The sequence below is a fragment of the Ischnura elegans genome, chromosome 10, assembly GCF_921293095.1.
Source record: "Ischnura elegans chromosome 10, ioIscEleg1.1, whole genome shotgun sequence".
Classification (NCBI taxonomy): domain Eukaryota; kingdom Metazoa; phylum Arthropoda; class Insecta; order Odonata; family Coenagrionidae; genus Ischnura; species Ischnura elegans.
The window spans coordinates 70494344-71071059 of NC_060255.1; the positions used below are offsets into that span (position 1 = coordinate 70494344).

At 38.8% G+C, this 576716-nt stretch overlaps 10 protein-coding genes and 2 non-coding genes across 20 annotated transcripts; 6 read left to right on the plus strand and 6 right to left on the minus strand.

The window, feature by feature from the left end:
• Positions 1-51567: 51567 nt before the first annotated feature.
• On the minus strand, positions 51568-380678 carry LOC124167231 (protein SMG5). Its single transcript, XM_046545102.1, has 15 exons — positions 380484-380678; positions 379998-380220; positions 379617-379782; positions 378968-379125; positions 377386-377489; positions 375614-375845; positions 368467-368695; positions 365666-365986; positions 362880-363305; positions 362383-362549; positions 360176-360334; positions 64108-64447; positions 62053-62224; positions 59381-59598; positions 51568-53956 (listed from the first exon to the last, which is right to left on the minus strand). The coding sequence occupies exons 1-15, from the start codon at positions 380552-380554 to the stop codon at positions 53889-53891; spliced, it is 3054 nt and encodes a 1017-aa protein (XP_046401058.1). The 5' UTR covers positions 380555-380678; the 3' UTR covers positions 51568-53888.
• On the plus strand, positions 298165-298238 carry Trnai-aau. Its single transcript has one exon. It is a non-coding gene; the product is annotated as a tRNA-Ile (tRNA).
• On the plus strand, positions 299009-299082 carry Trnai-aau. The gene has a single exon. It is a non-coding gene; the product is annotated as a tRNA-Ile (tRNA).
• Positions 380679-380741: 63 nt separating the features above from the next.
• Positions 380742-434695, plus strand: LOC124167232 (nuclear cap-binding protein subunit 1). Its single transcript, XM_046545104.1, has 17 exons — positions 380742-380869; positions 382236-382324; positions 383996-384181; positions 384536-384715; positions 385781-385972; positions 389133-389348; positions 390411-390508; positions 390604-390775; positions 390886-390953; positions 391038-391175; positions 391410-391513; positions 426047-426285; positions 429798-429872; positions 429970-430073; positions 430562-430898; positions 432898-433011; positions 434185-434695. Exons 1-17 carry the CDS (start codon positions 380830-380832, stop codon positions 434296-434298), a joined length of 2466 nt encoding a protein of 821 aa, XP_046401060.1. The 5' UTR covers positions 380742-380829; the 3' UTR covers positions 434299-434695.
• Positions 396695-418220, minus strand: LOC124167233. The gene is made up of 2 exons (XM_046545105.1): positions 418118-418220; positions 396695-399724 (listed from the first exon to the last, which is right to left on the minus strand). The coding sequence occupies exons 1-2, from the start codon at positions 418169-418171 to the stop codon at positions 397751-397753; spliced, it is 2028 nt and encodes a 675-aa protein (XP_046401061.1). The 5' UTR covers positions 418172-418220; the 3' UTR covers positions 396695-397750.
• A 7428-nt stretch (positions 434696-442123) lies between the features above and the next one.
• LOC124167297 (fructose-1,6-bisphosphatase 1) lies at positions 442124-457230 on the minus strand. 2 transcript variants are annotated; one of them, XM_046545240.1, is made up of 8 exons: positions 456889-457230; positions 456503-456647; positions 456211-456240; positions 447212-447318; positions 446472-446616; positions 445664-445801; positions 444217-444333; positions 442124-442626 (listed from the first exon to the last, which is right to left on the minus strand). In XM_046545240.1, exons 1-8 carry the CDS (start codon positions 457062-457064, stop codon positions 442441-442443), a joined length of 1044 nt encoding a protein of 347 aa, XP_046401196.1. In that variant the 5' UTR covers positions 457065-457230; the 3' UTR covers positions 442124-442440. The 2 variants fall into 2 exon arrangements, with proteins under 2 accessions (XP_046401196.1, XP_046401197.1); XM_046545241.1 differs by lacking the exon at positions 456211-456240 and having other exon boundaries at positions 456889-457228.
• A 455-nt stretch (positions 457231-457685) lies between these two features.
• On the plus strand, positions 457686-480915 carry LOC124167296 (NAD-dependent protein deacetylase Sirt6). 2 transcript variants are annotated; one of them, XM_046545239.1, is made up of 7 exons: positions 457686-457881; positions 457963-458209; positions 458356-458479; positions 462714-462890; positions 465957-466080; positions 472322-472760; positions 480648-480915. In XM_046545239.1, exons 1-7 carry the CDS (start codon positions 457711-457713, stop codon positions 480710-480712), a joined length of 1347 nt encoding a protein of 448 aa, XP_046401195.1. In that variant the 5' UTR covers positions 457686-457710; the 3' UTR covers positions 480713-480915. The 2 variants fall into 2 exon arrangements, with proteins under 2 accessions (XP_046401195.1, XP_046401194.1); XM_046545238.1 differs by lacking the exon at positions 480648-480915 and having other exon boundaries at positions 472322-474426.
• Positions 480916-483941: 3026 nt separating this feature from the next.
• Positions 483942-492790, minus strand: LOC124166712 (coatomer subunit epsilon). The gene is made up of 6 exons (XM_046544365.1): positions 492646-492790; positions 492404-492567; positions 487200-487352; positions 486919-487054; positions 485668-485892; positions 483942-484161 (listed from the first exon to the last, which is right to left on the minus strand). Exons 1-6 carry the CDS (start codon positions 492775-492777, stop codon positions 484036-484038), a joined length of 936 nt encoding a protein of 311 aa, XP_046400321.1. The 5' UTR covers positions 492778-492790; the 3' UTR covers positions 483942-484035.
• Positions 492791-492804: 14 nt separating this feature from the next.
• LOC124166711 (syntaxin-18) lies at positions 492805-494375 on the plus strand. The gene is made up of 2 exons (XM_046544364.1): positions 492805-492954; positions 493056-494375. The coding sequence occupies exon 2, from the start codon at positions 493070-493072 to the stop codon at positions 494048-494050; it is 981 nt and encodes a 326-aa protein (XP_046400320.1). The 5' UTR covers positions 492805-492954; positions 493056-493069; the 3' UTR covers positions 494051-494375.
• Positions 494376-497681: 3306 nt separating this feature from the next.
• LOC124166703 lies at positions 497682-531620 on the minus strand. 4 transcript variants are annotated; one of them, XM_046544357.1, is made up of 18 exons: positions 531523-531620; positions 530969-531165; positions 530711-530802; positions 530449-530598; positions 529870-530026; positions 524941-526084; positions 524742-524849; positions 518716-518837; positions 516740-516834; positions 513502-514209; positions 512357-512582; positions 509265-509428; positions 507047-507182; positions 504467-504666; positions 501633-501770; positions 499494-499732; positions 498712-498937; positions 497682-498131 (listed from the first exon to the last, which is right to left on the minus strand). In XM_046544357.1, exons 2-18 carry the CDS (start codon positions 531154-531156, stop codon positions 497950-497952), a joined length of 4275 nt encoding a protein of 1424 aa, XP_046400313.1. In that variant the 5' UTR covers positions 531157-531165; positions 531523-531620; the 3' UTR covers positions 497682-497949. The 4 variants fall into 4 exon arrangements, with proteins under 4 accessions (XP_046400313.1, XP_046400312.1, XP_046400315.1 ...); XM_046544356.1 differs by having other exon boundaries at positions 530969-531620; XM_046544359.1 differs by lacking the exons at positions 529870-530026; positions 530449-530598; positions 530711-530802; positions 530969-531165; positions 531523-531620 and adding an exon at positions 527437-527541.
• A 4835-nt stretch (positions 531621-536455) lies between these two features.
• Positions 536456-544659, minus strand: LOC124166528 (WD repeat-containing protein 74). The gene is made up of 7 exons (XM_046544071.1): positions 544540-544659; positions 544224-544458; positions 542353-542566; positions 541414-541515; positions 539623-539720; positions 538855-539056; positions 536456-536875 (listed from the first exon to the last, which is right to left on the minus strand). Exons 1-7 carry the CDS (start codon positions 544610-544612, stop codon positions 536564-536566), a joined length of 1236 nt encoding a protein of 411 aa, XP_046400027.1. The 5' UTR covers positions 544613-544659; the 3' UTR covers positions 536456-536563.
• A 34-nt stretch (positions 544660-544693) lies between these two features.
• On the plus strand, positions 544694-560057 carry LOC124166529 (actin-related protein 2). Of its 4 annotated transcripts, XM_046544072.1 has the most exons (11): positions 544694-544837; positions 545093-545203; positions 545328-545342; positions 545669-545686; positions 545859-545938; positions 546782-546917; positions 547873-548082; positions 549903-550052; positions 552649-552742; positions 554594-554778; positions 558002-560057. In XM_046544072.1, the coding sequence occupies exons 1-11, from the start codon at positions 544790-544792 to the stop codon at positions 558170-558172; spliced, it is 1218 nt and encodes a 405-aa protein (XP_046400028.1). In that variant the 5' UTR covers positions 544694-544789; the 3' UTR covers positions 558173-560057. The 4 variants fall into 4 exon arrangements, with proteins under 4 accessions (XP_046400028.1, XP_046400030.1, XP_046400029.1 ...); XM_046544074.1 differs by lacking the exon at positions 545669-545686; XM_046544073.1 differs by lacking the exon at positions 545328-545342.
• The last annotated feature ends 16659 nt before the right edge of the window (positions 560058-576716 follow it).

The window sequence follows — 576716 nt, forward strand, 5'->3', positions numbered from 1 at the left end:
CTTCTTTCCCACTCTATACCCTAGTTACGAGTACAGTGTTCTAAAGAATAAGTTCCCATATCTATTACTACCCAAATGATGCCAATTCAGGGAGACATTATTTGCGGGAGAAGCATGCTGAAGAAATGGGTACCTATCAACGTAAATGACCAGAATCAAAATTTAAAATGGGTGCAATCTTCGCTTCGACAAAGACGTAACGTTTAAAAATGTCCTTTTTGAATTAAGAACGATCTAACGTAACTTCAATCGCGATCATTGGAGCTCGAATATTTCCAGGCCCACACTTTTGAAAAAGGGCGCTTATCGCGATCGTGAAATAGTGGACATCACGGCAGAGAACTCAAAGCAAAGGACGCTTAAGTCTTTCAAATTTTGAGAGCCCTTCAGATTCGCCATGTTAAACACTTCGGAGGGGAAGGAAAGATGCAATATGAGGGAGACGAGAGGAAATGAAACACTGGATTTTTTCCTCCACCCCGAGGCAAAGAGAAGAGAAGATATTATTTTTTTTTTATAAAAAAGAGGAAATGTAGGAGGGTGGGTGAATTGAGAGACAAGGGAAGAAGGGGGAGGGGTTGAAAATAAAAAAAGAACAACATTCGGCGCGAGGAATTGTTGATTTTTCTCCTGTTTGATTCCGTGGAGGAGGGCTTTGGCTGTTGAGATACGACATACTAGAGATTTCCGGAACTCAAATCAAACAAAAGAAGGGGATCGCGGGACGAGAAGCTTGCAGACGAGGAGAAGAATAAATAAAATGGAATAGGATTGGAACTAGAGAAATAGTGATATGCATACTTTGCACACGAAGAGCCGGATCACAGTGGGACAAGAGATCGTGAGAACGTAAATATAAAGGAAGCGACGCTGTAGGAAAATGACGGTATAGGAAAAACTATATGTAAATACAATTCAAAATAAACACTTTGGAATGTTCCTCGACGAGGTAAATAACGTAAAAAAAACCCTAGGTTGGGCAGAATCACAGACACAAAATATAGATAAAAAACTCACATTAAGAACTGAATTTTCGGTGGCATTACCACCTTCCTCGGAGTTAGGTAAAAGACTGTAGGTGAAGGATGAGAGATAGCTGAGGAGAGGGGAAATAGTGGGGAGGTAGGGTCTAAACGAAAGAGTGTGCTTCGGCAATTAAGGGATTAGCGGTTGATATTTAAGCCGGGGGGAAGAAATACTTTAAACAGCCATATGTAGGTTAATTCGATGGAATTAAGTTTGAGTGGGTGGTCTGTGGGGGGAAGGGAGGCCAAAACTGATACATTGTAACAATCATCGAATTGACGCTGATAAGTAGCCGCATGTTTCGCCACCGGGAGGGACGCAGAGTGGGGGGAAATAAATATATATAACAGTATGGTTATAAACATTAATTAGTATAAATCTAAGTGTGATAGGTATTGTTTATGTTAATGTTAATGCTTAATTAATAATATTACAAACTGATTAACAATCGTTGCTCTGAACAATCAAATGAAACGAGAAGTAAACGAGAAATGAAAGAATTTGAAACATTAATTTACATTTACATTAAATTCCGCAGTAAATTATAGGAAATATATACACGCACGTATTCATCTCTGGTTCTGCGCAAGGTTATTGTAGTCATATTGGCCAAAGTTTCGGAAACTGAATTGATTTCCATTATCAAGGCGTGTTACTGTCTCAATGTAGGATTTTACGCTGAACTGAATTGACCGTTTGACGAGTACAACAATTGAAGCGTTGACATGGGAAAGGTAGTAAGAAAAAAATCTAAAGGGTCTAGCAGGTTGAGATAGTGAAAAGTGCCCCCATATATTTAAAAACTAATTTTGAACTAAATTAAACTAATTTTGAAAAACAAAAAGTATATGTATATACAATACAAAATAAATATATGTTAACAGTATGATTATAAACATTAATAAGGATAAGTCCAAGTCAACGAAACAATATATATTTTTTCGGCGTGTTTATTGTTTCCTAAAATTTTTAATTTAATTTTGAAAATTTCAAGCATAGATATATAAAAGTTTAGTTTTCTGTCAAAATATTTCGAAAAAAATTCAGGATGGTAGAACGTAATAGTATATACATTAAAAAAAACAATTTTACAAAAATAAAAACTGAAGATTTGGTTAAAAAACTAAAAATCGTATTTAAATTATTTTTGGGGTTAATTTCCATTGTTAAGGCCTGAAACTTTAGGGAAACACATAACTTTTTAAAGGACTTAAAGTGCATATTTTTTGTTTTTCAAAATATCTAGGGGCACTTTTCACCATGCTAACCTGCGAGACCCTTTTGTTTATTCATAGAGAACGTGCACATACCAATGGCATGGACAAGGTAGAAAGTCAATTTAAAGTAGAAAGTAAACCAGTTGCTATGATTGACGAAGTTTGTATACTAATATAAGCTCCACACTGTTGGCAAACCTCTTTCTTTCGTTTCCTGTAAAATGCACAATTAGTGACTTACTACCTTCCCCATGTCAGCGATTCAATTAAGCTCTGGTGTCGTCTGATTCGCCGATGTTCTTTTGAAATATTATCTTTAATACTTTCCTTGAGTTTTTGATGCAATTGATTACAGGTGTCCACGTAAATACAATAAATACGCTTGTATTTACTAAAATAATACTTTTTACATTCGTACTTTTGCCGCAGAAGTGCGTGATAGCCCAGTGGTCAAATTCTCGGACAACTGACCGAGGAGTCCTGGGTTTAAATCCCGGTTGAACCCTTCGTACGCCCCAAAACGTGAGCCCTCAGAGCGCGAGGTGATTTAGCCTGTCCCCTCTACCCTGGCTGTGTGATACCGCACACTTGTGGATTACTCTGGAGCAAGGGGACTGCGTAGAGGAGGCCCAATTCCATCACATAGAACCCTGATTCACTTCGGTTGAATTTTAATCGGTTTTCAAAAATGTCCGCTTGGCGCGGTGATGAGTGCAATGCGATCCACTTTTTGTCTAATATATTTCATTTTAATATTTATAATTGCTAGAAATAGCATTAAAAATGTATGAATATGATAGATCACATCATCATGTATATAAATTTCGGTTAACACCCTTAATCATATATTTTTTTCACGTGAAACTCGGATCAATTTTTCCGTCAGCGACGTGAGTGGCGACTTCTGTAAACCCATTTAAATGCGCGGTGGGTGACAACACATTTAGAGGCCGACTTGAGGATCCTATGGTGAATAAATGCTTCCTTCTTAACAGGGCGCGTACCTCACTCTTGATCGGTCCTTTTTTGATGAAATACTCGAGTAAAACTTACGCAAACATCTTGTAATTTTTTAGGTAAGCTGAGTAGACCCTGCACAGCATTTGTCTGCATCTCAAATTAGTAAATTAACGGTAACTGTCAGTTTTCCACTTGTACCTTAATTTTACTACAAGCCCTGTTCCAAAAACGTTGTTCTCTCTTCGGGTCTGTGGGATTACAGTTGACTTTAAGATAATACAAAATGTATTGAAACCGGTCGTGAAGTGAAATTAAAGTGATTTAAATTGAATTTCATACTATCGTATGAAAATTTTACGTGGTAAAAGATAACGGCCGTATTAATAGTTCCCTCATCAAGCTGCCCTCTTATGCCCAAGTACCGTTTTAAGAAGTAGCATACTATCACAATGATATTCATAGATCGTTAATAAGAGCTACTAAACTTAGTATGCCTCTATCTTTGTAGCCGGATCTTAAACACCCTCCTGCCTTACTCTTTCTCAATTTAATACCATAATTTGTTGTGTACGATAATAAATAAATGTATATGCGATGAATTTACATCCATTTCTCCATTCAAGTAAAAATTTCGATACATTTAGCGGCATCAATTTTTTTTTTGTTTGATAGTTTTACGAATTTCCCGTATTTCAAGCGAGTCATATGCAAAAGTGTTGTCAAGCTTAGCCTAGCGGGTTGAACACAAATCGCTATAGAGTATCGGCGGCCGAGCTGGCTAGTAGCATACTAATTAGCTATTACTAGCACTTAGCAGCTCACTTAATAGAATCCATAAATACCATATCCTTAGTAGGTGACTTAAAGGTCTTAGTAGCCGACTAAGTTAGTCGCCCTACTAGCGTGTTTTAGCGGAAATCTATGAATAGGGCCGTAAATATTTTAAGCGACATAAAAACTTAATAAGATTTCTAAGTAGACCTTAAAGCATTTTGCCGAAATAACATGGATTTGTGAAAATATTCCTTCCTGATAAACCGCCTACATTAAAAAAGCCTTACTTTGCATCCCATTTTCTATGAACTATTACGTCGACTAACACGACGATTGGGTGAAACATAAATATTGAATTAGAATCGGAGTTTGTAATTATCATTGAGTAAGTATATACTTACTCTATGGTATTACCTAAGGTGATGGACACAGCGCTATTGATACTTAGATCATTTTAATTTATTGGAACGAGACATCTTGGTTAATAATGCCTGAATTTATCTGCACACTTCTTTGAAAAATCAGATAAGTCACGTTATGCTATACACCAATTCTACAGAAAGTATTTCCTTAAGGTGAGATGGACAGGTATATAAAATTTAAGTTAATACTTGCTCCTTAAAACCAGTACCATTGCTTTTATATGGACGCTATGATAAATAAAAATCCAAGCACTTGATCGATAAAAGCTTAAATTTATATAAAGAATCTTTTGCTCAACCAACAAAGAAATAGAATTCGGAAAAAGTCCACATTCAATGGCTAGAATAGCTCATAGGTAATAAATTGAATTTGACTATTGAATGACGCAAGTAATTCTCTGATCCAAACCAGCAAGACAGGCGATTTTATCAGGTGCTATACATTATCACGTTATTGATATATTAAAATTTAAAAAATCTAAAAACCCAAAAAACTATGGTTCAAGAGATCCAGTACCTATTTTCTTATATTTTTAACCAAATGGTGGATACATTTTTTGTTACTATTCATAATGCTATAAATCACTTTTTCAGTAATTTTAATTATTGTTAACAACTAAAGTCAGAAACGCTCTAAAATGGTGATAGGAAGAATTTCGACTCTACAAGGTGGTTATTTCGGCCAACACTGGGCAGCTTCAAATCAAAATTTTCTCTGAGTGCTGACGACTCGATGCCTTTATGAGTCAGTGGAATCAAAAAGGAGAAAAAAAACAGTAATCCAAAATATTGCTCCCACTAAAACCTAGAGAGGATTGAGGAGAGAGCTACACAATAAACTCAACCAATGCTTAAAATCATAAAATAAATTTCAGTCGACAAAATCCGTAGGATTCGCATGTTATGCAGAGGGCATCGCTTTGAGAGAAATTCTTAGAGCATGTTCGAGATGAAAAATTCAAGTCAAAATAAAAATTGAATGGGAACGAGGAAAATCATGAGCTGAAAATTAAAAGTTAAAACTCCGCGCTTCTATCCACTACCATAGTATAAAAGAAGGGAAATCTTTTGCGATTTCGATGAGAAATAAAAGTTCAACATAGGTGCGTTATATGAGTAGGTTCAAAAGAAAAATAGGTAGGTTGAGAAGAAAATAATGTGCGTAAATGTATGAAAAAAAATGCAAAATAACGACCGGAGAGATGAACTCGAGTTATGCTCCACTATGCCATTTGCCTGAGAGTAAACGTCCATGATGAATGGGAATAAAAATAAAAATGAGGCACTGGAACCCTGTCTGTATGTATGCATGTCCCTGCTCGGAGTTCGGAGTATTTTCAAAAACTAATCGGCAAAAATATAAAAATGAAACTTGTTCGAGGGGTAAAATTGAGGGTTTGAAAACATGGATGATAAATCGAAGAGTGCGAGAAAGGATTTTTCTGGTGGGTGTACGTAAAAAAAGGGGGAGAGAATAGTTTGCAAAGTGAAAAAAAATAAAACAAATGACACTCGAGAAGGCAAAAAAAGATAGGTAGGTATGTACTCACAAAAAAAGAGAGAAGAGTAGGCTACACGGACGAGAGAACGCACACAGTTTGGGGAGAAAGAGAGGGACTGAGGGGTCCTGCGCGAAATGTTTGTAAAAACGCGAAAATTTGCACAAAAGATCCGTTCCGTACACGTGCGAAATAAATAAAAAGAAAGCTATATAAAGTATTCAATCCCTTAACGTGCTCGGCAAGCAGTGTCGAAAATAAAAATGAACACGTGAGGTGTAGAAGGGAATAAAAAAAAACGACGTGCACAAAAAAAAACTACGAAATGACGTGGTCCAACCCAACTTGCACGCGAGCTAACATACCCAAATGCTCTCTACATACCTCCACAACCGAGGTTGCTGAGGGTATCGCGAAATCACTTCATTTCTCTCCCTCTTTCGACTGTTTTTCCTTTATTCAGCTTTCCACGTTAATAAAAAAACAACTCCAAATCCAGAGCAGCACCACTTCCTCCATTGGCGGTGAAGCATTGTTGGGGAGAGATTTTAGCAAGGAATGGGTGCTTGGGGGATCTGACGGAAAGAGGAAAATGGTGACGGTGAGAAATACGCGACGAGAACGCAATAAAACAAACGAATCCAATGATGCGCCTGAGTTGAAACAAAAGCCTTTTCATGGGCGAACGGAGGACAAGAAACTTGAACATTGGAGGATCTAATGCGGTATCACTCTGCGTACACGGAATTTAGTGTTTCTAAGGAGACTAAAAAAATAAGCATTGTCGACACTCAAATACTGAAGGTAAAGTAATTTTAAGCGGATTTTAACAAAATACATTTAACTTGCCGAGATTTACTAAAAGTAATCAGCTAGAGTAAATTGCTATTTAATAAAATTAGAAGTTTTTCTCTGCTATTACTACATACCCACTAAATATTGCCACTTTGAATTTTGTTGTAACAGCGGCACTAATGCGGTAACGCACAGTGTACACGGAATTTAGTGTTTTTCTAAGGGACTAAAAATTGGTGACTACTGACTGACTAATACTGAAGGTAAACTAATTTTAAGCGATGCTTAATAGATTACATTTCACTCATCGACATTAATAAATAATAGGATAGAGTGGATTGCAATGTAATAAACTTAGAAGTTTCCCATCACAATATTCCGACTAAATTTTGGCTATTAAAAAAGGGTGACATACAGGTGTATGCCACGTGTCGTAATGGAGATTGCCCCGACGTGTCGCGATCGACTGCTGGTCACTTCTTCAAGGGAATGATGCTGGGATTTGATTTTCCTGCCTTTTTTATTTCAGGTGGGGGGGGGGGGCGGATGGTATGAGGAGTGAGGACTGGAAAGAGAAAATAACGAAATGTTGCGAATAAATTTTGGCTCTTCAAATTTTCTTGTAGCAACAGAAATTCAGTGATATTCACTTTCGTTCACCAGGTTTCTATTTTTAACCAACGGATTATGTAACTCATAAAAGAGTTTAGATTATTAGCAAGATCTTCCGTCTCTATCACAATAACTTCTCCCATTTTCGGTATGACCTAGATAACAAGTTTTGACACACTTCTGAAAAATTATTGCCTTTAGTATCACCAATAAAATGAAAACTGAAACTTTGGCATTTTCCATGTATTAATATATGAAAGAAAATCACAATGCCTAATGATACCTTCCTCGAAAGGCACAAATATATTAACTACGTTGGTGTTATACCAATAGAACATCAAATTATAGAAGATCCAAAAATCTCTCAGTATGTTGAAATTATAAATAATTAGAACAGTTTACAAGCGTTTCGTTAAGAAAAAATCATTCATACGGCGGAAAACTTGAGCGAATCACGGTGAAAGACAAACCTGCTAAAGTTGGTAATGCAGGAGGCCGCAAAAGGTTCCACAAATTATAGCATTCGTATCACACTTTTATTTTGAACAAATCTAAAAAAAAAAATGATAATACTAACTGTTAGGCTCATCGGTGTACACAATAAAATCTGAACGAAATAACTATCAATATGAAATATGAATTTAAGTCTTCATTTATGTGAACTTCCTTCACCTGAATTCACACCTCATTCGATTTTGCACGGAGAGCTCAGGAATGAAGAAACAAGTGCAAACCTGGGAAAAAATTTCATCATATATATTAAAAGCACGATTGGGACGTGCGAACTCTGATTTTACTTGAAATGTTCATAATCTAACGAAACATGCGCAATTTTATTCTTGCATCATTGGCATTCAAGCTGCGTCTCCTGTTGTATAATGCTTTAAAATTTAATCGTTAAGAAAAATGGTGAGGTTTTACGAGTCATATATGTGTGAATATATGCTAGGAAAGTATGTATCTAGTATATGTTTGCTAACTATCGCTTTCAATTTTGATTGGATACGAAATTGAGATGAGGCAAAGTCTAGCAGCTTGATACAATTAATTTAAGTTTTCGACTAGACAGTAATGAAAAAATGGCTTTAATTGAAAAGGGATGAATTTGAAAAGAACTTTATTTCCACACAATTGATATACTGGAGACAATCAAACGTTTACCATAATCAATTGATTAGTTAAAGCTTAATCAATTGGATAAAAAATGAGTCTATGGTAAGGAAGTTTCCACCAGTTAATATTTGTAATTGATATCAAATTGAACTAGTTTAAATCAGTGAATATTCCTCGGAAAAAGAATCCGGAGTAATAGATATTTCTTCATAACATAGTATTACAAATGCAATGAATGATCGAAAATACTTGGTTACTCAAAAAAAAAACACTTTTAAGGTTTATCATCACGCTATGTGATGAAAATAAAAAAAATATAGAAAAAATCACCAAACGATGAAGAATCGTTGAATTTCACATGTTAGCTGATCCTGAAACGAAACATATGCCTTCCTATTTACACCAAAAATATTTTCCATAAAACTTATATATATTCCGGAGGAACTAAGTCATCACGAATCAATCCTTCAGGAAATGTTGCAAGACTACTGACCAACGAGAAGGCGATATTTAAATACCCACAGATGATTTCTAGTACAATCTATGTTCAAACAAATTATCGTTGAGTAACGTGTTCATTCTTGGTTGAAACCTTCGAATGCCCCAAACAAAATTACTTGCTGTGCGAGGTGGCCTTTCAGCTATGCTAGCCTAAATGGCTTTTCCCTTATTAAGTAAAGTGTTTTGGGTTTGATAAACGGGTTGTTGATGAACGGGTTCGTGTAAAACTTTCATACCAAAATACCATTCAAATTTTGACATCTCGAAAGGCTGTCATGCGTTTGGTTCCCACACTCCATCTTATTGAGTCTTAACATAGTTAACATGCTAAGGATGTTTATCTAGTAAACTGCAACATTAGATTGCATCTAAATTTACACAATTCCAATACAGTTTCCTGATGGATATTGAATAAATACAAATACTTAATGATAAGGCACACCATTTTAATGGCACGTACAAAAATGTGACACACTGTGTTTACTCGGCATGTCACATTTCTAAAAACATACAAACTTTCACGTACTAAAGTATGGAAAAATGAACAATACGATAAAGCTTTCACGTATAATTTTTTCAGTACATTGTAGCTAAACATTAATAATAATCTAATGAGAATAGCAAAGCACACATGAACGCTAACCAATGTTTGCCATAATAGGTTCTTTGTAAGGAGCAAAAATAATTTGATAAGGGAGATATTGGGTACATTACTATGCATTGAATATTTCACCCATAAGTCTGAGGGAGAAAACGCCAAGGTATGCCAAATTCAGTTGTCGCAGATAGGACTTAAAACTCCATGGATAAGCCAAGTTACGTTGCTGTAAGTCAGGCAACTAGGAGTGGAATCACGTAGGTATGTGTGTGTGTGAGAAGCGAAAGAGAGAGGGACGTGTATACAGGGACAGAGAGAGATAGAGAGAGGTGGAAGATGGGGCTAGCGGAGGATCTGTCTGGACAAGGGGTCTACGTGGTCAACCAGTCCAGTGTCATTAGGACGACCGCAGGCGCGGAAAACCGCACCTCCCTCTATACTACCCTCGACCTGCACCCTCCCTCTCACCGTTGACCACCGTTCTCGCTTCAGCCCCCTCAAACACACCCCCTACCACCCACCCACCCCCTTTGAACAGTTGAGTAGACCTTCGTTTTACCCCCACCAACCAACCCCTTCACCCTTCCCGCGGCTCACCCACTCACGGTACCGCCCAAACACGCTCAACTCAACACGGAGTTGGCGAAAATCCCTCCCACAAATAATGCTACATCTCTCTCCCTCCTTGAATATCTCTTCTTCTCCATCCCTTCCTCAGCGGGAAAACCTTTCGCAGGGTCCCTCTCGGTCGAATGAATTAAGGTCAAGGAACGGATGTGGATTCGTCGGTGTGTATTAAATGCGTGCTCGGCCTTACAAATGGGAACGGACCTCACAATCCATCCCAGAGTATCAATGCGCCCGCCGCTCCCTGGTTATTATGAAGAGAGGGGATTATGATTCGGCAAATTCGATTCCGCACCCCAACACCTCCAAACACTCATTCCCCTGATTCTATTCTCATATTCAAAGCGGAAGGCTTAAATACCAGTACCATACCAATACCGTAAAACCATTGGCTTAAGCGTTAAAATAAATACTAAAATAAAATTATTATGCGATTTAGAATTCGCACAATTTGTGCATTTAGGGAGACTCCCGTAAAGTTATCACCGTATCACCGTTAGTCCCGGTATACTTAAAAACTATTATCTCCTCAAACGAATTAAAAATAACAAAAATTCAGTATTATACCGTGTTATTATTTCTTCAAAATAATATTCTCTCTCCATTACCCATCATTATTTATGCTATTCATCAGACCACTCACGATCTTTTGCTTTGCATCCATTGAATATTCTTTAACAATCTTCTCACATTTTGAAAACAACCAATTTACACCCTCACGGGTTAGTAATTTAATTTTTAAAGTATCTCTTGAATCTGAATGCAATGGAAAATTAATTTCCAAATAAAACGAGCAAATTATTATAAAATAAAAAAATTAAAAATAGTTTTGGATGAGACGAATAATTGAAATAAACACTAGCATTTTTACAATCATGGAGCTAAATAGATTAATAATCGTAGAATATTGCAAGTATTTATTTCACTGTGGAAAAATTCCACTCCACCACGCTTGAATCGACGGATTTTAGTGAGACAAAGATTTGTGTTTTTCAGGCACTACGTAACAATGGGAGTTTCGACCATTATTCCGAATGTTCGGCCGATTAAAGAATTACGGAGAATCCGATCAATACTCTAGCCAAATTTAAAATGTACCTACTATTAAAGAGGTTTCTGTTTACCTTCTAATTTTACAATCTTATGACAATGTCATCATACTGAAACCTGGCGGTTTCTTGCCAGTTTTCCCCTCTGCTTCCAAGAACCTGCCGTATGATTGTGTTCATATTAATACTATGTGTTTCCCAAGCCTCAAAAATTTAATTGTACTGCATGTCGTCTGTATATGGGAGGAGAAAAGCAGTAATGATATAGAGCAATCACGTGGCAAAGTCCCGAAATAAGACGAACGTCAATCAGTCGTCGCAGAAATCTCAAAGCTACGGATTGTTCAATCGAGACCTGATATCCATAACTTTTTAATCTTAGTACATAGGATTTCTGGTATTTCTACGCTCTTTGATACGCATGCCTAGGACACCTTTAAGAGAATAATTTGATTACCCTTGATAAAAATGGGAAATTTCTCCACAAGGAAATCGTGAAATTTTTCTTTATTTGATATTTTTATTTGAAAAAAATATAAGTTTCCGCTATCGGCTAATTTTTGCGTTAATTTAGATTCAAAGTACTCGGTTTAAATGTTATAATGATTAATCTAGTATACAACTATCTTCAGCGAAAACACTTAATAATACTCTAGAAAGCATATGTTTAAAATCATGGATATCATGAATTGGGAAGAAGAGAGAAACATTAAGCAGTTTTTGTAAATTCGCGAATTGACTTACCTATGAAAGAGATAATATTCATATTCTACAGTCAATTTTTCGTTAATAAAACGATAGCCAAATTTGAAAAAATACATTTTGGTAGGTCTATAGGCATTGACAGATTTCGCAGTACACATATTCAAAATAATGTATCACCGCCACTCAAGTTAATCATTTACAATATATTTCGTTCACATGACACAAACGTTATTGTATATATTTGCATGAGAGTACCACTGTACGATATTATGACACAGAGGATTTTTGAGTTCTTCCGCAAGCTGGCAGGTCGTTTCCGCGTTATTTAAAAACTCACCTACTCCAATACTAGTAATGAGTGAAGCCTGATGTTTTCTTAATACAGTAAAGAAGATATTATTATTGTTAGGGTATTTAAAATTTCATATCTCAGCTTATTTTTGAGATACTATGCCGCAACGTTGACTTACGATTGCCCTCAAAAATCAAAATTTCAAAAAATTAGACCTTGGAAGCAGCGTGTACATTCTCTGCAACCGCAGTAAATAAAATATACAGATTTTAGAGGAAACCAGGATGATAATCGTTGGTTTTGGTTGACCTATATTCATATCCGTATCACAGTTTTCGGACACATAAATGGTTTACCACCCTATAACATAGTCCATGGTTTCCAATTTAATTCACCTTGTCACTATAAAGAGGAAAATATGATATTTTGGCATTAAAACTGTCCATTGATATCCATTCAATTTTACATCCAACAGTGAGAATTAAGACCGTATATTTCAATTGAAAGTAATTTTTAATGGCTAATAGAGAAATCCCTCCATCGATCCCTCATCCCTTTTAGGAAAGCAATGGAATAAATCGCACTTTCCAATGAGGATTGTTCTCTTAAATTTAAGTTGTGGACAATGTGGACTCTTATATACTTCTCTAGAATCTCCACACACTATTTACACACTTATTCTACCTAATTTTAAAAAAATTTCCTTTAAATTTTATTCTCCTTTTTTAAAATATATTCCATGATCAATCAAATCCGTATTTTTTTAATTATTTTTTTAATTTTCAAAGTATTTTAAAAGCAATTTATTGCCTACATTTAATCATTTTACCATTTTTATAGTCCTTGTCCTAAAGTCGTTTTAGTACAGTTCTTATATTCTGTAGAATTTTATATACTTAAATTTTCTTTTTATCCACAAAATTTGTATAGTTTTTTACATCTATTTATTGGCATTTTGTTTTTCCCTTTTATTTATTTTATAGTATACTTATTTCGTTATTATGTTTTTAGCTATCTAAAGTTTTACAAAGTTTTATACAACGTTTCATCCCTCTCTTCTAACTCTTTTAATGTTTTCAAACGAATTATTTATTTTTTTGTAAATTTCTATGTTCAAATATTTATTTACTTATATATTCACTAATGCCTTCTTTTTACATATGGCCAAAACTGGGGCTTTCCAGCGACGGCAACACCACGCTGCCCGAAAGGCTTGACTCCTAATCACTGAATGATCCAGAAATGAAACCTAAATTGTTGTTGAGAGCCAGACATTTTACTGGTTTGCGAGCCACCCCTAATTCATGATATGAAACTCTGTACAGAGAGCCCTGAGTTGGGGGAAGATGGGGCCACCTGGCCTCACCCTACCCAGGTTAAATAAACTAAAGTCAAGTCACACCTTAATATGGAATTTTCGCTCCACGCTTTAAGGGCATTTCTTAATTTTCAACCACCAATTCTTACACCCACATTACCATCCGCAACAATTATCGCACATAAACTATAATAATTAACAATTTAAAATACGAAACTAAATGGACGGGATTTGACTTGAATAGAAAGCAAGAGAATTGCAGTGTTACGATATCTATCTTAATATAAAACCTATTATACACGTCGATTTGGAGACCAATATAACGGCATTAGAACCTCATGTTAAATTCTTGTAAATACTTAAGAAAAATGCGTGATGCAGTCAGGAAATTTCAGAGAAGAGGGAGGAGGGTAAAACGAGCAACTCCGGATCATTATGGAAATCACTGTTCGAATAAGAATTAAGTGGGGCTGTAAAAAAATACGTGGAGGAAAAGAGACGATGAAATTTGGGGCTATCAGAAGGAGAGTGGGGTGGGAGAATTCCCTATAGTATGTATATTGAGTGAAGGTGGAGTGGTGAGGGGTGGTGAGGCGGGGGTGGTTTGGGAGAGATGAAATTGTTCCCGCTTCCGCCACAAGAGGGCTGCAAAGGAGGTTTGGAGGGGAAAATTTTAATTTCTTTCCTCCCCCCCCCCCCCCGCCTGTCACCCTCAAAAAGGAATGGCTTAGGGAGGGGGGGGGGAAACTCCGGTTCCAACCCTTTGATGACATTCCCTTCATCCCTTTTTTTTCGCCATCCACTACGTCACTCTTTTTTCGCCACTCTCGGATATATGTAAAAAAAATTATACCCTAACAAAAAATGGCTAAGAAAATGAAAAATTTTTAAAAATACAAAATTCACGGAGTAATTTCTTTTTTTTTACACCCTTTACAGATGTATACTTTTTGAAATAATAAATTCAATGCAGAGAAAAAAATGTAAGATAAAAAATTTAAAATAAAAAAACAAAATTTTTTCTTTGAGTCCTTTCTTTTTCCCCAGGCTGCGAAGCCCTCAACATTTTACCCCATTCCCACTCTGACATCACCTCCCACCCACCCTCCATAGCACCTCTTTCCCCAGCCTCATCGTCAACGCCACTGCATTTAATTTTTTTCCCCATATCCTGACTTCTTTCGTCCCCCCTCCCCTCTCATAGCAGTCACGTCACCATCCTCCACTCGCTCATCATTCAATTGTTTCGGCAATGGCGGAAAAAATACAAAGCGCTCGCTCAAAAGGGGGAGAAGAAAGAAAATGGATGCAGGGTTCGAAGGGTGGAGAGAGCCTTCGGCAAATGGGGTTGGCGGACGAAAAAAGCCTTCATCTGCAAAATCTAAAGGGGAAGAGCATAACGTATGGAATAGGAGGAAAGGACCATAAGTACAAAAGGTACAGAAAGAGGTGGACGATGGGTAAAAAGGAATAGATTGTAGGAATAGGAGGAGAATAATAGATAATAGAAGACGAGGAAACAGAGATGATAGGAGGATGAAATAAAAATAAGGAAGTTAAAGGGAACAAGGATAACGTGGGGAATAGGAGGAATAGACCGTATAGATTAAAAATGGATATAGGTACAGAAGGATGTGAGCGAAGGGTCAAACCGAATTGATAGGAATGAAATAAGAAAAATCGGGGTAAGGAGAAGAGAGGGGAGGTAAGAAGAGAGAAGAACAAAGGGACACGAGGAGGAAAGAAAAGAAATAGTGCTGGTAGAATATACACGACAACTTTTATATCTTCCACGAGCTCTCCTTTGTGCGACTTCCCCCTCCGCTTGATTGGTTGATGGGGAAATGGGTCTTCAGGCTGACGAGTTGCGGTAAGTACGAGTCGAAATATTCATTCTATCGGATTGCTTGGAGATTCACCGTCGGAAATTCTTTCTCGTCCGTCCAAATTCAGCAAAAGATATTCATTTTTCTAGACACATTTATTCCCAGCCCCCCCCCCCCCACCCGTTCTATTCCTCTGAGAGGAAATTTGGGACAAAAAAATCAATTTTGTGTCAATTTTTCCTCGATTTTTTGTACTTCTGATAAAAATTGGATACACTGAATTGCCTCATCGCACTATCACTCCTCTTCGTCATTATTACTCATTGTAAAAATAAAGTAACTCGAGTATAAAAAAATGTGTTTGAAATGAAATTCTGAACGACTATTTGACGAGAACAAGAGCCTAAAAATCTAACCAAAAATAAAAAAGACCCAACAAAGAAACACATACTTTTTTAAATTTAACGTAAGTTTTATTCTTTAAATATGAATAAAAGAGTGGGAGCTCATTATTAGAACTCATCTACCTGATTGAACTAAAGAAAAAAATGAACTGCCAAGGAGGCTAACGGTACCAAAAATTACACAGGTCTGCCACGTAAAAATGTAATAAGTGATTTTTCAACGCTGACTTCGGGAAAAATAAAGTAAAAATTTCATCACGCACAGTCATTTCAGAAACTGCGTGTCTAGTTTTAGCTGTTTTCGATATTTTTATTAATATTTCAGCACTCTAGGGAGTTTGAATTTCGGTTTTTAGGATCTCCATAAACTGTTATTTAGCCGTTTTCATACTAGATTTCCTTAAACAAGAGTAATTAGAAGAAACCAGCAGCATTTTCATGTCAGCACTTGTCCTTGTCCCCCTCCCCTAACCACTTGCTGGCTCACTAGCTGAAAAAGTATATTTCACCTACTTTGGTATAAAGTTAGTCGATCAAGGTAAGCCTCGCGCCCCACACAAAATTTGTGCAGTGTGTGTTGCAGATCTGAGGCAACGGTTTCAACGTAAAAAGCGGTACTTACGTTTAGGAATGCCTATGGTTTGGAGGGTGCCCAAAAATCATAGCGATGACTGCTATTTTTGTTCTTGCAACGTACGAGGTTTCAATATGAGAATCAAAAAGGATATTTCTTACCCTAACATCCAATAAGCCATTCACCTTGTTCCTCATGGACCTGAAGTTTCAATCCCCTTTCCTCTATATTTTTTGGATGATATACATGATGTTCACCAGCCATTACCTCAGCTAAGTTATAGTGAAGAAGACAGTGATTGCAAAGATCCCAGCACAACCGATCCCATTTCATTCTCATAATTTGAAGGGACGATTTAGTTCGAAACCTAGGCCTTTCTAAAGAATGGGTGGAGGTTTTAGAATCTTGATTGAAAGATAAACATATATTGCCTTCGGGTGCATCCTTTTCTTGGTATCTATTTAGGGAAAAGGATTTTGTTTCTTTCTTTTCTCAAGAAGATGATCTGGTGTTTTGCAGTGATGTTCTTGGACTTATGACGCGTTTCAAAATAGAAGATTCTCCTGATAAGTGGAGACTTTTCATTGATTCTTCAAAAAAAGCCTTACAGCAGTACTTCTACACAATGGCAATAGGTATGCTTCTATACCAGTTGGACACTCGGTTCACTTAGAAGAATGTTACGAAAACCTTGAACTGGTTTAAGCAAACTCTGCTATTCAGACCACAAATTGACACAATATGCTGATTTAAAAGTGATTTCAATGCTGCTTGGTCAACAAAGTGGCTATACAAACTCCCCTTAATTTCTCTGAGAATGGGACAGTAGAGACAAAAAGCAACGCCACACAAAAAAGCTTGGCCCTTGAGAAAAAGGCTGCAGGTAGGGGTTGAAAATGTTGACAGGAAAAGCCTTGTGGATCCCAAAAAGATGTTACTTCCACCACTTCACATAAAGTTGGGGCTGATGAAACAATTTGTTAAGACAGCCAAAAGAAGGGGAGTGCTTCAGATATCTTCGTAGACAGCTTCTTGGTTTATCCGAGGCAAAGGTAGAGGAAGGAATCTTTGTCGGACCAAACATTAGAAAACCAATGACAGATCCCAACTGACCAACAACTTTGTGGATAAAGTGGAAACAAAATAAAAGGCAGTATGGACATACTTTACATTAGTTGTTACCGGTTTCCTAGGAAGCAAAAGAGATCCAAGCTACAAGACAATCGTCGCAGACATGCTCGAAAACTTTAAGAAGCTGGGCAGTAACATGAGCATTAAAGTTCGTTTTCTTCACTCACATCTTGGCTACTTCCCTGCAAACCTTGGTGATGTAAGTGAAAAGCAGGGTGAAGATTCTACCGAGGCGTCAAAGAAATGGAAAGTAGATATCAAGGAAAATGGAACGTCAACATGATAGCGGACTACTGCAGTGTGATAAAAAGAGATGATCCTCAACGAATCCACAGCCGGACAAGCAGTAAAAGAAGTCTCGATGGAAAGCGAAAGGGTTATTATAAGGACTTATGAGCTTAAAGAGAAATGGAAGTGTACTGGGAATGAAGTTTATATCATGATTTATAAATAAAATAAAAATGTATAACGATGGAAAAGGTTTGAGAAATTGCTTACATTTTTTTACTAGATAAATCCAAACATACTCCCTACCTTGTGAGAAAACCTGACGTGATAGACAAAAATGGATTGAATTTTTGAAATCAGTGCTGAAAAGTACATAAAATTTAGTTATCAAATTTCAAACAACTTTCAAAAAATATTCTGTGTTATCAGATAGAATAAAATATAAACTAAGGACTAAGAAGACTTATCGGCCTTAGACATCAAAAGAAAGCCAATTTCTTCACTCTTTCAAAAAGAGGGAAATATACATGTAAGAAAAATACAGATAAACTTTGTACAGGAGAGAAAAACACAGGTAAACTTTGTACTGGAGAGAAAAATACAGGTAAACTTAGCATGGAATGGAGCAGAGGCTGGCTATTTGAGCGAAAGGTGTGCAGGTGCATTCTTGCTTCAGGTGCAAATTTAATGAAATTTGCACCTGAAGCAAGGATGCCAAACGAAGAAAAGAGCAGGGTCTACAGATGAATTGAAAAGATGTAGACTGTTTGCTTAGCAGAAGTAAGATATGAAACGGGAAAATATACACGTGAGTAGAGATATAAACATGGACGGAGTTTTAGTTTGTTTTAGACAGAGTGTAACTTCGGCATATGAGCTTGCAATGTATAGGTAAACGCGCATACATTCGGAGAAATCCACTCCAAGAAATATTGACAACAAGGCAAATAGTAAAGCAAGATTTCCAATAAAACAAATACATTGACCCATGTATTTGTAGCCATGGGAGACATAGAGTCCCGGAATAAAAGCTTTCTTCAATTCTATACTTATATTCGCCACGTTTTGGTAGTTAAACAGCGATGCATTGAAAAATTCATTTTGACAATATGCGTTACTGTCATTATACCGGGAGTATATTTTTCCTTTTCGCGGCAAATTACTCACTTAAAACTTACGTTATAATCATGAAAGGTCCAGGGTATATAGATGCTTTAGGGAATACACGGGGTAGTGCAGGGTGTATAGACGTAGCTTTGCCAATATTTGCTGGCACTGAAAATACATTAATTTTATAAATTCAATAATAATGACATCAGGTTTTTCAATTTGAAATGTAGTCAAATAATGACAACGGCCCACTTCAAATACCCTGAAATTTTCAAAAGCGTTAATTAAGTAATACAACACACACCATTTGCCAGAAATATATGTTCTGCATCCCAAGAATTGAAAAAAAATATCTAGTAATTTACAGACTATTATGGATAGTTACGGTATGCCTTGATGCTGCCTTTCTAGCAAATCAACTTCCCTTTCTCAAGCTAAAGAAAAACAGAGATAGTAGAAAATGCTCAATAGACTTGAACTACGTAAAAAGATGCCCAGAAAACTACAACTGACCAATATTTTAATTTTCATATCAGAATGAAGAATATACGGTTTTTCACTTTAGTGGACCATCCACCAGGCGTCAAAATCACTTAAATTCCAAGTACCTACGGCATTCGCCAATAACCCTCATGAAATCGACCAATGAAATTCCTTGCCACCGAGTTTTCGATGGAGTACAAGTCGTAAATGATGTGACTTTCCATGTTTTGGACATTCAATGGCAACATACAACATCACCCCCATTCACACCAGGTTCAGCATTCAGCCTACAAGGCAGTAATTCATTTCGTAAAAAAAATATTCGACCAAAAAATAACATACCCTCGTCGCCACACGCGCACGATAAAAAAGTTACCATCGGACGGACATATTTGGACGAGAGCCGGTAAAAAAAAACTGAATATCGACGTGCGGCGTTGTTTATCGTGGAGTATCCCGGATACGAGGCACTCGGTTAAATTGATGGAGCGATGTTTCCCTCGTCAGCTTAGATTGAAACGCGCCATCCAACCACTAAGCAACCGGGAGAGCGCCAGCGAAGCGCATATGCAACTTCAACTTTTTTCTCTCACTCCCTCCCTCTCTCTCTCCAATGCAGCGGATTATATTTTCCCGAAATGGCGTCAGCATCCACATCGATCCGATGGAATGATTCATATCGAAAGAGATTAAATGCGGGGTTAACGCATCACCAGTTTTGGGGAGAGAAGTTTCAAGCTGAAAAAAATTAGGACAAATTACCATGTATTTAACGGCAACCATGGATCATTATCACCATTTTGGTGCGAAATTACCACTTGATCAGGGATAGCAGAGGGTAAATTCAGTTAAAAAATTATTCAAAGTACATACTTATAAATAAATATTTAAATCATTCACTTGAAAGTATCGATATTTTTCGCAGTATTTGCAAGGAAACGACTAAAAAGATATATTTCAAAGAAAATTTCAATGTGTAAAGCAGTGAATTGCTACAACGCACGAGAAAATGCACTGCTGCCAGAGGGGAAAATAGGCCCTCCTCTAATTGCAGGCTCGGATTCTCGAAATTTCAACAAATGTTTTCAATACTTACTTGGGCAATGATTTGTCCAAGGTGACGGCCTTTATGCATATTCGAAAAGACGATATACCAATTATCACAGCTTATGTATGACATTCGCGCAGTAATTAGTAAATTAAAGCTTAAAAGTATGGTTATAAACAATAATTACGATCAATCTAAGTGTGATAGGCATTGTTTATGTTAATGTCTGTTCTTAATCAATAATATTAGAAACTGATCAACAATGGTTGCTTTCAACAATAAAATGAAATATCCTCTTGGAATGCATAGATTCAAATGGCGCAAAGCAGTTATTCGTGTTTTTGACAGTGTTCCACCAATTTTAAAAATCTGAAAAAAAGTATATTATACTTCAGGGTAGGGGTAACAACATATATTTTTTTCGGCGTGTTTATTGATTCCTAAATTTTTAAATTTAATTTTGAAAATTTCAAACTTATGTAAAAGTTAAGATTTCGGTCAAAAAAGTTTGAAAAAAATCAGGATGGTAGAACGTAATTTTATTTACATTTTAAAATCAAGATAACGATTTATAAAAATAAAAACTGGAGATATGGTTAAAAACTAAAATCGTGTTTCAATTTTTTTGGGGTTATTTTCCATTGTTGAGGCCTGAAACTTTGGGGAAACATATTATTTTGGATGCACTTTAATTGTATATTTTTTATTTATCAAAATCTCTGGGGGCACTTTTCACAATCTTAACCTGCTAGGCCCTTTATCTGTGGGTGCAGTTGTCAAAATATAATCGCGGATTAGTAGGTAATGTCCGTTTATACTGCCAAATGTAACTCCAATAGACCATGTAAATAATGAGTCGTAAAAAAATACAAAGAGTAATATTTCACTTCCTAAGAAAATTAAGGAGAGTGCATTCTGGCACTGCCGGTTATAAGGAACAGCGAACCACGAACTCATTTTACTACGTTCCTATAATCTGAGTCTCTAAAATCCTGTAGTGTGGCTAACACTACAAATAGAGTTTTCGCCATATTATAACTGAGTGAATTAACAATTTAAAAAATCGGATGAATGATGGAATTTATATAAAATACAGTTATTGCATTTTATAGTTTTCAAAGAAATAACAGAAACATACGTGCGTTTAATTTTAGATGAAATCGATTTCAAGCAAGTTCCCATTCGACAAAATCCTTCGATGAGGCAGAACCCATAGATATCTGGTGCATAATGAAGAGCATACAAGGAGTAGTACTACTACAGGAACGTAACAACGCATTTCCAAATTAAAACTGGAATGTAAATCACTGTAAAATGCAGCAAATTCATTCCAATTTTACATAATATAATTGAAATATCTTAGATAAATATAGGTGTTGAAGTGGAAGTGATATGCACATTATAGATAAATGACATGAATATTCTAGACTTTTCCTTTAGTGACGCTAAGTGTTTTCTGAGGCTTTTGTGAATGTTTGCATGTGCATCCTCTCCATTCCATAACATAACTTCAATTTAACAAGAGCAACACGGGAACCTGTTCTGAATAGTGAAGCGCCTTTGTTTCGAAAAGGCTGGCACCGATATAAAAAAGAGAGAACTTCAGCAGAACTCTGAATCCATGCATATTTACTTCCGCAAAACCATCGAGATCCAGGCAGCGGGAAAGGGAAGATACGAACCAAAAAATGTTTTTTTTTATTAAGTGTGCAAAGAGGACTGGAAAAGCAGGAGCGAAGATGAAACCACAAATGAGAAATGAATCCACGAGATCAAATGAGTTGCGTCGTGAATGGAATGAAGACGAGAGGGAAAGAAAAAGAAAACTAAAATAATAAAATACTCAGGATTATTCTGAGCGAATGTTTATTTGAGTAAAATTCCATATATATATATGTACGTGGAACGTGGAAAATGAGGGACTCTTCCAGAGATGCCACCATAAGAGAAAGAGGAAAAAATACAAAGGGAATGTGTAAAGGAAGAAAGGAGGTTTTTTTTATCGAGGGAGGGAAAGAATGAAGTGGCGAGGAGATGAATTATTTTTATCCCTCATCTTCAGCTCCATTTTATTTTTAACAACATCCAGAACAGCGAGAAGGAGTGGGAGATTCAGCAGCGAGTGAGTGAGTGAGTGAGTGAGTGATTGTGGAATAAAAAGCCATCGCTCCTAGTGGGCGCAGACCTCTTCATCCCTGAGACTGTGAGAGAAGAGTAGGAATAGTCTCAAGTGTTTGGGTTAAGTGCTGTTTGAGGGGGACTGAAAAGGGAGGGGTGGAAAAGTTAAGTGTCGTCTACTACTACGTCGAGGGTACGAAGCCGTGTGTGGGTGAGAGGCCGAGCGAACTAGAGAACGATGTTGGATATGGGAGGGTAGGTCTCGCTGGAGGCGAAGAGAGGTGGAGAAAGCTTTTTCGGGGGCAAGTGCTTCATTATTTCCGTAACAACTTGGAACGAATCCTCACCCTTGTAACCCCCCTTATAGTGTTCCCCTCCCCCTTTAAACCCTCATTCTACCTCCCCCCTCACATCATCACACCGTTCCATCTCCAGCCCCTTTCCTGCACTTTATTAATTCGAGCCTTTATGACCCTTGTGATGTCTCCAACGGTTCCTCCACTCAACGCGTTTCCTCCGCGTTTTCCCATTTCCATGGCAACCACCCCACTCCTCGGTTCATAACCCCATAGCCTTCCCCCTACCCTCTTTCCGTCTTTCTTCCCCAATGCCCCATTTCATCTCCTCTCTCCTACTTTCAACGCAACAACGACTGGATTCCTAGCCATTACTACTTAGCGTTCCTACAGTGATAACGTGCTGCGAGAGATGGGAGCACTTGAAAAAGACAGGTCAAATATAAAATTTATCTAAATCTACATAATACCCTGTAACCTGTCTCAAAGGTGGGTGGTGGAGGATGTCAGGGCACGTACTCTAAAACGTAACGCAAGTGTTGTGTACCAGATGATCAGCGAGTTGAAACGCCTCGCATGCAATAAAATAACTGTGTAAAAGCGCAATATTATACATTATTTTAAGAAGCGAGGTATATTGGAATTCGAACTTCGCCTATATACCTCGCCTCGAATAAGATCATGGTACATGAAGTTCCTTTTCAAAGGACTTGTTATAACACAGAGTTATATTACGTAGAAACAATGCTGACTGATTTCGTTCAATTTGTGCAATTTATCACATGTAATGTAAAATAAAATGGCAACAAATTTTTATATTATACAGTATATAAGAACTACGCATGGTTATTTTCAGTCGTAGAAATTGTGGAAAACTGTACTTTCTTGCGAAAAGTTTCTCACGTGTGGTGCAAAACATTTGTACAAAACAATGAAATCTGTAGCGAACTTGAGTCACGCTTCCCTTTGAAAAGAACTTTTTCGGAATATGGAATTGACATATGGTAATAACCGTGTATTATAAGCTACATTTCGTGTAGCATTAACTGCTTGAAGCTATTTTTTAACTTAACGACTTCTTCGTGTAGTATTGTCAAAGTTACGAAAAATTACGAAGCGCATAACAGTCGAAATTACCGTTAAATCAATTTAATTATTAGCCACGTCATTTTATAAGTAACGTTCACATTGATAATTCATGAATTTCCCCGAATAGCTACAATTACCCTTTTGGCATATAGTAAGAAATCATTCAGGGTGGGCATTCATTTTTTCAACCGAAAAAAATTCTACATATTTTTACGTAATATGAACTGATTTTCCAAAATTTTCTTTTGGAAAGGACCATGTTCAATGCAAAGAACGACGTTCTACAAAAATTTCACTATGTTCTGCAGAAAAATTTCCACAGCATTTTCTCTAAGGGAAAAACGAATCTGCTGGTGTAAATATAATGTAGATAATGGCTTTCTTTTTTTAGAATCGTTCCCCATTGCTCACAATCATCCCTCGCCGTTTTTGGGGGCGTCTATACCCCATTTCACGCCTCAAACGTCAAGCTACCCCATAACATTTCGCCCACACCACGAAACCGTCCCACATCAGACGCAGGAAGCGCTATCCCCCTTTTACGCGCCTAACATATGCCCCATTTAACTCGCTATATTGCGCGAGAGTAGTGAGTCAAGCGCACTTTCCAGTCAAATGCCCTCCCCTTCCCGCACTTCGCAAATCCAAACTCATATTCTCGTTTCCTTTCTCCCTTTTTTTCCATCCGTCGCTCAGATTTTCCATTCTCGTCATTAATCCTTTCGTCCGCACGATTAGAGTGTTATTTCCCCGTAAAAATTTCGTACTGTGAAAAGCAACCCATTAATTTCCACCTTAATGAAAATTACCAATGCGATTTGGTTGTTAGCTATACCTCCCGAGAATTATCCTCCCTTAAGGCCGCTATGCACGGTAAATGATCGTGCTGAATTATCATGCGAATGAACCGTCATGCGCGTGATCATTCAGTAAAAATGAGAACATGTTCTGTTTTGCTCGCATGATCCTGTGAATGACCACGTGATCATTCAGCATGATCACTCGCATGATCATTCACCGTGAATAGCGACCTTTACAGTTATTGATGAAACATTTGTCCATTATTGATCACCAATACATACACGTAGTACTCAGGAATTTCTTCGACTGCCACAAGCCACATGTTGGTAGGGCCACCGGGAGACATGGACAGTTGGAAATTATAAAATGATGATCACGAAACGAAAATGTCAAAAATGAAAAATTCCCCGAAACTCCTTTTTAAAAACTATAATTGGCAAGGGTATCTTATAGAATCAATACGATAGCCGATAATTTTTAAGTGCAAATAGACGCTGACGAAACGCGTCATTATTATCCATATTGAAGTGAGAAAGCTGGAAAAATTCTATAACCGAAATTCTCATTTCGTCATGGATACAAAAAATTCCCGCAAAGTAAATTCTGGCGTCAATTTATGCATCGCTATTACTTTAGTTCATCAAATCAGTCGGTGAATGCATGAAAGGATGACAAAAGCCAATAACAATTACACATTCATAATCGACAAAGATTATTGCAGGGGAAGTATCGTCTTGAACGTCCATTCCCGTATGGTCCCGTTCAAAGAAGAGAACTGCTTTACACGCGATGAAAGAACGTATGGAATGGCGTAATGAGATGGCATATCGTAATCTCAGGTGCACTAAGAGATAGACCAATCCATCACGCGAGGAGAATTCCTAAAAAATTGCGCCGATAACGCGAGGGATATAGAGAGAAAGAGGACTTAATAGGTGCAGGAGCGCAATGCGTAGGTACTCGAGGAGTTTAGTACGATTGGTTTGTCTTTCGACGAAGGCGTTACACCGTGAATAAGGGGGGGAGGAGAATCAGTAGGGATGAAGGGTAAGTGGGAGCTAAATAGGGTTGGAAACGAGGGGGGGGAGTTCTACCGTGGGACGAGGGAGTAGCAGTGGGTGGAGAAAAGCGACGCCTGGGCAGGCGCTAATGCCTGACCGGCCGATACCCTCCGAAGCGCCAATAATCGGAACAAATAGATCCGTTGGATACAGGAATTACCGATGCCATGTCGGTGGAGAGACCCTGGGTGTTACCGGTAACCATGGAGACGAGGCAAGGATTACGCTCTTGCGGATAGCGTTGGCATGTGATCCGGGGGAATGGGGTAGGAGGGTTGGAGTGTTAAGTGAGGGGGAGGGTGGTTGGTTCACGGTGGAGCTGATAGAGGGCTACGGTGTCGTCACTGATGGGAGGACATAAAGCTCAATAACTCCCCGTAGGGGGACAGGGGTTAGGAGGAGAAGATAATATACACATACACAAGGACAAAAGCTAAACAGAGAGGGTTGGGAAAGGTAATTGATTCCGAAAAGAAACATTATTATTCCTTTGCCCTTTTTTTTAAACTAAAAATCTCGCGTATATGCACGAATACGCACATTTATTCCTTTTTTTCTGCTGAGATACGTTCACAGTCACTCGCATACAAATATCAGACCTTTTGTACACATCCCTCCGCGACAAATAAAAATTGTTTTCCTTGTAAATCGGATGACAATTTAATTTATTCAAAACGGATCAGCGAGTCAAGAGTGAAGAGGGATGCGTGCTGGAGAAAAAAAATAAAAACGAGGAAAATTTTATGAAAACCCCATTCGAAGCACAAACAGGCGCGTAGGTGTGAGTGCATGTATGTATATATATATATGTTTGTTGGAGATTGATTTCCATCAAACGGAGCTTCCTTCTCTTTCAATTTTTATTACTAAATATCTTTTTTTCTCTCATTTTTGCAGAGAAAGAGTGCAATTACCTTCCCAATTCACATGAAATGATAATGCCAAAATCGATGTCTGATATTTTTCATTTGACGGCTGTGAATTCCCAGGAGAATTATATTTCAGTCCAATGACAGCCTCGACCAGAATTCCTTTGAAAAAAAACACTGGCCGAAAAAAAAACAACAAAATGTACACGATCCGATAATGACCGGTGAATGAACGATGATTGACATTAGTTTTAAAAGATCAGAGCAGAATATCATCACGACTCTTTCCTTGTAAGCGGACAGTTAAATTGAACTTGACTATTTTCATGCACACGGTGTTTAGAGGAAGTGAATCGTTGATTCGTGCGTGAATCGAGAAAAAACTGTAGTCTTCTAAGAACGCATCCTACAGCTATCCCTAGTTAAATTTAGGTATCCCAAATGGATACTTCAAAGATTAACGGTAACACAGTATCAAGTATGATTCAGGTGCCAAACATTTCACTTTTTCGTAGAAATTTTTCCCAAGCCCAAGAGAAAACTCACCCTATTTAACCAATTCCTAAAAGCGTAACAATTTTACCGAGGTTTTAAGGCATTTGTTAGGTCTCAATGCACACACTGCCACTCATTTACACCTAGCTCACTTTTACAAGAGATTTTTTAATGCAACGCCAAGATAATGGTAAGGTCAATTGAACGTATACTACACTGCGAAGCAAATGTGGTTACATATTAAACATAAGTATAAATAACCTATTTCCCACCCTCATGCGTACAAAAATCACGACGGACAAATGAAATAAAATATATCAGTCACCCCACTGGCATAAGCCTGAATGAAAGTTGGTCGCTAAGATTTTTTCATTATGCTTTAATCGCTCATGGTCAAGCTGAAAAAAAAATATTTCAAAGACGCGTACAGTTTTTTCTGCATGCCTTATTTACCGTTTATTTTCGTGTTCGGCCGATTCTTAACAGTCCGTGAAAAACTAATCATTCCTTTGATAGATATATTCCTGTGGTTAAAATACGTTTTTCCCGCAAAATCTAATCCATTATAACCTGTAAGCCTGTATCCAATTATTTCTTGCTGGTAAGCTAACTATCCACCTTCAAGTCCGTAGATTTAATGTTCTTTCATCCTCGCTCACTCAAAATTATCATAGGGAAAAGCCTATATGAACATATAATCACCCCAACATGAACAAGTATAGCATTCTAGGGCAGTCACCTTATTCTCCACCAGCGATTTTGAGCTATACCAGCTGAAACCGTAACACTTTTCTTTAAGGTACATAAAGCACACTTCTAAAGTTCGTTCTTGTATAGGTTTCCTGATAACATACCCCCCGAATTTATAAGAAAATTTATCAATAGCCGAGATTTCAGGGTATATAAATTCGCCTATTGTTGTCACTATGGTAGAACGATTCAACAAAATAATATTGTAAACCTATAAGAGTGTTTGAAAATTTTTCACTTTAAAAAGTGTAATTCATGTGGCTATATACATTTGAAAAATAGCGAATATTGTCGTTAATGCCATTAGGGGAAACAGGTCATCTTTTGGTTTTTAGAAGTTATTTTCTATGAGGATATAACAGATGTTAATTTGGTTTATAAGGGCAAATGTTACTATGCACAAACTTTTCGAATATTTCGTCACAACAAAAAATTAACACCAATTAAGAGCACCAATCACTTTGGAACTAAAAAGAAATTAATTGTGAGGAGCTTTTACTAGGAAATTAGCTATAACTTAATGAAATGGATTTTTAATTTTTCCTTTTAGGTTTTTAAATGATAAAGAGTACGTAATTTATTTTCAGTTCCTACATAATAAGAGAAAATATCAATTACACCTGGTCAACTAATGCGTTTTTCTCTTTCTAAGTATTTTTGCCAGTACAAGCACCCCCTGATGAGCCAGTGGTTCAATTGGACGTATATTGTAAATATTTATAAAATTTATATGTAATCTAGTTACAAATGTTATCCTGTTCTATCGTAAAATTTACATCATATTGTAATTTTGTTGATTAATAGCTACCTAGATATAAGAGCTCATAAGTATAATGCAATATTCATAGGATAAATGTGTGCATATTGACATTGATACATCATGAAGAATGGTCGTAGGCTTTACCGGCGTATTGAATCGTGGAAGGTTACTCGGGAATTCCACCGGGTCATATTTTCCAACTCCATCTCGGCCGACGTTTCGATGCACGAACAGTCCATCGGCATCAGGGCATGCTCGATGCTCTCACGGGCGTCGGACAGCTCGTACATCGAAACGTCGGCCGAGATAGAGTTGGAGAACCTAACCCGGTGGAATTCCCGAGTAACCTTCCACATTGATATATCATCCACGTTCGGCGTAAATAATTTCTGTACCAAAAAATAACATCTCCCAATAATTAGCACTAAAGAGTAGACAATATATATTAAATAGATTAATATAAGACACGGTCTCAGGCGTTACTTTGTGGAATTGCTTTCGTCATAGAATAAAATAAAATTACTTTGTTTTATTCCGCACTTTATTTTAAATAGCACCACCCGGGTTTCAGCATCTAATGCTATCATCAGGTACAATTCGATAGGTGGCTGCCTCTTAAAGAGGTAACCGTGGGTGGAGCGGGGGGAAACATGAAAAAAGGGGGTGGGAAGGAACATTAATGACGGGTAAAGCTGTTTTTTGAAGAAAGGGGTGGGAGAAGGCCTTGGGCTGGCTTGCATAGGCTAAACGACAAGGAAAAAAAGATAAAGGGGGGGGTTCTCAAAAGGTTTAAAAATCATGAGGAAATCAAGGCTGAGGGTCGTAGGGGGATGGTAGTGTGACGTAAAGTAATGGTGACTAGGAGGGGAACATATGGTCATTACAAAGTTTAGTGGGGCAATTCACAATCTCCATTATACCTGATGATAGCATTAGATGTTGAAACCGGGTGGTACCATTTGAAATAATATGTGGAATAAAACAAAGTAATTTTATTTTATTTTATTCTATGTTAAATAGATTAGTAAATATAAAGAAGCTTCTATTTTTGTTCAAAATTTACAAAAGGGAATTTTACCCCGAGGTACTTCGAGTTCAATCAAGTTATTCCGACATATAAAGAATTCCGTATTCCCCGCAATAAAAAAATAAATCGCAAAAATTATTTCCTCTCCTCAACTTTCACAAGCCCTGTCAAGTAGCGACAATTGTCCGTTTATTGCGCCGGAGAATGTTGAAAAGTGTGCGCGGCGGGGAAACTCGTGTCACGACACACGTACGGGCATTTGAGTGACCATTACACAGCCATTACTTGACCGCACAGCTGGGGGGGATGGGGGAGGGTAGGGGGGTGCGGGATGGAATGGAGGCTATCGCTAAATGCAATTTTTCCACTCCACCCCCCACCCCTCTATCACGTGACCGAAATTGATACAAGGCTGACAGGATTTTAATTGATGCTCCAAATTGCTGGGATAAAATGAGTTGGTAACCGGGGAAAACAGAGCAGGCTAATTCTCACGCCGAGGGGCGAATAAAATTATGCCGCTACATAAAATGTTTCTCTGCACCGCAGTTCGCTGCAGCAGCGGTCGGCAGGAAGAGGGAGGGGTTGGGTAAGCGACAGGGAAAAAGAGAATTCGAAGCAGCATTGTATGCTACTCGCAATATTATTTTAATAACGATTGGCACCCAAAATTGCCTGCTTTTCAAAACTCATCAGATTCAAAAAACACACACTCCAATGCTGAAGCTCGTCCGGTAATTTCGACCCGCTATAATAGGACTCATTACGATAGGTCCGTAAAATTAATTTTGTCCATTGTCCATTTACATTGTGAAAACTCTGCTCATTAAATATTCACTCCAACTCCTTCCGACTAATAAGCGCGTTTTAAATATCATGCGTATAACAGAGTTAGATATTCGAACCAATATGAGTGTCGCTACCATGGAGATGAACAGGCATGAGGTCTCCATATCGAATAATAACACTGAATTTAATATGATGAGTCTGCTACAGCTTCAAAAAGTTGAGAAAATAGACATGGCTAATGTATATTTGCATGTTTTCTTCCAAAAAAATTGGCTGAAATTTTAATATTAGTTGAAAAGTGATTTTTAAAATAAAATTAATATCTATTTTTTGGAAAATTTATTATTTAAATTCGATAAATACGAATCGTCATTCCTTTCGATACGAGTGCTCGTTGAATATAATTATTCGGAAAAAAATTCACCACACGCAAGGTAGTGAAATTTAAATGCATTTTTATAAAAAAAGGCTGGCTGTCAAGCAGTTTAAAATTTTACTAAATTTAATGAAAAGTATTCAGTCATCGACAGAGAATTATTGGGTGATTAGCTCGAGATAAATACCAAGCGGAGACTGAGACTGAATTTGGAGATTAGAAATGATGTCTTGCATAGCACAAACGGAACGCCAAATTTTCATTATCCTACTGTAGTCAAGATAAATTTCTGCAATAGTGCCACAAATAAGCAAATAGTTAGGGTGACTATTACTTCCCCTTCCATTGCTAAGCACTAGCACGAAATTGATTGTCAAATGAAGTCACCCTAAAAGTTGGCATTTAATTTTTTTTTCTTAGCATCGAAGCTTTCCAAGAAAACGTTTGAAATTCCTAAGGAGAAATAACAATTCCAGGTTAAATATAAGTATCAAGCCCGATTGTAGGAAAAAATCTGAACCAATGGTATTTATTTTTCGCTTTAATCTAACAATGATGGTTATCTTACGTACTCCCCATGCATTTTCATAGCATTCCAAACTTCACAAAACCAGTACCTAGTTTTCGTGAAAATATCTCAAAGCTTTTTATCTACTTATAACATTGGAGCATATGTGATGCTAAAGATTTAACTCCTAGAGCCAGTAAGACAGCCAGAAAAATCATATGTTTATCATCGTCATTATTTTAATAGAACATGAAAACGATACTCTAAAATTAAAGTTGAAGCAATGAGAGGCTTACGAGAGGTGAAGACTCGATTTTTTGTCCATCTCACATGAGTAAAAATTCACAAGAAATGTATGAAATCGTTTACATTTGCATATTTTAATGTATCATAGCACATTCAACATGTGTATTCTGCATATGATTCATGATCATAACACGAACTCAATTACATCAGGAAATTAGGCGACTTGTGGAATCACTTGGCAAGTATCCGTAAGCAAATTCTAATTTCAACAGGCAAATGCTAATCACGCATAAAATTCTTTGCCTTCGCATCAGAGGCTATCACAAGCTCTAATGAGTGTTTATGAGCTTAGTTGAGAGACATGAGCCATTGCCAGGCTCATCGACACGTAAATAGAGACTAATATGTATTTGAAGCGCCAGCATTTGAAGTAGACATTTGTAATATTCATAATTAAGTAGTTAATGTGATTGCGTCACGATACGGAACATCTGTGAATTAAGGAATATATTGCGTTGCTACCTACGCACGCCACGAGATGCAGAGATGAATGTTTTGCCTTTGAGAGGTTTGCGAACGGATATTGTGGAAATTGTATTTTTTATAGTATAACGATCCGCATATCCATTTTCGCGTTGTAAACTACGAAACATTCCGCTTGAAGCTCCCGGAATAAAATTTTAGGTATTAACGCGAGTGAAAGAGAATTAAATTCCTATGTAGCTCACGGATTTCGTCCTTTCCGACGATAAGCTTGTTTGTATTAATTCTTCAGGCTTGAAAAAAATAAATAAGAGCAGAGGTAATTCAGGGATCGATGATACAACGCATGGAAAGAGAAAATTCCCATCCCCAGTTATTCCAATCAGAGACGTACCGCGTGCTGAGTTTATTTATGGAAAATTATTGTTTGCATATGCAATTACATAAATCACCCCTCTTACCTCTCTTTCGCATTGAAGTCTGGCACATGCATAAACGAATTACCATCACATTTCAAAGATTGAACACGTGGGATGAGGCTGGCAAAAATAAATTACGCATATGCAGTGAATTTATGATGTCGACAATAAAAGACACAATCCTGTTATTATTTTTTTACACATATTATTTAGGATGGTGAATTTATATTCACTTTTAACACGAGACAGTTTTTGACACAACAATTAGAGACCAAAATCAGAGTGATGAGGGTGAGGATGTCATATAGAATGGGTTGGTTTACTCAGGCTAAAAATTGCAACTCGATAAAACAATGAAATAAAGTAAAATAATCAATAAATGGAAGAAATAAATAAATTACGACAAGAGGGTAATCTCTCCCAATTCAGCCCCTGTCTAATAGAAACAAAATTTTAAAAACGTTCTATTCTCTGCCAACTTCTAATGAGTTGTTGATGCAGGGGCGGATGCAGCATCAAATTTTGGGGGTGGAGGGGTCATGACTTGGGTACGAAGGAGCATGGCATATCCCCTGGGAGAGAGGGGCGTTTTTAGGGTAGGGACTTCTACGCTCTACGGTAACTACAACTCAAACTTCTGTCGCGTTTGTGACTTGCATTTTTATATACACTACTTTTACCAGGATATAAATACTATTATATTAATACGAATTTTAAAAGTTTGGGGGGGGGAGGGGGTAAAGACCCCTGTGTCCCCCCTTAAATCCGCCACAGTGGTGATATCATTAGAGCTTCATTAAGAGTAGGGTTCATTTCCTGGAATAGGAAGGATACATCACTCAGGAACAGGGTTGTCAAGGTCCCGGAACGCGCCGGAACACCGTTCGGGCACTGGTTAACAAAAAGCATAATATTCAGGTGACACTTTTATCAATTTTTTTGCATAAAAATTTCTAATTTATGCATTCGTAACGAATAAAAAAAATAGTAATAAAATTTAAATGATGACTCGTAATAAAAAAACACACAGGGTAATATTTCACTTGTTCATGGTGAAACAAAACCCAGTGCTATTCCACAAACTTTTATTTTAACTGTCAACAAGTTTCGACGTTTATACAGTAATTATCAAGACTTTATTTCACTTCTTAAGAAAATTAAGGAGAGTGTGTTCCAGCCCTGATAATTTTGACATGACGCCATGCTCAGGAAAATAATTTAACGAGTTTATAAGGAACAACGAATTACAAAACGAAAGACTGAGGAGGAGCTGATTGTGAGACGCGGTGACACGATCGGCTTGAGTTCGTGACGTCTAACACTAACTGTAATAGGGTTAAGGCCGGCGTTCACTTTTAAAGGCATTATTTAACTTGACTGTTCACGCCGAATAGCTTAAGAAGTATGTCTTCTCAAAAAATACACACTTTAAAATATCTTTATTTTTCTCACTCTCACCATTGAAAATAAAATATAGTTGGCGAAATCAACCCAACGCGTGGAGTTGGTGAGAAGGACAGGGTTACCTCGGGTTATCAAGACATACAAAAAAGGATGGAGCTACAGATTTTATATCAGGAAGAAAACATGAAAAAATAATTGATGAAAAACTAACTAATTAATCGTGCGAGATCTCAAGCAGGCTCAGGAGATAAAAAAATTATCAGACAGATGCAATCAGGGGCTTCGGCGAAAATATTTATGTTCCAAAAAAGGGGCTTAAAAATTTGCAGCAGAAAGCATAAAATCGGTGTACAAAGATATCTGTGTCCCGTGAACAGTCAGAAGGGACAGTTGTGGACAACTGGAAAATAAAAATTTTTCTCAACATTTCATTTTTTGTTCATTAGTTTTAATGACTTCCTATCGATGCCACTAAGCTCCATCCGTCACACGTTCTCACGTGACAACAGATAAATGTGACGCAAAAGATAGAGGTAAAAAAAGATTAATGACCCGCCGCGGTTAATTTAACTTCGCAAAAAAATTAAAATTTGCATCAAAATTATTTGATTTCGATGCAAGCCCCGGTCACTCAGTCATCTGGCTCACACAGTCATGTGAGGGGTCAAATTTTTCATATGTGATCAATATTTTAATAAATATTCAAATAAGCATACCGTGAAAAACGAGCATCAAAAGTCGCAAATGGTGAAAACGAAGTAAATTAATGCTCAGCAACGGAGAACATGAATACGCCATCTATTAATAATTTGATGAAGCATATTTTTTTTATTTTCACCATTATTTTAGCCATTTTGTACTGAATTCATTAAGATTCCTATATTAGATTACTGTAGTAACTTCAGACGGCATCCATTAATAATGTGATGAGGCATATTTTTTATTGTTTTCACCGATATTTTAACCATTTTGTATTGAATTCATTAAGATTCCTATATAAGATTACTGTAGTTTCTACAGACGCTAACGTTATGTTGGTGATGTTTACATCAAGTTAATAACATCCTGTAAAAATCCTATCACCTGTTCACCACATTAATTATATTTAAATGAATTTAAATATTTAAAATAAATTTACGATTTACGATGGATGAATCGCTGACGGACAAATTGATCCGAGTTTCACGGGAAAATAAAGTCTATTTATTAAAAATTAAAGTATAATTAGAGATATTAACTGAAATTTATACGCATGATGATTTCGGTCTACAAAAACATAACTTTTCAATGCTATACTTCTCAATTACGAACATTATACTGCAAAATATGGACAAAAGTGGATCGCATTGCACTCATCACCGCGGCGCGGATATTTTTGAAAACCGATTACAAAGCGTCCTGATTGGCAACAAAAATAAGCCTTCTGTGGGATGGAATTGGGCCTCCTCTATGCAATCCCCTTGGAATGAACTAAAGGTGTACTAAAAAGGTTATCTTAAAAACAGCAGCACTTCAAAAACCTTTTATCCTTTCACACCTTCTAAGGGCTCTAATCCAAGGGGAAACACACAGACGTGCTGACAAGGGCTCGTGGGCTTTTCCCCGCGACTATTCAATCTCAAATAATAATGCGTTCGACGCATCATTTGCAGCAGTAGGGTGCGATTATGCGTCCATCGCCGGGAGGAGCAGCAGGGAGGGAGGGAGGGATGTGGAGTTATTAGAGGACGCTCCGCGCTATGACGTTTGATGCGAAAACGGGCGCAAAAGTCCATCTTGACCGATGAAACTCGTCGATTGGTTTGTTTGAAATCCAATCCCGCCACGCAATTGCTTCCCCCATTCCACCGAAGCCGCTTCCTCTCTCCCTTTTAACACCGTGCGATGCTTATCCCATCCCTTTGGGCCCAATGACACCGACAATCCACCGAACAGACAAGCGCCCACACGCGCTAATACCTTCACCTTCGCAAGCACACTCACACATATATATATATGTGCATGCATATCTGTGAATGAATGCATATTTATGACTATGTGGTAGTTATTGTGGTATATATATATATATATGAGGAGGTGAGAAGCCAAGGGGTAAAAGTGTTTTTTTTTTCTTCGACAGAGTTAGTTAAAGTTAATTGTTAGAATAAATAAACAAAAATTGGTTGCCAAGGGATACGAGTGAGTCTCAGTTTTGTGATGACATTGTGTGGAAAATCAAATGCACCACTAAATATCTTTTTGATCTCGTTTGTTTTCTATACCTAATTTCTGTACCTAACTCTGTTTAGAAAAGAGAAATCACTTGTACCCCTTGGCTTCTAACCCACTCGTATATTGTGGTTCTTTTCAACTAGTTGCAGAAAATCTGCTTCAAAAGTTCTAGAGATTTTTTCTCAAGCATACCACATATATAACCCAGATTGGGTAAGACACAGTATAAAAGCAAATGAAATACACAATAAAAAACACACGGATAAATTTTCGGTGGCACTAAAAGTAAAACTTAATACATACATCATACAAATTAATTCATAGAATAGGGAAGAATGGGTCAGGAACACATGACAGAAGAATAACGAGGATAATGGTTCAGTCGTAGATAGAAAAACCAGAAATCGAAGGGTAAAAATGCGGCCTAACTGGGACTTGAACCCAGAACCTCCCGGTTACCGGCCGGATATACTTACTTATACAAAGGGACAGGAACACAAGCACGTAACGATAAAAATGTGGTGACGTGTAGATGGAATGAACGGCATCTTGATGGTCTGAGAATTTTCAAGGAAAGCAGAAGGTCCATGGTTCAATTCCCGGTCGAGGTAAACATTTTCCATGTGTTTTCGGTTATCATTCCATCTCCACGCCTCCGCGGAGTTTCGTCATCATGTGTATGTGTTCCTGTCTCTTGGTTTCAACTTCTATCTGTATATAAATTATCTAACTTCTAACATATACCAGTATATGGTGGGAGGATATAAATATATGTTGTTAACTTCATAGAAAGGTGGTGGTGCCACCAAATAGTTAGTTGTATGAATATATTTTTTAGTATTTCATAGTCTTTTATACTGTATGTTACCCAACCTGGGTTATATTTGTGTTAAGTATATACCTACACATATCCTCCCATCCAGCGGCGCAGCGAGGGGGGGTTTTGGAGGTTAAACCCCCCCCCCCCAGGGCTCAGAGAAAATTATAAGTTTAATCCATTTAACTTAATTCGATCGGTATTACTTATATTATAGTGTTAAGATTACTCAGATACCCCACAGAAAGCCGTAAAACTCGCCATTTTGAACCATTAATCTTAAATTTTTTCTGCAGGAGGGCCCCCGCAACTCCTGCTTACCCTGGCGGGTATGCAATACCCCCACATCCCAAAGTATTACTTGCGCCTAAAAACCCCCCCTAGCCTTAATTCTTAGCTAGCTGCGCCCCTGCTCCCATCCTCCCTCACATAACCCACCCCCTAAGGCTACTCACGCACACGGGCTCAATTTAACTCGACTGCCTTAATTGCCCCTGGTGATTCTAACTGCCTCAGCTTCCACAATTACCAAATATCACCATCCGTTCCTCTCACCTATAACACCCCAATACATACCTCGCATCTTTAATCCACACTTCCCCATTCCCCTTAAACATTCGCCCTTCCCCCTCTACATACCACACTGAACTCACCAACGTAAACAAAGGAATGTGTGCGTCACACTAATCATTATTGTGCACACGGATATGATCGTGTTCTACTCAATGATGGATGCGAGTTTTAAGTACCGTTGGAGTCACGAAACCGCATCCAAAAGGAAGGGAAGGAAGATATGCTTCGTGTCCATTTCACCCTAATTACATTCATATCCAAGGGCGGATCCAGGATTTTATTCTGGGTGGGCACCAGAGTCTGACAGGCTAACGGTCTTCTTGTACTTCGGATAAAAAAGTACATGCAGCAACTACTTTACCAAACATACTTTTAATTGTAATATAAATGTTATTAACATCTAAATATATAAAACTTTTATATTAAAATATAACATTTATTAATACTTGTATTAAAATTCTAAAATTTCATTTATTTTTTAAGCGTCTGGGGGAAGCACATGCCCCCGTGTCCCCCCACTATATCCGCCAATGTTCATATCGCTAACCTTACCTAAGTGGAACGTTAATCACGGGAATACAAACTGAGTCAAACTCAAATTTATAGCTCCAATCATAATTTTTTAATGTCAATCAAACATCGAGTTAGGGTTAACTGGTGGAAGAAGTTATTTAAACCGTTTATACTAATGTAGATTAGAGCTTCAATAATAGAAGGATATGTAAATGCTTCCAGTGGTAAATTCGTTAAACCTTCTTTTTCAACTTTCAACATTTATTGAAAAGAGAATTTGACTACTCAAATGGAAAAGCCAAGTTGACAAAACGGGAAATCTACTAATATTGCTATATTTTGACGGACTTGGAATTTGTTGGGCTGAATAAGAACGAAGTCGTCCCAAGCATGAGCTTTTTATTCAAGGGTCGAATACAACTAAGGACTCTCCGATTCAGGCCAGGGCCTGCGTAGCTATATGCGGCCTCCAAACAGGAATGCTAGTCGCATTACGTAACGCGTGGTCGTGACGTCCTCCCGCAGCGTCAAATAGTCCTGCACTGTGGAAATAATACTCCGCCATTAGCGCGAATTCAACCGCTCAGCTATATAAGGAAATCGAACATAGTAACTACCTACTCAAAACAAACCAATTCAAGTAACTTCTTTTCAAGACGAAGTAACTGCTCAGAATGTCCTCGTTCGATAACACCTAGATCATGACTTGTGGTCGACGGAAAAAGCAAGAAATCAGAGGGTAAAAATGCGGCCTAACTGGGACTCGAACCCAGAACTTCCCGGTTGCCGGCCGGATATACCTACAAAAAGAGACGGAAACAAAAGCATATAACGATAAAAATGTGGTGACGTGTAGATGGAATAAACGGTAGCTTGGTGGTCTGAGAATTTGCACGGAAAGCAGAAGGTCCTTGGTTCAAATCCCGGTCGAGTTGCGCATCCTATGCAACATCAGTGATGGGAGTCCTATAATCAAGAGCACGCCCTCAGCAGTGCCCGTCTGCAGCCGTGCCGTCCTCAGCCGGCCCGGAACAATTATATATAAGTTGTATGCACTCTCGCCTCGGAGAACTTTATATAATTTCGACAAAAAAATAAATTTCTATCTCGTTCCACAGTTAAAACAGATGAAAAGAAAATAGCATTCGCATCATTTTCGGCCCGATCACCTTGAAGGGAAAATGGTTTGTGGCGTGCGAATGGAAAACGAGAATCATCACGGGGTGGGAAGGCGGAGGGGATGAAACAGAGGATGCCGGGAGACAATTGAGTGGATCACGAATCTCTCGCGGATGGACATGTTTCGGCGAGCAATACGTGCAAAATGGAAGCCTCGGACTGCGAACAAAAGAGTAGGAATGGGATGAGAAGGCAGGGAGGGTGGGCGGAGGGGATGGAATTGCAAAACGGGTTGCAATACAGTGAGAGGAACACAGCCGTTTTGTGGGGAGGGATTTCTGAGGGGGTTAGGGGGGGTGGGGAACAAGCAAGCGGTCATCGTGTCCACACATTGATGGGGAGTGGGGTGGAAAAGGTGACCGAACAACCTCCCCCTCCCCCCATCTAATGCGATACCGGCGTCGGTTTAAATTATTGATGGATAACATGGCGAAAGTTCGGATGAAGCCAGGCGTTCATATGATGAAATTCGCGAATCTTTTTTCTTTTTAATTTTTTTATTATTATTTTGTTATTCACCACCTCGTCCACCTCACTCCTCCTGCTACCACCAGTACATTCTCGTCGCAATCATTATTCCCAGCTGTTTATTTTTTTAAATTTTTTGTTTTTTTTTGTGCCTTTCGGTCGTTCGATTCGCTGGGGAACATGTGAGAGGGAAGTGTTGGACGAAATTTCATGCATGCGTGTAAAGTGGCCACATTTGCCCGCTAAATATTTCCGGTGATTTTTCGTCGGCGCTGCGCTTGCTTTTGGTTTTGACAAAGCGCGATTATAGTAAATACACCGGCAGGGGCTGTAAACTACATAAAAATTCTGGAGGGCCAAAACACTCGACAACAGAGATCAATCACGGTTTTGATTGCGGAGACATTTCATGACTATTTATCAAGCAAAAAAATACGTATGGAAAATAGAAAGAAGCGTGAGACACAAGCTTAAAATAATTTTTAACCATAATAAATTCAAGTCACGAGGAATTGGGGCTGGCTTAAGTTAGTTGCCTTTGAAGAACTACCTAATTTTTTTTTCAAACTTGTGTTTATGTTATTGAGGATCCTCATTCAACATACCATATTGTTATTTATAAGTTAGAATACATGAGATTTTTGTGTTGTATCAAATCCGGCTTGGCGTTTAACTCCATTCGCCCTTTTTTCGTAGGTATATACACTTTTTATGCTACGAAATGGGAAGATATTACATATAGACATTTTAAAAATGAAAAGTTTGTCTGTTTTTGTAATTATCAATGAATCTGTATCAATGCGTTATTATTATTTTTGTTCTTATGTATTTTTCGCCACAATATTTTTTTTCAATCTATCTAATAGCAAACTGGTTAAGATGATAGGGCGTAAGAAAATAGAAGAAATTAAGAATTAAGAATAAAAATAGAAGAATTAAGTCCATCTTTTTCTTCTATTTTTCCGGTACTATATACTATAGTAGTAATTGTGAGGAAACTATCAAACAAGGATTACATTCTTTGAACCCCATTAGTGAAAAGGCAGCACCATGGAAGAACCTTCTGGCGTTATTTTCTCTTTAGCAAGAAATTCAGATTTAAATCGATGCCAACTACATTTCTTCCGTGTTTTTTCATGATAACCTATCTTTCAGTTTAAACCGTGGTTCATGCGTGAACCGTGATTGCCTGAAATTTCCAAACCTTTTTGAACTTGAAAATCAAATCGAAACAAAAAATCACTGTCGTAAATATTTGCAACATCATGTAGTTGCTTCCAGGTGGAATTAACGACTAATTAAAGATAGACACTGAATGGCTTTGAAACAAAAAGAAGCCTTAAAATCCCAGCAGCAAGCGGAAATGAAGATGGTGGTAATTCCTCAAATTTGTTCGCGGAAAAAGGCTTCTTCATTGATATTTTGATAATTTTGAAAATCATTCGATGAAACTACATGAAATTATTTTATGCGCTAACATTAGGGCTACAAAACATCCACCACAAAGGGCCGAGATAAATCAAACCGGAACAAAAATAAAAACGAAAAAAAAAAGTCGGTAGCTTGATTTCACCTTTTAGACACAACATAAAGGTAACAGCATAATATCTGCAACAGACATCCCTACCAGTAGCGCCGACTCCATGGGGCCTGAGGGGGCCCGAGCCCCCTCATAAATTCGTTATGGGTGTGAGGGAAAAATGTGTCAGGCTTGTCGATTTTCCCCGGAGTGTCCAGATATCGAGATTCGAGTTATCAGGGTTCTAATGCTGATCATATGACTCTTCTTAAATGCTTAAAAAACTTAAAACTCACTACTTGTCACGGGGCAAGATACCCGGTTTGGGCCCCCCCAATATTTTTTGTAAGTCGGCACCCCTGATCCTTCTAGAATATCATTCCTCAGACATATCTAAATCCACCTCTATTCTATTCAAAATTTTAGTAAAAGAAGGCTTAGCAACTGCACCTTCAAACGTCGGCAGTGCTTAGATCATTATATAGTATTCCCTGTGTACACTTTATCATTTAGGGAGTCCGGAGGAAATCACGCTCGGTTAAGTGAGGAGGTATTTCACGGCTATTTATCATGGAAAATTATTTATTGAAAAAGAGACCACTAATGAAGCTAATGCTTTTACATTTTTTAAACCATTCCCTGCTAACTGTACAGATGCCTTATGACTCCTCAAGAAAAATTCTTCATAATATAACCAATGATCTGCTCCAGCAACTTAAATCTACTCCTTAAATTATGGAAAAATGTTTTCACGTAGATGAGGAGAAAGTATGGGCAGACATCCTTCCCAATAACAGATCCGGGGTGTACCGCGGACAGCCAACAAACGTGCTGGAGGGACACGATTTAGCTAACCGAGCGAAACCGGAAATTTTGCCGCAGCCAGAGAAGGCTTTTGGAAATGTGCTGTTGGCGTGTAAGCCGAATAGGGCAACGCAGCGCTGGCTGCGTGGAAGAGTGGAGTAGAAGGAAGGGTAGCCGTGGCAGTAGTAGTGGTGGTGTCGGTATGGGATGTTTGATGTCATTGTGGTCAAGCACTCTTGATGCATAACACACGATTGCAGCGCTCTCGGGCGAGAGGTTAAAGCGAGGGAGGGAAGCGAATGTGGGTACAGCAGTGTTAGAATGGGCCCAAACCATGCCCCAGACGCACATGGGCATATTCAGGGTCTTTCAGGAAGAACCTGCAATACTTCAGGAGGTTGAAAGGGAGACAATTTTAAGCATTTATCTCCATAAACATAATCGCAACTCCTTGGTTACTAAGCCATCAATGCAAACATTTGAAAAAATAAAATTACAGTTATCCCAAGAACATTATACCCAAGAAAAACCGTTTTTATGGTAACAATAATTAATAACGTCTTTCAGTGAAAATAAAACAATAAATAAATACATCAATCTCTGGGAATGAAATGCTAAAATTACTGCCGACATTTCGATATATTTCTTATGCCTTCTTCAGGGCTTTGAATGATGGTTACAATGAATAAACACATTAAGGCATGGACGATTTTTAAAAACTGCAATCGATACATGAAGTCATGAACGATTTTGAAAAAAATGCATGAATGATTTTGAAAAAAATCGTTTAGCTCTTCATGCATTAATTTATTATAATCAATATTCAGAACCCTGTGGAAGATATAAGAAATATATCGAAACGTTGGGAAACATTTTTGTATTTCTTTCAAAGACATATACTCCAAGACATTATTGACTATTATATAATTGAGGTCAAGAAAGAGAAATCGATTTCCATGGTAACTGCAAAGTGCATTCAAAAAGTGCTTGCGTTGCCATAGCTCAGTAACTAAGGAGTTGCGACCCTATATTTATGCACAAAAAGGTGCTTAAAATTTTCTCCCCTACCCAGTGAAGTTATGGCAAAATTAGCAGTGCCGGAACGCGCTTTCTTTAACTTTTTTTAGAAGTGAAATATTACTCTGTGTTTTTTTATTACAAGTTATTACTTAAATTTTATTTCAATTTTTTTTCCTCGGTTACATATGTAGATTTGTATATTAGAAATTTTGAGGCCGCAAAATTGATAAAAATGTTACTTGACTATTATGTCTTTTGTCAACCAGTTTCGGAACGGCGCGGCGTTCCGGTTCCATGACACCACTACCCCTACCAACTCTTTAAGTATTGCATTCCTTCTGAAACACCCTGTATATGCACAGATAACATGGCAACCGTTCCCAAACCACCAGGAACTAACCAACAATCCTACCACCCAACCCTTATTCCCTATACAAAGTCTAAGGGCTACGGGCAGACATACAGTACCAATTCAATCAATCTCTGGCAGAGAATCGACCGCCAAACCGATCCATTACGAAATTGCGAAACCCTTCGAAATTCATTACGACCACCACCACCCTCCACGCCATGAAATCGTTCTTCTCAACCCTCTCTTGTCGACTCTCAAGCGTAATTTATTCTTCCCTTTTCCCGACGCCGAGGAAGGGGAGCGTAATTTGATGTTTATGAGTTTAGCGTCTGCTCGACGAAAATGAAAGAAAAGCTCGATCAATTCATTTGCATCAACCACCCACCGTTTTAAATCACAGCCACTCCAGTAAAATACTCTTCACTGCACCCAATTGATGCTGCAGCGTTATTTTTCGACACCGCACAGATATCTACTGATAATATTAGGTAGCATGAAGTCTTGAAATATATTAGTTAAACACACAAACATCCTTTGCCCGAGGTATTTGAGGTGTATTCTTTCGCTCTCTAACAAACGCTAAAGGCAATTACCCAAAATATTCGTAGTTCGCAACTTTGTGAGTACCATGCACGGGTTTCGCATTATTGAATTAATAAAGGATGAAACAAAATCAAAATTGAAAGCGCATTAAGTGAAAATTGAAAGAGATAGGAAAGAAACCAAATATTCCAGCACAACCTGGAAACAAAAGTACATTCTCGTTGACCGTATTTGATATCATTGTACACTGCTAAAACATACGAGGGTAGTTTGAAAAGTTCTCGGAATGGAATAGAAAAAATGTTCTTACATCACTGAAACTTATTTTATTTTTCAATATAGTCTCCTTGTAGATTACTACATTTGGTCCAACGATATTCTAGTGCCTAAATCCCATCTATAAAATGAGATTTCTCTAGGCCTGCAAAATAGTTGTCAACTTCGGATATCAGTTCTTCATTTGAAGTGAATCATTTTATCCACCAAGTCCGCCATGAAAAAATTTCAGTTTTGGGAAATTTGACGGAGGCACATCAGGTGAATAAAGCGGAAGTGGCAACAATTAATACCATAGTTCATGTTATTTTGCCATGGCGACAGCACATGTGTGCAGGCGCGCATTGTATCGATGGAAGATGAATTTCTTCCTTGCTAAATCTGGCCTTTTTTCACGTATATTTTGTTGTAATTAGTCCAAGAGGTTAGTATGGGATTCTCTAGTAACTGTTTGCCTAGTGGGGAGACAATCTATATACAGAATCCCCTTCACATCCCAGAACAATGATGCTACGACCTTTCCCGTCGAAAGAATTGTCTTTGCTTTCTTTGGTAGTGGATATCATCATGTTTCCACAGCTTTGGCTGTGTTTTTGTCTATGGGGAATAGTAATGGACCCAAGTTTCATTTTTGGTCACAAAACGGTCCAAAAAAACTTGTTCGTTTTCCCTAAAACGGGTTAAACATTGTTCTAGCAAGCAAGAGCAATTTCACCCACTTTCAATTGGTGATCCTCCATTACCATTTTGTGCACTTTTATAATGGATTCTGGAGTAGTGACACTTCTTGGCAGACCTTTGTGCGGACCATCATCTAAGCTCTCCAGACCAAATTTAAATTCATTTGTCTTTTGGCAACAGTTGACTATGAAGGAGCAGAGTCCCCTAGTGTATTCTGGAAATCGGCATGAATGTCCTTTGCTTTCATGCGTATTTTTACGAAGTACTTAATCACAGCACGAATCTCGATTTTTTCCATCTTCGCAAATCACTATGCGGGAACAACAAAAAAGCCACGTCACCGCCACAGTTATTTTCCACGAGCATTGATGTGGTATGTGTTTACAGCGAAAAATCCTATGGATATCACGTGAAAAGTTCGTTGCACTAGCGCTGACAACTCTTGGTGATTCCGATAACTTTTCAAACCACCCTCGTAATTGCCTTGAATAAGGAGCAGATAGAAATTCCTTAACGTAACTGAAAAGCTAAATGCGAGTAAAGGGGTTTCACACAGTAAAATTTACGTCAAATTCCGTTCACGACTCATTTAACAAGCTTCCTCGAATGCACATGACGTCGGTCTATCATTTAATGCAAAGGTTAGGTAGATCATTAAACATTAGGTTTTGTAGCCCTAATGTTAGCGCATAAAATATTTTCATGTAGTTTCATCGAATGATTTCCGAAAATATCAAAATATCAATGAGGTAGCTTTTTTCCGAGGACATAATTGAAGAATCACCACTATCTTCGTGGTCCGCTAGTTGCTGGGATTTAAAGGCTTCTTGTTGCTTCAAAACCATTCAGTGTTTATCTTTAATTCGCCGTTAAATCCACCTGGAAGCCAATATATGATGTAGTAAATATTTACGACAGTGACTTTTTGCTTCAAATTTTCAATTTCTTTTGCATTTCAATTACAAAAAGGTTTGGGAATTTCAGGCAATCACGATCCACGCATGAACCACGGTTTAAACTTAAAGATAGGTTATTATGTAAAAAAGTGCAAGAAAGGATAAATAATGAAGTAAGAATTAAGCTAGATACATTATCAAAGAGAGGAATTTATAAAACAAAGGCCTTTGTCCCTCCCCTAATGTCCACTCCAAAAACAGGTACCAAGTGGAGGTGGACATCGTAGGTACCTTCGGTGGAACTGAACAAGTCGAAGCAACCCCCAAGGGTATGAGAGGACACTAAAGCCTCACTCGCGACGAAAATACACATATTGGTTACATACATGCGCAACAACAGTGAGCCTAAGTATCAAACATGTAATACATCATGCGCCGGAAGAATTGTTTTATCATAATATACACCTCCCGTGTCCATTTGACTGTAATTTTTCACAGCGACTCGGAGATCTACATCCGCACCAAATTTCTAGTTCCAGAATGGAAACGATAAAATAGGTGATATTTAACCGAAGGCATAGATACAGGTATTATTTTATCCCCAAGCAATGATGGACATCGATGAGTCCTAGGTCGAACTCAGCCAAGCAATGAGAATTTTATGTTTCATTAGCTTTCCCGAAAAGCTTAACGGACGCCGTCCTAACACACGCCTACCAGATGACGAGGTATTTAAATGATTAAGACACGTCTGATTTTTAGGTTAAAAGGTTTAAAATAAGGGCAAAAAAGTATAATTTTATAAAGTACGTAATTGGGTGGTTTCCTATTATTTTTTTATTGCCTAAATCGAAAGATCATTACTCCTGGAGTACGTATTTCACGCTTTTAGATTTTTGAATGGCGATATCTATTTTTCGCGATTAAATGAAAAGTGAAACTTTTCAAGCGCGCGAAAACGGGACGGCTAAGTATGAATCCTGGGAAAAGCCCGTGTGACGTATTTCTGGTTCCCGCTGCCGCAAGTGACGTGACCTTGGGGCGAGGCTTTGAGCGCTGATACGATGCAGGCTGCTAGCAGGTAGCAGAGTACACTGCTAGCAGGTAGCGCTTGGCTTAAATAAGGATTATTAATACCTTATCAAACGAAGGAAACTTTCCGACCTTAGGCAGTTTTAATAGGTGATTATTAAGACATATTTCCCTGAGCTCTGTGCCTCATGCATGCCTTGGTAATCTCAGAAGATGTAAAACTCCTATCTACTCGTATAGAAACTAGGTCCCTGTGACGTTACGTGAAGTGGCATCGCATGGGCGCCAATCTGGCCTTTTTCAAATGAGGATAAAGTTGACTATTGCCATTCGTCTAAACCGGTATTTCTAAAACGAAATAATTTGTATATTATGAATACGCTAATGGTGGGTAACGAATCGCAATCAATGCCTTTCGTTTTCTTTGAAGGAACTATCGTATTAATTTTATACGCAGTCATGAGGATTCGGGTTTTCGAGACGTAAAATACTCTGCCCTGGCGCTCACGTCTTCCCCAACAACAGGTGCCCAGTGGAGGTGGACAGCGTATGAGAGCCTCGCTAGAACTAACAAGCCGAAGCGACCCCCCAAGGGTTAGAGGGGAAACTAAAGCCTCACTCGTTCCGAAAGTACACAAGTAGGTTACATACACACGTGGCGAGAGCGTTAACTACCACGAGGCACTCAAAGGTCCTACTACACAACAACCCTCTCATTTCCATTTTGCCTGACGGACTCTTGACACGACCCCTTTCTATTAAATGTCCTACAACACTGCAAACGCCCCCGTTGCGCTGGAGCAAGCCCTTCAGTCATATCACCGGGAAAACAAGACCCACCAATGAGATATACCTACCTGCCTCAAACCGGATGAAGCACCAGAACTGGACGGATAGATATAACGCATAAAAAAGCACATACACCGTAACCACTCAAGTTCCAAATTTAATAAAAATGCAGAAATCCCATCGAGAAAAAAATAATTCGCCTTGACCGGGATTCGAACTCGGATTCCCCGATTCCCGGTCGGTGATTTTTTTTCTCTTTGGAATTTTTGCACAATTTTGCATTGCTGGTGACTGCGTAAAGTTATCAGCGCGGTTTGTACCGTCATACTTAAATTAATAACATTTTTTATCATTCCCTCAAATAACTTACGCTGGTTCTTTACCTCCTGATGCTCAATGCCACATTATTAGCATAGGTTTTTAGCAACCCTTACACAAGGTAAAGAAATCACCCAAAAAACGATTCAACATGAAGATTGGTATGAGTAAGTTAAGTCAGAGCTCGCTACATTCTAAGTCATGGGCGGGTACAGATTACAAATGGCAAAGGATGGGGGGTAGGGAACAAGCATTGAGTCAAAAAGTGAATTTAAAAAATTCAAAAATATAATTACGAAATTTGATGACTCACAGAAAGACATTAATATTGGCGCTTACCCTAGCTGAATACCCGCGAAACATGCGAAATTTTAAGGAATAATTGTTCATCATTTATTGGTTAATTACATAGTGGTTTATTAGGGAGTGTGTGAAAAGAGGTTAGTTGGGTGTTCATTGTTCATTTGTTAGTTGTATGATATTAGAATTAATATATTTTATGGGGTGGTTGTAATTGGGTTATTGGGGCCATAGTTCATTTGTTAGTTGTATGATATTAGAATTAATGTATTTTATGGAATGTTTGGAATTGGGTTATTGAGGTCATAGTTCAATTGTTGGTTTTATGATATTATAATTAATTTATTATTTTTTAACTATAGGTGACTCTTTTGTTTCTTACTTAGTTAATAGATTGGTGCATTTGTTATTCATGTATGTAAATCTAATGCTGCCACCAGGCAATGGCCCACTTGTAGAAATATGTAATAATAATATCGGCGCGCTAGGTGCTGCAACAGCGTAGGATAGAGCGTTGAGTACAGCTGTTACGAATGCAAACAAAATTCTTTCCTGTTTACCGAATAGGTATCATTTAGGTGGATTACATTGTAAAACATCGATGTAGATGGCGGGATTCCTTCGTGAAATACTCGTTCTCAAGGTTCTGGGCATAACCATATTTCTGGGGAATTATGGAGAGGGAGTAACATTCGGAAAGGTTCATATTTTTTTACTCAATGCCTGTTTTCCACCCATCCTTAACCATTTGTAATCTTCACCCGCCCATGACTGAGAATGTAGCGAGATCTGACCTAACCTAATCATACCAATCTTCATGTTGAATCGTTTTGTGGGCTATTTCTTTGCCTTGTTGTTAACGGCTTTCTGGAGCAGCTGCGTGTTGCGCTTTGTCGTCCAAGCTTTCGCGTCCATCGCAGGCCGCATCATCAGGCGATGAATGACTTTCTTTGCCTTGAGTATGGTTCATATGACTGATGTACAATTACGGCCGTAAAACACAAATTTTTTAGGGATTTTGATTTGAAACCTCTAATTCCCCGCATACTACAATACTTCACCGAAAGGACGAAAACTAACCGAATCACAATTAAAATTAATATTTAGGTAAGCTCTTCAGCAAGGGCAAGGTGAATTTAGTAAATTTCTCATGACAAAACACAACATATACGAAATGGCAGAATATATAATAGGTTTATTTAATAAATATATTAATTCAATTAAAAGTCGTCTTAGCCGTCTCATAAAAGCACTGGTCATCAATGTTTCGAAACTGAACATCATGCTTGCTACCTGGACCGTGCAAACATTTCTTACCTACAAACGCAAGCAAATGAAACCAGCACGTTTCAGATGGAATGAACTTCACCAATCATCTGCGATCACTAACTCAAATGTATGGATCTACAAAAGTACCAAAACAAAATAATTAACTTCAATGAGAGACAAAACGTTCAAACTGGCTTCATTGGCGAAATCACTCACAATTAAAGCCCAACTTATTTTTTTTTGCTATCATAGAAAGGAAACGTGAACGGAAAAGAAAGACCTCGAATGAAATATATTGAACAGGTAAAGACGGAAGTGAAAGAGAAGAAATACGTAGATGTGAAAAGATAGCTGATAGTAGAATTGAGCAGAGAGCTACGTCAAACCAATATTAGGATTATTTATCAGAGATGATGATAGAAAAGAAAAAGGAAATCACGTACCACGAGATTATTTGCTTCTCAAATTGACAGTGAATCGTTTTGTTATTCCTGAAGTGGTTGACGTCCAAAAACCACTCCTGAAGTAGTACATTTCAAAAAGGAACAATTTCACTCATTTGCCCGTTTGTGATCAGCAACGACGCCCAAGTACGTGCAAAACTATTACACAAAATAATTTGAATGAGACATATTTCCTTCGTGTAAGACCCAAATATACACCTTAGGCAATGAAGCAGTCAACTTGAACCTCAATTTTAATAGGTATAAATAGAGAAAAGGAATTCTAGTGGATTACGCCTTATAATCCCAGCGGTGGTGGCGTTTAAGCACTCAGCTTCTTAACAGAGGGTCACCGGATCTTATCCCCTTTGAGTGAATATCTTACCATTAGGGTATAAAGCGGGGATTTTCCAATACTTATGACTAAAGCGTAAAAGACGTAAAAGCGTAAAAGACGAAAGATGAGTGGCATAAAGAAAAAACTAAGCATTATCCTCTTAAGGCAGAATCATCTAAGGTTATGTTTTTGTTTTAATCAGCCATTAGCTTAACATCAGAATTAATACATACAAAGATAGAGATAGGGCCAGAAAGACCACTAGTTATTTTTTTGCATTGGCACTCGTATTCACTTAGGATGGCTTTGCACTCAGAAACTCTTTTTGTAGGTTTTTAATAAATGATTACCACCATTCATATACCATGATTTATATCATAGCTCACCTTCCTCGACCATCATTAAGTGTGACTGCTTCAATATATCAAAAGATCACAGAAATATCTTAGGATGATACCGTTATTTCTCTCGTGGTGGCCTAACAAGTCCAAATGTATCAATTCTATTCTACCAAAAATTTCTAAAACTCATGAAACTCAGGATTTGCTAAAATATTGTTGTTAATAGAAATACCAAGAATTTAAAAAATGTATTACCGTTCAGTGTGATGAATTTTGATGAAAACTCATAGCATACTTATCTTTTAGGCAAGTTGAGTGCCATGCAGACGGCATTTCCCAATGGGAAGACTATATATACTATATTCCAACGTGACTGAGAGCACGTTAGTATTTACATAGTAAACATACTTACCATGTTGATTGCCAGCGAACGCTTTCATCAAAGGGTGGTGAGTAAAAAAAAATTATGATAGGTACCTACCCATAAAAAAAGATTTGGCAGAGGGGAATGAATCTTATAAGAATGTGTCTAACTTTAGATACTGAGGAAATCCAATTGACCGAGAAAAAAACAGAAGGTGAGTAACGGCTAGAAAACAATAGGGGAATAAATTATGCATAATTATGCCAACCTTGACCTTCTGTAGGAAAAGCTACTGCACAAATAAACTTATCAAGGCTTGCAAGGTACAACAGCATGACGTGATGAAAGAGCAGAAAGTAGTGTAACACCTATGAGGATGCTTAATGGAAAATAGATGCATTAAGATAGACTTGAAGACCTATAATAACATAGTTAGAGTATGAACACTAATATTTACAGGATGTGTACAATGAGCTTAGAGGAGGAAAATGGTTAATAGGGGCAGTGTATGCATATTTTACCTGGTGAGGCTAAAGCTCACCCCGAGCTGTAGATTTGCAAAGAAGGAAGAAAAAATTCACTGCAGGAAGCACAGGAATTCTTAACCTGAGATTTGATGACTTTCCAAAAGCAAGAAAAAAGCTTCACTGTCTTCAATTCTGGTCAATAATGATCCAGGTTAAAGGGAATATAAGAAGACACAAGAAATCATTGCCCAATACATTAAAGAGAAATTTTTATTCCACTTTCAAAGGTTACATAATAATGATTGTTATTCCCGTTTTTCAATAAAATTAATAAAACCGAAACTGTGATTAGAAGCAACACTGTATGATTACTGCATATTTAGGAGTAACTGTGGATTCAAGTTAACATCTCCGACTGTGGCCACATTTCTCACAACTGCAATCAAAGAGGAGAAACAAATATATGTACGTTTCTCTCTCGTCCCCATACGGCATTTTCTATTCATATAATACCTCAATTCTTTTTCATGTGTAATCGTTACTCTCGTTCACTTGAACCACAGCACAGAGTATGCAAATCAGACACCGTTAGCGCAAATATAAGCCGGTGAGTAAAATCATAAAAAAGTACCCAACATAAGTAAATCGCACAGTTTGAACAAGCAAATAAGACAAAAATTTTACTACATATAATTTTTTCGAACACATCGACGATACCGAATATACTAAAATAAAAGGGCCTTAAAGATCAACTGGCTCAGATTTGTGGAGACTGGCGCTGAATGAGAAATCAGTAACAGCGTCTCCCCTTGATAATCACGACGGGTTTTTCATTTTCACCGCAAAGGATAGGCCACTGAACAATTTGGTATTCCCAGCAAGGATGATCGAAAACACAGCCAGAATACGGCACATCATACGACAGGCAAAAAGACGAAACAACGACGCTAGCTTGACACGTCTTCGTGTTTGTTAACCTCCCGAAAAAACGTCAAAGACAACATTAGACATGAGTTTAAGGGCGATCAAAAAAAATCGCGGCGCTCTGCACATGTGCAAGGCTTAAGGAAGCCCATAAGGACATCCGCTGTAAGTTTAGTTTCTTTGAATCGACATATAGTTTTGGCTACGAGGTGACCCACAAGAAAAACGCTCTGTTTTGTGCAGAAAGGGGGAATTGCAAGTGCTTCTACTGAATCCGGTGGGAATGATATTTAAACTGCATCGGGATTTCTAACGGTAAGTGATACAATGAGAGAGAGAAATACATTGTTTTTTTACGTATCTATAAAAAGATTGAGTCAATCATCACAACTAGAGACGGTGAATGACAATAATATGGTCGACGGATTGAATGGTTGCACAAGTGGAGACGGGAATATATTTTTTTTGCAGCAAATATTGACTAATTATTTCATTTGATGACATTTCATCAGGTGAAAAACCGACGGTAGACAACATTATTAACCGTGCCAAACATTAATAACAACGAAAACTTCATCAAATGCCTTTGGATCGCATTGAAGTGGAACCTTTAACAAAAAAATGAACATCACCTTCAGCACGACAATAACGCGACAACCGTCGCGAAAACAAAAAAATGGCACAGCCCGTGGGAAATAAACACTCGTTGCGGTCACAGGGCGAAATAAACTGTCGCATTATTCTCCTCTCAACGGCTCTTTTCCACACGGCTACTTTTCAGTCCAAACGAAACGTCGTAATCACAGTAACAACAAATTAAGCCAGCTTCAATGAAATCCCTCCAAACCATTTTCTTTCACCCATCTCTCAGCTGGTACAGCTACCAATGGGCTGCTATATGGGATGTAACATATTTATACCTCCGTAGAAATCACCTCGATGAGAACTTAAGAGACCATACGTGATTCGTGCGATAATGACACCACACAACCCGGGGACCGATTCAGACCCGCCGATACACTTGGGCAAATCTAAATCTTCCCCTTAAACCCTGACTGGGAACATTTGGGAGTGGTGTCAGGATATATATGAAATTAAGAGCACGCTATTCCCGAGTCCCTTGTTCTCTTCCCGTTCGTCGTCCGATCCCAATTTATTTTTCTCCTCCTTTATCCCGTCCTACGAGAGAAGTAAGATGGGGCGGCAATCATATTCAATTAATCATATACATAATGTACCAGATGGTGGCGCTACATGCCTCCCGAGGGGTTTGGTGGGAGGAACGTAACGCTACACACAAAAAAAGACGATCTCCCTGAATTCAATAGCCGTTTTCCCCAAACGAACTCCTCCCAATTTTACGTTATTTTTTCTGTAAAACATCTTTTTGCGGTAAGACTTTTTTTTAATATTCCGTACATTGTTAAATCGTTATGTATTCCTGAAAATCGCAAATGACCACCCCAAAAACACGCGCCCAGGCCTGGCCTCTCTCCCTCCCATTTCTCCTCCCCCAAATTTACGTCAATCACCGTCCATAGCGCCCCTTGTGGGAGAGCGGAGGCTGCTGCTGCGGCTGCTGCTGCTGCTACGAGGGCTGTGGGGACGCACGGAGGTGGCGGATGGCAATCGGGAATCAACGAGCTCTCTCAGCCGTGGCTCTTGCTCGATGTCTTCCACTTGGTGTGGAACGCGTCGATCGGCTCCAGGTTGATACCTTGACAAGTACGAGACAAATTAAGTTCAATTAAAGATATATTAGTTTTATATACATGATTTATTATGATTTTGTATATTCTAGGGTAAATTAGGGTATATTAAGTTGGGGTATGGCATTTTAAAATTCACTCAAACCGACAGATACAGTGTACAAGAACTGCCATGAGAAAAAATTCTCCTGGGACGGGAATCGAACCACGGACCTTTGGCTTTCCGGGCCAATGCGAAGACCACTACGCTATCCAGGTTCTTTAATTCCCATGGCAATTATACCGAGGCTGCTAGTACTATGTGTTAGGCCCTAAGCCACCACGCGGCAGGGTTAGAAATATTACAAATGCCGCTTTGCGCGGCTTTAGCGCAGGTTTGTGGCTCTCAACTGGCTGTGGCTTCTTAGAGAAGTCCTTTCTCCCCCGCGTTGCTATCCTTGATGGACCGTGAGGGCCTAACACCTAGTACTAGCAGCCTCGGTATAATTGCCATGGGAATTAAAGAACCTGCATAACGTAGTGGTCTGCACATTGGCCCGGAAAGCCAAAGGTCCGTGGTTCGATTCCCGGTCCAGGGGAATTTTTTCTCATGGTAATTCTTGTATATTTCACCGCCGTTCACGCGGCAGGGTTATAAATATTACAAACTACAGGTACAGCTCTAAAATCAATCGCTCGCACTATAAAGCACTAAAGCAGGTCACTGTTCACACTCTTTCCCTATATTTGTGAAACTGCAGATACTACCCAAGAGGAAAAATTTCATGTCGCTACCTTAGAGGCACAAGTACATGTTCTTACCCTAGAGGCACTGCCTGCAAGTGGCAGACTGGATAAACGCAGGGTTGAGGAAATGGACCAACAAAGGTCTGATGGCGAGAGAACTTTACTATGGCCCGATAAAGGTTGCATTTCCGGGTTCCGTTTGCGCTGTCATTTTGATGACAAATTTTACCATCAAAATGACATCTCAATCGGAACCCGGAAATCTACTCTACTGCAAAAACCTGAATTACTCAGGGGGAAAATTATTTCAAACTGGCGTTTATTGACCGATATTTGCGAGCTTAAAAGACCATTTCGCAGTTTTCTCAGATCCATTAGGCCGAACTTTCATAACTTCACCAACTTAGGAAAAGTAGGTGGAAAATGTCCCGATTTCTTTCCCTTAGGTAATGAAAAAAAAGCTAAATAAGGAAGATTTTCTTCGCAGTAAATTAATAATCCCATCCACCTACCGACTTATTTCAATCATTTGCGATTTCAGGTCTTAGTGAACGACCCCACTGCAGATAATTGTCACAAATGCTCAACTGCTCTCCTCTTCGACGATTGTTGAAATTAGACAACTGTTTCACGGTGTTTGCCCTTCATGGGTGGAATTGTAAAACTTTGAACTCAACTCATGACGATCAATCCTCACCTGCGTCGCCTACAATAACAGTTCCATGGAACATATTCTACGGCTAAGATCTAACAACACGTATCTGAAATTCGGCCGGTTTGAGACGAGAATTTTAAACAAAGTGTAATAACATTAAAAAATAAAATACAAGCAAAGAACAACTCTTTATTTGAAAACGAATGCTTCTTTTTCAGTTTTATGACCTTTTGCTTTTTAATTTTAGTGTGCAAGTAAAAGAAATTAATCGTTTTATTGCTTTACTGAAAAGCTGCTAATTTTGAGATACGTGTTGTTAGAACTAAGCAATCGATATCCTTACCTCACCAACGTATAATATCGTTTCAGTCTCGATTTTAAGGAAGTTCGATATATCCTTAATAAAATAACACAAATGGCAATTCCCACACTTTTAACCTTTATTACAGACCCTTTAAAAGTGTGGATATTACCACTTGTATTATTTTATCATGGACTTTCCTCACTAGACTAAGCTACAACAATATTATATAATCTCGGCGATTTTTTTATTATATCAACCAATATTTCTAGTCACGTTCATTTTTCACACCGTTACGCCATGTTCGCGAATTGCTGGATACAACTGGGTTTGTAAAATCCCATTTATACTACGGCTACCCAAATGAAAAAAGTCAGGTGGCAGCATACTAAAATCCTCCCATGACGATTACGCAGAGAATCAACAAAGGATCATACTTCATTCAGGATTGCGAAAAATAACGTCAAAAATCATCATGGCAAAATATACACTAGGGTCTATCAGAACACCCTAGCGGCTCACAGGTTCGTACGCATCACGAAATTCAAAATAAAGAGTGAGAGAGAGATATAATCCTGCCACACATTACGAACGGTTTCCGTTCGTCCTTTATCTTTTTTTTCCCGACTAGATGGAAGGAGAGAGAACGACATGAAAATAAAACAAGGAGGGAACGTGATGCGCTACGAGATAAGGGAATATCAACTGCTACACTCCATCACCAACGCTTTTTACATTCCACCGCGTCGACTGGGGGGTAAAAAAAAAATGCTGAAAACATGCTTTAAAAAATGGAGAAAAAACAGTAACACCATCGCTGGAAACGGAAGGCAGGGGTTGGATGCGTACGCGGAGGTGTGCGGACGAGATAAATTGGAGAAAACACCCAGAAAGGGCTCTTTAGGCGAGGTAGATGGAGGGATGAGAAAAATATTGACGCTCGATTAGTCCGGACTGCCCGCGCTATATCGCGAGCGTGGATATATACACACCCAAAGCTCCGGCCGAGCCCCTCTGTTGGAACGCGAAAAACCGACGCTGGCCCACGGGGGATATCAAAACGGAGATTAGGAACGACACGGCCAGGGCTCTCAGGATGTCTACCGCGGGTGTGGAGTGGGAGACATAATTCATGGAATCGGAAACCGGTAGGCAGGTGGCAGCACGGGGTGGCGTATAAAAAAAATACATAAAATACAAAATATCGGCAATATCAAGCGGCAGACTCCCCATCCAACACCCCACTTCGTTAGAGGGTGGACGAGGGTGGGGGGAAACGATGATACCCCGCCCCCACTCGGTTGCAATCGTAAGCTAAAAAAAAAATGAAGATGATCATCGCCATCCTGGCGATCCCATAGCAATCACCCCACCGTGTGAGTTGAGTTCGCCCATTCTGGGGAAATATTTATCTGGGACGTGCAGAAACAAATCGATAACCGATGGACGCGGGTAATAAATCGAAGATACACTCCGATTCAAACGCGAAACCATTTCGCCAGTAACGCCAAGTGTCGATGAAATTCCTCGGGACGATTTCCGCGATCGAAAAAAAAGTAAACATCGACCGCCCGCAATAAATTCGTATCGCGAAGGTTTTTACGCATCGTTAATTTTTTTTTCTTTCCCAGCAATGTATTTCCCACAAAATCACGACCATATGCACGTGCAATCGATATTCAATCACTGAATTACGCGAAATGAATATAACTATTTCCTGAATCACACGATCACATCTTTCGTCCCTCTGAGTGACAGCTTTTCAGGGAAGAAAGAAATGATCGCTCGACCTGTCATTTTCTGAATCCAACGGTCCCTTTTTCCATCGCTTATTCCGTCACTTTCCATACTCATAACTGATTCAATTAATCGCCAAGAGTGGCATTAAAATCGCTGTTATCACAAGTGCGTTCTGATTGGCTGAAGTGCGATGTCAGCTATGGTTTCAGTGACGGAAAAAAGGAAATGCCGAGTGATGGACAAAGGGATGAGATTTCAATGCTTCTAGCCATCGCGGAAAATGATGGCGAGAAACGATCATTTTTTCGCTATCATGGGAGCGATCGCTTGATCTGTCCCTCTATCTAAAGGGATGGACGTATCAATCAGGCCGTATGTTCCCAGAGGGAATTAATTTAAGAACATTTAAAACATTCACATTTTTATAAGAATTATTAATAAGGCGAGTAAGTTAATATTCATTTTTAGTCAACGTGCTGCCATGATAGCACAGTGGAATGGAAGAAATCGGAGCAGCGTAATTACTTGAATAATAATTTAATATTTACTGATATAGAGGAACAACAAACATTTCCTTGGAATCGGCCATGTTAACTTCACCTACCAACTGCTCAAGATACACTGCCTTATTCCCCCAAAATATGTTCTGGAAACTTTCTTTTCAAAATCTACGGCATTTAGTTACACATTTTCTTCTGAATATGCTGATGCAAGACAAAAATTGTAACTATGACCCAATATTACCATATGAAGAAATGAGAAGAGGAAGAAGAAGGCTGAATATGACGGACAAAGTGAGGCCAAAAAGAAGGTACAGTGCTACTTGGTTACGACGGCCTCGGCCATAAGGTCAACACCGATATCACGTCATTCGTTCCCGCTAAGTCCCGCCAAACTTGAAAGTCCAAGTACTACTAATAAAACCTCGGATTTATCGTCAATAGATTCTAAAACCTCGTATGTAACATCAACAAAATACGGCTCCAAGCAACAAATAAACCTTCGTAAAAATTGCTAAAATGGGCGATGTTCGTGACATAGTACAGCGCAGACGTTTTGCATCTGTAACGCAAGTCTATTTTTGGATATGGCTTTCCCCCCGCACATCATAACACTCCCTACACTGCATTGTGCCTTCAATTAAACATTTTAGTGCATTCGTTGCATAGAAAACATAATTTTGATGACTTTTTTATAAAAAATTTAAATAGCAGAACACTATTACTCATAAAAGTTGTATTTACACCAATAATCTCATTGAAGTGCGCATAAATTCGATGAGAAGTCGTAACTTTTTATTTCTCCTGCGTTGATTATTTAATTAAATAACCTTTTCATTGTGTCACAATTATATTGCGTCAGTAACTGCGAGGTCCATGAAATGACGCTATAACCAAGTTATAGTGTACGAGGAAACTAAAGCCCTCAAGTCACTTTCCAATATTTCGGCCAATAAATCGGCGCGCTATGTTGTTTAAAATATTAGGCGTTACGTACCGCATGACACGTATCAACATTTACACCAATATTGGCAATACAAGTGTTCTAATGATCCGCTAGAGAACGCCATCGTATTTTGATGATTTTATTCGTGTGATTTGTATGCTTCAATCAATAGTGACACAACTTCTTTCGTCCACATCTTAGAAAATTCAAACGAATTTTTGGAACAAAACCAATGTTTTACAGCCAAACCTCATGTTTAGCAAAGAGCTTCTGGTTTTGCCCACTAGGACTCAAGAAAACTGACTTCTGATTGGAGATTGGCCGCGAGAAAATTGAACCAGTTCTAATTTCCAAATTGGGCAAGAAATTGTGTCCAATATTGTGAAAAGGATATTGGACTAGAAATTGGTTTGTGTCAGTTGGCCAATAAATTGGGAAGTGCCATACGAGCTTAAGGAGGAGACACGGCACACGAGGAGGTGGAGCCAGTGGGCAGTTGATGATATAGCCCATTGGGGACACAGGATACATTTGGATAATAATCCGCATCGTAAAGCAACTCACCGGCCGACTGTGCAATTCCGACGGGGCTGAATCCTTTTGGTTGTGCGGCCGCAGCCGCGTGGCTGGCGTCGCCGTCACCGCCGCCCCCGGCTGCAGCCGCCGCCTCGGCCGCGGCAGCCGCCGTCCCCGTGAGCAGAGTGACGAGAGGCGTGTCCGGCTCGTGAACCCCTTGCTGCTTGCTCAGGTAGTAGCAGCACTCCACCACCTGAAAGTAGAGGCTGAGGGGGGAAAATGGGGATGATTGAGAGAGAATGCGTTAGATACAAATACAAATTATTATTTATGAACGGTTCCCTTAAAATATCACCATCATATTACAGTAGATTCCGTTTAATGGGTCCACCGGCTACTTGGGGCAGCAGCTTAAATGGGGCAGATCTTGAAGAATAGAACCCAATAGAGGAATATGCCAGAGTATTCTCCGCTTAATTGGGACTGCATGCCGCTATATTGGGCCATGAGTCGGCGACATAGATTCTATACTCGCGAAGAAATTAAATTTTTTTTGTTTTCAGAATACTTTTTATATTTTCCTACTTTGATTTACTCTTATTTTTCACTAATGTTCCTATCCTTGCCCTATTTTGAAAGCTCTTTTTGTTATACCATCCGCAAGAGGATAGGACTTTTCTTTAATAGGACTTAGTAAAAGACAATCAGTCAACGTCGCCCAAGGCTGTGAAAAATATGTTTAACTAAATTGTTATAATTCTTAAAAATGATAATAAATTAACTAATCTCGCTGATTTATTAATCAAATTAATAATTTAATAAACTTATGTTGCATTATAAATATTCCTTAGTCATCTTTCTACCATTTCAATGTTTTTTTAAGCCCATATACAATAGAGTTCGCCTAATTGGGGCAGCCGCTTAATTGGGGCAAAGTGCATAAGACCCGATATGTCCCAATTAACCGGTATCTACTGTATATTTTAAACGTTGTACCACTGACTACTGGCGAAAAATACAATCTCAAACACATATTTCACTGTTTACCCATTAATTTGACTTAAAAATTTCGATTTTTCCAAGTCGATAACTCGCTCGAAGTTCATCGACTCCTCACATTTTTTATTCTCAACTTCCAAAAGAAAGGTTGAAAATCCCATTAAATCCATAACTAAACAATAGAAACTTAACATGAGCAGGGAGAAATATTTAAAATAAAATCTAAGATGCATGAGGAATGTTAAACGTTCTCCAAAAGAGACATCGTGCCTAAGGAACATAAAAGATAACTTTAATCACGAATAAATACGCTTTTTTAAAGAAATTCATGGCCAAAAAGTTACAGACGACAACACTACTACTTCTAATATTGTCCACCATATCCCTACTATACTCAAATGAATTACTGAAACCGCAACATTATTTTATCATAACCGAGTATTTTACCATTTAAAATTTTTATCATTTTCTTCATTCTGTACATCTAAGGATGTTATTTATTTAATTCTTAAATAAATATTTTACATTTTTATAGTGATAAAAGATAAGTTTGCACACTCAGCGCTTTTTTGTTTTAAGATATACTGCAAATGATCGGTATTAACGATGTTTCTTGTTCTTATTTATTTCTTCACACACCCAGAAGGAATATAAAAATCCTGATTGAAAAAATTAGCGTTGCGTGGGCCGTTTTTCTAACCTGGGGGCCCTCATTCGGCCGTCAAAAATGTGCAAACCTTGTACCAATAAAAATTTATAAATTGTTTTTCCAGTAATATCATTTATAAGACGTAAGAAAAATACCGAAGGAAAATATAATTGTAATCAGCAGTTTATACCGTCAAAACAATATTAACAAAAATGTATGAACTATATCTAAATTCGCCCATTTTGACCACTTCTAATTCTATAGTTATTAAATTGACGGGGAAAGGACATTTCGTCAGCATTGAGTATTGATGTTCACATTGCCGACCTAATGATTGTTGCAGTAATAATCATAACTGTATTTTAAAATAGGATTGTTAATTATTAATTTTAATTAATAAAATAAAAGGATTGATACGAAACATAGAGATCTAAACTTAATCAGCACCGATGTCTTGTTCTCCGGGTGATGAAAAGCTAATACTTGACTTTTTCGTGAATTTTACAGTTGTTGGAAAAGAATTAGTTATTTTTGTATTTTATTAAATTTTCTAACAACCGCCTTTAGGCTTTCGACTAAAAATGAGACTCCAGACATTTTTAATGAATAACTGAAACTTTGTTTATCCAAAGTTTTTTTTAACATGACCACAGTTCCGACGGTTAACGTCATCTTCTGGTAACGTCATCCTGCTTACGAAGATGACCTCACCATAAGATGACGTGAACCATCGAAATAATGGTAGCGATTTAATGATAAATTCTGTGAAAAAACAGTGTTTAAGTTTTTCATTCAAAATTTCTGGATCAAACGACCATGGTTTCTACGGCTAAAGTCATCTTCTCCTGACGTCATCCTGGTGACGAAGATGACGTCACCATAAGATAACGTTAACCGTCGAAACCATGTTCTTGTTTTAATAAAAAATTCCGTGGAAAAAAAAGCTTAAGTTTTTCATTCAAGATGTCCAGCAAATTCTATAAGGTACATCGCCGGAAATCAACAAAGATATTTCAGACGTTTTCGGTATTAATTTATTTTCGAAAACGTCATTTTTTAAAAAGCTGCTCACCTGGCTTCCTTGTCCTTTTTCTTCGGGTACTTGATGAGCGGGAGCGGCATGCGCTCGTGTCCTCTCTGCGCCCTCAGGAAGCGGTTGCCGCGCTGAAACTGAGACTCTAGCCATCGGATCGTCTCCCGCGCCCTCGCGCTCTCCCGCTTCAACTCGTCCAACGCGGACACCACTGCCAAGAAACAATCGCAACATCATAAGCAGAAATTTCAGAAATCAGAATATATCAGAAATTTCTGAAAATCGGACATAATTAATATACGCCGCTCGGGCCCCAAAGTTAAAGATTTTGCGAACTTCAGGCTGAATTTAGATAGGAGCACTTGGATTTGATTTAGATATGGAGAATAGACCACTGCTACTGAGCCCGTTTTGGTAATTAACAGTGATAAATATAATATCTAAGGTTATATTGACGAAGTTTAAAGTTTTTCCAAAGAATTTTATGCTTTTGCGACGAGTGAGAATGATGAACAAAAATTGAGAGTATGCAAACCCGCGTGCCACCCAAATTGTCTGACTGGGGTGGCGCCCGCTCACTCTCGGTGCGATATCTCGGGAACCAAAGTGCAGAAATCAAAGAAATTTGAGATGGTACTCTGCAAATGTCTAATGAGTCGTTGAAGAAGACAAAAAAGTGATAGCATAATCCCAAAGTGACATCATCTTCACATATGTCCGAAAAACACCCTAAAATACAAAAATTTCAAAAGTTTTAGCGCGATTCGGCACGTTTTCCCGGTATCCGATTGCAAAAATAATTTTTATGATTTTTTTTCTCACCAAATAGAACAATACTGGGGGGTGTCCCAAAAGAAATTCGAAAATTTTAAAAATAAGGACCACCCTAATGTGACATGTTTAGAATACTGAGTGGGGAAAAAGCATGGAAAGACTTTGGGAAGGACATTTCAAAACCCAGCTTCGTTGGAAAAAATGATCACCAGTTCAAGATAAAGTGCCGATCACAAAGGACAAATGCGAAGCAGTTCTCCTTCTTGAATAGGACCATTAGAGACTGGAACGACCAACTAGCAAAAGTATTTGAGCCCTTCCCGATAAATTTACATAGTTTTAAAAAGCGGTTGAAGAAGTAGGGACCAAGGGCTTTTTATAATGTTTTCTATTGTTTTTGCATCATATGTACATGTTACCACCAGGCCAATGGCCTACTTGCAACAATTTAATAATAATAATAAAAAAAGGAAGAACGCTAGCAAGTTAAAATAAAAATTCCACGGATATTGTTTCCAACAGCTACACAAATATAAGTTAGAAAATATCAGCAATATTTTTCCGCGCTCTAACTAAACAAACCCCGATCCAGTTTTCAAAGGGTACACATAATTCTCATGGTGCGAGAATGACGAAAAGAGCGGATAATTACAAATTTAGGTATCTACGTAATATTTCAAGCCCTCCGCGTGAACTGCGATGAAATTTACATGAATTGCCATGAGAAAAAAATCTCATGCACTGGGAAATCGAACCACTAACGTTTGGCCTTACCGCCCACAGCGCAAATCACTACGTTATCCAAGTTACTCTGAAGTCCTTACTCCCTCGCGTTGCTATCTTCATCTACATAATACCCCACAAGCCACCTAAAAGGCGTGTGGCAAGGGGTGTTAGTACAGCAGCCGTTTACACATAAAAAGGAAATCCCACATTAATCGATAATGACTTATTTAAGCCCTTTATGGTTCGGAGGAAAAACGAATACCCATATCTATCCGTTAGGCTATATAACTCTCTTAATACACTCTGTCGGACCTGGAAATATAGTGGGGCTCTAATATTATGTTCTCTGTGTCGCTCTTATTATAATATTATTATAGGTCTAATATCGTTGAGGGACCGCGAGTAACACCTAGTACCATGAGCCTCGGTACAATATCCATGAAAATCATGGATTAACCTATACAGCTTAGTGATTAATGATGATGATGATCAATATTTATGGTATTTCATAATAAGAACATTTTTTAATTCAAAAACCACAAAAATATGAAATAACCCGAGGAATAGGTTGAATGTGAACTCAACGATACTCACCTACAGTTGGTATTATGACTATGAACTTTTTGGCGTTGACTAGCTGTTTCACAAGAGACATCCGGTAAATGAGGGCATCAGCATCCACGACGAGGTAAGGTGAGAAGAACGCCCCCCGGCGACGAACCCGGGTCTCCAGGTCGTTGACTTCTGCGCGCAGCCACAGTTGGCCCATGTTCTGCATGAGCTGATGTTGGCGGCGGGAGTGACCGCCACCGCCCCCGCGGCCACCCCTGCCCCCACGGCCGCCTTTGTGGCCTCCTCGGTGACCACCGCCTCCACCTCCACCCCCACCGCCTCCGCCGCCAACATTGCCACCATCCGGAGCCTCTGGAACTGGCTGTTAAATGAGAAAAAGGCAGGTCATTAAGTACTGACAGCGGAAAAGTTCATGTTTATGGGAGATTCACAATACATGCAGCGTAAACTAGGACTAAGATGAATCAGATTGAATAGCACACTATATCGGGTAATAATAAACGACATTTTATATCATGTTGGGAGTTTTGATAAAATAAAATAAATAATTAATAATTTGATATATCTAATATAAAATGTTATATGATATTAATTGGATAATAAATAATTTTAATTAGCCCTAGGCCAACCTAAACTAAAACATATAATTACTGTACTTCAAAAAAGTAGGATGCCTGTGATACGAATATACATTTTTTTATTTTAGTCTTCTGAGAAGGGCATTCTCTCCCACCCTCATCCCCACCACAGCGACGCCACAGATTCAAACGTACAAAGGCCGTACCCACAGTCGGACGGAAAAATAAATACTGATTAAAACTCATATTTTCACAAGCTACAAGAAATAACCACATCACCTCACTTACAGGGTGAGGTGATATGGTTATTGCAAGAGCCACACAAAAATGCACACCAGTCTTGACTTACTGTCTGTATTCAAGCACAATACTTGGGCAAAATCCCGTCAGCTAGCTTCGTGATTCAACTACATAGCCGTGTAAAGGAAGGAATATAATTCTTACACAGTGTAACGGTAAGGTGGCTGGTACAATGCGCCCGTTTACATTTCTTACCCCTCAGTAACGCGCCGAATACATTTGACTCATTCAAACCTTTTTCCAGATATACACTCACATCAAAAATTGAGCATTAATATCTGAGATAAAATAATTATTTATCCACTACCCCAAAAGCCGACTCAAAAGGCGTTCTTCGAGAGACAACCTTCGTGCCTGACGGAGAAGGAGCTAAAATATACCATACTGACATAAATGTAGTGATCCGGAAATGGAAGATTTCCATTTCCAAAATATGCATAAATATGCTGTTGTGTGACGTCTCAGAATAGCCAATTATGACAAACTATGCCTCGGGATTTGCACCTTTTTACTTTCAAGAACGCCTAACCTTCCTCTTCCCCTTCCTTTCCCCTTCCGCTTGGACGAAAACATCCTCGTTCTACTTCCCTATATAATGGCACGGTGGAGATGCTATTGGGACTGACTCACTCCGTAACTCATACTCAGTCACTGGTGGTCAGTCAGCAATATAGCCGTCAGTTGGAGTCGAAGCGCGGGCCTTATGGCCCGTACGACCGAAGCCCCTCGCTATCCACCTGTGATATCAGCAGTAGCTCCTCTCCTTCCCAAGAATGTTGGTAATACCCTAAATTTTGGCTATTCTAGACGCACAAATTCATCATTACTTTATGTATATTCATCGAATTCATTGGGTAACTGGGATTTTAAATGGAAATAAACTTTAGGTAAAAACTTTAAATACTTGCGTGTTATTATTCGTTTCCCGACACCAAGGGCAAGAACCCGCGAAATTCAAAGCGTGCGACCCGCGACTTTTAAGGTGGCGAGCCGCACCCATTGCATAAATAGGAATGACAAAAAGTATTAAAAAACGATAAATTATTTTATGCATGAGCCCTGACGGGTATGTTCGGAACTTACTTAGTCTACCACCCTTTGAATCATCTAATCATCTCCCCAACTCAACACCCCATCGTATTCTAAAACTCACGATAACCCTTTCTAACCTACGAGGTAACTATATACCCCCAGACGGTCTCCAAGAACGCACCCTCTTTTATCACCGGAAACACGCCCAGCACTTGGTACTCAAAAGAACGAACGATTTATTGCTCGTCGTCGCGACTTACCATGCCATCCGGAACGTAATGCGGTCGCGTCGTTAAAGTTTTAGCGTGCGATTTTGGGGCGCGTCCCCCACCCGGAAGGTTCCATAAATTGGGTTAACAGTGGGATGGGGGAGGCTTGAAGAAGAGGAGAATGAACGACACAGCCTCCTCTCCGGAATCTCTTACTCCACCCTCCCCCGTTAACAAAGGATATCGGAGTAATATTTCTGACCCTTCCGCGTGAACGGCGGTGAAATGTACAAGAATTGCCATGAGAAAAAATTCCCCTGGACCTGGAATCGAACCCCGGACCTTTGGCTTTCCGGGCCAATGCGCAGACCACTACGCTATCCAGGTATAATTGCCATGGAAATTAAAGAACATGGGACAGCGTAGTGGTCTGCGCATTAGCCCGGAAAGCCTAAGGTCTGTATTCAATTCCCGGTTGAGAGGAATTTTTTCTCATGGAAATTCTTGTACATTTCACCGCCGTTCACGCGGCAGGGTTAGAAATAAATAATAATAATAAAGGATATCGGTGCCGAGCTTCGTCTGTTATTGAGATGGGGTAGGGGAACAGTTTTCGGTGATGCGATCAAGTGAAACTACAATCTAAATTTATCATCACTATATGACAGGGGTCTTCAACCTTTTCTAATGCAAGGGCGTAAATCGATTTCATACTTCCATTGGGCCACAATGCTCCTCGTCACTTTACCAACACATCAATAATTTAAAAATATATTTGTCATATCATTGTGTAATAATCTTTATTGTTTAAAAAGTTCGATCAATCAATGCAATTTTTGACATTGTTTATTTTTGACGAGAGGGTCTATTTATATTTTATACCGTGCGATGCGATACAATATTTTCTATAAACTCTAGGGGCCGCAATAAATTATCCTGCGGGCTGCATGCGACTCGGGTATATCCTTATATATCGGGTATAATAGTATACCCTTGCTATTAGCCTTTCGGAGGCAAGTATCGTTAAGTAATCGGAGTTAGGAAAAACCATGGGATGCATTAGGGAAGAACATTTTAAAACCATGCTTTGTGGAAAAATTTACCACCGATTCAAGATAAAGAGAAGATCACTAAGGACAAATGCAAAGTAGGTCTCCTTCTTGAACAGAATTATACGATACTGGAAGGATATGCCAGCAAAAATATTTGAGCCATCCCCGATAAAGTAACGTATTTTTTTTTTTAATCGGTAAAAGAAGTATGTTTCAAGGATTTCTTGTAATGTTTTACATTGTTTTCATCATATGTTCATATTAACACCAGGCCAATGACCAGCAAGTAACAAATTATCAATATTAATAAAACCGATAACTGAAGGCGACTCAAAAAGAGAGCCTCCAATGGCCGTAAAATATGGCACCACTCGTCTAAGGTATGCGTATTTCGATCACTAAAGGCTCCTCTTCAGCGAGCTGAAGGCAACTCACAACCTCGTGTTGCAAGAGAAGAGCTAGAGTAAGACGGAGAATCTAAGAAAAGAGGGAAACCATGCAATATGGAGGGGAGGTAAGGCATAACATTACTCCTTCCTATCCCGACCCCCCAGAGAAAGGTTCATCCGGCGAGACGGGAAGCAGTCATCCAATGAAGAGGAGTCGTCTCCCTCCGAGCGTAAAACTCGAAGAAGACAGTGCGGATCGGCGAACGGAAGAAGTCGCGCATCAATCCTTTAAGGATGCACCCCCCCCCCACCCTTCCTCTTCCTCCTTGCCTTCCGATTATTCTTCTTCTCCACCTCCCTCGCCCCCATAAATGAACAATGCCCAGATTCCTACTAAACCTTCACGGTACAGACGGAATCAAGGCATCGCTCACCCAAGCCTAGCATCGTCTTCCGTGAAATACCCCAAGAACATGTCCAATTCCGAGAAATATCAGATCCTATGCTGCGTCATATAACCTTCAACAGTTGTGCCATTCCGCATTGACAATAAAAATAGAAGAAATAAGAGGAATGCGTGAGTCGGCGAAAAAGCGAAGTTGCTTCCTTCTATCTTCAGACAGTTAAAGAAATCATTTCCCCTTCAATGGTTAGCCTAGGGTTGGCTTCGATTGAATTATGAAATCGCACGCTACGCAAAACAAAAATTACTTCATGAACCTCATAGGTAATCTCATATTACCACCCAGTTAAAAAGAATGAAATCATGATCAACACTGCAGGATCTGATAATACATCCTCACAGCTAACTAGCTAGGTGTGATTAATTATTTATTTGGAAAATATTTTTTGCGAAAAAATGTTACGCTATTCTATAAACAAACTGGGATATATCATGCGAGATGTTTTGTTACCATAAACTTCGAAATTAAGAGTGTGACTCATTGACTGGTAACATACTGTATTGAAAAAATAATTATGGAACAATAACCGCTCAGGGACGATTCTGTATCGTAATTTGAAAGTCAGTTACATTCAATTAATACATAAAGTCAATTTTCCAAAATACTTTAAAACAAGGAAAAACAAAAAAGTTGATAAAATAAATATTATTTGAAGGAAAAAATACGATCACAACCTCAAAATTCGTGACGTGGTATGGTACTGCTCATTTTCTTGAGAACGAAGATTTACCTATAAAAACCCATCGAATGATATTAAATATTATAAAATGCACATTATAATATAAATGTAAACATCCAATTGCAACATGGATAAACTCACATTTCACTACGCTGCCGAACGATAACCTTTCCGTGAGTTCGGTCATTTGAGAAATTGGAAAATCCAAGCTTGCAGAAGAATAAAAAATAATATTTTCAACTGAACTCCAAAACATATAGACCGAGCGATATAAATTCAAAGAGCAAACGCGAGGGGGCAACAAAAGTTATTGGTATTCACGGTGTCAAGCGGGGCGACGTCACGCCCAATGCACGGGATTCTGTCCGCACAAAGAGATCGAGACCCAATCGAAAGAAATCCGCAAAATCGGCCAAGATTTTTTTCCCCTCCTCTTACCCAACAAAACACTCGCTGGGATTTTGGATCGTGTCTCACGGAGCTCTGACAACCTGGAACGGGTCCAAAACAAACTCAACCTCTGTTTAATGCTTCGGATATTTCCTGCGACATCAGTTAAGCGAGGAAAGTGGGCCAGCATTTTTCCTCTCCCTTGCCTCAAATATTTTCTAATACCCCAGACAGAGCTGTGGGTGGGACGCGGGGGGAAAATAAGAAACAGGCAGAACTGCACAAAATAATTTCATTTTGCTTGAGTAAAAACACGAGCAATACATTTTCATCGAAGATAAAAAAAAGCCTCGTAGGGCTGAGATATTTGAAAACGTTTTACCCAGGACCAATAACTTCGAGAGAAAAAAATAAAACCAAACGAAAGAAATATTCTCGTCTTCATAAAACGATGCTTTTTGGATTGCATGGGCATATTAGCAGACCATGGTGAGTATTTCTCAAGTAAGTATATAATTTCACCTAAATCATGAATTACAACGCATGAACTTTTTCATTTGGCTAAACTTATCATGTGGATGTTATCCTATACCATGCATGCCTTCAAGAACATCACCAGTTTGAAGAATTTATTAGTCAAGAATTCCATCAAACAAACCTGAAACGACACTTCAAATTGTTTTGGGATGGTAACAGTGAAAATAAACCTCAAAGTGGATGTGATTTCAATAGGAAAACGATCGCTCAACAAAATCATACCCACTGGATGTGTGACGATGGACAATCCATAGCATCTGGCAGAAACTGAATACAAGTGGATATTAACACCATTCATAATTTACTATATTATCGAGAAGAGAGGGTATATTGTGGTGTATAAAAGATTGATAGTATCCTCGCTCAAGCTGATTTTCACTTCAAAAGAATGTGCATGACACTCAAATTTAGTTAGAGATATTTTAGGGAACTATTAGACCGGTGATATGGTCACACAGAATCACTTTTGTACCAACAACAACTTTTATTGGATACCCGACGTGTGTAATTCATCATTAATAACATGCTGTACCTACGTGCGTGCGTAATAAAACTAAAATTAATACAAACTAGGTTGATGAATAATATCTGAGGAATGCCCGATTGCTTTTTTGGGACAATGTCATGTTGGTTCTTATACATATTTGGTAGACAAGATAAAAGATATTTCGCCAAGATAGATACAATGAATAGAATATAGCGACAGGGAGCCTAAAACGACAGAACAAAAGAGTTTACCAGGGGCACAGGGCCATCGAGGAAGAATGCCAAGGAAAGCTTCCTTCCTGTCGGAAAATTAGACACACAGTCGACCGAAAACCAACTCCACAAATTCACTTAGGGATCCGAGAGACAAAGCAGGGTGGCAAAGGACGAGAGAGAGATAGAAAGAGAAGAAGAGAAAAGAGGACTCATAACAATAATTACTGCCACCTGGTATCAAGTGGTGTAACACGCTCCATTACTCAAAGAGCCGCGCGGCAATTAGCAGCCGTGACAGCAGAGCATCACATGAAATGTGGGCTCAGAAACTCCTGCGGGGACTGTTGAATACACAGGGAGGAAGAAGACGATGGGAAGAGATGTTTGTGAAAGAAGCAGAGAAAGAGAGGAAGCAAGACGACGATGAAAGGGATAGACTGCTTTCAAAAACCGCACCGGCAACAGCTTTTCGAAGCTCTCCGGAAAGGTTGTGAAAACTACAAAAGAACATTTTCGATGTAGAATTTTAGTTTTTCCCGGCGTGTAGTTTGAAGGAAAATTTATCGGGTTCCCCACAGGATGTGGTTTTGGGTATTTGGTCTCAACGTTTCACCGGCTGAGTCTGCTACCATCTTCCGGAGTAGCCAAATTCTCTACGATGTTTTGTTCATTTATTTTTATCCTAGGTATCCTTTATTGCTGTTCAGTTATATAGCGATTAATTATGATATTCCACGTATGCTTAGTTGGAAGCCTTTGGGATCGCATTGTAAAAGATGCAATTGAAATTAATATAGCAGAGAAGAAAATAAATAATATGCTTGTGAACGTTGAAGGCCTTGCCATTACCATTCAAAGTTATTACTATACAGAGTCAGTACTACACAGTTAACCCCCTTTCAATATCTAAGACCTTCAACGTTAACAAGCGAAATACATTCTGTGGATGCCAAGGGACCCAAATTGATAGGGTGCATGTCACAGGAAATATTAAATGAAGAAAATAATTTGTGATGATGTTTAAAATTTCAACAGCCGCAATGTTTCTAAAACAATAACAGCGTGTTTTACCTGAAAACAATGCTACGGAAATGTCACTCCGTAAACAAAATCCTGAGAGATGGCTGGAATAGTTTAATTTGACTTTATATCTCGTTACTTTTTAAATTTTTAACGGAGCGTAGAAAAAAGGAACATTTTAGAAAGAGGAACGGCTACGACAATATTCTGCAGAGGAGAAACTATTCAGAAAACTTAACTTTTACAAATACGAGAGACTGGAGGAAAAATCCATATTAAAGACTAAATAGAGCGTTCCTACCCAGCCAAATAATCAATAAACTTGTGATACTATTATGCGTCTTAGCATACATGTCGTCATAAAAATTTGTTCACCATCAAGGGCACGCATATCAAAGGTATAAAACCGTTTAAGAATTATCGATACTGTCACACAAGATGACTTGATTAAGGACCAGTTGACATGAAGATAACATTTTATCCGAAGCAAATTATCACCATTGAATATAATAGCTGTGATAAAAAACTATTTCTCACAATTTGACCTGAATTTTAACATATCTATATGCCGCCAAACATCATCAATTAGATGATAGTCTCAATGACCTAACTGCCCGACTATATTTTTTTTAATTTTGCTAGTTACTCGCATCATTTCCTCTTTCATATTACTATTTAAATACGGGTTTGTCGCTATATTATGGGATTTGATACTCTATGATACGCTCCCATGAAAAATAGGCGCGGAGGCAACACAAACGAGCCTCTTAATTATATTAAGCCCACCTTTCCACCGCCGCCCAGCCATAAAATTACGCCCTCTCGCGGCCAAGGACGCGTGTTTGCACGCGTAACTCGCGCGCGGGCGTGCCAACCTCACCGCGTTCATACGAAGCGGACGACATAATTTCCAAATTTTTTAAAAGGATTCCAGATTAAATGGCCTCTCGCTCATCCACGCAAGGGAATCCCCGGAGCAGCGGCGCCGCCGCGTTGGGTAGGGCCCTGAGAGATGTGGAAATGAGGAAACGAGGCTCGAGCAGTTGGAAGCTATTAAAAAATTAAGCGGAATCCTCTGGATTGTGAAAAGGGAGAGAGCAGAAGAGGTTGGCAGCGGGTTTATACTGGGAGAAGAGTCTGAAGAGGAAGGAGTAGGGTAGACACGGCTCGCACAGGGGTGAGCATGACGGGGAATAGTAAAAGGGTGTGGGGCCAATGTGTTTTCGAGGGCTCTGCAGAAGGGGAAAGGAAGTGCTCCTTTCTAGAAAAAGGGCCGAGGGGAAAGGGTACATGAAGAGGGGGAGACAGACGACTGGGGAAAAATGCAAAAAAAATATAATAATAATAAAACACTGCCGGGGTTCCGCAAAGGAAAGAATCCACCGTCAACTCTATTTATGACCCTTGAGAGGGTCTTCACAAAGCGGTATTACGTCTCTTCCAAACCCTCCCTCGCTTCCCCCTTCCATTCCAGGGGTAAAAAAAGCTGTTTTCCCATTCTCCCCCCTCAAAGACTAAAGCCATTCCAGCACCTCCCAAACACACCATCACCGCCACCACCACATCACCCCTTCTATCGTTCCTTGCTGGCTCTCTCCAACCCCCACTTCTTTCTCGCGCAAAAAATAACTGGAGTGATGGGGAAAACGGAGGGATTTGTGCGGGAGAAGTAAAAGAGAAGCGAGAGAAGAGTTAGTACAGCATGTGCGAGTGAGGGATGTTGGTGGGAACGGGGGGAAAAGAGGGGGAAATTACTTTAATTTTTATCGAGACGCTCTTTTCAATTTTCCTCGATGGCGGAATGGGGAGAGGACAGGGGTGTCGGCCAGGGTGTGTGGGCGTAGGGAACGGAAAAGGCTGAGGAGTAAGGGGAAGGGGAGGAACCCCATTCTCGCAAGCGGCGACTGCTAAAAAAAACCCTTCCCTACCGCCACACGTCCTGCACGCCATCCATTAGGAAAACTCAACTCACTCCACATTGGGTCACACGCACACACACACACACGAAAGCCGACACGCACCTACTGACACAAACATAACACGCGAAGCAGCAGGAGCAGCAAACCCCTCATTCAAAGTACTGCGAAAGAGAGGGCGAGAGAGAAAAAAATATAAATTCACCGGTCCCAGTCGGCAACCCTGTGATACACACTCTTTTTAGGATGAAAAACCCCTCTCATCCCCTCTTCGCTCATCCCTCTTCCATTCACTCACACATACAGAAAACAACCCCTCACAGGCAACCGAATCGTGAACTACCCCGGCCCTCAAACTCAACCCCTTCCACCCAGCCTTCTTTTTACATCTTCGCACGCCGACACACAGAGATGGGGTAAAATGAATAAAAAACGCGGGGCCCCGGCGACAGTTTCAAAACTACAGTGGAAGGCGGCCAAAAAGCTGAAAATAAAGGCATGCGGGATTATGAGAAGGGGGCGGGGAAAATTTGGGAGGACGGGGTAGGAGGCAAAGAGAAAAGGAAACCAGGGGATGAGGCATCGGCGACGAGTTGAAGGGCAAATTATTATTTTTTCCCTCCCCTCCGGGAATGGGGGAGATAAAATAAGTCGCCATCTCTTCGACCATCTTTGCTATTCATAAAGGGAAATGCTGCTAAAAGGACTCACTCCACACAAGCTGAGCCTCCGCCCCTATAATAAATACACTCGCTCACGTGCACACGAACGCATGTCTGAGAAAATCCGCATCAACTAAGCAGCAGATACTTTCGTGCGCGCAGAAATAAATCATTCTTAATGTATGGAAAAAGAACCATGAGAATTTTTACACTTTGTTTAATGGATTCACATTCTAGCCAAGGTTATGTAAGAATAATAATTATAATAATTGAAAGGAACACGTATTGAAAACAAACATAACGTATTGCTCAAAGCAAGAATTTTAATTACATTCGAATACGTAATCGTCAGCATAATACACCTTCGTGAAACAGCCGACCAAGATTACGGCGGTGTATTTAGCTACAACTTATATTGAATGCTCAATGTCAAGAGCTAGATGGAAATTCCGCAATTTATGTAAGTCTTTAGCGTCAATAAGCTTATAATAATAAAATTTTAAATAAATGGCATATAAATAAAGACACGCACAGGCTCATAAAAACTATGCCAGGCGATATTTGGCACTCACATGCGAAAGCATGACAGAAGCATACAGATTAAATCAGCGTACTTTAATAGTAATGACAGAAAGGCACGAACAAAAAAAGCAATCAACATTCTGAACAATGTACAGGAATTGCTTCACGGATTATGAAATATTTTCTGCCGAGTGATGTTTTCCCGAATTTATTCATAATTTCCAGAATCCGTTCACCACATAAAAAGACGCCATAGGCAAAAAATGAACTTTTTTCGCAGGCGAAGTTATTCATGGCATAAATCAAACATAAATATGCAACCTTGGGGCCAACCAACTTCAGTCCTGCGATTACTATAAGAATATTAGATTTACCAGAAAACTCTCCACTTGGGGAACAGACTTAATCATAAATTTGCGAGGCTTAAGTGGATTAACAGCATCACGCGCAAATAATGGCAAGGTGGACAACAGATGAACACATAACCCCAATCCAGGAGAATCATTCTCCACTGACACCACAAGACACGGTTTGAAAGGGAGGCATACGGCTCAATGATTTAGAAAACTCTTAACCGCAATCTGTGCGAAAGGACTCATGGATCATTTTCTGGCAAGCGGTATTAGCTATTTCATTAGCAATGAAGAGTAATCGCAACATTCCAAAAAATTAATTCTCGAATAATAGGCATACAATTTCTGGAGCTAAGTGTACTATTCGTACAATTACGTATCATACGCTGATAAAATCGACGGATATGGGGAACCGCTGGATTAAAAATCAAATTTACTGCAAAGGGGTCGATAATACAATGCTTAGTCGACGGAATTGAGCAATTTATTATTTTACCATTATAGAACCAATTCTCATACATTTTTCTGGAAAAATCCGACTTAAACCACGAATTTGGGCCTCAAGGGATGTTTTTCACATCGCTCGAGCATAGAACTGCTAGTGACAAAGAAACAACTAACAACAAAAGTTGTGAATGATATATACAGCCAGCTGAATTCTGATAATCCTGAGATAAGTAACGCGGTCGCTTGGTGAACCCACATCTTTGAATACCACTGAGGGCCTTGGGATTCAATTCCGCTGATGAACTCGGCCAAACAATAAGTCACTTTGACCATGATATAAAAACTCAAACCCACGTTCAGTAGTTCGCAAAAGTTTTTTCCTGGCGGTAACGAAAAGTATGGCTTTTTAAAATATAATTCAACACGTGAAACTTAAAATTTAAATAAAGATCGGTTGGAAGCATTCACGAATATAGCGGCCAACATAATCCTTAACAACATCCAATTCAGTATGGCTTCCAGAGATCTCTTCGTAATCCCACGAAACTAATTATATTAACCTATACAATGGGTAGTCTCATACAGCGTAGCATCGTAAGGGATGGATTTTCACATCGGGAGTTCCACAGGGGAGCGTCATAGGTCCACTTCTCTTCCTTTCGGAAAAGCACGAAACGTCGACACGAAGCCCGATGGAATTTGAAAGGAAATCTCGCCTTCGGAATAAATGAATAATGCACACATACACGAACACACACATGCAAAGTTGAAATTTCCAATTTTTCTCCACTCAACGCCAGCAGGATTTCGGTTTAAAAAAAGGACAAAAAAACAAAGACCTCACGTGACGGGGAAGAAAAGCGAGTCTGGACGGTTTTGAAGTGGCGGAATGAAGAGGAAATGCGGTGCGAGGGAGTACGAGGCGAAAGCGAACAGATGAACGTCGAGGTGCGGAGAAAGATGGCGAGGTTGAACAAAAAAAAACATAAAACAAGACTAGGTGGACGTTGAAAAACGCGGCGACGGCGCCGCGCTGGGTGAAGAGAGTTTACTTCCGATTTATTCATTTTTGTCGCGATTTATTTTTTTGCCGGCACTCCGCGTCAAAAAAAAGCGGAGCCTTTTATGACACGACGTTGGAACTGCAGACCCGCCGTCGCTACCTCTAAAAGGAACTGAACGGATATAAAAAAATGAATGAAAATAAAAACGAAAATTCCGGTGCGGTATATAAATCCGAACTAAATTGCGCAGGGATGCAAAGGATATATTATAAAAGCCACGCGCGAAAGGGAAAGAGAAAGGTTTTTCTTTACATATCTCCTCTAATATTTATAAAAAAAGAAAGGCGAACCACTCTGATTTTTCTTCTCACGTGCACACCTCGACACGGAGCTGGGATTTCCTTTGAAGCACACCCTGAGGACTGAACCATGGCAAAGCTCTCAGACTCAGCCCGAAAACTAATTGCGAGAGGTAGGCGAATCGAAAGTGGCTTCGAGTTTATAATTAAAAAGCCTCTACCCAAGACCTTGAAGCCCATGAAATACACAATGATAATCAAGTCATAATTATGGCGTAAATTTGAACAACATAGGTTGTATAAAATACTCCCTACCAAAACTTAACTGCAGTAATATGAATTCATATAACGATGCATTCCAATAATTTTTTTAAACCATTTAAGTTTCAATGATTACCTCTAATATTTGGTCCAGTTCTAAAAATTACTGCGTTTGTTCAACTCACAGCATAAGCTGATCCAAAATGCTAACACCACCAATAACATAAGTAAAAAAACAAATTAAAGAGACGACACTGACAGAAAACTAAGGACATTGCTGATGTATTTATTGCTGGAAACATTGTAGGGTCGAGTGATCAACAGGATTTTACTACGCATTCATTACTTTCCTCCACATTTCACACGTCCTGATCTCTGAAGAAAGATCATACAAGAAAAATCCAAGAAATGCATTTCATCTTGAGATAAAAATATTAAATTTAATAAATAGAATTATGGAACAATTGGGAGTGATTGTTTCCAACGAAATAGTCCGAGATGGGAGGAGGGGAACATTGGTACTCTAAAAACAGAGAAAAGACACCTTTTCCCCCAGGTCAGTTTGGACCAAAAATGAAATGGCTGAATCACAAACGATGAGGTGTAAGATAAAATAAATACGGAGCAACAAGAAGCAGAAGCAAAACTTTGGCACACACTTTGAAGTAAGGAAAAGATAACGAAGCTAATAAAAGACAACAACCTCTACGTGGGCGAACGAAATGCGATAAAAGGACAAGAGAATAAAAGGACAAAGCGAGGAAGGATACGTGCAATTAGACAAAACAAAGAAATATGAACATCGAAAAATCATAAACGAGAAACAAAATTGCTACAAAGGCATTAATAGTTTATGCAGAAATGACGAGTATTCGAACAATTTAATGATAGAATGGTGTAATAATAATAATGATAGCAACTAAAACCCAAGAAACTTTTCGATCCAGATTATATAAATGCAAACTTGTTTGGGTAAGAGCATTAAAATTATAATATGTAACATGAACATTTCTATGACGAGTCACCTGTATTCTTCATTAATGTACAACGGAGGTTAGATCACCGCGCATACTTTTTCTCTCTTTGTTTTCGTACCGCTCAGTGTTATAATTCATCAACCTACTACGTGCATTGCCATATAACTCATAATTCAATGAAAAAGGTAATTAATATTAATTTTTTTATAACGAGCATTCAGGAAAAAAAACATAATAATTAAAAATCTCATTCGCCGATTGATGTCGAAAAAAAATTAACCGGACCAATTGTATTAGAGCGAATCCATAAGGGAGGAAATCTCAGCAAAACATAATAAACAAGTTTAATGAGCCGTGAATATTAATAAGCAAGTAATGAGGCAAAATTCATGTAAAAAAACTAATAAAAAATACGACGTAAAACGAAATTGCATCCACTTTCGAACAGGGATATAAAAACGATCCTTCAAAAATTACTAAAATCACCAAAAGGCATACGACCAGAAAGCTATAACAACGAAATAAATTTAAAATTAAATAAACAAGAGTAAAAATTGACAAGCGCCAATAAAAGCACGGTCATAAGTCTCTTTGAGGGGTTGAAAATAAAATTAAACACGATAAATATTTCGATATATAACTCGAGTGTTTATGAGAGAGATAAATTCATTAAAAGCTATCTATAATAAGCTCATTAATTAATTATCAAGCCCCTCACATATTTATGGCAAAAGAGATATTTACCGGTAAATGCACGTTTTCGCATGACTGGGAATGCATATCCTCTCATGATTTCATTTCGTATCTCATCGTAACTCCTACCCAGCTACATCCTGTCAAGTAAATCATTTCTCTTCCTTACTCTAAATGGCTTACTCGTAATTTTCACACGCCCATAACATTTGTACGGTAATGGGAGAACATTTAATACCGAAAAAGAAATGAAATCGATTAGGAAAAAGTGCTGTAAATTTTACCTACATTTTGCCTTCTCATAAAAAATAATTCAGGTTATTTTGAAGTTTCAGTTTTAAATGAACGTTGAATACCGAGCAAAAGTTCGTAGATAAGAAAGTTATTCTCGAAAAATGAATCGCATCCTCAGGGAATGCTTAGCAATCGCAAGTTACTTAGAACAAGGTATTATGTCGCTCATAGACGATACCTCATTTTCATGGTATCGTTAACATCGTGCTGTGCCTTGCGTATCGCCTCTGCAAGTACTTTGGGACAAGGTATTAAGTCGCAAAAAGACGATTTGACATTTTCAGGATATCGTTAATATCGTGCATAATATTCATCAATCTACATTTTTTATCACATCATGGATTTAATGACCCAATCTTCCAAACCGGGTGGACTTTATAGGGGACAAGTTTTCCAGAACAATTAAACATAATTTGAAGATTTAAGTATTTGAGAAAACTTGGATTTTTTCAAGGTCCGATGTCAAATTCATTATCAGCGACCTCGACCTATTTGAGGCGTGACTTGGAGAAATTACCGCCGATTTCAGTGGATTAAACAAAAAAAAAACATACCCGGTGGGAAATCTTAGAATTACTCCTTCAAACTATTCTACGGGAAAAACTAAAATTCTACAAAGTATATTATATTGGTTTTCAAAGTAGCTGATTGCGATTAGGTACGATGCGATCTGGTGGCATAAATGGTAGGGCGGATGCAAGTTGGTCCAGAATAATGAATTGTATGGTACGGTAACCAATCGAAACCAAATCATATCGTGTTGGAATCAGAGTACCTCGTAGATTTCACGGAAATAATTTAATATCGACCTGTTTCGTCGCTGTGCGATATCGTTAGGTGCAAATACAGGAAATCCTGGGCTATAATAATAATGTACTTTGATTTCCATTGGTTACTGTCAAACTATTCATTATTCTGGACCTTTGAGTCCGGCCGAACAATTATGCCACTACGTTCCCCGCACACACATAAGTTTAGCATGCATACGCGACCCCTGGTGGCGCTGCCAAACATCGTTCATCTCCCTCCAGAAGCAGCAATCCTTCTCCTCAAACATCACTCCTCCTCCGCTGTCACATCGACCATCATTCCGAAATACGCCTCCCCTCAACCCGGGCCTCCCATAACCCCCATCGCCGCCATAACGCGGTCTACTCCTGTTCATAAAATTCAAGAGACGGGCGGTCGTCACCTCCAACGGCCCATAAAATTGTAGCGCTCCGCCAAAGCCGTTCGTTCCGCCGCCTCCAACCCCCTTATCCGCCCCCGGGGCTCATACGCGCCACCTTCCGGAGTGTCAGTCAGTCTGTTGCCCACGCCTCCCCGCCGAGGGTCGCGGCCCCCACTCAGACCTCACACTTACTACCCGCCATCCTCCGTCATTTCCCGGGGCATACTTGAGCCGCGTGTGTGGTGTGGAGAGGGAGAGAAGGAAGAGGAGGAGAGCTTTTCATTGGAGGACGGCGTCAAAATGGGAGGAAAGCGGTTAAAAGGTCGTGCCCGCGAAATGATGGGTCGAGAGAAGAGAAAAAAAACAGATGAAAGGGCTAGGAGCGATGCATTTTTTTTCCTCTTTTATTTTTTAAGAGCAAGACTTGTGTGAGCGGGAATGAGGGTGGGAAAAGGGTGGTTTTAAAAAATTAAGGCGGTGGCACTCGGATGTGCATGCGAAATGAACGTAACCTGGGTCCTAGAAAATTATTTTTTTTCTCTTCTTCTTTTCATATTATCTTCTTTTTAGGTCGCAGAGCGTCAAGCGTGCCCGTCGAATGACGCCGAAAAGAAGAAGAAAAAAATGGATACTGGAAACCAGGCTCGTCTGTTTCAAAATTCTCTCTCGTCCACGCTGAGGCTAGCTATTTTTGCCATCGACTTTCGAGCAAAAGTAATCGATCGATACGGAAGATCACTCAATACTTTAACTCGGATGCTGGTATGCACAGTAGATATTGTCCGTTAGAAAAGAGTGTGGCTAGTACCGCCGAGGCTTCCTCCGCGACAATTTACCACAGCGAAAACTATGAATAAATATTTGAGGAATATACGTCAGACATTAAAGAATATTATTGAGAACTTAACGAAAGAGAAAAGGGAATTGGCTCGGGAATATTTAAATAGAGCAGTATTTAAAGGGAATATTTTAAATAATGCAGAACAGTAGAAGGAAAAAACAGATGTTGTGACCGGGATTATTTAGGTTCACTGGGATTGTTATCGATCACTTTGGTACTGGAAGATTTCCCCATTTTTGTTATTTCCATTTTCGTTTCCCATTTGTCTATTTCTCTCCGAGAAAGTGAATATAGCTTCACTTTCGACCTTTAGCACATGGCTCTCAGTCATTTCCCGTGGGACAAGAATTATTTGCGTCTACCGGACTTTACTGGCATATTTTCTAGTTATGAAAACTTCCCGCTTCTTCCCCTCTTCCGCCTCCTGCGCGGAAAATACATGATAGACCTTTTATATTGACTAGCACGGCTAGCATTGAGGTCGGTCATTGATTGTTGGTCATTCGAGGTCGGTTCAGCTTACCAGTAAGACCTTTTCACCCTTTAGTTTTTAGTGTATCAACCCCATAACTGGTACCTCATGTCACTCACGTCACGAGCATACTACCCTTTTGCTGTGAATAAAGAGTTTTCCGTCAACTCGAAGTTGTATGTCTGTCATTCTCACATAAGGGCAAGAATCCTAAATCATATTTGTAAGCGGCACTCGTCACGAGGCCGCGCACAGGATGAAACAGGCTGAATATGACAAACGAAGTGAGGTTAATAAGAAGGTATAAGGAAAGCAAGAAGGAGGCACGGAGGAGGTGGAGACACCTTTATTGTTTGGGACCTGACATTAGATAGATAGATATTTATTCATGCTCTGGGTAAACTCTTGGAGCAAAAACACAATTTACAATAATTGGCTCATCAAAGCACTAAGTTCATGAAAATATCAAGTAATAACAATAAAGTTGTTTGATACACATATAACAAAGAAATGACACGTAAACAAGGATTGAAATTTGACAACACACGGAATATGTAGGTTGTATTTTTCGTAGGAGTTTATTTTCGCTCTCCATTGAGTAAATCCATGTATAATTTATATTTAAATGCATGGATGGAGCCCTTCTGTTTCAGATCCTCAGGGAAAGAATTCCAAAATTTAGATGCCGTTACTAGAAATGATTTCTGGTAGGTAGTTGTAAGTGGAGTAGGATAACATAAATAGTCCTTGAGAAATAGACATTGAGAAGACAACCAGATGATTATACGTCAGAAACCTCCTAATACTTGTTCGATGAGCAATATCGATATAATTTTAAACCAAAATTTCCGAGAGATACTTGTTACTGTACAAAAATTACTTACTTCCAGCTTGGCATGGCAATGTGATGAACATGTTAAGTATCAAAGTTGACTCACGAATGAACCATACAGGAATAAATGATTTTCAATAAGTGACGCGTTATTTAAGAGAACTTAAATTCAAAAGTACGAGGCATGATACCTTCAGGCACATTGAACATTTATTTGGAATTATAAAATAACATGGATGGAATAAAAATGCCTTTCACCATGCAAAAAAATTAACTAATTGAATATGAACATGAAAACATCCCGATAAAATAATACTTAAAATAATCCACACTAAGTGTCAAGTGTCATTTGGTAGCACTCTAACCAACCAATAAATAAAAGATTTAAAGATTCCGAACGATCTTTAGTACTCATCTCATAACGTAACTGGGCTTCCATTGCCCTGAAGTAATTATCCATAATAAAATCCGAGGCAGTGAATAATTGACCAGTGAATACTGGAGGTAGGAATCTCTCATTCACCCTATAATAAAATTTCGAACAGATAAAGCCTTTCCAGCTACCCTAGCCATCACTCACACAGACACATTTCCCTTTGATATCACTGATTATCATTAAAAAGGCGTCCATCGTTTGCTGACAATGAAAGCGTCTCGACTCGGTTGTTAATAAAAGAAAAGGCGCTAAGAGGAAGGGAAGAAGGTAAAAACGAAGGGGCCACGTATTAACTTAATTACCGAAAAGGGGCGATCACTCACACCTCTTCTTTTACCCACACTTTTCCGCTCAACTTATCGCAGACTTTAAGGCCACACCATTTTAACTAAACTCTCCTCTAGGGCCTCACTCCTTCCATTCCAGCAAGGTCTAACCACCCCCCAACGGGAGGGCCGCTAACAACCTGTTACCGCTGGCGGGAGAAGACAGTGGGAGGAGATAGGACGGAGAAGGAGACGGGGGAGGTTCAAGGTACCGACGATCCTCAGCTTGTGTGTGAGAGAGTGTATGTTGGAGTGTTTGGGCCACAAAAAGGTTATAGGCAGAGTCTGGCGAAACTGCTTCCCTCCCCGCGGTGAACGATAACCCGGGAACTCACTAGATTACCATCTCATTTCCATGGTGACGAGAGAGAGAACCGTGCATTCGCTCGAGCAGAAGGCTAGGGATAAGGGAATGACTGGAGGATCTCGGAATGGGAATCGCTCGAGGGATTTCCAAGGGGGGGATATCCTTGCGAGGAAAAGGCGGGAGCAGATTGAAGGGGGGGAAGTACCCTTCTAACTCCCCCTTGCTCCCCGGCATTGTTCCAAAATCCTTAAGCGATACCCTCCATCAACCTCGCTCTCCAAATGGGAATGCATTAATTCCTTCGCCGCCTAGCTAGGAATTCTTTTCCTCCCTTCCGAGAGGAAAGAGTAATTCGCTTCCACAATGAGCGTCTCGTCTTTCTTGCCGTCTCTCCCTCGAGGCTTATGAAAACGTGAACGAGAAAAATGAGGACGGGTGGCGGTCTCAATCGGAGCCCTGATGAATCGGAGGAGTGAAAGGGAGGGAAGGGACTTAAAGAGGAAGAAAGGAGGAAATCAATTCGGAACTGAGAAGGGTACCGCAGTGAAAATGATCAAAAAGGTTGGAAGGTGGGGGTTAGAGAGCTGTGTTAACTAATTATGCTTCTGGGTTAGGCTCTTTCAGGTGCCGGGGTTCGGTTCTCCATGTCCCCTTCCAACTCTTCGACGAACGACTCAACCATCAACATAAGGAGTAAAGGATTCGAAGTACGAGGTGTGTTCACAAAGCAACGGGAATTTATTTTTTATTTCTACATTTGCATGTCAAATATTTATACATTACATACTTGTGCCAGCGCTTCTTCCAATCTTCGTAACACTTCTCAAACTAGATCTTTGCTCTAGCCTTCAGCCTTGTCAGCGATTTTGTCTTAACGTCATCTATGCCTGTAAATCGACGACCCTAGACGATTCTCTTTATTTTTGGAAAAAGGCACGCGTGCCATGCCAAGCGAATGTGGAGGCTGAGGTATCTTTAGTGTTGTTTTTGGCCAAAACTTCACGATCAAGATATGAAGTGTGAGCCGAAAATTGCCGAGCTCATTAAAACATTTCTAGCCTTAGCGGCTGCCACAGACTATTTTTCTAACTTTACATCTTATGTTTTAGACAAATTGAACTTGAATCAGAATGGAATTAAATGGGAAAATCGTGGAAATAACGGGAAATACAATACCTGCATTAAAATACACACAATTTGCAAGAAAAAATTAATAAAGAATCCCTCAACTCGATGGAATACAGAAATAATCTTAGACCTAGTCACAAATGGATACTACCAAGGTGTGATAAGCAGGACAAATCGCAACCCTATGAACTTCCAATTACTTCATTTCCATGGCATTGGGGCCAAAGTGGGTTTATAACGCTCAAACAATTCCTGTTTAAAATATACCTGCTACAAATTTCTACTATTTACACTTTAATTATTCAGGCTATAACGTAACTTTACATGTTTCTGACTCACACGGAATAATTAAGAGTATTTTTTTAATTTCATTTGTTGATTTTTTCGCATAACATGATTCATTCCATATAGCATCTCTGAGGCCGTAGAGCTTAATTAGATAGAGCTTCTAATAGAGCTTCTTTCCATATCATGAGTTTCTTCTCGGAGGAAATGCGTTGTAGAAGAATTACTCATTGTATTCTATTGCCTCTCAACTCTAGCTTGGGAATAAATAGCATGCACATGCATTTCCGTTTAAGTAAAATATTTCCACCTCACTGAACTAGCACTACCAGCATACCGCTTACGATTCGACTGTAGAAATCAGAAACGCCCAGAAATACCCCAAGCAATCCAACCCACAACCCCCATCTACTTTCTTTCCCGCCTCCCACAAAACCCTCCCCAACACACGCAATCCAAACATTCCATCGCCCTCCTTCCAATCTCCCTCCCCAAACAAATAAAATAAGAAGAACGTAATCCGCATATTTCCAGCACCAACCCTCCCTCTTTGACGCAAAAGGATGAGAACACATACGCGGAGAGGGGGCTGGAGTGTGAAAAATCCGAAAGGCAAACACTAGGCGGGATTTCTCTTCGTGAAGAGCGGGAGGGAGGGAGTGAGGAAGGGCTGAGGAGAGGAACGCGGTGGTAATCCGACGATAGATCGGCAATGAGCTCGGACGCCGACGCCATCGAAGCGTAAACATTTCGGGGGAAGGTTTTCAGAGAGAGGAAGCGGAGGAGAAAAAGTGGCCGGGATGAAAGGGAGGGATAAACAGTCGAGAAGGGGTGGGAAATAGATGGCAGAGAGAGAGAGAAAGAGAGGAGGAAAATCGATGAGGGATGAAAGCCGAAAAGAACAATTTATTACGCAACACTTTTAACCCTTTCATACTTCCCTCAGCTAAGGCTGCAGCAAAAGCTGCAAACACGTCTGTCGCATACTTTTTCTCATTTCTACGGTAAGAAATAGATTAATGGATAATATATCTAGATAAAAATCTCTCCGCCACACCTAGCTCACAAGGTGGTTATTCTTTTCTTACAGTAAACGTCAAGTTTCGCTGATGGCAGCCCGCACGGTTATCCTTTTCTCTAGGAACAGTAAACCCTAAGTTTTGCTAATGTCAGCCCGCGCGGCATTCAAATTATTGTATGGGCTAACATTTTCTACTCTTTCCTAACGCTGAAGGATGAGGAAATCAAAATACTTCCAGAAGAAACTGCAAACACGGCTGTCGCAAACTTTTTTTCATTTCTAAGGTTAGAAATAGATGAATGGAGAATAACATCACACGAAAAATCCCTCAGCCACATCCACCTCATAAGGTGGTTATCCTTTTCTCCAGGTACAGTAAACCCGAAGTTTCGCTGATGGTAGCCCGCGCAGCATTCAAATGAATGCATGAGATAATATTTTCTTTCCGAACACATCCAAATGCTAAGGCTACAGCAAAAACTGCAAACACGGCTGTCGCAAACTTTTTTCTTCATTTCTTAGGTTAGAAATAGTATAATGGATAATATATCAAGATAAAAATCTCTCAGCCACATCTAGCTCATAAGGTGGTTATTCATCTCTCTAGGAACAGTAAAACCTAGGTTTCGTTGATGGCAGACCGCGCGTAATTCAAACGAATTCATCGGATAGTATTTTCTTCCCTTTCTAACCCATCCAAACGCTGAAGGATGAGAAAATCCGATTAGTTTTAAGAAAGGGCAGCATTATTTTTATTTATTTATAAGAATAGACGTATATTAATGGAAAATTTATGCTGTGTCCTCTTTGTCGGCCTCTGCGGCGGCGAGGTTAAGTCCTCGCCTGGCAAACTGGAGTTCACGGGTTCGAATCCCGCCTGGGTAGGCTGCCCATACCCAGAGTATGGCTGTTTATCTACGTCCATTGCTGTGGTTCGTTTAATTCTTCCTATGTATTTCTATTCCTTTTGCACCTTCAATGCGCTGGTTTCGGGATGGTGAAGATAAGTGAATAAATGAAGAAATATCTCTAGGTCACACCTTATTCTTGAGATGGTTATCCATTTCCCCAAAAAGAGTTACCCCAACCTCCAAATGCCTTCAGCTGATAAAAAAAACGCTAAGTAAACTAAAAAGTTAGCTTCCCTGAGAATGAAACTCAAATGTTGCACAAGTTCATGCGTTGAAAGAAATTAACTACTGGTAGGAATATTCACAAGTTCTCTTTAGGAATTGACTCAAGGAATTTCACCAAAAGTTTGTCTAGACACGGCTAACGGTTCAAATGACTGCATTCCTTCTCTTCCGAACCTATTTTAACAAAGAGAAAATAGCCATGCTCGAGATCTTCGTCCGCTAATTTCTTGCATAAGACCAGGGCCCATCTGAACGCTGGGTGAAGAAGTCCGAGGACCTGCATACCAGGACTTCAAGCGATTAACTTGCTTCTGTAACATGAGGAAAACAGTAGCTACAAGAACTGAGATAAGAAGTACAGGAACATTGAAGAAAAAAACAGCGTCCAAGGTAAAATAACAAAGAATTGCCAGCGAAGAGTATCTTGAGCATTGTGTTGCAAGGGTCGGTAACGTGGACAATATCAGATAGGATATTTTCCGATCTCAAGAAAACAGTGGACGCAAATAATGAATGGGATGCTACAAAATTTATGAAAACCTACGTAGTCAAGCACATTCGTTAGTAACATCCATTATGTAATGGGCACAGTGGAAATCACCTTATGGAGATACGAGTATACCTAATTGAAATTCGGGCTATTAATTAAATATAGTAATACTTTTTTTTAAGAATATTTACCTTTTATAATTTCCAAGCGGTAATTGGTAAAATTAGACCAATGAAAACAATTTTCATCAGAATTGTTTATTCAAAATACTGCAGGGTATTATAGGGTAAATTATAGGGTAGGATTCTTTAGGGTAGGTAGCCAACTTTATTCCGGTTCACTTATATTACTTCAAAATTACTAGCGGGGTTTAACGCTCTCTAATAACCCCACACTTACAGCTACTAATCATAAATCAAATGAAAGAGCAACTCAAACAGTTGTGCATTAGAGCCTACAAGTGTTCAATGTAAGCATTCTTCACACGGCACACATTAAGACGATATGTGACTTCTTCCCAAACGTTGATTAGTGTTCATCAAGCAATTATTGCAAGCGCTTTCTAACGGATGGCGGCGAAAAAATTTAGTGCGGATGAGCACTATTGCCAACAAACAAAACTGTTGCTTTATCATTTTATGGAGCATTAATAGCTGTAATTTAAGTGAAGTAAATATTAATTTGAAACTGTTATCATAAATATATTCATTCATATTCATACATTCATAAATATGGTCATAAATATATTCATTTGAAACTGTTAGATTCTTCACGCGAAGTTGTAGAAGGCACTGGTTTAGTGTAATTGTAAGTATATATCTTCAACTCAAGACACTTCATTTAATTGACACCATATCAGAAGAGTATCGTTGCACAGAGTAAACATAAATAAAAACATTTGGTCGCCAACGAACGAACATCTGAAAATTAGGAATAACAACAGCAACATCCGTTCCTTCGGTTCTCCTAAAAAATTTTATCGCTGGATCCCCTGGTGGTGTTAAGATTTAACACATTTTCGCAGTTACTTAGAGGGGCCCAATACTTCGTGGGATCCAATGTCACGGTCCAATAGTGAATATTTAAAGCTACTACACACCCGGTAGACTTGCTCTTCCTACTATTCTGACTATTAAGGATCTTTGCACTAGAGAATTTTCTCGTCAATTATAGCCGTAGAAGTTCGCCAAACCCTCCTTTCGCGAGACTAGATAACAAAACACGGATAAGACGGCAAACCGTTGAGGCGAAGAGTGAAAGCGGATCTGGAACCAAGGAGAGGGGAAAAAGCCCTAGAGATTACATCAGTTCCCCCGCCCTACTTAGAATTTTTAAAGTCTTTTTCTTCACTTCCATCTCTCTCCTTTTCCATGAACCAAAACTATTTTCCCTCTCTTTGCCATTTCCCTTCTTAACATCCTTTAAGTCTCCCTTAAAAATCCTCCTTCCCCGACTGGAATTTATAGCAATTGGAACAAAGCTTTGAAAAAAAAAACGCAGAAAAGAATATTCCCGCTTAAATTTTCCCCCTTTTTTTACTAATTGTTCTCTGTTTCCAATTCTTCCGAATGAATATATGTTCCGGCATAAGTGATTGCAGCGAATGAGTATTCGGTCCATTATTGTCCCGGTCATTTATTTAATTGCAGAAGTTTCTGGGGTGGTTGTTTAATCGCGTGAAAACGTCCGAGCAGCCAAATATTTCTGGCGTCTGCCAGAGTCTCAATAATTAATGTTATTTTTAATTCGATCGCGTCCCGGAATCTTCAAGAGTAATTAATGGAGCAATTTTTTCGCGGCAAGTTTTTTTTTTCTCATTCCGGAAGAAAGAGCTTTCAAGTCCTCATTCAAATGCAGTTATTTTCATTCATCCTTAAGCGGCGAATCAAAGTGTCTTGAGTCAAATTTCAGCTCGAAAAAGATGATGAATTTTTAATAACGGCTTTTTATTTCACCAGACAAGATAAAACTCATCACTTTATCGGATAAACGTTAATTTCAAGGTAACGAATGAAGTACATATAATAGATTCAATTCAAGACAATTAAATAAATTCCGCCTGTTTGTTGAGATAGGTGCCAGCAAAGTTGCTAAATCAGTAGTGACTATCAGAGTTGATAAAACCGAGGGGCTGAAGGTTCCAACAAAAAATTAAACAATATTTCAAAATGTTTCCCCGTCTGACATGGACATTGGCAGTCAGTTCTCAATGACACACACCTTTTTCTTAAAACTCTTAAGGAGAAAAATATGGAATAACAAAGTTGCTTCTGGGAATGAATCAATGCTTGCTTTTCTTTGACATCAGGACACGTATATTATTTAAACGAGCAGTCATGCTGTCAGTGAAACAAGCATTATGCACAGTCTCATTTCCGAAAGTGCATACACATTTGTCTTCATCTTGGACTGAAGCTATGAATCTCTTCGCCGTTGCTTAAGAAGTGGCGATCTCTAAACATTACTAACACGTAATAGCCATATAACCATTTAACTGTCATAATATTTGTATTGGGTTAAAATATAAAGCAAGAGGGAAAAAGATAAACAACAACCAAGCGTAAATCGTCGTCCACAGCTACACAGAATTGAGCGGGCTTTGTTTTACTCAACTATATGCCTTCGATCAGTTATTTTTCATGCTTTCTCCCTCCTTCTCGTGAATCCCATTGCATTCAATTCTTGCACTTCATTCCTGCAGCCACATTTTCTTTGGACTTGTCGATTTCCTGACACAATTCTACCGTTAATGATTTATTTCTTCATTCTTGCTATGCCATCCGTAGTGACTTGGGGAATCTACGTCCTCCCATTCTAGAGTATCAATTATCACCATAATGATTCTAACACTTCATCTCTATCCTCTTATTACTCAACAGGGTAAATATCAAAGTGAAATATAAAAGCTGATTAAAAATCTAACTAAAGATAATCTAAAATTATGTTGAAGTGCTGATACGCATGTGATGAAATACAGCAGCATATTCGTAAATACTTTCGACGATTGCAAATCCCTTTAGTCACACAGAGAATTTGAGTTGATTAGAATTATTTATCTCCATAAAACCGACATTTTAAGCTATCATAGTCATAGAAGAATAAGTATATATTAAAAAACGATGGATTGAATATAATAATATTTGAGCAGATACCTAAAAGCAAAACAAAATGAACTGCTATGGAAAAATCCATTGGGCTTTAAAAATAGCGAAGAATATGAGAAAATTTTTGAAATTAAAAGAAAAAGATTTTTTGACCATAGTCATTTTACTGCACCGAGTAATTCCCTCATATTGGACCTCAAATTGAACCCCGACTGATAATTAAAACCTGCAAAGAAAAATCGCGCGCTCGCGCCTTGACTTAAAATTGCGGCCAATGCCGAGGCCCGAAATGAGACTGGCCGAGTCATGCGACCACAGTATCACCCGAATGGAACGAATATTCCTCGCATTCCCTTAAAAAAATCTCCCTCTCCATTGGCTTCATTTATCTCAGTCGAGGAATTTCGGGAGCAGCTGCACCCAATTTGCGGTCCCGCGGCCGCACCCGACAATGAATTACCCCGTTATCACAACCCCACTCCGCATAATATCAAACATTGCGCAATTTGGGTCGCACAAGGCGCGTAATTAAGTCACTGAAAATAGCCGTCAGGAGAGGGAAGAAGATTATTCTGAGACGCGAGACAGTTGGGGGAGAGGCAAAAATGTTTAAAACGAAACGGACTAAATCACGGATTACGAGGCACGAATGCTTAATATAATAAAATAATAAAACAGCGGCAATATTCAGTTCCATACGGCCGAAATTTGTCACGAACTAACAAGCGAAATATTTAGATATTCATCAGGCTTATACTCATGCAGAATTTTAATGACCTGTGCGGTTACACCTTTTAAGGCATATTATTAAGGTACACACTGATTTTTCTCGCAATTGTTGGTACTGCAAATGGGCGCACTCTCTGACTGAAAAAAATGGAGTCCTATTTCTGCAAATCGAGTGCTAAAAGGAGAAAATTGGTCACCTCATTAGAGAAACGTGACCAATAAAAGTGAAATAATACAGGTTTGCAACATAAGAATAAAGGACTTCAGAACAAACGTTTAACATGGCAAGCAATTCGATAATATATATTTAGATGATACCGATAATACAATAAAAATATGTTTGAATAGCTTATTTAAACTAATATGAATGAACCGCAGGCACGAATGACTGATGACATATTTATAGAATCTCTTCCAATTAACTTAACTACTGACCATGTCTGAACTACTTATCACGTTCCTTTTGAGTACAAAATATCTTTAGATTAGAGTAGCCCTACCGATATGTAGATGAAAGCAAGAAAATCAACATGTCCCTAAATATTGTTGGGGATATTTGACCAAATTTACGCGTCACTACAAAGATACATAACTACATGAAGCTTGAAACTGTGAATTAAGATAGAATTTACGTTATCACGTATCAAACCCTTCAATAAAAACCATACCAACATTAATCCATAAAATTACGCTGCGTCAAAATATAAAAGGCCGCAGAGATATTTTGCATAACATTTTCAAAAATAAGAGTTACAACCCCACTGAGAAACTGAAAAAGATTTTTTTTCGTATGACAAAACATATCTACATATTAAGACCACTCGAAAAAAAGGCAACGTATATCTTTCAACGCATCGAAATTCAAACGTAGGGTATAATTATAGTTACAAGTGATCTACTGGTTAATCACGGGCTGACATAGAACACAACACAAATTTTGCAACTCAATTTCGCCTGTCCATATTCCAACAGAATTTCCTCCAGCAAATGAATTATTACCATGACAATTATATGTTTTGAAGATCCAACTTCCCTCCTCACCTGAATTCTCTCCCTATTCAAGGTTTAGAGGGTCTCCTCGCCATTAGTAAACCAATCATCCACACCGTCTCCTTTTTTCCTAACATTTTTCTCTCATGTCAGGTAGGTCTTTTTCCATTCTTGTGAAAAAAATAATCAATTGGTCACATAATAATTTTCCATTGTTGTTTCTACTTTTGAAGACAACACGTACCTACCATTAATAATATGCATTAACCACTGCATATATGTTGGAATTTATTCAACGAAAACATAAAAAGTTACGTAATTTTTCTAAGGTACGTAGAATTTTGAAAAAGTAAAGTAAAGCAGGAATGCATTGTACCGACGCACAGAAAATTTTGGAATATAAGTATAATAAATCAATAGCACCAGAGCGGGTGCCATTTCAAAAATTATCTCGGTGCGTCGCGAATTATATCATGATAATAATCTGCGATGGAGAAAGGGAGGCCGCCATTTGAACAAATTCCTGGAGACTCGCCGTCGCCGACTCGCGGGATTAATGGGCATATTCCTTCTTTTCACGCGGTTCCAAGTATGATTACTTCCCCTTCCGACGCACGCCGACAACCCCAGTACTCATGATCTCGGATTATAATTCCTTTGACCGGAGGGAGAGAGAGAGAGAGAGAAAACCCTTTCATGTTAGGCCGAGCGGCAAAATATAGCATGGGTCACTCGGCTACCGCGCGGGCCGGAGAGATTGGAGTGGGGGAGAGGAGGGTGGGTAAAGGGTGTGGGGGAGCAGGAGGGGGTGGTAAAGGCCGGGAGTGGAGTAATGAGGGGTAGCGGAGCTTAATGGAGTGGTTCTGGGAGAGATAGTGGCGCCAGAGCGACGAGGGCATACCGCGGTCAACCAGGGAGTGAGAGAGGAAGAGAGGGGGTGGGGTTAGTGGAGAAATGGAGAGGGGGAGGCAAACGGAGCGGGGAAAATTTAACAGCAGAGGACGTGCGAGAGAGAGAGAGAGGGATATAGAGAGGGCAGATAAAGAGACGCTATACACACATGTATATTAGCATGGGAGAATTGGGGAAGAACAGCACAGAATGTGGTGAAAGAAGTACAGTAAATACCCAAGGGAACGAAAACACATCGAAATATAAATTTCACACCAGCGCCAAATTATTATTCCAATCTTTTTCACCTTCGCTTAAAGTTAAAATACATAAAAATAATAGTTATGGAAATGTAAATCACGCATGAAGGATAAACAGAGTGAGGGCAGTTAAGAATACAATAGAAGAAGGTATATAGAGAGCTAATGAAGCTAGAATGGGGAAAAAGTAGAATCGATGCAACAAGGCTAATTTAGATGACATTTTTTAACTGCAAAGTACTAATAGAACATTGCTGAAATTGAAAAATAAATAACAGCATAAAGGTCCAGGTTAATCTGAAAAATTAAACGGTATTGGTAACATAGTACCACCTTAGCAGATACACCCATCTCATTATTACGCTAAGTTCTAAAGTAATTCTGATTTGCTCCAAAAATCCCCAATGATCTCAGGGTTACACATTAATAGTTTTTTCATATATAATTAATTAATCACACAATTTCTTTTCGATTCACGCCATCCAAGCCAAGACAAGCGGAACATCCTAATATACTCTCGTCTGAGCTTCGAGCCAATCAGCTGTGTTCTCATCGTTGAGGGAACGGGGTTGATTCATATACTATACTTGACTTCTTTCTTGAAGTTTCTGTGCAGGCGATCCTCGACATCCACATAAAATCGATTCAGCATTTCTCATGGGCTTTATACATCTTAATAGCCGATTCTTAAGAGGCGTTAATTGAAGCCAAAATTGGATTTCAGATCAAAAATAACTACACCCACCCAAGATGCCCGCAAGAGGGGAGCGACGCAAATGACTGCATGCCATGACTGAGAGTATTACGTCAAAACTTATACGACTCGATAATGTACCTTACGTCAGCTGAGGAATTGATGGAAGGTGAGCCTAAGCTATAAGCATAACCACTGCAAAGACTTTAAATAGACGATCAGAAGAAAAGTATAGTAATGATGAATAGATAAATCAACGTTTTCTTACACATTAAACGCTCATGACTTCCATAACCGTTATAACTAAGAAAAATCAAGGGAGAAAAATCAACTGCGGCGTCCTTGACGGCATAGTTGAACAGAAATGAACTACTGCTCCGCTAAAATATTTATCACAGACCAAACTAATGACCCAAATTATTTTTATACATGTATTTCATCTCTTAACTTTATAAACTTAATTAACATTAAAATAATTCACTTTGATATAAATGCTAATTTTATAAAGTCATTTCCTCGCCTACATTTCTTTTTATCGACCTTTATTAAAATGACGTCCAAATAACAATGGAAAAGACTTCGCAACGCAGTAATCCGGTACTGCATTAGTCCGGAAACCTCAGCTCAAAAGGAAGCATTAATTCCGATGCCCTAAGATTCCGCGGCCTCCCTTAATTTTGTCTCCAAAACCCCCATCACCATTTCATCGCGTTTCGGCAAATTAGGACGCACTCGGGACGCAAATTTATCGAATCAGTCACGGGCGATGTAAGAGGAAAGGGGAGGGGACGACTGCACCGCACAGCTGCCTTCACGCTTTTTCCCAACTCAACGTGGAGAGAGAGCAAATAAAGTAAGGGGGAGACAGAATCCTGGGAGGAAACATTGGATGGAGAAAGGGGAGGAAGGCGTTTAACCGGAGAAAGATTTAGGGTGGAAATTAAAGGGGGCGACTGGAGCACGGGTCGTATTATACGGAGCGGGGAAGCCGAATAGATGGGGCAGCACGGGGTTAAACTACGCTCCGGTGGCACTCTCTGGCGGCGATGCGGAGAACGAAAGGGGGTGGTGGTGTTTAAGAGAGACTGTGGGAAGGGGTTGGGAGAGAGAATGGGAGCCAAAAAGTCTTGGCCGGTGGCCCACAGAACCCCAAAAGGGTATCGATAGCGGAATGCCTTGATCACATCCGAACGCGGAATGTTAAAGGGTTCTATGGCTCGAGGGAGAGAGAGAGAAGGGTAAACGGGATTTGGAGGTTGAGGTCATGTAGGGTGCGCTGTTTGCCCAGTTATGCCGACCGGGTACATACCTGCTCCCGTGCACTTATCGGGAAGGGGATCGGACCAAAGGGTGGGGGTCATCAAGCCTCAGGTCTCCCCTTTTTATTCCCTAGATCGCCAGACATGACCCTTTTGAAACTGGTGGCCATCTCATGGAGCGAACTCTGCCGGGAGCGGAAGTCACGCGGATACTGCACGGGGTCGGTCGCTACAGTATCCTATCGATGCATACCTGCGCTTTCTCCGCAAGGAGGGATGCACATGGTTTCCACTATTAAGGGGATTTAGTTCAATTACATAATGATAGAAAAGCGTTTGTATGGTCCACAGAATTTTATAAGTAACCGATCAATGTTTTGACAAATTATGTCAGTTTCAAAGTCGTAAATTATCGAAACTTAGTGCGGGTATTTATAAATCTCTTTGGACTATTGAACGTTTTTCTGTCACTTGTTGGATTACTACTACTTATACTACTCTTTCTATAAAAGAAGTGATAGTGGTAGATAGTGAAGAAGGTATTAGCAACAGTAATCCAAACAAGAAACCTTAAAATGGAATACCACACAGCTAAAAATGAGTTAGTAAATTTTATTTCGTTTTTGCCATTATGTCCCCAATTAAAAGGTTCCATAAAATATCGCCAACTACTCTTACGGTCGTCTGCTCATTCAAATTTTAATTAATAAACAATATATCTTTATAATAATAAATAAAATATTCTGGTGCTCCTGCGAGCGGCAGAAGCATTTAAAACAATTTAAAATACGCAGAAAACCCCGAAAAAGACAATCGTTAAGGGTGAGTGTCAGTAATTTACGTCGTTCCTATTTACGTTCAGATGGTGAATAATGCTGTTTTCATTTTTCGATCCTTTTGAACGGCCAACAGATTTATGAATGCTGCTTGAAAATAACGAGGTTTTGACATTGTGAGTATAAAGTTTGCAAAATACTTTTTTAGTCACAATTCAACGCGTCAAACGTCATTCGGATCGAACAAATTACGAATCATACGCACCACAACAACATACCTCAGTAACACTACGTAAGTATGTTAAGTTAAGTAATTATGAAAATCCTATATTTTTACGGATAAATATTAATGCTTGAAGAAAGCTACTTATTCGATAAGTTTTTATTTTAACGACCTCAAATAGCCATATATATACATGAAAAGAAGGATTTAACTAGATAATAATGGAGGGGTAATTTATGAAGATAATGATAATTATAACTGATTCTTGGCTAATAGGACTTACCAGCCCGAGTGTAAACGAACGATAATCATTATCTTCACGCCAGAGGGGAATCAACTATTGCGATTTTTTTCCTAGAATCATTTATGAGAGAATTTAATAGCACAAAATTAAAACCGAGTAAGATAATAAAAAAGAGTACATGAATCCCAAGGATAAAAATGAAATGGCGTAAAAAAAAGTCTTCATTCAGCTATAATCAGCGAAGGAGTTGAGAGACATAACACAATTACGACCGTTCCGAGCCATACGTTCCAAGAATCCGGGCACAGATAGAGGAGGCAAATTACCCGCAGCGCTGGGCGCCAATGCCGGACGTCGACACAGCCGCCGAGGCAAAAAAAAAAAGAAGCCCACATCCCGCCGAATTCCCACCCTCCTAATTGCCGCTATAATGCTCCAGGCCGGGACATATTCCTGGCGCCGACCCCCTTTATCGAGTGCAATTCGGACCGAGAATCCGACGGCGCGAGAAAGGGGCAAGTACCTACACATTTCATCCAATTACTACTCAAGATATTTTTTTTCACCGTATTCGCCACCCTTAAAGGAGTCACGGAAATGCATCTTCGGGGAAAGAAAAAAACCCGCTACCCATTTGCGGAATGAAGTTCTTTTTTTCATATTTAACGCGTTCGTGAAGGATCGAGAAAATACGAGAAGGAGGGATCATTATTTGTCAAGGGTATGGCATTGAAGACTATTTTAATATGAAAATGTTATGAGATAAGAGAATTTTAGAGCGACGTCAAATCAACCTCAGGATTGTTGACCGATAATCATGAAAACAATGAAATTCACTGAACGAAATCAATATTAATACGTAACCGAAATTGAAGATTAACTGACGACGATACATAATTGTAGACATGCAAGCTTACAGAGGCAATAATTACTCCGTGACATTTGAGCACATCCAAGATAGAGCTGCATCATCATGCACGCATGCAATTTATCACGGTAACTCTTTATCTGCAGTAAATACAGACAAAATTTATAACCATGAATTGTGACACATCATATAAAAAACATAACGGACCAACGTATGACATCGCGAGGAATAACATATTAAAAACTAAAAAATGGGTAGCTGGCAATGAGGAAGGAATCCTTAAGTTCCTTGGCGAATTTTCCGTTGATATGATCATAATAGAATAGTAGTTAATGAGGTAGGGAAAGATTTTACACAGGAAAGAGCTGAATAAATATAAAGATGATGACAATAACTCAGATTAGTCCCACCTTCACATTAATTGATACTACTGCATAGATTTATAAGAGCAGAACTGGATGAATATGATCTAATAATGTAACCCGTCAATGTATTGAAATACTTTTTATTCTTGATCGATGCGATCACAAATGCCCTCTCCTATAACAATTAATGAAGGAGCTAAAGAAATGCTACGTTCCAGAAATTAGAGCTAGTTCTTTTTTCAAGCATGAGATACCCAACGCACAAAAATCATTTCACCTAGTGTAAAATAAGTCCTGAGACCCTAAATAAAAAATGCATGAGTGAGGATGGGGACAGAATGATGACAAAGCAAAATTAAGTAATTTTGTGTAAATACTAAACAAAAAATAGCTCACGTAAAACGTATGCGAAAATGAGCTAAAACACATTATCATCGTTAATAGAAGGTGTAAGTAAAAGAAATAATATGAAAAAGAGTACCTTATATTCATAAATTAATTCACATGGTTTTCTTTTTTTCAAAAGTGTACAAGGCGTGTCTCAAATGCATGACGTCCATGTGCTGAATTTAGATGCAGCATAAGTTCACGTTTCTCTAATTAACGGTAAATTCGCAAACGGAAGACACCAGCAAAGTCCAATTCTATAAATCAAACAGACGCGAGATAAAAAAAAATAAAGGATCCGTGAGTTATCATCTCGACCGAGCGGCTTCCAAAAGAGGTCCAAATTGCATGACAAGTAGCGCTGACCAAACAAACAACTCAAGTGAACGTGAAATTGTTTCAACGTACCCGAACGTACGAGCCATCGCAAACATATAGGCAGACAAGCAGGTTGTGCGGGCACTTCACGGTGGGAGTATCGTGGTGGCGGCATATTTTACAAGGGAGACGAAACGAGAACAAAAAAAAACAATAATACGAACGGAGACGGAATAATAAAAAAAACAGGTCCCATATATGTGCCCTGGCGAATTTGCTGATCCCTACATAATTGGTTCACGTCACAACGCACGGGCCCGTAAACGTCCCGGCCGTAAACTTTGTTTAGAGGTCTGGTAAATCATAGGTATCGGTAAACTGGATTCCAAAACTACCCCTACTCCTCCTCTATGGCTATCCTTTCCACTCCCTATAGATATCACCCTTCCCAGAGCGCGTATTCGATTACGCAGCCCCCTTCCCCAACCTCCTCCGCCACCCGTCACCATTATAGCATTCATCATAACGCTAAAGTGAGCACGATCCTTCGATTACGCCCGCGTTGTGTTCGATCACGCGGAAACGTGACAAATCCATGATCGCGGCGATAGGGCGTTATTCAAGCGCAACCCCGGACTCACACAAACATCGGACCGACAACACACAAAACCGTTTGAGGGTCGAGTGTTCATTCATCAATGTTCATTATCCACCCAGATAATCCTGCCAAAACAGTCATTGAATCACCGCGCGGAAAGAAATCGCCACCGCGAAGAGAGACAGCGAGAGCAGATGCACGCGAAACTGCCGGGCTTCGATGTCCCCGGCATTTGGACGGGTGAGGCTCACTCGAAAACCCCGAAACACAATGACTGCCACGAGGGATGGGTGGGGGGAATAACAAAATTAAATCACCATGCAGCGCATTTTGCGGGGAAGAGAAAATTCCTCATCCTCCCACGCCAACATATTAAGCGAGAATAATTCAAATTCCATACGCAGTTCTGTGAATAGTCCAGGGGGCAATGGGTATAAAAAAGAAGGAAACAACAATAACAAATTCGGGAATGCAAATTGTCTCATGAATATATATTCCCGTTGAATATAATTGGACACCCGCCGCACTAATATGCTGAGAATTTACTAAATTACAGGTCATTCAAATTTCGCATTTCCCTTGCTCAACGGTCCGTTAACACGTGCAACAGTTATTGAAATAATTGACTATTGTCAATATTATTAATAGCGTGAATAAATTCATGCTCGTGAGGCCACGGCGAGAAATGATTTCGAAGAAAATGCAAATGAAATTCAAAATATTTGCGCCGTGGTGATTATTACCGATCGTTTAGATTAGCCAATTACGACCTATTTATGTACTCGCGGCGTGAACGCTTTTAATTGTACAATCAATTGCTGATGAGTTCTAAGGAGAACAAGTTTAGATGCGAATTCGTGATACAAATAATTCATTAAAACAAGATCAATATCATAAAGAATCTCTTTCAATAACAAACGGGCAGATAGGGGTAGACATTCGCAATTTGGCCAAAGAGCTCAGTATATTCAAATTAATTTGAAACCGCGAAGGACCAAAATTAAAAAAATTCAAATATTCAATAACGCTAATTAACATTACAACCCTTGATGCGCGGGTTAGAGGAAAGAGGATGAATAAATATTTGAAACTGTTCGCAATGAACGGTCATTATGGTCCAAACTCTACTTGTTTGAGAGGTAACTAATGAATTTATTTAACGGGTAATGAATACGGATTTCAGAGGAAATCGACAAAAAGTTAGCCTTGAACCAACACATTATCCGATTCATGACGTACAGAACAAATTCATAATCTTTCAAAATAATATTATTTTTTCGCTCGGTAACAAACATCGTATGTATAGGTGCGCACTAGTTTTACTTCAAACAATATACTTATGGCTAATAATTGTAATACAATTGATTGATAAAATTCTCAAATATTAATAATTTACGGTTATAATCACTTCAAACATGCATAAAAACTTTAAACCATTGGATCACTGAGGCGTCTGCCAGCAAAAATTACTTCACTTATCTCACCGACGAGATAGTGCAGTCCGAACCACACTAGAAAAAAGAGAAATAATGAAAAGCATAAGGTACACGAATATGCAGTAAGTACAATTACAACTTATATGGACTCAATCTCAGGAAATAAATCAACCCCCGCCAGCTCAATTCGAAACAAAGATGTCTCAGAAAAAATCGATTACCACTAATCAGTACAGACCACTAAAAAACTAAGACCTTGAGGTAGGCAGGAATACACTGGTGGTCTGAAGATCATTTGTGGGTTTCTGGTCCCATATCCGAATATGTATCCCATTGTACATAAAAGAAATATAACCACGACAAACCTGCCATCCTTTAATTGACCTCCACCAAATAATTAATTCGTTCACCATCGCATGCACCTTTGAGTAATAGAGCACCTCAGAACGTAACATTGAGTTGCGTTGCGATCCACGCGCTCAGTCAGGTAAAGCATTTGGTTCTTCCAGTAGTTCTTCCAATCATATCACAGTTACAAGCCAACATAATAAAAATCCGCGAAAGCAACGATCCTATTTTCGATCGTTTTGTACGCTAATTAGAAATGGCGTACACTGAAAAGAATTTCAGTGTACGCCATTTCTAATACACGTACGATTGGAATACTATGAATGAATTCATACCCCAGTAAACAGTGAAAACAGACGACTGATTATAATAGTTGTTCAATTACACAGAGTTTTTGATGGAATTATCCAAGATGTGTTGCGTTCAGCCCTTTAATGACAGTGTTGATTCCACTAAGTACGGCGTTTCAACGTGGATTTTTTACCACCTAAGCTCTCCGATAACAACTCCACTCCCATAAACGCGTGCCCGTAGTAACTGGGAAATCGGAGAGTGAAGAGGGAATAACGAACGTGAGTGTCCGTATGCGTGCGGGTCATAATTCGATGTGTGCGACAGCCTGTATGTATTCCAGAGGCGAGACAAGGGTGATACGAGGAGAGTGCGTCCTTTCAGGATTCATCCCAAAATGGAAGAGAATAGGTCATCGAATTCTCTCGCATCTCCCGCGAGGATTGGAAGGCTATTTGCGGGAAAATGGAAGGGAGGAGACTAATCGTGTGTATATCCATACGCACGTAAAGGACAAAGAGGGAATGAAGAGAGGAGAATTGAAGAGATAATTGTAAAGTCAGATGAACCAAGCATGCCGGAGTGGAATTTTTCCATGTCGAAATAACCACCTGCGATTTTCAACTTCACATCAACTTCGAGGTACAAAATGGTACAGGAACCATTTTGTACCTCGGAATCTAGGTCGGAATAAAAGTTTATAACCATGGCAAATTGCTAATGTTTATTACAATGAGGTCCTAAGGGCAAATAGCACAAACAAAGCGTACAACAGCGCATACTGTACCAATCATTACTAAATTTCTTATACTCACCATTGCAAATTCAACCATAAATTCAACCAACCAACCACCTTCTACAACATATTTCTATTCTCAGATAAATGAACCCTCCATAAATTTTGCAACGCGATCATGAAGTTTGTCATGAACACAACCAAAGGGGCATTTTTAAAGGTTATTTAAAAAATAAATACACTTGAGTGAGGTCACTAAGCTGATTAGTCGAAAAATAAAACTATCATCCACTCAGTAGATATAGAGAAGAGTGAAAAAGATAGAAAGAAGAAGGGAGGTGACTGAAAATGTGAACATGACTACGCACAAAACAGGATAAAGATTGAATGAAGAGAATTGAGAAGATGAGGACAAATAGTGTAAACAATGCGCACTCCAAGGAGCACAGAGGAGCATTACCTAGTTCACTTATACTACTCACTCTTGTAGCCTCAATTATCAATGAATATTCAATTTTCTCACTTCCCTCTATGGTGATTGCATTCCATCAAATATAAAAATATATTATTTTGAAATTCAACCATGTGATTTCAGGGTACATTCCACCTATCCATTTTCAATTAATGCCGTAATCCGACTTGTAATGGGGCTAAATCCCCACTAGGCGGACTACTGTAGAAAAGTGGCATTTTGAAGAGCTGAAAGCAAAACAGTTGGCTGGAATTTGAGGTACCTATTTGAACTGAATAGTGGCATATATCTCAGGATGTTAAGTACGCAAATACGCGAAGAACTTCAACGTCTGTACGAAGTAGACCGAGGAGTAAAGCACAGAAAGAACAGCTGAACTGACTAACGGATTCTTTTCCAAAAATTGCAAATAAAAAAATACGCACAGTTTGAATGTGTAATTATTGAGGACCAACAAAGTTTTCAACCGTGACTGGTAGGAAATTTAGTTTTTTAAATGAATATGTACTAGACTTCCAATTGGAAATACTTCATTTACAAACTGAAAGCTTTACTTCGGATGGAATCATAATGCCATACTCAAGTGTATTATAAACTTGGGTAAGAAACTACAAATAAAAAAGTAGTCATCATAAGGTTGCGAAGTGGGTGCTTTGGGTAGATAAATAATTGTATTAGATGCAAACAGAAAACTCATTCCGCTCTTATCTACGCATACCAACGAATAAACAACATTCATTTAAAGAAGAATTACTAGAAAAACATCAATAATTTTTATAAAAATATGTACATTTAACAAATTCACTTATTGGAGGAAAACAGCTTCGTTAATAATATTATCCCTGCCACAAGTGTAGCGCCTCAATCAATGCAACAAGGTCTAAAAAATAATAGATTACCGAAAACTTGTTCCTTACGATAGAAAAACAAGAAATTTTAAATACTAGTCGAATTGTCGGAAAATATTTTAATTTAGAATGAAAAGACGAGAGTGCTTGGTTTAACCCGTATCTCGCCTAAAACCAGCAAAAATGCTGAAGGACACAAAATAAGAATATAGCAATAATAATAATAATAAACCAGGTATTCGACGAAACATAAAAAATATAGCCATGAATGTTTCAGAAAGATGTAATTAGTGCAACTTAGTTATTACGGCCTCGGCCGTGAAGTCAACACGGATATAACGTCATCCGTTCCCAAGTCCCACCAAACTTCTAAGTGTACGCATTGACAAAACCTCGGATTTTTCATCAATAGATACCAAAACCTCTTATATAACGTCAACAAAATCCGGCTCCAAGCAACAAAGGACTGCCCGAAAGAAAATTACAGATTTCTTTAAGCAGTAAGTAGGACTTCATTTAAACGTGCTTGTAAGTTTTGTATTTTAATAAACACACTGTACTGTGCCTTAACTTACACATAATACTGCATTCGTCGCATAAAAACTTCATTATGATGACTTTTTACATAAACTTTAAGTAGCACAACACTTTTACTCATAAATTTAGTTGTATTTACACCAATTAACTCCTTAAAGTATGTATTTTATGACACATCGTAATTTTTTATCTCTCCTGTTTTATTGTTCAATTAGTTAAATAACTCTTTCATAGCATCACTCTGATATAGCATTAATAACTGTGTTGTCCCATGAATGACGTAATAAGCAAGTTACACTATATATAATTTTTGTTCATCTGCGATAAATTTACGCCTCCCCCACTGTGCTGTGGTGGAAATGAGAAGGGTTCAAACCGGAATGGGGATTGAATGAATAGACGGTGGATAGGATGCCACTGGGAAATTACGTCGTCGGTTGAAGGATGGCGCGGGGCGACAGATGAGAGCAAGTGAAATGCGGGCTCGTCATGAACGGGCAATTAATAATCAAAGGAGTGCCAAGGCATACGAGGGAGGAGGAAGAGGGGAAACTAAATGACGGAGCGCCCGAGATCACAGGCTGGAAGCATCAGTAATGATGCATTCCAAGCATCGTCTCATAGGAGCATGAAATTACGCGCACAGCATCCAAACCTCTAGCCCCGCACAGAAGATAAATGTTCGTTGAAGGTCGATATGATTACTTGAATACACCTTAGGTTCTACTACAACAATTAGGAAACAAAATAACGATAGACGCTCGTTTAAAAATCATAAAGTGGCCATTTTAACACAAATTTTTGATGTAAATTTTCAAAATTGTGGAAGATAAAACTTTGCAATGCACTCCAACACAAGCATAATGATAAGTGTTAGCAGGCTTAATTATTGGCTAAAAAAGCATGATGCGAAAAGCACCAAGATGATTAAACGGTCGGTGTAGTACTTTAATAAATAAGCATGGCTGCAGTAGCGAATAAGCACATATATTTTTTTGTGCTAATGAACATTTGAGAAACACAGAATATTTATTGGAAGTTAGGTGCTATTTATTCCCAGTCACACACTTATGTGTACTGAAAGAGTTCCAGAACAATTTGCTAGTAATTTAGTTTATGAAATGGAGATGTCTCAACAATACCGAAAGAAATTCAAACATTTTATACACATGTTTACAAAAATAGATGAACGATAGCATCCGAAGAAATATAGCTGTAACGTAAATGAATCTACTTACGAATTGAACTGTATCATAGACAGCAGAGAACCATGAACAGCACTCACCTATGGAGAAAAGGAGAGAAAAGTTAAAAAAAAGTTTCATCTCCTCTTAAAATATAAAAAAACTATAGCTAGGAAAGTAACTCTTTGCTTAGCAATTTAAAGCGCTTTTCACACATCCATCTATTTCTGAAGGCTTACTATTTCATGACCGAGGAAATGACAATTCATGAATTTTGAAAAGAATTTATTAGCCTGCAACTCTGCTACATTTTGTCAATCGATACGTATTCGACATTGATCGATACATATCGACAACTACTTTTGTCGATCGATTGTATTTTGATTATATATTTGGAATGTCAAGGAGTTCAATTCAGAGGATTTTAGCCGAAGATTTGCACACGAGAAGGGTTACAGCCAAATTAGCTCATCGCCTTCTCATAGACGAGAGGTCAACTTCAGGAATGTTTTGAGCTTCAAAATCAGCTTGAAAAGGACCCTGATTTGTTTTCCAAGTTGATTACCAGGGGTGACTCGTGGTGCAATGGATAAGACCCAGAAAGAAAACAGGTAATCAAGCATGCGGAAAGCATTTGGCTCTCCTCGTTCCAAAAAGCTAGCCAGGTGAAATCAAACATAGAGACGATGTTCATTTGTTTCTCCGATAGTAGAGGCGCTGTGCAGACAGAGGGCGTTCCTTGGGTCAAAATGTCAACCAGAAATTTTACTTGTAGGCTTTGAAAATATTTTTTTTCTTCTTAACTTGACCTCGTTTAATACATGTTAAAATATTTCCTGGAGTTTAGGTCAACGTATGTTATGCAAACAAGTTATAGCCAACGCTTCCGTTTATTTAAAACCATCATCAGGGCTATGAAAGAAAAAAAACACATTAACAATGTAAAATACAAAGATGACAACGAGATACAATATTTTACATAAAAATGTTACGAACGCGATTTTTTTTACAATAATATAATTTTTTTAAACGCGATCGTAACATTTTTATGTAAAATATCGTACATCGTTATTATCTTTGTATTTTATATTGTTAATGTGTTTTTTATTTCATATCCCTGATGAAGGTTTTAAATAAATAGAAACGTTGGGTATAACTTGTTTGCATAATATACGTTGACCTAAACTCCAGGAAATATTTTAACATATTTTGAAAATATTGAGAGAGAAAATTCTGAAGGAAAGGGCAAACCTTTGGCGCAAAGGATTCATCCAACACGCTTTTCTTGCTATCGATTTTTAATCGAAATAAAAAGCTCGACTTTTCAACAAAAATCTAAAATGGAACGGAACCGACTTGACTTGACTTAAGTTTATTTAACCTGGCCCGAATGAGGCCACAAGCCGGCCCCCTCTTCCCCCGGGCCAGGGACAGATACATTGATGGAAAAAAACCAACGGTTCTTTTCTTTAAACACGCTACAAAAAAAACTGTGTTTAAAGAAACTGCGTTGTTGCTTGTGTTTGTAATACATTCGCAAAACACTCAAAATAAACATTTGAGATGTAGAAAAAAATCCCAAAAATCTACCCATAATACCTGCGTGAATTATCAGTAGTAAAAATTTACAAATGCAAGCACATTTAAGTTTAGGGATCACTGCTTGAAACTATTCGACTAATTTTTTTTAGAAGGATCGACTAATTGCGATACTTTCTACATGATCGAGGAAATGCCTTCAAATTTTACCGCCCTTAGAGAAAAGTCTTACACATGGGACGGATGACGCTATCATAGATCGGTAGTGACGCTACAGAGATCAAACGAAATGGTCTACATCGAAGTCGAAAAATAGTTTCGATCGAAACTCGAAGACCATAGATCGATCTCGATTTTCTCCATCTTATGCATTTAAAACTCGATTTTCTATTTTAGCCGAAATCGATTTTTCCATCACTAACCTCCCCCCGTGAAGCAGTTTTGGACCACAAACGGCATGTCACTGATTGCCTACCTCCCTAACTCAAAACTCCCAAACTCAAAAGGAATATGAAGGGAAACCGTTTTGCCACTGTGGAGAAGGTAAAAATAAAATCGCTGTAAGCCCTAAAGGAAATCTCAAGTGATGAATTTGTTTAGAACAAAGGAAGAAGCGTTTAGAGAAGTGCGTCGTGGTCAATGGGGAAAACTTGGAAGCCGATCATAATTTAAAATATTAAGATATAAAGAAGCAATTTTTCCGTACCATTTTGTTCCCCAAGTAACTGCTAAAATTATGGTTGAAAGTAATGCCATCCAGGCGTTAAGTAGGTACTTGAACCTCATTACTGTAGCAAGCAAAGTTTCACAAATTTATGATTACGGGTGTATTATGTACATATAACATTTCGAGTTCGAAGATAATTATGGATGATTAACGATTAGACACAGCTCTTCACCATCATTTACATGGAAACACGACACAGATATTTTTCCGTCACAATATTCCAAATCCCATAGGGAAAAGCATAGAGAGTAAGACGTGAGCATAAAAATATTACACTAAAGCAAAAAAATTAATTAATAAGAAGAGGAAGGGATGAAAAGTAATAGGTAAGCTAGTGGTAGAGAGGGTGAAGGGGAATTTTTCTACCCTTATTTCCCGGGTAACTGCCAACATTTAAGTCCGAAAGTAACGTCCACAAGATGTAAGTAGATACTTGAACCACATTACTTTAGCTAGCAATGATTCACGAATGTATGCTTAACGATAAGACCTCTTCATCATCACATACATAGGAACATGACACTGAGGCATTTTCCCGTCACTATTTTCTAAATCTCATCGGGAGAAGCGTAAAGAGTGGGACGCGAATATAAAAAAATTGCACTAAAGAAAAAAATGAATACATGTGAAAAGGGGAGGATGTAAAGGAATAGATTTAGCTGGTAGTAAAGGGGTACAGACGAAAGGGGAGTGGTCCATGGGATGGGCAAACGAGAATCGGCATGAGAGCGCCGAGGGAGCGGACGAGAATCTCCCGAACCAGTGTGTCGGCGCAATTACTCGTGATGATGGGCCCACTGGTAATTGTATCACATCGGATCGCTGAAGGGGAGCGGGTGGAATGGAACGAGAGAGAGGGAAACTGCATGGGTACCTGGGCGTCGGGAGCGTGGAGTGTGGTGCGGTCACTTGAGTCAAAAGCCGTGGATCGCTTTGGGTTAGGTGCCGCTGTGTTTGTGTGACGCGGCCCTGTAGAGCGAGCGGGCTGAAATGTGTGCGTTGGGGCTTCCACGAGAATGGAGCGGAGAGGCCAGAATGGGGGGAAACGAGGAAGAGGGAGGATGTGCTTTGGACATCTATACACCCGCTCACATCGATGTGCTGGAATGATTTTCGCTGCATATCGACGTAAATTTTCGCAACATATTTGCAGAAACGTTTCATCATCATCATTAGTCAACAATCCTAGGATAGGTTTAATGCAGCTCTCCATTCCTCTCGCCTATCCGCTAGCCTTTTCGTAGCGACGTATTTCTTCTCTTTTATACCTTTACTACCTGTCATATGTAACTCATTCGCGGCCGACCCTTGCCTTTCTTCCCTTCCACGATGTCCTTCGACGATTGTTTTTATCAGGCCTCCTCCAGGTTTCTCTTCCTCCTCGTATATCTCTATCTCTTCCTCCTCGTATATCTAATCCTCTTTCTCCTTCTCGATGCGAGGAGTTATACAAAATGATAGGAAGAGAGGGCACGATGGATCACAATATGGGAAGGAGCCAATGAGGAGCACGGTCGATCATGATACAAAGCAAATACATGAGAATTATTGAGGAGAAGAACTATAGGGAAGTACAGGAAATGGCAAAATATAGGCAGAAAATAAATCTTAGGACAAAAAATTAGGATGAGGAATTTGCAAAGTATAGGTGAGCAACCAAATAAACAAAGGTACGCACGAGCCAGTTTCCAACATATCGACAAAGATCCGAATCCTTCTTCAGCGCGAAAGATGACTGACTTTAATACGCTTTATAATACGTTTCAGGCCAAAGTGCTAAAAATTACCGTCTTGCATTGTTTACCGCGATGAAGTCATACTTGAAAAGCAAGAAAATTTATTCATTGAATAAAAACGAATAAACTTTGTATTAATCCACCAATTTATTTACGCGGTACGACTAGTTTCGACGCAGCGGCGTCATCCTCATCTACTACTCATTCCTCTTTCCCATGATTTCTTTATGTATAAAAGCAATCGAGAAGTAATAGAATATGATTTGCTCTCATTTTTAATGTAACCTGCAAGCCCACGTATTCACAACAGCGCATTTACCTTAATAGCTAGTTTACCTAAGTTGCTACTGCATAAATAAATTGAGCATACTGAAAAATAATAAAGCCCATCAGGAATATTCACCTAAAATCGGTTATTTGTTATCTAACTCCTTCTCTGTAATGCCTCATGAAATCAAAGTTCTGAGAAATTCTTCAGTAATACTTTTCTCATTAATTAATCTTTTTTTGCGAGGCCTCGTAATTCTAAATTTATAGTTTTATGTAACAGCCAATATGCACTTTTTTTGATCTAACACAAAAAAGTTACGGAATTTTATTATATATCCCATTAGCCTTAGCTGAATGCGGCTACGTAATACCTTTCCTTTCAATTATATTATTTTGGGGTCGCCAGTAACTCGCGTTTGCGGCACAGGAATCTATTTCTCAACAGTAATGTAAATACAAAACTTTCGCAGAAGTATTATACTGTAATCGCTACTAATTGACTCATATAAGTGAACCCATTTGATGGAACGCGAGTTGTTCCCATGGAATGTCGTTAAAGAGAAGCTCTGTCGATATGCATTTTAAGACCACTGCTATGGAAAGAATGTCTGATCCGTATATATGCCATTCGTTGAATGCCACTCTTCCTGGTTCCACTTGAGTGACTGGAAGTGTGTTACCCATCCTACTTTCCTGCAAACACACGGTTTATTTTTCGATTACGCAATCAATTTGCAATTAGTGTTTGCCGGGGAGCAGCACGAGTATCGTATTTATTGCCCACTATCGTTTGTTATTTACCTTACGGCGATGTTTGCAAATGGTGTGTACATATATATATCTGCACTCATGAAACTCCGAGCTCGGAAAAACATTTCACGATGCAACTGAGCATAAGAGACCAAACTTCGGAAATAGAACGAAAATGAACAAATAAAAGTGTGTAGAGGTTGGTCAAAAATCAAAATTTCCTCAAAGACAGAGAAGATACATAATTGGAAGCACAATTTCAGTATTACTATCCACATAGTAAAAATCACTTACTTTTCACAAACAATAAACATCATAAATGCCTCCTTAACATTAAGTTGAATTTCTTTTGTTTATATTCATGTTTAGCCTAATTATTATTATTATTGTTATTTTTATTGATACACATATGAATAATTGGTTAACTAAATTTAGAATTGTGCTAAATCACAATTATGGTTTCTTTAAAAAATTTATTTGTTTAACACAATTATCATAACGAATTATCACCTTAAATTCTTGTAATTAGTCTTTTATATCTAAGTGCGATTATTTTTTTTTTATATTGTTTTGCTGAATTTTTTTCATGCTCTTGGCGATCTGCACTGGTTGCATTTGTCTGTAATTCTATTTACTTTTCTTCTATTTATCTACCAATGCCGAAAATGTAGAAAGCTGTACATTTATTTTCTCATGGGCCCCAGTGCCCATGGAAATAAACGAAATTATTATTTATTATTATTATAGTAATTAAATAAAATCTCTTCCCATTCTTAAAATTTTCCCACCATCACGGATTTATGATGACAATGATTAAATTTAAAATGGTAGAATAAAAATCATTTGAACTGATAAACGACAAATTAATTTACCAGTTCCGTTTTTACATCAGCCGAAAAAGAAATATCTTTTCAAACATAAAATACTTAGAAGTATATTTGTAAAGCACTACGTATAGAAGCAATTTTTCGGAGACACGAAATTATAAAATAGACAATAAATTACCCAGGACAACGATAGGAACGGCAGGAAACACTCTGAGGCCCAAGGTTATCCGTATGAGGAACATCATTTCGAAAGAACCACAAAAATTCAGACAATTACACCTCTGCAAACCATTGGCAAACTATAATTAGAAAAGTACACGCAATAGTCAACGCATATCAGTTCAATGAAATAGGGACGAATTTCACTCAGAATTCTGGAAATAGAGCTCATTGATATACATCTATAATATAACGCATAGCAAGCAACAGGCCGTTTTCCAATCCACGTAGTATGCACTCATTCCCTTGATCCCTTTCTCCCTTGCACCCTGTTCCCTTACTAATGCTCTACTGGCGCCATAAAGTGTGAACGGAAATAATGCGAACTATTGGCAGTAACGAAATGTGACGCACGGGGTAGTGTTAGAATATCTGGTGGTTGATTTAAGAATCAATTTCACCTTTATACTTATATTTTTGCATGCGAAGAGCAAGAATTCACAATGCCGATATAATATAACGTAGAAGAGCTCACACAATAAGCACAAAATTACTTAAAACTCCAGTTCAAGATTTCTGAGTTTTCCATTGCCGCCATTTTGACGTCCACTTCCTACGAGGGGAAGGGAGCGAGGGAGCATCCCCGTTCCCTAGTTCACTTACCCTTCGTTCCCTTGCGCCCTCAACCGATTGGATCCACCCTTGCTGTCGTCACATCCGTAAGTTGACGATCGAAAAGTGCACGAAGGGTGAATAATTGCGAATTGGAAAACGGCCACAGAGAGATGGGGTTGCGGGTGGATAAAATGAGGAAGAGGGGATGGGAGAGTAAAAATACTATACTTTTCATACCAGAGGATACCAAGCGCACTTTTCGGCATTTTGGCACATCGTGGATTCGGCAGCAATCGACCCGGTAGAATCTCCAAATAGCCTCCATCGATGACATGCGCCAAAATATTATACGCAAACGTTTTGAAATGCTAAGTCATGGTGTAATCGTGGAGGTTTAAGTGCGATAACTTAGAGCGGACAATTCCGCTAGATGGTCGCAATAGCAAGCCATAAGGGATAAAATTATGACGAAATTTTAGATTTTAGTTACTTTAACTGTAAGTTGTAAACTTTTATTTTATTTTTTAACCTATCTTCAACTTCGTCATCCGCGACCTCAATAACATATAAACACTACTTTTGTAAGTAAAACTTATCGTACCACATTTTTCAGCATTTTGGACCACTTAAAGAGTCTGCAACAATCGGCTGGACAGAAAACCCGAATAGTAGATCGTAGTCTTTCCCGGCGAACAATGTAGATAAAATCTTCTCGGGTTTGTCACCGGGTAAGGCCTTAAAAAGCCAAATCTGAGGAGACTTCATCAACCTGAATACTCTTCATCAATTAAATACACCAAGAAATGATATGCAAACTCTTTGAAATGCTAAGCCACGGTGCAATCTTGGACGTTTGTGAGCGGTTAATCCCACGAGGTGGTTGTGATAGCATGTCACAGGGAGCTAAGGGTGGATAAAAAGAGGACGAGGGGGATGGGAGAGTATAAACATTATACTTTGCTTGTTATTGGTGCGCACTTTTTAGCATGCTGGACCCCCGCGGAGTCAGAGCAATGCAGCATTCGACCCGGTAGAAAGCCCGAATATCCTTTATTGATGTGATTATAATATTCACGTGATTCCGGCTTGATATTGCGGGCTTCCGATATAGAGGAATAAAAGGTAGATGCACTTTTCCACAATAATTTAATACACATCTACATAATACCCCGCAAGCCGCCTAAAAGGCGTGTAGAAGGGGATGTTAGGACACCAGCCGTTAACAAATGAAGAGGAAATGAGAAATTGCGATTGTCATTTAATAGAGTACTTTACGGTCCGGGGGAAAACGAATTCCCAAAGCGCGTTAATGCGTACGAAGAATTTCGGCTCAGGGAGGCATCATGTGGTTCAAGATGTGGAAAAGTGCAGCTTTCTTTCAGCCGCATACTTTCAATCGCTTCAATTTGTACCAGATGATGGCTCGGATGACCGAAACGCGTCGCACGCATTGAATTACTGTGGAAAAGAGCTACTTCCTTTCATTTCAATACATCAAGATATTATACGCAAAAGGTTTCATGCTACGTCACGGTCTAATCTTGGAGGTTTTTGAACGGTAAAGTAGCACGGACAATCCCACGAGGTGGTCTAGATAGCTAGCCACAGGGAGTTGGGGTGGATAAAATGAGGGCGAGGGGGATGGGAGAATATAAACATTACTTAGCTTGTTACAATGGTTACAGTGCGCACTTTTAAGCATTCTAGACCCCCGCGGAGTCGAAGCAATGCAGCAATCGACCGGGTTGGAATCCCGAATATCCTTTAATGATGAAATATTCACCTGATTCCGGCTTGATATAGAGGGATTTCGACATATAGAAATAAAAGATAGCGGCATTTTCCACAATAATTTAATGGGTACGACGCATTTCGACTCACAGATCCAGCAAATGGTTCAAGATGTAGAAAGGTGCAACTACCTTTCATTTCAATACTTCCATATTACAATATTTTCAATCACTTAAACTTGAACCAGATGATGGTTCTGTGCGCCGAAACGAGTCGTACGCATCGAATTATTGTGGAAAAGAGCTACTTCCTTTCATTTCAATGCACCAAGATATTACGCAAAATTTGATGCTAAGTCACGGTCTAATCTTGGAGGTTTTCGGTACAGTAAAACGGAGGTTTTCGAGCGGACAATCCCGCGAGGTGGTCTAGATAGCAAGCCACAGGGAGTTGGGGGTGGATAAACTGAGGGCGAGGGGGTGGGAGAAGTGGGGGCACATTGCAGCCCCGTAGGGGGAGGCAAAGGAGCAAGGGCTGGGATATGGGGGGAGGGGGACAAACACGTGTTCCCAGTAACGAGACTTGTCCTGCCGGCTCCATCTCTCCCACCGCTACTCACACACACACATACAACAGATACATACATACACCTCCGCTACACACACGCTGCCCTCGAAAGAGAGAAACCGAGCTAACACGGACTCACCAACGTACATACAACGCGATACAAACACACAAACAAGAGGTGGAGTGAGGGGAGGCTTGCAGGAGGATTGGAAGTGGTGTTGGTGCTTGTGAAGAGGGAGCGTGTAGCGGGGAAAGAGGCGAAATAAAAACGTGCTATACGACTCGCGGAAGAGTCATGTGGGATTCCCTCCCATCCCGCGAGTCGTTTTAAAAAGTTCAGCGACAATCTCTTTCCCCACCCGCCAACACGATGCTCTTCTACACCCCTTTAGTACACCTCCAAAACTCCACGTACGCGAAATATAATTAATCGACTTGTGCTCCCGTCCGGGAAAAAATGCGTGTCCATAAAATATTCTCGCGTGTTCCGAGCATAGTCGGGATTTACGATTTTTAAAAAATTAAGGACAAAATTTAATTATTAAAAATGTAGTAAACTCTTAAATTAAATCGGTATTTTTTATGAAAATAAAATTTTATTTATTAATTTTATACACAAATTGATTCAAAACTACCTTCAGTTAATTGTCGCTAAATTTTGGTGAATGTCCATCAGAAGAAGGGGAAAAACGATTTAAGAATGTTATAAACCAGGTTAGTTCTGCAAGACTGCAATGCATTGTAGTAGTTGAGTGGATTAGCCGCCCGAGTTTCGGAACGCAACCTCAGACAAGATTACACGAGACTATTCTAAGACCAAGTCGAAGACAAAGATAGAGACACTCAACGGGTGTTGAATAAAGCAATTTTGTTCACCTCCGAAGACGGAGGATAATTAAAGGGGGTATAAGTATGTGGATGGACGAGAATGATACCTTTACTTACATAATTCATTAGGCTTCCGCGGGACGAAAACCTAGTGAAATTTACAAAGGGAAGGACAAAGGAGGACATACTAGGTGTGGAAGACGAGTCGAGGAAAAGATTGACCTGCACACACTAACCTACTAGGTCCATTGCATGCGTAGCTAATGTACCAAAATTAGATGCACCAACACAATATTTCACGTGTTCATGCATCCCTTTACTCGATAACACAAGTTCAGCTGCGTAGCAACTTCCCTTCCGTCGTTCCTGTAACATTTGTGTTACGTACGCAAAATAGAGCTGCTCTCATGAGGGAGTTCGATAAGACAGATACAATGCGTAATTTAGGTTTTCACATTAATACAATTTCCACGGATTACGCAACCTAGCATGACATTTGGCACAAGTATATTGTCAAATAGCTTTGTTTTGGATCCTTTCACTCCTTCTCCCGACTTAGATGTCGCCGGTCATCACTTTGATCAGGTAATACTAACGAAAACGAATTACACAAGTAAGGAAATTCTTTGGGTGATGCCCACTACGCCCATTTTCCACTGAAAGCCGCAACAATAATTACGTTTCACGATGGGAAGAGAAGTTGAAACAAATCACGGATGGAACTCAACTACAGTCGGCAGACCACCTCACCATTAGTGAAATAATCCGGCTTTTAGTCGTAACAGAAACGCTGCTTTTGAGGCCACAGCAATGCAAATGACCGCTCAAGATTTCACCCATTGGTCCAAGAACTTGCTTTCGATATTCATTTTTATTTTTCTTATTCAAAGATAACATACCGAATATAAATACTAGATCTCTTTTACTTTTATTTTTTTTTAATATATTCAAAATATGCCAAATAGTTATGATTGTTGACACTAAGGATGTGTGCCCAGACTATTGAATATAATCTCCGTCTTTCTCATCATACAGCCATTTTCACGGGGAAAAAGATGAGTAACGCGTTTTTATTTTCTGAATAACTTAAAACGCTCAAAATCAATTGCAATGGGGGAAAAAATCCCCTGGACCGCGAATCCAACCATGGACCTTTGGTTTTCTAGCCACTGTGCGCTCTCCCGGTTAATTAGTTTTCATGGCAGTGGCCTGGAGAGCGATGGTTCGATTCCCGGTCAGGGGGAACTTTTATCCCGAGGTAATTATGTGAATGTCCTCACCGTTCACGCGGCAGGCTTGAAATATACCCCAAAACGCTGTTTACTCCATCGTCTGACCAAAGCACATCTCACCCGGTGGAAACAAGGCATAAACTGGAGGGCATTTCTCTCCTCATCCGTTTTGTCGTCCACGCTTCCACGTCCCCTTTCGCCAGGACCTTCACCCTACCTCAGCCCCCCCCCCCTCTCTCTCTCTCTCTGCATTGCAAATAGGATGAGCCTCGGGGGCACAGACGCGCGCTTTTTCAACTGTGGGAGGAGGTGGGGCGCCGACCCCCCTCACGGGAAAAGGGGTGGAGGCGAGGGCTTTTTGAAAGGAGGAAAGGGCGGGATTCCATTTCCCTTTCCTCTCCACCTCCGCCACCGCCAGCCGCCTTACACACCAATCTCCCCAGAGGATGATCCGAGGTCTCCGCGCACGCATTTCGCGATAGGACGCCTAGGGCTACTCCCGCGCCCACAGCGCTGAGCACACACGCAGAGAGGAACAAAAAACAAAAACACACACGGAGCAGAGGAAGGGAAGGAAGAGAATTCTCCCGAACAAACAAGCACGCGACTACTTCGGAAACGGCGGAACCGCAACAATTTCTGTATCGCTTCGCAGCCCGCGCGAGGGAACGAAATGGCTTTTTCTGCCCGGGAACATACTAGATAAGATATCAGGGTTCTTACTCCAACTAAATTATAAAATTCACGTTTTTTTTCAGGTTTTCACGGTCTAAATTGGGACAAATTCACGGTCTGATTGATAAGCCATTTTAGGATGAAATATTGGCCTCATAAAAATCAATGGCCGAACGTCAACTAAAAATATAGCAAATGCGATAAATGCCGGGAATTCAAAACGCAGCAATGAAAGTGCTCTTATGACGTCGCCTATCGTTAGTTAAATTTAGGGCCGGCTAAAGGTTGGGAGTGAGAAAATGGAGGGTGACAGGGAAGTGAAGAAGTGTCTGATTTCTCACCAGGGTTAATGATCACTTTGGTTAAAGGTCGTCCAATCACAGCCTTAAGGTCTGTGTCGTCATGACACACGGACCAATATTTGCGCTTAGAATATATATGTGCAGATAAATGCGTGGACAGTATCTGCGAGTGACTGACCTATTTTTCCAGGCTTTATATCAACTCACCAACCTGTCTGTTTGTTTGTCTGTTTGTCTGGTACAAATCTTGTAACTCAAATTTGACTCACTTCCTGTGAAGCAAAAACGCTGAAATTTTGCACACTTCTTCATTTCCGATGACAATACATGAAAATATAACTTTTTCTCTCCAACCCCCCTTTAACCACCCCCCAGTCAACCTATAGCCCCCCAAAACATGTTTTTGATCTAAGAAGTTCCAAATGGTCGATTTTCGTGTATACATTTAATTTGTGAAAACTGTACAACAGCTAATTATGATCTTCATATATTTATTAACAATTATAAGGTTTTGTAAATGTTTGAATATTGTTTTACCGTTACATAAAACGTACGGGGTGGCATTTTTAACACAGGGGGGTGGCATTTTTAACATAGGGGTAGGCATTTAAAAGCATAGGGGTGGCATTTTGAAACATAGGGGGCTTACCATTCACTGAAAATTTAATAAATATAGTGACTTTTTTAATACGTCACTTTTGGTTTTTCGGGGTCACTGAGTTTTTTTGCTTTGTGTCATATATAAACGTTGCTCATCCCCTGTAATCTAAATATAAAGGCTGGTTTAAAAAAAAAAAATTTTTATAAGAGCTTATTCTTTTGATCTGTCAATCTAAAATCAAGTGTGAGAATTTTTTAAGGTTTCATGACGAATTTCACGGCTATTTCCAGGTTTTTTTCACGGTAGACGAAATTCACGGCTTATTCACGGTTTTAAGGTTTTCACGGTTGAGTGGGAACCCTGGATATGATTGTCGCTAATACAAGCAAGCAATTCAAAATATTTTCATAAAAGGTTTCTTTGCCTTAATTAAAATTAAGTATATGGAGCAAAACAAATCACTAAAAAATATACAGGGTTTCGACAGGTGTCGAGAAATTTTCAGAGATTTGTAGGTTTTCCAGGGTAATTTCTTTGCTTTCCAGGCTGCTATCAACCCTTAACATTAGCATTTTTGGGGTAAATATTACTCGTGAAGTAGAATTACTAATCACAGTAATACATAGCTGTGAAATCATTTTAGCGCTAAGTGTAACATCTTGAAATGAAAGAAACTTATCTACAGACACAAGTTACCGCAATTCAATGAGGCTCACTAAAACGTCTACATAGCCCATAAATTTCAGCCCGCACATAAACATACAAGGAATAAAACATCATCACATATTCCTGATCGCTACTTTTTCACCACCTCCTACAAAAAGATGTACACTTCAAAATTTCTCAACATGACAGTGAATGTAGCAACATGAAATAACCAAGTTTTTATACCAAGGACCGAAGTCCACTGCATGAAAAGTTCTGCTAACCAGTTTGAATATATGAGCTGAATACACTGTATGCGACAAAAGTCAATTTTTCCAGGAAACTGGCCAAACTCCCTGAATTTTTCCAGGAGACCGAACGTCCCGGAGTATTCCAGGTTAACAGGTTAGCGTAGGTACTCTCTGATATATTACATTTAACATTTCATCCAAGTTATCATGTTGATTCCCGGAATTCGTGGACGTTCTCAAGGCATTTGAAAATCTTTTTGCCTTCACCGCGCACCAATGTTTTGAGTGGTCGAGGATACTGAGTTCACCCAAAGGCGCTGTTTAGAATCGTAGTAGGTATCGCCAAGGCGGTCGCCAGCTTACAACGCGGTTCAATCGTAAAATTATAGAATGGCAAAATCTTTCAATTTAAATGGAGACCAGAAGCCTGGGGACACCTACGTCATCTTAGGTTAGCCTTACAATACTGATAAACTCATAAACACTGAACTCAATTGACAGAGATGCGGATGAAACGATAAAACCGTTATTTCCCTCACCATCGATCACTCTACAAACCATTTCTACCAATTGACTCGTGAATAAATTGAGAAAGAATACTGTGCTCTAATACTACTAAATGACTTAAACGTAGACAAATTTCTACGGGAGAAAGAAGTCCATCAAGAACTGTCTCTTTCAACCAAAACTTCATACCCTAGAAAGATGATAAGATAAAAGAAAATTACTGAGGGCTTTACGTAAATATATGTGAAAAGTGTACGATATTCACATGAAGTGAATTCCCTAAATGAATTGCTAACCGCAGAAAAGCATCATGTCCAATGATGCTTGATGCAATGATCTTTCTTTTTTTCTTTAAGTTGTTGCTGGGTGCAAGATTAAACGTTTCCCACATAAAGGAAACATGCCGGCTCGGTGTTATTAGCATCATACGTTTCCTTTTAGTGGGAAACGATGAGTCTTGTACCTAGCAACAATTTAAAGGAAAAAGTAGAAAAATTGTCCAACTTGGACATGATGCCTTTCTGCAGTAAGCGATTCAAATATGAGCCTGCTGCAGTGATAAAAGTGAAACAACAGTTTATGGTACATCACAGCTCTGCACAGTCCCTCAAGTAACTTCTTACGATGAACTGAAATTTGCAATTACAATTTAGTTGCCTAGTAGTGTCTTTGTGGCGTCGATAACGCAACGAGAAGCTGAGAGAAACAGGGGTGTTGTTGGTTAAAGGGGAAAAAGGTGGTTGTGTTGCGGGGGAAACAGGCCTGTAAGGCACTCGAGGGACGCCCCCAGGGTTACTCCCTCTCCTTCCCCGTTCATTTGTTTATTTTACTCATTTTCCTACCCTTTCTCCCCAAAAACGAACGAGTTTCATTCGCGCCCTCGCTTGGGAAACGGCGAATGGTGTAACTTTCACCTCCACACCCCACACCTCTTCCAACTCCCATGCAGACGGAGCCCAAAAACTTTCTCCCCCGCAATTCAGAAAAACAAACATACAAATAAATAAATAAACTCCACCGCCGCACCCTCCCCCGCTTCACCCAACTGCCTACAACGATCCAACAGGCTGGAGCCCTCTTGGCCACAACCAGTGGTCGCCCAGGCAGAACATACCTCCCATCAATCGCATAAAACGAGGGAAGAAGACCCTCTGCGTTGCACATAAACACCTGTCTTAAAATAAAAAGGGGGGACACGTCAAGGACCTATTTACGCTGATTTCCACCCCTAAAAAATAAATGCAAACATACGAACGACTATATTCGCTAGAAGAATAGATTCTGATGAACAGCACGTATGGTTTAAGCGAGAAGCCACCGAAGCTGAGGTCATTTGCGCCATGAGGGAAGGGTATGGAATGAAGGCTGGAGGGAAGCGTCGACTTCAGTCTACTCTTCACGAAAGGCGCAATGGGGACCACGTCTTAACGTCCCATTCGACGGACGGTTCGATGCTGTACCTGAAGTCGGAATAAGGTAGTCTTTGTATCAGTGAATTGCTAGACATTGAAAGGAATAAAAGCGAAGAGACCAAAAATAATAATTATGGACGATTCATTAATGGTGCTGGCACTCTGTAAACGACAGGGGATTATATAAGTGAAAGATCTACTCAAGCGGGATTCATTAGAAACTGGAGTTAATTCAACATTCAATTCACATAACTGCAATCAAGGAACATTAAGAATTCCTCCCAATACCGTTTATGAATCAATAAAGTCAAGTACGTATAAATTAATTCACTTAAGATTTACTCATACGGAAATGAGCTACTAATACCTCCGGGTGGTATGAAAGCAACATCAGCATTAAACCAACTGTTATTTATAATGTACGGGCTACCGCATGCTTTTAAATTAAGTACGAAATCCCCAAACCCAAAGATTACACAATGATATACCCTGTACATTACTCAGAGCCGATATTAAATCCATCAGCTTATGATCCTTGACAAAATTAGGACGAATGTCAATTCAACCTAAGTATTCTTTCACAGAATCGTCAGATGGACCAGATAAGGAGGTAACTACCGATATAGACGAACGATTGAAGTGTCAGGAAAATGTGATAATACTCCTCATGTTTATTTGCTTCCGAAATTCGGAGCTATTTTTAGCGAAATTAGTTGTTGCACATAAATCCATAGTAAATAATAAAATGTATTTGAATCCAAAAATCTTCGGCGTACAAGCACAAAAACGCTGGAAGAAAGTAAATAAACGTGATAGAAAATCCAACAAAACCAAATTTAAATGTAATGAAATTATGCTTTACTGTTCATGTTTATTTTTCCAGCGATAAGGAGCCATTTAAAGTAGTTAACACTCGAAAAACCGCTACGAAAGATCATATTTACTTGAACTCCAAAAATTATATGCAAACAAGCATTAGACCGCTGTTAGACTCTGAACACCGCGGAAATTCCGATGAAATCACCGAATACAAGAAACTGGGGCAGGGAGGCAGTTCTTAGTATTAATCGGCATAGTTCTGATATGTTTTCAATCCTAACGGTTGCATGTAATTGGTTAGCAACACGATTGGGATTTTTGTGCTCAAAAATTTTCATCCTAATTACGATAGCGAGACATCGGAGAGAAAATTTTCAAACACAAACTTTCAATCGCGTTGCAACCACTCGGAATCAATCTTCCGGAATGATAACCGATAGAAATAATTCCGATCAGTGTCAACCACATCCCCCTGGGGAAGGACGTGAACTTGAGCGGATACAGGGGAGCGATACTGTACCACGAGAGGGCTAACTGCTCAGATTCGCACGCCATCATCATTCCCGTGCCCCGAGCTCCATCACCGCCAGCATCACAATATTGCCTCCCCTTTGCAAGAGAGTTCGTGGGGGAAGGGTGAGAGCCGGGCGAGGAATTTCTGGATTTATCGCCCACGGAACAGCACGGCGCTAAGTAATTAAGCGATACTAAAAGGGGAGGTCAGCCACTACACCACCCACTCGAACCTCAATACCGGACTCTGGGAGGAGTAGGAGGAGGAACTTCGAACCACCCACTTATACCCATCCCTCCCTTACTCAACCATTTCCCTCATCACTTTCAGATGGGAGGGAGAGGGAGGTTTTGTGGCGACCCCTAACGGCCGCTGACCGTTCTCCCATCCCCGTATTTTCGCTCGCCGCCTTCCCCCTGTCTCAGCAGGGGGGTGCGCTCACCGGAGACCCCCACCACGGCACAATTAGCCCCCCCATAACTCCCAACGAAGGGACGCCGCACTGGTATGACCACGACGCGACGACCTTCGCCAGGCATCGAAGAAGGGGGTATCTGTGAGGGCATAACAGCTTGATTTATGCACGACATCTCGTGTTCTCGGAAATCGCTGAACCTCTCGCAAGAAGGGGCATCGTCGAAAAGAGCAGGAAATGTGATTTTCGTCAAACTTAAAATATTTCCTTCACGTTATCCTCTCTCTGAAAGGCTTCATCGCTCTCACCGTGAATGATTCACGGCTCATTCATGATTATTAAGCTACAGCCCAATTCAATGTTCAATTTTGTCTCTGGGTTTAATTATGCATTGTATGTCCGTACTGAAGTAACGGCAACACGTTTATTTGCAAATTGAACGAAATCATCAGTAATCCAAAAAATAATAAAATTGAAATAAAGGTAGTCGTACTTTTCCACAATAATTTTTTTATTTCAAGCCTTGTATTAAATGATGACTCTGAGAGCCTAAACGCGTCTTACGCATTAAAATAATTGAGGCAAATGGTAACTACCATTTATAAAATTATGCCTTACTATTAAACTTCCACTGTATTACGACTGAATCGGTTGAATTTATTAAAATAAGAATAATAGTTCAAATTATTTATCAATAAAATCTAACAATTCGCCAATTTCTATCTCCTATTATAGCTATTTCCGTCTTTAATTTGAAGCCAAAAAAGGCAAATAAATAAAAATCGCAATATTAAAAGGAATATTTTGAGAAATCTGTAAGCTTGTTCCTGTAATTAGGGCTTCTCACATGGATGGACGTTACCTTTGAATGCAAATTAAGTACCGCTAACAGAGCTAGGACGGAGTTGACTTTATTTAAAATAGTTTCATTATTTGAACTCAATCTTGTAATACATAAATATGAGATAATTGTAAAATAATGCCAGGATCAAATCATGTCTCGGGAAATTAGCCAAATTAAATTACGCAAATAACTTTCTGAAAGATACATAACCACCGTGAATGACTTTATGAAGGCCAATGCTAAAAAGAAAAAGTGGTATTGACTCTCGGTAAATTCTTTAGTTTTTCAATTTGTATCTCCTAACATAAACAATAATTCTCCCCTACAATTCGAGGAAAATTAAAATTAGTTCTACGGAATCGAGATCAACTATGCGGAAGTCAAATTCCGCAAATGAATAGTATAGAATATCCAGGATCATTCTGATGACACCAACGGGTTTAAACATGCTGCATAAAGATATTGTTAAATAACACAGAACCGTGAAAGAAAAATAAGTAACCGTTTCACTTGAGAAAAGTTAAAACTATGGCCACGGTTGGTCGGCAGTTTTCGATCAAAATGGACATTTTTAAGTCCTCTTTGATTGAATTTGGATTTATTGAATTACGAAGAGTATTTCTCCAGCTTATGCAAAAAAAGTAATGCAAAGAAATATTGTAAAAATTTGCCAGTGGTTCAGTTTATAGCCGCGGACCTACCGTAACGCAATACGAAATTAATTCCCTAGTTTTCGGCATAATTATTTATTTTAGTGAAACAGATATTAATTATAATGCACAAAAACATTAGGTGACATTTGGTGAGTGGCATTGGAAAAAAGGCCTTTCATTAATTACTACCAAAATGGTTGGAACGATGGCTACATGTTGATTATACAATGATTGTACGTTTTTCGTTGGAGATTCGTTGGAGAAAACTGCAGCCATGGTTTGCATAAGAATAATAATTCCAGGTATTGAGAAAAAAAAGAAAATATACGAAACGATCGACCATTTAAAATCAATCAGAAGGACATAAAAAGTTAAGTACCACAAAATGAAAGAGCAATCAGAGAATTTACGATTCCGGATTACACACATACTATTCACTAAGTAATGAAACCGAGGCAAAGATTTGGAGCAAAATCCAAGAATAATCGAGACATTCGAGCACGCTATTCCAGCGAAGGGGAGTGAAGGTTAAATTAATGGCGGATAAAGCAATTGGCTGCAGGGCGGAGTCACGCCCGATTGAAACATTAAAAAAAAAGAATGACGTGACTAATTAAAGCACAAACGAAAGAAATCGTCTCGGCTTCGAGTACATAAATTCAATAACGCAGTTTTTCCAACAAAGATTCGCCGTTAAAAAGCAATAAATTCCCCACCACCACATCCGGGTAAACTGTCATGCCATTAAAAAGTTGGAGCGCGAAACAAAATTGAAATAAAAATATATGTCGCCCATTAAGTATGTAGCACTCGATGAGCGCAAAAAAAATCCCGCATCCCGAGGTAACTACACGATGGGAACATAAGGTGGAACAAAAACTGGACAGCGGAACGAGGGATAATATAAAAAAGGAAAGAGAGAGTGAGGAGAATAAATGTGCAAAGAGGGGGGAAGGGTGGGAAACATTGCTTAAGCGATATAAATCTAGCGCAAGAGGGGAGGGCGACAGGAGTTAGATTGAGCGCCGGGAGAGGGTAAGAGAGGAGAGAGAGAGATAAAGCGATGGCAAAGAAAACGCATTAAAGGAAAATGAATACCATAAACAAAAAAGAAAAAAAAATGAAATTTTAAAATGAAAAACCAAGGATACAAAAATAATCGAGAACTCGAAAAGCGATATAAAGTACAATTTTTGTAAAAAAAAGTACCTACATGGTAGACGACTTTCGATGGTTACTCATCTACATTTACATTCTGCTCCGCAAGCCGCCTCCATAACCGTGAACCGGAAGGTATCAGTGCTGAAGCCGCTTTTTTTAAAGAGAGTGAACGTATGAATGATTTGAATACTAAGACCCACTTAGCATTTATTTAAGTCGTGGAAAAACGAGTTCTTTTACTTATACCTTCGGGAGAATATCGCTCTTAAGCAACCGTTTCTGCCGGTACTAGTAACATCGTAAAAAATGCGTTGGGAAAATACATCAATTAAGTAAAATTGGTCCAAGTTTCTATTGCAGCAAAATTTCCTGTAGCTCAACACATATAAAGTAACTTCAGGAGATTTTCAATGTTGATCGATACGGTAGGATGAATAATTTCTTAGAGTATTTTTATCGGTAAAATAGTTCAAAATAAGCGAATACATGACGGTATAATATTGTAGAAAATTACGTGGGTAAACACGGTGGTTCGTCTGGAACGAAGTGCATACATTTAGTTATCCGGTAGTAGTACTTAATAAAAACTGAGCTTAATGCCTGTATGAGGTCAATGCATTTACTTCATACTGTAGCTCGAATGGGAGTTCTAAAACTATATAAAATACACGTGAGGTTAGCATTTTATATGATTGAGTAAACGTTAAGAACTGCACTCTTTCGGATAAACATGTGATTTCGACTTATTTTAGTTTTGTTGACAGTCTATCACATTGCAATACTTAGATATAAGTGAAAACGAGAAGGAGTGCGTTAGGACATAGTAAAGAAAATGCGACTTAAGATACGTGACTAGAGGAGAAATATCAGATACGGACAAAAATTATTTTTTCTAGGTAAGCTTAAGTTCTACACGTCATGCTACGGAAAAAGTGCGTGGTAAATAAAAAATAATAATTATTTCCATTAGAAACTATTCCAATACGTAGAATCAAAACCTTTGATGTCTTTCCACAGACAAAAATCGCTTCTCAGCGAAACTCCAACGGCAGGTATAAAAACCTAGACAAAAACTGGTTTCCACTCAAGTGCCACGAATATAAAACAGGTCCCTACACTCAAGGACTGGATTAGAAAAAATTCAAATTAATAGAGGATATTATAAATCGGGACTGAACAGTTTCAATGACGCACGACAGCCATTTAAATGTTTAAACCAAATTTCTCTTCATAAATACCACTAAAATTGTCTATCGAAAAATAACGAGAATTCCAACTCTTATATATTGAAAGAATATTATCCAATTCCGGATAGTCGAGAGGGTCCGCGGTACGATTCCTGAACAAGAAAATCTTTTCCCGCCAGCGCCGAATCCCTGGGCCAAAGCGGATGCCAGGGCCTGCAGCTTATCCGGATGAAAAGGAACAAAAAGCTTGCGATGGGAACGGAAACATGAGGGGTACCGAAGAGACGAAATAAAGGGAGCACTGCGCACACACAGAAAAAGAGGGAGAGAAATAAAAACGTTCTGGATAGGAAATGGCGAGTGGAGGACGGGAATGGAATGGCATGGAGACGGTGGGGGAATGAGAGATAAATTGAGATGCAGCAAGCGGGCGTGAACCGCGAGCAATTTGGACGTCGAGCTACGGAGACTGGGTTGAGGGGATAACAGGACGCAGGGTGGGGACAGCGACAGGGGGTGAAAATACTGGAGTGAAAGAGGGAAAGAGGTAGAAAGGAAGTTAAAACGGGTAGGCAAGACTGGAGAGGGGAGACGGGGGTGGACTGGTGAAGGAGATGGGACGAGAGGGGTTGGGGGAATGTCCTGGGGCATTCAGGGAGCCCAGCCAATCAATGCAGAAAAATTCATGCATAATTCCCAGTTTTTCAGGGAAATTTTACTAAATTCCAGGTTAATTTTACGTGATTAATGGGATGGATAAGAATTTGAAAACACCAAAAATTACTTCAATACTTTGAAATCATACTACACCTATGTATTTAAAATGACAAGGTATTGGTTAGTTCGCGTACATTACATTTAAAATTTAAATTAATTCAATACGAGCTGCTTCGACGTCATAAGTAGATGTTGACATCAACTGGCTTTCTATTCTTCGATTTTTAGAATCTGTCGAGTTAAGAGTGCTGGATATGTCGATAATATTTTCTTGTCTGACATTCTACGTTTCGATGCGGTGGTAAAAATTCTCCTAACTTACTTCAAAATTACGACAAACACATTTCAGGAGAGAAAATGGGTAGTGGAGTAGCCAGGGGCGGGGTATGATGGTTCCGGACCCCCCCGAAATATTTTCCTTCATGAAAAAAAAAATATTGAAAACTCATGAATTTACAAATTATTTCTTTAACAAATTAAGTTTTTTCGATTATGAAAAGTCTTAAAATTAGTTTAAAACCCTCTACTTAGTACCCTGTTTTTCAAATATTTTCACCCCTGATTTTAGACCCCCCCGAACGAAATTCAAGACTACGCCACTGAAAATGGGTGTCGAAGTGGAAAAATTATGTGTGAATTTAATTTGAAATCGAGTATTTTGAAATTCCTGCTTGGAGAAAAAATTACATTCATAATTCATGCATAATACCTGGGAGTAAAAATTCACGCACAACTCCTGAAATTCCCGGTTTTCCCGGACACCCTGTAAATTGAGATGCAGCAAGCGGGCGTGAACCGCGAGCAATTTGGATGTCGAGCTACGGAGACTGGTAGGAGGGGATAACAAAAGGGAGGGTGGGGACAGCGACAGCTGGGGAAATACTGGAATGAAAGAGGGAAGCAGAAAGGAAGTTAAAGCGGGTAGACAACCCCGGAGAGAGGAGACGGGGTTGAGCTGGTGAAGGAGACGTGACGAGGGGTTTGGGGGAAGGTCCTGGGGCATTTGTTTCTATGGGAGCTGACCGCTTCCACTCCTCCCAAACTTGCCAAGCATCCAACGCTCCCCGGAACACAATCAATAGAGGAGGAGGAGGAGGAGGAGGAGGGATGTTGCCGGGGATAAAGAGAGAAACTATCCCCCGGTTCCCCCAACGCACACACTTTTCCGCCCTCTTTTCCATCCCCGGGCCATCTAGCAACAGCGAGGGTGGGCGGAGACATCCGTGGGAGACTGGGATGAGGATTGGGAAGGGAACAAAAGGGGAGCCGGGATAAAAGGATTACCGGCTGGAGGGAAACGCGGATGGGGGTGGGAAATGAGAGATAGAGACGTGTAGAGGGGATGGGGGGAAGGATTTGAGGGTATTGTGGGGTGAGCGGGTAGGAGAACAGGAAGGGCATGGGGTAGTAAAGCCCCACCTCGCCCACAGACCCATCAGCAAACCCACCCCTCCTCGAGAGAAACAAATAATAATGAAACGACCGGACTCATTCCCAAGCTATGAGGCCTCTCCTATCCAGCGTTCACCCTTATCCCCAGGCCCCCACATTAATACTCTCCCACCCCTACACCGGCTCACAGTCCAAAGGAGCCCGATTATGACGTGAGTGAGACACCCCCAAAGTGTTCGCCACGCTGAGTAGAGGGAGAATTAGCGAAGGGAAGGGCGGAAAAGGATGTTTTCCAGAGTATGGAGGGAGAAAGATTTTGGCGTGGAATGGAGTGGTGCCTTCTATAGTGAGCGGAAGAACGAAAAGGGGAGGAGTTCCAGGGCGACATTGTGTGAAGAGGGTCAAGCTCTGTTAGGGCGTGGAGAGGAATCGACGAGGAAGAGAGTCGGAAAAAAGGGTCCAGAGATGAGGGCCCTAACCTAACACATACACTAGTAGACCTCATCAGCCTGAAAGAATTAGCAGAGGGCAGGGACGAGACTCGGGTTGAAATCAAGTGAGGAAGAATTGGAGAAGGGTGCACTCTTTTGACAGTCGCGTCGGTCAAGAGGTGTTCGCAATATCAATCGTTCTCAACGTTATGTTTGAAGAATAACTTAGCTATTTCCTCTACAGCAGCCCTATATAGTTATTAGAACTGCCGGTAATAGTAGAGTATAATTGATAATTAGGGTTCGTCGACGGTTAGGTCATTTTGCCCCACTGCCCAATCATTGCATTCAAATGATATACTATAATAGTTATAGGATAATAATATAGATACTGTATACTACAAAACTTATACTGTGCCTTTTAGTGGCGGAGTTAAGTACTCGCATGACAAATCGAAAGTCGCGAGTTCAAATCCCGCCGGGGTAGGTTATCCCAATTCAGTTTTTATATTATTAATTCATATAAAAATTACAGCCAGGGTAGGGATAAGAATGTTGAACTCCCCAAAAGTTCACCCTTAAGGCAAATTAGGGAGTTCCTTAGGGATTTTACAAACAAATAACCACGTACACGAAAGAGTTTCATCGACAGAAAGAATTAACAGTAGGCAGGGACGAGACTCGGGTTGAAATCAAGTGAGGAGGAATTGGAGAAGGGTGAACTTTTATGACAGTTGCATCTGTCAAGAGGTGTTCGCGATATCAATCGTTCTCAACGTTATGCTTTAAGAATATTGCCTATGACATTCACTCAATATTGTAATTCAATAACTATTAGAACTGCCAGTAGTAGTAGAGTAGAACTGAGAACTAGGATGCGTCGACAGGTCACTTCTCACCACTACTCATTAATTTCATTCAAATAATATGATAGTAATAGATTAATAATATAAATACTGTCTACTTTATCTGCACAACGTACACTACACCTTGTTGGCGGCGTTTTGCATTTATTACGAATAAATGTCCTCAAAGGCCTTCCAAATCGTTTTACTGTTTCTATGTCGATTAATTCGGATAATGTTAGCTTTTTGAGAATAGAAAAAATTCCATAATGATAACTAAAAGTAGAACGTAAAGGCAAGATTGATAAGGTTATGTGAGCCTCGATTGATCACACAAGGATATTTTCATTCTATTGCGCGGATGGTTTTATATAAGAAGAGCTACAGAGAATCATTAATCGGTGATTTTAACATTATTTGATTTATTTATTGCGGTCTAGACCTTAAGTTAACGGGGAAAAACTGAGAGTAAACGGATACGACGGACTATGTTTATCGGAGAGAAGACCGCGAAAGATGGGTAGAAAGAGTAAAGGATCGGGCGGGGAAATAAAAAGAATGTAGAAAAATCCCTCCCTCTACACTAAAATCACTCTTCTTTCACCGGCTACACCTCCCTCACACACTACACACTCTTCCGCAGCGAAACACTCCGATAAATCAAGGAATTTACTCACCGAGAGCTTCCTTTTCGCATCGTACAAGTCCAGCAATGGGAAGTGCCCTGTCTACTCTCTCTCGAATACAGGAAACACTATAAAAAAGCAGGCTCGCGTAGAGCACTGACAGAAAGAGATAAAAAGCATTATCCACACCTCCCCTTACCGGCAAACGCCCGATTTGATTCCCTAAGAGCAAACGAAAGGATAACATCCGCAAACCAAATCCGAACGTTACCATCGGGGGCGGGCGAATATTTCCGAAAAGTGCACAATTAATTCATTAACTCTTCAAGTCGGAGCGCTTCGAAAAACACGCCATTCCCAATGTACGACCGGGTATGCAATTCGGTATCTGTCCATGATGGATGGGATGAGCAAATATTAAAGAGTCAACAAAATCTCCGCAAACAAGCGTAGACCAGCGGAATAAAAAAAAAAAACACGAAATCATCGGGATAATTGAAACGCTCGAAATAAAGATCAAATAAGCTTTTAATTGCCGAGTCTTCAAATACGATCGTGAAAGGAGTCAAATTTGCATAAGACGCAAGTACTCGAGCAAATAGCGCGGGGCAAAAAAAAGAAACAATACGAAACTACTCGCGTTTGAAATGATCACGGACGAGATTGGTTTGGCGATTTTTTCTCCAACTTTTCATTCGGCCGATGCTTTCGCTCGCGTTTGGTGCAACTGAACTATAGCCTGCCACTGCCCACTGGAACGAAAACGCTCTCACAGTTTAATGGTCCATCACTTATTTTAGCACCGCAATACACGAAATCGGGAGACATATATATATTAATGCATTTGAGGGGGGGAAAAAAGAAAATCGCACACGCGACACGAATATATTAAGCGATAATAATAAATAAAATTCCTCTCGCGGAGGAAGTGTTGACACAAGCGTGAGGGATTTGAAATGCCAACCGACCAAGTGATGAAAATACAGTATTACGCGACGAAAATAAAACCGAGGAGGGTGGCGGGGGGGGGGGGCACTATTGAAATTTTTGGAATGTATAAGTAACAGGCGGAAGAATTATTCTTTCATACACGGCTACCGGGCGATTTAAATTCACCACGGTCCGCACGCGCGGTCTACGAGCGAAAAATAAATAAAGTGGGTGGAAAAAGCACCCCAGAGCGTAGCGGTACCACCGCATCGCCACCAGCCCCCACGGATTATGATCCCAACACATTTCAACACGCGAAAAAAGAACGCAATTTTCCGAAAGAGGCGTTAAAACAGACCAAAACAAAACATTGCCTCTCTCTCTCACTCCACCACCAAAAACGAAATAAAAATAAAAGAATAATATTCACACACAGCGTGGCAGAAGGGGCGGAGGATTTTCCAAAATCACAATGACATGATTTTGAATCGAAGGGAAAATTGGAGGGAGTAGGGATAAAATACCGGGCACCGGTCGTTCGTTAGCAAAGCTCCACAGTCCTAATGATAACATTTCTGAAAATTGATGCACTGACGGTGCGAACTGAGGTAGAAATAAATGCATAATGAGCTGGCAATACGGACACTTCAGAGGGGCGGGAAAAACAATTTGAGCTACCACATTTCGAACCGATATCAGAGCTGTTAAAATGAACGCTCACGGTTAGCATAACACTTTGATCTACATCCATTTCCACAAAATCTGCTTTCCGTAAAAGCACTTCCAAAGAATATACTTTTAAAAATAGAGACCAATAGAAGACTAATAAATGGAAACTCACAGCGGCGAGTCCATAGTATCGGTAAAAAAAATCGGCCGTATCAACATCAATGCTAAAATTAGAATTCAAATCGACGATGCCATAAAATGTGATTTTTCCCTAGTTTGCTGTGATATTCTACTGCATCATTTTGTAAGACCATTTTCAAATTAGTTCGCCACCATAATTGCCAATATTTGTTATATTAAAATAAGAAAGAAATTTTCAACATACATTTTCAATGTTGTGCAAGCAGTTCACACTCTAAAAAGAACATCCAACGACTTTTGTTATTTTAAAATAAGGATGCAATCGTGCAGAATTTGCTGTCTCATAAAATGGTAAATGATATTTTCTTTGAGAAAAGAGTATCTATAGAAAATGAAATTGCTTTCCATACCCCTTACGATCCTTCCATTATCAAACCATGTACGGAGGTAAGCAATACACGGAAAAATTGGGGTTGAATGGCGGGAATATATTGTTACATAAAATGATGGCAGACAAATTTTCCAACTTTCAGCATGAGAATTGCTGCAGGAAATAACATTTCCAATTACTCAAGCAATCGAATTTTCTTTCACGTCCCTAATAATTCTTCCGTAAGGTGTCTATGAACGCCATTCACACGGAACTAACAGGGCAATGTAAGGATGTATGTCATGGGAGAGTATTAAAAAGCGTTCACTGAAGAATTATATTTAAACATGGAGGCTCACTTCGGTCTTGGTACGTGAAAAAGGTTAAGGGAAACAACCACTACCAAGGAGTGGTACTTTCCCTTAACCTTTCGGCCACCCTCGCAGATCACAAGCGGCCGTTGCGAGGTACAGAACATCCCTCATCCCCATATCAAGACCATAAAGGCCAACACCACCCGACTTTCCCCACCGCAAGACTCCACAAATCTTAATTCATCCACTCACTGAATTCTTCCCCACTCAACCCGCCGCCCCTGATCTTCAGGGTCTCGAGAGATAAGTGGCGATTTGACGACTCGACACGTCCAAAGGCCCTGAAGGGTATGGGGGGTGAGGCGCCATTACTTCTCGCTCGAGTTCACTCTGCGCCACAAATCAGCAGCGCGGCCACTTTATCCTCGACCCTTATCACTCGTCCTCCGGTCTCCTTCCCGCAAATGCCTTCCGCACAAGCATCCCACAGCGGGTTCTCGAAGTATACCCCGAAAGTAAGCAAGCCAATTCCCAAAAGGCAGATTCGATGGAGTCACAGCGTAAAGGCCGTTTTACACGGTACACGGAGTTGCGCAATCTGACGAACGTGCGAAGGCGCAATCAAATTTGCGTCGTGTGAAGCGGTGAATTGCTAGAACACATGCGAGAATGCGTGGATGCGAGACGGCAAAATAGCCCGTTCTAATTTCGGTCATGAATTCGCGCAATTCCACGCCATTTTAGAAATAAATGCAGCTCTAACCAGCGCAATTCCGTGCCCCGTGTAAAACGGCCTTAATACACAAAGCTTAAGGGAAAGCGAAAAGGGTTTCAAATCCTCAAGGAACGAATACAAAAAAAGAAGAGCTCGAATGAAGTGATAGAAAAAATCGATTTCGGTTTAAATCGAAAATCGAGTTATAATAATCAAAGATCGAGTAAATTGAGATCGAGCCATGATCTTTGAGTTTTGATCTAAACTCGATTTTTCAACTTCAATGCTGACCATTTTGCTTGATATAACAATAAGCAGAGTCACTACCGGCCGACTTTGTGAAATACTTATCTCTAAGGCCGGTAAAATTGAAAAGGCACCCCCGTCGATCACCAAGGAAGAATCTCAATCAATTGATCTTTTTTAAAATATTCAGTGAAGCCAAATGGTTTCAAGCGGATATCCCAAAACTTACATGAGCGTGCATTTTAAGCTGAAAAGTAATTGCAGGACGATTATCCACGGGCTGAAGAAAGCAAGGGAAACAAATCAGGTTGTCGGCTGACACCTCTCATTTACGCACAAATACTACCGTAATAATTTGAACTAATTTCCCTCCCCAATTCTATAAATGTGATAACATATTCTATGAATTTAATAATTTAATCCGTAACTCAACAGCTTAGCACGCCTTAAATTGTTTTAATTTAACCCGAAAAAATTAATCAATAACTTCACCCTGAAGAATCAATTATAATTAATTCACCCCACAATTCACCCATTAATACAGATAAATCGATGATGAAGCAAACAAATAGCATAAGATAGTTACATAAGCCTTAAACACACAATTTTATTGGTAACTTGACTTTTTTCGCGAAAGCTTGTCCAGCTAGAGAAAAAGAAAATTAATTAATAAAATTTAAAATTTCACTTATCTCAACAATCAAAACACCGAAAAAAAACATTTATTGATAGACTGGGACATAATAATATTTTCCCTTCGCTAAATCTCTTCCTATGTATATCGAACACAAAAGCTTAACATTAACGCCATCAGAAATATTTCCAACGGTTATAGAGACAAGCGTTCCGATAGACGATTCAATTATTATCCGACAGAACACTTTGTGATGATTTTAGCCAGTTCATATTTACCACGAGCCGAGGAAAAATAATACAACGCCAACACAAATATTTTTCTTACAGAGAAAAACTCCACAAAACTACTCAGCGTAAAAAAAATATGAAAAGTAGCATTTAATCAAGTTCAAAAACGGTATTTACACAACGCATCAATCGTACGTACTCAGCGAAACTAATTAAACACCGAGCCTACTTTTGTTTATGGAGGCATTAACGCTGAGAATTAGAATTTTCCCTAACCGCAAAAGGAGTACGCCAACGGAATGTTTCAAAATGTACATTCCGAGATAACCGCATTTCTGATTAATGTGTACGCAAAGCTTTCTTAAAAAAAAAAGAAGTGTACACTTCGAAATTATTTTTTTCCAATTTAGATGAAAAAGTACAAGAGTTTAAATATTCTCAAAGCATAATGAAACAGCAAAATTAAAAGACACTGAAAACGACCTGCAATAAATCGGAAATAAGAGTAACTATCTAAAGCTAACCCTAAATACCATTACGTGCTTCATATTATTTCCAAGCAATATAAAAATACTTACATAATAAAAAATCAAGTGGGAATATACTTAAAAATAGCTATGCTAGTAAATATATAAGTACTTCAAATTAGTTCAGTGGAAAGAGATCGAGTGATGAGCAATAATTCCCTACCGTACATGTTAAAAACTGTTATCGAAACATGTAATGCTCGATGCTGATGGCAGGTCAATACTAAGACACGGAAAAATCTCGAAACGAAGCGTAAGTACGCGGTGAAATTCAACTGTATGCCTGAGGTTAATCTATCCAATTCACCCGAAGCTGTGGACATGGATAAAAAACTGCTCGAACACTTCACCCGAAAGAAAATTATAAATTCTGCCGTCGAAATGCCCCAGGTATTATCATAACTATACAGAGGTAAACCAGGGAAATGTACAAAAACGGAGAATAGAAGACTCTTAAGTAATTTATCAAGGCTATTTAGGTAGTATAAGAGGAACTTCAGCATTAAAAATGAAAATCGGTGGAACTGGCTCACTCTGTTAATTATAAATCGCAGACTAGGTAGTATAAGAGACACTTCTGGGCCATTACACATTAAAATTCTAGGTATGTGTTATGCCTTTCGTTGGAACTGCGGACAATTTCCATTGAATATTTGCGAAATCCGTTTCGTGAATGTGCTTAAATTCCGGTCCCCAGAATGATGTAGCATGGGACGATTTGGTGGCCTTTGGAAAATTTCACCTCAACTTCGACGGATACGAACTTCTCATTTTGTTTTACTATGAAATTATCTGTCGTCAAAACCAGTCCCGGTGGCGGCGGGATAAAGTCCTCGCCGGTTAATCGCAGGGTCGCAGGTTCGAGTGCCGCCTGAGTTGTGTTTTCACCTCTCAGGACATGAGTGTGTGTAAAATTCTGCTGGTCCCTTCCCTGGAAAACCCTAAACACAAGTTATACCTTCTGCATTCCAGGTGAAAAACGGATCAGGAACAGAATTTTCAGATTATTAGATAAGATTTATCATCACTGGTCAACAATCCTCATACTGCTTTGACGCCGCTCTCCACTCAATTCTCCTATCAGCTAATCTTTTCACACCTACGTATTTATTCTCTTTCATATCCTTCTTTACCTTTTCCAAATATTTAGTTTTGAGGTCTTCCTTCTCCACTCTTGCTACCTACTTGTCCCTCGACGATTGTCTTCATCAGGCTGTCATGTCTCGAGATATGGCCTATTAGGTTACTCCGTCTTCTTATCAAGGCTTTCATGAGGCTTCTCTCCTACTCCTCTAAAGACTACCTCATTACTAACTCGGTCGATCCATAAGATAGTTAAGACTTAAAGATTATAAATTTTCCTTATTCTTATTGTTCCAAAATTCCACAACTTTACCGCATAGGGCCCAAGATCTCTGGCACCTATGCTAACCCTCCCTTACTCCAACAAACTTCTATGATTTCACCTCATATCGTGAGGACGCACGCTCCCTCCATCCATATGCGCCCACGCATATAATAAAATACACATTCACCACCGCCACCACCAGCCCCATAAGCCTACGCGCCCTTTGTGGATAGCCCCCCATAGTACTACCCCTATAATCTCCTTCGCCCTTTTCCGATCCAGCAGAACCGAGCCAATCCGATGTGAGCTGCCCTGTCGCCACCGAAACCTTGATCTGCACCCTGACCTCCTATCCCTGGAACGTGCTACCGTTATATTCCCAAAACCCACCCTCTAAACCATCAAACTCGATCCCCTTAAGCCCTAAGGGACCGCGTCCCTCCCGATCGACTTGTATGATTTCTTGACCTATTATTTTATCCTTAGGTTTTTCCCACGTTTGTTCACTCTTTATACACTTGGTAAATGTAACTTTGTTCACTTTGTATTTTGTTTGCTATTTTTAAAGCATTATTCTAAGTACCCTTCGTTATGATTTCACTGCATTTAATTTCAAGAATAACTTAACGATGTATTCACCTGCAAATATTTAACGCATGCTGAGGGGATAGATGGAAGATGGGACTTTCTAGTCCCTATCTCACCCAACCAAGTTGAATAATTATTACGTATAATATTATCATAATTATTATTTATATCTTGCGCTCATACAGTAATTCAACCGATATGTTGGTGCCGTTAGGTAAGGGCAAAGCTCATCCAAAACTAAGCCAGAAGCGAATGAATTCACTCATACAGAATATAAGTTCCAGTTACTATCCCTGGACGACCTCGAACTTGGGAGTATTTCGTGTGAGGTGTACGAAGACTTGGGATTTGAACCCGATATCCTCCATTATGCAGACAAGCGCCCTGCCTACTAGGCTATCACGCTCTCCCCAAATCGTAAGCTATCACCTTGAAATATTCAGCACAAGGAAAGCAGTCGGATGTCGTAGCAGTACGGACATTCACTTAACATTTTGTACATTTAGCATGGTTGGTGTCAACTTGGATGCAACAATGCATGATGGGTGGACCGACTACTGGCATGTGCAATATGGGTGTTATCGCCTTATTTTCGGTGACTACTGCATTGCATGCTGATAGTTGGTGCATACTCACCCCCTGCCAAACACCCTTCAAGTGGCTGGCAGGGCCTTATGTAGATGTAGTTACAAGGAGGCATTTGCCTGAATCTAAAATGCGAACATTTCACCTAAGTATTTCCTCTAAGGAAAAGTTTTTATATTTGAGAAACCGATTTATGCTAATTGATGCTTCCTTGGACCATTGATAACATAAAAAAATTATTATTCGAGTGAATTACGTGTATTTTCATCACTTTTACTAGCGTTTCCTCTCTCTTGACAGAGGCTACTTCGGAGAGTAACCGAGAAACATTCAGTAGAAGTGATAAAAACACACGGAATACATCCAAAAAAAGGTGCCTATGCGTACATAATTTATGTGGAAAAGAAATTACTCTAAACCCCCTGGAAATTTCAAGAGTTAGCAAATGTTTGAAACAAATATAACACGAGGAAAACAGACAAAATACAAAGGGTCGAGGAGCTGCACCCTCTTAAGATTCCGACACCAAAAGCTTGACTATCCCCACACCCAACGTCAATATATATTTTGTGTGGGATTCACCAACCACCCCTCGGCCTACGCCAGTCAATTCATTCCATTAGAACTATCAAGTCATGCGGTCACCCGGTCCTTCACAACAATAGCCACGCCTCAACGGTCGTCCCCGAGGGTGTAACGAGAGACCTCTAAATCCTGAACTCATCCACCATTGAAGATGATTTAGGCGATGCTGAATCAATCCCACAGGCGCAGGGCACGTGGTCGGCAGGGGTTCAGGAGATTAATTTCCAAGATACAAAGAACTCCAAGCCGAAAAAGAGGATCTGGGAGCTATTCATGACCTATAGAGAATAGCTTGATAGCAAGAAGATGGGGAGAAAAAAGGAAAAACAAGAAACTGATGACGCTGAATGAACACCACGATGGAAAGGTTTAGTTCTCGAATAAATATTGGGAAGCATGAGGTCGTAAAAACCATAATACTCCAAATATATGGTAATATTACAATGGAAACAGGAAAATAGAGGAGTTGAAAGTTAGTCAAGGGTTTAATAGAATGGCTTAGCGGCGTAACATTACTCAGTGCTTCTTAGCAAAAAAAAATATAGAGGAAAAGACAAAAAAATATCCCGAAAATAATGAAACTGTTGACGCTGTAAAAATATTAAGATGGGAAGGTTTAATACATCAAAATAAATAAATATAAGGAAGCATGAAGTCATAATTGAAATCACATGGCACCACATGCATGGAGATATTAACATGGTATCAAGAAAGTGTACATGCAAGCCTTAAAAAGTATCAGTTTTAACACTTTGCCTTACAAACACACAGCCTTACAATCTTCGAGAGTAACTAAAAAGTAACCAATTCTCCACTGCAAATTAAGCAATGCTACAGATCAAAATCAAATCATTGGTATTCCGGTCTTCCATGCAACGGCAATACTATATGCCGTTCGTTTTCGAGATTGTTCCCAAGTGCCCCCAGATATTTCGAAAAATAAAAAAATATGAGTTACCCCAAAGTTTCAGGTCTTAACAATGGAAATTAATCCCCAAAAAAATTGAAACGCGTTTATTAGTTTTTAAACCATAACTAAGTGTGATAGGTACTGTTTATGTTAATGTTTATTCTTAATCAATAATATTACAAACTGATCAACAATCGTTGCTCTCAACTATCAAACCTAACATCCTCGTGTAATGTATAGATGCAAATGGCGCAAAGCAGTTATTCATGTTGTTGACTGTGTTCCACCAATTTTAAAAATCTGAAAAAATTAAGATTATACTTAGATGTAAGGGTAGCAACACATATATTTTCGGTATGTCTATTGTTTACTTAAGTTTTTAATTTAATTTTGAAAATTTCATACTCATGTAAAAATATAGTTTTCGGTAAGAAATATTTTGAAAAAAATCAGAACGGTAGAACATAAAAGTATACACATTTTTGAATCAAGTTTAATTCATTGTTTCCTTATGTTTTCAATTTAATTTTGAAAATTTCATACTTACGTAAAAATATAGTTTTCGGCAAGGAATATTTTGAAAAAAATCAGAACGGTAGAACATAAAAGTATATACATTTTCAAATCAAGAAAACGATTTTACAAAAATTAAAACTGGAGGTATGGTTAAAAAACTAAAAATCGTGTTGCAATATTTTTTGGGATTAATTTCCATTCTGAGGGCCATAATACTCAAATATTTTTATGCACTTGTTTTATGCACTTAGTGTACACTTTAATTTTTCAAAATATCTGGAGGAAATTTTCACCAATTTAACCTCCTAGACCCTTTGAGTGTAAAGAGGAAAACGGAGGTTCCTGGAGAGTGAGAAATTTTAAAAGTATTTTATGTGAGCTTGAGGTGAAAACAAGTGTTGAGGACGGTGTATGAGCGTTAGAGGTCACTAGCTTAACATGAAGTGAAGGTAAGATAATGGCGCGTTGATACAGGTGACAAAGTTTCGTCTCGCATATGCCATGTCCATTGCTTCCTCCTTAATAAAATAGCCTATTGTAGTCGTGGACGTGCTTCATATTGTGTCGTTGTACTTCCTTGTCCTCTTCCAAATTCCTAATCAAAAAATATTCCCACTTCTCTTTCCTCGTTATTTTTCATTTGATGCAAGTATCGTCCTTATTCGATTCGCTATTAGTTTTGAGCCGTGTGAATAGCAGTGACTTTTCGCAAAACTTTTGTTTTGTGTGTGTGGAAGAATTCCTAAAATAAAGCTTGGGTGTTTCAAAAGCCGTTCGGGCGACGACCTGAAGAAATGACATGGATTTTGGGGGATGTATTAGTTTTCCTTGTTCCCTATAGAACTCGACAACGAATTTTTTTACCATTCATGAAGAGTATATGTTCCCGCAAGCCATGCTTAATAATCTGTCGATTATCGCTGCTGTTACCTTGGTATCTGGCATATTTCTTTTATCATAAAATACCAGTATTATGTCATTTTTTCGTTTTCGTACCTTTATCAGGAGGTAATTTGAGCAGCCATTTTCTACTTAAATGCTCCTTATTGTCTTGTTATCACATTTGTTTCGCGCGATATTTTCAGATTGATTTAATATTCTCAATGCACCAACTATTCATCGACTAAAACTACATTAATAACTTAAAAAGTTCTCGCAAAACTTTTTCTTAATTTTTATAATGCTTGCATTTATTTGATAACTGTAAAAAAGCATGTTCTAATTTTATATTTTAGAGAATACTACGTCTAAAATTATTGACAGATTTTCTTAATCGATAAAAAAATGTATTTTTCATGAGGAAAAATGATTTATGCTTCAATACATTATGGACCTACTATCGGCATTTTGTAATGTCTTTCATAAATTTCAGGGGTTTTCCCATTTAAAGATCAAATTTAAAAAAACAAGAACAACCCATAAAACTGATAAGAAGACTGCAAGGAACAGAATTGAATTAACATTTCGAGTGCCGGCTGCTAAATTTAAAGCCCTACTGAATAATCCAGCCATTTTTACTATATTCGTACATTTTTTTAAACATTAGCATCAAAAATATATTTATATCGATGTGCATTTCAATAAAAATGGACTTTGATCTTCTTTATGAATGAGATGGACTAGCTGACCCGGCGAACTTCGTACCGCCTAACAATCAATGAACTTACAGTTTACTTACACCATTTATAAATCAAGAGCGGCTGTATCGTTTTTAATCATGTTTAATTTATTATAATAAAATAAGGATACAAATTCAATAAAACTACGTAAATGAGTACCAAAATTGCTTGTCAGAAAGACATTTTCTTTATTGAATCTACATAGGGTGAATCGGAGCACGTTTACGCGGATTTTTTTCAACAAATCTTCTTACGTTTTAGCTTAAGAAATTTTGGGCATTGTGGTTTAATAAAGCAGTTCATGAAATAAAAATTATACGCATTCAGTTGTTGGCTATTTGCGTTATTAGCTGTAAAAAAAATTTTTTAGGTCCAAGTCTGTTGCATACACTTGGCCCATTCAGGGGGCAGGTTGACACGACCCCAGACCGACGCTTGACTGATGCTCAAAATCGTGCAAGAAAAGCCCCTATGAAGCAGCATTCGGATTAAATGACTTAAGGCGCGCCAGCTTTAGTATCTCTGTTTGGAAAAAATGCACTGCGTAAACGTACTGCATGCGTAAACGCACCACGGTGAGCCCTACACATTCGGGTTTAATGTCCTGCGTCAAGCACCTTCTGAGAAACAACAGTTTTTGTTTTGTTATCAGGCGCAAGATGAAGCGGATGAAGCTAAATAAATATAGCGAAGCAAAGCAGTGACGCAGCGAGGGGAGGTTTTGGGGGATAAACCCCCCCCCAAGAGCTTAGAGAATTTTTTTTATGAAAGATTTTGTTATTAATATTTGGGGGACGGATGACTAACAAACAAAACATATTTAACTATTCACACAGCCACAAAACCCACTATTTTGAACCATTTATCTTAAAAACTGTCTGGGGGAAGTGCCCCCACACTTCCCGCTTACCTTAGCGAGTTTTCTATACCCTACAGACCCGTGGTATTAGCTGCGCCCAAAACCCCCTATCCTAGCTACGCACTTGAAGCGAAAGAAGAAATACAAAGGATGGTTTATCGACTCGTGAACATAGCACGTTAAATTGACCATGAGAAAATCATGGGTTTTCATTAACACATGAGCACAAACAACACAAAAACTGAAAGAATGACCATGCGATTTTTTAATCGTTATTACGAATGCAACACGAATTGTAAATTGAATACGTTTAAGCTCAAAAGGGCATATGAGTTGAGATCATGGAATCTACGGAATGAGGACTTCCTAACCTTTGAATTTTCCTTTGAGTAAAGTTGCGTGACTCACATTCATCACCAATTTTTTTAATGATCAAACACGTTCCGTTGGATAGTTATGGTTGATTTAGGCTTCGAAAGATCATGAGCACAGAAACTACATTTTTCTGTAAATCGTGCCTTGGTAAGCCAGGTACGTCCAAGGACTTAATATATTCAGATAGATAGTTGGTGATTTCGTCTTCGTTTGTTACACATTTAAAAGATTCGAATCCATGCAGAGTACGAACTATTTGAATTTACCTCGTTTTAGTCATCCACATCTTCGTTCTTGCTCGCTAAATCAACCATCTTTGATTCTTTTGATGATCAATCATATTCTGGAACTCTTTGTTGATGAGCTCACCTTCCGCTGAAACTAATTTGCAATCATTCCAAGGAAATGAGTTAAAACTACTCGATTCCTCGACAGGAACACGGACATTACCGTTTGTCAACAATTGCTTGGAGATTTGTTTACAAACACGGTAGTGAAGTGTCAACTCGAGCTGGGCCACGGCTGGGCTTACAATCAGCTCGAATTAAATTTTAAAAATGTAATTTCAATTAAATTAATATTTTGAATATATTTAGTAATTAAAATGTTATATTGTTACTAAATTCAGTTATTAAAGTGGTAAAAACAAAACAAATTATTTAATTTGTAGTTTTGACCGACTTATCAATTGTTGTGTTACTATAACTCCTAAAAGCATGCCCATAGGAAAGAGATGAAATTTTTTGGGAAATTATCCTTTTTTAATGGCCTATATGTTAACCCCGCCTGAGACGAATCCAAAGAACCAAATCTCATTGAAATCGGTGCAGCCGTTCTCGAGTTATAAGTGTTCTAACTAACACGATTTTCGACTTTCTTTTATATATATAGATAACATTTATTGCTAATTTTTAAATATATAAATTAATAATGAAAAACTACTGTGTTTGAAAAATTATAAAGTTGCTACATATGATGTACCGCCATAACATGCATAATAATGTTTTTAATACGCTCAATTTGAACTATTTAAAGCATGGAAATCATAAAAAAGCATTGTTCCAAGCAAAGCATTATAAATCCTGGATGACAAAAAGGGTCAATGCACCCTCAACGAACGGCCCAAAGAATTTTCACACTAAGTGGCCTAAGATGAGGATGCTGGTTGCTACAGAGGACTTTTCGTCCTCAAGACATAAAGTGAACTCTTTTTCCATCGAGCAGTTGATTTTTGAAAAAACAGAACCCCTAAGCAGTAAACTGGAAAAGTACAACGGGCAAAATATTACGGCTTCACGCATACAATGCCAATTCAATGGAAAGACGTAATATTACGTCCATGGCAATCCTCAGAAGGATTAGCAGGACGTAATATTACGTCCATGGCACGCAAAGTGTTAAGACCTTGAAATACATACACGCTAAACAAAATATGAACACAAAAAGAACTAATTTGATTACTTAAACCCGTTTAAATTTTTAAACACAAAGTATCAACTCAGGCGTATTAATCATTCCCAAGAAATACAAAGGATTGTAAATTTTAGACAAATATAGCGGGAAATCGAAGACCCATAAATTTCACTCTACGACGCCTAACATTCCAAGCCCTCGGTGACCACCACCACCGATATTCTGCCATTTTTTATCTATCCCTTCCAACCTCCGCGACCCCTTCTCGACAGCCACAGCGTCCAACTCCGCACACACAAAAGAACAAAAATCCACACAAGAGCAAACACCCCTTACTTCTCCTACCCCCAATACAAACCCATCCCAGTCCCCACTGCTTCCGGCTATTCATCCATCTCCAGCACATCCACCAGCATCATCCAACGCTCCTCCCAAATCTAAAATGCGAGTCATAAAACATCCCTTTACTCCTCCCTTCAGCCTTTTTCCCACGGAATTCTTAACGTCCACGCTATGGCGTGCGTTATTACTCTGCGACCCGTTAAAATAAAATCTTACCCTCGTTCCTAAACAATAGACCGCCCCCACCAATTTTGACTACAACGCTAGCCTAAGGAAGAGTTTGCGAAACAATTTGAGAAGAAATCTTCCCACTGAAGACTAATGTGTTAAATAGATGATAAAGTCTACATTAACTCCATTTTAGAGATGAATAATGCAATCTTTAAGCGTAAGCAACAAATATAATGCGTAACATACCCCGAAAAATAACCTTAAACATTTCAATAGCTGCCTGATAAAAGCACTACGTTGTAATGACTCTAACCTAAGTTACTGCTCATTTACAACATGTTTTTTATTATAAAAGTAAAGTTAAAAGTCGACCATTCGGTCGGGTGGTAACACAGATACACAAAATAAAAAACACATAAACAAGTAATACAATATAAACGTTCATCCAAACATAGTGAAACATACAAAATGAAAAGACTTACATTTATACCTCATCTAACATTCTCGTAAAGGACTTAAGATTTCGCGGGAAGGGTTCCAAAACTACCTTAGAAAGACCGTTCCAATCCCTTAACCCAAGGTGCTGGAAAGAATATTTCATTGAATTGGATAGCTGTTTCGGAGGGCCTATTTTGTGTTTGTGATCTTTTCTTGACGAATAGTGCGGATCTTCAAATCTATTTTTAATATCAATCCATGCAGGATCAACAACAAAGGACTTACAAATGCCTTTCAACCGCGCTGTTTTTCTCCTAATTCAGGGGGTTTCCATCGTAGTAGGTTTATCATCTCCGTTGCAATGTCCTTCCTTTTGAAATTCCCAGCCACGTATCTGTCGGCCAAACGTTGAATTTTTGATAGTTGTTTTATATTTGTCCCACGTAAGGATCCCGAACTGACCCTCCATATTCTAAATTAGGCCTCACGAATGTATTGTAGTCAAAATATTTCGTACTGATGAAGCTTTTTCCAATGATTCTCATCAAGAAGCTTAATACTTTAAAAGCTTTCGTTGCCGGGCTTTCTACATACGACGACCAATTTTTTTAAATTTTCTCTAATTTAAATGATAAGATCTATGATTGTAAGCATTGGATCTATTGAAGAATAGGCTATTGGCTTCTAGTTTAAAACTATTTCTGTGACATCCTTTAGATATTGCAGTTTCCACATTGCTAAGAACTTTTACTTGAAATGCTATTTAGCGGGAATTTGATATTTTATAACAAATTAATGAGAAGGTCAATTATAACAGGACTTTCGGTTTATTCTTTAGGTGTACGTAGCCTGTGGAGTAAGCACGAAAAACTCCGCATTTGTGCTTTAATTTTCACAAAATTAGTGTTTTTATGTAAGGGAACACATGCGTCCCTATGGGCGGGAATTGTTATTATTTCACGTCTTGAACTGTATCTCAGAAACTATTAGAGATATCGCTATCATATAAATGATTTTGGAATCTACGCATTAATATTAGCCTAAAAACGTATTTTGTTATGCAATCTAATTGCTGCAATCCTTATGGACTTCCAAGGGTTAAAAACCGCAACCAATACTTCATTGCAATTTCGATGGCCTCAACTTTCACCAAATATTATTGACTATATCGAGCAAGCCTAGACTGGAGACGGTCCGAAGACGTGTGAGTCTCCAGTTTGGTCAACACGTCCCGGGGGGTGGAGGAGAGCTATCGGGGAGGGGAGGTTAGAGCAGGGAATGTTTGCCGAGTCGGTGGACAGGGTGAGAGAAGTGTATGGGCTCATACAAGGGCTTACCCAGTATCATAACTGGGGGGGGGGGGGGGGCAAGACATGGTCTAGTGGGGAGCAAGCCATGGTCTAGGGGGGGGAAAACATTATCTGGGGATGGTGGGGGGGTGGGGGGGGGGGGGTGGAAGCCAAGTTGGGACATTTCAGCATAGAAAAGGTGAATGAAACCAACATTTCAAGAAAATTATAACAGCGCTTTATTAGTCTATGAGATTATTAGTTTCGTTTTAGTTACTTATCTCATACTAATACATATCATTTTTCGTGGGTTTAAAGAAAGTTCGTTGAATACTTTTGTTTCAATTCAATACTGATTTTGCTTAAAGACTTTTGCGATTTTTGCTTCTAGGGGGGTGGCTGCTGCCCCCCCTCCTGCCCCTCGCAGGGTACGCACAAGGGCTCAGAAAATCCACGGGACGGGAAAGGAAAAGAACGAGGAGGAAAAAAATTGAAGGCGGACGAGCGGGATACAGACGGAGGGAAAAACGGCGACAACAAATGGCGGCGGTGGGAGGGGGAATAAAAAATGAATGACCGAAAAAAAGAAGGTTATCCCCCGCACACACACGGCCAGGGAAAAGTGGGTGGGTAGGAGACAGGCGGGGGAAGGGGTGAAGTCCGGCGGGGAGAAATTCATGGGAGGAGTCTCCCTACAGCAGAGAGGGACTCTGGGGTGGTCAGGGACCGCCTCCATACCCCTTAGGGACCCAGAGAGAGAGAGAGAGGTGTTAAATAATAAAAAAATAAAATTCAGCGTTCAGGGCAGCCCGCATGAGGGAAAGAGGCTGGTCAAAGAGGGAGGGGGGAACACGGGGGTGAGGAAAAGAGAGAGAGTGGGGCGGGGATTTTGCCGTTTTTTTCCAAATCCCTTCTTTCACGTCCTAACTCTCCCGACATTCTCTGCGCCTCCAAAAAAAATACCACCAACGGTCCCTCCCGAACCTCCGTTCCCGCGGAGAGAGAAAAATCTCCCCGTGGAGAAAATATAAAAAAAAAGAACACCATCCCTTAGGCACGGCCCCACGTTTATTTATTTTTTTCTCCTCCCACGAATTCTTTTTCACGTCACACCCGGGGAACCATTGGGCCGCGATAGCAATTGCAACCCCGCCTCCCTCCCCGGAACTTCCTCCCCCCGGATTTCCCACACCCCCTAAGACCGTATCCCATCGAACCCATTTCCCTTCCCACAATCAACCCCTCCCCCTCCATCCCGCTCGATAGATTCCGACGCACCCACATACATACACACGCGAGGGGAAGAGTGGGGGAAGCATTCCACCTCCTCACACAAAATAGCCCAACACAACCACCACTTTCATCCCCCTCCCTCACTCGCGACGCTTTACCCCATCTCTCCATCCCGTAAATTAAATATCTGCGCATGTCCACGGCACGTATCACATAGGTAAACACAATATTACGCCATTTCTTTTCCGGTCACGAAATATAATAATAATACCAGTATATATAAAGTGTTCAGGTTTCAATTAGTGGAACAACATTTCTATAGGGAGAAATAACTCACTTCGTAAGGTTCCACAAAACTTTATTATTCCAACCCTGGGTTTCAAATAATAGATAGTCATTATTAAGGGCTTGACTATGACTATCTATTAGCTGAAACCCAGATAGCCATTATCACAACTCTAGGTTTCAATTAATAGATAGACATTACCAAGACCTTGATAATGAATATCTAGTAGTTGAAACCCAGATAGCCATTATCAAAACCCAGGGTTTAAACTGATAGATAGTCATTATCAAGGGGTTGATAATGGCTATCAATTAGTTGAAACCCAGTACGCCATTATCAAAACTCAACCTTTCACATAATAGATAGACATTATCAAGACCTTGATAATGACTATCTAGTCGTTGAAACCCAGGGTCTTCATAATGGCTATCTAGTAGTTGAAACCCAGGGTCGGAATAATAAAGTTTTCTGGAACATTACAAAGCGAGTTATTTCGCACTATAATAACATCCATAATAAAATATAAACAAAAAAAGGATAACTTCCACAGTTTACTACCGACCATGGTTCCGATATTCCATATATTTCTGGACACTTATGTCAAGATTAAAATGACACAGTTTCTCGAAACCATGGTCGGTAATGGAGTTATATATTATAGTGTGGAAATTAACATTTGTTGTTTATATTTTATCATGGATAAATCGCATTTCCACCACGTCAATCCTGAAAAGATATCATACGGTAATGATAATAATTGGAGTAAATACCACCCCCAAAATAAGCTAGAAAACTGATATTATTATTTCTATCACGATTTGTCGATTCAAACGGATAAAAACATAATAAATAATAGACCATATGTTACGTTCTTTAAATAGAAAAATAAGAGCTTACTACACGATTATTTCACAAAACTTCGATAAGTCAATAACCGGAAAAATAAAAAGTACTAAGAATTGTCAATAGAAATAAAAAGAATATGGAAAATGTTTTTATAGCTCCTGTTGTCATCCCTGCTAAGGTGCAGCATTGGATTGTGTTCCTAATTACCAGGCCTAATCCTATTGATAATTGAATTGAATCCCATACATAAAGATACATAGAGAAGTTGAAAATGAAGAGCCACCAATAAAACTAATGAAATAAACTTTTACGTTGTGTAAGAAGTTAAAACATTTAGGTACCATAAATGTGAGCAACAAAAGAGAAGAAAAATAAATTTAAAGTCGACTAAAAGATGCATATACATGCTATTGGGTAATAAATAAACTTCTGACCATCATATTTCTAAGCATGAAAATAAAAGTCTACTCTACCATACAGTACTACTCCACGGATCTGAAGTTTTGCCTATGACAAATTGTTCTGAAAGTGAGACTCATAACTTATGAAAACAAATTTCTCAAAAAGATGATGGGTAAAATTCATGAAGAAGGATTATTTGGAGGATCAGGCTGGGTTATGTTTTAAGAATGGAAGATAACAAAACGGTCACACAAAAGTTCAAGAGAAAGCATGATGACGGAAGACCAGCGGGAAGACCTACACTCCGATGAGAAGACCAAGTACGAAAGGACCCGAGAAAACTAGAAAGCTTCCATGATCTATGAGCCAAGAAGTACTTTAGTCTTCGTATTCACAAATTGAAGTTAAAAGTGTGATTTGCGAATTAGTTGAACGAAGGCTCTTAAGGCCTGGTTACACGGTACATTAGAATGTACAAGATTCTGTACATTTTTCTGAATGGTTTTCGGAACATTTTCTTGTACATTCTCATGTACCGTGTAACCAGGCCTTTAGAATTTGCAAACAAGTTTTTCAAGAGGAGCTCAAGGAACAAACTGTTCCTAGAATTACCAATACCAGTACCTAGAAGGACCAAAAATTTATGGAAATGAGGCTAATGAATTTTATACGAGTTTTACTGTGCCCGAAATCAGCATACTTACAATTCAGAGAATCCAATTATTTCTTCTTTCTCTAATTTAAAAGACGATATATTCGCGAATCATGTTGTAATAAAAAGTTATCACATTGGCAAGTAGGAAAAAAACTTAAAAAGATTATGAATCATTGTACACATCATAATAAAATAACAAAAATTCATGCCGTCGAGAATCTTGATTCGATACTTGAAAAAAAAGCAAATGTCCCCTGACATGGTCACAAAATACTTTTAATACCCTGATGAAAGACATAGTATTTCAGCAAGTGCTTTTTTAAATACAAATCTAGCGGGGTTAATAATAACTATGCCATTCCACGCATTCTTATCATCACTCTCCCAATTGAGAAATTTCACAAAATAGAGCCAATAACAATGAACAAATCTGAGGATGGTATAAGGATGAAAAAATCTTCATTATTTATGAGAGAGACTTGAAATCTAATATTATGAAATGATGTCAGCTAAAATAAATAGTAGACACCAAAACACTTTCTAGATCATTTCTTCAGCATCTTTCCTGATTGCTTCTACAACTATAACACAATCGATAAAAAACAATAAGCAAAATATTTTAAGCAACCTCCACATTACGCGAAGGATTGAAAAATATTGAGCAGGCCCCCGTCACAGTCATTACCCATCTATCTGTCCATCCTCCAATACTTAGAAAGTTAAAATTAATTATTTGATTTTAATGACTAATGAAAATAAATCAGTGCTCCTCAGGCACACATTGAGTGAATGTTATTGCTACCACAAATATACAGAAGTTTAAAACGAACATAATAAAAGACGATTGAGTTACCCCAATTTTCAACTCGCATTGAGGATTTCATCAAATAAATTTAACCATAAATTGAGAAAAACATTTGGATGTATTCACTTATATGTAAATAAATAGAATAATATACTGTGCGAAAAATCCACAGAGGAAAAATCATTCGCCTTGACCGGGATTCGAACCCAGAGTTGTGACCATTGCGGGTGACTCCGTAAAAGTTATCACCGCGGCTAGTCCCGGTATACTTAAATAAGAATAATATACATCAAAATGCCAAATACGTAGGCCATTGAATATTTTGGGACAAAACTACTCCTATCAAAGTGATCCTCCAATACAGTTCGGCTGCATTCACAACGATCAAAAATATGAGACAGTGCTTTCTTACATTATTTCACATATTCGCTCAAATGAAAGCACCCGGAATGTACACACATTCCTCCATAGCAGCACCCACACACACACACACACACTACCGGGGAAAACCCCACACCAGCACTCTTTCTCCCCTTACTCCTACGCCTTCCGCCCTACTACCCTTCAATAAAAGGGACTGAAAAACCTCCCGCTCGCCAACATACATTCCCTCGCATTGAAACCCTTCTCCCCATCCCTCTCGTTTCCTCAATACCCTGTGACCCTAAGGCTCGTACCCCCCTCTTCGCTCAAACCCCTCATTTTACCCTGCATCGAAAAAAAAGACCTCTCGGTAGCAGCAGCGGCAGAGGATGATAAAAAAATAAAGAAACCACCCTCCTCTCTGAATTTCCTCCCTTGAACCATTCTCCGGTACCCGTCGTTTTCATCGTCTTCCATTTCCCCTTAATCTGCTCGTCTCCCGCCATTACTCTCCTATTTCCACCCTTCCACCGCGGAGAACAACTTGGACGTGGTGGAGAGGAGGAAAGGCATGAAAAGCTTTATCCGCGTATATTTCTCGCTTCGATGAGCGACGTCCTCCTAATTCCCCCAAGCACTCAATTTCAGCATCTTCCTCCTGCCCTATTCCTCTCCCGAGCAAATAAAATAGGTCAACACATTATTTTTTAGGCGCGGGAATTAATTAATACGATGGAGTCCATCCCAGAATTCGTCCCTCACAAAATTGTCTCCACATCGAGATGAATGGAACTATTGCCTCGCCATTCGGAAAAATAATACATTAGCAACCAGTGATAATATAGAATATTTATGAGTACTATCATATATTAATCGGCTTAGTCGCAGCGACGGACCACATTTCTTGCGGTAAATAATACGGTTATCTTGAAGAGATTTCAAGATCGTGATGTATGATTACACTTAAAAGAGTAGCACTCAAGTATATATTGATATTAAATCGAAACTTGAAGCTTGGACGTGGTGGAAGGGCTCCATATTACCAATAACGGACATTTTATTACTTCCACAAAATATTTATATACATTTATAAGACCGGTTTCGGCTATTACACCATTATCAAATACAGAAAATATAAAAAATATGGTGGGGACAAGTTTTTTAATATATACTATGTTTGTTAATGGAATGGGGTTGGTTCCGAGTTGGGATAAGTAAATTCCTGGATGGGAAGGGGGGGAAACAAAGTTTGTCACTGAAATTGTGGGGGTGGGGGATTTGGGAGGGTGATGAGTAATAAGGGGGAAGGGTTAGGAAAGGTTATGTCGTTAACAATTGATAGTTATGTAGAGATAATATATATCGATAAGTTGAAAAAGGTGTTATCAATTTCCAATAGCCCAACAAAATTGGGTATTCAACTAAAACACTATGACATCGACGATGATACAAATGAATACGCCTAAAAAATTTCCACTGCCACACGTGGTTTCAAGACTAGAAGATATTTATTAAATGCTCTTGGTCCTTAAAAGCAACAAATAAATAACGTACATACATTTTGAGTAGTTATTAAGTACAAAACGAACACGTAATATAAAATTTATATAGAAACACACATTAAATACATGTTCAAAAAAAGCTGAAAACAGAGTAAAAGTAAAAAAAAGGATGATTAGACTACTGCTGTAGCAGGTAACTAAAACATTTCTACTTGAGGCTTCCCGTGTCAAGGCCAGTTTCAAGCAACAAAATTATATTTCCATGGCATTGTGAATTAAAATTAACCTTTTCAGTCAGATATTTGTTTTCTATGTTGATGAATATAATTATTATTATTTGCAATTTAACCTTAAATACTTACTTAGCTACTTTTTGCGAAGTACATTATGTGGTTTGTGTCCATAATTATGGACGAGTATGGACATTAATAGATTAAAATTACCTAAAAGTAATGTCCATTTTTATGGACATCACGACTGAAAGGTAAAACCAGAACAAAAAAAAGAAATATATAGATGTATAGGCATAAACCCACTCATCTTTTGCAATGGCTACCCTTTTCCTACTTCACGTATCCATTTTCTAAGCCATTCTCCTCCTTTACACTTATTCCAACCTCACCAACACTTACTCCGGGGCCTTTTCACCCTTATAGTTCCACTCATACCACCTCCGTCCCTCCATCCGCTTAACACCGACACGAAATCCTCAAACAACCCCCGCCCGCCTTCCCACAATCCCCTGCCCCCATCTCATTTTATCGCCCAAACTCACCCTCGCCAAGTCTTTTTCCTCCAACCCTTCAGAAAATAAGGCCACACACCCGCTCTCTGCACCCAAAACTGCCTAATCCACCCTCGCCCTTCCACATACACCCCACGTATAAAAAAAAACACACCCACACTTTCTCACGGAGTTGGACGTAACCCTTACAAAACCCCGGCCTTCGCGATCATCGACCTTTTTCGCCATCGCACACACACATGGACTTCCCTCACCGCAGCACGCAGGCCAAATACCTCCACATCTCCCCCGTTCACTCCGCCACCCTCCCCCTCCAGGGTCCTGCCTTCCAGGATCCGACCCCGACCCCACCCACCCAGGGGGCAAGCAGGCGACACTACGCCCCCTCTCCCCCCCAACGCACGTAAAAAGAGCTGGGGGCAGCTGTCACGGCCTCCTGATAGACTCCCCCTCCTATCGCTCCTACCCCTTTCTTCTGGCGATTTTTGAGAACCATAGTCTCGGCTTACTCGACTGATCGAAATTTTAGTCGAAGGGTACGATTAATAAAACGTTGCTATGGTGGGTTTCGATATCGGTAGGAGCCAACGACTTCTACATTTTTCATCGGGGTAGCTGCCGATCGTCTATTAAAGTTTTCATTTCAAGAAATATCGATCTTCGATAATAAATCGACAATTAATTACAAGCCGATTTCAATCAAATTATTGATACCCGCAGGTTAATGGTCGACTACTGTCGATGGTCACCTATTTGCTTCAGCAGTAGACACTGAATCCATTATCTGCGGTCGCGATCGAGCATAAAAATTGTGGCTTTCGATCTCGATATAAGGCGATCGACTGCAGCTGGTTAAGTCAAAGATTGCCAATGATCAACAATTTTCTGCATCAGTGGATAGAGAGTCGAGTATTGACAGTCGCGATCGACAAACTACTACAAATATCGACAATAATTAGTCATTCAAAAACCGAGAAACAATTAACAACATCGACTTTCGAAACTCACCATCGACATCGTAATCCTGCAATGAATTCTAGGCACTGTTTTCGGTGGTATATCCCACCCTCGAAGAGTTTCGCCACCATCCATCCATTTGATAAGCCCCTCTCCCACCCATCCTCCCAGGATTCCCTCCCTCCACCCTTTAACCAGGCCATCCGGACCTTTTCACCACCGACCCCATCCCCAACGGCCTACGCGCACCAAACTGCCATCGCTTTTATTTCTGCTCGGCCGAGAGAGCCTCAGCGTCGTAAACGGGTTAAAACCCTTCCCTCCCACCATTCCGGCTTCCGCCTTGCAGAGAGCCCAGAAAAAGAGGAGGCGAGATAAATGCAGAATACACCATCCACTCCCGATGATGTACACACCGATCCTCCGATTTGTCGATGCAAGTTCTCATCAGCACCACTAACAATAAGCCCAATTTAATGTAATCAACAGAATTTAATATTTAACGGCACCAACATATAATTAAGGAAATAAAAACTGGAAGCGGGACAACTAGTGATGGGAGAAGAAAGAAAGAACTTATCAGCAGAATCATCCCACTAAATAAAAGATCTACATACGGGGGAAATTAAAACATGCAAGTAAGGAAACAATTCATTGGAACGTACATTATAGTATGCTTCTCTCTTTCTCTGAAGTGAGGCTTGGACAATAACAGCAACAATATCTCACTATCTGCCTATCTACTCGCTCCTACCTCTACCCTTATTGATGACTCCCTAATGTTGGCAGAACGAGGAGACAGCTCGCGGCTATGGAAGAGGAAGAGAATGCTCGAGGAAGGGCTTTAATAAAATGAAACGGCTTCATTCGCAGGTTCGTGCTTATCGCGCGGAGGATTCAAGAAGGGTCGTTTTCACCCTCCACACCTCGGCACCCAACAATCGAAATAAATAATAATAAAAGAGTAGACGGAAAAAGGAGCCGATACGCATTAATAAAAAGACACCTTGCCTTACTGAAGAGGAAAACGACTAAATTCGCCACCATCGCCGAGAGATATGAATTTAGTAGGCATTTATCGATGCAATTCTAATTCTTTTCTTCGATATGCTAAATCAATTTTCCATCATGTTTTTCCGTCTCCTCACCATCATTACCTTTGAATATTTACTGGTCTTTTTAATTTTCCATAATTCCATCATAATGATCTATCTCCGTACCACGATCAAAGCCGTAATTAAATATTTATGTGTGTTTTCAATCCCTTTGTTGCTTCTTCTGGGGGAATTTATGTTCGGCGATTGCGCTTCCGGCGTTTCGCGTGCATGAGTATTTATGAATACATAATCATTATGATGTTATCGTTGAGGACTGAGCGGCGCAGTAATTGACGTTTATGCATGATTCAACAATGATGATGAATGTTACGAAAACAGAATATACATGGCAGTTAGTACTACTTTAATTCTTTTCATACCTTCGAGGCTGGGAGTTGGCCCTGTAATTTTGAGAATATTCCTTTTGGGAAAGCTCGAAATGGATCTAATTTGCCCTACTACGCAGCAACGAACACATTCAAAAGGGTTATAGTTTCAACGTTAAGGTGTTATCAACTGCGTTCCACAGAAAATAGTGACAACGCTAATTAAAAATAAAAGCATGATTTTTTTTCAAAAATGATTGCCAGAAAGTTCACCCACTCAGTGCATCAGCATACACGTTAGTTTAGAAAGAAGAGATTTAATTTCATCTAATGAGCCACGGAGTCGTTAACTGCAATCATTCAGGGTATGGGGGTACGTCCCTTCCCTTCTGGAGATAAGCTCCCTGAGACCCCTCTTTCTCACTTTACTCACTCAGCGCTTAAACACGAAGGTTGGAAATGATAGGTGTGGGTAGAGCCCACCCTGTAAAGAACAAGAGGTTATTAAATTCCAAAACTTCAGGTAGAGTGGCCAGTTGTTTTCCTTGAACCACCACACAGTACCATTTGTCTCATAAACAATATTGTGTTCAATTAGCACCTATCGAGTTTCTACCTCATGAATTTGTTTTGCATGGGTATTTAGACACTTCAAGCAGGATTTCAGCCCGGAACACCTTGATCAGTGACCTAGCTCAACCCAACATGTGTTGAAAGAGGAAATTATTAGCACTGAAGTTATCATTAAGGCTGTTAAATATTTTTCTTCGTGCTGTTGCCAAAATATATGTGCCAGTGTTTGTCATGATTCCTTTAAAACTTATACACTTTGTTTTGCTGTATTATTGACATAGAAACTTAATTTTATAAGCTGTGTATTTATTTCTGTGCCGGGTATTAAGTAATTTCTTTCTTCTTTGCTTTTATGAGTTAACCCTGGAGCATTAATAATAAAAAATCCTTCAGTCGCTGCAAACTAGACATCGCACTCTTCCACCGGCCACAGCGGTCCTCGGCGGTGGGGTAAAAAGCGCAAAAGCGAACGCTCCTCGAAGTCGGAATGTGAGACAAAATGCACATAAAAGACTCCGGGATACAAGGCGCCCATGCCCATGGGCTAGACCTCTCGTCGCCTATTCGTGCGTGAATGAGAAAGAGCAAGAGACGGGAAAGGCTCTCTATCCCTGTGAAAAAGAAATACGACGGAAGCCAAAGGCAACGGGAGTTGCCAGCAGGATTATTTGAAAAGGGAGAGGCGAAAAAGCATACAATTAGGTTGCGCAAGAAGTGGGAAGCGATGAAGTTAAAGATAATTCTCGACTGATTCTGGCGAGATGTAGTGGAAGTTCGTAATCTGTACTATTGGTGGTCAGTGGTCGACGTTTGTCGACGGGCATCTATTTCATATTGCGATATGTAGTAAATCGATTATAGACGGTCGCGATCGAAACGTTACCACAAACAGCGACTACTGACGGTCATCAGCAACCGACCAACATGGAAACTATCGCTTTTCGAGTTGAAAATCCTGACCCCTGACGGCCGGTGGTCGTCATCTCATCTTCAGGCATCATAAAAAAAGAGAAGTTCGCTCGCTTCCACCTTGCGTTCTGCGTAATTACTAGTATGCTTGCTAGCATGGCTGAATTGGTGCATGACCAAGAATAAAAACAATATCAGTAATGCTAACAGTTTTTCCCATTAGCTGCATTTTAATATATTCGAAACACATTTAAATCACTCCCGCGGGACTGGAACCCATGATTATCGGTTTGGGCAGGTAAGAACTTATCCTCGCCGCCGCCGAGGCCGGCAATCGTGTCATTTATGCTGAAGCAAAAGGAAAAAGGAAGGGAGCTTTGGGACATATTACTTGGGGACGGAGAATTTGAGGATGCCATTTTGTTGTGCAAAAATAACGAAACATTGGAAATAGGTTTAGTAAGCAGAAACTTCTTCTACCTTTGAATAAGAATATCGATTAATGAATTATTCTACCCTCATATTACAATGTGAAATGGCTTAACGTACGTAGAGTTCATTTAAGTTTTAACTAAAAAAAAACTCTTATAGAGTGCATGCAGCAATTTTCATTCATTGTGCAGCTCAAAATCAACAGCGATTCAATGAGGTATTGATCGCGAATTCCTAAATAGAGTAGTATTCCTAGCTAGGCTTTTTCGTCTTAATAATAAGTGGCATATGTACTTACAATTGGCATGCATGGATTGAAGCAGAGGTAGCAATGGGTCTCGTTACTCACCTAAAAAGGAAAAAAAAAATTAATATGCACCGTAAATAATAACTCTAAATTATAGATCACAATCACTACCCAAATACCTGTAGCTGGTGTTCAGTTAGGTAAAAGAAAACATGATACCATCTTGATAATTAAAGAAAATAAAGGAATTCAGTAAGCAGGGAATGCATATTTTACATTGATCACAATTTCGCAATGCGAAAATTTAAAGAGCCAATTAATTAAGATAATCATCCACTCGGAGTATTCAATTAAGGTTAAAGGAAAGGTAAGAAGGAATATCTTTGAGCAAAAACTTAAGCACAACCACATTAACCAGCACTCCTACAACCACTTAATCGCTTTTCGGGGCGCCTAAAACGTATTTAATGCTATAAATAGACACCAAGTTTTTGGAATATGCTTCATAAAATACAAAAAATTAAATATGAGTACGAAACGCACATGTATTTTATATTCAACAGGTAAAATAAAAACTTTTTTTGCTAAACCACGCCAATGATTCCCAATTTTTCTATTTTTTTTCGGGAAATACGGGGGCGAAGAGCAGATACCGACCTCCCTGTCCCGATGTATCCTTCTCGTGGGTTGGGTCAGTTGAAAAGTAATGTTATCCTCTTAGTTATTCCAATTTCAGAACTCGTGTTGTAAGTAAGTACCCCTCAACAAAGTAACAGAGAGTGGTACGATCAAATGGGTATCCCCATTCCAACCATATCGCTCCACTTATAAATCCACAATATGTTTTTCCGCCTCAGGGGATAAAACTGTTTGAACACCCTGAGGTTTCATGATCGGATTTTTCAGACGTCGTCTGGTGACCGAGTAAGGAATATTATATTCAAGGTTAGTATTAGGAATGCTTAATCCTGGTTTCACAGCTTCCACAGCCTGATTGATCTCTTTGGAAGTCCTTTTGATGTACCGTTTTCATCTTGGGTCAGGCTTATAATTTTGCGGCATAGTGATGGGTGAGCCTACTCACCCCACTTCAAACGAGATTATCTACTATCTTCAAGAAATTGGATGCTGCTTTTCACCTAATAAGTTTAAAATTATCAAACTATAGGAGTACGAAGAAAAATAACGATTTATATTGGAGTAAAAATGGCAACAACGTTGCCCCAACAGTTTTCGAAAGGTAAATAAAGGTTTCCGGGAGCATGAAAAACCTGTTCGCGTTGACGAGTGCTCTGATTGATCTCACCCTAAAATGGCTGCCAGACTAAGAAACATCAATCCATGAATGGAACCACGAAATCCACCTCTGTCGAAAACCGTTGACATTTTGATCTATCTGCATTTGTTGTTTTTTTATCTAAAGAATTTTCTTGAAAAGTGAGTCTATTCACATTTTACGGTACCTTAGTAAATAAGTCCGACGGAGGAATACAGAGAAAAAATACGCTTATAACGAAGGGAAGTCACATATAGCCGATCCAAAATGAGGTCAGAAAACCGCGGTGATAGTCGCGAATAGAGAAGAAATAGATAGTCTGCCACAAAGTGGCAACCTTCAAAGTACCTTCCCAACTGCAATTTCAAGTATCCCTGCGGTCTCTTGTATTCTCCTGCTTTAAACAATTCGCGGCGAGGAGGAAGAAAATAGCCTTGGCTCAGTTTAAGAATAAGTAAGGCCGCAGAGGGTAGGAAAGCAACATTAATGAACCGAGAATTCTCTCGGAAGCACTGTGGAGAAGAACCTTACCCCGATTATGACCCGGAATCCTAACTAAGTGCCGCACGGTGGGTATATTATGCTCACACGTCCCATGACCCAAGGTGGAAGCGAGCGAACTTTTTTATGATACCCGAAGACAAGACGACGACCATCAGCCGTCAGTGGTGTGGGAAGGTCGTGAGCGTGAATATTACAACAGAGACTTCTCCGGTCGGCAACTATAAGTAGATGTGCTATCACACGTCGCACATTTAAATGGGTTTACTGAAGTCGCCACTCGTAGTGCTGACGGAAAAACGATCCAAATTTCACTGGAAAATAACCGGTAATTAGGCCTGATAAACAAAATTTATATTCGCGACATTGAAATCAATTCAATTTTTAAATTTTACATGACATTACTCGCGAGTAAAAATTATATATTATGCTTCATAACTATTACATTTGATATTACTATGAGTATTCCATAGATTTTTATTACATCGACCGCGGTTTGAACGACTGAGCGTCATATTTAAGGCTCGTAAACTTAAAAGGACATAAATTAAAAAATGGAAATAAAAATAAAATAAAGGTTGCCGGCCTCGGTGGCGGTGGGGTAACGTTCTCGCCTGCCAAACAAAAGTCGCGGGTTTGAGTCCCGCCTGGGTAGGTTTCCCTGGTCCAGGGCGTGGTCGTTTGTGTACGTTTACTTGTTACATTTGTTCAACACCCCGGTGTAAAATGGCCGATAAGAGCTGTATCCGGTGGTTTGAGAATAAAATAAAATAGGCAAATTATTGTCTTATCAAGCAAGCATCTTTCAATCTATAGTAAACAATGGCAATTAATGGATCGCTCTGTATTCATCGCCACTCCGCAGACATTTATATAAACTGACTAAACAGTGGCAGGATGAATGAACTTCTACGGGACTGTCTGGTGCCTCTTCTGCGTGGCTCCCGTGGTATAGAGGTTTTTCTCTGGGGCTGTTGCCCTCCCACGCCGCACGTGGCCTCATCCGTGACCCCAAAGGGGCCATCAAGGGACCTCCTCCAGGGCGATAAAAGCAACGTAGTGTACGGGCCGAGGGAATGGCATAACGTGGGAGCAAGTGGGAGGCTAAGACACATAGTTAAAGGGTCGTGGGAGGCAATCGGTGAGATCAGAGCATCTTCAAAAAGGTGGAGAACACGATGCCACAAAATACTCTTTCAGGTGTCTTCTGAAGTAACGGATCTACGTGGCAGAGACTGGGAATTTTCGTGTCCGTGACATATTATCTTTTACAAGTTTAAACTAATCATGTTTTTTTACAATGATCTCTGCATTTTATTCTGGTTCTCACCGCGTGTATTCGCTTGTGTTGACAACAATTTCAGTGACAGCAATGTCAACGAAACTGATGTAAAAATAAAGCCAACGGACGCGATGAGAACTGGAAGAATATGCAGAGATAATTTGATCAACGCCACGAAAATCTTCGAACATAATTCACAATGCTCGAGGTCACGATACCAAAGCTAATTTTTTTTCCAGGAATCTCAAAGCTTTTCTAGCAGGATTCAAGCCTGTTGGGTTCCGCAGGTTAATTGTGACAAGACAATAGAGTAAACATATACGAGTTCACCATTTGCTGACTGCAGAATTAACTCGGGTTAACTTTCGCATGTGAAAAAAACCACTAAGTTCCGGAAAGGGTGTTTCACTACGACGTGCAGTCATACGGCTCATGAGCATCGTACTGAAGAAATTGTGGTCAACTGGTAGTCAGAAAATTATGCTGAATATCCTCCTACATTTAGAAAAATGAAATAAAAATTTAAAAATTTTTCTTGAATTTCAATTTCCAACAAGCAACCAAATATATAAATCTAACATATTTTTTATTCCAATATTTAAATATAAAGAATGAAAAATAATGATGATAATGATTTACATAGGATTTCGGGCCCGCCGACTTATATCTTCTATAAAGAGCTGTGGAGTCAGTAGAACTTGGCAAGACTTAACGATATTGGCCATTAAGTAGGAGCTTACTCAAGACACGCATCGCAACTTTTAACTGCAATAGTTGAGTGTAATTTGGAATTCAAACAATACGGTAAGATAGCAGCCACAACAAGGCCATCGCAAGGAAAACTATACCATAATCCACAGACGTATGGATTCAAAAGCCAATTCTGCGATGAGAACTCGAACACTCAAGAAAAATACGACAAAGATGCTCATCGCCTCGACTTAAATTCGCAATACATAAAAAAATCCCAAAACGAAAATTGAAGAGTCGATAAATGAAAGGGGAGATGGGAGATAATGTGCGGGGGGCGAAAGAACTCTTGAATGTTAACGGCGCAATCGGCCTCATTTCTCCACGGCACTTCAGACGGAAATAATTCAGCGCCAGTCAAGCGATGCGCACGAAAGGGTTTTAAGCCAGACGAGGGAGCTCGGCTGGCACCGCCAAGAAAGGAAGGAAAAGTTAAGCGGCTTAAAATTCCCCCCTCACTCCTCCCGCAAAATGCACGCATGCGAACTGAATAGGAATACACACTTAAATGAACTGCACAGCTATCCCATTTATCCCACATGAATACTTTATTAGCCAGTGCAACAGCCAAATGGCGGGAAGCATAGAAGAGTGAGGAGGGGGGGCAAAGGAGCAATAGGGAAGAGGTTGACTGGGGAAGATATTGAAGGAAGTAGACGAAGGTTAAATCTTCGCCTCTGAGGAAAATAAATGCCACCTGGAGAAATTACGACAAAGGACAATAATAGCGTCTTATCCTTTTAGACTTGACTTCAATTTGAAAGAGAAAAGCATTGTTTTGACATTAGTTAGAGGGCATCCATTAATTACCCCACCCCGCTCCCCTTAGGTGAGATGTCGTGAGATTTGACTCGACCCCGTCCCCCTAATCTCACGTTTGGTTGTTCAACATGCGTATATTCAGTGAAAATACGTTAATCTATGCTTCGTTGCGTTGTATTTATTATACTTTAAGTAATCTGATGGATAGGGCAGGTTTAAAAATTTACGTAAACATAGCATAAAATGATAGCTGTATTTAAATAAAATACTAATAATAGAATTACTTCGGAAAAGTGCATAGTTAGGAATTCACCAACGAGCTCATTCATATTCAAACCGTTAACGATTCTTGTACAACATAGAATGTAAAGTGAATACGTCTTCAGGCAAAAGATATCTACGAATTAAGGCCACATGTCAAGCAGTTCATCAAATGTTATGATGTAGGAGACAATAACTAAAAAATGATGAGGAGAATACAACTAAAATACAATGACTACCCTAACAACGTAGCAGCATGACTCCTGCATCCACATTATCCAACTAATACTCCAGGTAACGTTCGATAATACTCAAAAATACAAAAGAATATCCCTGCAGCGTAATAGCAAGAACTCTGTTATCCAAAATATCCTACTTATACCTTCAGTAGCGTTCTGTTAAATGCAATGTATAATAGAAGATGCCAATGAAGTACGTCAATGGCCATTAAACAAGAAAAGAGAAACGTGGGGCAAACAATCGCAGGGAAGAAAAATAAAATGAAGCAGCAGCAGCGGAGGCCAGGGAGTTTGAATGGACCGTAATTGCTACCCGAGGGGCCAAGAGGAAGAGAAAAAGACTAGAAGAGATAAACTGAATAAACCTAATCCCAGGGAACACAAAAAGGACCCAACATTCCCCACGGAACACAACGCCAGACAACCAATTTGGACATCTTCCCGCGGCCCAACGAGGATCACGCACTGAATGCAGAGAAAATAAAGAGGGGAGGAATAAAGGCGCCGTCGTCAGTCCGACACATGCAGACGTGGGAGTCTTCCTCTTCGGGGAAACCGCAAACAAAAGGCGAACGAAAACGAAAAACACACGTGAACACAAGCACACCGATGACATAAGTGAGAACAACCAGAGAAAGGTAGCTTAAGTTAGGTATGCATGGGAAATGCCATGAATAATGAGTACCATGCCAACTATTCACGAGAAAATGTGTTAATAAACAATTTGATTGTACTACTAACGGATATTGTGGTTAAAATTACCAAAATCCTAGCTCGTGTTGCCAAGCCCAGTTCAGTATGATAAGCCAAAAGTTGGGTAGCGACTGCCTACTTGTACCAGACAATGGCTTAGGGGCCATTCAACTATTACGTAAAACTAAATAGTCTCTATCACAATTACTTCAAGGGTTTTAGAAGGAATTTGATAAGTTCTCAAGAATTAAAACTGAAAACTCATATTAGCAAGTTAAAATTCAGGGGCAAGAATCACTTAAAGATCATAAAAAATATATTGAAACCGGTAAAGAAGAAAAATGAATGTATTTGTAGAATATTTCCCAGTAACTTTCAATAAACTCATATGTTAGAATTACACCAGACTGAGCATGAAAAAAAAAGAAAAACACACATGGGCACAAGCAGAGCGAAGATAAGTGCGAACACGCGTATAATCGAACATGATAGCTAAAGTTAGGCATGCATACACCATGAATAATGAGTACCATGCCAAGTATTCGCGAGCATAGAAATCTGTATGATGAAAAATTTGCATTATCGATAGTATCTATCACAATTTGTTCAGGGGTTTTAAATGGGATTTGAGAAGTTCTTAAGAATTTGAAGTCAGAACTCGTATTAGTACGTTAAAATTTACTGACAAGGATTGCCTAAAGATCGTACATAATGTGTCGACACCGGTAGTGCCGTAAAATTACAGTATTTTTGGAATCTTGCCAGTAACTTCTTAATCAATTAATACGTTAGGGTTACCCGATAAAGCCTGAAAAAACTCTAGCCATATTCTCACTTCGGAATCACTATTTCTTGATCGCATAAGCAGAGCCAACCACAAGTTTTAGTACATGCTGCGGATTCCTTGATAAGTTTTTCTAGATAGTCCAGCACGGAGAAAAAAGTCTAGTTAAAACTACCACACAGATCCTGTTTGAAAACATCTTGGGCAAAAAACTAGAATTGTGGTTAAAACTACCAGAATCCAAACTCGTTTTGCAAGACCTAATCCTGTATTATGAGCCAGAAGTTCGGTAGCGACCGCCAGGTTACTTTTACCAGACAACGGATTAAGGACCAATCAAGTTTTATGTAAGGCCAGTATCTCACGGTAAATTTTTCCGTAAATTTATGAATGAAAAAATCAATTACTAGAGGGTGTAACCAGGATTCTAGTCATTCTAGCTATTTTTTCTTGTGTGGGGAATTAGCTTTGAGCGGAGGGCGCAGGGTATAAGAATTGTTGCATTTTATTTATTTATTTTTGTGGGAGGAAGGATGAAACGCGCCATCATCATTTATGTGGTACCCTAATCTCAAACTCAGACAGAAACTACTTGAAAAGTTTTCATGATCAACCAAATGACCTCGACATGATCTCAAGCTGAAAGCTCACCAAACTGAGGGCCTTGTCAGGCCAAATCCTGTAGGTACTTCATGGTATCTACTTTTCTTCCCAAATAAACCGTGCGCTGGGCATTTCACAGCTCTATTCATTATCGATGAAGCGGAAACAAAGATATCACCGCACAGAAAAGCCTTCTAAAGGTTAAAACTAATAACTAATTAAGTTAAAAAAAATACGAATGCACGAAGTTCTCCCAAATAACAGTATGTATTCAATATCCAAACAGAATTTGTTATAAAATCTTTCATTGCCAATACAATTTTTACGAAATCCTTTAACTCGAACGTAAATGCTCATACTGCTCACAGCTACACAATTGCTTACCCTTTTTACACGCGTACATTTTAAATAATCGTACGTTCTGAATACAGCTGCAGGCACATAATTGGTTAAGGACAAACACCTATCACGAAAATCAAGCATAACAATACGTAATGCTGTCCACAATAGCAATATTTAAATCGATACAGATTTACACACATATGCATATCCGAGTACATACAAACTTTCCATACCTTATGAGCATTACGCAATGGAATAAATACTTTTGCCTCTATAACCTAGGGATGACTTTTTTCAGAGCAGAACGAGTGCATTATTATCCGACCGAGCAGGCACGACGAGTCCCTCCGAAACGGGTGCGAGCATAAAATACTTATCACCAGTGAGGTCGACGCAAGAGCACAATGTGAGGCACTAAGATTTTCCGCCCGAGAGAAGCCACAATAAATCGCATCCAAAATTCATCCACGCCCCCGCCGCCAATTTCAACCCCCGACACCTCCACATTCGCCCGGAACAACCTTCTCTTCCTTACACCCCCGACGAGGAAGGGGGAGCCCATTCAACTTTTAAAACCCCTGGCGAAGGAATGGGGAAAAGGGGTGCGGGAGGAAGAGCTCATAAAAAAATTAACAGCCCGAAAAAGGCGTGGCTAGGGGGATCGGGAGGGGGCGTGCCAAATGGCGCGGTGGAGAGGTGACGAACGCCGTGGGAAGGAGGACGGGACTCTATATATCCCTTTAGCGGCGAGCCCTCGCTCCACTGACTCCCCTACCAACTTCCTAATCCTTTTCACACTCCCCAGAGCACCCACGGCACCAGTAGCAGTGGCATCACCGCAATTATTCAAGGCCCTCCAGGTCCATTCCCAATAAGGACGGCCAATGCCGTGGAAAATGCAGGCGGGGAGGAGTGTGTGAGGACCCCAGGGGAGGTGTAAGAGGTGAGCGACAGGGAGTGGTGTGAGGGGACAAGGGTCGTCGGCGGAGGTCGTGGAGGATTTTGGGGCCTGTGTGCGCGATTGTGAAGCTCACGGGAGGACAAAGAGAGAGAGAGAGAGAGAAGGGTTGAGGTAGATAGAAGAGGACGGAACGGAAGAGGAGGAGAAACAAGGGTAGGAATAGTCCTAGGACACACTCCTTTGAAACAAAACATCTATATTATTTCTACTGTATTGATACCTTTTTCTCAACTTATATGCAACCAAACTCTACAAATGAGGTACCAAAATGCACAGAATTTATCAGAGAACATGCGACGGCATATCTTACTTCCTAAATATTGCTATTGTTTACTAAAATTGGTTTTCAAATAATTTTAAAAAAACAAAGACCGGTAAATATTCCTGACGTTAACGGCGCACAAACTGATACATTTGTTCATTTGCAACAACATCTCGAATTCTTTAAATAACTTTTATCAAAATGCGGCTGATTCCACATTCAAGTCTCCTGTTGATACGTAAGTATGAGTCATCATGTTTAACAGAGGATAGTGTAATTACTTCCAATGTTGTGTTTCAAGAGGTCCTTTGACCTCAATTTGTACATAAAACCCTGCCTTTTTTCTGCATTAGAAACGCGCCTATCCCTCTGTGGACCTGCATCGAAAAGAGCGGGGGAAGCCCGCTCGTCTTTACAAATTCGCATAACGCAGGTATGAATGATACAAGGATTGGGAATTAAAAGAAAATACCGAATGATAAAAAGTAAACTTAAATTATTAAGGAAGATTATAAGGATTAATTAAATGGAATGGAACAATCACAAACTGCGCGACTTAAATCCTTAAAAAAATATGGTGATAAATCAAATGACATGCAGTAGTATAAAATCATGACGGATCGGGACGTTGCGAAATATACTGTTTGCGAAAGATTTTTCATTCATTAACTATGAAAGAGTTCAAAATACAGAATTTCATTCTCCCCTCTAAGCAAGATTGCTCTAAAAGGCTTAGTTCCATTGTCATTCGCACCAGATCATACCATCGATTCCTTTACTACATTAAAATCAGAACTGCAAATTCATTATGTTGAAGGAGAGAAAATATAAGGTAAAATTGTGCGAACTCCGTGGAATTCAACGGTTATGAATAATTCTCTTCCCTGAACGTTACCTTACGGCACAATTAACCATCATCATAGTAACTTAATCAGACGATGGGTGCCAGATGTAATATTAAGCACAAACAGATGAACAACAACAATTACTATGTTCTCCTGGGAACAATAACCTCTCTTTTCCCTTGATATACGACATTCCCACTACATACCATTTGATACTCAGAAAAACAATAAATTAAGTTTCGATAAACATCAAAATGTAATGGTGAAGATTTATAGGTGATACATCGATGAAAAGGTTTTCATGCCAGCCATAAGTTTCAAGATCATAAGAGAAAAATCACTTTCAGGGTTTGTACTTACTGTTGACTAGTAGGGTTACAGTTGAGGGAAAAAGTGAGTAGTGAAAAAACTACTCCCATACTTCTTGGTCCTTACTTAGAAGTTTCTCGCATAATTTTTTTCATTCTTCAAGTGTATAATATAAGTAGGCATAAAATATGTTCTAGTACCGGAAATATCATTATTAAATGTCTGCATATTAAACGGCGTTGAAATGCCGGCAAAGAAAATGGAAGATAGAAAAGAATTGCGGAAAAAAGATTCGAGGAAAAGCCGAACGCCCTTTGATATGGGTCGAGAGGCTGTAAAAGCCGATTACTGACGCGGGTTAGAGAAAGGAGAAGGTGTCTTGGTAGGGGAAATGGACAAAAGAAATTAAGGGAAGGGGAAGCAGACGATGCAAATGACAAGACAAGATGATGATATATGAGATGATGTATATTCAGGGTTCCCACTCTACCTGAATAATGAAAATCACGGCTTTTTCCAGGTTTTCACGGTTATTTTTCACGTTTTCACTGTTTTTTTCAGGTTTTCACGGTCACAATTTCGCTAAATTCACGGTCCGTTAATAAGCCAACAATAAGAAAATCACTGGCCGTATATCAACAGAAAATTAACGTACGCGGCAAACGCTGTGAATGTTAACGCCGCAATGAAAAGTGATATCTGTTATGACGTGATCTATCGTTTGCAAAATTCAGGGCCGACTAAAGGACCAGCCCAACCGCGCTCTTGCCTGGACGCCGAATACCCTTCGGACCTTCTTCCGTCCGGACACCCGAGGTCCTTTTTTAATTCCTCGCCGAGAGATTGTTTTTTGCGCACGTTGTTATAACTGCACAGTAACCGAATTTCCCCCACCCCAATCATTCTTATTTAACGGAAAATATTTTATTTAAATTGTTTATAGAATATAATAAATTGATTCTCTCTTGTTTAACGGGAAATATTTTATGAAAATTGTTTATAGAACATAATAAATTGAAAAACAATTTCATACACCGTATTAGCACAAATCTAAGACTACCCTCCTTTTTTGGAACTCCACTAGGGAAAAATTTTTTTTCCTAATAACGATACGATTATAAAATTAATGCGGAAAAACGATCAATGCTTTATTTTTTGCTAGATTGCCTATGTCCCAGGAAACACAGGATTTTGGCGAGTAATTAAGATATTCATTAAAGGTTTCAAACAATATTTTAGATAATAACAGGAATAGTAGTACTTTATCAAGACACATAGGTCATATTGTTGATTTGACCCATATCTCTTTCAAAATTCTTAAGGAAAACGCCACCTCACTAAAAAAAATGTTTGCTCTTCACTCGGCATTTACACTGCTATTATGGATTTCAGTCTGATGTAAAAATTCTTATCCATCAAACACCATTTCCAGTACACGTATTCACGAGAGCAATGTGCATGTTGTGCCTAAAACAACCGCATTCGCCGGCACAGTGACTGGTTGTGAGATGGATGACGAACGCCAAAAATAGTCTATTACTTGAATTGTTCCTGTCTAATGAATATATTTTTAATATAATTGATGTAGTGTGTAAAGCGTGAACAATGTTGCGTTAATCGTCAGTGGCACGCACATCTGGATCTTCGCCTTCATATCTCTACTTGTTTTCTCCAGGTAGATCACTCTACCCCCACCCCTACCGTCATGTGCTAGCAGACAACCCAAGGCGCTCCGCAATATTCACGCGCATCTAGCCCGTATTCTTTTCTTCATGTTCAATTATTTTCAGTCCATCTCTTAAAGTTCTCAATAGTTTCTTCGGAGGGGCCAAGGTCCGAAGACGAATAAAATTAAACTAGTGAAAATGAAACCTGACTTTATTAAACCCACATGGAAAACACTCGGTGGTTCAAAGTCCAGCCACCCTGGAAAGTAGGGAACCACTCGTACGAGGTGAAGTTCGGAACTGATGCTATCGCGTACGGGGGTACGCAGAGCATACTGCAGAGGGCGAAGCGTGACCATATGACTGCGCCATCAAATTTTTTACCCTAAAGATACCCATTCTTTTCTAACTATCGTAGCGCCAGATGAGCAGATGAATTCGGATGGTTAGTAGGGAGAAACAAAAATCCTGAGAAGATATCCCTTCCTCAGTAACTCTGACAAGAGAGACTTATAGTATAGCTCGTAAATTGATAACTAATAACAACCTGATATCATGTTTCCAGGACAAAATGCCGAATTAACTGCCGAGAAGCTCAGCTACGAGGATATCGCGTTTCGCCAATAATCACCATCGTATTTTTCCATCTATTTCCTTGCTTAAAATCCGTCGCGTTTGGTCTCGTTTTTTTTAATTACGTGCAAATTACTAACATTTCAATCTAATAAAAGCATAATAGCAATTACTGAATATCATTGTTAGATACCTTTTGGGCTAATAGGTGACTCATGCAGCAGTTGACCTCCAGGAACTGGGAACTTTGAATGAGTTAGGCTGAAAAAGGTCAGTGGGTGAGAAGAGGGGGGAGCGCGAAACACGTTTCTATTGTTCTCGTGTAACTCGATATTTTTTTCGAAGCTAAGGTCTTCGTAATACAATCCCTGCGCGAGCTGGGGCCTTTTTTTATTTTGAAGAAGAGGAAAGCGTCAGAAGGGGGGAGGCGAATGCTGAATGGAGGGGGATAACGGATCTTGGGAAATGCGCTAATGTTACTTTCCCACGGCACTGAGCTTCTCCCAATGGTAGTTCCATCTCTTGGGGAAGATTCCAACTATGTGCTATTCGTTATTAGCCATAAATGACACATTGTATTTATTTCGTCTCATTTTCGTCTAACGATGGATGCGGGAAAATTATGCGTCGGAACCGCGATCTTCAAACGATCAATGCGAGAAACAATACTTCGGGGAACGATAGATGCGGGAAAAAATTACGTTGTCTATAAGGAACTTTATTTGGGACCAGAAACGGCGAACGATCAATGCGGGAACTATAGATCGAGGTTCCACCGTATAACTTTTCTTTTGTAAGTGGCAGTGTAATGGCTTCTTTTCTCTGCTATCGTAATACTCTGAAACCAAAACTGAATCGATCTCTCTAATCAGAGGCAAATCATGTTCCCTTCATACTGTTGCTCTGGGAAAAATGGAACGACTTTGTAGCAGTTTATATCGCGACGGCATTGAGGCTTTAACGTTACAATCCTAGGCGGATCTAGGGAGGGGCACGGGGGCGCATACCCCCAGACACTTAAAAAATATGCAAGATTTTGAATATGGTCACATTATCATTGCGCTCGTTTTGTATCTTGAGTTATCCTTCAGCCCCCCCCAGAACAAAATCCTGGATACGGCTTTGCTTGTGCTCCCCACTCCCCAGAAAGAAATCCTGGATCCGCCTCTGGTTAAAATTTAGGTAAATTGTAATCAATCACACCAAAATTTTGTAAGTTGATCAAGCTCTAACTTGAATGGAGCCGAACCCAGGGTAAAGCAGGCGATCTCGCGGACACGGCAGAAGTGCACCCGGCGATTGATTGGCACGCACGCTTTACCTGCTGCCTAAAATGGCAATAGTTTTTCACTTAAACACAAAATTAAATAAGCTAAATTACTGTTCAGGTATTTTTGACGTTGATTTTTCGTTGTATAGCTATAGATATTAGGTGGCAACCTCAGGTATCCATAATTTTTTCCGACGAAAATTATGCAACCCGATTAACGTCGAGAATTTTGCATTCGATTGTAAGACAGGAAGTTGTAAGACTCTTTTCTGCAGGAGTTAGGAGGAAAAAAAATTTCAAATTTTTCGACACAAATGCCATCTAGATTTAGTTTCGAAAGTGGTCGCTGCAGCCAGTGGGAAGCCTAATTGGGTGGAAGGGGAACTAAGCAGTGACCGAGGGAGGGGAAACCAAGCCAGTCGAGGAAAGTAAACAAGCTGATGAGAAGTGGTGTCATATTTCAGGAGGGGGGAGAGAAAAGGCCTGCGCTGGGAAAAGATGTTTTTTTTTCTTCAGGCAACATTCGTTCCCACGCTTTTCTGACCCATGCGACGATGCTCGCCACAATGAATAGAAGTGCGCTCGCTACGAACGAAGTTGAAAATTTCTGGGAAGGTATTATTATCAAGATTGAGAGATTTTTAAGGTTTTAAGACGAAATTCACGGCTTTTTCCAGGTTTTTTCACGGTACACGAAATTCACGGCTAATTCACGGTTTTAAGGTTTTCACGGTTGAGTGGGAACCCTGGTATATGTAGTATTTTAAGTGGAAACATAAGATATAATTTCTGGAGTGCAAAGGTATAAAGTATGAAAGTGTGATGTGATCCGATTCAGCCTTCGTGGAGGACGCCAAACGATGAAAATTAAAATAATTTCGAATTGAAAATGAATACCTCGAATCCCATGCGTTAAGTCCAAAGAGGGAAAAGGAAAACAGCGGCATTGGGCTTGAGGTAATTGTGTACGTAGGGATTTACTTGGAGGTTTAAAAAAATAACTCGCATTTTTAAATAATTCATACTACTTCATTCCACCAAGCTCTTTCCACAAGTATTCGGCTCCTTCCTGTGGAGTGTGAAGTCATTGCACAATTACTAGAAAAATTACATGATAGAGTTTAAATTCATATTGAATTACGTCAGAAAGCTTTTGAAAAAATGTTATTAACCACAGCGTCACAGTCTACTAATTCAGAATGACGCTTTGCTCTAACTGCATGCGAGATAAACGCATATAAAACATTTGGCTAACCTTGAAAGTAAAATGTTAAGGAAAATAAAATTAGCAACAAGGAGATATTCTGAGCAAGTGTTCGTGGAGTAGAGAGAATCTTTTATGAGCCTATTGACGAGAACAAAGCGTAAAATTGACCTCCCGACCCCAGAGGCTAGAACCTCACTTGAACCCATCTGCATACGCAGTGAACTATATTGAAAGCAGGAATGAGATAAAACATATGTGAAAGAGAATGACTAACACTGAGGCAGCCAAAAAATATTAAAAATTACCGCACACAATAAATGTGGTCGTTTCGCTAAGTCTGGTGGATAACATTTTGAAGAAATTTCGAAAGACAACCTTCTTCATTGCGTAGTACGGACTGCCGCCCAAAAGAACACGGGATTGCCCGCTACTTTCCTTGAAATTTCCACGCATCAGTCGACATATTTCTTTAAATATTGGAGATGCCAATATAAACGTGATAATAATGTAGTTTAGAGATAAAATGTTACCTCATGTGTCGCACCTAGGTAATTTTGATAAAATGAAGCCTTGGCACCTCAGGTTAATAATTTCTGAATGAACAGAAAATGAATGATGGAGCTATTGTATATTGTTGAGTCTCAAAATATGTTATTCGAATGAAATTGGCTACTGAAAAAGGTAAATTTGGAAATTTATATTCATTGACTAGTATACGTTGCCAAATAGCATCATGGAGCACCTTCTGAATTTCATGTTTCAAATGGGATGTTAACACATCGAAAATGTGCCTATGCATGAGATCACGTATATTACAATAGAAGATCTTCTAGTCAGTCTCTAAATATGTTGTCACCCACCGCGCATTTGAATGGGTTTACAAAAGTTGTCACTCGCGTCGTTGACGGACAAATTGATCCGAGTTTCACGGAGAAATAAGGTATAATTAGGGGTATTAACCAAAATTTATATACATTTTGACGTGATCTATCACATTCATTGCTTTTCAATGCTACTCCTCGCAATGATAAACGTTATACTGCAAAATATTGGAAAAAACAAGGATAATATTGCACTCGACACCGCGCCGCGGATATTTTTGAAAACAGATTAAAATGCGACCGAAATGGCAACAGAAATCAGCAGTAAATAGGATGGAATTAAGCCTCATCTAGGCAGTCCCCTTGCATGAGATAATGAGAAAAAATCGCCGATTCAATTTCACACTACAAACGATGTTTTCAGACCTTTAATTTGCCATTATTTTCCAACATTTTACGATTTTCGAGATACGATTTTCCAGACACAACGAAATTCCCTAACTTACCCGATTGACCACAAAAGTGGCCACTCTGTCCTAGTAGCTTTTAAACCACGTGCGGACGAAATGAAAGAGAAGAGAGAGTAGAAACGTGGAAAGAGAGAGAGAGGAGAAAGTGGTGTATAGCAGGGGGGTGCGGAGTAATTGGTGTGATTTGCCATTTTTTTCTAACGTTCTTCGATTATTCAGACACTATGGAATTCTCTGACTTCCTGGGTTTTCCAGAGGAGTGCCCACCCAGTGATAGTAGCTTTAAAATCACTTACGGATTGAGTTGGAAAGCATTGTACGGAAGAAGAAGAGACGTAAAAAAAAGGTGTAGGTGTGAACGAAAAGATGGTAAAACCGGTGTGTGTGTGGACAAAATGAATGAGAAGAGAGAGTTGAAACGTGGAAAGAGAGAGAGGGAAAAGTGGTGTTTGGCAGGGGGGTGTGGAATAAATTGGCTGTATGGTGGGCGCGAGAGGAATGAGGGTGAGATAATGGGAAGAGTGATGGGAAATGGAGACATGGGGGTTGGCAGGCGAGGTAAGGGGTTCCCCACCAGGGGGCTGGTAGCGGGAGGAAAGAAAAACGGGGGTAAAAGGGTAGGACGTGACACGGGGTGCGTGGGGGGTGGTACGGCGGAGACGGAATAAAGATAAACACAGGTCGGGGAGGGGAGGAAAGAGACCGCTACTCGGGTCGTGGGAGAACGAAGCAAAAGGGTTGGGTTAGATACATACTAAATAACAACTTGAAGGAGGGGGGTGGAGAATAATCACTTTGCAGCTTCGCATTGGAAACAAATGAAGGGGACGAGGCGCATATTCGCACCCGAAATAACGCCCGAGGAATTTGATTCCACCCTCCCAGCAAAAAACAAAAATGGATGGCGTTGGGAAAAGCGAGATTTTTTGCGTCTCGCCAAGAATTTCCATCCCCCTCGTCCTCCCGCAAAACCACTTGCAGGGACGGAAGATTAGGTGACACTGAATAAATTTTGTCGCGAGCTTACGAAGAAATTAAATTCGTCCCGTCCGTAATCCCTAAGGATTCATTATACAAACGACAAAATCATGTACTCCGATTTTTTACGGGAATGCAGGGATAATTTTAAAGACTGTACACTCAGGTTCACGAATTGTCCTTAACCTAACTCAATAATAGAGGACAACGAACTACTTTGACATTTTGCTTTTTTTTTAATGCTTATAAGTCTTTAGTTATTTAGACCATGGATTTTATTTGACATCATACTCTATTCAATATGATTATATTCTATTTGAAGCAATCATAGGCAATTCAATATATGCACACTATTGTCCATCAATATCACCACGTAAGAAAAACGTTTTGCGAGAAGGATTTGACGTTAGTAAATCTAAAAAAGTAAATTGTATATACATTATACTGAGATTCATATTCAAATAAGTATTTTTCACAACTGCGGGTACACTTCCCTTGGCCAATTCACAAAGAAAATCACAAATAAACTCGATAAAATTGATTGTTTGAGGTTTAACTTTGTGAAAGCGATTCATTATTACAATTAAAAAGAACTTTGTGCTTTCACATGAATATTTATTCACACATTTACACGACCATGGTTTCAACGTTAGACGTCATCATTAGGTGAACTCTACAGAGGTCCATCACATCCTTTTATACCAGGCTAGGAGGGGTAGGGAGGAAAGTAACTAGGTTGAACGGATTGGTCAACAGAGTTGAGATGGGGGAAGTTCTTTCCCCTCCCTCAAAGCACAAAGTTCTTCTTTTTTAATTATAACAACTAAACTCATTGATTGTGCCCACCACCTCAATTTTAGGGGTAGGTCACTTGAAAAACAACAATTACGTAACTAAAACATTATCCAACAGAGAGGAGGGTTCATAAAACACCCGCTGTATCGAGAGTGTTTCAATTCCGAGGCCACAATTCACTAGCCTCCTAGTGGTTACAGCGCATGGGGTTTTCATTACCAACACCCACGGATTATATTTATGCGCCCTCACACACAGAGAGATGTCTCTCCCACTGATTAGGGCAACCCGGAGCGTGTTTAACAGTTGCTCAGTCGCAAGAATAAAATGGGACCAACACGAAAGGGCAATATTTTCCTCAGGCGCCGTCACTACGGCTGTCCGCTACTCGGGAGGTGGAGAAAGAGAGAGGGGTGGGTAAAAGGCAGCCCTCGGCCTAGCGACCGCAAGACATTAAAAACAAAACGAGGCTAAACAAGGCCCGGCCTTTTTCCCCTGCCTCCTCACTCCCAGAGGAGAGAGAAACAGAGGGATATATACGGAGGGAACTTAAATCACGCAGCGCCTCAATCCCTGCCACCCACCAGTTCTTCTTGTGCCTCCCCCAAATGGCTCTCTCTATCTCCGCCTCCAACGGAACAGCGCCACCCTATCGCAGCAACAAAGAGCACCACCAACCCACCCCCAAGCTCAGACCGCCTCCTCCTCCCGCCTCTCTTTCCACCTCGGGGAGAGATAATGGAGCATCGTATAGCGCCTCTTAGCGTGGAAGACCCGGACATATTTCACCTCGCTCACGCCCCAACAGCACGCGAGGGCGGAACGGATGCAATGAATCCAAAGGAGCCTTCGACCCCCGTGTCTCCCAGGTGTGCGCGGACGGTAAGGCGGGATAGGACGAAAAATGGAGTGGAAGAGGGGGAGGGAAAGGAGGCTTGTGAGCACGATATCTAACTTCGAGCATCGAAACGCATCGCCAGAAAACACCGATATCCTAACATCAGTCGATATCATTCTTTTTTATTTAATGCAGTCCACGAGACCAATTACAGAGGACTCACAATAACAAGACAACAATTTACTAATATTAAGCAAAACGTAACCAACAACACACAAAATAATATTCAACAGTATTTACAAAAAAATGACAAAGAATGGTAGACTTCATCGGGTGGTGAGAGGAATAGGGGGAAACTGACGACAGAGATGGTGGAAAATGGATGAGGGATGAAAAAATGGATCAAAATCTGGAACACATTTGGAATAGGAGTTAATGGAAGAATGCAGATCTGAATAGAAAAGAGCGTTTAGAGACAGAAAGGCGGGGGCCGAAACAATTAAATAAGTGACTCTACCTCTTCGTGCACGAAGGAACACAAAGCGGGAAAAGAGATAGAAGTTCAGAAAATCTGCATTTGCCGTTAATAATATTTAAGAAGAGTCTTCGGTCATTGAGGATATGGCAATCAGCTAAAGTTGGAATACCAGCTGAGGATCTAATCTTATTGAGGGAAAGGTTACGATAGGGCTTGTGGGGGTAGCGGACAACAGAAAGAGAAACATTCAACGGGCGCTCCAAGAGCTTTAATGAAGAATGCGGGGCTGTAGACCAGATCTGGCTGAGGTATTCCAGGAAAGGAGAGAGACACAGGAAAAGAAGAAGGTGCGAAGAGCAATCAAATCCGCCACCTCACTGTAGCGATACATCATACCCACCAAAGACATAGCTCGGGCGGAAATAAATTTAATATGCTCACGGAGTCAAAAATAACTCCTGAATCCGTAAATCCAAAAATAACCCTTGACAGGTGACCGAAGGAATATGATGCCCAGATAGTCGTTAATTAAGACTCAGGATAGACTTGCGAAGGGTGAAAGATAGGATGGTACACTTGGCTGGATTAATTTTCAGATACCATCATAGACTATTGGTCTTTGGTATCAGGTGCCCTCTGAAGAGCAAAGCAGTCAGTTGGGGAATCAATTTGTTTAAAAATATTGCATTCATCTGCGTATAGTAAGATATTAATTGTGGTGGAGGATTACAAGAGGCATTACATGTACAACACAAAGAGTAAGAGATTCTGTTGTCGCTTGCTGCTAAAAGTGCGAAAAATCCACAAAGAAAAAATCATTCGCCTTGACCGGGATTCGATCCCGGATCTCCCGGTTTCAGATCGATTGCTTTAGCCAGTTAAGCAGCCGAGGCGTCATTCTCTTCTGTGGAAATTTGAGGACTATCCTGGCTAGTCATTCACCGAGGATAGTCCCGGTATACTTATAAAAAATTGATGCAAAAAGGGCCAATGTCAATATCACTTACTTTACAGGAGAGCAGTCTGAAGTTATGATGTAAAATTCAACCTCATTTTAAACTGAAATTAAAAAATAGTTATCTACTTGGAATTTTCTGAAAATTATTACCGTCTAGAATTATGTTTTCGACATCAAACCTGAGTCGTTGAAGGTTACAGTTGTTAATTTAAACATAAAGTGCTAATACCCTTCGTAACGAAAAGTTAAATTAATACATTTTTGGAGGAAAACTACGTAATTTAATTCATCAATCAGTTTCGTATCCCTTGATAGGCGAGATAGATCTCACAAAAAAATGGGCTGCTTTACATTTCAAAAAATATATTTTAAAAACATATTTAAAAAAATACATTTCACGCAATTAGATACTTAAGTGCTTTATGAAGTTCTATCAGCCAGCATCCCTAGAACCTAAGCGGATGGTCTCCAAATGAGTCCAAGAGATATGAACCAAAGGTTCTCTTGCCATACAACAGGATTATACAAACTATGCCACCAAGACTTCATAGCAGACGACGAAAAATAAAATAATTAAGTTCCGCCGAAAATATCAGAAAAATGTTACCAGCAACATTTTACTTGCACGGATAGATCATCACTTAGATAAGAATGCAACGCCAGTCCAATAAGCGAACCTTGAGGAACACCACACATGGCCCATCGACAGCTCATAGAATGTATATAGTTGGTGATGACTCACATTCAGTCTATCCACTATAACAACGGCTAAATTACAAAATTTATGCATTTTTAATGATCTTTTTCAATTCGAAATAACTGTTTAAAACTGTTTAATATGTATACATTAATAATAACGAACACTATTTGTAGTATTTTTTTGCTCTAGCGTTAAATAATATAAGTATATTATTTTCTTTTTTTTTACAGGAAAAAAGTATTTTCATTTTTGCCATTTTTTGGTGCTTTGCGGGATCGGAAGATGACGTCCGATTTTAATAATTCGTTTTTTTTTTTTGTTTTTCTTCTTCTTAAGTATCGCCACTTCACTGCGCTATAGCGACACGAAATTAGTAACTTGAGTTTTTCGCACCACGCTAGTATGTAAAAAAAGAGAGGGAGGAATGAGAAAAGCAAAACTAAGCACATAGGATATCGAATCAACTGGAGCAGATCTAATCCAGAATAAAGTCTTAACGAATATAAGGTCCAAATTGATCAGGTTTCCATCAGGTATAAAATCAAGTCCGATCTAATGATATCATCCGCGATATTACTGAATAATATCTGGTCTAATTTCTTCTAATCAAACCAAAATTTTGACCATAAAATTAACTGATGTAGCCCATATCCTGCCCACCAATTTCAACCGGGCACTTCACCATATAATGCCCTCATGCTTAGGAAATATCGTAGGAGGATGTAAGACAAGAAAAGGAGGCATGAGAAAAAGATAATCTAATGACACTTCATTGGATAGGATCGGGAATCAACAAGATCAAGTCGAAAAAACAATAAAATCAAGTCTTATCGAAAACCAGGTCTGATCCAACTTGAACAGGGTTTCACCAGATATTATATCAAGATAGATCTAACGAGATCAGCTATGATATTATTTGATCAGGTCCTGCCTAATTTTCTCAGGCCAAACTAAATTTTTGACCAGCAAATTGACGGATGCAACCCATATCCTATCCACCAGAGACCTCACCACGTATAGATACCCTGATGCTAAGATAATATCGCTAGGCGTCTCCGAGAAGGGAAGGAGGGACGATAAAAAGCTATGCAAAGGAGACTTGGATAGGATAAGTAATCAAATGAATCAGGCCTGATCAAGTATAAAGTTTTATCATGTATCATATGTGATCCAACTTGATCAGGGTCTTATCTGGTATTATACAAAGTCGCATCTAATTAGATCAACAATGACACTGCATGATAAGGTCCTAATTTCTTCAGGTCAAACTAAAATTTTGACCAACAAACTAATTGATGCAGCCCATATCCTACCCACCAGTTTGCACACATCGATACCCTCTTGCTAAGGAAATATCGGTAAGCGTCTCCGAGAAGAGAGGAAGGGATGAGAAAAAGCGAGGCTGGCGATAACGCCCAATGGGACGGAGGGTTGAGGGGTAATGGTTGGGAGGAAGCTCCGCCGCTAAGGCAAGATAGATCGAGATAATGGGGCTTGAGAGATGGCAAGCGGAGAGGTTGGCATCGGAACGGGTCGGAGTCACGAGCGGCGGAAATGGCGGTGATCCGGCGATGGGAGAGGGGTTGATAGGGAGTACGCCCCCCCTCCCCCCTAGAGCGATTGAGGGGGGGGGAAGGAAAGACGAGATGGAAGTATGCACGCGCGGGTTGTAACAATTGAAACACGTGATTTGGCAGCGGCGCCTACTCTTCTCTCTAAGATCCACACACATCCAGACAAGATGGTAACAGCCCTGGTCAATACGTTATACCCTTTAGCCCGTAGGAACTTTCCAATTTATTGGCCAATAAATCGACGCGCAATATTGTTTATGAAAAAAATGTATGATACTTTGGGTGTGTCGTAAGAATTCAATGTACTGGATTAGTTTCCGCCGGACGCTGTGTGCGTCAAAAACCGATTTACCAGTATATTTGCAAAATAACCTGTTTTTTTCCAGAAGACCGTAATTCTGAGTAATACAGGTTTTCCCAGTTATCCAGTATGGAAAATAAAAGAATTAACTCCGTAAGGTTTGCTTAATGTATTTAAAAAAAAAACACGACCCGAGTTTCGTAACATGGTTACATCTTCAGGTTAGTTAACCAGGCTGGCGAAAACTCAAGTGATATTTATTAAAAAGCTTCTGCGGCTTCGATACGGCGGACCGTATGACATTTTCCAATTTATTGGCCAACAAATCGACGCGCAATATAGTTTAAAAAATTGGGCGTGACGTGCCGTATGACACATATCAATATTTACACCAATATTGGCCATAATGAAAACCAATGCTTTACAGCCAAACCCAATGTTTTGAAAGAGCTTTCTGTTTTGACCACTAGGAGTCAACAAAACTGACTTCTGACTGGAGATTGGCCGCGAGAAAATAGAACCTGTTCTAAATTCCAAATTTGGCTAAAAATTGTGCCCAATTATATGAAAATGATACTAAGCACCACGGTTGACGGCGAAGCCACTAGTGGTGAACTTGTTGGAATGAGTGGCTATAGTGACAGACAGGGCAGAGCTCAACGTTTGTAAGGCGCTGAAGAATACGCTAAAAAACATAAAATGTTCCTTTATAAGCTTACGTTTTCATTAATTACAACTAGCATTTAAAGAGACTACCAAACGTGTTCCGCAAATGTCGCTTTGCGCAGACGAAGGAATACATGAGTATGGCGAGCATCAATGAGTAGAATGCATCTATGAGTGCATTCGTACACGAATTAATAGAAGCCTTAGGAGCATTCCGTTGAAAACGGCAGTACATTGGCTCAGGTACTTATCAAAGGGTACTCCGTTCAATTCACAGGAACTTCTAAGATGTGAAAAAATCAACCAGGTGTTACATATATTTACTTGAGTGAAATATTCGCTCCCTTTTGGGAGATGATTCAAGAAGATAAATCTTTGATAAAACGCCGTGTTAGCATGATAGACAAGAAAGTGCACATGCAAAGACATTAGCGTCGAAAAACTGACGACACACAATACTCTAATGAGGAGGATTAAGAAAAAAATAATTTCACAAATATACATATCTAAAAATGGAAAAAATGAGAGGATTAGTTGCCATGAATGATGCACCATTCAGGACCTGTAGATCACTGTAATGTATTAAACAAAACACGTGGCGTGTATGAAAAACTTCCGAAAACTTATTTGTAGAGAAAAGATCCTCTATAAGGGCGGCATAAACGTTTAATAGTGAGCTAAGAAAATACTTAGATAAATGAAGGACACTAATAATTTGCAGAAAAGCAATAAAAGAAAAAATGCTATGGCAAAATAATAGGAGTTAGACATCGCACATGAGAAAGAAAAGAATAAAAGACAATAAATTCACTATTATTTATTTAAGATCAAGTCCACTAAAGGTAAAAACTTAAATAATCCTGTGAATACAATACCAAACGAAAACAGCTATCTTCTTCTAACCTAACGGCTTCGAAATCATAAATGGGGAAGCTATAATGGCTTTCTGAGACACTGAGATGAGTAAATCTGATTGCAGTTTGTTTACAGCCAGTTAGTGACGTGATAATTGTTATTGAAAATTCAAATTTATGTAACAATGATGAAAAATAAAAACTGCAATCCTCAGGGAAAACAATAGAGTATCATTTGAATGATACACATTCGAAATCCTAGCTGAGAAGGATTCGCCCGTCTACTAAAAGAATGAATGTGCAATAATTCAACCAAAAATATAACTCGGCATGAGATACGGATGATACCGTCCCAATAGTTGTAGGGAAGAGAGAGAAGAATATAAAAAAAGATAGTAACATTTGAATGACACAATAAAAATCCCAGCTAAAAAGTATTCACTATTCTAATACAAGAGGATCATTATCCCATAATTGTGCAATATTATGCCCATGGACTGCCATAAAAAAAACCAAAACTGTTACATCAAAACTAAACTGGCATATTATTTCATGTACCCTTTTACTAATTTTAGTGACAAATTAGTAAAAAAAAAGCCTCCCTAAATTTTATATCCACAGACTATGATGCGTCTTGTCCATGAAAAGTCCCACATAGATTTTCGAAAAGGTATCTATTGCATTAACAACCTTTACTAAATAATTTATTATAAAATCTTTCATTAAACAAGTTACAACAATATAATCATTCCAAAATAGTCTTTTTGGTATACACTATATACTATACAGGGTGTCCCATTTATCTTGACCACCTGAAATAACTTTTTGTCCAGGTGCAAATTTGTTTACGGCTAACTCCGGTAAGTGGACGAGTTTCTTATGTTTTCATAACGATACGTTTATGTTAATGCTCCACTGTGCTACATTTTTTAATAAGTCTTAAGGAGATGAAATGAATTGCCGAATAAAAAATATAGGGTGCCATTTAAAAAAGACATACCGCTGTTCATATCTTTGTAAATAACAAAGCTACAAGGAAGGCAATCATGCTGATTAATGTCCCCCTGACGGCTAATGGACATTTGCTTGACACATTTTTGAATTTGCATCTGGACAAAAAGTTATTTCAGGTGGTCAAGATAAATGGGGCACCCTGTATATACACTATTACTGGTTACAGAATGTCCAATGACAAATAAAAACAAACTTTTTCTCGTGAATAAAAACAATACTCCTCTTCTGCTGTGTCCGCGTATCATGTCCGTAGACAGCACAAAAGTAAGAATAAAAAAAACAGTAAATATTACAAACGATCTCTACCAGTTACGACATAATAATGTATGATTATCAAACTGTAATTACACAAATTTTGGTTCCTATATAAACAAAATTTAATTTTTTTTAATTTTGCTTGCAGAAAATGTACATTTTTTTTAGATTAACCCAAGAATATATGAGAAAAAAGTTCTACCAAAACTATAAATTAGCGCACAATACGGAGGATACCGACCATAGTGGTACACAATTATATATGCAGGGAAGAAATAGAAGAGTATATAAGAAGAGAGAGGGACGTGTTAATGCAGTGGAGATGGGGAAAGAGGATGGGGGTGGTGTGAGGTGGAAAGAGGGCTTAGGGTCGCGTCCGCCTTGGCTGATGGCTCGTAATTTATTCACGGCAGAGGTAACCAGAGGCGGCGGAGATGGGAGGCGGGGGAAACAGGACTGAGGAGTGTGAGGTGGGGTGGGGTGGACAAGGGAGGCAGGGGATGGAGAAGTTGAGGGAGCATTGGAGGGAGAAAGATTTTGCCCGGGGGAGGAGGAAGTAAGGACACAAAATGAAGAGCGGGAGCGCATAATGGAAGGAAAATATGAGCAAATAAGTAAAGATCATAAATGAATAAACATTCCTGTAAATACAGTAAAACTCGCGTATAACGATCACGCTTATAACGAAATCCCGCCCATAACGAGGTGGGTTTCCGGTACCTTGCGATTTCTTTTGATCGCCAATATTAATTTTACATTGTCGATTAACATATTAACAGTAACATTAGTTTGTACTTCAATGAATAAGAAATAGTAGTGAAAAATACAATTCTTAAGGCGTTAGCACCAGTTGAACACATTCCGTGGGACGACGGTTAATTTTTACGGATATGTTGCTTAAATAAAGACGAAATACGGAATATTAGCCGACAATCCTGTAATCTATTGAGCAAAATTCCTTACTACTACGGATACTACGAAATCCCGTTCATTAAAAAATAGAAAGATGGTCCGCTGAAATTCGTTATAAGCGAGTTTTACTGTAATTGATATTTTAAAAAATATTGTTGGGTGGCGTAACTTCCTTCATCACGAAGGACTATTTCGGACTATTTAGGCGGCTTAAGTGTTGCCTTCATACCACGTAGGCCCTGGGTCAAATTCAGGCGGTAGCAACATTTATCAGAGAAGCACAATCCGTAATGGTGATAAATGTGGTTGGAACTACGAGTACAGCGCTACGTAGGTCAGATGGGCCACTGAGCTATGATAAATGTTCGTATAAGAGCACGGAGAACGCGATGCCGGGTTTCTCTCAACCTTCCCCTCCTTACTCTGACCTAAAGCGCAAATTACCTGATCTGTCGCTCGCCATAAAGTAATACTAGAAACTCTACAAAACATCCAAGATTAGAAATCTAAGCAATTTATCTGGACGTTGAAAAATTATGGATGGAGGATGAGAAATAACCGGAGGCGTTTCAGATGTGTGTAGAGGAGAATAGGGAAAGTGAAGTGTACGGAAAGAAGAGGTCAGTTTTCTTGGATATACAGTAGAACTTGGTTATAACGGCATCGGCTGTATTAACATCACACTTTATACAGACCAGCCAAAATTGAACATTTTATGCTGCACGAAAACCCGTTTATATCGTCAACAAATATTGCGACGCTCGGGTATAGCGTCAAAAATTTTGCTGTTCTTAGGTTGCAAAAGTGGCAGTGTGATTGTATTATGTCCCAAAGTTCATAGAAACCATGTGTAGAAACATCAAAATCAAAAACAGGTCACAAGCTCGACGTTAAGCAGGTGGCGGGATGCAACTCTTTTGTTTAATTGGTGTCTGGAGGGAGCGGGGGCTGTCCCGCATACCTGGGTCTTATCCCTTCCCACCCCTACATTCTACACGGTCACTGACACAGGCACACTATTTTCTACATCTACATAATGCCCTGCGAGCCACCTCTAGGGTGTTTGGCATCATATTTTGTGTTGTTTGTTTCGTTAGTTACGGTAGATCATCAGTCACATCACTACCTACCTCCGTGTGAGTATCGCGTATGTTGACAATTGTTTTATGCGTGGTTAGCTGTGTTTTGTTTGTGCAATGTCAAGTTGTGGTGTCACACAGATTTAAGGCTACTTTTTTATAACGCCACTCGAATATAACGTTAAAAATCTTCCGGTCCCTTTGATGACGTTATAACCAAGTTCCACTGCATAGCACTATTACTTATACCACTTCTTCTTTATATAGCGCGACCCGGGTTTCGATGAATCGTCATCATCTTCAGGCGCAAAAATTAATAATGTGAGTGTCACGCTGACTTGCATTCTCACCATGGTTAGCTGTAGAGCAGGCAGATACATAATGCCTCCCACCCCTCCCTGCATCCGGTGAGAAGAACGGTGGGAACTGCAAGCTGGCGCCGGTGGGAGGAAGACACGACGTTGGTTGTTGGTTAAGAGTCGATCGCGGGATGTAGAGAGAGCAACATCTACTTGGGGATCAATAAAAGAATGGTCGTAATCTCTCAAAATCTTCCAATTCTGTTCCCTGTACTTCCTCTGACGGACCAGTAGCGGTCGTAAATCTTACAATAATAAGTTTTGCCTTATGATGATGATAATTCATCGAAACCCGGGTCGCGCTATGTAAAAAGAAGCGAAATAAGTATTAGTGTTATATATCCAAGAAAACTTATAATAGAATGCCACAAAGTTAGTAATGAGTTAGTGATTTTTTTAGAGGTTAAGTAGTTAAGGAGAAGTAGTTCAGGAGGAATAGAAGAAAAAAATTAGTCGAAAGAGTGAAAGGGAATGTGCTTTGCAAGGAAGTGAAGAGGTAAGTCCAAATTAGGGAAGGTGACAACACGATTAACCGGTATATTAATATTAATTCAATAAGCGAAAAAGATTCGGCAAAGGAAATTAAGGATAAAATGTTCTCGCTGATTTGCCCTTTACCAACCCTAATCACAAGGTCACTGATTGCACATTTTATACTTTCAGAGCCCATGATTCCAATCCATTTCACGACCATGTATTCGGTCACCATCCATTCATTGTGTACGGGTCACAGGACGAAAGAGCCGTATTAACAATTAACCTCCTTATCAACGAATAAAATACGATCTCAATCTGGGATTGAGAAGTACGAACTGAAAGGGCTTCAAAATGAAAAAGGATCGTCAAAGTTTCCAGTATTTAGTATCACCGTTATTTCCCGGATTTAAGTTATTCCTCGCATACAGAGTGGCACACAACCTTGTTGGTATTTTCATATTTTATGAATTACAGAATTAAGAAAATCACGGCGATAAGAAAAAATAAAAAGGAAGAATTATATACAGACCGAAAGGATTCTCTTATATCTAGGTAGAAAAATACAATAACTTCAACTTAACTAAATAATCTCAGCAAATAGGTTCGAAATAAGTTGTTTTGAGGACCAATGAGATGGTCTTGAGATAAAAAAACCATTGTTTCAATGCACACTATCATTAAAAGGGGGATTTATTTTTAAAATGATGATTTTTATAAACAGATTACTATTGGGCCAATATTTAAACACCAAATCCATTTCCAAATCCATTCATCAATATGATAAAGATCGGCGGAACTGAAGAATTTCTCCATAATCCTGTGCAATTGGACCCAATGACTCTGGCTGCCTTGTATTATCAGCAAAAGTGTAGCAAACAACAGAAATCCCCTTCGCGGAAGTAATCATTTTCCGCAGAGCAAATTACCGTGAGGAAAACTCTGGTTCTTTTGCAATACCTTAACTGAATGGTTATATAAAAAAGTTTCTCAGTCAGCCACAAACAAAGATTCATACAATGTTCTACGGGATTAAATATACTTGAGTTCTATACAGTGGGTCATCTGTTTCCAAGAGGAAGAAAAGCCTATGAGGGAAGATAATTTTTTATAACCCCCAAGCCAAGATAGCGTAGAGGAACCTTTTCCTGTTTAGCGGCGATAACTTGGTAGCTAACCTGAGTTTTTTTCTCCTTACCCACGGGAGGGAGACAAAACAGCTGGGAATGAAAAATGCTTCCAACCGATTCAGCGTCAGCGGGATGGCTTCGGAGCACGCGACTACCACTTCCAAAAACAGACACGACATGAAGGGGCGAGAGGAATAAATGAAAGGAACGGTGCCATGGGAATAAAAGGGAATGGTCACCATTTCCTAAAAATGTTAGTGGCACAAGCGTACATAATATATAACAATAATAAACGTTTGTTGCCGCAAACCGAAAATGGCCTTTCCGACATCTTATGCCAATTGCATCATGTTCTTATTACATAATGCAACATTAAAAACAAACACATAAATACTTTATTAATACTACTTGGTTCTTAAAATTAAAGCGGTAGTAGTAATAACCTCTAGGAAACAATTAAGCAAAACGGTGACATTATAGCCAATATCTCATCATTCCATTTTCATTTACTCTCACACGCAAGCTTGCAATGTCTTTCAATGCTTGAATTAATAGTTCTAAAAACATTGGAACATTTAGAACGAATTCGAACAAATCTGCCTATGAAAATCCACTTTCCTAGCATTTGAATAGGACGTTAAGAAACTAACTTAAGAAACAGGTCGGCCTCGTCACAAAAACTTCAACTTGACTCTGCCTTTCACGAAACTTATGGAAGAAATACTCATTTACAAACGCGGTATTAGTAATGACCCCACCAAAACAATCGAGCCACATTTGTGACGGACAACAACCAATCCCTGATAATTACAATATCCTCATCCACTCTAACAGGCACACTAATAGGCTCTTTGCAAATAGTTGCGAATAAAAGAAATATTAAGGGTAAATATACACAAAGCTAGCGGTGATAAGTATAACAAATAAGCAGAGAGCGGCTAGAAAACATTGCATTTAAGGGTAAGGAGGAAACGCAAAAGCCCTCTGGCATCGTCCCACGCAACCTCCACGGCTGCCATTCCAATCTTCATTCATGCATAACCAAACACACCTACGTCACACCTCCCCACCCCTCGCCATCCTTCCCCCGGGGACGTAAAAAGAGACGCACACAGCAAAGGAGGGGGAAGAAGAGGCCCTCAAGAAAGGAGGAAAAAAAACTGGGAATATCTCTGCACGAACCCTCCTCCCACCATGCATATTTCACCCAAGATACAAATTTTGACGGATCCCAAGTCTAACACACACCTCGTCACGCCCCACACCAACGTCAATCCGGCTCGCAAAACCTCCCCCAAAACATCCCATCCCCACGTATCCCCAACGTAATCCGGGTTCACGTATTAAAAAAAAAAGAAGTCGGTTGGTTCGGTAGCGCGGCGCGTGATGAGAAGGAAAAACGACTAACCTCCGAGCTCTCCGTACCCCTAGGCATCCATCTTACGCGATGCATGGTGCGCACACAGTATACCGTAAATGTACGCGTGTTAGTTTCGCTAGGACGGGGAAATATTAGGCGTACAGTGGAGATGCTAATATGACGCTGAGGTTTGAGGTGAGGAGTAAATATCTGGATGGGGGATGATGATAGCTAACGGAATCAGGAAAGACAACCACTAAAATGTAAAACCTGGTTTTCCCCAACATTTCCCGACTATTTTCGCTACGTTCAGGGCTTTTAGATAACATGTATTTTATTGAATATACATCGTCACAGGAAAAAAATACGAATTTATACAGTCAAAGCGATAAGAGAACAAATTTCAGCCGTCATAAAATTGCTAATCGAACGAAAAATTCACCAAAGGATTGATAGGTATCCGTCTTCAGAGTCATTTTTCTGTCAACCTCTCTATGTTTTTGATACGCCAATAATTTTTAAAAACTAGTTTAATTAGACCGAAATTCAAATATAGGTCCTTCAAATATAAAAGGAAAATTATATTTTGCAGCAAATACATTTTTGGGTAGAATTACTTTTCCCCGGATTATGATTTTCAGGAAGATTTCTCGACTTTCCCGATGTACACTGATTAGGGAAAATGGTTCCAACGCTTCATCGACTAAGTCTATGTCTTTTCGATTTTTTCCAGGTTTTCCCCTACGTATATTCCACAAAAAAACATTATATAATTTTGAGTACATATTTGAAGGACCTGGATTTGAATTTCGGTCCAATTAAACTAGTTTAAAAAAATTAATGGCGTATCAAAAACATAGAGAGGTTGACAGATAAATGGCTCTGAAGACAGATACCTATCAATCCTTTGGTGTTGGTCAGAAGGGGTTCGCAGAGAGCTATGGATTTATTAAGCTTTCCGCGTTCTTTCCCGTGTTGATTCATGTTAAAGGGCACGGGAAGAAGTTCGACAGACAGAGGGCTGAAGTTGACTAATCTTACGGATGCAAGACTTAATATGCGTTGAATGGTTTTATATGGCAGTAGACAGCATCCCAACAATACGGTAATAGCTATAATAAAATTTTTTTAAATCACCATATCATAGTGGGGCTGACTATTTCTCTTGAAAAAAAATATGACGATTAAATTATCTGTCGTATGGATATTAGAATATATGTAAAGAGAAAAAAGACTAAACAAATAGGCTGATTTAATAATAAAAAACAGGAAGTTAAGGCATTAGGAGCCAACGAATTCAAAAGATTCGATGAAATTGGCAAGGGAGGAAGGTCATTTGTATGAACTATTTCATTTATTTTTAGTTTTTCGGGTCATTTAATGCAGAAGTCTACGGTAGGAGAAACGAGATGGAGAAACTCAAGGGAAGGTAGGGTCTGTATACATGGGGTGGAGCAAATTAAATCAAAATATGGAGAGGAGAAAGGGAGAAGGACACTCAAATTCGTGGTCCGAGTTCCAACAAACAAACCCACACGAACGCGCCCTAAACCATTGTCATCAGACCGGCAAGTTAATTTTTCATACTAATTGACCCGCGGAAACGAGGGAAAAGGGATGAATAGGATGTCGGAATACCATTTCACGAGCGTTAGAGCCCGTCAATGAGACGCCCAAAATAAAAAAAAGAGATACGATTTATTTCTCATATTGAGAAAACTCGCTGATTCGTGTATAATATTTCTCGTTCGCAATACTTCGGAATACTACTTAAACCAAATATCGATGAGATACAGTGATTGTGAACGATACCCGATAAAATAATTTGATTAATCAATAACTACAAATTATGTGATTGATAACATACGTATTTTAATGATGCTTCGACGAGTATCAAAATTAAAAGCACTCCTCAACAAGTTTGGAAGATTTCATCTGGAAAATATACGATAAAAGATATGGACGACACACAGATAATCATTCTTTAAGGTATAAAATGTAAATTTAGGAACGAGCATGTTATAAAACTAATTTTCACCGATAATTTATTGAAACAATCAAGTTCAAGACGGATGGATGATCTGAGAAATCAACTTCGATATTTTTGTACCAATTAAATACGACAAAAAACTGTAATTGAAGCAATAAACTAAAAAAATAAGAGTATATGTAACAAGACACCTTTCTTCGGGAAAATGAATACAACGAATTCCCTACAACCATCAAGTCCTTGAAATTGGATTAATGCCATACATTTACAAATATCTGCATAGTAAATTAATGCAAATCATTTTAAAAAATTGATTAGCTTGGACATTAGGGAACGCTTTCAGATTAATACTTTAATATTAACAAGAGTAATAAGCATTAAAACGCATTCCATTGAGATTAATGCTTGCATCAGATTGGTAGAAAATAAACAATTGCCAACATGAATTGTGCGTGCCGGAAAATTTTATTATAATCGACTAGATGGGAAATATGCGATAAGCTTATTACGTATCACAACTAATGAGGGTAAATAAGGAAACATTTTGCATTCATATTAACGGCGACCATCAAAGTGGATTGTGAAACGGTTAATTGTTTTTTTTTTAGATTCATTCAAGAGTCTATTAAATTAATCACTCAAAAACATAAAAGCACCGATATGGCATAATTAGTCCATCAACTCCCCACAAAATAATTACGCCGAGCCATGTGCATGGGATTCATTTTTCATCACAATTGATATATGTAACTACTACTTCAATCAAAAATACGTAATATGTTTCCACAAATACTTCCATCGATCAACCGCACACCAGATTACAACGACATTGCGATAAAAAAAGACTCGGAAAATTGACAGCCTCGAGAAACATATTAAAGACCTTCCGTGCGAGTAAACAAGCCATTGAAATAATCATTTTGAAAAATGGCAGGTAACACAACACCGCAACGCTCGGAAGGGAGGAAAATGAATTACATCGAAAGCCTGTCATGCACATAAACATTTTCTTTTTCGTTTTTTTTTTTTATTTTATCCCACTGTTATGAATTTAATCACGCAGGACCATTGGTGGTACGGCGGTGGAATGTAAAAGCTCGGCAACCCCAACCTTTAAAAAAAAATCGACCCAGGAAGAATAAAAACAAGTGGTGCAAATGCTCCTCCATCAATCTAACCGGCACATTAAAATAGCATCACATTCTAGCCTTCAACGTCAGTCTGGCCGGGCTGGTCCGCAATAAACAACGAAATCGCCATGCATCACGATAATTTTGCCAGCAGCTTAATATTTTAAACGGCCCGGCTATCCACGGTGTGCGGTAATCAGTGGCGCTTTTTAATCGAGGGACGGACTTTAAATCATCACATAAAATGCCCAATAAATGCAAGAGCAAAAACCTTACCAGAGAGAATATGATATCCTGAAAATTTATACCTCCGAGCGCGCAGTTTTCCGATGAAACTGGATTAATAGTTTTCAGCTTGATTGCAATATACAAATTCGAAAACGAATACATCAACTCCAATGAATTTATTCGATAGGGAATAGAGAAACGAGCGCATTTGGGCTTCATAGAGATAGCAATTAATTAGTACATTGCAGTATCAACCAGTTCTCCTCAAAATAACATTGCAGAATATCGTAAAAGTAATGGGTACACTATGAGATCTAGTACTTATGTAATGAAACAAATATTATGAATTTATTCAGATGCCATGTGTGAGCAAGGGTTCCAGCACTTATGAAGGAAAGGAAATTGGAAGAGCTCCAGAAATTGTAAGTCCAAAAGCCGAAAGGAGTGGGATATAAAAGGCAGTTAGTATACTCTAAACGTTAGTAAGCGGCTTCGTGGATAAATAATTGATGAGAAAGGTCACCCCCAATATTTATATTTCCAGCGCTTATAAATGCCCACAATAGACTTCATAGACATTTCGCCAGAAAAAACGCCTGGAATACATGACACACTTCATTCTTCTACGTACTGCGAGCCGCCTATACGCCAGGGAGCTCAGAGATTGAGACCTTAAGCAACACAACGGTCATAAATGGGTCCTGCCCCGAAGTTTTAAGATTCCTCCTTTACTTGCAGAGTAATTTACCACAGCAGAATTACGGTCAAAACTGTGTAAGTATAGTATTTTGAATATAAATCAAATAATAAGAAACTCAGAGAAAATTCCACTATTTTTTAACCGGCCGTGGTTAAACTGTTTATATTCATTGTCAAAGACAGTAGAAAGACATGACAAATGAAACGATTGTCGGTTTAATTTATAAAAATATGTAAGTGGAACTAACACAAAGTTTGTGATTAATAAAACGCTTAATTTATTTATATTTAAACATTGATTTCCATCAAGTAAGCCCCGAAAGTATACGATATAACGTACTTTTGGCTGAATGACGTATTGATGAGCAAAATTAGTATGTATGTGTTAGAAACTGACCGAGGCCATAGATACAAGGATCTTAGGAACTCATTAGAATAAGCGAGCTATAGCCCAATAGCCATTTTACATTAAAGTTGGGATATAGTTTCAAGAATATAATGCATAGCCGGTATCTACGCTACAAAACTACAACGCTTGGTTAAGAAAAATCTCACTTCACACCAACGAAACAAGCCTGACACTAACAGCATGAAAGTCATTCATTATTTTCGACCTAGAATTCGTTTTTGGCTTTCACGCTCGAGATCACCCATGCCCATGGCAACAGAAATTTAACACTTCGGATGGGAATCATTAGAGCAGAGTATCGACAAATTAAACGGCATAACCAATCACAAAACATGAATTTGGGTTTTAACGCAACATGGCGATTCCGAGAGAAAAGCACTGAAAACAGTTTTAATACAGTGAACATTACTGTAACCATTCAATAAAACTTTTAAAGAGATAATCTTGATCAAATACTGCATAACGACATCGAATTTTAATAACCAATGCTTACTCAATTGTTTCCGTTAAACTGTCACAGCGGTAATTTCCAGGATTGATAATATTGATAAAATATTTGCAATACCAAATTAATTTAGGATAATGTCTCTTCGATGATTATAATACGTCAATCGCTGATTATTCATCAGGCATATGCTCTGGTTGGACTTGAAGTTGGTAACACTAATTTCGCAATAAGCCCTTCGTATTTACATTTCTACAACCCGTTAATATATCCTGAAATTATGGGCACAATTACTCACAAAATAAAAGTAATTAACGTAAAAAATTCAGCATTACTATACAAGTTGATCTAGAGGCTTCATTTACTTTTAACTTAGAGATTTGCAAACCATAGCACAGCCTTCTTCATTCATCGGAGATTAGAACGGATTAAATAAACTAATCTAAACGAAATAAGGAGTTCTTATTTGCAGAAAAAAATAAACATATTTTTCTATACCCTTCCTCTACTGATCCATTTCAAGGTGGAAACACATGAGTAAAGATAAATTTCCCTCAGATATCCAGACTGATGCCGAAATTTTCCAGACAGTTTGGTAGCATATACCTAACCAATTAATCATCTTCATATGTGATAAATGTGCGACATAATGAAATGAAACGCTACCCTTGAAATAAATTAAGTAAATTCACATGGAGTAGCATCTTATGGAACAGCATATAAATGACATACTGGGAATGAGATTTTCAAATATAGGTGATATGAAAGAATAAGGAAATATTGTCAAAATAATTTTACACCAAAATGCATATGTCCAGACTTGTTAGGTCAATTTTCCTGACATTCAATTAAATTCGAGGCATGTTGAAATTGCCTAAAATTCCAGGTTTTCAAAAAGACTACCTTGGATTTCCACCACCATTTCGTCCTCTAGGTGATCTCACAACTAGATCTCCCACCTTTTCTTTTGAAACTGCACTCTTATTTCCCCTTTATCACGTCATATCAAGACATAATTAACTCCTAAATTACATCTATCAATTTATTCCGTTTCAATACAGCCACTTGTCTTACAAGCCTTCATTTTTATGTCCAATTCTCTTCCCTCAGTAGAGCATTGGTTAACATGTAATCTAAATCATACTATTTAAGTATCATGTAGCTCCGAATAAAATACGGCATTGTTTCTTATGCATCTCTTGTGATTGCACTTATTAGTCTTAGTAGTGGATCCTAAATATCCCCATGTATTAATTTAATCAGATTGCGCCATTCGGAGGCAAGCAACCTTTAAATTTTGGTTTCTTGCTCACAGACTTTGTCACTTTTTATTTATTGACATTCCTGAACATGAAAACGTTATTTTCTTCAATTCGCACACATGACAAATTTTTCAATTATATTACTCTACTATCCAACTACATTTACAGCCTACTTCAATTTTTTCATGGTGAAGCAAAAACCCAGTACTGTCTCCACAAACTTTTATTTTGCTGTGATAAACTGTTTGTCGTTATGATGACGCTATAACCGTCGCAACTGGTCGACAGCATATAAAAGTTTGTGGAACAGTGTGAAACGGAATAAATTGATAGATGTAATTTAGTAGTTAATTATGTCTTGATATGACGTGATAAAGGGGAAATAAGAGTGCAGTTTCAAAAGAAAAGGTGGGAGATCTAGTTGTGAGATCAGCAAGAGGACGAAATGGTGGTGGAAATCCAAGGTAGTCTTTTTGAAAACCTGGAATTTTAGGCAATATTAGGAATATCTCATCGTTCCACCAAGACATCCCAAAATCATTTCATCACTTCAAGGTTCTGACAGGTTATACAAGTTTATGTACACTGCTTTGGGTGATGGCTAGCAAAGAGAAAATATGAGAAAATCTAAACTTGACGTTTCCCAATCGCATGACACATTGAAATACCTAAAAATCAAAACTTTTGTGCGAGGAAGCTAGCTAAAGAACTGGTCTCTAATCTCTGGGTCAGTGAAATCCACTTGCCTGCGGTACAGTCCGGATTTACCCCTGCCTCATCCATCAAAAAAATACTTCCGTTAAGTAATTCGGCCTCGGTGGCGGCGGGGTGACATTCTCGCCTGCCGAACAAGACAGGGGTGCCGACTTACAAAAATATTGGGGGGGGCCCAAACCGGGGATCTTGCCCCGGGAAATTTTATAAGTAGTTAATTTTAAGTTTTTACGCATTTTAGATGAGTCATATGATCAACATTAGAACCCTGATAACTAGAATCTCGATATCTGGACACTCCGGGGAAAATCAAAAAGTCTAACACATTTTTCCTAACACCCATAACGAATTTTTGAGGGGGCTCGGGCCCCCTCAGGCCCCATGGAGTCGGTGCCACTGGAACAAGAGGTCGCGGGTTCGAGTCCCGCCTGGGTACATTTCCCCGGTCCAGGGCATGGTTGTTTGTGGACGTTTATTTGTTACATTTGTTGAACACCCCGGTGTCAAATGGCCAATAACAGCTGTGTCTGGTAGTTTGAGAATAAAATAAAATTAAAGAGTTAATCATTTTTAAAAGACGGCCAATTTTAAGTACTTCTCTAGCGCTAAATATAAATAAAAACGTTAGTCGTGGCTAGGCATTTTCACTGATACCAATCGCAAGATATCCTAAGCAAAGAGAAAACGGAACATTAGAGGGGGAATGATAATTAGCGCACGTAAGGCAGAAAACACCAAAAATGACTACCGCCTCCCAACCCGCAAAGAAAGAAAAGAAACCTCAGAATATATATGCTTGAAGCACAAATAATATAAAACGACGCCGGCGGCATTAAATACCTTGGAGCAAACTGCGGCTCAGGAGCAAAGCAATTACCACACCCCTCCCCCAGATGGAAGCACCAGCGGTGAGGTGGTCGAACGAGGGAAGGGGGGAAGGGGTGTGGGCGTGAGAGAGACCCTGAATTAGCGGGGTTCAGATTAATACGAATCAGACAAATGCCTCCGAGGGAGATGGGAAGGGGGAGGAAGGTAGGGAAAGGGGAGCAGAGGAAAGGATTATGGGTGGAAAAGGAAAGAGGAAAGACAGGAAATGAAGAGGAAAGGATATCGAGAGGGCAGGGAACCTTATGAAAGGGAAGGAGAGGATATTGAATAGGTGAATGGAGGTGCAAGCATTGAGGGAAAATCACATGAAAATACCTCAAGAGGTACATAAAAGAGATAAACAAATGAGTGGGCGAGAAGCCAAGGGAAGAAAAGTGTTTTTTTCTAAAGAGCGTTAGATACAGAAATCGATGAATGAAATATATAAAAACTTGATGGCCAAGGGATACGAGTGAGTACCGGTTCTATGCTGACATCGAGGAGAAAATCAAATGCACTACTATATATCTAGTTGATCTTTTCTTTTCTTTACCTAATTTCTGTACCTAACTATGTTTAGAAAAAAATTACTCAGTTACAGAACAATAAAAAAAATTCACGATTTATTTGAACATTTGGTATGTTCCCATTGAATCATACGCTTCCATTTTTCGTTTACTGCAACGGTAAAAACGTCTCTCCCCGACGTATATTAGTGAGAATAAGCGAAAAGAAAATAATTTTTTTACAGCAATGTCACTGGGCACAAGAAGTTCATTTGCCCCATTAAGTACGCAGTTACAATAGACTTAAGAGCACTTTTCAACCATACGAGAATAGAAATAACACTGAAACAACGTCTTGAATATCACATTAGGAGGCACACACTTAATCGATTTTTAGCGTATTTTTCCCCTTATTTATAGTCTTAACTGATTTACAAATTAATTTATTCCTTCATTGTATACATAACTAAGATCCCCTCACATACACAAGCAATGTCTCTAAATTACTTTTCATATCAATTTCTTGAATTCGCATGATATTCTTGGAATACACTACCATATACTCGCAATTGAATCACATGATACGAAATATGTATTTCATTCATGCATCGAGGGATTTCAGTTGAAATATTCAAATGCTTGAGGGCGTGAGGAGGACAACTGCGAGAAAAGGGACAAAAACGAATACACACGAGCAAGGGGAGAAGGGGGCGTGTCAGTTTAGGGGGGAGGAAATCCCTTCCCCCTTCTTCCCCCCCTTACACGGCCGCCACCTCCCACGGGAAAGTGGAGAACACCCTACCTACGTTAATATGCTAATCGCGTTTCCGTTATTTCACCCCACAGATACACTGGCTCCCTCTCTCTCACTACTCCCGAGGGACAACCGAGGGGAGAAGAGGAGGAAGGAAAACCTTTGGCCGAATAGAAGGGGAGGATAAATTACGTGTGGCGGAGTCATTAGAGGCGTCCGCAAGGACCCGGGCGGTAATGTCTTACAGGAGTGGACGAGGAAGGGACTATGGTCCGACCAGAGAGGCGGGCGGGGGAGGGGGGGTTTCTGGGAGTAGTGTAGAAGGAAGGGGGAGGTCAACCGGAGGGGTATGAACGGCTTGGGGGAGTGTAGCAGACCCTGGGAACACAGAGTAACCACGAGGTGGCCACCAGTCCCTGGCAGGGGGGAAGGATAGGGTTTAAGGGTGCGGTGAGCGTCAGGGTCCGAAGCACAAACGGAGGGAGGAAAAGGGTTTTTAAGACATGAGACGGGGTGGGGGAGGGGCGCTGATGTGAGAAAATGGAATGGAAAGGATCGGAATAACTTGGCTATGAAACGAGGGCTCGTGGAGAGAGAGAGAGATAATCTGAAGGGTCGAACGAAAGCATGGCGGAATGCGAAATGAGACGCCGGAGTGAAGGGGACGATGCAAATATTCCAGCAGATGGAGAAAAGGAACGGGCTCACCTAGGTCACGTTTATGTTCGAATCAGCGAACGGAAAATAATCATCCAAATTGTAAGAGAAAGTGGACAGTCATATTTAGAAACAACACTAAAGAAAAAATTAAGAAGTAACATCCATAAATACTAATTTAAATTCACTATGACGCAAATAACAATCGAGGTATCTTGTAGCCCAGTAGGAAACGGCTCATCAGTTGCTACACATGGAGTATGCTTATCTATGGAATTAGGCCTAGACGTTGACAGCAGCGGAGAAGTCAAGAGTGGACCCATTCGAAATGTGGTGCTACCGAAGAATGATGAAGATAAAATGGATTGACTGTGTACGTAACGAGGAAGTGCTAAGAAGATTGGGAGAAAAGAGAAGCCTCCTAAAAAAACCTTGAGCAATAGACGGAACAATTTAGTTGTCCACATTCTGAGGCATGATGGCCTAATGAAGGTAATCACTGAAGGACAGGTGGAAGGGAAGAAGGACAAGGGACGGCCCCAAATGAGTTACATACGACATGTTATAAAGGATGTAAAAGAGAATAAATACATCGCTGTGATAAGACTAGTGGATAGGAGTGAGGATTGGAGAGCTGCGTCACACCAACCTTAGGACTGTTGACTGATGATGAGGATGATGAACTGATTTTTAACGCATTCTCAATCGTCGGATTATCTTGAAACTTTGCAAACTTGTTTGCCTCTAATGACAAAAATATTCATTATCACATATATAACTTTATTATTCCATTTTTTTCTTATTTTCAATTTTTTCGTATCATATTTTATTCTCTAAATAATAAAATAAATTTCTATATGGTGAATTATTACTACTACATTTTCTCAATAGCCAGCGTTAGCAATGAAGTTTTTGGCAAAAATTGCTGAAAAAGCTCTGGTTTAATCGATAACGTGATTCACCAATACAAAGGAGAAAAAATATTTTTAAAATACACAATTTTTCACATTAACAGTATAAAATGTAATAAAAGGGGACAAAAATAAGCTTTTCATCACATAAAAAATAGAGCGTGAGATCTTACAAGAATTAGAAATTAATATGGCGAGCTAATCCTTACCTATGAAGCTAATCTAACGTAATTTTTGATGAACTTAATCAGCACCCACCCTCTACTTTCCGAGTGATGAAAATCTTACTTTAAACATTTTAGTTCATATTATACTGTTTATGGAAAGATCATATTTTTCAATCTATTTTAATTTCATATCCTACTTTTAATTGCTGACTCAAGTAATCGATTAAACCATAGCTGTAAAATAAATTTCTGTCAAATGTATATTTTCTTTTTTATAGTGAACAGTTGGGAGACTCAAGGACGTCAATTCACCGTAATACAAGGAACTAAGATGAGAAAGAGCGAGTAAAATACAATCAACAAAAATCGCCTGCAGGAAAGCAGGGAATTCGGCAATAGGAAGAGAAAGGGATAATGGATAGTGAATTTGGGAACTCGGAAAGAAAACATTGGGGAGAAATAGAATGACGAGGAAGAGAACGAAAGGTCGGAAGGAACGGAGAAGGCTGAAAGGAAGGGCAAGGATAAAACGAAAACGGAAACAGAGCAGTGGGAGGAAATGGTGGAAGAGGGTGGGGAGGCAGATAAAAGGCCCTAAGAACCCCACCCACCGTCTAAACCGCACGGCGGAGCGCCGACCTATCTACTACACCGCCCCCACTACCGCTATCGCATACATTATGCAGCGCGCGGGCAGAGGCAGGCATCCACGATGGGGGAGGGAGACACACACGGGGGGGTGGGAAATATGCGCGGGGGGGGTGGAGGGGAGGACATGGGATAGGGTGGAAGGAAGACAACCGACCCCGACACCATGTACGCGCTCCTGCAATCTCCTCCGCCCACCACGGCTGCGGTCGCACAATTAAATTATAAATAAATAAACGGACAAGGGAGGAGAGAGAGGTATGGGGGCTGAGGTGAGAGGATAAGGGGTGGGGACTGAGTTGACCGTTACACGGGGGCGGGAGAGGCGGCGGATAGGAATCCCGCAGACCGCGGTGTGGTGTTGCGGGGATGGTCATCCACTGGTCCGTGCGGTGTTGGCTACGCCGCTCCGGGAAATGTTACCGGGAGGAGGAGAGGCGAGCGGGGTAGTGGGGAGGAAACGGCGCGTTCATTAGCAGCGGCGGTCTGCAGATCCTCCAACCTCCCCCAGACCGCCACGGGGGGAGGCGGGAAGGGGGCCGTGCGATAAAGGAGGAGGCGGAGGAGGAGGAAAGGGGCGGAGATCCCACCTAAGGTCCCCTCCCCCTCTCTCTCTCTCAACAGAGCCCAACCCCGAGGTCTGCCGCGGACGGCTTTTTCGAGGTTACTCGCACGGTCAAGCGGTCAGGATGTGGGGCGTTCATTAGGGAACGGAGGAGAGGAGTGGGACGCCTTCCCATTGGGGAGTGTGGGTAAGGTTCTCCAGAGCATAGAGACTGGAATGAGGGGAGTAGGATCTTGTGTGCGAGGCGGAGAGAAACTCTCTTCATCCTCATTAGACCCAGCGCCGGCTTCCCTACTTGTGAGTCACCTTTATGACGCGGAGGGCTGAGTGGGGAAGGAGGCGGAACAGGGGGAAATGGCAGAGTAGGGGGCGACAGGGTGCACGGAAAAGGGTTTGAATGGCAAGGGAGGTTTTCCGTGGCGGAGGCGCGACAGCAGTTAAGTGCGAGACGGGGATACCGAGCGGGAGAGACGTCGAGGGCGTCGAAAAGGCACGAGGAGAAGGGAAAGGGTGGAGGCGGTTTAGGGAATGGGGGGAGACCTCTCTCTTTGTGGAGTGGGAATCAATTAGAGCAAAGGAGCGGACGCGTAAATTAGGGAGTGTTCCCGGAGCCAAATTCGGCGTCTTAAAATGAGCATTCATCAGGTCGAATAAGAAGCGAATCACCTGCGGTGGCAAGAGGACGTGGCTGAAATGAATATTATATAAAATGTTAGCGGGGATGAAAAGTTAATTTGTATTCCACGCTTTGGATTTATTTTCTGTGACTTCAGAAATGTCGCGTGGATTTGACTCTTTCTCGAGATGAATACAGGCTTCATTAATATTTGATTAAATTCTTTAAAATTAAAGGTAATGAATCTTAAAAGTGCCTTCAAAATCAATAAATATCGCATTAAACACAGAATCAAACAATAAACGTTAATTTTGGATAATTTATGCAATTGCATCAATAGCAGTGAATTTTTCTCGGGTTTCGCACCGGGTCAGATCCTCCATTTCTCCTTCCTTCTTCCTCTCCTTGATCAAGATCACTATTATATTAATTATAAAAATCGGTAGAATAAACTGAACACACCGCTCAACTAAGAGGCTGACAGGTAGCAAATAACTTCATCGATTTCCGGTCAACACCAGAACAAAATCATATCATAAACGAGCTGAACAAAAGACGCTTTGGGAAGGATAAATGGAGGACCTGACCCGGTGCGAAACCCGAGAAACTTCACTGCAATTGTTCGCCGGGGAAAAAAAACAAAAATTAAATTGCATCATTAGTTTAAATACCGCTGTGTCGGAATACACATTGGACCATAATTCCACACTACCAGTGTTATCAAAAATCGATTATTGTTTAAAAGTAATATAATTAAGAGCTTGCCACGCGGTTTATTTCACTAGTTAGATTTTTGTGCCAAAATTGATCCGTAAAATCTAATTGCAAAAGAACATAAGATAGATTGAACGATTTTGGTATTAATGAAGCTAGAGTAACTACGATTACATATAACATTAAATATAATAAGACGAAATCTGTCGATAAATGTTAGCAAAAAATCGCACAGCGAAGTGAACAACTTCAGTGAATTGGAAGTTCTTTGAATTCCAGTATTAAATCCACTTCTTGCGAAAAATTGGGAAATAACTACGTATTTCCAAAAAAAGTAACGGGTAAAAAAGTAAGGGCAAAAGAGTAACACAATTTTAAATAATGTACTATCATTTCGTTTCACGGGTTTTCCAGCGGGTGAGTAGATAGTAGGCCGACGTTTCTATAGCTGCCACTGCCATCATCTCCAGGGCATCGGAATATATACAGGACATCTTCATCTCCAGGAATGGTAGAGGCAGCTACCGAAACGTCAGGCAACAATCAACTCCACCCGGCGGAAAAAAACGATAAGATTGTCATACGCCAAAAAGAGAAAAATCATGTATAGGAAGAGAAATATGAGCGATTGAGAGGACAGAGAGCGGAGCCAGAATGAATTGATATAAAAAAAGAGAGTACGGTCTGACCTCCGTTGCCTTGGGCACATACAACACGTGCCCTTCAATTAGATTCTGACCCGCGGCGCCGTCGCCCGAGTTTTGGGCAAACAAATTACTGCGCGGCGGAAGCACCGTCACATCGCCTCGGAGACACCCACAGGGGATCATTAATTAATAGTTTCATGGAGACTGGATTGGCGTTTTCAACACCATTGCTGAACGAGTCTGTCACACGGGCTTCAAAGAAAGCATCAATAAGAACGGGAGCCATAAGATAGAGATGAAATAAGACACGGAAAATGTAAAGTAGACTGTTATTGCTCAAATTTCAAAAGGTCAAAAAGCCTACAGCTTTTCGATAACAAACGTAGAGTAAAAATACATAATACTGCTCACACACAATCTGAAACAAAAAAAAACAAAATAAAATAATAAAATACTACCATCTGGAAATTTTATTCACTACCACGGGGAAAAAATTAATTATTTTAAATTAATAGGTTTTGGATGACGCAACTGAGACTTGTGAGTCAATCATTAAATTGAACCTAAGCCATTATGAAGGGGAGAGGCTGTGAGAATCCAACATGTGAAGTCCAAAGGAATGGAAGAAACTAACTTGAGGGAGGTGGAAAGCACTCAACCGCAAACGAGTAATTGCCCAGAACAGAGTAATTTACTACCTCAATTAAAGAAAACCATACCCAGAGGAGTGATTTAGTTGGATTGATGATGAGATAACAGGATTTAAGATTGCGACGCACGCCTGAAGCATCCCATCCAACAATACATTTGTGTTTCGATGCAATGCATACTCCACAGGAGCTCGAATTTCCCCGCAGTCGCTAGCCTGGTCAACTTCGACTAAGACCATTTTTCCATTCAAATTTGGATGTCTAAAATCCATCAGTTAAGAAACTGAAGACCGAAAAGGGAATATAAAAGTCCGATTGTCAATATTATATATACGAGATAGAACGATACTGCGATCCGTATTGCCATACGGCTGAGTATAAAGTTTACCTTACTTTGGAATGATCACTTGTTAGCACAAGAAATTGAAATGAAGTAACACTCCACCAAGACCGATTTTTTGAGGGAATTTCGATTCAATGCATGCATACTAAATTGCGCCCAATCGAACTTAAGATTTACCTATTCTCTTATTTTTTCCATGTAAATTTAAAAAAACAATATGATCAAATGATAATGTGGCTAAATCATTGCCCGCCTAAAATGAGTAACACCTTTCCCGTGGTGAGTGTGTTTTTTGCAACTATTAGCGTCGTAGAATGAGAATGGAGCGAGAAGTGAGGCATCATGAGGTTACTAAGATGAGTAAGATAGATCAACTATACGGTCAACCATCGAAAATAGGATGGATAGATAAGCTATGCAGCAGAAGGTTCCAAAAATTAAAGTTCTCAAAGAGCTGCACTCACCAGCGCAGCTGCAAGAGATCGCCACTCCGTAGTACACAAAATAGAAGTCTCTTACCTGAAACGAGAAAAAAGAGGCTCCGTTAGAAACGTTTATCAATCACTGTAGTACCTAACACAACCATTCTCCTATATTAATACGCCGAAAACATGAGAAAAACATATTATATGCATAAAAAAATGATCGATTTCAGATAAAAGAAACGAGAGAAGTAAAAGGTGCAAATCAACTTTCGAAATATTAGCACAAGAATACACTAAACAAATTGTTCTCAACCAAGCTGCAATATACAATCCTAAATGTTGTAAACAAGTTATATGTTGCGGCATAAATAAAATAAGACCCAGGTCCAGCAGTAGGCTACCACGCTACCTCAAAACCTATCGCCGGCTTGAACCCGGGCCGCCCGCTTGTGAGGACAGCGCGGATCCGCTGAACCATCCTCGGCGCAGATAAAGATCACTCAGTACATATATACCTTATAACATAACACACTCGTATTACTGGGGTGGTTTGGTTGATAAGTGGGGCGGAAGATGGGGTTGTGGAAGGTTGGAGCGTTTATTACAGGGCGACGGTTATGAAAAAATATCTCCGGGTCCTTCCCCTCGGAGTTCCCCCACATCTCACCAGGTGATTCCGACTCCGTCCATTTTTTTCCGCAAGCCGAGTTGAGGTTGGAATACAGAAATGAGCGGATTATGCTGGGAACGGGATAGGAGAGAAGGGGGGTACATATTTCACAGAGGAAAAAACAAAAGTAATACGAATCCCGAGGTGGATTTGCGCCGAGGATTTTAAAGCTGCGGAGTAGGGAGTAACTGAAATTCCTTATGGAGCCAAACTGTTGGAAAATATGAGTAGAACCGGAACATTTTTTGTGTCATTTTATTTCGCTGATGATGCTTAAAATAAAAAGGAGCATAGGAGTATGAGACGAAAAAAATCATCGAACAATAAATATGGATGAGAACACGTAAAAAAATAGAGAATAAGGCCACGAAATTTTTACCCACTCTAACAAAGAAAGAATGGATTTATTCTTCCAGCTGCTTAAAAGAGTTTTAAAAAAGCAATGCCTTCCATTTTGTTAGCAGCACTTGAAGGCACAAGAAAATAACACTCTTTATTATAAATTTTGGAAAATATTCATATCGTTATTCTTTAATTTTGAAATAAAATACTGTATTGACAGGAAAACTTGACAAAAACGTGTCTGTAGCAACTTAAGCATCATCAATTACATGCCAGCCAGCCTTCTCGTAAAAAAATTCCATTCAGACGGACAAAATAACGGCGGTGAACTTCACACAAATTGCCACGGTAGAAAAAAAACGAGGCATTTTTTTTCTAATATCAATCTATCTCAGTCCTCGCGCTGGCATCAAGTGAGACTCGACAGAGCAATATGCCAGGCAGAACTCGCAAAGTAAACAAACTACTATTTTTTCCGAGCAATGCCAAAACAGATGTCGCAACGACTCAAATCAAGGGTACACACAGGAGAGGGACCGAAACAAAATGCCCGTGCAAAGAAATGTCTCACGCAAACGTCGGGGAAACGGAACTTGGCCGGCAATTAAGCACGAGCAAATAATGTAGCGCGAAATATATTGCTCGCCACGCGGCGGCCGCCGGCAAACACCGAATACCAGAGGCCTATGCGAACCCTTTGCACTTTGCGTGCTGCTGCGGGAGCACTCCTATGTGCATAACAGATTGAATACCGGCGCAAAGATAACAGGAACGGTGGCGGGAGGGCGCTGGAGAGGCAAGGGAGGGAGAATGTACGCAGACGAGCGAGTTTGTGTGCGAGGGAGACGTCGCCGGTGGCGCCGCGAGCGGTTATCAAAGGCGATGTATTCTCGGGCTGGTGGCAGTTGAGCGCCGAAATGCACAAACAGGCGAGCGCTTGCCGAGGTGTCTCTCTCCCCTGAATGAGGTGGGTGGGAGAGGAGGCGAAACGTGTAAAGGGAAGGAGTCAAGATCACTCGAGGCGAAGGAGGGAATGCAGCAGCAGAGTTGGATAGAGGGAGCCGGAAAATGTATTAACGGGATGCAGGTCAAGCGGTAAGGTGAAGGGAACACACGTGGGAAAGGAATGGATCGAAACGAGACTCTATGAAAGGGAAAAAACCGAATAATATCTCCTAACGATCTTCAGTTCTTGACATACGCCCAATATCTACGACCACAAACACTGCGTATCAAAAAAATAAATAATTACCATAAATTCATTGCACACAGGTCCATTTCAATATTTTTCAAACTTAACCAATTCTCTTTCCAACGTCTCGCAAAGGTATTCTTACAGCATCAGGGCTTACGAATATTTTAAAACCAATGTATAACGTAAATATTTCTACTCCTCCACCAAACTTCTTAATATTTCATTTTAAATCCATTATCGTTCAAAACTGTTGATTATAGGCTCTAATTTTCCGGCTACTTATTTGATTAGAAAAATTATCAAGCTATGATGATGCAAAAATACAATGTCGAAACAATACAGGCAGGAGAATAGCTTAGTTTCAAGAATTACAATCAAGCTTACATCCAATAAATTCAACTATATAACAAAGTAAAAATAAACTACAACTCAATAGTTTTCACACCTCAAGAGATAGAAGGAATAAAAAATTTGCTTTGGATTTGGTTTGTTTCATTTTAAGGAAGAAGAAAATTAAAGAAATAAAACGAAAATGTTACCCTTGACGACCATAAAATGGGTTCTCGCTACCCTGAGATCAAATGTTTTTTTTTATGCAGAGTAAAATTTTCTTTGAGCCCTTATTACAACTAACAAATTCCACACGGGTGCTTGGCAATTTTCTTAACCTGAACAATCTTCTTCGTCAATATTTTCCCTTGATACCCTCATGTCGATAATTACTTCCGCTATTTAAAGTACAACTGGAGCAAAATTATTCCGACTAATCATGCTACTACCAATTCAGCAATGTCCATTTACATCAAGATTTACTACCTGAATGCAAGGAAGAAATCTTATTGCGTTCGTTAAACTCAAAAACTGGAATTCCTAACACCGAGCATGTGATCATGAATGATTATGACTCTAATTATTTAACACTCACTCATATGGAATATTTATTGCCAGGCTGTGAGAAACATTGAACACTATGATCTAATGGAAATATGCAAGCGTAAATGCTTTTCTTGTAATCATTAGTAAGATTTCTACAAACCAATAAAAGATCTTTACGCATCACCGTAAAGAGAAGATTTATCACTCCTTTTAAAACATCACGGTAAGGCGAAAGAACCTCAACGGTTTTACGCAAAAAAAATATTAATATTTGTAATAAATTTTGAATGATCCGCACATTAAATTAGAAGAAAATCCGAATTAAATAGTTTACAAAGTTGATAAAAAAAGTGATGAAATATCAGATAAGATGGGCCTAAGAGAATAAATTCCAAAGAAGACGTATCAAGAGAGAAAAATGCATTAACGTTATGCAGTGGAAAGTGTAAGGGACATAAATCACCATGAGGAAAGAGAAATGAGCGAGACAGGGCATGGTTACGAGGAAGAATGAGTGGAAATTAGAATCTAAGGACGTGGCGCAGGAAGAAGGAATTAAGTCAAAGGCCAAGACGACGGCGATGGCAAATGGGCTGTTTAAAGAAGTGAGCTGCGGGGCTGGTGGAACGAATACAAAGAGAAAAGAAGGGATGGAAATAAGAGGAAGGAAGAAAAAGGATCCGAGGGTCGAGGGAGGTGGACCAGAGAGGCCTTAAAGAGCTGGGCAAAGAGAAAGAGAACGGTTAAAAGAGAGGCGGAAATACCCGGGAGGGACCCTCGACGACCTCGCCATTAAAAAAAGGAAATAGAAGGAAAGGAGCGGAATGAAAATAAACCCATAGGGGGCGCCCGTGTAGGAGGCAGAAGCGTCCTTGAGGGAGGCAAGACGATGAGAGGGAGGAGAAGGGTGGAAGCAAACAGCTCGACACGAGTGGATGGAACTTCTACGGGTGGGCAGTTCGTTTCGAGCGGACCCACCAAACCAGAGTCCTTTTTTATGTGATCTGCCCACCCCTGCACACTTGACCCAACCCCTTTGCCCATCCACTAGTGGGCAGACGCAGGCGTATTTGATGTCTTCACTGATCGAAGACTTCATTGAAACTTCTCACGATCGACGATGTTATGTTAGTTTTCGATGTCGAAAACGGGAATCTGCAATTCTATTTCGATCGTTGATAAACTATATTCAAAATTAAATGCGCCACATGCACCGATATTATTATATCATATTAACGGTGTTAACTAATAATAATAACGGTTAATAGCATATGTTATATTAATTGTTAATTAATTAATTAAATTTTTGGCAAATAATAAATTCATAATGTGATAAGAATTGCTTTAATCACTTCAAGTTCAATAATAAAAAGAAATCAACACCCAAAATTGAGCAAAAAAACTTACAAGCCTCATCTTCAACAACCGATTACAGGAAAATCGAGAAAAATCGAAAATTCAGATTTTCAGCAACAAATAACCGTCGATAATTACGAATGTCAACAGTAGATTGCCAAATTGAATGGCAAAGTATACCTTCGTTCAGCACCAGCCAACCAACATGGCTGTCAACGATCAGCAATATGGATGGATATCTTCCACGCAAAGACCATACGACTGACGACCATACCTGTCAACTGACGACCATTAATTATCGATAAAATTACTGGATCGAAATATCTCAATCTATGTGGTTGATTTTTCAAACATAATAATAAATCAAACTATGAAGTCGGGGTGGAGAACCGCTGATCGATAGCCTTTAAAGGATGAAAACCATCGAATTATATTTGAATTTAATATTTATATTCTTAGCATCAAATACGATCTCGTATATCATCGTTTATAGTAAATCGCGCATTAAAAAATCCAATACCGATACGTAGGAGAGGCTACGACGAATGAGGTAAAGAAAGAAAAAGATAAAAATACAGAAGACAGAGGAGAGAAATCTCTACCAGACTACAACACCCTTTTCCATTCTCCTCCATCCCTCAAATACTTTCGCCATTCACTTCTCTCACCCCCCTTACCCTTCTTTCCACTCCCATCCACTTCCTCTCTTAGTTAACGAGTGCTTCCTTTACGTCCGTACGGCTCACTCACGAGACTGAAGAGAGCCTCTCGTGGGAGAGTCCTCGAGGCACTGCAGCTCAAGCACGCCGGGTCGAGAGGGCGCACTCCTCGGCGACCGGTATTAGGAGGAGGAGGGCGGGGGAGGAGGGCGAAGAGGGGTTGTATTCAACGAGGGGGATGGGAGTGGAGGAAAATAGAGCAGGAAAGAGAGAGTTAGATGAGGAAAGGAGAAGGGAGAGGAAAGAAAGGTCTCTAGGAGAGGTAGGATATGACAAGTGAGGCTCTCAAGACGTGGAAGGGAAAGGGGAATTCCGAGAAACGAGAGGAGAATCGGAGAAAAAGAGATGAAGAAAGAAACGAGGATGATAAGAAGAGGCAAAGAAGACAAAAAAGGGAAGGAGAGGTAAGAAAGGTCTCAAGAAAAGATAGTATATGACCAGCGAGGCTCTGAAGACGAGAAAGGGAAAAAGAGATTCCCAGAAACGAGAGGAGAATATGGGAATACGGGATGAAGAGACGTGGACGATGAGGAGAAGCAAAGAAAACAGTGAGGAGAAGGGAGAGGAAAGAAAGGTCTCAAGAAGAGATAGGATATGACCAGTGGACCTCTCAAGATGTGAAAGGGAAGGTAGGATTCTAAGAAACGAGAGAAGAATATGGCAAAAAGGGATATGATGAAAGAGACGTGGACGACAAGGAGAAGCAAAGGAGCCAGAAAGAAGAAAGGAGAGGAAAGAAAAGTCCCAAAAACAGGTATGATATGACAAGTGGGGCTCCCAGACCTGGATGGGAATGGCGTTTCCCAAGAAAAGAGAGAAGAATAAGTGAAAAGAGATGATGAAAGGGATGTGGACGACAAGAAGAAGCAAAGGAGACGGTAAAATCTAAACATGAAAAATGATGCGAAAAGCCGTAAAAAAAGAAAACATTAATGACTAAAACAAATATATGAAGAGACGGAAAGGAAAGACAAGATGCAAAGCTATAGGTCACACCCTAGATAAGAGTAAATTATGTATTTACAGTGCCTTCGCGTGTGTGTAATTTATCATTCCTATTCCACGTACTCAGAATCTCACTTATTACGAATGAGAAAGAAACATGCGCAACTAAAACACGGAAAATTCTAAACCTACTTCAGGGTCTTAGGCCATGTGAGCTAAAAACAAAGTTTAAATGGTCTAAGTTTAGGGTAAAAGAAAAAAATTAAAAACAAACTATTAATAAAGACACATATTTTCAATATTATTTTAGCTATTATCCTTTACAGTCTCAGGGTTCCCCTCAGCACAACTTTACACTTTGCTTCGCCAGATCTGATCGCCAACTATCCACTACGCCCTTCAGGTATGATAATATTAGCAAGCATGAACCCTAGGTAATAAGTTGAAGAAAGGGCACAACTACCTTGGAAACTAAAATGCGATAATGCGAGTTAAAAAAAAATCTTCAATCACAATTAAGAGCATTCGTTCATTCATCGTAGGCGCGGGATGTGGAAAACCGGTTTATAAGTTAATTTTCCCGGAAATGTGTGTGAAATATAAACGTCTAAAATAGTTGAATATTAGTGAATTAAAACACATGAAATTGTTTAGGCGTAAGTTTATAAAGTTCTGAGCATTAATTTACTATCCAAGGCATATACAAGATTTTCTGCATAAATTATTTTATCATGACCATAGTACGATGATAATCGCGTTTCGTCAAATATAAATCGATTCACTAGCGAGTGTCGAGGACTTCTATTTTCACGCGAAACATCAAACATTTAAGAAGATTTGTAACAAAGAGGAAATAATTATAAATTAGCATCGTATTGTGACACTCCAAATGGAGAGAATATGTTTGATAATTTTCACAAAATCAAAAGCAAACTGGAAACATACATTGATAGCAGCGCGTAATACGACTGTACCCACATACAAACGATATGCAACATTGTTGCATTGAAGAAGGGAATATCTTCTAGATACAACGAATGGAAAAGCTCTAAAAAATACACCACGACCTTATATTCAGAAAATGGGAGAACATGAATAACATTCCAGACAAAAGCCAACCACAATATTTAAAAGATAACCCTTAGCTTCGACGACAATTTCTTTACTCTTCGAGCTAAAGTCAGAACGAGCATTAGTATCTATTAGAAATCACTCAAGTAGTAAACAAAAGCAATTTCATCGAACGTTTTCCCAATTCGACCTATCAGCAAATGCCCTTAGGCATAGTTAAGTGAATAACGGTACTTGAAGAAGCTGAATCTCTGAGAGAAAAAAAAGACACTCGACTGAATCATTGGAAATCTTTTTTTTTTCTTGTTTATTTTTTTTAGATTCATACCTAACTTGGCACCGGAACGAATCGAACCAAGAAAAAAACCAATTACGGCACACACCTCGCCAAGTTTACTGAATCAAATGATTAGGTAGGGGAGAACGAACAAATGAATGGAGATTTCCCAGCGAGAAGAGAAACAAAATGCCCCAAAAGGGGGTTAAGTTTTTTTTTTTTTAAAAAGGGCCAATTAAAGACGGAAACAAATGAAACGGTAATAAGAACGGAAGTAAAGAAGAGGGGTTGGAGGCAAACTATAGTCAGGTGCGTTAAGGGGATGAAAAAGCCAGCAGTACCAGGGGACGGAGGTTTCCTAAAAGCAAAGAAGAAGGGAGCGGTAGAAAAAGTAGCTTCACTTTTTTATTTTGAGAAATAAATCGTTAACGAGACAATGGTCCTTAATTAATGAGGTGCAGTGCACGAGAGGGGTTGAGAGCTAACAGTCGGTAACTCGCAAGCCCCCCAGAAAAGAGAAAAACACAAGAATGAGCGTTGCTATCCACCGAAACTAAAGGCACGTGCAGGCATTGCTCAACCGATCGACGTTGATCTGAATGTAATTCTTCCAGATAAATTCACATTTTAAAGGGGAGACAGGCTACGGAACGGATGCCTACACCCCAGGCAAATGACCTCGCTCTTTCCAGCCAAAGAATTTCCTCTTACTATTATGATGCATGGATTGGAAAAGAAATCCCAACGGAGTGTGTTTAGATTAGAAAATATACTTAGGTTAACACTCAATAAGGAAATAAACACCCTAAACATCATAAATATTTCAAGCTTAGGTTCCCGCTCAGGAGGCCGAAGAGGTTTTCACAGGTGACCATACATAATATTTTAAAACTAACACTGGCCTTGTTTTATATTATAATTACTATAACCTTATTCCTCAATTAGATAAAGTTGCAAGTGAAAAAATGTATGGCTCATACACTACGCCACGAATAAAAAAATCATAAGAATTTCAAATGAAAAGTAGGAAGCGAATAAAAGCATCTTCATCTAATTGCATGAGATAGACAAAAGAACGATCAAAAAGACGAAAGCATAGATATTTATCCTAAACTAAGTGATGAGGAGAGTAAAGAAATATATGCTTGCCTTGCAGTAAGTTAACGAGTTATTTTGTCAGCCATAATACTTTAAAAATGGAAGCTTGACCATGAAACAAGAAATTTAATTATGGGTCCACCATTTGAGAAGTAAATTGAAAGATACCAAGAGAGGAATGAAAAAGGATACACCAGGGAATCATCCCCTTAATCTATGCAGACATGTAGACATCCCACACTAAAGAAATGAAAGCAAAACGTTAACTACATAAAATGATATAACTAATACACATTCCTAATTGTCAAAAGGTCCAAATAAATGACGACACTTTTAAGGATAATAAGCATCATCAAGTCGTAGACCAGATTACCATCGCAGACATATTCAACGGTCCAGGAGGCAAGACTGGAAAGTATACAAAAATGAAATTAGTTCCTCGTTTTTAAGACAGCGAAACACCTCACTAATCAACGATAAAAAGATTGAAAGTAATCTCAATGCCCACGCAAGAATTCCCTCGCAGATGTATTCAAATAAATTCCTTCCACTTCAATTTAGTTTCTGAATATCGTGCTCTTATCCTCTATTTATTTTTTCTTTTAAATGGAATGGGAGGTAATGAAATATTTTGTGGTTTTTAATCAACGTATAACAGGGAAATAAAAAGTGAATAGCATTTCATACTGTTCACGAACTTTATTAAATTATTATTTCATATCGCTCACTCTTCCCGTAAGAACATTGAGAAAATAGCTATCGCTACTCGTATAAAATCATTTTATTCTTCCAATTCATCGTACAGTGGAACTTGAATAATTCGAACATCAAGGGAATAGTTAAAAACTTCGAATTATCCAAAATTCGAATCAAAGAAGTCCTTAATAAATAGGTCCAATACAATAAAATTCATAATCCCAATCAAAACTCTTTATCAAATCGACACTCTTGAAATATAAATACATTTATTAACGCCTATTAACAAGATTAAAGTAACCTTAAAAGACGAATATTTATTTCAATAAACAACGAATTAAAGTAAAGAAACATTTTTATTCTAACCTTAAAATGTCCTCAGCATCATCTAAACTGCTGTGCACTACCCACTTAACTCGTAATCGTAAGTATACGTTGAGACAAGATGTCATAGCATAATAAACTGCAATAGAATCATAACAACCAAAGATATTAAAAATAATGAATATGTACTTCATTGACTAACAGAATATTGAAAACTAAACATAAGGCTCCTGGGATGGAAACTATAAAACAAAACCTACTGTTTTTAAAAAAGGCTGATATTTTTGCCAGTTTCTTCGAGTCTCTTGGTAAATATTCGATTTGAAGAATATTTCGAATAAAAGAAGTTCGAATTATCCAGGTTACACTGTATTTCATGAAATATGGATTTTCAAATATTCTTTAACTTTTAACATATTTTTGCTGTACCCATAAATATGGCTAAAATTAAGAAAATCTCATGAAGAGCATCTCTCATCATTGCACCATTTGGCACCGGAAGGTCATGACGAGGTAGACTCGTCATTTCAACGCAAGGAGCGAAACATAACGTAAGGGTTATCTCCATAAATTATCGCTATGAACCCAAGTAGAACAATAAATACCTTTAACTGTTCTCTTTCCTTACCCTATCTATACCTTTTCACGCCCCCCTTCTTATGTGGGCGTTTTCCTGCAGTGGGTTTTTTTCCAATAAGGACGACAGTCAATATCCTTAGGTTTTTCCCACGTTTGTTGGGTAAATGGTAACTTTTTTGACTTATAATTTTATTTGTTGATTGAAAATGGAACTTCTCTACCTCTTTATGTAATTTCTATGCATGTAATTTCATCAGCAACTCCATTACGTATTTAACTGAATATATTTCATGTTTGACGAGGGGTTAGATGGAAGATGGGACTTTCTAGTCCCAATATCGTCCAATAAATACGTTTTATTATTATTACCTAGTATGCAGCACATGTCCTTCCAGGCATCTAACACACCTCATGTTCTCCCAGAACTTCCACGAAGGCCGTCTGGTCTCGACTGATTAAAAACGAATTTCAGAAAAAAGTAAAGGAACCATAAAAGCACGGCAAAAAAGCAACACGCTAACCAGTGATGAAAAAACCACGACATGGCAGACTTGGGAAGGAGGAACGAGATGGTGGTGAAATAAGGGAATGGAAAAAAGATCAAAAAGATACGGAGTCGAAAAACAGCAGCAAACTATGACATGGGAGAAAGAAAATAAAATCACCCGGCCAGGATGAAAAAAATGCATAAATGAAGCGAACGAACGTACAGCGAAGAAGAACTAAACCTACATTCACTCTCGGAATAACAACGAGAAGCACGCCGGGAGGAGCAAATGAAATGAGAATTAAAAAAGAAAACTCCCGAGTCAAGAGTACACGCCATTTGACAACCAAACACCATATATCTGCCTCCACTTCCACCAGAAAATAAAATAATAATAATACTTATTATTCTCTTGTTTATTTCGCGTTATTTTTTTTAGCCTGCTTCGAACCCTCTTTTCAGGAGGATGGAGAATGTGAAGAAAAATAACAAAAACAAAAAAACAAGTCGGCGTTACGGCGAGATGGAAGAGTTTTGCCAAGCGCCCACCGGCGGCGCTGTCGGACGGACTGAGAGCTTTTTCTCCCCTTACCTACCTCCCTCACACTACTTCCACTGCTTTTTTCCCAGGCCAATACGACTCTACTTTTTCGAGGGTTGAAGGTGAGACTGGGAAACACGAGGCGTGCCTGCTGGAGGTAAATAAAATGTAAAAATAATAAATAAACGGAACGTTGCTGAGGCGAAACTGAAGCGACGCAAGAGATGGGGAGACCCGCGAAACAAAAGCGGCACGAAAAATATCGCGGCATTTGTTTTCTTTTACCCCGCAAAAAGAAAGTAAAGCACGATTATTAAATGCAAAGGCCGTCCGGAAGGAGAGCATGACCTGATGATGATGAGGAAAGAAAAAAAAGACAAGGAAAAAAAAGACAAAAGAGAGAGAGCTTGTCAATGCGAGGTAATTACGCTATCCAATCAACCGTGAGTCTTCCCGAAAAGAAAATACATCATCTTGCAAAGAAAATCAGAGCCAAAATTCCTCCACCATTCCAGGAACTAAATGGAATGCACTCTTACACGACGAAATCCTTTATGAGAGAATAATTGACGAAATACACAACGCAATTACCGGCACAAAATCATATTCAAAGGAACATGAGCACATTGTAAGAGTAAAGCCTACGAATATGAGGACGAAGGAAAATATGTACCGACCACAAAACATTAGGCCGACCCGGTTTTCAAAAAATGAATGCCTAGCGGCAGTAATCCAAATCAGTTCAATGGTCATTTTAGTGGTATCGCACTAAGTCATTAATTAAATCTGGGCATGCAACGTACATGCCTTGCCTACCGATAAATTATAAATTTCTTTTTTTAATCTTGCAAAGCCTTAGCAATGTCCAGGATTGATAGAAGTATTATAGAGCAGTGGCCTAACTATGACTTGGCTTTATGGGGAATGGATAATATTGAATAGCACACTACAGCGGGAAAAAATACTCGAAATTACGCTTAATACTTCACCTGCATACTATCCCGCAAGCCGCCTAAATAAGCGTATAGCTAGTTTGTTCTGCTTTGCCTAGCAATAAATTATAAATAATTTAAGGTTTTGGGTGATGCATCTAACTCAAAATCGTAGTTCGGCGGGAAATAATACACGAAATTACACTTGATACTAAGTGTATCAATCATAAAGAAACAACAACTGTTTATTTATTAAAAAAATGAACTACTGATTAAATAGATTCAGAGGCCTATTAAAACTAAAACACTTAACTGCAGTATTTCAAACGAATGGGATAGCTGATATACGAATATTTTCTGCTCCTTTTATGATTCCGGTGAGGTTATATCCCCTCCCTCCCCCATAGTTACACCACTTCTAGTGAGAGACACCAGACGCTAATGCTAGAGGCCAAAATTTTCCATGGACCGTCCCCGGGGCTAACCGGCGCGAATTTTGGTGAATTGTGGGTAGGCGAAACGGGGGAGAACGTATGGAGCCGAAGCGAGGGAGGCGATCACTTGGTCGAGCGGCCGCAGATGAGATGACGGGGGGGGGAAAGCAGTCCGTTTGGGAGGCACGCACACACTCGGCCGCGCTTGATTATTCGAGCAAACCGATTGGCAATTTCTACCGCTGCTGCGGTGGCGTCCCGCGGGAGGTGGGCCAGGGGTCGCGGGGAAGAACGGGAGGGACCGGGGTCGACGGGCCGGCGGGCTCGGTCATCGGGAGATGCGCACACGCACCACTACCCCTATGTGGAGACGGGAGAGGAAGAGCGATAGACTGGAAGGTGGACCCAACCGAAATCTACACTGCGATATGTTGACGTGACATTCTTTCTCTTCCCAATGCAACGAAAAGCTAATTTAACTGAGATTTGGGTCTGCAACGAAAAGCTAATTTAACTGAGATTTGGGTCGAAAATGTTATGAGGCCAAATTTTAACCCATCATTCCCCAGACCGTATTCAGGGCTTTTAACTTCGGTTATTTCAAATTTTCCGATTTATTTTGGCCTAATTAAGATGAATTTTTGGAATAAAAATATTATCATCATATCATATGATTTTTATAATGCTGCGTATACGCAACGCTGGGAAAACTCCGGTAGTGTAATTTTTAAAAATTAGGGTACAACTTTTATTTTTTGTCTTGATTTGCACACTCGACATCTTCGCCGGGAGTTATCAGTATTCCTTAGGAGGAAATTCCCCGTTCTGCCTAAACGGACATGCTGGGGTATGTCATTTTTCCTAGGTTGTCTCGTGTGTGCGCATCGATTTTTATGCCAAACGCCATCAGTCATAAAAATACAATTATATGAACGAAAATGTTGGTGAAAATGACAAAATTAGAATTAGAGATACTTTAAAAAAATGTCAGTAAATCGAAGAAAAAATTATTCTGATGTAGAAACATGTTCTGAGATTAGGATTCAATAAGGTTGCGTTAACGCAACGCTGGGGATTAATGGGTTTAGTGGAATTGAAGGTCCAAGTGCAAGATTCAGATAAAGACCAATTACGAAGACACTTAAAACGCATAAAAAAATTAATTTAGTTCTACGGTCCGATTAAAAAAATTAAATTAACTGAAAATATTTATCCATGCAACTGGATTTAAATACTGATCATGAGTACATTTCTACGGCAACTATTACTGATACAGAATCAAGGAATATAGCAAAATACGGAGTCGACTTATATCCACCTCAGAGACACGTCGGTAGCGAGAGATGTATGAAGGTAGGCCTCAGGAGAAACGAGGGAATGCTGGGGAAGAGAGGAAATTAGCTACACAAGGGCGTGGAAAGGAAAGATATAGAGGGATGTGAGGATGAAAAAGAATTTATCGATAGCTTTAGGTGAAACAAAGATATTTTCCTTAATCAAATAAATTGATATAAAATCAATTATCGAGAACAACCTTTTGCTTCTCATTTATTAAATAACAAAAACTCATAAAATCAAATTATTATAAAATTCACAGCAGATTTTTCCGAACTGCTTCCATGTTTCAATTAATTAAGTTCTACATAATATTCTCTCTCCGAGCGAAGCGATCACATTGGATGGCCGATTAAATAATAAATGAAATTAATTAGTACAATTAACGGATCGAAACGGGAAAAAGAGAAGTCCTCTAAAAACACAAATACGAGGACGGGACCACTTAACCGGCCACATCAATGGATAAAGAGGCAAACAGTCGTCAAGGGATAGGAACACATGAAGAAGGGCAAGGGAAAATCCCGAATAAGTAATGATGCAATAGAGATATACGCCTCCATGAAGAAGCTAGCAAATGGAAACAGGACTGGAGGTATAAAAATAATAAACTTTTTCGGACCTTGCCGCGTAGTTAAGGTTTTATAGCCAATCAGCTACGTGAGGAAGAGAGTACTGATCAATCAGCGAAAAGGGAAGGACGGCCCAGTGTTACATAAGGCGGCGAAAAATCAAGACTCCTTGCCGTCAACCTGAAGACGAAAGCAGTATGTCTTTTGGAACTGCTGTTAAACCAAAACGGCAAATGCGGCTGGAGAACGCGGAACTTAGCATTCATCGTAGAAATAATAAACTTTTTCGGGTCTCACCGCTGGTTAACGTTTTATCCCGACGTTTCGCGACCCCTACTGGTCGCTTCTTCAGAGGTGAATGGGCTGCTCCTGGTGTAGATTGAAGAATATACATTTCAACTCACAGCTAGCTGCCCAATCACCGTGTGCTGACGGGCGTAATAACTTATAGGAATTCCTTGTGAGAACTCGGTTTATTGCAGAGAGCGAAAAACTGAGTAACAATCTCGTAACAGTACAACACGACAACTCCCCAGCTCCGCCGTCAGCCCGCCGTATTTATACACGTCGGCCAACACCCCGGGATGAAGGTCGCCCTGTTCGACCGCCAGAGCTCGAACCCGCCACACACCGGTGAAGAAGCGACCAGCAGGGGTCGCGAAACGCCGGGATAAAACGTTAACCACGCGGTGAGACCCGAAAAAGTTTATTATTTCAACGAAGAATACCAAACTTCGGATTCTCCAGCCGCATTTGTCGTTTTGGATTGACAACAGTTTCAAAAGACATCCTGCTTTCGTCTTCAGGTCGAAGGTAAGGAGTCTTGATTTTTTCGCCGCCTTATATAACACTGGCCGTCCTTCCCTGTGCGCTGATTGATCAGTACTCCAGGGTTCCCACTCTCACTACATTATAAAATTCACGGTTTTTTCCAGGTTTTCACGGTCTAAATGTCATCAAATTCACAGTTTTATAGATAAGGTATTTTAGGCAGAAATATTGAGCATGAAAAAATCACCGGCCGCACATTAACTAAAAATGTAACAAACACATCAGATGCATTGAATGCAAACGCAGAAATGAATGTGCTATCTCTAATTACTTCACCTATCGTTAGCAAAATTCAGGTCCGGCTAAAGGGCGTGAGTGGGAAAATGGAGAGAGCAGGGTGGCAAGGAAGTGTAGAAGTGCCTGATTTTTTGCTAGGGTTAATGTCTTCCAATCGCAGGCTTAAGGTCAATGTGCTGTCATGGCACACGGACCAATTAATAATTGCGCTTGAATACACGTGTGCAGGTAAATGCATGGACAGTATCTGCACGTGACTCGGCCTTGAAACATGATCGAAATATCGATTTTTCTTTTAATCTGTCAATCGTAGTTCTACAATCAAGTTTGAGAGATTTCTAATGTTTTACGACGAAATTCACGGCTATTTCCAGGTTTTTTTCATGGTAGACGAAATTGACGGCTTATTCACGGTTTTAAGGTTTTCACGGTTGAGTGGGAACCCTGGTACTCTCTTCCACACGTAGCTGATTGGGTAGCCATTGTCTCTGTTGACATTAGGAGTTTTGTGAATTTTCAAGGCTTCCCTGATCTGCCTTGGATAGTAGCGGCAGTCTCTTGCCACTATTTTCGCTCAATCGAAATCGATTTTGTGGCCTTCCTCATCCCAAGAATGCTCTGCAATGGCCGGCAAGAGCAGTTGCTTCTGATTTGTAACTCTTACATGCTCCGGAGTTAAATCATTTTTATTTTTATCAATCATAGACAGCGAAAGCATCAATGAAGGATTAGGAATGGAGAGCTGCATCACGCCAATCTTAAGATTGTTGACTAATGACGATGATGATGAATACAACCGGAGCCGATATCTATGTTGTCCTACTCGGGCGGATTCAGGTTGCGATGGCGAATTTCTGAGTCGGCTACACCCTCCACAGAGAACCCTGGGCTGTGAGCAGCGATGCAGGCAGGAGGCAGGTGGGATACGGAAGACCCAAAGGGCCGGCGGGGAAATACACGGGCGTGAATGGGACGGATAGCCGTGGAGAGTGAGAGAGAGGAGGAATAGTGTGTGTTTTCGTGTGCGTGTGAGTAGGTAGGTGCTCCCTCTCACGCCGTCCAAACCAATTACCCTGCGGGCCCCGTGACCGGCGGCCACAAATCGGAACGTCTGAAACGTTCGGGAGGGGTGGGAGGTAGAGACAGAAACTGGCACCACTCAATCATGGAGGGCAAACAACCAAACACCTCACTCCCGTCCCCGCGCACGACTAGATGGGTACTTCGACCCCTCGACTCAAGAACAAGGAGCCGAAAATGCGAGAGGGTAAACACCGTTTAACCCTTTTCGGGGCCACAGGGATGACACGCATAACTATGCATAGCGTCCCACCGACAATATAAAAAGAGAGAATTTCCTGTAATCAGCATTCATTGTCTACGGAAAAAGAAAAACTTTCACGAGAGATGGATCGAAAAATAAATAATGGGGCTCTATGAAAGCTAATTTAAGCAACGTGTAATGTATTAAAAGGATAAACCACTAGTCAAAAATTCAAACAAAACAACCGAATTCACGAAGATAATAAAGTGATTATATTTACGGAATTATGTTATTTATATTACGGAAAAACTTCCACAAGAGATTGATCGAAAAATAAATAATAGGGCTAAATGAAAGTTAATTTAAGCATCGAGTGACGTATTAGAATAATTACACAATTGTCGAAAAAGCAACCGAATTCACGAAGATGATAAGCAGATAAGCAGAAAGGAAAAATTTTGACTAAGGCGTAATCATGAACCAAAACTTTTGTTATGAGACGCATGGTAACAAAAGAACCAGCATAGCAACTAATCACTAAAAATGAAATCTATAAGAATAAATATAAAACAGTACTCCAAGCAATCTCGTTACCCTGTTAACAATTCCAGAGTTATCCTTGGAACGTTAAAAGCCTCAATAATTCAAATTCACTGATTATTTGCGGATTTTCCATTGAATGAAAACCTTTACTTTTGATAAATTTATACCTAATGGCCGAGAATTGAGTGTTGCTAACAATGATTTGATTTTATTGTTTCAACAGTCACATCACTACTTCATGAGAAATACATAGAGTGGCGTTCTTCTTATAAAATGCATGACCATATGTAAGGTTTCTAAAGCTGTGGCGTCATTTTCTTCCCAGAACACTATGGATTTGAGCGATGGTTGGAGAAGAAAATACATGGGATGATAACCGACATGGATGGAGAAAAGAGGAAACTATTGATAAGAATACGAACATGAGATAAGTGAACACAAAAGAGGCGAGAGCTATTGACATCCGTGATAGGGAGAAAGATTTTGGACAAGCGTGGAAAGGAGGGGTAGAGGCTAGGATCAACACGTTGCGAACGGATGGCGAGGTTTCTCGTTATTTATTTCCGATCATTCCGGACAGATAACGAAGATTCTCATAATTTAGGCGTGTCAACTTGCGAACAATTATAAAGCATACTAAAGGTATTTGATAGCACCTTTCCAGTTGTTGTTCGCTACTTATGATGAATGGAGGTAGCGTAATGTTTGATTAGGTTATACTTTATAGTTAAGTTATATTATATTATTCAAGATCATATTTTAAATATTATTTTTAAAGGATAGTAAAACCGAAAGGCAATTCGCCCAAATATTTTCAATTTCGACACCTCTGCCTCGGTACGTCGTATATTTAAATACCCCCGAACGTAAGAGAACAGATTGTTAAGAGAACAGATTGTTCGGTGACATGAGCAACAAAATAGGTAACTAGAATCGCGTAGTTCAATTACTAATGCTAATACTTAGTGCTGGCTTCGATGTTACGAAACCGCAATCAACGGATTACATCTAATAATAACATAATGGCCGAAAAAAGAACTACAATACCACCAGATAAAGAAATAATTAGCCCCTACAAAACGTACAAATCGAAAAATTTCATAGGAAAATCACGCATATTCCTCTAAATGAAGAACGAGGAAAAACGAGGATAAATGTTTAACGCATACTCGCTTCTGTCGAGCGATGAGTACGAGAATGTCGATCCCAGTAAATCATCAGTATATCACGATGAGGAACGCGACACCAGGCTCGGGAGCTAATTAGCAATTTATCGCGACGATTCCGAAGCGTACAAAACCCTTCTTTTTTTTCCACAACGCAAGGGTGAGCGGGGTGACATCCGGTACAAATCGGACATCGGAATCAGCAGCGTGTAGAGTTCATTTACAAGTTTAAAACGGAGGCCAGAATTGGCACCCTAAAACATTTCCCATGGTCACATTCATTCTATCGATAACATGCACGCGGACGAATAGTTTCAAGCCCGTCAAAGTTGAACAGAGAATTGACAAATCGCCGTTCACTCACTCCGTGATTCAACCCGTACGTTGGGTTGCATAGGTGAGGGTAGAGCTTGACCCAAACTCAGCCACAGGCGCGTTAACGTCACTTATTCACATATGGGGGAAATTCACATAGTGAGAATTCCGGTTTTTCCGTTGGGAAATTTTAGTTTTTTTGAAAAATTAAATTCATTTATTCATCTACATTAATGCTGTCATCTGTAAAAAAGTCCCCACTGGATATTCATTAGATTCGATATTCATAACAATTTATTTCACTTTTTCCACGCTTTCATCGGTAGTTGATGTGCTGGGGCGCCTATAGCGTTCACCATCTTCACGTCCATGTTGGAAACGCTTATACCATTCTTAAATGTTAGGTTTACTCGAATCAGATTCACCATAGGCCTTTGTTAACATTACACTCTCTTTGTCACTATATTTGCCAATCATTCTATGCTTTGCATTCATTCTATGCTTTGCAATCATTCTTTGATCAATTTCTTTGAACAAACGAAAATCGCCCAGCTCATAACAGCACGTCTAAACATAACGGCTGCCACAGACACAGTCAACAATGAATACTGCTGAAAATTTTATCTCAGGGGACTGCATAGAGGAGGCCCATTTCCTTCCCGTAGAAGGCCGATTACTGTTGCCAATTCGGTCGCATTTTCATCGGTTTCCAAAATTTTCCGCGGCACGGTGATGACTGCAATGCGATCCACTTTTTTATTTTAAAATATTTTGCGGTATGGTGTTCGTAATTTCTAGGAATAATACTGAAAAGTAAAGAATGTGAAAGATCACATCATCATGTATATAAATTACGGTACGGTTAAATAGCTAATTATACCTTATTTCCCCGTGAAACTCGGATCAATTTGTCCGTCAACGACGCGAGTGGCGACTTGTGTGAACCCATTTAAATGCGCGGTGGTTGACAACGCATATGGAGTCGGAGGGATCCTCTTTTGTAATATTCGTGATTTTATCAACCCACGTGGTATCTGTCAAGTACGTAAGACTGATTTCCCCAAGCTATATGACATGAAAATTATTATTCCTCTTTTATAGAAACAGACGGAATGTTCTAGTGCAGCAGGCATGTACTGCTGTAAGTCAAAAAACAATTTATTAGCATAGCTCAAATTTGCATGTCCATATGTTCTTATTACATTTCTTTTTAACCCGTTGAAAACGTACCCTGTTTCTCTTAAACTTCCTTCACGTCTCATTCCGCATTTTTCGACTTCCATACAAGTTCAAACCAAAATTTTCCATCAAGGATTCGGCATCTCCTTATCATTAACAGAAAGGTCCTTTTAAGATTCACGCCATGTCTTGATTTCATGCGTCAGATCCCTTCATAGGGCATCAATGAACAGCATATCCTCATTTATCAGTCTCCAGCTTAATCTATCTTGCTCCAATCCCTTTCTCATTTTGGTCTTCAAAAATGTTTCCAGCATGCTAAATGTAAAAATTACACCCAAACTATGAAAAATGCAACAAGTACAAAATAAAACTTAGAGGAAAAGGTAGGGATTCGAAAGGGTCATCGTCGTAAGAACATAAACGTCAAATAATAATATCTGAAATAATTCTAGGGAGCGAACGAAAAATTCAAACTCAAGGTTTGGATGGATTGGTAAGTACAGATAATAGGGATCAAAATATCTCTTCAAGTGAAAAACAGCTATCCGTTCTTGAGCAACAGATGATCATACTCTTGATAAAACTTTACATAGTAAATGGTGATCACGAGGCTCTTTCAAACCAATCGAGTGCGCGAAGCTGAAATTCGCATCCACTTACATGCGCAAAAAATCACATCGACAGGAAATAAATAAATACAACCACGTTCCTTAAGTTTTCCAATCCGCTGCGCAGACCACTAAGCCATCCAGGATAGATAATTAATTTACTTATCCTAAGTAGAAGTAATTAGGTAGGCATTCTGGAAGGGATTCAGTAAGCCTAAGGTCTGTGGTCAGGCGATTTCTTTCTGATAAGGTGAACGGAATGATTGGCCTCGTTATGTTAAAAAAAATTAACTGTTAATCATCTTATATTCTAAAGAAAATTGGTTGGAAACAAGGGAAATTATGAACGACACATGAACAGCACGCCATTTCCTACTCTTGAATACTCTACTATACTGTAGAGGGTGAGTTAGATTTTTTCTGAAAGAGTGATTGGTGGCCACAATATGGACTACAGAAAACCAACAACATAGTTCCGTAGAATGCCTTTCGAACTCATAACATTACTTAGTCCAATAGGGTGGTTTCCTATTATTTTTTTATTGCCTCAATCGAAAGATTATTACTCCTGGAGTACATACTTCACGCATTTAGATTTTTAAATGAAGATATCTATTTTTCACGACTAAATGAAAAGTGAACATTTTCAAGCGCGCGAAAACGCGACGGCTAAGTATGAATGCCGGGAAAACTCCGTGTGACGTCGTTCTCGTTCCCGCTGCCGCAAGTGAGGTGACCTTGGGGCCAGGTTTTGAGCGCTGATACGCTGAGCTCTGTGCCTCATGCATGCATTGGGAATCCCAGATGATGTAAAACTCAGATCTACTCAGACCCTGTGACGTCACGCGGAGTGGCATCGCATGGGCGCCAATTTGGCCTTTTTCAGATGAGGATAAAATTGACCATTGCCATTCGTGTAAACCGGTATTTCTAAAACCAAATAATTTTTATATTATGAATACACTAATGGTGGGTAACGAATCGCAATCAATGCCTTTCGTTTTCTTTTATGAAGGAAACTACCCTATTATATGCAAGCTCTTTCGACTCTTGTGGATCGTCGCTACTCAGCCATTCCCGACGTACTCCGCATTTAAGTCCCTCCTCACATCCAAGGCTTGGGAACCCTAAAGCTTACTCCTCCAACATTTACTCACTCGTTGAGAGTCGTTCCCCTTACGATGGCAATCACGCGAGGCGAATGGAATCGGGCACGAGGGCCGAAAAGACGTCCCCATACTTACAAGACACGAAGGCCCCCCCACCGTAAGACCTTCTTGCGGATGACGCGAAGTACATCTGCCCGCTCACGGGGGAGTAGGGAGGGAAGACATGAAATGAGTTCGACCACGAAAAGACCAGAGGATTCACTCGAACAAAGACGTGAGTAAAAGTCGACATTGAGGGATCGAAGAGGGATGGGCTGGTGGAAGTACCAGGAAGTCAAATAAAAGAGAAATAAGGCAACGAAAATAACGGAAAAAAACTAAGAAAATCCCTCCCTCTAGGAAATGAATTGAAAAAAGAGAGATAAAGAGTTTTTTAAACGTGGTTTCAACACAATTCATTCTCTAACTTTTAGGAAAATAATAAAATGTCAGCTTAATGTAGAAGAATATCCCTATACCCTCAAACAAGAAGCAGAAAATGACAACAACCTAATTTCTACCCCTGAAGACGATGGCAGTCTTAGCCGTTCCCCGTTTTTCCTGATATCGATGCCGATCTTTTATCGTTAAACACCAATCGATATCGGAGTGAGTCCGGAGGACATCGATATGGCAGCCTTAACCGTTACTTATTTCTCCTGATATTCCTGCCTATCTTTCGTCGTTGTTCACCTATCGATATCGCAGTGAAGCATTAATTTTTTCCAGCCAAAATCGGTGGCGAAAATCGTCTACCGAGAGATATCCCATGTCCCAACTATCCCGTCACATTGAGCCACGATACTCTTTACTCCCAGTATCCCCATCTCCAGCCAGTGCAAAACTCTTTTTCCAAGCCACACCGTTTCTCTACCCTGAGAGAGACAGAGAGAAGGGGATATAAAAAATTTCCGAATCGAGACAGAAAAAATAATGAGAGATTTTTATAATGGTCTCAGACAATGCATTCTCTAATGCTTGGGAAAATAATAAAACGCAACCATGCAAGGGAACACCACATTTCCTCAAATTAGCAAAAGAAGAACAAAAATATTGGGAGAACACTTAATATGCAACTAAGAAGAGAAACCCGTTGGGCAAGAGCTGAAAAATTGCAGTCCATAAGTACAGCACTCAATAAATGAGAAAACTTCAACAAGTAATTTTTGAGAGCTACACAGTGCAACACAGCGCAGTATTCTAATGGAAATGAAATAATAATAATAATATTAAAAATAATGACAATGAGAGGTGAAGTAGTCAAAAATAGCAGATGAGGTCTTTATTATTACTTCCCGTAATAGCAATTACCAACAGCAAAAAAATAGAGCGTACGGCGAAAATCAACTAACACTCAACACTCTACAACAGACGTCCAATAATATTTGTGTGCATAAGAAAAATAAAATCAATAAGAAAAATAAACATTAACTATATTGCTCCACCAATCTGTAACTACTCAAAAAGCATTAAGATGGCCAATAATTTGACAATCAACTTATCAATAAAAATCACTGTCCAGCGATAAATAAATTCAACCCATCAAGTGCCGATAGCGAGAGTCGTCCCGAGAACAAGCCGTGGGTCAAGATAGAGAAAACGCAAGGAATGGAAAGAGAGGATGGACATACGGAGAAAGTAAAAAGTAAAGAAAAGAAAAGTAAATAAAAAGTAAAGGAGAGGCAAGAGGCGAAAGAGCAGAATACAAGGTCCATAAATTTCTTCAGTTTTTCTGAAAATAACGACCCATCTGGTGATAACTGCCCATAATTAAATACATGTAGATCAAACAGTGAAAATCAACTAACATCTACAGTTAAAGTTGGTGCGAAGGCTTCCGCGGTGCGCTGGTAATATAGGCTGCATTTTCCGGGTTTCACCGCGTCGTGGTTGTGTTGTAGACAACAGTTTCTCCTGCATTACAGCAGGCGTCTTCAGGTCGAAGACTTTCACTTCAAGAAGGTTCACTTCGACTTGAACACGCCTGCTGGAATGTAGGAGTAACTGTTGTCTCCAATACAACTACGACGCGGTAATACCCGGAAAATGCAGCCTACATTAACATCTACATTTGACGAACAACAAAATCTCATCTGTAATCAATAAAAATCAAATCGATTGTACACAGCCATCAACTTTATAGCACCATCGATAATAAATAACGACTCAAAAACAATTATACGGCCATCAATACGGGATTGAACTTTTCAATAGAAATCACAGCTCATAGATAACTTTAGCCATCGAGTGCCAATAGAGCATCGGCCCACGAAGAAGCCGTCCATCGAAAAAGAGAAAACGATTAGGAAAAGCTGAATGGAGGGAAAACAGAATAAAGGCATTAGAGGACACAGTGGGAGACGGAGAGATGATATCAGGGTGGGTGAGAGAGGAAAGGAATAGGAAAATGGCGAAATAAGTGTTAAGGGACCAGTGCAACCTTTCCAGAGTTAGTGACGGTGAGGTTGAGGATAGACTACTAGTGAGCGAAAGTAGGGTACACAAATTTAGAAGATCCACAAAACGACCAGGAAACGGAATGAGGCCAAATGACAGCAGACACGACAACACTGGTTCAGCATTAGGTGGATTAAATATACTTTTTAGTACGCTGATATTTTGTGATATTAGTATTTTTAACAATTTTCACTTTATGGCTTTTATATACTTTCCTTTCTTCAATATGCAATACCATTTCTCCCTGAACTTTGGAAATATTACGTAACAATAACTACTTGCACATAATTAAACATAAGAGAGTGAGAGAGCGAACATCGTGAATCGAAAAAACACAACAGAGGAACCAATTATATCTGACACTGTCAACAAAAATAAAATCGATGTAAAACGGCTATCGAGTACAGGAAACCATAATCTTTTTAACTATTTGCTAAACATAACACAGTCATAAATTCAGCATTCAAATTTAGATCGGTTCCACCAATCGAGGGTAAATAGTGAATATCACCCAAACGAAAAAGCGGTCCAATAAGAAAAATAAGATGAGAGCGAGAAAAAAATATATAAATGGAGAAGAGAAAAGAGGCCAGTCACAAGGAGAAGGCGTCCTTATTATTTCTTCCATTAAGAACAATTACCTACAATCGAAAATAGAGCGTACAGCGATAATCAAATAACCATCACAAAGACGATCGACAATATTTGAGGCTAACATGAAAACAAAATATGAAAAATATATACCCACAATATTGCAAAATCGATAATCTCTAACTAATCAAAATACCTTGAGACTGTCATCAATTCGGCTTTCAAATTTTCGAAAGTAATCGCAGCCGATCCATAAATTTCAGCTATGGTGAGAAACACCCCTGGAACAAGCCATCCATCAAGAATGAGAAAAAGAGGGAAATGGCATGGATGGATTGAAAATGGAGGAAAGGAAGGAGCAGGAGACTGGTTATATATTATTTTTCTTCACTTTTTTCTGGAAACTATTCGTCACAAATACCCAAAGTCAAAAATAGAGCATGCAGCGAAAATCAACTTGCATCTACAATGGACAAACAACAAAACCGCATCTATCTGAAATCTATAAAAATAAAATTATTATTAATAGTCATCAAATTTATAGCAAAACCGATAATCTACAACTACCCAAATCCAACTATCAAAATACATTTAGATGGCCATCAATTCGGCATTCAACTTTTCGACAGAAATCGCAGCCAATCCATAAATTTCATCGACCATTGGTGAGAAACGCCCCTGGATCAAGCCGTCCATCAAGAATGAGAAAACGAGGGGAATGGAACAGAAGGATGGAGTTAAGGAAAATGGAGGAGAGGAATGTGACGAGACAGGAGGAGGTGGGGGTGAAAAAGCTTCCGTGGAGTTGGTTGAGGAAGGAATTGGATGAAAAAAAGAAAGATCGGGAGTCACGGTACCGGATGAGGGAAAGAGGAGGTGGGGGCATTATGTGGGAGCATGGCCATGAGACCTTTTGCACGGGGAGAGAGACTGAGTGGATGTGTAAGAAGCGAGCTGGGGTTTTCTCTATGTGTATGTGATGGGGTGGGCGAGAAACAGAAAAACCTGAAGGCGGAGAAGGGTTAGCGGGTAGACTTGGGGGAGGGCCGCGACAAGAGGGGACGGTCCCCCCCCCCACCTTCCTCTTTTTTGGAGGGGGAAAGGGGTGAAATAAGGACGACGCCAGCTTCGATTTTCGATATCGGTAGTCGTCGCCGGGTCCGGAAGAGGCGCAAGGATCAGCCGCAAGCGGCGGCAGCTGAGGGAAACCCCGCCTCCCCGCCCCCACGTCAGGTGGCGCTATGTGTGTGTGTGTGTGTGTAGGAGGGGGCAGGAGACCCCCCAGACCGCACTCTCGCCCGCCCACAAATCGTACATCCCACCCCCGACGCCTTGGGGGCGCATAAGAGCGTCCAGGCTCCTCCGCCCCCAGGCACAAAGAGACATCGGCACACCGAATCCACCCACACGGATGAGGAGACGGCTCCGTGATGCGATCGATATTTCGAGAGATCGAAATCATAATCGATAACTTATCATTGAAATTCTATATCGATTGTGAATATCGACTGTTTTAATTTCGACTGCCGCCACTCCACACAGGACGTCGTCTGTTAGGATAGGAAAATTGGTCAGCCGTATCGCATATCCGTAATAATACATAATTTATAGTTTTAGTCGATAAATATACATGCTTGACAATCAGAAACCAACTGTCGTCAACAATATTCAACCTCCGCGTTTTATTTCCGGCAGTCGATCATTGACAACCGACAACTATTGGCGGCAATACCTTGATAAATTGAAACCATAACCGATAGGTATGATCTGCAGGAATAGTTCTCGGGTTTTCCACCACGTTATTTTTTGGTGCATTGGTCCAATGTTTCAACGACTAAGTCTGTCATCAACAGAATGACAACAGCCTAATTTCTACCCCTGAAGACGATGGCAGTCTTAGCCGTTCCCTGTTTTTCCTGATATTGATGCCGATCTTATATCGTTAAACACCAATCGATTTCGGAGTGAGTCCGGAGGACATCGATATGGCAGCCTTAACCGTTCCTTATTTCTCCTGATATTCCTGCCCATCTTTCGTCGTTGATCACCTATCGCTATCGGAGTGAAGGCATTAATTTTTTCCAGCCAAAATCGATGGTGGAAATCGTCTACCGAGAAATATCCCATGTCCCAACTATCCCGTCACACTGAGCCACGACACTCTTTACGCCCAGTATCCCTTACCTTACCCCATCTCCAGCCAGTGCAAAACTCTTTTTCCAAGCCACACCGTTTCTCTACCCTGAGAGAGACAGAGAGAAGGGGATATAAAAAATTTCCGAACCGAGAGAGAAAAAATTGGAAAAATAAAAAAAACCGCTCGATTTCCTCCATTTTCCCTCAGCCTTCCCAACTATTCGCAAATCCACCTCCCACCCTTAATCCGGGGAAAAACCTCTTCCACCCCCGTCAGCCACCACCCAACCCCCTTAAACTCTCTCACGTACACCCTCCTACCTCACCCGATATTTTCCTCCGCGCACATTTTTTCCAATTTTATTTTTCCTTTCTTCCCGTACCCGATGGAAGCTTAAGTCCCTTCCCACACAACCCTTCAGCCCGTCGGGCACGGCTGTGTAGCAGTGCGACGGTGATAATACCCGCCAGGGTCACGGAGGTCGCTCCGTGTGCGCCTGGCTGGGGATGGTGAAAAAATTACGGGAGCAGAAAAGGGACAGGAAGTAGGCGAGGAAAAGGGAGCGAAATAGGAAAAGGATTTCGTCGGCGTCGATGATACCACGGACGAGGTATCATGAGGGAAATCAGGTTATGCGGTTATAGTCGATATAAATTGAATACTTTCGGCTTCTGCCTCGTGAAAATTCCTGACTCATTTAATAAAATAACTCAGTGTATCTTTTCACTTAGATTACATGATAAGTTACGTAAGGAGATGTGAAATTATTCCCCGTCGCCAAGTCAAAGATTTATCCCGAGTCAAGTGAAATTCAGAATCTCGCGCCAAAGTCGGTAACTGTAGACAACTCATTCTGTTGAAAAACCCGACTAAAGTACCAAGAAACATCATTGGTGGTATTTTGGTGCTAGGTACTGAAGACCAATTGAACGGTGGGATAGACAAATAAGGTGGTATAAAGAAAAGTAGGAGAATAAATGTAATTAAGGAACACCATACACAATAAGAAGGATTGGAAGTCCATGTTACAAGTCGCGATAATTACTTGGGAATTATGATATAGGGTAAAATCACGATGATACTTCATACTGGATGAAACCTGTCGCGTACTAAGGACAAAGTTGAGCTAAAATTAGCAAATATTTTAATGCTAAATCAAGAGACGACAAGTTTTCTTGGAGAGCCAAGGTCTTTCAATGAGGATATGATACGAAGCATTAAAATAAAAAATAGGTGATAGGAACAGTAAAATTGAAAAGTATTAATGCAACACAACAATGAAAGCCGATACTCGATCGTATTCGGTTTTCAGTGAGGACTGTGACACCGACACGAGGTAGGATTGGGATAACGACAACTTCAATTTATCAAGATGATATGAAACAGACAGGTCGTGAGGAATACGAAAAAGCATATCGCCATGCAATAAAAAACGTAAAGCGAAAATAACATTTGGGCGATATAATTGAGAAGAGCAGTGCAAAATTACTACTCATTGGAAAAACCAGCGTTTGACTGAATAGATATTTTAATTGTCAATATTCTATCATGATGGTCTGTCTGTTAACGTTAAAACAAGGACGGAGGTGCCTTGACTTAAACCAAGTAAACATTTTTTTAATTTACCTAGCGATAGATTTATTTGCAAATATCCTACATAGTCTACATGTCTAAGAGATATAAGTCGGCATGCACAATAAATTAAATATGCAAATGTTCCCGGTTACTCAAGAGCAACGTCGTTTTCATGAAATACTTACCGAGCCGCTGGCTTGAGGAATACACATGGTGGCAGACAAAGTATAATGTTTAGGAGACCAACGACTTTTCACGAGGTTTTGGAATTAATATCAGCAGAAATATGATTGAAGGTGGGCATTTCAAGACCATGCACCAACACTTCAACACAGGCTTTCCTGCCAAAGCGCACAAAATCAGCAAAGCAATTATTGTCCGCATTATTGTTTCGAGGGACATTAACCTAGGTCTCACAATCAAAGGGGTGAAAAGTCACAAAAAAAGGGGTACGACAAAGGATTTCCCATTAGAGAACAAAATACGGGTATGTACTCCGAAAGAGGATGGAGAATGGTGGCTACAGGAACAGGTGAAGGCAGAATGGAGAACAGACGGGATGCTCGGAAACCTCGGATATAGAGGAGCAGGAAGATGGGAAAAAATGAAATGCGAAAGGCGCATGGAAAGGACAGGACCAACGACCGGCGGCGGAAAGAACTTTTTGAGGAGCGGAGATCCTTGAAGTTGATAGTTAGCAATGACACCAAATTTCGACGAAAAACAATCAAATGTGAATCTTCCGGGAAGTTGATTAAGTGACCGATAAGTAGTAAAAAATGAAACTGAGTCGGTAATATCTGAGATCATTCCCATGACTCGCATATCATTCGAAATGGCGCTTCGCATGGCCTTTGGGGATCATTAAATAGTTTAAAAAATCAATTGATCAGTTCTATCACGCTAAGTTATAATTAGGTAGTCACAATGCGATTTAATCCTGCAATTAATACAGTGAGAGCTCCACAAATGAAAGCTCTACTTAGTAGAAGTAGACCAGCTAATGGCTATTTATTGGCGGGAACGTCTCGCAGGGAAACAAATGTATTGTTTATTTCACATATTTAAGAGTGTACTAACAGGTGAAAACCCAAGGGTTCCAAGGAGGATTCCTTCATCCCTTTCATACCCCGGAATTTTATCATAAAAGGACATTAATTAGCGACCTTGAATATAGTCACCGCTAGGCGCTTCACGATTTCTTCTAATAAACAAGCTAGATCCCTTCTCCGATGGTTAAAAAAAGAGGGAACTCTTTAACTAAACTTCGGTATTCATCCAAGAAAGAGTTCACAAACAAATATCCTAAAATTAAGCCATAACATATGGATAATATCGAGCTTGACCCGTGCGTGAGCGGCGGTTAGATAAGCAATAGCTACAGAAAAATTTAAGAGTCACAGACATGATTAAACCCTCAACAAGATTCACTCAACGGCCCTACGTGATTGTAATTTTTTACTAGAGAAAAAGAAATAAGCAAAGGTTACTACATATCAAGTACACCATGTTCTAATTTACGAATGCCTATTTTCGTCAATACATACCAAGTACATAACAAGGCAAGAAAAGATTCCGAAAACCAAAATTAATTTGAGATTAATAACCGATATTCTGATAAAAAATAATAAATCGGAGAAATATTATATATTAACAAATCTATTTCGAGTGTAAAGATCAATCTGGAGCTCTTTTTAAGAATTAAGTCAAATTTAATTAAACAGTTTTTGGAAGAGCCTGCGATTAGAGTATCAAAAAACTGACTAAGTGTAAGAGTAATGGAATTCATAAAATTTTGAATAAAAATCGTAAGGAGTAAACCTTGATTTTTTTGTCTTTGTTTGAACAAAGAGAACAGCGGAGAAAGAGAACGACGAAAACCCCATTAAAGACTAAATATAATAACCCTATAATACCGAAATAAAAAATATCATAACCTCTATATTGTTTTACAGAAATGACCTAATAAAAATAACCTCACCTGTAATAAAAATAACTCTTTAGATATTTATAATAAAAAATATGTTAGCCTAAGTATCCTGGATATCAGACAATTTATACCACTTATTTTATTTACACTTACTAAGTGGTATGAGTAATTGTCTGATATCCAGGAAACTTATAATGGAATACCACATAGTAAAGCAAGAGTTAGTGAATTTTATGATTACCTATATCACAAAATATCATATCTCTTTAAAAATGAGGTTATTTTTAACCAAAAACTACCTCACCTATAATAAAAATAACTCTTTGATATTTTTAATGAAACATACCATTACCTATACACAAAAAAAATATCATACCTCCTTTGCCTTGAAACCCTGTTCAAAATTACAAAATAGAAGGAAGTGAACCAAAAGCGGTTCCGCCGACCCCCAATTTTATCACTTTACCCCAACGTCTTCTTCCGTGGCCTTCCCCCCCACGACCAGGCAAAAAAACGAGGGTGCACGAAATCACGGTGAGCGATTATCCCGGAGTTTCCTTCCGATTTCACGGGGTTAGAATTCACGATTACCTCCCCAGGAACACGTTCGTGCCCCGGTGTTATAAAAGAGGAAATGAAAAGAGATAAAAGGCACAAAACGGGCGGCTACTAAACGTCTTACCTATATAGCCCCAGAGCTTTTCCATAAGGTGGAAAGGGGAGCCGCGTGCGGAGGTTTTGAGGGGGAGGGGACGGGGGAAGTAGAGCATGCCGGGAAGGTGAGGGAAAAATATAAGGGAGGGAGGTCTGAGCGAGCAAATCGGAAAAATTCTCTCGGTTGGGTATCCTTGAAAATCTAACCGGAAACACTGGAAGGATAATAAAAACAAGAGACGTGACTGTGGCAAACAGACGTCTAGGGCGGAGAGGCCATATAAAAGAAAAAGGGGGGAAAAATAAATACTTTAAAAAAATAAATAAATATATATTTTTTTTCCGTGTTCATCGCGTGAGCTGAATTCTTATCACGGAACAAGAGGTACAATTTTCGTCGAAAACGGCTTCATTCACTGGAAAATATCTGGAGAGAAAGATATCGGAAGGATGACAAATAGGTTTATAAACAAACGAGTACACGATACGGCTAGAAATAAAATAAACAGGGGGAATATGCGTCTTATCTTCCTCCAATGTAAATAGGATGATAAAAATAATATTTCCTGAGAGGGAAGGACATGTATTAGTGTAGAATCAATTTCGGCGAAAAAAGAAAACGATTACATACAATACCTCTTTCGAATAAATTTTTATTGAGAATACGGCATCTCAAATGCTACTAAGCTGATACGATGAACAAGCAAACATTTGATTTGAAAGAAAGATTTAACAAAAAAAAAAGGTTAAAAATAATTTTCATACCTAGGGAGGGAAATAGATAAGAACATTTACGAGAAAAAAAGCAAATATAAAACTGAAGTAAATTAAAGATCACAGGCCTGCCTGCTTTGAATCAAGAACAAAGCGTAATAATGCATATAAAAATATCAATAAATAAATAAATCAGTACCGTAAGAAGTACCATTACAAGTGAACCCCTGAAGATGATGGCAGACTTAGCCATTGAAACGTTGGGAGAATTAACCCAATACCACACCCGGTGGGAATCCCGAGAAATTTTTCTTCATATAAAAAATACTTAACCTATTTAAGGTAAGTATTGATAAATTTAAGTATACCGGGACTAGCCACGGTGATAACTTTACGGGAGTCACCCGCAATGCACAATTGTGCGAAAAATCCACAGAGAAAAAATCATTCGCCTTGACCGGGATCCCGGGATCCCGGTCAAGGCGAATGATTTTTTCTCTGTGGATTTTTCGCATTATTGATAAATTACCTTTCAATGTAGAAACACCATCCAAACTAATAAAGTATACATTACACATACAGCAATCAGGATTTTACATTTAAAAAAAAGAAAATCAGTACAACAACAAAGAGAACCAACACTCAAATTATTTCACATAACCAAATTAAACATTAATTTATAAAAATTATTGGCAATCAGACACACAATAAAAATAATTAAATACTGAAATCTTTTTTGAACCGCGAACCGATAGTAATCATGCCGATGCAAAAAAGGTACACAGAGTTTACAAAAAACCAAAATAAAAAGGAAAGTACCAAAGGTGTAACTGTGAGGAATGAACTTTATGCAGACAAACCGATGCAAAAAATAATATAAAATCAAAACTATGCGCCATAAATAGACGATGAGAAATTGAAGTCTCATTATTCATATTGGGAAAGTTGAAAATGAATTTTTAACGAAGCAACAATGTAGAAATGGTCAGTCGTACAAAATCAACAAATGCAGCACGGTTTGCGAGGAGGAAAATATATTTTTTTCTAGTCCAAATAAGTATGTAACCTAGCAAGGAAAAATAAACCGAACACAAATTTCAAATCACCAAAATTTTGGATACGAAAACTCAAATCATAGAACCGCCACGTCCCGCTGAACAATCCTTCAGAAATTATTTAAAAAATCTTTACCCTCAGAGGCATCGCCCGTGTTGCGGGATTGGGAGGGAAAATCAAAACCTCCACCCCATTTCCCCGCAAGGAAACACCTCACCCCTTTCCATTTTCCTATTCCTCGCCATTACTCTCGGAAGGAAGGACAAGAGTGGGTATTGGAGTGGGAAGGGACTGAACGAAAATCGTAGGAGGGCCGGAGTTGAAAAATTCGATGCGCATATATAAGGGAAAAATGAACGAGCAGGAGGAAAAAAATAAAAGAAAATCGGCCGGCGAATGCACTCGAAGGACACACGAGATCCTCTGAAAGGATGAATTATGCGGCCGTGGCGGGTAAAAAAAAAGGGAAGGACGGTAGACATATAAGTGCTGAGAGGAAATGGGAAGAAAAATAAGACAGACGGGAAATGAAACGGAGACTTCAGGGGAATTATTATGCATTTCCGAATGGAAACGACCGAATTCAAAGAGCTCTTGAGTCTTTAAATGAATCGTTACATGAGTCATTCATTGCTCGACCAAAAAATCAAGAGAAGATGGAATTGAACCGGTTCCGCAGAAAGATACCTTTGAGTGAGAGCAGAGTCCACTACATGGCCATTCTCCATACTACACCCTCACCAAGTCGGTTATTACATGTCAATCTAGAGGACTCCGAGTGAGATGTAAAACGCCTGGCGTAGGCGGCCGCCCATTAAACTTCTTAACTATGTCCATATATCTGACATCATTCGAATTTAATCCCAAATTCGGAAGTAATAATCGGAGTTATCCTACAGGGCCATATGGTACCAGTCAATCCGGACGCTTCTCCCCATTATCAGAACAAAAAAATTGTTTTACTAACGCACATGAAATTAATAGTAAATAATAACAGAATCTCCATGTCACTAAAACGCGAGTTGAGAAAATCGGTTTAAAAAACCTAGCCATACCTCAATTGGTATATTTAAAAAAAAAACTTAACGTGTTCCACAAATCTCCCCGTAAAGCTAATTATTGACCTTATGCCTGAATAACGTGTTAATTGACCATTCAACCTAGTCCAAGGAAGGCAGAACGAGTAGGATTTCCAGGACTCATCCTAGAATGCTAGAAATCGTTCTCGCCTGAATTAGACAATGGTTAGAATTGCGTGGTTACGTTCCTGTAACAATGGGAAGGATTTTCCTCATATAACAGAATGAAAACTTTAATTAAACATAGATCGAACAGAAATAAAATAAAATCCCGCGCTAATTTACGAAAATCTTCAATTTTTATAACGAATGAGGAAATTGCGAAGGCAATCTAAAAGTTATACGGAGCAAACTTGATAGGTGGCCGGTTGATAGGTCGTATTGGGAGCAAGAATGATGAAATGACGGTTACAATTATAAGAAGAAGCATACAGGCAATGACGCAAAATTTCCAGCACATTAGTCCTAATTCACCACATATTGGAAATGTTGTATACCTGAAAGTAAGCTCCCTATAATATTCGGCCCTGTGAAGGGTGAAGGATCGATTGATCACGCTTAAACATGCCGCTGCAAGCGAAACTCACGACCGATGCCCATGCTCTCTTTCGAGAACTCAAATAGCCATAAATGAATATAATTGACACTACTTGTTCAGGCAGATCCCCTATTTATACTAGAAACTTTTTGCTGCTTTTTTGTCAATAAACAGAAATTTCTAATACAGCCACGTACCGTTCACCTTCAAATGAAGGTTTCTTTCATGTGCGGGACTCTTCGAGGAAAGGAATGAATCCATTCCGCTGAAGATTCACAAAGTAAGAGACGCGGAGCTGTAAACGAATAACGCCCAAAAAAATAACGAAAAAGCAGCTATATACATCCCCTTCATCTAGCCCTTCAATCGATTACGTCCTCTGTGGAGGGATGACCGAGAGGGAAGGTCTCTATTTCTCCGCTCGCACGGTCCAGCGGTTAACAGGGTCCAATTGAAAGGGAGACGAAGCAGTGGTAGGGGTCAAGGAATAAAGTGGACAAAGTCGCTGAGGGAGATATGGAATGGTATCGGCTGGCAGCGCCCATGGGTATCCATGCGATACATCTGAGGAAGGAATAACTGGAAGCAGAGCGCCAAATCGGTCCTGTAACACCGCTAATTAGTATAAAGAAACTTTTGAAACTTAATAAAAATTTTCCTAAAAAATTTCCAGGGAGACCATGGCTTCATCTCATATCTAATGGACGGTGTAGGTACTACACTTGAAGAAGCCGCTACAAGTAGAGGTTGGGAGTCGCTAGAGACTCGGGAGGCTGCACGTTAGGCTTATATTGCAACAGCAATTGAGTATATATATCTTTATGAGCTAAACTAAGAACATCATATTGGAAGCCCACTATATTTCTAGGTCCGACAGAAACTATAAATTAAGATATATATTTAGCCGATCGGATAGGTATGGGCAAGGGGACTGCATAGAGGAGGTCCAATTCTATCCCATAGAAGGCTGATTTTTGTTTCTACTTCGGTCGTATTTGAACCGGTTTTCAAAAATGTCCGCGGCTTGATGATGGGTGCAATGCGACCCAATTTTTTTCTAATACTTGGCATTACGAAATTTTTAACTGTCAGGAATAGCATTAAAAAGGTAAGAATTTGATGGATCACATCATCATGTATACAAATTTCGGTTAACACCTCTAATTATACATTATTTTCTCGGGAAACTCGGATCGCTTTGTCCGTAAGCGAAGCCAGTGGTGATATTTGTAAACCCATTAAAATGCGCAGTGAGTGACAAAACATTTTGAGGCCGACTTGATGATCCTCCTCGGTATTATTCGTGGGTATGGGAATTCATTTTTACTCCGAATAATAACGGACTTCAATACAAGCTAAGCGTAATTTCGTAAGAGCATATCCTTTTTATTTGTAAACGGCTGGTGTCCTAACACCCCCCGCCACACGCCTGTTGAGACGGCTTGCGGAGTAGTATTTAGGTAGAGCCCTCCTCACACCACTCAAGCAGGAATCGAGCGATCCCTGGGATTTATTATGACTACATACTTAATACTTTCAAAATTGCTTTGGAGACTACGGTTTAGCTTTCCATCCAACGGACGGAATACTACACTTGAAGTAGCACTCCACACAGTAATCAAACAGATATCGAGCAAGCCCTGACAAATCTCGGCCACTGTCGAGATTTAAACCCAGGCCCAAGGGGAGAGAAGCCAATACTCAAGCCTAGAGGACAACACGAAAATCAGGCATATACCTTAAGCCTAACTGAAGTTAAATATGTAACAGGTGATGATAGCTATGATAACGGTGGAATTGAAGAAGAGGAAAGTCTTCAAGGATCACGCGGAGTTAGAACGAGACGAGAAGAAAGGAAAGAGGAGACTGTTGAAGCAACGGATTCCGAATTCAAAGATCAAACACGACGCCTATATGGGTGGGCGGACTAATAGATTGTAGAACATTGTGCTACATTCAGAAAACTTTACATCAGACAGGAAGTATGCATTCTTCTGAATCAATGCAAAATTCCTCCAACCCACCAAACGCCGGCATTTAACGGAATGCAGAATCTACGCTTTATTTTTTCTCAAAAGATCTAAAGGGCATGGAAACGTGGGGAACGACGATATGAGAGACCTTCAAGAAGGTCGTATGACTAAAATTAACGGTCGAATCCCTACGCGGATTATAAGATGCAGTTCAATAATTGCAATCTGATTATCAACGGAGCATAAGAAAAGCAACAGTAAGAGATAAAGTCAAGACATTCTAGAGAGACTAATTCTAATAAATGCTCTTAATACGCTTCAAACTCGATTATTTTCGAGCACGAGAGTAAGAACTCAGATAATCTAATATCTCTAATCTAATTTTCCATAGCAATTCGCAAAAAGAAACTCGTGCATGCGTATGCAACACTTCATAGCAAAAATAACTGTTAAAAAATAGCTATGAACTTTCCTCATGAGCATATATTGGGATCTCTTATGCCATCATAGTCGAAACTTAAGATAAACACGTCTGCTTCTCATTTTTTACCAAAGCCACGAATTTCAGCAAATATTACAGCAATGATAGAAGCGAAAAGCGAGTTTCGGTAGGATACATAGAAGAGAAGGAATCATAGTGTCAACTTACCAAATCTATATCCCATAAAAGTTTTATCACTAAGGACTCACCTGGAAAAGTAAAGAAAAGCATATTGTTAAGCATAATTTAAAATTTCACCACATTTTATAATTAAAAATTGTTTTTACAAAATAAATATTTTAATTTCAAAAGGCGTTCATTCATTTAAAATGGCAAAAAACACATGTCAATCGCTATGTACATACTTTAAAATTGAATTTGCCGTCTATGATGGGAATACTGCCGAGGATTTGAAAATCTGAAGGTATTGCATTGGCAAATAAAATACCTCAAGAAACTAATGTTTCCTTTTCAAGTTTTTATCATCCTTGGAATGCCTGGTGGCAAAAAAGGAGATAATGATTCTAGTTATTTGACTCACACCCGCAAGATGTGCTCCCAAGATAACATCACACTATTCATTCGACTTGTATTCAGAAGAGCTTGTTACCCGGGAAAAATAAAACAAAACTTCCCTAAATGATGAATGAAAGATCTTTTACATATTCCATGAAAAGGTTAATTTACCGCACGACGAATTTTACAAAATTTTCATGTTAAAGAGTATAATTTGGGAGAAGTCTTCCAACGATCTTTCATGCATGATGGAGCAGTTCAAGCATCAAAAACGATCATTTTTCCGGAAAGTAATCAAAACAAAATACCAATGCAGAATGAAGCTTCACTATACTCTAGCACGATAAAGACTGACTTCTGGCTGGAGGATGTTCGGGTATGAGAGACATTTTTGAAAGAAACTTAAAAGATAGTAATAACACGGGAAAATATCATTTGGAAGCGAAGTGAAGCCTCGGGGACAGCGATATAAGATCGTTATCAGAAAGAGGCAATATAACAGAAAGAAAGATTTAAAATGCAATACAAGCAATCGAAATAAAAACACTAAATAAAAAATATAAAACAACTTATCGATATTAAAATGCTCAATTTATTTCAAATGTATCTCCATACCATCCCAATCCTACAACTAGCTGCCCCAATCTACTGACTCTTAGATGGCAGCAAAAAACCAGCTTATCTCTCTTAGTACCTACTTCGAAATAAAATCTCTAAAAAATCTAATGTAAATTTAAATATGGGGGAAACGGACTTCGACAAAACCGGGTAAGAATTATTTTTGTGCATGGAAATACCGAGATCACCTGGTGCACCAACGCACACTTTTCCTTATCAGCAAACAAAGGCGAAGAGGAAAGGAAAAACTCGAGGCAGGAAATAAACTGCTTCATTTCCATTAACTTTCTAGAAACCCCTCCTGTGACTGGCCCTTTCCGAAACTCTATCTATGCCTTCCCCGTGCTAGATAAATAAGAAGCGAGAAAAATTCATGATAAAAGGATACAGGTGAGGCGAGAGGGGGAAGGCCTAGGCGAAGACTTGGGAGTTTTGAAACATGTGTATGTACACACACGATTTGATGTTACTTGAAAAATGGCTTCGGGCAGCGAAATGGATTATAATAATTGTATAAATTAGATTCTTTTAATTAAACCCATTTATTCTTCCATAGCCAATATTACTAACATAAAATTATATTGTTACTGATATAATTCAAAACAACCCTCCAACATTCCTTGCCAATTTCAGTCAAATAGATCATCTATTACATTCTATTACAATTCAAGCGAACGTAAAACTGAACCAGAAGAAAAAAAATTCTGCTTCTAATATATGTAAAAACTTCCATTCAGGAATTTGATAGAAAATCATTTTTATGAGTAATAGAAGAAATATTGCAAGTAATACAATCATTCTAAGTCGTACTTCCCACGGTAGAAAATCTTTCTATGATTATATTCATTCCTTCCTAATTATTGGTAATACCGATCTAATTCATGCATCCATAAAATTTAAATATTCTACTCATTGAGCTGTATAAAGAGCAATGCAAAATGAAAAAATGTACAACCTCATTACATTTCAACGCCCACCTAGTCATCAAGTAATTCAATCCTGACCTTGATTTAACAAAGCAGCCACCCATTCCACTCTCCCCACCACTAATTCTCTCACGCCTCTTCGGATTTTATCCGTTCCATATCTCGTTCCACCAGGATATGTATACGGATACACATATGTATCAGAACACCCTTCCATACCGCCCCCACGCATCCAAAAGACCCTCCCAAACCCCTTTTTTTCCCACCTAAGTGGGCTCCCCCGACGTAACGCCTTCCCCGGGGGCTACACACACAGCGGCAATGGGGATTTCGTGGGAGGAGTAGAGCGAAAAAAAAAGCCAGGGGGAAAGAGATGAGGGAAAAGACTTAAGCTCACACCTCCCCACAACCAAACTCCACCCCTCTTTATCCACACACATACTCCGCCTCCTCCATTTATAAAGCTGAGTACTTCAGCCAACACGCAGAGGAGTCGGGTGGAAAGGGGGAGGCTGTTTGGAGGGTGGGATTCCGTGCGAAGGAGGAGAGGGAGGCGCGGACGATCGCAGCGCGCTCCGTGAAATGGCTCGGAATAAAAAAAGAAGAAGGGAGGGGTCCGCAGCGAATATTGCCGCAGAAAAGAGCAGCGAGGTGGGATTAGGTGTCGTAGGCGGCGGAGTAATCCCGAAGGAAGGGTGGAATACGGTGGGGGATGGGGAAACTGGGCGTGTGGGAGAAGAATAGGGGCGTGGCTCCAGGGTACATAGGTATACATACATAAGTATTCGTAGGAACCCATGTACCGTGAGACAAGAAAGTTTCGCAACAAATGCAGTGGCGTCGCATATAGTCATCCACAGAATTTGAATTTTTCTATTGTTGCACGCCATTCAGAGCCAAACACTTGGCAGAGAGAAACCAATATCTACCAATGCCTACCTAATTGGCTTATATTACTAATCTAATTTTTTTCTCGATTGAAACCAATGGGAACGATCACATACGCGTATCTATGTTCTTTATGATCAATCAGGGTCCACAAAACTGCATTCTCTAGTATTTTCTGATAGAAATGTAAGCAACTGGATTTGCTACCATGTTCTTTGCTTCATATTAGTGGCCTTGGAACAACATTTAGCGATAGATAAGGTCATATTTCTTCAAAACGGTGCTACTATTTCGTTGGGAAATTCTTTTGATCCAGAGTACGCCTCTCCGAGGACGTTTTACACAGTGCGTGCCCTGTTCCTTGAAAAATACAGGGCAATTATTTTGATTGAGTATTTGCACGAATTGCATTCTGTTTCTTTCTATAATTACACCGCACATTATTTTCATTCCAAGGTGGCCAAATTCTAGTCAAAAGACCTCTGACACCAATTATGGATTTCTTTAAGTTTATGCTTTTTTATAGGTAATATAATTTTCATGATTTTAAGGAAATTAGTAAGTAAATAAAATTTAACAACGGTTCTGCATGCATTTCCAGTTATTATTCCTGGATTTCTACAGCTATTTTTTTTAAATTCAATGTTTCCTCTTCCTCCCACGAGACCTATGAAGGCGTCCATTAATGAGAGCATCAGGCAAAATGAGAAGAAATCTTTAAAAATAAATAATAACATTAAATAAAATTACATAAAATAACCTTAAAAACCAGGACACGGGAAACCCTAAAATGAAATGCTCATGCTGGATTGTGTACTCCCCATAAATGTTAAGGAATAGCACAAATATCGCCGTGAATGTTGGGAACTTCCTCGAAGTGACGCCTATTATGGTTAAATGTATTTTAAGAAATTTTAAAAATATTTTTCACTTTAATTTTCAGAACTTGTTAAAAGTATATGTTTTTTTTACGTGTACATTAGGCTCAGAAACTGGGACATCGAGAAAAGCAGAGAATAAAAATTTAAGACTCTGAAATGTGGTAAATGAGAAGACTAGTTAAAAGTTAGAAGGGTTACCAAAGAATAACGTTTAAATGGAAAGAAGAAAGGGTAACCAAAGTGGAAGCACTATGAAGAACTGGGGAAGGACAACCACTGCTAAATTCAATTAGTAAAAAAAAGAAACACAATGATTGGCCACCTCCCGCGTCACTTGAAGTGGATGACAACATTAATAGAGGGATTTATATACGGCCATGCTTGATGAGGTAGACCAAGAAATGAATACCGGAAGGAGATCTTAGCAGGAAGAAGGTTCAATGATGTAAAAAGAAATTTGGATGCCCACCAACATTAGGGCTGAGGAGAAAGGAAGAAGAGTATTTTCAGAGGGAAAGCTAAAAATACACGAGATGTAACAGTATGTTGATATAAATCGCTCATCTAGGCACGACGACACATCCCTCTTATTTTGTTAGTTCAGGAGAAAAAGAAAAAAAGATACAGAGAAGAGAGGAAAAGCCCCGAAGCAAACTGTGGGCAAAGCGAAGAGGGATGAATACACGGGAGACGAAAGAAAACACTCCTTCCGCATGGGGTAGGGGAGAAAGAGGATTGGGATGAAAGACGGGAAAATCCGATGTGGGATGGGAATTGAGAAGAGCTAGGGTATTGGAGAAGGTGGGCTCCGCTCGTCTCCCGCTGAGTGACGAGAGAAAGGGGGAGTCGGAGCAGACCCTTTTCCCAAGGGCATCCAAGCCTCGGGGTTCTGATAGAGTAGGGAGTGTTTTGGTAGGGTGGAGGGGAAGAAAAAGGGTTTCGAGGCTTGCCGGATTCGAACACGTACTAAACACACGGGTGGGGAGGGGGAAAGGGGTATGAGGGGTGGGTTGAAGGTGGGGTAAAGCGTTCGGTTTGCCTCACCGAGTCCTTGGGGAACGTCTTCCTTGTGTATTGCCCACGAGCGACGGGCGAGGAAGGGATTGGGGTAATAGGGAAGAAGACAAGGGTCCAGGAAGGGGATCTAGGGTTGGGGTCAAGATGGAGGGAGGGATGGGAATAAATATATCGCAGACGAAGGAGACGTGTGGTCTGTGGAAAAGGACGAGCATGGACAGCCGAAATCTGATTGCATAAGAAAGGGAAAGAATTAAACCGATCGTGCATATTGCTTGGAAGGTCTATTTTTCATTCCGTTTGTATTACGGGTACAGAAGAGAAGAGCCCACCTTGGTGTGAAGAATGAGATTCACACTTGAGTGTGAAACACATCCTGACGGAGTGCGATAAATATCGATTCCCTCGAGACAAGCACAAAGTGAGCGGTACCTTAAACCATACCCTCGGGTGATTCTCCGGGGCGTTTGTCACGAGTAATTGCCTTTTTAAAGGATTCACCTTTTTTAACAAACTGTAAATTAATTAAAACAGATGCATGCATATAATTTTTATTTTAAATATTAATACCCTTAATAATGTGTCATTGAACACTTAAAATTTGTTTTACATAAGGACGGTTGTGGTGCAAAATGACCTTTGCTGTCGACGCACCCCAAAAAAAACAAACTAACTAACGTTTGTATTTGCCGATAATAGATATAAAGTGCATTATATTCCGGTTAATGAGGCCACCGGTTATTCGGGGTGGCCACTAATTTGGGGCTGATGTTGAAGAACAGAATCCAAATATAAGCTGTGAATTGGTCTAAAACCGAACTTGGTAAAAAGCATTCATCCAGCGTCACCTGAGGATGTGAAAAATATTTGCAACTATGAATAAAAGAATTATTTATAAATGTCAATAAATGAACTATTCTTCTCGCTGATTTATTAAACCAATGTTCGCAGGTTTATTTAATGCGCAATACGTGACCCTTAGAGTCACCCTGCAATCTGCTAATCCTTGAACTTCAATAAATGCTATGCATTCTTAAAACCTTATATCCTAATGTTACCGTTAAATAGCTCTTTTAACACTGATATATAATGAATATCTGGTTTCTACAACAACTTCTCGATATAAGGTAGTTCTGAAATTAAATAACGAATAATTCTTATTTTATCCCTTCTTCTTAATCATGCTTTATCAACTGGCCAGCAAAATATTATAGCTATTTTATCGTCATCTATCCTACAAAGGAAAATATTGTCTGATAATTCAAAATACGGAATTTATTAGAATTTCCGACATTTGACTGTAAATAAAAAAGAATTCACATAGCAACATAGGATACTTTAATGCTACGATCGCTGGCCTCAGTGGAGGTGGGATAAAGCCCTCGCTTACCTAACTGAAGAAGCCAGGGTAGGTGGTCCCTGTCCAGGGTATGGATGTTTGCATGGTGCATTGTTAGTATTGAAAACCCCGTGGTAAAAGACCGTCATGTACTGCAAACGGGGAAGTTGGAAAAAAATAAATATCAATCCGGACAGCCCATCTACTAAATAAAATTCCCACCACAGCCGAATTCACTGCAAATAATACTCTGGCATGAGATGGGTATTTTAATTACTTTCTAGTCAATCTCGTTACTAAAATAGGATAACAGAAATGCTTCTTCCCCTAAAGTAACGGATAAGTTGGCCCCGACAATGATGCCTGGCTGCAGGTGGAAGAGGAAAGACCGAAAGAGATCATTCCGATCTCATTTTCTCAAGAACTCTCCCGAGCTTTCCACTGCAGTTGAGCAGCCCTACAAATACTCCCTTTCCTCGCACTCCCCCTTACCGAATCCCCGATACATTCCCGTTTCGGAAACGAAGCTACAAGACGACCGATGACGGTAGAGAGGAAAGAAAAAGACATCGAAGAGGATGGAAGGAAAAGAGCCAGAGTGGCTGAGGGAGGCTGAGCTCGAGGGAGAAGATGAGAGGGAAAGGGGCGCAGGAATAAATCGGGAAAAAGGGTACAGAAGGGGTCTTATAGGCATTGAGAGTGAGCAGATGAGTTAAGGGATGGAGCCGCGCAAGGCAGGCCGGGAAAAAAAGGAAGAAAGGGAGCACTGTGACGTGGGGAGGAATTCAGGATTAGGGGGCGGGCACGAGGAGCTCAGGGAAGCAGTCTGCGTTCTAAGGTTTGGGGAAAATGACATAAGGGTCCCGGCGTCTTCTTACTAGCCGTTGACAGGAAACTACATGGAAACCCGGGAGTCCGACGAAGAAACGGCGACCCTAAAGAATAGTACTCTCATATTTGCTCTGCTTCCGAGGACTAAATGCAACTTTTTAAATAAAGGCGAATTCAGCTGTCGGTGACGTTTATTCGGGTGTGCCCTGCGTAATTATTCGATTTTTTGCCATAATAAGATGCCGAGATGATAGCAATCATACCGACTTTTCTCAACCTCCACCACCACCTTCATTCAGACCGTATGCAAAAAAATGACAACTCCTTAATCCCCTACCCTTTCAACCTCCTTCCACGGAATAAATAGCCTCATTCTCCAAGAAAAAGTGACCAGCGACGGCCACCAAACGTCGGGCAACAAACCGAAGAAGTACCTACGCAGAGCACGCACGAAAAAAAAAAACATCACCAACCGCTACAATGACCTGCGAGAGCTTATACAAGAGCAAATACAGATATTTCATAAAAGAATGGCTCGGTTTAGAACATGCATAAATGAAAAGAGAATAACTTACACTTTATGTTTATTATTTTTCAAATTTGCCATCTCAAACAGCTTTTTACATAATGAATAAATTTCAATATGTTCGCCCTCACTCGCTCGACGAGAGAGAAATCCAGCATCGACCTTATTAGCCTTATCCTTATGAAAGGCGCCAAGTGGACCATGGCTAAACGTCCCATCTAACAGACGAAGTTCTGCTTTAGAAGTTCCCTCCTCAAGGCACTCAAGCAGGGATCGGGCAGCCTCTGAAATCTGTCTCTCTATCTTTTCACCCTATCCCTAATTTCTTCTTATGAATAACTTAATAGCACGATTGTACAGGGTTATTCTAATAGATGGACCAAATGTCAAAACTTTATACCCATTCTAGTACAAATCCAAAATGAACTTGTAATATAATGGAATAATTTGCAAAAATTAATAAGTTTTTAATAATTATTTAGTAATTCGAAATGTGATAAATGTTTATTGTGGATTTCCCGCCGCCACTCGCCAACAATATTGAAACTTCCTCTATTAATTGGTATAAATCTTGTTCATCTTGGATTTGCATTGAAATACACACGAATTTCTGAAAATGGGTCCATCATTTAGAATAACCCTTTACTGACAAGTTTCTACTTTTATACATCCTGAAAATTTGAAGCTCATACACAAAGTTTTAAACGAGGAATAGGTTAGGCAAATGTCGAGCGGGAATGTTGCATCCCCTTCAGGGAGAAATAAACGCGACAGTGGGTCTGAAACATCCGACGGCAGGATAAAACAAGACCTAAGACGAGAGATGCTCAAGGATATTAGGGGCGGTGAAATGTTTCAGGGGTGAAGATGAGAAAAGACGCCAGCGGCGTTGTCCAAGAAGGAAGGGAAAAAAATGCCGCTGAATGGGAACAAAAGGTCCAGTGGGCACAGACGATTGCCTTTAGGGCAAGAGGGAATGGAGAGAACGGTGACGGGAGGAAAAAGAAGTCACAACTGAAGAGGAGGTCGAGATATCACAACAATGTAAAACACATACTTTATTCTTATTGTAAAGCAGACGTGGACTTAGTCTTCCCTAGGCAAGACACTCCCCTACCACATTAAAGAATTATATGCGGAAGACACATCTAAATTATGAGCTTAAATTGGTGGCAAAACGTAGCAACCAATAAAATTATGTCGCTTTTCACAATTCCACATTCATTTATCGTTAAATCATAGAAAGTAATTACACCAATCTACGGCATTTTCTGTCATGGCTTTTGACGGAAGAAGATAAATATGCATTTGAAATTTTTTAAGAAGAAAAATACCCCAGCACATCTACATCATGTTTGCACCTAACCAAAACTAAGTATCAAAGTTTAATATTTATGTTAATAATTTCAACAAAAGACAATAAAAATAAAGTCAAATCTAAACAAGAAAAAATGAAAACTTTTGTACGAATCGACGAATTTATTATTAAAGCACTAAAAGAGGAACATACATATATCTTATGAGTTTAAATTGGTGGCAATATTTAGAAATCAATAAAATTAAGTCGCTTATCACAATTCCACATTCATCCAGCGTTAAATCATAGAAAAACAATTACAACTATGTACGGCATTTTCTGTCACGCCTTTGGTAGAAAGTTTTAAAAAAAATATTACCAGTATTTAATATTTGAATGGAGAAAGATAGATATCATGGTATTTTTTACACTATCATCTAAATATTTTTAGTTTTATATTGACGAAAATAATTTCAATATTCTACAATACTTGAGTTAAATTAAAATAAGAAACATAAAAAATTGGTACGAATCGACGAAATAATTATGACAACGACCCCGGTTTTTTAAGCTACGCAGTCCCTCTCATTTGGTTATTAATAGATTCTACTAATTGTAAGCTTTCACTGATAACTTTATCTTTTAAATCTTTTCCTTTTTTCAGCATTCGTTGGAAGATTAGATACTTGTTTTCAAACTTTATACTTCACGACCCCTTATTATATATATATACTAGCTGACCCGGCGAACTTCGTATCGCCTAGCAATTAATGAACTTACAGTTTACTTACACCATTTATAAATCAAGAGCAGCTGTATCGTTTTTAATCATTTTTAATTTATTATAATGAAAAAAATATACAAATTCAATAAAACTACGTAAATGAGTACCAAAATTGCTTGTCAGAAAGACATTTTCTTTATTAAATCTACATAGGGTGGATCGGAGCACGTTTACGCGGATTTTTTTCAACAAATTTTCTTACGTTTTAGCTTAAGAAATTTTGGGCATTGTGGTTTAATAAAGCAGTTCATGAAATAAAAATTATACGAATTCAGTGGTTGGCTATTTGCGTTATTAGCTGTAAAAAAAATGTTTTTAGGTCCAAGTCCGTTGCATACACTTGGCCCATTCAGGGGGGAGGTTGACACAACCCCAGACCGACGCTTGACTGATGCTCAAAATCGTGCAAGAAAAGCCCCTATGAAGCAGCATTTGCATTAAATGACTTAAGGCGCGCCAGTTTTAGTATCTCTGTTTGGTAAAAATGCACTGCGTAAACGTACTGCATGCGTAAACGCACCACGGTGAGCCCTACACATTCGGGTTTAATGTCTTGTGTCAAGCACCTTCTGATAAACAACAGTTTTTGTTTTGTTATCAGGCGCAAGATGAAGCAGATGAAGCTAAATAAATATAGCGAAGCAAAGCAGTGACGCAGCGAGGGGAGGTTTTGGGGAATAACCCCTACCCCCCCCCCCCCAAGAGCTTAGAGAACTTTTTTATGAAAGATTTTTTTATTAATATTAGGGGGACGGATGACTAACAAACAAAACATATTTAACTATTCACACAGCCGCAAAACCCACTATTTTGAACTGTTTATCTATTTTGTAAAATGTCTGAGGGAAGTGCCCCCACACTTCCCGCTTACCTTAGCGAGTTTTCTATACCCTACAGACCCGTGGTATTAGCTGCGCCCAAAACCCCCTATCCTAGCTACGCAATTGAAGCGAAGGAAGAAATACAGAGGATGGTTTATCGACTCGTGAACATAGCACGCTAAATTGACCATGAGAAAATCATGGGTTTTCATTAGCACATGAGCACAAACAACACAAAAACTGAAAGACTGACCATGCGATTTTTTTAATCGTTATCACGAATGCAACACGAATTGGAAATTGAATAAGTTTAAGCTCAAAAGGGCATATGAGTTGAGATAATGGAATCTACGGAATAAGGACTTCCTCACCTTTGAATTTTCCTTTGAGTGAAGTTGCGTGAATCACATTCATTACCAATTATTTTAATCACCAAACACGTTCCGTTGGATAGTTATGGTTGGTTTAGGCTTCGAAAGATCATGAACACAGAAACTACATTTTTCTGTAAATCGTGCCTTGGTAAGCCAGGTATGTCCAAGGACTTAAAATATTCAGATAGATAGTTGGTGATTTCTTCTTCGTTTGTTACACATTTAAAAGATTCCAATTCATGCAGAGTACGAACTATTTGAATTTACCTCGTTTTAGTCATCCGCATCTTAGTTCTTGCTCGCTAAATCAACCATCTTTGATTCTTTTGGAGATCAATCATATTCTGGAACTCTTTGTTGATGAGCTCACTGAAACTAATTTGAAATCATTCCAAGGAAATGAGTTAAAACTACTCGATTCCTCGACAGGAACACGATATTACCGTTTGTCAACAATTGCTTGGAGATTTGTTTACAAACACGGTAGTGAAGTGTCAACTCTAGCTGGGCCACGGCTGGGCTTACAACTCGAATTAAATTTAAAAAATGTAATTTCAATTTAATTAATATTTTGAATATATTTAGTACCTAATTAAAATGTTATATTGTTACGAAATTCAGTAATTAAAGTGGTAAAAACAAAACAAATTATTTAATTTGTAGTTTTGACCGACTTATCAATTGTTGTGTTACTATAACTCCTAAAAGCATGCCCATAGGAAAGAGATGAATTTTGTGTGTGAAATTATCCTTTTTTTAATGGCCTATATGTTAACCCCGCCTGAGTATATATATATTTATTTATTTTTTTAATCACGAGATGTGGGTCAAATGTAAATATTGTTTATTTTGTCAAACTTTGCCTACGTTTCGGACATTATATTTGTCCATCCTCAGGGCTATAAAAATGATAATGTATGATTTATATGTATTTATATGTATGTATATTTAATAAATGACATAACCAACAAAGAAAGAAATCCAAGCAACCAAATTGTAAATAAATAAATAAAAACACCATCAGACTTAAAGGTAAACTTTGAATATGTATTTCCATGTATTTTAATGTATAACAACTGTAAAATTGCCTGTATTTAACTAATTTTGTATCATACATTATCATTTTTATAGCCCTGAGGATGGATATACTTGTTTTCTCCATCATTCCCTCTCTCTCCCAAAAATTAGCTAAAACGCTAGCCATGGAATCAATTTAATGCTTGAAGTTTACATGCAAAAAAACTGCCCATTGTTACCACGATTAAGATACGTAAATGGAAATACATTTGACCTACACTAACAAAGCATACTCGCTTCATAAAAATGCTCAACACGCTAATCGTAGCGCAAACGGAAAGGAGGATTTTTTCCCTTAATCTCATCCAATTTCCGTAATAATGATGCCATGCTCCTGCTTTTACTCCCGGAATAAATAGACTCCCCCTCTCACGATTTCAATTCTAGCATAGCCAGTTCGCAGGCATAAATAAGCAACACCAATCTCAAGTTCGCCAAACATCTTCCGGCAATTTCGAAGGAAACACGATATCTGTCTCGATGGCGCAAAAAAAACGTATGAATACACGGACATGATTAGCAACGACCAAAACCTCTTCCCACTTAACCCGATTAATAACAGCCCTTGACAGGGCATTATCTCTACAGCGCAGGATGATAGCACGGGGAAGGAACGCCGGGAAGTCTCCTTATAATTGAATTGGGAGGAATCTTCGCGATAGGTCCGGACAAAAGGAGGAAGTGAGAACAAAAAAATGCTCGAGAAGAAAAACCAAGTACGCTAATCCACGCTAGGCTGAGACCCCTTTTCCTCCAAACTTCCCTCCACCTTCGGAGTAATCAATTCGACGTTTCCTTACGCTTCGCTAGGAATTGAAGTTTTGCGGAGGCTAGGGCAAGGAGGGAGGGGATAGAATGAGTTTGAGGATTCTAGTTCCACGGTCGTAAGGCGGGGGAAGGCGCTGAGATGTCTTGAAGCGGGCGGGTGGAAGGAGGCAGGGAAGACGGAGGCACGAGATATTTCCATGAGAGCGCGGGTGTGGTGGTGTGGGTGATATTGAAGATTGGCAGAGGTATGTATGAATGCTTGGGTGTGATGAAAACCGATAGGGGGGAGGTTTTCTGAAAGCACCCGAAGACGTATCGATTACAGACTAGCACGATAAACGGATGTCCACGCCTTCCCATTGTTTAATTTACGGATGGAGTCCGGACATCAAAAAAAGCATCGTTTGTGGGATAGTGCGATAAGCCTCGACGATACTTCCACATCTTTCGACTTTTAAACTTATCGATTGGCTACGATTTCAATTAAGGGATTGGCTACGATTTCAGGCCAGGGAAGGTAATCGATTTGCATTAGTCAAATCAAAAATGGCAGCGATTGCGAAATAGTGCGATAAGCTTCTATGATATTTCCACGAATTGCGACAATAAAACTTATCGATGGACTACGATTTTCAATTCAGGTCATAGATTTGCAAAATCGGTCACTCATTGATAGTGATAACATTATCGATTTTAGTCGGTTTTCTATGGATTCAGGTGTTGAATATCCACCGGAAATCCTAGTTTATGGATTGCGGTTAGTTGCAGTCAATTTACATTGTCAGTAATTATTATTTCGGGATAATGAAATAAGCACAGCATGACCTAAAAGGTTGCCAATTCCCAACGACTATCAATAGTTGATTAAAATTGAACAAAACCATTACCACCGGATATCGGTGATCATCGAAAATTTTAGTGTATCAAAAATAGACGGTCATCATAAATCGAAGATGAACACGTCTCTACCAGTCCTCGGCATCGAAACTCATCATCAAAGGAAAGAAAACACCGACTTAGGTGTCGACAAATCGAAACAACTAGCTAGCCTAATCGAATGAGAGAGAGATTCGAGAGGAGTCAATGCGGAGGAGGGTATTCTGGTAGAAAAGGAAGAGGTATTGGGAAAAGATTGGCGTGAGAGAAAGCGATACGAGGCGAGAGAGAAGGAAATAAGTTGCCGAAGGAGGAGGAGAGTCGATGAGAGAGGGAGATGAGAAGTGGAGTAAGGGGAATGGGATAGAGGGAAAGGAAATTTTCCTTGATTCCCACCTTGCATGGATAGACTTACTTTAATAACAAATCCTTGACAGATTATAGCTCTATACACCATCAAATCTGCCGCGCTTGATTTAATACGTCATCACAGTGGCGGCGGGGATAACTCCTCGCCAACTATACAGAATGTTACGGGTTCGAGTCCCGTCTAGATAGATAGCTCCTATCCAGGGCGCGGATGCGTGTAACTATCTATTGTTAGTAATTGTTGAAATCCATGTGGTAAATACCTCATTGCGTAGTTTCCGGAGGCAATTAAGATAAATAAAAATTTGTCATAAATATTTAAATTTATTTCTATTACAGCCTTGTGTTTTACGGAGAAATTCATGCTAGGTAGGAGCTCACAATATCTAAACGAATTTCTGCATATTAGTGGTATTGTTATATACATATTTTTGATAGTCAAATGGGGTAAGTATTGCATGCTGCATGGTGGTGTTCACTCATCCCCAGCCGAGCATCCTAGTGTTAAGTTATTATGTCGGTGTAGATTCTGAGCAAATGGAGGAGGGAGAGGTAAAGAGAGCATTCTTTAGAGAAGACGCTGGAGAGAGAGAGAGAGAAAGAAAGGGAGAAAGACGACAAAAGGAAAGAGGGTGAGATTGAGAGCCTGTGGGGAGGGGGAAAGAGACATCGGAGTTGGGGGGAAGCAGGGACTTGAACGAGCAGCAGAAGATAAGATTTTGCGGGAGGCTGCGGAGGGTGGCTGGCTCCAGCGAGAGAAAGAGGAAAGAATGGCGAGGGATGGGAGGTGGAGGCGACCTGGATCAATGAGCCAAGGAATACTGGAAAGTAGGGACGGGTGGAGGGGTGGTCGTCTAGGGGGTGGAAAAGAGAGAGACTCTTCTCGGAAGAAAAGGACTGCTGTCGCACTGAGGGGAAGGGGTGGTTTGAGACGGGGGAAAGCCAATAGGGACGCTGAAGCCATGGTGGGGGGGGGGGGAGGAAAGATCGTCTCAGAGCGGCGAGGGGGGCCTGAAATAGGCAGCGAGAGAAAAAGAGTGAGAGGCATAGTGGAGAAAAAAGGGGAAGACTTATCTCCTGCAGAAAGGAAATGATGAAGCTAAGGAGAGAAAAGTGTACGAGTGCGGTTGGCCTTCTTGTAGAAAAGATCGACGGGGCGGAGAATAAGCGTAGGGAAAAAAAATATAAAAAAAGAGAAAGAGAGGACACGACAGTCGGTGAAGAGAGGCAAATGGCCAGAAATGGGGAGGGAAGGAGATATCTGATGGGGGTAGGACGAATTGATCGTATCGTTTATCGACGCCGTGATTCGATGTGATTGATCGGTCAATCTCGGCCGATCTGCGAGCAGAGATTGGAACGCACGTGTGCGTAAGGGGGAGGTGGTGGAAAAGAAATATATAACCTTTTGGTCGGAGCCAAGATAGAAGTGTTATAGAAGGGTGGGAAAAGACCCGGAATGACTCGGAAAAGGAGAGAGAGAGGCGAGTTGGATTAACAAAGGGTCTAATCGAGGGAGATGATTAAGAGGGTGGAGAAGGAGTATTCTGCAGGGGTCGCCTTCGAGAGAGAAAGAAGGATGGGGTAAGGGTGTCGTTCGAGAAGGGATAAGGAGGGCCCGCAAAAAAAGTGACCCAAAAGAGAAGAGGGCAAACATAAAATGCCAGCAATCAACTGGGCAAGGGATTATGGTCACGACAGTGGGGGAAATTGATAGGGAGGAAAGTCACCGAATTAAATAGCGACCTCATTAACTCATGATCACTCGATGATCCAAGAACTGAAGCGAATATAAAGAGGATTAAATCATTATCACGACGAAAAATGAGAGCAAAATCAACAGAAAAAGTTAAACATGAGATTTATTTTTGAAACTACGCGTTTCGTTTCCACAGACAACATTATCAAATGCTTGAAGCAAAGAAACGTGCTGTAGTGTCAAAAATGAAACTAAGTGGAAATATTGCAATGTCCAATTTTACTTATATTAAGAACTTCCACCACATCGCGCCTAACATCATACATGATAAACATACAAGGTAACGAAAAGATTGAATAGATGTATTCAACAAAAGTTTGATAAAATTAATCACTTAATTAACATTGATAAATGTCAAATCCAGCACCGAAAAATTAATTCTAATACGTGTGAATAGCCGCCGCGGATTTATTTTATAAAAAATCTTGACTACTTATCTTTCAAGCATTTTTCATCCCCAAAAAATAGTAATAAAATATCTAAATAACAATAATTTTTATATCCCTAATGATCACAGGTACCCCGAATTACGATCATTATAATACGTATATTTGAACAACACAAATAAAAAAATATATGCCAATAACATACAGGTTTTACTTGGCGGGAATGAATCTCCCGACCTTCAGATTGTCATGTGATAACTCGACCCTGCCGCCACCTCTGGTAGACAAAAACACTACCATTAAAATAAAAAAAACAACAGAAAAATCATAAAATAAATCCTAATTTCTATTAATTACGACTGACAACTTCTTGATAAAAAATAGGAATACAAACAAATCGCAGATAAATGATACTTTCCACACAAAAATTACTGTTTCTACATCAAGAAAGAATCTGAAACGTAGTAAATATCAAACTCATATTTATATTAATGAGAAACAATATTTTAAAGACACTTAGCAAAAAATGAATTCATTCCGAAGAGAAGTAAATATTGTATCAAGCAACGCATTCAAAATACCTACGCAATAGGCATAGAATCCTTTCACAAACAAACATTTCCACGACACACAAAAAATAACGATTCGAGAGATGATTCTTTCGCCTAAAATAAAGGGAAAGGGCGCTTTATTTTTACCCGACCATAAACTCTTCATGCTCGACGTGCTCGCGTTATAAAAGCATAAGGGAAACAAATGAGCGAGGGGAGAAATGGGAAGGAAGAAAATGGAGTCACGAAAAACGCAAACACACAGGAACAACTCGAGCGACGACGCTGCGAAGAAAAATAATAAATAAAAAATAACAATAAAGGGGAAGGAGTGCAAAAAATGCATATTTTCGTGAGATGAGGGCAAGGGAGATGAGACCAGGCGGGTGGATATGGTGTTTTGTGTAGAAGGAGAGGAAACTGCTTTGCAGGAGGGAAGGGGACGGAATAGAATGCCGACGACAGGGAATACGGAAAAAAAAGAAGAAGATCGAGATGCGACGACGTCGGAGAAGACGACAAGGGATTGGGATGGGGGTGGAGAACGTACCGGAGTGTATGCACGTGGGATGGGGGCGCAGTGAGAAAATGAAGACAGGGGAGGCCTTGGGCAGGGGGAGGCGCACACTTCTTTTCACGGATTCTCAGGGGAGAGATATGGTGTGGGGTGAGGTAACAGAGCTGAGAGTGTGGCAGAGGTGACGAAAAGGAGAAGGTTTTCCTCGCGCATGAAGGCATAGGCGGAGATAAGAGGTAAAGGTAGACCACAAGATGGAGAGGCTGCGATAGACGACGGATATGTGACACGTATCATAAAATTTTATTTCTTCAATGTCCCCACGGAATCATGACTTCCTTTCTCCCCGATTTCCTCACGGTTTAAAAGCGATATTTCACATAATCTTGCTTCTTGGAAATATTATTCACCATGAATGTCGAACGAAAATTCCAATTAAATACACATTATGTCCATTGACATATTTTGCCAACGCATAAATAACAATGGAGGAGATTAAAACATGCAGAACTCCCAAATAATTCACCGAAGTACATATTTATGCACATTCATACATACGGTATAAAATTGAATATTTAATCAGAGGGGGGCAACCCATATTTCAGTTCTTTAAATTTTTTTTTCGAAAGGAAAGGAAATGGAACCAACCACATACTACATAATCTCTTTCGGCCGTATTCATAGATTTCCGCTAAAACACGCTAGTAGGGCGACTAACTTAGTCGGCTACTAAGACCTTTTAGTCGCCTACTAAGATATGGTATTCATGGATTGTATTACGTGAGCTACTAAGAGCTACTAACTTAGTATGCTACTAGCCAGCTCGGCAGCCGATACTCGGTAGCGATTTGGGTTCAACCCGCTAGGCTACGCTTGACAACACTGCATCTGACTCCTCCGCGGCGCGGAAAATTCGTAACACTATCAAACAAAAGAAATTGATTCAGCAAAGTGCATTGAAATTTTTACTTCATAATGGATAATTCGATGTGATATCGCATCTCAGACATATTTTTTGATTGCTGTACACAAAAATTATGCAATACCTTTGGGAAAGGGTAGAATTATGAGTAATACCGAAGCATTTGTATGTTTGAGATGCAGTTATTGCTTTACAAACGGCCGTATATTTATTGATCATATAAATTGCGTATTGCTTGCACTTCCGATATTTGTTTCCATTAGTGTATACGTGATTAGTATGGAAAAACATAACTAGCAACGTAAGTATTATACATATCTGTATTCGGAAAGCAGAAATACACCTCAATGTCGGAGTAGAAACGAAAACTTTTGCAATGCAGAAATGAAACGTTAAGAAAATAACGTTGAGATTAATGTGTGAATGACACACATTTATTACGTAACAAACACCTACGTGCGAGCAATTAGTAACATATGTTTGCAACTCCTAAAGTGTTAGTCAAGGAAACAACAATCTGCTTCGCTACATTTAAATATTTCAAATATTGACAGCGTGTGGAAATATACGGCATATAGTTTACTAGAGGTGGTTAATGTAAAAAACAAAGCATAATTAACGTAACTTGTTTTACTTATTTATTGCTGATCATATCACAAATAGGACTACAACGCACACAACATTTCACTTCACATTTCACGAGCTGTCTTTATGACACTTATAATCCGTACATTCTGAATCAACTGGTTCAATGAAAAGCTTGACTCACACTTAATTTAAAACACTTTAACGTGACTCTAGTAAACAATGATAATCAGTTTTCCAATCACTCTGCACACACCAAAAGAATTTGCACTCGTTGACTTTCGAAAGAATTCTTCACATCTCACTTCCCACTCATCACTAATGATTTAGAATCAGTTGATGTTATTTCACATTACCATTACGTGGACAATGAAATAAATATGCTGAAACAAATTTTTAAACCAGAAATTGTAACATCAACATACTTCCAATCTCACTCTCCACTATCACTCGTACCGTAACCAAAACCAAAACAACAGCGCAACGAAATACGCGAAATGTAAATACTGCCGAAAGCTCACGATAAAGTGACAAGAATAAGTAATATAATCAAACACAAATTATAAGCGTACAAACGAATGAAAATTTATAAGCGTTTGCTGTATCCCTAAAGAACAACTGCTTCAAATATGAAACATATCCCCTTCGCAACAGCTAGTAGATACCTTTGATCGAAATGGTTAAACCAGTATGAAAGAAATAAATAATTTTGTCGAAGCTCATACACTCACAAATCACTTCACTTGTCGCTTCACTCTTTACTTCATCGTCTATATGCAATCAATTCACTTAGGGGCGCATTGAATGTACAAATTGTGTTCACTTACACTAGAGGCACAAGTTCACTGCAAGTCGTAGCTTCCTCGCAGCTACGAAAAACTTTCAATTCCTGTCAACAATTACACTACATACGTTGCCTGCCTTACTTGAAGAATGGATTCTCGTATTCCATTTTGGCACAAATGCATAAAAACTCTATAACAGTATACAAATTAAACCGGAGTTCGATCATCCACAACGGTCCGCCATATTTAGTAGCTCCCTTAAACAAGGCCGAAGGGCGACTAAGAACCGGCTACTAAGATAGTAGCATACTAAGCTTAGTAGCCCTTACTAACGATCTATGAATACCATTTTGCTAGTATGCTACTACTTAGAACGCTACTTGGGCGTTAGTAGCTTACTAAGGAAACTATGAATACGGCCGTTTAACTTTATATTTGGCGACACCTCAAAACGTGTTACTCGATAAGTGCTTCTGAATATCACGATTGAATTTCTGCTCTGCATTTAGTTCCAGTGAATACTTTTGTCGTAACGTTATGACAAAATATTCACGGGTTATCCACGCGTCCCGCAAATCTCACACATCCACATCTTTTCCCCATCATAAGAGCACTCATCACACATGCCCACACGAATCTCCAGTTCAGATACACACACAGTCAGGGGGAGGCGTGGATGTATAAGAAAAAAAGGCAGCAGGGATGGATCCCTTGCGATACCTTTAGGGGGTGGAGGGTATGCGGAGAAATAAAGGAGGGAGGAGACAAGAAAAAAGACGGGGGAGGGGATGAAGGAGACAGAAACGCCCCCTTTGCCACTCGCAATCTCCAGACTTTTTCGCACGTCTTCCACGGACACAAACCCCCAACACATCCACGCCACCTGGCTCCGGGAGGAAAGGGGGGAAGCACCCTGGAGAGGGGGTGAGAAAGAAGTTGATTCGGGGGAGTGGAAAGGGGCGTTGGGGGGACAGGGAATTGAGAAAGGAGGAAGGAAAAAAAAGAAGCTTCACGAGAGAGATCGAGGGTGGGACGACTTCGGTGACGCTGTCGGGGATAAAAAAATAAATAAGAGGAAAGAAAAAGGAAGATCAGGAGGCGTATCTTGCGCGTCATGACAGGGAGTGGAATAATGCGTCTCTTGCTTAGGGCGAGATACGATAGCAGCGAGGCTCCGAGAGATATTATGGTGCACCGTGCGCGAATACAAAGACGTTGCAACCACATACTTATCCAGAGTACCATGAATTATGCCACGAATATATCAATAAGTGGCTCAATTTAATAAAATCGGAAGATTCAAGCGTAGAATGTAATTTTTCCATACCGAAAAAACACTTAATTTATTATTAACTAGCTAAGAAAATAAATAAATTATTATTTATTACTTGAGAAAAGTTACTAAGCAATTTTCCACGATTAAAACATTTATTACGACCTAGATTTCAATGTTACTACACCGTTTTCAAGGTGTATACGGTGTGTAGTGCATTCAATTTTTTCTATTTTTAACTGGAGCGGGATAAGTAAGGGGAGAGATGAGACGGAAGAGATGGGAAAACATATATGGAGGTAGAAGAAACGTCACAATGGTTCCCAATTGGTGCTGCGCTAAGTGTTCACCGCACATTACAGAATGCTCAACAAGTATTATTAACTTATTCAGGCTGAGGGAATACATTTAAGTGGAGTTCACTCCAAACCCCATTTAATCTAATTCTACGCACTAGACAGAGATTTAGGCTTTAGGAACGACATTGTCGTTTCTTTACTTTTCGAAAAAAGAGCAGAAATCTGAGTACACATCTCTCACTAAATTTCCAATTAATACCGTATGTATCAATGTGCAAAAATATATATTCGTCATGCACAAAAAGTTGGAGCATCCTTAGGGGATAATACTCATACCTTTCCCTCTATTTAACAAAGTTTATCTCAGATAACAAATGGGATCTACGTAAGAAATCAGCAGGCTAATGGGATATAAATATTTGGGAACCGCTGTTCTAGTATATTACGCCTATACATTATCTATATTCTAAAGGTAAATGGATGGTGGGACGGTCAGAAAGAGTGATGGTGCAGCGGCCAGGGGATGGAGAAATTGGACAGGCCTCTTCGCAAAATCCCTGTATGTCCTTTCTCTCTCGGTTCGATTTCTCCACACACCTTTGCCGCGAAAGAAAGAAATGTCGATCACTTTTTTCTCTCGCCTTCCTCGACGCTCACATTTCAGGAGGGATCCCAAGCTGTCAGATCGCGACGAGGGAGAAAAGGAAGACAAACCAGAGAGATGCAACTGCCTAAGCTGTCGCACCTGGACATTCGTAATCACAATCGAAAATGAAGGATCTGGTACTTTCCCGGCGAATCTAGTAGATGAAGTCTTCACGGGAAATCAGCCGGGTCAAGATTGACTTTGCTGCCAACGTTTCAATGGCCTTCTCTGCCATCGTCTTCAGGGCGAAATTCACCCTTCATTCACCCTGAAGACGATGGAAGAGAAGGCCATTGCCACGTTGGCAGCAATGTCAATCTTGACCCGGCTGATTTCCCGTGAAGACTTCATCCACAATCGAAAATGCATACGACGGTTTTATTCAAATTTGCTTTGTTTTTCTTTGTACATAAACAACTTTCGATTCCTCTATAGGAGACTGATACCCCTTTTTCAGGTTACACTGCATCTAAAGCTGTAAACAACAGTTTCGCCACTGATCTTTCACGCATCTTAAGGTCGAAGTTGCTGCTCTACGTTTTTTTCGGCCTTCACAAAGCTAACCTTTACTATCTTATCTATCTGTTCGGTAACTCGTTTCCTTTCTAACTGCTCTCTCACATGGTGGTTTTCGATGGAGAAGATACCCCACCTCTCGGCTCACGTCGTTCTTTGTTTTAGCAACACGCAGATACCAGAGAATCAACACTGTCCTACAGGACTGATCACCGAAAACTATTATAAGAACTGAGTAAACAACAAAAGGAGGGAGTTTACCATGTGTTATAATAATAATTTCTTTACTCCTAACAGGTGCCTCTATATTAGACAAGTAAATTTAAATCCACTCATGCCCAGGAATATCCAGGTTATCATTTCGTTACCACGCAATATCCATTTTATAGCAAAAGGCAACATTTTTCAAGTAAGATAAGTTTAATGATGATAAAATGGCCTACTTTCCTCTATCTTCGCAAATCAAAAAATACGTAAATATTGATATCAGCCCCCAGATGATCCCCTAATTTAAAGCCTCAGCCCAAATTAAATTGCCTATCGCAGTCACATTTAAGTGGCTAATGCACAACGGGCCATACTTACCGCGTTATTGATTAATATCTTGTAATTTACCCTGACGAATACCAAAGAGATTTAAACTTGGTAAAAGATACCTGGCTATGGTTTCAGCAAGCATGACACTGAAACTGATACAGTTTATTCATATGAAAACACTCGATATTTGAATCTATGGTTAAATTCTTCACGCCATACATTACGTACACAGCATTGGTTATTATTTACAGAGCTTGTCTGACATTAAAAGGGTTTACTGAGTTAAGCCCGATAACTGAAACTTCTTCTTTCGATTATATATTATGATGGTCCAATGGCTACAATTTTCTCCTCGCTAATTCAAAGGAAACACAACATTTTCGGAACTTGGGAGAAGCTAGTAATACAAATAACTATCACTTTTAACGCAGTCGAACAAATAGCCTCGGTCCAATAGCACCGTTGCATCTAGTACTTCTCGTTCAGGATCACTACTGAACAACTGCGCTACGGGTGAAAATATTATTCTAACAATAACCGGTAACGAACGAAAAATTCTCTGTCGTAATCAAACTCCTGAACATATAAACAAGCGGTCGATAAAAAAAAAACAGGACGACATGATTTCCGCGACCGTGGAGGAATTTGCGTCCGATCCCAGAATGCAAAGCTCCATTGGGCAATTTCGGCTGCTGCCAGGGGCGTCAGAGTCGGCAGGGGCGTTGATGGGATTGCTCTCCATTAGCGAAATACACATGGGTGCCACGGCCGCGGCGCAAGGCTTAACTTCCCCCGGCCCAATGACGGAGCCACCAATGTAATTGCCAAAGCGCGCAGTAGTTGCCGGGTTGAGTAGGTCGATAATAATGGGCACCCGGGTGCGAACTAGAACCACCGGCGAAAAGTATCAACGTCACCGCAATGTTGAATCTTAAATGCTAGAAAGACGTGGGGTCAAATGATTGTTTCCGTTTCTCAGGGTTGTAACAAAGCTATCGAAATCAACATTCTCTTTTTATAGTCTTTTTTTCCTCGGACAAATCATATTTTGGCCCCACTTTACCACTCCGTCATTTCCATCATTGCGTAACATCTTTGGAGAAGATTCAACAGAATAAAACATTTTTACATTATTTCTTTTAGAAATAAATTATTTGTCATTTAAGGAAAATTTTCCATACCTTTCGGTACTAAGCACAGCATCCAGAAGAATAAAACACAACACTAACAAAATTATAACCATTATATTGTACCACACAAAGGATGTTGGAAAACAAAGTTGTAACCATAGTTGAAATGCGCCACTGTATAATCACAATACGATAATTAAAAACAGGACGGAATATTTACGATCCAAAATTAATTTTTGCACTAGATATATAATAAATAATGAATACTATGATACCTCTGAACAGACTAACATCACGTAAATAATATTTCACTATGCGTTACAAGTCCGCTGCAATAAAACACCGCGTCAAACATTACCATGTTGCGAAGTTATTCATTCACGATAAATAGAAGTAGACAACTACAAAGCTCTCTACATATAAAACGGCTGATGAGGAATGGAGCTTCGGCGATAAATAAATGAAAAGAAATGCATACTCCCCGCTAACACTGGACGACGCATGACAGCAACAACGCCAAACGATCGCCTGGGCATTTAAAACCGAACCCCGCAAACGTCATGTAATACGCAACAAATATGATAGACGTAATAAGCTGAGGGAGCGTCCAGAGGCGCAGCGAGACAATTTTATCACGGCAAACAAGCGAAGCCGTGGAGAGAGGCGAGAAAGGAACTACTAACAGGGGCGGGAAAACGCCACTTGCGGCATCGCGCGGGGAGTTATCGATATAACGACGATGATGCGAAACAATCCCCCTGGCGGCGGAAACCGGCACTTGCCGCGCCGCACGGACAAAGGCCCAATTAACGTGGTCAGCGTCCCCGCCCACAGAGGGCAGCGTTCCGCGCGGAGTTACCACCACAGCACTCCACCCCCGGTGGGGTTGGAATTCCACCGGGGGAGTGAGTGGGGGGGTGTGTGACACGGAGGGAGATTCATGTCGAAACGCCCCAGGGCTAATCCGAACCCCCCAGCCGCCCTAAGGGGGAGGAGAAGGGCAGCGTTCACGGACTGACCCCTATCAGCACACCGCACGGAGATACAAATTGCAGCCGCGTCGGCAGCACCGGCGCGCCGCGACGAAAAATGTAACCCGCTCGGTGAAATCACCGTGTTCGACAGCCGCGTTATCGGCACGGACGCCATTCCAGGGGTCCGAATCAAATGAATAATCGCATTTTCAATGGGGTGTAGGGAGGGGGCTGACAAGGAGCGGGGAAAAATCAACAACAAACAACAGGCCGGGAATGAACGAATAAAAGATAATTGTCAGCGTGAGGATTAAGCGAAATCGCTACCCCTTCCCCCCTCCCAATACGCTGGGAATTTTGAGCAAATGTTACGGAACGAATTGCTCCCATCCCCCCCACCCCCAGTTTATACAAAAAAATTGTAAATGCACACTACAATGCGTTAAGCTCCTCAATGGGAGATTTCATTTAATGCAGATTTTGGCGCTACACGTATTGGGTATTAAGAATGGCATAATGCGATTGCAGAACTAACAAATGCGACGAATATCACGTATAATGCCGTAGGCGCCAGTGATTATTCCGACGGAAAGGGCACCCGCTTACCGCCAAAGCCTCGATTGCCGCCTCAATTCCCAGAGAACAATGCTCTTCACATTTCCGATTCAAAGTTCAAATGGTAACGCTATTATTAACATTACAATAATGACCACTGAATAAAACCATTGGGCGAGAAGAGAGGAACTCAACGTAGCATTAAATGCCCTTATTAACAGCATAACACTGCATAAACAAAGGAGAATAAGCTTTTAAGGCAGTGATACGTGACCAATCGTAATTTTTATTTTCAAGGTCGACGAAAGAAATTGGTACTACAATAACACCCGGTTAAATTAAAAAGGATCACTTCATGCGATATGACGAATTAAAATGTTCAACACAGTCACCACTTCCGAGAAGGGGCTTACCACATTCGAATATCCTTCAGCATCACACCCCCATTTAATTCCATGAGTAGGCAACCATTTCAGCGATTGAAATTTTCAAGGATCTCTAAATAACTACACAAAACTTTCGGCTGCGTTGTTCATTATTTATGTGTGATATTCATTCCTATATTTCCGTCAAGGTCATTCATACAAAGACAAATTTCAAATTATTATATTCTTTCTGTAAAATGAAATCAACAGACCTTATTCCCCTCGATTTCATAAAATTAATGTTCTAAAAAACTTGGTAATTCCAGCTTACATAGTTTCGTGGCCACCACCATATCATTGACTAAGAGCAGTATCGATATATAACAACGAATATGAAATACACACATTCATGAGTTACGTTTGGCATTGGCAACTATTCATTTATTCAATAAACTCCCGAAAACAGCACGTCACTGTCTCTATAATTAATCTTTACAAACGCCAGAAAAATAGTTGAAAAATGTATTAAGCAATTCCGTAATTTAATTTTCAACACAAAGAAGAACATTTTGATACTTGGAGGATTTTTATTCAGAGATCCCTATTTTTCCACCAAGGTATGGTATGGTATTTGGCGGAAGCGACCGACAGCTGAGGTCATTTGCGCCATGAGGGAAGGGTATGGAAGGAAGGGTGGAGAGAAACCCGGCGTCGGCATTAGCCTGCTCTTAACAAAAGGCGCCAAGTGGACCATGGCTTAACGTCCCATCCGACGGACAGAGTGTTGCGCTTGAAATGTCCTCCACACAACATTCACGCAGGAATCGGGCAGTCTCTGAAAAATTCTCTGCCACTGCCGGGATTCGAACCCTAGCCTGACGGGTGGGAAGGCAACACTCCAGCCACCACACCAACCCGATCCCCTTTTCCACCAACATCAACGATTTGATTCCTCCTCCAGATGCAGAGCATCGGTATTTTAAGTGTGACATCGAGACCTTAAGAGAAGGGGTATACAAAGCAGAAAATGTTTATACTTCAAGCATTGATACTCCGCGACCACAATTCTTCCAGCAATACCTATCAACCATTTGATTCCTGATCTAGATGCAGAGTATCGGTATTTTGAGTTCGATATCGAGTCCTTGTGAGAAGGGGTGTATTATTGGGGCGTGATGGGAGCAATCGCGTGGCCGCAAACAAGTTCGGGAGGAGACGGGATCTCCTTGAGGAACGGAGGCACCCTCTCGAGAAACCAATAAGGGGGCCATCGACGAGGATGCCTCCCGGCCGAGTGGACCCCAATTCCCCGCAACCGATCATCCTCGTCCACCCCATCCACTTAACACCCAGAGCGGAGGGCGAGTCTCCACGAGGTTCTGCTCAGAGCTCGACTGAGGCTTCTTAAGTTTTTTTTCTATACCAATTCTGTGGGGGGAACACAAAAAATATAGATTGGTATAACATTTCTCCTTGAAGACGGGATAAAACAATGAGAGTTAAATAATGGTAAACAACAATCCTCATTGTGTAATATTTCAAATCATGCCGCGTGAACGGCGGTGAAATATGCATGAACCGCCATGAGAAAAATCCCCCAGGACCGAGAATCGCACCACGGACCTTTGGCTTTCCGGGCCAATGCGCAGACCACTACGCTATCCAGGTTTCTTAGGATATCCAGGTTTCTTAGTTCCCATGACATTTCTATTTATCATGCATATCCAGGTTTCTTCAATTGCAATGGGAACTATGAAACCAGGATAGCGTGGTAGTCTGCAAAGAGGCCCGGAAAGCCTAAGGTCTGTGGTTCGTTTCCCGTTCCAGAGGATTTTTTCTCCAGGCTATTCATGAACAATTCTCATTGACGACGCGAAAGTAAACAAAAAGGGGAACCATGTTTTGGAAATATCGGACGAAAAGCTGAAAAAAAAATTAGGAATATACTTTGAGGTAGGGGTAACAACATGTATTTTTTTCGGCGTGTCTATTGTTTCCTAATTTTTTAAATTTAATTCTGAATATTTCAAACTTAAGTAAAAATTTAGTTTTCGGTCTAAAAATTTTGAAAAAAATCAGGGAGGTAGAACGTAATTGTATTTACATTTTAAAATCAAGATAACAATTTTACAAAAATAAAAACTGGAGATATAGTAAAAAAACTAAAAATCGTGTTTCAATTTTTTTGGGGTTATTATCCATTGTTAAGGCCTGAAATTTTGGGGAAACACATAAGTTTTGATGCACTTTAAGTGTATATTTTTTATTTTTCAAAACATCGGGGGGCACTTTTCACCATCTTAACCGGCTAGACCCTTTCCCATTCAGCATTTATCTACCCAGCCGGTTTCGACCTACCTACCTACCTTACACTGTGCCTTTCTCAACTCTCGCGCGGTGGGGTTAAATAAGAATTTTGTGGAAAATTACCAAGTCGTTATCACTCACGTTAACATGATGATAATCCTCAAAGTAGGGCTGGAGACGACTGAATAATTTGCGCTATTTTGTCCACGACTGTATAAGTCAGATTACTTCATTTGCAAGGGCAGTGAAAAACTGGGGCTTAATGAGCTCGTCTTTAGAGAACTTCAGAGCTAACCCGGGTTTTTTGCTTGAGTTCTGTCCACAACGATTTTCAAATAGCCGCTGGCAAAGTTGCGTTTGACTCTCCGTATTCTCTTCATGAACTCAATTTCACCATATCAGTCGCGTCCTGATTCCTTTTCCACGAGGAAATAATTTCTTCGAAGTAATTTTCAATAAGTAACTAAGAGAGAATATCGATGTTTCAAGTAAAAAACCACTAACATATATTAAACTAAAATATGTACTATACATTACAGGTGTTGAGTTTTTAATCACAATACATGCTAGTATTATAATTACACATCCTTCTTGCGCATTTTACTGCCTGCGGACTTTGGCTATTGAAAAAAAGTATGAGTTGGAGTTCATACATGTTACATAAAAACATCATGGCTCCTACAAGTGAGCTCTAAAGCTGAAAACAAACGCTATGTTTCAAATTGTTTTTCTGAGTTCACGTGTCAAAAACCGTGGAAGTGTTACACACAGAACCCTTCCCGCACCTTAAATAATCTATATATTTAATGAATGAAGTATACAAAAATATCCAACTTTGCAATCTTATATGGTGATTAAAGTCAATTAAATTCAAACCTGTTCACATCGCCCAATACTCCGTCGATATATCGCGAAACGGCAGCCCTGGGTAGATAGGATGGCAGATCGAGACGAAAGAGAAGTATGCGATCACGGGATAGACAGAGCTCGAATGATTACTACGGGCAATCCCCCCTGGTTATCGATCTTTGTGTTAAGTCCTCCGAGGAGAATCTCCTCCCCTCCCCCTCCCCCTCTTGAGGGATGAGGGACGCGTCTGCCTCTGGATTTAAAGCGATATGGAAACGCTTGTTTCACGGTCCACTGCTCTAATCCCAAGTCGCCCAGCAAGAACATCCACCGAAGTCAAAAAATGAAACGAAACGAAAAGAAAAAAAAACTCCGCTCCTTTCAAGCATGAACTTTTTCTTCCCCGGATTGCAGCAGCTAAAGAAGAAATATGAGGAGTAAGAAGAAGAAGAAGAGTTAAAACGCCTGTCGAGGGAGGTTCGGCAATAATACTCCTCTTTACGGCACCACGAGAGGAGTAGGGGTGAATCCTATGGAAACAAATGAGCCGCGATTCGGGCGAAAGCCAGAGAGCCACGTTGATTCATCGAGTCACAAATCCTAGGAAGAGGTTTCCATAAATCTCCTCGCCCTCTGCCGTTCCAGAAATCATGATGCGTACGACGTAGTACATGGAGCCGTGCGCTCTACTACTCCGAAAGGTATCCTTCCACGCTCATCCTTCTTCGTGACGTCAACAGGTTCACCAACCCGGTGCGCGAGTTCGGTTTCATTAATACATGAGCTTTCGGATTGACTGAGGGGAAAGACGATTTTCGCCAACTTTCCGTTAAATTCGCATCCTGAAATTTCAACTCATTCTTAATATTTTCCTCTTAAAATTGGAGGATTAAAACATTTTTTTCGATGAAAAATAAAAGAATATCCTTTGTTAGTTTCACTAATATTTATGAAAAAAAACACAACCCGGGTTTCACATCTTAGTATCTTCAGGTGACTATTTATGAAACACGGGTCGTGTATATTAGTGAACTTTAGAAAGTTTAATCTTTCATTTTCCATAATGGACAGGATACACACAGTAAATCCTGAAATAATCAGTTATAAATTCTTTAATAATTAAACAGTAACAACACTGCCGCGACGCACCCAGTACCGGTAGGGCGTCCATCTTGCCGGTAGATAGTTTTCGTTTTACCTTTCATTCTACCGCGACGTATGTTGAGACAATACACCTACAAGATAACATCAAAACAGTGGCTTAGCCAGGGTGGAGGTCCGGGGTGTTCCGACCCCACCCCCCGAAATGCATAATCACAATTATTTTCCTTCATAAAATAAAACAAAATATTGAAAAATCATTAATTTACAAAATATTTCATAAGTTTTTTCGGTTAAGAAAAGTGTTAAAATTAGTTCAAAACCCAATACTTAGTACCCTATTTTTCAAACATTTTCTCCCCTGGTTTTGGACCCCCCGAACGAAATTCCTGGCTACGCTACTGCATCAAAAGATGAGTGCCATCGATAATACAATATGAATTACACTCAGCCTCATTCAGGAGAACCAAACCGAATATTACCATCCAGTACACTGAGTGAACAGCATAGGCGTAATGTCTTGCTGTTTCGCTAGTCTCTTTCCAGTTCTGGCTGAATCGAAAAATACTTGACTGAACGCGATCATAAACCCAAGTTCCTTTGTCAAGATGCCACACTCCAAGCTCACAGCTATTAATCAGTAAATGTATTTAAATGTCATAAACAGCCTATTAATTACCACTATTTTTTTAAATGTGACTAAGTGCCAAGCCGGCAATATAAGCCGCATTAAATTGAGATCAGGACGTAATTAATATATTAGGCCATGCAAATACTAAGAGGAAAGGTGATGATACATTCTTGCCTTCTCTTTAGTACATGTTCCATGATGAAGTAGTAATTTGACCTCGTACCATGCAGTGAAAATGTATCAAACAGGGTGATTTACAATAGGGGCAACATACGCAATTTCGTACAAGGATTAGCAAAGAAACACTTTCTTTGAAACTAGAAGGTAACCCCACATGAGAACAAGGAGACACACTTCTTAGAAAAAAAATACAATGAAAAAAATGAACGGCAATAAATAAAATATTCATCGATAAACGCTTTTGGCTTTAAGATGTCTCCGACGACGACTGGAATGCTTCCTCCCACTCCACCTGTCACTAACCCTCCCACACTTCCCAGTACCTCCAAGAAATTTATTTATGAGAAATGTCGGCGAAGGAGACATTCCCTTGACTAGAGGCGCGCCCGCCAACCGACTCCCACTCGATATATATTCCGAGCAGGAGACATAATACCCGTATACGACACTGAACTCCCTCCTTTCATCCTTCCGAATCATCAAAAACTCAATTCTCAATCGAATACGATTAGGGAGACATCCCTACGCATCTCAAACCAATTCTCATTCCAATCTCCCCCGCTCCACTTGAAAACCCTTCCCAGAAACCACCGCGGTGTGAAGAAGCCGTGACGATAATGAACGCAGACAGGCGAGGCGCTAACACGAGCACACGGCTGCTTGACTTGATTGGCAAGACGGTCTGCTACGCCTAAAGGGGTGCTGCTCTACACGGAAGGGGGTTGGGGAGTGAGGGAGGTGTATCATAGGGAGGAAGAGAGAGGGAGGTGAGGGTTGTTACGCTCAGAGAGGGATATCGGTCGGAGGCGGGTTGGGGGATGACATTGGGATTCGAGGCCGGGGATTTATGGGAAGAGGGGTGTAGAGGATTACAGCGGCCGATTTGCTGGGCTCAGAGATAATGCAAGGACGAACGTGTGCCCTTAGCAGAGTAGAATCAGAGCAAGTTTTTCTGCAGAATAAATAAATCAACTAGTACAATTTCATATTTTATATAGTACCATAATCATTTCACATTGTGTTTACGAAAGTTCTTAGATAAATAAACCGTGGCGGCGGGGTAAAGTCCGCGAAGCCAAACCGAAGGTCGCGGGATCGAGTCCCGCTTGGGTAAGTTTTACCTATTCAGGGTGTGGGCGTTTGTAAGTGTCCATCTTTGTTGATTGTTGTAGATTAAATATTGTAAAGGCCTTTGTGCTGTTTACGATGAGATGAAAATAAATAAAACGAAAAAAAGGCGGTCTTAACGTAGGTTTCATTCCCTCCTTCCTGCTCACACAAAATGATTTTTCTGTTTAATTTTGCTGGCAATGCTCGGCAATGAAATACTGATCCCTTCATTTTCTTATATTACTAATCCAATTTAAAGAACCTAAGTTTCTTAAGTCATCGGTTACACCCACACCGCGGTAGAGGATGAATAAATAGATGACATAATGCTACGGGCTACAATGCACATCAAACTAAATAATCATTACAACGCGAAATTCGTCCTCTGGTTTATAACAACCAGAAATTCAGTAAGTACCCTGATAACAGCAGGGAAAGCTGGTAGGAGCGTGCCTGATTCCACAATCCCAGTCACAAAAGGAAAACCGCATACGCAATAATAGCACAAGCATATGAAATCTATGAAACCTCACTCCCATTCCATTATTACCTCCACTTAATCCCTAACACAACAATGTTTCCCCCGAAAGAAAGGAAAACGTTGCTGCACCATTTTGAAACCACTGCGCAAGCGTTACCACAATCACCACGATTTTGAATATGGATGCGGTGTACGACGGGAAATGTTTATGCGTCGCACAGCGGTGTGAGCCGCGGAGATTCCACGGTTTCGTTTCCGAGTGAGCGACAGGCTCCACCTCAAGGAGAAAATTTCGAGTGAGGAAGGTAACACACGGAGGAGGAGGAAACAAACAAAGAAGTCTATTACGGGAGAGACATTGAAGGCGGACGGAGGCAGCGAGACTTCGGGGAAGGTTTTGCGGAGTAGGGCGGGCAAAAGGAATATAGGGGGTGCACCTCACACTGCTGCCTCATAACTGTCCACGCGGAAGATTTCTCGGGAACATAGAAGAGTTGAAGGGTTTCCCGAGGAGAGACGTTTTGAGGAATGCGAGGCAGGAACGCGTGGACTTGTATGTGTGTGCAGGGTGAGTAAGATGCCCTTTGTGCACGACTGGGAGAAGGAGAAAGAGAGATATCTCGTATACAGGGTGTTTCAGGAGGAATCTTAAATGCTACAGGAGATGGCAGGGGAGACAGTTTTAACCATTTTATTGTAAATTAACATGGGGTCGCAAACCCTTAGTTACCGATATATGACGCCATATTTTCGGATGCACTTTGCAGTTAGGAAACATAATAAAAGATACAATGTTGTATGCTCGACAGAAGTTTACTTAACCGACCCAGATTTCGACATTACACTATGTCATTTTCAAAGAGGTAGGATAGGTTTCAAAGGACACAGTGTAATCTCGAAACCTGGATCGGTTAAATAAACTTCTGTGGAACTTACAACAGTTTATCTTTTATTATGTTTCCTGTCACCAATTTCCACCAAGTATCGCCATTCACCCTTAATTTGATCACTTCGCAGTTACCATGAAAACTATTTTTTTTTGGGTATCCAGCTTTTTCGGTTATTTAATACTCTGGATTTTCAGGACAATAAATAATTTAGTTTAACGAAAATGTGCGATTACAATTGTCAGAAACAATTAATTAATCTTAGGGCTTCATTAAACGAGAGCGCTGAGTGAGCATCAACAATAAGCTTGCACAATCTCACCCGATTTGATATTAATTGTTTCAGAATACTATAATCGCACTATTTCGTCCAAACTTACTTATTTTATGTCTTTTTAAATCCAGAGTATTAGTTAAAATGTCTAAAAGGCTGGATACCCAAGAAAAACCGTTTACATGGTAACTGCAAATGTGCCAAAAAATGTTACGGTTGTCATAGCTCGGTAAATAAGGGTTTGCGACCCTCTGTTTAATAGCTTTGCCTCCCCTACCACCTCCTGGGGTATTGCAGATTCCTCCAGAAACAACCTCCATATCCACCACTACCACGAGACAGGAGACGGAGATATTTGGAGGCCGGAGGATGAGGACGTCTTGGGTTGAGCGTGAGGGAGAGAATTCGATTTCCCGAGGAAACCTTCCGACTACCACCCTGCCGCGCTCAATCCGACGGGAAATTCGACGTGACTCTCTTACCAGCCGCGCCTCCGGGTGCAGGAGAGGAGCGGCAGAGATGTGCTCAACCGGGAAACGCTCTCGAGTTAAGGGTGCGGGAGGCGAAAGGGGCAACGCAGCGAGATGGGAGGAAACATTTCAGGGGTGCGGAAAATGAGAGCGGGAATGGATGTGCGGGAACGCTGAGGAACACAATGGAGCCACGGGCTTATTTAGTTGGGGCTGACTAACGGGACAAAGTAATTCTAGAAAAAGGTCCAAAATATTCACTCAATTTCACCAGCATTTACAAGGAATTACAATAATTTAGGAACGGACTGAGAGTAAGACTGTAATGAGATGATACGATAACACTATACGTTCCAAAGTTATTACTCATACTGCATTAACACCGACTGTACTCGTGTTGATTCCAAAACTGGAAAAATATGGGTATAAAATACATGCTATAATATAGTATTGATATATATTGTAGCTGCAGAACATAGAAAGTTATTGTATAACTTCATAACGAAGTAGCTCCGTAGATCGTCGCCGGAAAGTACCACAGTACTTTAATGTTGCCAGGACTCTGAAATATTTCATACTTTTCTAACATCGGGAAAGAGAAGAATTAAATTAGAGTGATAGAAACATTAAATCAACGTGAATAAACAAAAAATAAGAAAAATAAGCCACGGATTCAAGAACGACGGCAGGTGGCAAAGGTAGCCTAGATGGGATGAACGGGGTAAATGGCCTCCCCGCTCACACGGCTAATTCGAGGCGGAATGATCGTCGACACGCGAGCCATCTACCGGGGGAATTGCACACACTGCTCCTTTACCGTCGATCGCTCGTCAATACAGGGTGGAGGGCGGCTGCAATGACAAGGGGGCGGAGGAAGTTAACCCCAAAGGGGAGAGAAGGTTGCGTGTCTGCGAGCTCATACACGACGGGTTTACACGAACAGGCGAAGTTACGGAGGGCCGTCAAAGGTGGCGGTGAAGAGGAGCTAATGCTGCAAGCTGCACCAAGGGTAACCTCGGGGGTCGTGAATTCAGATGGGCGAAAAGGAGGGGAAACTTTGGATGCGGGTTCATAATCGCAATTTATTGTGTGGATAGTATCAATAACACTGCCCAACAAAAATTTTTGTTTGAAAACTTTTTTTATTTTAATAGCTGATCTTTATAGATTTTGATGCACCAAATCCAAATCTGGCCTTAGTTTTTTTGTATCACCCATAGTTTCCAAGCAATATGTATTTAATATTTAGTCTAACACCCCTATACGGTATACAGGGAAACCAATGAAACACAGTGTTACACCATAAAATTGTTTGTATTTACTGTTCACTACATCGTGATAAAATTGTTTGTATTTACTACAGCGTGATAATACAGGGTTCACTTGTCAACTGGAATTGGTCTACATTTTCTTTCCCTTCTTGTGTAGCTTTTGCTGCGATGAATCGCTTGCTGAGCTTCTCGGTGAAGTACCAACAGTAATCTCCATTAACTTCGCTCATTAGACCCACTTTTTCAATTTTATTATAACTATAAAAAAAGCTGTTAAATTATAAAAATATTGCTTGATTTCACAAATTTAACAGTAAAATGTGAATAAATGGTGGGTGATACAACTTTAAAACCCCCATATTTGGATTCAGCAACTTTAAAAACGTAAGAATAAGGTATTTTCAGTAAAAATGTTTTTTCATTGTTGGCCTGTGTAATTATTCGTCTTCGAAAGGGGGTTCCCGCTACAAAAATTGTATGTAACAACTAAAAAATAGGAGTCATTCAATTTCCTAGTATTATCATACATACGAAGATCTAATTTCTTCGAAAAATAAGCTTTGATAAGAAATAACAAGTAAAATATTATAAAATACGATGGAAAAATCCTTAAATAAATAAAAAAAACTAGTGTTTTCGAAAGGGGGTTCCCACATCTCATTTTCTTATAAATATTAATGACTTAAACTAATTATTTCAAGCTTTTGATATTTCGAAATCTTTCTGTGTGGAGATTATTAATATTTATTTAATCATTTACCTTGAAGTAATTATTTCAGGCTCAGCTTTGTGGAAGTTTGCGATAGTTAAAATACTTGGTTTTAGCTTGCAAAAATTTCATACAGTCGCCGACCCTGATTTCAACACCTAGTGCCATATTAAGGGTAGAAGATGTCACTAAGCGTTGAGTATAATGTAACGAGTTGTTGAAAACAGGGTGTTTGAATTACATTTCTGTGGACTAACACCCAGTTATTTTTATACATGCATTTTCATTGAAATTTCACAATCACTACGAACATTTCAATAAAAGGTATCAATTGAGTTCGGATTACAAGAGTAACCTACATGACAAGCATTGGAGAACAGTAAACTTGATAGAGAAAAATTTGAAACTGAACGAAACAGGAACATGAAAATTGAAAATACATACTTAAGATGTAAGGTGAAATGCAAGGTGTAATGCGATGATGGCCGAGCATTAACCGGTCAAAATAATTTCAGACAGACGGATTTTTCTTCCTGGAGTTGGGAGAGTATTCTATTGAAGATTTTTAATGGCGGAGATCCTTTAAAATTTTGGGCACATTTTTACACATGCCAGAACCCACAACTGCCACTGAGTTTTGATGCATTGAGCATCGGATTTAGCTAACACTTAATGTTCACTGTAGACAGCAAATAGAGTGGACATTTGAGCATTTCGGATTCTTCCGTTCAAGGCAGTTCTGAGGAGTTTACCAAGTTCGAATGTTATGGTATTCCTGAGAGGGTGAAGTGACATAATTCCTATGGAATGAGCAAATTAATCCTACTTCTTAAGAGTGGTTCAAGAAAAGGAAAAAACAAAACCTACTGATAATGTAACAACTAATACACCAACATATTATCCTACATGCCACATACATAGGTGTTTGGCAAGGGGTGAACTATCACCAACATGCACCAAAGGATTAAAATTTTCTTCCACTAACATGCCCTACGCGTCATGTGCGCTCCATATGACACATAGGGTGCTTTCCAATCACGTTGCGCAGATTAGCTCACATCGCAACAGATTGAAACACATTAGCGCACACTGAAGCAGACGATTGGAACGCATCTGCGCTGGTGTGTTTACAAATGGTGGACCAATCGGCGGCAAAAGTTGAATGTTCAAAGTACCTGTCCATTATGAACTGACCTTCGCCACATGATTAATGCAGAAAGATGATGATTGTTCGCCAATTTCATTTTGCATTTAGTAAAAGCACCAGTAAGTATTAATTGAAAGAAAATAATGGAACTATCGCTACTTAATAATTACCTCTCCCGTACCGCAACAGTGCCGGCAGTTATAACTTATTTCGCATTTCTGGATTAAGATACACATACAACTTATATCCATATCGCACAGGTAAAGTCGTAAAAATGTTAACACCTCATTATCTTCCGATTCTATAGTAATTTTGCGGTACTGAATTACAATTAATGGAATGCAATTAACACCACATGAACGTTAAAGGAAATTTAGTATACAATACGCCCGCTATCATTGTAAGCTAATGAAATAAATCTGCTTAGAATCTAAGCAATATAACATTTTAGTTTAGCTTACATCTTCCATTTTTTTGATAACGACAATTACTCGAAAAAATCTAGTAGCCTCCTCTTGCTATCGTCCTTTGTTCATGTTATACCAGTCATTATGTTTGGCGAAGAAAATATTATATTTCCGAAATTAAGAGGTTAATTGAACTTATCTAAGACACATAAATCAAATTATTGTTTATTATTCTCAAATGATCATCATATTTATCTTTGAGATGGTGGAATTCATTTTCCATCAGCAATATATTTTCCCGCCATCACGAATTTTGTCTGCTAGCGCAGACGAACAACGGTGCAGGATGTGTTCCCATCTGTAATGCGCAGATGACGTCACAGCTGCGATTGGAACACGCTCTGAGCTTAACAGTTTAAAACAGATCAGCGCAGATACGCGATTGGAAAGCACCCACAATATACTATATCCTACACATGAAGGTATTCTGCCTATGAAGCAAGGAAATGTTAGAAATACTAGGAAAATTAAGCTATAATCAGCAATACCCTCAGATCGAGAAAATTAATCTAGCGACTAAAGGAGGAGCACACGCCGTCTCGAGGAAACACTTCAGTGGGTCCAGATATTTTATTTCACTAGCTCCCCAATCTAAAGAGGATGCAATACAGCCGCATTGTCGCATCTCCTTGAGTTATTGCACTGAAAAAAAGGCACGGCCAAAAACTCGCGATCTCTTACTTGAGTAAGATTTGCAACCTCCCAGTTGACCGGGAAACGTATTTATACCGATGACTGCTGCGTCGACATACCAGCAATCGCAACAAACAACCGAAATGCATCGTTTCTTCCTCATTCGTACGAGAAAGATAGCACTTAGGACCGGAAATATGAGTTTATTCCTCTTAAGAATGGAGCGTAAAAAAAACAGGACGACTAACGACGCATGTACTCGAGATATTGGCACTTTTCCAACGCCACTAGGGAGAAGAACGCAATTACAGAATGGCAACGCCGAGGAAAATAAATTACATGGAAATAGACTACGATCAAAGCCTACGGCCTCGTTGCAGAGACGAAGTGAATCGCTATACTGCATGCACGTGCGTTATTGAGCTCGCGATACAATGGGGAAATGGATCAAAATATACGGAAATAATTGTGAGCAGATAAATACGGAAAATGAGCTAGCATTCAACTCAGTATATTTGATAAAATGTGAAGGAAGTACAGCACATAAACCAACCCTCTCTCAACCATTGACAAGGGTATATCATTTTAAATATTTCAGTGAAATACACACTGGGACTATGGAGAATGCCTATCATCAGAAACTCTATGAAGTCAAAGGACACATAGGTTTCTCCTTTTTCTCAATTAAAACCAAAACAAAGCTATACTAAAGTTAGAAAAAGAAGTTCTCGCCTCCATTAATGTAAAAATTAAGCATAAAACAAAAACAGATTACACTCCCGATACGCATGAGTTTTTACAAATACACATTCCACGTGCATTACGCTGTATTGGCAGTTAGAGACACTTAATTGGAAGTTTGCAATCCAATATATCAAAAAATAATAAATTAAAACTGTGAAACGATTTTCCACCGGCAAAAAATCTGGAAAAGGAAGCAATGTTTTCATTTATGTACACCTTTTACTAAAACAAGCCAAGATATTATGATCAAAAGAGGTAATTTGATTAAAACAGTATAATTCAGAGATTTTCATTTACTAACGATGAAACAATTTCCCATTCGTTGCCCTTGCTAGGTGACACATTACTTGCGTAGGCAGTGCTATTTTTTACAACGCTTTTCATACAATACATCTGTTAGATTTATTGATAATATATTGACTGTGGTTTACAATGAAGCGATCATAAAGGCTCAGATGAGAAATATATCCTATATTTGACTGGATTAAATGAATTGAAAGTCAAAAGGAGGAAGATGGAATTTTAGCCCGCGTTCGTAGGGGGAGTTTTTTTTTTGTTACTAATCGGATATTGTCGGATATCGGATATCGACGTGTTCCGGCATCGACGTTTGATCTAACATCATCTTCAGGGTGATTCAGGGTTTGGAAACATCGGATTCTCCTAGCTTTCCTTTTGATATCCTAGTAAAGTCTTTTTAGATTTATTTATATATGAAAGTATTCTACCGATTAGGGTAGGTTTCCATGGAGAACTTATGAAACATTCTAGGAACACCCATTCCATCTCACCTTCCACCCACCCACCTCCTCCATCCCTTGCAACTGCACTTTCACTTCAGGCTCTTTTATGCTGGCTATATTCTTTTATCGGGCATTAACATATTTAGGGCTTTCCTTCAAGCACTTTCCTCTTCAATTCACTGCAAGACCCACTCCCTTTCATTCTAGTTAAGAATCCTTTTCTTCCTTCCTCTCCCTCGTTCACCTAACATTCTACCCTCTAACACCGTTTTAAACATCCTCTCCTCACTAAATAGTCCCTCCATCCATACTTTCTATCTCCTCTGTACCTCATCTAAAAGATCCCTCTCCTCACCCACCATGTCCAGCACTTCATCGCTCCTCCTCTCCGTACTCTTCACCTTCTCCGCTCTTCTCCACAACCACATCTCGAACGCCTCAAGTCTTCTCTAGTTCACCATCTATTAGTGTCCACGTTTCCGACCGTAAAGCGCAACACTCCAGATCAGACTCTTCCCTAACCTTTTCTTTAAACTACTACATAGCGATCCTCTCATAAGCTCCTTCCTGTTTTCCTTTTTTCATGCGTTTTTTCGATGAAATGGGCAGGAAAAAGAGAGCGGTCAACGCAGAAGGTGTTTTTATAATGCAGAATAGTCGTCCTGGCGATGGATAGGGGGATTTTGGAAATGAGATTCGTGTCCAGCCGCGTATGAAATCCGAACTCTTCTCGCCTCATCGAGTCCACATGGTGTGGCTGATTCCGCTCGTTTTCACCGACATAGCGAAGCAAAGATGTGCGTTGTTTACCGATTTATCCGTGCGCTTTTTTTTGGTTCTGTGCTGTGAGTTCGTCATTTGGGCTTTGGTTTCGTAGTTGTTATAAATAGTAAGCGAAATGAAATATTCTTCTTTTGGATCTAGTCTGAAGAATTTATGATTTCAGGAATATACACGAAGGAATATTCAGGGTGAGCATAAGGTCTTACCCTAAAAATTGAGTGGGTTGGAAGCCAAGGGGTACAAGTGATTTCTTTTTTCTATACACAGTTAGGTACAGAAATTAGGCATAGAAAACAAATGAGATCAATTTGATACTTAGTAGTGCACTTGATTTTCCACTCGATGTCAGCACAGAACAAAGACTCACTCGAGTCCCTTGGCAACCAATTTTTGTGTATTTTTTCTAGCAATTAACTTTACTTAACTCTATTGAGAAGAAAATCACTTTTACCCCTTGGCTTCTCACCCCCTCAATTAAAGTTTATCATAGAATAATCGTTTGACAATAATTTAAATTTAAATGGCTATATCAAGGACAGACCCTCGCTACATCAGTTACTGACGTCGACGAACTGAGTGCTACGATACCATCTGTTGTGGGTACCATGACAGAACGCATGTTACAAAACACTTCGCGAGAACTTGAATAACACTGACCGTAAGTAACAGCATCAAATTTAAATTATAACGAGAATCGGTTATTCTGTAATAAATTTTTATTATAAGGGCAACACTTTATGCCCACCCCGTAGTTTACGAGTTATTCTAAGAAACTAGGAACAATCGTATATAAACCTGCTCCTAGGACCGTGTTGAGGCTGTTTCCCACAAGGCTTGTTTTACAATTTCCTCTATAATCATATAATTTCCCTTGACTTCTGTCCTATCTTCATCGTGTCATTCGTCGTTTTAATCTATTTCCTTAGCCTTCAGAGCCTAAAATACTTTCTTCTAAAGTATATTTAAGCCTTTTTTCTTGTCTAAAGAATCTTTATAGCCTTACTCAGTCTCATCAGTTCCAGTCTCTCTTTCGTATGGGTTAATATCTCCTTTTCCAACGCTGTTCTATGCACTTCGTTTTTACCTCCATTTGCGAGGTCCGTCTCAATATCAGGGGTCTTGAATCGAAGTATACGCGCTAATTTCATTCCAGCGTTCCCACTTGATCCTTATAACATCCGATTTTTGAGACCGATGGTTATTTGATAATTATCAACGAATCGTTGATCTTTTTCGTCTTATGATCCTACTTGCAAAAAAACCTTTTCCTTTCCTATTATTTAGTGTAAATAATTTCCAAGATCTTTTGAAACTCAAATGCAACATTTTCAGCGAGAGAGCTTACTCCATAATATGGAGTAAGCTCTCTCGCTGAAAATAATATTCTTCTAATCAATGACTTGCGTGCTTTTAACTGTTTAATATTTACCTCTACTGGTTGTATATCTCATTTTTCTCTCCTTAATGACTCAACGAAGCTTCCGTCATCTTTGGATTATTCATTAATGTAATCACACGGTACTGAAAAGTGGTGTTAAAAATATTTTTCAATTTTTGATTTCTGGTTAATGCGTTATATTTCGTTGTTCTGTCTACGATGCAAACTCAAGCGTTCGCTCAGACTTACATTATGATGAAAGGGGATAAGTTTTTACTCGATATGTACCGCAAAATAGGACTCAACGTGCTGGAGGACATGGAGATGATTCAACTCCCACGGTTTGCTGGTACACATTGTCCCACGCGTGCGTTAACGTAATTCCGCATGCAGGTGGCGGGCGAAAAATTGTGAAAACCCTTTCATTTATCGCTCGCTCGTTATCATCAAAGGGATTTCCCGAAAAGAAAGAACCATAATCTCACTGGGGCCGAAAGTGCCGCGCAGTAATGTGGGACAGAGAACCCACCACTGTGTGGAAAGACGGGCTAACAACAGGCGAAAACTTCCTATGCGGCCACGCCATAAATTTCGGAATAGTCAATGAAAAGCCGCATGTTTGGCTATCGTAGGCTCCTCGGCTTTCGCGTCCGGCGGGGATTAAAATAAACCGAAGCCATTAATCCTCATGGGGAGCAGTATGGCCGTGATGGATTTTAAGGGAGGATTGGGGTTGTTTCGGGAAAGAGTGAGAATTTGCAGTTTCATTAGAATGCCGTGGGAAAGGTATACGTGGGTAAAGGTGAGGGTGGGTTGGGAGCTGGTTTCGGGATTGGGGGGTGAATAAAAGCTTTTGAGCGTTTTTGGGAGGGGGGGAAACCCCTAGGAGCTGAAAATGCGATTAGCAGAAACTACGGCGGTGTTTCGTTTTATCATCTGCCGCTGGCGTCGCTGCTACATGATCGGATTTCTCTCCCTACACATTCTCCCTCTCTCTCTGTTCCGCAACGGTTTGACTTTGGAAAACAAGCCAAAACTCGCGGTTTTACCCATCCACACACAATTCCCACCCTCCATCCTCCACGCCCCTTACTCGAATATCTTGTTTTGATTTTCACCGACCGAAACAGACGAAATCACCCCTTTTCCGCGTGGCAAATACCTTCCCAACATACCCGCGGAATGCCTAGCTTCACTCCTCTGCTCCCCTTCAACTCAATGAACGAAACTATTGTCAAGAGCGGACTCAGAGATGAACCCTAACAGTCAGATATTTTTTCCTTCTTTTTGGTGAATATTGTTTTTCTGCTGCATTACGTTAATGAACACTTCTGCTAAAAGGCGCGGAATATATATTTTCCACGGAATAAATTTTGTGGTGCATGTCCATAACTGTGGACGTGAACGCAATGGGAAGGTTAAATTCCCCATGACCATTTAAATGGACGTTATAACTGAAAGGGTTAAAGAAAAAATAACGAAGGTGGACAAGAAAAGGATACAAGCACAGATCAAACCAAGCGGCTGCCAAGAGGAGGCCCAATTCCATCTCATAGAAGGCTGATTTCTGTTGCCACTTCGTTCACATTTAAATCAGTTTTAAAAAACGTCCTCGGCGCCGTGATGAGTGCAATGCAATCCACTTTTTTCCAATATTTTGCATTATAATGTGTGTAATTTCAATTAATAGCATTGAAAAGTTATGAATTTGATAGATCACATCATCATGTGTATAAATTTCAATTAAAACCCCTATGCATACCTTATTTCTCCGTGAAACTCAGATCATTTCCGTCAATGACGCGAGTGACGACTTTTGTGATCCCATTTAAATGCGCGGTGGGTGACATCACATTTAAAAGACGACTAGAGGATCCCCTTCTGTGATATTCGTGGCCACTACGATCCGACTGCAAAGCTACCCGAGAGGACTGTTCTCGAAGTGGGAATTCGCTACATAGGCCGATTTAGGGACGGGGGCACGTTCCCCCACTCCCAAACACTTAAAATATACACAATTTTAATACACTTCCGTTATCATTACGTTCGTTTTTTTTGTGTTGTCATGATACAGTAAAATGTAGAGGGTACCTGAGAAGTTTTTATTTCGCACATAAATTCAGGTATCAAAATATTATCAGTTACATCCTTAGCAAAATAAAAAAGTCTTAACATAATAGCATAAGAATTATTAACTAATAATTGTGCCTTACCAAGGTCGAAAAAATTATGGCCAGCACCTTTAAGCATGTGCAAGCGTGGAAAATCAGTTATTCCATGCAACCCATTGGAGTGAAGAATTTCAGTAAGTGCAGTGGAGATTTCTCGGGTTTTGCACCAGGTAAGGTCCTCCATATCTCCATCCAGCGTTACGACAAGCAACTCGCCAAACGCCTTCAGGCATTAAGGAATCCACTCTTCTTGGATTCCTGAAATTCCAAGAACATTGGATTCATGAATCCCTGATGGCGATGAGCGAGTCGTTTGTCGAAACTTTGGCATCGGTAGGTCCGCATCTATTCGCATTTTTAGTGAGTGAAGCGCAACATAGTCGTTACGGACATTTCCGGACACGTAGCGAGTATGGCTCTTCGTAGCTTAGCATCGCATTGCGACTCCCCTTACAGCTTCCCCACCTCCTTTGCGGCTGTGCCGCTATTCATGACGTAACTGGTTTCGCTCCCATGCGCCGGAATCAAAGGGGAGTTTATGTGCGCGCTTCTGTATATGGGTGAAGGGATGGGGGAGATATATATACGTTGGCATACATGTAAAGAGGCTCACAGGCAGACGTGCATGGCCTCACTCCCAGTACCGTACCCTACTCTATCCCGACTACCTTACGCGCAGTTAACGTCCAATTGAGTCGAGCACCTCGTTCAGCCGTCGAGTCGTCGGCTCTAACATGGCTACTGCGTCGACACCAAAAAGAAACGAGTAAAAAGTAAAAAACAAGTGACGCACCGCAAGCGTCACTCCCACGAGAGCATCACCCACCGCAGGCAAGCATCACCATCACCACCCCACTGACTCGAAGCCCGCTCTCTCTCCGAGGGTATTTACGTGCGTGTTGGTGACGCTTTTAATTGCATCCAAGTCGGTTCACTCCTCACTCCCCCTCTCCCCCTCGGTATCAGAGAGCAAAAAGGCCCATAATTCCCGCTGGATGCCGCCTTCCTCCCCCTTTACCCTCCGTCCTCGTGCAGCAGACTTAACCGCCAACACCGCCGGCGTCACCCGCAAACGTACACACACGCGCAGCTTTTCCTCCTCTCCCTCCTTGAATCTCGGTGGTCCCATCACGCTACCCTGTCGCACCCGCCCGCTGTTTCCATTTCCCATCTCCCCGCCGGAGGGAGCCGCTTTCAATCTGTACCCGCGTGTAGCAAAGCGGTGAGCGGTGATCGGGGTTTGTGTTTTATGGTCCGATGGTCGGATGCGCGTCCAAGGTGGGCAGGGGTGGTGCCCCTCCTACAGTACCCTCGCCTCCTCCATTACCCTCCATCCCATTGCCACGATGATCCATGATGAACGCGTGGATTGGCCTACGTGGAGCCGATCTATTTCGTCTCTCAGCCTTCCCCATATTCCACCCACCTATTTCCACCCATCTTGGCCTCTCAATGTTCCATCTATGCTTATACCTCTACCTTTTCCACCTTGGCTATTTTTCCTTTAACCCTTTCAGTTATAACTTCAATTGCCACAACGAAAACCCTTGGGGAAAAAAAAACTGCACCAGCACTAAAGATTTTGCCAACAAAACATTTTTAAGGCCTATCTTGGATGATATGCGGGCTGGTTGATTATTATGCATTCCAAATTTAAATAACTAAGGACGTTTATAAAATGTTAGGTATTAAATCAATAAATAACAAAAGTTCACATTGAAATATGCAAAAACCTATCGATACACGAAAAATGCCGAGTCACAGAGACCCTATAAGGAAATAAAGAATCTAAAAATCTGTGGGAATAAACCATATTAAATCCACCGACGAAAGGTAGAGTTATTTTTCCATAAAAAATTCGATAAGATGTATACACGAAGACAACCACAAATTAAATAATACATTTACAGAAATTGTAAGGTGATCACTATGAGAACCGTGTTTAAACAAGTTAGAAAGCGAGGGAAAATATCCTGCGTAAATGAATGCTGGTTTTCATTTAATTACTCCACAAAATGCTCGATAAACGGCGATGAACAGCCTTACTAAAATTAAACGACGATATTCACGAGGCGCTTTATGCCACTATCCGATCCAATGAGCAACGGCCAATATCTGATGTAAATGATACGGGAACGGAATCGATTAAAGGGACCTCGCTTTGTCAATTCCCAGGTTTCATTTTATTTTCCAATTAACAGGCTAACGTATCTAAAGATCGCCCCACGAGTTACGGATCCCGAAAGGAAATCAAAATCAATTCACCCCGATGAGTTTTTTTCACAAAAGTATTATTTTTTCCTTCACCGACTAATTTTTCGGACCGTTCCAGATACACGGCCCGTGAGCTAACCTGTCCCGGGACCGATATTGTCGATTTTTGAGGTTAATTTGAAGGAACCGAGAAGTGCTACGAATTGCACGAATGTCAATTATAAAAAAAAAAAACTAAAAAAAACAAGAGAGATTTTGATGCCGTCCGTTTTGCATCGCGGCTTCGACGTCAGCCGCGAGAATAATTGAGGTCCGCTGCGCGTCACGAATACCTACTCACGTTCCCAGAAACGTACGAAGTATTGGCCGCACGGGGAAAATAATACACACAAATCAATTTCCAATGGAGGAAGCGAGGGAAGAGACACACGGGAAAGCGTGAAAACACACACGAGCAGCGCAAAAGAGGAATAAATAATTAAGACACGTCCATTGAAAATTAATGGGACGGATCGTATTTTTTTTTACGGAGAAAGGCCATTTTCAACGCATGACAGGTAAAAAATTGAATTTGCAAAATCCTTCCACACCGATCGACAGAAATTAAATCGAAGCATCCCTTGGTTTTTTTATGAATTCATTACGGGTCAGATGCATTATTGAAATATAAAATCCACTCAAAACAACTAATTAGCGAAAATTCCATTAATATTTCAATCACATCGTATGTAGATAAAGCTCGCACAAATATGTATATGAGGCCAATTTTTTAATTCGTAAAATTTACGCTGAAAAACATTTATAACAAAGGAGGTTAAGATACAAGATTAATGCACCGAAACCAGATTGATCCACAGATAACAATATGGTCATCTCGCTCTGTTTTGCGATTATTCCAACTGCAAATAACAATGTGCCGACACTAACTTTCACAATTTCTTTCACATAGAAATACAAAAAAAATACAGCTGTAAAATAGATAAAACCAAAAGGATCAATATTTGAAACGCATAGGTATATGGACGAAAACAGAATAAGGTAAGTAAGAAACAGATATATCGAAGTATGGCTTGATGGAGTATTTTTAAATTATTATCTATTAAATTAATTTCCATCGACAGGCTCGGCGCTTGCGTATAAGAAACAGGAGTATGTAAACACATTTTTTTTAACTGCTGACGATTTCCAAGCTTTTAAGCAAACGATTGTGAAGTCTATAATTTACAAATAAACTAATATAAAACATGCATTACTCCGATGCAGTAATTAGATTCAAAGTTTTCTTGTACAGGAAATTTCCCAGAGGAGAGTGTACCTCACTGTTAAGTATGGTCTTCTACAAAAAACAGGCACTTAAGGTAAGCATATGGCACCGCTGTGACCAAATAATAGAGGTGGTTCGATTAGGCGGCCAATGAAAAATGGGGACACTTACATTCCTTGTAATTTATTGGTATATTTCTGGTACCCATAAAAACGAAACCATCCAAAAAGAGGATCGCTGTATTGAAGTGGTAATTTAAGAAGTTTTCAGTGTATTACGATTTACGAAAAGGATAGGAATAGCGGAACTAAAAACGGAATAGGTATTTGATTCACAAATCACATAAAAAAGGGAAAACCTAGCTCATGACGTTTATCCTTCGTAAGGAAGTAATCTGTGATTACTATCTTACATAATAATGCTCGAAAGAGTAGGGGACAAAATATAAGCTAACTAGCGTCATTATGAAAAGTAAAAACACAAACTTTGTTATTCCACGCATGTTAAATGTGCAACCACAATTGTAGTTACGTTGCTATTTATGTAGAAAACACGTGAACAGAGAAACTCGTTGAAGGGTTGGTGGGGAATATTAGGGAGCATCAAATGTTCGTTCCACCTTACACCGACACCAAAAAAATCACCAAACTTTTTAAATTTACACGAAAAATTACATTCATTTCAGAAAAGGTATATTTTGAAGACATCCACATTTTTCATTTTTCCCACTGGGACTACATATAGGAGGCAGTAGTCCGTCCCGTTTAAGTTTCATTTTGATTGCCACTTCGGACGCATTTTAAACGGTTTTCAAAACGTACGCAGTCCGTAGATTGGGTGAGGTCGGTCAATTTATTACCAATATATACTCCTTACTTTCACGAGGAGTAGCATTGAAAAGTCATGAACTTAATGCTACTACACTACCATGAATACCAACTTTGATTGATAGTCTTAATTATGGCTTATTTCTCCGTGCAATTCGGATCGCCCCGCCCCTCAGTTATGAGAACGACGACTTTTGTAAACACATTTAAATACATGGTGGGTTACAACACGTCTAGAGGCCGCCTTGAGGAACCTCCATTTACAAAAGCTATCCATTAAGAAGCCGCATCTCGGTTCGTATTGGTTATCAAGGGAACATGAAAAAATAATTTCTTAGTTGATTTATAAGCTACAATTTTATAATCAAGAGTTTTTTTTAATAATGAATATTTTTCAAGTTAGTTGCGAAAAACCGATTTAAAAGGTTGATTTTTGCGTCGAAAAACTCTAACTTTTAATCGCAAATAACTCTAAAAATATTAGTTTTATGAAAAAATGTAATGAACATTTTTTACTTAAAATTGTTTCCACATTGATTCCTACGGTCAAAATATTATTAAATATTTCCGGCCCCGAGATGGGGTGGAAACCACCCCCAGGGTAAAAGCGCCCGTTGGAATCATATAGATTTTAACCCTTTGTCTATTCCCTACCTATTGTCAAATTTTCAAGTAAATCGATGCTGTTTGAAAAACTTGCAATACGAAGTGTTTTATTTCCTGGACTAATTGTAATGTTGTTAATGTTGTTTTCCTAAGCGTTTTGCCACCTTGCAGCAGCATCATAGTATTAAATGACCGCTAAATGAATCTGTAATATCTATATAAACGAAAATATCAAAACTATGGAAATGAATAGATAAACAAAGATATCGCACTGCCTACTTAACTTCATTTCACAGCTCTGCCACACATGTTTCTATCGACTTACTATCATCATCAGGTACTAACATATTCTTAATACAGACAGATATATGTGTATCTTCCAAAAGTAGTGAGAGGGAAGGAAGGCAGAAGATTGCAGGCCGATCGAAACACGTGAGTACAGCTGTGAAATAAAATTAAATGGGCGGCACGATATCTATGTTTATGATTTGATATGCTGATCCACGATATCTCTCCGGAAAAAGTTGAATTTATTGTGGAAAGCTCGAAATAGGGGGGAGGAATGGGAGCAAGAGCAGGATGGCCTCCGAGACATCGAAAGTGAGAGAAGGATGGGGAGAAGTGAAGACACTAATGCAGTGAGCGAAACGTTTGCTTAGCGGGATGAAGGATGAAGAGAATGCCGGTGGGGATATGCCTGGTGGCGGGGCTCGCGTGAAAGTGCAGCCGCGAGAGAGGGAGTCACGGTGAAGGTTAGGTGTGGATACTGCTCTCCCGAGCGGAACACCTAATCCGCGATTGACAGCAGCATCACGTCCTGGGGCAGCAGAGCGATAGGCGGGCATAGTTAACGAAAGGGAATCGCTTTGAAGGACGAGGTGCGATGGAATCAGGAGAGAGGAACGATCTTTGCACATTCACAGTCATGGCTGCAGATTTACCTACAATACTCATCAGTGATTTGAGGTGTTAGCGGCCGAGTGGGTACAGCATTTGGCTGGTGATCAAAGGATCCTGTGTTCAAACCCATCGACAGGAAAATCTTTCCTTTCCGTAGAAAAATCGTAGTATGGTTTCGCTATTAGTGGCCCACTCCGCCGTGACGGCATTGGGATTTCCTTATCCTTCTCCTTCCATCCCTATTCTTTCCTTAGATGCGTCGTCGTGCTCTTATCGCGGCGGCGATCTTCTCTTATCTATCTTATGGAGACGACGAGCCAGGGGCGGGCTAGTCCAGCCGGCGAGAGCTGTCCGATGACAGTTCAGTAGGAGGTGCGGAGAACCCTGCGCCAGCACGGTTTGCAGCAAATCGCTGTCCCCCAAACGCACATCATACCCTCGCCTAGTCATACATCGTTGTCACATGCATATGAAGCAGTGAAACAAGCCTGAGCCACCAAAACAAACATTTTCTTCGAATCACCAAAATAAAGAATTCTTCCTTTGGGTCCTTAACGCTCGTCGTTCCTTCTGGCTCCATTCTTCACGGAACCCTTTTGTTTACATATGATGTGGGTGTCTCCCTTTCTTACCTGGCAATCTTGCCCCCACCCCGAACTAGAGCCTTCCAACTGTCCTAACCCACCCGCTATATTCATCAGATATTTCGCCGTCCGATTATCACTTGTTCGGTTTGATGGCACATGGACAAGCTGATCAGCAGTTTCACTCGCATGAAAACCTCAAAAAATGGTTTGATTAGTGGATAGCCTCATAAGAAGAACACCTTTTCCTGTAACCGTATTCAAGCTCTGCTAGAAAGATGGGAAAACATTGTAGCTAGCGATAGAAAATACTTTGAATGATTCATTTGTGAGATTTTTTTTGCAATAAAGTTGTGATTTCATTAATAAAACAGCGAGAAACTAGTTGCGCAACTAATATGATCTTAGTTTTTCCGACGTATCAGGTGCAGAAAATGTTCTCGGGTTTTCCACCGGTTAATGTTCTCCAGGTTTCCCCGAGAAAATTTTATCAAGATTTTGCCGGCCTCATTGGCGACGAGATTGATGATTGTAATTGGGGGAACTTGTGATCATTACAGTCATTACAATTATAATTAACCACGAGTAAGTTTGCTTAATGGTTCATACGGTGAACGTTGATGAGAAATGAATTCTGAAAATCATTGACATATTCACGCTCTTGATATAAGAGAAACAATTTCATTGCTAAATCATTTTCACTGTTAGGAGGAAGGATGGACGAGGTTGGAGGCCAACGGAGGATGGAGAATTTTATGTCATTATGTGCCATGCATCCACCTACGCCGGCTTCATATCCACCCACGATCTGCCAATTAATTTGCGATTTCAAGGGGGCGCCGAAGTTGATGACGGAAAAATCTATGCGTGCGTGGGAGGAGTAGAGAGAGGAGATAAATATGGTCGGAGGAGAGTAGGAACGCGAGATTGGGTTAAGCACCAAAAGATGTCCCCACGGCATTAAAATCCAATCGTGTGCATGAAACGCCTCTGCATTTTCGATGGGAGTAGTGTGAAGATAATTTTATAAAAATTAATAACATCTTCTGAGAACACTATCATTCATCATGAAAACCAATAAGTCATGTACTCCAGGATCTATGACATCTCAAAGAGGAACTATTTACAGTTCGAATCGATAAATTATCGAAACTGCAATATTACGGCAAACGACTTAACCAACAATTTACGCTTAGCATACGAATATACGAATTCAATCACAACAAATTCAACGTCTTTCATTGGATTAATTGCACCCAAAAATTCAGTGGAGTAACAAGGACTTGGTTTTGGGCGTAGGGGCAGATCAGATTGAATAGGACATCACACTGGGCAATAATACACGAAATAATTGCTTTACACTGGGTACATTCATCAAAGACATTTTAGAATTACTTCATTGTACAATTTAAATTCTAATTTTAATAAGTAGAAGAGTCCAAATTAAAACCTAAAAAATGTAATTATTATATTTCAAACAACAAGATTACTGGAATGCGAATAAAATTTTTATTTTTAGGATTCTGGAGGAGTTACATCATCCTCATTCCCTTTCGTCACGCCACTGCTAAAATTATAGAAAAAAGAGTTAGGAAAGTGGAATCGAACTCTGCTGTGGTAATTGTTTCGAGATTAAAAAAAAAACATTTACTATTTTTATAAATAGAGCATCGATTTTGACCGTGCGGTGTGGATGTGGCGGTCCTCTTTCATGCTTCATGATGGTGATTGTTCACCCCCCGCCAAACACCCTAGATGTGGCTCGCAGGGTATTATGTAGATGTAGATTTTTCTACCGATTGAATACAAGGGCATTGGAATCTTGCACACACATTCTATGGAACGCACATATAATATACAATATACAATAATAACGCACATAAATAAAATAAGAGAGATAGATTGTAGAACAGACAGATTCCGAATGTCATTTTTTCCACGATCAATAAGAGATTATAACGGCAGCAATAGAACTCGTAAATAGATTGCATGACTTGTAATGTAGCCTACTAATCTATGTAATAATTACTGCATGTTTCTTAATTCAATTATTATTTCTAACAGCATATAGTAGTATAGTTTGTTAGTAAACGGGACGTTTTTTGGACGGTGTGGTGTGCATGTGGGAGTCCAAATGCATGCTGCATGCTGGTGATTGATCACCCCCTGCCAAACACCCTAGAGGTGGCTCGCAGGGTATTATGTAGATGTAGATATTACATATGTGTTTACGTGAGCCTGAATACTCACACATACAGTAGGCTGGGGTCCAAATGGGGCCTCTCGGTCCATTTACTTCCCACTGATGTCACTCCCCGAACATAAATTCAGAGAAGGACCTTTAACAGCCATAACCTCCAATGGAATCTGCCACGCAACATTTACTTCTCGATGGGAGGAGGGGAGCAGGAAAGGCCGTGGGGTCGAAACCGTAAAAACGCACGTGGGTGGGCGAAGAGCGAATAAAATAAAACCGTAACCAAGCTATCTTTAACGGCAGGGTCTATCTACGATACATGAAATAAGATGGTACTGTCCGCTACCATGAGGGGTGGATATCCCGATTCGCACTCAATAGCAAGGAGCAAATTCAATATAATTCAGCAACCAAGGGGTTAACATAGAGGAGGCCGTATTCCACCCTATAGAAGGTTGATTTCTGTTGCCACATCTGTCGCTTTTTAACAGGTTTTCGAAAATGTCCGCAACGCTGCGATGATAGTTTTGCGATCCTCTTTTTTTCGATATTTTTCGGTATAGTAATTACAATTGTGAGGATATGCATTTAAAATCTAAGAATTCGATAGATCATACCAACGTGAATACGAATGCCGGTTAATTTCTACGTGAAAATGAGATCACTTTGTCCGTCAGCAACGCGAGTGGCGACTTTTGTGAACCCATTTAAATACATAGCGCTTAAATACATAGCCTTCGCCGGGGAAAAGGATGGGTAGAGATATTCATTTATAAGAGCCCCTTACAGTCCAGTTAGAAATTTTAAAAATTATTGAAAGTCAGGACAGTACTCTTATAAATGAATATCACTAGCCATCCTTTTCCTCTATTCTGGCGCCCGTTTTAAAATTCATCAAGTAACTAGGTAAGAATAAGAAAAAACAAATCATAATTAGAGCCTGAAGATGATGATAATTCATGGAAACCCGGGTCGCGCTCTGATAAAAAATAATTGGTGTAAGTAATTGTCTGATATCCAGGAAAATTTATAATGGAATAACACAAAGTAAATCAGGAATCAGTGAATTTTGTTAACAATGATCATGTTTTTCCCTAAGCAAAAAACAATATTCGAGTCCCGATAGCCCACAGAATTTCTATGAATACCAAATCTTTTCTTCTCCATTATCTTTTATTAAGTACACATCACTTGCCTTGGCAGACCCCGAAAATCTTTTCTGGAGTAACACCATCGGCTAACTTACGAATCCGAAGCAGTCCGTTACTCAACGCCATACATTCAGACCGCACTTCCTAGCTTCTACCAAAATGGCCCTCTCTCACGCGCATCAACACGTTTTGAGCCGAATGCATACCTCTCCACGCACGCATATGCGTATAAATAGAATTTATGTGCAAGGGCTAAAGCACGGCAAACGTAAATGAGGTCGAGTTAAAAGGGAGAGGAGAATATAAAATCCATTGGAGGGGTGAGGGAGACCTTATGCATCATGGACATCGAGATACTTTCCAACAAAATGATATCCCCGCCCTGTGATCCTTGCTCCAGGCCCGCTAACAATCACCCCATGAATTTCGCCGAAAAAAAAGAACAAGGCAGAACAAGAAACGGAATAAGGAGCACTAGAGCCATCACAATAGCGATAAAAGAGCATCTGTAATATTGATATCAATAACTGACAAAAGAGCACCTGTAATATTGGATTCAATAACTAAGTGTCAGTGTTTATTTAGAGGAGGAATTAAAGGAATATTTACTGAGAAATTGCATGACTGCTTCATTTCTCTTCTCTGTTTGTTTTTTTTGTTTTTTTTTCTTTACTTACTAACAATGAGGCTAATTTTTATGACTACTAAAAATTCTGTACTTTTTTGGGTTTTGCCATTTATTATTTTGTTATATTGAGGTTCATTTTTACATATTATGTACGAGACAATTAAAATTACTGCGTAGTTGCCAAAACTCCCTGCAATCAAAAATTTAATATTCTATAGTATGACCACATACCCGTCCAAAAGGAATTGCTCTAGGAAAAATTAATTGCTTTTCTTGAATGAATTCTTCTGGGGTTTCCAACCGGGTCAGGCCGACGTTTCGCAGGGAGATTTCCCCAACATCTTCAGGGCTGATGATGTTGGGAAAGTCTCCCAATGTTTCGTCGGGCCTACAACATCCAGACCCTGACCCGATTGGAAACCCGAGAAGAATTCATTCAAAAGACATTCACCGTCAAATATCGGGATCTTCAAATTGTTATTCTGTTTTATAAATCTAATTGTTGTAGATGGAACAAGCGATGGTTAAACTTCAATTTCATAGACCTATTAGTTGAAAATGACATTTATATTATTGAACTTCAATTTCATACATCTATTTAATGCAAATAAAATAAACGATTGTTAACCTCCAATTTCACAGATCTATTTCAGGCAAATGAAATAAACGATTGTTAAATTCCAATTTCACAGATTTTTTTGATGCAAAAGAAATAAACCAATGCTAACTTCAATTTCATACTTATATCTATTTGTTGCAAATGAAATAACCCACTGTTAATCTCCAAGTAAAAGATCTATTTTTAACAAATAATATTAACATTGTTAGACTTCAATTTCATTTATCTATTTTTTGCAAATGAAATGAACTACTGTTGAACTTCAAGGAGGACCCGAAGACGAGACGGTGTACGGTTGAGTGGAAAGGGGGAGGGCGTTACCCTTGGAAAGAAGAAAGGAGATATATAGAGGGGAAGTACTCGATGTGGTGGCAAGAGGGGAGGGGTTGGATAACCGAAGGCACATATTTCACGTCCGGCCCCAGCCGGGGAAGAGGCGATAAGTGGTGGGAGAGCTCGAGGGGAAGAAAGGATAAGGTTGGGAAGCCGAAGTGAAAGGATCGTAAGATGAAGGGGCAGATTGGAGGACACGCCAACCCCTCCCTCCAAGGGCCCCAATTGATTGCACCCACCCCTGGACCGAGAAGCGGGGGCCGTCTTAAGCACCTCCTTTTCAATCACGACGAATCGGGGATAAGTGCCCCTTAACACGGTTAACCAACATCGAATACAAATGGCGAGTATTCCGACCCTCGGTAACCATGGTGACAGGGAGTGGGCAAGCAGACGGCCACTATAAGGAAGTGAAGGGAAGGCGAGGGTAACTACCCCTACATCGAAGGGGAGAGAATCCTCGGGAAGAAACAAGGATACACAGCACCCCCCCCCCTTTTAGGGGTGTCAGCAAGGGAAGAAAGTTCCGGGTGGACAGAGGTGCCGTTAACGATTTCGACGGAGGAAATTGGCTCAGTTCACCAGATGGCCACTCATAAATCAGTGTCTTGAACGAGAATTTTTCGTTTCACGCCTCCTTATAGAAACTACAACAAAGGACGGAGAAAAAAACTCAAACAAATTTCCTCATACCCACCGAGCGTGGTTGCAACTGCCGACTGAGATCAAATTGACTTGAAGAGGAGATTTCTCAAGAAAAAAATCTCTGAATATCCAAGGGAATGGAAATGAAAACTCCCTCAATAAAATATCCATAATGTTGGAAACAATCTTCGGGGAGAAGATCGCCGACTGAATTATTACTACGTCCTTTCCCGGGTTCAAAGGAAACAACTTTAAGTTGACCGACAACAAATTGGTTTAAGCTTAAGATTTCCCTAGAAAGAAACCACTGAAAATCCAAAACCCAACAGAATGGAAATCAAAACTCCCTTGACGACATTAGGTGCTTTGCTCTTTTAAGGGTCACCGTAAATAAATCTCTGACGCAACTTCATCATGTAACTGACATGCCTAACTTCGTTGTTCAACACAAAAGAAGATTAGGTATTAGTTTGAAATCCAGTTAGTCTAAATAAAGTTATTTTTCTTTTTAGTAAAGAAGGAAGACAGCCCTGTCAGTTTCATGGTCACCATAAGCTTGCAGATTATTTAAGGTGAGAAGCGAACGATGGGCTCGTTGACCAATTATCATTACCGCTTACTCGGACTGTTTCAAAATTTTAGAATTTTTTAAGGCATTATCACAATTAGATTATTAGCCGAAGAAATATTGAATACTTTTACCTTTCTTGAAAAGGAGCCAGAAAAGTTAGCGATGGAATTATCTGCTCCCGTCCAATCACCGTGGACGCCAGACGGGGTAACCGATACCTGAGGACGTCGGTAACTACAACTCGTATGTGAGTGATCCCCAACTTTCGCACTTTGGCAAAATACTGGGTGTTCCAAAGTGAATAGCGGGGTTTAAACGCTCTATAATATTATATTACACTTAACTTACAGCTAAAAATCATGCATCAAATGAAAGAGCAACTTAAACAGTTTTGTTTGCAGGCAAAAATGCGCATTTCCGTCGCCAGCCGTTAAAAAGCGTAAGTAGAAAAAATGGCGGCCAGTGAACAGAAATCTTTTGGTGTTTTACAGTTTGCAAAGACAGAATCAGTAGGTAGTTACTATGCAACGTGCGTTCCGTAACAACTTCAGTTGTGATCCTCAGGGTGATAATAACGCCCGCGCCTCCACTGCCAGCTGACCTTTCCGAAAAAAACAGTATAAAAACAGCTGTTGCAACAATTACTCGAAAGACATAGATTCACTTTTGGAAAAACCTCGTATATCGTCTTAACGTGTGCTATGTGACGAATGGTGCTAACATGGAACACTAGTAAGTGTTTGAGTTGCTCTTTCTTTTGATCTATGATTTATTACTGTAAGTTTAATGTAATAGATATGAGAAACCGTTAAAACCCTGCTATTCATACTAAAACCCGGTATTTCATTCGAGTGAGACGCTGACAAGTGATGATTTCCTATTCGTCGAAAACCTATCTTCTCATTTACCTACCAATTCCATCAATTAAATTGCGACAACAGTCATGAACGAAATAAGATTATTTTACCAAAACTCGCCATGTTGGTGGTCATAGAGAAAAGAAAAGGAATAGAAATTGATTTCTACTCAGGTTACAACACCCCTATAGGGTAAGGTATACGAAAACAATGCACCATATAGTTCCACACTGGACTACCAAATACGTTACCTCATTTAGATAGTAAAAATTTATTAATACATAAATAGGACATGAATTCTCGGATAGTAGAGTATATGGTTGAATAAACTGATTTCTCCGAATAAACTTTTATGGAGGACTACTGGGAGATAATCTTTGAAAATAGGAATATTTTATACAGCGGCTAGAAAAGCAAGTGAAGGAAATATAAGAGCAGGGAAAACTAAGGGAGTTGCCAACAGTTCCATTACGAAAATGGCACAAAGAAAAACCGCGATAAACGCAATGGAAAGTAAAGCTGTAGCGACTTGGAGATCATCCAAAGAGAAACCTCTCTAGTGACGCACTTGAAGTAAAAGCGTCATATAAGAAACAGTTTAGCAACTGTTCAATAAGTTAACAATATTTTTATATCACAATGTTATTGGTATTGTAATCTATCCTCCTAGTAATTACTGGTTGGACTGATGCGACGGTGATAAAAACGTCAGCCAATTGGAGATCCTCCAAAGTGAAACCTCTCAAGTGACGCAATTGAAGTGAAAGCCTCTTATAAGACAAACAGTTTCGGCTACACCAACCAACTGGCCCATTAGCTCAGTTGGTTAGAGCGTCGTGCTAATAACGCGAAGGTCGCGGGTTCGATCCCCCCATGGGCCAACTTTTTTTTTCATCTGTCCCTCATAACATTTGGCTGAAAAAATAAGGAAATCTTATTTTTTCAGCCAAATGTTTTTAATTTTTTAATAAGGAAATCTTATTAAAAAATTAAAAATCAGACGAATTCGGGAGAATCCACATGGAAGACATGCACAAGCCAATGAAAACGAGGGATAAATTATATCAAAAGTGACCAAAATAATTGCCTCCAATTGAAAAAATATTAATTTTCTTTTCATAAATTCTTGTTCTTAAGGCAAAAACTGCTGAAGTTCAAAATGGTTCCTAGTTCGCTGTTTACTTTAGAAGCCATCAGGGATTAGTCTTCGCTGTTAATTTACTTTCAGAGAATTGTTTACGGTAATATTCCGTCACAAATTAATGCCATCCCTGTATTCCATGGCCATATGAGAATGTTCGTAGAAAGTTAAAAGATCACAACCATTCCGGAGAAACTGCCAGAAATATATTATTACCTCAGAGGTAAAGGACAATATGTTCGTTTTTCTAAGTTTTCAGGAGAGCATTTTTAAGATTTTTCAATAACATAACAAGGAATTCTTAGAGGGTTAGGCAACAAGTTTACAATATTTTAAATCACGACGTTATTGGTACAGTAACCTATCCTTTTAGTAAATACTGATTGGATTGATGCGACGGTGAGAAAAACGTTAGCCAATTGGAGATCCTCCAAAGTGAAACCACTGAAGTGACGCACTTGGAGTGAAAACCTCTTATAAGACAAACAGTTTCGGCTACACCATACAACTGGCCCATTAGCTCAGTTGGTTAGAGCGTCGTGCTAATAACGCGAAGGTCGCGGGTTCGATCCCCCCATGGGCCAACTTTTTTTTTATTTGTTCCTCAAAAAGACGTTGAAAAAATAAGGTTCCCTTGGATGAACGTAGAGAAAAAAGCGAGGCATGTACATGTCTTTTTAACCTAATCAAAGTATCACATTATCTAAATACTTAACACTCACTTGATATTGCTTTTTTTTAATATTTCTCAATTCTTAACATCCACCTGTGTTTTGCATAAGTTACGCCACAGTGTATCAATACAAGTAAATCGTTAACAGAGATTTCAGAAATGTCAGACACAAAAAATAGAAAAAATATTCCTCAATAGAAATCGAGGAAAAATATGAATAAGAAAATTATCTGACACCATTATACATTTGGTTTGACTGAAGTACAATGGACAATTTTCCAACTGATGATCCACTCTCTATTCAGATAATATTTTTTAATTCATGATTGTTACGACATTTATCACCATGACAGTTCTCCTTGATGGGTAAAATATAATGCGTTTCCGACATTTTATTTTCAATAATTTCCGAATAATTTTAATTGCAAAATAATTTCCGACATTTATCACCACGACAGTTCTCCTTGCTGGGTAAAATATAATGCGTTTAGGATGGTTTCTGTGTTGCCATAGTCTCAATACTACAAAGGTAATATTTCGTTAATAAGTAATGCCATCCCCATGCTCCATCGTCTTATGAGAATATACGTAAAAAAATTAAAAAAACGGACGAATTAGGAAGAATCCCCAAGAAATATATGCATAAACCAAGGAAAACGAGGGATTCGACCACCCGGTTTGAAAAGGCGTCTGCGTGAAGCGAGGATCCGGAAAGAGGAGAAGGAGAAGGCAGCTGGATTGAGCAATGATAACAAAGGACCGTCGGAATCCCTTATCTCCGTAGCGACCTCCCCGGCCGCCTTTTAAGGTCGCCACCCCCATTCAACCCCGCCACACATCCCGCGGCCGCATCTGCTGCTGCCCCGAGACCCATCCCATCCTCACCCCGTCCCCCGCACTCCCCACTCATCGGCGACAACACGCGCACTTTCCGCTTAAAACTCACCCGCTCGCCCGCTGTTCCGACTACATCTAAGGCTATGGCCAAAGGGAGAAGACTGGGGGTCCACCTACAGCAATGCCTCCTTCTCTCTCTCTTCCCCCGCGGGGACCCTTGAACTCAAAAGCGACTTCCAGCGAGCCATCAAATAAATGCCTTTTGCCGGAACGATGCCGCCGCTTCGTGGCAGGGAGGGATAAAAAGAGTTTTCGAGGGAGCTGAGGGGGACGGTTTTGAGTCGACGAGGACACGGGTGTGTGACTGAAGGAAAGGGGATGGAGCAGACGTAGGGGGGAGGAAAACGCCTCGTTTACATCAACATAACTTATAGTTAAGTTAACTCGATTTAACTTAACACAACTTTAATTTAACTTAACTTAACTCGCCGAAACTACAGAGATCAAAACTCAACAAGAGCTATTTCAGGGGTGAAATCTTGATTGACGTGAAATCTTTGATTGGGAGAGATAAATAAAACTTGCGAATTTCACTGTATGAATTTTACTTGAAACTCGACCCAAGTTCAATATTTAGTACCACCTTCAGGCCAATTAAAATTCATTCAGTGAAATTTTTATTTATTTCCATCCATAAAAACGTATCTTGATTATTATAACCTTCAAAAGGTGCAAATTGACTACGAATAGTCATTAGTTGAAAAATCTCCATTTTATTTATCTATTCCTCGTCTAAAAATATGATTAGAACTAACTTTCACAGAGATAGCACAACGAATATGTGTTCCCATGAGGAAAATTCTTGAAAATATCTACTGAAATAAACCAGTGGTATAAAAGGTAGTTCCGTCCATCGAAGAGACATGGACAAATTATTATAAGACCAACACTAACAGCTAGATTGATGCGCGGTTCGTGCTGCGATTGATGAATTAAAGCCTTTTTCACTTGAACTCGACTTAACTTGGCAAGAATCTTGAGTTGAACGTTGATAGTAATGTGCGCTGCTTCAAAACGATCTCAAACAGCGTAAATCGACTAGACAATGCCATTTGTTGAGAATAGGTCGACTGATTTTTTATAGCCAATAACAAAGAAGAGAGCAATGCTGATCGATAACTACAATAACTACCGAAATACTGCAAAATAGATTTCAGTTTGATGCACATTTGAGCTTTATTTACTTTCTTTACTTACTTTATTTTACTTTCTTTCCTTAATTTTACTTCCTCTCCAGTTTGATTAATGAGGCACTTGTGGCAAGTGTAGTTTTTTCCAGAAATATTTTCATTTTATAGCTATTATAATTTATTTATTCCAAAAATTATGATTGTACAACTGGTATTAATAAAGGAGAGGGAACTTTAACTGGTCTCCAGGACGATGAAAATGTACGTTAAAAAAAATAATTGCAGTCACTATTACATAGGTCTGGTTAAAATTAAATGACATCAAATTATTGTTCAATATTTTCTTGAGAAAAAAGCAAGTCTTTTGGCAGTTTTAACATTTTATTTGAGAATTTAACTTTTTTAACTTCAGCGGGCAGTAGTTAAATATCTTTGGCCCCCATACAGAAAGTAACGTTAATATAAAAATAATCTTGGCCTGTTTTTTAGAATGGTTAACTCACTCCTAATATTATATTTACGTTTATAAGACACACTCGTAATATCGCCACTCCTGGCATAAAAACGTTGCTATGAACGAAGCTCATGCTTAGTTCATAATGAGTCAAATTACGGGAAGAAAGGTTTCTGCACTTGACAGAGGCGCAGCGAGTGGGGTTTTGGGGGATAAAACCCCCTCCAGAGCTCAGAGAAATTTTTAAGTTTTATCCATTTTACTTAATTGGCTTGATATTACTAATAGAATAGTGTAATAATTAATAATATATCCCTCAGAAAGTCGTAAAACTCACCATTATGAACCATTTATCTTAAAATTCCGCAATTTATTAATCTCGCACGTAAGGCTTATCCTGGTGGGTATACCACAACCCCACACACACCGGTATCAGTTGCACCTAAACCCCCCTGCCTTAATTCCTAGCTGCGCCTCTGGCACTTGATACGCCGGAAGAATCTAAGATCTTAAAAGTTACGAGAAGTTAAGTTGTTAAGGGAGGAAACCAGGGGTTTGTGGGGATGAGGAGAGGTATGTGGCGGCGTTGGGAAGTTCCCTGTGGGTGGGGGTTAGCCATATCCTGAGGGGGTATGAGGGAGTTGCGGGGGAAGGAGTATAAGGTCGGACATTGGCGTAGCGGAGGATATCGCCTGGAAGGACGAAACGAGAGGATCTCTCTATATGAGCCATCCGTTGCCAAATATGCTGGCGAGGGCAATATGAAAGGAAGGCCGGGAGGGTGATGTGGGGGGGAAAGGAGGAGGATTTGGCAATCTTACCGCAAAACTCCCTCCACCGATCCCCTTGCTCCGTTTATACCCCTCCCCCCAGCACTCACGTTGCCAGCTATCTCCCAACTCCCCCGATCCCTCCGAACCCTGACGCTTAACCACTCCCTCAAACGACACACAAGAGCCACCAAAACTTACTACGCACACATTTGGTCTTCTCCTCCCAGCTCACCCACAACACACGCCACCGACATCGGCGTAGAGTAGCCCGCACAGAGAGGGAGTAGGAAAAAAAAAAGATAAAGAAGATAACTTCATAGGTGGTTGGGTTTTAAGGGGGTTTGAAGGCGAATAGGGTAGAATGCGAGGTTGATCGTTTATCAAATCCATATACCCCGCAGACGAAATAATAAAAAAAATGTACGACCGAAAAGAAAAATGAGTAGTCGACAAGAATACAGCATTTTCAAGAAAAGAAACGAGAAAGACTAGAAAAAAAATCATGAAAAAAACAAAAGGTCAATGACAGGGGAGAGGAGGTGGTGATAAGCATAAAAAACAATTGAATAGCAATACTTCCTCAGGCATCAAAGCGAAAGGAATAAATGAATTATGGTTCCAGGACCCTATAACTCAAGCCGAAGACATCGAGAGAGCGATGTTAGTAAGCTGTCATTTCTCAGAAAACGACTCATAAAACAGCAGAACGTGGAAACGAATACAAACGATAGCAGTAAGAGAATAATAGCATAACACATAATACAGCACTAAGAAAAAATATTTCCTGCACAATCGAGCATAAAATATCTATTTCAAGCTCTCTGAAATGATTCAATTTTAATTGTACGCCGAAGAAGGAGTACGAAATACATCAGCGTGAGCCTCACTGGTGGAAAACCTAAAGGTCATGGGTTTAAACCTCTAAGTCGCGTGACCAGTATGTGTGCTTTGAGGTGGCTTAATAGTTAATGTTAAACTCCATTTGAGACTGTTAACCATTCTAGAGTTACGTAATTATAATAAAAAACAATAGCTGTCTAAAGGACATTACTACGAGGTAGGCTTAAAGACCATACGTGGTAAGAAATAAGGAAGGTAAAATGCCATGTTAAGAGATTATAAACAGCAGCTCAAGATTTACTTAAGTCAATTATTAAATTATTAGAGCAAATGATTGCACGTATTTATTCAGGAGTGTAGCTCCCTTATTTCAGAGTTAATGAGGTCGATTGGTAACCGGATGACGGACAGCTTGCATAAAAAGATCGACAGCCGAGTTCATTTGAGCCTTTGAGGGACTGAAAAGGTTTTCTGAAGCGCAAATAAGGGATATGTGGCATTAGAATATGCCCTTACTCATTGCAAGCCATAGGGAAACCACGGAATAACGTCCTTTCATACGCAAGGAGCGCTGCGTTTGAAGCGCCCTCACACTATACAGGGACCGCGATGCCTCTACCAAATCTCTGCAGAAAAATGCTGACCCTCGCTAGGGCGCTGTGCTTCGTGAAGAGCTCCTCAAGCACTCCGTTCATGAGATGGTACATAAAACCGCGGCCCCTTTAGCGCTTCAAGAAAATGCTAACGTCCACGCTGGGTTTCCCTCCACCTTTCCATTTTCTTCTCCCAATGGCACAAGTGACTATAGCTATTGGTGGCAGCCTCCTAAAAATGCTATTTCAACGTTTCATAAAGGAATCAATTTATCCTTTTTAGGAAATAGAATGAATAGTATTTGCTAAATTCAATCGTGTCAGGCGAAACATGATGGAACTACTTCATGATGAATCAAAAAAGGAAAGGCAATGGCAGGCTCCACAATGTATTAAATTTATGAAGTATTTATTAAATTGTGGAACCTGCCATTGCCTTTCCTTTTTTGATTCAATACTCTTTGCACTTTTCCACTAGCATGTGTGACGTCGGAATTCCTCAAGAAATATAAACTTCATTGAGATCTCAACTTGGCATTTTTATAACACGCCTTTTCTCTTAACTTTTCCCTTTAAACAATCCTTTTCTGTTTGCCAACAACACATAGTAATGTTCTTATAAACAAATAATAATCTACAATAAACAATCTAAAACATCAACCTAGCCAAACATACATTAACATGCAGATTAATACAATCAAAACCCCAAATGACAAACGAAATTACATTTTAAAAACTAAATAAAATGAATAAAAATGGAGTGGGACAGAGAAAGACGTTACATATGTCAGTGACTAATGTATAAGGACTAACAGTGTTAGTCCTTAAAATATTGCAGTACTGTGAAACAAGTACACTCGCCAAATAACTGAAAAGAGTAAAGCCATTAAATTTCCCACCATTACATACCTCAAATAATAGGCATTCATTATGAATTTCATTCTCATTCGTGTTGTTATACTTAGCTGTATTTTCTACGCATCGAACACATTAGAAAATAAATGGAAATGTAGTGATCAAGAGACGAATTTCACAGCAAAAAAAAACCTAGCATTCCCACTAGAGACGCGCACACCATCGATCCGTCGAAGACCATGGGAGGAAGGGGAACAAAATAAAACTGCAGAGAGAGGGTACGTAACACACCCGTACTTGCAAAATGATACCCGCGCCGAAATCACCCGTAAGAATTTACAGCCCCTTAACCACCAAAATGTGTAGGAGCGGACAAGTAGGGAGGGTGAAGGGAGGTAGTGGGAGGCGCACCAGTGCGACATAAAACGATACTGCGGGGAAGGGGATCCGAGGAGCATATAAAAGAATAACGGCCAGCGTAAAAGGAGGACGAGGCTGAGGGGGGATAGTGTGGGGTGCGTGGTGCACTAAACGATGTATCGAAAAACCATGTTTTTTAAATTCAAAGTGCACCACTTGAACGAAAGCCAGGTATATAAATCAATGCCGAATTGACATCGATATTTCGAACGCATAAGCATGTACAGAGCACATATCATTCAAATAAGTTATTCATGATGTCAAATACCAAGGTATTTTCGAAATTTTCCTCTTCGATTGACTATGAAAATACTATCAAGCGCCGATTTAACCGAGTACACGAATTTACGGGCAATAAAGAAGCGAAATATTTTGTTGACTTCTACGCTACTATAGACCCAGAGACAGAATAATTTTAATCGTAAATGTAGGTGAAGTGTATAGAAATTACTAAAATTGACGGCATATATTCGATTTTTTTCATCAGGTTGGTTACCTAGCTGCAATCACAAAATAGCACCGTGTGAAATAATACCTACTCATTTTCCGAGCAAAGTAAAGCATATTTCCAAGATTCTATTTCCCAATTATTTATCTATTACTATGCTCAGCAGAATTATATTCCCGAGTGGCCTTCTCTGTGAGAGAACGGAATATTATGACATGTCTAGCTAACATATCTATGGAACACAGAAAAATGAGAACCAATTCACGCCATAAAATATTCAATGCCATGTTTATTAAAAATTCTAATCGGAGATATTTTGAAACCTTTTCATTTATATAGATAACACAAAACATATTTCGTTTAAGAATATTTTCTCATGCTAGGATTGGACAAAATTCATTCAAAAATAGTAATAACTACATTTCTTCAAGAGACTACAGATGTAGACTGAGCCAATGAACACTCAAATAACACAATCAATTTTACTATTTTTGTCTTATCAAGGAGCCTCCCAATTCTAAAAATTCATTTATCCCTTAATGGCTGCGGAAGCATGAATAATGTCGTTTAAATTGACGGTATAAAACGTTAGTGCTGCTAGGAAAATAATACTGAATAGAACGGCATATTAAAATATAAGTTATTTAAAGTAAGACATGATTCCAAATTGCTATTTTCCACAATTATTGTCTTGGATACATCTTGGATATACGATTTACTCTGATAGGAAACTTGAGTCATATTTTGCACTTCTCCACAATAATTGTAATAACCTTATTAAAAAATAACCATTTATTTCAATACGTCGAACTTCCACTACATCACGCCCGAATCGGTCGAACTAAGAACGGCATATCTACTTTAACAAATATAACCGATGCATCGAGAAAAAACCGGTGCATCGGTATCGATACGTGCTGCACACACTGCGGAAAGAGGACCTGGGAAGATGACTGTGGGAGGCAGGAGAGCAGCGGAGTCATAAAAAAGAATGAAAAGGAAAAGCATGGGTGGAGTGAAAATGGAGGAACAGAATGGGGTGAGGTGGAGGCTGAGGGAGCAACTGGAGCCGGCGAGATCAGACCCACTGAGGTGTAAAGGCGGGGGGGCGGGGACGGGGGCTTTACTTTAGGTTAAGGAGGTGGGTGGGAGGAGGGAGCAGGAGTCGGGACTGTTAGCGGTGAGGAAGGCTGAGTGTTAGCCGAGCGTATGACGGCAGTGAAGTCGGTTTGAGGACCTAAGGGGGGCGGAGTTGAAGAGGATGGGACCCTGGATAGAACCTTGTGGGACTCCTTAAGGAAGGATACGGGCGGTGGGATGGGGAAAGAAAACGCTCCGATGGCCGGGCAGAGCTCTGGGAGGGAAGCCTTGGGAGCAAATGGCAAGGAAAGGGGGAGGGGAATCTCCGGGGAAATGGTAGTGATAGAGGAAGAAGATGTGGGGGGGTTGGGGGATGGGTCGGTATTTGGCGGAGAATAAGACGGGCTGGCGGAGGACTAGGGTTATGCGGCTGGGGTCGTCCCCTCCCTACTACTTCACTCGGAAGTCCCTCGGCTCCTTCTTCCCTTCCCCCTGATGACTCACCATTCAACAAAAGGGGTCTTCTCCTCCGTTGGATTGAAGTGCCAGGAGATAAAGTGGGGGCGGGGAGGGAGGTTGCGAGTTGGAAGCAGGGTTGGGCACATTTGCTAGGGGAAATATATATAAATTCGAGAGAAAGACAGGAATGCGCAATGGGGATAACGGCATGCGGGAAGAAGTTTGAAAAAATAAGAGGAAAATATTGGCAGAAAATATGAACGATACTGAACGAGGACAATGGCAAAAAAGTTATTCCACCAAGTCATACAAATATCTAAAACAAAAGGTAGATAACTTAGATAATACAAAAAAAATGAACTACTATTAATATTTCAGGAATTACCGTACGTATATTCGCGAAAAACATATTCATAAACAAAAAACGGCGAGTAATGATATATTCCTTGACACAATGAAAGGATTTCAAAGATTAAGGTAGTTTAATAAACTCAATTTAAATACCTAGTCCCTTAAAACCACGAAAACCGCAATGAATATGAAAGCATTACTTACTATACATGGCATTACTTCAATAAGATTCTATTCCACTAAATATTTGCGCAGAATTCATTAAGATAAAAGCATTTTAATATGCTAAAGTTAATATGGTGAAGTGCGTACTTGCAACAAGGGGTAAATCACCAAGCTTAGATAATACAAAGAGTGAATTAATGTTGATTTTTGTGGCATTATCGTTCATTCGCGAAAAATCTAATCACAAAGCAAAAGGAAAACGCAATTCTTTTTTCAACCGTTTCGTTTAAAAGCATTTCTGACTTTTAAAATAACAAGGCAATAATCTACAGAAACCTATTTTGACTAAATAATATTTTTGTGGATATTTGTGAGATTCTTTTCGGGACTAAGACTAAAATAACTGACTACCTTAAGTTCCTCTTCAATATGAATGTCATTTTTAGTTACCTTGTTACTAATGAAATCTCTAGCGGAGTAACGTACATTATTATGTTCTGGAGGTCGGAACAAATGGTGGACGCATGGAAATATTGAAACGATAGGCCGATGAAGAAGGCCGAACCTAAATATTCTGAATGTTCTGAATTCTAACCTTCTGAATGTACTTCACCGCCCAAGGAACTCCCCGGCGGATTTTCTTACTGCTTCCCACTTACTTTCCCAGTACGCTAATTACCAACCATTTAACTCCTGTTTCCTCCTTTCCCACACTGACCTTAACCGACGAGCAAATTAATGACCTCAATTTACCTCCTATACGGATCATCCTCTTTCTAAGATTGTTTCCCAGGATTACATATTAAGAGTTGGCTGTCAATCGACTGATCACTTTGACCGAATAATGAAGCCGAGGATTCGAATACATCGCATTCAAAGAAACTATCACTGAGGAAATTATTATGAACCGCCAGTGCGGAATAAAAGTCGAATTTAACTAAATATTTTCATGAATGGCACACGAATATCGCCGCAGCAAAATATGTATTTAGAATAATTATTACGGAGGGGGAAATGATAAATTTGGCTTCCCGGGTGTAAAATTCGAAAAAAGTATAGATACTAAGAATGAAGGAGAAGGATAGAGTTTATCGATGACGTTAAAATTGGAAGATATGAAGACTTCAAGGAGATGGCCGGAGACAGGAGAGAATGGAGACAGCATTGGCGCGGGAGACCTGCCGACGGGCAGAACACCACAAGACGACGTTGACCAAGAATGCTAAAAATATATATCTGCCCGTAGGTATTGGAATCACCTCTGAGACTAACAGAAGATTTGTGGAATGATTTTCCATACGGAATCGTATCCTTCAATGTAGTCCACCAAATTAACATGTTTGATTAATCATAGCGGGCGTAACTTGGTGGATCCATAATCGCAGGAATAGAAGGATCAACAACTTTGCTATTTCCACATAGTAATTTATTAACACCGACCATGATTTCGTTACAGAGAAACATTATCAAGGTGATAATGATCAAGAAGATTCCTGCGGTTAATATGTTTGATTATGATGCTCCAACCTAGTGTAGAGTGAGACACTACCCAAAAGGCATTATCCCTGCAGGCTTGAAATATATCTGTTAATTAATTCTAAAAGGACGAAATAGAGGACTACAGAGTAATCTTAAAAATATAAAAACGTTTGAATGAGAATTAAACGAAATAATTTAATTCTGCAAAGTCACAAGAGAATGAATGTACAATAATTACATAAAGATATTGGTTGATTTCTGCTCCAAATTATTTATTCTCGCGGCGATTATTGCGAAATTACCCTCATAAATTGGGTGATATGTCACAGTATTGTTACTAATCACCTATTTCATTTTGCTTCGTCAGGATAATAATTTGTTTACCTTGCACCCAGAAAATAGGGTTAATTATTTATAGATAATAGATAAGTTTATTTTTTATGTTATAATCAATAGAGCAGTTAACTATAAATATGGCAAGTCGAGCGAGAACGAAAGTATTTAACTTCAAATTAATGAGTAATGAAGAGAAAGTTGCCCAAAAAATGTCTACGATAAAGATGATAAATTATGATGAGAAAGAAAAATAATAAAATTGAAAAAATGAAAAGATTTGGGATGTGAAAAAAACCATATTCACCGATTTTTACGTTCAAATGGATTCATAAATAAACATACACGGCCATAAATATCCGAGCACTCCACGAGACCCTTTCCTTACCAATGATTCGTTTGATAACTTTTAACCCATGCCAGGAATATAGATAGCAATATGAATAATTAATTATATGGGCTTTACAACTTGATACACATTAGCACAGGAACAGATAAAAAATGATCAATGAGTAAATTAAAGGTTTAACGAGGCGATTAATTGCACTTTAAATATTTAAAAAGTGACAAGTTAATTGTAAACGATTTTAATTTTCAATCAAAGCGAAAGAGTTTTTTTTTAATAATTCACGAGGCAAACAAATTGAGAGCTTCGCATCGAATGTTCTAAACACGTTTATAAATTTAAATAAGAATTTCATAAATTTAAATTTAATTCTCTGCTCTCGGGTATAAGATATTTTGTATAAATTTATTAAAAGATAAATTCAAAATTGATTCAAAAATTCATCATAGCTTCTACCATTAAAAAGGTTTTCACCTAAAAGGAATATAAGTTGCGTCGCGGATCACCAACGAAGTTATCAAGCCAAGGTGCACTAATGCATTTCTAGAGTTCATCAGCACAGTGGTCTAAGATCGTTCAAATTAAAACCATGCTATAATCTCGTTTAGGTGTGATAGCACACTAGAAAATTCTTACGAAAAATGTAAGTTTGAAATAAACACAGTAACAAGTTCCTAGGTTCACCATGGGCTTGAGTTCCTTGGTACAAGAGGTAGCCATTTTTAATGTCGGCTGAATTTACTGTTTAATATTACGTCTAAAATACCAAATGAGTAGCTAATACTAATCATCATCATTTGCCGATTTCAATTATGTTACGATAGCCACTGTAGGAGTTATCAATTTTTGGTAAAATATTTAGATATGTAACCAAAAAGGTTTACTTTTCAGCGTCGAAAATTTCAAACTGGCGTCCTTTTTGTAAACATAATCCAAATGAACTCAAATTGACCTATGCTACACTCTAGTGCTTCTTTCACGTAATAGCTTACTTAAAAGCCCCTACGTCCCAGCACTTGCCGATAGTTTCAAGTGTTCCTAGGTAAACTATGTCCTAGGTACACAACCCTATATCCAATTCTGTCCCAGTCCAAAAGTCTTCAGTGGCCAAATTCCACATTATACAATAGGGTAGTTTCGTTCAGCAAAGAAAACGAAATGCATTGATTGCTATTCGTTACCCACCACTAGGGTTTATATTACCCACCACTATAATATACTAATTATTTTGTTTTAGAAATCCCAGTTTAAACGAATGGCAATGGTCAATTTTAACCGCATTTGAAAAAAAGCCAGATTGGCGCCCATGCGATGCCACTCCACGTGACGTAACAGGGACCTAGTTTCTATACGAGTAGTTAGGAGTTTTACGTCGTCTGAGATTACCAATGCATGCATGAGGCTCAGAGCTCAGGGAAACATTCCTTAATAATCACCTATTAAAACTGCCTATGGTCGGATAGTTTCCTGCGTTTGATAAGGTATTAATGATCCTTATTTAAGCCAAGCGCTACCTGCTAGCAGGGTACTCTGCTAACTGTTAGCAGCCTGCATCGCAGTGGCGCACATACTCTCGCCCCAAGGTCATCTCACTCGGCGGCAGCGGGAACCAGAATGACGTCACACGGGCTTTTCACATCATTCATACTTAGCCGTCGCGTTTTCGCGCGCTTGAAAATGTTCACTATTCATTAAATCGCAAAAAATAGATATCGTCATTTAAAAATCTAAAATCGTTAAATGCGTACTCCAGGAGTAATAATCTATCGATTTAGGCAATAAAAATATAATAGGAAACCGCCCAATTGAGATAGGAAGGCAGAGGGGTAAAGGTGAGAAGGAATGTACAGGAAGTTTGTCAGGAGGAGGTAGGATTGAGGTAGTTTAGGTATCGTCACCACAGCGGGGGTGAGACTGGGCCGAGAAATAGCGGGGGCGGTTTGCAGAAGGTCATTACTTCACACGGAGAGGGAGGGAAATGCCTTTTAAAGAGGGTAATAATTGACGTTCTATAGCGTGACTACACGGAAACGATTCATCATGTAAAAGAGAACACTAACTTCAATGTTCCACAAAAAAAAATATTTCAGCGACCCTTGTTTCTAAGCCTCACTGACGCGAAGTGCCTGACGTTTAAGTGCGACTTCAAAACCGCGGTCACTTATATAAAAAAGTTATTTTTGCGGAGCAACGAAGTTAGTATTGTCCTTAATATGATTTTAGTAGATATAGTTGCAAGGAAGGTCAAATAAAGGTAACACTTCATTGGCAGGGAAGCTGTAAGAAGGGTGATAAGGCCAATCATTCGAATCACCTTCAATTGCCTGTTTCTCAATCGTATCTCCGGTTGTCGAAAGCGAATCACTTAGCATTAATAGCTACCAAAGATTAAACATTAGCGACAATATTGACAACCGAGGGTCCAAGAAAGCCACCCACCATTAAGAATCAGTACACTCAGACCATCGATAGTAGACGACCGAATTCAACATTAACTACAGACGATCAAGAATAATTTTTACACCAATCAATAGCAAACAAATATGAAAATCATTAACAATGGGGAAAATCAGAAAATCGTCAACCGTCTACGACCTTCGAGTTAGGCGAGCATCGACCATCGATCAAGCAAAGGTGAGGTTTGCTGGGAAGGGGAGGGAGGAAGCTTAGAGGGATCTGTTGAGAGGATATTCCCGAGACGGGGAAAGGGTAGGAAGGAAAGAGGGAAGGGAAATGAAGTGGCAAATGGGAAAGCTGATGGGAGTGCGTGAAGGGGGTGGAGAGACGGATTTAAAAATTTCTTCGGATCAGCAGGAGAGGTAGGATTCATATTAGAGGAAATAGGAAGCGAGGGGTAAGATACGAGGACGCTGGATTCGGAGAGCGAATGGGCTGAGAGGGTGAAGATAAGAGCTTCAAGCATCTCGGGATCCTAAACACTGCACGAAAATCCCCGAAAAATCTTAATGTCATTCAAATTTCTTCACTGCATTCGACAACGCATAATAAAATCACCTCCATCACTCAAAATGATCCCAGCAACAACATTTTAGGGTGCTAATTCAATAATATAGGCTTCCAAAGTTTAAATTAGCCATTGCACTATCTCGGTCTTCGGGATGAAGCCGCGTCCAGTTGTCACTGTTCACATACCAAATGCATATGCAAACAGGTAACAGTAGGTAGATACCGTTCACATACCACATACATGTGTGAACAGTGACTTCGCCCCGGCTTCACCCTGAGGACCGAGATGGTGCAATGATTTTAGTGTACTTTACTACTAGGCTCGTGAATCTGTATTCGGAAAAAATATTTTTAAGAGGGCTTAGAAGCATATGAGAACCACGGGGACAACAGAAAGAAGATCCTCAAAAGTCCTCCTCTCCTGCTCATCCACTCTCCGAATGAACTGAGTATGGGGGTACTGGGGAAAGTTGTATTATGTCATTGACTTGTTTCAACTGATGCACGTAATTTAGTGATCCCTAACGCTATATGAATTTCCCTGAAATATATTATAGCGCTTCATTTTTTTACTGAATTCGCTACGGAATATAAAACATTACCTCCATCAACTGAAATAATAAATAATTGAAAACATTTCCATGTATTAATAAACCAGGTTTATGAAATTGGATTCGGAGAGGCATCTCTTGTGACCTTATGATCGGTGATGAATGAGCAAAGAAAAGGATAAGATCCTCAGGCAACAGGGATCGCTAATACTGGACGAACATTCACAAGTGGTTTTATAACACTCGGATTTATTCATCTGATTCGAAAGTAATAACAAAACTTCACCTCTGACAATGTGAAATACCTTTATCTTCAACGCCTATTATAATCCTCCATTCCAGGGTTTCACGTTTCCACACCATAAAACACGAAACTGCACACCAAGGTTTGCGAAGTCTGAACGTTTTTAATTTTGCAGAAGTGCACCTCATTCACCCAATTATATTTCCATCATAAAAATCATCAATTAGAAATCATCAATTACCAGCGTCATTTTTAGAATTTCCTGCATTAACCAATTTGGGCGCGCAGTAGACGGCACATCAATGATATTTAAGATTTGTTCAAGCTAATTCTCGCAATATTCAAACCATTTGTTTTCAAAGCACACAGCTCATATTTTTTAACAACAACAAGGAGAAACTCACTCTCGAATTTAACATGCCTCCATCAGCGAAACAAATTCATTTGACAACATTTTTCAAATTGGCCTGGCAATGTCCTGTCAACCTCATCACCAGATAAACGATTTTAATTTCTCCTGTTGAATACTATTGATGAATTCTTCTCGGGTTCTCAGCCAAGTTAATTCTGTCGTATGAGCCGACGTTTCGAGAGAAGACAAGTCAATTTTTACCAGAGATTTGGCGCTCTGGTAATTTTGTTTTTTTTCAGTGTCTTTGTCTCAAGGTCTAATTTAGCTAAAATATATTAAAATGATTGCTTTAATAAATGAAAGGTTGTTTGAAAAGAAAAAAAAGGTTGAAAAGAAGTTCTGGGAAACAAGTCGTCTCTCGAAACGTCGGCTTATACGACAGAATTAACCTGGCTGAGAACCTGAGAAGAATTCATCATCACCAGATGTTGTTCACTACCGCAAATGGGACGAAGACCGAGTAAAAGGAATGCGATTTGTCCAAGAGATAAGAAAAGCAAGGGAGAAGAAAAATTGGATCGACATTAAGAAAGGAAGGAACCCGTTAGAGGACGAGGGTGTGTGTCAAAGGGGAAAAAAGATTATGTACGGGAAAGAGGAAGAGAGAAAAAGGAAGCGGAGTAAGGATTAAGGGTGGGGGAAGCATGTTAGGGGCAAAGTGATCACCCCAAGAGGGAGCATATTGAAACAAACTGATCCCTTTCCTTCATGACAACCCCATTCCCTTCCTCACCAAACTCGGAAGCACCATAGACGAACCTACCGCATTTTTATATCTATCGCCGAAAAATGCTAAGCGGGAAAATATTCGGCGAACGCTGTCCGGTAAAAAAGAATATATTTTCGTTTCAATATCCTCGGAGTCACGTACTGAGAGTAAGCCTCCTCCCCCTTCACTTGATTTTAGGGATGGGAACTGCACGAAAGGAGGCGGTGGAGATTACCAAATAGTAAGCCTGGATACAGGAAAAATCGAGGCGGATAATTAAATCACAAAACGGACCCAGAATTCATAAGTGAAGTGGATAAGGGGATTTTTTAAGGAAGGTATTTTGGCTTTCTCTACATCCATAGCTAAAACATTACACATCTACATAATACCCTGCGAGCCACCTTGGTGTTTGGCAGAGGGTGATCAATCACCAGAATGCAGCATGCAATTGGACTCCCACATGCACACCACACAACACATCTGCTCAATAGTAAGAATATCAAGGCAGTATCTCATTAACTGATGAGTCATATGAAAATTTACTTATATTTCTATGATAAAAGATCTTTTGGGAGCACACGGACCCAACGAAAAGACACTCAAGACAGATTGCCAGCGACTAGCGAATACTCTGCGCCGCGCTGATAGGTTTTCTGCAAGCAATCCAAACTCTTTTCCCGTCCCTTGCAAATTTGGCAAGATTGTAATTTCAAAAAACGTTAGTGGACACTAAGATATTAGACTCTTTAAAAAATTATCAAACAAATCAATGGGTTAGGCATATGGGGGAAATGTTGGATGGATGAGGCAGATACTTTGTGGAGATCCATTATGAGATATGAAGTGAAACACTTCGCACTTTCCACATAAAATTTATTACACTACAGTCGACATGTTTCGCTTCACTGCAGCATTGTCAAGTCTCGTTGTAGTTGTATTTTTTGTTGAGTCTTGATAATGCTGCAGTGCAGCGAAACATGTCGACTGCAGTGTAATAAATTTTACGTGGAAAGTGCAAAGTGTTTCACTTCATGTCTCATATGGGGAAAATCTGGTCCGAAAGCATAATATTTTCAAAAATCATAACAGTTTCATTATTTCGATTTTTACCACGCATTAAGATTTACCACCTTTCATAGATTAAAAAAAACATTTGAAAATATTTTAGCTAAATTAGACCTCGAGATAAAGGCAAACAAACTGAAGCCAAAAAAAAAACTAAATTGACAGAGAGCCGAATCTCTGGTAACCGTCGACGGTATCGAAACCTATTTCGTAAGAATGGAAAGTAATTTACGACCAGGATGAGTACCAAGTTTTATCGAAATTGAAGTTAGCTGGGACACGTTTACTGACTTAAAATGGGAATGGGGAAGACCTAGACTGAGATTCATGAGGCCGAAAATTAACCACTCGAAGTGTTGGACCCAGAAATGCAGAAATGAAACGGGAGGCAAAACAGCGACATATATTCGAAAAGGCGCTAAAATATTATCAATGGATTGAAGACTGAAGAAAACTGAAGCATTGACATGGGAAAGGCAGAAAGTCACAAAATGCGAATTTTACAGGAGACGAAAGAAAGACGTTTGCCAACAGTGTGAAGCTTATATTAGCGTACAAACTTCGTCAATCGTAGCAACTGATATATTGTACTAATTGACTTTCTACCTAGTCCAAACCATTGTCATGTGCATGAAATACCTTCTACATTAATAAAAGAAATTTGGATTTTTTTTACTTACTACCTTCCCCATGTAAATGCTTCAATTCCTCACCTCTTTACCTTTACAAATAGTGGCAAAGCAAGAATAAATAATCGCCTACCGAATCAAATCCGCTCATCTAGTACTACTAGGGCTACTAGATGGGCGGATTTGATTCGGTGGGCGATTGTTGAGCGTTTTTGCAGTGGAGGTATCGGTTTACTTTCGTTAACAGGTGATGAGTCACAAAAATGTTGCTAGTACTTAAAACAATGATGACTTTTATCGTTTTTTTCCACTTTCGGAATAGGGCCTGACACTTACACACTTGCATGCCATTCGGGAAACGTCACAGCTTTATATGCAGATTAACATGAATGCGTCCAAAAATAATAGACCAAAATGAGAAATAACTGATGCTCGAAAGTGCTGAATTTGTTAAGAGCAGGCAATGTGATACACTATTCCCTTCCACTCATATGATAATAGCAACCCAAGTGGTATGATGAACTATTCTGTGAGGGTTATAATTTTTAACAACATTTTTTTAGATAAAGAGGAGATGAACCGAAATAATAGAGTACGCTAAATTATAGTTCACGTTCCTACGTCGCGACATTTGATATCCGTACTCCGCAGAGCAATGAAAAACTGCCAAAGGAGGGGGTTGGTCGCAAAAATGATGATTGAGTAATAAAAGGCACAATGAGACAGCCATGAAATGAGGTGAGACGACGTGCTCTACTTCAATGCACAGTAACACGACTATTAAAGATCTAAACTCACCAAGAGAGCTGCAAAATATCATGCCTCTGAAGTAAACCAAAATGATTTCTCTTACCTGAAAGAAAAGAAATATGCTCGATTAGTAAAAAAAACTAAATCAAAAGAGTAGCATGCGTTCTTTGGAAGGATTAGATTATTATTGCTCAAAATTTTAACCTAAAATGCTAATTGATGATTCATTTGTACACATTAAAATAATCTATTTCATTCATGAATCAAGGTTCCATCAACTTCACAACACATTTAAAAAAATGTTAAATATAAACTTCCTCCAATAAAATAGGAATTAATCAACACTGCATTAGCTCCATTGAAAATAAATAGTCAATGTCTGATTCCGAGTATAGCATCGAATTAACTGTTAGCACAGCCGACGGCCTAAACAATTAGTTAGTTCTCTCATGAATTAATTTATACTTTTGAGTAGTATTCTCTAAAAATACGTGTTATTTGAGACCCAATATAAAATGAAGGATCTGTGCAATTTACAAATAAAAGCAAATAAAATAGGAAAATAAACAAAAATTCACCAAAGACGAGCACCCAATTCTAAACACACAACAATAGACGAATTAAAGCCAAAGCCATGTAAAGTATCGAATAGTAATATTAGCCTCAATACACCAAAGTTGTGTTCGGATGATTACGGAGAAAAGCCTCTTAATTATGTAAGTGTACATAGTACGCCAGAGTACAAGCGTTCTTGTTATAGAGTTAGCCTCCGAACCCGAAGTTGTCTCTCAAAACAACTGCATCCAGCCGGCCCAAAGGAAAAGACGCCGAGGAAACACCAATTCGAGTCATCCCGACAACCAGAGAGCACACAATTCGGTATTGAGCGTCGTCACAAAAGGACAATCTATCTTCAAACAGAGGCCCAGTCGCGAGCGACAACCGGGAGCATACTCGGGAAATGAATGAGTGGGATAACAAAGCTGGCAACCCTTCCGCGGAATACTAAAAACCTTTATTATCGAGGGAGAGGCAAGACGAGACAGGCATTGTCGGTAGGGACGCTCATAAACGTGTCCTGGGGCATCTTTCCCGCCGTGGAGGTACCACGAGGAGTAGGGTTCGCCAAACATTACCGAGACAGTCTGAGGTGATGACGGACAAAAAAAATCACCAGTCATCTGGACCACTATGAATCATTTATGCAATAAAAATATCACATGGGCATTTACCACACTACTTCTAAAATCGATACCTAACGGAAAACTTTAAAAAATAGTGCAAATTTTAACTGAAAAAAGAAAATGATTTTAATTTCCTTCCACACAGGTTTCACTCAAAGGGGTGTAAATTTGAAGCTATTTTCTTCCATGAGTTTTAAAGTTTGTACGCAAAAGGGAAATAAAATAAAAATAGGCATATTCATAAACATAACAAGCAACATTTTCACCACGAAAGCGTTACCACAGATATCAAATAGCTGGTCCAGGAGTACATGTTTAAAAAAATAATTTTGTACGAGAAAACAAGGATAATCAATTATAACATAGCATCAGTAGTACTAGAAATTATAGTAAAATTTTTATTCCACAGTAAAGCATTAACAGCCAATCACATCCACCTCTTATTCTCTGTACCACATAAGTATGTTTTTTTATGTTTGTGCTGACCTTCCAAGCTTCATTTCATTTTAATTATAATACTTGGGACGTGGATCTATCTTTGTTTTTCTATATTTTCCAAGATAAACTGCCGACGACAGAATTAATATTTTATTTTTCATAACAATGAAAAGCAATTCATAAGCATGTTTATTATGAAGCCGTGCAGTTCTTTTATCCTTTTCTAGGAGACAGGGCTCTTTTTTATTTATTCTCTTTCGGGATGACGGAAGAAAGATAGGCAAGGGCCATGCAGGCTCATGAGCGAATGCGCGAAAGAAATTAACTCGCTTCCAAACTCATCACCGGGAGAGAGTCGACAGAGCAGAGAGGCGTCGGGAGAGTTTTGCGGGCGTGTGTTCTGGGGTGGGGGAGACCCCGCGGAATGCCGGGAAAAAGGGAGCGGAGGAGGTAAAAGAGACTTCCGAAAGAGAGGGTGGCGGCTCTAAGACCGCGGCTGAAGGGGGCGCCAAAACATTCTCCAGGCCAATCGTAAAACAGGCGCCTCAGCCTCGGGAAAGCCACCAATTAAGTAAGATGGGTTCTCACCATTACACAATCCCAACTCCCATCTTCCCACTCACACGCCAAAAAACACAGGAAGGGGAGAGAGAGAGAGGGAAGGACCACACTCGAGCCCTCACAAATACACACACGCGATAACCACGCCCCCACTCGTGAGAACTCGGAACTAACACAAGAGAGCGCATCATCCACCACACTTCCCTACCCGGTACCAAACCCCCCCACCCACTTCCCCACGTCCCTGAAGCCTTCCCGGGTGAGTTTATGCGGCGAAGGAAGGGGGAGGCTTTGCGGATTGGGGGTGAGGAACAAGGGAGGCGGGGGGAGAGAGCAAAGAGGCTGATACGAAACCTCCTCCTCCCCACCCAGCACAGAAGAGACTCTTCTCCTCACACACAACCGACGACTTCCCCATAAATATGTATGGCATGCAAGGCCCGAGTATTGATCCGGAGCTACCCACTCCACAGCCCTATTGAATACACGTAGGGAGGGGAGTAGGGGGGTGGAGTACACCACCCTCCTCCCCCAACCCCACACAGTTCGCACACACGTCTCCATCCTAAAACCTCCAACAGCCAGAAACTCTCCAACTCCCCAACACATCACACGGCGCGAAGAATGGGGATAGCGATAGAGCGAGTCCCCACGGTCGGCGGGAAGGGGATAGGGAAGTGTATTAGGTTTTCTCTCGTCGGATAGGGGGCGGGAAGGTAGCGAATACGAGTCGTACTTCACCAACACACACGCGCGGGGAGGGCAGGGAGAGATGAACTCAGTGGGGCGGGAGAGGTTCTGGTTTTATTTCGGCGCTGGGATATCCGTCTTCTGCATCACTCCTACTCCACATTTTTTTCCCAGTTCCCCGACCAGCTCATCCCACACCGCTTATCCTCCGACTCTTCCCAAAAGCCCCACCCCCCAGGCGAGAGGGAACGAATCAAAATGCAGCCCCACCTCCTCTCCTAACCCCTCCCCCCCCCAGTCTGAAATTCTCCTCCCTTGAATGCCAATACATATCCAAAGGCACTCTCGAAGCTAATGTATATGAGGCCATCCCTTTTTAAGTCCTTCCACCCACCCCATACCATATACCTTCCATACACTCCACTCTCGCCACGGATATTTTTTATTCCAGCGCGGATCGCAGAGTGAGAGATTGAGGGAAAAAATTTATAAATATATATAAATGTGGCCGAAGAAAAAAAATGAGAATTAATAAAAAATGAGCGTGTCCAGAATTCTCAGAAAAATTAAATCACGTACCACTGCAGCAAAGTGAAAATATGGCTGTATATATATAATTAATTCATTTGACTTCGAAGTGGAAACACACATCACATACATACGACGCACCGCGGAACACGAAAACATCGATTAAATTATGCATGATAAACAAGGATATCAGTAACTTAAAAAAGCGAATGAAATGTTAGGCGCTATGGAATATGCAAACAGAATTTCGAGACTGATCATTAATGATTGAAATTAATGCATCCTCGTAGTAATTAATAATTCTGAGTATTCATTGAAGAAAATTGCTTCTGAGAGAGAAATTACGCCCAAAAAATCAAATAATTTATGATGATGCCTTCCATTAATCCCAATGCGAAATTTAAGGATATAAATTAAGATACAACGGAACCAATTAATATGCTTGGACTCCTATTTAGGTACACCAACAGCTGTCAAAAAGATTAACGTTCCTACATTCCACGAAGGAGATCCTACAACCGATGAAAACGAACATAACATCAGGTGGTATTCAGAGCAATAACTTTCGACGCTTGAAACAGTATAGTGTACATGGCGAGAAAAGCATCGTTGAATCGAAAAAATACCTAATTTTTTCCTATGTTGCAGTGAGAATTATGATAAACACTAGTCTATCCATTGGAATGGGAAAACAAGCCCTTGTGTGAAGATAAAGTTGTCTCAATCAAGTCATACTTTAAAAAAAAAAACACCAAACAATCGCGCAAAAAGACCAAAATAGTTCTAACAATAATACTACAGTAAAAATCACTTTTCCGCTACACACGTCAATTCATCCCTGTGATCTGAATCTGTGATCACCTGAACTCTACGAAATGAGCATTTTCGTGAGGGAAAAAAAACATCCTCCGATTTTTCAACACAAAAAAATTTAATAGTAAAAATAAACTAAAACAAGAATGCCAATTCAAGCACTATCCCAACAAACTTATTGAGATTAATATCCGTAGCACAAATGCCAGCGCGGACCTCGCAAAAGAAATAACAACAAACGTGGAGCAAATAATGAACGAAAATATGAAACGGGATTTCACACGAACATTCACGGTGCTCAAGATTTATTGGATGATGTTCGTCTCAAAAACAGTGCGGTGCCAAAATCGCGGCGACAGAACGACTCGCCATTAGTTCTGAGGGCTTATCTTGCATGAGTATTTCCTTATAGGCCGTTACTCCATCACTGCCGCTGCACCAGACACGGAGGTATGAGAGAAATTGAATTTCGACATCCAGATCATTTAGAGATACGAGCAACAAAGAGTTGGGAGTGACAGAATCCGAAAAGCACTACTCAAAATTGGAAACGAGTGCATACACTTCACCATTACGTTCAAAATGCACTCGTAAGAACGCATGCAAATTTTGCCGACAGGGATTCAAGTCGGAGCTAATTAAATTCCATCTCCTCCACCGCGACTCTCAGGCGAATTAAAACTAGTCAACGAGGTGTTAACAGCGGGCAATGAAGTCATCAACAGTCAATGTCAATGTAAGTGTATACCCTAAACTTGAACAAAGACTAGCCATTTCATTTCAGCCCTTACTGAGTCGAGAGGAAAGTTTCCTAGCTCCCCAGCGAAATTTGTCATTGGCTCATGCCGAATTAAAAAGTCTTTAAATGAATGTGTTCCGCTGTTTTATACTCTTTTTACAATGATAATTTTAATGTAGTCTTTTATTATAAGCCTTTTCATTTAAACCTTACAGAGTTGAGACGAAAGTTTCCTAGCTTTCCAGCGAAATTTGTCATTGACTCACGCTGAGTCATTGACAATACAGTGATAAAACAGTTCCAATTAATTTTCATTAAATTATCTTAAAAAGTAAAGAGTTTAATTACACTACTGCTGTGAATTAAAACAATACGTCGAATTAAAAATTCTATAAATTCGTATGTACCGCTGATTTTATTATCTCTAACATCAGTAAACTTAAGGTAGTCATATCCAAACTTTGGAAAAAAATACTGCGTGTCAACACCGAGCTATGAAGTCAATCTCACTGCAGGTGTTAACCCTAAATTTGAAAAAAATAAGCCATTTCATTTAACCCGTCCAGAGCCGAAAGAAAAGTTTCCTAGCTTTCAAGCGAAAAATTATTTCACTGCCTCGTAAGGAACACACTTGGACAGTGAGTCATTCAACATTCAATAGTAAAACAAGCCCAATAAATGTAATTTAAACTATAATAAAATTAGAGTTTTAGGATATGATATAAAACAACACCTCGAATTAAGAATCTCTAAATTATTGAATACCGCTGAATTATACTCTTTTCAAAACGACAGAATTAAGATAGTCATATCAAAACTTAGGAAAGACGATTGAGTCATAAGACGACAGAAAATGAAGAATTCTCGGGTTTACCACCAGCGTTATTTGGTGCTAATAAATCCCAGGACGCGGTGGGACGCCCGTGAAATCTTCCTTAACGCACATAAACGTATTATCAAAGACATCACTCAAACAACATCGAAGATCGACAGACATCTACGATCCTAAGTTCAGTACTCGATACCCGGAGTCGACAACAATTTCCAGCAAATAATTTCAGCCAAAGGAATCCCACGTCAAGAATCGTCGCTGAGAAAGCCTGGATTTGGCACGACAACATGAGATACCGAAGGGACCGATATATATGGGACATGGGGAAAAGATTTGAAAAGAAAAACAAAGTGATGGAAATACAAGGGAGCATTCCCGAGCAAGACTTGCGAGCATCAGTAACACGCTCCCGGATGCCGATGGGGCTGGGAGAGACAAGGAGAAAGAAAGATAAGAGAAGCAAGCAGGAGAGGGACACGGCACCCCGAGTCACAATAACCACGATTGCCGGGAATGGGAGTGCTCACGTACAACACAAACACACGGACGGACGCGAAGTAGGGAGCCTCGGAAGCGAGCGATGCCGTTCCCTTAGGGGTCATGGGTCAAACCCGGTGCTGCGACCGACTGCGAGGGAGATGTCTGAGGAAGGGTCGGGGTACTATACGTGAGGGAGGGGGGGAGAGCGGATTCGGACGCAAGGGAGAACCCTCTTGACAAGGGTAAAGGGATGTAAGTGATGTCTTACAATCGAATCGTGGCCGCTGAACCGTGGCAGAACCCTTTAGAAACCCGCCTAGAGCTCCGCAAGCAAAACGATACACAAGAATCTTCCCACATACGGCATTTTTCCACCCCTCCTTCATACATACTAAATACATATATATTTGGTGCGCCCTTTCTCTCCGCCGGACTGCTAAGGAAGGATGTTAAAGAAAGCGTAGCGAGACATGCCCCTACCCCTTACCCAAACTCACCCACCCAACCCCTTTCCCCAACAATGGCGGAAGAATACAAAAAAGGAAAAAGAGAATTTTCCTCCGAGCAATTCTTACACATCACGTCCACCGAACCCCCGGTGGGGCAAGGAAAACTTTGGAAAAAAAGAAGCGGTCAAATAAAGTTCGCTTTCTTTCTCCAGACCAAAACCCTGAGATATTTTATTTCCCGGACCCGTCCTCTCCACTGGGTTACTTTTTACATCTATCTTCCGAGGAACTCGAAGTCTTCTTCCTCGTACTCTTTGAGAGGAGGTGTAGTAAGAACAAACTCAGTAGTATAAGAACAAAAAAAGGCCAATAAATGCATGAAAAATATCTAAATACATACGTCGACATTTAAATAGTGAAAAGTTTATATATACAAAAGCACCTCTTTCAAACCAAGGCTAAAGATCAGAGGAAAATGATAGTAACGACGAATATTCAAATCGAGCAATATATTCCCATACTAATTCTTTACGGCTGAAATATTTTTATCTGAAGAGTTTAATCAATTGGATGGATGCCTGATGGACTGTTCGAATTTATATTTGCTAGCGAAATACTATACACGGGCGCGAATACATATGCAGTGGAGCGTATGGAATCTGAATTTATCGTGCCTAAATCCAGTTAAGATTTTCGATCAGGCGGGATTAACAAGTATTCCCAATTGAATAGAAAACAACGGTATCACATAACTATATATCTTCCTTTGGCGATATTTCATTAAACTTACACTTGAGATCTATCAAAAAGAAAAATATTAATAACAGTGCCTGTTATTGAACTCTTGTCATGTACTAACACAATAATAGAAATGCGACGAAAAAGAAACGACGAGATAAGACTTAATGAAACTTAGTAATTACTTCCGTGGATAGACACCTTCACCATAAATCTTGACCAAACTTTCACTTTCAAGAATCACCTATTTGTAACTCATGTTATTACTAGTGATGGGTCGGTTCGATTCCTCGATTCTTCGATTCCTCGATTCTCGGCCAAGAACCGGAATCGAAAACGAGTACTTGCCAAGGCGAAAAATCGATTCCGATTCCAGTAGTACTTCAAACAACAAAATAAACGACCGCGTTTCCAACAGTCATTTGAATTTTCGCGCCACGTAATCGTAATAACAAAACACATATCTTCTTGGGATGTGCGAGTACTCGAAAATTCAAGTCGATCGAGTAGTAGGTACTCGACTCGAGCGTTTCGAGTCGCATTACGAATGTCGAGTCGAGTAGTTAAGGTTACAGTGCTTTCGAGGCTAGTAGGTCCAGCAATCTGCCGACAGGAAGCGCTATCATGAAACTCATGTAATAATGCAGTTTTTAAAGCCGATAAGTCATTCTAATGCCTTGGCCTGGTAGTTTCAGCTTGCCGAATACACTATAGTTGTCGACGTGGGCGCCGAATACCTTTACGCCAGCCGCAGCGGCCGATCGTCTTCCTACCCGGCGCACACTAGTCTGAAATCGGAAAAAGCTGGAATAAAGTCCAAAATGACCTTTTTGGGGATAGAGACTTGAAACTCAGCGTAAATACTCATAAATCATTACCAAATATTGCTTTATATGCCATTTCACATAAATACGAACCTTTAGTGAGGCACAGAGGCCCAAGCATGACCAATTTTTCAATGCCACGCGAGATATCGTTTTTCCTCAAAAAATCTTTGAATTTATCCAAGTGGTTTTGCGTTGGTGTGAGTTTTGTGGAATATAAAACGCAATATTCCTTTGATCTGGTGCTTTGCCTATACTTTCAATGACTTTCGAAGATTTTGGCTCTCATCTGTCGGGTTTCACAACGGAAAATGGCCGACCCGTTTTTCACGTGAAATTTGACATAAAGTAGATATTATCTTTCGTTTACGAAAAATATAACTCGGAAAATTTGAACCACAATATGAAGTAGGGATTTCTAAAGAGTACTAATAAGAAATCTTGAAAAAAAAGTTTGCGACGAAGGAAATAAGAGCGATTTTTCAGTCGCGCGTCAAGGCTGAGCTACACGCTGCGGAACTTTAAGGCTCGGTAACTGAGGCCGATTTTTCAAGTTTTTTAAAACATTAGTCTTGAAAATCGTCATTTAAAGCATAGATAATCGTCTTCATTGACTTAAAACACTAAACTGAGGATGTTAAAAAGGATTATGTATAGATCGACTTGACCATTTAGCGCATTACTCGAGTGAAAATACTAAGGATTGGATATTTTTTGGAACCATCCCACGCATAAGAAATATGCCTCGGGTATTGAAGTAAAGTGAAGAGATTAAGTCAGCATGCTTAAGAGAGAGAAAAAAGATCTATTTCCGTGAAAGGCAACAACCGATACCCTTTTTCCCTTTCCACCTTCGCCGAGGTGAGTCGCGCGGAAGGGGGAGTTTTCACACCACAAGGCTCTTTTAGCCTTTTTTATTACTACGGCCGTCCGATGTGATATTCATTTGTAGCGTTTCGTTTCTTTCTTGAACTCAAAAAAAGCAAGAGATTTTAAGGTTGATTAAATGACGTGAGAAGTATAGCATTTTTTTTGGCTCTACCAAACTAAAGTTTAGTTCTATAGTTGTTCGCCTCGACCACTTGAATTCCATGAAGATTCAAGATCCAAAAAATCGTTGATATAATTTTTAATAAAAATTCCAAAGTCTCCGAAATCTTGCAATTTTGGTGGGAAAGTACTTGCCCAATAACACACATGTGTAGCAAAAGGCAATTTTCTGCAGGCAGTAATACTGTAACATGGAGACGTCAAAACCTGCTGGCTGAGCATGTAGAATAATTGGTTTTTCTGCTTGAGAATTTGAAAGGGCCAAATATTACATGATTCATAAACGTAGTATGTAATCTTTATTACAGCTATGAAAATTTCTGTACTCAGGTATGTTCTGTTTTGAAATTTAGCTATTATATTTTAATTACATAGTAATTATTTGAAAGATGCCTTTGTCAGCTGACTCTTTCACAGAGTAATATTTTTTAAAGTGGTTTTCTTGTTGCCTGGAATTAAGTGATATTTTTCTTGGAGCCTATGGCATCAGAATCGATGGAATCGGTATCGGTAGAATCGGAATCGAAATGTCAGAATCGGAATCGGGATCGGAATCGATAAAATTTTGGAATCGACCCATCACTAGTTATTACCCTGATATTTCCAGCGTATATAAAGTAAATCTTTGTCAACATTTTATCTCAAAGTTGAAATTTTTACCCCGATACATCTTCAGATGTATCCTTTGCATACTTGACATGCAGAAAACTTTTACATACAACGTAAAAAAGGTCTACTCCATGTTCCCTAATATTACAAGATGATAACATGGTTTTTTAAAAGAGTAATACGTCACGAAAAAGGAAAAATTACGACCGGTACAGAGAAAGATAGTTGAAGTTACCACATCTTCCTAGAAAATATATGGAACACCATACAGTTTCCACCCACACTATTTTTTCCATTTCATTCTTTTTGTACGACTAATTACATTTACGTACATTGGAACGCCCCAGTCGAATATAGTGTAAAAGTTTCGACCACTCCCCATTTAAATGCCTGAAAGGTCCACCCCTACCCCCCCAGCATATATACGTACATGGGTGATGGGCATGGGACAATGATAGAGCAGAGAGGAAAAAAAGATAAAAAGAATTGGAATTCCGAGACACAACGCCTGCAACGTGGCGGGTCCATGACGAAAAAAAAATTCGGATGGGATGCATGAAAAAAGAGGCGTCGGAGAAAAATAGGACGCGTCAACACCGCGTTACAAGGGTAGGGGGTGGAAAAGGGGGCTTCCGGAAGGAAAAAGAGGAAGTTGGGCTCGCTATGCTATGAGAGGGCTATGCGCGAGGCCAGAGAAAAAGGTGTGAGCGAAGTGGCGGAGAGATAGAGAGGATATAAAAATGCAACCCGGAGAAAAGAGAGAAAAAGGAATTCCTTCAAACGGAGGTAGATGAATCAATTCCCCCACCACCACCCATACACCTCCCAACTATGCCTTCGGCGGACGGGCTTCCCGGGGTCTGACGGCTTTTCCAGAGCGCATCGCTATATACCGTCTGAATCGGGAAAAATGCATCGACATGACGGGTAGGCGGAGGAGGGGGGGACACATGGGCGAAATTGGAAATTCCTTTAACTCCATTTCGGGAGGGCTTTTTGGGGGAGAGAGAATTCCGTTTCCTTCCTCCATCGAGCGCATTTTTCCCGGAGAGCAGATGCGCGCTACAAAACTTCGGAGTGAGGCAAAGGGATAGAGATATAAGCGGGTAAAAAGCAGTGCAGTACGTGAGTGTATATATATACATATATCTCTCTTTCCATCCACCCTCCCCCTCTGCCCTGCCAATTTCCGAATCACAGTTTCAGGGAGAGAGAACTAGCAGCGGCAAATACGCCGCCGGCGAATAAATAAAAGTATAAGATTTCTGTGCCACTGAGAGAGAGAGAGAGAGAGACGTTATGTAAGACATGGTACGGCTCTGAGTTCTTTTTTTCCTTTCCTGTACATACCCTGACAGTTATTGCATGTTCAAAAACGTAAGTGGAACAAAGACGCTGTATAAGGGTTTAATGTCATGCGCATGTAGCTCTTATGCTTTGAAATACGAAAGCTTGCCGCTCAACTTCTACACACCGCATGCAAAATGAATATACACCCAAGTTTTAAAATTCATTAAAAGCAGAATCCGATTTCACCACTTAAAAATTTTCCACAAAAATTGAAATGCAATAAATAATCTGTTAAACCAAAGGTAAATATGAAAACTTCAGTTATTGCGCCAAGAGAGTTGGTTACTGTTATCTTCAAATACTTCCATATTATGATACAGTCCTTCAGTGGCACCGACTCTATAGGGCCTGAGAAGGCCCGAGCCCCCTTAAAAATTCTTTATGGGGAGTGAGATAAAAATGTGTCAGCCTTGTCGATTTTCCCCGGAGTGTCCAGTTATCGAGAGTCGAGTTTTCAGGGTTCTCATTTTGACCATGTAACTTTTCTAAAATGCTCTTTAAAAAAACTTCAAAACTCACTTTATATAAACTTTCCCGGGGCAAGATCCCCGGTATGGGCCCCCAATATTTTTTATTAGTTAGCACCCGTGCAGACTTTGCGATATAATACTGTCAGTATGAAAGGATAACATGCAATTTGAGGCGGCAAAAAGTTATTCTGGCTGAAATTCCATAATTTTCTAGGTTTATACGAATAAAAATGAGACATACTCTATTCAAATTTCAAGTAATAGGGTGGCTTCTTACATCAAAGAAAACGAAAGGCATTGATTGCGATTCGTTACCCACCATTAGTGTATTCATAATATACAATTTATTTGGTTTTAGAAATACCGGTTAAGACGAATGGCAAGGGTCAATTTTATCCTCATTTGAAAAAGGCCAGATTGGCGCCCATACGATGCCACTCCACGTGACGTCACGGGGATCTAGTTTCTATACGAGTAGATACGAGTTTTACATCATCTGAGATTTCCAATGCATGCATGAGGCACACAACTCAGGGAAACATGTCTTAATAATCACCTATTAAAACTGCCTAAGGTCGGAAAGTTTTCTTCGCTTGTTAAGGTATTAATAATCCTTATTTAAGCCAAGCGCTACCTGCTAGCAGGATACTCTGCTACCTGCTAGCAGCCTGCATCGTGTCAGCGCTCAAAGCTTCGCCCCAAGGTCACCTCACACGCCGACAGCGGTAACCAGAATGACGTCACACGGCGTTTTCCCAGCATTCATACTTATGTTAGCAGTCGCGTTTTCGCGCGCTTGAAAATTTTCACTTTTCATTTAATCGCTAAAAATATATATCGTCATTTAAAAATCTAAAAGCGTGAAATACGTACTCCAGGAGTAATAATCTTTCGATTTAGGCTATAAAAAATAATAGGAAACCACCCTATTCACCGCTGAAGAGGCTCTTAAATACTGCTCCACCCCTGACATTTGATAAAGGGACTCCGACCTTAAATGAAATCACCGACGTCGAGAGGCGAGAGGTGTGGTACAAATGACCACTGGCGTAGCCTTGCCTCATGACTGCCTGAGGAGCACTCTATGGCAGCCCCATGGGAAGGTTGTGGAGTGGCCAGAAAACGTAAAAGAAAAGAACGAAGCCATTACCCTCACCCGGAGGCAGAAGAAAAAAATTGGAAATATATTGAACCTACGGTTACCTAACCTACAGTACCCTTAAGGGGGCTCACTCCCTCCGCGAAAAAAGCCGGTGCATAAAGTCACGATTTCCCATTTAGTTCAGCCTGACTTGCGTGATCATTTTTTCCGCCTTAGGACTGCACTATAATAAATGCTGATGTTATATTCCGATGAGTCCGCCAAGCACTGAAAATTCATCAACCGACACTTCAATGTTGAAGAACTAAAAGTTAAAAACGAGAACTAAAAAAAGACTGACAGGAGATAAGAAAGCTGATGCTAAAGCCTGAATTACACTATCAATATTTTCCGTCCCTCAGAATGATAGCTCCAGCGATAGTTTTTCAGGGACCAAAAGAGTTATCATTTGACCCATCATTTTCTGAATCACACGGTCATTCCCACAGTCCCTTTCTCCATCGATTCCGTCACTTTCCGTATTTACAACTGTCGTAAAATAAAATACAAGCGTGGCAATCGCCGTCAATGGCCGAGCGTTCGGATTTGCTGAAGGTCGATGCAATCTATGGTTTCAGCGACGGAAAAAGGGACTTGCCGAGTGATGAAAAAAGGGATGGTATTTCCAACCCTCGAGTCATCGAGGCAAATGATGGTGAGAAACGGTCATTTTCTCTGCCAACATTGGAACGATCGCTGGAGCTATCCCTCGAAAGGGATAGAAAATATGATCCTAGGATTCAGGCTTAAAGAAAGCGGCGATTTTTGTCAGGAAATGTCAATTTAACAGTTTTGTCACTACAATGCCGTTTCTCCATTGGATCATTTTCTTTCGTCTCTTTTCCGTTCACATTGAGGAAAGACGAGATACCGTGCGTTGGGGGTGTTTTGACTTTCCAAGTGTTTCAGTATATTCTCATGCAAGGTTGAATTCGGGAAAAAACGACAAAACATTGTTCATTTTAGTTTTAAAGTTTAAGAAAAAGTATAAATAAATCAAACGTTTTTCCTCAGTTTTAACAACATATATCCATGCATTTTCGACCGCAATAATAAAAATTTCACCTAATAGCTGCAAACATTGGAACCTCATCGTCGAATTTAAAAAACTCACTTCTTCATTTATGAATAAAAGCCACATCATTGAAAATACATAGAGATCAATAAAACTCAAAATATGCGTCAACATATTCCCTTACAATCATACGATATGAATGGATAGTTCCAAAGAGTTGTCATAAAAAAATTGACGGTCAATACCTGTTATTACTTTTCGATCGCAAAGTTAATCTTTCTCATGAGGTATTACGACCCCTTAAGGGATGAAAATTCCATAGGAGCCTAATCTGAAGACGGCGACAGCGGTGAAGGGTATTTCGGAAGTAGTCACGACATGGCCAGAGATGCAAGCGAAAGGTCCCTCGGGGATAGACGATATCCTGGTGATCTAAATGGACGTACCACCACCAAAGACCCATCCCCCACTACACCCACTAGCATGGGAAGAGGGTGGGGGAGAGAGGTGGCGGATATTGGCGTTGTACTTCCAGGGAGAGGGGACGTTAGCTGGTTGATGGGAGGAGGGGGTTCGGGTCTTGGAACATTGCCCGGCAGTGGAATCCCCCACGAGTGTGATCAGCAAATGACCAGGTGGGGATTTGAAACGGATGCGTTCACGGTGATGGTAATAGGTCCGACGTGCGATTTTTAACATCGACTCCCGACAGTAAAGAATTTGTTGAATCAAGTTGAATCAAAAAATCTTGTACTCTGTGCGACAGTGACGAAACTGGTCGAGATTAAAGTTATCTATGCAAAATCTACGAAGTTTTTTGATTCTACATGAAGCAATTTAACGGCCACGCTTCAAACTATAAATTTTAGTAAGGAATTTATAGAATGATGATGTCTATTCAGGGTTTCAGAATTGAGCATTGTCATGAATAAGGTCAGGTTTACAAGTCGAAGTAGACTGATACAGTAGTGGCTCGAGACCGACAACTCGCCAAAATTATCAACACAGATGTGTCATAAGACTGCTAATGACCTTCTTGATGGCATAAGTGAAAAGACAAAAGAAGTGGTACTAGCGAAATAGAAATAATTTCCTCTCTTCTTTGTGAGAAAATTAATTAAATTCTTGACTTACCCTATTACGAAATAAATCGAACAAAAGCAATCTGTAAACTAAATTCTTTGCCTGCAGAGTTAAAACAACAGAAACAGCAGCCTATTGCGATATGGCCATCGACTCCTACTGCATTCAAAGTTGAACTTCGACTTCGCTAATAGATCGAATCCAAACCTCAATCGATTCGAACTCTTCATTCGTGATCCTTTCGCACTCTTTCGCACTCACTCACCAGACGTATGAGGCAAACCTAGCAGTCACCTTCGACGTGTAACATCAGCTTCAGAATTTAACGAATGATGTTATCGATGACAGGTGCCCGAATACTCGAGTACTATCAGGAATAATAGGCTATTTTAGTCAATTTTGCATAAAAATCGACTGTCGATGATTGTCCTTTGCCTACCACCAAAATTCAATGGGTGTCAATTGTTGTATACTACCAATTCTGCTTCCTAAACCATTTCTCGTGCTACATGTGTTTAAATGCTCAACTTTCGATAGTATTTAATGGCAATGGTAGCTGGAGCAAAGTTACACATCTAATTGAGAACAGTTTACAAATTGACTGACAAAGCGCGGTGCCTTAAACAAATTTAAGTTTATTACAGAATTATCGATATTATTTTATTACATCTGAGAGACTACAGTAAAAAAAGGCTAAAAAAATGTGTGTCTTGATAGTACATTCGATCTAATTACCCCACACATGAACAAGAACGATCGCAAATCGATTATCACTTACCCATCGACAACAACATGGCCGTTAATACTTGTCCGACAATCAATTAACAAAAAATTAGTGGAGCATACAGGTAATTGGAATGCAAAATCAACATCGGATGGTAATGACACAAAGCATCAAAGATGTTTTCAAAAAAGAATAATGAAAGGTCAAACATGAATACTGTGAAGTCGCGAATGGAATAGGATGCATTTCCACATTTTCTTTTATACTCGTGATTCAATCTTCATATGGAGATAGTTACAGTTGCCAGATCTATTAATCGTCATAAAATCACTGGATTTTAATTCGTCGTATGTGTTAGAGGAAGCGTTGCATGAAAATGAAATTATAAAAATGCTGTACAACGATAAGATGATAACAACATGTCTAAGCCTCCAAGCTGGAATGGAAGAACACAGGCTTCAATGGTTTTGTCGGAAGGATATTCTTTACCGCAATATTAGTCCGCAGCTAAGTCAGGAAATTGAAGAAAAAGTCCAAACGATAATGAAGAACCAGTTCCCATAAGACATTCCTATAAATATTTTTCAAAACATCGAGAAAAAATTCATCCGAAGGCCTCAATAACTGTTGAAAAAACGGAAGAAGAAACTAAAAGTAAACAGAACTGATGAAGATTTCGCTGTAGAGAGCATAGAAAAAAATTACGAATTGAAACCACGCAAGGAATGCAATGAACTACCTACACTTTTGATGGCCATTCAAATTCCAAATATACAACCACCACGTTGCAGGTGTTTATGCCATTTTTCCAACCTTTCGGTTGTCAGGAAATGTTTTCTAATTTTTGTATATATTACCTCATTTTTATTTTAAAAAACAGTCCTACCTGTTGACCAAAAATAACGTCTGTAAAATGCAGTCCGGTAAACATCATCTCATCAGTGCTTATGACGACGAAAAATATCAAGAAAATAAATCATCTCAGCTTTCATAAATTTGGGGAGAACAATATTTCACAATAAAAATTATTCATAACATACTTTTCCACTAGAAGATGGGGTTATACATTTCTAGTTTATGGGGAAAACGACTAATAACGTCAACCCTCATTTGGACCTTATCACAGAGTTTTCGTGTCACAGAATACCTGTTTAAACTGATACTTTAATATTTTCCGCATAATAAACCTAGGAATGTCAATTCAATGGATGTTGGTATATCATATGACTACCATGATTTATTAATTCTCTTTTGGATCCCTTATAGCCAATTCAAATGAATAAGATGTCCACAATAGGGTAGTTTCCTTCATCAAAGAAAACGAAAGGCATTGATTGCGATTCGTTACCCACAATTAGTGTGTTCATAATGCACCAATTACTTGGTTTTCGAAATCCCAGTTAAGACGAATGGCAATGGCCAATTTTAACCGCATATGAAAAAGGCCAGATTGGCGCCCATGCGATGCCACTCCAGGTGTCGTCACAGGGACCTAGTTTCTATACGAGAAGATAGGAGTTTTGCATCGTCTGAGATTACCAATGCATGCATGAGGCACATAGCTCAGGGAAATATCCCTTCATAATCACCTATTAAAACTGCCTATGGTCGGAAAGTTTCCTTCGTTTGATTAGGTATTAATAATCTAGCACGGTAGTCTGCTATCTACTAGCAGTCTGCATCGTGGCGGCGTTCATAGCCTCGCACCAAGGTGGCCTCACACAGTGGCATCCGGAACCAGAATGACGTCACACGGGATTTTCCCAGCATTCATGCTTAGCTGTCGCGTTTTCGCGCGCTTGGAAATTTTCACTTTTCATTTAATCACGAAAAATATAAATCGTCATTTAAAAATCTAAGTGTGAAATTTGTACTTCAGGAGTAATAATCTTTCGATTTAGGCAATAAAAAAAAATAGGAAACCACCCTATTCATAATCGACGACAAAATCAACTAAAGAGGGTCATGACGGTAGGGTCTTTCGAGAGCGTATTCAATTGTGTGGAGTGCCCCGCCATCTTACAGCACGCGGCGGAACTTCCCAGAGGAACAAGCGGCAAGCGTGGAGATCGAGCGCATTTATGAAACGGAAATCTCTAATGCATGTGCATCGATACTTATTTCAGATGAATTCTCATATTATATGGCATTATGAAAACCCCTTTTGGAAAATAAACATTCTAAATCACAGCTTACTCTTCTTAAAATCTACATCTGCAACGATACTACAGACAGCCACAACTTGGTAAGGGAGATTCACCTATTTAAATCCACAAACTAAGGCCAGTAACCTGAGAATTACTTCGACATTGCTTCGTAATTCATTTTCTACGGCTAGCCGGTCTCTTCATTTGTGTATTAGTATCAGGCAAACTAAGAAGCCACTGCAACGGCAAAAATAAATTACTATAATACAAAATATCATCAATTATGGTTACGGAAGATAGCTCGGACGCCAACTTTTCAAAGAGTGATATACGCCAGTATCGCGTGCTTATGTGCGTAGAAGGGTCAAACGTATTATCATCATTGACGCAGAGGGGTCAAAAGGGGTGACAGCGTGATAACACATATAATACAGAGGCAAATGGGTTGGGTGGGCTATGACTGGCAAACAGATACGGGGAGGTGAAGAGTTGAGGTCAGTGAAGAACGATCAAACACACACGAAACCAGACACCATGTGGAAAAGTGGCTCGATATTATAAAAATAAGATCATACACAATCCTCATTCAAATCACGACTCGAAATTAAGGCTCGAGAGCCGACAGCGCGTAATATCTGATGTGATCATGTTTAACACACATTTCACTAGTTGGAGATTCACGTACAGCCAAGCCCTGTGTGGTGAATGGCCCCCTGACGAGATTCGAGCCCGCGACCTAAAGGATTAGCAGGCGAGGAAATGCCTCGCAGCCACTGAGCCCCGCCTTATGAGAGCTAAAGGATTACTTTAAATTATTTTTAGATTCATTTAATATTCGTCATATGAGACAAGGAAAAATTATTTATCCATGAATATTGTTTCCGAATCAACCAAGAACTAGAAATGAAAATGGATATGATGTTTTGATTGATTACTTAAAAGATGTTAAAAGAAGGTATGAGCATCTGGTACAACTTATCGTCATGACATACATCTCCAACGAAATACAAGAAAATACTAATAATACTGTATTGTCCATTCCAATACTTTAATTACGGTACTTTATTTGTCCACCCGGTGCTAATACACTGGATTCCCGCTGATCAAAACTAATTGGGACTGAACCCTGTTTGGATAACTTGGTTTTTCCGCTTCGCCGAAATAATAGCAAAAAAACAGAAACGAAAGTAAATATTACAAGCGTACGCAGAGCATAGAAATGCGTAACTGAACAAGGATGTACCCGCCCTACCCTTTCTTGGACGCACCACACTGCTGATACATAGGTGGCTTAGCACATTCGGCAGTCGTTTAGTGATGAAAAAATGTTCAAAATCGATTTTTCGAACAATCGATTGCTATTTTCAATTAAAAGCGCGTCTTTTCAACGAAAATCGAAATTTGAACCAAAAGACCGATTAATCGAAAAAATCGACTGTTATTAATTAAAAATAGTTCGTACAAAAGCATATTTATTATGCATTCGAAAAACTCAAAATACACATTAAAGATATGGAAAAAATTCCTCAAAATCTACTGAGATTATATGCGTGAATAGTTAATATTAAAAATTTACAAATGCAGAAACATTTAAGTTATACGATCACCGCTTGGAACAACTTGGCTTCTCTAGAATTTCTAAGATATATCAACTTGCGATACGATGTTTTCTTGATGAACCAGGGAAATATTTCAAAATTTACCAGCCTTGGAGAAAAGTCTTTCACTTGGGACGGATGGCATTGTCATATTCCGGTAGTGACGCAGCCAACATGGAACTAAATGGCCAAGATCGAAGTTGAAAAATAGAGCTTAAATCGAAACCCGATTATCAAGGCTCGATCTCGATTTCCTCGATCTTAGGCATTTAAAACTCGATTTTCGACTTAGATCGAAATCGATTTTTCCATAACTACAATAATTGTTCCTCTTGTTATCTCTCGTTAGATTGCGAAAAAATTTCGACTCGAATCTGTTCGGATGAAGCGGCTGCTCGGATTAAACATGTTCGGATGGAAGGAAATCCACTGTATTACTTTCCGTAAGTCATTGATAAAATAGCGTGCGTTTATTATTGCTGCAATACATATTACAGACGATATGGATACAGAACAGACAGACGTGGGAGAAGATATCGAGAAAGATATCCCCGGAGTTCGGTGGAACCATTTTGGGACGCGAGGAATAATATGCTGAAGTCTGAGCGAATAAAATATTGGTTGCATGAAAATTGAACTGTGGGCAGAGGGGATGGTCACGGCGGACGACAATGATAACTAAATACTACATGAGAATGGAGAGATTCGTCACGATTTAAAAAAAAAAGATGAATGAGAAAGCAATTAACTGAGGAAAAAAGCGTAGAGCTTGACGAGAGAGAGGAGAAATTCATAGCGAGGTAATGAAATTATGACCCTTCCCCGCTGAGAGGACGGGAAAATATGAAAGTTTATTTCACTATCCATGCTATTTTTTTCATTTTTCCACCAATTCGTCCCCTAAAAACCTTTTGGTAACGCACTGAAATCACAGCCCTTGCTGCAATGTAGAGAAGAATTTGGACATTATCCACGACTACTACTTCATCATCATCATCATTAGTCAACAGTCCTAAGAATGGTTTGACATAGCTCTGCATTCCTCTCTCCTATCCGCTAGCCTTTTCATAGCGATGTATTTCTTCTCTTTTACATCCTTTCTAACCTGTCCTATGTAACTCATTCGGGGCCGTCCTTTGCCCTCCTTACCTCCCACCTGTCTTTCAACGATTGTCTTCATCAGGCCATTATGCCTCAGAATGTGGCCAATTAAGTTGTCCTGTCTTCTGCTCAAGGTTTTTAGGAGGCTTCTCTTGCTACTACTATCCACGACTATGACGTATACACGAAATGGGATGGAAAATAAAAAGGGACCCCGCCCTAAGTAAAAAAAACTAATTTGAAGATATGAGTATCATTCGACGGGGAAGATATCACGAAATTATTTTATATCAAAACCACAACGTATAATCAGTCGTAGGTATGCGATATCTGGAGAAGCTTAAATGTCCTAACAAGACTTTCATCCACAAGAACTTAGGGGGGAAAATATAATTTAAGAGCTTGTACAATTTTCTGATTCCCAAGTAGTTCCTTCCTTAATTTTCCATGGCCAACAAACGCAAATTACAACTAATTTAATAAAAATTGTGTGCAACCACGACAAGAGGAAAAGTAGACATAAAAATAATCGCAAATATATAATTGAATGAATATATCCCATTTTTTATCACTGCTTTGTTTATAGGTGGGATATCCTTACACGCAGGTTCTTTATTTCTGATTGCCACGTACTCCAGGGCGTCCAGCCAATCAAAACAGAAGAATTCATGCATAATTACAGGTTTTCCAGGGATATCTTACAAAATTTTAGGTTGATCTTACGTGATTATTGCAATATATAAGAACTTTAAAACAGCCATCATCAACATTTTTAAAATTATTTTAAATAATATTATATTAATGCATTATTTTTCGTTCCAAATTTTAATACTTGGCAAGAGAAATTTTACACTTAATTTATGAATGCCTCACTCCTCTCATTGACTCCTCCTCAAAAAAATAAGAGCTGAACTGGCAAACCTTTATGTGAAATGAATTTTAAATAAATGATTTTGAAATTCCAGGTTGGAGTAAAAAAAATTATGAATAATCCATGTATAATTACAGGGACTAAATATTCACGCATAATACCCGATTCTCTCGGTTTTCGCGGTCACCGAAAACCCTGAGCCCCCAACAAATTTAGCATCTGTCATAGTTCTCAGGATTATAATCCTTATATTCATCGCTATCCATCAACAGGTTAAACAGTTCTTCACCATAAGGTTTCATTATGCAAAGTTGTCATTCAGTAATCAGTGTCAGCTGTCTACATACACGATGGTGCAAGTCAGACTCCCTTCACCATGATTCGTAAAGAAGTTGGAACTGTGCTGAGGGTTACCAATATGTGCTGCTACCTGGTAGTCCCAAATCTTAAACCATAGTGTTTCATTTCAAGGTAGATACACTATTTCCGAGTCTTTTGCCAGGGGTATCTCAAAATCAATAAAAATAGACTTAGACCAATATTTTTCTCAGCCCTCCAATTAGATCCCTTTTTTTTTAATGACTCGTTTATTGATTAAAGTCAACTTTCTTAGGATAGATGTCGTGGAATTTAATTAATAATAATGATAAACGAAGATATAATATTGTCCACATTTATTAACCTATTACTACACGTGTTTCAATTGTTATACAATAATCCACAGGTACTAATAGAAACTAAAAAAATCCAATTCCAACAGATATATATTTTTTTCTCAAAATTAGTGGGGAGGATTCCAAAAAAAAGGAACAAAGATTAGATGCAGGCGAACATTGGGAAATTGTGAAAAAAGAAACGGAAAAAAATTGACTTGCTGAACGAAAATGAGTTTATTTGTCACTCCCTTACTTTCGGCGTAATCCCCTGCTAATGTAAACCCACTTCCTTACCTTTTACCTTATGACATGACTCAACCGGAGATTTTGGTTGTTTGTAGGATGTAATAACTCAACTTAGTTTCTGTGGCTCCTCCAAAACACACACACCCCTATTTCAACTGCCCTTTCCCTCTATATATCTATTGAAATTGAAATTTGATTGTTTTCTAGTTTCCATTAGCACCTGGGGATTATTGCAAAACAATTGAAACACGTTCAGTACTCTGGTAATAAATTACGGACATTACGATATCTTAATTTATCATTAGCTTTGTTTTATTGGTAGGATATCCTTCGACGCAGTCTCTTCGCTCAGTGCTACCACGTATTGGCATTTTAAGAGCCCCCACCAAGCCATTGCCACCATCCTAAACACTTCCAAAGTTGAAAAGGGCTTCTAGGCCATGCGACCCTTTCACTTCTTCACCAAGGAACGCCGAGCGTAACCTTTTCAACCCACGCTCCGTGGCGTCACCTTGTGGTTCCTTTCGGCAACACACATCGGCAAGGATTAAATCCCCCATAACTCTCGAGGGAAAATCCGCGTGCTCGTTAATGAGGTTGGAGACCCTGCGCCTTTCTGAGCGCACCCTCCCACGCGGTCACGGGTACCATAATTGAAAACACGATTTTAAAATATTTTCTGGAAAAATATTATAATCCTCTCTCTTTCCGTCCGTAGAGATCGATATTGAGTTTGAGGCCCGTAATCCAAAACGTTACTCAAGTCTTGATCCTGACTCAAAAGGCCGTTTTACACGAGGCACGCACTTGCACCATCCGCGTGCTCGTGCACCATCCGCGGGCGTACGAAGGCGCAGTCTAAATTGCGTCGTGTGCCATGGGCGTACCCAGCGAGGGGCAGGGGGGAGGGGGGCATCTGCCCCTCCTTGAAGCAAAAATCGCAAAAGTCTTTAAGCAAAATCAGCACTGAATTGAAACAAAAGTATACCATAACTTTTCTTTAAACCCACGAAAAATTATATGAATTAGTATAAGATATGTAAAAATAAATAAAACTTTTTTCAAGGAAATAATCTCATAAATAATAAAGCGCTGTCATAATTTTCTTAAAATTTTGGTTTCATTCACCTTTTCCATGCTAAAAATGTCACAACTTGGCTTGCCCCTCCCTCCTGGACCATGGCTTGCCCCTCCCTAGTTATGATCCTGGGTACGCCCTTGTCGTATGCAACGGTGAATTGCTAGAACACATGCGAGAATTCTTGGAAGTGAGATGATAATAGCCCCTGTTCTAATTTCGTTCATGAATTCGCGTAATTCTACGCCATTTTAGAAATTAATGCAGTTCTAACCTGCGCAATTCCGTGCCCCGTGTAAAACGGCCAAAACTCGACTCGGTTGCCACGTTGGTATTATGAGACCTCATTCAATTCCTAAATACACAGACTAGACTCCTCAGCTGATAAGTGAAGTTCCAACTCAAATTGAGTCACCAAGTTTCAAGATGTGCGCCGCCGTCGCCTCGAGTTTTTGACATATCTGTCATAAAATACTTTCACGTGCGATACAGTACTCAAATTAGGCTACTGTGTTATATTTAAAACCTGCTGCGTTAACGGCGGTGAAATTCACATTAAATGCCATGAGAAAAATCCTCCTGGAATGGGAATGGAACACAGCAATAGCTATCCGAGCCACTGCGCAGACCACTACGCCATCCAGGTTCTCGTGGCAATTTTACCAAGGTTGAATGGTGCAAGGTGTTAGACCCTTCCAGTCCAAGGATGGAAACGCGAGGGAATATGGGCTTCAAAGAAAATGGCAGTCAAGTAAGGCAAATGTCAGAGATTAAGAATGATAGGAATTTCAGTAAATGCATTACTTTGTAAATTTTACCTCTCAACGTCACCACAATCACTCTACCTCTCGTCAGTTGAAGTGGTTAGTTTTCAAATACGAACTCAAACTCAACTTGAGTTCGAGTTCTCCACCTCAAAAACACAATGAAATAAATTAGAATGAGAATATCTAATTTTAAGTCAAAATAGAAGCCATAAATTATTTCTTAACAGTAGAATCTCTACTTATAGAAGTTTATCACAACGGTAAAAAGGATTAGTAAAAGGTAACTTCAACTTCCATTTTCAATTTATATAATTGAATTAGATTAATAATCGATTTTCGATAATCGAACGCGTCATGTATTCAAGTCCTACTTCAGTACATGTCAGGTCAAACAACAACAGTTCCAAGAAAATCGAGCACTCAAGAAGTTTTTTTTATGTCCGTCCACATAATTTGTTCGGCGGGTAAAATTGTTAGAAGGATTTTTTATTCTTGCAGATTTACACAGCGTAACTTACGAGGAGATATCTAATTAAATCAATATTTACGAAAGGTACCACAAAGGTCACGAATCTCGACTTCTCAATAATTGTACGAGGTTTATGAAAAGTATTTTGATTTCTACGAGTTTACTTTCTAAATTTCAAGGCAGTCGGATTACGGCACATCGAAAATAATGATTTGCAATAAAATCTCACTCTGGCCACTTATTCATGCCTCTTTCACGGAACTATTTCCCTCGAAAACCAAATAAATGCGGCAAAAGCTAAACGACATAGGCGTGTAGACACTACCAAACCACTACCAAGAGCTGCTCTCGGGACAAATGGGAGGACCATTATAGTCGGCAACATTTGCCGCTCCGCGTTTCACGAGGAAAAGATGAATCAAGCCGGAGATGAAGACGCGAAGGGCTTAATAGCACGTTTAATGGGACCGGGGGCTGCACAGACCATAGACACGATTTCCCACAATCCACTCCTACCGGAAAAGGAGAGGCACGGCGAATTGAAAGATACGACGGTAGAGAACTCATATCTTTGGCGCGCATCTAATCCTCTCCCTTTGCCACGGATATCCCGACTATAAAGCCATTCCGATGCCATATTCCTTTTATGAACTCGACGAAGACTAACTCTAGCATTCCATTCGGCAAAATGTTCCCTCCTGATCAAAGAGCGCTAACTCCTAGAGACGTTTGCAGACTCGGAATGTGCGCTTTGCGACACTCAACCGTTTTCATTCAACTGCTCCCCGGGCGGCGCTACATGAAAAGAGTAAAGCCGCTATACTTCATGTCATTGAATGATTGGAGTTTCGGGGAGGAAAGAAGGTTTAAAAATTTAAGCTGAGGGACTATTACAAGAAGAAGCTGAACTAGTAATCGTCGTAATAGTAGAAAAAACGCCATAAATCTAGAGAAGTAGGATAGATATTGAAGCCTGTTCGAACGTAATAAATTATGACTTGAGTTTAACAACGGAATGAATACCAAGATGTTGAATACCAATTAACTTTTGGAAGAAAAAGGAATAATATCTGGATCAGAAATACCTTACAGAATCTATCTGATAAATGCTGGGGGAGTTCAAGATAACAATTAAGCAGTAATCAACACAGAAAGTACAGAAATGAGGGTACACGACAATATAACCAATACTTCTTCATAGTAGTCGCAGCTTGGTCCGAACCTGAGCGTAAAAAAGTTTGATAAAATTTTACGGTATATTTTTCGGATTTTCGAAGCGGGTTGATTATAGAGATATGGTCTGATTCTGCAAGGTATTGCTGATCTAGATATTGTTCTTTTATCTTTAAAAAGTTAATAGGAATTCAAAATATTGGTATTCATTCCGTTTTTCACCTTAAGTCATAATTTATTATGTTCGAATAGGTTTCAACATCTACTTCTCCAGATTTATGGAGTCTTCCCAGATAATATAGCAACGACTGTCTAACTCATGAAAATTAGCCGGAAAAGGACCTCGAACGCTAAAAAATGTATATTATAATTAAATTTATGCACAAGGTACGAAAATAGTGGTTACATTTATGACGCTCATGCATTAAATAAAAGAGAAATTTAAGTTATAAATTAAAAATTTCAGCCCCACAGTTATTTCATACGAAACGCAGTAAGTTATTTTGGAGACAAATACCTTACTGCTCTGCAGCCATTACAGTAAATATAGCTCATGCACGATATATCCTAAATCAATGATTAGTTAAATGTAATATCGCAATGTTTCACAAAAATAATAATTAAGAACTTCTACCAGATCTTACCGCATTTCATACACTAAACCAATGACTTCAAGAAAGTATTACAAACCGGTGAGAAGATCTTATTCCATGCGACAACCACGCATAATTGCGAAATCATCGCAAGCACATTTCCCTTCTTTCAACCCGTGCCAATACCACTGCGAAATCACGCGCTGTGAAGCAAATAGGGCCTTCATCACCGAAACCTTTAGACGAGCAGAAAAAATAAAACTCTCGTGCGAACACGTATACGTGAACAGCGCCATGGCAGGGTTAATTCGCAACGCGAGAGGCTCTTAATTTCATTTACTCCGACAATGCGCAGAGGAATGGCTGATAAGCCGCAATTCCATAAAATATAATGCGGATGAGGGAGAGGGATGGAAAGAGAAAGCAGACGATTGACAGGCGACCATTTCCGCGCGCCCTCGAGCGGCGGATGGAAAAACTAAAAAATCATCGTCACGAAGTCGATGACGACAGCTCAATTAACATCCGTAATTAGCGCTCGCAAAACGAGCCGGACCGCGGAGGGGGGAAAATGCGAGCGTGCGTTGATGCAATCTGATCAAGTCAATTCCTTCTGGTGTAACGGTTAAATTAGCGCAGTGGGGTCTATTAACCACAAGTTTCGACAAGGAAACGTGGGTGCAGAAGTTGACAAGAAGTGTGTTCAACAACATGAGCACGAATCACATCATAAAAATTTTAACTACTTCAATGCCTACTGTCACACGAGATGTTTCTAGAGAGCTTTCAGAAACACAAGAGGCGGAAATTCCAAAGAGAGAATATGATTTGCCTTAAACGGGATTCCACCGTTCATGTCCCGGTATTCCTATCAGGTACTAAACCACTTAGGTAATCATGGCTGGCAGATTAGTCCCTCACGCGATGAATTCTATATAGCAATTCAAATAAAAGATTTCGGTGGACAGAAGGGATAGGTGGGTTACGAACAAAAATTCTTCCTCAATCAGAAATTGTCATAAAAGTTTAAAACAAAAGGATGTGAAAGCTAACGCCCAATATTCATGAGTTGGTGACATCGTAATAGGTCTGATTCATTTTCTCTTTTAGAAATAATTGCACATTGAAGGAAAGTTCAGAAGATTGTAAACAGCATCAACCCACGCGAGACCGCTACGAGATAGAGATGAACAGCTAAGAAGCAGTGATTGGTTCGGTGGGCGTGCGTGACGTCATCAACTCACCTTCGAAATTGTCAGTGTTGCTATCATATCAATTTTGTCCGCGAAAAGCTCGAGAAGTACGCGACAGCTTGATAAACGAAAAAATTGGGCCTCTTTATGATTTAAATTTCAAAATCGACAGTAAAAATATGGTGCACCACCTATTCTTCGTAAGGTAATTTTTAGGAAGGGTGAATTCATGACTGAATGAAGGGGGTGTTGTGACTAGAGTGTTGGATTCACACCCACGTGGGCCCGGGTTCAATTCCCGATGGTGGCAGAGAATATTCGCAGATTACTCACTCCCTACTTGAGTGGTGCCTGGAGGATACTTTAAGCGAAACACTTGGTCCGTCTGACGGGACGTTAATCCGTGGTCCCCTTGAGGCCTATCGATGACAGCAGGCTAATGCCGACACTAGGTTTTTCTCCAACCTTTTTTTAAATACCTCTCCCGATGGTGAAAATGACCTTCGCGCTCGGCCGCCTCCTCCAAATACCATACATAAATGAAAGAAACAGAAAACTGTGAAATCTTATCGGGTTTTTCACCGGGTGAGTTTCTTGTAGGCCGACGGAAGAAATACAGAAAATTAGCGCGAGCCAATGAGAAGGATATAATTGTCGTTTTTTCCCGGCGAACAATAGGGTGGTTTCCTATTATTTTTTATTGCCTAAATCGAAAGATTATTACTCCTGGAGTACGTATTTCACGATTTTAGATTTTTAAGTAACGATATCTATTTTTCGCGATTAAATGAAAAGTGAAAAATTTTCAAGCGCGCGAAAACGCGACGGCTAAGTATGAATGCTGGGAAAAGTCCGTGTGACGTCGTTCTGGTTCCCGCTGCCGCAAAGTGAGGTGACCTTGGGGCGAGGCTTTGATAGCTGATACGACGCAGGATGCTAGCAGGTAGCAGAGTACCCTGCTAGCTGGTAGCGCTTGGCTTAAATAAGGATTATTAATACCCTATCAAACGAAGGAAACTATCCGACCTTAGGCAGTTTTAATAGGTGATTATTAAGATATGTTTCCCTGAGCCCTGTGTCTCATGCATGCATTGGTAATCTCAGACGATGTAAAACTCCTATCCACTCGCATAGAAACTAGGTCCCTGTGACGTCATGTGGAGTGGCATCGCATGGGCGCCAATCTGGCCTTTTTCAAATGAGGATAATATTGACCATTGCCATTCGTCTAAACCGGTATTTCTAAAACCAAATAAATTGTATATTATGAATACACTAATGGTGGGTAACGAATCGCAATCAATGCCTTTCGTTTTCTTTGATGAAGGAAACTGCCCTATTGCAGTAAAGTTTTCTCGGGTGTCGCAACGGGTCAGGTCCTCCATGTCTCCTTCCAACGTTTCGATGAGTAACTCTTCCATCAACATCAGGGATTCAGGAATCCAAGCATTGGATATCATTGGATGAGCAACTCGCTCATCATCATTAGGGATTCAGGAATCCAATCTCAGTTAATACGATTGGAAACCTTAAGGTTGGAATGAGACTTGAAGGGCCTGACCCGGTGCGAGACCCGAGAAAATTTTACTGCAATAAAAAGTAATCAGACAACTTATGGCGCGAAACAGAACCACTATATAATAAGGCCACCATTTATGGATTGTCATGCCGTAAGGAAGATGGCAGAGACAGCCATCGAAACGTCGGTCTACAAGCAAATAACCCGGTGGAAAACCCCAGAAGATTTCACCAGTATCATACCCCGGGAAAGAACAAAATCGTATAAACAGAGAACGTCATCCGCTGGGCTCACTAACACTAAGCGGAAACGAGTACTAAGGACGGGCTATCAGGGTTTCACTCCTGAGGGTCGGGTCTGTAAGTCATCTCCGTAGACAGAAGGGAACGGTAGATTACGAAGACAAACTCATTCAACCATTATCACAAAGTTTAACACAGAGGGATGCGAAAACTAGCGCCATTGTTTCATGAGTTGGTGGCGTCATATTAGGTCCGATTCATTCACTCTTTCAGAAAGAATCGCACATTGAATGAATCGGCCTACAAGCAACTCACCCAGTGAAGACCCCGAGAATATTTCACCAGTATCATAAGCCGGGAAAGTACAAAAATCATTTGAACAGAGAACGTTTCCTGCCGAGCACACTAACCCTAAGAGGAAACGAGTACCCAGAGCGTGCTTACACGGTTTCACTCCTGAGTGCCGGGTGTGTAAGTCATCTCCGTTGACAGAAGGGATAACGTAGATTAAGTAGATTACGAAGGCAAATTGTAACTCATTCAACCATTATCACAAAATTTTAAATCAGAGGGATGCGAAAACTAGCGCCCTTGTTTCATGAGTTGGTGACGTCATAATCGATCATTGAATGAATCGACCCACAAACAACTCACCCGATGGAAACCTCGAGGAGATTTCACCTGTATCATAAGCCGGGAGAGAACAAAATCAGATGAAACAGAGAACGTTTCCCGCTGAGCTCACTAAACCCCAATTCATCCTGAAACCCTCTCACCTCGAGACCCTGAAACCTCTGGAGAGAGAAAGCCCTCGGCATCCACGCAATCGGGGCACACGCACCCGCGGCGAGGGTGTATCTACCTTCTCCAAGCCCGTCTCTAACCAAACAACCCCCCGAAGACACCGCCCCCCTCTCCTCCCACCCTCTCTCGTGGCCTCGCCGCAAGCCAGGTAGGATACGCTCGCAGCCGCCGCATTAAGGCTCCCACACACCTGAGCGGCCGCGGTGGCGGCCGCGGTACGCGGCCAACTATCAATGTAGCGTTCAATGCGTTCACACACACCAGAGCGGCCTGGCGGGCGCGGCCGCGGCCTGTGCAGCGGTTGGCCGCCGCGGTGGCGGCCGAACGCGACCTGTCGAGTTTGGCCGCAGGCCGCGTTTTGCTCACGCCTACAAAGTTTCAGTTTTCCAATGGATTGCCTTAACGAAATAGGGCTACGCAAACACGAAACGGTCTAAATATGTGTCTGTTAACATTTGCATGACTTAGCCTTTGCTTATGAGTTTTTTAGTAATCATCAGAAGACAATTACCTGAGGAAAATTTTTAGTGTATTTCGACCCATTGTAGCGCTAAAAATTGGTTGTCCTGGTACCTTCTCCGATGGTGATTCATAATTGAAATAATTCAATTTTCGGTTTATAAAATATCAAAGAACGCATGCATTACTTTCCAATTGAAGTCTTTTTTGTCTTTTGGAAATCGCTCGCGAGCCTGAGCCATTTCAATATCTTAGTTACCTGAAATTAACAATGTGTACGAAGCAAATGCTCAAATATGCTCAATATATAGAAAAAATATAGGATTGAAACATCAGAGGCCAATTAGCCGTAAAAATACAACGCTTTTGTATAGACCATTGGAACCATGGAGTACCTACGTATTTATTTACTATGTAGGTACCTTTATTTACGAAAAAATTCATAAACCAGAAGAGGTTTATATTGAGGCTAATGTTTAAAAATAATGAGCCATAAAATGTATCCATATCTCGGTTTTCTCTTATTAAAACGTAAGTCCGCAAATACAAGCGCATTAGGTCTAGGAAGTTACTGCAAATCGTAAATGTATTGCTCATTAAACGATTAACCATTTAAACGAATAAAATTCTTTAAAGTTAAATATTCCGGTATTTGTTTACAGTAATTCATTTAGGAACCAATTCCCCAGTTCCACCAATCTAACAAAGTGATGGAATTTTGAAAGGTATTTTTGACAAAAGTAAATGTTAGCCTAATACTTTAACCAAGTAAAAGTTTGCTTGTTATTACGCTCAAAATATTGGTATATAAATTATATCTGTATTGGTATGTACAAATAATCCATCAGAAGAAAATAATGCTTTCAAAAGCCATAATTTTGTGCACGATTTCAATAACATTATTTTATTTAGCGTAGCTAACGAGTAAAGTACATAAATAGACTGATATTTTAATTCTTCCACTATTTTTTCGATAGCATACCTTAGTGCAACTGCTAGACGCTCTGTTGGTCCTATAGGTCTTCGGTACTTACTGTTGGCGTCAAAATGATGTGCCGAGGTACTTTGCAAATTTATATCTTGACTTCAGTGCATGCCATAATTATATATATTACGTCATTTTACAGGAAATTTTATTCTCAATTCTTATTTATTTTAAGTGTTATGAAAAATTCAAAAATGTAGACGCGTCAGTGCAATAAATGACTCCGCACACCATATAATTAGCCGTTCTGTCAACTTCATGAACTTTGTAACTCAACGTAGGGAAAACTACTACGTCAACAACATTCATCTTCTACAAAAAGTTGCAACCATTAATGTATATTAATAAAATGGCTTTTGCGTATTTTTAAAAAGCATATTTTGTAGCAAAATAACGAAAATGTTTAAATACTATCTAGTCCTACAGTTTACCCCGAAAGAAAAAAAAAATTGATAGAAACACTTCTTAATTTATTTGAAATTTTTCTATGATCCACAATCTATAACAATATTTATATTTGTGTATTTCAATAACTTCTATTAATGTCATGTTGCCAAACGGGGCCGCGCCAGGCCTGTGCTGGTTACCAGGAAGTAAAGTTTAGCGAGCAAGACGTGGCAACGCAGCTTTCGCTCGCTCCGGCGTATTGTTTAAATGCCATTACATAATCTAAACTACATAAAAATCATGTATTTTCGGATCATAGAAAAGTTGGGAATAAGTCAGACGTGTTTCTATCAATTTTATTTTTTATTCTGGATAAACTGTAGGACTAGATAATGTTTAAACATTTTCCCTATTTACTATAAAAGCATATTTTATTACTACAAAATATGCGTTTTAAAACTTCGCAAAGGCCACTTTATTAATCTATATTTATGTTTGCAACATATTGTGGAAGATGAATGTTTTAGACGTAGTAGTTTTCCCTAGGTTGAGTTACAAAGTCCATGAAGTTGACAAAACGGCTCATTTTATGGTGAGTCATTTATTGCACTCGCGTGTCTACATTTTTAATTTTTCATAAAATAAAAAATAAATTAGAATTGAGAATAAAATTTTCTTTAAAGTGACATATTATTCATTATTATGGCATGCACTGAAGTCCAGATATAAATTTGCTAAGTACAGCGGCATATCATTTTGACGCCGACAGTAGTGAAGTCCTTCGTGATATCGTGCCTCACAGCATGCAGAAGCTGGTCAAAGCATTCTAAATCCATTCTAAAATATAAATAAAATCGCTCATCATGCTCCCTCAGCTTCTTGTAGAGGGAGTGAAATTCTCCTTCCTCCTCTCGAGAATGGTTTATTTCATGAAACCATATCCGACGCTTTTTATAATAGATATCGCAATTTTGTAAACTGCTCATTAAAGTATGACCGAAGCTTGTAAGAATCAAAAAGCAATTACCTGTGCCTTCGCTATTCTTCGATTAACGTGGCTGGTAGTATTGCTTCCTCTTCAATATCAGAACTATTATTCACCTCCATTGTACATGAGACTTGCTGGATAAATATCTACCGCTTCAATGGTCGGAGTTCGTCGGTTTTTCGCTCTCGGTATAAGTGCAACATTTCCATAGTCGTGGCCGCTTAGGTGTGTGCACAGCGGTGCCCGCGCAGCGGGCGTATCTACCGCGCGGCCTAGTCCGCCACCGCGGCCGCTTAGGTGTGTGGGAGCCTTTATCCCTCTGTTACGTGTTACTCCCCAACAACTCTGCACTCCGTAAATCCCTTTCCCGACCGACATCCCCTCAAAACCCACTTAGGTTCCGGATTAAACCTCATCGGATGATCCCTAGGAAACCACCCACGCGAACACATGGAAAAACGCTTCTTTCCCCAACTCCATCAACAGTAACAATAATTATAATACATTTAAAATGATCTCAGTCACTCTAGTACCAATTAATATCCAGCAATTGAGAATATGTATCCTTCACAGCGACATGGAGAGCATCATATTAGAACCCCACTACAGTGGTGAGCGGCTAAATTCTTCGGCATTCCATATCCGATAACAACTAACTGTAAATAAAATCTAGTGATGGGTCGATTCGATTCCTCGATTGATCGATTCGATGCCAATAATCGGAATCGAAAATTAGTATATACCAAGGTGAAAAATCGATTCCCGTTCCAGTACTACTTCAAAAATCAAATTTACATACGACCAAACACACATTCGAATTTTCGCCCCACGGTATTGTAAAAAACAAAACAGATTCGAATCAGCGTAACGACCGTTTCTTCCATGCCGTAGTCCCGCAGTGACGTCAAAGATACAGAAGTTCGGTTCCGAAACTAAGCAATTATACGAGGAGCACTCCAAATCTAATGCACAAAAATTTCCTGACACCACAATTGTTATTCTAGGCAAATTCGATTTTATTGAGCGCATATACACATCCTTCCCGCTTCCATTAAAATTTATTTGAACGCAATACAATACGTGGCGTGGTAGCATCAGCTCTATAATATGGAGAATGCACTCGATATCCATCAGAAGCAACGCGCTGTATTTGAGTTTCTTTGTATCGAGTGATGATATGAGTGATGCTTTAGTACTGATTCTTTCACAGCGTTATAATTTTTTACGTGGCTGTCCCGTTACCTGGAACAAAGCGATATTTTTTCTTGGAATAACATCAAAATCGACGGAATTAGTATTGGTAGAATCGGAATCAAAATGTCAGAGCCGGAATCGCTAAAATTTTGAAATCGATCCATCATTAAAACTAAAATCACTAATGGTTTTTGGCGTAACTTGATGAAATTGATTGAAATGAACTGACGTAACGTAACTGATTGAAAATGAATAATTTAACTTTTTCAATTCACGTAATTCAATTTATTTATGCCGATCAAACGAGGTTCCCCTTATCTTCTGGTCGATGAAGATGAGGAAAACCTTCGTAACCGGACGTAAATAAATGCTTTGAGTTAAATCACGAAGTGAGCCTTTTCGTTTCCATAGGTAATAACAACAATGCCTTCGTGTCTGACCTAGATTTCTACTTAAAGTCTGCTGATAATCATACCACTATGACTATTCTAAACAAGCAACAGCGTAATTTGCGCTACATGGCCCATGGAGCCTGGACAGCGAAAAAGATGCAAGGTGATCACCACTGCTTCCAAAGCCATTGATAACGTTGAAAACAGCATGAATCGGATTAGTTTAATCAAAAACTCGAGTGTTTGCGCTCCGCTTATTTGCAGTTATTTATCTCGTTTGCTTATCCCGCTTCGAGCAACGGAAAACTGGAAAATTAATCGGAAATCACAATCTGAAATCTCAAAAGCGAAAGTGCGACCTCATTGCATCAAGAGTCGGCAACGATTCACGACACGGTAAACATTACGTCCCGTACTTAAATCTAATTCGCCTTATTTACTCGATACACAAAATTGAGAGTTCCCAATAAATACGAATGCCAACAGAGACGTGGAGATTTCACAGAAATGGAATTTTTCATAAGGCTCGTGAAAGTACAGCAGTGATTTCGTTATCAAGGTATGTAAATGGTTTTAGACTGCGTGCATTTCATGAGTGAAAACTAAAAGAAGAAATTCAGATATTGACGTGGCATTTTTCACAAAATTTTAGATTACGATAGCCTCGACTAGTCAAATTGACAAACGATCAGCCCTAATGTAAGTTACACGAATTAAAGGCGCATATTAAACATAAATACGATTACTATGATATGCTTTGCTAATGTATAGTTTAATGGTAAAGTCAAGTAAGAGTTTAAGATCTTGACCCTCGAGCCACACCTATTTGGCGAGTTAATATACGTCTAGGCTCTCGTTAAAACAAATAATTTTTTTTAAACTTTCACTCAAATAACTAGTTGTATCGTTTTTATAACAAATTTTAGTATCACTAACGGCCTGTGATAAAGTCATCCGTCCAATGTGAAAGACTTTTTCTGTCTGGCCGATAAAATTGGAAAGGCACGCCCTCTATCACCAATAAAGCACTTCATTCAGTTAATCTATCTTAAAAATTTTAGTGAAAGCGAATGGTCTCAAGCGGTATTCCAATTTTTTAATGGGCGAGAATTTGTAAACTTTTACTACAAATTGGATGTAAGGACGTAAGCAGAAAAAATCTAGAAAAAGAAAAGGAGATTTCATTGATTTCCACTGATTTATTTCATAGAGGTCATTATCATTTCGAAATTATTATCATACATTCGAGAGGTCATTATGGTTCGAAACATGTCGCACGGACGAAATAAATAAGTGGAAATCAACGAAGTCTCCTTTTCTTTTTCGCGTTTTAACTTCCACACAGTTGAGCCTAATACAATTGAACGGAGATAAAATCTACTTCAGATATTTTTTCTGCTTACATGCCTGTGCTTCAAATGTGTGATTTGAGTGTTTTTAGAATGAATGATTAACATGTTTTTGCATACTCTGTGTTTTATAAAAAAGAGCTATCGATTTTTTTCGATTAATCGATAATTTATTTCAAATTTTTATTTTTGTTGAAAAGCCGAACTTCTCATTTCCTCCATTAAAACTAGTTTGCTCGAAAAATCGATTTCGAGCGGCATTTTACCATCAATAACCGCAAACAACCTGTTGACCACAAATCTACTGAACACCTAGAAACATGCTTCCTGGGTCAACCGTGCAGAAGACAGTTTCCCCCACGAAGATTCAACGCTAACTATTTAAACCAATGTCGGCCAGTAACACTCAAGCCCGGGTCTATACACTTCAGCCCAAACATTTTCACCGGATAAGCCGGCTTCGCTCCCTGACTCGGACCGCCAACACACCCCCGTTCTCCAGCACCCATTCCCACTCCCTAATCGCCACCACACCTAACTGGAATGAACTTCGCCCTCTCCACTAACCCCCGACGTTCCACAAGACCTACAATCTCCAGGCCTTGTCGCACGAATCCATTGATTTTGTAACGCTGATCGTACATTGGGATTTGTTAAAAGAATACGAGGAAAATGCGACGACAAAGTGAGAGATATTACCTACCTCCCCCTCGTTGGACGTAATTTGGAATATGTTGCCATTTTTTGGGATCCTCATGTAATACGCTAATAAACAGAGAGAGAGAGTGTGTACAGAGAAGAGCAGCCAGGTACATAAGGAGCCATTATGGTATTTTCGTTAGTTTTACTGACCTCTTAGAGCCATATATTACGAACACCCACATACTATGGTAATTCAGGTCATTAAAATAACAGAGATTGACTGTATAACAGATAGCTTTAGAATGTGTTTTTTTCCGCGACTGATAAGAGACTATAACAGCAGCGTTAGGACTTGGAAATAAGTTAGTTGACAGGCAGTGTAGCTTCCTAACTTATGTATTCTTTAATGCATGTTTCTGAATTTTCCCAGTATTTATCACAGCATGTTGTGCAATTTATACAGTTGGACAAATTTTGTTTAACAATCTTTTTTGTTACATTCTTTTTATCCTGGATATAAATGTGAATTTTAAATTAATTTTTTATTCATTATAATACTATTTTTTATACTTTTATTTTATAAAAGTGAGGCCTAGAAGGCTACCAAAAACTTCCCCATAGAAAATGTGATACAGAAAAGCATAAAACAATCGAAGACGCATAAGTCAACTTGTAAACAGCATTTTAAAAATAAGGAAAAAATCAACTTTTCCAGGACTCGAACCTTTAACCTTTTGATTGCCAGGCAAATGCATTAACCGTTGCACCAGATAAAACCTACTGTAAGAAAAATCGTAGGAATACGAATTTCTCGATCGGATAGAACCATGCATTGAGAGATGAAATCGCTCACTGTAGTCCAAACAAAAATGAACCACGCGCGGTCCATGCATAAAGCCGAGGAGTGAGCTGAGATGCGGCGACCCGCTCGGCATGAGTTCGTGACGTCAGCAAATTAACCTCGACAGGGCTAAGACCCTAGATTTATTCGTGGATTTTCGTGGATTCTCCATTGAATGAATGAATTTATTACTCCAACTTAAATGTACACTTTTTTTAACAACACAAAATAAAGAGGAGCTTTCGGTAGCTTCAATGGTAAAAAAAAGCGTTGAAGCTACCATCCTTGAAAAAATTAAATTCAAGGCAGGCCAGAAAACAAAAGAAAGTATACAAAATTTTCTGAAAGATAATCCTTATGAAACCTATATGTGACAATAACTTACAATATACAAGAACATGTATAACTTAGGGACAAAATAAATTCCTTTTTTCACCTTTCACAAAAACATTAAAAAATAATATGAAAATCTCCTTCCCCGCGGGCTATATATATCTACGCGGCAAAAACACCGAAAACATCACTTCGACCTGAAGACGCCTGGTGGAATCCTGGCGAAACTGCCGTCACTTCTGACAACGAAACGCGGCGAAAACCCGAAAAATGGAGAGATCCACGAATTCTTAACGCCACGGAAGGCTCCGAGACACCCTAGATTTATTTCCCACTCGTGACTCGTATGTGAGGTATCGGGTGACGAGAGGCATGTCAATACGCATGTAAAAGGAAAAGCGAATAACTAAGAGCGTCGCACCGCATAAAAATCCTCGGTCGCAAAGGGAAAGCGTTTCCACGGCATTAGGCCGCACAGCACGTAAGCCAGGCACACAAGCCAAGCATACAAGTCAGGTAGTATGGGGGGGCTTCGAGGGCTTGTTAACCCCTCCCCGATTTTTTTTTTCAATTGCTGTAACTATACCCGATACATCTGCTGAGCATAGGCGGATCTAGCGGGGGACACGGGGGCACGTGCCCCCCCAGAACTTTAAAAATATGGAAGATTTTAATCAAGTCCCACTATCATTGCGTTCGTTTTGCATCACGAGGTATCCTTGTACCCCCCCCCCCCCCAGAACAAAATTCTGGACACGGCCTTGCTCGTGCCCCTCCCAGAAAGAAATCCTGGATCCGCCCCTGCTGCTGAGTATTGCAACTGGCCCAGTGGCACCTATCCTCTAACACTATTTTTCGATATAACTACATTTCATAACGTCTGCCAATAACCACCTGTACTATGCTTTCCTACGGAAGTGAGGTATGGGCAATGACAGCAGCGGAGAAATAAAGGGTAGAGGCCATTGAAATGCGATGCCACAGAAGAATGATGAGGATCAAATGGATCGACCGAGTTAGTAATGAGGAAGTCCTAAGAAGGGTAGGAGAGAAGAGAAGCCTCATGAAAACCTTGATAAGAAGATGGAACAACCTCATGCGCAACATCTTAAGGTATGACGGCCTGATGATGACAATAGTCGAGGGACAAGTGGATGGCCAGAATGGAAAAGCAAGACCTCGAACAAAATACGAGATATACCACGTGTCTGGAATTAGTAATGAGTGGAACTGATTTTCCAATAACTTCGATACCTATGACTGCTACTCATCAGTAACGGTGATTCTTAACTGTGATTGCGATCACCGAGGTGAATCACTCTTAAAAGTCAGCGGTGATTTGTGGCGCCGCTATTCCTGCTACTTTGTCCAATTCCAAGGAATGAGCTATCCTCAAAAGGAACGAATAAACTTATAGGAAATTGTAAAATTAGGCAAAATATTTTTTTAAGGGAATAGTTCTGATTCTGCGTTTATACTACGATAATTAAGTAAATTTGATAGGGTAAAGAAATTGATAAGGGGTAATCATTAAAATCCCATCGGCATTTTTTTAAATATATTTTATAATCAAACCATCATGATTCAAACCGTTAGCTGCATATTTCGTACAGAATGTCTAATTCATCATAAAAGATGAATATGACATCCTTATTTTACCGTTGGTAGCTGCCGAAGCTATTCCGTATTCACGGTCGCAGTAATTTCGAGTATTCGGTGATTAAGTGACCGGCAGTGATCGGCTACTTCTCTTCAATCACAGGTAGCGATTTTTCGCATATCACTTGGTAGCAGCCTGTGCTATCTTCACCGAATCCAGTGATCCAATCACAGTGATTTCGAATATTGAATCACCGACAGTGACTGCTACTTTTCAGTAACGGTGATTCAATCACAGTTAGCGATACATCGCTCATCACTATATGGAACAGGTGAAGAAGGATGTGAAAGAGAAGAAATACGTAGGAACGAAAAGATAGACAGATCGAGGAATTGAGTGGAGAGCTGCGTCAAACCAATCCTAGGATTGTTGACCTTTGATGATGATGAATAGCTAACGATGCATTTAACTTTAATCATCATGTACACGAAATATATTGCAGAATAAATGAAAAGAATGATTTTCCGAATGACTGTCCACAAAATCTCCGCGCGGATTCATTCCGCAAGCGGATGGTTTTCGAGGAGAAAAACTTGACCGCGGCAAGAATGTCAGGAATGGAAACGAGGCATTACAGCTTCCATTTCCCCCGGCCCGTGCCTAGCGCGGAGGGTGGGCTGTTTGAACTGCTCTCCGAATCAAAGGTAAACACATTAGCAAACACGACGGGAGAAGGGGTTCATTAAAAGCGCCCGGGTGGCCGAGAGCCGTGCGTGTGTATGTTGTGTTGGGCTGCTGACCCTTGTTTACCCTTCCGCAACGAGCTAAGCAAGGCAAGGGAAGGGGGATGTGAACAAAGGGAGAGAAAGAGAATAGACAAAGAGGGATAGATGGAGGTAGGGGAGGAAGGGAAACCCGGAAGTAAAAACCTGAAAGTCGTTATTCCACATGTAAAAGCTACTAAAAAATTCCGAGGGTAACTAGAACAGGATTAATGGTGCTATACTTGGAATCTAAACCTAAAAGAATAAATTAGTAATACCATGTCTGTTCACCTATAATAAAGTCATTCTAATATCCATCACTATACTATATTGCCCACTTCCAACCTCTGACTGATTCATTCAAATGTTTGGGGTGAACGAGAAGAGAGATGACAAAACGTCATAGAATCGATCCCCTCCAAAATCGTCTGTAACCCAATGAACAATTGTCGAAACACTAAATTTTCTACCTACTGCAGTGGTAGGTACCAATCACCTCTATACTTCTACTATTTGGGGGTCAAACAAATGATTTTTCAAAAATGCCATGTTTCGAATCTAGACCAGGAGATAAGTCGAGAAGCCAATTTTCAAACTGATCGGAGAACTTAATTTTGGCCAAATCATGCAATCGTGCATTTTGAGAATTATTTTCTCAACGAAGGGCGATACAGTGGTGGCATTGTGGGTAGTAATGAAAGTAGATATAGAGTTGCATCATTGTATTCAACAAAATTATAAGAATCGGCAGAGTAACCAGAAAAGGCCACTGAGAGGGTATCTGAGGGGTTAGCACAAAGCGAGTTAAACCATAAATTCAACACACCTAAACCACCAATCGTCAATGAAGGATCTACGAGTATTAACTGATAATAAGCTTAATTTCTCAGAGCACATCCAAAAAGCTGAATCAAAAGCTAATTCCCTCTTAGGCCAGCTACACCAGGGGTGCAGCTAGGAATTAAGGCCGGGGGAGTTTTAGGGGTAACTAATACTGGGGAATCTGGGGGGTATGGAATACCTGCCAGGGTAAGTGGGAGATACAGGGGCACTCCCCCTGAAAAAAATTAAGATAAATGGTTCAAAATCGGTAGTCGGCCTCGGTGGCATCGGGGATAAGTCCTTGCCTACCATACCAAAGGTCGTAGGTTCGAGTCCCGCCTGGATGGGTTTCCCTTCCAGGACATGAGTGTGTGTGATCATCAGCAGCTGATTGTTTAAACTTCCGATGTAAAGGCCACATTATGTTGTCTTCAGGAGTTATTGAGATAATTTTGAAAAAATTAAATTAAAAAATGGTGAGTTTTAAGACTTTCTGAGGCTTACTTTATAAATCCTTACACTCTTCTATGAATAATATAAATCCAATTAAGTACAATGGATTTAACTTAAAAATTTCTCTGAGCTCTAGGGAGGTTTTATCCTCCAAAACCCTCCCTCACTGCGCCAATGAGATACACTACTATTCAGACATTAAAGATCTGCAACTTCTTTGCTGCTATTTTTCAACAATTTGCCGGCCTCGGTGGCGGCGGGGTAAAGTCCTCGCCTGCCAAACATGAGGTCAAGGGTTCGAGTCCCTCCTGGGTAAGTTTCACTTATCCAGGGCATGGTTGTTCGTGTATGTTTCATCGTTGAATTTGTTGAATTCTTCTTGGAACATCTTGGATTTAAAATGGCCAATGAGAGCTGTATTCGGAGGTTTGGGAATAAAATTTAAAAAATAAAACAATTGTTCTTCCAGTAACCACGCACAAACTTTCATTGGGGCAATTTCAGCTCCATCAAACCTTGATGCTCTTAAATCTATAGCCCATTTCTTTACTCAAGAATAGTGAAATACAGAGTTTTTTCACATGTGTTGAGCCAGACGAGGGCTCAACACATGTACAAGGGCTCAATCTGAGGAAAAACACAGGATCCTCAGTGATCCCTCAGAGAAGTGGGAGTAGGGACTTCCCTACAGGGATCAGCCTGAGAGTGTGCCTATGCCTTGGCTTGGATTTCAATCGATGTAGTCAGTGGTTAATGCAGAATGGCATGGAAGAATCAAATCAGCCAGCCACTGTATATTTGAGGGCTCAAGAGGGCTTTTGGCTTATTCTGGGTGTGTCCCATTGAGAGTTGTACTGCTGCCATCACCTCCACACTGCTCCTGGTTCGTCTCACTACCAGAAATATGAAAACTTGGGTGTTCCCTCTCTCCTGATTCTACTTTCTTTCCTCCACCCCTATCCTGTTTCCCAATCTGCATCAGGTCATCACAAAGTGGCTCAAGAGCTCAAAGAAAAGTAGTAAGATTACTATTTTTTAATTTTAGCATTTTCCACGAAACTGCACACAAAAGTTGACAATCTCTGCCCAAAAGCCTAAGAAGGGCCCAAAAAGACACAGAAAGGGGTCCTTAATGACACTGAGGACCTTTTTTCCTGCCTGACTACAGTGCCATCTTAAAATGGCATACATTATGCTTGTCCAGAAAAATGTATGCTGTTTTTAGATGGCCTTCATTTCATGGGTGAAAATTTTGCACCATAAATAAATGGCCTTCACAAGAAAGGGTTTTAGATAATGGTGCAAATGCTTTGTAAACATACTACATTGAGAATACTGCACAAGAGAAGTTGTTTTTATTATGCCATTAGATTCGTAATTTCAGAATTTATATTAAATGCCATTATATAAATCCAAATAACACAAACATGACATTGGAAGGATGACTTTGTCAAGGAATGAAATGGAATGAATATGTAATCATTTTTTGGATAAACTGTTGAATTATTGTCACTGCCAGTAAATGGAATCATCGTCAACTGCAATAAGAATGAGAAAAGCTATCGGCAATCTACTGATGAGGGCTATGAACTCCTGAGATGCCTGCAAAAACGACAGCATGCAAGAGGTGCACAAATAAATACACGTATGCCATCATATCTCCTTACCTGTGTTTCACCCGATTCCACAGCTTTGTTCTCTTCAGTTTCAGGTACAGAGAGTTCAATTGAAAATTTCCTTCGTTCCACATCATATGATACTGCTGCATCCTTGATTGTTGACAAATAATGAGCAAAGTTTACCAACTTGTGAGCACGGATAACAGCCTGAAAATTGAGTTAAAAGCTATTATTGTACCACATAATAAAATAAGCAACATCTAATGATACTTAAAACTACAACAGAACAAATAAATCTTCTGCATTACATTGCAATATGGAGACTTGACTGTTCAGTGGACTAAACATTACGCAGGCTTTCATCATCAATCTATGATGGCAAAGACTAACCTAATGCCTTCCGAAAAAATAGTCTTCAATATTTTAAAAATTTGCTGCAATTGCAAACATATAATTTTATGAATAAAAATTTTCCAGCCCTTCACCTTAACATAGCAGAATTATTTAGGAAACGCAGGTGGTCAACAATGGCAAAGTAATGCAGCCCAAAAGATTTTATTAAGAGTACACAGAAATATAGCAGAAACAGAGAAGGATTTGAAAAATATTCTGGTTAATTTTGGTAAGGTATTGGGTAAATATCAACTGAAAATAAACACAAAGAAAACAAAGATATTAGTTTGCAGCAGAAGAAAAGTAGCCAAGACTAACATTAAAATAGGGAAGCAAAAACTGAATGAGGTGGATGAATTCGGTTATTTGGGAAGCAAGATAACTAGTGACGGGAGAAGCAAGAAAAAAATTATCAGCAGAATAGCCCTAACGAAGAGAGTATTCCACCAAGAGAGGCCAACTTTCAGCAGGAAACTTAAATATGAAAGTAAAGAAACAATTTATAAGAACCTACATTTGGAGTATGCTCCTATATGGACAAAGACAGCAGTGGAGAAAGCAAGTATATAGGCTTTCAAAATGTGGTGCTACAGAAGAATGATGACGATCAAATGGATCAACCGAGTTAGTAATTACGAAGTCGTAAGAAGAGTAGGAGAGAAGAGAAGCATGATGAAAGCCTTGATAAGAAGATGGAATACGCTCATGGGCAACATCTTGAGGTATCATGGCCTTATGAAGACAATCGTTGAGGGACAAGTGGATGTCAGAAAGGGAAAAAGGAAGACCTCAAACAAAGTATATGGAACAGTTTAAGAAGGATCTGAAAGAGAAGAATTATGTAGGTGTAAAAAGATTAGCTGGTAGGAGAATTGAGTGGAGAGCTGCTTCAAACCAATCTTAGGGTTGTTAACCAGTGATGATGACACAGAAATATAATTAGAGAATTCACGTATGTGTCCTTTAGGATTAAAAAGAATCCCAACAAAGTTCTCGCTGCCATTATCAGTCTACTAAAAAATTCATTATCTTTCAAATGTCATGTTACCTATTTTTATCAAAAAGTACACAGACGGAAAATCAAACTCATTGCATTGTCTTCCCATTCTCACTGCTTAAGTCAGAGATGGAATACCCACAGCTTGCCTGCCTTGAATGTTAATAAACACTGCTCATCTTAATGGTCAACATTAAATAATTCTAATAAATTATACAAGGATTTTTAATATGGTTCATTCAATCACTCCCCACCCCATTCCTCTTCCTCCATCCATTACCCCCAGGTAGGGGATGAACGTGCTTCACAAAAAAAATGCTCAGGTGTGCCCTTCCAAGTAATAACTGTACCAAATTTCATGCCTACCTCATCAAGTGAAATGTTTCTTGAGATACCACTGAAAAGAGTTGAGTGTAGACTAAGGGCGAGTGCCAACTTTACCATCTAGTGGTTGATTTTGCATGCAGCAACAATAAGGTCAGAAGTTTTCATGAGGGTTCAGTTGTTCTTATGCAATTCTGTGGCTATGGTTGACATTTGATATCATCTGTACTAATTTGAAATGGGGCTATTTTTATCCACTACCCCATGGTAATCAAATATGTAGCAGCAAATACACCTCTTTCTAGGCACAATTTCAGTATGTGCATATCATGACAGGCATTCTGCAGCACACACCTTTTTTTTCAAACACAATTTGTTCTTGACTTTCAGGGCCCATAAACCAGGTGCCAATTTCGTGGATATATGCAGCAAACAGTCCTTCACAGTATGCTAGTTAGGTACCATTAGCCCTTTCTACTAGCATGGTAGTGTTTCTCTTACACATGAATACGTAAAAAATACAACAAACAATAAAGCTTACCTCTTCCAATGAATTCATGCTGTGATGTCTCAGGTAATCCCAGTCCAATGTGTCCTGCATTCCCTTTAGAATTGGAATGCCTTTCAGTAAAACATCTTCAGGCAGAGGGACTTTTTCAGAAATTTCTCGTATATCTTGCAATTTAAAATGCTCCAGCCCATCAGAACCTACAACAAAGTTGAAAAATTTGTGATCCATTACATTTTTATTTCTTACAATTGAAAATAATCTTCATCAATTCTACTTCAATATGTATTGAGTGACTGACTATTTTACAGCCAATCCATGACTTCAACACCATGAATAGTCCGAAAGATTGTAAGCTAGATAGGGTGAAACACCGGAAACACCCAAAAAATAAAACATAAATACCAACACATAATTCTTGGTAACCCCACCACCATTCTCTAAGATAGATACAACACTCAAAAACGATACATTTAGATATGATTTTTAAGCTATTAAATATAAATTTATAGAATATTCTTTGCACTAACCTGTATCAACCAACACGGAAACATCCACATTGACCAGATTTGCTAGTTTTACGACCCTCTGGAGGAGAAGTGGTGAACTTCTGGCACAAGCACTTATCACAGATCCATCTCCCCTCAGCCAGTCAGAGCATACTTTGACAGCTCCAACAAATCTCACTTCGCCATCATCCCCATTCCCCATAAGGAGATCCAAGACAAGTCGCCACACGTCTTCCGATGGCCCCTTCCTCTCTTCCACAGCATCGCCCTCTGGTTTCCCATTCGATTCACCCTCTTCCTTTGGTGCCTCGGCTGTGGCCAGACTGCTGTCTTCCTCCTCATCCTCATCGGAACTTTGAACAATTTCCTCTTCTTCTTCCAGCCCCTCACTCTCACTACCATCCGAGTCACCTTCCTCTGAACTACTGCTGCCATCGTGGGATTCAACTGAAATATGATAAGGAAGGAATCAGAAATGAAAGTAATGACATTTCATAGTTGATAAAATCAATAATAATAATGATAATATTTATTATTCCTAGAAATTACGTGTACAGGTGACCATGGAAGTCATAAAAAATTAATAAATAATAATAGTTACAATAAATGAGGTATAGGAATAGCCACAAAATTTTAGTAGCAGATGGTCAAAAATCACTAAAGAGCCCAGCATGAAATCCTTCAGGCTACAGAAGTTGTTGCTCAGTAAATATGTACTTCTTCAGAGCATTCTTAAATGGTACAGGTGGAAGACATTTGATATTATGTGGTTACTTGTTGTAGATTTTGGTTAGGGAGAATAAGGGTCCTTTTTGGCAGAAAGTTCTTACAGGTGAACGTCACAGGTAATTCTGGTTACGTGATTATGAAGAAAACTATTTCTTGGAAAGTATTCTGGGTTATTTTTAACAAAGGAGGCACAATTAATGTTAATTCCACCCATGAAGGACTCAAACCAGCGACCTTTTGGTTAGTAAGAAGGGATTTAACTTACACCACCACCAACTTTCTTAGAAACAGTCTTGTGACCTGGCATCTTAACAATGTTATCCTATTTGATATACCGTATTTTTTACGGTAGGTAGAGGTCTGTGAAAGTGGTTTTAGTTTTTGCTAAAATTCGTTTTAAAACCATGTGATTTCGGTGTTAGAGAAAATCTTGGCGATGTTATTATTATGCTACAATTTTTCCACGTTTATAGGCTTTTTATTATTTTATGGTACACGTTTCATGAATACTTATATTTTTATTAAGCATTTTACGTTACATTTAACACAATTTCGATTGTACAAAATTTCTTATAAAACTAAATAAAAGAAATGGTTCAAGTTATATTGGTTCAAGGTATATGAATGGTTCAAGTATGTAGTCTCGGTGAATACAATCGGCAAACGGCAAATTCCCACTACCTTATATGTGTATACTTCGAGAGCCATTCCAGAATTTTTAGATTGTCAAGTTTCTCTACTCTAACTAAAGCCTTTAAAAATGCTTCAGTAGTAGCAACAATAAGCTCCTCCGTCGCTTTCTTTGACTGAGTGACTGTGTGCTCAAATGATAGCTGTCATTTTGCAGGTCCCCTTTCTTTCGCACGTTTATGTGTATCATTACTGAAGTGCTTTAACAACATGTCACATCTTTTAAATTCAAATCTTTTATCGCAAACTTTGCACAGTAATACTCTGTCTTTCACATAAAATCCTACTGATATGAATTCACTAGCCCTGGTATGAACGGTATCACTAGCTTTTGGCATTTTAAAATTCCTTTCCTTCGTTCCATATTTAAAGCTGGAACCACAACAAAAAAAGCAGTCCAACCACAAAACTCAACCTATCACGATGGTGTTTTCAAACTGAGTGCTGGGTAGCAACGGTATAACCATAGTACTGTATAACTTACAAATTGGCCAAAATGTTTCATGTTGTGGGTTCCCTTTCGATACCCCTCACCCAGGTGTTGAGGGAAGGTAAGACAGTAGCTAGATACAACAAAATCGCTTAGTATTGATTGCAGCTGTTGCCAATCGATCAGGAAAGGCAGCGAAAGAAGCACATACAACTAAGCATAATTGGATTCAAAGAAACTTGAAAAATTATTTCCCATTTATTGATCCTGAGACATCTAGAATGAGACGCTCTCTCTCCACCTATCCTTTCTGTTCCTTCCTTCCCTTCCCCCAACTGCTAGCACTTTGAAATCGCGCTTCGTGCTTTCAAATAACCATACGTGTCTATGGATGACTTTAAACGAATTGAATCGTGCAGTTGACGGCACGGCACCGTTGATGGCCGCCATGGTCACCATGACACCCATTTCAATCCAGCCTGGCGGTGCGACGTCTATGGCGTGAAATACAGGCAATGCTACCTTGAGGCCGCTTTCTGACGAAACGACTTTTCAGGTAAATCCAAGAACAAAAAAAGGTGTAAGGGAAAATAAATTGCCTTAAGAAGCAGAAGTGGTGCCACTAACTTGTCCTAAAACTTATGAAAGTGACTGTAAATACTTTGACAGTGCTTATGTCAATACCTTCTCACCTAATTGTAAAATAAAGCCATAATTAATGAGAAGACCATAAAGGAAGCCACATTAGATTGATGAGAACACAGCAGTTGATCAATGAACCATTTATTTTAAATTTTATGGTGACATGATCAATTACTGATACTATTGGTTACAGCAACAATTTTTGTTATGGTAACGTAGGTACATCTAAAGTACAAAGTCACAAAGGAGGATTGAAATAAATTAGTCATATTACAGCATCTAACACTAGGTGGCATCAAATAATCAATCTGCTTACCATCACTTGCATCAGAATCGGAGCTATTCTTCCTGATCCTCCTCCTCCTACGCCTCCTGAGTTTGGATGCTGAGCTCTTCTTCTTGGATTTTTCATGCTTCCCAGTTCCATTCACCATTTTCACAGGCTCATTAGGTGTTGATTGGGAACTACCATTTTCTGTCACTGATTTATCAGTAGAACTTGTCCAATTGACTGGTGATGAGACCCTATCAGGGCTCAGAGGTGGCACAGCATCTTGGATGCACTGAAGAACATGCTGAACCAGCAGGGAAAACATGGCCAAAGTAAAAGCCACCACTGCAGATGTATTCTGAGATCCTGTTGGGCAAACAATGGAGAAATCATTAAGCTCCATCCACATAATGAGCAATCTAGGATTGGGGGAACAAGTTGAGCCCATTACATGCAAAGCTTTCACAGGTTCAGATTGGATAATGAGGAATCTAAAGGGTGGCAGAATGGCAAGAAAGGAAATGGCGCAACAAGTGTTTGTTTGGTCAACACTGGAGTACTCTCCTGCCAGCGTCTTCAGGTCAAAGATGGACAGCTTCCACCTGAAGACGCTCACAGGATAGCCAGCGAAACTATTGTCCACAAGCCAACTGACGTGGAAGAAAATCCAAGAAAAATGCAGAGATTAAACCATCACCGTGGAAACTTACGTCCTAAGAAAAATGCACATTTGCCATGTTCACTTCACACCCACTTGCAGAAAGGGGTGTGATTTCAAACAGTATATGCTCAGGAATTCTTCTCGGACTCTACACCAGGTTTATTCAGTTATATTGGCCAATATTTCAGAAAACGACTTGCCTCCCATTCTCAAGGCGTGTTATTGTCTGAATGTACAAATTTACACACATGCGAATTGACCGTTTGGCTAGTACAACAATAAGGCTCAGGTGTGGTTGGCTGATGGTCTTTTAAAGTTCTTTACATTCTCTCCTCATGTTTTTTATACAATTTATTACAAGTGTACAAGGATAAGCTTAGACAAGAGCTGGTACCACTATTGAAATTATTGGGATTGAGGCAGATCTCAATGGCTTCCTTAATTACGCGGTCTCATTAGCGTTGTAAATGGCGAAGAATTTTTGCATCTCCCAAACTAATGGTATGATCTTCAATAATACTGAGTTCCGCCACAGCCGAATTCTCTGGTTGCACTAATCTAAAATGCCTTAGTCCGTACTCTTTCAGATTTGTCTCAATCGTTCAGCCTGTCAAGCGGTCCCAATAGCATTGTGAATTGTAGAATTGAGAAAGGAATATGAATTATTTCTGATGTGTGGATGATTATTTTTAAGTTTGTCCACATGGTACGTTTGCATTACAGGAATTTTTAAACCATATGAACAACCAACACCCAAGAATCACTTTTACCATGGAGATAGAAGAGACTGGCCAACTTCCTTTCCTGGACTTCTAAAAACATAGGAAAGACGATGGAAGCCTAGGGCATACTGTTTATTGGAAACCAACCCATACTGACCTGTACCTCAATGGACAGAGCCACCACCATCCATCGCAGAAGGCCGCTGTATCATCTACTTTGGTCCATTGAGCCAAGTTAATATCGGATAATTTTGAGCATCTCAGCCGAGCTATACCATCAAAAACAAAGATTTTCGAGGAAAAGCTATGGCAATCAACAAAGTTTTGAGGCCCTAATTATATCAAACATGAAACAAAAGAGTTGCCCAGATGAGCCATCTGAAAAACAGTTGTTTTAAGTCTTAATCCCATACATTTCAACCATATCTGGTAAGAATCATCACATTTTATGATGGTATAACATCCAAACCATCCATCTACACAACATCCATTAGTACAAATAGAGAATTCGACTGTGGCAGAACACAGCATTAATGAAAACCATGCCATTTGATGAGGAGATGCAAATATTCTTTGCCACTCACAATGCAAACGGGACCACATAATTAAGGAAGCCATCGAGACCCACCTCAATCCCAAAAATTTCAATCATTACACAGGCATCATTCGTCTACGCATCTTGGACAGCTATAATAAATTGCATAAAAAACATAAGGAGAAAACATCAAGGACTTCGACTGAAAAAAGATCGTCAGCCAATCATACGACACCTGAGTTTTGTTGTTGTACTCTCCAAACGGTCAATTTGGTTCAGTCTGACTTTGTATATTCAGAAGGTAACACGCCTTGAGAATAGGAGACAAGTCACTTTCTGAAAAGTCCCATATGATTAAATTAACCAGGGATTGAGCCCGAGAATAATTCCTGAATATTATTCACCAGGAAAAATTAAAATTGTTTATTGTATACATATATGTACTACTGAATAGCATTGTATAAGTCACACATTTATGTCAATTTCATACTGAAAATAAAATGGTGACAAAAATTACCCTTCATGACAAACCATCTCACTTGTTTCAGAACCAGAGACCATGAGAAAGAATACCCAGAAAAGGTGCAAATGAAAAATAACTGGGCAATCTCCCAGAAAATGATGTTCAGGAACAACTCCAGGGTTTTCTACTGGGTAAATGTCTCCATAGCCTACATGTTTTGGCTCCCAACTCGGGCACACTCCTCATGGATATGAAGCCTAATATCCCTGAAAAGTGTGCTCAAGACATGAGCCAACACATAGAAGGCTATGGAGACACTAACCCAACAGGAAACCTAAGAGCCTTTCCTGAATAAGTGTACATATTTTTTTGCAACTAGAAGCGACTTGATAAATCAGTGATCATAATATTTCATGATATGATAAGGTTTGACATTTGTGATGAAAAAATCTTCTATAAACTTACCAGTTTTCTGCATTTTGTCCAGACACATCAACAGCATAACCATCATTCTGAACACAATTTCATCACTCAAATAATAAGGGTTTTCTTTGTCGCCAGCGGTTGACAATCCATTCCTCAAATTTGACAACTGATCCACAGTCATCTCATCCTCATTCACTTTTACATCACCTTCTCTGACTTTAGAAAATGATATACACTGCTGGAAGTCCATGAGGGTTTGATGGCATAGCTGCAAATAATGAAATTCCAATCCAATTTTAATCAGATTAACTTGCATGCTACATCTTAACTAAGTCTATTCAACATAAAATTTTTAGTTGCAATTAAAGGTATAAATACTTTGTTTCCTCATTGCAATATCAGGGAAAATATGTATCAATGATCATTGATCATTAATTAGGCAAAAACTCCAATAATTACATAGTCCTTACACAGCCGCACCTAGGTACATCATCACCAAAAGTCAGAAATCCTATGATTGGTTTGAAAAAGTTATCCATTCTGCTCTCATATCTACTAGCCTTTTCATGGTGACATATTTTTCTCTTTTATATCCTTAATAAATAGAGTAACGTAACCCATTTGGGACCTCCCCTTTACCTTCTTCCCTTACACCTGTCCTTCTACGATTGTAGAATGTCCTTCCTTGTAGAATCCTTCTACAATATAATATGTGGATGTAGGTTGTTTTCAGCAGGCCACCATTCCCCATGATGAGGCCAACTAACTTTCCCCATCTTCTCCATGCGGTTTTTGGAATACTTCTCTTTTCTCCCACTATTCTTAGCACCTCACAATTTACATGATTGCTCCAATTTATCTGCATTCACTTCACGAGCACCACATTTCAAATGCTTCCACTCTTGCCTTATGTGCACTAATCAGCATTCAACCCTTGCTACCATAGAGAGATATGCTCCAAATGTAACATCTGATGAATTGTTTCCTCACTTCCATACTTGTATTTTCAGCTGTAGATTCTTCTTTTTGTAGAAAGCCCTCTTCACCTGCGCTATTCTATAGACTATTTCTTTCCTGCTTCATCCATTGTCGGTAATGCGGCTCCCTTGGTACCAAATTTTTTTCATTCCCGTCAACTTTTTTGCAGTTGGGTCCAGATGTTATCACCAGTGGCACAGCGAGGGGGGGGGGGGTTTTGGGGGATAAAACCCCAGAGCTCAGAGAAATTTTTAAGTTTAATCTATTTTACTTAATGGATTAGTAGGACTTATAGAATAGTGTTAGGATCAATCAAATATCTCTCATAAAGCGGTAAAACTAGTCATTTTGAACCATTAATCTTAAAATTTTCTGGAGGAGGGCCCCCACAACTCCCACTTACCCTAATGGGTATGCAATACCCCCACACCCATAAGTATTAGTTGCGCCTAAAACCCCCCCAGCCTTGATTCCCAGCTGCGCCCCTGGTTATCACTGCTACTTGGTTTTATTTAAACTGTGCACAGTAGTAAAACCGTTGTAGAGCACACAAATTTCATTCAGAATTCGAATCATTGAATACAAGTAATCAAAGGTCTTCGCAAAGTCAACAAATGCAATCAAAGTCTGTTTTTTCTTCTCTATTCTCTTCTCTATGAGAAACCTAATGACAAAATTGCTTCTTAGGCCCATGCTTTTCCTAAATCTAAATTGGTCCTTTTCCAGGGATTCTTCTACCCTTCATTCTATTCTACTGTAGATGATTCTCCTAAAATTTTCACACTTCTCTGCTCTCTTCTTTTTTGGATTGGGAATGATGATGTTTTTCTTGAAGTCACTGGGTACATCCCCTGTTGAATACTTTTTGCAAATGGTTTTGTACAGCTGAGTCTTCTGAGTCTTCTTCTTCTGAGAGAAGAGAAGACTTAACTCAGTCTTCTGAAGAAGACTGAGTTAAGTCTTCTCTTCTGCATTTTTGATACGCTCAACTGGAAATCATCTATTCCCAGAGCATTATTCATTTTTATTTTTCAGGTCCCTTGTTGCAGCATCAAATTTCAATCTAAAACTGCTGACTCCATTGTCATCCACTTTCCTCTTTGATGAATTTTGGGCTGAATTTGCTTCCATTGTATAACTCCTCCAGGTATTCACTCCATCTCTTCACTTTCTCCTCGTTTTTAATCAAAATATTTCCATACTTGTCCCTTATGATATTATGTCTTGTACTCCATTCCTTGCAATGATTCCTCACTACACCATAGGCCGCTTCCACTTTCTCTTGCACGAGATCTCAATGCATACCCTTCCATTGATTCATCATCCACACTTCTCTAGTTTTTCTAGTTTTGCAACACATCTCGTTCCTTATTCTCTTGAAGCAAGGCTGTCCTACCTCAGCTTTTGCGTTATTATACTCACTCTGTTCTTCAATGATGTCTAAGACGGCATCCATGATCCATGGCTTCTTCTTAACAAATTGTCTTTGCCTTAGAATTTCTCTTTCGGCCTCCTGAAGTCCACTTTTAATATTTTTCCAACTATCCTATTCCGATTTCTCAGTCAGATATAATCTTATCTTGTTCAACCACTAAAAAGAGATTTAACACTAAATGTCTCCTGTTGTGCACAAATTCATAAGAGGAATTCTTTAATGCAAGCACTTATTGGTAGTTACATTATTCACTTGGTAAAGAACCTTTTTTTGACATTGCTTGATGTACACTTATAGCGGACTCAATCATTTAGACTAGACCCCATTTTCAGCCTACTACAACTGTATGTACAGCCTTACCTTTCATTATCATCAACAGTCATCAATCCTTAGATTAGTTTTCCACAGCTCTCAAATCAATTCTCTCATTGCCTAATCTTTTAACACCTATATTATTCTTCTGCTTTACATCCTTCTCTATGGATCTCATCCATGGCCTACCTCTGGCATTATTCTCTTCCACCTTTCCTTCAACAATAATTTTTATTACACCATAGTGTCTCATGATGCAGCTGATTAAATTATCCTGTCTTATACCCTGGTTTTTTTTAAAGACTTCTCTCCTTAATCTTCTTATAACTTCCACATCACTCACACAATCTATCCAGTTGATCAATTGAATGGTTTGCGGCGTAACTTAGTGAAATTGCCTCATATTAAAATGAAAAAACTTTGTAAATTTCACATTAATTTTAATAACACGACCAGTTTCATCGCTGCGCGACATCATCAGGTGCATATATCACCGTGCTTTCCTGTATATGCACCTGATGATGTCGCGCAGCGATGAAACTGGTCGTGTTATTAAAATTAATGTGAAATTTACAAAGTTTTTTTCATTTTAATATCCAGTTGATCATCATCATTCTCCTGAAGTACCACATTTCTCTACTGCTGTTATTACCCATACCTCACTACCATAAAGAAGCATTCTCCAAATTTAAGTACTAATAAATTACTTCCTGACTTCAATGTTTATATCTTCAACTGTAAGAAGATTCCTCTTTCTGAATAATGTCCTCTTTTCTTGGGCTATTTTACGGACTACATACTTCCTTCCCACAGAGTTCCCACTCTACCTAAATTATAAAATTCATGGTTTTTTCCAGGTTTTCACGGTCTAAGTATCGTCAAATTCACCGTCTGTTGACGAGCCATTAAAGGTAGAAATATTGATCACGTAACAATCACGTAAACTAAAAATTTATCAAATGCGACACACGTTGTGAATGGGTGCTTTTCATTCATCGACAAAAGTTGACTTGCCTAACGGTTTTCGTGTTCCATTCTGTGTGTGTCGCCCACTGCTGTGACACGAGTCAACAAATGATTACAAGCAGGAATTGGAGACTTATAAACAGTTTTCGTGAGTCAACACTAGTCGACACGTGAGCCACATGAATGGCAAGCACCAAATACATACGCAGCAATGAAAGTGCTATCTATAATGACGTCACCCATCGTTAGCAAAATTCAGGGCCGGCTAAAGGTTATGAGTGGAAAAATGGAGGGAGAAGGGTAGTGGGGAAGTGAAGAAGTGTCTGAGTTTTTGCCAGAGTTAATAAATACTTTGGTTAATGGCCTTCCAATCACAGGTCAGGCTTAAGGTCAGTGTGTCGTCATGGCACACAGAACTACAATTGTGCTGCAAATAAACGTGTGCAGATAAATGCATGGATAGTATCTGGGCGTGAATGACCTTGAAACTTGATCGACACATCAATTTTTCTTTTGATCTGTCAATCGAAGTTCTACAATCAAGTTTGAGAGATTTTTAAGTTATTATGACGAAATTCACAGTTTTAAGGTTTTCACAGTTGAGTGGGAGCCCTGTTCCTAGCTTAAGGTTGGTCTTCACCTCTCCTCTTTCATAGCTCATGCTGTATTCTTCGGGTCTTTCTGTCTCCGCTATGACTACTATGTCATTAGCAAATTGTAGAATGCCAATTTTTTCACCAAGGATTTTCACTCCTGCCGCTTTCTCTTTTACAGTGGAACCTCGTTAAAGTGAGTACGGGCTATAGCGACACCCCCGCTATTACGAGAGATAGCCGATGCACCGTCGATTGACCCTATAATAAGCGTGTTAAAAAATTCGTTTTTACGAGACCCTTTCGGTGTTGGCTCTCGCCATAGCGAGGGTTTCACCGCCGGAAGACTTTCATGAAGACTCCTTAACCTCTGTAATTGCTAGCGATCTGTTAGAAATGAAGTTAATGGAGTGCTCAGTCTCAAATTTATGTGGTAAACTGTCGTTTGATAAATATAATGATGACAAAACAATGCTTTGTATGATTTTTATTCAGTGCGGCGCTTATAAATTGTTTGAATAGTTGGTCGTTATTTGAGTAAGGAAATTTAGTGATGCAAAAAAACATAGCCTTTCTTCTGGATTTATGCTTACGTTTATCGGATAGATGTTTATCTGTCGCCGCACCACTCCTGTTCCTGTACATCTGTTCGCAACAGGTATATTGGCTATTATTTTCTCCACCTCCGGTAAAGCGACAATTCGCTATAGCGAGTGATTATTAGTGCACCGTGGGGTGTCGTTATATCGAGGTTTCACTGTATTCCATTGATAGCTTCCTCAAAGAAAACTTTAAAGTTACTGGAGACAGAAAAACACCCTTGCCTCACTCCTTTCCTAATTCTTGCTTCTTTGGAGCTGGATCCAGATTTATCATAGCTACTTGGTTTTTAAATAAATTGTGAATAATTCTCCAGTCATTACAAATCACTCCCATTTCTCTTAGTATTGTAAGTGCTGAATTCCAATCTACCCTATCAAAAATCTGATCTAGATCCACAAAGACCATGAACGTAGGCTTATTCTTCTCCATTCTCTTCTCTACGAGAGGCCGAAGAGCTAATATGGCTTCCCTTGTGCCCTTGTTTTTTCTAATTCCAAATTTGTCTTCGTCCGGGAACTCCTTTCCGTTAAACTCTCCGACAGATGATTCTTCTAAATATGTATCTTCACTGCATGAGTCGTTAGGCTAATGAAACTAAAATCTTCACATTTCTGCACTCTCTTCTTTTTGGGAATAGGTATAATGTTCTTCTTGAAGACCCTTGATATATTTCCTGATGAGTGCATGTTGAAAGGAAGAGCTGAATTAATATATTTTCCACTCCATTTTTAATAACGAATATCATCAACTCCAGATGCTTTACTCATCCATAAGTCCATTTTTGCAGAATCAAATTTGGACCTTAATATTGAAGCTCCCATATCATCCATTTCAACTTCACTTTCCTCATCAATTATTTGTGATGCAAGATTATTGCCCTAGTATAACTCTTCCAGTATCTTCTTCCATCTCTTCAGTTTGTCTTCATTTTCAATCAAGAGATTTCCATCCTTGCACTTAAAGGTATTGCATCTCACGCTCTGTTCCTTGGATTGGTTCCTCACTTTCGTATAGGCAGCTTCTTCTTATAGCCATGAGAGGTTGCGAAATGTTGTCGCTTTTTGTCCACGACTTCTTATTCGACAATAGGGTGGTTTCCTATTATTTTTTTATTGCCTAAATTGAAAGATTATTACTCCTGGAGTATGTATTTCACGCTTTTAGATTTTTAAATGACGATATCTATTTTTTGCGATTACATGAAAAGTGAAAATTTTCAAGCGCGAGAAAACGTGATGGCTAAGTATGAATGCCAGGAAAACTCCCGTGTGACGTCATTCTGGTTCCTGCTGCCGCAAGTGAAGTGACCTTGGGGCAAGGCTCTGAGCGCTGATACGACGCAGGATGCTAGCAGGTAGCAGAGTACCATGCTCGCTGGTAGCGCTTGGCTTAAATAAGGATTATTATTACCTTATCAAACGAGGAAAAATTTCCGACCTTAGCCTTTTAATAGGTGATTTAATAGGTGATTATTGAGACATGTTTCCCTGATTCCCCTAGGTGATTTAATAGGTGATTATCGAGACATGTTTCCCTGACCTCTGTGCCTCATGCATGCATTGGTAATCTCAGACGATGCAAAACTCCTATCTACTCGTATAGAAACTAGGTCCCTGTGACGTCACGTGGAGTGGCATCGCATGGGCGCCAATCTGGCCTTTTTCAAATGCGGTTAAAATTGACCATTGCCATTCGTCTGAACTGGGATTTCTAAAACCAAATAATTTGTATATTATGAATACACTAACGGTGGGTAACGAATCGCAATCATTGCCTTTCGTTTTCTTTGATGAAGGAAACTACCCTATTAAACTCGCTAGGCTCCATATCTAGATGTTGACCTACCATCCACTACCCAGTGGACACACTTGGTAGCTTTAGGCTTAGCCGTGAGACTTTCGTTCCAGCACTCAATTAAAATTTTTTTAACCCAATTAGTCAAGGATAAGTATTTCTTTTAGTTACATGCTATTTTTTGTTTTGTCCTGGTAAGGCCGTTTTACATGGGGCACGGAATTGTGCAGGTTAGAACTGCAATAATTTTTAAAATGGCATGGAATTGCACGAATACATGAAGGAAATTGGACCAGGGGCTATTTTGCCATCTCAAGTCCATGCATTCTCACATGTGTTCTAACAATTCACCACTTTGAACAAGAAAAATTTGACTGCACCTTCGTACACATGTCAGATTGTGAAAGCACATGTGCCCCAGGTAAAACGGCTTAAGCAATATCAATAACCAGCAGATTTTACAGTCTCCTAAAATTTTAACAGAATACATAGTTAAAAATATTACCTGATTCATATCCCCACCAGGATTTTTATCAAAGAACCATGCGCCAATGAGAGTGAGGAATCTCGCAACACAGCAATGAATTTGGTCTTCTTGGCTGACAGTCAGTTGATTTTCTCCTTGCAATTGGTTTTCAGCCAGTTTGATCTGGTGAGCATCAAGCCAAGTGTTATTCTTCTCCAGCATTCTTTGTAGATTCCCTTCAGCCCCTTCAAATGACTGAGGACATACCAGACTGGAAAAAAGATTAAAATGAAATATATGCACACTTTTTTTGCCAAATAAAGTCAACCCCATCATTTTTTAATCTAGACTTTTTGGAAAAAAAATCTCCACTTCAAAGATAGCCTTGAAGCTCCGGTGCTCAACATGTTTTATGCTCTTAGTGTTCAACTGAATAAATTTATTTAAATACTAACAAAAAACTGCTTAATATGCTTATTGATGTTTTAAAATGCATTACTATAAATCATTAATTTCATATAAAGTCCATGTTTTGCATTTTTGCTAATGTTGAGCATGAGAAATAAATAACTGCATAATTTTTTTTCCCTGGATATGTTTGAAACGAGAGGAGAGGTGCCCATTTTGGGATGACCACCATCTAATCACATAGCTAATAGCTTTAATAACTGGAAATTATTAGAGATTTTCTCATTTCTAAGGTTTAATTTTTATACAAGAGAGAAAAGCGCCCATTTTTCTCTCTTGTCTGCGCACCACCACCAACGAAGAACTTCCACACCCATAGTGAATTGCTGCATTCATGCAATTAAATAATTATATCTAGGTAGCGTTACTTCAAGCATGTTTGCAAAAGTTGAATTCTGTAACTTTGATAAAATATGACTAGACATCATCTAGCCATAACTTATTCATTGCAACAAAACATTCCGAAGAATTGAATGTCCTCATCTTCTCACAATGCTCTTCATACTACAACCTTTCTGAAACATTTAAAATAGTTTTAAACAATTAAAACCTGTAAGAAGTTTTAGCCATGTGACCCACTATATCAGGCAAAGAAAACTTTGTTTAAAAAGAAAACACGATCGGGTGTGCACATAGTGAATCAAAAATTTAGCTGTAACAGTCTCCTACAAATTTTACCTTTAAACCTTAAATTGGTATAGAAATTATTTTGACAAACTGTATTAGTTTCATGCATACTAAAATAAATCCTTTAATTTCCATCATCTCGCCATTCCACAAGCACATTTGAGTCATATTATCAAGATCGCACTGCATTTTTGAAGTCAGCCACTAGTGTACTTAAAGCAGAAAATTCTACAGGTTTCTTTACATTTAATTATTTTACCCATATTCTTACATCATTGTAGTCACTCAAGTATTTCTTTTTCAGACTGAATGAAGTAGAGGATTTTTTTACCTAAGGGGGGCAAAGCATTAAGTCTGAGAAGAATATCCCTTGTAAAAAGTGCTACAATCCAAAACAATCAGGGATGTAGCCAGGACGATGTGTTTAGGGGACAAAATCCAGGAGTCAGGGGGGTTGAACCCCCTCGTAAGAAAATATGAACATTTTCATCTCTAGAAATCACATTTTATGCTATTTTGGCACATAAAATTAAAATTGATGGGTTGTCGGGAAGCTGTTTTGCTAAAATATATTGGTGGAGTGAAATAAATTTGCTTTATAGGTTAATATTTTTCTGCCAATTGGTGTCGAGAGGCACATGCCCCTTGTGCCCCCCACCATGGCTATGTCACAGAAAACAATATATGTCACACAGAGAAAATAAAACTTTACTCACCACCTCATGTAGTGGTAGCTGGCATCAACGCTATGATTCTGAGTAGCAGCCAGAGTTCCAAGCTGATTATGAGGCATGCCTACTTCAGGGTTGAAATTTAGAGCCTAAAAAAATTAAGAGAGTTTCGGTTAATACTTTTCCAACAATGCATACTATAAGTAAATACTTAAGCTGCAATATTGCCTCAAGAACACAGGGGTTGAGGCACAAATTAAAATTTTCAAACAAAAAATTAACGAGGGGCACAATTTTCGTTCAAGAGGAAGAAAAAAATAATTTCAACAAGAGCACCAGCCTCAAAATTTTATATGTTTGGGACCAGTAAATCATCCTCCCTCATCACTCAAACACTAATCCCTAACAAAAAGGTGAGCTCTACTCTATCCTATGCACATCAACCTTCGAGTTAATACACTGAGTGAATGGAAATATTTTTTTAACGCCTTCCAATGCTGAGATGGTCACTAAAATTATGCCTCCACTTCTTGCAAGAAATTGAATGAGAATAGAAAAAAGTATAAGGGCCCTATAGGAGGCAGAGCAGTTTATTCTAATCTTGGAACCCCAAGTTTGAATCTTGCCTGCTTGGGTTTCCCCCCTCCCTGCTGTCAAAAAACGAAAAAAAAAGTCTTCTTTACGTCTTCGTTACAAAAAACTATTTTATTCGTCTTCTATATCCCAAAGTCGCACAACAATCACATTTCATATTGGCAACGTAAATAAAATAACAAAACAAACATTCATCATCACCTTGAACGTAAAAATGCAAAACCCTACAAAATATTAATTTTCACATTACAACACCTGCCCCCCACCCACACACACACAACAGGCATAGACATACTGTATTTCTCCATATTGTGAATTGATATATCTTTTGTGAGAATACAGTAATTTATTTGATCTATCAGTCATGCTCTTCCAATCACAATAATCAACTCCGTAAAGAAATATAATGCATTCATCAATGAAGAATTGGAAAAAATTAATTAAATTAAAGACTGCACACTAGCAATACCCCTTAAAAGTACAAATTAATGACAAACCATTAAAGTTTTCACAAGTGCTTATTACTAAAATTTTTTCAAAAGAAACACTAATTAATATAGCTACTTAAATTCTTGAAAGTAATTACTTATGGGACGGGTTTTGCTTAAGAGAGGATTTGTAAGTTCCTAGTTTCATAGCCTACCACTCCGTTGTTTCCATGGTATGGGACACAGCATTTGATAGCACTTGCATAGTATTCCCCTACTTCCCGTGACCTAGCAGCGGCTATTCCTATTCATAGTTATAAGTACATAGGGAGAGAGCCCTTAGGAAACCTCATATTGCTGAGCTCACCCTCTACCAAAGGTTCTTGACAAAGAGAATGGCCCAATGCACACCCAACTGTTGGCCATCGCCAAAAAATTCAGAAAGTTCACCCTTGGCAGGTGGTGATCCCAGCATTCCTGGCAGTCTGGGCATGCAGAGCTTACCTAGCCTACACCCAATACCCACCACTGCCATCCTAGTTATCTACATGATAACAGACTCCTGTATCTAATGTCTGTTATAGATGCAGCAAAAAAAAACTCACTTGAAAATAATATCTGGTAGACAGAGTAGCATCCCAGCATGGGTGAAGATCTGAAAGGTATCTGCTAAGATCCCCAAGATATACCAAGCATCGATGGACAGCTTGACGAGCCCATTCCACTCCACTAACTTCAGGCAGTTTACCAACAGAGGATTTCCCTGAAAGGTAATAATTTTATCTGTAACCAGGAAGTTCAAAGAAAAATTTGCAAATCATTATCACCCAATTGTATTTACCAAAAAATGTAATATAATTGAGTGAGATTCGAGTGATTTCCTTTATAAACACTTAGGCACAGAAATTCATACAAGAAAAATGTGTGCAAAAACTTGGTGGCCAATGGATACGAGCAATTCTCTGTTCTGTGCCGACATTGAGTTGAAAATAAAAAGCACTACAACATATCTAGTTAATCTCGTTTGTTTTCTTTACTAAATTTCTGTTCCTAACTCTCTTAAAAAAAGTCACTTATAACCCTTGGCTTCTCACCCCCTCAATGATGCGGCAATAGTATTAATAGTATACAGGCTAAGTACTTAATTTGCATATGAAAACAATGACTCACACCCAAAAACTAACACAAAGCCACCAAATTGCAAAAGTAAACCAATTCCAGCCGTGGAAAAAATCTTTCAGAAAACAACCATACCTTTAGCAAGTCCACCATCATCTACAACCAATGGAAAGTCGATGATTCCTCTGAGGTCCAATTTATACTCGATTTGCATTCTAAATATTAAATGATGGTAGTTCCCCACACCAGCTGTCAAATGCTTCTGCAGATAGGCAATATCTTCTACACCCCAAGCATTTCCCTGTACGTCAAAACAGAAAGAAGTATAAGCTGGCATATAAGTTGTGTATTTCACATAATTGAAGTAAATAGGAAATAGATTGCACTTCAAATTCACGATGAATATAAATCCTGGATGATACCTCAATGTCAGACTCAGTATGAATTTCATTCAAATTATTTGTGCTCTCATCTCATTCAAATTTTATCAGGAGAAAAGAAGATCACAAAAGGTACCTTTCTCAGCCTTTTAGCTGCGGTCAGGGCTTCATAGTAACCCTTTCTCCACAGTAACTCCTCTCCTTTTCTTCCATACCCAACTGGATCTGAAAATATAAGCCTCTCACAATACTCTCTCAATCTGGCTCGATGAGTTTCCATATGAGGCAAGAATAAATCCGCACATGATTTGGCCTTCCCTTGTTGATCGTCTAGGTATCGCACAGCCTCCGATATCGTCCTAAAACGATTGACAAAAATATGAGCAATACCATCAACCAATAAATTTCCCAGAGATTAAGAGGGAAATCAACAAGAGCCTCTACTTTTTTACTCGAAATAAAAAATCGACTTACTTTACAGGAATGGCAACTAATTATATCGCAACGGATATCACATGCTGATAACACAATGTATATTAAAACCTTTCAATATTTAAAATCCTACAATAACCCAAAAATGTGGGAAATCATCGTTTTTTGGCCCAATATCATTTTAACATACCTATACAGACGTTTCGTTAGGTCCACATTCTCAGCCCTCCCTTCTGTAATAGGGTTGTAAAACTTCTTCATGGTGTCAACTCATCTTACAGCTGAAATTATGGCGAGACAATTTTCATTTTCCACACATCCTGATAAAAGAGAATTCATGATCTCGCTCAGGTTGGGTTTTGAACTTCATTTCATGGGTTACAGAGGGCAGTTTCTCCCAGAGATCGGAGGCACCGGATGTTGCGCATTTGAGCGTTCACTTTGTTTATCCCTGATGTTGTGTTGATGTCTGTATTTAGTGGAAGAGGGTTTAACTTTCGTATTTCTTGGTGATTGCTTGGAATTATTGCGATAAAATGAGTCGTAGAAGAGCTCACGATAATGACGACGGTTATGGTAATGTTTATTATACAGTTTAGATTTATTTATTGCAGCTAATTCGTGAATTTACCCTAGCATCCCGCTCTTGAAGCGGCTTTCAGAATTCGGCCCCATTATCTTTTATAATATTGTCACCTTTCATCAATTTTATGTGTTCAGTTGGTGTGTGACTATGCATGGCAACATTTTATTACTCGATCGTATCTCAATATCTGACATTAATATGCCAGTCGTCCTTCTGGAGGCATTTTGCTCTTATAGTCTGTTCCCTAATTTATATCTTAATGTTAACTATAATGTGCGGTAAAAATTCTTCCATGGAGCCACCAAACGGAGCATTGCTTTTTGTTGAACCTCATGCAATAATTACCGCTGAATTTTCTGCAATTATTTCTGATTTGTACGTGGCATAATGCCTTGAGCCAGTAAGAGTTTGGCAGTTATAGCTCAAGGATATAGCACTAACAATCACCAATTATCCTTTAGATAATCATAATTCATATTACCATGGGCATAATATATTAAGTTTGGGAATTTCCATTGCAAGAAAATGCGACATAAATCACTAATGTTCAGTTCCTTTCTTGGCTCTCAAGTGCTCCTTCAGTCATCCATTTTTAATGACAAAATAGGGTCGTATTTCATGTCTAATAGAAAATTCTGGAGAGCAAATATACTGCTACGTTTATCATATGATTTTTATGGAAGTAATTTTCTCGAATCTTTGAAGGTATATAATTAAATTGGTGATGGCAACAGCGCAATATTCAAAGAAAAAACTTTCTAGTTTTCGTCTCATGCACGCCATTATTAATTTTTTCTATACAATAGTACCTTGCTGAGATATTGCATTTAGCAGTCAATGGAAAGAACGTGAGGTACTGTTAGGACTTCAGACGAATGAAATATAGTTACACTTCTAATTTAAAAGTAAATAGATCCCATTTATTGGTGTAGTTTTGCATCTCTCGAAAACGATTAAAATCTTACAATCAATGTCAGTTGTATGAATCTAGTCAATCATATTAAAGGCATCATGAATGAGGGAAACCAATACTTTCATCTTGACTCTCTAGAAACAGTTTGTATTTGGGTATGAAAAGTATCTCAATCTCCAAAAAGATTTACTTCTTTTGTCGTTCTAAATCTTATCACTGATTGAATGGTAGACTTTTCATATTTCAAATCAATTCACCTATGTTTCTTAACGCTATTTATCTGTTCCATCAGCAAGATTGTAATTTGCCAAAATCATTTTTAATTCACTCAAAATTTTGTGCCTTCATTGCAGCCACCATAAAATCACATATTTTCTTCATATTTCTTGTATTTTTCTGTTTATAGTTTACTTATTACCATTGATTATGTGTTTCTGTTTCAGAGAGGGCATATAAAAAGAGGCGCCGTGTCTCAGAAAATCAAGAAATAGAAGACCGGTTGGAGTCTTTGATAATTCGTGTGGGCGAGAAGGTGAGACCAAAATTCTTTTCGAGCCACTAATAAATAAATCCCCCCTTCAGAACTCGGAGAAATTTTAAAATTTAATGCATATTACTTAATTGGATAAATATTACTAGTAGAATAGTGTAAGGATTAATGAAATATCCCTAAGAAAGCCTTAAAACTCACCCTTTGGAATCATTTATCTTCAAAATTTTCTGGGGAGGGCACCTGCATCTCCTGTATTCCATACCCCTAGTATTAGTTGCGACTAAAACCTCCCCTAGCCTTAAATCCTAACTGCACGTCTGTCTTGGTGAACTTTTCCTTATTAGTTTTGCATGTAAATCTATATTTTTAATTTACAATGTCACTACTTGACAATGTCTATTGTGCTTCATACCATCTAATGATAAATAAATTGACTGATTGATTGATCACTTTAACTTCAGATCACCATTCCCACAAAATTGTGATTAATTGAGCGATTGAGGCTCCTGCTTTCCATAACTTTGACTGAAAATTTCAGGCCAACTAGTGACTGGGTTTTAGGCAGGTCATCCTTTAGGGTGTTGCTGTGGTATGAAGTGGATAATTTGTTGCATTCCAGTTAGGCATCTACTCACTTGCAATACTATCCTCAAAATTTTGAGAACTTCCCCTTTTCAATGCTGAGAGTAATACTTTTTGCACCCCTACGAAAGATCCAAGTGTTCAAGTTGTGATCATTCTCTATGAATTAGGTTTTTCCCTCTCCTTTTTTGTCTGGGCAAAAGTAAAACACTTAATCCTGGGCAATATAGATGGAGTAATAATTCATCCACAAGGTTCCAATCTTTTTCTGTGCTGATAGGGAGTAGTTTTTTCAGTCCTATTCCTATATGCCTTTGCCTTGAATATTGTCATGTTCAATTGATTTTCAATGGTATTAGTTTTCATATGTTATCGTCAGCAAAAGCTGGCTATTGATGTCAACGGCTTTCGGGGCCAGTTTTGTATTGCACTTTGTCACGCGAGCTTTCGCGCCCATTTCAGGTCGCATAATCAGGCGATGAGGCTCATTCGTCGCCTGATTATGCGACCTGAAATGGCTGGGAAAGCTCGCGTGACAAAGCGCAATACGCAGCTGCCCCCAAAAGTTGTCGACATCAATGAATCTCACTGCCCAAGCCTACGTTCCAAAAGCTGGCTATTTTGACATAGTGTTAATAACAAGTTTGTAGAGAAAAATGGTGCCTCTGCAATTCATTATGGAGATCAACGTAGTTCTTGGATATTGCACTCATTAGAAAATTTTTGGAGGAGGTGAATGAAAATTTTAAGGTGCTTCATAATTACTTATTAGTTTAAATCTTGCCACCTGTGTTCATGTCTGCTCACAAAATCCCCCATTCATGCAGTAATTAACTCACTGTTTTGAGGGAAAAATGCCTCTTTCTTAGCCACCTGCAATCATCCTGATACTCCTTGAGAAAATAGCATCGTGTAGGCATGACAAAATTGCATCGTGTATCATACATGAAGGCTAAACCTTGGATTTTAACCCAGGACCCTCTTGTCTGAAACCCATCAAAAAGCCATAACTCAAGTCTACCCTCACACATCTCTCAAAGGGGGATTCTTATATTTACATGCTTTGCTTTTTGTAATGTAAAAATTGCTATAGTCTTTCAGTAACTATAAAAATGAATTTACTTTTAGAGCACCTCATCTCTGGAAAGTAATTTGGAAGGACTTGCCAGTGTATTGGAAGCAGATTTGGCTAGCTTCAAGAATAAGATTTTGAGGATATTATCAGATTGTGCAATAAAGATGCCAGAAAAATGCACAATATACACCACCTTGGTTGGTCTCCTGAATGCAAAAAATTACAACTTTGGCGGTGAGGTAAGTGTATTGGAATTCATTATTGTTTTTTCCCCATAGTATTTCTTACCTTATGTAGAGCTCTTCAGTTTTTGCAAATTTTATGGTTCTTTACACTTTTTTCATGAGGTATTAACCTGTAAAACACTATCTTAATCATTAAAAAAAATCATAATAATTATTATGAATACTAAAAATCATGTAAAAACTGCAAACAATATGATGTCAAGGAAATTTGCTTTTACAAAACTCAAGGAATCCAAATGAAATGTTATTAAAAATCATGCATCCTCCTTTAAGTAATGTAAGAAGTAGCTGAGTCCATTATTTTAGTTCATTATGCAGGAGTACTTACTGTTTTGTACATTTATTTAGTTCATGGAGTATATGGTGCGGAATTTCAAAGAAAATTTGAAGAGCTGTAAGTGGGATGCTGCTCGCTATTCCTTGAGGTTTTTAGCTGACTTGGTCAACTGCCATGTAATCGCTGCTGGCTCTCTTTTGCAACTCTTGGACAACATGGTTGATGCTGCTAAAGAGGATGGTGTTCCTCAGGTTTGTATGAGTTTATTTTTGGTTTTATATCTTATAAACAATATAAGTGCCTGCCCTGGTGGCGGCGGGGTAACATTTTCGCCTGCCAAACAAGAGGTCGCGGGTTCGAGTCCCGCCTGGGTAGGTTTCCCTGGTCAAGGGCATGGTTGTTTGTGTACGTTTACTTGTTACATTTGTTGAACACTCAGGTGTAAAATGGCCAATAAGAGCTGTATACGGTGGTTTGAAAACAAAATTTAAAAAAATAAGTTTGGATCTGCAGTAATTTTCATTCATTCATGCATCATCATTCTACATTTTTTTAATTCTACATATCACATTTAGTCTTCAAATACGTAACATAATTGTCTGCAGGAACATATACACCAGTGATGGCCATTGATTCATTTGTTATAAACAATATCCATTATGATGTCTACCCCTTAATTGCAATATATATTACTTTGATCAGTTTATGTTTCAAATTTTTTTCAAGTTTCAAAGAAATGGGTTAAGACAGAGTCAAAACGTTTGTTATACATATATACAACTTATCGCTGACACTGGTTGTGGTCATTAGCTTAGTATTTCCTATTATTATAGTGTTTTATTAGTTCAATGGCCATGGTGAGAATGCTCATTCTAATGACTCCAGGAGGCTTCCACATGAATGTATGGGAAATCAAATGAAAATTGTATGGCACTGTGACTAATTTTGCCTATGAGTTGGTTCTTTACCCCACCATAATTAATATGGTTTCCATACTCAATCCATGATGAATTATGTAGTTTTGAAATCTATTCTTATTATATTTTATTTTCTTATTATATTATAATATTAAAATATTTATTTGCTGAATAATCTTAGCTTCACTTTTGGGTATTATATTTCATGTTGCTTGTTTCAGACCTTCAGTATTGTTTACAGTTATAAATCTTCTTTTATTATTTGTCAGCATTCAGTCAGTTGAAAAAAAATATTTGCGTGGTCTATAATCATTAATATGATATGCACAATATAAATATTTATTTAGTTTTATACTCCTACCAAAGAATTAATGAGTAACCATTAAATTCCTTTTGCAGGTTAGGAAAGACTGGTATGTTTTTGCTGTGCTCGCCACTCTTCCTTGGGTAGGAAGAGAATTGTATGAGAAGAAGGAGCAAGCTTTTGAGCATTTACTCACCACCATTGAAATATTTGTTAGAAAAAGGACTAAGCATCATCATGCTGCTCTTCAAGTGTGGTATTCAGGCACTGTTCATCCACAAGAAGAGGTATGCAGTCATTATTTTTTAATTAAATTTCTTCTGGAAATTATTTGGAAAAAACGTGTTTTGCATGAGTCTTAGAATTAAATAAAGATAATGCCAAGTTTCCCATTCTATTAGAAAAAGGAGTGAAGGTACAGAATACAGTAAAACCCCTTATTTACACTTTTCTGGGGACCCAAGAAAAAAAGTGTAAATTGTGGGAAAATGCAAATCGTGGGAAATAGAGAATTTTCACTTTTATTCATATACTGGCTTTGGAAATGTTAATTTTTTAATTGTTCACTAAGCATTATTCCATAGCACTGTTTCCCTCTGAAGCACAGTGTTTTTGCTGGCAGCAAAAATTAAAAAATAATCCTGTTTTGTCTGCACTGAAAACATCTTTTGGGCTGTAACCTTCCAAAACTCTAATATATTCAGATTCTTTCCACTGAGTTGCTGTCTCTATGTTAACATCTTTGCTTTCACCACTCACCATCTTATATACAAGACTGTACCTATTTTTGAATTTGTCCAACCAACCATTATAGATGCCGTGGAATCTTCGATTCCCAATCTTGTGGGGAAATACTTTTTCTCAAGGGCCTTTGGGCCTGTTTACACGATACATTAACACGTACGAGTTAATTTCTACTTGCATGAATGATTTTTGTGGACCGGAACGGGACATGTACGAATGTAGGCAGGGGCAGATCCAGGATTTTTTTCTGGGAGGGGCACTAGAGGGCCTGACAGGCAAAAGATCTTGTCTTAATTGAGATTAAAAACAAGATATAACAATGACTCTACAAAATTCTCTTTATTTTTATATCAAAGTTATTCTTATTGAATTAAATGATTGAGCCTCCTTGAGTAATACACAAAACAAAGCGAACATAATGATGACCATCAGGGGCGGATCCAGGATTTCTTTCTGGGGGGCACAAGCAATGCCGTATCCAGGATTTTGATCTGGAGTGGGGGGGGGCACAATGATACCACGTTATACAAAATGAACGCAATGATAACCGGACCGTATTAAAAATCTTCCATATTTTTAAGTGTCTGGGGGGGCACGTGCCCCCCCCCCCCCCCCCCCATAGATCCTCCTATGATAACCGTATTCAAATTTTGTCTCTTTTTTTAAGCATCTGGGGGGGCACGTCCCCTTCCCCTAAATCCGACTATGAATGCATGAACCAAATTTGAACAGGTTCTATTTTCTGTTCGTGCATATACGCACAAGTTGGGTGAATACACGGTGCATTTTCGTGTTCATAATTTAGACATTAACATGTACAGGTTAATGTACTATGTAAACAGGCCTTTAGATGACACCTATGCTGGGACATTTGATGATCTTGCACCTAAAAACTACTCTTTTAGAATTCGTTCTATTTATAAATAGAATATATTCTTACCTGGAATTCTTCACATATATTCTCTTTTTTGATAAATTTCCGCACTGGTTTGCATATTTTACTGGTTTGCATATTTTACTATGGAATCGCGATTTTTCACCACGGTATTGAATGTTGAGCCTGGGAATCCGAACGGATTGCCAGTCCCAACATTCGAGTCGCCAGCGTTTGAATCGATGCGGGTTCCGGTGTGGGAATCAACTATCTCTATAATTTTCATTTTCTCGTCAATTAAAAATGTCCGTTTTTCACCTCGAATTTCCATTTTCAAGCCGGATCGATTCTATTTCCCGTACAAGTTGAGGGTAACTCGAGTTGCCGATCGGCAACACACGAGTATCTGACCTACTCCTCGGCGATCAAGTGCGTAGTACAAACTGTCATGGGACTTCATAATTTTTGAAATTTACAATAGTTTGCGATACACTGCTATTTGAATGGGATAATTCAAGTTTAAATAAGTTTTTTTTAAGTATTTAATTAACCCATAATTGCTACGCAACTGTTGAATGAAGTCAGCGCAAATGATCCCAGTTGTCGGTCAAGTTATTTAGTTCCGGCATTTATCACGTCTGGTTCCCTTGCAAACTCTCGTATCAAATTATCGACTACATGATAACTGTCAACATTCCTTCAGGAGTTCTTGCATTATAATTAATACATAGCTCGATTGCTCAATACACCTATTTTCATATCGTGAATCTTTTCGCCGCTGACAGAAAACGAGATGACGTAGTTCAACTTTCCGACGTTAGTGGCGTTCTGTCCCGCCACATTCAAATTCTTCCCGAAAATAGTTCTCATTACGTCTTTCTCTCTTAGATTTTTAAATAAAAATGCGCGAAAGGAAGCCAAAAGACTGTTTTAAGGGCTGATATGCGCGATTAATTGTTTTACTACGCAAAAATTTTTTTTAGTCGGCAAGTCGTGATGCACATGGCGGGAAAACGAAAAAAACACGGCGTAAATACAGGGTTCTATTTACATTGGAGAGAAAGGAAATATGACGGGACCCAGAAAAAAACTTGCAATTTGCGGGAAAACGTAAATTCCGATAACGCAAATACGGGGTTTTACTGTATTTTGGTGGTTTTGAGAATGGGTTTTATAAGAATTTTGTCTATGGTATTCAGGAGCTTCCATGGCTTTCCATGACTGTCAAATTGTGAAGAATGATAATAATTAATATAATACATAATATGTAATAATTTCTGACTGTATTGTAATATTTGTTGTTTTTAACTGTTAGATACTCTATTAAATAGGAGATTAAAGCTCTCTCCTCTGGAATTGTATCGTAGTGAATAATTTACTGCAACTTTGTACTATATCTTCTTAAGTCGCCTACCAGTATTCATTATTTATGTATTAAAAATTATGAGTAATGCCATTTTTCATGCAATCTAATTCATTTGCCTGCAATTTCTTTTCAACAAGTTTTTTTGTTTGTTTTCTCAACAATGGGAACTATTTTGTCGCTACTACCTTTCACAACTACGGGAATCTATACACATCTGCCCACCAGTTTTCTCTGTGTTCTAATGTCATGGAGTTAATGATTTTTTTATCGGAGAAGTTTGTGCTTTGCAATTTAAAGTTAATGACAATGCTTAAATATTCTAGCATCCTTAATTATTTTGTACTCAATGCCAGGTTGTTGAATATTTTGCTGTGAAAAATTTAATGCATGTTCTTTTCTATTTCAAGATTCAAGACTCCCTCTTTCACCTTTATTTATCTATGTTATTTTTCTATTTAATCAGTATTTAGACTGCCTGTGGGCCCAGATCAAGAAGCTCAAACAGGACAATTGGGCAGAGAAGCACATTCCTCGCCCATACCTTGCTTTTGACAGTATTCTCTGTGAAGCTTTACAGCACACCCTTCCAGCAATCATTCCTCCTCCCCATCATGATAGTTACCAGTACCCAATGCCTTGGGTAGTATTTCGTATGTTTGACTACACTGACTGCCCAGAGGTAAGTAGATTCCTATTGAATTTTTTATTGTGGAAACCTGTTATCTCAGTTGAGGCATACTATGCTAATTGCTAATTTCTTCAGATTTTTGTGCATACAGTTATTTTACTACCATTCAGTTGTGTGCAATAACTGTCCTTGGGTAAGGACAAGCCTATCTAGTAGATATGTATCCTTTATGTCAGTTATTTCAGTGGCGGATACAGAAAACACTCAAGGAGGGGGCGCAAAAGACACATTGAGTTGCCTTTACTTTTATCCTGATAAAAAATAATCAAGTCACAGGCAGAGTAAAATAAAATTTTAATTAAAGTAATTGTACACATATGTATGGCGATGCCATCTTATGATATAAAAAAGTCACAATTGTGGTTCTGCAATGTTTGGCAATATGGCCAGACCCGCAAGGGAGGGGCGCACACCCCCCATCTGTATCCGCCACTGGTTATTTTTTGTAAAACAAGGACTTTTCAACTGTATCATTATTGCAGTTCTGTCTTACTATCTACCTTATCAATTGTGATTAAAAGTATGATGATTTCATTGGACTTAACACGTTGTGTACCGCGGTATTTAAATTCCTAGGAACGCCGATTCTGGGTGGAGGTGTTGAGATTGGAAATATGCCTTTGGTTTAAACATGGTTAAAAAGCTAATGTTTAGAATATAACTTTACCCAATCAAACGTTATGATGCATCAATTTATTATGAATAACGAACAACAACTGAAAACGTACTAACAAATACGTATTGTACGCTTTAAAATTGTTTAGGTTGACGCGCCTAAATGATGAGAATCTTCGTCATCCGTCCAGAACGTTCGGGGAAAAAATGACGAGAATTCTCACCATCCGTATGCAACGTGTTAACATAGAAAGGTTTATGTCAGACTCTATGAAAGTGCACTGCTACCTTAACCAGTAGAATAACCATAGAAATAATTATAATTTCCTTATTTTAAAAGTTTATGCTATTCAACTCTGTATTCTTTTTATTTGTCTTTTATTTTACACGTCATCTTTTTCTAAGTTGGTTTTAACTGTCTTTTTGTAATTTATGCAGGGGCCTAGCCTACCAGGGGCTCATTCCATAGAGAGATTCCTTATTGAGGAGCATCTTCATCAAATTCTAGAGATGCACCATTTAGAAAGGAAAGATTGGTGAGGCTAATTAACTGTCATTTAAGTTATAAATAAACTCTATGAAAATAATTAAATCTTCTAAAATCATTTTAAAATACTTCTTCTTTTTACAGTGCGGCCAACTTGCTGAATTACCCATACAAATTGAAAATTCCCCTTGATTACATGATTGTTGAAGTAATATTCGCGGAACTTTTCCACATGCCATCTCCAAGATTTTTGGAAATAGCGTATGGGTCTATTTTGATTGAACTATGCAAACTTGAGCCTAGCACCATGCCACAGGTATTGATTTTGATTGACTCAGCTGATGAGTTTGTTCATGGGTATCATAGTCTGAATTTTATGAACTTGGTATTTCTTATCCCTGCTACTTTTTTCCGTTCTAAACTCAGGTTTTAGCCCAGGCCACCGAGCTTCTTTACAGTCGAATTGACACTATGAACACTTCATGTTTTGACAGGTATGGTCCTTAGAAATGTTAGCCGATTGGTGCAATCTTATTATGCTTTTTTATATTTCAATATTTTTCCCATTGGTATTTCAGATTTGTGAACTGGTTCTCATATCACTTAAGTAATTTCCAATTTCGCTGGAGTTGGGATGATTGGGAAAGTTGTTTGCAGTTAGATCCAGAGCATCCCAGGCCTAAATTCATTCGAGAGGTCTTACTTAAGTCTTTGAGGTAACTATATATGTTATGTCTGTGAAAAGACAGATCATTGTTGTTAATATTTATTTACTGACAATCGGTCCATTTTCTAACAATTTTTATGTGTGTATTTCCCTTGGATGGATCTTGTTTACATCTATCTTGTCTTTTTTAAATCTGTAGTGTTTACTATTTTGATATTTTTTTTACTATCTGTAACTACATTTTAAATGCACCAAAATTATAAATAATTGTAATTATTTTTAGACTGTCCTACCATCAACGAATGCGAGATATCATGCCGGAGCCATTCGAGTCTCTCATCCCTGCAAAGCCTGAACCAAAATACAAATATACAGGAGAGAATGCAGGTCAGTATAGCATGTGTATTATTTTTTTTAACTTTTTTTTTGCTTTAGTATGTACATGCCCTAATTTTATGCTTTTGGCCAAATTTTATTTTGGTGAAATTGTCTGTAATGGATTATCCAGGACCAAATTTTGCTGCATAGGGTGGTTTCCTATTTTTTTATTGCTAAAATCGAAAGATTATTAATCCTGGAGTACGTATTTCACGCTTTTAGATTTTTAAATGACGATATCTATTTTTGCGATTAAATGAAAAGTGAAAAATTTTAAGTGTATGAAAACGTGACGGCTAAGAATGAATAATGGGAAAAGCCCGTGTGACGTCATTCTGGTTCTGGCTGCCACCGTGAGAGGCCACCTTGGTGATAGGCAATGAGTGCTGCTAAAACACAGGCTGCTAGCAGGTAGCAGAGTGCCCTGCTAGCAGGTAGCACTTGGCTTAAATAAGGATTATTAATGCTCTACCAAGCGAAAGAAACTTTCCGACCTTAGGCAATTTTAATAAGTGATTATTAAGAGATGTTTCCCTGAGCTCTGTGCCACATGCATGCATTGGTAATCTCAGATGATGTAAAACTCCTGACCACTCCTATAGCATCTAGGTCCCTGTGATGTCACGTGGAGTGGCATCGCATGGGCGCCATTCTGGCCTTTTTCAAATGAGGTTAAAATTGACTACAGTGCAACCTCGATAAAACGACACCCCACGGTGCACCAATAAACACTCGCTATAGCGAATTGTCGCTTTACCGGAGGTGGTGCAAATAATAGCCAATATACCTCATATTACTCCTTTATTTTTATTTTCTCGCTTGGACGTGTTTGGTGTTTTTTTGGCCATGGTGTGTTCCATCAAATGCTTCCTTTTCACGCAACTCACGGACGTGCTGGTATGCTGCCGTCTGCTTTCTGCCGCCCGAGGAACAAAAGAAGATCAAGCATCCGCAAATGCTAATGCCACAATATTTTAACCAAAATTAACTACACCCATGTCTCGTATAGCGCAATTTCGATTAGCGCAATTTCGATATAGCGCAAATTCGTTCCTCGGGGAAACATTGCAACGCAGTGTAGCCTAATCAAAAATTTTAAACGCTCTCGTGATAAAACGTGAACTTGCGCTAAGTACACACGTAATTTCTATCAATTTACGCATATTAATATTCTACCGAAGATTTATCTCGTCTCCTTAACGGAATGATAATAAATAATTTAGATCGTTAATTAAGCGTGGGGCTAGTGGAAATGAGTTTTTTTTTCAGCAATACGGTTTGAGACGTATTTTTGCCGTCGTAGGTTACCGGGCGATTGACTTCCAGGTAGAGGGTCTACGCTAAAGCCTTCAAGGTCATCGGTATTCACGGGGGAGAAATGGAGCGGTGGCCGAGTTGCGCATGAATAGCATCAACACATAAAAGGGTCCGCTATAGAGTCTCAAACACAATGGCTTCGTTCCCTCCCCGCAGTCATAGGCATTCTGCGTCTCAGGAATACAGTTCAGCAGAAGAAGGTGATTTAGATAGAGCCATACAGAGTAAAAACCAAGAGAATATGGCAAACAATAGGAATGCGTGTAGAAAAATCAAGAATTTATCAAGAAAAACCATAAACCTAGAAGAGGACTTGAGAGAGGTCAATTGCTTTGAAAATGGAGAGCGTCAAAGCGATATTGCGTGGAAGTTTAAACTCACGATGCCTTTTTTGAATAAAGACGAAGCTAAAACATCAGTGACCTCAGCCGCACCAACTTCAACCAAGCGGTCTACACATACGGAAAGTTCATGGTGAATCAGTACAAAAAGACGAGAGTGGTAATCGCTCCGAGACATTTAGTGAAAGCGGTTGGTTCCAGAATTTAAACGGCAAGCAGGTATTTTCAGTGCGGCGATATCAGGTGAATCTGCAAGTGTTGATAGCGCAGCCACCACAAAATTTTCTGATGAACTCCAAGCTGTTATTGAAAGTGGCTCCTTTCCCCCTCAACTAGATCTAGTGTTGACGAGACGATATTCTTTTGGAAAAGAATGCATTCTCGTTCATTCATTTTCAGGGAAGGAAAACCTGGATCAGGTTTCAAGGCATTTAAAGACTGTTTCACGTAGCTGCTAATTACTCGGAGGACTTCAAATTAAAATGATTTATCATTCATAAACTCCGCTAGCTATGAAATGGCATTTAAAGTAGCATTTTCCTGTCATTTCGATGAGCTACAAAAGGGCCTGGGTGACACAACAGTTGTTTTTAGACTAGTTTTAAAAATCGTCAACTGCCGGCAACGCATTACGATCCCCTGAGATAGCAGATGTTAGCCCACCCGCACGACAGGATGGAATTTCGAAAGCACGTAAGAATTTTTTTTAACGTGAATAAAAGTCTTTGAATGCGTGAATACTATCTTTAAAGATGTTTTAAACTATAAATATTTATAGAAATAATGTTTTCTAAGGCTTTTTATGGGAATATATGTATTAACGTTCGTCTAAACTGGGATTTCTTAAACCAAATAATTTGTATCTGATGAATGCCCTAATGGTGGGTAACGATTTGCAATCAATACCTTTTGTTTTCTTTGATGAAGGAAACTACCCTACTGTGATGTCATAGAGCATATATGATTTTCAAATTTTTGTAAAAATCCGAGTGCTAAGTATCCTTGGCGTTATGATGCGAAGCACGAATACATAATTGAGAAAGGCCGTTTCGTCATGGTTTCCTCTGCAGTTTGGAGTTTGGACCTTAGCAATTATGTAGTAATTACCTCCCCTTGAATTCCATTCCATTCTAGCTCCTATTCACATGAAATATACATGTTTTATACAGTTTCATCTGCTTGCCAATTAATTTATTATAAATTTTTTAGCACTGCAATGAGGAACTTGCATGGGTCGTAGATTGCTCTAAAAACTATTTTGAATAAGTCAAATGGATACATTAGCTCGCAAAAATACCTTCAGTTTCTCCATTCAACATCAAAAGAAATAAAAAAATTTGCATTTAAAATCGAGAAAATTTTCTCTGAGCCGACCACTATGCGAAGACACCCGAGCGTTGCCGAGGCCAGGCGTGACGTCATAGGTGCCTAAACAACCGTAGGGAGTAGGGAAATACGCTGAGCGCATGGTGCAAAATTTGTTTTGAGGGAGTATTTAGCCGCTCATCGTCACTTTATTTTGTTCTGTTATTCTTGGGCAAGTTTTCCTATTGCTATTGTGCCTAGATTATTACTTGGGATATTAATAATGCGGCATCGGGATGATGAAGTACAAGCGTTTCACTTCGTGTGTTTTGGTTATCAGAAAAATGGATGATAAAGTTGCCACTCATTCGAATAGTACACCTGAAATTCATCTACGTCTACATAATACTCCGCAAGCCGCCTAAAAGGCGTGTGGCATGGGGTGTTAGGACACCAGCCTTTTTTTAGGACACCAAAAATTGATGCCGCGACCCTCATGGAATTTGTTAAGACAAATTATTGCTGTACGTCGGCGGCAAATCGAGTTGTAAAAGAACCTTGTAATACTGGAGGATAACGATCGTAAGCTGTGTTGTTGACATTAGAGTAAGCTGTGCTGTTGAATTTGGCAACGCCGGATTAACGGAGAAGGTAGTCCTATCCGTCCTACGGTACGAATTCACAGCAAAACAGTCTGCACACAATCCACATGTGAGATCGCGAATCGGTTCCGCTGCTAACACACACACAAGCTAAAACCTATTTCAATAATATAGGTAAATCCATAAACAATATACTAGCATATACCATAAAAATATAGTGGGAAATAGGCAAATACTCTTATCAAAACCTGGATGTCACTATCACATTCTTATATTCATTACGTACAACTTACAATAACAGAACTCGTTATGATGAATACAACTATTTATTCACTGATTTAAACCCTCAAATTAGCCCACACAGGTGACATTTCTCACAACTATTCGTTGAAATAATAAAATAACAAACTTCACACACAGTTTTTATTTCAATAGCGTGATCGTGAAATGTCATATCTACGGTGAACAACGGAGATTAGCACGCCACTGACAATTTTTACACTACTGTTAGACATTTATTGATAGCGTAATAGCACTTTTTACAATTCAATCACGATGGAACACTGATAACTCTTGGCCGATATTTTTCAACCTTGTCAAACTTTGTGCATTACAACCACTGGCACTGTGATTATTAGCAGTAGCTTAACGGGAGATGTCACGTTGAAAATAACACTATTTTGGCACAAAAATGTTCCTAGATGTCTCCAATCAGCGAGCAAAAGTTGCATTGACTGGAATTCACCCCAATACAAGCACAGACAGTCCTAAACGACGAATTCTCCGGTACCTACGAATAAACGGATGAAGTTATTGTATATAAAAGCTAAGCGGACATTAGTAAACATCAAAATCGTTCTAATTACATACTTAAATGAATGATATGCCGTCGATAACATCAACTTACAATTAACGTGTATCCCCCTTCCAATGGCCGTGGCTCAGACTCCTACAACGATGTTATTTAGGTATTATCAAAATTTTGGTTTAACTGCTCCAGTTTTATATTTTATGCCCTTACTCAGATATTAATATTATAAATAATGCAAAATACGAGGGCTCCCAAGCCTCTATCGTCGGATATTTATCTTTAAATATAAAATAATCAACACGTCTAACAAACGAAGCTCTCACAACTGCTGGCAACTATTACAAACAATCACAACAATAGCTTCGCGTGATGTTTAGGCACCTTTGACGTCATCGAGGCTTCGTCGGCAGTGGCTTGGGGGGTGAGGGAGTTTTTCCCGCGCTTTAAAATTCGTTATATTTATCATTAAATATCTCGCGAAGGAAAAGTCAGATTTACATGCGGTTTTCTTTGTTGTATTCAGAAAATAATTTTCTGTCCGCCTATGAAATAAAAAAAATTCATGCAAGTTCCCCATTATGATAAATTCTTTAGAAAGCAAATATTGGATTTTTCTCATGATTTAGGAAATCTCGAATGGAGAGTCTTAATATCAGAACAAAATTCAATCAATATTTCCAGTATCTTTTGTACCTGGTTATGATAATTGTCTTATATTTATAATAAAAATATGGTGGTAAGAGTAGGGAAGACCGTGAGAGACTTTGCTGTGGTCTGAAAGAGTATCCATAAATTATAATGATTAAAATCTTTGTATATGAATTTATTTCAGAAAATATACTTCATGCTTTTATTTACTACATATTTTACATCACTCAGGCATGTATGCATAATAATGGTGGTGGTATAATGGTTGCCGTCCCTGTCTATTCAAGATATGTAGTACAGTAGCTGCATTCCTTTTCTGTGTTCTTTTTGCCCCTTCATTGATGTCCTTAATAATCGTCCCAATATATCTGGCAAATAATCTAGTCTCAACAAATAAAACTTCTGCTTCTGATACATTTTTTCTATCGCCTCTTTTGAATGGCGCAATAATCTATGTTGATTCACCTTATTTTCTCTCATATCCATATTTCTTTCTCCCATTTTGAGAAGCATTGTTACTAGGTCACCAGTGGGAGGGATAAAAAAACTATTTATTGTAATTAGTCCTGAAGCTCTGGAAATTCATTGCACATTTAAATTAAATTGATTCTGTAGAGAACCCTGGGGTAGGAGAAATTGTGCATCCTCCCTTTCTTACATATTTCTTCATTAGTATTTATGAGACTATGAAATAGAGTAATGAACTAACTATGAACAGTTACATTTAACTAGCTATATTACATTAAAATGATTTCCCTCCCTCCTTCATTAAATCTCTAAAGGGGATTGAGTTAGTTGTTTTGGAGATTCACTTCTTTTTGGAGGTCCTCAGCTTTTATGAACTTCTTTTAAAAAATGAAAGGTAGCAACACACTGCATTAGCATTGAATAAAGGATCTGAAAAGTATTTTTTCTTGCAGTTGCATATTTTTCTTAAGAAAATATACATTCTTAGTTATTACATGTGTTGAATAGTCATGCCATATGGCTGGGGTAGGCATAGGCATTGACGTGAGGTACAGAAAATATAGATTTATGGTAATAATCGCTTAGGTTTTGCACTTTTTGTAAATGCAGGATAGATCTCAACAACATTTTTAACGTATTAATGATTGAGGATATTTTATGTTACAATGCCACTAAGTTATCAGATATGATTTTTTTGTAATTTCAGAAGGGCAAACAGATAGTCTTTCGCTCATGTATTGATACTATTTTCATGTTATGTGTCATATTTGTGAGCATTTTTTATATGATAATCCCCTGTAGACCCTGATCTTTTGTTCCATGAGGTGAATTTTGATTTTACTGATGATAAACCTTCATTGTTGAAACTTTGGCTTAAATGCTCTGTCACTCTACTAAATGCTGACAAAGATTGACTTCCTATGGGATACGTATCTGTCCTCAGCCCAATTTGGCTTCTAGTATTCAGTTTTGTAGAAAATGTCTCATTATATGAATTTCTCTTTGGTGCTTGAAGTATGGGGTGTGGAAAGTTCTTTCTAGCCTGAGTCCCTACATCTTCTGTTTTTGTGTTTATGGTTGTCCAATCTAAAGGGCCTATTGATGAATTTTTCTTCTCCTTCTCACTCTGCTTATCTTGGGACTGTAATGTTTCTTGATCGTTCTGCCAATGGCTCCTAATGACATCTTCTACTGGAAGTTCTACTCTATGTATCGCTTGAACTGGGATCAAAGACACATGGGATGTGGGTTCTTGCTGTGGAACAGCCACTTGTGAGAACACTTTGTGATCATCTGGTTTCCTGTTTTGATACAAAGGGTCCAGCTCAGAATAGCGTTCAAATGGTGTTGATGGCTTGAAAACTTTGAATTCTTGGGTGGGTTGTTGGAAGCCTGAAAATGAAGCTGAATGATCTCTATAGTGGTGATAATACTGTTGTCTTGTCTCTTGATGTGGTTGGTAACTTGTATACCTCTGCCTGTAGTACCGGACATTTTGCCTCCTAGAGTTAGACTGCTCTTGTGTCTGACTGTAATGATGGTGGTATTCCTCAACAGGTCCATCTTCTGGATCATATGGGGTAAATTGCTCATTTTCATTTTGCTGTGGGTAATTTTGCCTGGAAGGCTCCCTGAATTTCTCTTGTGGGAGTTCAGGATAGACCTCTGTGAATGATACTGTAAATTCTTCTCTCGGTGGGCCTCTGTATTGATTCCTTGGTGGAATTTTGAATTCATCCTCCTCCGGGCTGCTGTATCCTTGCTGAGGATCATGGGAGTCATAAATTTGATGGTACTGACGTGGACGGTTGTTATTTTGATCCTTGTTCTCCTTAATCGTCTGATATTTCGGAAGACTGTCTCTGTGTCGAAGAAAGGCACTGACTACTGATCCGTATTCTTCGATGAAACGGGGATTGTATTCTTTCGGTCCATTTCTGGTAAATATAGGTATTCCTCTGTACAGGGGAGATGGGTTGTGTCTAATGGGCTCTTCTCTGTCTGGCTCTATTTCTATCTGCTGATCGTCAATCACAGGGATGACGCTGAAATGCAGCTGGAATTGTGGTTGATCCCTACCTGGACCACTGTGTCTCAACCTACGTATGGACCACGTCGCCAATGTCCTTGCATTTTCGCAAGGACAAGACGTGACCCCATCACTCACAAAGAATAGAAGCTCACCTTCCTTGTGAAGGAGCAATCCCTCAGCTAGAGTTGAAACTTCAGGCTGATCGCCTCCTTGACCAGGGTAGTTATCCCTTGCTCCCACAAACTCTGATATCGATAAACGCTCCCACAGCTCTTTGTCAGCGTCATCCTGTATACTGGGTGTGATTCCACGGTACCCGAGCAGACCACCAGCACCACCTCTTAGACTCTGGAACGCTGCTCTTCTCAGTGCTTCTTTCCATGCATGTGGGAACTCACTGTTGGGCGGTGGCCAAGTTGGTCTACTGGCACGGAACGTGTTTCCTCTTGGGGGTGGTATCCTTGGACCAGGCTGTCTGGGAGCAGGTGGTCTCCGAAGTGGAGGCCTTCTTGGTGGAGGGGGAGGTGGTGGTTGGGGTGGTGGATGCCGAGGGGGGTCTCTGCTTACCGGGGCATCATCTTCCGCTGTCCACCTCCATGGGGGTAGTACTGGTGCAGGGCTAGCTGTAGGGTTAATGATCCCATCTGGGTCTAGGGTGTATATTGTTGCAGAGCATAAGCTTCCTGATAGCAGCACCTGCGATAAGAAATAGGATTATCATAAATGGTTTGTTGCACAATGTGGTGGAAATTATTTATTTTGATTTAATGAGCTATTGCACTATTTTCCTATTAAATTAATGAATTATCATAGGTGATTCTTACCCTCTTACAGTTCTTATCACTTCCTTCTTAAAACTCTTAAAATTCACCCACTCTCCCATCATCGTCACTTGTCAACATTCCTAAGATTAATTTCATGCAGCTGTCATTGTTCATCAGATCTTTTCATGCAATGTATTTCTTCTCTTTCACATCCCCATTGTATCCCCATTTATATGGTTTTGTAACAAAATCTTCCCTACCTCCACAATGCTAATTCTGACTGGGAATTTTTCATTTCATTGATGAAAGCTTGAAGCATGCAATTAATTATGGATTGTTTTTTAAAAACTAAATATTCATTTGTTAATGGCCAGAGGATTATCTTCTGCATGGGTAATGGGTAATGAAATGGTTCTCTTCCCTGATAAGTCACCCCTGAAGGGATTGCATTTCTGGGGGGTTTCATTTGGAAGGACCTCCCTCAAAAAGGTTTTGAACACCATTGCTGATTATGGCCTTGATTGGTTGTTTTATTGCTTCAACTGACGTTTATGTACGTTGAAATATGCATTGTTATTTACTGCCGGTTAAACGCCCGGAGGAATTTGTTCATCGTAAAAATGTGATGTGACACTTGTGATAGTATTTAGAAAATGCTAATTTTTTCCTTAATTCACCCAAACTTGATGCTGTAAAAATGAAAATTACCTTAATTTTGACCCGTCATATATCATCTAATTCTTTAGATCGTTTTAGTGAGTGAAAACTTCGAAATTTTAATTTTTTTTAATATATTTTTCTGTTTATGTCCAGAAAATGAATTTTACGGCATTAAAGCGTCGATAGTCACTCCGGTAGCGCGTTCGTTCCATTGCGTACTTCCGGAATAGAAACCATTGGTGCATCATATTCCGTTCTCGACTCCGAGTGCCGTGACTGAATTTCCCGAAAGTCAATGATTTCCCGAATACAATGTGACCGTACGGGCGGCTTCCGAAGGTCGTTGTCGTAGGGAAATTTTGAGCGCGACCGGCCAACCGCACCGGGCAAAACAAACGCGCGGAGGTCGGGGGATTGCCCCTCGGAGTGTTTCGTCGTCTATATCTACAAACTGTCCCGCTAGCCTCCTCAATAGACGTGAGATGTTAGGACAACAACCGCGTATCTGTAAGAAAAAATTTAGAAGCGTAGAAAGAATAAAACGGATGCGCCTTATGAGAGAATTTGATTCCTTGAGTTCTAGCTATTACTTATTCAAGTCCTTTGTTGTCCGGGGAACAACGAATTCCTGTATTTCTTATCCGTTATTTATATTTGGCGTACGGCAGTGATTAAATCCCTTGCACCCCTCTGCTCCGGCAGGTATTTAAGCCTGAGCACTTTATTATGCATTATTATTTTTAAAGTGTCATTGTTTCTAATTTTTTTAAATAATTTTCAGTTGATTGTTTTGTAAAACTCAGTTATGATGTTAGTGATCCTTTTTGGTATGGTGCGAATTCGTGAAAGTAGCAACTTCGAAAATATGAATTTATTTTTTTTTCAATATGTATATATATATAAAAATGTAAAACTTATGTAAAATTGCATTTCAAAGTATAAATAATTAAATTAAATTGGCAAAATAAAAGGAGTCAACATTAAAAACGAGAATTCTCGTTATCCGTCCTAAACGCATAGCTCAGGAAAAACGAAGTTTCTCATGACCCATTCGCTAAGTGGTAACCCTTTATAACCCAATGTTGCTTCTAAGCAACATCAAACTTTCAGCTCTATTTAGGAGATATCTAAACTACCTACTATTTTGTTGTGTAAATTTTAATGACGAAATATTAAACTGCCACGATAATTATCATTGAGTGTAAAATGTTCAAGTTTCCAAATTGAAAAATCTACAAATTTTATTTCTCCCAGAATCAGCTCTGGGTTAGAAAGGGTTAACATCTAAAGCAACCTAAGTCTAGCATAGAGTTTCTAGCGACTCCAGGCCTATTTCTCTTAAAAGCTGCTTAACGCTTTCATGTTCGCTTTTGCAGTTGTAGACGAATTGCGCCGCTTTTCTTAGTAATGTTTTTAGTTTACGAAACAAAATTAATCGGAACTCCGATGCTCATAGTTAACTTTCGCTCCCAAAAGTTGAGTGGAGGGGGATAAGATGGAATATTTTCACCCATTTCATGACAGAATGTAGAGATGTTAAAACATTGACCTTAGAAATCGAATTGCCAGTTTTTGTATCTCTCTATCCTGTTTATGGAAAAAATATGAGTGCCCCATGCATCTTATGGCGGTTGGCCGAACCTCTACTTCATTCAACCATACTTCGCCCTCGGTGTGTGGGTCGAAACTAAACTGTTCGAAGGTGACGTACGTGGTCCCCCCGGTGCGAAACATTACCTGTATTTCGTTTCGTCCTAGAGGTTTAGTTTAGTTACGACCCGAAGTAGTTTTGAATCCGATTTCGTTTCGACCCTGAGTTTAGCTCCCCGGGTTTACCTCGTTTACGTTTCGTTTCTACATTTCGCTACCGGGAACGAAAAACTATTGAAGTTTTTCTGGTTTTAACTTTCTTTTCGTTTCACTTGCCATTCCTGGTTTTCCGTTCGTATGTGTGGTGTTTTGACTTTTCGCCTCCCGATGCGTTTGGCTGATTGCAGTCAGTGCGGCAATACGTCTATTGTTCGGGGGTTGAAAGCGGTGGAGAGGCATGGCAATGATGCATCCTTGCGAGGGGCAATGACTGCGCAGAAGAAAAGGAAAATTGCATCCGAAATGAGCAGGCCTTCCGTGGGGAAGAACAGTCATTGTTCATACTGCTGATTCATGCGAAAAAAATAATAATGAACGTATTCTTTTTGTGCGGTGCATAAATGTTTTGATAAAATTTTCTGTGTGGAGTACCCCGTGAAAGCTTTAACCCTTAAGTTCCTCGAAGGATGAAAAGTAGTGGCTTGATCATTATGATGAAATAGGTCGTTGTGGTAATTTACGTGAGCAGCTGTTGTTCAAATCACTTTATTAGAATTATTTATTATATTTAGCAATTATTTATTATTCAAATAAATACTAAATACATAATTCTAATAAAGTAATTTGAACTACAGCACAAACAAATTCTCTCGTAAATTAGTACACCGGCTTATTTTATCAAAATATTCAAGCCACTACTACCTGTACGTACAAAAATCGGCAATAATTAATTGGTTCTTTTGTATAATAACTCGCAGGTCATAATGGGATTTGATACTTCTAAATCGATCTGTATCGATTATATTTTTCTGGTAACTTCCTCCTCAAAAACTTTATTCTTCAACTTCTGTGTTTCAACTTCAGTGCTGCGATGCGTTGTGCATTGCTCGACTCATAATTGCATGAACCTAATTCTTGTAAAAAATAAATTACAGAAACGTCGACCATTAAAATTACTGGTATTTTTGCTGTCGGCCAAATTTTATAATTCATCATATTTATTCCTCTGTAACAAAATATATCGCATTCTTTGGCCTCAACGGTTAGTTTGGAGCGATGCTTTTGGTGGTAATTTTTCATATTGAATATTCACATAATTGTGACTAAGTGCGGTATATCCAACCTTGGCAGTGGCGCCGACTCCATGGGGACTGAGGGGGCCCGAGCCCCCTCAAAGATTCGTTTGGGGGGGCGGAGCCCCCTCAATAATTCAAGAAAATGATTAAGTTATATTATGCTTTGTGAAATCACAAAAATATATTGATAATTTTTATTTCCCATGTTTGACGATAGTTACCTTTTAAAATAAATTCAACAATGTGTTAAAACAAATAATTATAAGGTTAAGCAGGTTAACTGAATCAAGTGGTGTGAATTAGATAGTGTTTCGGTGCTGCGACACACTTTGAATTTAACGTCTTCCCGGGGCAAGACCTCCGATATGGGCCCCCCCAATATTTTTTATAAGTCGGCGCCACTGAACCTTGGCTATTGCTTTTAGAGAAGCTCGCAGGTTTACTCTCAAAATTTTTGCTCTTGGGCTGTTTATGCAGATTTCTGCTTTGCCTAATGTACTGAGACAACGTGAGATTGATGGTCCTGAGATACATTCCATTGTGATCTCGCTTTTCATTGATCATCATTTAAACTCATCTCACTATACTTATGGTAAGGTTATACTTAAGGTGCATGTTAACACCGCTTTCAAAGTATCTTGTATTCCTCAGTTGACCGTCGTTCTTCCAGTGCGCTGTCGCCGCTCAGACGTGATTTAGTAATAACGCTCTCACGAAAAGGCCTAATGCTGAGTTTTCCAATTCGTAATTTGAGCATTTGTACAAATTGAATAGAAACGCGTGTCTATGGTTTACTCTTGTAAAATTATTTCGCATTGCCTATATTTTAAAGATTATGATGCTATTTAAAATTTATAGCCTTTTTTAACAGCGAAACAAGGTAGGTGGAGTGTAACAGCTAAATGGGTGGATTTTTGATCCATGGGGTTAAAAGTCAAGTGTTTAAAGCGGGATGGATAGAATAAGGGGTCTATCAGTCTCTGAAAAAGTAGAAAAAGCGTCGGTGAAACTACACGTTTTCTATTTTTCCAGCCTTTATATCAACTCACCAACCTGTCTGTTTGTTTGTCTGTTTGTTTGTCTGGTACAAATCTTGTAACTCAAATTTGACTCACTTCCTGTGAAGCAAAAACGCTGAAATTTTGCACACTTCTTCATTTCCGATGACAATACATGAAAATATAACTTTTTCTCTCCAACCCCCCTTTAACCACCCCCCTTTAACCACCCCCCAGTCAACCCCCCCCAAAACATGTTTTTGATCTAAGAAGTTCCAAATGGTCGATTTTCGTGTTTCGTGGCATTTTTAACATAGGGGTAGGCATTTAAAAGCATAGGGTGGCATTTTGAAACATAGGGGGCTTACCATTCACTGAAAATTTAATAAATATAGTGACTTTTTTAATACGTCACTTTTGGTTTTTCGGGGTCACTGAGTTTTTTTGCTTTGTGTCATATATAAACGTTGCTCATCCCCTGTAATCTAAATATAAAGGCTGGTTTTTAAAAAAAAAATTTTTATAAGAGCTTATTTAACGGTGATTTTTCAGGCTTGTATTGATTAAGCTCCCCCTTTCTTAAATTAGTGGAAGCTACAGACTATTCAGCGCGTATATAGTTTGTTATTTTTCGGCTCGGGAAGTATATTTTTCTTTCCTAATCTCTATTACTTGAAGGCAGCGTGTTTAAAGAAATTTAATTTTTGTATGATATTAGTGATTGGCTCCTATTGATTAGTATTTTTTTGCCATTATGTAATCTTATATTTCATATTTTATTCCTTCGAAATTGTCTCTTTTTTAAGTTAACTTCTAGCCACCCTCGCGTGGTCGCATTCACCTTTTATCTGAAGACCGAATTCGTCTTATTTTTGATTTTGTAAGCGATCTAAGAGAGTTATCAAGCTGAACGTAAAATTATCACTCCTATTCAACGTAATAATTCATATTTCAATCTCATTTGATTTCTTGTATTCCAAATTTCTAGTTTTTTACTCGTTTTGATTTTGCTTGCTGTTATGTCACAATATCGGTGCAAGTTAATTCAAATCTAAATCAACTGTTAAGTATTTAGTGTAGAATCCATTTTGTTTAGTGACACAAGTTCCCTTGTCGAAGTTTATTTTTTTCTGGCGGAAACTGTGTGTTACTTCATATGAAGAAAACGTGGCTCGTCATTATTTATTTCCCGCAGCTCTTTTTTTTTCTTTGCTTTTAAGATTTTTTTTCATGGTCATGGCATACTTTCGCTTTATAGTTTCATACGTCGTTATGGGAATGAGAATAATGGCCACCTTTGAGTAACCTTTATATGTATATTCATGTGTTAATCGTTATGCTTGAGTATTTCTTTTTGTGCTGTAGTGTTTATTTGTTATTGTGCTCTAGTTGCAAGACAGGTCAAGTTTTCCAAGTTAATAGTCGTTACTCCCCTTCTGGAATTTCTTTGCGATTAGCGTTGGGTTGCTAATTGCGTTTTTCTCTTGGGATCTTAAGCTAATTACTCGCTTTGTTGTGATTACGATAATGATTATGTAACAATGTCAAGATTTCTTTCTGAACGCGTCCAGTTATGAATGTTTTTACTTTCACTAGCGGGCAACGGTGTGTGTAAAATGGTAATTTTTCTGGTGAATATGTAAGAAGGAAATCTCTGCTGCAAAAAATCTCCAGGGCGCCGGTCACGTTTTTTGTGTTTTGCTATTGTTATCCGCCTAAAGATCGAGCGTTCATTTGTCCGGCGCTAAGGAATTGTTGATGCTAGGAGATGTATGAAGGAAAGAATTCCAGAATTCCGTAATTTCAAGTAGCCCACTGAAAACGTAAAGATTCGCCGCGGCCCCGCAGTAAAGTACCAATACTTGATGGTAAACTTTTATGTTTATTGTTTAAAATAGGCAATGCTTTCAAATATGGCACACTTCGGTGTCAAAAATCGGTTAGAATATTTGTCATCGAAGTTAGACGTTGAATATATTTTTAAATTAACATTTTTTTGCATATTGTGCATAAGTTACTAATAGCCTGGAGGTGAGAGTAGTGTGGTTGTTAAGTTTCAAGTTTTTCTATTTAATGAGAGAATATGCTTCATTAAGAAATCGAAAGAATTTAATTGTTACAATAGTGCTTTTAGTTAGAATTATATCTTGACTGTGACTTTGAAGACATTCCACGAGGGAATCCTGATAAAACAGTGAGATGTTTTGGAAGAGAAGCTAGTCTGAGAAAGAAAGTTTTGTTTCTGTGTGGGAGAAAATCCTTAAAATCTTTATAGCATGTAAAATAATCGTCAATACCGTGGTCATCTATATATAATGGGGAAGTTAGGAAGCTATGTATCCAAGAGCGTCAATTTTAGAATAAAAAGCCAACTTTCCTAATTTCTTTCTTATTCACAATTTTTTACAGAGTACTACACGTGTTTCAATTGTTATACAATCATCCTCAGGTATTAGAAACTAGAAATAGTTTCTAATGAGAAATGTGGATGATTGTGTAACAATTGAAACACGTGTAGTACTCTATCAATAAATTGTGGGCAATACGATATCTTCGTTTAACTTAAGAATAAAGAGTTCGAGAAAATACTTACATCACGTTCTTATTCACGGTCCATTATTCTTAAAGGGTCGAATTTGATCACGGCGGCTGATATGAAGAGGCATTTTAATGGCTCTTAAAGTGTATCGTTTGCTGAGAAATTTTTAATTAGCTGCCATTATCGTGATTATTTTGCAGAAATTCCAGTTTAGGTAAAATTGGGAGTAATATAGTGGTAAGGGAGATTACAGAAGGCAGCCTCTCCCTGCTTAGAAATAAGTAGATCTATCTAGTTGTCATCGACTTGTGGTAGAATTTTTCTTCCTCGAGTCTCTCTGGCTGTTGCTTGCTCAAAGGATCAGAAGTATTGCCCAACTCTTTTTGGTTTCTGTTTATTGATTGTAATTAAAAGATCAGGTGTCTGCTTTTATACTTCCCCATGCTTTCTCTTGTTCACAATTTCATTCCAGCGACGTTGGAGCTGACTAAACCCCATCTGTTGGGAACCGCTTTCCTAATCAATGGTCTATCCATAATAATTACCCGGAGACAGTGAGTAGGGTGTAGTCTTGGATTCTGATGGACAGCGTAGGGAAAAGCTTGAATCACCACCAAAGAAGAAGAAACACCAAACTACCAAAGATTTCCTCGGGAAAAACCCAGCTGCAATTGCGTCATTATCGTAGTGGAATTCCAAACTTCGGATTTTTCTTATCGAGCTTGTTGTATTTCATCACTTCCCTTCGCTGTGCGTCATTCATTACAGATTTTAGAAGAAATTCGGAGTGGCCTTCGTTTGACCTCGGTGATAATCCCGAAAAATTCGCCTTGCTTTGCTGTAAAAAAATTGCAGCCTCGCAAAAAGGAGTGTGGTAGACTATGAGCAGAGCAATTGGCTTCTGAACTTAGAATCCCGGGTTCAACCTTCCTTCCCCTCGGACCCTTTAAAAAAAATCCTCGAGTTGTCCCAGGGAAAGGATCCCCCATAACCTGGTAGTGTAAAATTTTAATACACCTCTGGCTTAGTTTGGGGTGGCCTCTGTTCTTACCTATCCCGACCAACCTTCGGCTTGAAACTCTTGCCACAGGAGACCACGTTCCTTGCGACCCATTTTTCTATGCCACATGTTTTATGGCGTTCAGAATACCGAACACTTCTCGGAATGGGTAGTGGTTTCATTGAATGGGTCATAGTTTTGCTACAATTAATTATTTTATTTGCAGTACGTTTAGCATGCCGCACATTATTTAAAAATATCTGCAGAACAGTCATGTAGTTGTGATGATGCTGTATTTAGCGTCGTTATCCGCCATCGTGGGTTCTCGCTACTTCATTACGGCGATATCTTTTGTCATCTTCAATTTGATAATGTTTTCCCGCTTTCAATTTAATTTCAAATGCAGGAAACTTCAGACAGTCAGTCAGGAGGATAATTTTTTCATAGTAATAGCTTTAAGGCATTGAAGAGGTCTAATTTCGAACGCGGAGATAGGAAGACTACGCTAGAAAGGGCTGGTGTTTGCTCAAAATTTAATGTTCAATAATGGTAATCGCCCATAAAAATATGGCATTAAAGGAGGCGTAGGAAGGAACGTGGTTTCCCCGTGTTAGTGATTGAATCAAATAATAAGTCAATCACCTTAGAATTTGAATAGTGTAAAAAAATCGTTCCGGTGACATATATTCCTCCTTTCTTCAAGATAATCAATGCAGCCGAGGTGAATTATGCGTCTTTACAATTGAATCATCAACAGTGTACTGGTCTTTCTTCTCCTCGTCATCCTTCATAATGGTCATCCTTGGGTTGTGTGGTATCCAAAATTGTTCCATTATTCATGTATTTTCCTCGCCCTCACTATTTGTGAAGGTTGAGGATCGCATAAAAAGAAACTGGATTTTCGTCCAATGTTCCCCCACGTTCGCGATTTCTATCGTGGATTGTGTTTTTGTCGGTTCCTTCCCGTATCACGCCCAGGCTGCAGTCATGGGTCGGTGCCCTCCTTATTACTGGCGGTTCGGGGAAGAAGATTTGAGTGTAAAAAAACTCGTTATTTTGCATTGACCTAGTGTCAGTCAAGAGTTTTATGAATGCTGGATCTTACGTAAAGATTTTCTGGCCACTTCTTAAAGGCCACCGCTTACCGCCTGTTGTATGACCTCTTCTCTTGGTTGCTATAAAAATGTTGTTATTGTCATCAAGGTTATATCTGTCAATGTAGCTTCCAATGGAAGCTGTCATACCGATATTAGTGCCCATAGCTGGTCTTCCCTATTCTCCAATTTTAGTTCTTTTCACTTTCAAACCCAAATCTCATTTTCTTCTTTCCCAAATTTAACCCAAAACAAATGGATTTTATTATAGTCGTTAAAAGTCGCCACTCTGACGAATAATGTTTGACTTCTTGCGAAATCGTCTTCGTACGCTTGTTTCTGGGTGTAGTCTTTTTATATATGTCTGAAATTCTATCTTAGAAGTAGGCTACATAAGATAAGTTAATCCGATCGATCTCGAATAAATTGAATCAAAATCATATAAGAAGAATATTATGCTGATATTGTATAATGCTGTTTTCAATACATTCAAGTGCTATCTTCAAACTAATTTTTTCCATTATTTTTTTATCTTTTCCATCGTATGAATTTGCATATGTTAAAATTCTTAGATATTCATGCGCATCCTTATTTTATTAATATGGGTCTAATGTCGTTAGTCCAAGAGAGATGCAATTTCTCGACGCTTGGGTTTAAATTCTCTCAGTTTTGTAATCCTCAAGGCGGCATCCTTTCTTGAGAGTCCTCTTTTTTTATCTCAAGGCGTAATTTTCCATGCCGACTTCCGTTTTTTTAATCCTTACTTGCCCACTGCAGGTGCAATCGTTGCTTAGGTTTTGCTGAAAAGGATGCCAAGGAGCGAGCGAATTCATCTCGAAGGTGGTGGTGAGCTGAATGCCAGTCGGCGGACTTAATTACGTGAAAGTCCCTCCGTGCACGGTAATGCGTGGGAAAAGGTCTTATTCGGTACTCAACCTGGAACTCGATTTTAATCCGCGGCTCGTTTGGGAGTACATTACAGAATTCCACTTTCATACTTAATTTGGTGCCGTAACGGTAATGGTTGGAATAAAAAAGGTTCAGTTTCTCACATTGGCTGGTTTCTTCTCGTTAGTCGCGGATAATAATTAATAATTGCGTTAATGTGACGAAGGTTTTTAAGACGGATCCTTTAATTCTGGACTTTCATATTGTTTTTATGCTCATGAGAGTATACTTTCTGTCTTATACTACTCAAATTATCACTACTTCCAATGAAAATCTCACTATATTGACTTCATTTACTTATAAATTCCAAAGCGTTCGTTATGCGTAACATGTAGCTCAACGTTTTTAATATTTCAAAATCAATAATGACCAATTTGAACTTTGCATATAAGTGTGGATTTCCACCCATAAAAAACCTTGTAAACATTTTAGGACAGATATTATCCCTTGTTTTTATTGACAGAGTAAGCTTCCCTTTGAGAGAATAGAGTTGTTTTGAGCCTAGTCGATTCAAGTATCATATGTGTAATTTAACCAATTAATCCAAGCGGAAAGTACCGCTTTAAAGCTTTGAATTTTTTCTGCAAACTTAATAGTCTCTTTAAGGCATATAACTTTTTACGTAATGTTCGGATATTGTTTTGTAGATTAATCAACATCACTTTCTTGAAATCCACTGCTTTATTCTTGTACCTGCTTAAATAAGTAAGAAGTTTACTCTAGCCTTCTGAGGCAGTATTAATTATCATATTGATTGCCTCTATATTTTTTAAACGTGATATCTGTGTCTAAGGAAGTTGCAATGCCCATGCATTGGGTTCTTAAACTTTTTTCTGTTGATCTTTGAACGTAAAATCGTATTTGATTTTGTATGCTTATTCTCTTGGTACCAAGAATGGATATTTTCTTTGATTTTTCATGCTAGCTGTTATGAAATTCTTGGTTTTTTCTATCCTTGCACTTTTATTATTGTGCGGTAGTTTCTGTTACTCCGTTGTCGATAGATTCTCGTGAAACGTGATGATTGTATTTGTTGTCGAAATCAGCTGGCGAGATAACGTTTGCCGGAAAAGGGAAGCATGTCCAAATCGTTTTGACAAACTTTCTACGCCTTTGGATCTCACTTCCCCTCCGCTTTATTCTCAATTCCAACGGTTGCTGTCCTATCTTCACATGTCATCTAAAAATCGGCATCGGGCTTTGCACTGCAACGGTATTACGTTTTGCTTGCTAAATCGCTGAACCCTGTTTAACGACGAGTAGCATCTGTGTCCTCTATAGCTGGATCTTTTTCCTGAAGAGACTGTTCGCGTCAATACGGCACAAAAGTCTTTACAATTTCACAATTTAACACTTTTTATGTTCTTTTATTGTTTTATTTTAGAACACTTAATGTATTTTTTACAACCACGTATTGAATAATTCTTGTATGTTGTAGAAATTTTGGGCGTAAATGAAGTGCGAATGTAATCGAAAAAGGCAAAGTTGCAATTCACATGAAGCCCGAATAGCCTTTTTCGAATATATTCGCCGCGAAAGCATCAGATTTTACTTCAAGGGGGAATGTAGTTAACGTGCTACGATAATAGCCTTTTCATGTACAGTAATTTTTTACTTTGTTACATATATTCAATGCATTATGAAAAGCTTCCGGGAAGATGTGATTTTTTATAACTGATAACTTCAGACTTGACTTTGTGAAACCTCTCCATATTGGAATTTAAATACACAAGTGAACCTTACAAAGTTTTATTCTTTTTATTCCCTTTATGAAGTCTTATTTAAATCAGCGCTTTAATAAAACTATTCAATCTTTTACGCTAATGAGATTTTAAATTTTGTTAAGGATTGGTAGCTATACCGATATAGTGTTCTGCAAGCCCTTTCTAGTCAATGTATCAGTGCTCAATTTCTCACATATTTCATTATTCTATGGATTACACAGTACTCCTGAAGTCAGCTCTAACTAGTTATCCTTTGTTCCATGCTGCTAAAAATTTATCGAGCGTAGACTTTGTTATACATGCTCAAGCATTCAATAATTACAATGGACCGTCTCTATTGTATCAAATAGCAACACAGCCTTGATATGTTGAATTAAAACTTTTGGGCTATGTCGCCGCGTCAGATTTTGGGTGGCCTCAACGTTTCCCGACCGATGCTGGTCGCTTTCTCAAGGGAATCAGATTCCCTTGAGAAAGCGACCAGCATCGGTCGGGAAACGTTGAGGCCACCCAAAATCTGACGCGGCGACATAGCCCAAAAGTTTAAATTCAACATGACGAGCACCCGCGAAAGTTTTAACGAAGAATTACAGCCTTGATATTTCATGCACTACGTATGTGTGTAATCTATTTCAAATCTCGACGAAAGCTTAGGTGGTCTTTTATTTGTCGTGAGGGAGTTAATGCTTCTACCACTCTCCTTTTTATCCATTCCCTTAATTTATGCTACTAATACCGTATTTTTGTATTGATATTTGACAGAAATATGATTTCAGAACGTTGAGGATGTCGGCGAGCCGTTGTGTTTTGGAGTTATACACCGAAAAATCTGATCTGCGGCACTTCAACCTTGAAAAACTTTCCAAATCCTCAGAGCGGGAACGTGACAATAGAATTGTAAGCATGGAATCCCCCCACACCCAGACACTCTCCCTGTTTCTAAATCGTAATGCGCGGTTGAAATTTAGGCAGCGTGTAGACGTGGGAATAATATTAGGAGCCATACTAATTGATGTCCTTAGTTGAATATTTGAACAATTTAGAATTTTTCCGTTTTATCCACTTTTTATATCCGTAGCACAGGGGAAGACAACAAATACATCCATTTTCAAATTTCTATGGCTAGTAAGGACGTAAATGCTTGAATTTTCACGTGATTTCTTTAAATTTTAGTTAATCACTCGCGGTTATTGTTCTAGCTATCTAAAATACTGAGCAATCAACGTAAATCACTAGAAAGCAGCAACTTCCTTTTGTTGTGCGAACCGCACACAATTGCGTCAGAATCCTCATCGGCATTGCTACCCCTGATCTAGATGATAGGGGGCCAACCCAGCATTTCGGCAGCGTCTTCTATTAACAAATCTCTTATGCGTAACTTTCAGAACTATCATAACTGTACATCACTGATATAAATCGGTAAGGGAAAATTGTTGCAATATCAGTTGGTATCGTAAATGATATTTAATCTAATTTAAATTAATTAATATTAATCCGCCCGATGTACATGTATGCTTCGTTGATCAAATTAGCTCAAACTTTTCTGCTATCACATTCGAAGGAAATGCAATCAAAATATCTCTATTATACTCCTAATAACAGCAGTTTCTCTCCATTGATATATCCCCAGAGCCCGATGCATGTATAGGTGAATTTTGATATCTTCTCTGTGATTATTTGTAATGATAACTTCCCAATAACAATTAGAAGGGTTGAAATCGGCAGGGAAAACTTAAGCACTGTACATCCATAATCACAATAAATGTTATATCGTTCGCTACTCATTTGTGATATTTCATAAAAACACAAAATTTAGTTGAATGTCAGTGGGCTTTAAATTCTGCTATTTTTGGTTTTTAGAACCGAATTCTGATTTTTTTTTTTTTTTTGCTAGCCAGGGGTGAACCTCGTGTCGATAAATGCTCATATAGTTCAGTGTGGAATAATTTTTGTTATTGATTTCATTACTTGCGTTTATGAAGGCAGAGGCCCCATGTGGTATTTCTTCTCGTATTGATGAGAAATGAATTTTTGGAATTGAAAATGTTGCATATTTCACACAAATAACTTAGCTAGAACTATTTTCGTCGCTGTGCAACATCCTAAGGTACAATGCAGGAAAATTATAACTCATCTTATCTTTTTTATCATATATTGTGCCCGTTGTTGCCGAACAGTAATGAGAGTAGCCATCACGTTTTTAATGTAAATTTTTCATTTTAATGTGAATTGATTTCACCCAGTGAAAAAGTGTGAAAAGATTCTCTTTTTGAAGGAATCGGTTGGCTCCGCGCTTCCTTTTCTCGGTCAAAGATAATCGATTTTCTGTTACTTCCTGGGAAAAACTTATCTGCGTTTTACTATAGTCATTATGTCAGATTGTTTTCCGGCATTTTACTATGTTTAATTCTGAGCAATTTATTGAAATGGTCTTATTCGAAAAGTATTTAGCTTGATATGAAGTCAAAATGAAATGTTGTTTTAATGGTAACCGTTGTTTCCTTGCTCATTGAAGTAGTACCAACGTATGCGTTGCCTCGTATATAAATAATTCGTAGATATTTATGTATTGTAAATGAATGTCAAGAGAAGTGGATACAGGAGAGATTGAGGGATCGGTACTTAAATCCTTTGGGCACCTGGGAGTTATGCAAACCAGTATACCCAAGAAGGATGCAGGCGGATATTGGTCAAAAAATTAAGAATCATGAATTGCTTATTCACTTCATTATTAAATGGTGAATTAAAAGGTTCACTCGTTACTATTCTTTTCTCAGAAAGAACTAGAGGTGGTTTCCCCTCCATGCGCTCCCTTTAAACTGCCTTAATGGATACAGAGGAGGAAAAGGTTCGGGATATGTTACGTTGATTCAGAGTGAGTTGCAACGGCTCATCTGTCGCGATTACCAGATATCTGATGCGACCTAGAAGCAGTGCAGTTAGAGCGAAATTAACGTGTTTAGTACTTGATGGATACGCGAGAAAATCATCTTCGATGTTTCAGATAAATCCCAAATGCTGCGTAGCAAAGTGGACTAGAATCGAAAAAAAGCTGGCCAAAACCTCAAAAACGATTTTTTTTGATCTAGTAAGTTGAAACTTCGCATACATATTCTCAAATAAATTGTGCATAACTTGCTAGATTATTTATTTCCTGTGCCCTCACGTGTATTTTGTTGTATATCTATGGTTAATGATGAAACAAAATCTTTAAAAAAACGTTCAAATGGAAGAAAAAGAAGTGTTAATTAAGATGGTACAACAGTTTCGTCAAGAAAACCATTCAAGAAACTACTTCTAGGAGGATAAAGTTGGCTATTTTTAGAAAATATCAAGGGTGGTCGTTTTCGCTAAATTTGTTCAACTTTAACCTCAAATATATTGTTAACGTGAAGGCACAAGAAATAAATAATCCGGCGAGTCATGCACAGTTTATTTGAGAATATGAATGCGAAGTTTCAACTTCCTAGCCCAAAAAAAATCGTTTTTGAGGTTTTGGCCAGCTTTTTTCGATATTAGCCCACTGTGAGTAGTTCTGAATTGCGAATATTTCCAATTACAGGGAAAACCTCTAGCTTTTTATAATTTAATCTCATGGTTTGGAAGTCTCGAGTAAGAAGTGGATTCTTCAAAAAAATTCTAGGATATTAAATAACTCTGGATGGTTAAAAAAATGTCGACCTCGACCTTTGAAGTTATAGAGAAAAATTGATTAAATTTGTGTTCTGGATTGAATAAGTTTTAATAAAGTATGTTTCAGGCAGTGGCGCAACCATGGGGGGGATAAGGGAATATATCCTCCCCCCCCCCCCCCCCCAGAGCCTCGGAAAAATAAAAAAAATATTTAAAACTAAGTATTGTCTATTTTTGACATTTAATAACTAAATGTGCTTGAAGTTAAATTTTTAGTGCCAAAATGATGTAAAATGTGTTTCCAGGCATGTCATATTTCAAAAATTTTCCCGGACCCCCTGTTGCCTGGGCCGTGGGGGGTCGTCACCCCAGGCCATCTCATCCCCCAAAAGCATATTCCTAGTTACGCCACAGGTTTCAGGGATTAGAAAGATTTTGCTTGATATTTTTTTTCTCGATCATTTTCGGGGAGAGGCGGACCTCTAACCCCCGTCTTTACGCCTCTCTTACCCTTTTTTTATATTTTTAGCTGTAAACGGCTGGTGTCCTAGCCCCCTGCCACACGCCTTTTAGGCGGCTCGCGGTATATTATGTAGATGTAGATGAATCCAATAAGATGATGCTCTATAATTTAGCCTCACCTCTTATATATTTAACAATATTTCCCGTTTTATTGAAGAAAATTTTTTTCAGTACTCTTCCTCCTGCACAAACAGAAATTGGATAGCCCGTCTTATTGCAGAAAAAGTCAAATTTCTGTCTACTTGGCTTGGGTGTTCTACTTGACACTAATCGGAATTATTCACATCGATTTTCATTCCCAACGGTTGATTCCGATTGATTAGCCACGCGATTTGAAATTGTTGTGTTTCTTCGATATTTCAGATAATTTCTAAACGTATGAAAATGTTTTTTCGTAGTGAGTCGTCGGAGTGAAAATGGCTAACTAAACAAATTCCAATCGCGTTACTGACCTACTGACACAAAGCCTGGTGGGGTGGCTTTGTTGGCTTCAGCCCCCTCCGAAATATTTCCCCTTGTGCGACTACCTGTGATGCATCTGCTGAGGAGACAGCTAGCGCAGGGGCACCTATTCTCTGACGCTCCATTTTTGTATTTGCATACTTAAAATTCGTAATTTTTGTCTATAACCTACAATGAATTTAACTGTCAGCGTTATGCGAGCGAAATATGTAGCTGATGAAATTTATGGATTTCGATGCGCGCGAATTGACGACTAAATATCAGTACAGGCCAACCGCATATCACCCAAGCTCCCCCCGAAGAAAAGTTCTGGCTACGTGATTGAAATAAAACCGCTCGGAATGAAAACCTTGCGGAATAATTCCAATCAGTGTCAAGCACATCCCCTGGTCCGGAAAGAGTAATATTTTCCCAGTACCCAACACCCTAGTATACACCTGTTCCTGCTAACCAGTAGAAATGAAACAGTTCGGAATGAAAACTGATTTGAATAATTCCGATCAGTGTAAAGCGTACGCCCTGGTGAAGAAAGAGGAATATCTACCCCATGTTCATCAGTCTAGTATCCACCTGCGCATGATAACCAATCTAAATTAAACCGTTCGAAATGAAAATTAATGAGAATAATTCTGGTCAGCTTAAATCACACCCTCTAGTCCTGAAAGAGGAATATTTTCCCGTACTCACCACCCTAGAATCCTCTTGAGCCTGCTAACCAATCGAAGTAAAACCATTCGGAATGAAAACTGTTCGGAATAATTCCGATCAGTGTCAGGGTCACTCTCTGGTCCAAATAGAGGAATATTTTCCCAGTGTCCACCAAGCTAGTGTCCGCATGGGTCTGCTAACCAATCGAACTAAAAGCATTCGGAATAAAATCCTATCAGAATAATTGCTATCAGTGTCAAGCACACACCCTGGTCCAGAAAGAGGAATATTTTCCCAGTATCCACCACCCTAGTATCCACCTACGCCTGTTAACCATTCGAAATAAAACCGTTCGGAATGAAAACCGATCGGAATTATTCAGATCAGTGTCAGGCATACCCTCTGGTCCAAATAGAAGAATACGAGCGTGCTGCGCCCGCTCCCAGCGGGCTTCCCCCGCTCTTTTTAATGCAGGTCCACTGAGGGATAGGTGCGTTTCTAATTTTAAAATGTAGAAAAAAAGGCAGGGTCTTATGTACAAATTTAATTGGAATGTTCATGTACAAATTGAGGTCAGAAGACCTCCTTAAACACAACATTGGAAGTAATTACACTATCCTCTGTTAAACGCACATGATGACTCATACTTACGTATCAACAGGAGACTTGAATGTTTGAATTTTGATAAAAGTTATTTAAATAATACGAGATATTGTTGCAAATGAACAAATGTATCAGTTTGTGCGCCGTTAACGTCAGGAATATTTACCGTTTTTTTGTTTCTTTTTATTATTTAAAAACCAATTTTAGGAAACAATAGCAATATTTAGGAAGTAAGATATGCCGTCGCATGTTCTCTGGTAAATTTTGTGCATTTTGGTACCTCATTTGTAGAGTTTGGTTGCGTATAAGTTGAGAAAAAGGTATCTATACAGTAGAAATAATATGGAAGATTTTCCCAGTGTCCACCACCCAAATGTCCTAATGCGCCTGCTAACTAATCGAATTGAAACCGTTCGAAATGAAACCGAGCGGAATAATTCCGATCAGCGTAAAGCACACCCCTAGGTCCAGAAAGAGGAATATTTTCCCAGTATTCACAACCCTATTATCCGCCTGCGTCTGCTAACCAATCAAAATCAAACCGTTCGGAATGAATAATACTCTAATATCCACCAAAAATCGTCGCCGTTCTTACGGGTTCGTACTCACCAGCAAGGTGGATGCCGGCGTCGAGCGGTTGTCCCGCCGCTTCTGCCCTCCCATCCGCCACCGGCACTTCTCTCTTGCTTCCCCGCGTAGACCCAACCGTCTGCATGGGCCAGCCGCATCTGACCGCCACCGCTTTCCCTCCGCCCTGCGCTCCTCTCTTTTTTTATTCTTTTATCATCTCCGGATGTTGCCTCCACGGCTCCCGGCCCACCGTATTTTTCCCTCCGCAGGTATTGCCCACGGTGTGTTGGGAGTGGGGGATAAGAACAAAAGGTCGTGAGTTACGCCGTTCGCGAGTCACTCGCCTCCCAATTGACTCACCTCGCGTCATTATTCCATTCTTCGGAAGATCTCCGATTTCCCTTTCAGCCTGTGGATTCACTTTTTTCACCGTTAAAGCCGCGCCCTTTCTCGCCTTGTTTATGTATGTATTCGCTACCCAATAAGCTGAACCCGTTTCGCTTCCAACTATAATTTCGCTTGTCGTAGCAGATTGTCAGTCTTTCATCGCTAAACCCGGTAAACAAGTGATATTGATACGCAATAGGGTAGTTTCCTTCATCAAAGAAAACGAAAGGCATTGATTGCGATTCGTTACCCACCATCAGTGTATTCATAATACACAAATTATTTGGTTTTTGAAATACCGGTTTAGACGAATGGCAAAGGTCAAATTTTACCCTCATTTGAAAAAGGCCAGATTGGCGCCCATGCGATTCCACTCCACGTGACGTCACAGGGACCTAGTTTCTACACGAGAGGATAGGATTTATACATCGTCTGAGGTTGCCAATGCATGCATGAGGCACAGAGCTCAGGGAAACATGTCTTAATAATCACTTATTAAAACTGGCTAAGGTCGGAAAGTTTTCTTCGTTTGATAAGGTATTAATAAACCTTTTTTAAGCCAAGCGCTACCAGCCAGCAAGGTACTCACCTACCCGCTAGCATCCTGCGTCCTGTGTCCTGTCAGCGCTCAGAGCCTCGATCAAGGTCACCTCACAAGGCGGGAGGGGGAACCAGAAATGCGTCGCACGGACTTTTTCCCATCATTCCTACTTACGCGTCGCGTTTTCGTGCGCTTGAAAATTTTCACTTTTCATTTAATCGCGAAAAATAGGTATCGTCATTTAAAAATCTAAAAGCGTGAAATAGGTACTCCAGGAGTAATAATCTTTCGATTTAGGCAATAAAAAAATAGTAGGAAACCACCCTATTGATATATCGCAACCGATTTTTTTTCTCCTATTATTCCGACTTACGGACGGCGATTGTGAAGTACTTATAGGCCTCTTATTCCACCTTCTCTTCCCTACCGGTACTTTTGTAACACCTTGAGATGTATAGTGGGCTGGTTTATAGCTCTTTCACCAATTTGTATTTACTTTCTATGGTATTAGTTGGAAAAATCGAAAAAAAATTACTGCGATAATGCGCGTTCCTAAGTTTCACGCTAACTTTCCCGTTAATTTGGCGACTTTCGTCACTATTTTTGCTATGACGTATGGGTACTGGCAACTTTTATTACTGGAAAGTTGATTGCTATTTTTTTCTTTAAAAGGATCTTAACCATTTCGCTTAATAAGTGGATGACTAGATCGTCACTACTTCTCTGTTGCTCCTCGGCCTCTGGTTCGGTGGTATTTACACTTTTTTCCTTACCTCAGTGAATGGTTCTTTCTGAAAGAGTGAATAAACCGAAGCTATAATGACGTCACCAACTTACGAAAAGTGGGCGGCAACTTTTCATTTTTTTATCTTAAAATTATGAGAGAATGGCTGATTGGGATTGATTTTTTTACTGTGACTTATCTCTCCTTCCATCGACCGAATTATATTAATGGAATGCGATTTCGGGCTGAGGTAACGACCCATATGACTCTACGCTGCACTGAATGGCAAATGTTTTAAACACGTTAATGTATGCATTGCTGTTTCACTACCATGTGCTAGTTTTTGGACTGATATCGGAACGGTCATCCGTTGGAACCTAATCCGGAATTTTATGAAAAAGTATATAATTCCGCGTAGTGATTCCCAGCATGTCGTAGCAGATTGTCAGTGTTCATCGCTAAACCCTGTAAACAAGTGATGTTGATACTCGCTACCGATTTTTTTCTCCTATTATTCCGGCTTACGGACGGCTTGTGTGGCGTACTTAGGGGCCCTTAATCTACGTGCTCTTCCCGATACTTTTGAAACACCTTGAGATGTATAGTGAAAGTATAATTACTTATGCATGTTTGCGGTCTACATAATCGTCTCTTTCCTCCAGTCTATTCAAAATACATGGCCTGAGGCATAATTGGAATTGGTTCGTGGTAAGCTTTCTTAATCCTCGTCACAGTCATCATTTTTTCCCTGTAGTTCACTTTCTGCTGACGTATTGGAGAAACCTGTTCCGTAAGGTTCTTTTCTCAGGTTTATCGTATTCTCTGGAAACGGCTTTGGCCTGACAGTGCCTCTGCAAGCGATGTAAATATGACAAGTCCATGATTAAGTCGTTGAAATAAAATGAAATAAAAACACAATTCGCGAATACGAATGCTATGAAATTCCCACGGATTATCTGAGCATTGGTCGAATGGTTTAAATCACCTTGAATACCTTCGTTTCTGTTCCTGCCTGCTGCTGTATTTTTCCTAAAAAATATGGGAATTGCGGTATATGGTTTTTCGCAATGGCCATTTAATTGTAGGTACATATATAGCTGAAGTGGCATACGAATTGTATCAAACAAATACTCAGGTGCCTTGGAATTGGTTCAGGTTGGTGAAGTGGCTAAAGAACTTACTCCCCATCCAGTGGTACCGGGTTCAAATTATGCCCACCCTTTCCCTGCCCACAGCATTCAAGCTCAACACTTCGTCCGTCCGATGGGATTTTAAGCCGTAATCCCTTGAACGCCTTTCGTTTATAGTAGCCTGATGCTGACTCCAGGTTTCTTTCCTCTCTTTCTTTCCTACTATTCCTTCATAGCGTGAATAACCTCAGCTATTCTTCGCCTCCTTCAAATACCACATGTACTTGGAAGTAATATGAAATATCGTCTTGAGTGGCAGAAAATTGTTGCAGGAATTAAGGTTCGCTTGCGATCTCTTAATTTCTCACGCTACCGTAAATCGGGGTTCCATGTAATGGTGAGACAACTAAGCCAGGAATTTCGTTCGGAAGGATCCAAAACCAGAGAGGTACGGGGGAAAATATTTTTTTAAAACAGGTTTCTAAGTAGAGGGTTGTAAACTAATTTTAACACTTTTCATAATCGAAAATACTTAATTTTTCCAAGAGATCTTTTTCAAATTCGTGATTCTTCTACATTTTGTTTTCTTTTATGAAGCAAAGTAATTGTGTTTTTATATTTCGAGGGGAGTCCGGACCCTATGGGCCCCACTACGCCACTGGGATAGCTTGAAATGGTTTGGTACTATTTTCGTGTTTGGGTTGGTATCACTTATCAGTGCACAATTTAGTGCTCTACAGTGGATGATTCTGTGTCGTTGAATGACTGTTCAGATTATATTGATGGAAGACGTTTTAGAAATAGGTAAGTAGGTACCAACCCAAACACGAAAATAGTACGTACCTACCATTTCAAATAACTCTGGTTTACCGGAGCCTTCTCAGGCTAGATCCTTTTTTTCTTTATCTGGACCTCTATGTTTAACGATGATTAGTGTCTTGGAGTATAGGTATTGAAGAATTAAAGTGCAAAGTTTCGCTAACGTTTCGGTAAAAACCTTCATCAGGGCTTTAAAAACTTAATTCTTTTTTATTTTATTATTGTAAAAAACATTATGCTATCCTTTTATGCCTATAAGTATCAAATTTATGTACTCATTTTCCTTCATATCCCAGAAAAATGTGTATAAATATAAAGGAACGCTGGCAAAATTTTGCATTTATATTCTTAAAGACCTATGCACCAAGACACACTAATCAACGCTTCATTTTTTTGGGCAAAATATTTATGCCGCTTATCCATCTGCTTGAAATCATAACGTATTTTGTCGTATTTTTTTTAACTTGCCAACGCCTTAATTGATTCCAAAGAGTTTCCACTCGGGCAGTGGCTCGTATTTACAATTGCATAATAATTTCCTCCCCGCAATGGAGGCTCGTACTCTTCTTTCTTGAGAGAATCGCGGAATGGAGGGTAGCCAGAGAGCGCGTGTCTTATTTCGAAGGCGATGCCTTGTTGCGTGTTAAATTCCGCCCTCGCCCATCAAATCAGCATTACGCAGCACCTGAAGGGGGTTCCTTCCAAGTTTCCGCTCATTTAATGGCGCCATGTTCTCCCGCGCGAAACTTTCAATAATGCAGTTGCCTCACCGCTCGTTAAGGGAGCCATTGTTTGACTACGCCATAATGCTTTCCCTCTCTCTCAGCCTCTTTCCAGTAGCCAGTATTTGGGAGCTACTGGAAAGGAAGCTTATGGAACAGTGAATATGATTACCATTCTCAGTTTTTAAGCCTGAGTCACACGATCATATTCGTCATTTCCTAGTGATCACTCGTAAATGATCTTCCTCGGCCATAGTACGGCAAGCTACGGCTAGCAGTAGCCATAGTTGCCACTGGCAAACCACAATTCGACCATAATTGCTGTGTTGACTGGGAAATTTGATCGTGTGATTCAGGCTTTACAATACTGCTTAAACTTGAATCACACGATCAAATTTCCCAGTCAACACAGCAATTATGGTGGAATTGTGGTTTACCTGTGGCAACTATGGCTATTGCTAGCCACAGTTTGCCGTATTATGGCCCGACTGTGGATGCCATCCCGCATTTTTTTAGTCATATTCGAGTGATCACTCCAGCGATCACTCAGAAATATACGTCGTGGGCAATTGTTTTTCGCGATCACTCCAATGATGAGGATTCCCGTCACTTTTTTCATCGCTCGTCTGGTCCCTTTTTCCGTCGCCTAAACCGTCACTAAAACACCATATCATCCAATCAGAACCCATGCCCGTATGGAGCGATTGCTGCGCAACGTTTCACAATCTTGGGAACGTCATAGGTAAACATAAATACGCTATATGTTTTCGTGATTTTCTATGACAAACGAGCTTTGATATCGGAAATGATGCGAAAAGCCACGGCGGGAGGGACCGTGTGATTCAGAAAAATTATCACTCTAGCGATCACTTTTTCGGTCGCGAAAAGCGATCGCTCGAATGATCACTTTTCGCGACGAAAAAAAATGAACGTGTGATTCAGGCTTAAGCAGTATTGTAAATGGGGCATATAGTTTATATTACTACGTGTGGGGTTGCGGTGTTGTCGGCAGCAACAATAAGCGCTGATGTGTATATTTATTCTGAGGGTAACACTCCACCAGGAGGATGGTCAACCCGCAGATTCCCTCACCGTATCTCCGCGCCCGTTCTCTGTTCGTCTTGCATATCGCCGTGTCTGTTGGTTGATAGGCGCATGCGCGGTCCGATTCGCGTGTTCGGCGGAACTTCGGCCGCCGTGCGTGTCTTTGGTCTCGTAGTTTGAGTGCGGTGACGTAGGCGGAAGCCGGGATGATGTCGTGGTCCGGGTACCAGAGGTTTATTGCCTCTCTGACCTCTTTCAGCATCGCAACGGATTTTACCCTCCCGAAATAGCTTATTTTTTCGTTTCCGTTTCCGCCCTTGTACCTCTTTTTTTTGTTTTGTTTTTATGGGAGAGGTCATAGTTCGGCGGCAAAAAGAGTGCATTTCGAATCGTGAAACCACATTGATATCTTTGATCTTTTTACCCGCTAGTTGCATTCAATGGAATAAAATGGGCCGCACCTGGTTGGTCTCAGTCATTGAGCGGTTAGCATGCATTTACTGTACTGTGTACTGTCTACCTGTACCTATACCTTGACAGTTTATCTCTTCATTCTGTGATGCTTGCACTGTTTAAGTTTCGTGACAGCTATTTTACGGGAGATATCATTCGGAATAAGATAGGAGCTAATTAAAAATGAATTAAATCGACAATGTAAATTTTTCATGTCTGAATTTTGTGGTCACTGTATGTTTCCATTCCTCAGTTTTGCCATTGTTTTCAAATATGTCTCTCTCCTTTAAGATCGGTACCTAATTTCTCAAGGTGAATTTTCTTTTTTCGAGTTTCTGCAAAATAGTTTAAGCTCAAGGGAGGATATTTTAGTATTGCTAATGGACGAGTTTTGCCTTTCCTTGGACATGGTCTAAAAGATCGGTAAAAATGGATTCTACGATAATATTTTTTAGTATATTTGTTGATTTATTTTTTGTTTCTTGTTCCTCGAATTCATATGGCTTGCAATTTGACTTGATCAAGTTCGATTTTAGTATGGATGTAAGATGACTTTTGTATAAATTGTTCATTTGGCCCCCATAAACTCATATACTACGGGCGCACTGAAATATCAGCCCTTGTTATGTGCAAAACTGCCTTTGTTGTTGTTGATTGTTCATGTGCAAAACTGCCTTCAATCGATTTGCAATAATAATGAGTACAGTTTTATTTTTTCCTAATAAAAATAGTATTTAACCGCCATAATTCTTCAGCATAGGACAGAAATCCAAGTATAATAAATGTAATTTATTGTAAGAAATAATTAAAATATTGAAACTTCCTGCAAACAGCGTTTACAGTCTTCACACACATCACTCCTAAATTTGGCCGATAGTAAAAGGGTTAATGGAAATTTTAAGTTTTAGTTCAGTTTCCTTAAAGTGCAGGATATCCTAGTAGGGAAAATCATTTGCATTGACCTGGATTTGGACCTTGATCTCGTGAACTAAGGCCAGGTCTTCTGCCACCTAGGTATCTTCTTTCTCTGTGTATTTTTTTTCGGCTTTAGAGAACAAAGTGATATATGCTGCCAGGCATAAATTGCCAAGTGGCAGCATGTTTGCACACATAGCACCACAGTCCCAAGGCTAAAGCCAGAGCCATTGACTTTATTCAAGGAATACCAGCTTCGAATCAAGGGTCCTGAACCTTATAGGACCTGAATCGAATTCCATTCAAGGTAAAAATGATCTTTCCCATGTGGAATATTCGTACTTAAAGTGAACTTGTGGGTGACTACACTAATATTAAGATACATGCGTGGCCTGTCTGTGATTATTTTGTTTAATAACCAAGTTTCCTGTTTGGGTCAGGCTAGGTAATAAATACACTATCAGATCATGACCTAATCAGTTAGAATTATTGCTGTAGACTATAAAATCTTGAGTGGGCTTTATTATTATACTTCCTTTCTGTCCGTGCACAGCAAGTAACATACATATTGAATTTGGCTCTGCTCCAAAAAATCCAATATAAACTTTACCTTTCTACCTCACCTCTTTTTTACACTCATTTTATCACTGAAATCACCTGTAATGTACCCACTTGATAGCTCATACACTTGTATACATGCATGTTATTATTAATTACATGTAATGTAAAGGACAAACATACATATGTGGAAAACATTATATACATATATGTATGTATTTCTATGAGCTAAGAAAGGCAAGTTGGAGTATTTAAATCCTTTAACAACTTGAGTGGAGTTTGAAAAAGGTTCCTGACTCCTTCGGGTGCTGAAGGGTCAACATCTTCAGACCAAAATTCAAAATAGCAAGACAATTGGGTGACAGGCATTTATTCCTGTACTTAAGAATGAAACTTTGAACTGATATTACTTATTTTCTTGATAATGCTCACTGTAGGAGTGGCGGAACTTCAAGCACAAAGAATTTGGATGCAGAATTTCCTAATGGGAACATAAATACTCAATCGATTAGAAAAAAAATCTCCAAATGCTCCAAGAAAAAATATTTAAAACCTCTCAGAGTTTATTAGCTGAGTGCATCATACAATAGAGTGACTCCCATCACCACTGCATTTTCATTTGCCAATCATGCTTGGATTCATTGTCACTCATTTCATTGTTTTTTTCTTGTTTAGGCTCTTTACCTGGAACAAATGCAGCTAACCAGATGATAGCATCGATTCGTCAAAAATGCACGCCCGAAGAAATATTGAATATGTTGAAGGATCTTCCAAATCCAAACCGTGAGGAAGATGGTGATTGCAGGTTCAATCCCCTTAAAATAGATGTATTTGTGCAGACTCTTCTGTATCTAGGTTCAAAAAGCTTTTCCCATTCCTTTGCTGCCATATCGAAGTTCCATTATATTTTTAAGGTAAGAATATGTACTTTAATGTATCACAAGTGGTTTTTTGATTACTAAACTAAGAGTTAGTAGCCGTTTTTGTGAATAAATTTTGAGCAGGAGCCATATGCATTATTGGCCACTGATATAGTCCCTCCATTTTCTTTATCATTTCATCATAAGTTTTACTATTTTTGCAAGACATCAATTCTCGTATCAAATGTGAATTTTAATATCTCAGTTTACATCTTAAACTGTTTGTCAGTATTTTCTGATATTTTTTATAATTATGTGTCACAAGTAAAATAGCAGACATTTCAAATTTTAAACATGCTACTCTGCAATTTATGCTTTGGTGACATAATAATTTCATGGAAAGCCAGTTTTTCTCATCTTTTTATAATATCCATTATGCTTAGGTATAATTGACATCATCTCATAGATGTAGGCAGTGGCGGCTCGTGAGTCAAATGCTAGGGGGGGCGCACTCCACCGGGGGGTCATAATTTTTTAATATTTCGTGTATTTTATTAAGTTTTTACGGCAATCTAGGAATTAAATTTTGTGATGCCATATGTTCCGTTTTTTTCAACAAAAATACCTAGTTCTCCTAATAAGGCTTGATTAATAAATACTAAATGCAGAAGACTCTCGGTCATACGGATCGGCTTAGTCCGGACTCTCGATTATACTGATCAATGATCTTGAAGAATAAAAATATATTTGCTGCGATATTATGCAAATACAAACGAAAATACGTTTTAGCGCCTACATTCTTCGTGCGGATATGCCCGCAATACACTTCTGTTGTTCGCTTTGCAATCATAATGCGTTATTTGTCAAATCTATACAACACTTGCAATGATTTAGGTAGCAATGACACTTATAACACCTGAGGAGGGAGGGGAGTGTCACAGACTTCCACTAGGCAAAAAACACTACTAGAATGCGCGCGCTTTGCTATTGCAGATGTACACTTTGATGGCGGTGTTCGCGTTGTTTCTTGAATACAGTATGATTTAAAATCAATAATTAAACATTTCTCACACATTTTTAACATAATCTGAAATACTCACATGCCTTTAGTTATATTGCAGAAGTCCATCCTTCTTTCCTTTTGTCCAGCAAAGTGATCAATTACAAGTTCGTTGAAATCAGCACCGGACCACAATTTCTTTCCCATTGAACGCATGGCAAGGGCACTCGTCTATAAATAAACAAGGGACGACACAAAATAGGCCGACGAAAAATACGACCAAAAAGAACAAGGTGCCTGGACACAGAATTGGGACAATTTTTCCCTATATTTCCCTAAAAAAACGAGCACTGTTGATCAATTCAAAATTGTCTTCTTGAATGTACACACAGCGCTAAGAAACTTCTTAATCGGCAATTACGCACAGTTAACTCCTCGAAAATGATGTCTGAACTCATTTCACTCCGTTCCTTCCGAGAGTCTTGCCGTTACTATAAGGACGACTCAAGGGAGATAGAAGTCGTGGTCCACTAATGCTGATTCAGCTGACGGACGAATTTAAGGTCAGCAAAGGCATTCAAACAAACAAGGACGTCACGGACCATCTCCTTGAGTCTAAGATTCATATGTGGCAAACACACGAGACGCCAACGGGTCGCATTTGGAATAACCATGTCTTCGAAATCATTGCCATGATATAATAGAATATAAATTCTAGATCGTAAAAGACGACGACTCTGAGCCACAGATAGGAGTTGTAAGGATCTCCGCACTGATATGAACTCTTCGAAGCCATTTAAATCAGACCGAAGTGGACATTTTCCGTCAGACAGCTACCGCTCTGCCGCTGAGGAATTAGGTGAAAATGAACTAAAAAAACAAGGACGGCTAGAAAAATGATGAACCTACACACAAAAGGTGCGTTGTACGCGGCACTTCTTGACAGTCATTGAATGACTCTATTTAAAGTCACGTTTTACGGGTTAAATCATGTTTAATCCTTCACCCTATCACGCACGCGCCTATTTCTTAAATTATAAATCAGTGGGGAATGTTAACTGATTTTTTCTAATACTGCAGGTCTTTTGATAAATTTATCTGAAAAATAGGTACCGCATTTCTAAACATCGGGAAGATATGAATACATTGTTCAGGCCTAAACATTATAATATTAGTTTCCCCAAGGTTCTTGAAATCCGTAATCATAATAGAACTGTGGCAAATACTCGAGAATGGTTTTCCTACATCAATACGGCCTTTAACTGGTTGGATTTTATGTGTTCCGGAATTCAAACCCCAAAAAACGCAAGCATAATGGGATAATTTATTTTCTGTAGCAATACCTACCAGTAATTAAAAATTAAAATCGTATAACTACACCCAGTACAGTGATCATTCTGATTCCGTACGTCCCTTTTCTGTGGCAGCACCAAGTAGACGCCAGATTATACGCCCGCCGGCCTGCGCAGCGATGTCAACTCACACGTCGCTCTGCGCATTTTCGGACGACGTCCCAAGACTTCCATAAGACACAACGTTAGACGCGTCATAGCACCAGCGGCCCCCACCACTACCACTCTCCATATAACTGCATGGGGATGGATTGGGACGTTCTGGCCAGCGCCCCACGGCTACAAATACGAACTTCTCGCGCTATTTCTTTTCGTGTTTTTCCAACACTTTCGATGTATGGGACTGAAAAAACACTTTGATTAATCAGATGTATAATTATAAATTAATAGATTTTTATTATTTTTACTTTTTCAAATATTTGGGAGGGGCGGCGTCCGAGAGTCCTTATGGGCAAACCGCCACTGGATGTAGGTGTGACTATTTTCTTAAAAAATATCAATTATTACATAGGTAGTCTTGCTTGAAGTTTTTTTCCTAAGATTTAAATCCAACGTAAATCATTCCTTTATTTTGCTATTTTCTTATGTTGACTCAAATATAAATCGTTGTAATTTAATAATTTTTACCTTTGAAGCAATTTGCTGGCAAGAATTTTGTTGCAATTCATTTTTATGAATTATATTTTGGGAATTCCTTTTGATTAACCTTAGGTTTGTTCTCTGTGGAAAATTTAGAGTAATTCATCAGTAGCTTGGAGAGAAACTCACCATTCAATCCATGTAGGATACAATTTATGAAAGGCAGAAGTGCAGTTGCAGAACCATTGAGTGATTATTTCAATGCATGGCATTATTCTTACTTTCTATTCAGTCTATTCTTTTCATTGGTTTGTTTTGACTGAAACATGACCTTCTGCGGTAGCAGTTTACTTTCAGCATGCTACTCTTCCTTTCCGAAAATTATGTTAATGATGATTGAATTCTGTTTTATCTATAGCTTACTGTGAGAGTGGAAATGAATTGGTGTATCCATGGTCAATTTACCTATTTTACTTTGTAAATCACTCTATTTTTCAATGGTTATTTTATATTTGTGGCTGCTTGTCTTATCTCATATCTTATCCATCTCCGTTTAGTTCTTCTCCTTTTATTTTTTTACCTTATTCTTCCTTAATATATGTATAGTTTTTGAGAAGTCCTGTCTATTCCTACAGGTTCTTGCTGAATCTGAAGAAGCTCAGATCTGTATCCTTAGGAATATGTTTGAACTCTGGCATAGTCATCAGCAGGTAAATTATACATTGGAATTCATTACTATCTTTTGTTTAAACTTTTTTTCACTTCTTTAACTCAATATTCAATTATGCTTGTTGCTGTCTCCCTTAGATGATGTGTGTCCTTGTGGACAAAATGCTGAAAACACAAATTATTGAGTGCTCTGCTGTTGCAAATTGGATTTTCTCTAAAGAAATGTGTGGAGAGTTTACAAAGTAAGTAACCATTGTCAGTTGTAAATTAATTGAACCTTTTAGATGAATTGTCTTTTTCTGTCCCAAAATTTAAGCAATTGGTAAAGTAATTCTTTTAAATGCAATGCATCCTGATGTTTCCGTGATTTATATCCAACTCCCTACAATATTTTATTAGAGAGGTTTCTGTGCATAATAAAAGCTATTTATGCTTCTTTATAATTTTTTACTGAAGCATTAAGAGGTTTAAGATTGAGAAGATTTGTTCCGGAAAATATTATGAGGACTTTGAAGAAAATTTGTACAACAATACATGTTTTTCTGTGATGCAGAATTTCTAATCAGTATTATTAACATCTTTACTTAATTTTGAAATTATATTTGCATTCTGGAATCATAATCCAACCTACTTAATTACACTCACCGAGGAAATATTTATGAATGGGTTAAACTAAGGTGGCCTGTTGTATCGTTGTCAAAATTCTGACCGAGAAATATTTTTGTTAAAGGAATTACCTGTGGGAAATACTGCACTTAACAATTAGAAAAATGAGCAAGCACGTTGGAAGGTTAGCACGAGAGCTGGCTGAGGCGAGGGAACGATTAAGAAGAGCTGTTGACGAGGAGAGTGATGGAGAATCTTCGTCATCGGCATCAGAAGATGCCAGTGCAGAGGGTGGAGGGGGTCAGCCTAAGAAAAAGTCTGGCAAGTCATCAGGGGGTGCCGCCACAGGGGGCCAGAATGACGATAAGGAAAGGCCGTCAGAAGAAATGGTGGAAAGAATGGAGGAACGCCTTGAAGCGGCTCAGGCTGACCAGAAGAACCTCTTCTTGATCATCTTCCAAGTGAGCCTTTTTGTCATTTTAATAATGATAATAATAATAATCATTGAATTATGTTTACTTGGTTAAGGCTATGTTGATTCATTTTAGTGGATGACAGTTTCAAGTTCATTCCAGCTCCTGCTTTTAATGTCAGGAGCTAGAGAGTCCTAATGACAGGAGCTAGAGTGTTTCAGAATTTTCTTTTGCTGAAATGAGTCATCCTAACCTGGAAAACATTTATCGAAATAATCACCTCAGAAGCCTCCACACCAATAACAAAATTTCATTGAAAAGGTAGAAACACGGTAAACACATGGACTTCTGTGTTTTATTACATATTTCCAGTTATGTCTTCAGTGTTTTTTAACCAGTTACATTGTTATGGTTCAAGAAATTTAGTAAAATTGCAAATGATTTTAAAATCTATTTTACTTTTTTTTTAAATACTGCAGTTATAATGACCACTTTGGTCACGATCATTGCCTAAACAATCTATCCCAGTCATCCATGGTATCAGAAATCAACTGGGAATTAATTGCACCACAGCTGGTCACTATGATAGGCATGGTGGGGGGGCTTCATTGCCAGTTACTATGATTAGTGTGATGGTCAATCTGTTAATAAAATACACATTCATCGGAGTATTAGGAAATTATGAAAGAAACAAAAATCAGGTAATATTACTTTTGATGTATCTTTTAGCAGCACTGATACAAGTACATCTTAAAATGATGAGAATCAGTGAGTTAAATATTATTGATCCAGTAATAATACCAAAATTTTTTAGCTATGTCCAATGTTATACAGTGGAACCTCGTTAAAGCAAGTACTGGCTATTGCGAAACCCCCGCCATTACGAGAGATAGCCGAGGCACTGTCAATTGACCCTATGATTAGCATGTAAGAAAAGTTCCTTTGTACGAGGCCCTTTTGGTGCTGGCACTCGCCATAGCAAGTGTTTCCATCACCAGAAATCCTTCACCATGAGTCCCTAATCTCTGTAATATCTGGCGATATGTTAGAAATGAAGTTAGCATGGAGTGCTCAAATTCACGTAGTAAACTGTCGTTCAATAAATAAGTAGTTCATTTTGATGAAAATATTGTGGCATTAACATTTGCGAATGCTCGATCTTCTTTTGTTCCTCCAGCAGCAGAAAGCAGTCGGCAGCATACCTGCACATCCATGAGTTGTGTGAATAGAGAGCATTTGAAGGTAGATACCATGGCCAAAAAATGCAAAACATGCCTAAGCAAGGAAATAAAAATAATAGAGTAATATGAGAGTGGAAAATACAAAATACAAAAAAGAAAATACAAAAATAATAGAATGATCACCTAAATGTACTAATTAAGTATGCATAGAAAAATGGCTTTGTCGGTTGTGCATTGACATAATGATTGACAAAGCAATGCTTTACTTAATTTTCAGTATAGCGCTTAGTAATTGTTGGTGTAGTTGTTATTAAAGCAAGGAAATTTAGTGATGCAAAAAAACATCGCCTTTCGTCTGGATTTATGCTTACGTTTATGAGATAAAAATTTCTCTGTCAGCGCACCACTGCTGTTCCTGTATAAGTGCTCACAATGGGTGTATTGGCTATTACTTGCTCCACCTCCGGTAAAGCGACAATTCACTAAAGCGAGTGTTTATTTGAGCACCGTGGGGTCTCATTTTATCGAGGTTGCACTGTTCACAGCATAAAAAGAGATGTGTACTAAACCTTTGTAGTTACATTCCATATACATAATTGTGTTCTTCAAAATACTATTGATTTTATTATTGTCTATCATTGAGAGGCACAATGGTAGTTAGCATGAAAAAAAAAGATTTGCGAAAAGAGACATGAAAAAAAAGTTATGCCATTGCATCAATCCCAATATAGATGCAATTCAATTTTTGGGGTAGTTTGTTGTGGCACACTCAACCCTTTGAACTTAGTACCAAGCCAGTATAATAATGTGTGTTAAAGAAAATTATAATTAGTGACTTAAATTGATAAAAAATTTTATTTTTTCAGAGATTTATTATGATCCTGTCGGAACATCTAGTCCGTTGTGACACTGATGGGAGGGACTTCAATACGTACTGGTACAGGTGGACCATTGGACGACTTCAACAAGTTTTTCTAGCAGTAAGTATAAAGAAAATATCTCTTAGACTTATTTTTTGGTAATGTGGGGACAAAAATTTAAAAAGCCATTTTGCTTTCTTAGAATGTGGGGAATTTTTGTTGCCTATTCTAGTAAAGGGATCAAAAATTCAATCTTTTTACCTTCGTCTGAAAACGGAATGCTTTTTGAAGCTGTTGTCCATGTAAATCATCAAATTTGTTTGGAGGCATTGCTGGCATTGTGTTGGGTTAACACTTTTGCTTGCATTTTCTTGAGTTATTTTGCTTGCATTTTCTTGAGTTATTTTGCTTGCATTTTCTTCAACCTTCTTAGCAAGAATGCTGCCTAATGAGGTTGCTGTTTTTTATGTTAGTTGTGAGCAAAAATACCAAAATATTTCTGCAGTGCTTGATATTTTTGAGTGTATGTTTGATTCCAAAAGATGCTCCTGCACTGTGGTATACTCTCTAATGCCGAACTCTATTGGAATTTGCAAAATTTCCCGCTTTGGGGAGGTTACAGCCTAATAGAAAGGAATGCAGAGTTAGTCACATATCTACCAATGGCCTTTTATAGAAATAAAAATTGTTACCAAAGACATCAATTAAATGAGTAACCCCTCGGAAACAAATACACAAAAATTCCAAGAAGTATCCCTTTAGTTTGATTCTATAACGAAGGTAACATCAAGAAAGCCAAATTCAATAGAGGATTTTCTAATGATTATGAAAGATTATCTTATGATTATTGAAGGAATGGGAATCCTCCCTTTGGTAAAAAATTTTATATGTATAAACAGTCATTGGTAAAGCTCCTTGATTTTCTCAAATGAAAATAATCCTTATTTGATGCTCCTTGCCATTTTTTGCAATATTTAGCATTGGTGCAATATTTGCTTATTTGTCAGAGATTTATTAAGGGTTTCAGACCATACAACATCTTATAGTACCTGAAAAATAATGCAATTGCAAAAATTCCCTTTTGCAAAAATCAAGGAGCCGTAGTCATGCCATCAAATTATTAAAATGTGTCGTGTAATGTTTTTATTGCTGTTTGTCATCATTTTCTCAGAAAGTATCATTTCATGGAATTTCAACATGAAAAGGGATTTGAATTGTAAATTTTGCTAAAACACTTAAAAGTTTTATTTACTCTTCTTTCCCTAATATGTACAATTCTCAATTATTTTTCAGCATCATGAGCAAGTGCAGAAATACAGTTCAACGTTAGAAACGCTCCTTTTCACACATGATTTGGACCCTCATATACTTGAAGTATTCCACCAGTTTGTATCTTTGAGGGCATAAAGAGAAAAGGCTTTTCATTGTGCATGCTAAGGTGTATTTAAAGTTGGAAGAGTTTCACTCTTTTCTTTTTATGGACTGCAGTCACTCTGAAGTGGTGTCTTTTAAAAAGTGTGACAAGAAAATAGCCATGAGGATTATCTTTGTAAAAGTTTTGCTAATCGAATGACGAGTGTTGTTCGTGAATCTTGAAGATTTATACTTTTTCATATGCAGAATGAATGCCCAAGTGAATGGCCATTAATGATTTTATTTAATTTTTGTTTGCATTTGTTTGAGTTGTTCAGCATTTGTACCTGGATTATGGGTTAAATTCTGATGTTCATTGATGAAGACCAATGTGATCTGTATTCTTTGTGTAAATGCCATCAGTAAATTAAAATTCTGTTTTTAAAAAGAAGGTATGTAGCTAATATCTCATGTTGGTTAATATCCTAATGTGTTCCATATTTTATATTTGAAATACTAATGATGCCTCCAGGAGTTTGAAGGGAAATAGGGAAGGAACAGTGTTGAAGTTTATGAGTAATCTTAGTTACTGAGATATTCATAATAATATACTCTTACTTTTCCACTGAATTTTAATATTTGTACAACATGTTTCCCCACAAATTGGCATAATCGGGTACATTTACATTGAGTGACTGAAAATTATTGTTAAAGTATTCTACCTGTTAAGATAGGTTTACAAAGAGCATAATGAGAATTGTCCTAGCCTGTTTCGTCTTTGAATTTGGGCATCCCTTTTCAATTCACATTGAGTTCTAAAATTTTACTGAATTTAAGCTTAAAACTTTCAAAATTCACCGAATATCATGAATTCAAAACATCATGATAACTCTTAGCTGTTTTTATTCCTGGCTCTGATACCCTGAATCAGGCATTTTAATTTTTAAACAAACAAGTCTCCTCACTATGTAAGATTTTACACTTTCCCGGCGAACAACATGTAAAAACTCTTCTCGGGATACCATGCGGGTAAGGTTATATGAGAGCGCCGACGTTTCGGGTGCTGACTTGCTACCAATTCCACCGCTACTGAAACATCGGCGCTCTCATATAATCTTACCTACGAGGTATCCCAAGAAGAGTTTTTACAAGTCTCCTCACTGATTTTGCATGATGACAGCCTTGCCAACCTAGCTGCCTTGGAAGTCCCAAACTTAATGGCGGTGTCCTTTTCACTTAGTTTTTGAAGCTCATTTGAATGCACACAATGTTTTTGGAGAAGAGATAGTTGGTAGGGTTTCCCATATGCATTCCAACTGTGTATTTTACATGACACCTTCATGTAAGCAACCTTTTGTGTGGCTCCTACCCTGTAATTAATGCAGCATAGGTGCATATTCTAGGAGTAATTGCAAATGACTTCCACAATAGCTGCTTAACCCTTTTAGTGCTATCCTTCTTCCCGGGGTACAGTCAAAAAATGCTGAGGGAATTTTAATAAAATGTAGCAACTAGGAAAAATAAACATTATTAAGGTAATTTTTTAGATATCTTTAAGCCGTTTTTTTTAATTAATGATATTAAATTGGGCAATAATCACGACATTTTTATACGTTTACTGATATATAAGTTTTTTTATTTCAATGTCCTCAAATTAAACAAACGCTATATCGGCACGCCACACTAAAAGGGTTAAAGGATCATTTTAATGTGTTAACCTTTCCACTGCGATAAGGCTGTAGGCTAAGGGCAAGGAGACTGAGAATACCCTAAATGATTACAGTTAAATAATTGTCATGTAAGCAAGCCTAATGATCCATTCTATGCTTCCAAGAAGTATTGGTTGAACAATATTTTAAATATATTTCCATGTAATTTATTACACTGACATACCCCGAGGTTTTGGGTGTCTGGCTGCTGATAGGCTCCAGAAGAAAAGGATGGCACAAGGATCTATCTGCTGCCGCATACTTACATCATACTCAACATGATTCATGAGGGGCTAGAGGGTAGTCTCTTGAATCTTTTTGAATCTCAAATAATGACCCATTTAGGGCAAGATAGGGTGGATAATGATTAGGTACTGATTCAAGTCATATGAAGATGTATCACTGATGAGAGAATAATTATCATAAAATATTAGTAATTGAACCCTTATCATTTTATGAACTCTATCACCGGGTATGCATATTTTTTTAAAGGGACCAATTGACTACATCACCACCTTAGATTGCTTTTGCTTCGTCATCGAAAATGAATTCTGAATAGCTAGGGAAACAAGCAGTGTGTGTGATTTAGATGATTTCAAGATGAAAGATTTAGATGAAAGGGTACAGAAATTCGATGTTTTTTTCACCAGTAACTGTAGCAGTTAGCAGAAATTCAGAGAATAATAGGTAATTTTATTTAAAATTATGTGGCGTTTGAGATGATACTAAAGTTCTCATACTATTATTTGCAGGAAGGTAAAAAGAAAAATTTTCTATTTCATCCTGGGAATTATGCTACCTCTTGGCACACATTTGTTATGCGTGATCTGTGGATCCAATCAAGGGGAACAGACTATCAGATTCATTGCAAGTGGCCTTTTCCTTTATTTTGTAGCTCTTAGTTATAATACCCGTGTTTATTGCCCTCACATTCTTTGCCGTTGTTCAACCTACCTTTATGCTTTCATGAGTGGTCAAAACTCCATGTTCTCTCATACCCCAAATTTTTCTTTATTAGGTAGCAATTCCATAATTCTTTGCCATAAATGTTCTATACTTTGTCCATGAGTGTTGGAATTATCTAGCATTTAACTCCAGTCATCAAAAGGCTTGATGGTGATGGGCCTAAATCCATTAAGCTCCACGTTGTTTTTATGCGGTCTACACAATATTTTCATCAGAATCATTTAATATTGCTAATTTATGTTTCTACTAGAGATGTGCGAATAGTATCCGCGAATACTCGAATACCTCGAATACTAGAAAGTATTCGATATTCGAGGTTTCGAATAGTTATGCGAAAAGTACCGCCTCGAATACCTCGAATTTCGCGTCATACACTGTCGCACACACGTCGTTGGTAGTTGACTCGGAAAAATGTAGAGAACTGTAGTCATTTAGTGCTCGCAGCGCCGTTTTACTCAAGTTGACGAATTACATCAAATTCGTGGATTTTAGCGGTGAAAAGAGTTCGTCGAGGGGAACCGAAAATGGTCGGGTGAAAAAATCCGAAAATCCCCGATTCCCCCCACCAGGAGAACCTCAGTGCCGTGGGATAGCAACCTTAGGGCATTTCCCACGATCCGCTATCCCCCTCCATTCAGCACTCGCCTCACCCACTCTGATGCTTTCCTCTTCTCCGAAATCAAACAAAAGGTCCCAGCTCGCGCAGGGATCGCATTACGAAGACCCCTGCTTCGAAAAAAATATCGAGTTACGAGAACAATAAAAACGTGTTTCACGCCCTCCCCCCTTTTCTCACCCACTGACCTTTTTCTGGCTACCTGCTTCGAAGTTCCCCATTTCTGGATGTCAACTGCTGTGTGAGTACCATAGGATACCCTTACATTAGCGCATTTCCCAAGATCCGGTATCCCTCTCCATTCAGCACTAGCCCCCCCTCTGAGGCTTTCCTCTTCTTCGAAATAAAAAAAAGATCACAGCTCGCGCAGGGATCATATTACGAAGACTCTAGCTTCGAAAAAATACCAAGTTACAGGAGAACAATAGAAACGTGTTTCGGGCCCTTCCTTTTCTCCCCCACTGACCTTTTTTTTCCCTAACAGCTTCGAAGTTCCCCATTTCTGTGGAGGTCAACCGCTGTATGAGTCATCTATTAGCACAAAAGGTGTCTAAGAATGACTTTCGTCAATTGATCACACCTTTATTGAATTGAAATATTAGTAATGTGTGCGTAATTTCAAAAAGAATAAGACCAAACACGACGTATTTCTGAGTTTATTTAAGCATTTTACGCAAAGAAATAAATGTCAAAATACGACGGAGACTTAGCATTCTGGCGAAACTCGATATGAGCAGCAGAGCTTCTCGGAAGTTGATGCGGTATTTTTTTCCGAAAACAAATATCAAGTTACAATTTATGAGTGGTGCTATAAATCTTTATTGTTACAGTCCCAGACAAAGGGATATTTTCTCAGAATATTTGGTTTCTCCCTGATAGCAATTCCAATTCATCTTCTTATATCCTGAGAACTCCCGAAGATGGACTGAAAATAATTCAAGAAAATCCGGTGGAAAAGAGCTTGTATTTTGCAAAATGCCTCAGATTGTCAGCTAGCACTTGGCAGCAGGAGTGGGGGTAAAGCGATGTTAGTTGAATTAATTATATGCCAAATTGTTTCCATAAAATTAAAATATTCATTAATCAGCTAAATTCCTGTTCGAATCATTTAAAGGAAATCAAAATTACTCCCCAAAATCTTGTGTTGCCTGCTGCATAGGCAACCGAGTCAAACATTCCAGCATTCATCATTTAGTATTCGAGGTATTCGAATATTCGAGCAATGATTTAATATTCGAATTCGAGAAATCTGCTATTCGACCCATCTCTAGTTTCTACTTCTAAATTCTACGTAAAAAATGAGTGAGCAAGAGACATCCTGGATATTTTTTTAATTATAACTGCTCAATTAACTGGTATGAGCTGTACTCAGTAATTTTTGATTTCTTTCTCTCATGCATGTAAATGGAGGATCTCTGACCAGATATTTGAGACCAGGTTTCTTAATCTTTCATTTATTTTTGTTACCTATCATTGCATTTCAAAAAAAGATTTTATTACTAATTGTGGGACTAATTTTCCAGTAGTCTTTATACCAGGTTATTCATTACACGTAAAGTATTACCTAAATAGTATCATCATCACACCTAAAGAAAATAGTGTCAATTAGTTCAAAAACTGGAAGCAATGGTGGTGCTTCATGGTGAAAAAAATGCATGGAGAGACTGAAAATTCAACTTCAAAACTTTCAGATTTTACCAATTTTGGGATTCCAAATTTTAGGTCCTAAGCTGTAATATTTTCCGTCTCCATTTTAATCTGTATCAAATTTGCAGATTTTTCTGGAACTTGTAACATCCTTCACCCTACCTCAAATGATGATTAACCAAATTAAAGAGGTTCAGAAGCATACAACTCCTTCCATTGAGGTTGTGCAAGATACTTTGACAATAAAAATGGGTCATCATGAGAAGTGTCCTCTTCCCAACAGTTTCATGTGTACAATGGCATACTCTTTTTTTAGACGTCAATATTATTGTGGCCCACACCTCCCAGCATGGCATAAGAGTACCTCAGTTAATTTTGGTAGACCCATTGGTGCAAAAAATTTGAATGAATATAGAATGTGCAGCAATGACAGAACCTACGTAAATTAACCATTTTACCATTATGCTAGAATTTCATTGTAGGTGCATATCAAGCCTGGGACAATTTACTAAAAACAGAACCTTCCCTAATCAAAGGCATATGTCTTTCAACAAAATTCCAGTTTGAATTTTGTTTCAAATAATACATGCAATTACACCACCAATGTGGATAGAAAACTTTGAAAAAAATGTATTCTCAGTCATAAAAGTAACCAAGTTACATCTCTCTTTAACACATTTCATATGATCATGTTTTCCCTCACTGTGTTGTTAGATATCCGTTGATGATCACAAGAAATTCTGCCAGTAGCTTCAGATCAGAAGATGCTGGTATCAGCTATTCACCAGGTAAGCCTTTGCAGGAATATTTCTGTGATATTTTATTTGGTAAATTTAAATTCAGTAACCTCATCATACATTTTATCCAACGGTTACTTCTTGATCCATTAGGTGAAAAGAATAAAAATTAAAGCCAACATCCTCCGACCATAGGGAACCCACCTTAATGTCAAGTAAATGACTTCTATCCGCAGAAAAATTGTATTGTATTTATTGGACAGAAAGTTTGAATGTACATGTAAATTGACTCACTCTGGTCATACCCTGCAAAGCAATGTTTCTCACCACCAGAAATACATGCTATAAATTCACAGTACAATGGTATTGTACCCTTAATAACTTTTTTAATGTTTTTCTATTATATTAATTTGAATTCTCATCAATACCAACCCCAGGCCCTGTATGAAGTTAATTTATATTATGCCTTTGTGATATCAAAAAATAAATCCATGGAACCTGTATCGATTATTGTTCTGCTAGCATACTTACAATATCAAGCATTAACTTTTAATAACAACCACCTTAATATGAGATCAAAATAGGTCCAACATTTGGATATGCTTACAAATTTTTCTTTGTTTTGAGGAACATGCCTCTTTGATCGAGTACTATAATCACACTTTGAACTACACCAGCAAACACACATGATAAATCATTAAATGTCTGTAAATTACCCTGTTAGAATAAACATTGAATAATTTAGTCAAAGGGTGTAATTAAAGATTCATACACCCTCACCAGCCTACAGAATACACCTGCATCATTGGTCCACCCTTAAATACATCCCTATGCCAAGTCTCTCTGCATTACTAACGTGATATCAAATGCTTGCATTTTATCATAACAAGACCTTCCCTTCATTTCAATGAGGCTGGAATTAATTAGCTTTCTGTCAATCATTGCTGATACATCAAAAAACACCAAACATTGGCCCAAGGATGTACATGTCTATATTAAGTATGCACATGCAATATCAGTATTCTTTCATACGTACATATAGACACGGGTTTACCTCATGGTCTTCTACCCTTCCCCTTAAAAATAGATTTGCTCAACAAAACACATTTTGAAGCTGCTGAAGAGGGCCAGACATAGGCAGATCTAAGGGGGAGGGGGGGGAGAGAGCAGGAGCACATACCCCCCCAGACCCTTAAAAAATATGCAAAATATTTAATACGGTCCTTCCATCATTGTGTTTGTTTTGTATTATGGGGTATCCTTGTACCGCCCACCAGAACAAAATATGTACTGGATACGGCCTTGCTTGTGCCCTCCCTAGAAAGAAATCCTGGATCCGCCCCTGGCCCCTGGAAATTATGTATATCCTGCATGCAACCCACGGCAGCATATATTGAATGAATATTTATTAAGCCCATGATCACAAAAAACAGAAACCTAATGATCTTTTTAAATAGAATGCCTGATAGTTGCAGCAACTATTGAAATAGTTCATAGCAACCATATTAGCTCATGTTTAAGGTGACAAAGATTTTTTCGCATTGAATAGAAGTTGCCAGATGTCCACCTAATATAATACTAAAAGCAAGCTTCATGAGTTTCTTTTGAAATATTAATTTTATTCTGTGGACAAGTTTCTTCATATGTCACATTTTTCGTACCTTTCACACCTTGACGTGTTCTATATTTGCAACAAACAAATCACTGGACAAATAAAAATATTATTTCTTGAGTAACTACATAGCCATTTTCTCTGAGAGCAAGAATTGATTTGAAATGACAGTTCAGCCTTTGAAACCATACCCTAAAATGGGCAGTGTCTCTAAGCTCATGTGCCATGTAGTTTTTCTTACTTAAATATTGTACTGATTTCTCCATCATTAATTATTGAAAAACATTAAAAAATATTAGGAATCAGTTATTTGTGGTGAGGTTTTTTGGAAGTTTTGGATTCATGTATAACCTCAACTGTGCAAGATGAGAATGGATTTCCTTTCACAACAATGTATGCGCATGGTTTAGAATATTTTGATTAGTAGACCATTTCACTTCCTTCGGACAAATCATTTCTTCCTCTGAATTCCTACAGCACATCAAAAATCTACAACTAAGTAGTCATTATACAACTTCTAAGTGTACATTAATCCACTGAAAAATTTGTCAGTCCAAAATAATATACAGAAAAGTCATAAACAAAAACAAAATTATCTGAAAAAATAACTGATTTATTGTATATAAATGACTATTCTTCACAATCAACATAGATGGCACAACTCTTGACTTTCTTTAGTTTCACTTTTCACGAGACATTTCCAACAAATCAGTCTTTCAAAAAATAAGCCTGTAAGTGGTACAGATCTATAAAATGGGCATGATCATTAACATACATAAACATATCAAATAAAAATATATCAGCAAAAAACCCAAATATAAAACATCAATACAATCACGTGCATCCCAATTATCTTCACGTCTATAAATGCCTGAATGAGAACCATGGAATTTATAACATTGCTGATGTTTAACTATGCTGCTTGATCATATCCATAACTTCTTGAACATCATCTTTAGATCCAAGAAAAATGGGGGCCCTTTGATGTATGGATTCTGGCATTACATCAAGAGTGTTGATTTTTCCATTCGTTGCCATACCACCAGCTTGAGTAATGATATATGCCATTGGATTACATTCATATAAGAGACGAAGCTGAAAAACAGACAAGAAATAACAATACAATTTTGCTTGTAAGGGCAATGTCATCAAATAAATTCTGGCTTTGGGTGGAAATGAACTGGCAATTTAAGTTTCATCGATATCAAATCTTTTAAACATAAAATGATATACACCAATTATAGGGTGATACTAGGCATTTAGAGGCTACTACATTAACACACTAATTTTTATACATCAATATTGATAAATTAAATAAATACACAAGTTTTATTGCATTTACGATAACCTCTGAATACCTAGCATCCCTCTATGGGCACAGGAAAAAAGCTCCACTCAGTTCCTGGTGTGCCAGTACAGGTACGTAAAATTTAAGTAAATTATCTTTGAAAGGAATATTGGGCATTTAAATCATAGAGGTATAGGTTAACATTCAGATTACTTCTTGAGAAGTCTAGAGTAGTGGGCAGATAAGTTCGGCACAAGGTCATTTGTTTGTTGATTATGCCAATTACGGCCATAAATTACCCTTTCACCTCCACATAGTAGCTGCCCTGATACCTCAAGGTTCGTGCCGACAAGGCCACGTTCTTCCTCCCCCCAACTCACAGCTGCAATGTGACCAGACTTGCCCAAGGCCTAAGATGCAATACCCTCTCCTTTCCGAGGATATAAAACAGTGATTGAATCAGAGTGGTAATACATATTACTTATTACGCCACAAGAGCTATCTAGCTGTAGTCATGAAAATAAGTCAAAAATAAGTAGGTGGACCCCCTCGGAGAGTTTATTGGTGAAAGCCAACTGATTTTCAATCTCCAGGCTTTTGGTTAGTACATATATATTTATAAGTCTGTGGTGATGCAAATTTATTAAAACCTATTACTATATTGATCGGATGGCCTCAAAAATCATAACAAAGAAACTCCTCACAATGAACATTGACCCCTAATATTTTTCTGAGTCTTTTTCAGGGTATCCAAAGTTTTTTAGGGTCCAAGAAAATATTCTCATCCAGACACCCCCACCTGTACACATCCTCAAGAGGTTGAGGAGGGTGAGTAGTACTCAATACTACATCATGAGTAGTTTCTTTAAGTTTCAGACTGATTACACCAATGGTTATGGTCATACGGACTGAAGAGTTTAACTTTTTCTTAACAACTACATAATACAATTCCATAAGCCCCTCGAAAGTGAATCTCAATCAAAGTCTGACTTATAAATTTTCCCATTGTTTGAAGGATTAGAGAAATGGTTTAAATTTGAAGGTTGATCAGTATGTGACTGATCATCCAACAGCTATAAAAAATGATGCACCTAATATCAAATCTGCATCCATAAGATATTAATGTTATGGTAAAAAAAAGAGGATTGAGATATCTCCCCATTGGGCACCCATACATTTTTTCAAAAAACTTGAAATTTCAAAATTTTGAGGCAGGAATGGTAATCATATTGGCAAAGTATGAAAACAAATCTGAAATATGAAAGCTAATGATGATGTACAAGGTGTGAAGCACACAGAAACAACTCTGCAAGAAAACCTGTTTTAAAATTAAATTTTACATTTGTAAAAAATTGGCTTCAATTCCAGAAGGTTAGATCACAAACTCAATAACTTACCTTTCCCTTAGGGGCATCTTTGGTTGCTGGGTACATAAAAACTCCTCCATATTTCAAAGTTCTGTGAACATCTGCCACCATGGAACCAACATATCGAGCACCATAAGGTTTTCCAGTCTGGAAAGGTAATTAAAACAGATCCTCTTAGTCTCATTGGTAATGCTTCACCAAAAAAGACATACAGTGCAACCTCGATATAACGACACCCCACGGTACACTAATAAACACTCGCTATAGCGAATTGTCGCTTTACCGGAGGTGGAGCAAATAATAGCCAATATACCTGTTGCGAACAGATATACAGGAACAGGAGTGGTGCGGCGACAGATAAACATCTATCCGATAAACGTAAGCATAAATCCAGATGAAAGGCGATGTTTTTTTGCATCACTAAATTTCCTTACTCAAATAACGACTAACAATTCAAACAATTTATAAGCGCCGCACTGAATAAAAATCGTGCAAAGCATTGTTTCGTCAATCATTATATTTATCGAACGACAGTTTACCACATAAATTTGAGACTGAGCACTCCATTAACTTCATTTCTAACAGATCGCTAGCAATTACAGAGGTTAAGGAGTCTTGATGAAAGTCTTCCGGCGGTGAAACCCTCGCTATGGCGAGAGCCAACACCGAAAGGGTCTCGTAAAAACGAATTTTTTAATACGCTTATTATAGGGTCAATTGACGGTGCATCGGCTATCTCTCGTAATAGCGGGGGTGTCGCTATAGCCCGTACTCGCTTTAACGAGGTTCCACTGTACTATTTTGTCAAAAAATGCACATGATTTATCACAGAAAATCTCTATATCTCTAATTTTTGCTTTTGGGGTGCAACTCGCATGCTAATTTGGCGTATTGTCTGGCCAGGAACCACTGGGCAGTATACAGAATTTTTATGTGGGGCGCACCCATAAAATAATTAGATTGGTAATCATTCATTACTATACATTGGAAAAAATTAAGGACAATAATAATTTTAAGTACTTCACATAGGATATGGAAAAATGAATAGGGCCAAGTCTGAAGAAGTTTTTAATGTACAAAAAACATCAGGTGAAATACTATACAAAAATGGTCATAAGGAATTTTATAAAGCAAGCCAGAATCCAAAGTAAATTGTGTAATAATAAGGATTGTAAATGAATGATAATATAACTGTATAAAGATAAGGATTGCGTTGCAACTACATCTCCTAACATATCTCTAATTGTTGCTTTTAGGGTGTAGCTCGCACACTAATTTGTTAAATTGTCTGGCAAGGAAACACTGGGAAATATACAGAGGTAGTATGTGGAGCACACCCAAAAAACGACTTAAGTTGTAATCATAAATTACTATACAATGGAAAAAACATTAGTAAGTAATTTGTAAGTACCAGAAGAACAATCGAAAGATTAACAGAGGGTTTCATCAAGTAATTCTTCCTTTACCATAAACTTACCTTTGGATACTTCTTGCTATCAACGTAAGCCTTCACTCCATCTTCCCAGAGGCTCGCATAGCCTTCATTGATGCTGTATATTTTTCCTCTGGAAGGAATCCTCATATTGGGATCAGTTAGCAAAAATTCTCCAATAGCCTAGAAAGGAAATATTGAGTGATATTATTGGCTGGCAGAGAAGCTTTTCCATGTGTCAATCAGCTCATGAACTACTAGCTAAATTTTTTATAAAAAATAAGATGAAGTAAATGAGAAAAATGCATCATAAACCAAAAAAGTCAGTAATACCATCACACCCAATTTAATCTTACGGAGGCTCTCAATAAATATGGGTGATTCCCACTCAATTAAACAAGTGCTATTCCCTAAAGGCCTCAGACTTTGATGAAAATATCTGTGTGGATCCACATCCCCCTCACATTAACTACCCTGAGACAGTTTTACATTTTTATTTGACTTGTTTTCATTCAAAAATTTAAAAAGGGAGATTTCTATTGCTGGAAAGAGTTACATTCTCATTCAGAAAAATCTGATCATTAAATCAGATCTTTTACTACATTTATTAGTTAAAAACAAAACCCCTTCATTAAATTCATGAAAATAGAACATGTTTAAAGATTAAGTGATAGGAAAATTGAGTGGAAAGCTGTGCCAAACCATTCTTAGAATTGTCCATCAATAATAAAAATGGAACATACCCATTCAAAATGAAACATGGTATGGTATACAGATATTGATTTTAGGATTGGCTTTACAGCAGATTTCAAAAACAGATAGGAATCCAGGAATTGGTAGAACCACCACATACTGGATCAAGAGTGAAGCCATTGACTCCCTGCCCAGTTGAGAGCACCATCATGGTTGCACTTCCATAAAGACCATAGCCAGCTGCGACAAGCTCATTTCCAGGCCTGAGAGCATCCTTCACAGTTGGAGTGTCATTATGAGTCTTCCTAAAAAATTAATTTATACATATACACGAAAGTGTTAGTCAAATGGGTACATGTTTTACAAAAAATATTATGTCACAAGTTTCTATTAGTGAAAACATACAAATTTTCCACAAAAAATGGTTTTATGCCATTGCACCAAACCAAATGATGATACAATGAAACGTTCAAGGATTAAGACACGACCCTCATCCCATACACAACTGGATGGAATGAGCCCTGACGAGGCCCTCAGGACCCTTGAGCCATGAATTACCAACAAGTATAATTGACAATCACTTTCATGAATCACACATATCAAAAATAGCTGCTCAATATGCATGAGGCTTTAGAGGACAAGACGGCATATGTTGCTAATCATAAAATTCCATAAAACAAAGATGAGCAGGGAAAAAAAGAAGATATATCAGCAGCAGAAGTGGTGTGAGGCATGACTTTGGGGGATTTGTGTTCAAATCCTGGTCAAGGAAAATTATTTCTCATCCTTTTTAGCCTCTCTGAATGAATTTTGAACCGATAGTAAATTTATTTAATGAATTGATATAGGGGAAGACTCAAAAATCATCATCAAGGGAGAGTAAAATTCAAGAATACATACTTGTAAATGCTGAAAATTGATCCAATGGAAACGAGGCAATCAATATTAGAGGAACCATCAAGGGGATCAAAACACACAACATATTTTCCTTGCTTCTCTGCTTCCACCTGAAAAAACACATTTTAAATATTTAAAAAAACTAAATACATTATGCTACAAAAAAAAGCATGCAAAAACTCTTATATGTATTTATATACAGAATCTAATTATTTATGTATCAATAAGTTGATCAAAAAGCAAATTCTACAAGAAGCACACAGAAACTAAAAAGCCATATGCATATGCCATTTTTACTAAGTTGTTAAGTCATATCGAATAATATGAGCTACTGAGTGCATTAATATTCTTATGTAATATCCTGCTGGTCCCCATTATGCTACGAATTAAAACAAGAGGTACACTCTGAGGAAAATTAACGTGTAATGATAATTTCACATTGCAGGGAGGAAGGCTTCATAAATACCTATACAGAAAATAAATAACTTTATTACAATAGCTAATGCTGTTTATAAAAATATACCTGATTATGTAATAAGAAAAAATTGATGGAAATATGGAAAATTCTGTAAAATCTTGATGACTTTCCCACATTATTACATACGGAGATACATAGGTACTTTTGCTGACAAATTTACAGAAATAGTGAGATTCAGTTTATTTCCTTGAGCAGAGGCAACCCACATCATATTTTTACAAGATTATTAGATCGCAAATCACTTAGTAAACTAGAGTGACATCAGCAGTGGGGCAACTATTGGGGGGATAGGGGGATAGATCCCCAAAGCCTCAGAGAAATAAAAAAAATTCTTAAGACTATTGTCTAGTTTTGACACATAATAACTGCATCTACTTTAAGTTAAATTATAAGTACCAAAGTAATGTATAATGTATTTTCAGGCATGTCATTTTTCATAAATTTTCCTCGTTGCCTGAGGGTGGGGTCGCCCAACCTCAACTGGAAAATGAGCTGATATTAATGTCCAATTATCAATTTAGTATCCACCCTATTATAGCATAGAAATGTCAAGTTTACCTGATTGTTGAAATTTAACCCAACCACAAGGACGAAATTTTAACCTTGCCTAAATATTACATTGCTAACCATACAGCAATGTTAAATCTTCTATGCTGCCACATTATAATACCGTCTTAACAAAAAAAAGCTGAGAAACCTATAGTTGCTTTCAGTGTTGTCATGGTGCCAGAATGCCGTCCTGGCACTGGCTAAGAAAAGACATAACCGTCAAATAACAATTCTATCAATCAATTATCAAAATTATCAAATCCACAATTAAAATATTGATAAAACAAAGGCATATACATTTTTAAATATGCACAAGTAACTATTAAAAACACACAAAGTAATACTTCACATGCAAAAAAAAGTTAAGGAAGGTGCGTTCCAGCACTGCTAACTTTGCCATGACACCACTGGTTGCTACGTTAAAGCAATGATCTAAATTTACCATCTGAAAACTTCACATGCCTTCAAGGAGGACAGGAGGTGGTAATGTCATAGAGTCATGGATCTAAGGAATTGAAAGAAAATGTTTTTGAATACGTAGGGTACACAGACTAGTATTAAGTCAAGGAACCAGCTCACCCACTGGTCGACTTTAAGTTATTTTGGATTTTCTCACTTATGTAAACCACTATCTGAGCTAAAGGATTGATAATGATAAATGGTACACTCAGAACAAACGGTATGCTGTTAAAAAACCAATTCAGGTTGAACTGGCAAATTATTTTAGGAACACACAGGCATGCATACATCTCATTAAACACAGCACAAAAGTATGCTATTACAAAGGCCACTAAAATAATGCCTTCCATAAAGGCCATTCAAACCACATAGACAGAAGAGATAACTGTAATTAAAACAGAAATGTACACTGAAGGAAGAAAAATAAATGAAAAGAAAAACAGGAGAAAATGGATAGGGACTACTCAAAAAAGCTCTAACTGCTATGCGAACTAATGAATCTTTCCCAACAGATATAAGACAAGAAAGCAATAAATACATTATGCTATGACACTCTGATTGTCAGTTAGGTCGACCAAAATTATTGGAAGGAAGATTTACATTTTTGGAAAATGATAATTTCAAAGAAAGGATTTTTTAAAAGCAGGAATACATATGCTAAATGTCAAAATGCTCCTTCCTCACCACCTGGAATATCTTCAAAACTTACATCCTGCGTCCTCCCCAAAAGAATCCTATACCCCCAATGCAAAATCTAAATCTCCCATGATTCTTAGGGCAAGAATCCACTAAATGTCTAAATTAAAATATATTCTGAATATCATCCTGAAATTATAAGTCGAGCACTATTATGATTTAAAATCATGCGATGATTGAAGTTACAATGATATTGTGTACGTGGGACGGCCAAATTTTTGGGCAAAATATGATGCATATTAGTACCATTATAACAATATGCAGGTTTTACACCCACTTTAGGCAATTTAGGATTAGGCAACCCGCGAAACAGAACTTTTTTCTCCCTCTCTTTTCACATTCTAATTTTTTGCTTGTAACTCGTTAATAACTCGTTGAGAGCGTTTTCACTTGTACATGCTGCATAAGCCATGGTAGAATTTTTTGATGAATTGAAAATACGGAAGTAAAATGATACTACTGCCGGCTTGCTTATTTTCATGTGGGGCAGTTTTATATCGCTTTTTGGGAAGGGAGAATGGCAATTAACCACACGCCATGGTGCTCTCCTGGTATGAAATACCTCCTAGCGACAAAATTTCCACTTCGATAAGTGTCTATTAGATATTCTCCATTTACCCTTCCACATTGCTGAGCTCGTGAAACTTGACATCTTCCATTGGAGAGCCGTCTTAATAATTAACATCTTCACTATTTCAACGCGACCAACTTCCTCACCTCTACGTCATCATAATAATTGTCATTAATTCTCCGTAATCGACTGGTTTAAACGCTTTCATCGGGTTATTCAAAGCAGAAATCGAGAAAGAATGTGAACGTGTGTTGTGGGTTGCCTACTCTACACCGCGATAAAGTAAAAAGAGGTCATTGGAATCCACCATAAGCGATAGCGCTATAATAAAAAACTGGATAAAAACTTACAAATTAAGGTATAATTGCGAGTATGCTTGCGTCATACCAATATTAGGATTGATGGCTATTGTTGAATGTTATAATCCACCATACCTCATTTATTTTACTCAAATATACGCACGCCTGACGGAAAAGAACTAACGACAATTTTGTAGGTTTTTGCCGAATTAAAAAAAAATCTAGGGCCAAAATTTCCGACAGATGACGAGAATTGATTTAGAAATACAATCGTACTTGTAATATCGATACGAATTCAAAAAATTTTACTCCGCTCCTATAAATAAGTAGCAAAAAGATTGTATAAAGCAAATATAAGGAGGGTTTGCGCAAGTAATACGACGTCGTAGCTGAAAAAACGACCCTACTCCTTCGAACAAAAACTAAATTTTCCTTGAACCACCACAGTCTTGAGAAATATACATTTTTTTCTATAAGCCATCTAAACCAGCAGCGCGGCAAAAAATTGAAGTTACAAAGAAAATAAACACGGCTTGAGTATGGAGACGAATAAGGGATAGTAGCTACGCTAACATTTCCAGATATTTCTTACGCCCATTCCCCGTTCATTAATTCCTGGGGTATTTACTAAATCTCTTTCCCCCTTTGACATTCACGCACGAAAATTTAAAATCAAAAGTGTTTTCTCAACTATTGATGAATATATTTACAGTGATTGGTTGAAATAAGACGAAGTTGAAACGATGTTTACGGTAAGTAACGTAATCCAAAGCGATTTTCAGCCTGAGAACAATTGAAGAGGAAAATTTATAGAAAACGTGACCCTCCGCTCCTCCTCCTCAGACCATTTGGTGCTAAATAAATTGCGGAATTTTAAGATAAATGGTTCAAAATGGTGTGTTTTTACGGCTTTCTGAGGGATATTTTATTTATCCTTACACTATTCTGTTAGTGATATCAATCTAATTAATTGAAACGGATTAAACTTAAAAATTTCTCTGACAACTGTCAGAGAAATTTTTAAGTGGGTGTTTATCCCCCAACCCCCCCCCCCTCGCTGCGCCAATGCAGACTATAGGTAGTACCTATTTACACGATTCAAGGGGATTACCACGGACTTGCCAGCGGTGTACTTCCAGAAGTCACCCCGCACATACACGTTAAGTTCGAAAATTCCACAAGAGCAAAATCATTTTCCTGGACAGGAATTCAAATCCGAATGTATCGCATTCGCTCCAGATACCGATAGAATTTACGAGGCCTAGATAGTTCATCTGCAGGTGGCGAATTGGGAAGCTGCGCGTTCAAATTCCGGTGAATGCAATATATTTCTTTTCTCCACGGAATTTTTCGAACATTATTTATATTTTGATATGCTTTTAACTATGATTTCAACGTTTATTTGTAATCAATTTAGCATTAAAATAGGGAAAGGTACAAGGATTTCAATAAAATTTCTTTATATAAATATAAAACTCCACAGTATTTTGTAATTCCAAGCGATAACATTGAAGTTGTTGTCGTTGCTCTCGGGCCTACGCAACAAATAACTTCGTAGGCATCAACCGAGCGCTATTTCTTAAAGCCGCTTTAAATGGGGCACGTGCTTGCACAATCTAACGTGTGTACGAAGGCGCAGTCAAAATTTCGTCATATAAAGCGGTGAATTGCTAGAACACATGCGAGAATGCGTGGACGTGAGATGGCAAAATAGCCCGTTCTAATTTCCTTCGTGCATCCGCGCAATTCCACGCCATTTTAGAAATTAATGCAGTTCTAACCTGCGCAATTCCGTTCCCCGTGTAAAACGGCCTTTATAGGAGGTAGTTTTGGTGCATTTTGAGGATTCGACTCACGTGATTTGATTCACGACGATGATTCGATACTTCTAATGTTCATAATGAACGTAATCATAAGGCCGTTTTACACGGTACACCATTGCGCAATTCCGTGTACCGTGTAAAACGGCCTTATGATTACGTTCATTATGAACATTAGAAGTATCGAATCATCGTCGTGAATCAAATCACGTGAGTCGAATCCTCAAAATGCACCAAAACTACCTCCTATAAAGGCCGTTTTACACGGTACACGGAATTGCGCAATCTGACGTACGTGCGAAGGCGCAATCAAAATTGCGTCGAGTAAAGCGGTGAATTGCTAGAACACATGCGAGAATGCGTGGATGCGAGACGGCAAAATAGCCCCTGTTCTAATTTCGTTCATGCATTTGCGCAAATCCACGCCATTTCAGAAATTAATGCAGTTCTAACCTGCGCAATTCCGTACCCCGTGTAAACGGCCTATAGAAATGCACGAGTCTTAGGGACTGCGTACGAGTCTCAGGATTGAAAATTTGATTATTTGTATCGACTTCAATGCACTCTGACGAACTCTTATGAGAACAACAAAACAACGCACATACAAACGAGTTAATACTTCACCAACCAGTGATGTAGTTTTGCGTGGCGCAAAGCTGCATTGGAGCAATTTAATTGATATCATTTACTTTTAAGATAATCATCAAATTCATGGATTCATCGTTCATTATGAACGAGATGAACGCTTTCGTTCATTTTGAAAGATTTCGCCAGAAAATCTTGATTTGTCCCATTCAGCTCATCCCAATGAATCGTTCGAAGGGAACGATTCATTCATGAATGACACAGCTCCACTGTTTATAATCAATCCTCCGGTTTCATGCACGGACCTTAAAATGAGCATCGGGCGCAGCAGTCGGGCTCGCACAATCGCTCACGGGAACGTAAAATCAGCGCTTCAGAGGCTTTTAGTGAGCGCGAATGCACCGAACTATCGGCCAAGAAAATTGGGCTATTCTTTCCAGCTATTATCTCAAAAAGCACTGAGCTGCGAGTGCCAAATTACCGTTCCTTACCGTTTCTAGGCCGGTGAAAGGGAGCAACGGCGATAAACTCCAAGAATAGAATTAATAAATGCAGCAATTACGTTATGACTGCAGGTGCTACTCAGGGCCGTAGCCAGGAATGTTGGCCACGGAGGGCAGACATGATGTCAGGTCGGGCAGCAAGTATACGCTAATTGGAGGTATAAAGAATACAATTGCAAAATGCTTGCAATTCAAGTTGTCCAGGTCGAGAGAAAATTCTACCAGGCCGGGCGCAGCCCTACCTAGCGGCTGCGGTAGTATAGCTGGTGTGGAATGGGGTGACAATCCCACAGCAAACTTTTCCAAACCCGTACTCCGAAAACACGGGCGTCGCCGCCATAGGAGACATGGGGGACGCGTCCCGCCAAATATTTGAAAAGTCAGTTTTGTTCCGCCCAAAATTGTATAAAAAAATTTAATATAGCCCCATTTGTCCCCACCGAAGTGTTGATGCTGACGAAGCCAATGTCCGAAAATTCTGTAACCAAGTGACTGACACAAGCTCTTTCAGGGTAAAAATGAGTTTTAGTAACTATTAAGCAGCAGTGAACACTTTGGTATAGTGGCGTAACTGGGAATGCGTTTTGGGGCAGATGGGAGGGCCTGGGGGTTAAATGTCAAAACTGGACAATATTTAAAAATATTTTTTTTATTTCTCTGAGGCTTCGGAAGGGATCCATCCCCCTCATCCCCCCTCAGTTACGGCACTGCTTTGGAAAGCCTTTAAAAGCTACAAATTGACCATATCTATTTCATTTTCGCGAAAGGACTCCGGGGGAAGACCTTGCAGTTCCAGCAGAGGATTTAAGGAGGGAAGTAGGTTAACTGGGAGGTGTAACGCTCAATCTCCCAGGACGTTTCCAGCATATGCTCGCTACCAACCAGTGAATGTGTTAGAGACAAAAATACAGAGAAAAAAATTAAAATCTATACTTCAAAACCTCAATAACGCCGGGCAGGAACTATATAGGAGTTTAGTCAGGAGGAGCAACGATCAGTTTGCCGCCCCCCCTCCCCTTATCCCCCCCTCGCTCCCTCCCTCCCCCACCACTGAAATATAATTCACCCGCAAGCTATTTTTTGAAATGCAGTATATGAAATTACACACCGTATTTTTGCAATCAATACATTTTACTAATATTATTGTTTAATAATTATTGTTAAATGATACCAATAGAAAAATTAAATAGCTTTTTAAAAAAACACATCAAATTTTGCCGTCCGGGGTACGTTCCCCCTCTGCCCCGCCCTATTTCCGGGCCTGCAGCAATGCATATCCCAAAAGATTCTCTTGATTCTTTAATCTATTGATGAACTACCTGCAACTTAAAGTATTTTCATCGCAGTCAAACACCATATGGTATTAGATCACGGAAAACTTTCTGACGAAGGTACCGTATTTCTCCTATGTAAAGTTCCTGACTGAATGCTGAACAGTCAGGCTATACCGACGCATTATACAGTGGCAAGGCCGTTGCGATGAGGATGACCTTCAGGCGAATTCTACGACATTGCGACACAGTAAGTCCACAGCGAGCAGAAAGGGGGGGGGTCAAAGGTTCAAAAATCCCCGAAATCTTAGGAGATACTGTTTATGAGCCACGACCTAGCGTACTGATTTACGTCACAACATGTTCTTTTTTATCGGAAATTTTTAAGGTAAAGCGAGTAACGACGCGATTGCAATGAACCGTCCGAAGAAACACGCTGCGCTATCAGCTTTAAATTCCACGATCCACACGATTAGACAGCTCTGTTCATTATCTTCTAACGATCTGCTGTCGCCATGGCTGCTGTAATAGATGGCTAATTGCGACGCCAGCGAATACCAAGCAGATAAATACGATAAACAAACATGGGCGTACCCAGCGAGGGGCAGGAGGGGGCAGCTGCCTCCCCCTACAAGCAAAAATCGCAAATGTCTTTAAGGAAAATAATATTTTTTCAAGCAAATAATTTTAAAAAACTAATAAAGAGCTGTTACAGTTTCCTTAAAAATTTAGTTTCATTCACCTTTTCCATGCTTAAATCTTACCTATTTCTTGAAAAACCATGGCTTCCCCCCCCCCCCCCCCTAGCTTTGGCCCTTGTAAACAAACCCAATCTACGTGCGCGCAATACCTAGCGAAGGACGGAAAGCTACTTCACTTAGGATCAGTGGCGGATTCAGAGAGCGGCTAGGAGAGACAAAATGCCCCATGGATATCCAATTTACTCTACATAAATAGGTTATTTTGTTCGAACCCCCACTACCACTGGGAGTAGTCCACCCCACTCAGGCCTCCCACCTAGCCCCCCTGTCCCTATCCTGAATTCGGCACTACTTCGGATACATCGATTATTTATTTGGGCAGAATGGGGTAATAATATCGGTAACGTAGTTTGCAGATATACAAATAAGCTGCATAAATCATAGTTAACAGCCAATAGAGACTTTCCAAAAAAAAAACATGCGTCCTGCGGTTGCGCAAATTAAAGAAGAAAATTGAGACACACTTATCACATCCTCACAACTGTTAAACAGAATATAGCAAGCGATTGCTGTATACATCTCACACTATAAAGCAAAGAAGCAAACTATCTTCTCAGCGAAGCAGGGTCTTCCTAGGACGTTAGGGTACCTCAGGGAAAGTTTTCTTCGGAGCTCTTTCCCCTACTTCAAGAAACTTGGGTAATTTTTTTTGGCACTCCGGGACTCACTGACGTTAGGAGCCTAGGAAAAAGCTATTCATTCACATCACTTTGTCCACCTTACAAAAGTGAGGTATTTTGGTCCCTTAACAGAGGGGGTCAGAGTTGGGCACCCCTGCTGAGCACAGGTATTTCTTCCGAGGAAGAAGGGGGAGGGGCAAAGGCAAAAGACCGCCTGTTGGGGTATTGGAAGGGGAAAGAGTCCCACTGGGCACATACCTGCCCCCAAATGTCTCTAGGATGTCCTGCTATTAAAAATAACACGTAAGAGCTCGGTTTCAGCTACACTAACAAAAAAAGTCATGCACTGCAAAAAGAAAATGCGTCGGCAAAGAAACGGAAACCAATTACCTCTGGTAAACCTTTCCACGGAGCGGTAGACTTGGGTGAAAAAAGGAATTCGTCGAAGAATAATTACTATGTAAAAAATTGTAAAAAAAATCATGTCAACTCATATATTAAAATTACTGGTAAAGTAAGGACTTGTAAAGTGACATGTGACTTGCTAGTTAATAGAGGTAAAAACAGCATTAATGAAACAATAAACATTTAGTAGGAGGTGATATAGCTTATGTTGAAAGAGTAAAATATTGATTGGATGAAATGGGACTGACGGCAATGTTTGTCCATAACCCTAACTTACCTCTATGACAGTTTCGTTTTCTTCACTAACTAGCAAACAGGTGGTGAATGAAGACCTAAGCATGTTGATGAAGAGGTCATTTGCCAATACATCAAGCTTTTTAACCTCTTCTCCTTGAACATTGGTAGATCCGGCAATTCCAAACCTGAAAGAATAATTCATTGTGATTACAAATACACATCACTCAAAACCAATGATGATAAAAATACTTCGTTGATGGAGGAAAATGCTTGATAGTTAAAATCAAACTGCAAAGCTAACGCAAGGTCAACTATCGGTGCCCTTCATTCGACCCTTTTCAATGGAAGGTTAAACTACATATGACCAAAACATTTAAGTACTTGAAATTACGAACTTGAAAGTACTCAAAAAGCAATTATACTTACAGCTTAGCGATCCCAGCTTTCCTTACGGCGGAACTTACTGCCTTAACAGCAGACTGAATGCTATTGAGTAGCTGGCTTAAATCGCCGGTGGCCGTAGGTACTTTTCTTTGCTCAGCGAGAACAAATCTCGTCAGAGTCATACAATTCGTATCAATTCCCTGGTTAGTTGATGTCATGATGGCTTTGTTTACACGAACACTTGCAGCCAACAATTACAGTCAAAGCAACAATCCGCCCGGACGTACTAAAGTTATTAGAGGAGTACACGAGTTACGTCTTCGTGGGAAGACAGGAACTAAGAAGAAGGGGGGACAGAGAGACTTGTTGAAGCGGCGTCAAGGTCGTTCCCGGTCAAAACTTGGCCACATGGAAAATTATTGTAGTGGGGGAAACTCAATATCCTTTGCATTCTTTGCGCTATAAACGCCAAGGTGGTCAGTACTTCAACTATCAATATTCAAAGCCGAGAAAGCTTTATTTGCCCACTTTTCGTCTGAATTTCACCTTTTTAAAATTATTTTTTGTTGATGACGTTCCGGAACAAGGTGACTATTCCCGATTATGCATTAGTAAACTATATTGTCTCGGATAATATGATTTTTATGAAAATCATCACCGTAAACCGTTCCTCTCCTCTTATTCTCCCAGGACACACAGATTTTTGTGTGCTTGAAATTTACTCTTATTTTTGCTCTTACTGCAAATGAAATAGTGATCAAAATTTAGCCATTCAAATTTTCGCGAGACGACACAACCTGATTTCAAACATTTAAATTTTGTTATACATTTTCTTTGTAATTTTTGTATAATATCGACTTTCATATGTTTTCAGCCGCTGCTCTCGTGTTGTGGGATTTGTTTTTGTTTACCTGTCACATAGAACAAATCGATAAAGTCTTCTCCTCTGGATTTAGCGTATGGTTATCAATGTCCTGTAATTATGCCGATGGATTATCTCCGTATGAATACAAGGGGAAGTTGGGATTATCAGAGGTAAATAAACGTTGCGTTCATTATGTTTTCTATCTGGCGTGATTCTATGACTGGAAATTCATTATGCTAATTTTCCTCTAGAAATTCGATTCCGAGGAAGATGTGGAGAAGAAGGTAGCCCAGGTGGCCGAATGGTTAAATAATTCAAAACATGTTGTTGTGCATACTGGTGCTGGGATAAGCACTTCAGCTGGAATACCCGATTTTCGTGGCCCTAATGGAGTGTGGACTCTGGAGGAAAAAGGAATGAAGCCCAATATTAATACATCATTCGATGATGCCGTTCCAACTTTCACGCATATGGCACTTGCCTCGTTGGTGAAACACGGTACTGCATTGCTCTCAGTTTCGGATAAATCCTTTCTGTCGGCAGCTTCTTCTGTTGCATTTTATGATAAGGAATAAAGATGAATTCAAATTTCCCTCATAGTCATTAGCACATGGTAATAGCGAAAGGGTCTCTTTTATTTTCAGGGAAGATTCACTATGTTGTGAGTCAAAATATTGATGGTTTGCATTTGAAGTCTGGACTACAGAGATCTTTTATATCAGAACTTCATGGAAATATGTTCATTGATGAGTGTGATCGATGTGATAGGTAAGAGGTTTCACTTTAACTTGTTTTTTACTGCTGTTGTAATTCTTTTTTATATCTCTAACTTTAATTCAATTCATACTGTAGCAATATAATTAAATTTTAATATTGAGTAGGTTTTGTTAGTAGTTATAGTGAGGAATCGTGAATGTCATATAATTAGGTTCAAAATTTTGCTGCATATTCGATATCCTCATCTGCAGTTTCATTCGCTTCTTTTATTGTATTTGTATTCAAGTTGTTCTCCTCAGAAGGAAACTGAATAGTGAGGGATTGTATCTTAATGTATAATTAATTTCTTTAAGCAGTATAATGGGATATTACTCATTGACTGAAACATTAATGACGAGAATAGAAATGTAGACAATATATTTAAGATGGCACGATGAGAAAATAAATTAAAATAACAAATGAGACTGCGAAGTAAAATTTATACATGGTTATGAATATGTGAGCTGATGTAATCTAGAGTTGTGGTCCGTCTCATGATTCAAGTGATTTGAAGTGTCACCGCTCTAAAGGCCGGTCCGTTTCATTCCTTTCCTTTGAAGTGCTTCAAGCAAGACTGTGAAACAGATCGGCTTTTCGACTTGGGTTGCTAGGGAGTTGTTGACTGAAAGACATTTCGCTACCTTGGTTTGACAAGGTTCTAACTGACCATCAGCTGGTTTTGAGAAAAACCTTGTCAAAGTTTTAAACTGCTCTATTTCTATTATTAATAGGAATTTATTTTTGATTTTTGGCAATACACTAGTGATCCACTAGATACACTAGTAATTATTACTTTAAGAAAATATGTTATTTATTTTATTTTTTTACATGTTTATATGAGTAATAAAATAAGTAAAATGCAGTTAGAACCTTGTCACACCAAATATTAGTTTTTTCACATTCCAGTTGGAACTTTGTCACTGTTGTAAATCTGTTATTATTTTACATAGAGGAATAAAAACTGGTGCAACACATAGAGAAACATAAACTTAGTTATCTTGAGTGAAAACACCAAATTTTGCAAAAATGTCAGTTAGAACCTTGTCAAACCAAGGTAGCGGTTTGTTTATAAACATTTGTTATCAATCAGACATCTCGATATTATCTTCAATCGCACGAAAATGGGATGTTTTTTGCAATTGCTAACAAATATTTTTGATGGCAAATCAGATACAAGTGATGACGCAAGTACAAGTGAGAGTGAGAAGGAATTGGGAGACATTGATGAGGTGGATTTATTAGTAATTTATGACATTAAAATGATGGAGGAGGCAAGGGTAAATCTTGTATTGAAGCCACAGATTCTCTCTTATATGGAGAATGTGGTAGAGAATTACAGTGCAAAAACGTTCTTAAGTCATTTCAAATATTGTCATTGATAAGCCAGATCTTATTTTAAATAATAAATCAATTGTGTGGCGGGCAATGCAGCTACCGTCCATGACGTGAAGGTGTTAAAATAATTCACGGCTCTCTTAGTTTTTGAGCCATCAAGAGGGATTCTTTCCAAATGACACCCACATCATTGCAGACTCTGCTTATGGAATCAATGAACATTTGATGGCACCATTCAGAGATGACGGTACGTGATGCGAAACGAAATGATGAACTACACTATGGGATGACTTTGCATCAGAAACTCTTCAATGCTAAGTTTTCGAAGACTCGAAAAGTAATTAATATTAAAAAAAGTAATAGACAAATTGAAATTAGTTGATATGGAAAAGATAACGGAATTCATCTTGGCTTGTTGTGCGCTCCACAATTCTGGGTTCGAGTCCCAGTCAGGTAGCATTTTTACCCTCAGATTTCTGGGTTTTCCATCTACCACAGCACTGTAGTCCTTGAAATTATTCATCATTTGTATTCACTTACTCTCTGCAGATTGTGACGGCCCTGCACGACATGGCGGCTTCCTTTAACTCAGCGGTTCCCAAACTTTTTCTTTCTGCGACCCATTTTAGCCCATACGTTTTAGCCGCGACCCCCTAAAAATGGTTGTCTAAGTTTAAGTACATAGTTCACTTTATTATTCGCACGTCTCGCGACCCCTTTCCGAACGGCCCGCGACCCTCAGTTTGGGAACCGCTGCTTTAACTGATCGGGCATGCACATTTAATAATAACCAAAACCTTTCTCAGCTACAAGGGTAATGTCTTTTATTCCACAGATTTATTTATTTATCTCACCAGTGCATAGTAATAGTGATAATATCGTAGGAAATTGGTGCAATTTCTCGAATGATTGCAAACGATGTATTGCATTTGCTCCAAACACTTCACCTAAATGCTGGGGCGTTTGGAGCTATCAAACTTGATAATTTATGCTCGCTCCCGGGCCCCACCTTCTGTGCTTCAGAGCCCTCCAAAGCGTGAAACAGACCGGCCTGAGGTGCTTGAAGTAGCTTGAAGCGTGAAATGGACCGCAACCTAAGGTAGAGGCTGAAGTCTATCACAGTGATTAGGAATTCATGTAATGTCGTTGCTAATTAGTTGAATACTACTTGAGTTTCAGTTAACAAGGAGGGAATTCTAGCAAGAAATAAGATACTTAATTTGTATATATTGTATAAGATGTAGCAAAAATTACCTATCTTAAGTTGATTTAGCAGGGAAAATGTCAAAGTATGTATTCATAAATTTTCTGATGTAGCTTGTGCATGGATAAGTGTTAAATTGTTGAATCCTAGAAACAGACTAAAGACTTCATGACTGTAATTGCTGCCTTGCTTTCCTGAACTGGGACTGGAAAAATTCAAGTAGTTCCAGGCCTTGATTTTTCTTTATTATTCACTCTAAATATTTAATTTTGCAATTAGGTGGAAGATCAAAGGAATATTTGAAGAATAACTGTCAATATTGGTTGTCAGTGGAGTTTAAACTTCATAAATAAATGGGAACTACTTCTACTTACAACTAAAAATGACTTTCTTCTTACACATCGTGATATACACTAAGCATAACACATTCATACATTGTTACGTTGCCAATAATGCATACAATTTGCTTGAAATAAAAATTAGAATCTTAATTGGCTCTTAGTTTTACGACGCTGCTAATCTGCTAACAGAAATGTTGCACGTCCCATGGAATAGGCCACTGCCTTTGGAAGCTTACCATAAAGTAAACAATTGACTGCTGTGAGTATGCTTAGGGTGAACCGTCTCTAGTTTCATTTCAAGCCCACAGTCTCTAAGGATTGTTTTAAGGAGCCTAGCCCCACCCTTATGTTTTAACTGAATCCAATAATTTTAGTTAATTATGTTATACACATAATGATTTTGGTAGAATATTTTTATTTTACCAAAAAGCACAAGATAGCATGTTTTCCTTCATTTATGCTACATAAGCATTCTAAGTACAGTTTGTATATAATTTGTGTTTTTTTTCAAAAAATATTTATCAGTTATTTTTTAGACAGCAAAATTGATGAAGTCATAGAATGTATACAGTAGATGTTTTTTTAGTAGATTTTCTAGTCATATTCTGTGCATTTATTTCTTAACCCCAGATATTTCAAAATGGAATGATATATTTCGTTATTTGAGTTTATTTTGAAATTATGGTAAACACCTAACACAAGAATTCAATAAATATTTTTTATTTGGATCTGGAGCGTTGCACAACTGAGGTTTTGCTGAGAAAGAATTCAGTATTTTGGAGAGAAAGATAATTTGTGGCAAAAAGACATCATGAACCATGCAAGGCTAAAGTTACTGAGAAGCTGAGATTCTCTTGGTAGCAGCTCGTGACATCATCAAGTTATCTGCAAAAGCATTAAGCAGGTTGATTTTTTGTCATAACTCAAGGCGTACGCAGTGGAACTATAAACGGAAAAATACTAGTTTGGTTATTTTTCGAACTCTGTTTCATACATAGGTACTTTACTGTACAAAAATTTTGTGAACTAGCCCTTTCCATTCCATAGAAGCTATTTATGTGAACATACTCTATATTAATTCGCAAATGTTGAATGGAATAGTATGTTCATATAACAAGAAAAAAAACTTAATGAATGTAACGTGACAAGATTTTCTACTTTACCCAAGCTCACTCTCGTATTAATTTAGTCAATGGTCCATCTGTTTTGTTTGGTTTTGATTCTTTAGTCATAAATTAGGTACATATTTATTTGATGATCTATCTGGATATCAATTGATCCGCTTTGGGGAGACCAAAGTTTATTTGTTTCTACTTATAAATCTTAATGCAATTTTAATTTATCTTTTCTTGTGTTTTTTTCTCAGACAATTTGTGCGGAGTAATGCAACAAAGAGTGTGGGACAGAAAAATCATGGAATAATCTGTCCAATGGCCTCTTCGGGACACAAAAGGCCTTGTCGAGGGCATCTTTGTGATACTATCCTGGATTGGGAAGCTCACCTTCCAGAAAAAGATTTGAAGTTGGCTGAATACCATTCTGGGTATGATTTTTTTCTGATATATTTTCTCCAATACTTCAATTAATTAGTATTAAAGTTAGGGCTTCCAATGTTTTCTGAAAAATGGAAGGTCTAAGACAAATTCTTATTTGAAAATCTCCTTTTTGAGTTGTGAACAGAAAATAAATAATTTTGTGTCCAATCAGTGACACACATAGAATATGGTTGCCTTAAAAGTTTATATTGATGGCATGAAAGGTGTTTATTCCATTGGTGACCTAAAAGAATTACATATTTTAGGAATCCAGGAGCTTTCAGAAAATACAGGAGGTTTGATGCCCCTTTTCAAAGTGATGTAAAAAGTGAAGGCTTGGATCTAAATAAGTCAAATAGAGGAATGCCATGATTGTGGTGTTCAATATATTCAAGGAAGCAATGGAATTCATCTGTATTATCTTATGGAGTTTGACAAATATTATTTGTCTGGAAAACCTGGTCTTGGATGGAGCTCACGCCTTGAATATTCCAGTAATTACGACTAGAAATTGTAGCTATGAATTCCTAAACAGAGCAGGGTCACTCAGCAATGCTTGAAGACAAATTATGTAGTTTTTATGTGTATCTTAAAGCTACCAACACCATAAATCTGAATTTTCTTGATGAGTGGACAAATTACCGTTTGCAATATCCATTCATGTCAAAACATCTTAGCACTAGTACCTTCTACTAGCTTCTAAAGGAGGGGGGGCAAGGGTGTCGACTTACAAAAAATATTGGGGGGGCCCAAACCAGGGACCTTGCCCCGGTAAATTTTTTAAGAAGTGAATTTTAAGTTTTTAAGCATTTTAGAAGAGTCATATGATCAACATTAGAACCCTAATCACTCGAATCTCGATATCTGGACACTCTGGGGAAAATCGACAAGCCTTACACATTTTTTCCTCACATCTATAACGAATTTTTGGGGGGGCTCGGGCCCCCTCAGGCCCCATGGAGTCGGCGCCACTGAGGGGGGGAGAACTCTGTGCCAGCACGGTCTGCAGCCAATCGCTGTCCCCGAAAGGCACCTCACACCCTCGCCTAGTCATGCAATGTTGTCATATACATATGAAGCGCTGAAAGAAGCCTGAGCCGCCAAATCAAGCCCTTTCTTCGAATCGCCTAAACAAAGGATTCTTCCTTTGTATACTTCAAGCTCTTTGTCCCTTCTGGCTTCTTTCTCAAGGGAAGCCTTTAGTTTACATGTGAGGTGGGTGTTTCCCTTATTTACCTGGCAACCTTGTCCCCTACCCCTTCTGTCTGTCATCGGACAACTCTCAGCAGCCGAACTGTATGTATAGACATTTTTTGTCCTAAATTCCTTCCTAGTGCACTGGTGCTTCATTGGAGTTCATGGCTTAAATAGGGTAGTTTCCTTCATCAAAGAAAACAAAAGGCATTGATTGTGAAGTGATTGCGTGAAATCTTCTTGGGATTTCCACCGGTTAAATGTGCTATGCATCATTAGCCTTTCTAAGGAAGACCCGTCCATCGTCATCAGGGTGGGAGAAAGAGTTGTTTCACCCTGATGGGGATGGACAAGTTGTCAGTTGAAACGATGCTGATGTACAACGAATTAAAATGGTGGAATAGGGTAGTTTCCTTCAACAAAGAGAACGAAAGGCATTGATTGAGATTCGTTACCCACTATTAGTGTATTCATAATATACAAATTATTTGATTTTATGAATCCCAGTTTAAAAGAATGTTAATGGTCAATTTTAACCTCGTTCGAAAAAGGCCAGATTGGCGCCCATGCGATGTCACTCCACGTGACATCACAGGGACCTAGATGATATACGAGTAGATAGGAGTTTTACATTGTCTGAGATTACCAATGCACGCATGAGGCACAGAGCTCAGGGAAACATCTCTTAATAATCACCTATTAAAAATGCCTAAGGTCGGAAAGTTTCCTTTGTTTGATTGGGTATTAATAATCCTTATTTAAGCCAAGCACTACCTGCTAGCAGGGTACTCTATGCTACCACCATGCTCGGCAGCAAGCAGCCTGCATCATAGTGGTGTTCATAGCCTCGCACCCAGGTGGTCTCACACAGCAGCAGCCAGACGTCACACAGCTTTTCCCAGCAATCATACTTAGCCGTTGCGTTCACGCGTGCTTGAAAATTTTCACTTTTCATTCAATCGCAAAAAATAGATATTGTGATTTAAAATCTAAAATTGTGAAATATGTACTCCAGGAGTAATAATCTTTCGATTTAGGCATTTAAAAAAATAATAGTAAACCACCCTATTGTCTCTCTTAGATCTCTTACATGACTGTGAACTCAATATTTTAAATAGTTTTTCATACTGTTTGGTATGAAGAATGCAGCGAAAACCACAAATATTCACCCCATAAAACTGCTGCCGCCCTTATTGCTTGTATGTGTTCTGAAGTGGTAGTTGAATGTAGGGGCGGTCTTGGGTGATTGGGGGCCCTTGGCTGGGACTCATTAGAGGGCACTCCTTCTCATCCTGGGCTTCCCTCTCCCCACCCCAGAAAATTTTAGGAAAGTGCATCCCCAGAAATGGATTTTGACGCGATTCTGGCTCTTTAAAACTAGATAAAAGATATGAAAAAATACTATTTCACAACTTTTAAACTGTGATTATTTACTTTGGCTCTGTTGACTAGTTAGTGAATTTGATCCCTGTAGTTGCGCAGTAATCTAAAAAATCTCCAAATGACCTATTTGAATAGCCCTTTCAAATAAGCGTCACGTTGTCTTTAATCTTCTAAGATCTTTATTTTAATTATATTTTCTATGATATTTTTTCACTTAGTATGTTGTAAAGAAAGTGAATAATGAAAACATAGAACTTTATAATAAAAAAAAACTTTGGTTCTTGAAATCTTAGTCTTTTCTTGAAACACCTTTCATAAAAATATACTTCACGATAGACGCGAGCGTTGTGGGGGCCCCATAGGCACGATAGACCGCCCCTGGTTGAATGGGACTTTGTGAAGGTTCAGATTGGGGAGGTTTGTTGCATTGCCCTGTTCTGATGGTGCTCTGACAGTGACTCTTTTATGACGTTTTACTCGTTATTTTTTCCTAATAGCATTGCAGACCTAAGTATTGCTCTTGGAACAACCTTGCAAATCGTGCCGAGTGGAAATCTCCCCACTCACACAAAGAAGCATGGGGGTCGGCTTGTTATCTGCAACCTGCAGCCTACTAAACAGGTATTTCAACAGCCCATTTTTCTCTCTGCTTATTTGTAGAGATTTATTTCCACTCTTCCTGGCATTGTGGCTTCTTATTCATTTTTCAAATTAATTGTGTTTTTTATTCATGACATATATTAGAAGGGATTGGGTTGGTGTGGTATCTATAGTGTTGGCTTCACATTCCATGGGCCCAGGTTCAAATCCCGAATTTACAGAGTTCACCCAATCCCTGCGTGAGTATTGTGTGTAGGACATTTCAAGCGCAGCACTCTTTCCATCGGATGGGATGTTAAGCCACTGTTCCCTCATTGCTTTTCTAGAGAAGGTCTTAGCTGCCAAATGCCTCCTCCAGGCACTATAGCATAGTTTATTGTGACCTCAAAATTTGCTCTGTTCCAATTTTTAATGTATATCTAGTAGGGATGGACGGATCCAGGATTTTTTTCAGATCTGGATTCGGATCGGATCCTTGATTTTCGGAGCCGGATCTTTCGGATCAGATATTTTCGGATCCAAATGCATTTTCAAATTCCTGATGCTGAGATTCCCCGGATGATTGTTCAATCTCTTGGGAAGAGTCACACTATGTGCCAGTCGTATTTTGCCTTTATTATTTTCCACGGCTGAAATTCTCCTACGTAACCTCTGCGAGAGCTTTCAAACAAAACGGTTCATAAGTAGGACAAGAATCGCATGCGACGGTTCATTTGAAGATAGAATCGGAACTCTTTCCACCCTTATTGCGTTGCATTTACTTAAGCTATTATTTAAAATTTGGGATCCATATCCGATGTCTTCCGCAACTTTGGATCTGATGGAGGCCAATATCCGTGGATATTTGGATCTGAGGTATCCGATCCGACCATCCCAATATCTAGTGCTTTTGTCTGTAGGTGCAATGGTGGAAAAAATTAGCGCAAAAATTATTGGCATCTGAATTCTAAGCTGAAAAACGTAGCTCACTAACCATTGAAGACAAATGAGAAAGGTATACCTCTGTTATAGGAGACATATTATGTTCAAAATTATATCAATCCAAATATGCCAAAATATTTAGGAAAATTTTGGTATCAAAATTCTCCTAAAGTCAGCCTTTCAATCCTATTGGTTGAAGGGTTGCAGATTCTTTATTATGTTATGGCCAGTGAATTTCCATCTTTCCTGTTGAAATTTTCCTGGTTTTTCATTATTTCAATTGCCTCATGTTTCTTCTTGGGAATTGTTTTCCTTTGGGATCAACCTTGCCTCATCAAGTTTAATGCTCTGCCCATAGGCGGATAGACGGGGCTCGTGCCCCCCCTCCAGACCCTTAAACATAAGCAAAATTTTTAATACGGTCCCATTATCATTGCATTCATTTTCTATTATGAGGTATCATCGTGCCCCCCCCCCCCCCTCCCCCCCCAGAACAAGATCCTGGATACGGCCTTGCTTGTGCCCCTAACCCCCAAAAGAAATCCTGGATCTGCCCCTGGCTGTACCCTATTTCCAACTAGGTATGCTGCACTGTGGCTCATTGTCTGAAATTCTTTTTTTCATAGCTCTATCATGCTCCTTGATTCTAACTTATGTGTAAATGCCAGTCTGGTTGATGGTACACTTATTACAGGAACGCTTGACTTGGTAGATGCCTTCATACAATTTAGGTAAAGGGTGGCCTTTGGGTATGGATAATACATATGTCACCTGTCTTCATGATTGCTCTATATCTGATTGTCACATTGTGGATTTTCAAAATCCTGGAAATTCTGAAAATTCCACATGAAATAATATTTGCTTTGGTAAGGATTCAAACTCGTATATACTGAACAGTTCCATGGTGTTCTTAAACTACCAATGCAATTTCTTCCTTGGTGGAGTCTTTTGAGTTCAAGTGGTAGAACACCTGGCTCAAATTAGATCTGGGATCCCGCAAAGGCAAATAATTTTTCCTCTTAGGAATTTCCCCTATCGAATCTCCACATGCAGAGGACCCCATACAGGTACGCCGCTGACTAGTCCATGATGATTACCTTGAATAATCCTGTAAATTATTTCAAAAATACCTGCTACATGTAGTGTGTAGGTATAGATGCAGTTTCCTCTTTTGCAATTTTTGTCAACAGTTAAATGTATTATCTCCAGCATTTTTAATTAGCTCTGCTGGAATACCGTCAATTCCAGATACTTTATTCATCTGCAGGTCTCTTGCTGCCACTTCAAGTTCTAATTTTTAAATTGAGGCTCCCATATTATCTTTATCCATTTTCCTTTCATTTTTGATAGCTTTCGTTGTTTGGCTGTTTCCATTTCATAATTCTTCCAGATATTCTTTCCATCTCTGTACTTCATCTTTGTTTTCTTTGTCCCTTAGGGTATTACATACATCCAGGGATGGGCATGATTCGTCTTCATGAATCACGAATCATGATTCGCGAATCACAAACTGTGATTTGTGATTCGTGATTCGGATCATTTTATTTTCATGATTCGTGAACCGTGAGTCGACTCTTTTTTTACTAGTTGAGGTGATTCGTGAGTCGAATATTTGTGATGCAGCTCACGATTCACTGACGAATCACGAATTAATTTCACTGCTGGAAACGTACATCACTCTGTCACCGAAATTTATGTCATCACCTGTCCAATATTTTTTTTAATGGATGGTTTCTAAGAAGGGAATGGAAACACAACCATTTTCCGGGCCGAAACGTCGGCGCTCTTATATAATCTTACCCGCGTGGTATCCTGAGAAGATTAAAAAAAAAATTTCAGGTTATCTTTGGCAAATTTTAGTAGCTCATATACATAAAGTGAAGACACAGTCATAATTCTTGATTGAAGAAAGAAAGGCTTGCAGTGATCCTTATGCTTTAAATTGAATAATGTCCGTATGACTTTCTTTTGTAACAAGAGCACCTTACTTACCTTGGGAGCATTGTCCACCACTATAATACCGTAACAGATGTGACTTTGAAAAAATGCATAATGCACATTCATCAATACTGCCTTTGATACAATAGGTTTTAAGTTTTCTGAGAAGATACAGAACTATACTGATTTTATTACATAATTTATCCATGTGGGTATCCCAAGACAGCCTCTAGTCTTGGTCGAAACCCAGGACATTGACTGAATCTATTTCATTGTGTGTTTCTTTTAGTGCGAAGGTGGATTTTAAGGTTTTACTCTCATTTAAGTATAGTTCATTGCATTTTAACCATTCACTAGCCCTACTTAACATATCATTGGCCATTTGGATTGCAATAATGTAATCTTTGTTGGATGTAATTAATTGAAACTTTAGCCACGAATTTTCTCACTCGGCTGGAAACCCGAGAAATATTCATTCAAGTTTTGTTTGTTTGCATACATTTTTGAAGCAATTATTTAACTATATGTAATCCAGTGCTGTATTTAATCTGAAAGAACTTGAAAGTACAGTTGAAGTTTTCAATAATTTCCTTACCATCTGTCATTGATACTAAAATACTACTGCTGTAGAAAAAATCATTGATGCTACATTAAGACATTGCAAGAAAGGTGAATGAACATAACATTCCAATGTTCAGCATGGCTTTCAAAAGAATGAATCATGTGAAACTTGACTTACTCTCTTTTCCCACAGTATTTTAGTTAGTGGCGAAAATAATATTCCAGTGGATTTTATTTTCCTTGATTTCAAGAATGCTTTTGATCAGGTGTCTCATAGCAAGCTAATTTTGAAATTAAAATCGTATGACTTAGACATTAATAGTATATCATGGATAAATCATTTCCTACATGATCGGATTCAAAGAGTTGTTTTTGACAGTGTTACCTCCCCACATTGTGGGGAGGTAACACTGTCAAAAACAATTGAAGTCACATCAGGTGTCTTACAAGGTAGTGTCATAGGCTCACTCCTGTTCCATCTGTATGTAAATGATATCAATAATGTGGTCAAAAGTAAGCTTCAACTATTTTCCGATGAGGCAGTAGACTACAGAGAAATTCTATGCCCAAATGATTTAGAACATGTAAATGGTGACCTAAAAGCAATTGAAAAATGGTGTTATACATGGTAGTTAGAATTAAATGTTTAAAAATGTGCAGTAATGAATTTTTCAGGAAAGAATTTTTCTCCTCTTAGCATTTACCAAATAAGTAATAATGAATAAGCAAACATGGAATCCATTAAATATCTTGGAATAAGACTGACACATGATCTTTCCTGGGGTAAACACATATGTGAAATAATGGGTCAATCTAATCGTAAACTGGGATTCATCAAAAAAGTACTGGGTAAATGTGACAACCATGTACAAGAAATCACCTACATCTCCCTGGTTAGATCTCATTTGAAATATGCTGCCAGTGTATGGGATTTCTACAAAATACGTCTATATAATGAACTCGAACTTGCGCAGTGAAGATCGGCAAGGTTTTTGAAGGGACAGTACTCTGGCTATTTTACCGTAACCAGCCTATTAAATGAATGAAAGTGGGAATCATTGTCAGATTGCAAATTGAAATGCAGACTTCATCTCCGAAATAAATTCCAAGATCATATTTTCAGTGATGATGTTAAAATATTTTACAGCCCTCGAATTTCTATCGAAGACTGACCATAATAAAAAAAATAGATGAATTGATTGCCAACCTATGATTCTAAATTTCTTTTTTCCTCTTTCAATTAGGGATATTAATAGCGGTTAGGGATATTAATAGGTATGTCCAATACGAGTGAATCAATGCATATCATAGGTCGCTCCATGTTGGTTTAAGGACGTGAAGGTAACCCAACGAACGGCATATTTTTGCATTCTTACTTTGCGATATTTATTTTTTTAATAGTGCGGTTTAGACTAGTACATTATTGCCAACTCTTTTTCATGCATGATATGAAGTGCATGTTTGGTGAGAATTCACCCCCTACCACATACCTTTATTTTGGCTTGCAGGATGTTGATGAACAGAAATTCTGGTAATTTATGATATCCCGTTGATTCACACTGCATCTACACAAATTTTAATTAACAGGCGAAAAAATTGGTATAGGTTCCCAATTATGGGAGCAATGTTCATAATGTGACCATTACTTGGTGTAATTGTCATTCTGAAATGGCACAATGATTTTCCTTAAAATATGATTCGTGATTCGTGAACCGCACGAATCATATTTTAAGGAAAAAATCACATGATTCATGATTCGAGATTTGAATCAAATTTCCAGATGTGAATCGTGATTCGTGCTTAGAATCTAATTTCTTCCATGATTCGTGATTCGTGACTCGAATCAATATTAGGTGATTCGTGCCCAACCCTGCATACATCTTACATCCCTTTCCTTAAAATGGTTTCCCACAATCCTATAGATCAGGGGTTCCCAAACTTTTTTGTACCACGCCCCCCCCCCCCCCCCCCCCCGCTACTCATATCAGCTTTCCATTTTGCAATACCCTATTTCCACGGTGCCGTACCTACTAACTCCTACTTGTACAAGTACTTGTACTCGTACAAGTATGTGCCTACTCGATAAGGTGAGTAGGTAGATTTTTTGTTCACTGTTGAATGCTGTAACGCAGAATGGAAAGATTCAATAATTGTACGTGCGATGAAAATTAAAACAAGTATTACATGAAAAACGAATATAATTACTGATACACAATTTAACATTGTAACAAGGATACATTTTCAATTTAAGGAAGGTGAAACACGGGGACGGTTTTGGAGTCGGGACAAGGGAAGGGGACGGTTTTGAGAACCTTGAACTCTTGTGTGTTTTGTAGTTTTAAAAACTGTAACCTTCTTTGATAAAGTTTACAACTTTATTGAAACTTTACAAAAACAATTATGAAAACTTAGAAAGACTTTATTTCAAAGATCTGAGGAAATTATTTTTGTAATTTTTTATTTATTTCATTTGGGTTTCACGCCCCCCCAGGGGGGCGCGCCCCCCAGTTTGGGAACCCCTGCTATAGATGGCCTCTACTTTTGCATGCACCAGGTTGTTCTGTACGCCTTCACAGATATTTTTCATCCACACTTCTCTAGCCTTCCTTGCGTTACGCCATATCTAGTATCTTATTCTCCTGTACTATCCTGTCCTTCCTCTGTTTTCACATTCTTGTTCTTTCTTCAATGAGGCATAAGACTTCTTGCGTGATCCATATGTTTTTTTTTCAAAACAACTTTTCTTCTATCAAGAGTAGAAGTGAAGTTGTTATGTACAGTAAACTTATTCATAATTGAAAATAATGCTCCTACAAGCTACTTACAATACTTTTTTTCTTAGGACAAGAAAGCAGACCTCATGATTCATACCTATGTGGACAGTTTTATGAAAAAGCTGATGAAATTACTGAACATAACCCCTGAATCATACAGTGAGGATAAAGATCCCACAAAAGTTACAAGGACAAGTGATAAACCAATTGAGTGGACCATTCATGACAGGTGGGTTAAAGCTATGCAGGCTACATATGAAACCTTTCGCAAGACTCACCTTGTGAAGAAAACTGTGAAACATAAAAGAAAGAAAGAAGACTGTGAAGATGAGAAAGTGGAGCTTAAGGAAGAGAATGGTGTGTGCCCTGAAGTTAAAAACATCAAGCTTGAAAGTTCTTTGGGGAATGAGGAAATAAAACGAGAGAAAATTGATATTGAAGCTACTAAATCTGAAGAGAAAGGGGATGAGATGATTTCAAATGTGATAAAAGAGGAAAATGAGGACGGTAAGATTAATCAGGATTCTCCTGTAGGTGTGGAGGATGTGAGGAAATCTTGCATAACTGAATCTAATAATTTAGATGTCAACAAGGAGTCTCCTTAACGTTTGCTGTATTAGTGGTTATAATTTATTCTTAATACATAACTAATTGATGTTTTGCATTAATTTTCAAACTAATCCTATGGAAAATTTGACCTGTTATGTAATAGTGCTGTGAGGTCAGTCCTGAGTCTTCATTGTCATCAAATATTTGGTGATACTGCGACCTAACAATTGCTTAAAATGATGAATTGATTTAGGAGAAAATCCATGTAGTAAGTCTTTTCATTTGACAACAAAGATCTCACTGTTTCTTTAAGTATGTCCTTTGAAATGGTATCATGACAATTCTTCGAAGCATTTCATTTCTTTCTCTTCAAACCACAAGGGTCAGGCTAAGGTAGGAGTTGAGTTTGTATTGACGCCCTCCCCCAAGACAGATTTATAATTCTCTCTTCATCTGCTGGAAATGTCATACGCAGTGTCACAGTCATCTCTAAGGGGTTCTAATACTAGTCCAGGAAATGCCCTTGAGGTCAGTTGTGTTGCTGAATGGTCTTTACATTTTATTATTACATATTTTGCCTGATTAGAGGTTTCATCATTAATTCATTCATATTACAGAAAACCATTGATTGTACCTACATAGGTATTTGTATCCTCTTGAGAAGTGTCCACTTTTTGTGATTTAAATGGGAATTATTGTTCATGTTGAACTGCAACTTTATTTTTTATTATTTTGTGACCAGTATGTGATACTCTTGGAACTTAAGAATCTTAGAAAATATCCAGCATCCTTAACTAATGACTGTAGGTACTTCGAAAGTTCCCTACAAATTTCCTGTCGTCTGTACATAATATGCAATCCAATCACAGTTTGAAGCACTGAGCGGTGGTGCAGCGAGGGGGGGTTTGGGGGATATAACTTCCCACAGAGCTCAAAGAGATTTTTAAATTTAATCCATTTTACTTGATTGGATAAATATTACATATAGAATACTGTTAGGATTATTAAAATATCCCTCAGAAAGCTCTAAAACTCACCATTTTGAACCATTTATCTTCAAAATTTTCTTAAGGAGGGGCCCCGCACCTCCCCCTTATCCTGGTAGGTATTCCATACCTCCTATACCCCCCAGAATCAGTTGCACCTGAAAACCCCGTAACCTTGATTCCTAGCTGCGTGCCTGGCACTTAGTGATCGGTAATTCCTCGCAAAAATTGTTTGTTCAAATAGCTGATTCTGCTGTTCTAAGCTATCCAGTTAATCAATAATGGTTTTCATCTACAGTTCACCCTTTAAAAATTTATCAAGAATGAATGGCTATTATCTAATGTAGAGTGCACTGATATTACAAAATAGGATTCTCCAGTCAGCCACTAACTGTGCTGTCACCCACCAAGCATTAAAATGGGTATTAAAAGACACCCTTAGTAATGTTAACAGTTCCCATGTCCCATTAGTTCTCTTTTAAACTGGGCAAATTCAGGGTAAAGTCAAAGAAGGGATGGGCAGTATCTTCTAGTTTATGATATGCCCCTGTCCAGTGGCATAACTAGAAATATGCTTTTGGGAGGGATGGGATGGCCGAGGGTGGTGACCCCCCTCCAGGATATGGGGTTCGGGAAAATTTTTGAAAAATGACATGCCTGGAAATATATTTTACATCATTTTGTCACTAAAGATGCAAGTTTAAGGAAATGCAGTTATTACATGTCAAAACTAGACAATAGTTTCAAATATTTTTTTAATTTATCTAATGACTTTGGGGGGGATCTATCCCCACATCCCCCCATAGTTACGCCACTGCCCCTGTTGTTTTTTGGTATTATACATTTTTTTATTGAGGGAGGAAAAGAGGCAGTTGCTCCCTTGTCGCACTTGGATTCTCTACTTGTGTTGGCAACTTCATTCTGATGGTGAATTCAGTGGAATAAAAACCTTTCCAATGCTTATCTCTGTGTGGCTGTTTGGGGATTAGAGAATTGGGATGGTCAAATATTGGAGATTGAAAATTGTTTATGTGAGATCTATGAAGGTAATAGGAGAATTAGTGGTGCATCCAGGATATTGAACAGGGGGGAGGGTGTTAGGTGTGGAACCTGGGGGGGGGGGGGAGTAACCTCCCGGTAGTAGTAGGAGTCAGAGCAAAGTTACCATTTTATCTGGTTTAAATTGGATACCCCTTTTGGTACCCCTCCCCCCTCTATGGATATGCCACTGGGGAGGATTGAGGCACTAGAACTTTACTGGCTGATCGATTAGGTCAATGAACAAAAATTTTAATAATGGAAAATATTTACTCCTCTTTTGTACCCATCTGATTGGAAGGAGTCATTCCTGTGGATTACTCAGTTGTACTCTTAGTTTATGGCTGTTTCTCATTCAGCAAAGACAATCCAGATATTAAAATATTTTTATAAAAATTATCTACCCCTGATTTTTCATTATTTTGATGTTATTCAATGGAAAACTAATCCTGGCCACATTTCAATATCCACCTCCTAATCACTACATTGACTTCCACTTTTTGTGATATAATGGTCACCATATCTCTGCACAGGAATAAGTGATTGAGGAGAGTTATAATATATGTAAATGGCCATTCTTGTTGTGTGGAGATGGGCCTCGAAAAATTGGTGTAAAGGTACTTTTTGTGCATTTCTTCAATCACGATCTTGCTTTTCAATGAGGCATTAGCTGATTGCAAGTCATTTACACATGACACAGTGATTGTAAAATTAAGACACCTGGAAAAAATGTAGGAAATCAGGTTATCACATTTTTTAAAATAAAGTTGAGCTGCTCTTCCTCCAATTAAGTCACAGTATGTTTTTTTCCTTTGGATATTCCCTTTTATGGCCTTCTCATGGCATCCATTGATGATTTTCTCTCTCAATCTAGGTGAGGATTACAATTTCTGAAATTCTTGCAATAATACCCTGCTATAATCCTGAGGAAATTTCATCCCTTTTCTCCCAATCTTTTTAGGACTTTTTCAAAGCTCAATCAGTCAATCTATTTGATATTCATCATTCTCCTGTTTCATAGCACTATATTTCAAATGCCTCCACCCTTGACTTCTCAGCTCCTGTCATTGTCCACGCCTCACTACCACGAAGAAGCTTGTTCCGGATTATTTTGTTACATGCTCAATGCTTGTATCCCCACCCATGAGTAGTTTCTTCTTTTTGAAGAATGCTGAATTCTTTTTGGCTATTCCGTTATTTTCTTCTTGTATCTTCCATTGCTGGTTACACACCGTACCAGGCAATAGAACTCCACCTCCTTGGTTTTTTTTCTCTTGGTTTAAGGTTGGTCTTCACTTCTCTGCTGTGGCAGACTAATATTTTCATTGTCTGCATATTAATTTTCGTTTTATAGCTGTACACTGCCATGTCTATATTTGCTAATATCCTCTTCAGATCCCTCCCTGTACATGCTATGACTGCTATGTTGTCAGCAAGTCATAGTATGATAGTTATTTCCCTGTGATTAATCACTCCTGAAGTCATGTCTTTAATTTCAGTGATGACTTTCTCTCTTTCATCTCCTGAAATTCTTACCTGGGATACCATAATGCATGGGATGAGTTTTCTTCATGTGCCATTGTCTGGTTTCCATCTTCCAAGTTCTTCTGTATTTTGGTGATCCTCTTCAGATTCTGATTGTCCTACTTGGCTGAAGTCCCTATAGAATTAAATAAGATATTATGTACATATTTCTCTCATTTGCTGACTGTTTCCCTTTGTTTCTCCTGAAAGTTTTCTGATTAGAGCTTCCTCCCTTCTTTTTCTGTGTCACTACTCCTTTTTGGTAGGTCAAAATGTTTTCCCTATTGATACAACTTTAGTTAATACATATGTATTCATTTTATTCCATTGGTAGTCAAAGAAGTTGGGAGGCAGTGACATATCTTTTCCGTTGAAGGAATTGGTTTATAATGGTTGTATGAATGAGTACAAGTGAGTAAAGGTATAACATGTCTCATACCCAAAGTTCTGGTTAAAAATATAGGATATTGAAATTTATTCCATCCATTTGATTATTGGAATTGATTGTTCATAAAAATGTTGTTTCTAACAAGACATGAAGTGTAATGCTATCCCACAGAATTGATACAATACTGTGGTATAGATAAATTAAATTTTCCTTCATAGCAAAATGGTGTGATACTGTTTAAGCATCAATTTTATTAAAAAATATGTGTACTTGAAATAATTTTTTTATATTAAATTTTACTATCCCATTTCATTCTTGGTGTTTATTCACATGCATGTAATTACCTTTATGCGATCAAATCTGGGTATTTATGAAGTTCTCGTAGCTCTTTGTTAGTTTGGAAACTCCATATTCCCTCGTTGTACATGAGACCAAAAATACATCTTAAAATTTTATTTTCAAAAACTATCAGCTTTTTTTCAGTCTGCTTTGACACTACCCACACTTCTGGACCATACAAGATAACTGATTGTATTATAGTTTTGTAAACCTGTACATATTTTGGTCTTTTTTGATAATATTTTGCTTTTTAAAAGCCCTTATAAAGCCCAGTAACATCGGTTGGCATTTAATATTCTAGCATTTATTTCAGTTTCCTCTTGATTTGCTTGGTCAATATATACACCCAAATATTAAAATTTGGTGACTCTTTTGAAAGTAAAATTTTCCACTTGTAGATTGTTCCTCATACTGTCCCTGTGGTGGTCTACTGTAAGGTATTGTTTATTGTGTTTATTTACCTCCAGTCCAATCTTTTTAGCTTTTTTATTAGAGTTGTGGCAAGGTTATTTTCATCTTGTGCTAGCACTGCTACGTCGTCTGCAAAGGCTAAGACATTGACTTTTGTCCTATTTCAATCCCTTTATCTTGCTGGTTAACCTTTTGTGGGGAACTTTCTAAAGCTTGATTATATAATACAGGAGAGAGTCCGTCTCCTTGTCTAACTCCAGTTAGTTCATTAAATTCTCTAGGTAGCTCACTGTTGATTCCTACTTAGCATCGATATTCTTGTGTGCATGTTTTTGGCAAGTTAATCAATTTTTCGTGGATTCCCAAATGCTGTAGGCATTTCCACTATTGAACTCTATTTACACTGTTATATTCTTTTCTAATGTCGAAAAATAGGAGGTGAAGACATTTGTCAAACTCCCAGTACTTTGAAAGGGCTAATCGGATAATAAAAAGTTGTTCAATGGTCGACCTTTGTCTTCTAAACTCTGCTTGATGTTCACCAAGAATTTCTTCTGCATATTTTTGAAACCTCTTTTACCGGGATTTTAGATACATAATACTTTGTACTTGGTGTTCAACGGAGATATTCTTCTATTATCTCATTTTTTATGTATGGGGACTATGATGGCTGTCTTCCAGTTATTTGTAAGTTTCTCCTGTCTATAAATGTCAGTGATTAATTTATGTATTTTCCTTGGTATCAGTTTTCCTCCTGCTCCCTGGAAAGGACAGTATAGCTACAGAGCTAATAAAAGCAGGAGGAAAACTGATGCATGTAATTAATAAATTAAAATTATTTTTGCCATTCATGTATGTTCTGAACAGCAGTGGAGTATGAAAAATCATCAAAATTTTTAAAATATGAAAGGTATGTATTTCTGCAAAACTTACTGACTAAACACTCATTTTTTTTATAAAGTGAAATTAGAAAATCTCAGATTATTGGTGGATTGGTCCTAATCTGCTGAAAAAGATACAATATGGAGATTGAGCATTGCCGAAAAAAGTGCAGAGTGGAATACTCTCCCTGTGACTTAAAAATTGCATTTACCTCATAGATTCTATTGTTTTAGTTTAAGATTTAAAAAATCAGGATTCTCACATCATACGTGAAATTAGTTTCATGAAGTACTTATTAATTTGCAAAGTCTGAGACCTATTTTTCTATGCTTTCGATACATTTGGGAGTAAATTTATTCATTAACTTTACCATTTATGTAGATTGAATAGGCAATGGAATATATATGATATGCACATATATAGTTCTTTCCTGTGAAGGAAGGTAAATGAAATCATATTTTGAAATATATGAAGACAAAATGATTTATTTTAGATATTAAAATATTCCAAACTAACCAAAAATTTTCTCAGAGAAAGAAGACATGAATGTTAGGTTGAATTGAATATGGTGAAAACTTGTGGGAATGTTTCATATCTGTAATTATGGAAACATTTTTTTTTTTCTGAAATGAAACATGTTGAAAGTTTAAGAGTAGAGAACTTTAGCCTGACCGTGCTTCTTTCTCATTCTATATATTCCTCTTCTCCGTAAGGAATTCACATTCATATAATTCAGGTTGGTCTGAGGGATATTTTCTACATTTTTACCTCCTATTGTTAAAAATATTCCTTTGGGGCCCGTGTTAAATAACATTCTTGAAGGTGGATGGTAGGAAGAGCCTTAACTGTAGCATTTATCCTGATTGCCTCATGAGTTGCCCTGACATAATTTACTGGAGTTAGATTTACATTGAAGCTGTCACAACATTATGTTTGTATTTAATGCCTTCTATGACTATTTTTTAGGTTTTATTTCTTACTTGGGATCATGGTCTGCTTTTGCCATTATAGCTGTGAGCTCATTGCTATTTTATAATCCCAAATAGAGCAATTCCTCTCTAACCAGATCAATATTATTGTGGATAATCTTCTGCTTTTGTTATACATAGACCTTATTTCAAGTCAAAGACTATTTTAAGTAGGAGTGTTTCATTCCCTTGTGGCATATCATTTGCCACAACAAGGAGTTGGGCCAGTGGGTACGTGTGTCGACTCCCAACCTGCTAGCACCAAGATTTGAATGCAGGATTAATGTTTAACTTTGGACTTCGATTCTGAAATTTGTCTGTCTTATTTGGTTGGGCCAGAGGGTAGGCTGAAAAAATTTAGGTGGGCCCGGGCCCAGTGGCGCAGCAAGGAGGGGGTTTTGGGGGATAAAACTCCCCCAGAGCTCTGAGACATTTTTAAGTTAAATCCATTTTACTTGATTAAATTAATATTACTTACATAATAGTTTAAGGATTTATAAACTCCCTCAGAAAGCCATAAAACTCACCATTTTGAACCATTTATCCTAAAAATTTTCTGGGGAGGGCCCTTGTACCTCTTGCTTATCCTGGCGGGTATTCCATCCCCTCAGACACCCCAGTATTAGTTGCGCCTAAAACTCCTCCTAGCCTTAATTCCTAGCTGCGCCCTTGCCTGGGCCCACCCCTGGCACCGGCACTGCTGGCATACCTTGCCTTTCATTCAAATCCAAGTAAAAATTTATCTTGATCACGTAGCATGTATGTACTCATTATGTATACATTTTCCCCTGTAGGTGCACCTGGAAAGATAAGGCTTTCACAAATCCCTAGTGGGAGCTGTTTTTGCGAAAATGGACTTGCTTAGGTCGAAAAGGGTTTCTGTATTTTGGACAGTCTCTCAAAGAGACTCTGGAATGACAAGTGAAAAGATAATCCCCCATCCCACTACCAAGATTTGTTACAGAATTATCATTTTCTATACCATCATCATCAATAATGTTGTTGTAACATTATGTGTGTGTGCCATATTCAAATGAATCCTATGGAAATACATATTACAATGCCTCATTTAACTAACATCTTTTCTATGATTTGTTATACGAATGCCCTATTTTCCTTTGAAATAACCTTAAACAGTCCTGTGTTCATCCACAAATGTTATGGGCAGACTAGAGTTTAGCATTTCCTCAGTTTATCATATAATTCAAAGTAATTTTTATTCTTGGATGTTATTTATATTTGTTATCTTATTATAATATCTCCATTCTTCTTTCATTTAAAAATCAATGTTTTCTCATCCTCCTAATAGGTGTAATTCTTCCAGAGCAGCATATGGCTTCTGCTTACTTTTCTTCCTCCTTTGTGCTTTTCTGAGATGAGACATATTTGGTACCATGGTGAGGAGACTGTGAACAGGCTCTTATGTTTCCCAAGATTGTTGCACTGAAGATTACAGTATCTATCATGAAGTACCTTTCTTTGCTGATGAAGCTCTCCATAGAGGTGGTAGCTGATGTTATGACTTCATCTTTGATGGAAAAGGCAAGGCATATCTGAGGTGAATCCCAGTTTTAATTTAGAGTTTACTCTAGGATAAAGGTTTCTCTCTGTGTGATCTCATTTCTGTAGCTTATTTTGGGGTAGTTCTATGGTTATAGAAAAGATATATGTATTGAGCAGGTAAGTATTGGCTAAGTAATGTACCATTAATTTGTCTCAGCTGTCGCCCTTATGTTAACATATACACTTTAGGTATGGTAAGGGTAGTATGGAAGGAGCCATAAGGAAGGCAGTGATTGATGTTAATAAAATCGAAGAGGTTTGCAGAGAATAAAATGAAGATTAGTGAGTCCGCAGAAGGCTTACAGGCACTATAGGAGGTGTGAGATGGACAGTGAAGTATGCTGCATAAAGGGTTATCTAAAAAATACCAAATTTATTTGGTTTTTCTAAAATTATTAAAGAAATGGGAGCTAACTGGTAACAAACTTGAGCAGGTGGAGCAGTGCACACACTAACTAGTATGCATGGGTTGTGTATTAGTGTGTGACAGATGTAATAGTAAGAACATCAGGAATAGAAATGCATGCGTTAAAAAGGCGTTTACTTTGAGGGAAGGGCGAAGGAAAGGATTGGGCTTTCTATGAAAAAAATGTTGCACTAATAAATTTTTATGGCATGGCTTCTGAAGTGTGATAGCTCACCCTCCCAAACCTGATTCATTCCATACTTTCTTTTTTAGACATTCATTCCGTACAACTTTCAATGTACAAAACCTTTGAATCTGTAATATCTCGCAAATAAACCTTTCCTTCGTTTAATACTAGCTTTTACATGGCACTAAGAATCGGTCGCATATTTTCATGTATTTTGATTCGTTACATTGATATTTTAAAAACATAATTACGGCAGATGGCATAATTTTCTACTATGTAATTTTGTACTAGCTTTTCAATGAATATACATATTTACATCCACTTATTAGCCTGCAAGTTGCCTTAATGGGCATGTGGCAGGTGGTGTTAGTACACCATAGGTAGATAGGTGATCATTTGATTGCCTGAAGTTAGACCTGGCATTGTGTATTTAAGTTCTTTATTGCTCTGGGCTAGAACTAATCCCATAACCCCTCAAGTGCGACTTTAAATCCCCGTGGTCCTTCTCTCAGTGTGTACGACACAGCGTTTGCGTCATCCGATTGCTATGCCCATGGCCCTTATATACTGGTTACTAATCTCCGGCTCGGGAGTGTTGCCTGAGATTCCGCTTTCACCCCTCAAACCCCTCCCCTCAAACACAACTATGGGCACAGTGCGCTGTCACTAGGGGAAATATGTAACTAACTGCACTGTCGGTGGCGGTATATGCTTTCGACAGCGCAGTTAGTTCCATATTTCCCCTAGTGACAGCGCACTGTGCCCATAGTTGTGTTTGAGGGGAGGCGTGTGAGGGGTTTGAGGGGTGAAAGCGGAATCTCAGGCAACACTCCCGAGCCGGAATATGTCGGGAGATTAGCAACCAGTATATAAGGACCATGGCTATGCCTCAAGCGTGCGCAACACACCATAGGCATCCGAATGTTTCATTAGGTTTTCCTATCTCTTATACTTCCACATACATATGTGCTCTTAGTGAGTATATATGTGAGAGACATCTGCCTGCTATTGTTCTGTGCCCCTGTGCGGTCTGTGTTTGCGTTCTCGTATTTTTTTTGAATATTTTTTTTCTAACTGATGTCAGGAAATAAATGCTTCCTCTAGGGTCAGCCTTACCATCTGGTGGATGCTAATGAAAGATATCCTTCCACTCAAGCTCTATGTGCTTTCTTAGCGATTGTGTGTGATGTGTGGGAATGCTGAATGCTTTCATCTCTGGTTTATCATTATCATCAGCTTCTCTGCCTCATCGTTTCCTTTCTCTTTCATCGAGGCAATGATAGTGAAGGCATGGACCGTCCAGGCATTGTCACTCAATGCCTCTCGGAGCCTCGAAGACCGGCCAGCATCCCCAAATCTTGGTATCTTATTTACGACATTTGAGGCTTAGGGTTGGGGTGTTTTCACCCCTACGCTTGCTTTGGTGATTCTCGTATTTACAATATCTCTTTTAGTTTATCAGGTTGGGCCTGAATATGCCTAATGTCCCGTGACACTATGGAAGCCTACGATTAAAGCACCGTATAGGGACAGAATAACAAGGACACATATGCCGTGTCGCACACACTTAGGCGTTAATCAATCCCTTTTGAAAAATATCTCTTTTAGTTAATCAGGTTGGGCCTGAATATGCCTAATGTCCCGTGACACTTTGAAGATACTCCTAATTGCTCAAGCAATACGAATCTAGCATGTAGAGTCCTAACCTCTAGTACACCCCATCCTAGTTCTTGAATGAGATATGTACATAAAGCTCCTATAACTTGTAATAATTTTTGATAGGTTGCACAGCTTTCCTTTGTATTTTATTGTTGTTCTCCAATTGAAATTTGCAGCATACCCCATGTGCTTCCTATGTATTCGAGGAATGGTCTAATGAGAGTGAAGTAGCTCCTCTATTTCATATCCAAAAACATTCTCAATACACACTTGACAGTCCTAATGGGCTCTGCCACAAATATTTCTTCCAATTGTTGTTCTCACTAGGTTTGAAATTATCATTACTCTAAAGGCCTGGTACACAATACATTAACACGTACGGGTTAATGTATGAATGAGAGAATGAATGCCAAAATGCACTGTGTAACCACCCAACTTGTGCGAATGCATGAACGGAAAATAGAACCTGTTCAAATTTAGTTCATGCATTCGTACATGTTCCGTTCCACAAAAATCATTCACGCAAACGTACATTAACTTGTACTTGTTAATGTACCGTGTTACCAGGCCTTAAGACATTTATTTGAACATGTACTTCCATTATTGTACCCCTTTCCTATGCTGGGGTGAGCAATTACATTACACCCCTCACTGGGGTGAGCAATTACATTAATTGCTCACCCCAGTAGAGGAAAATGCCACCCACGGGCACTCCTGCTTATGGCAGTAGCTAGAAAATAGGTGATCTGAATGCACGGTCACTCAACGTGGATTATTAAACCAACATGTATTGCTTAACAGATTCAATATTTATTTTTAGTCCTCTCATACAGAATTCAATACATTAGTAAATGTGGATAAATATAAAAATGCAGCCTGGATTTATGAAGCAGACGGAGTATAAAGTCTTAGTAATCTATCAAACTCCGATTCCTTGTGAAGATATTCTTTGACAAAGGGATGTTCTGCATGGGAGTCCTTCAGCTGGCTGAGGAACCGATTGGACACCTTGAAAAAATCGTGTAAAATAAATCCAATTATAGTAGGCATAGGTAGTTATCATGAATTACAATATCATTAGCAGGGATGTGCGAGTAGTGCTTTTTGATCTCGAGTCAAGTTTGGTCATTTCTGGATCTTGAAATATGACAATGTATCCACCAACTTATTCCCATTTTTCCAATCCCCTTGCGAATTTTCTATTCTGAATGCCTAGCCTGATGCAAAAAGGAAAAGATAATGTGAATGTTGATAATTGTGCCAGAATTAGAAGAATAATGAAAATTAATGTTTCTTAAACAGTTCCATATGTACAATTGAAATTAACTAACTCAGTAATAAGTTGTCAATTTAATTTATAAATGTATCCAAAGTGCTAGAAAGAGCTGTGAATAAAAGCATTTGCCCCATTGTAATAAATATTACATGCGTAAATGAATCGTGTAATATTTGATCCTTTCAAATTCTCATGCAGAAAACTGTCTTTCGCTACTTGTGTGGCTGGACAAGTACATACTTTCTTGACAAAATTGCTATATTCGAGAATTCTAGGAATTTTTATTAAAACTTATGTCAACGATTTTTAAGGATCTTGAATCTTCGTGGAATTTAATTGGGTGATGCAAACGAACTATAGAACTTAGCTCTAGCCATATGGACCAAATTTATTTTCTTAAATTCTCACTTTGTTTAATCAACCTTAGCAACTATTGTTTTGTTATTTCAAGAAGGAAACAAAATGCAGCAAAGGAATATATGAAAATTAACATCGGACGTAAGTAATATTCAAATAGGCAAAAAGATGGTATCATTTGTGACGTCAAACAGGGAAAAACCAGTATTGTCCACTAAAGCCGAAAAGTTACATGTTTATTCCTAGAAATCTAAACAATTTTTACCTATTCTCCCAGCATTTGAATTAAGAAAGTGGGGTAGGGTGTAAAAGTATCTCACAGTAAAGTCAGAGCGACACAGAGGTTCACTACAATTATTCCGAATACGCCGCGCTTCCCAGGCCAAGACATTAAAATGACTTACTGCCTTTAAAAACGGTATTATGACATGAGTTTTATGATAGCACTTCCTGTTGGCAGATTTCTGAACCTAGTAGCCTCGGTAACTCTGTTACCACAACTACTCGACTCAACATTCGTACCACTACTTGAAACACTCTAGTCGAGTACCAACTACTCGACTCGAGTTTTTGAGTACTCGCACATGCCCAATCATTAGGCATCTATTACACTGAAATGTTGTAACTTTTTCATGCATGATCATAGCCAGGATAACTCCCATACAGGAGACAAAACAAGGCACCAGTTCTTTCCATAAGGTTTAGCTTGAAATGCATTAAAAAACATCCATTCAGAAACCCACACCCCATGTGAGGAAGGGGACAGCTGACCTCTATTTCTCTCCCTTGGGTACACCCATGACTTTGAGGCAATTGATTGCAGTCAGAGACGGATCTTAGCAGAAACATTACAAAGCAGCATTGTACGGAAGATAATTTACCTCAGGTGGCTTCCCCATGTGCTGAGATAAAACAATCATATTAATGAGAGTACTGGGGTTGTTGCTATCTCTGTCCAGAGCTTCTTGGAGAGCACTCTCAGCCTCTTTGTACTTTCCTTGGCCAATGAAACAAGTTGCTTGACCATTCAATAGCAATGGTGTTGAGCTGTACTTGTCTATCATTTCCTGGAATATATAAAATGCATCCTGCAGCTTTTCACCTCCCTGAAAATGAAGATGATTCAAGAAAATGATTAGTAAAACTACTGCCAAGAATCATAGCATCCACACTGACTTTTTCAACTAGATTGTAGGTATTACGTGCACAGGGAATGGTAAAATATTCTCAGATGAAAACAGTTAAGTCACATAAATCAGCATGAGAGAATTTCCTATGCATTGAGGATGTTACGTACATACTAGTGGCAAAGCTTAAGGGCAACCTTTAGGGCTGGTAATACCCAGAATATTGCCATTAACATTAGTATGTTTATGTGTAAGCTTAATTGTCCATTTTATCACCAAATAAATGGGGAAAATGACATTCAGCATAAATTTTCATGCAGGGCATTGAGTTGAAATGCTTTTGAGGCTTCAGAGTCCTGCTACACAGTGACTTCCAAATGACTAGATGGCCGGTGCTCAAAAGACCATCTCCTGATGGACTTTTCAATCTGACTCAACAGTATTCTTGACTATTACAAGACTTGAACACTTCCGAGTCTAGGCAAATGACCCATAGAGGATACGACGTAGCAGGGAAATATACATATATTAGAGCTGATTCAAGGCATATGAAAACATTCCACTGACAAAGAACTGATTGAAAAGTGATTAGCATACTAATGTTATCCTACGTTTATTATTTGAAAAATTCCCTAGCCATCTAGGCATGTTTTGAAATGGACAAGAGTAGGAAAGGGATAATAAAGGGGGAAAGAGAAGGGGGGAGAGATAGGGAGAATCGAGGAGTTTTAGGGGGATTGGCTACAGAAGTGATAGGCACATAAACCAACAAGAAACCAAACGCGAGATGGTTAAGGTTCTACTGTGCATGCATAAGTAAGAGCTTCACTATTGCCCACCAAGTTCAAGAATAAGAAGTCCTCATTTGTATTTCCCATGAGAAGAAAAATATATATAGCCTACGAATGCTTAAGCTAATAGAGAGATAGCATATAAGAAAATATGCCGGTCTGATTCCTCAATGAAAGACCTTACTCATCAAATCAAAGTAAACTCATTACATACCATAGCTATATTGACCCAAGCTTGAGCCAACTGCGTCAACGTCGCATCGTCATCTTTCTCTTGCATCGTTTTCAATTCTTTTCGTGCTAAATCCACACGATCCATTTTTAGATATATTTGCAAACAGAATGCTAAGCTGCGGACACAACAGACATCAAGTTGCCATTATTTTTTACACAAAAGAAAGAATTATTTATCATACATTTTATGTAATAAACACAAAGTAACTTCATGAGAAAAAATAAGTGAATATTAAAAAGAAAAAACTGAAATTAACATACCATTCCAAATTCTCTGCCTGATGCAGAACCCTCAGGGCTGTTTCATAATTCTGCTCATGATAATATATAGTGGATGCAGTAATTAAAAATATGTGATCCCCATAGTCAATATTTCCAGATACTTTCTTATCAATACTGCTCACAATCTCATCCCTGAAATCAAACATGGATCAAAAGATCATTCATTGCATGTAGATACGATATGCTACGTGTTTACATAGTATCAATACATTAATGTTTCTTCCACCAGTTAGTTAAAATGGAATAGGTTTTCTGCTTCATAATACTGACGAATATAAGAAAATATTTTTTATTAATCTCAAAAGAAATTCAATTGTTTATTAATCCACTGAGAGGTTATTAAAATCCATCTTTATTCCAGTTTTCTCCCAAATTCCATGATGTGATACTCATTATTTGTACCATGAATTAGAATATTGAGTACTATCAGTCTACGGAGGACAAAAAAAGTTTCCAGAACAGATGTTATCCATAACAATTAATGTTCATTTAACAACATTCACACAGCCAGTTAAGAATAATGTGGTAAGGCTCCTAAGTTCTGTGACATGACTACATGCTTTTCATTCTACATAATCACTTTTCATGAAAGTATTAGTTACAATGTTTTAAAAATATAATCTTTTACTCAAATTACATTACACCACCCCACAGAAATAGTAAAAAATATGAAGCATATTTTTCATGGTTTGGTGAAGCAATCTACGTATTGATTTGAAAAAAATAGCCAACAATTGAGCCTAAGTTCTAAGAAGTCATGTTTCAGGGATTTTACATTTACATCCAAGAGCTGCTTAAGTAGGAGTATTAGAATTGGCATTTTCTGCACAACTTTGAAGCCCAATCTCTATTTCATGACCATCCTTGATGGGCCCAAGAGGTATAACACCAAATTTGATGAACCTCTGTAAAAATGTCATACAAATGAAGAACCCTGAATACAACAGTCAAAACCCTTGGCGTGTTTCCCATCAATCTTTGTGTATTCCACATGCCATTCTGTGATTTACCATCCTAACTGACTATGTTCTTGCTGGGTGGTCGACTTTTATGGCAACATTTTCAGCAGATCACTTTCTAATCTAATTAAAGATTTAATTTGAAAAAAAAAAATTCCTAAGGCTGATGCAGCATCAATTGTACAGCTAGAAATATTCTCTCTTTCAATAACCACTCTGCCCCTCAGCCAGCGAAAGCAACTAAGTTTTCCACTGATATTTGGGTCATCGTGATGCGTCAAAAATCATATGATTGCTTCGATGCAGCTCTCCATTCCGCTCTCTTATGTTTGCTTTTCATGGAGACATATTTCTTGTCTTTTACATCCACAGTAGCCTGTCCTATGGGAACTCATTCGAGGCCATTCCTTGACCTACTTTCCATGCACCTGTCCTTAGACGATTGTCTTCGACCAAGAGACATTCTTTGATCTAGACGACCAAGTATGAATATTAAAATAGAGGATTGTAGAGTCAGCCACTAGATGAGCTGTCACCCACCACACATTAAAATGGGTTACTCAAGTCGCCACTTGCTCCCAGCAAGAGGGGAAAGGCATAATTGAGTCTGTCCATGCTTAGCACGTAGGCTTCAGGGCGAAGTGCAACAAGACTTTATGTTTGGATATAGAACTATGTATTGTACTAGAGGGGTGTTTCAAGAGTTAAAAGCCTTCCCAGAGCCAAAGGTGGTTCCAGAGCATAATGGGTCTCATTGAGAATTATTGCTGCCAAATAACACTGCTCTGCAAAAAAATATGTAGTTCAAAAAATGCCCGGCTACAATTTAGGGCGTTTCTGGCTAATTTTGGGTCGCTGAATCCGAAAATGACCTCCGTGTTTTTCTATCACCCTCCATTTTTACGCAACCCCTAAATTGGGGAAAACAACCCCTTATATAAACTTATCGCTTTTCAAGTCACTTTTACTAATGTTATCTGCTTCTGATTGAAAAATCTGACGTTTTAAGGCAATTAGGGTCAAGAGAGAGACAAACTTCACTGGGGTTGAAAATATTTAGGGGGTAAAAATTGAAAAAAAAAAAACTTTAAAAACATTAAAATAACCATTTTTCTTCATTTTTTTTTGACATATGATATGGTAGGTAATGGAAAAGTTTTAAAGTGATGAACTTCACTATTTCGTAAGGATTAATATAACATAAAATATAAGAAGGGAAGGGGTGTATATGAGTGATACCACACGTATACTCCCCTTCCCCTCTAGGAAGTGGTATGAAGATCTGCCAAAAAAATCTGAACACAAATCAGATTTATCAAAATATTATTGTAACAGCGTTTGGGCCCTCATGATTTGACTTCGTTGTCCTCCTTACTTTTAAAGTAAGATCTGAGACCTTTCCATTAAATACATTGGAAAACGTTGGGAAATACATTGGGAGAAATTGGGATATACGCTGTAAAAGTCATTCACCACATGTTTTGACACGCTTGGACACGTTTTAATGTGTCTTCATGTGTCTGGCAGTCGCACTTGCTGATGTTCATCTATGAAATAAACCAATTGTCTATTCAGTACATCACACTCTTTCCTGCGTGTCGGGTTATAATCTTCCAGGTTCTTTCTTTATTTCTCTAGCATTTGTTCGACTTAGTGTGTTATTTTGCGAGCGATTAAGTGTTTTCTCGCGATCATTCAGCGATCCTGCAAAAATCATCCCAATTCATTTTGTAACACCTGACGAGATTTAGTGATTAAAGACCAAAGGAAAGCAATGACTGCAATTGTGCGAAAATCTTATGAACTTTATTTCGGGTGTAAAATTGGTGACCAAGACAAATCGTGGGCCCCTAAATTCCGTTGCAGTGGTTGTCATAGAAGTCTTTGTGAATGGCTAAACTTAGGAAATCGTTCCCTAAATTTAGGAGTGCCAATGGTTTGAGTTGAACCCACTAGCCATTTAATGAATTGCTATTTTTGCGAAACCGACACTATGGATTAAAAAAAAACAATCCTGAAAAAATTTATCTGAATTTACCTTCAGTAATTCGCCCAGTGAAGCATACTAATGCTATTCCTATCCCTAAAGCTCAAGCTAGTAGCACCCTCGATGATTCTTATGTCTTAGTGAACGAAGCTACACGGGAAGTGGAAGCAGGTCCTAGCCATCGAGATGAATATTACAGCCCTGATGTAGAAGAACCCCAGGGCACCTCATCCCATAACACGAGGACCTAAGTGATCTAATACAAGATTTAGACTTACCAAAGGGTAAAGCACAACTTCTTGGCTCGCATTTGCAGCAGTGGAATCTTTTGGCCGATAGTGTGAATGTTTCGTACCACTGAGGCAGACAGTAAACCCTCACTCAATTTTTTTCAATGGATGATGAAAATGATGATTTAATTTTCTGCACTGATATTGAAGGACTGATGAGGGAATTAGCGATTAAGAATGATCCAGACCAATGGAGGCTATTCATCGACTGATCGAAGACAAGTTTAATGGTTGTTTTACTGAACAATGGCCACGATTTACCTTCGGTTCCTGTTGGATATGCAACTGTTTTAAAAGAAACCCATATTCCAGATTTTTGTGGCAGCTCTTTATACCACCTCCTATACCATTCCTACACCCCCCTTCCCCTCTTATATTTTATGTTATATTAATCCTTACAAAATAGTGAACAGTGTATTGATCACTTAAAAACTTTTCCATTATCTACCATATTATAGGTAAAAAAAATGAAGAAAAATGGTTATTTTAATGTTTTTTAAAGTTTTTTTTTTTTTTTTTTCAATTTTCACCCCCTAAATCTTTTCAACCCCAGTGAAGTTTGTCTCTCTCTAGACCCTAATTGCCTTAAAACGTCAGTTTTTTTCAATCAGAAGCAGATAACATTAGTAAAAGTCACTTGAAAAGCGATAAGTTCATATAAGGGGTTGTTTTCCCCAATTTAGGGGTTGCGTAAAAATGGAGGGCGATAGAAAAAAACGGAGGTCATTTTCGGATTCAGCGACCCAAAATTAGCCAGAAACACCCTAAATTGTAGCGGGGCATTTTTATAACTATTTTTTTGCAGAACAGTGTAATTTATAAGGTCTTATTTACCAAAAATTTTAAATGTTTATAAAATATTACTATTCAATAAATAAATTCCACTGCAGTGATCATAATAGAAGAACTTCTTTTGGTGGGTCTTTGAGATACATACCTACACCCCTACAAGTCATTTTCCGTCTGTGCTATTGGTCATCTGCCCAGTGGTTCTGAAAGCCTAAGGTCCACAACTTAATTCCTAGTCCCGGAGAATTTCTCCCATTATGTGCGGCATCCATAATCTGCTCAGGCATTTTTTTTAATAGTATATAACAAGCATGAATATAGAATAATAAGCGTGAACTTCACAGCATTTCCAAAGTACATTCACAACATCCATCTAATTCATTTGGTTCACAAAAACTTAAAATCCTTCAGAGGATTGGGTTTAATAGAAACTTTGATGTGGAGACTTGAGATGTATTCATAGACAGAAATAAAAGGCAGCACCCAATTTAATTGGCTCTTCATGTGATAGGAAAAATCTGGACTCGGATTACAGAGTAGAGGGCAATTGAAGCCAGCACGGCAGATTTGGTTTATCTTATTGGGATTATGACTGGAACTATTTATTAAAAAACTAGCAATCGAAAGAGGAAAAGATAGGTTTCTATACATGCACTTTCGTGGTGAATTTTATGGCATACAGTTCGCTGAAGTTGATGGCTTTTACAGATTTTACACTAGTGGACAATATATGGCTGAGGCTAAATGATCAATAATTTACATGGCTAAAGTAAAGCATGGCTTCAAATTTTAACTATTACTCATATTTTATCCAAACAAATTTTCCAATGACATTATTTACACCTTAACAATCCTCTCGACAATTATGCACACCCCGCAGATAATATTGTGACGATTGATGACATCTTTATTGGAGCCCAGACGATTTTTAATTGACAAACCTTGAATACAAGCTAAGCGGCATAAAATGCGTGCCAGAACTAACAGCCTTTCCTTAGCACTCCCCGCATATCATTCAAGATATTTTCCCATGGCGCCAAGATCGAAAAATAACGATAGTTATACGAAAAAGCCGACAGTAATAACACTAAATAATTTATGGAAATACACTAAACAAAATAGGTGCCATCCCCCAACGCTAGGGATTCATATACGTACCTTGCCGTCGGGTTCGAAAGATATTGAGCTAATAACTTCACTGATTGAAGCTCCTTTGCTGCAGCCCCATGAATTTCATCTAATACAACTCGATACTTCCTCTGTGCTATGTATGCCCGGTACATAAACAGATCCCTCTCCAGCTGAATGTCCGATGATGACACCTGTGTAAGTAATTAGATTGTCAACTGTAGTTAATAGAAACATTTCACCAGAAATTACAGCCAAATATCACATCCTACCTTGGCATTTTGGGCATCATTAATACACTGTTGATAATTTCCGATGTAAAACGAGTTTTTAACATCGAACAACTCGTCTACTTCACCCTGCTGACGTGCCATTTTCGTTGGTCCGTTTACAAAAATGCGCATTCACACAATTTAGCTTTCTTTTGTCATCGCGCAAATGTCCGAAAATCTGGTGTTGTTGTTGATGTGGACAAGATTCTAAAGATCAAATTGTTAGATAACAAAAAATAAATATTGCTAACTTATTTATAGAGCAGCCATCTCATGCCTTTTGGCTGAAATTTCTAATCGGATTTTTGGGTAAGTATTATCCTTCGACTTCACCTGTCAAGTGATCAATCTTTTTATGGTGTTCCACATACCCACTCCTTTATTGCTGACTTTACCTTTCTTCTATGCAGAATAATATTTGAAAATGGAGATTACCAACCTGTTCAAAGCATGTGTCAAGACTATTCGAACTCGAAACAAAGCTTTTGGATTGAATTCGGATCCTGACAAGAATAGGATTTTGGCATCGAGGGCTTCGAAGAACGAGTTCACGGTGAAGTCTAGAGAAATTCTGAAAAACATTTCATACCTGAAAGACTTTTTGCTGGAAAATAGAAAGGCCTATCTTAATTTCTCCGGCCATTTGTCTGACTTACCGCAGATGTCGGATGTAGAAAGAAATAAGATCGACACTGGGGCCCAAAGTATTATGAGCTCATGTTCCCATCTCATACAAGAGTTTAAGAAGGAGATTGCTAAAAATAAAGATCCCCCTCAAACTCTTGAACACCGTCTTGCTGTGCTGGATGTCCTCGAAAATTATTTAAAAACTGTGTGTAAAATTTACTCTGAGCAGAAAGCTATTAGAGTGAAAAGAACACTTGAACTGAAGAAACTCTCCCGGCTTGAACTTGAAAAACCTCGAAAACTTTCTATCGGCAATAGCCCGGTACTTCAAAATTTGAAGTCTGATTCTAATGTGAAGGAGCCTGTTGAGGTGAAGTCTGTGACTAGGACTCCAGTGGTAGCTCCAGATACCAGTCAAGACGGTTATTCTTTCATCGAGGATGATCATCTTTCACAAGAAGAAATGCAGATGTATGAATTGGAAAATGCACACTTATTAAACGAGCTTAACAGTATGACAGAGGAAGTTAAACAGGTTGAAACTAAAGTGGTGCAAATTGCCGAGCTCCAAGAAATATTTACTGAAAAAGTTCTTCAGCAGGAAGTAGAAATCGATAGAATATCCAACACTGTTGTGGGTACCTCTGAAAATGTGAAAGACGCCAATGAGCAAATTAGGAAAGCAATCCAGGGGAATGCTGATCTTCGTGCTTGGATTCTCTTCTTTCTTCTAGTTATGTCATTTTCATTGTTATTCCTGGACTGGTATAATGATTAGGTCAGCTCACTAGTGTGAATCTTTTACGCTTAGCTCATGCCAAACTACTCACTTTTCTGGTTTTCAGTGAAGATCAAATGGTGTGCGGTTCATTATGAAGTCGAGTGGACTTGTTATGCTTAGTTGGATTTTAAGTTCACAGCATTTTCACTCAAGCATTTCTGTGATGTCACCAATCTAATCAGTTGTCTGTCAGATTGATGTGCATATGATGCCTTTAATGTTAAGCTATACTTGGCATTGATCAGCATCAGTGGTGCTGTACTTCGTTTTGCAGCATGTCTCTCTCATGTATGTTTTTAATAAATGTTGGTTGATTTTAAAACTACATCATTAACTCGGTGTCTTTGCACACCAATGGAAAATGGCAAACCCTGTTTCATTTCTAACAATCCTATCCTCTGTTGCTGAGAGGATTATCACTACTTTACATCCACTACCTATCGAATAATGAACATGGTTTCCTTCTAAATCTTTCTTATCTTACTAGCCTGTCCTCCATCACCATGCTGTTAACTCAATAGCAAAAAATACCTACTCAATGCCATATTTCTTAATTTCTCCAGAGCCTTAGACATTCTTGACCATACCCTCATCTTACATAAGCTTGTTCCATGAGTGCAGCTGTTCTCTAGATCTCATCAAATCCTCTCTTGCCAACAGAATTCAACGGGTTATACTTTATGGAAGCTCTTATCACTGGCCCCTGATAGCATCTGGTTTTGTCTCGAGGTTGTCTCCTGGGACTATATTTATTTAGCCTCTTCATTCAGTGGTGTGATTAGGAATATGCTTTGAGGGGGGTTTGTGGGGGCTACCCCATAGGAAACGTTCAGGAAATAGATTGAAAATTAACATAACAGAAAATACATTTTACGTATATCATTTCACAACTTAAAATTTAACTTTAAGCAGATGCAGCTATTATGTATGAAATCCAGACAAGATTTTTTACATAATTTTTTGATTTCTGTGATGCTTTGGTGGGGATACCTACATCCCCATAGTTACACCAGTCTTCATTGATGACCTGGCCATAATTTTGCCTCCATCCCAATCTCATACTTAACGCTGATATATATATATATATATATACACTAATACGGTATATATATATATATATATCGTATTTCTCTGAATGTACTCCTTAATTTTGAGGCTTCAGTTTTGGATACACAGGCAATTTTTTGGAAAAAAAAGGGAGGTACCATATTCAGATAAATACAGTACTTCACCATTGAAGGAGTTAGTTCCAGCACAGACTCTCACAATTTATGTTAGTAACATTGTTTTCAGCTAGTTGTTTTGATTAGGACATGTGCAGAATGACTCCTTAGGCTTGTGGTCCAGAGCAAGCTGCTTCTGACAAAATTTTAATGTAGTAACTAATATCTTGCCCTTGAGATGCATTTACTTTTTACAAAATGAGTTCAGCCAATTAACTGCTATTTACATTTATGAACAATGGGTACATTCTAGGGGATGAGCACTCAAAAATGCTACCGTAAGTTGTGGAATTTCCAACTGAATGCGGCAGCTACATAGGGCTCAGAGCAATTGCTCAATCACTGATCAGAGCAGTCTTTTGGGTCACTGCTTGCCTGAGCACTTGTTGTTAATTGTCGGAGCTCAAATTTTAGTTTCGAGGTGGCCAATGGTGAGTTGTAACATGAGTCAGTAGCTCTACCATAGTGTTCAGAAAACTTCTCTCATTCCTGAAGGCTGAGGGTATGTTATGTAAAAGTCCACTCCCTTGCTGAGTAAGCTCCGAGCACTCAATCCCCCTGAATGTGTCCAATATTGATACGTAATTGCTATTTGTAATTCAATTTTTAAGAAACACAATATGAGCATCTCAAGTTTGTAATAAATATAGTTGATACCTTGTAAATATTAAATTTTATTTTTCAATGATTTTACATGTAATTCATGATTTTTTAATGAAATTTTTTTCCAAGCTCTGGTCATTTAAAAAAAATATTATGTATTATGCAACTAGGATTTTTCTAATTCTAAAGTTGAGCCCAAATAAAATTGCGTAAATATGAAAACCTTGAATACTCATCAGGCAAATGCGCTTTCCCAGTCTATTAATATTCAAAACAAACAAAATAAATACATATATGTACCAGTCAATGTCATTTTTAAAAAATCAGTATTTTTCCTCAATTTTTCAACTAAATTTAAGATTTAAATTTAGCTCAAGACAGCAACTGAACTGTCTCCAATGTGAGGTTTATAGGGCACTACAATACATATATTGCGTGCTGGAGTCTTATATTATCGTGGTGGAATCATAAACTTAAATTTTCAGGATCTGCGTTCCCAGGAAATGTCATTTTTGTTGGTATTTTTCTTAACAGTGTAGAACAATGGGAGGAAATTTCTCATGAACCACGAATTAGTTAGGCTAATTCAACACCTAATTGGTTGGGTCGAATAGAAAAGTATTAAATGAAAACGAAAGTCCATGCTTTTGCATAATATTTCATCTATCAAATAAATTCTTGATTGTTGAGCACTCAAAATTGTTGGGAAGGGATAAAATTTGTGTTGTCACAAACTTCTGCACTGTGGTGCATTGAAAAATTCACTACAATGCCCGAGCCCTAGGGGACAGTGGGACACACTAAAGATCACCACCTTATGTTTTTCATGAATAACTAAAAACACCGATTGCTTGTAAAATAATTTAAGAATATGAACATATCAATAAGAGTTGAAAGTGAGAAATTTAACTTACCACGGCAGGGAATCCTCATCCGATTTAAAAATGATTATTTTCTCAGTTCCCTCCCATATCATACATGTGACACCTTTGCTAACAAACTACATATTTCTGAAAGCATTTCAAGTAGCAGTCCCTACAAAGGAAGAAGTCTATGTACATGTTGAATTTTATTTGGCATTGGTCGATTCCCCACTCACGCTTGACATCTTGTTATACTTCCAGAGTAAATTGCACTGATGTCTCGCTCCACCTTACTTACTGTTCTTTCACTGCTTTTTTCTACCACCATTACCCTTTATTTCCAGACCTAGGTCACATATTCTCAGACCTATACATATATATAGATCTCTGAAGATCTACATATAAGATCATACACAAATCTCAGTGAACTCTCAGGGTTGTTTCACACGGGGTACTTTAGCACTGAAAACATGTTGAAATGGTGAGAATGCCAGCTTGGAATTAGAACAGGGGCTATTTTGCCATCTAGCATCCACGCATTCTATCATGTGCTTTAGCAATTCACCGCTTTACACGATGCAATTTTGATTGCACCTCTGTACATACGTCAGATTACGCAACGTCATGCACAGTTTTAATGGCCTTTATATAGTGCCAGGTTCCATTTCCTCAGAAATAATTTCTGTAGGTAGTGGCATATTGTTTATCTTTTCATAAAGTTGAAAATTCAAAGCATGTAGATATTCAGCATTAAAATAAATATTAGAAACAGATCCCACTGAATTTAAGATTCTTGGAACGTAATATAGACCAGGGGTTTCAAAATCAAAGACGAATTGGAAATTTTAAATTTTCATGATAGGGAAAACAAAATCAAATCCTTGAAAGGGCCACTCTCATTATGAGGTAAACTTTATGACAAATGATATACACAAAAAATATTATAAAACAATTTATTTTTGCCAATAAGCCAGTAGTTATTGCAGCTAAAGTGATTAAAACTTGTATAAAATCAAAAATTACAATTATGGGAGCAGGCATTCTCTAGTCAAACATAATTACAAGAAAAAATGACTTTTTTTGCTGGGTAAAAACTGACCAATCGTTGCTTTTAGTTATTAAGGCCAATGAAAAACAGCAATAGAGAAGATTAAAATATACAGCAGGAACATATCATCAAAGTGCACACATAAATTAGTTTGTTACATCACTCGTCCTTATAATCATAACTGTACATCACATGTCCTTTGAATGGCCTCATTTCCCCATGAATTAAGGTTTGTTTCACCCATTCAGTGGATACGACTGGAATAGCTGTTTCATTGGCACAGTTTAAAATTCTCTCAGGGCATGTCTCATCAGTGACCACAACTGCAGCATAGGAAATGTCTGCAAGGCAAATAAAAATTAGCAAATAAAACACACAAAAAAAGATCACACAGTAATTTCTGACATAGAAAATGTAAATGCTCAAATTAAAGGGCAACTGTGATCCCTAAGGAAAAATTTGATAATGTATTTACACCCACATTATGGGGTCAAAATTGCCCTTACACTCAACTAAACATAAAACAGTTTCTGAAGTGTGAATTAAGTTTCATCAACAAAAAATTAGAGATAAAAAACTAACTTTTATTATATTAGAGATTAAAAAATTTAGAAAGTATATTCTGAAATGTTTCCTGCAGTATAAAAGTTCATAACGAATGACTTTCATAGTGAATTTTTTTTCAACCCCATAGCAGTACCTGACGAAACAAGATCCCCTAAATATGCATAATAATGTATGAACAATCTCACCATGTTCGAGAGATAATAGCAGAATATGAAAATTGAGCAAGACATATTTTGACAGCTTGAAATCAAAGTACGTATGTACTTGGCTTACTCTCATCTATCTTGTGTAAATGTAGAAATATGTAACTGGAAACCATTAAAAAGGTTATATTTAGAAGAATGAAATCCTCACCTTCCTGAGAGGACATGGTTTTGCTAGATATTTTTCTAACATGAGCTCCAGCCATTACCAGCACTCTCCTCCAGAATTCCAAAAATCGATTCCCGGAATCACTGGCAAGGATCACTTCTACATCCTTTAAAGACTGCTTAGTCCTCTCATGGCTTTCTATGTATCTTCGTTTCTCAATGGACCATCCAATCGAGAGTAAGTTGTCCTCCCAAGGAAGTTGTTCATTCTTAATGAAAGAGATACACAAAGGAACTTCATAATTATCATTGTAATTACTACATGAAATGAAAAAATATATTCAGAGAGAACACTTTCAATTTTCTCCTTATTATAAATATGTACTAGGGATGGGTCAGTTTGGCTCTTTTTTCCACCTGTTCTTGAGCTTATAACCAAAAATGGAAGTGTAGACGAAAGGAATCTGTAGCAATAATTCGGGGTAAAACATGATTTAAAAACTTTTCTGGAGCATAATAAACATGCAGGCTTTAATTAGAGAGATGTTATAGAACCACTCATTCCTGAGATAATTTGATGTGTTAATTCAGGTGGCTTTTGTAATACCCTAATGAAACTCAATAATATTTTTATGAAAAGTAAGTGATGAAAAATTAAACATTTGACAAATAACACAAGAAATGATCGCAGGGAATGTAATAGGGAAAACAAATCAAGAGAACCAACCCATCCTCAATAAATATTAACATGGTGAAAAATAGAGATCCAACAAATACTTAACATATTTTGCATGCCACTGTTACAAAACACCAAATTATAAATACCTTAACACAACAATTTACGATCCATTCATGGCTGACAATTCGAATGTCAGCTGACAGGGCCAAAACATAATCAGGGGTTAAATTTGGCCTGTTGGAAACTAGAAAAGATAGCTTCCCAATGCACTCATCCTTGAAGTGATCAAATACTCTGCCTCCACCAGCTTCTAATTGCCTCCGCAAGTGCTTTTTGTCAAAAGGGAGAGAGCTGAAAATTTTTCCATCATTGGTGTCAGTTGCATCTGAGGAAAAATGCATTCAAGCATCAAAAAGCAATTAATATATGCCAATCTTAGGATTTAAATGCACAATTTAGATATACAGTTAAGGACCTCAAATTCAGAAAGCTTGGGACCGAAGGGCTCCGGGATTTCTGGTTTTTCTGGATTTCTGGTCTTCATAGTATATTTAGTAAATTAATTAATTTATACATGTGCTTAGGCTCTTGTACTTGATATTTTATATCCTTATGTGTCCCTGACAAGGTTCTTAGCGTATGTTCGTAGCATGTGCTAAATTCCTACTCATCCCAGAACAAGGCTTGGAGAGTGGTGCCAAGAGGTGGCTAGTCAAAATACTACGCAGAGGAATTTTCAAATGTTCTGGATTTCGGGTTTTCCGGGTTTCGGGATTCCGGATTTGAGGTCCTCAACTGTATATTTAATCATACAAGGATTTTAGACATTACTACACACATGGAAGAACAAACATAGAAGTAGCCCGTAACTCTTTCTTGTGTGTTAAAAATGTCTTGAAACCATCTTTTGCATTTTTAACATAACTCGAGCACATCCTCTGTTGAAACTCATTTGAAAATTTGAGTGATGATGCTCTTGAAAATTTAAATAACCTGATGGAAATCAAAGCAGTAACAATAAACTTTGAAATAAGTCAACTCCACCATTAAATTTCAATACAGACTTTTAGACAGATTTAACTATCATATATTATTTGAAATAATAAAGTTCATTACACTTCACACCAAGCATTTCATCACAGTTTCATGGCCGCCTCAAGACAGCTTATACTCAAAACCTGAAACTGAGTTGAAACAAAGATGATGGCCAGAAAATTGTGATGTGGGATGGTTCACTGAAAGGGCAATTGTTTCAGGGGAGGGATCTATCACCTGGATTTTCACTTATAGAATGAACCCTAATTTGAAGGAGGGTTCAAACCCCTTGATCACCAACCCACTAGCTACTGCCTTGGTTGCAACTGAGACAGGGTTCCCACTCAACCGTGAATAAGCCGTGAATTTCATCATAAAACCTTAGAAATCTCTCAAACTTGATTGTAGAACTACAATAGACAGATTAAAAGAAAAATCGATCTTACGGTCATGTTTCAAGGCCGAGTCACATGGAGATACTGTCCACGCATTTTTCTGCACACGTGTATTCGAAGCACAATTATTAATTGATCCGTGTGCCATGACAGAACATTTGACCTTAAGCCTGCGATTGGAAGACATTAATCCTGGCAAAAAATCAGGCACTTCTTCTCTTACCTGCCACCCTGCTCTCTCCATTTTCCCACTCTCACACTTTAGCCGGACCTGAATTTTGCTAACAATAGGTGATGTCATAAGAGATACATAGCACTTTCATTGCTGCGTTTGCATTCAAGGCATCTGTTGGGTTTGTTACATTTTTAGTTAACTTGCGGCCGATGATTGTTACGTGATTAATATTTCTGCCTAAAATGCCGTATCTCCAAGCCGTGAATTTGATGACATTTATACTATGAATTTTATAATGTAGTTAGAGTGGGAACCCTATGAGATTTAATGCCCCTAACTGTCTTGAAACTGACTTGACATTGGTCCCAAAGACTTATGAGGCTACCAATATTGGAAATGAATTGGTACTGTGTAAATTTACAAGTAAAAAAGATTTGAGGGTTTCTTTAATTAAAATTTAAAGTCGGTTTCAACCAAGACTGAGCCCAGATCATGTTCTAATTTGTAACCAGCTCAGAGTTAGTCGGTAGTTTCAAATCAGTTTCTAGACAACGTATTTCAATTGAAATTGAAATATTCAAATAAAAAAAAACTTTCAAAATGTAACTGAATTGCCTAGATATTAATATTCCTATGACAGATTTGTCAGTCATAAAATAGGTAAATGCTGGGCAACTTACCTCCATCAGTGCTGGTGTCAGTATAAGATTTAGTAACTTCCTGACTTTCACTGGAGCACACTGAGTCAGAACCGTAGCTGAGGATGAAATATTTTCCTTTGAATAGGTTGCTTCCTTTGGCAGGTATAGGGCCCAGCTCTTCCAAATGAAAAGTAAAGCAGTCATTAAAAACTATTTGAATCTAGAGCAAAAACTATCATTGACCAGAAATTATGTCTAAAGCATATACTAACAAACCCATCTATTGTGCAGTTTTCAATTCTATCATGTAAACCAAAATACAGTTGAATTTTCCCGCAACTTCTAAGCTACAGCATTACAATTTGAAAGGCAAAATGCTTCTCAGCGAGTGTTTCAACCCTAAGATTGTTTCGGATAAGTGAATGAAGAGCTTACCCCGAACAAGACTTAATGCATGAGAATTCCATGCATTCAAGGATCAGCTATTTTTCTGGGCCAACTTGAAGTGTCAGCATTTTTGTATAGGGGGTGTCCAAATGCTTCAATAGATTTTAATGAAGTCCATCAATCACTGCACCATAAGGTCATTCACCTCCAAACATTTTTAGATGGATTTATTCATAAGTTATCATGGCTTATATGTGGCTATATCTTGAATGTCACTTCTTCCTAAAGCGATGTGAATCTTTTATATAGTAGAAGAGCCTTATAACAAGTATGGCCTATAATAAGGGTCCACTATAGCAAGTGATTTTTTTTAATATTGGCCAATGGTTGATTGGCCCATGAGGAAAACATTGGGAAATCAACGAGTACTTGTGTTTGTGCAAGTACTTGCTATAAGCAGACCACCTGACCTATGGACCAGCTTTTCCGGCAGATGCTAAGCCCACCAAGCTACCAAGATTACTCTTATCACCAATGTTTTCAGTGTGGGGTTTACCTGAAATGCATGTGCTATACCTATCTATTGTGTGAGTGTGTCAATATTTCATTTCACATCCTCTCTTATGTACTTCTTCCTTGATGGCAAGAGCCATTCCCAAAGCCATCTATTGACCAACACATTGGGCTACATCTGGGAGTAATTGGTTGCATAAACCCCCTGCTGAAAAGTTATGCTAGCTTGTGATCTGCTTCTGTGGTTATCACTCTTCTTGATCGAATATACTCGAAAAAAATGTAAGTTTTGTGATGAGTGAAAATTGACAGGAGGCTTTACAGTTTTTGTTGAAAAACTTGAATTGGAAAATGGAATTAGAATGAATTATGGATTGATTATAGATGGATCAATATCAATGCATGCATGAAACAAATTCTATCTTTTTGTGCCATTTTAACCAATTAATGAGGCAATTTTACAAGATATTGATGATATTTGACACTGAAAAATTATTTTATGCAATAAAAATACGTAAACGATGCAAACATGCATTCTAATTTCCCTGCCATAATAACATGAAGACACGATTTTTGATAGACATTTGTTGTAACGAGTTAGCTTTATAACCAGTGCTTTTCCAGGGATCCTCAGCACTTGCAATTATGGACTTCTACAGTGCTAATATTGACTAAATTTGACTCAGCACCATTTTCGACTTATGATCTTGGGAGCATTGGGTTTTGTTGTTAACTATAATATTCTGAAGTTCAGCATGTTTTGCAAAGATTGTCTTCAAATAGCTCCTTTTTACCAATGGAGAGAGGGTAAAGGGTAGGGTGGGGGTTGGGTGCCAGAGAGTGGGAATAGGGTGGTTTCCTATTTTTTTTATTGGCTAAATCGAAAGATTATTACTCCCGGAGTACGTATTTCAGGATTTTAGATTTTTAAATGACATTATCTATTTTTCGCTATTAAATGAAAAGTGAAAATTTTCAAGCACGCGAAAAAGCGACGGCAAAGTATCCGGCTTATATAGTAGTATAAGTCCGGCTGCCTTGGTGCGAGGCTATGAGCACCGGTGCGACGCAGGCTGCTAGCAGGTAGCAGAGTACCCTGCTAGCAGTTAGCACTTGGCTTAAATAAGGATTATTAATACCTTATCAAATGAAGGAAACTTTCTGACCTGAGGCAATTTTAATAGGCGATTATTAAGAGATGTTTCCCTGAGCTCTGTGCCTCACGCATACATAGGTAACCTCAGGCAATGTAAAACTCCTATCTACTCATATGGAATCTAGGTCCCCCTGATGTCACGTGGAGTGGCACCGCATGGGTGCCAATCTGGCCTTTTTCAAATGAGGTTAAAATTGACATTAGTCATAAGTCTAAACTGGGATTTCTAAGACCAAATAACTTCTGTATTATGAATACACTAATCAATGCCTTTCGTTTTCTTTGAAAGAAACTACCCCATGTTGAGGTTTGTATGAGAGGTCACACACTGATATAGTAAAAATAAGAATTTTTTAATGCACCCTAATAATTTTCACGTATACTAACATTTGATCTATAATTTTTTCCTTAAATGAAAAAAAATATCCTTATATATTTATTCACTTAAAATACTACTTCATTTTCAATTTGAAAAATTAATAGCATAATAATTGTAACGTACACTGGTATTTGATCCAAAATTTTTCTTTAAATGAAAAAAATATTCATACACTCACTATAAATGACCACTTCCATTTGAAAAATTATTAGCCTTATCCTTATAATGTTTGATTTATTGCAAAAAAAAATTGTGATCAGAAGAAAAGTTTTGACAGTGCAAACATTAAAAATATGTTACAATTCCACGTATCTCATGCAGGATTTTGAAATGAGATTCACAAAAAACATTACATTTGGACGAGAGAATTAAATGATTTACTCTTCTGTGATGACTTCCTTTGAAATTCCATTCAATGGAAAATGCATAAAAACTTACGACTTCTTGTTCCACTAGAAATCCTAGTCACAGCCGCAATTGATTCTGAGAGATTTAATTGTTTCCCGACCCCCTTCCTCCTTCCAGGACCTTTACCCTTACTTCCAGGGGTTACATGTGGTTCTGGGGAGGTAGGAGGCTCAAGTCCGGAAATTCCTGAGTAACCCAGTTCACTGCAATCACTTGTTCCCATCTCAAAACTACAACAAATGAAAAGCGAAAACTAGTCAATTAAGCCATTTTACTATAGATATATATCTAAAATATATTTAATTCAAAATAGATGTCACAGTTTGTAAAGTATAGATGAAATCAAAATTATTAGATTGTCTTATAGCAAAGAATAGGAAATATACACCCATGTCTCGTATAGCGCAAGGGATGCGTTCCTTGGGGTCTTTGCGCTATACGAATTTGCGTTATACGAGAGCGTTTTAACATTGGGAAGATATGGATGCGTTCCTGGTAGCATAGGTCTTGGGTATTGAATTTCCTCTAAAACATATATATTCCCATAAATAGCCTTAGAAAACATTATTTATATGAATGTTTATAGTTTAAAACATCTTTAAAGATAGTATGCACGCATTTGAAGACTTTTATTCACGTTAAAAAAAATTCTTACGTGCTTTTGAAATTCCCTCCTGTCGTGCGGGTGGGCTAACATCTGCTATCTCAGGGGTTCGTAATGCATTGCCGGCAGTTGAAGATTTTTCAAACCAGTCTAAAAACAACTATTGTGTCACCCAGGCCCTTTTGTCGCTCATCGAAATGACAGGAAAATGCTACTTTGAATGCCATTTCATAGCTAGCGGAGTTTATGAATGATAAATCATTTTAATTTGAAGTCCTTCGAGTCATTAGCAGCTACGTGAAACAGTCTTTAAATGCCTTGAAACCTGACCCAGGTTTTCCTTCCCTGAAAATGAAAGAACGAGATTGCATTCTTTTCCAATAGAATATCGTCTCGTCAACACTAAAAACTAGTTATGGGGGAAAGGAGCCACTTTCAATCACAGCTTGGAGTTCATCAGAAAATGTTGTGGTGACTGCTCTATCAACACTTGCAGATTCACCTGATATCGCCGCACTGAAAATACATGCTTGCCGTTTAAATTCTGGAACCAACCGGAGCTTTCACTAAATGTCTCGGAGCGATTACCACTCTCGTCTTTTTGTACTGATTCACTATGAACTTTCCGTATGAGTAGACCGCTTGGTTGAAGTTGGTGCGGCTGAGGTCATTGATGTTTTAACTTCGTCTTTATTCAGAATAAGGCATCGTGCGTTTAAACTTCCGCGCAATATCGCTTTAACGTTCTTCTTTTTCAAAGCAATTGACCTGTGTCAATTTCTCTTCTAGGTTTATGGTTTTTCTTGATAAATTCTTGATTTTTTTAACCCGCATTCCTATTTTTTGCCATTTTCTCTTGGTTTTTACTCTGCATGGCTCTATGGAAATCACCTCCTACTGCTGAACTGTATTCTTGAACGCAGAGGGCCTACGACTGCGGGGAGGGAACGAAGCTATTGTGTTTGAGACTCTATAGCGGACCCTCTTATATGTTGATGCTATTCATGCGCAACTCAGCCACCGCTCCATTTCTCCCCCGTGAATACCGATGACCTTGAAGGTTTTAGCGTAGACCCTCTACCTGGAAGTCAATCGCCCGATAACCTATGACGGCAAAAATTACGTCTCAACCAGTATTGCTTAAAAAAACTCATTTCCACTAGCCCCACGCTTAATAAATGATCTAAATTAACTCATTCTGTTAAGGAGACGAGATAAATTACTTCGGTAGGCCGGCTATCTTGACCCAATGACGAGTAATACTTTTGGCCATTGCACAGCAATGGATTTCGATTAATATATAATATGACCTTGAAGGTTTTAGCGTAGACCCTCTACCTGGAAGTCAATCGCCCGATAACCTATGACGGCAAAAATTACGTCTCAACCAGTATTGCTTAAAAAAACTCATTTCCACTAGCCCCACGCTTAATAAATGATCTAAATTAACTCATAAGAAATAAACAAACAAATATACAAAACTAAATAAACAAAAAAGAAGATTTGAGGCAAGCAATAATATTAATATGAGTAGAATGATAGAAATGTCGTGTGTACTTAGCACAAGTTCACGTTTTATCACGAGAGCGTTTAAGATTTTTGATTAGGCTACACTGCGTTGCAATGTTTCCCCGAGGAATTTGCGCTATATCGAAATTGCTCTAATCGAAATTGCGCTATACGAAATTGCGCTATACGAGACATGGGTGTACATCCTCTGTGATACAAAAATCATTCATATTAATGCATCCACTGAGGCTTCTCAAAAATTCCAGAAACACATATGACAATTTTCTATGTTATACAACACTAAAAATACATCCAAATGGATTGAGGAAGTTACTGCTTAAATAGTAGCATTGAATTTTATTATGTTACCCCTATGTTATTTATAATGTAAGACCGAACTTTTTAGTAACTTTCAAACGTAGGTTAGAATCAGTCATAAAGAATAATACTGAGCCTAATGATTGTACATGAATAAAAACATGGGTACGCAAACTCACCTTGACTCATAGACTGTAGCTTCAAGTTTTTTAGCTGACAAGGTCTTACTAGGACCAGGTGTGCTTGGACCAGCTGAAACGGAGCCCAAAGAGCTGGAGGCCTTCTTCCTTCTGGTACGGCTCTCCAATAGATTATCTAGAGTAAAAAATAACACATTGGCTGCATTATGCCATCTTTTACTGAGCAAAATACGGAGGACAAAAATTAATACTAAGATTACTGACACACATTATGTGCAGTAAAATATAGAATTTATCCTATTTAAAAAAAATCTATTTTTCCTCATACCTGCTGAACATGTCCATTGAACTACATACAATCGTTGCCAAATTGGCCATAAAATCAATGATATTCTTAGCCTTGATTTTCTGTATATTTCTCAGCATTATCAACTCAGCAACATACTTAGTGAAATTATTTCATTCTAAATCTTATAATCGAAATGAATTAACTTTTATTACCATCATAATACGAGGTTATAATATTTTCATCAATTGATTCAGAAAACAAAATGCCAAGATTAATTCTACAAAGAAAAAAAAGTGAATTTGTGCTTTTTAATATTCATTATTGTCACACTTTTATAGTCAATTTTATCACCATAACATCTCATTTAGAGAGTTGACACACCCCACAAGCAAAGAAATTTGCAATGCTGCATATAAATATACACTACGCGGATGGTCTGAAAACGTCTAGTTTTCACTTAATAATGGCAGAAACTGGTAATTTTTTTCCTCGAACTTGAAGGAACTCCGGGAGCAAAAGTTGTGGTTTGAGAAATATTTCTTCCTCATTTAAATATTTACAGGAAATTTTAAAGCAATCATCGCACCAAATGTACTCACTGTTGACGGAAATTGCAGTTCAAACCATAACTAATTATTTTATCATGAGAATCATTGATCCGTCAAATTTTCTATCGGGGGAGCTGAGCTCAAGGCCACTGACTTTGACTAGAAAACAAGAAGGCACCGCAGTGCTGCCAAGTCAGTATTAGGCAAGAATCACACATTTGAACAGTGTTCGTTACCTATCGCCAAAGACTCAACCACAATCGCTTCTTCCCCTTCCTACCCTTTACTTCCACATCCCCGCACTTCTCTTCTTCTGCACTCAGTACACCTCTAAACAAAGGATAAATATCTAAATAGAAAATAGTATGGATTTTTTTCATAATTTTAAGTCCAATAATAGTCAAATGTGTGGTGATGACAGATCATTAAAAATTTCTTAATTTCTTTAAAAAAGAAAAACAGCTAATTTCTCTTTTACAACAATTTTTGTCGCTAAAATGAAATGATGTTTCATCATCATCACTGGTCAACAAACCTAGGATTGGTTTGACGCAGCTCTCCACTCAGTTCTCCTATCAGCTAATCTTTTCACACCTATGTATTTCTTCTCTTTCACATCTCTCTTTACTTGTTCAATATATTGTGTTCGAGGTCTTCCTTTACCGTTCTTGCCTTCCACTTGTCCTTCGACGATTGTCTTCATCAGGCCATTATGTCTCAAAATGTGGCCTATAAGGTTGTTCTGTCTTCTTATTAAGGTTTTCATGAGGCTTCTCTTCTTTCCTACTCTTCTTAGGACTTCCTCGTTACTAACTCGGTCGATTCATTTGATTTTCATCATTCTTCTGTAGCACTACATTTCAAAAGCCTCTATCCTTGCTTTCTCCGCTGCGGTCATTGTCCATGCCTCACTTCCGTTTAGGAGCATACTCCAAATGATGTTTATAATAGTTTATTCTTAAACTGTACCAACTATAATTCACAAATGGACAAGTTTTTTAAATAAGCACAAATTTAATTATTTTATTATTATTAAAAATTTAAGCATACATATATACGTGTTTCAAAGTGGCATTTTTCAAGCACAAATCCGTGGCTAATTTCATGTTAAACTAGATAAAAATAGTTAACGCAATGACGCATGGCAGGTTTTATTAAGAGAATATATAAATAAATTTGCTTTTATTTCCAGTTCATGACATCATAACCAATGAATTAGATATCTTTAATTCTAATGTCTCCAAGATAGGCGATTTAGTACTCAAGTGTCTTGACTTGCTTTGACAGTATGTATTGCCCTCTCAAACCTTATCTGTCTGGGGTGTTGAGGGTATTAATAGTGGGAATATAAACTTCAAACTACATGTATCCAGCAAATTTGCAATTTCATATCAAAGTAATACCAAATTAAGAATCATACCTAGACTAACATCAGCTTTCCTCTTCGGAGTAGTCATCACAGGATCTACAACCATATCTTGTAAAATTGCAGCCTGGTCCTCGGTCATGCCCAATTTGGCTCTAGGAAATGTTTTTGTACTGCCATTGTCCAGTTCCACAGTGTAGTAAACCTGATTTTTCTTCCTGTTGACATTAAGCATGAAATAAATGTAACCACAATACATTTTATGCAATAAATTTATCCTATCACCTCATGATACACAAGCATGGAAAAAAGCAAAACTAAATTAAATCTTATCAGAGGATAATGTTGTTATAATGCAATAATTTCAAAATAAAAGAATGTAGCAAACAACCAATTCACAGTTTCTTAAGTATTTACCCATTAATGGGGTGAGAAAAAATGAACTTTATTTAAGTACCATAAACACAATGATTGCAGAATTGCTCAATATCTTCATATCAGCTAAAAACTACACACATATTGTAACCCTCGGTTGTGTGGGACTGGGGAAGAGGAGTGTTCATTTGGGGGTGTTTTGTCCAAGTCGTACGGGTAGTGCGTTCACGGAAAGGGGGAGTGGGGGAAAGGTAGAGGGATTAAGGAAGGGCAAGTGGGTGTGGGGTGAGTTCCTTCAGCTACTTGGATTTGGTGTGCATGAAATAACGAAGGCTAGTTATGCACTAATTCCGAATTCAACGAAACATTTAATGCATAAAAAAAACAAGGCAAGATAGGCATAAAACATGCAATAACTCTTTTCTTTTCTACTTTGAACATCAAACTGGCCAGTGGTAATAACCAAAATAATTGATTTAACAAGATGTGGCACCATAATAATAAAAACACAATAAACTTTCTTTTCAATCAGTCTTTGGCAAAAAATGAATTTACAAGACACAAAAACCTGAAATTCGAACACAATTATTGATCAAAAATAACACACTCTGTCCTAAATACTAAACCACACGCACTCATTCAAAAAAGGGGGGAGTGGATAGAAATTATAATGCAATAGGGTGGTTTCCTACTATTTTTTTATTGCCTAAATCGAAAGACTATTACTCCTGAAGTACGCATTTCTTGCTTTTAGATTTTTAAATTACAATATCTATTTTTTGCGACTAAATGAAAAGTGAAAATTTTCAAGCGTGCGAAAACGCGACAGCTAAGTATGAATGCTGGGAAAACCCCGTGTGATGCCATTCTGGATCCCGCAAGGAGCTTATTCTTCTAAGCTCCTTGGGTTCCTGCTACCACCATGTGAGGTGACCTTGGGGCGAGGATACTGTGCGCTGCTGCGATGCAGGCTGCTAGCAGGTAGCAGAGTACCCTGCTAGCAGGTAGCGCTTGGCTTAATTAAGGATTATTAATACCATATCAAACGAATGAAACTTTCTGATCTTAGGCAGTTTTCTCTGGTGTTTATTGAGAGATGTTTCCCTGAAGTCTGTGCCTCATGCATGCATTGGTAATGTCAGACAATGTAAAACTCCCATCTACTTGTATAGAAACTAGGTCTCTGTGACGTCACGTGGAGTGGCATCGCATGGGTGCCAATCTGGCCTTTTTCAAATTCTGTTAAAATTGACCATTAACAGTCATCTAAACTGGGATTTCTAAAACCAAATGATTTGCATATAATGAATACACTAATGTTGGGTAACGAATCGCAATCAATGCCTTTCGTTTTCTATGATGAAGGAAACTACCCCAATAACAAACAAAAATGCGGAGGGCGACGGACAGGGACAGGGCTTACTTCTGTTCTTGAAAAGGTGGAAATTTGTATTTCTTCAAGAACACAACAACGGGGCTTTACGTTAAGATTCTTCTTTACTTCGAGGAGGGGAGCGTAATTCGGGATTGTGACTCTACTTATCATGTTCTCCATCTCTCGTGCACTACTGTCCTTGGATGGCTCATTCCTAGATCTCTGCACCTTCGGCATACCATGGGCTGAGAGAATATTCAGTGGGATGACGTGGGTTGACCACCTTATTGGCATTGGAAATGTACCGTTCCTTATATAATCTGGGGTTTCGGGCGAGATGGAGTGGAAACGTGACATAATGAAGAGCAGGAGCAATTTCCGCAATTTTAAATTTATACAATTTTTCAAGTGTGTACCTGATGATGCTGTAAAGCGAAACTGGTCGTACCAATAAATAATTGTGGAAATTGCTCCTGCTCTTCATTATGTACCGTTCCTTCTCCTGATTCCAACTTTCGCCAGTCCTCCCTTTTCTTGGTTCAAACTCTGACTTCTCCAGATCCTCTCTCTCTCTCTCTCTCAGACCACTTCTTACTAAGGTGATTTAACAAATCGACATAGCCTCCAGCGGCATGATGAGGGCAGGGTTGATGTCTTCCTCTCAGCTGATCGCTCTCGGGGTTATATACCTCGAAGAGGGTTGGTTTTCTGGGGTTGGGGACGGTGGGGAGGAAATTGGGAAGCCCGTTTCTTGAGGCTTGTCGCCACAGGAGGGGAAGGTTTGAAGCACATTCTCTCTGTTTGGGGGAAAGGGGTGGAGAACTGGTGGATTCTTCGGTTGCCTCGCACTGCGCGGCAGGTGGTTGGGAGGAGGGGATTAGCTCCTCTGCACATACACAGAGTCACTTGATCAAAAAAACCCCAAAATTAGGAGGTGGGAAATTGTGGGGGTAAGGGGGGTAAATGTACTACACACAAGTCCATTTATACCTTACTACACACAAGTCCATTTATACCTAACTACACACACACAGTCAATCACAGTACAACACAATCAAATAATGCTCTCCTTCCCTTGTGAACGCCAATTATGTATCCCTAAAATCATGCCAAATGGCAACAGCTACAGTATATCAACCTTGAAAAACAACCTTAATTCACAATATCAAAAATGGCTTCAGCATTGTGGCTTACCAAGCTGCCCCAGAAATTTAAGATTAGCTAGAGAATTAGAGGAGATTCAGAAAGAGATTGGGGAGAATAGGCAAACAAAGATGAGTATTTGTATGTGATTAAGGAGGATACATGGGTGCTTAAGACAAGAGAGGAGTGGGTAAGAAAAATGTTTCCGCACAGAAAATCTGTGACCAATTTGAAACCTCATGTATGTACTTACGTTTCCACTTTAGTGACGATTCCAGATTCATACTCTGGATTTTTAACCCCAACGTCAGCATGCAGAGACTGTCCGGGCCTGACATCAACAGCAACTATGAATTTCTCTAGCACTGATCTCACAGCCCCATCATCAAATTCAATGATCCATCGATCACCCTTATCCCTCTCCCTCACCTTGCCAGAGTAATACCAACTGTCCCCAAATCTTGCAAACACCAACGCCCCTGTTGCCAAATGAAAATATCAATTGTTATCTTCATATCTGGGTAAAAATGGTTTCACAAATTTACTTTCACCTCCCATAGCTAGGATTGGATAGATGATGGTAGAGCTCACACCAAAATAAGCCATGAAATTTCACAAATTCAGAGTAGAGGCCAGTACACTACATACATGGATTTTTGAAAGGGGTGTTTAAAAGCTTCAACCAAGATTTGAATCCATGACTGTGGGATCAGAATCCCACCTCCCTGACCACTGGGCTATTAAGTTCCAGATTTCAAAAATGTCCATTAAAATAAGGCAATGAAATAAAAAAATATCTAAATTAAGTTAATTAATAATTGCACCAAAGTTTAAATTATAATTGCTTAAATGATTAATTAATTATTACTCACTGTTAACTTTAGTCAGTTTTGTTTGTTTTTTTTCAGTTTTTGGTCCAAATTAAGCCAACAGGTTGCCCACAAAATTAGACATTACTGTGACAATTTCTAAGATTGCCACGGATTGGCCCAGAATAAGGTATCAAAATCAAGTAGGTAGAGTAGAGTTCCACAGGATTACTAGTATATATATATTCAAAGGTTTAATATCTGTTTGGGCAATTTTTACTCAACAAATTGAGATTGAAATGTTCAGAATATTTTTTTTCTGTTTTACGACACAATAAAAACATTATTCCATTACATATTCTACCACGTTCTGTATGAACAGATTCTTTGCTAACAATATTTTTTTGATAGAAGATGCCTTTTATAGCATTAAAAATTCATTCCTTCAAATTATGATACCAATATAAATTTGAAAACTACATCCTTTTCAAATAGATATATGTGCATACATTGCATGATTATGCAAAATTAATATTAGCTTAACCTTATGGCCAAAAATAATTCAAGTTTAATAAGTACTTAGGCCTACCTTCTTGTATAATTCCTTCAATGCATTCTGTTTTCAAAGTTGATGACCCTGGAGTCATTGGAATTTCAGGCTCATCTTCTGTTGGGGTTGGACTTCCAAGCTGACCAAATTTAGTGCTTCTGGGCTCACTTTTTGATGAAGATTGAGATGATTGAGAAGATCGGCTAGTTTTTCTTTTGGTCGACCGAGTCTTCAGAATCTCCTGAGGCGGTGATGTCCTTTCCGGGGGACATTCTGTCAGTTTTGAAGGGGCAGGAGTGATTTTCTCCTCAGCTGTGTCCATCTCATCTTCATCAACCAATTGGTTACTTCCAGAGGAGGTTTGAGGTGTCACAGTCTTTGTGGACGTTGAAATCTTCCTCTTTGTCCTCAGGGATGCTCTTTTAGTTTTGGGCCTTCTTGCCGTTAAGTAGCGCCGGTCACAATGAACCACTTTTGAAGCATCTTCCAAACAAACTTTAGGAGTAACTGATTGAGAACTTGTGGTGGATGAAAGGTATTTATAGCAGCATTGTTCAAATTCCGACTTTATTTCCTCCATTATATCTGATGCAGTATCAGAGCTTCCAGAAGTACCTTCAATCCTAACTCTCTTGCCAGTTTTAATGTCAGGTATAATTTCACGAAGGTTTGGAATTCTGTCATCAGAAACATTAGAAGGCAGGAATGGTTTGGTGAACTTAGGTAGATCTAGTAATTTAGGATTCACTGAAAATAAACAAAAATGTTTATTCACACTACATGCATAAAAAAATCTGGATGCATAAGTGTATATATATTAGGGATGGGTCGAATAGTAGATTTCTCGAATTCGAATATCGAATTCGAATATTAAATCATAGCTCGAATATTCGAATACCTCGAATTTCGAATACCTCGAATACTAAACGATGAATGTGAAAATGTTTGACTAGGTCGCCTATGCAGCAGGAAACCCAAGATTTTGGCGAGTAATTGTGATTGCCTTTAAAGGATTCAAACAGGAATTTAGCTGATTAATGGAATATTTTAATTGTATGTAAACAATAGGGTAGTTTCCTTCATTAAAGAAAACGAAAGGTATTGATTGTGAATCGTTACCCACCATTAGTGTATTCATAATATACAAATTATTTCGTTCTAGAAATACCGGTTTAGACTAATGGCAATGTTCAATTTTACCTCATTTGAAAAAGGCCAGATTGGCGCCTATGCGATGCCACTCCACGTGACATCACAGGGACCTAGTTTCTGCACGAGAGGATCGGAGTTTTACATCGTCTGAGGTTACCAATGCATGCATGAGGCACAGAGCTCAGGGAAACATGTCTTAATAATCACACAGTCTGTTTGATAAGGTATTAATAATCCTTATTTAAGCCAAGCGCTACCAGCTAGCATGGTACTCGGCTACCTGCTAGCATCCTGCGTCGTAATAGCGCTCAGAGCCTCGCCCCAAGGTCACCTCACTTGCGGCAGCGGGAACCAGAATGACGTCACGCGGAGTTTTTCCCGGCATTCATACTTACCCGTCGCGTTTTCGCGCGCTTGAAAATTTTCACTTTTAATTTAATCGCGAAAAATAGATATCGTCTTATAAAACTCTAAAAGCGTTAAATACGTACTTCAGGAGTATTAATATTTCGATTTAGGCAATAAAAAATAATAGGAAACCACCCTATTTGAGCATTACGCCTCCGTCGTATTTCTTCTTCTTCCCGGTATTTATTTTCCTGCGCAAAATGCTTAAATAAAGTCAGAAATATGTCGTGTTTGGTCTTATTCTTTTTTAAATTACGCGCACATTACTAATATTTCATTCCAATAAAGGTGTAATAACAATTGCCTAAAGTCATTGTTAGACACCTTTCGGGCTAGTAGATGACTCATGCAGCAGTTGACCTCCAGAAAGGGGGGAATTCGAAGCAGGTAGGTAGAAAAAGGTCAGTGGGTGAGAAAAGGGGGTGGGCGCGAGACACGTTTTTATTTTTCTCGCGTAACTTGATATTTTTTGAAGCTAAGGTCTTTGTAATACAATCCCTTCACGAGCTGGGATCTTTTGTTTGATTTCGGAGAAGAGGAAATCGTCAAGAGTGGGTGAGGCTGAATGGAGGGGGATAGCAGATCGTGGGAAATGCGCCAATGTCACTATCCCACGACACTGAGTTCCTCCCTATGGTAGTTTCATCTCCTGGGGAAGATTCAAAATAAGTTCCTGTCATTATTAGCCACAAAGGACATACGGCAAACACCTCCTCTCATTTTATCAAAAGATGGATGCGGGAAAATGGTCAGTGGGGAGAAAGAGGGAAGGGTGAAACACGATCTATTATTTTCCGGTAACTTAATATTTTTTTCAAAGCTGAGGTCTTCGTAATACGATCCCTGCACGAGCCGGGACCTTTTTTTTGTTGTCGGGGAAGAGGAAATCGTCGGAGGGGGTGGGGCGAAAGCTGAATGGATGGGGATAGCGGATCGTGGGAAATGCGCCAATGTTGCTATCCCACGGAACTGAGGTTCTCCTGACAGGGGACACCTGGGATTTTCGGATTTTTTTTCATCCGATCAATTTCGGTTCCCCACGTCGAACTCTTTTCACCGCTCGAACCCGCGAATTTGATGTATTTCGTCAGCTTGCCTAAAACGGCGCTGCATGCACTAGACGACTAGAGTTCTCATTTTTCCGAGTCAACTACCAACGACGTGCGAGCGACAGTGTATGACGCGAAATTCAAAGTATTCGAGGTATTCGAGACGGTACCTTTGGCATAACTATTCGAGATCTCGAATATCGAATACTTTCTATTATTCGAGGTATTCGAGTATTCGCGGATACTATTCGCACATCTCTAATATATATATCTATGAAAATGCATAAAAAGGAACATTTGTGGATACTAGACATCACAAAAAGCATTTAACGAAGGTATGATATTCTGAAATATTTCAGTCTTACAATGTGAACAGCAGCTAAATTTGCATTAATTGACCCCCCGGGCCAGGAATTGACCCATGGACCTTTGGCTTTCCAGGTCATTCCACAGACCACTATGCAATACAGATTCCTTGATTTCTATGGCAATTTAGGATAACCTAAAGTCTATGGTTTCATGCCTGATTCAGGGAAATTTCCCATGGCAAAAGGTTTAAGGAATCAAGGATTATAAAATCAGTTCATTCAAGTTCCATACTAATTCCTTTTATCTTAATTAACATAAATATTGGACTCTGTGTAAAGAAACAACCATATTGTACTCACAGATAACATCACTGCCAGACGTTGAACTTGAACTGTGGGAAAACGTTGACATGATTGAAGTTCTAGGTGGGGGTAAAGGAAACATTTTACCTTCCCTGAAAAAGTGAAGGAAAAATGTTAGCCTCTAAAAAAGGCAAGAGAAAGTGATTTCAAAGGTAGAGCATCCCAATAAAAAATACAAGCACCAAACTTCCAAAAAGAAACCATCATAAATACTTGAATCCATTAATGAAAAGTGTCAAATTTAGGTACAAAGTACATAATAAGATCCTAAAATTAGGAAGAATATTAATGTATAGGGATCACAGATGCCTCTGGATGTGATATAGGCATGACAAGAGCATGACACAACATGGTGACTCACATCTTTGATTTGGTGTCCTGATTCTCCCCCTACTCTTCCCAACACTGCCTCAAACATTACTGCTTCCATATACATAGGCAAGCTTGTCACAATACCATGCACTGTGATATGAATTGGATATCCAAACAAAAGTAACTCTAAACATTAAAAAATCGCTAAGCATTGTCTTCATTTAACTTATGGAGAGGCAAAGATTTTTTTTGAAGATTTTAAAAGAGCCTTGTGAAATAAAAAATGAGAATTATTCACAAACAAAATAAAACTAATTTGTTGAGGTAAGCAAGTGCCACTTGGTGGCACATTGGCACCTGGTTTATCTACATCTACATCTACATCTACAAATTACCCTGCGAGCCACCTCTAGGGTGTTTGGCAGGGGGTGATCAATCACCAGCATGCAGCATGCATTTGGACTCCCACATGCACACCACACCGTCCAAGAAACGTCCCGTATAATAACAAACTATACTACTATATGCTGTTAGAAATAGAATATAGAATAGAAATTCAGAAACATGCAGTAAGTTTTACATAGGTTAGTAGGCTACACTACAAGTCATGCAATCTATTTACGCGTTCTATTGCTGCCGTTATAATCTCTTATTGATCGTGGAAAAAATGACATTCGGAATCTGTCTGTTCTGCAATCTATCTCTCTTATTTTATTTATATGATCTGATCTTCCGTAGTACGTTGGCGTCCGCAAGATATGGTTAACTTCGTCAGAAAAGACACTGCTCTTGAATTTATCTAAAAGGTTTAGTCTATTTTTCAATCTACGGTCCGACAGAGATTCCCATCCGAGTTTATCTAAGAGGTCAGTTACACTAACAAGACTATCGTAACGACCTTTCACATACCTGGCAGCTCTTCTTTGCACGCGTTCTAACTCTGTTATTAAGCCTTTTTCATGAGGGTCCCAAACACTGGAAGTTTATGTTATTAGCTGTATCCCTGCCAAAAAACTAGGGTCAGGTACAAGTAATGAAAAGGATAATGAGTAAGGTTATATATAGAGCTAACAGATATCCATACGCCAGAATCCTAACAGTATCACACAGTGTGTATAATCCTTATCATTCCATCGAAACAAAATATGAAAAGGGCAATAATTTAAAGTGGCTGTCACTACAAAAAAGTGAGCTGTACATAATGTATGGACACGTCAAATATATTTTCCAGGCCATCTATGAAGCACATATCAAATGACCCCCCTTTTCTGACCTCTGAGACTTAAAATTTTTACTTGATTCCCCATACCACTTCTGAAGTGATCTGATATCCAAAAATAGGAAATCCCCAAATGCAGATTATATGATCCACTTAATTATTGATAACTTGATAGCTTTGAAGTTGACAAAAGCAGTGCAAAAAAATCCCTCACCACCACATAACTACCTAAAAAACATTAAGAACTTCTTTCGTGTCCAATGAGTTCTCTAATTTGTCCTTTCCCCATGTTTTCATGCAGCCAAACAAATATGCATAACGTAGGGACCAAAAACTCAGGAAACCCTCAGTAGTCCACACTATAAACCATAACGTGTATGGGCTTTTAATTTCATATTATCACACTTAAACCATTTTATATAAACATAGACATTTCAATTACCCGGAAGTGCTCTGAGGAGAGGCATTAGTTGAGGGACTGGAGATGTCAGCCATACCAGTTGATGACTTTGATTCCATACTCGAGGCTTTGGTACCATCAAGAATTTGTCTGTAGTCAAACATCTATGAATGAAAGGGTTGGAAATTAATATTTGAACAAATACAATTGTCACATTCTATACTAAGTGCAGGCACGCACTAGCGCGACCACGACAGATCTCTGTCACACACCTTCCGACCAGAGCACGACCACACCCACGATGGCAAAACACATTCACCGTTCACTTTCTCAGTCGGTATGGTCGGGTTGGAGTGAAGTCGGAGTCAGTGCACGGCGTGCCATTAGAATGTGTGTAATTTCTGGCCGCAACGACCGCCGAGTCGGGGACGACCAAATTCAAACATTTCGGTCGGACGACTCAGGTCCGACCAACACGTCGCACTTGGCCTGGTGCACGTCGCTCCATTTGTTGCAATGCTTAAACTGGTCGTGTGCCACAGGTCGTGGTCGCGCTAGTGCACGCCTGCCCTAAGTTGCCAAATTTACATAGCCAACCTAGTTTGTCACTGAAAACAAGTGAGTCATGGGTGGCCACATGTATTTTGTGCACAGGGACACCAGGATGTATCCCAGTGCGGCCTCCAGCCTGGAAATCTTTCGCACCCTCCTTTTCCGAAACTGACAAGTTTTACAGTCAGAATACTAACATTGAGCAGTAAACTTGATTTCAATGTCTCATTTAACAGCATAATTAACAACCTCTTGAGTAAAGAAAATAATTATTAAAACTAATGTAATTCAATCTATTAAGATTCTATTCTATCTCAAGAGGTTAAGGATTTAAATTTCAGAGTTATTTGTTATATTCCACACCCCGTAGGTCTCCCCCTGCATAGTGCTGGTGCCCTCTGGCTATGGCTGTCTACTGGCCTTAGAAGGGGTCCAGCACGGGCCAGTGTACGGCACCAAGACAATATACTTACTAATTTGGAAAGTATTGAGGATAATCCCTTCACAGAAACTCATGACATAGTCAGCTACCATGCTGAATGCGGCACTGTTTGTGCAAGGCACATTTAAAGACACACAAGGAATAAGCATGAAGTTTGGCAACACTGCTCCATGAGCAGATTCACAATGTTAACACGACGGGGGTCAGAGAGCAATTGAATTTCCAAAGCACTAGGCCATGTCTGCTGATTGGCTAAGGGAAATTAACGTGCCGAGAAACTTTCCCTCCCCTCATCCCCACTTGCTTTACCACACCAACTCACGAGCAAGATAAAAAGAACAATCTAACACCATTCAAATGCAACCTCATGGGATTTTCAAATCAGTAGTTGATATTTATTTATCATCACCTTCCAGAAAACAGCATATTTAAGGCCATTAAAGCAAGTGATTCTAACAATAATAATGTAGGATGATCACGTATACCCATGCCTTGGGTAGGGACTAACTACCCAGGTGGGACTCAAACCCACAACTTTCGGTTCTGCAGGCAAGGAATTTACCTCACCACCACCAAGGCCAATCCCTTCCATGGGGCCAAATCCCACAGTATCTCTACCCAATGAGGGATAACAATAAAAAAGAAATGTGCGAAAAATCCACAGAGAAAAAATCATTCGCCTTGACCGGGATTCGAACCCGGATCCCTCGATTTCCGGCCGGGTGCTTTAGCCAGTTAAGCTACCGAGGCGTCATTCTTCCCTGTGGAAATTTGTGGACTATACCGGACATGGTGGTATGGACTGCCAAGCATATTATGCGACGAGCAGTCCAAATCGTGCGCATGGCGCCACAGCCGGAGAGTAAAGCCCGAACTTTTAACCCTTTGAGTGCGGATGGCATAGCATTGATGCCTAGCGTAGGTTCTGCCAACGGGCGGGTGGCATCACATTGATGCCACGCCGGCCTATGTCCTTCAATCGCTCCCTACGCTCCTCCGCTCTGTTCTATCTACTCTCATGATGGTTTCCCGCACACAAAATGGATTAGGCTACCTGCATATGCCTTCCGTTTTTGAAAAATAGTTTATATTTTTTGAGTAATTTTTTTTTACATTAATGGAGTACTTTTTTATTTGGAAGATTTTTCGCCATTACAAAAAAATTTTAATGTGATATTTTCTTTATTTTTCTGAATATTTGTACTAAGTGTTGCCACATTTGAAGGTTATTATTTTCGTTTTAGCCCCATTAAAAATTTTCAAACAATATTTCCTTTCATCTCATTGACGAAAAATATTTTCGTATTTCAAATTACGGTCACTATACCTACACACCCTAAACACAGTTGAATAATCTGTTGCTGTTTTTATTAATGTTTAAACTTAATATTTACATAAATCCGTTATAACTCCTAACATTCTTCCATAATATATTTGCCACTCATTTTCTGAACGATCCTTTCAATAGGGGTCTGATTATATTGGCTACGGAAGAAGAAATATAGTTTTCGATTTTTTCTCATTTATTTCGTATGAGTTTGTTAAAGTTACTAGGTGGGAATAATTACGACCACCAATTCGTTATTCACGGGAAATAATGAAGGTTCTAGGGAAACTTTTATATTTTTTCCATTTTGAAGGAGAAATTAGAATTGGGGAAATCCTTGGGGAAAAAATGATCGAATTTCGGGGCTCAAATAAAAAAGTCGTTTTCCGTCACCGCGGAATAGACTACAAGTCGCTCTGTGTCGCCTGTTATCTCTATTTTTAGAAGTACTTTTGCCATTCTTATTAGAAATCCATGCAACTATTCTGTTGTGAGCATGTCGTAGAAAAGTTCAGCTCTTCCTTCTCAGTTTTTGCGACTCTCGTTATTAGTACAGTCTCTCCTTCGGACATCTTTCGATTGCGTGCATTTTCACTCCTCTATAGAGATTTTTTTCCTAATATTATCGTATGGCCTTTTTCAATTGGACATTTTGGTATTTTACATATATTTAGCCACTTACGTGGAATATGGGAGACATCTTCATTTTTAGCTTTATTCCTATTTTCAAACCCAAAGACCGTTTATGTATCAGCCTTTGGTCAACTAGGCTTAGAATATCTCCTCGCAATAAAACTACCTCTGGCACAATTTACTCAAGTGTATGCATGGAACACTGCATTGGGTCTTCTCCGCGAAGGTTCTTTTAACTTTGAAGCAATTTACATATTTTACTTGGACCAAATAGAGCTATTATAATCAGAAAAGAAAGTCAGCAAAATTTCTATGCGCAAAGAAACAATTATTTTTGGATTATTATACGTTGCCGTTTTATCTGGAGCATTCACGTTTAGATATTTCTTGTACGTCGGTTCTAAACTTTAACGCTTACATCTCTTTCTGACTGCAAAAGAGCAACCTCATCAGTCTTGTGCATTTTGTTAGTGTAATGTATTTTATTGTAGTATATTTTATAGGTGTTAACTGAGGTTTACGTTGAGGATGCTAGTATGTGGAGCTGGAGGAAATATTGTCGTCTGAAAGGCTTTGGTCCATATTGCCAATGCCTCTCAACATGCAGTTCTTCAAGGATAACCGAGCATAGGAATCTTACTCGTGGGGTATGGGAGACATTTTTGGTCCGATATACCTAATGTATGATTGTATGAAGTATTGTAAGATGGCCATCCATTCCAGATTATTGGAAAAGGTAGGAAAATATCTTCAATTTTTCCCTCCGTCACAGCACTTTTTCCCGAGACCGATTTCAACTAATTTTCCGTTGCATGCAGTTTGGCAGGAACCCTGGAGTAGATGATCCGATACCAAGAGACCCCTTGCATAAAATTCGACCCCTTTTGAAATTATTCACTCAAAGAATGAAAGAAATTTATTGCACGTTTAAAGAACTCTGCTTCATTAGTTCATGTTGCTTCGGCGTCACAAACGTGTCATAACATTATATATGCTTTCTGAGCCTAATGGCCTCGTGCAAGATGCTGTAATTTACACTGGGGCGAAGGATCCTGATGTTGGAGGCAGGGGACATGCAAACAAAGTCGTGCGAAAATTAATCGATAGATTTCTCCTCAGTGGGCACAGTTTATACAGTCGCGTAGCCACGATTTTGAAATGGGGGGTTTTTGCCGGAGGTTTGAGGGCCCTTCTGAAGGGTGAGGGGGCCATTTTACCCGTTTTTGGCACCTCAACGGGGGTGTTTACCCATAACCCCCCCTCCCGTGGCTACTCTACTGAGTTTATACATGTAAAATTATAATCATCATAAAAATTATAATAATCTGTTCAAATATCTATTGAGTTACTCAAAAAGACACACCACTGAAACTCTAAGGACAAACAGAAGAAATAATCCTCCTCACGTCTTTAGAACGACTAAGTGGCGAATCAGTATAACTCTGATGGTGTATGATCTGCAGATGTTCCAGGGCTGTGTTTGAACCCTTTTTTCAAAGAATTTCACAATTATTAGTTAATATTTTCAGCATTAACGCAAAAGAAAATGGCAAAAAGATAAAATAACTTTCATATGCTTGCATCCAAATCTATGTTACTAGTAAATTTAAAAATTTAGATGTGAAAATTAAAATTCGAAAACTTTTATTTACCCAAAATTTGATGCATGGATAGTGGATGACATCTGAAAAATTATTTATCTAATTTTATAATTCAATTCCGCCATCATTTCAGAAATTATTTCAAGCATCTTAGTTGCTATGTAAAAATATGTTGTCCGTCGTTTCTAATGTTTGTGTAACGGGTTGCATAAATATCCGGAGCATTTATCACATGGGTGCGGATGGCATCACTGTGATGCCATTAACAAATTGTTTAATAAATTGTCAAATTAATATAAAAATCCCTTTTTTATTGAAATTGTTTTCATATTTTCGAAAAACGAAGTGAATGCAGTGAAAATAAATTCTCCGCCAATGTGAAACAACTCTGAGAAAATGTTACGCAATGAAAGGGTTAACACATAGAGGTGTTCTCTCTTGACTAATTTAAGTATACTGGGACTAGCCACAGTGATAACTTTACGGGAGTCACCCGCAATGCACAAATTGTGCGAAAAATCCACAGAGAAAAAATCATTCGCCTTGACCGGGATTCGAACCCGGATCCCTCAATTTCCGGCAGACATGACAAATTTCCACAAGGAAGAATGACGCCTCGGTAGCTTAACTGGCTCAAGCACTCGGCCGGAAATCGAGGGATCCGGGTTCGAATCCCGGTCAAGGCCAATGATTTTTTCTCTGTGGATTTTTCGCACAATTTGTGCATTGCGGGTGACTCCCGTAAAGTTATCACCGTGGCTAGTCCCGGTATACTTAAAAAAAGAAATGAGTAAAAAAAGCATGCCCGAGGAAGAATTTTACTAAACGACACTTGAGCTACAGACGGATCATTTTCATGGGCTGCAAGATCAAGTAATGAATCAAACACCAACATATTTTCCACATTTTTACACTTGATCCCAACTTATTTGCTTTGCAATATGTACAATGCTTTTGCATCATTTTCAAGATGGTATCTCTTCTGCGCAAAATAAGCACAAATTTTGTGTTTAGTTCATTAAAATTCATTGCTGGCCTTGGTGGCAGTCGGGTTAAAAGTCCTTGCCTGCCTTACAGAGGGTCGTGGGTTCAAATCCCACCTGGGTAGGTGATCCCTATCCAGGGCATGGATGTTTGTATTGTGCTTTGTTAATCCTCTGTTGTAAGGCCTTATTGTGCTGTTTACGAGGAAGTTGGAAATAAAAAGAAATTTAAAAAAATGAACTTACACTATGTAAACCTACAGTCAATTGAATAGATATGATCAAGGCCATGAGAGAATACAGACGGTGACACATACAAGAGAATATAGGTAATATTTTCATACCAATATGTATAAGAAAATGGAACTCTCATCATCACAGATGCTTGAAGTTTCATATTTTCTTGAGCTCTAATATTAGTTTTTTAAGGGATTGAGTACCAGAGAACAAATATGTATATGTAACATATAATAAACAAAGAAATGTAAATACTATAGCACTTATAAGAACACTTAAAAATAAGCACATACCTCAAGAAGCTTGGAGTTTACGTATTGCCCATTCTCAGTATTAACATCACTGCACACATGTATTAATAACCACTGATGGATCTTGGGAGGACTTGGATCACCATTTCTCTGAGAAAGAAAAATATCATGAATAATATGCGAAACTCTTTGAAACACAAGATTTCAGAGCCATACTAGGGACGTAAGAATATATACTTACTATGAGCTCAGAGGCAGGATCTTCAGCACTAACACCATTCTCATGACCATTTTTCAAACCAGGAGCCACTTCTGTCTTTGCTGGTTCTGTGGGTAAAATAGGGTCTTTGTCTTTATCTTCTGAGGAGACTTTATTTTCCTCCACAGCGCTACCTTCTTCCACAATCCTCTTTTCATCCACAGCAGAAGGGGTAAATGGTTTTGTGGACAAATTCATCCAACTCTTTGCCTGATCATCAGACAAATATTCTGGTGACGATGGCCTTATTGCTTCGCAGCTACTCCTCTCAGCAGAGACTTCGTAGTCTGTCGCTACCTCACCACTTGGGTTATCATCAGCGGACTTATTTTCGGTAGGCACAACCTCATCTTTCTTGTGGGATTGCTGTAATTCATCGACACAACCTTCATCAACTTCCATTATAGTACTCATAGCACCAGTAGACTTGCCATCTTTTACAGAGGATTCCACAGATGCATTGCATGATCCATTTCTGGAATCCAACTGAGATCCCTGGGAGGGAGACATGTGCAGAGTGAACTCTTCCTCAGTGCAGTAGTCTTCAGAATTTGAGAACTTCCTGATCAAAGAATCGTCAATTTTCTTTGGCGAATCGATGATTAGGTGCAGTTTTTTTGACCGAACAGATTTTTGGGAAGACGTAGAAGACTGGGATGAGGTGTTTGAAGAAGACTTGGATGAGAGAGATCTTAGAGGTGAAGCACTTCTCTGAGACAGAAGACTTGAGGACCTAGAGCAAATGTATTCTACACTTTTACGAGGCTTCTTCACATCCACAATTTCGACTTCCTCATCAGAGCTGATGCATTTATTCACAGAACCTTCCTCCTTTGTTATTAGTTCTTCAAATTTTCTTTTTAACCCACTCTTTGGTCTTTCTGAATCCTCTTCTACTAAATCATCTTTTAGAATATCTTCTGAACCCTTATAAAGAGTTTCTTGAGACTCACTGTCAATATCTTCCCTATTTTGAGGATTTTCAATGGGTTTGGACTCTTTCACTACTGCAGGACTGGGCTGGTCTCCTTTCTTTGGGCTTTTAGCTATGCTAAGGACTCGTCTCTCTTTACCCAAGTATCTTTTTGAACTAGACAAGGCTGGCATCAGGGTATAAGAGTTCATTCTGAAATATATATTAGAAAATTATCTCATTAAAATATATATTTTTATAAATAACATGATGGAAAATTTTCTAGAGCAATATTTACATAAAACAGAGTGATTTTATGAATCTAATCACGTGTGAGAGATTTCAATGTGTTCTTTCACGTCTTTTCCTAAAATTTTAATGAGAATAAGCAACAGCTTTTGTGAATTACGCATTGAAACTTGAATTCGTGATTAACCAATTCATTGCAGTTTGCAAGTCGTAAACTTCTTTGATTAAAAAATATTTTTCACCATATTTTTACTAATTTACACATCCTGCCCTGACTGAAGGGTCCTGACTTTGCTTGCCCCCCACTACTCTGCCACTTGGCAGTGAATGATTTTAAGAGCCAGAAAAAAGATGTGGTACTGTAAAACCATAGAAACCAAATAAAAACTACAAAATAAAAAAGGGGAACCAACCAACCCATTAACAAGGCAAAAAGGAAAACATGATTAACGGCATTAATACATAATGACAGTAATTCAGACAAAGAGGACTTAAGAATGATCAGCAAGATTGCTGAAGACCAAAACACTAAATGTCGAAACATATAAGTTAGGTGAGAATGAGAATATGTATAAAAAAATTTGGATTTAGGGTGTAAAATTGTAAATATGATAGTCATGGCCTTTCAATGTGTCACGTACGCAGGACATTGCCAATTTTTCCAGGAGCACCCCCAGCCATTATCTGTTAAATAAAAGAGAGCCAGAAAGGGATCATGTGACAAGAGGAGCTAGAAAGCTAGCATCATAAAAAGAGAGTACACACAGGTTATCAGTGAAGGACCAAAGTGAAGTGAATGGAAAGAACTATCAACAGTCAATACCTGTTATTTTTGTTGCATTCACCTATAAGGCAATTAAAAATTTATTTCACATCCCTTAAATAAGTACATATTCAGTAGAAGAGCCCAAACAAACAGGCAATTCCTCCAAACACGAGAATGCAATATAACAACTGGGAATATGAGTGCTTAGAGAAGGAAGCAAATCATTAGAACATACATACAGAGCATGCTTCTCGATGGTCATGAGACATGGACAAAAAGAGCTGTGGAGAAATTAAGGCAAGAAGCTGGCTCAAAATGTTCTATGACAGAAGAATGATGAAGATCAAATGGATTGATGGTATGAGTAATGGAAAACCTACATAGTGAGTATTCAAAGTCATTTACCAATATTACAGAAATGAAACACTTACTTCACTGGGAGGTTATCAAATAGCATCATGATCATCAAACAAAAAACAAATATTGAAAATGATAATTTAGTAGCTATGACTGCATTTATAGATGACAAGATGGCAAATAAATACTATACCAAAACATTAAAAAATCTAAAGCAATGCATAGATGATAATAGTGCAACTGCACACATAATAAATAAAATATTATTTTGCATTGGGAAAAAAGTGTTTCTGGAGCTCTAATATGATTTCCAGCAATCACCATGTAAAGAAAATGGGAGAGAATATTCACCAATCACCAAGGAGACCGTTTCCAAAAGAATATGAGAGGCAACATAAAGGATAATATAAGAAGAAATTTCCAAACAAGCATGTTATTGGGATATCCAGTGAAATACATTTAACATAAGTTAGTTTGCAAATAAATACAATAAAAATACAAGGTCAATGCTAATCGGTTTACTTACCAAAATAGAGTCGATTTAATCATCAACTTTGCTTTCAAAAATTTAACCCAGTCAATAAAATAATCTTCACTCCTTGTGATGCCAATCCAAACATCAATGCCCTCCAGCCAAATATAACCTGACCCTTATCTATCCTATTAAATGCAAAGCATTAGATGTTGTCCCCACAATCATTCACCTTTGAGAGCAAGACATTTTTTCATCTTCTTCAAAGCTGAAGCCAGCAAAGGAGGTCAAGGGGATCAAAGCCCTAAAAATTTACTTAGACTTACTCTAAGTGAACGAACCCCTTACGGGCGAACCCTTAATTTACCCCCTTCTCGATGAAAATGGATGGATAAAAAACTTCTGAAATTTTTACACATTTAGAGATTGATGAGGTTTTGTGAATCTCAATAAAAATCTCTATGGAGAACAAAAAGCAAAGCAAATTCCTAGAGGAATCAGGCTGTAGAATTCAAAGTATAATAACAACTAAGGGTGAATACTGGGAAATTACGGATATTTTAATGTAAATATCTCCGTATCTGAGTTACTCTTTCATTTTGATGACATTTGTTTACCATTTTTTATAGTACAAAACTGACTTGAAGAATTGCCAGGAGCATAGGTTGACCAAAGCGAGGCCCCTGCTTAAAAAATGCTGTTCCAACGAAATTTGTAAGCTAATCCTGAAAGAAACTGATAGAGCCCCGAATTTACTCCCTTCAGAGGGCAAGAAAACAGCTAGTAGGGGAAAGATATTGATTGTAATGATTTGTTCTTCTATTTAATCATTTACATCCAGATGCTAAAATGCATTAATAAGGTATGGTACGGTATTTGGAGGAGGAGACCGACAGCTGAGGTCATTTGCACCATGAGAGAAGGGTAGGTGAGGAAGGGTGGAGAGAAACCCGGCGTCGGCATTAGCCTGCTCTTAACAAAAGGCACCAAGGAGACCACGGCTTAACGTCCCATCCGACGGATGGTGTGTGGAGCAACATTCAAGCAGGGATCGGGCAGTCTCTGAAAATTCTCTGCCGCTGCCGGGATTTGAACCCGGGCCCACCGGGTGGGAAGCCAACACTCTAGCCACAACACCAACCCGATTGCCGAAGCATTAATAAGTAAAGGATATTACCATGATAAGTCCACAAATTAAAGCATCCGTGCCATAATTGCCGTGATTACTGCCTCACTTAAAACTGTAAACATTTCATCTTAAAAATGTTTCATATCAATGAAATGATTCATTTAGAGTCAAAAAATGTTCACAATTTCTGCTGATAATGTCAGTATATTTTGGGAATCAGCCAGAACAAAATTAACATTTTGCTACGCCATGATGATTAACTTTTGGCCACTATTTCCACGAACCCAACGTGGTTACGGCTTCTACAAGCATTACTCACGCGACATTCATGAGATTCACATGTCACGCAATAGTAGTACGTTTCGCGTCGTGGGCATGGCCAAACCACCAAACCTCCTAGCGGACTTTTAAAGCCACTTTTCACGGTTATAAATCGAATTTGAGCTCTGAAAATTGGCATGTGTGTTTACCATTCACATCTTTTTGGTTTTAAATAACGTAAACCAACTTAGAATTTTGAGTGTTCCCTCCTATTATACCTCTAATGCAATGAATAGGTTTCAATGGGATTTTTGAAGGTCACACAACAGTCGATTTAGAGAGGATTTTAACGAGGGTCTCTAAAACATCTGAAGAAATTTTCGTGGAAATCACAGAGGTTTTGAATGTTAACATTGTAATGGGGTTAGCTAATTATGTAAAAAAAACCTCTTTGGGCACCTTCATAAAGTTTTCATTAAGAATTTCCCAAAAAATTGAATTGAAATTTTCTATAAAACCCAACCAGTTTCTTATTAGCTCATGATTGCCATCAGGGCAGCATACACGGTCTAGCATGTTTAAATCAAAGGTATATCAGCCATAAAATTGTCACCTAGTATAAAAATAATTAAGTCATCATGTTATAAGACCACATTGCACTGTCAATCAACAAAATGAATCCCACAGATTAACTCCAAATAATCCTCCCAGAAATAAGTTAAAGGGTATGAAAAAGGGCTGTACGAGCAAGCTTTATTACTCACTTCTTTTCCTCTGGTGAGCTAGGAATCATGTCAACATCACCATGGCCTACTTTTGCCTGTGATCTAGGGTTCACACTTTGAGGTGTGCTTGAAAAAACACCAGAGTGGCTGCCAAAGATCTCATCTTGAGAAATATGAAATGAATGATCATCTTCAGCTAGAACGAAAACGGAAAAGAAGCATTAATGACATAATGGCATCAAAATGTACTTACACAGCAAAATGCATTTTCAAATGCCACATGTACATTTTTTCAGATTTTAATGAATCTTTGACTCTCACAATTAAACTAACTAGCAAGAATTCAAAGAATAATGCCTTGTTTCATTCTAACCAATCAATGAAAAATGATAGTCCATAATTGTAAACAAAATTTAGGGATAGTTCAGGGTAGGGATTTCAATTCAGATTTTGCACAAAATATACATCATGGCACTGAAATAACGGTGGCGAACTATAACAATGCCAAGAAGATGCTGCTGATACCACTACTAGGACATAATAAGGTCTTAAATTGACAAATAATGCATTAATTCCATTATGTACAATGGTAAATTAAATTTCCACAGATACACTTACTTTTAACGAATGCTGTCCCTTTACCAACTGGCTGAGTCAATGAGCGTTTATGTAGGCTCTCTTCCACTCCAAAACCAGGGGAAAATGTAACCTTCTCTGTAGTAGTATCGGAGCTTTCTATTTCAACGGTCGAAGCTTGGCTTGTCACTCCTTCAAAAGTAATTGTAAAGTGCAACTTAACAGTCCTGTTTTTCAACATAACCACGTATATAAAACCGCTAACAACTAGTAAAAATAGACCCTCTAAAAGTTATAGGCTTGCCTAGGCTTTCTCCTTCACTGTACTGAGAATCAGGAACCTTGGTTATTTCAGGCGTGACGTCCAACGCTAGCTTGATGCTGGAATCGTTTCCTCTGAGTACACAAATGAAAATTAGGGTATAGCATAGACTGATTCATCAGTTCAATAATACTACTTAGATAGCAGCCACACACACTCAATAACAATCCTTGTGAGAGTACAGAGTTAAGGAAAACTCAGTCCATGGAAATATTGATTTATTAGCATAACTTGACCTACCTCGAGGACATTCTGAGACTACTTTCATCAGTTTCTTCGTCTTTAAAACATTTCTTTGAATTGTCATTGTCGTCGTCCTTTCTTGAGGCTCCTTCTCCAGTTTCAAACGAGCTGTCAGATATATCTGTTGAATCGTTATGGCCCTGCGGACTATCACCCTTTGCTGCCTTTGTTTTATCGGAACTCATATTTCCCGACTGATTTCAAATAAGCACGGAAGGAAAAATGTACCGTCTACTCCAAATAATAGTATGAAATTATTAAGAAATAACAATACTGCGCCTAAAGATCCAACCATCCGAGCCCACGAAAAAGTATCACATGACCATCGGACATTGCCAACATTTATCACCCAAGTATAACAAAACCTTGATGCAACAAAAATTTATCAATGATGTAAACTATCATCCCGTTTAAACCTCCATGAAAATGTTAATTCAAAATCCCACGTGCGAATGTCAACAACAGACAGGTGTCTAACTAAGCTTGTAACAGATAAAAAATAGCGTAGAAAAACCAGAACAAGCAGATTTATAAGAAATTTCGTTTGATACCTCTTTCAAGAATTCGATGAACCCTTATTTACCATACCGGGTACGACTTTACTCGTACACAAACAAACAGATACGCTTCCCGCCATTCCAGCGAGGGAGGTGAGATCATTTCGTTACTCATTTATTTATTTTTATTTGCGTTTTTTCAGCGGACTTTTCAACTTCGTAAAAATCACTACGCTGCACCTGATTGACATTTTATTGTCAAGTGAGTGAACTTTTATGTAAATGTACGTATTTTTTGTAGTAATGAAACCATTTTTGTCTTATATATCCTACAATTATTTGGTTAAGATTTACCTGGTGAGTTAGAAATATTATATGTCATCGATTTAATATTAGTTTTCATGCATGAATGTTTTTTGCGAGAAATTTTCTTGAAGCCTAGGATTTCTTGCCACTCAATTTTTCGAGACATTTTCATAACTTATATTCTTATATTTATCACAATATTTTTTTCCTAGGGTAGCTAATGAGAGCAAAATATTTATATGCAACTGATACAAAGAAACATTCCAAAAATTTGGATGATGATTCGAGCATTTTCAGACATCCTCCACGAATGTCTTGGATTAAAATGATAATGTTATTTTAAATAATGCTCCACGCTACCTTTTCATATTAAATCATCTCATGCCTCCTCCCAAGAGTCAACTTCTTTCCAAAGGCTTTTCTGATACTGATCTTGTCAATTCCAAGCGAGCACATTGTAAGTCAACCAGCCCTCTTGGCAGGGGGTTCCTCCTACACAGATGGTCTCTTCTGCACTGCCTGGCAGCTAAAATCGCAAATCCCTGCTTAAGGGTCAAAATTGATAGTATGTGACAGGATATGGTTGCACTAGTGCACTACTGGCCTTAGCAGGATTCATACCGGTACAGGAAACGAAAATCGGGACTGAACGTTATGGTGAAATGCAGGAAATTAGGTTATGATCAGGGGAAAAAAGGATCAGGTAGGAAAAAGATGGAAAATCGTAGGTGAATGCAGTAGAGCATTGCTGCATTTGAGTTTTAAGGAGGGCATTTTGTTGCCATATTTGCTGGGTGGTATGGGATAGAGGCTTGAAAGCAAACACAAAATCTTTACTCTCCCCATTCATCTCCTACAGTTCATGCTTACAGCCACTCGCATTAAGGAGTTGGTTGACAGCGACCATTCCCCCTGCATTCACATACCTGCCTGGGGTTCAACTCTCAGCCTTGACTACCTCAAACAACCCCTTCGGATAGAAAGGGGAGCATGGGGTTGGCAGCATGTACCATATTCCTCCGAATATAGTCCCCCCCCCCCTAATTTTGAGGCTTGAGTTTCTGGAAAAATTAAAAAAATGGGTTTGAATATAGTCCCCCCCTGAACTTTTATCACAGGCATTTTTGGAAACAAAGGGGGCCTATATTCAGACATATACGGTATGCCACCAAAGTGGTTTTCTGATTGGGACTGCTTGGTGATCATCTGGATGATCACCTCAGCCCCAAACACCAGCATTTAGATCTCCAAAAATATCATACACGTAGGAGAACTTTGGAAATATAGCTAGGAGTGTTTGGCAATGCTCTCTCTCTTCTGAAAAGGTCTGGTCTCAGCATGTTTCTTTCAGCGACTGCTTGCAGGCCTCTATGCATGGATCATTGCAGACTTATTGCTACTTGACTTTACTTCTGCTCCAATTTCTTTTGCAATGTTCCTTGTAGCATTTTTTCCATGAAATCACTGAATGCAAGAGCTTTGCCATTGGTATGAAGTCAGGGAGATTTAAAATACTTGGATTGTAAATTAGGGAAATTGAAAATGGAAAGCAAGTATGAACTCTACTTTGGTACATGTATGTACAGTCTATAAAAAAGCCACCCATAGTAGAGACATGTTTTGCTTCCCCGTCAAACAAAGCTTCTATTGAAAACATGGGGTAATTTTAGTTTAGTTGCAAACTCATAGCTCAGTGTACCTAGATTCGTAATGCTCAATAATTTTTGCTCTTACCAAAAATACTCGCCGGCCTCGGTGGCGGCGGGGTAACGTCCTCGCCTGCCAAACAAGGGGTCGCGGGTTCGAGTCCCGCCTGGGTAGGTTTAGCCTATCCAGGGCATGGTTGTTCGTGTATGTTAACTTATTAAATTTGTTGAATACCCCGGTATAAAATGGCCAATGAGAGCTGTATCCGGTGGTTTAAGAAAAAAAAAAAAAAATGTACTACTAAAATGTGTGCCTGCCGCCATTCCTTATTAAAGATGAGACTTCACGTTGAAAATCATTTGCTCATTAGTGCTGAGTATGCAGTATTTTTCAGAAAAAATATTTGGAGCCACAAAAGAATGGTTTAAAAATTATTGCCCACTTAGGTACTATTTCTCTATTTGCCACGACCCTGGAATGATTATAATTTAGACTGAAGTCTTGTATTGATCATTTGTCGAGAGAAAACACAAGGGCACAAGCAATTTTCACTATTGCTCTCTACTACCTAGCCTATTTTCTGAGTGGTATAATGACCACAGTGCTTTGCCAAAAAAACCCTTACGTTATAGCATTATGCCTAGGACTTGCTGATTACTAGTATAATGAGAACTTGCACTACAAGAAATCTGTGGACATACCAGTTCATCCATGATTTCAGTCAAGTAGTCAGAAAATAGTTAGTCTCCAGCTCAATCCATTAAAAGGCAAACTCCAGATGGTGCCCATCACTGCATGTAACTATCAAGGAAAAGTAGAGGAATGAGTAATGATGAGTTGGAGCACAGCTGATAAATCAATTACGTTCTCTCATACCAAATGTTACCCATCAAAATAGGCCTGTGTTATATTATTTTTTTATCACCTAAATCGAGAGATTATTACTCTTGGAGAACATATGTCATGCTTTTAGATTTTTAAATGATGATATCTATCTTTCGCAATTTAATGAAAAGTGAAGATTTTTCAAGCACGCGAAAACATGATGGCTAACTATGAATGCTGGGAAAAGCCTGTTAGACGTCTGGCTGCTGCTGTGTGAAGCCACCTGGGTGCGAGGCTATGAACAGGCTGCTGGCTGCCGAGCAAGGCGGTAGTGTAGAGTACCCTGCTAGCAGGTAGCGCTTGGTGCAAATAAGGATTATTAATACCCTATCAAATGAAGGAAACTTTCCGACCATAGGCACTTTTAATAGGTGATTATTAAAAAATGTTTCCCTGAGCTCTGAGCCTCATATGTGCATTGGTAATCTCAAACGATGTACAACTCCTATCTATTCGTATAGAAACTAGGCCCCTGTGACGTCACGTGGAGTGGCATCGTATGGGCACCAATCTGGCCTTTTTCAAATGAGGTTAAAATTGACAATTAACATATGTATAAACTGGAATTTCTAAAACCAAATAATTTGTAGATTAAGAATACGCAAATGGTGGTAACAAATTGCAATCAATGTCATTAGTTTTCTTTGATGAAGGAAACTACCCTATTATTCCAAGAGAATACTCTTTAAGCATTAACCGAAACATCCTTTGTGAGGATTAATACTAAAAATATTAAATGTTTTGAAAATTATTACATTTAGTGAACTTGTTACCTTCCACTTGAAATTAATTTCTTGATTTTTTGCAACATGAAATCATCAGTAATTAACCAATAACTGCATATTCAACATTACATTGACGATTCATGATTGACATCACTACGTTAATGTTACTGAACCATTACCTCTACAATATTTCAAGAATTCAGCAAACAACAATTATACAATGGTGTATATCAGTGGTTCCCAAAGTGGGCGCTACCACCCCTTAGGGGGCATTGCTGTAGTCTATGGGGGCGAAAAGTGCCAAGGGGGCAGCAGGGGGGCGCCGGAGGGTCCTGACAATGTGACAAATGCGAAGGTTCCGTAACCTTCCTTTTGTCTTCATTTTCAAGCTTCGCCTCTAAAGTTTAATTTGTTTCCCGCGTATAGAAGTAATTTAAACCATTAGTTTTCTTACATTTTAAAGTATAAGAACGCTTGAAAAATATTTCCAAGCCTTTCTTGCACAAGGGAAACGTTTGATTTGGTCTATCGTTGGTACAACTTCACGACACAGAGAGCTTAATTATTTATTAGTCATTGTTTTTAATTTAATTATTACAATGCTCCTCATTTGGTTAGTATATGATTCTGATTATTATTTTAAAGATACCGATTAGGGGGGCGTTGAGTATAGGTTCATGGGTCAGTGGCTCGAAAAAGTTTGGGAAACACTGGTGTATATAGTATGACATAAGATACTATGGTGTAAGATGCTCTGGCAAACATATTTTTCAAGGAAGCAGTCCAAAATATGAGGAAGTGAGAGTAAGTATACAAGAGAACCATGGCTTCACTTCCCATCTGGAGTGCAAATCTATACTGTCCTCTAAGACATTCATGTATCAGACAGATCAAATCATTTCCATTAATATATCAGAGTTTGAATCAGCCATATTGCAAAGCTAGTTCATAGTCTGTAAGTTCTATGAGGGGAAAAAACAAATGGGGGGAAGTGGGGACAGTTCATTTCAGGTGGCCTGAAATAATTAACATTTGTTCTCTGAAACTAAAACCAGGATTCAAGACCAGCAAGTTTGAATGTTTTGCATCAATTATTAAAGGCTTGCAGGTATCTTCGGATTCATTAGGGATTAGAGGATAAGAAATACGATTGTTGCTATCAGTTACCCTTACAATGAGGATTTGACTCACAATATGTACAAGTGAAGAAATATAATTTCTGATTCATCTGAAGACCTGAGAATTATTTTGCGCTTCCTATCATGAAAGTATAAGCAGCAGTACAGAGGTGAAGTAAATTTATGATGCATCAATCTCCTCACCAAAGATAAGAAGAGCTACGGTTATCTCTTTTGATATCAGCATGGAAGCATAGGAAAATTCAGTTAAGTAAATCATGCAAGAATAAATCCAATAACCAAATGTTTAAAAAATACAATAACAGAATGTCTTATTTATTAATTGATAAAAATGAAAATCGAGCATATAAATAGGTAACAATGTTACTTAATGCAAATAACATCAATTCCTTTCTATATTACTTCTTTTTGTTTCTTTTTTTTCTTCAGGGGAGGAAATTGTGTCTTTTCTAGTTTCCTTTTACTTAGACATTTTGAGTCTATGGATTTAATACTCTTCGATTTCGAACTCTTGCGTGTTGCTGCTGAATCCATTTCATTAAAAATCAAGTCCATTTCTTTAGCAGCTTCTTTCTCATCTTGAGGATCATTTGGAATAAGTAACTCCTCCACCTCATCATTTTCATAGCTCTTTTCTATTTTAACCTCCTTCAATGAGAAGTCTGATCGCATCAGCACACAGTTTAGCTTTGATTTGAGGTACACCTGAAAAAGGACAAAACAAGAAAGGTCAATTAAATAGTACATCAGGATTAGTTTAACCTTAAAAAAAATCACCTAAAATATGTGTACATATGTAGGTACATGTATAACTCTTAAGTAAAGAAGTCTAATTCATTGTAATATTTCCTTGTCCTTGTGGAAGTTGAAAGTTGAATAGCATTTTATATTTTAATTATCATCAACCATTTAACCTTGCTGAGAAATGATATCATTAAATTGTTGTCTCATTGCCAAGCAATGGGATTTTATAGTTTTCATGTCAAATAAAGGCTAACACAGAAAATGCTAGTTATTTGAGATTTAAAATGCAGTTTATAAGGCAGCTATTCGTTCGCTTGTTCATTGATATGCTAATGTGCTATTACTTATACAATAATCTTGAATTACTTAACATGGTCGCCATCATCATCTTACTGTAATTGGGCGAATTAAGGTTGTTTGGAGGGGAGGAAGGTTTTATTACTTTCAACAGCACCTTGATAAGCAATACCCCTCAGGGATAAAAATCTGAGGTCTGGCATTTGCAGACAAGAAAATTCAAGACATTCATCATTTATTTCAAAACATTATTTGATAATCAAGTGAAAGAAAAATTTTCCTCGTAAAGCCCCCTTAAAGATTAGCATCTTACAAATTTTCCAGAAATTTAGAGAGATCACCAGCAAACCCATACTGGTCTACTCCCAAGGCCTTCGCCAGTAAATATTTTTGGGGGGGTTTATGGAAAAGTAGACAAACATAAAATTATTTTTATAAGATAAATAAAATAGCGTAAACGGTTAAATATACATATTTATTATAAGCCCTTAAAGGATAATATAAAAATATTATTATAAAATTGAATTTAGCCTTGAATGCAGCGACCAAATGAATTAACTCCTCAGTGTCGATGTCAATTCTGCGGTCCCTCAGGAGGCTCATAAGTCACTCACAGCACTATTATTTCACACACTGAACTACAACTACACACACTGCACCTACAAATTCGCTTAGATAATTATTGACTTAAGTCGCATTGGACTACTAGATGTCCCTGTGCCGCTATATAATATCTTCGTGTGAGCACCAAGCGAGGATAAAGTATCTATTTAATTTTTTTCATTTCGGGTGGGGGGGATCAATCCCCCTTGATCCCTCCCCTGGCTACGGCCATGTCTACTCCTTAGCGATTGTGGAGAAAATCAGATCTTGTTGCCACTCACTCATTACTAATTTCATAATTCTCACTTAATCTTGGTTTAGTACTAATGCTACACACAATTATAAAGGCAAAATCTAGGCTATAATTTTTCCCAAATTTTCTACGCAGAAATTGTCCCCCCAGCAAGAATGACCTGATTCTAGAAATTTTCAAAGTTTCTTTGATTGCTTGGCCATAAACTATTTTTTAAAAATTAAATTCTTCCTGAATTGAAATCCTATCTACCTGGTGCTCTCTCAATCATATAATTTTGCTGTATGTAACGATCAACAATTAAATTGACAGACCTTCTATGCTACAAACTGTAAATTTCCACATCTCTTCCAGAAAGCCAAAAACTGTCCCCAATTTCAATCACAACTAGATTGTAGAATTGTACAAGACAAACTAAAATTAATTGGCTATGAATATTTCCCTGTTTCCTAGTTTTAACTTTTCCAACTCAACAGTGAGTATTTAAAAACATGTACGAGTGAATTGATAATGCTATGGATATAGGCATTTTGTATTTTTAATACATTCAATACTAAGAGTTTCTAATCTTTTTCATATCTTATTTTAAAACATCATTTTGAGGCAAAACTTCTCCTTGCTTGCTAATTTGAAAGACTTTGTTTTACTGCTACTCATGACACTTAGTTCTACTGCTCGCTGAAAGCTGATATTTCATTCATAGGTGAAAAATGGGGACATAAATAAAGACTGTATTATCAAATTTTACAGGAAAGACTATGAAATTCAATGAAAAACCATAACTTACCTTATGCAGAAGGGCTTTGGTGTTCAAATTATGCAAGCGCAAGAAGCGGTCCAAACTAACAGACAAGATGTAAGGGTCTGTGGGATGGCAAGCAATATCACGAATTCCTCCAACAAATCCTTTGTAATGATGCATTTGAAGTCCTTTCCCTCGTAGATCCACCAACATCATGAGTCCAGTTCCACTTCCAACCACAATGTGGCTAACAATAAACATTTGTAAGTGTATTAAAAAATAACAAAAAAGGCAAAAATTGTCCACAACATTGCCTCATTACTAACAATAAGTCCTATAAGATTCTAAAATTTGTAATGGACTGAAGGGGTACATTAGAAATATTACTTAGGAACACATTTGAATTAAATAATTTTCAATGATTGTCTTGAGTATAAGATAAAATTACTTACTTAAAATTGCTTAGAACTTAATACATTGTGTATATAAAGATGAGAAGAAATGGAAAAATTCCTTTTTTAATTTTTTTAAAGGATTGAATTTCTCATAAAAAATGGAAAAAAATATTCATTCATTTCTATCTTTGCAAACACCACACTCTTTCGCTTAAATACTGAACAAAAACAATGAATGATGGGATCCCAACATATTGACAAGAACATCAGAGTAAAGTATAACTGATAATGTAATCCATGAAAATCTAAAAGTAAGGGCAACATTACTGATAGAAAATTACATAACTTTTTCATAAAAAGTCGATTTTAAAGTTAAACAAAGATTTTTATGGGCTATAAGAAGTAAAAAAATACTGACTTCTCCTTGTTGCAGGCAGATATAGTTGTTAACGCCTGCTCAGGAATTTCCATATTCAAAACAGGTCGTCTTTGAGCCTTTGGATCATACAGTCTAAGCTGTGAAAGACAAAGCAATTGCTTTATAAGTAGGAGAAAATTGGTATCAAAGAGGTAAACTAAAGTTACCCACTAAGAACCTATGATTAAAGTAAAAAGAGCCATTTAAGTTTTTCTCTAGATCAAATTAGGCTAGGCAGATAGGAAATATTCCAAAAATTAATTACTATTACCTAAAATAACTTCAAAATATAGGATTCAATTTGAATGGTTTTTAAAAATTACTGTTTACAATAATAACACACAGTTATTAAAAAAACAGACGGATTGAATCCTATATCTCAAGGTTACTACATATAATAGGTTAGTATTAAAGAGAATTGTACAATAATTTTCTCACTCACTTATATAAATATCTTTAGAATTTGCTAATTGTCTAGTAAAGTTTGGCCTAGAAAAGAGCTTACTGGACTTACTGACATTTATGAGTGACTGATGATTAAACTGACTGAAACCAGTGATTGAAAAAAAAACATAATCCAACACCTTAACAACCAAACTTTCACACTCATGGCTCAAATAAGCAGTTAGCAAGCTATGTGATTAATACAGTTTGGGTTTCCAATCTGTCTGGTCCTGTACTTTTTAGTGTGCTCACGCAACACCTGTGTCTTCAAAGAGAGTGCTGTTGGGAGAGTGTTAATTATTGGTTTAACCTGGTTTCAACTAGAAAGCTTTGTGCCTATCAATTTTAGCAATAAAAAATTTGAATCCGTACTGGTAAAAAATAAATTCCACAGCCATTTTTTAAGTGAAAAATTCTTAGCACTTATGGGGTGCGGTCAAATATATAAGCTAAAGTTTCTTGGATAAAGAAATATTTTTAACAGAGGGTACTGCACTTAAAAAACTAAATATTGAAATTAGCTGTGTTAGGACTCACTCTTCTTTACATTTGGTGCTCATTACTAATCTTGGAATCTTATGGAGGTGAAACGTTAACTGCAGAAATTTATTGTTTGTCACCCAAAAGCTCTATAGGTGACTCATGCAAGCAGCTTGGCTCAAAAGTTAGGAAGCAGGTATACAGGTTGCATGAAAAAGAGGTCTACCAGTGTGAAGGGGAGGGGAAAGAGACTCAATTTAAAAAATCCTCTTCCCACTGTTCTCAGGAAACTTAATACATACATACTTTTTCTCATTGTAAGTGGACCTTTCTCAAGCTAAGGAGCTCTGAGCTCTTTCCCTTTCAACTCCCCATCCCATTTATAACTTTTTATGGGAAAACTATTTTCTTGCATGACTTGCTCAAATGATGTCAGAAATACATTGTGTTTGGTCTGATTCTTTTTGAATCAAAAGCATATTACTAATACTTAACCCAATAAAGGTACAACAAGTCATGTTTAGACATCTTTGGGCCCAAAAGGTGACTTATGTAACAGTTGGTCTCCATAAACAAGGCACACTGAAGCAGGTAGGCTGAAAAAGGTCCTTTTGGCAAGAAAGGGGGAGAGATGTTTATAACATGTTTCCATTGTTCTCATGTAACTTGATATTTTCCTTCTAAGTCACAACTTTCACGAGAAAATTCACACTACGGTTCTGTCATATTTTGCTTCAGTGCTAGTTTCATTCCCACTCATGCAACGGATTTACAAGTACAGCTTTTATCGTGCATAAAGAATGGAATTTTTCAATGTTCAAAAAATCTGAAATGATTTTATGTGTATCACAATCAGGGGGTACTCACATGGCCATATCGGGAACATGTGACTACCTTCTGACTTCCAGGCAGGAAGGCCATGTCTGAAACCCAAATTGGCACCCGTAACTGCAGATGATTGTGTGGTACCTGAAAATCAGTAGATAACATTACAGCCAGATCCATACATTATGCCAGGTATCAGTGTTCTTAGGTCACCTGTCTATATTTTCTAGATAAAACTGAGGATATATTTCCATTAAAGGAAAAAGATTACCTTATGGCAAAATTTAACTCAAACTGGTGTGTAAGTCAGATTATTTTCAAGTTCCTAAATCTTAAATATATGCCATAACGTTTTAAAATAAAAGAGCCTGGTATGAAAATTCAGCCTTACATTACCCAGATATACTCAATATAACTCAAATATATTCCTGATAACTTCAGGCTTTACTTTGTGAAACCTCTCCATATTGGAAATAAAGAAATAAAAACTTTGTAAGGTTCACTGTTGTTTGAATTTGAATGGAACCATAAATAATTACAGACAAACAATGAGGATAAGTTTCATCCATAAAAAATAAAAAATATCTCTGAATGAAAAAATTGCACATAATATAATATTTTAGAAGGATATTTGTTGATGGAGAAATGATTTTTTACCCCACTATATTTTTTTCCTTATCAGAGAAATCCTTAAAACAGTTGTTTTTCAAATATATATAAATCCTTAAATTGACCACTAACCAGCAATGCAGCAAACAATTGGTCACAAGAGAACAGAACTCATTCTAAAATATAAAAGAATTTGGTTCCAATTTCATGGAGTAGAAGTTACTAATACCAAATCATCCAGGAGTACAGTAGTTTCAGCCAATTAAACTGAACCACTTCAAGTAAGACTCACTATTTAGCACTAATCATAGCACAATTTGAAACATACAAAAACAATTAAAATTTTGAGATAAAAATATAAACAAAACTTACATTTTTTGCCCTAAATACACACTTTTCCTTGGCTTCCAAGTTCCATAGACTTAGGTCAGATTCTTTACCACCAACTGCAATTATTTCTCTGTCATAAGAGCTGTGACGCATTCTTTCTAAGCAAGGTCCTGTTTTAATTGTTTCTTCAAGTTTAGCTGATTCCCCATCTGACCACAAACTTACTTCTCCCGATTCCACAGCAGTCACAATTGACCTGAAAGAATACCAACATCACAGTCACACACAGCATTCACCATGTACTTCATAAATACAAAAAAAATACATAGAAGTAGTATCATATGGGCACATTCACAACTGTAGTGACATAAATAAATATCAAAATGAATGAGTTTTTATAAAGCCTTCATAGACTCCTTCAGTAATATATAAGGCCTTGAGAAAACCGCAAGTCTATTTTACGAAAAAATTCTAGTTCAACAGCAATTGTATAAAGATGAACAAGCTCTTTTAAGGCTTTAAAGCTCATGCTTCTTTGAGTAAATCTCTAGCAGGCCCCTAGTCATACGTTCATCTTCCCTGAAATAAAACTTATCCCTATTTATTCATTCTTGAAGGGACCACCAGTATCAACTCTAAACATTGTTTTGGCCCCAATGCAGAGCTTTACCTTTGTGATGAGAGGCAATATCACCTGCTTGTACACACCAGGAATACTCGTTAAATTCAACTAGGCGACTTTGGCATTTCAGGTTTGCCTTTCTCTATCTTTCACGCACACTTGGGCTAATCATGCAGAACAACAACTTTAGGTTATACGTATTGATATTGGTAGGGGGGGCAAGATAAATGTATAGTTAGATTAACTCACCAAAATAAGTATGTATAACCAAAGGTATTCCAATTTGAAATATAAACAAATAACATTATAATCGACAAAGTATCACCTAAAGAATTCCCTTGTGCATTATTCATTTAATGAATTCAGAGTACAGGACTTTATTTTTTCTTTACTTTCCCCATTTAGGGGAGAGCATTGGAGAAGTGTGGGGCCCTCACGCCTCCCCCTTCTAAATGTTCCTAATAGACATATAGGATATATACCATACCAAGAGAAGGCAAAAAATGACAGCTGCATGATGACTAGGTGCCCCAATCGACCTAGTGAAATGGATGTATTGAGAGATAGGTAGGTTCAATTTCTTAATAAATTGGGATTTGCTGAATTAATGAATATAATTACAATTTGGACCAATTTCGTGGAGTAGAAATCACTAATACCAAAGTATCCAGGATTCCGCTCAATAAGTCCTTCCTTTATTTGCCATAAATATGATTCAAAATGACATAACGACCTAAATGAAACTACATCTAGATCAGGGAGATGCTAGGATTAGATTTATGTATCCAAACGGTACGGAATATTATCTTTTTATGACCACTTGATATTTGACGATTCCCATTTCAAAATATATTGTGTTATCCGGGACATCGAAGGTCAACAACAAAGCAGGCAATATCAAATTTCAGTAGGGTGCCAAAAATTGATAAATGAGAAATGGAGTAATTTATAGCTAATTTTAACTCTGAAATATCTCTAGATAACCAGTTGCATAAATTTCTATTCTCAGACCGGCAAATAAAGATATAATTTTAATATCTTTTTCCTGTGTTTCGAAGTAGAATAATTTATCAACACGCCATATAAATGGTATCTCACGACTAATACAGTAATTTCCCCCTAAGATTTTCAACGCATGTTAAAAAAGAACTTTTCCTCTCTTTTCAATGATAACAGCCATAATTTTGATACACAGTAACTTGTGATTGAAGTTGTGGACATTTAACTTATTTTTTACCAGCTTTTCGAATAAGAAGAGCGATAGAACATTTTATTCAAAACATAAACTTACTTGTTGCACCTTGATACTCCTCGAATGGTACCCTCACCGCACTTTGTGTTGAGGCTCGATGTAAAAGCGAGATGTTCAGAATCATAAACTTTAACAACTTGATTGGCTAATCCCAACAATATTTCCTTTTCTTCGGAATCTCCCCAACCGATCGCCGAGATTTCATCTTCGCGAGGATTTAAATTCAATCCATTGAGATTCTTCTCTATGGCCACATTTTCGCAGAGTTTCACTCCTGCGAAAGAAAAAGGACACTGAAAATTAAATCAATTATTACACAGAAAGATTGTGTCATCGTATCAGTCTCCATTCTAACCTTTAAGTATTCCTGTCTTTGCCCCGACAAACACATTCAAATCACTTTTGTAAGACATGTTCTTCGCGCACATGTCCTTTCATAACACAAATGATAACATTGCGGGTGATATTTGTCAACTTTATTTTTTTATCGGCAAATGAAGGCTTGTCTGACGTCATTTCCTTTCAAGAGCGGAAGTGGAATACTTAGCTCCTGTGGGAGGTGCCGGTGGAGTTCATCGAAGTAGTAAATATATTAATAATTACAAATGGATAACCAAGGGCGGAAAGTAATAGTTTGTGACAACGGTACAGGGGTAAGCCATTTCAGAAATTTATCTAACTATCTACATATATGCGCTACTTTTAGTACTAGGGTGTGATATCCATGACTCATAAATTTGACAGATAAGCTTGGTAATATAGCTTATGTTTTTTTGTTTTAAAGAAGTGAAAAAGGTCCCTATAAGTTTTGAAATCTATTTTTAAGGATATTTGTGTTGTTTAGAGTTTTTCGAATGCATTATTGTCTAGTGAATGGCTTTCTTCAATCATTGCAAATTTGCTTTCAGTTTGTCAAATGTGGATATGCTGGCTCTAATTTTCCTGCTCATATATTTCCTTCTATGGTTGGAAGGCCGATAATTCGAGCTGCTAATAAAATAGGAGACATCGAAGTTAAGGTAGGGTTTTATACTGAAGTGATATGTCAACAACCCCCCAAATTTTAATTGGGCAGTAATGTCCCTATCCGTTGTCCCGTGAAAGTTATTTAAGGAGGTATAGGATATATTTTTCTCATTACAGGATATGTATGTCAAAGTAAGGAAGAATCTACAGTTCTGTAAGCTTAAGCATTTGTGTGATATGTTTAATAAAGCTCATAAATTCTTACCTCGTAGCATGTATGAAGCATATTTTCTCCATAACAGCGTATTTAATTGTTTATAGGCATTGAAGTGTATAAGCCTTGAATATTATCACTCACATTTTATGATTTGTAGCTTTTATTGGCAGTGAATACAGTCGCTGGCTATTAAACCTCCCTTGCTTCACACCTTTTGTGTAGTAGTTGCAACATTGTGTGCTTGCACTTTTATTTGTCTAACCATTCCATGTATTTTTTTTGCTTTCTTGCATTCCTTGAGGAATATGCCAATGTTCCCGTAAGTAATAGACTGGTTCTAATGTTTTAGTGTTGAACTTCCCGGTGGTTTTTTGATCTGTGTAGTTATTGCTGTTCAACGTTTGAGTGTCTGTTTTCTAAGTGGTTTGCATTGAGAGTGAAGAAAAATTCCTACTTATATTTATGCATATATTTTTTTATATTTTACCCAGGACTTAATGGTTGGTGATGAGGCTAGCAAGCTCAGATCCATGTTGGAGGTTAATTACCCAATGGAAAATGGTATTGTCAGGTAATAATTAAGTGACTCTAGTAATTTCATTGCTTACCAAGGTAGCAGTATTTTTAAGCAAACACCGTTTGGTTGTGATAGCTTAAAGACAGGTAAAGGTGTTAAAATTTTGTAGCCTGTTATTTAGAACTTATAAATGTCATTCAAAATCCTGTGTTTTATTGTGTGTGTGAATGTATTCTCTCAGACTTGAATATAGTTACGTATCTCGTTAAGAAAATTAAGTTTGTTTCCTCCGATAAATATATGAAAAATCTTTTTCATTTTCTCAATTTCGCCTGTTATAATTTATAATTTTTTCAATTCATAATTTCTATTTGCTCATGAATTTCATCAATGTGTGGTTTCTTGTCATGTACAAGAAATCTCATTTTTTGTTAGGAAGTAGGGATAGTGCTTCCTCTTTAAACTTATTAGAAATAGCAATGGGAAATGTTAACTGCACTTCAGTTTACTCTCATTATTTTTTTGCTTTATGTGGACCTGATGAGATATTTTACTTTTGAAGCAAAAGTCTTTTAGAACTGTTATTTTGACCTACTTGCTTATGTAATGCTGTTTTTTTTATTGGAGTTGAGGGGATAAAAAGGGAATATATACAAAGGCTTCCATTCCTTTTCTCGTCAAAATTTCAATTTTCGGTTACATTATCTTGTTATAATTCATGGCATTGAATCATTTTGATTGAGGTATCATTGTTTCTAGTTTGTCAGATTTTTTTCCTATGGTTATGATTTTATGTGAATTATTTTTAAAAAGCTGGTTAACATTTTAAAGGTTTGTATAATTACTATCGGTTGTTAGTTCAATGTTTATTGTTTTTCAATAATTCTTTTTACATAGGAACTGGGAGGATATGTGCCATGTGTGGGATTATACCTTTGGCCCAGAGAAGATGGATGTGGATCCGAGAGAGTGCAAAATCCTACTGACTGAACCACCTATGAATCCTACCAAGAACCGGGAGAAAATGATTGAAGTAAGTTATGCTTGAAGTTACACCCCAAGTTTTCACTTGTAAAAAGTGGAACACGGTTTGTGATTGAAAAGCAAAGCTTTAATGATTACAAATTATTAGTAATGACCAGGTACAACCATGGTTTTGATGTAGAATGTCATCTTGTGGTTCAAAATACCTTACAAGCACACACGTATGAACTAGATGGGCGTAAGTTAAACATTTCAAATATATAATCACAAGTGTTAGGGGCAGGTGACCATTTGAATTACTTATTGTGAGTTAGGATAAGGCAATTTGGAAGGGGGAAATGTTTTATGCCTGATTAGTACATACCTTTGTGTTTTGTAACAGATGATGACATTGTACATCAAAGCCGTGATTGTTTAAATAAACTATGTGGAGTTTTTATTTTAATTGCAATGATTAGCAAATGCCATTAAGCTATGCCTGAGACAGCTATTTGAAATGTGGGTTATAAATAATAGGTCATGCTATAATGGATGTCTACCTATTTTTATTCTAGCTATTTTCTGGTTCCATTTAATATTGCCTGAATCATCTGAATGCGTATTGACCTTGTAATAAGCATTGGAAAAACAAGAAAAATGAAAACCACACTACCAGTGGATGGAGAGCCTAACCTAGCTGATGTGCTTCTGTGTCATTATTAAATTCTTTAATTCAATCATGCCCTATGTAGAATATGAGCTCAAATGATCGTCAAAATTATTACTCCCAATACTCATCCCATGTACACAATAAATCTCTGTGTTGTGAAAGTGCAACAAGAGTTGGAAGAAATAATTTTGAAAGCCATTTGAGCTCATTTCTTTTGTGCATTGAAAGGCCATACAGCTCAATTTCCCCCATCATAGAAAATTCAATTATGGTTCAGCTGCATATGTATGAATTGTAATGTGCCTTTGAAATTTATCTTTCCAACTGGCTAAGCTGCTTTTTTTTCTTATTTAAGGTTATGTTTGAGAAGTACTGCTTCTCTGGTGCATACATTGCTATCCAAGCAGTGTTGACTCTTTATGCTCAAGGGCTGCTCAGTGGCGTTGTGGTGGACTCTGGTGATGGTGTCACCCACATCTGTCCCGTGTACGAGGAGTTTGCTCTGCCCCATTTGACACGGAGATTGGATATTGCTGGCCGGGACATTACACGATATCTTATCAAGGTAAAGGTTTTCATGTATGAGTTAGATATGGTCACTTGTGGTTCTTATATCTCAATTTTGCAATTTGATGACTCAATTTTTGTTAGAAAATAAATTTTTTCCCACACTTTCCTTTAGTAAGCTAAATGGTGTGTCAATTGAACTCTATATTATAGCATTTCCCTTCACTCTTTCTTTTCAAATTTTTAATAAGGTGTCAAGTAATCTCTTTGAAACAGCACCCATTTGATCATCAAATCTGCAACAAGAAACAAAGTTATGCTAAAATGATGAATTAGAGACTATGAAATCTCATGCTAGGATTAAATGTAATGGAATCAATCTTGTTATACCCATAATGTGCAAATTATAGTACATAATTGGTGGGGTGTGCGCAGCTGAGGCCTCTGGCTATCAATCAATATGACATTAAATATTATGTTAATGTGGATATGGAAAGTTGGGGAAGGAGGTTAATTTTATGATAACGATAGAATTAATCACAAGTCCTTGACTAATGGGCAGTTTATGCATTGATTCAGTAGAATAGTCTTAACAACTCTTGGGATTGGACATTTTTTTCAGCTTAATGGGAGGAAGTCGTGGCATTTTACTCATTGGAGTTCACATATTAAAGATAATAAAATTTTGAATATAAAATCCCATTGCTCTCTGTATTTTTTAATTTTGACCTTGATACAAAGGTGAAGATTTATTTTGAAGTTTTCCTTGTGATTATTTTGTAACTAAATTTTGCTCCGTTTAGGTGAAGGTGATGATATTTTTATAGATTGTCAAAAACCTGCTGCTGCCCCCCTTGCCCCATTGATTGTTTGCTTTGTACATTCTGTTGAAGGTACTTCTCATAACTGTCTCCGTTTCTTAGTTATTCAACTCAAAAGTTGAATTGGATAGATTGCAGTGAAGAGTTTTTTTTTAAGGCTTACTGTCTTGGAAAAGTTACTTAACAACAAAGTTCTGGAAATTTACCGCTAATAGTTTAATCTCAGAACTTTCAATGCATTTTGTATTTTGTTCAGGTGGTGAAGGTGACCTGAAGATAATTCATAATGTATTGAAACTGGCCGCGGGGTTACAGTATTTTTGGTAATTATCATCATTTATATGATTATAGGGATCACCCCAAACTTAGTTCCAGGTGTGTGAATTTTGCACATCCAGTTCTTTTCCATGGGCCACCTCATTCTTTGATGATTTTATCTGGTGGGTTCACCGGAACCCTTCAGTCAGTTGCCAAAATCTCTACCTACTAGGCTACCACTCTCCCTTCTTAGCCATTGATTCCACTGCTTGTGTTTGTCGGTGTACCCCTTCTTGTCATTTACTTCAATGGCCCAAAGACTTAATTATTTAATACTTATGCCTTCTCCTAACTTGGCATAACTAACAAAGAATGTACTCATCTTAAACATTCTGAGGTTATGCACTGAATAGTAGAGGCCTTCACGTTTTAGAAATCCATCTTACTGATTTGCATTGCATTTTGCAACTGTAGAAACAGCTAAGTTTTTCATTCACAAATCAGTAATTCTGAGGTTAAATTATTGCTATGCATCTTATCACCTCTATCCTGGGTGTCTGTGAACTTTGAAGATTCTTTAGTGAATTATTTGTCTCTGAGAAAGCCAGAACGAAATGGAAAATAACATTTTTTAGCTCCTACAAGACTGAAAAACTTTACACTTGTCTTTTTTATCATTGTAAACCTTACCTTATACTGTTCTCCTCTTGAGTATTGTTCCCACCGCTGAATATAGTCCCCTGAACATCTACACACAATGGTGGTATGTATAATTAGACTGATTATTGTTTTTTTCTAGCTCCTGCTCCTCAGAGGATATGCTTTCAACCATTCTGCTGATTTTGAGACTGTTCGTATCATGAAGGAAAAGCTGTGTTACATTGGCTACAACATTGAAACTGAGCAAAAACTGGCCCTTGAGACGACTGTGTTGGTTGAGCCCTATACTGTAAGTATGAGCTAATGCATGAAGGTTTAGCTCATCTAATTCCTAATTAATCCTCTTAATTACATGTGTAAAATATGCTTGCTTATAAAAATGTTAATTGAATCTTTGGTTCGTGGTTAATCATTTATCAAGGGGGAAACTTCTAAAACATTAGACATATTTGATGAGTTCTAAAGTTGATATTGTGGATCAATAGGAAATAATTGACCAAATATATGAAACGTACAAGTACTTCAGATATTGAATGATAATAAGAATACACGATTGTAAATTTGAAACTTTTTTACTTGTGCATTTGAATGTTTTCAGTATCTAACAAAAATCTATTTCTTTCCTCTGAACATTTGCTACTGTTGATTCTAAAAAAAATTAGTATATTTTAACTCTTTCGCTATGGCTGTCAAAATTTTATAATAGGTATTTATTGAGGAGGTTTTTCATTGCATAATGTCTCAGAAACTGCTTTTCTAAAGGTGTGAAAGAGTTTGGTTTTATGCTTAAAATTAATATCTTTGGTAGTTATAAGATTCCTCTTTAGAAAAATAACTACAAATTGTAATTTGTCCTATAACCCTTAACCAGTGACGTGCGGTCTCGGAGACTGCGATAAATTAAAAGTTCATAAAATGTTGCAGCATCATTTTTATTGCTTAGTTAAATGTTTCTTTAACTGCTTAACTAAAACTTACATTTAATTTCATGCACTCCCAATACAAACCAATTTTACAGTAAAAATTGTTATTTAAAACAGGATAAAAAAAACTGGTGTCAAGAACACTTGAGTTATTATTATCGTGTTTAAGTATCAATATTTTTCCAGGTTTAAAAATGAGGCCTAAAATGTTATTGCTGGAAGGATAAATAATAAGAAACTATGAAATTTTTTTCTGCTTATTCCTTTTCTTGATGCATTCTGCAGGCGGTCAAAATTACATTTTTTTTGCACACATGCTTCTTGCATCGGAAACATAAGGAAGAGGTTTTCTGTTTTTTCATATGGCAGGCACAGTCTATATGTTGTCCCCAGTCTATATGTGTTTCCCAGGCCTTTTTTTTCTTCTTGCAGTAAAAAACTCGATCCTTAGATGTTCTGTCCCCAAATACTTATAAACAGTGGAACCTCGTTAAAGCGAGTACGGGCTATAGCGACACCCCCGCTATTACGATAGATAGCCGATGCACCGTCAATTGACCCTATAATAAGCGTGTTAAAAAATTCGTTTTTACGAGACCCTTTCGGTGTTGGCTCTCGCCATAGCGAGGGTTTCACCGCCGGAAGACTTTCATCAAGACTCCTTAACCTCTGTAATTGCTAGCGATCTGTTAGAAATGAAGTTAATGGAGTGCTCAGTCTCAAATTTATGTGGTAAACTGTCGTTCGATAAATACAATGATTGACGAAACAATGCTTTGCATGATTTTTATTCAGTGCGGCGCTTATAAATTGTTTGAATAGTTAGTCGTTATTTGAGTAAGGAAATTTAGTGATGCAAAAAAACATCGCCTTTCATCTGGATTTTTGCTTACGTTTATCGGATAGATGTTTATCTGTCGCCGCACCACTCCTGTTCCTGTATATCTGTTCGCAACAGGTATATTGGCTATTATTTGCTCCACCTCCAGTAAAGCGACAATTCGCTATAGCGAGTGTTTATTAGTGCACCGTGGGGTGTCGTTATATCGAGGTTGCACTGTATAAAGTGAGACGACTGCCAAAAGATAGTCACAAATGAATGTTGCACCCCTGAAATTTCATGCGCCCACACGTGTGGGCACGCAAAATTTCGGGGTTCCATTGGTTCCTAATTACAAAATACATTTTATGCATACTACCTGCTTGGGGTAAGAGAAATTTAACACTTTTTTATTTTAATTATTATAACATTATAAAAATTTTAACATTTAAAGCATAAAATGGGTGATACATTCAATGTAAATCAGATGTTATTTGTTTTGCGTTCACCTTCAAAAACGATTTGGAATATGTAGTCATTTATTCTTACGTAATGTATTTAAGAAAAATTTAGTACTTAATTATCCACGTTGTGCAACTAAAATGCTTCTTTAGAAATCATTAATTATTTTTGTACTTGATAAATCACTAAGAAATGTTTTTAACAACTTATTTAATCATTGTCACTAGTATTATGTTCATTGATTTTCCAATTTAGTGATGTGTGGTCTCACAGATCACGAATCGAATTTAGTTGCAAATTTGCAAAAATAAATAGAAAGAATGTTAAATTTTAGGAGTGCTATGCCCTTATAATACAAAAATATGAAGCTAACGAGAATTATAGATATTTTAAAATAGTAATTTTGAAATCCTAATTTTAGAAACGCAGTGGTCTCTCAGACCACACATCATCGGTTAAGGGTTAACCATAGTATTTCTTATGGTTCCACTGGTTGTTCGTACTTTCTGGTTTGTACTGGTACTTCCTTTTCATGGTATGCTTTTACATATTCATGCCAGCCTAGTCCTTTTTATGGTGTGGATTTGTGAAACGAATCAAGCACATATTTAATATTCATCTTATTTTTTCCATTTTCATAATTGAAAGTTATATAAAACTCAATATTATTCCTTCCTCAGCTTCCCGATGGCCGCATAATAAAAGTAGGTGGTGAAAGATTTGAAGCTCCTGAAGCCCTATTCCAGCCCCACTTAATCAATGTTGAGGGCCAAGGTAGGTGTTTATGTTCTATTTTATTCTTTAATGCTGATATAGAAACTGTTATTTATAAACTTGAAGGGACCCTAATTTCTTATTTTTGGGAGTCACAAGGTTAATAATGGTGTGGTTACCTTCAGTGGCGTAGCCAGGGGGGTTCCTCGCTACAACCCCCTTAATTAATGGTCTTAATTAAGGCCATTGCTGCCTTTAGGCTAGTAGTAAACCTTTACAAGCCATTCTAGTTTAGTTTAGGTGGAGTTCACCCAAAGGTGAAAAACTTAATGTCAGAACCAGAAACTAGGGAAAATTTAAGTAAGCATAGCAGATACCAAGGGGTCTATGCTCGAAACCGCTCAACTTATCTGAGCAAGCGAGTGATGCTGTCGAACGGTATCCCGAGTCAAGTGGAGATCAGTATGCTTGAGATGAAGTCAGCCGCGTGTGACATAGGTCGCTTGAGTGACACAAAGGGTGAGTGGCAACGTCGCAGAAACGAGCGCTCGAGAAGTAAACAGCAGCTAATATCAAACAGCGTCTCTGACAAATGAGACTCCGAAAATGCCTTAGGGTACTCGGCAGCCTGGAAAGAAGTTAAAAAGTGTTGATCACTGTTTTTTGAGATATTTACGATGTTTAATTACACTGCAGACTCAATTTCTTACTCCAGTTGGTGCGATGTGGCTTGTGTTTGGAGATTTTTCTGTTTTTCTATCGGATTTTTTCTAGCCTAAGTAAATAGGCGTTTATATTCAAGGGCAAGTCGAGGAGTCTCGACCGCTCGACTGTCCATGCTCGGCTGGAGTCGTGCACGGAACAGTTGCATTTGTTTCTAAGGAGCTTTTGCATACCAAATGGCCAGAGCACTTGGCTCCATACCACGTGACTCACGCACGACAATGAAGTCGTGCACGATTAAAATTTCGAGCATAGCCCCCCAAATTGGATTGGAATCTGGTCTAAGTTATGCTAAAATGATAAATACTTAAGGAAGTATTTCATCCTATTCTAGGATTTAATGGAATGGAATAAATGGTGACCCTTTTTATGTGCTGATATGATTAATGAAAGTATCAAAGTTATATCAATCTCATATTGCATTAACAATTATTTAAGAGTGAATGTGGGACTTTACGGAGTAAGGTTAATTGTATTAAGATGACAAGAGTGATCTATAGGAGATTTTCAGTTAAAACTGTTTGCCCAGCCTTTACACAATACAATTAAATTTACATGAATTACCTGAAGGATATTGACTGTTCCTTGAAATAATGAGGCATAATTATGAACTTGGTGTCATTAAGGGAGGATTGTTGGCAATCTGTGAAGAGAATTCTTATTATTTGGTTGTCTGTGCCGTGTGTTATGCATCCTTATTGGGAATGGGGTCAGCTGTGCTTAAAATTTGACTGCGAATGCTATCAATGATAAATGTTGCCTAGTGGCTAATTGTGTAATATTTTGTGATTCTTTGTATGCAATTTGCCTATTTCATAATCTGCAATTAGGAAGTATTCAGTGAAACTACATGTTAATTTGAATTTCCCTTTTCTTGAACAGTAAAGCAAAGTTTTTTAGTTTTACTAGTGTGGCTACAGATGGTAGGCTGTTTCTTGATGGCATCAATCTTGTTGTTAGCTATATTTTGAATCATTGAAGTGATATTTATTGTCTATGGGTAATTATGTCTGACAGCCCATAGTAATGGCTGTTTTTGAAATATGTACTAGGGGATAATATTAAAGTATTCATTTGACCTTTTTGTGTCTAGCAGAACTCATGTATTTTAACTCATTTTTTTGTAATTTTATAAGTGTAGCATTTTATTTTGTCTTCTATATATATCATGTGTTTTCTCTTTCATAGGTATTGCTGAGCTGGTGTTCAACACAATTCAAGCTGCTGACATTGATATGAGATCAGAATTATATAAGCACATTGTATTATCTGGGGGTTCTACAATGTATCCTGGATTACCAAGTCGGCTAGAGAGAGAAATCAAACAGCTGTATTTGGAAAGAGTGTTGAAGAATGATATAGATAAGTTATCTGTAAGTTTGCATATTTTAAATCTAATTTTTACTTCATTTTTGGAAAGAGTATAAGGCATGTTACATGTAAACCTTCCTTTGGATTGGAAGGGGGACTATATTTATATTTCTCCCATCTTTATGTATGTGTCACTACATAGTAGTATTTTCCTTTTCTTTGCATCCAGAATCGTTTATAATTTGGCAGTCAATGTGGAATTACTACGGAAGGGTTTTTAAAAATCCTCATGCCATTTTTTGTTTTCCATAACCTAGTGTCTGTATTTAAAAAAAGAACTTAAATTTTAAGCAATTATAATGCATCTAAACAATGGGTACTATTTATGCATTTCTTGAATGGTTAGCATTGAACTCATAATTTAATGGTTCTCTGTAGAGTTCCCCTAATTACTTTTTATTTTATAGAGAGCAGTATTTCCACTTAAAATCCCATCCTTGAAGTACATGGTTTTAGTAACTGCTTTTATTTCTCATAGAAGTCCCCTTGAACTCTAATTAAGGTGCGTTCAATTCGGGAGAAAATTCATAGAAACTGTAATGTTGGACCCTGGTGTAATTTATAGCTACAGCAGAAGTCCATTGAGAAGTATGGGAAAAAGTATACAGTGGAACCCCGATTTATCGTTCCCGCATTGATCGTTTTCCCGCATTCATCGTTCGCCGCTCCTGGTCCCAAATTAAGTTCCATAAAGACAATGTAATTTTTTCCTGCATCTATCGTTCCCCGAAGTATCGTTTTCCCGCATTGATCGTTTGAAGATCGCGATCCCGTCGTATAATTTTCCCGCATTCATCGTTTGATAAAAATGAGACAAAGAGTTTACAACGTGTTATTTATGGCTAATAACGACAGACACATAGTTTGAATCTTCCCCAGGAGATTGAAATGCGATAGGGAGAAGCTGAGTGCCGTGGGATAGTTACTTTAGCGCATTTCCCAAGATCCGGTATCCCCCATCATTCAGCACTCGCCTCCTCTCCTCCTCCTCCTCCCCCGGCTTTCCTCTTCTCCGAAATAAAAAAGGTCCCAGCTCGAACAGGGATCGTATTACGACGACCCAGCTTCGAAAGAAATCTCGACTTTTTTTTTAGCCGACTCGCTTCAAAGATCCCCACCTCTGGAGGTCAACTGCTGCATGAATCACCGATTAGCCCTAAATGTGTGTAAAAATGAATTTCTGCAATTGGTATTATACTTTTATTAGATTGAGATATTAGTGATATGCACGTAATTCAAAAAAGAATGATACCAAACACGACGTATTTCTAACGTTATTTAAGCATTTTAAGCAAGGAAATAGTTGGAATAATACGATGGTGATTTCTGGAGAGTATTGATATCCTCGCAGCTGATAGTGAGCTTCAGGGCTGTTGATGCGTTTTTTTTTTCGAAAACGGTGTCTGGTTACAATTTCCGAGTTATGCTACAAGTCTCACTTGTCTGAGGTGCTAACGAAGCGATGTCTTCTCAGGATATTTTGCTTCTCCCTACTAGCAATCTGAATTCATCTGCTCATCTAGAGCTACGCTACTTATTGTTAGAAATGAGTGGGTAAGTTGCCTTCTCTATAGGATAAAAAAATTTGCGCAGTCTTATGATCATGCTTCACCCTCTGCAGTAAGCTCTGCTTACGCCATACGCGATATCATTAGTGCCGAACTTCACCTCGTACGAGTGGTTCCGTACTTTCCAGGGTGGGTTGACTTAAAACCAGTGAGTGTTTTCTGTGTGGGTTCAATAGAGTCCGGTTTCATTTTTATTAGTTTTATTCTTATTCGTCTTCGGACCATGACCCTCCCGAAGACACAAGTGAGGACTTTAAAAGATGGACTGAAAATAATTGAAGACGAAGAAAAGAATCCGAGCTAGAAATGCGTGAATATTACAGCACGCCTCGGTATGTCCGCTAGTACATGACGGCAGGGGTGGGGGTAGGGCGAGATCCCTGGTGAAAACAAGAAGTGGGATGAAGCTGAGGGTCAGTTGGGCGTGCCGCTGACGATTAACGCCACATTGCCGCAATCATATTAAAAATTTAATTGCAAGAAAGGAACATTTCAAATAATAAACTATTTTTGGCCTTCTTGATCCATCTCATAACCAATCACTGCGACGGCGAAATCAGTTGTTTGAGGCATAACACGCACACTTCTCTCGTAAATACGTGTGCTTGAAATGGCATTTGTTGGATAAGAATTTTTACAGTGGAATAGCAGTGAAATTTCCGAGTGGAGTGAAACATTTTTTAGCAAGGCGTTCCTTTCAAGGCAAAAAGTTCCTTAAGGATATATGAAAGAGATATAATCCGAATCAACAATATGACCTAAGTGTTTCGATAAAGTAATAATATTCCTGTAATCAGCTAAAATCTTTTTGAATTCATTAATGAATGTCATAATTCGCAAAAATTCAGCGTTTCCTGGGACATAGGCAACCCGGACATACATTCCCGCATTGATCGTTTTCCCGCATTCATCGTTTTTTTTCATTCATCCCCCTGAAAAACAATAAATCGAGGTTCCACTGTATATGTAGTACATATATTCTTTTTATATAGATAGTAAAAAGTATGAAGTGATGGATTTAATGAGACATATATATCATTGTGAATATTAAATTTGGTTTACTGCCTTAATTATTGGTTATTTCCTCATGAAATTCAGATGGCTCTACTGTCAGTGAGGCAAAAGGTGGACTATTGTAAACCCATTTGAATACGCATTGGGTTACAACACATTTAGTGGATAACTGGAAAATCCTCTTTTATTATTTTTTGCTGAGATGAATCAGCGTAACAAAGAGATTATTGTTCAATATAATAGAGTTGCTTTGCAAATTCGTAGATACTCGGTATTTAGTGTAAATGCTGACTGGTTACAGAAATTGTTAATTTTAAGTGTGTAGATTATGCCCACTTGTAAGTTGAGAAAGGGTTGTGAAGACTTTAGTCTATACTAAAAGTTGTGGCATCGAGATCTCAAGACTTCATCTGACAATAATCTAATTTGATTTGTGTTTTGAAACTATGCTGATGAATTTCAAATGCAGCAATGTCCCTCTTGTGTGTACTGCACTGTGAACAAACTTGGTCCGCATGAAAAAACTTTGCTGTCTGTGGCATTTTAATCGCAGTATTTTTGTAAAAGTTTAGACTAGTGATGATTGGATCTTGAACTTGACTATATCTTAACTGATCTTTGTTTATTTGTTTTTTTTTTGCAGAAATTCAAAATAAGAATTGAAGATCCGCCTCGAAGGAAAGATATGGTTTTCATTGGAGGTGCTGTTCTAGCGGAAGTAATGAAGGATCGTGACACTTTTTGGATGACACGGGAGGAATACCAAGAGAAAGGGGTAGGAGTGCTCAAGAAACTGGGAGCTAGAGCCAGCTAGAAGTGGTTGTATTTGGTTGTTAGGGGTCTGCCACGGTGGTCATGCAGAAACAGTGGAGAAGCACAAACTATCTGTCAGCCCGTTGCACTTGTTGATTGCAGTTGTACATAATAGGTGTCCATTTTTGCTCCAAAAACCAGTTAGCATGCCAACTTAATAGGAGGCCATTCAAAATACCCACTGGGAACACACCAATTTGAGCATGATTGTGACTTGCCTTTCAATACCTAGTGATGGGAGTTGGATAGGGCTTCCTGTCTTGCGTGTTGCTGTGGTGGAATATTTTCCTAAGAATCCTCCTGCATCACGGAGTTCATATTCCATTGCAATCAAAGCCACAACAAGCCTTCCAGAGAGCATTAGCAAAATACAAAAGGATTGATAAAGTTTACATTGATTTGTTGATTGCTTGAGATGGCTCATGAGCAACCATGATGGTTGGCTTTTGGAATGGGCGGTGCACAGTGCTTCTTCTGTGAGTTCATGTTATTGCCTGTTAATTTTGTGAGCTGTTGTGATACTCTTGGCTCAAGCATTTGGGATTGTATCCCAGGTTGTTGAGTCATGTGTGCTGGATGATCACTTGGCCAGTTGAAATCCCTCATTTGTTGATAACATTTTTGTCTTTGATAGCCTTGAAGAATCTTCTCCTTGGCTCCAAATTCACCAAATGATGAATAGATCTCTAGTTGAAATTCTTCCAATTTTCTTCCAAAAAGTTTCCTTTATTTTATTGCCGTAAAATCAAATTTGGCTCAGAAAGGTATCTTGGAAGAGTTTGTCTTGTACATTTTTAAAGCATGCAACGTTTTTTTAAGAACAAAGAGTATTTATTCTTACCCTGCAGTTTTTGTATGCCTAGAATTTTGATTATTTTAGTTTGTGTAATTGAATTTCTGGTAAGGATACAAAAACATACGGGTGTGTGTGCATTTATCCATGAAGTCTAACTACTGTTTTATTTTAATGGTCCTATAATTACAGCTGGATATCCTTTATTACATTATATGGTGCAATATCACTTGAAGCATTAGTTCTTGTTATTCTATGGAATTTCTTTCAGTTCAAGTACACTTCTCTTTTCCCATTCATTTCTTTTTAATTTGATACCTAATTACATATTTTAATCTACCCTGGGTTAGGATCATGATTGTTTTACCATGGCTAAAGACACATTTTTTTGTAAGATACATGTTTTAACACCTCGAAACATGCAATTGTGTTTTATGAAGATAAAAATCATAAAGGTTTTTGATTTATTAACAACGTGTTATGATGGCAGATGTGTATCATGGAATATTTTTGTTCATTGGGTGTGTCTCTGAAGCAGAAGATTTCATGATTGCTCGCATTGTTGTCTAATTTTAATACATTAAGTAGTAGTCATTATAAATTCATTAACTTCTGCCATTGAATTATTGCATACCCATTGTGTGTTATTATTATTTTTCTTGAAAATATATATTCTGTGTGTGCCAGTGGTTGTAAGTTGTGAGTGCACTTTGTTGACTTGTACATTTAATTCTAATGAGAGCCAAAAATATTATTGATAGCTTATCTATGGGGGTAGTGAAACCTCAATTTTATGGTAAGCCATTTTTAGTTTGTTTACTTTTGTGACGAAATACGTGAAGTCCGGTCTCTTCCCTAAAAATCTCTAATGTATAATTATTTGTGCTTTTTCCTTTCTTTGTGTCTCTTGATTGGTTCTCCTTGTACTAATAATTCATGATTCTTATGGGGCCAATTGCTTTATTGCTATTACTTCCCAGTAATTTTTTTTTTGTTATGAAGGATAAGATAAATGTCTGGAATGCTTAAGAGCCAAGACTGTCAATTTAATTGAATATTAATAAAACACATGTAAATAAAATTCTTCCCAATATTAAATGATTTTCTATGTAGTTTTGACAATGCCAGGAGGTAGAACTTGCGCTTGTTGGTTAAGGCCACTAAATATTTATGGTGATACGTGTGTGATTTGGCGAAGAATTATTGTACAACTACGTGCAACCCTGCTAGCAGCCTCAATTGGCATGTGGTAAGTGTATTAGAGCGCCACTCATTTACGAAAATAAAGAAAAGAGAAGATGTGGATTGGAGAGACTTTTGTACCGAGTCTCATTGAGCATGTATTTATTTTTTTTTCGGGAAAAAATGAATTCCTGCACTTATGCATTTGACAAACTATCTCTATTGTTTTATCGTCTCTATCAAATTTAGAAAGATAGTGAGATTAAAAGTTAATTTTCTTCTTGGCGCTCAGAAAGATGTCAATTCTTACTCACCTATTATTAGTCTTTTATGGCAGTATGTGATATAATATCTTAATTGTACAAGTACTTAGTACAGGAAAGGTAGTTATTGATGATATTGATATTAATCTTCTCAGCACCTTGGTAGTATGAAATTCCTCTGACCAATAATGTGTCTAAGGTTTCATAGGGGTAGACAAGAGGCTTATAGGTATTTAAGCTTACTTTATAATTTTTTAATCAATGCTTGCCAAGTTGGTGAATAGATATCTTTCACTGGCAAGCTACATTAAAGATATCCATCTTTTCAAGATTTCTAGAAATTATGGGAGGAGGTTAGGGGAAGGAGCACCCTTCTCAATTCTCACTTAATCCGCCACTGTGGCGTGCTAGGTCTTCAGCTTGCTGCTATTCTGGGTGGCCACCACAGATAGGGATTGATAGTTGTATACTAATCTAATGTTTAGCTCTACTGTTAGCTAATAGTTTCTTTTTAAAGCGGTCTCAGTCATATGTGCCCCAATTTGGTAGTTAGTCTCTGTGGTCTCTGGTAACTCTGACGAATACAACTCCCAGTGATATATGTATAAGGTAAACATTTAGTGATAGTCATCACCTCAATTAGTTGGTCATTTAGTCACACCTAAAATCGCAATTCATTTGATTCGTCAAGAATTTGATATGTGGAGAGAAAAGGTTACGTAAAAAAAGTAATCCTCTTTCAGCAATTTTCTCGTACATTTAAAGAAAAACGTACTTGGGTTACCTCCCACTTTTCATAAGTAGTTCACATCATATGAGTTCCTGTTCACTAATATGTTCAGGGTGAGCGGTTCATTAAGGGAAGTAATCGTTAACAAGAGCATAAACAATGATAAAGCACAATATACCAATCAATGGAAAAGAATAGTAGCTGAGAAGTGGTGACTTGACCTGGAGGAGTGCGCAATGTCATCAACTTACCTGCTACAAGCCTCTGATATTTTGCAGTGAATAGTGCGAGACTTAGGGGATGGGTTAAAAAGTGAAAAATTATGGCTCTCTTAATTTTTCTAACTCTATCACTAATGAAAGTAGAAGGGAATTGGGTAACAGGCCCATTAATCATAATACATAATGAAATAACAGTAAATAAAATTAATTAATCGGCAGTGAATAAATGTTGATAGTGATTAATTACTATAAATATATTAGCAATCAGGAACTTTTATCCACTGATTTATTTGATTTTAAAGAAGGAGGGAGATGAATATGGAACAACAAAGAGTTGAGGGAATTGTAAAAATGATCAAATATTGTGGGTATTGTCAGAAACAGAAGACTTAGATGGCTAGCAATTGCTCTAAGAAGAAGTGACAACAAAATGGTGAAAAAGATAGGGAAGCTGGAAGACGCAAGACCACTGGAAAGAAGAAGAATGCCCTGGAGCGATGAAGTGAAGAAGGACCCCAGAAATTTGGGCGCTCAACTCCACACAGCAGAAGACAGAAGGTTATCGAGGTATGTGGTAGGTGGGCCAAATACCATTAGGTTTTCCATGGCAACAGGAGTAACAGCTACAGAGTAAGGCCCCTATTAGCCGAGGCAACCAGACGTGCCACCAGACTTTCAACCGAAACTAGTTGCCTGAGCCCCGCAACCGCGCCTTCCACCTTGGGTTGCTCAGGCCCCTATTAGCTAAGGCAACCAGACGTGCCACCGGTGACGCGTCTGGTTGCCTCGGCTAATAGGGGCCTAAAAGTTGAGTTAGCATTAATGAATGTAGTCTTTGATATTTGAAGGTTACAATTAGTCCTGGAACTGCATGAGTTTAAGATACCTGCCCTCAAAAGTAAGTAATTCTTGGATTTTTTTCATCTGAGAGCAAAGAAATTTTAAGAGCTGACTTCACTGTAATTACACTCAGTTTTGCTGGTCCATATGCTTGCCACAATGTGATTGCAATGGAAGCATCTGAAAGCGACTACTGAAGGGTAATTCATCTTACTAGATTTGAATTAAACAATTAAACTTATCTATTATAGTAAGTTAAACAATATCAAATATTCAACCTAAATATAATCACTCATAGAACTGAATGTTTCTTGGGTGGCAATGCTATCAGCAGGAGCTTGCCAAATGGTTGTAAATTAATTTATCCAGGTAGTAAAATAGCAGTTATAATGGAGAGGACCTGCTGTGGCATAACTATGGGGAGGGGGGTGAGGGTATAGATACCCCCCCTGGCCTTGGGGAAATAAAAAACAAATATTTTAAACTATTGCTTGATTTTGACACATAATAACTGCATCTACATAAAGCTAAATTTTAAGTGACAAAATGATGTAAAATTTATTTCTAGGCATGTCATTTTTCCCAAATTTTTCTGGACCCAAATCAAATTGGATAAATTAGTACCGTTGCCTGGAGGAGGGGTCGCCACCCCAGACCATCCCATCCCCCCCCAAGCACAGTATGTATTGCTAGTTACGCCACTGAGGACTTGGACCCCCTCACTCCCAAAATGAGAATCTATACTTCCATTGACCAAGAACTATGAGTTATTGAATACTATTTTATGTGTTTTACCAATTTCCCCCAATATTTTCTTAAATTTCAGGTGGTTTTTTACATGCCCAGTGACAATCCTTGCTAGGTGAGGTGTCTGGAATTAGTGAAGATCCTCCCTATCCTAAAATTTCATCCCTCTCCCACTACTCCACTACAGTCTCTATGTCACTTACCTGCTGTATGCTATTCTTCACTAGTTCTTTCTCTTCCCTTTCTTAGTCCCCTCCAGAGCTTTCACGTTCTACTTCCTACCCCTTATGCTTTTTTTAAGAATTATGAACCTTACATTACATCTCTTTAACACTTACTGGTGATTGTAGTTCACATTTACCCCTGTTTGATAGGTCTTGTTATGTGTTCCTAAAAATCTGCCTTACCATGATGTAATGTATCTCCTCGTGTCTCTGGAACATTACCCTAGTGTACTTCCATCCATGATGATGTTTGGCCCGTGTTTGTGATGGAAAACTTGTTCCACCTGCTAAATTCTACTGCTTTCTCTACACAGTCATTTCTTAACTCTAATGCAAATTATCCTATTTCATTTCCATCCTTCCCTTCCTCTGGTTGAAGAGTTCCAGTCCACATCACTAAGAGAGACTTCTTTCTCGTGGTATGGAGCATTTTTGGAGGACATTCGTTAAGGAGGGTCTCATGGACAATCACACGCTTTCAGTTCCAACCTTTTTCGATCCCTCCCAACGAGGACTCTTGAGTTATTGCGGACTCCGAGGGTAGTTTTTCTCCCTCCTTTCCGGGTTTAAGGCCATACCTGTGGCATTGGTTCGCGGTCAACTTATGGATTGCTTATATGTATTTGGCATATGGACAATTGTTGCTTGCACGTAAATTGCAGAGTATGATTTGAATTCCTCATTTTTTTCTGAGCATTGTCAAATTCTAACGAAGTTCTAAGGTCAATATTAACGCATTTGATGCAGCAACAATTTCCATGGTGATGTTTATACAGAGCTCAAGATATAAGTTAATATTTATCGTAGAATTTCGTTTAAAAATTGCTAAAGCTGCTCAAAAGACATAGAATTCAATTCTTAGTTTATATTTCTTGAGAAAAGAACAAATATTTATTTAGAAAACTGACTGGATAAACAATTGCATTTACCGCTAAGAGGGGTAATAAAAGACGAGGGGTCAGGAAACCTGCTCCCGGATTCTGAGGGTAAAGCCTAAACCGCGCAGTATTGGGTCCTGAAACAAAGACATACACCCGCGACCGTCATAAAAGGGGGAGAGCTAGGAAAAATATATATATACGGCATTCGTTCACTAGTGTAAGAAAATCTCCGACGAAAATATACAGCTTTCATCTCCCGGGTCTAGAAACGTCCACACACATACTTATGTCTTTAGTAGGGAAAAGGTTAAAGGTAGGCACCCCATCTACTTCCTCCCTCCCGGTTGCTGGTTAGCTTGTAGTAGTACACCTGAAGTTCGTGGGATATGCGTCATTTTGCACTACCAGAACCTTATTGCTTAATTTGAGGGATCCTCAGTGCTCTTGAAATTAGTTTCAAATTTAACATTTAAGCTACCCCTTATTGAGATTCCTCCCCAGCTAAATATATTACCCTGTGCCCATTACCCTCTCTCCAAAGAAAACTTTAATAAGGAATTGGATACGATTAAAGCAATAGCAACAGCAAATGGGTATAACAGAAGACTTGAGGATAAAATGCTCATAAAAAATGCTCCCTAAGAGTGCAAGATATGTTATTCAGTCCAATGGAATCAAAGGATGATAAATGTGAGTGGTGTAAATTACCTTACTACGATTTTTGTCGCAGAAAGTAAGCAACCTGTTTCCCAAAATGCTTTTCAAGATTGCCATTTATAACAACAACAACAACCTGAAAAGAATATTTAATAACACAAAAGAGAGAAGTGACCCATTGGACAACAGTGATATTTATTTATTGGAATGTATTGAGTGCTCTGCTGCATATGTTGGACAAATGGGCCGCACTCCGGCTGAGAGCAGAGGAGCTCAAAAGGAGTTTCTGGACTTGCAACCCTTCCCAGTCCCACTTTGCAAAACACTTGTGGGAGGAAAACTAAGACAGTAACGATAGCCTAGACAGGGTGTTCTCAAATGAATGTAAATGCTCCAAAACGATGAAGATGGTAACTCACAAGGCGTTCATGAACTTTTGGAAGCATTGACAAACAGTCGCAAACATAGCTAAACGCTCGGTGAAACGCTCTGTAGAGTGTTTGAGAGCACTCCAAGGCGTTCACATTTCCGATCGAGAACGCACTGGGATAGTGTTCTTCGCTGTTCAGGATCACCTCCATGGTGCATTCTTAAACAATCTGAAAACGCTCACATTTTCGCCAGGGTAATCATTCATCAATGGTTACTAAGCAGACACCCATGAAACTTTAAATGAAGAATCCTTCCACCTTGTTAAGGTTGTCTATCATGTGAAGGAATCTATTTGGTGTATATTCTTGCAACAATATGCAAAAAATGGTATAAATATCCGGAGAGGGACGTCCTATGGATATCGGATTTTGGGACACATGGATATCCGACGGATGTCCGAGGGATATCACCGGATTTTCATCGGATATCCATGGCCCATCCGCAACGTCCGCCTTGGATATCCGTCGGACATCCGTTGGATGTTCATGTGTTGTTAGGGGTAACTATCTACAAATATCAAAGTGTGGAGTGTCAGATGATAGGTTAGGTGCCTGTAGGCCAGTGCTACCTTAGCCGATGTATTTCGGGCAGTCGGTACAAGAGAATAACTTTCAGGGGTGCTGAAGCCCCCAAAGCCTTGCTCTGGGCTTTGTGTCTGCCCTGGAGAGTGGAGAGTTGGTGTGGTGGCTGGAGTGCTTGCGTCACACCTTGTGGGGCTGGGTTTAAATCCCAGTAGTGGCAGAGAATTTTCAGAGGTCACCTCATCCCTGCTTGAGAGCAGTGTGGAGGACACTTCAAGCACAACACTCCTTTCGTCAGATGGGACGTTAAGCCATGGGCCCCTTAGCATCAATTGAATCGAGCAGGCTAGTGTTGGTCCTTGATTACTCTCCACCTTTCTGTCCAGTGGCAGATACTTATGGCTGGCAAAGGGGGTGTGTGCCCCCCCTTGCGGGCCCATCCGCATGACTTAACATTGCAGAACCACAATAATAACTTTTTTATGCCATATGATGGCATTGTCTTGTATATGCGTAATATCAGTTTCAATAAACTTTATAAAAACTTTGCATGTGACTTAATTATTTGTAATTATGACAAAATTACAAGTAGCTCAAGATTCCTTTTGTGCCTTCCCCCCTTGAGTTTAAAGTATACCGGGACTAGCCGCGGTGATAACTTTTACGGGAGTCACCCGCAATGCACTATCGTGCGAAAGATCCACAGAGAAAAAATCATTCGCCTTGACCGGGATTCGAACCCGGATTCCCCGATTTCCGGTTGAGTGCTTTAGCCAGTTAAGCTACCGAGGCGTCATTCTTCCCTGTGGATATTTTTGGACACTACCGTTATACTTTAAACTAGTCTAGAGCGAACACCTCTTTGTGTTCTATGTCGGGGCCTGCTCTCCGGCTGTGGCACTGTGCGCACGATTTGGACTGCTTGTGGCATCATATGCTCAGCAGTCCAGCAACACCTTGTCCGGTAGTGTCCGAAAATATCCTCAGGGAAGAATGATGCCTCGGTAGCTTAACTGGCTAAAGCACTCGACCAGAAATAGGGGGATCCGGGTTCGAATCCCGGTCAAGGCGAATCATTTTTTCTCTGTGGATCTTTTGCACGATTCCCCCTTGAGTTTTTTTTCTGTATCCGCAACTGTTTCTGTCCCTACCATTCTTCTTGATGCAAAATACCATAGCTGTTGGTCGCCTTCTTCAAATGCCATACCATATCCTGGAATGTTTTGATCACCAATTAATTTTGTATTTGCAAAATAATTATTCCTACATACTCTTCATATACCTTAGTTGATGCATATTCAGCCGCATCAACATAAGTCCTTCATTTGTCTTCATCTTCTGCCTCTTCCTATTGCTTTTATCTTTTCCATTCCCCTCTGAGGTGGGACCTACAATCTCAAAAGTGGACTTCTGTTGGCTCTTTTTCTCTAAAAATTCCCTTGCAATACTTATTTCAGTACTTACAGTGGGTGCAAAAAGTATTAGGACAGATCTTGTTTTCAGCAAAAATATTCATTTTCTTTGTGTTGAGCTTATGTCTTCAGCTTGAAATAGTTCTCAGTGTGTACTATAGACGGTCTTTATTTATGTATGTACTACAGCAACATCAACAAATAATAAACTTTCGAAACTTTAAACAAAATAGAAAAATAAATTCAAATGTGCATGCACAAAAAGTATTCGGACACCTGAATTTTTCATATTAAATGAAGTCATAAGGTACAATTTACGCAATAATTAGTATTTTGTGGCATTCCTTTTGGTTTTCAGGACTGCCTGAAGGCGATTTGACATTGAATGGACCAATTTTGATGTGACAATTGGGGGTATTTTTTCCCATTCTTCTAACAAGGCAAACTTGAGATCATTCATGTTTTATATTTGCCTTTACTTTATTTGTATCTCCAGAATACTTTACAGATGTTCTATCGGATTGAGATCAGGTGATTGTGGAGGGGTGTTTGACTGTTTGGGTGTGTTACGCTTGATCCACAGCATTGTTTTCTTTCCCTTGTATTTTGGATAATTGTCCTGCTGAAATGTAAATTTGTTTCTCAGTCCGATTTCATCAGCACAAACTAACAAATATTGCTTCAGTATGTCGATTTTGATCTTGCGGTCCATGATCCCTTTCAAAAAGTGCAAATTACCCACTCCAGACGAGCCCATGTACCCCCACTCCATCACATAACCAACCCCATGTTTCACTGTTGCTTTCAAGTTCTTAGGATCGAGCTTAGTATATGGTCCGATGCCACATCATTTTATGACCATCGAATCAGAATATGTTGTACTTGCTCTTGTCAGTGAAAATATTGAAATCCTACCACTCTAAAGGCTCAGATTGATATTCCCTAGTGAAATCTACCTGCCTCTTGCGATTGTCCATGCTGATAGACAGCATCCTCCTTGCTACTTGGCTGTTTTAATCGTTTTGCTTCCACACATTCCGGATGGTACCTACGTATGCGTAAACATCACGCTCCAGCTGAATTGTGGTTACCTTGGGAGTGCTGGTTTTTGGATCCTTCATAATCTCCCGCATGATGAATTTTTGCCACTGTTGCACAAAGGGTCTGACAGGCAAACAATCTTCTCATACATGAGATTGAAAACAAGATGCAAAAATTACTGTACGAAATATTCTCTTTATAATAATAGGAAAGTTATTAATATGAAATTAAATAATTGAGGCTCCATAATACACAAATCAAAACAAATGTAGTATTAACCGTATAAAAAAAAATTTGTCTATTTTTTAAGTGCCAGTGGGGGGGGGGGGGCACGTGTCCCCCCCTTAATCCACTGATGCTTGTGCCTCCCCCAGAAAAAATCCTAGATCTGTCCTTGACCTCCTGTCAAACACCATAGAGGTGGCTAGCAGGGTATTATGTAGATATAGATGTACCTATATCCAGGTTAGGCAGAAATCAAACAATGTCAATTTAGTTTTTATCCACTCCTTTAGGTGGACTCCAGGTGTATTTATCTCTGCAAGTAATGTTGTACTTATTACTATAAAATCTTTTCTGAATATCAATGAGTGGGGGCATGGGTGTAACCAGCGAGGGGCAGGTGGGGGTAGCTCTCCCCCCACCCCCCAAGAAGCAAAAATCTCAAATGTCTTTAAGGAAAATAATACATTTTCAAGCAAATAATTTTAAAAACTAATAAAGAGCTGATACAGTTTCCTTAAAATGTTGATTTCATTCACCTTTTCCATGCTTAAATGTTACCTACAACTTGAACAACCATTGCTTGCACCCCAAGGCCGGCCTTAGGGCAGGGTGACCAGGGCGACCGCCCCAGGCCCCGTGTTCGTGAAAAAAAAATTAAAATATACGATAGTTTTGAAAATGCAATTTCAACTATTACTGTATTGTTAAGTACGTGCTAGACAAAAAATAATATTATGAAAAAGGAATAATAATGCAGTACTTTTTATTGTGCAATTGCGTTTGTCACATACTTAGCCAGAGAGTGGTTGGGATTCAAAATGCTCGAGTTTGTAGATGGGGTATAGAGTTTAATATTTTAAGTGAAGGGCCCCGCACTGAAGGTTCGCCCCTAGCCCCGCACCTGCTAGGGCCGGCCCTGTTGCACCCCCCAGTTTTGATACTGGGTACGCCCTTGAGTGGGGGAAATACATTCTGGTGGTTCATTCAAAATGAGTTTAGCTGAGACTCAGCTGTCTCTCTCCAATATTTAATCTACATCTACTTCTACATAATACCCCGCGAGCCGCCTGAAAGGCGTGTGGCAGGGGGTGTTAGGACACCAGCCGTTTACAACTATAAAAAAAAGACGCGCTCTAACGAGGTTGGGACTAGCGTTTATTAAAGTCCTTTATGGTTCGGGGGAAAAACGAATTCCCATATCTATCCGTTCGGCAAAACATCTCTCTTAATTTATCGCTTCTATCGGACCTGGACATATAGAGTGGCTCTAGTAATATGTTCTCTGTGTCTCTCTTAAAGATATCCATTCTCAATTGTTCAAGCAATCTAAGCCTGGCGCGCAGCCTCCGAGTCTCCAACGGCTCCCAGCCTAATTCGCTTAACATCTGGGTAACACTGTCTGTACGCCCGTAGCAGTTTTTGACGAAACGCGCAGCCTTCCTTAGTATTTTTGGGTTGGTAGGGTATATTTGGGGGTGGTAGGGGCGTTTGAACCGCTCGATCATTTACCCCAATTCCCCCTCCCCGCTCTATGGAATTATGCTAGGTTGCTCAGCAGTGACGTAACTAGGAATATGCTTTTGGGGGAGGGGATGAGAGGGGATGGGGAAGGGCGACCTCCCACCCACCACCCTTTTTTAGGAAATTTTTGGAAAAATGAAATACCTGCAAATACATATTACATAATTTTAGCACTTAAAATTTGGGTTTCATTAAAAGTTTACGTTAAAATGCACTATGAGTCAAAACTAGACGATAGTTTTGAATATTGTTTTTATTTCTCCGAGGCTTTGGGGGGGGATCTATCCCCTCACTCCCCCCCCCCCCCACAGTTACGCCACTGGGTTGAGTAACTCGTGTTCATTTGATCGGAAATATTTCTACCGCACGCTGAAGAAATCGGAAGACCCAGGATTTTTCCCCGTTAGGATGCCATTCCGTTCAGCTCTGATTAACCTCGACGAAAATGTGTGCTGACTGCCGCTTGTAAAATGGAAACCTCGCCGTCTGCTGACATAAACTACTAGGAGATATGGGTTTCAGTGCATGTATGCTGCTTCTCCCCTCAGACTCAGCAATTTTGCTCCGTCCTCCATTCGGCGGCAAGTGGTGAATCTCCCCTTTTTATGTCTTCGCTCGGAAACCGACCGGAATCCTTTCCAAAACACTTTCCGCGCCGTTTGGCTCGAGATGGGGCGCGCGCGGTGCTATGTGGCTATTACACATCTACGCCCCCCTCCCTAGAGACGGATTAAGGGGTAAGGGAGGGGCTAGTGGCCTTCCCTTCGTAATCCCCTCCCCCCTCCCCGTGATTTCTGGAAAATTGAAAAGATGGTCTTTTTTAAGATTCTCACTACGCGTTTTTATTTCACCAGCTAAATTAGCAATGCACTGCGTGAAACAAGTAATTTTGCACGTAATCACGCGCACCATGAAAAAATATTTATTCCGGCTTAGCGAAATATTTATTCCAGCTAAGCGAAATATTTTTTCATGGCGAACTTCATCCTTGGTATTTATAAATTAACAATATTTAAAAATTATTGATTAATATCTAAATGCCACTTGTCTACGTATATCAGATCTGAGAAGCATTATCGTTTCGAGGTATTGCGGACCACCGAGGCGCCGCGGAAAGTAATAATAAACGACCCTTCCAGCCCTGCCCCTCCCTGAACATATTTGTGATTAGATGTATCGAAAAAAATTACGGTTAAATTTAATCGCTAAAATGTAGTCAGCGATTTGATTGAACCATTCCGTTTCAGAACGTCGTTAATGTTGATCTTTATTAATTTATTTCCATCTCCAACGAAAACATACGATTTCCTCCTTCGTATTGGAGAGGGTCAATCGCGCCGACTCCATGGGGCCTAAGGGGGCCCGAGCCCCCTCAAAAATTCGTTATGGGTGTGAGGAAAAAATGTGTCAGGCTTGCCTATTTTCCCCGGAGTGTACACATATTGAGATTCGAGTTATCAGGGTTCTAATGCTGATCATATGACTCTCCTAAAATGCTTAAAAAACTTACTGCTTAAAAATTTCCCAAGGTAAGATCCCCGGTTTGGGCCCCCTCAATATTTTTTGTAAGTCGGCATCCCTGGAGAGGTTAACACACAACAATGTATGATCAAAATCGTCCATGCCTGTATAAGGGTAACCATCCTAGGTAATAGTGTAGATGCCATCAATAATATAATCTTCTATTTCATGAATAGGGGCATTCAAACTCCTGTAATGCTAAGAGACCCTTCTATACTGAATACTTCTAATATTGAATCTAAGGGTGACTCATAAGACAGGATTCGAACCCGCGACCTTCGGGTTTTCTAGTGAATAATATACCCCGCCGCGTGGCCACCAAGGCTTGCAGTTTTAATAGCTATAATCATTCAACAATTAAGCAAGTTGTATCCCTTGGTTTTCGGTGGTTCTCGAGTTAACCTACTGTTTAAGTACACAGCTGCCTAGCAACTTGAGGAAAAATTAGAGAGGTTGCTTTAGTTTCACTGTCTTTCATTCATATTATATTTGATCCTATATAGATATTCATCCGTCTTCCATTAGTTCTCAGGATAATAGTATAACGATAAGTGAAGAGTAAAGATGATATAGAAGTATTTTGCTTTTACTGTAGTTTACTGTAGTACTGTAATTTTTACTGTAGTTGTGAACTTTTTCAGCACACTAAATTTTTCTTTTTCTTGAATTTCATCAGTTTTTTTTTTGCATGTGCCCCCAGTTGTATTCCCGGCCCCCTCCACTCTGCGAAGTCATGGCTGAGTTCGTGGATCGTTTGGTGTCCGTTTCGGAGAATGACTTAGTTCCGGGATACCGTCATGTTACATTCGCGGAAATCCAATGGAAGAATGCAAAGAAGGCCATCCAGGGACTTATTGTTTGCTGGTCACAATACCGAGGAAATCGGAAAAAATCGAAATTCAAACACACTTTCGTTGAAGTGTGCCCCGGTTTTCGGAAAAGGTCACCAAAATCGTCCGTAATACCTTATTAGTAGGAAACAAATGGTCGATATAAACCGTTGTCCGTGGCTGCGGGGTGACAATACGTCGACACGACTGTTTTTGGTGCATAAGTCAGCGTGAAATATAAGTTTTTTCAAGAAATTTATCATCAGCTTCGATGTTTAAAAAAAAAATATCGACGTAAAAAACAAGTTTTTCTAAAGAAAAATAGCTCATTTTGCAGATCTTTTAGATCTAGCTGCGTGCAAAATTGAATTAGTTCACAGTAAAAAAATTGGTTCACGCGTCATGCAATCGTGGCCGTTAACTAGGAGAAAAAAATCATGGGGCAGATGTAGGTCACCATACGTTGCGTATTAAGGTGATATAACATAAAGACATGTAAAAAACTGCCCTCCAAAGACATGGATGGCACTGCCCTGCTCTGTACATCTGTTCTCAATGCTATTTAGTAGTAATCCTGCAACACTGGCAATGCCCAATTTGCCAGACCTGGCTGAGGTGCTTGCAGAATTGGGCGGCTTGTCCCTCTGTTAATGCAAATGTATTTCACACACTCGATGCAAGGACGTACCCAGGATTGTTCGAGTTGTAGGTAAGATTTATGCTTGGAGAAGGTGAATGAAATCAACATTTTAAGGAAATTGTAACAGCTCTTTATTAGTTTTTCAAATTATTTGCTTGAAAAAATATTATTTTCTTTACAGGCATTTGCGATTTTTGCTTCTAGGGGCGGGGGCAGCTGCCCACTCCTGCCCCTCGCTGGGTACGCCCATGACTCGATGGGACACTAACATGTATCTTTTGCCACAAATATCGCATAATCGGTTAAAAAAATTGTTATTAAAGAAAGCGGCATGAAAATTTAGTTTTTAGACAGCTCAGAGCTTCTTCATTTGATAAAGATGAAATTAAAAAAAACTGGTAAAAATAAATTTTTACTCGTGTGATAGAATGCTTGATTTGTTTTCTCTAGCACTTGGTGAAAATATATCTCTATGCAGAGGAATAGAATGAGAATATGATGTACAGCAAAAAGTAAAAAATCCTCTGAGAACTTAATGAAAATAAGTTCGGTAAAATTCAAATTGTCACATTATTTGAATCGAAATGAGATATTAATCGAGTTAAACACAAAGCAATTGTCTCTGAGGATCGCGAAAATCGTATCGAAATGCATTTATTAAATCGTTTTCCAGGGAATGAGTGGAGAATCGAGGCTAAAAGAATGAAGTACTTATTCTTTTATTTACATGGAAGACTATAACCCTCACAAGTACCCACGGAGAGATAAAAATCTCTTTTCGGACTATCTCAAATCCTCTTTCCAACTTCTTCTTCCCCATCCTGCGGCCTTCTCCAATATCTTCGTATTTACCCTCCTCCAACTCCACCGCCTTTACCCATTCCAACCCTGTCTCACAGGCTTATACTTCCTTCCCTCCTGGGACTCGCAAATCTCTTCAATCCCCCCTTCAATTCCCTCTTTCTTTCGCTGGATCACGGAATAATTCTGCCGTGAAGGCAGATTTTACATCGTCTCCGGGAATGGCCGTGGTGTTAGTGTGTTGAAAAAAAAATTGTTTTTTTTTTTTTTTTTTTTTTTTTGCGTTAACGTTCTTTTTTTTTACCCCTACTTTCCCTCGGCTCCGTCGCGGAATTGGCTGCGGAGACCGTCTTGTAGCTATTCTCTCGTTATGGCAATTTGGCTCTCGATATGAGATCCTGAAAGGAGAAGGAAAAACCCTTCAAGAAGGGACTCTCTCTCTCTTTTTACCCACCATGCTCGCGAGTTTGAAGTCGTGGAAGGGGATAAAAAAAAAAGACGGTGAAAGACTCGGAGAATTGTCGCGCGGTTGGTTGCTTTTCGGGGTCAAGAGAATGCAATGTCTTATCGCCCCGCCGAGAACAAGATTTTTGCTCCCTTTCTCGTTACACTCCTTTTATCGGAAAGAACACTTGATTCACTTTCATTCCACCCCTACCCAAGCCGGAGACGAAATGAGGGTATTCTGGCCTTTTTGAAAGGGTCTCGCGCGAGTATATGTGAATCTTTTCCCTTGCGACGCTAAATATGATTTAAGGGGTAATTTATGTGTTGAGTTACTTCGCCAGGATGACTCTCATTGTCGAACGAGCCCTGCATTATGTAAGAGGTTAATTCCCTACTTGCTCTGCGGTCAAGTGCCAAACGGCGGGCGCAATTTGAGAAAAAAATGCTAGTTTGTGGAGGGTGAAATGTAGCGAAGAAAATGAATAATATATTATGTCTGGCTCGGGAAATGAAGAGTGGGTTCGTGCTGTGGCTATCTTGAATACATTATCCTGTTTCGTCGTTGCACGAAGCAGTAAAAAATGGGACATTATTATTTTGGCTGTCCTTCAGCATCTTAATAGCTCAGTATAATGATGTTGTAAATATCACATGAATTTCCCACTCACTTACATCTCTGCTTGAAGTACCCACCCACTTTTTATTACTCAAAAAGAACCATATCCAAGACTGTTTGATGATGTCATTTGATGGGGTCTTTAAACGCGAAGAGTGTTACTCCCTTTCGAAATAAAAATCAAATCGACATTGTTTTTTTTAAATATGTAGTTTAATTGAGTGACTTTTAATTTAGCTCCCATAATCAGCCGAGCATCAGAAGTGTTTAAATAAATTGAGATTTCATAATCTCGTCAGAGATCTCAACCTATCCATGTATTGAAAATCTGTTCTCATGGAATCATACATGATATTTCATAGCGACATCGCAGACTTGTTATCAGCTAAATAAAATGAATTGATGCAATTTAGTATTTTCTACACATATTTTTAAACATAACCGGCTCAGGATCCACCTTAAACATAGTTATAAAATTATTATCAAGTCGCGAAATGAAATTAAATTCTATAAAGTTATGATTAACGCCATTAGGACTGTTGATAAGTACATTATCTTTATTAGAGAGAGAAAGAGAGTGATATCAAATATCTTATAAGAATAAGATAATGTGATATGGTACTTGTTTCTCACAGTAAATTCTCTCGTTTTTGCGGGTCAAATAACCAAAGCTGATACATCAACAAGTATTTATATTTATCACGATTATCATTTGTGGTCTTAGATGTAGCTGTGAGAGCTAAAGCGAAGCAAGTTACGGGAGTAAGACATTTAGAATCGCCAAGGCGAATATCATTTACGCATAGTCAAGAATTAAAAACGGAACCCTTTTTTAAGACCTTAGCACAAAAACATTTGCTAAGATTGCGAAAAAAAATTCAATTGAATTAAATAATGGTTATATTGATCAGTTATTGATTTAATCAGTTTAATCGGAATGTAATTTAAGTGTCAATAAATAACTATTTAAAATGATTACTGACGGAATGGCTTGGAGATTGTAATATATAACAAAATAAGCTTTTCATTTATGCAGGTTTTGTATTCTTGTTATTTCTTCTTACGGAGATATGTATAAGCTTTCAAACTTGAGTCTCTTTCATTTTGAAACCGATCGGCAAACCGCTCTGCAGCTAATAGCACTGCGCTCAGGCCATGGGATGCAGCTAAATAGATAGTCGTTACTCAAAAACAGTGGCTTGTACAGTATATAAACTTTCTGGAAAATTAATTCATACCTTTATAAAGAAACGACTTGAAGAGTGTGATTTGTCATCACACTGAAAATTTCACCTCTCAGAAAAGGTTTTTCCCGACGCGCAGGTATAAATAATTGCTAAGAACTTTTTAATTTTCATTAATTTTATTTTTAATAAAATGGTGAAAATACTGCAAGAATGTCCATTTAAAGTGCACTTACAGTAACTAAAAGTTAGGCAAATAAGCTAATTACAATTTAAAATAAAAAAGCAAACAACAAACCAAATACCATGGCCACAATTACTTATTACGAGAGAATAATTTAATCCAACCATTCCCCGGGAAAGCGTGGATTTCGATTTCTCATAACAACAAAGAAGTTGGAGTTTCAATGTTGGTCTCTGCCCAGGGCGTCCTGGCCAGGTCGGCGATCGCCGAGGGCCTCGAGCTTAGGCGGCCCCCACAACGCTCGCGTCTATCGTGAAACGTATATGAACGGCGTAAAAGATTACTTGAATCCAAGTTTCATTGCGATCATAGAATTATACGTTTTCATTAGTTGATTTATTTACAGCATAATCAGTGTAAAAAGGTCGATCGCCGAAGGCTATTTCAGAGGATTTTTTTTAGATTTCAGTGCAGTGTCAAGGAACAAATTCAATAAAGAGATAATAGAACCATAATATATTATTAAATTTTATAAGCTGTGAAATTCTCACTTTTCACTGTATTTTTTCTTACGGGATTACTATTTTAAAAATTACTTTTGTTCAGTTTTTAACAGCCAAAATAGCGTCAAA

Bases quoted from the DNA above. Each gene is read 5' to 3' on its own strand.
- LOC124166529 (XM_046544072.1), top strand. From the start codon at position 544,790: ATGGATAACCAAGGGCGGAAAGTAATAGTTTGTGACAACGGTACAGGG. The intron at 552,743-554,593 runs GTAGGTGTTTAT...TCTCTTTCATAG, and splicing joins AATCAATGTTGAGGGCCAAG to GTATTGCTGAGCTGGTGTTC. The intron at 554,779-558,001 runs GTAAGTTTGCAT...TTTTTTTTGCAG, and splicing joins ATGATATAGATAAGTTATCT to AAATTCAAAATAAGAATTGA.
- LOC124167296 (XM_046545238.1), top strand. From the start codon at position 457,711: ATGTTTTCAGCCGCTGCTCTCGTGTTGTGGGATTTGTTTTTGTTTACC. The intron at 457,882-457,962 runs GTAAATAAACGT...ATTTTCCTCTAG, and splicing joins GGAAGTTGGGATTATCAGAG to AAATTCGATTCCGAGGAAGA. The intron at 466,081-472,321 runs GTATTTCAACAG...TTTTTTTCTTAG, and splicing joins ACCTGCAGCCTACTAAACAG to GACAAGAAAGCAGACCTCAT.
- LOC124167233 (XM_046545105.1), bottom strand. From the start codon at position 418,171: ATGGGAGGGCAGAAGCGGCGGGACAACCGCTCGACGCCGGCATCCACC. The intron at 399,725-418,117 runs GTGAGTACGAAC...TTCTTATCGCAG, and splicing joins CGCCGGCATCCACCTTGCTG to GTGCTGCTATCAGGAAGCTT.
- LOC124167231 (XM_046545102.1), bottom strand. From the start codon at position 380,554: ATGAAGAAGTTTTACAACCCTATTACAGAAGGGAGGGCTGAGAATGTG. The intron at 379,783-379,997 runs GTACCTTTTGTG...TTTGACGTACAG, and splicing joins CAGCTAAAAGGCTGAGAAAG to GGAAATGCTTGGGGTGTAGA. The intron at 363,306-365,665 runs GTAAGCAGATTG...ATCATATTTCAG, and splicing joins CGATTCTGATGCAAGTGATG to TTGAATCCCACGATGGCAGC.
- LOC124166712 (XM_046544365.1), bottom strand. From the start codon at position 492,777: ATGCGCATTTTTGTAAACGGACCAACGAAAATGGCACGTCAGCAGGGT. The intron at 487,353-492,403 runs GTACGTATATGA...GTTTGATTTCAG, and splicing joins CTTTCGAACCCGACGGCAAG to GGATGAGATTGTGAGCAGTA. The intron at 484,162-485,667 runs GTAAATTATCTT...GATTTTTTCAAG, and splicing joins ACATGGGGAAGCCACCTGAG to GTGTCCAATCGGTTCCTCAG.
- LOC124166711 (XM_046544364.1), top strand. From the start codon at position 493,070: ATGGAGATTACCAACCTGTTCAAAGCATGTGTCAAGACTATTCGAACT.
- LOC124166528 (XM_046544071.1), bottom strand. From the start codon at position 544,612: ATGTGCGCGAAGAACATGTCTTACAAAAGTGATTTGAATGTGTTTGTC. The intron at 544,459-544,539 runs GTTAGAATGGAG...TTTCTTTCGCAG, and splicing joins AAAGACAGGAATACTTAAAG to GAGTGAAACTCTGCGAAAAT. The intron at 536,876-538,854 runs GTAAGTTATGGT...GTCCTTTTTCAG, and splicing joins CCAAAGCCCTTCTGCATAAG to GTGTACCTCAAATCAAAGCT.
- LOC124167297 (XM_046545240.1), bottom strand. From the start codon at position 457,064: ATGACATCAACTAACCAGGGAATTGATACGAATTGTATGACTCTGACG. The intron at 456,241-456,502 runs GTAAGTTAGGGT...TTTTCACCCAAG, and splicing joins AAAACGAAACTGTCATAGAG to TCTACCGCTCCGTGGAAAGG. The intron at 442,627-444,216 runs GTAAGTTATTGA...TCTGTTTTTCAG, and splicing joins AAGATGCCCCTAAGGGAAAG to CTTCGTCTCTTATATGAATG.
- LOC124166703 (XM_046544357.1), bottom strand. From the start codon at position 531,156: ATGAGTTCCGATAAAACAAAGGCAGCAAAGGGTGATAGTCCGCAGGGC. The intron at 524,850-524,940 runs GTAAGTATATAT...TTTCTTTCTCAG, and splicing joins ATCCTGCCTCTGAGCTCATA to AGAAATGGTGATCCAAGTCC. The intron at 504,667-507,046 runs GTGAGTTTGCGT...CATTTGTTGTAG, and splicing joins GCTACAGTCTATGAGTCAAG to TTTTGAGATGGGAACAAGTG.
- LOC124167232 (XM_046545104.1), top strand. From the start codon at position 380,830: ATGAGTCGTAGAAGAGCTCACGATAATGACGACGGTTATG. The intron at 380,870-382,235 runs GTAATGTTTATT...TTTCTGTTTCAG, and splicing joins CGATAATGACGACGGTTATG to AGAGGGCATATAAAAAGAGG. The intron at 429,873-429,969 runs GTAAATTATACA...TGTCTCCCTTAG, and splicing joins TCTGGCATAGTCATCAGCAG to ATGATGTGTGTCCTTGTGGA.